Source organism: Carettochelys insculpta, chromosome 2, assembly GCF_033958435.1.
Source record: "Carettochelys insculpta isolate YL-2023 chromosome 2, ASM3395843v1, whole genome shotgun sequence".
Lineage (NCBI taxonomy): Eukaryota > Metazoa > Chordata > Testudines > Carettochelyidae > Carettochelys > Carettochelys insculpta.
The window spans coordinates 262,817,121-263,348,797 of NC_134138.1; the positions used below are offsets into that span (position 1 = coordinate 262,817,121).

General features: G+C 42.6%; 3 protein-coding genes across 5 annotated transcripts; 2 read left to right on the forward strand and 1 right to left on the reverse strand.

The window, feature by feature from the left end:
* Positions 1–186,902: 186,902 nt before the first annotated feature.
* Positions 186,903–204,771, forward strand: SHH (sonic hedgehog signaling molecule). Its single transcript, XM_074985077.1, has 3 exons — positions 186,903–187,211; positions 192,583–192,844; positions 200,102–204,771. The coding sequence occupies exons 1-3, from the start codon at positions 186,903–186,905 to the stop codon at positions 200,803–200,805; spliced, it is 1,275 nt and encodes a 424-aa protein (XP_074841178.1). The 3' UTR covers positions 200,806–204,771.
* Positions 204,772–235,940: 31,169 nt separating this feature from the next.
* RBM33 (RNA binding motif protein 33) lies at positions 235,941–372,632 on the reverse strand. Of its 3 annotated transcripts, none has more exons than XM_074985080.1 (19): positions 372,388–372,632; positions 361,640–361,718; positions 357,661–357,709; positions 353,273–353,349; positions 348,967–349,279; positions 347,623–347,742; positions 341,587–341,758; positions 333,954–334,162; positions 331,146–331,389; positions 323,671–323,729; positions 302,370–302,535; positions 301,312–301,643; positions 300,053–300,298; positions 298,419–298,706; positions 280,043–280,684; positions 265,346–265,543; positions 262,176–262,364; positions 242,964–243,052; positions 235,941–242,755 (listed from the first exon to the last, which is right to left on the reverse strand). In XM_074985080.1, exons 1-19 carry the CDS (start codon positions 372,410–372,412, stop codon positions 242,707–242,709), a joined length of 3,546 nt encoding a protein of 1,181 aa, XP_074841181.1. In that variant the 5' UTR covers positions 372,413–372,632; the 3' UTR covers positions 235,941–242,706. The 3 variants fall into 3 exon arrangements, with proteins under 3 accessions (XP_074841181.1, XP_074841179.1, XP_074841182.1); XM_074985078.1 differs by having other exon boundaries at positions 265,346–265,546; XM_074985081.1 differs by lacking the exons at positions 235,941–242,755; positions 242,964–243,052; positions 262,176–262,364; positions 265,346–265,543 and adding an exon at positions 276,225–276,710.
* Positions 372,633–392,736: 20,104 nt separating this feature from the next.
* On the forward strand, positions 392,737–486,393 carry CNPY1 (canopy FGF signaling regulator 1). Its single transcript, XM_074985514.1, is given in 7 exon segments — positions 392,737–392,826; positions 421,579–421,774; positions 432,864–432,974; positions 475,931–476,005; positions 478,517–478,677; positions 480,466–480,562; positions 485,902–486,393. Coding segments are annotated over 7 exon segments (768 nt in total). The 3' UTR covers positions 485,940–486,393.
* The last annotated feature ends 45,284 nt before the right edge of the window (positions 486,394–531,677 follow it).

Consider the following 531,677-nt stretch of genomic DNA (forward strand, 5'->3'; position numbering starts at 1 on the left):
AAGAGCCTAAATTAAAGCTTCCTCAGAACATACTGGGCTTAGGCTGTCTGAGCCAGCAGTCCCTTTTTGCCTATTCTATAGGAAGGTACACAGTGAATTTGCCAAGACCAGGAGAACAGAGTGCAGAGCTGATTCCAAAGAACAGAGCTTTCTGTTAGACTCTAATCTTAGATTTTTTATCCTGTGGGAAATTCAATTTTCTTATATTTCTTGTCATCCAGAATCAGCATAAATGTCAACCTATCACCATGTCTCAGAGTGGAAAGTTCTGAGAAAACCCCGTAGTTTGGAAATGTCAAAAATGAAATGTTGCATTAATCTGTTTCCACCTGAGCTGCTGTAAGGCATCATGGTAGATGTAGTTTGGCCAATTGATGTCCATCACAGTAAGCTTGACCACTTTCAATGACATTGGTGGAGATTTTGAAAGGTTGTTAAGTCCTGCTGTATTCGATGTTGACTTAGGCTCCTAAGTTATTAAACCTTGCAATGTTCAGCAGAGCAATGCCAAAACACCTTTTAAAATCTGGGCCTTTGCCTAGTAGTTTGGATTCCCTTTCATGCTGCAACTAAAACGTATTATAGATTTCTCCAGTGCTTTTAGGCCTATTGTGGGTCTTTATATAATGGCACAAAAGGACTAATCTGATTTTGTGGTCTGCTTTAAAATTCTGGGATGGAAGCACCCATGTTAAATCTATCTCCCTGTAGAAAGGCAGACAAAGGTTTGTTGGTGACCTGGAACTGGTGTGCCTTAATTTAGCTGTATCTAATTAAGTGTTAGCCTTAATAGGCAGGTCACCCTCTCTATACCACAGTTTCTCATTAGTAATATGGATATAACAGATACCCCCATTATAAAAATGGGAGGAGTGCCACAGATTAATTTTTGTCTATCTTCTGATTAATCCCTCCAGAACAGGGCCAAGCAGTAGAGCCTGTCTGTAGTTGCTGTACTTGCCACACTATATTCAGAGATGGACCAAAGCTACAAAGTTCAGATCCATATCAAGTCCCAAACTTTCCTAAATTTAGGCATGTTTGTATCAGTGGTCTGGCTAAACCCACTGTAGAGACAGGGATTTAGCCACAAATTTGGCATCCTCATCTGAACACTGCCCAGCTTTGGAAAATTCTGATTGTGGTGGTGGGGAGGCATATGGGGTTGTGTCTAATCTCATCTGTAATTTCAGAGTGTTAATGCAGTTCTGAAGATATACTCAGATCTGAGATATAAATGGCAAAATGAGCAATCAACCGCAGCCCTTAGGGGATATCAGAAGTGCACCAGCATTGGCACTCTAGCTTCAGGCTATGGCTACACCACAGTGATCCTTTGAAAGAAAATCTTCCAGAAGACATCTTCTGAAAACACTTCTTTTGAAAGAATGCATCCACACGCACAAAAAAAGATCAAAAAATTGACCTGGTCTTTCAGTAGAGAACGGTCAAACAGCCCCTGCTCTTTCGAAAGAACAAGGTTGTGGGTTGAAAAATATGGTGCCATGGGGACTGCTCTTTTGAAAAAAAAGCCCCCCCCCCACCAGGGTGTCCACACACTTTTTTTTTCCCAAAAGAATCTTTCTGGAAAAGGTACTCTTCCTCATCTGGGAGAGGAAGAGGGCTGCTGGAAAAAAGTGCAGCATTCTTTCGATTTGAGAACGAAAGACCACATTTTGTATGTAGACGCTCCATGGGATCCTTCAGAAATGGCCCTTTTTTTTTCGAAAGAACTTGCTGGTGTAGATGCAAACTCATTGGGCAAGGAGTTCTCACACAGTATTGTGAAATAAATGAATTAATTAACTAATGAAGGCTCTGATCAAGAACAAACCTGGACTTTTTGCTGCATGTATATAGAAGGCTATGTATCTTTTTCATATTTGATTTCTACTGTCCCCGTTTTACTCAATTATCTTATGAAATGCAGAATCTCAGAGTCACTAATGCTCTAAAAAGAATGTTGCAAAACGGTCTCAAAAATCTACACAGTCTACTTGGACCTTTTGACTAAAAATGCCCTGTTTTATTGAGTGGGAAGAGAGACTGGGGTAGTTAGAAGTATCATTCAAATCAATGTGCCTGAATTTTTGCCTCTCTTGTTCAAATTTCTATATTCTGACCTTTGCTTTCTGTTGAGTCCTATGAGGTAGAATAATGATGAACAGCAATTTCACCACTGGAGACACGATTATAAAATTCAGCTCAAATTCAAGTTAGCTAAATTTGGCCATGTCATTTCACTGCTATTGATCCAACTCTGCAGGAGAGGAAAGAAATAATACCATCACCTACAGAAGAACTGCTGAAGCTGTAAAATGTTAAAAAAATACTTTATAGCTTTTAGTGATTCAATTAATTAACCCTTTGAAATGACAAGCTACCAAACAGCATTATAATGTGATCAAACAATGTAGGACTTTGCATGAAGGTTTTTAAGCATTGCCAATGGGATTGATGGGTGTCTTTGTAAGCTATTGGGCTCCCAGTGAGAGTTGCAAGTATTCTGCATCTCACAAGATCCGGCTCTCCATCAGTACTGTGCTGGAGCTGAAAGAGCTTGTTGAGAGGGTACAACCTCTGCCCATTGCCTTTTGCAAATGTTCAGTCCCTGATTGGGGCCAGGATAAACAGAAGCCTGTATTTGTTGTCAAAACGGATCTTCATACTGAGAATTTTTACACATTCACCTATAGAAGGGTATAAAGGAAAAATGATGCTCTGGTTAAAGTTCACAGCGGGGGATTCAGACAGAATATGACCTCCACACTTCAATTCCAATGGCCAATCAGGGCTGACAATTATTATTTTTATAAGTGCAACTGAGTCTTACATAGCTGTGTCCATATTAGGACACATTCCCTAAGGAGCTCAAAATCTAAATGTAAGACCCACGTTATCCATGTAACTGGTACTGATCTTTAAGGATGATATGCTAACCTCATCCGAGTCAATGAATGTTTTGCTGCTGATTTCAATAAAGCCAGAATTTCTTCCTCACTCTTTACACCTATTCTAAAAGCCTGCAGGATTTTTACCATCTTATCCTTGGGTAGTTTTAGGTTTAGCTGGGGAGTCAAAATGTTCTTCATGCTCCAGCTAATATTTTTAACTCACAGAAAACACCCTTTTGCTTGATAGATTGTTTTAGTTCTTCCCCGCTCCCCTCCCCCGGCTCCTGGGAAACCATTACATTTTGACACATGACAGGAAGATATCTACCAATTGTTCATACCAAGCAATGAAGAGTCAAACAAAATGATTTCTGCAGCACATGACAGCAGAGAAAAGATTGTATTCTGAACTGCATCCTCAGAGCAGCATGGGGAAGGCTTCAAAATAACCCCAGATGAGAATGAGCAGTGCATGCAAATTACTTTGTCTAAATGGATTTTCATTAGAAATGGAACTCTGAGGAGTTCAAAAATCACTAATGTTCATTGGCAGGAGCCAAACGACTGAGTCAACATCACTTTCTGTCTTTAATGCCCCTTCTCTATAATGCTGAACCATTGAAATAGTCTGATCAAACTTGGCACAGTACTCAGTACACAGTGCCAGATCAGTTAAGTCATAGACTGACTCATCCTTGGGCTGTGACAAATGGTAAATCACCCTATATTGCCCCAGGGGACCGTGCCTTGTGAGACATGTCCACAATCAGTGGAGGGGAATGACACAGGTTGTCTGTACCATTTGCTGTAACTATTTTTCCTGCATCAGTCTGCCATTTGAGCCCTAAGTGCTAATTAGTTTGTCCATTCCATACCAGACCTGCTGAAGGAGGACTGAGGACCAAAGATGGTGATTGCCTCAGGACCTGGTGATTCAAAAGGGCCCAAAGCTCTGTCTGCTGGTGGGCTTTTTAAATCATCACACAGCGCTACTGTGGCATGTTCTAGGTGGTTGTGAGGGCTGCTGGTGGTTGGGGGCAGTGGCAATGGCCGTGAGGACTGGGTGCTCCAGCTCTGCCCCTTTTGCCTTCCCAGAGAGCAGACCCCCCTGCTGCACCTTGTCCAGGGGCTTGGCAAGGCAGTCAGCCCCACGCCTCAGCATTTATTGTTTTGTCATCAAAGCCGTGGGGTTTTTTTTAATCCAACTAACAAGTTAATAGTGATGGGGACTTTGTAAGAGTCTCCAGTAGCTATATTTCTTTACAGGAATATATTTTCATTTGATTTCATTATTGTGATAGCTGCATTGGTCCAAGGACAGGGTTTTGCAACCTGCAGCTCTGGAGCTGAAAGTGGCTTTTTAAGGACTTCTTTGTGGTTCCTGGTGTTATAATGGCAAAGTTAAAAACAAAACAAAACAAAACAAAACAAAAAACCCTCCTGATTTGTTTCGATAAATTGTGAACATCTAAAAGCCCCAAAATGAACAACTCATATCTAAATAGCAAATGATATATGATCTCAAAATGTTGGATAACTCCCCCTAATGTCCTCCAGAAACAGAGAAGTTTCCGAAGTGAAAGTCAGGAAGACAATGGTGTAAACACACATGTGAAATGTGAGGAAATAGAATATGTATTGTGAATGTCCTGCAGTAAACATGTATCACATTACAAATGGTTATGTGTGCACTGTTCTTAAAATAGATGCTACAAAAAGTATGGTTTGGCATTATTTATTAAGGACCATTTTGTATTCACGTGCATTGCGACTTTTGAATTATTGAGTTTTTTACTGAATTAGAACAAATGGCTCTTCTTGCTATTTTGGTTGCTGACCCCTGTCCAAGAAGATGAGAGAAACAAAGAGGGTGGGGAAATATCTTATATTGGACCAACTTCATAGGTGAAAAAGACAAACTTTCAAGATCACACTGAGCTCTTAGTCAAGTGACACAAAGAGGAGCTCTCTGGAGGCCAAAAACTTGCATCTTTCACCAACAGAAGTTGGTCCAATACAAGATATTACCTCAGCTACCTGGTCTTTAGCTTTTTTTCTGTAACTTCAGCCCTCTCAATCAATGACACGGCCTTTTGCTTAAGATGTTTTGCTTTAATTTGCCCTGAAGCATGACTTTGGATCTGCCTGGCAAGTAGCACGATATGGCTAATGAAAAGGTATTATTCCAGTCAAAGTTCAAGGCAGTTTACTTTGTAGTAATATTCTATTATCATGCTACCTTCATACAGAACTGCCACAACTGATATAGCCAGACCTGAGTAATAAATGCTTTTAAAAAGAAAAAAATAAAATGAAAACAAAAATCCCTTCGTGTGGATGTAATGTATTTGAATGATTTAAATGTACTGTTAAATTACTAATCTGGAGAACTATTTGTTCAAAATAGAAAATAGCAGGTTTGCAAACTAATTTGGATGAAGTCAGGGTGCACTCAAATACTGGTACCAGTAGCACATCCTTTTAGGCTACACTGGTCATCAACCTACTTTTACTCTGGCTTCCTCTAACAATCTCCTGCTCTCATCCTGGCCTGCCAGCAGCAGGTGCAAGTTGGAGTCAGATAACTCTTTCCTGAGGTTAGATTTAGTAGGAGCACCCTGGTACCTCTTCTACTTCTCAGGTCCCATAGTCAGGTATAACTCTAACCTTGTCATCATTAGACCAGATTCTTCTTTAACTGAACCCTTTTGAAACTCCACTGACTGCAACAGGGTAAAAGTGAGGGAAGAATACTGGCAGCCAAGTGAAGGGTTGTTACGAGCAATATGTCCCTGAAGCAGTGTCTGAGTTTCATATCTGTTATGCACAAAGATATCACATCTAGCCTCAGCTAATAATAAGACACACTTTACCTAGCAAGTCAGTCAGTAAAGATTATGGTTTTTCTTAAATTGCAATTTCACAAGTGTTCACCCAATAATTTACACAGATGCTATCAGCTGACATTTTTATACAGTGAATCATACTTAGTAGTTTCCATATTAGTAATGGGAAATGTGGGCTAGTGAGTGGGACACATAAGAGGCACATGTTCATCTCAGTGGCCTGCAAGACCATCATAACCAAGAAGGTCTCCTGGGTTAGGTAGTTTGTTAGAATTTGCAGGGCGTGCTGATTGAACCATTGCAGGGGTTTGATTGGCTGCAGAGGGAGCACACAGCTTTTACAGTCACTGTTGAGTGCAATCAACACTCACCTCTCTTCACATGCCCTTGCTTTACATGCATGTCACGTTAGTTAACTAATTCATTTCTTTGAAGATGCCAAACAATTAGAAGAATTCATATATTTCCCAGATTTTTTTTCTCTTTTCAGAGTAAAGAAAAAGATGCTAGCTACTAATTAGCTTTTGGTAAAGACACCACTGCTTTTCCCCTCTCCTCATCTGGTTTTCAGACTCATTCTACTTCCAGGAATCTCTCTTGTTCCCAGTCAAGAGTGTCTGCACCTGGTAGTATTATAGCTTTTAGCTGCCTTTTAAAATATAGATAAAGAATTGTTGCCAAAATAAATTCTCATTTGTCTCAAGTGATTTTAAATGTCTTATTCTCTACCTCAGCTATCAGAACCTTAGCCCCTTTATTAGTTTGCAAGACAGGCATCTATTTATTCCTGAATTAAGGTCAATGTAATATTTTCCTTTGTATTTCTTTTAGATGTCTACATAGAGTTTCCTTGTTTTGTGCTAATACAAAAACCTCTCAAGCATTTATTAATTGAAAGAATTTTAGTCTCCTGTTTCAGTCTCAGCAAGTTGTTGAAACTTGGTGGCTCATTCCTGGTTTATCATGACTTCACAGAATGCCTAAATGATAATGTGTATTGTATTTTGTTCACATTTCTGCAATTATTACTGTACGTGGCAAATTCAAAGTAGATTTTATGAAGTCACAAATAAACACCAAACGTGCATTGCCATTGTTGTCTGGTGGGAAAGTGAAGCTCACAATGGATAAATAGGACAGTGTATTTGTAGTCTTTTAAGAAAGTATCTAATGAAAACTGATCAAGTAAAGTTAGAAGGAAATAGCTGCATCTCAATGTATAAAGATCACCACACTTATCAGACAGTAACAAAGAGCTGAAGTGGAACAGCTTGATCGTACATCTGCCTCCCAGCTTGACATGCAGAATTGTCCCTGTAGCATACTTTATATTGTCACGGTTAGTCGAGTCTTAAATGACCTAAACGATGCAATTCAATCCAAAGGAAAATGATGGCAAACTATGAAAGAAACAATCTCCCCATGACTAGTTTTGCACTTTGATTCTAGCTTTCCATCATTCTTCTTGTGGAATAGCTTCTTTAACTACAGCACTTGTAGGAGGATACCGTACTCTCCATCACCTGTCCATTTTCTCTCTCTCTCTCTCCCCCGCCACCCCCCACCCCAGATTTAAGGGAGATTCCCACACTTAAACCATTCATTTTGGTGACAAAACAGATGAACTGTCCCAGACTGAGGTCTCAGAAAGAGGAGGTTTTTGAAAAAAATGGTTAATTAAATAGAAATAAGTCACCAGGAGCAGATGGAATTAATCCAAGAGTTCTGAAGGAACTCGAATATGAAATTGGACAACTGTTAACTGTGGCATGCTTAAATCCAGGCACTATACTGGGTGTCTCAAGGATAGATAACATGAATGCCATTTTTTTAAAAAGGAACAATAGATGATCATTACAGTTACAGGTCAGTGCCCTTAACTTCAGTACTAGGTAGATTGGTTGCAACTATAATAAAAATACAGAATTATCAGACACAGAGGAACTTGATTTGCTGGGGAAGTCAACAAGTGAAATTTTGTAAAGAACAACTGTGACTCACCCATTTATTAGAGTTCTTCAGGGATGTTAATATGTGGACAAGGGTGATCCAGAAATGTACTTTGAATTTCAGAAAGCTTTTGACAAGCTCTGACACCAAAGACTCTTTGACAATGCAAGCTGTCATGGGATAAGAGGGAAGGCTCTCTCATGAATCAGTAACTAATTAAAAGACAGGAAACAAATGAGAGGAATAAATGGTCAGTTTTCATAATGGAGAGGGGAAAATTGAAGGGTCTGTCCAGGATCTGCACTGGGACCTCTGCTGTACAACATATCCACAAATGATTTGGAAAAAAGGGTGAAATATGAAGTGGCAGAAGTTGCAGATGGCACAGAATTACTCAGGATAGTTAAGATCAAAACTGAGTGCAAAATATTCTAAAGGAATCTCACTAAATTGGGTGAGTGGACAGAGGAAATTCCATGATGATAAATGTGAAGTAATGCACACTGGAAAATACAATCTCAACAGTACGCACAACACGAGGGGATCTAAATTAGCTGTTACAATTCAAGCAAGAGATCTTGGAGTTATCATATACACTTCACTGAAAATGTCCACTCAGTGTGCAGCAGAAGTCACAAAAGCTAACAGAACGTTATTAGCCATTAAAAAGGGGATAGATAAGAAGACAGAAAATACCACAATGTCACTATATAAATCCAAGGTACAACCACTTCTTGAATACTGCATGCACTTCCAGTTTGCTTCATCTCAGAAAAGATAATAGAATTGGAAAAAGGACAAAGAAGGACAATGGATACAAACCTACTTCCAGATGAGAAGAAATTAAAAGGACTTGAGCTGTTCATCTTGGAGAAGAGATAACCAAGTGGGGATTTGGAAGAGGTCTAAACAGCATAAATGATATGGAGAGAGTAAAAAAGGAAGGACCGCTTCGCATAACACAATGTTCAGGGGTTACCCAATGAAACTAACAGAAACAGGTTTAAAACACACATAAGGAAGTATTCTTCGCACAATCCATAGATAACCTGTGGAAATCAATGCTAGTGGATGTTCTGAAGGCCAAAATTATAACTGGCTTCAAAAAAGAATTAGATAAGTTCATGGAGGAGAGGTCTATCAAGGGCTATTAGCCAAGATGATCAGGGATATAATCCCCTGCTCTCGATGTCCATAAACCAGCAGCTGGACTGGACAACAGGGGATGTAACACTTGATAATTGCTCTGTTCTGATTATTCCCTCATAAGCATATGGAACTGGCCACTGTAAGAAGAGCAGCTACTAGGCTAGATAGACCATTGGTCTAACTTGGTATGGCCAATCTTACCTAGCTCTTTGGTCTTTAATTCAGCAAAATAATTTAACATGTGCTTGAAATCCATCTCTAGTTGGCCAAACATTTTACAGTAAACCCTCAATTTTATGGACTTCAATTAAGTGGATTTCAGGAACAACTGACATCCCCCCATTGTTCCTGAAATCTGCTGGGGTTTGTAAGTCACCAAAAAAAAAAAAAAAAAAAAAAGTTAAGAGACTTACCACTGCTGCGGCCTTGAGGAGCTGCCGCAGCCTCCACCAAAGCTGCCATGTGCTCTTCCCACCAGCAGTGGGGTGCATACACGGGAAGACTGGTACTTGCATATGCACCCCACCCTGATGGGAGGAATGTGTGGCAGCTGCTCCTCCAGGCTGCATGGTGGTCCCTCCAGCCACGTGCGTCAGGGTGTCTCCAGCTGTGCTGGCAGTTTCTTAGCCACACAAGTGAGTCCAGAGACTCCTTCAGCAGCAAAGGCTCTGGTGAGTGTCAGGCTTTTCTTTTTTTTGGGGGGAAGCAGGGGTGGAGAGGGGAAAGGGTCTGGGGGGAGCCTGGGAGGGGTGGTTGGGTGCTACACCCTCACATTTAATGGACTTTTGGGAATAGCGGACACCCCTCCCCCAATTAGTCCATTAAATCGGGAGCTTACTGTACTATGTGCTTAAAGTTTAGTATCTGAGTATGGTTAAGTATGTGGTTTGCTGATTGTTATGGACTGCCATCTTGGAAGAGTAGATATATTTTAAATGTAACTTCATGCAATACATTCCAAATTATTGGAATTAATTCAGAAAAAAACTAAACCAAACCCATTATTTGTCTTAATCATTCTGGTATATAAACATCCACTCCCTTGTGATAATAAATGTTCCCAACGATCTTTGAAGCACACGTATAAGCAACGAGGTTGAATTTTATTAGGATTGTAGAACTGCTACACTGAAAGAAGCACTTAGCTTAGAAACACTCGCAGGAGACATCATTGTCTTGCTAGTGCATCTTCCACTGAGCCAATGTTTACTCTTCTGGAATTTTAGAAGGATGAGGAGTTTAAAAGGGAGAGCTTTTTCAAAAGGAAAAGAAGTGATAACATTACAAACAAGGAAAGAGAAAAGGATTTTAAATGGCAAAGGGATTTGAAGAAGAAAAAAAGGGGGGAGGAGGCTTTCAAGGGGAAACAATTTAAAACCTGATCATGTTTTTTTCCCCAAAGAAGCCATTTAAAGAACAAAAAGCCCACTGAGAAGCCACAGATTAAACCAGCTCATTTGAGACGTGAGACAACATACTTAAAAGAAACAGCTTCAAAGCAATAGGTGCATTTACATTTATATGTGAGGTTATTTCAAAGATTTGCAAACGAGAGAAAAGCCACCTGAATGCTGCAGATAGTTCTGAGCACTTTGGCTCACTCTCCTATACCGATGCTCCCTGCCCATGCTCCCACTACTTCTTTTGAGTCCTCTTCCCAATATGCAGCATTACTGCGCCACTTTCCCTGCCCTCCCACCTTCCCAAAAATTTTTCAGGAGGATACTGCACCCAGACTAACATAAATGAAAACACAGGCAAAAGCAAACCGTGCCCTAGAAAAGAGCAGCTTCGTCTTCCTCCTTCCCTGAGGATGGCTTTTCAAAGTGACTGGTTGGGAGGAGGCTGGCTGCCTTGTGAAGCAAGCAAGCACTAGGAGTGCCCGGGGGGTTGGCTGAAGCAGGCAGGCACAGAGCCAGGCAGCTAAGTGAGTCAGAGGGGCAGAAATTTGGGCTTCACTAGTTGTAAGCTCCCAATCAAGAGTCACCTTTTACAGGTGTCAGGATGAATACATTAGTTATGTTAAACACTGGTATTTTCCCTTCTTTTAGAACCAGAGCAGCAGAAGGGCTTCACAATGAAGGCCCATCTCACTTAAGACTCCGTTGGCTTTGAATCTGCTACAAACATATGCTGCCGTGTTTTGGTAAAGGGAGCACAGAAGAAATCCCTTCCCCCTTAATCTGAGAGGAAACCTACCTACCAGGTGCCGGCATGTGCATACCGCTGAAGTGGCTCAGTACAACAGACTACTGAAAGGCTATTTAAACCTTTCAACAAAAATATTTGTAGAGGAGTATCAGGGATTTGTCTCCATCAGAGCACCCACTGCAGATGCTATGCGGAGAATGCACTCGTGCAATTGCTATCCTGCCAGCAGGAGCATCGAGTAGCAGTCTAATAAGGACAGGCTTTCAGCCCACCAGCAAGTTTGTGAATGACACAAAACTAGGGGGAGAGGTAGATATGTTGGAGGGTAGAGAGAGAATCCAAAGTGACCTGGATAAATTGGAGGACTGGGCCAAAAGAAACCTAATGCGGTTCAACAAGGAGAAGTGTAGAGCCCTGCACGTGGGACGGAAGAATCCCAAGCATTGCTATAGGCTGGGAACCAACTGGCTCAGCAGCAGTACAGAGGAAAGGGACCTAGTGGTTATGGTGCATGAAAGGCTGGAATGAGTAAACAGTGTGCCCCTGTAGCCAAGAAGACTAATGGCAGACTAGGGTACATTAGGAGGAGCATTTCGAGCAGATCTAGAAGAGTAGTTGTTCCCCTCTATTCAGCACTGGTGAGGCCACATCAGGAATATTGCGTCCAGTTTTGGGACCCCCAGTATAAAAAGGATGAGGATGTGCGAGAGCAGGTTCAGTGGAGGACAACAAAAATGATTAAGGGGCTGGAGCACTAGACCTATGAGGACAGGCTGAGGGATTTGGGCTTGTTTAGTTTGCAGAAGAGAAGACTTAGGGGTAATTTAACAGCAGCCTTCAACTTCCTGAAGGGGAGCTCTAAAGAGGGGGGTGAGAAACTGTTCTCAGTGGTGTCAGATGGCAGAACAAGGAGTAATGGTCTGAAGTTAAAGAGGAAGAGATATAGATTAGATATTAGGAAAAACTACTTCACCGGGTGGGTGGTGAAGCACTGTAATACATTGCCTAGAGAAATGGTGGATCTCTCTCCCTCGAGGTTTTTAAGTCCTGGCTTGATAAGGTCCTGGCTGGGATGACTTAGTGGGGGTTGATCCTGCTTGAAGCAGGGGGCTGGACTAGATGACCTCCTGAGGTCCCTTCCAGCCCTATGGCTCTCTGATTCTCTGATAAGGTCTCCTTTCTATTTCTCCCATCTTCAGGGTTCTAAGTGAAACAGTCCAAGGTCATCAAGGGGCTCAACTCAAGATGAGGAGGGGTGTGGAGGGAAGCCAGATTGTAGCGTCATCCAGAATATTCAGCATCTGTTTTCTCTGGGGCCCTGGATGGGCCTCTAGCACAGGCCTTAGGATACAGTCACTACCATCTTTATAGCACAGGGGCTCTGATCCCTTTCTGTGAGAGCAGCAGTTCTGCTAGCTACCACGTGCTAGGAACTGAGAAGTTCAATAGTTCCCTTTACAGGGCTGCTTGCTAATGAGTTGCACTTTCTCTTTTTAAATTATTGCTCCATTCCTAGTATAACTTGCAGCTCTAGAGCAGCTTGGCTACGCCTGCCTAAAGTAGCTCCCTAACCCTTTCCATGCTAGTGTGGGACTTATGCAGCACATCATAGGGAATGTCAGTGCAAAACACCTGTTATTTGGCAAACACTGGTGCAAGGCAAAAACACTGTTTTTTAGACATAATTTTAAGGAACTCAGGAATGAAAATAATATTTGGCAGGAGTAATATGAAAGGATCCGGGAAGGGAGCAAACTCAGCCAGAGACAGTCACATCACCCTCACTTTGTTCTAACTGTGAGCCTTGTCCAGTTCAGTGTCTAAGTCAGGGGTTGGCAACCTTTCCAAGGCAGAATGCCGAAATTTGATCTTGTGACCTCTGTGTACAATCAGAGTGCTGGTGGTTCTTTCTAACATCACTAATAGCCCTACTTGTAACAGCTTCATTGATAAATAAACCAAGCAGCAAGGCTTTACCATTTATGTGGTGGTTGGTAGCATTAGCTGGTCTTTTCTTAATCCACAGGCAGCACGGCTTGGAGCAAGCTCCTGGCTGCATGGGGTAGGAGGGACGGGGCTCCTGCCCCACGTGCCAGGGAAAATTGGCTTACGTGCCACTCTTGGCACCCATGCTGGGAGTTGATGTCCCCTGGCCTAAGTCCAGGTTTAGCAAAAGGTAACCTAAACATCATGTGCTGTTCCAAAAATAACTGCCCTCTGCCTTTTAAGTGCATTAGAATCATAGGCTTGATGTAAAACTAGATGAAGTGCCCCAATGTCACCTGAATTTTGCTTTGGGACTTTGAGCTCATTCAGCCCCAAAACTCCAAGTGAAACATGCTCAAGGATTGAAGCTGAAGATATATTTTTAAGAAGCACTGTTAGAAACCAATATGACTGAATTTTGCACAGCTCTAATGTTTCACAAGTACCAATGGTGACTGTTCAAAGCTATGCTTTGACTACACTTTTTCATTTTAAAGACCCAGAGTGCATCCTTCACTGGCTGTAAATGGGTGAGCAGGGAGAAACGGCAGAAAAAGAGTTACATCAGACCTACTCTCTCTTTCATTAGGAATAATGAATGCAGCTAGCATTGGAGCTGTAAGAAACAGAGCTTTGTTAATCAAGCTGTCTCACAATCAACAGTGTAGTTTGGTCCTTCACCAACCTCTGTCCCTCCTGCAATGTATCTCCACTTAACCTGCAACTGCATAAATGATAATTGGTTTTTAACTGGTTTTGAATGTGGGGGCACAAACTTCTACAGCTATGCTCTGTTCTTGGTATTACATGCCGTGGCAAAATTTGAACACACAGAGCTTGTTAGGGGTGTGTAATAAAGTGAAATTTGCACACAAGGTAAGCCAAAACCTGTTGTGTGCAAAAGCAGAAGGGCTTTGCGCACTAAACTGATAAAGAAAGAAAGAAAGAAAGAAAGAAAGAAAAAATGAAAAAGAAAATTTTATTCTGCTTAGCGAGCTTAAAATTATCTCCCCATTTTTCTTCTAGTACAGATCTTGGTAACAATTTCAAAATGATTTCAGTATCTAATCCATCCACAAGTAATTTGATTTGCAGGAAATGGAGAACAAAGACAGTGCTTTTAAATAAATCTTAATTAATTGTACATGCAAATATCTTCAATGGATGTAGTCATGCAATGCAGTTAGATGGCTATTTATGCTGAAACTGTAATTCCATACTTAAAAAGATAAACACACATTCAAGTGCCTGCGTAGAAGTTTGTATGCTGAAGTTATGGAGCAGAATCATTTAGTGACCCTTTAGTGCCACCCGTTGAAAACTTAATGTGTACAAATGGAATTACACCTCTAATTAGATATTCAATTAGAGGCACAAGGCTCATTGTTTTTAACACATGCAAGACAGGGAAAGTTTTAGTAAGTTAAACTACTGAGATAGAAATGTTTGCAATGTCCTTGTGATTGTCTTTATTGTCATTTTTTGTTTAAAGTGTAACATAATGTAGGCCATTTTTGTATGCAAAAGTCAGCTTTGTTCTACAGTTAGGACATTTATAACTACACAACTTCTGCTTTAAAACAAATAATTGCTTCCTCCAATGTCTAATAAGACATTACACGTTGGATGCGCTATCAAAGGAGGCATACTGACTTCAGAATACTGTTCCTCTCACATTAGCATTTGCTTTGTAGTTACTGTGTGCTAATTATAGGTGTGAGATTTTTCCTAGCTTTCTTATGCTGAAAAGTTCCCCACTCTATGTGTAGTCCTACTGAGACCAAATTGATTCGCTGGGGAATAAGATGCTTTGGACCATCAAAGGGGCAGAATTTAGGCCTGGGTGAGTAAACTAAGTGGGATTTGGCCCCAAAAAATTATGTTTTTTAAAGCAAGGTACACAACATACTGGGTAAGACCTTTCTGCCAGTCCGTTTACATCAGGTAAAAAGGCTTTAACAGACAAAGCAGCCCTCAATGCCCCATATCCAGCTGAAGCAGCTTTCTTTCAGTATAGGCACTGCAGAAGACAGCTCTAAGGCTGCCTCTCAAGGACCCCCTCAGAGACTGTGGCATAGGAGGTGCCTAATCAGGAAGAACAAGAAGTCCTGTGGCACCTTATAGACTAACAGATATTTTGGAGCGTAAGTTTTCGTGGTCTTTGCCCATGAAAGCTTATGCTCCAAAATATCTGTTAGTCTATAAGGTGCCACAGGACTTCTTGTTGTTCTCAATGATACAGACCAACATGGCTGTCTCTCTGATACTTAATGAGGAAGTGAGCAGCATGTCAAGGATGGAGTCCTGCCCCCAGCACATAGCATTGAGAAGGTTGCAGGCAGTGCTGTGGCCTGTAGGACAGTACAAGGGAGGCTGGTGTAACAGGATGGGTGGCTAAGTTACAATGGTGGATTGGAAGGTTTCTACAGCCCTGGCGCAACTCAGGTTCAAAAGGTTGAAAGGTACCATAACTTTCCCTCCCCCACCACACACATACACTTTCCTTCGTCTTCAAGTTCTATGATGCATTTATTAGAGATACTGTATTAAATCTCTGTGTCTATACATCTGTTGTACCTTAAGCCTGAAAGGCAGTATTTTCTAGTTACTTGTGATGAACCCATAAGTAGGCCTGGGCAGAGAAATGTAATTCCATTTCTTAGAGAATGTTGATATTTTGAAATCTGTCTTAGTTTCTGTTATGAATGAAAACCAAACATTTTGAAGTTCTCTGCAAAAAGTAATGGAGCTCTGGATCTGGGCCCATCTGCCTGGCTGGCTGCTCATGGACCGCAGGCCCTATCTTGGCTCTCCAGCAACCTAATAGGAGGAATGCTAAGGAGACAGGCGGGTGAGCTAGCAGGAAACAGGCAGATATCTCTAGGAACTTTGGATAAAACTGAAGCATCTCTGCAGAACTCTTCAGCTTCACCTACATGGAAAATCCCTGTGAAATGCTGTTCCATGGGAATCTTTCCAACCAGTTCTCCTCATAACCTCCTCACAAAATCAACAGACATACACATGTGCTCCTTTAGCAACAACTGTCAGAAGGATGAAACAGTTATAACAGTAAAGGAGACAAACCCATATTATTAAAATGAAGTATTACAATTGTCTACAATGTCTTTGACCTTTCTTGATTGGCTTCTGCTACCGATGACAGATTAGAATGTTCAAATGTTTGTCCAGGTGTCATTTTCCACAAAATTGACAAAATAATGGGTGTGTCTACCCATTTAACCCTAGTTTCTAAGCATTTCTCTGTGTGTTTTTGCAAGAATAATAATGTATAGAAAACATCCCAAACAAATGAATGAAAAGCTTTGTCTGAAACATCAATTTCAGTGTATTGTCAGCATCATGAGCGACATTAAGTACAATATTTTTGGCACAAAATACTTCCTGTTTCAATTCTTAATCCTTTTTAAACCTTCTTCTTCAGCTAAACATCTGTTTTACACTAATGAGAGCTGATTCTATAGTATTATATTCAATTCCTATTATATTCTGAAATGAAAATAGCTTCAGAGGGAATGATAGAATAGCAGTCATGACAGTAATGCTTCATTATGGGGTGTAGCTTTTGTAAAAAATTTAACTCTTGGGCTTTGATAGGTAATTATGGGACTCACATTACACTGCAGAATATTATACAAAAATTAGAATATGGAAAGTTTCTTTCACATTTCAGAAAAATGTCAACCATATTTGCTTCAGTTAATTGACACTCACATTTTATTTAAACAGATGCAGTTTTCTTAGACATAACATGTGCATTCTGTTGGTTTCCCACAATATTTGTATTCAAAATTAGTGTATACCTTGCTTTCATCTGTTATGTGGCTTTTGAGGATACATTTTTGGAAATGGTAGAACATAGTGTAGCTTGTTTAATTTTGTATGCTAGCTGAGAAAATAGCTTAGAATGCCTGAGGCTGATCCCGTATTTCTCCTAATACAACTTTAAAATACTAAAAATTTCAAGAGTAAGCTTACCAAACATAGAACATATATGAAGTATGTTAGCAGTTTTTCAAACACACCTCAGCACATAGTGGTTTTTCAAAATTATAATAAATTATAATAAATTTGGTAATATAGGTTGAGTTTCTTTAGTCCAGCCCCCTTGTAACCTGACAGGTGCAAAACCAGAGAATTTGCTGAACCATGGGAGGTCAATATTGTCTAGAAGCACTATCAACACTTCCACTGCTTATTGGGCTCTTAGAAGACATTTAGGGGTCACACACCTACATAACAGCACAGAACACTTAAGTTGTGGTCACACTAGTCCCCTCCTTTTGGAAGGGGCATGTTAATGAGGGATTTTGGAAGATGTTAATGAGGAGCTGTCATGAATATGCAGTGTCTCATTAGCATAATTGTGGCCACGCGCGATTTGAAAGTGCCACTTTCAAAACACATGCCACCCATGTACCCAGGGGTCTTTCAAAAGGACCCCTGATTTTGAAAGCACCTTCTTCCTAAAACAAAATAGGTATTTCGAAAGGCCCCTGGCTACACGTACAGCATGTGTTTTGAAAGCAGCACTTTTGAATTACACGCAGCCACGATTATGTTAATGAAGCACTGCATATTCATGTCAACTCCTCATTAGCATAGAATCATAGAATCATAGGGCTGAAAGAGACCTCAGGAGGTCATCTAGTCAGCCCCCTGCTTCAAGCAGGATCAACCCCCATTAAGTCATCCCAGCCAGGGCCTGGTCAAGCCAGGACTCAAAAGCCTCGAGGGATGGAGAATCCACCACCTCTCTAGGCAACGCATTCCAATGCTTCACCACCCTCCCGCTGAAGTAATTTTTCCTAATATCTAACCTACACCTCTTCTTCTTCAACTTCAGACCATTACTCCTTGTTCTGCCATCTGACACCACTGAGAACAGTTTCTTACCCTCCTCTTTGGACCTCCCCATCAGGAAGTTGAAGGCTGCTATTACATCACCCCTAAGTCTTCTCTTCAGTAAACTAAACAAGCCCAGATCCTCGAGCCTATCCTCATAGGTCTAGTGCTCCAGCCCCTTAATCATTTTTGTTGCCCTCCACTGAACCTGCTCTCGCACATCCACATCCTTTTTATACTGGGGGGTCCAAAACTGGACACAATATTCCGGATGTGGCCTCACTAGTGCCACACAGAGGGGAACAACCACTTCTCTAGATCTGCTTGAAATGTCCCTCCTAATGCACCCTAGTATGCTGTTTGCCTTCTTGGCTACAAGGGCACACTGTTTATTCATATCCAACCTTTCATCCACCATAATCCCTAGGTGCCTTTCTGTCATACTGCTGCTGAGCCAGTTGGTCCCCAGCCTATAACAATGCTTGGGATTCTTCTGCCCCAGGTTCAGGACTCTACACTTCTCCTTGTTGAACTGCATTAGATTTCTTTTGGCCCAATCCTTCAATTTATCCTGGTCACTGTGGATTCTCTCTCTACCCTCCAACATATCTACTTCTCCCCCTAGTTTTGTGTCATCTGTAAACTTGCTGATGGTGCAATCCAGTCCTTCATCCAGGTCATTAATAAAGATGTTGAACAACACCAGCCCCAGAACCGACCCTTGCGGCACTCCGCTTGAAACTGACTGCCATCCAGATATTGAGCCATTTGACCACTACCTGTTGGGCCTGACCATCAAGCCAGCTTTCTATCCATCTTGTAGTCCAAGGATCCAATCCTTATTTCCTTAACTTATGGACAAGAATGTTATGGGAGACCATATCAAAAGCTTTGCTAATGTGAAGGTATGTCACATCCGCTGACTTCCCCATGTCCACAGAGCCTGTTACCTCGTCATAGAAGGTAATCAGATTGGTCAGGCAGGACTTGCCCCTGGTGAATCTATGTTGGCTACTTTTGATCACTTTCCCCTCTTCCCAGTGCTCCAAAATGTATTCCTTGAGGATCCCCTCCATTATTTTCCCAAGGAAATCTGATGTTCTAGGGGGATGAGGCAAGATATGGAGAGCCAATGGAGGGTCTTGATGTCTGTAGCTCCAAGCAGAAGGGGCCATGATGAGCAGGCCTTCATGTAGCAAAGCAGCTGAGAACCAGCCCAAAACCCAAGAGGCACAGAGCAGCTGATCCTGGAATCCCCAGGACAGGAGCCAGGAGTAACACTTGTTAGGGAGGAATCATCTGAGAAGGACAAATTGGAGCTAGATCCAAGATCAATGTGGCTGTGTCTACATTAGCAAGATTTTTCAGAAAAGCAAGAGCTTTTTCAGAAAAACCTGCAGAGTATCTACACACAAAATGCATTCTTTCGATCTGAAACCAAAGGAACGTGGCCCTTCTTCCAGCAGCCCTCTTCGTCTCCCAGGCTATGTCTACTCTAGACAAAAACTTCAAAATGGCCATTTGCATGGCCTTTTCGAAGTTTACTAATGAAGCGCTGAAATACATATTCAGTGCTTCATTAGCATGCGGGTGGCTGCGGCACTTCGAAATTGATGCAGCTCGCCACCGCACGGCTCATCCAGATGGGGCTCCTTTTCGAAAGGACCCCGCCTACTTCGAAGTCCCCTTATTCCTATGAGCAGATGGGAATAAGGGGACTTTGAAGTAGGTGGGGTCCTTTCAAAAAGGAGCCCCGGCTGAATGAGCTGCACGGCGGCGAGCCGCATCAATTTCGAAGCGCCACGGCCACCCACATGCTAATGAGGCGCTGAATATGTATTTCAGCGCTTCATTAGTAAACTTCGAAATGGCCATTTGCATGGCCATTTCCAAGTTTGGGACTAGTGTAGACATAGCCCCAGATGAGGAGTAATGCCTTTTTCTGAAATATTCTTTAAAAAAAAAAAGTGTGTAGACACTCTGCTGTCCCTACTTTCGAAAGAGTGGTCCTCATGGTGCTGGATTTTTCAGTCCTTGGACCATTCTTTGAAAGAGCAAGGGCTGTGTGGACACCCTCTACCAAAAGAGCAGATTGATCTTTCAATCTGCTTCTTTGTGTGTGGATGTGCTCTTTTGAAAGAGTTTTTTCAGAAGAACTTCTCTTGAAGGATCGCTGTAGTGTAGATGCAGCCTGTTTGGGGCCATGAATTCCAGGGCTTATGACTTTCTTTGTACTGGGAATAAGGAAGGGAATTGCAGCTGGTTAAGGGGAGAGTTAGTTGCTCTGTACATACTGGTCTGTCAGCAGTGGGGCAAAGAAAGTAACTGCCCCTGGGCCCAGCAATTCAAAGATGCTACTACCTCCACTGCAGAAATGTGGTGGCTGGAGCCCTGGTCCCTTTTAATGGCCGTATGTGCTCCAGGCTCCTGTGATGGCTGCTGGGACGAAGGGAAATGGCACTTTCCAGGTGCTGCTGAGGCTGGCTGCCCCAGCGCTGCCTTCCACCCCAGGCCCTGCCCCTTCCAGGAGTATATGTGCTCCCTCCCAGAAACACATTGCTTTACCCAGGGACCCAGTGAGACAGTCAGACCTGCTGTGTGTGGATTTGTGAAGAGTGCAGAAGAGGGCACTGGAGGGGTTTGTTGGAGAAGGTTTACTGATGCCAAAAATGACCAAGAGCACTCTAGACCCACTGCCAGATTGGAACTCTGCCCAGGACTCCTGCACTCTGAGTGTACACACAGAATTCAGAATCTATCCTTTAATAACTCGTTGAATAGTAACAGAGAGGAAGCCGTGCTAGTCTATACACTATCAAAACAAAAAGCAGTCAAGTAGCACTTTAAAGACTAGCAAAATAGTTTATTAGGTGAGCTTTCGTGGGACAGACCCACTGGTCTGGCTATGGTCTGAAGAAGTGGGTCTGTCCCATGAAAGCTCACCTCATCAACTATTTTGCTAGTCTTTAAAGTGCTACTTGACTGCTTTTTGTTTTAATAACATGGTATCTCTGGACCTGAAGTTCTTCATGTCGTATGTGACCGTCTTTTACCACTCCCCCATCCTTTCTCCATTCATCCCTCTGTAAATAAATATTTTCCTGTCCTGTATCCATTGTATTATTCCAATGAGGGGTGGGTATTTACTCAGAAGGTTAGGAGGAAGTTTCCTTAGTACTATCCTGTGCATGCCTTTTCTTGGTCAGAGTGTCACCCAAACCAGACTCCATCTTGGCCATGGAGCTGTTATTGTTACTCTTGTCTAACACTAGAAGGGAAGGCTCTGAGTGAATTCTTTCCCAGGTGCCTGGCTCGAGAATCTTGCCCACATCAAATGAAGCAAAGCTTTAGCGACCTGTGGATGTGATGCACCATTCTGACCTGTCTGCAATGTATGATGTGCACTGAAAGGTGTGACCCTATTCATGTCAAAGAGTTAATGTTGTGATTTCTTGAAGCTTAATCGGAGAACAGTAATCTTACAAACTTGACTTGTCAATCTAATAATGTTTTGTCTGCTGTAGCAAGAGGGAAAAGGGAAGGCAAAAGACAAAGCTGAAACGTGCAGTCTGACAAAAGCAGACAAGAAAGCTCCATTTGCTGCCACTGTCAGTTTGGTGCAAAGTTTTGGTTCATTAGATTTGAAATGTTTCATTAACAGAATGCTTTTGGTATGCAGTAAACAAACTGCAAGTGCCCTTGAATGCAACAGCACTGTCAGAAAAGAGCATGGTTTGTCCCTGTTTTTAAAATATTGAGAACTTGAATGACAAAATTAAGTGATAATCATAGTTGTATATAGTAAAAATGATGTGATAACAATCACCTAAAAATACATCTTTTTTTTTCATTTCTTGCTCCTACAGCGTTATGGTTTTGTTTGTGGCTCAAAAGTGAATCATTGCTACCTTTTGCATTTATTTGTGCTCTAAATGTTTTAAATGTAGGAAAAATACATAAATGGGTGCTGGCACCATTAAGTGCTTAATATTAATTTAGGGCCAAGCCCCCTTTATTCATTTGATTCAGATTGATTTTTGCCTGTCCCTAGCTGATGCAGTATATTGGGGGCTAAAGTCTGTAAATGACATTCAGACAAAACTCTCAAGGAAGGCAGTTTTTTGTAATATATATATATATAAAGATGATTTATGCAAACCAAACTGAAAACGATGTGAGTTTTTCCAGGGCAAGAATTGAAAGTTTTGGATGAACAAACCAATTCAGATCAAATGAGGTCTTGTCTACACTTGGGCAAGACCAGAGCTGCAGAGATCAAACCTGCAAGGATCAATTTAGCAGGTCTAGTAAAGACGTGTTAAATTGACTGCTAATCACATGCTTGTTGACTCTGGTACCATACTGGAACAAGAAGTGTAAAAGAAGTTGAAGGGATAGTATATCTGCTCATGGTGGGGACATCTTGGTAACTCAGTCTAAGGTATGATGTCTCCAGCTATGCTATTCATGTAGCTGGAGTTATGTACCTTAGTTTGACATTACCCGACAGTGTAGACCTCGCCTAAATAAAGCCAATCTGAATCTTAACCCAGAACTCAGAGTCATGTCGGCTAGAGAAAATTTATTTAACTTTCCCCTGGGCTCCTTATTAGTTCATGTGTTGGCATATTTCTGCACAAGTTGAGCACTGATTCAGGACAATAAGGAAATGAAAAATACCATAAGACTTGTAGTTGTTCTTAGTCCTGGAAGTACTGAAGCTCTAATGAGAAAACCTGTTTTCCTGCTGTTTTAGACTATGTTTTGTAATGGAAACAATTCAGTTTATCACCCAAATTTGGATTCTTATCCATACTGGCTTTGGAAGATTGAAACAATAGAGGGACAATCTTCCTTCTGACATTTTAATTGTGCCAAATTTTAAGATGACTTTTGCATGAACCTTGAGAGAACTGGGTTCATTTCCCTGCATCATCAAATACATCCAATATTACTTTGGGCAAGTTGCTTAATTTCTCTGCTGTATTAATAGCACTTTCTTACCTCACAGGAAGAATACATTCAAAACTGGGAGGTGCACATACACTATAGTAAAATGGGTGAAATAACTGAAGATAGTCACATTTTTTGGATGAATACTTTATCTGGTGACAAATGAAGTTCGGCTCAACTAGAGCAATTTACAAATTTAGCAAATAGTTTCAGCCAGAAATTTTTTTTTGTTAAGTCAAAGGAATGTTTGTGTATTTGCTAAGTGAAACATTCCAACTTTTCATTCTGAACGGTTTTATTTTGAAATTTAACAAGATGTATTTAAAAACAATTTTAGAAGGATAAAAATACCTAGAATCTAAACAAGAAAAGAGTTTCATTTGGGGTTGAACAAAACGTTTTGTTTGAAATAAAAATGATAAAAAAATTGTTGGTAAGAGGTTGGGTCAATGAGGAAAAAAACTTTTTACTTTGAATTGAATGAAAATTATTTTTTTCAATTTGACCACTGAATTTTTATTAAAAAATGAATGGTTTCCTCTGCAGACCATATTTCATCAGTGGTAGTTCTGGGTAAAGAAATGCTACAGAATCAAGAACACTATTAATAACCCATGCCGATGTAGCTGTAACAGGCATTCGGTCAACAAACCCCACAGAGCGTCCACACTAAACATGCATTCTATCGACATACTGTCAACAGAACTCACCACCCATGAGGCAGAATGCCTTTCTCAACAGAATCTGTCAACAAAAAAACATGTAGATGACCCAGGGGTCACTCTGTCAACAGACAGGGCTTCTGGGTCACCAGGCAGCCCTGTCTGCTGTGCTTCCAGTTGGCCATTCTGTCAAGAGAGTGGCTGAGCAGTCTCACTCTGTTGACAGAGCTGATTGACAGAGTGATCCACTTTCATGTGTGGCCGTGATCTGTCGACAGAAGTTTTGTTGAAGAGCTCTTCTGAAAGCAGCTTCTGTTGACAGATCACTCTAGCACAGACATAGCCTATGAGGCAACTTCTGCCCTGACATCACTTTAGAGGAACCGGATTTGCATCTCTCAGGATAGAATTTGGCCTCAAATCTTTATGAGATATCAGCACTTTATTTACATATTTAGTATGCAAAGGGTTAATTGTGTGATTATTAAATGCAACTCAGAATGAGCTGTTTGATTCTTCTTTCCTCATGATCGAAATATTAACCTTTGAGAGGAACGTCTTTAAACTCCGGTAATATAAAGGCACATGGCAATGCAAAGTTGCAACTCACGCTTACATAAGTTGGAAATAGATGTATATATGACTATATTATTTGAGTATCCTACCTTTTGGACAGTTTAAAGCTTGAATGCCTTCCTCTGGATAATTAAAGATATCTCGGTATTTAAATATGCATGTAGACTCGTTTTTAGGCACTGTACAATCCCCTCAGCTTTTTTTTTTCTTTAAACATCCAACATAACAAGCCACGCCAGGCCATCAGCACCTGAAGCAAGTAAAAGCAATTCCTTTATGAACTCCCCGCCAGATATTTGCTTTGTGAGGCTTGTGGAGATAAAAAAAATAAAGCTAGTGAATAACTTAAAGCAGTGTGTCCCAGTGAAAAGCATCACACATGAAAGAGATAAAGTAATGAACTCAATGTTGTTTTTTCCCTGATAAAAAAGCAGATTGGATCTTAGGGCTTTTTAGAAACCAGAGCACAGGTGATCATCATTTGTTCTGTCAAAAGCATTTTCAATGACATGACTGGAACAATGCAACTGTGATTGCAAGGATCAGCCTGGATTGAAAGATGCCCACAGTATTTATCCAAAGGATATCTATAGTGCTACTCACAAGTTCACTTTTCTAAACCACCATACAAATACCAAGACAAATTCAAAATCAGCGACTCTCTGCTGGGTTTTGAATCTGCCATGCTAATTAGCACCGCCAAGGGCTCTCACGAATGGAGGCTGAATAAGCTGGTTCAAAAGTTGTCATCATGAAGCCAAATCCAAATGCTGAAAAGGCAAATTGAGATAGTTATCATTGCAAACTTGGATGTGAATCACTGCAGATTCTGGAGGGCAGCCATATCTTTGATCTTGCACAAATTGCTAGCAATCAACAACCTTGCGTCCCAATTGCTCAGAGGAGTACCTGTTTTACAACTCTTGCCAGGTTGGGCAGAAGGTGATTTACAGTGTATAATGACAGAAGGGACATTTCCAAAACTTCATATAACCAGCTAAGAAAAAAAAAAGATTTAACAGAATTTAAAGAAATTCTCATAGCAGCCAATTCACCTAATTGGACAGTCTTTCGTATTTTTAAAATTATTTATTCTGGCAGAAAATCTTAAGCATAGAATGAGTCTATTTGATGCTAAGCAATAAGACCAGCTTCTGGGATAATGGGTGGAAGCAGCCATCCAGGTGCCTACGTGAGCTATGCAGACATTGGTGAGTGCAGGGATTGTATGACATGGCAATATGGTATTGAAGAAAACAAGCTCAAGTACTGCTAGTCCTCCAAAGACTTCCCACAATTCCCCTCACATACCCAGACAGGACAAATTGTCCCACAGTTCAGCAGGAAAAAACCGAAGAGTGGTTGAGCTTCCTGAAGTGCAAAGAACCGTGAAATATCTCTGTGCCATAGTGAGTGAGTACAATGCCATGGACATAGCCACTCAAGCGCTATTTCAGTGTGGCTACTCTCTCTTCCAAGCTAGGATAATGCAAGAGGAAAAACTAGTTAAATCTGCAGTGAAGACAAACCCTTAAGGGCTACATAGGCCTTGTGCTGGCCCTCTTGATGGGTTGTTTTTCACCTGCAGTGAATGAAAATGTTTCTGAATACATTGGCATAGTCTCTCTTCGGTAAAAGCCTAGATGTGGGTCATTACAATAGTAGATAATAATGGTATAGGAAACCATTTCCTGGCTCACATTTAAAATTAAGTTCTTCTTGCCAAATACACTGGGACTACTCACACAAGTAAAGTGAGAAGAAAACTCAGATGTCCACTATAGCATAAAACTTTGGAGTATGTTAATTTTATTTTTAAAGACCCACTGTAGAAAATTCCAATGAATTTTTAAATAAATTATCACACTAAAACATGATCAGGAGTTCATGCTCCATAAAATCAGGATTCAGTCAATATAGCTGAAGTGTCCTGCTGTTGTCTCTCTCCAAGCAGATTGATAGTCCTTTCTGGTACTCCTGAATGTGGGAGGCTTTTTCATACTTCAGGGAGAACTCTATTTTTTCTGATTCATGATAAAAAAAGGATAAACCAATTTACATAAAATTATTATCTATAATCTTTAGTGAAAACCTGTTCTCAGGATAGTTCATTGCCATTTTGGAGGCTCAAGAGATTCCAGGTAAGGTTCAGTGAACCATCTCTCTGATGGACACTGGAGTTCAGAAAGGTGGATTTTAACCAACTCAGAGAAATAGCAGGGAAGGTACCAAGAAAGACCTATTTTTAAGAAAAGGAATCAAAGGGGAGTGGCACTTCATAAAAGATGTAACAATAGAGGCTCAACATCAAGCTATTCTATTGCAGGGGACAGATAAGAAGAACCATGGGAAGCCAATGGAGCTGCTTAAGGATCTTTTTAGCTATCTAAAACACTAAAGAACTCTGTGCAGGAAACGGAAGGAAGAGCATGTCACCAGGGAAATATACATGGCAACAACCCTAGCCTGTAGGAACAAAATCAGGAAAGCCAAGGCAAAGAATAAGTTCCAGCTGGCAAGGAAAGATAGAGATGAAGGAAGGGGTTCTTCAAATGTCAGACAAAATAGAAAGAACAAGATGGGGTATGAGTCTGATGCTCTGTGGAGGAGATTAACTGGTAAGAGAAGAAGATAGCCAGGCAGAGCTGCTTAATGCCTACTTTGCTTCAGTCTTCTTACAAAAAATTACATATACCGGGACAACTAGCGGAGTTCCCATAGACAATAGGGAGGAAGGAATGCAGATCCAGATAAGAAAGAAAAACAGAGATCTTCTGACTAATTTGAGTAAATTCAGATCAGCAAGGCCTGATGTTATTCACCTGAGGGCACTGAAGGAATTAGATGAAGAAATCTCACTGCTGAGAAGGATCTGAGAGTTGTGGTGGATCACAAATCTTAACCTGAGTCATCAATAGGATGCTATTATAAAAAAAACAAATTCAATTTTAGGTCACAGTACAGGCACATATCATTCACGTCACAGGAAGTGATAGTGCCACTCTAGTTAGTGCAGGCTAGGCCTCAACTGGAGTATTGTGTCCAATTTTGGTCACCAATCTATAGAAGAAATGTGGAGAAGCTGGAAAGGATCCAGTGGTGAGTGACAAAGATGATCAAAGGGATGGAATGCAAGCCATATGCGAAAGTCTGAAAAAAAAACAGGGTATGTTTACTTTGGGAAAGAGGAGATGAAGGGGGATATGATAGCAGTCCTCAGATATTTGAAAAGCTACCATAAACAAGATGGAGAAAGGTTGTTCTCTTTTGCCGCATAGGGCAGGATGAGAGGCAATGGGTTCAAACTAGAGCATAGCAGATTTAGAATAAATCTCAAGAAAAACTTCCTCAGTATAAGGACAATGGACAAGCTGCCTAGGGAGGCTGTGGAAACTTCTTCAGTGGAAGTTTTCAAAAGAAGGCTGGAACACCATCTGTCTTTGATGATTTGGACACTATAAGTCCTGAATCTTGCTGGGGGTTAGACGAGATGATCCTTTTGGTCCCTTTTAGCCCCAGGATTGTATCTGAAAGATGAGTGATTCTGAGGCTCTGCTATTATAAATCTTCCTGTTGAATGGAGTATGTTCCAGGTACATTTATGGAGAAATCTCACAAAGAAAAATGATTTGATCAGCATCCCACTCAGGTTCAAAACACTCAGTGTGTTTGAGCTAATGGATGAAGGATACTATATTTGGCCAACAAAAAAATTTACATACTTTTTCCTGGTCTACAGGAAATACTCTTATATTGATTTTTACTCATTAGGTCGTGTGCAGAAGTTTGGCTGATGTAGCCCCGGCACTTACTGGATCATTCTCTGTTAATAATGGGTATGGCTTTTGCTGATAATGTACAGGCTAATCATAGAAACGATAGCTTTGAAACAAAAGCTTTTTACAAAATACAGATTTTTATCAACTCTGTCATTGTTGAGGTTAAATATTTTATGGAACTAAATAAAAACCTCAGACTTCTTCACTTTCACATTACAGGATGCAGTAAAAGCCTCTTTGAAGAGCCTGATTCTGTGTGATGCTGAGTATCTCCCATGACATGCTGATACCCTTATTTTTGCAGTGACTTCTCCAATAGGAAAGAAGAGCATTCAGCACCATGAAGGATCAGGCCTCTAAGAAGCTAGATGATTGGACAGACTGTTTCAAAATGGAAAGTGTTATACAAATAATACAATATTTCAAAAGCAAGACTATATGTATTATTCTATGTGACAGACCCCTTGTCTGTTCCTTAGGGGTCCTGCACTTCCAGGCAGCTTCTTGTGGGCCTCATAGACTCACAACAACCCTTTTGTTGCCCTTTGTTGCCCTGGGGCTTCCTACAGGCAAGGGTCTCCCTTTACCAGTCTTAAGTGGAGGTGGAGTAGGACCTTTTCCACTAGTTTCAAGCTGCCCTGGATTGGCCCAAGTTAGGTACCCCTCCGGTGGAAGGGTGGAAGGAGTCCAGTCCCACCCATTCCCCTGGACTCTGGCCCAGGGACCCTAGGAAGTGAAGGAGCTGGTGGGTCTTTTGCCCCTGCCCATGGCAGCAACCTTTCCCTGGGCCTTTTCACCATTGTGGCTGGTGTCACTCAGCTCTGTGCCATCCCGTCCTGTCTTCCAGCCCCCTTCTCTCTCGGCACCACTCTGGCACTCCTGCTGCATGGGCAAAGCCTTTTGTAGGGAGCCTGGAGGCCTTAGCTGGTCACAGGTGCTTGATTGCAACCTGTTGTTGGCTGATTCCTGATGAGCCCCAGCTGTCTATCCAGCCTGCAGGACTGCACCCTCTAGGAACTTAGGGGGGAACAAAAAGTAGTTCCACCAGCACCCAAAATGTTCACCCTCTGTCAGGCCCTTGTCGACTGCAGCTTCTGATCTGCCACATCTACTACAGAAAAGGGCTCTGCTTAGGACCCACAAATGTTACATTTGCCAAGGAAAATTAGCTCCAAATTCAGCAAAGACACTTATGCCACTGCTTATGGAAGGCTGACAGGCCTGGGTTACTGGCCCCAGGGATAGAACCTGTGAGTGTAGGGTCTAAAGCCCTGCACTCTACCACATGAACTAAAGACCAGTTGGGGTGCACCTGAGGCTGCAGAGCAGAGACTTCACTCACCCCAGATGAGGTCTCAGTACTACATACTTCCCTGGGCTGAGGAAGCACATCCCAAGCTTCTGAGACCTTCCAGCAGTTCTTCCTTGCCAATGCACTAGTTGTAATACCAACAGACCCAGGGATAGAACCTGCAAACATAGGGTCTAAAGCCCTGCACTCTACCACGCGAGCTAAAGGCTAGTTGCCTCTCAGCTGAGGCTGTAGAGCAGAGACTTCACTCAGCCCAGATGAGGTCTCAGTGCTGCTGGGTCCTACACTTGTATTTCAGCATCAGCTTATGACCATCTCTACTCAGCAAACACATGCTTAAATTCCCTTAAGCACATGCTTAAATCCCATTAATGTCTACTGGATTTAAGCACAAGCTGTAATGTTTTGTTGAAGTGGAGGCTTGAATAATGCCAAAAAGGTATTGAAACTGCATAGCATTAAGCCACACAAATGACACAATTAAGCTAATAAGCTCATTCTATAGCAGTTAAACAAGGAAGACACACGGCAGATCATTCTAGTAACTAAGAAAATGGCTGAACTATTTAACAGAGACACAATTGAGACTAATATCTCAACAACTCATTCCCTGCATTTTTAAGTGCCCTTGTTAAAATTAGAGCTCTGGGGCAGCAGCACAAAACCATTATCTTTCTTGCAGACATTGACAGGGTTATCTAATAATGGGAGAAATCTATTAGACTTGGTGAAAGCAAGAGCTAGTGAAATCAATCAAGTGATAATAATAAATGCAGTTATCTAATTATGGGCCACCCCAAAAATGTCTGCAATTTTACAGGGTGTTTCCAGACAGTGTTTCCTGTCTCTTGTGGGCAGTATTCAGTCATATCAACAATTAAATCACTCTTTTACTGATGCATCATTACCTTAATTTTAAGTAAGGCTGGGATCCTTTGAGGTTGTGATTATATTTCTCCAAATTTAATGAACACAGGTACACATATAACATAAGACCATGAGAATGGCGATATTGGATCAGACCAAAGCTCTATCCAGTCAAGTATCCTGCCTTCCCAGTGACCAATTCTAGGTGCTCCAGAGGCAGTGAACAAAACAAACAATCAGGTGACCCATCTCATCATTCTTTTGTAGCTTCTGGCCAATAGAGGTTAGGGCCACCATTCCTACACATCTGGGCTAATAGCCATTGATGGCCCTATCTTCCATTAACTTATCCAGTTCTTTTTTGAACCCTGTTCAAGTATTGGCCTGTCACAATGTCCTCTGGCAAGGAGTTCCTCAGGTTATATGTGTTCACTAAATGAGTTTTGAGGGTTTTTTTAAACTACTGACCCTAAGAAGGTGTACTTCCTTCCTTCCTTCCACCCATTGGTGCTCCAATCAACATATTTTATGTACAGTGGATCAGAGAAGCTTCTGGTAGGAATTAGAACACTGTTACCTTCTCCATATTAGATCAACCTTCCACACGTTTGAAGATTCATCCTTTACTAGTTTTCATTCCTTGACACTATAGGTTATGCCTGAAATCTCCATTCAGTCAGAACTCCTACTTACATCAATAGAAACTTTGGTACATATGGACTGAAGAATTGCAGGATAAAATTGGGACAGGAGCAGATGATCAGTGATACAACATAGTGCCTTCCATGGTGAGGTTACAAATTCGGATACTAGCAATTTATATGATATGTGAAGCACTGAGGCCACCAAACAGGCTTAATAATATTTAACTGATGGTTAAGGCTACCTCCAGGAGCTCCAAAATCCTATTGTCACAATTATTGATCCCCTCTCTCCACAAGGCAAACCTCAGTACATTGTGTACTGAAGAAATGTTCTGGTGGTGACGCCCTGAAATATTTCAAAGCAACTGAGTAAACTATGGGCATGACTCAGCAGAAATTAACATGAAAATCATTGTGAACATTGAAATAAAATTAAAGGAAGCATGAGCGTGACATAAACAATGCAATCAGTTAAAAGGTTTCCAGAAAGGTAAAAAGTAATTGTGAAGGTCAAATTTCCAGTCAACCACAGGTGGCTTTTTGCTTTAGTTCCTTGACTTTTGCATGCACAGTTGATGGCACCCAAATATTTCAGACCAAATCCTGCCACATCATCCCTCCCTGGACGTAGAAATCCTCACTGACATGTGAACCAGTGCAATTCTGTAGCAATGGGGCTAAACGTCTGGGGAGTTCCTATGGTGGGGGGAGGGTGTGTTTGGGGAAGTGCACTTCCTACTACGTGGATTCATTGGTCATTGCTCACAAGGGAAAGGAGAAGCCAGAATAGGGAGGTACTGCAGCCTCAGGCTATGTCTGCACTAGCCCCCACCCTTTTGAAAGGGGGATGCTAATGAGACACTTTGGGATATGCTAATGAGGCATGCAGCATCTCATTAGAATAATGGTGGCCACGGCACTTTGAAAGTGCCACTTTTGATCACGCATGGCTCATTTACATGGGGTCCTTTTCAAAAGGACCCTGCACACTTCGAAATCCCCTTATTCCTATAACCAAATAGGATTAAGGGGATTTCGAAGCGTACAGGGTCCTTTCAAAAAGGACCCTGTGTAGACAAGCTGCATGTGATCAACAGTGGCACTTTCAAAGTGCCACGGCTGCCATTATGCTAATGAGGTGCTGCATGCCTCATTAGCATATCCCAAAGTGTCTCATTAGCATCCCCCTTTTGAAAGGCGGGGGCTAGTGTAGACGTGGTTTCAGAGACACAATAAAAGCCACAAAAGAGCTTTGCTACCATTCTCAGGCCTCTCAAAGCAGGATTCAGCCTCTGCTAACCTCCTCCTTGTGCACATGGGTTGTACATTTGAGAATGGATTTAACCTTCTGTGCAGCTGAATGTTCAGTGACCATTTACTCCAATTTGCACATCTAACTGGAGACTGTATGAACAAAGAGTTCACGCTCAATTTATAGTTGCACATTCAGTTGGCCAACTGAAAATTTGGCCCTTAAAAGTCAGTTCTTTTAATACAATTGCTGTTTCTACGCTTGCGTTCCTCTTTTGAAATAAGAACGCAAATGAGAGAAATCAGAAATGCAAATGAGGCACAGATTTACATGTCTCATGCTTCATTTGCCTAATCTCTTTTCAAAGAAGATTCTTTTGAAAGAGAAAAAGTAGCATAGATGGGGCTCTTCTGAAAATAAACCCCACCTTTGAAAGAAGCCTTCTTTCTATTTTGTTTCAGGAAGAAGGGTTCTTTCAAAGATGGGGTTTATTTTCAAAAGAGCCCCGTCCACACTGCTTTTCCTCTTTCGAAAGAATCTCTTGCAAAAAGAGATTATGCAAATGAAGCATGAGATATGTAAATCTGTGCTGCGTTTGCATTTTTCAATTTCTCTCATTTGCATTCCTCTTTCAAAAGAGGAATTCAAGTGTAGACATAGCCAATATGTTTTTGTATGAAAAATTACATACTGTATAATCTTGCATTTCTTTCTTACAGTAAGGCAGACTTAGTAAGGGTCTTTGCAAATAACTGTACAGCATATTTGAGAATTGTAGGAAAGATAAATTAAACCTTTCACAGAAACCTTGTCCATTTACTCATAAAGGAAACAGTATAAACTCCACATTTCCATACTCACACATTGCTGTAGACATAAAAATATTCCCAGGGGATTACACGTTCAGAAATCACAGACTCAGGGGGATATGACTGATGACTTCAATAGAAGATGGACATAAATTTTAATTAGTTGGTTATTTGATCTTATGTTGTTAGTGATGGTGGATCTCAGAAAGGAATTAACTATGCTTAACTCCGAAATTTCTTAGTATCAAAACACACTTAAAGATGTTAGATTTTGATTAATTAAATGAAACTTTGGACACATTACAGAAACAATAAAATAAATACAGCAATTAGATTTAACATAACAAAACATGCAGGCAAGATCACACCAACTAAGGATATAACCAAGTTTATCCCTTGCTTCGGAACTGCCAGACATTTTCAAGCAGAACAGTGAGAAATTTCAGTGTTCTCTGGAATACTTTCTAATGATGGAGATATAAGGCAATTTAGGAACAGAAAAAAGTTGGGTGCAGATTTTTGTTATACTTTTCTGACATTTTTACCAAGTGTTTCTATTGCTTCACATACCACAATAAATAGCAGTGTCTCCTGCATCTACTTGTACACTTTATTTCACTTGTTTTCCCAGGTATGTTGTTCCAATGTATTTGTTACAGCTATTTCACACAATAGGTAAGCACTCATAGTTAACAGAACAAATTCTGTCCTTTTACCCTTGTGCAACCCAACAGAGTTACCTGCATGTCACTGAAGGCAGAGTTAGGCTATATAGCCATAATCTTTAGAGCCCCTGCCAGCATGAAAGCAAATCTTTATGAGTTCTATCAATACCATTGATTGTTTTGAGATCGATTCGCCTCTCACTCCTGATTTACACCTTTCATATATCACTCATTGAATTTCAGATAATTATACCAGCATTGTGTGATGCAAAAAGAAAATCAGAGTTTGTGAAAATGTCTGCAGCATACATATCTGAGTCACTATAGGGGCTCGTCTGCATACTTGGCTCAATCTAATTCTTGACCTTCCCCCCCACCCCTCTACTGTCTGATTTGCTCACCTTGATTATCTTTTTCTGATTTGTCCTCCTTGCTTACTGTTTTTGGTTCTCTGTGCCTTAAATATTGATTCTGTTCTGGTCTGGCTATGGTCTGAAGAAGTGGGTCTGTCCCACGAAAGCTCACCTAATAAACCATTTTGCTAGTCTTTAAAGTGCTACTTGACTGCTTTTTGTTTTAAAACAATCCAGAGGCAAGTTCATGCAATTATTTTTACCCTGTATGTAAACAAACTTTTAAAAAGGAAAACCCAAAAGAGTGGGATACACAATTGGCAAGTAATCAAGATCTTCAAATTACGATTAATAATAAAGAATAGGTAAGAATTTACTTGGAAATTTGGAGATATTCAAATCAGCAGATGTGGTTTATATGTGTTCTTTGTGGCTAAGGGTATTAAGTAGTGACTCTACCAAATCACTTCAAGTGTGGCATAGGAGAATAGGCATGAACACAGACTGTTCGCTTGCCTGGTGCTTAAATTGTATCCATCTTCTCTTTAAACCTCCTTCCTGGCTCTCTTGCCTTCCATAGCAAATGGAATCACACAGCTGAGCACATGTAGACCTGTCTCTTCCCATCCCTCTTTCCCCTTCACTCTGCCTAAGTGGCAAGACCATCCAGTCACCTTCAGAACCTTCTTCCATACCCACTGCATAACCTTCTTTTATGGTGGACCCAGTATGTGCCCACAACCTGCCTACAACCAGCATCTTGACCTGCACCTCCATTTCCATCCTCCTTCTTCAAATTCTCATGCAAACACTTTCCAACCACAGAACCTAAAAAGGCTACTATTCCTCTCAAATAAATCTGAACAAAATAGAGGTGTGCCTGGGTGGGGAGGAAGACCTGTGAACAACTGTAAAACTAACAAAAGTCATATTCAATCCCAGTGTTTGGTTACTTTATTTTTTTATCACATCACTTCTCCCATCTTTCTGCAGCATACTTGCTGACTCAGGTCCTGATCTGACAAACACCAAAGCCTTAAATCAGTAGGACCACTTACCTGCTTGAAGTTTGTGTACATGTTCACAGGACAGGAGTCTTGCCGGGTAAATTCTTGGAGGTGGGAGGCATGTTGTCTTAATAAGCGTCCACAAAGGCACTGGTACATTGCTGCCATTACATGCATTACACACACGTATGCTCATATAAATAAATTAATAGTAATGATAATTGATAATAGTTGGGAAGCTAGGAATGCATGACAGGAAAACAAAATGTGCTGCATTCTCCACTTAAAATAATTGAGATATAATCTGGCTATTACAGTTTAGTATATAAAACTTCAATCCCTAATAAAACAATAGAACAAATGCTAAGAGAAAATATTTGACAGCAAATGGAGGCTAATAAAGACATTGTAAGTACATAAACAAGGTTTTATACAAGAGAGCGATTTAAAAAGAATACACTATGCCAGATGAACTTCCTTGCTGGTTTTGGTTAAATTAATGGGTGATCATATTTTATATGTATTTATATTGTACAGAGCCTTTCATCTTGAAAGAATCCAAAGTTCTTCACCAGTTGCACACAAAGAGCACAACTGAAGAGCAGTTAAGTCTCTACTAGAAAATATCCAACTGTCTCACAGTCCATGATATAAAAGTGGAATGGAAAGATGCAACTTTTAGACAAAAGTTAGTAATGGAAACTATTCCTTTTACAAAAATTGATGTGTTCTCTTTAGGGTAAGATTTTCAAAGAAAGGTATAAGCACAATAGCATGAGTGCCTAATTTGGGATAATCAAGCCCTTAATATTCATTCATGGCAGTTAGGACCTTTGTTTTTAATGTCTCAGCCAAAAGATAATCTTCCTAAGAAATTGGTGGAAGCCATACCGTTACCTGAGACATTTAAACCTGGATGTGATATTGAGAAAACATACTCGAGGAATAATCCTCTACAGCAGATTTTTCTATCTCTAATTGTTATGCTGTAGTTGTAATTCCACTTGTGTCATTTGCCTGCAGTGAAGAAGACCTCACTCACTCACCCCCTCCAGCGAGGGGAGAAGGATACATTATTTCAGCAGATACCATATTTCAGATACTATTATTCCTATTGCGTTCCTCTCAGATTAGTGTTGTCGGGAAAGGTTTATCATTTGTGTTCCCACTTCTTCAGTAATATCATTGTGGTATTAAACTTACCCTACAAAAGGTATTTGTTTAAGACATTTCTTTTCCATTGTTACTAATACAATGAATGTATGCACTGAGTTTTTAGAAGTCTGCACGAAAAACAACTTTTAAGCCCAGAATCACATTTCCTCCTCCATCCTGCTTTAATTCCTCTATTGAAACTTTTTGCTGACTAGTTGAAAGGGCCGTTCACTCACTTTGCAAAGCCCAATATGTGATTTATTCCCACATTTCAAAGGAAGAATGGGAAGCTTTTAAATCTCTACAAAGAAACTAAGAAATAGTGATCAAGCTCAGCTGACAAGGGGACAGATGTAGGAGTGATGAGTGAATTCTAAAAGACTCCTTAAAATTTGGATCAGTGAAGACAAGTGTCATCAAGGAACAGAATTTTTTTTCTCCCCAGAGCAGCACATTTTCCTGAACATAAAAGTGACAACTCTTCTACTGCCTTTTAGTCATCAAAAGCCACATAAAATGCCAAGCTTGGGGTGGGAAGTAGAAAGAGACACACACACGACAATGGGAGTCTGTCCAAATTTTAACAGCACACTCATCCAAAATATTTGAATAACAAATAGAATCTAAAACCTTCTCAATACCTTTATTATAGATATTTTCATTGCAATTTCCAATTCTAAAACTCTTTACTAACTCTGTGTGTTACTATGGCTATATCTACACTACAGAGATCTTTCAAAAGAGGCCCTCCTGGAAGATGTCCTCCAAAAGCACTTCTTTCAAAAGAATACGTCCACACACAAAAAAGCAGATGCAAAGAGTGATCTGCTCTTTCGAAAGAAAGTGTCCACACAGCCCCTGCTCTTTTGAAAGAATGGGCCAGGGATCAAAAAAAAAAGGTCCCATGAGGACTGCTTTTTCGAAAAAAAGGGCCCGCGGAGTGTCTACACACATTGGCCGTTTCTACACAGGGCACTTTCTCCAAAAGTGGCATGGTAATACATGGCCCAAAATATGCTAATAAGGTGTGGATGCAAATTTCCTGTGCCTCATTTGCATACAGTCACGTGATTTGGAGTCCAGAAGACCCAAAAATTTTCAGGAAGGAGGGGCGTCCGGAAGAAGGACTTCCTTCCGGAAGCTCCCCCGGGGCCACGCTTCTAAACGGTGTTTTGGAGTCCAGAAGAATGGTCTTCCGGACTCCAAATCATGTGACCGTATGCTAATGAGGCATGGGGAAATTGTATCCATGCCTTATTAGCATATTTCAGGGCGTGTATTACCATTAGAAACGGCCATACTCTTTCAAAAGAAGCTTTCAAAAGGGAGCGCTCTTCCTGAAATGGGAAAGGAAGAGCAATTTCGAAAAGAACAGTGCATTCTTTCTATTTACTTTTGAAAGAATGCTCTTGTGTGTACGCGCTCCGTAGGATCTTCTGAAAGAGCCTCCTTTTTTTGAAAACTCTTTTGAAAGAGCTTGCTAGTGTAGACACAGCTTATTTGTTCTACAAATCCATCTATATTTTCTTACAGTATTGTAATGTCTATGTTATGGTACACTCACCATTGGAGCATCCCCTTACTTCAGGAATTGGCATCTCTTGCACCAACTGTAGCTCATCCGTCTCTGTGTAATTCAGTCACCTGGATCAGAAGAGTCTAAGATCAACTCCTTTAAGGGCAACAGCCCAAACTATCAAAACAAAAAGCAGTCAAGCAGCACTTTAAAGACTAGCAAAATGGTTTATTAGGTGAGCTTTCGTGGGACAGACCCACTTCTTCAGACCATATATCTGAAGAAGTTATATGGTCTGAAGAAGTGGGTCTGTCCCACAAAAGCTCACCTAATACACTATTTTGCTAGTCTTTAAAGTGCTACTTGACTGCTTTTTGTTTTGATAGTGTATAGACTAGCACGGCTCCCTCTCTGTTACTACAGCCCAAACTATTGTAAGAGTCTTTCCCTGAATCTACCCTTCTCTACGTTCATCTTGAGACTGTCCATCTTCTTCAGCCACTTCAGCATCTTCTCCCTTAGCTCTTATGCCTGCTAGTCTCACTTTCTGGCTGAGAAGCAACAAATTAGGTAAATCTATTGCAGCTGCACTCTAATTAATTGCTGGATACATACAAACTAAATAGCTTTCATCTATGCTATCTATTCTATGCTATACTACAATGCTATGCCACGATACTAAAAATAATTGTGTTGCCACAATGGCACTGGAAGGGCCTGGGTTAGCCACCTCTGGATATACCCAGCATCGTGGCCCTGAACTCTTTATGAACTGGAAATTTTTCTTCCCAGATGAAGTGTAAATGTAAACCTCAGTTCTCAACCTTTTGTATTACAGGAACAGCTGAGAGGCCACAAAAACCAGCGCAGGGCAAGAGTAATTTAGTCATGGGCATAAGGATGGCTACAGTAGTACGTATGGAAATAATCTCAGTAGTGAGGTTTTTCCAGAGTATAGACTCTGTGACAGGGTTCGGGCTCCTGGAAGGGCTCCTCCCCTTCCAGGTCAGTGGGCAGCCATCCCGCCCCACTGTCATGGGTACCCCAGAGACCTCCAAGTCACTAGTTCGGGGACATTCCCACCTTGCCCAGGTGACTGAGAAGCAGCAGTTTGGGGGAATTAACTCAACAGTTCAGCCTGCCCAGGTCCTAGCTCAGGGCGGGGCAGCAAACAGTAGTTTCAGCAGCCCAGACCCTAGCTCAGCAGAGCAGCAAACAGTAGCTCCAGAGAGAGGACTGCCACCCAGCAACTGGGTGGCAGGGGGATCCAGGCCCACCCACTCTACCATGTCCCAGCCCTGGGGCCCCGGTTGCAGCAGTAGAGCCTGCTGCGTGAGTCAGCAGGGATTCCGGACTGCAACTTGCTGACCCATGGACCTTAACGGTCCTCTCTATCCCCTGGGCCAGCTCCATTCTCATGCTTTGGGCATACCTGAACATCCTCCGGGGCTTTCAAAGGTTCAGGAGGTTCCCCAACTGTCAGGAGGGCCAGTGGTCCAATCCAGGCCTCCGCGGCTTGCAAATTCTGCTGACTCAGCTTTACTTGGGGCACATGCTGGGAATGAGGTTGCTGCTGCTCCTTGAGGTCAGGTGGGTCCTCTGGGGCATCCCGAGTTTCCAGGGTTGGACAGGGTCCCAGGGGTCTACTCCAGTCCACCGCTCTCTGCAGGTCCTCAGCCTCCCAAGCTGGGAGCACCAAGCTGACCTCTGGCTCCTCTGGAGCCTGGGCCTGAATGAGGCCTCTGGCTGTGATTTTATAGTTCTGTCCCCGTCTCCTGACTTCCGGGCAGGTGACTGGGCAAGGTCAGTCTCAGTCCAAAAATGTCTCCTGGAAGAGCTCCTCCCCTTCCAGGTCAGTGGGCGGCCATCCCGCCCCACTACAGACTCATAGAAAGTATTACTTTGTAATGGGCCACCAAGTAATTTGCAGGATGTTCTATTTCAGCTAAAAAAAAAGGTCTGGTCTTTGGGAACTGGCATTTACTGTTCCAAACATTTTCTGCAGAAACTGAGCTTACAATTTGTTTACCTGCAGCTTGGGAAAAGATAGGTAAATATTACCACAAAATTTCTGAGAGTTATGTTTACGTATATTGTAGAAATGGAAGCAGTTGTTGTCAATCAACTTTTGCTATATATTTCCCATATAAAAATTAGTTAGGCTACTTATTTTAAAACAAATTTGCATCAATTGTTTCTAGTAGCAAGCAAGTGACACTGCTCTCCACCAGCAGCTGGCCAGGTTTGGGAAAATCATGTGACATAAAGACAGGGTCAGCTTTTGTTTGCGCTAAAATGAGCTAGCCCTGCAATAAGCTATTGAAACTACACAGAAACTCTCCTTTTCCCTGCCTCCCTTATTATTATTGTTATTATAGTGTCTATACACTCAACTGAGATCAATTTGGTTTGGTTTTTGAGCATCGTGGAAACCTTAATTTTAAAATGGTACAGGCATGTATTTGCTCTGGAAAATCACTTGCGTCCATACAATTAGGGAATAGAAAACATATGAGGTCATTCCTCTGAACATTCACAACTAAACAAAGTCCCAATTCTGAATAGCCCCAACCAAGCTATATATTAAAAGAAGAAAATTGTTAAATGAAATCAAATAATTAATTAATTTAAGAAACTCAGAAAAAAGAGACTAAATTCACTGATTACCAGTGTCAATGCAAATTTGGGGAGAGGATCTCAACTGTGCTTGAAACATTTGGCTTTTAGTGAGGAACCTGAGGAGGCCCTGTGCTAAAGAGAAGCACAATTCTTGTAGTCTTCTGTTGTACTAGGGAAAGCACAGGGAGGAGAAACTTTCTTCATACTTTGGAAGGCTGTGGGCTATTCCTCCTTGCGATCTGCTGGTTCTTCTGGCTACCATGTCAGGGTAAGACAAATGTAGCTCCACCCACCTGCTCTGGAGGGAGTGTGGTCCCTTTGGTCAAGGAGGCTGCAATTTGCATTGCTCTAACAGAGACCCACAGAGGCATGAGACTGTGTTTTACCCTACTCCCCAACTCTGTAACAGCAAGCAATGTTCAACAGAACAGGCATCTTAAAACCCAAGGCAAGAGAAAATAAGCAATATCTTTCATTTACAGAAAGGAAAATGTCTTCCCCTTCCCCTCCCTCCCAACATGACTTGAAGAAGACAGACAGGCGGGATGAGAAAGACACAGACAGAAAAAGAATATACCTATTAAAGTATCTTCATGGAATGCTTTATAAGCTTGCTGGTTAGTTGATGAGTTGTATATTCGAGGGCATTAGATTCCCAAGAGCGGGGATCTGTACAGGGTTCTGATCTGTGGAAAAGAACAAAAACACAGAATAAAGGCCTTAATCTTATAACCCTCAATCTAGCCAGCTAAATCCCCAATTAGCAATTCAAACAGATTAATATAGTCTTTCCCTCCATTAAGTGTACCCAACATTCTGCTTTTGAGCATTTTAATGACATATTTTCATGTGTGCTGTATTTCTCACCAAAGTGAGAATATTTATATCCTGATGATTCCTTTCGGAGAACCCTAATTTCCCAGAGACCGGGGAAAAGGATTCTGTTTTTAAAGTTTTCTCTCAATCTTCTGGCTGCACCCTGCCAGCATCTATCCCTGGCTTCTACAAGCCTTTCTATAACTTTATTGCAAATAATCTTCTGTTTTGGGGGTTCTAACTTGAAGGGGTCCATTACAGCTTTGCTCTGCATTCACAGCTCCCATTATTATCAATGGAAAGTATGTACATGGAATGAGGGAAAGGGGCAAGTGACTGTTTTTATAGAGAATCCCCTGCCTTTCTCTCCTGCTTGCTGCAGAATGCTTTTTTTCATCTTCTTAAACCTCAAGGAATATAATGATCATAGTGAAAGGCAGATTTTCTCTCCTGGGAAGAGGCTGAAACAAGGTCCCATTCCAGTTCAGAAGCTGAGAAACAAGTCTCATACAGCTTGTTAGATCTCCCCACACTTTTCACAGATCCCTGTGACAGATCTATGGGTGCCCAAGATTGTGAGTCACCTTGTTACCTCATGTTCTCATGTTAGCTCCCAACACCTTTCAGCCACTTAAGAGCTCTTCTCCAGGCTGGGCCATTCTTTTCTTTGCCTGTCAGATTAACTAGTGGTACATCCCAGTCTCCAAGCCCTTTGAAGCATTCCCCTGTGGCATCCAGCCTCTGACCATGGCTACTCTCAGAAATCCCAGATTCTCAGCTCCAGAAAAAACTGTTATACCACAATTTATCTGTTTTACCTCAAACCACCATTGCTGTATCACACCTGGCACTTGTAACAAAATAAAAGAAGGTTTATATGAGAAAGAACAGAGATTGCACTAGAAGCAAGAGTGTCACAAACAAATGGTCACTGTGCAGAATAAAATAATAACATGCAAACCAGAGCCTATGTTTCCAGTCTTCCTGACTTACCAGTTGGAGCCTGTGAGGAGCTGAGAACCCTCCCCTGCTACTCAGGTCAATGGAACTGGCAAGTGCTAGTTGAGATTTTTACCATCTCATTCCTGATATTTGATCTGCCACTGCATTGACAGAACTTTCTGCTGCCTCTGGTCTTCACCTGGAGCTGTTCAGCTCCTCTCTGACAATGTTTTATTTTAAACAGAATACCCTACAAACTCTCACTTACCCTTGTACTGCTTATAGTAAATGAGATTGCTGGGATGGTGTGGAGCCCTACAAAGAAGTGTTCAGAGGCTCTGTGTCTTTTCCATACTTAGGGCGCTATTTGTGCATAAGTCTAATTCCTGTCAATGAGGCCAACGCAGCAGCTGTGCAAGCTTTTGTGACGCCATCTTCTGTGTTTCAGACTGGTGGTTCACTAGAAAGCAGCCAGCTCTTAAAGAAGAAAAAGGTTACAATTTAAAAAAAAAAACAGATTTGATATACAATGACTCTTTTCATAAATCTAGTCATACACTGTAGAACTGAAAAAAAATTATCTTGACAGAGTTAAAGCTTTTTGTTGCAGAGTGAAATGTGGGCAGAGAATACACATGTTCAATTTTCATCCTGTTGTCAGTGAAAATGACTAAAATATTAAAGTCTGAAATAGGGTTTTGTCATGAAAGCACAAACAGCCTTAAGTATACTGCACCATTACAGCCTGAATTATTCTAATTAGAAGCATTCTTCATGATCTGCTTTATGCCTAATCTTCAGCAACACTTCACAACTACTTCTGTCAGTATGCAGAAAGACTGAATTATACATCTGTGCTTATAATTTGTCCAGATAACACCTGAGGTCTAATGGGAAAAGTTAACCACAATGGCTGCATCTACATTAGCAAGTTCTTTCAGAAAACCACACCCTTTTTCAAAAGAACACACGGAGCGGCCACATGTGAAATCAAAAGAACTCAGGTTTTCTACTCGAAGCCCTCTTTCGCTTCCATTTCAGGGAAAGTGCCTTCTTTCGAAAGCTTCTTTAAAAAAAAAAGCACGTGTAGATGCTCCACAGGTCCCTTTTTTCGAAAAAGCAGTCCTCATGGCACTGGATTTTTTGATCCTTGGACCATTCTTTCATAAAGAGTGGGGGCTGTGTGGACGCTCGGAATAGAAAAAGCAGACTGATTTTCAATCCCCTTTTGTGTGTGTGGACATGCTCTTTGAAAAGAAGTTTCTTTGGAAGAGATCTTCTGGAAGAGCTTCTTTTGCAAGATTGCTGTAGTGTAAACGTAGCCAATGTGAATAGTAAAAACATGCCTATTTTGGCAGGTTAGTATCTCACTTAGACATTTTTTCAATCAAAAATGAATATTTAATCAAAATTACTTTTATGAAAATTTTTCTTTTCGGTAGCAATTTCATTTTTATTTTGTATTTTAGTTTTTCGTTTTTGTTTTTGACTGGCACTTGGAGGCTTGAAAACAAAATGAAACAAAAAAATCAACTTTTTTGTTGAAGAATTGAAAAATCTGTGGTGAAATTTTGGAATAAAAAGAAAATTGAAAAAAAATTCCTGAGGAAAGATGATTGATGTTTTTCAATCAGCACAAATCTCAAGCTTTATGATAAAAGATTCAGCCTTATCAACACAAATAAGACCAATAAAGCTACTCTGATTCAAAGCTCAGTAAATTTTTTTGCAAGGACTTGAGTTGATAAAATTAATAATTTTATTGTGAGTCTTGCAACATTTAATGTAAAACATCCGCTGCTGGAATTAGGAGCCTGTGGGAGAATCTCGGTTTTATTTTTTTTTTAAATGTATGCTTCTAGTTCTCATTAATCAAGGGGAAAAGCTGAAAAACCCATTCACCTACAGCTACTGAAATCAGACAGCAAATAAAAGGAATCCAGAACTTATTTGTTGTTATTATTGTCATTTTTAAACCTTGCGATTTTTGAATTGTCAACTTTGACAATACAGAAGTACTACAAAATATCTTTAAGGAAAATGAATTCACTGAGAATAACAAGAAGCAAATATGTAGCACCTTAAAAACTAACAATTTTATTTATTAGGTAATGAGCTTTTGTGGGTAACTCACACTTCTTCAGATTTACCTAATAAATAAAATTGTTGATCTTTAACATGCTACAGGAGTGCTTGTTTCTTTTTGTGAAGCTACAGACTAACATAGCTACCCCTGAGGCTATGGCTATTTCTCCACTACCCCCAAACGATTGGCCAGCTGAGGGTCGATCTTGCAGTTTCAATTTTCCACATTTGGTAGGGACACATGAAATTGACCTATTGGGGTTCAGCAGTTGACCCATGTACTCCTCATATAGACTTTCTTCAGTGAGGTAAGTCGATTGCAGATACGTTAATTCTAGCTACGCTATTGCCATAGCTAGAATTATGTACCTGCAATTGACTTATTTTACCAGTGTAGGCATAGCTTATGACTCAGAGGCAGATATATTTGCACAGGGAGCTAGGATTTAGTGTCATCTGAGGTGTTCAGTGGATGAATAGACATTCAGGACCCTGGTAATTGCTAGCAGGACAATCAAGCACATGGAACAAGGGGAAATGGGAGGACACAAAGGCCTCCCCGGATATAACCTACATTTTCCCCTTTCTCCTAGGCTGTGTCTACATGAGTAAGTTATTTCGAAATAAGGGGGTTCTTTTGAAAAATCCCATTGAGTGTCTACACACAAAAAATGTTCTTTCGAAAGTAAATCGAAAGAATGCGGTGCTCCTTTTGAAATCTCTCTTCCTTTCCTGTTTCAGAAAAAGCACCCCCCTTTTGAAAGCTTCTTTCAAAAGAAAACATGAAGACGCTCCATAGGCCCTTTTTTTTGAAAGAGCGTTCCTTATGGGGCCTGATATTTTGATCTCTGTTCCATTCTTTCAAAAGAGTGAGGGCTGTGTGGATGATCTCTTTTGAAAAAGGAGATGACTCTTTTGATCCACTTTTTTGTGTGTGGATGCACTCTTTGGAAAGAAGTTCTTTTGGAAGAGATCTTTCAGAAGGGCTTCTTTGGAAAAATCTCTGTAGTGTAGACATAGTCCTGGTGTTTACAAGTGGCTGAAATTTTACAAACTTCGTTTTCCAGCAACCAAAATCCACCAGCAGGGAGAGATGGACACCCACAATGAAAACAGGGTTGGTATGGAGAATGAATGCAACCTCAGCTATGTGGAACCCTAATACAGTCAGAACTATTGAGATGGTAGGGAAGGAAAGCCACTGAAACTATTTTGCATTTCTAGTTTACGTGAGGCTGTAACTGAGGTTGGAGGGAAGCAAACTGAACAAGATACAGGAGGATAATTGTACTCTTCTTGTCAGTGTGCATTCCAGTTAAAACCTGATCCTTTTCTTTCTACATCAGAAAATTATACTGTCTCTGATGATAGTTGAGTTTCATGCTCAATAGCACAGCCAGCTTTTACCCATATGCTGGAAGGTTGAATGTTTTTTAAGAAACAGTGAACATACCTTTTCCACTGTGAAGACTACGCTATACGGACCCATTTACTACTTTGGGTGGCCTTTATTACTCATAAAAGTTAATGCAACTAACTCACATTTCACCCAGACCCTGATTGCACAGCTATTGATAACTGGTCTACTGCTGAAAATTGTTTTGCTCTCCTTTTCATAACACTTATATTCAATGTGGCATGTGGAAAATGTTTAGAAAGGTTTATCTTCTATTTCCAGGGAAATATGTCCTCTTCTAAGACCATTTTTATAATACCACTCATCAGAACCCATTGAATATATTTTACTAACATAGTCAATAAGGACTTAAACTGCTTATACCAAAGGAGTAAATGATAGCATTCAGAAACATATACATCATAATTTTATGCAAATATTTTAATGAATGATTGTATTAAGAAGAAAAGAACACTCTTAATCCTATCATATCTCTAGCTATTACTTTTAAAAGCCAGATTTATATTTCAGCCAGCAGAAATTTACATCAATTTACCACTATCTAAGGATAAAACATAAAGAAGATCATACAATAGTCAAACATGAAGAAGACTATACAAATGAATACACCAGACCGTGGTAAAAATGATCAGGAGAGATGAAGAAAAGCATGAAGAGTTTTCATGGGGTAATTTGTCACCAATTACAGAATCACAGAATCACAGGGCTGGAAAGGACCTCAGGAGGTCATCTAGTCCAGCCCCCTGCTTCAAGCAGGATCAACCCCCACTAAGTCATCCCAGCCAGGACCTTGTCCAGCTGGGACTTAAAAACCTTGTAGGATGGAGAATCTGCCACCTCTCTAGGCAACGTATTCTAATGCTTTACCACCCTCCCGGTGAAGTAGTTTTTCCTAATATCTAACCTACACTTCTCCCTCTTCAACTTCAGACCATTACTCCTTGTTCTGCCATCTGACACCACTGAGAACAGTTTTTCACCCTTCTCTTTAGAGCTCCCCTTCAAGAAGCTGAAGGCTGCTATTAAATCATCCCTAAGTCTTCTCTTCTGTAAACTAAACAAGCCCAAATCCCTCAGCCTATCCTCATAGGTCTTGTGCTCCAGCCCCTTAATCATTTTTGTTGCCCTCCGCTGAACCTGCTCCAGCAAATCCACATCCTTTTTATACAGGGGGGCCCAAAACTAGACACAATATTCCAGATGTGGCCTCACCAGTGCCAAATAGAGGGGAATAACTACTTCTCTAGATCTTCTCGAAAAGCTCCTCCTAATGCACCCTAATACGCCATTAGCCTTCTTGGCTACAAGGGCACACTGTTTACTCATATCCAGCCTTTCCTCCACCATAACCACGAGGTCACTTTCCAGCATACTGCTGCTGAGCCAGTCAGTCCCCAGCCTGTAACAATGCTTGGGATTCTTCCGCCCCAGGTTCAGGACTCTACACTTCTTGTTGAACCGCATCAGATTTCTTTTGGCCCAGTCCTCCAATTTATTCAGGTCACTCTGGATTCTCTCTCTACCCTCCAACGAATCTACCTCTCCCCCTAGTTTTGTGTCATCTGCAGACTTGCTGAGGGTGCAATCCAGTCCCTCATCCACGTTATTAATAAAGATGTTGAACAACACCAGCCCCAGAACCGAGCCTTGCTGCACTCCGCTTGAAACTGACTGCCATCCAGATATTGAGCCATTGACCACTACCTGTTGGGCCCAACCATCAAGCCAGCTTTCTGTCCACCTTGTAGTCCAAGGATCCAATCCATATTTCCTTAACTTATGGAAAAGAATGTTGTGGGAGACCGTATCAAAAGCCTTGCTGAAGTCAAGGTATATCACATCCACTGACTTCCCCATGTCCACAGAGCTTGTTACCTCATCATAGAAGCTAATCAGATTGGTCAGGCAGGACTCGCCCCTGGTGAATCCATGTTGGCTACTTTTGATCACTTTTTCCTCTTCCAAGTGCTCCAAAACGGATTCCTTGAGAATTCCCTCCGTTATTTTCCCAGGGATTGAGGTAAGGCTGTCCGGTCTATAGTTCCCTGGATTGTCCTTCTTTCCTTTTTTAAAGATGGGTACTATGTTTGCCTTCTTCCAGTCATCTGGTATCTCCCCCGATCTCCAAGAGTCTTCAAGGATAATGGCGAAAGGTTCAGCAATGACCTCTGCCAATTCCCTTAGTACCCTCAGGTGCATTAAATCCGGATCCATGGACTTGTGTACATCTGGTTTTTCTAGATAGCTCAGAACTTGTTCCTTCCCCATAGATGGCTGCCCTCCTCCTTCCCATACTGCATTGTCTAGGACTGTCATGTGGAAGTTGACATTGTCCATGAAGACTGAGGCAAAAAAATTATTGAGTACTTCAGCTTTTCCTACATCATCTGTCACTAGGTTACCTCCCTCATCCAGTAACCCACACCTTCTCTGATAACCCGTTTATTGTTAACATGCCTGGAGAAACCCTTCTTGTTATTCTTCACATCCCTTGCCAGCTGCAGTTCCAATTGTGCTTTCGCTTTCCTACTTTGAAGTAAGGGTAAATGTGTGTAGACTCTTTTCAGGATACTTTGAAGTAGCTCCTAACTTCGAAGTTAACTTTGACGTTAGTACTGAGTGTAGATGCACCCTAAGGGTTGAGGCACAAGGCCAGCTACAAAGAGTTGATTTCCTAAATCTGAGTCACATATGTCCCCCTATGAAGAGCAACTCCTCCTTTCAGACACCACAGTTGCATCCCTCAAAAAGCAGCATTCCCCTCCATCTGAGACACCAAGACCCCAGTCAATACATAACTTCCCATGGAGAAGCCTATCTCCACTGCCTGCCTATGCCGTTAGCTCCTCAGAACCAGATTTATTCTTGATTCCTCGGCTAAAGGACAGTCCTTTACAACCACTGCAGAAGCCGAGCCTGCTTTTCTAAAGCTACATCTACACATGAAGCCTACATCAAAGTAGCTTATTTCGATGTAGCGACATCGAAATAGGCTATTTCGATGAATAACGTCTACACATCCTCCAGGGCTGGCAACGTCGACGTTCAGCTTCGACGTTGGGCAGCACCACATCGAAATAGGCGCTGCGAGGGAAAGTCTACACACCAAAGTAGCACACATTGAAATAAGGGTGCCAGGAACAGCTGCAGACAGAGTCACAGGGCGGACTCAACAGCAAGCCGCTCCCTTAAAGGGCCCCTCCCAGACACACTTGCACTAAACAACACAAGATCCACAGAGCCGACAACTGGTTGCAGACCCTGTGCACGCAGCATGGATCCCCAGCTGCCGCAGCAGCAGCCAGAAGCCCTGGGCTAAGGGCTGCTGTACACGGTGACCATAGAGCCCCGCAGGGGCTGGAGAGAGAGCATCTCTCAACCCCTCAGCTGATGGCTTCCATGGCGGACCCCGCTATTTCGATGTGGCGGGACGCGGATCGGCTACACGTGCCCTACTTCGGGGTTCAATTTCGAAGTAGGGCGCTATTCCCATCCCCTCATGGGGTTAGCGACTTCAATGTCTCACCGCCTAACGTCGATTTCAACTTCGAAATAGCGCCCAACACACGTAGCCGTGACGGGCGCTATTTTGAAGTTGGCGCCGCTACTTCGAAGTAGCGTGCACCTGTAGACGCGGCCTAACTGAAATAATTTAAAGTAGCGGGGAAAGTAGCTTTGTGTGGAAAAGAACAAGATGTTCATTCTTTTTTCTGTGGAGAAGTTATAAAATATTATTTATAAAAACATGGGAAATTTAAAGTCAGACTGCTTTTTGACTACCAGGAAGAACCCCAAGACACAAAGGAGAATATCATAGCCTTTCTAAATAGCTATGGCTCAGAGCAAACAATCACAAAGCCAGTAACTTTGCTCCTTGTACAAGTAGTTACTTTTTAACTCCTGCAAAACCAGCTACTGGAAAAAAAAAGGGAATAAAGCACAGCCCTGTGACCAGCCACATGACTCAGTTTTATTACCACGTTAACAAAACTATATAGTTTATGTACAAACTGTTGAACTTACTGTATTGTATCCTGCTTTTTTTCCTTTGGCCAGGAGCAGACATTTCTTACTTTATGATGTTTCCCTTGAAATATACTTAAATTATGTTTAAAAATCTCACATGTTGCATAAATGGTTTTCAGAAGATACATATTTTTTGAGAAGAGTTGCCTCTTTTGGCATAAAATAATTGGAAAGTACCATAGATATCTCAATAAAATACATCAAAAGTAACTTTCTATGCTTGTTTTGACATGTCCACTTGTAGGTTGTATCAGCTTTAACTAAACATCAGGGTTTTTTTTCCCCTTTGACAGAACAAACCATTAAAATATTCAACAGAAAAGGCAAATAGAAATAACTGTGTTTACCTATTTTCAAATAAAAGGAGGTACAGAAAGGCGTGGTGACTGGTGCTGAAAGTGCATTTTTCTGATTCATATATTTGCTGTAACTATTTGCATAGGATTTAAATGTCTAAGAAAAATGTCCTGAGTATTTTAAAGAGAATGCTGCATTTCAAAAACTTGAAAATGCTAATCTAGTTTCATATTTACCAAGGTCTGTTTACCATATGTGTGATCAATTCACTAAATGACAGAAAACTTTGGAAAAAATTGTTTTGATGTTGAGACTCTGTGATCTGTTTATAGAGGAATGGCAAACTTCTCTGCTCTAGAACCAGTACTGGAGGGGCATAGTGTACTGATTACAGTTGAGATTTTATCATGTTGCCTCTTTCTTTCTCTCCCTCCTACAAAGAGTGAATTCTAACTTACTTCCTCCTCAAGGCTGCTTATCAGGGCTAGATTTATGCTTGATATCAGTTTCCAAACAGGTAGCATATAATTTATATGTTGAGGAGAAAATGCAGCTGTGTTTTCCTCTGAAGGAAAAGTGATTCTCATTAAAATGTATGGTGGTTAGCAAGCCAAGATCTTAGTAGATACAATCATTCCATAATATAACATATTTGGGAGACTGGCAGTCAAAATGACAACCATTTTAAGGTAAAAAAGCAGTCCAGTAGCACTTGAAAGATGAACAAAATAATTTATTAGGTGATGAGCTTTTGCGGGACAGAACCACTTCTTCAGATCATAGCCATACCAGAACCAACCAGAACCACGAAAGCTCATCACCTAATAAATTATTTTGTTTGTCTTTAAAGTGCTGCTGGACTGCTTTTTTGTTTTGATAACATATAGACTAGCACGGCTCCCTCTCTGTTGACATCTTAAGGTAGATCTGTGCATTTTCTGTGTGCCATGGATAACCTTCTTGGGCACATTTCTTTCAGTTTGATGCTATGCTTGTAAATATCTGTCAGAAGGACTTTTCTTTGGAGGAGATTTCACTACAAGTATTTAGCAAGTCAGCCTGCATTAGCACATTCCTAAACCCTGTTAACCCATTTTTCAATAGGTGCTATAAATGGTAATGACCTCAAATGGGGCTTAGAATCATAGAATGCTAGGACTGGAAGGGACCTTGAGAGGTCATCATGTCCACCCCCCTGCCCTCATGGCAGGACCAAGTACTCTCTAGATCACCCCGACAGACACTTATCTAACCTGTTCTTAAATATCTCCAGAGACGGAGATTCCACCACCTCCCTTGGCAATTCACCCCAGTGTCTGACCACTCTGACAGTTAGGAACTTTTTCCTAATATCCAACCTAAACCTTCCTTGCTCCAGTTCAAACCCATTGCTTCTTGTTCTATCCTCAGAGGCCAAGAAGAACAAGTTTCCTCCCTCCTCCTTATGACACCCTTTTAGATACCTGAAAACCACTATCATGTCCCCCCTTAATCTTGTTTTTTCCAAACTAAACAAGCCCAATTCTTTCAGCCTTTCTTCATAAGTCATGTTCACTAGACCTTTGATCATTCTTGTTGCTCCTTTCTGGACCCTTTCCAATTTCTCCACATCTTTCTTGAAATGCTGTGCCCAGAACTGGACACAATACTCCAACTGGGGCCTAACCAGAGCCGAGCAGAGCGGGAGGATGACTTCTCGTGTCTTGTTCACAACATACCTGTTAATGCATCCCAGAATCATGTTTGCTTTTTTTGCAACAGCATCACACTGTTGACTCATATTTAACTTGTGGTCCACTATAACCGCTAGATCCCTTTCTGCCATACTCCTTCCTAGACAGTCGCTTCGCATTCTGTATGTGTGAAACTGATTGATCCTTCCTAAGTGGAGGATTTTGCATTTGTCTTTATTAAACTTCATCCTGTTTACTTCAGACCATTTCTCCAATTTGTCCATATCATTTTGAATTTTGACCTTCTTCTCCAAAGCAGTTGCAACCCCTCCTAACTTGGTATCATCTGCAAACTTAACAAGTGTACTGTCTATGCCAATATGTAAATCGTTGATGAAGCCATTGAACAGAACCAGTCCCAATACAGACCCCTGCAGAACCCCACTTTTTATACCTTACCTTTATTCTTAGTCTGTTGCAAAAAAAATGGATTATTATAAATTAGCAGAGGTCACCAGGCAATCAGACTGAGAAGGGGGTTTTAGGGAATCAGACTGAGAAGTTATGGACAAGAGCTGCCTTTACTAATTAGAATCCACTAGGATACAGTGGGCCAGAATGGAACAGAAGTGAACCAAAAGAAACTCGATTTGAACCCAAACAAAAGACTGGAGGTTCTCAGATACATTACTCATTCTAAAGTCAGAGGGAGTTATCCTAACCCTGAGTGAGGACCCCACCCACTTCTGCTGCCATTGGACAATTGAAATGAGGGCAAACGGAATGATTGGCTGTCAGGTGTAGCCGTGGAAAGGATGAGGGGTTGTTTCTGCCCATGGCTAGTATGTGGCCATTGTGGCTTTCACTAGCCCAACTCTTACTTTAGATCTCTGGGGACGCTGTGGGGCTATTTTGATCATCAAATTTTATTTGGGATCTGGAAGGGATTTTTTCCCAGATAGCAAACTGGTAAAGACTGTGTGTGTCTTTTCAATGCCCATCTCGCACCCTGAAGGTCTGCTTTAGGGAATTAATTATGTACGTCACAACTTTGGCAGGTTCCAAGGCTGCTTATGTGCTAGGACAAGGTCTGATGTAAGTTCCCAACAGATACTTGGGCATCAGCTCTGAGCACAATATTGCACAGTGAGCGGATGCATCTCCAGGTCCTGTGCAACATGGGACTACCTTCATCTCATCACTCCTACTTCCAGCACAGAGGAAGGGAAATGGGCTGGAACTCTGGGCGCTTGCCAAGGTCCCTGGGCAGGCCTGGATATAGAGGGAACTTGCCCTCATATCTATCCTCAACTTTGCAGAATTAAGGACTATTGGTGCCCACTTAAATTCTGCACTTTAGCGTAGTTTGGGATGGATTCCCCATTGGCCAATAACTGAATAAAGTTGCAGCCTCCTCAACTTTAACAGTATTCTGGGCATATGTCTCCTATTGCTTCTGGGTCCCTGTCACTGTATACTGTGGACACTAGGAGAAGAACAATATACAAATCAAAGGAGTAGGTCAAAATATGGAGAGATAAAAGTAGCACAGATGAGAGGAGGTTGTTTGACTGCCAGCCACCTAAAGGAAAGTAGTATTCCTTTTCCATTCATTTATGGTGATAAGCTAACCATTTCCACTATCTAGCCAAGGTTCACATAAGCTGACATAGTGACATGATTTGGCACTGTCGCCTAGAATGACCATAACACTTCATAAACAACAAGAAGTCCTGTGGCAGCTTGTAGACTAACAGATATTTTGGAGCATAAGCTTTCATGGGCAAAGACTCACTTCATCAAATGCACCAGATGAAGCATGTCTTTGCGCATGAAAACATATGGTCCAAAATATCTGTTAGTCTATAAGGTATCACATGACTTCTTGTTGTTTTTGAAGAGACAGACTAACTCGGCTACCTCTCTGGTACATAACACTTCATGCATCTCTCCCCAGCGGTCCACCTGGTGGAGCCAGGCTCAGAAAGAGCACAGGAAAAAAAGAGAAGATGATTTGCTGAGGCAGCTATAGGCCAGAGGCCAATCTCTCTTTAATATGATTGACTCATGCTAGACCTCGGTTACTGAGTTTGGAAAACAGACTAAGCAGGAGAGGAAAGCTTAATTTTTAATAATGTGATTAAGCTGGGCTTGATTTAAGATGCTTCTGACAAGAAATGCACTTAAGGGCTCTGATAAAGTCACACCAAGCAGAGAAGAGAGAAAGATCAAGGTTGAGGCACCTAGCTTACAGCAAAACTGTAGAATCAAAATAGTCAGGGGCAAAGAGTCTTGCTGAACACCTCTGTAGCGGTACAAAATGCAAACTCATATTTCCTCCTGTACTGAACAATTCCAAGGAGGGCAAGGTTGATCTCAGTTCTCCAGGGATGCTGCCCCTTTTGACTTCTGATTCCTGTTCTAAGGCATCAGAGAAACCCTGTTAATCAATTGCAATTTCCAACTAATTTAGATAAGAACATGGAGGCAGGGTTCATGAGTAATTGTCTTTGTTTCCTGCATTTCTTGCAAAACACATTGCAAGTTCCTCTCCACTGCCTATTACCCCCATATTTTACTCATGATATTTTCCATTTAACCTACTATAGCCGTGTCTACACGTGCACGCTACTTCGAAGTAGCGGCACTAACTTCAAAATAGCGCCCGTCACGGCTACACGTGTTGGGCGCTATTTCAATGTTAACATCGATGTTAGGCGGCGAGACGTCGAAGCCGCTAACCCCATGAGGGGATGGGAATAGTGCCCTACTTCGAAATTGAACGTCGAAGTAGGGCATGTGTAGTCGTTGCGGGTCCCGCAACTTCGAAATAGCAGGGTCCGCCATGGCGGCCATCAGCTGAGGGGTTGAGAGACGCTCTCTCTCCGGCCCCTGCGGGGCTCTATGGTCACCGTGTGCAGCAGCCCTTAGCCCAGGGCTTCTGGCTGCCTCTGCTGCAGCTGGGGATCCATGCTGCATGCACAGGGTCTGCAACCAGTTGTTGGCTCTGTGGATCTTGTGTTGTTTAGTGCAACTGTGTCTGGGAGGGGCCCTTTAAGGGAGCGGCTTGCTGTTGAGTCCGCCCTGTGACCTTGTCTGCAGCTGTTCCTGGCACCCTTATTTCGATGTGTGCTACTTTGGCGTGTAGACGTTCCCTCGCAGTGCCTATTTCGATGTGGTGCTGCACAACGTCGATGTTCAACATCGACGTTGCCAGCCCTGGAGGACGTGTAGATGTTATTCATTGAAATAGCCTATTTTGATGTCGCCACATCAAAACAGGCTACTTCAATGTAGGCTTCACGTGTAGACGTAGCCTATAAGTCATTTATGCTGATTTATCAGGATAATAGGTATATTGAGTAGGATAGTCTCTGAGGTCACATGTTTACAGACCTACGCCCCTGTGAAGTCACTTCCAGGGGATGGCTCATATTTCCCCTTGAAATTCTTGCTTCTTAAGCAAATCTTCTAGGGTGCTACTTTCAGAGGCTTTTACTGTAAATGGGGTATTGCAGTTTGTGAACCTATTCCTACTGAAGAATATTTTGATCTTAGACTATATCTACTCTACCATGGAAGATCAGCTTGCTCAGGGTTGGTCTTCTGGGGTCTGATTTTGCGTGTCTAGTATGGATGCATGAAATTGACCTCTTGTTCGTTGACACCTATCCCCTGTATGCCTGGCAAGATGTGAGGAGTAAAGGAGGCCTACAGGATAAACTCTCCCATTGACCTTATCCTATATAGACAGACAAGATAGCCAAAAACAGATATGTCTATTTTAGCTACGCAATTGGCATAGCTAGAATTGCGTATCTGCTGTTGGCTTTCTTAGTCTAGTATAGGCATAACTTTAAGAGTTTAAGGTGCAATTTTCAAAATTGTCTAAGTGAATTGGGCACATAAGCTCCTTTGACAACAGTAGGGCTGTGACTGAGCTAGGACAGTGCACAAGTTTTCATTAGTGATGGAAATGGAGGAAGAAATGCATGCAAATGAGAGTAAATGTCACAAATGCAACAGCAAAAAATAAGCTTTAAACCAAAATTGGATAGTCGATTTTCTTTTAATGCCACCTCATTTAACACTTAAAATAACTGTGCTAAACTTGACAAACCACTATATCTGACTGACTTGTGCTCCTAAGGTGCTTTTTGAAAATCCCAATTTAATCAAAATTTTCTTCACCCATTTCAGACCCTTCCTTTTTCCTGTAAGTGTTCTAGTTGGTAGTAGCAACATGTTAGACCAGGACCTTTGTCCCAGTGAAACAAGTGACAAAACTCTCATAAACTTCAGTAAAAGCAGGATGAATCTAAAAGTCCCATTTTCTCTATTCCTTGGGCCAGAGGTACACAAAGTGGAGGGTGGGCCCTCTCAGGGGGGCATGAAATTTTGTAAGGGGGGCACAGAGTGATCGGCTGTCGGGTCTCAGGCTCATCCACCCCCTTAAAAACATCAAAATATGTTACTGTTTTTATGTTTGTGCATTCCCATTTATGTACCAAATAACAAAGCTTTTACAGCTACATACTATTTTCTTACACGTGCCGAAAGATTTGGGTTTTTTTCAGATGAACATAACTCAAATTTGTGTTGGTTTGAATGACATTAGACAGGTTGGAGAGGCCCTGCTAATTGCAGGGACAAAAAGTGGGGCCTGACATAAAAGGTTTGCTCATTCCTGCCTTAGGCAGAAGTAAGCTCAGTGATACAATTCCAAACTGATCAATTACATCTTGAATTACTGCAGAAATTCTGAAATATATCACTGTAGAATAAATCTTGCTCAGGTCCTTCCCACTATATCCACTGCATAGCTTGACTCAGAATGAGCCTGAAGATGACTGTGACTCTAATAAGTGCGGAATAACTCAGATAATGAGTACTGACAAAGAGATAGCCGTGTTACTCTGTATTCTATCAAAACAAAAAAGTAGCCATGTATTATAATCAAACCATCTGGCAAAGGGAGTGCTGTTGTCATCATGAATAAGTCAGACTATGAGGCAGCCAGACAGCTCTCTTACACCACATTTTACAGACCTCTGTCCTTTCATCCCACTTTGGAATCCCAAAAGAAACTACACCATCTACTTAAGGAACTACCTGCTTCTACTCAGGACCTTATTCACTCAGAGACACCATCTGAGCCCTGACCTGGATTATTCTATTTACTTTCCAAAATCCACAAACCTGGAAATCGTGCACACCCTGTCATTTTGGGTATTGGCACCCTTACTACTGGACTATCCAGTTATGTAGACTCCGTCCTCAAACCCTACGCCACCAACAATCCCAGCTATCTCTGAGATACCACTGACTTCCTCAGGAAATTACATAACATCGGAAAACTTCCTGACAACACCATCCTTGCCACCATGGATGTAGAGGCTCTGTACACTAATATTCCACATGAAGACTAATATTCCACAAGCGATCAGGAATACCATCCTTGACATTACCACAGCTAATCAGGTGTTGGACCTATGTAATTTGTTCTCACCCACAAATCACTGATGGCCAGATCAACACCACTCTCTCCCAGAAACTCACTGACGGCTACACTTACCTACATGCTTCTAGCTTCCATTTTGCACACATGACACGATCCATCATTTATAGTCAAGCCCTGAGAAACAATCGCATCTGCTCTGATCCTACTGACAGAGACTGAAAACTACAAGATCTCTACCAAACATTCATACATCTCAATTACCCACTGGGAGAATTAAAAAAAACAAGTTGACATGCCAGAGGAATACCCAAAAAGCAACTACTCCAAGATAGGCCCAAAAAAGCCAATAATGGAACACCACTTATCATTGCCTACAGCCTCCAACTCAAACCACAGCAATGCATCATTAAAGACCTACAACCTATGCTAAATCATAATGCCACAATCCAGAAAGCCCTAGGTGACAGCTCTGTTCTTTCCTATAGACAACCTCCCAACCTTATGAGGATTCTCACTAGCAACCACAGGCTATGCCACAATAATACTAATCCTGGAACTTTTCCTTGCATCAAGGTCCATTGCCAACTTTGTCCACATATCTGTTCTGGAGATACCATCACTGGACCTAACCGTGATAATTACAGAATCACAGGCACATTCTCCTGTTCCTCAGCTAATGTCATATGTGCCATCATATGCCAACAATGCCCACATACCATGTACATAGGACAAACTGCAAACACCCTTCGACAAAGAATGAATGGACACAGAGCAGACATCAAAAATCCCCAAATACACACACCTGTCAGCCAGCACTTTAATGGAGTTGGCCATTCTGTTAAAGACCTGAGAATCTGTGTTCTACTGAAAACAGACTTTAACTACTGTCTACAGAGAGAATGCTCAGAACTAACATTCATATTCATATTTGACACATTAACATATAGTTTGAACAGGGACAGCAATTACCTGACCCATTATAAGGACTCTTACATACTTTGATGTTTGACCTAACTTCCCCCCCGCCCAGCACACGCACACACACACACACCCCGGTCTCTCTGCTCTTCTGATCTGCCACCCTTGATAACAATTTTTCTAAATTCTCAGCCTTGATAACAATTTTTAGACCTCTGTGCTTTATATATTGAGTCTGTTCTCGTAAGGCTATGATCTGAAAAAGTGAGTCTGTCCCACAAAAGCTCATCACCTAATAAATTATTTTCTTGGTCTTTCAAAAGTGCTGCATGATTGCTTTTCAGATAATGAGTGTTAGACTCACAAAAGTCTGCTAGTCCACTCACCAAGGCCGTGTCTACACTACAAAAATAATGTTGAAGTTGCTTACTTTGAAGTACAACTTTGAAGTGACAGACTTTGAAGTTGAGCATCTATCCATACCCTACTTTAAAGTTAAACTTCGAGGTAGGGTACTACTCCATTCCCGGGAATGGAATAAGGACTTCGAAGCTGGGCTCCCTTACTTCGAAGTAAGGGAAAATGTGTGTAGACTCTCTGCAGGTTACTTCGAAGTAGTGCCTAACTCTGAACTTAACTTCAAAGTTAGTTCCTAGTGCAGACACACCCTAGGGACTAATAATTATTTTGACATAAGATTGTATACCACTTTTTCACTGTTATAACCATCATGATAAGGATGGGGCAAGACCGGGGATGGGGGAATCGTTTTTCCTCATTGCTAATTTAATCTTGTTTCTGAAACAATTAATGAAAATTTCTTTCAGACCTGGTTTGTTATTTACTTTTTTAGCCACAGATATGTATGGGAATCAAACTGGGTTTCCAGTGAAATTAGTTACAATGTAAAGTCTCTAAATGAACAGAAACTTAATTATCCAACATATCCCTCGTGATATTTAGATAACTGAGCTCATGCATACTTGAAAGTTGTTGAATTATCACCATTCTCCATAATTTATCATTCATTCAGGTGAACAGCATTTAGGGTGGGTTATAAATTAGAGCAAATATCCTTGCTTACAGAAATATAATGCAAAAATCCAGCTGGTATTATAGTTACATAAATAATCCTTCTTTTAGATGGTAAGGCTAATGTGTCTTTCTAAAAGCTCTCCTCAATTTACTAATGGTCAGCAAAAGGAAAAAAAGCGTAACACCGGAATAAACCTTAAATTATAAGGTAGCCAATACATTCACACTGTAAAATATATCCAATACTTATATACTTAGAGCTCACGCCTACACTGGCCTGAGAACCCTGGCCCCGACCCAGAAAAACACTTCAACACTAACTAATTATTGGGACTACTTATGTACTTAAAGTTACGCATGTGCTTAAGTGCTTTGCTGGCTCAGCATCCCAGTGCTCAGCACTTTGCTTGATGACAGCCCTAGTCCACAGACTTATATTGATCCAGTTATCTATATATAGCACAATAGCTGCATGTTTATATAAGCACTGCATGAGGAGATCTTTACATTTTGTAGGCCCACCCATCTCCCCTGCACTGGAATCATCCTTCGGTAGCACAGAGCAAAGCCTCTTCCTTTACAAACACGAAGATGGCAGACCCTCCCTCTCTGAGTGATGTGAGGGGGCAGTTGGTATCAGTGCCCCCCTCGATGGATCAGGTGCACCCCTAGGTTTTAGCTGCTGGACCTGGGTGGCCTCATGCTACACCTTCCCCCAGTGGAATTTACTGGATTTAAATCTTTACAGACTAGCAGCAGTTTCAGCCATGTGCTACTCTAGTTTTACTGCAGTGTAACCCGGTTCATCACCTAATTATTTGAAGCCTAACTTGCACTCAGATAATAATCAGTTATAGAATTAATTATTCCCTTATAACTCTTGATGATGGCTTGATTCAGAATGTTGATCCTTCTAGGCTACCAAACTGACTCTCCAAACAATTTAGACACGCACCTAATGCTGATTCCATAACTGGCATTAGTTAGGGAAGTTCAAGAGTCTATTTTATGTCAAGCAAAATCTATCGAATGTCCCAATGGCTTAAAGTAAAGATCAGCAATACAGTAAACCCTGGATTTAATGGACTAATGGGGGGAAGGGGTGTCTGTTAATGCCAAACCTCTGGTATATTCAAATGGTTTTACTGTGTGATGATGCACTGACCTTCCCAGTTCATCATGCGCTCCTGGCCTCTGCCCCCCTTTCCTTCCCCTCTCCTGTCCCTTTCTTCCCCTTATGCCTCCATCTCCCTCTCCCAGTTACCAGGAGAGGAGCTGAATGCCAGCCTGGCTCCTTCCACCTCCTGCAGCTCTCAGCGCTGCGGCACCTCCAGGCCCTGGTTCTGAGCTGTCCGCATGAAGGTAGAGCATGACCGCCCCCAGCCTGCCAGCAGGCAGCAGCCTTCAACACCATAGCTGCTGCTCAGCACCATTGTAGGCAGCAGTGTCCGGGCGCCGACATGCTCCATGCACACGGAGCTGGGGGAGGAGAGCTCCTGCACCCCACCACAGCTTCTCCCCCGATCCTCTGGCCCCAGTGGCCTCAGCTGCTGTGGTGACCCTTGAAGGCCCACCAGCTCCAGCCACTTGGGCAGCTCCTCCAGCCCTAGCGGCAGCTCTGGTGAGCCTCCGGCATTTATTTAGAAGTTGGGGATGGGAGGGTTGGCAGGCAGTGTCTGTTATTTCCAAAGTCCATTATATCAAGGTGCATTATACTGAGGGTTTACTGTAGTGCCATCAACCTTCTGGACAGTTGCAGCCAATGGATATAGGAACTTTCAAATCAGGCTCAATGGCACAGGGTATCACAAAGGGGGCAGCTGTCCTAGGGATCAGTGATTTGAAACGGTCTGCGGCTCCCAGCCACGGCCACCACTACAGCAGAAAGGGCAGCAGCCAGAGCCTCAGGCCCTTTAAATCGCCGTTGGAGCTGTGGACAGTGCACACGAAGCAGCATTGAAGGGCTGCCTGAGGGAGCCTAGCCTCCAGACCTGCCCCTTACACCCAACACCAGCCCACCCACACCTTTCCCAGGGCCCTACACACTGTCAGCTGCCCTGTTTCAAATAAATTGTGTGACAGCTCATATTCAAAAAATTAAATGGCTGGCCCATTTTATTCCAATTAATCTAATTTGTAAGTTAACGTCAGACAAAGGCACTCCCCCACTGAGTACACGTCAAGCTAGAGACGGCTAGAAGACAAGCAACTGCTTCTCTGGCCCCAAACAAACAATATGACCACATTAAGGAGAAAGTCCACAAGTAGAAGTTGGGGCAGAAGAAGATGTCACCCAAATATTCACTCAGTCTGGCCCACTCAGGGACTTCTTTACTCACTCACTGAGTTTCACTTTCATACCACACATATACACCCAGTTTTCCCAGACCTTTCCTACAGTTTCTAGCTATCTTTCTTGGTGACGTCATCCATGGTAATGCCAGAGTGGGCCTGGCAAGTATTTAAAAGAAAAGTAATAGTAATAATCTCTCTCCTTTTCCCAGACTACAAGGTAAACAGCTGGATTAATCTGGAGTGTTTGTTTCATTGTCATTCTTACCTCAGAGCCACTTTGGCAGTTTGGATCCAGCTCCTGTGAAAGGTCTGTTTCCATGCTCATGAGCCCTCAGAGATGGTCAGTTCATGCCCTGGCTCCAGTGGAAGCCAATTATTAAACAGGTAGGGACGGTCTCCTGGAGAGCTTTGAATATCAAAACAAATTCATTTCAAATGGGACCCAGTGGGAGATATTCAATATGGAAAAGGGTCAGATGGCAGAGCACCACAATGTGTTCCTGGCTCACACAGTGCTAAGCAGTCACTGCTGTGTGAATGCAACCACTCGTTGCTACACATAGGCTGTGTCTACACTTGCCACCAACTCCGAAGGCAGCATGGTAATCAGGACCACAGGAGAGTACTAATGCCGTGCTGTGTGAATACACAGTGCTTCATTAGGCTAATTTTCCCCCGCATCAAACTTCAAAGTGCCGGCATGCATGTAGCCACTGGCACTTCGAAGTGCCCATGCTACTTTAAAGTTCCTTTACACCTCAAAATTTAGAGGCGTAAAGGGACTTCAAAGTAGTGAAGGGTAGGATAGGGTCATAATTCAAAATGATCTGGATAAATTGGAGAAATGGTCTGAGGTAAACAGGATGAAGTTTAATAAGGACAAATGCAAAGTGCTCCACTTGGGAAGGAACAATCAGTTTCACACATAAGTTACGTCTACACTTGCCCAAAACTTTGAAATGGCCATGCAAATGGCCATTTCGAAGTTTACTAATGAAGCACTGAAATACATATTCAGCAATTCCTAACAGCAGATAGGAATAAGGGGATTTCGAAGTTGCCAGGGTCCTTTCAAAAAGGAGCCCTGTCTGGACGAGCCACACAGTGGCGAGCTGTGTAAATTTAAAAGTGCTGTGGCTGCTGGCATTCTAATGAGGTGCTGAATCTGTAATTCAGCCCTTCATTAGTAAACTTCGAAATGGCCATTTGTATGGCCATTTCGAAGTTTAGGGCTAGTGTAGACATGGCCATAGAGAATGGGGAGAGACTGTCCAGGAATGACTACAGCAGAAAGGGATCTAGGGGTTATAGTGGACCACAAGTTAAATATGAGTCAACAGTGTGATGCTGTTGCAAAAAAAAGCAAACATGATTCTGGGATGCATTAACAGGTGTGTTGTGAACAAGACATGAGAAGTCATTCTTCCACCCTACTCTGCGCTGGTTAGGCCTCAGCTGGAGTATTGTGTCCAGTTCTGGGCACCGCAGTTCAAGAAAAATTTGGAGAAATTAGAGAGGGTCCAGAAAAGAGAGACAAGAATGATTAAAGGGCTAGAGAATGTGACCTATGAAGAAAGGCTGAAAGAATTGGGCTTGTTAAGTTTGGAAAAGAGAAGATTGAAGGGGGACATGATAGCAGTTTTCAGGTATCTAAAAGGGTGTCATAAGGAGTTGGACCCTATCCTCCAAAGCAGTTGCAACCCCTCCCAGCTTGGTATCATCTGCAAACATAAAAAGCGTACCTTCTATGCCAATATCTAAATCGTTGATGAAGACATTGAACAGAACCAGTCCTAAAACAGACCCCTGCGGAACCCCACTTGTTATACTTTTCAAGCAGGATTGAGAACCATTAAGAACTACTCTCTGAGTATAGTTATCCAGCCAGTTATGCACCCACCTTATAGTGGCCTCATCTAAATTGTATTTACCTAGTTTTTTATAAGAATATCATGCGAGACCGTATCAAATGCTTTACTAAAGTCTAGGTATACCACATCTACCATTTCTCCCCATCCACAAGGCTTGTTATCCTATCAAAGAAGGCTATCAGATTGGTTTGACATGATTTGTTCTTTACAAACCCATGCTAGCTGTTCCCTATCACCTTACCATCTTCCAAGTGCTTGCAGATGATTTCTTTAATTACCTGCTCCATTATCTTTCCTGGCACAGATATAAAGCTGGCTGGCCTGTAGTTTCCTGGGTTATTCTTATTCCCCTTTTTATAGATGGGCACTATATTTGCCCTTTTCCAGTCTTCTGGAATCTCTCCTATCTCCCATGATTTTCCAAAAATGATAGCTAAAGGCTCAGCTACCTCCTCTATCAGCTCCTTGAGTATTCGAGGATGCATTTCATCAGGCCCTGGTGACTTAAAGATATCTAATTTTTCTAAGTGATTTTTAACGTGTTCTTTTTTTATTTCAACTTCTAACCCTACCCCTTTCCCACTAGCATTTCCTATGTTAGGCAATCCTTCATCAGACTTCTTAGTGAAGACCAAAACAAAGAAGTCATTAAGCATTAAGCATCTCTGCCATTTCCAAGTTTCCTGTTACTGTTTCTCCTTCCTCACTGAGCAATGGCCCTACCCTGTCCCTGGTCTTCCTCTTGTTTCTAATGTATTGATAAAAAGCCTTCTTGTTTCCCTTTATGTCTGTAGCTAGTTTGAGCTCATTTTGTGCCTTAGCCTTTCTAATCTTGCTCCTGCATTCTTGTGTTGTTTGCCTATACCCATCCTTTGTAATTTGTCTTTGTTTCCATTTGTTATATGATGCTTTTTTTTATTTTGAGATCATGTAAGACCTCCTGGTTAAGCCAACGCGGTCTTTTGCCATATTTTCTATCTTTCCTATGAAGCAGGATAGCTTGCTTTTGGGCCCTTAATAATGTCCCTTTGAAAAACGGCCAACTCTCCTCAGCTGTTTTTCCCCTCAGTTTTGCTTCCCATGGGACCTTACCTACCAGCTCTCTGAGTTTACCAAAATCTGCCCTCCTGAAATCCATTATCTCTATTTTGCTGTTTTCCCTTCTACCCTCCCTTAGAATTGTGAACTCTATGATTTCATGATCACTTTCACCCAAGCTGCCTTCCACTTTCAAATTCTCTACCAATTCCTCCCTATTTGTTAAAATCAAATCTAGAACAGCTTCCCCCCGGTAGCTTTTTCAACCTTTTGGAATAAAAAATTGTCTCCAATGCAATCCAAGAACTTACTGGATAGTCTGTGCCCTGCTATATGAGTTTCCCAACATATATCTGGATAGTTGAAGTCCCCCATCACCACCAAATCCTGGGCCTTGCATGACTTTGTTAGTTGTTTAAAAAAAGCCTCATCTACCTCTTCCACCTGGGTAGGCTGCCTGTAGTAGGCTCCTATGAGGACATCACCCTTGTTTTTTGCCCCTCTTAGTGTAACCCAGAGATTCTCAACATGTCCATCTCCTGCGTCCATCTCCATCTCCTCCACTAGAGAGACTGAACTTCTCTAATCTGGAACTCTCTTGCCTGGCAATATCCGGGACTTGGCATGATTTTAGTTAGCTGGATTTAGTTAGATTTTCATAATGTGGCCAAGTTTCCCACAGTCCCATAAAGTTTGTTTACAGCCAGCCAGTCCTGGCTCTCAGTGTTCTGTGCTGTTATTTAGCTGTAATTTACCCCAAATGTCTTCTAAGAGCCCAGTTAGCAGAAGAAGTGCTGTTAATGCTGTTAGACAATATTGACCTCCCATGATCCAGCAAATTCTCTCATCCAGCACCACTCATGTCCCAAGCTGGACGAAAGAGGTTCAACCTGTACATGGAAAGTAGTAATATTATAAAAATGTACAATATATATGTAATAATATATCATAATAATATGAAATGTATAATATGTCTTATAGATAATACTATGATTTTCATTGTTAAATATTTTAAGATAAATGTTGTAACAAAATGAACCAAAACAATACAGTCAGCATACAAATCAGGACATTATCGAAATGAAAGGAGGAAGATTAAACAATTTGTTTTCACTTTTTTACATCCAAAATTGCCTCAAACCTGACATGGTCTGGCTAAATATTTTGATTTTGAAGAATCTTTTCAACGGAAAATTGTTGCATCCAAATGTTTCAACCAGCTCTACTTGTGGCTACCCTCAGCCACTGGTTCCTCTTACACACACCCCTAACATTCTCACACAACTCCCTCCTAGTTCTCAGTGCTTTTAGGCTCAGGGAGCACCCTCCCTTTGTGAGGAGGCCCTAGGAAACCAAATATAGCATTGCTTGGGAGTGCATGGGCAGAGCTCCCAGAAACATGCTGAGTCCACAGATCCTCATAGCAACATCTGAGTAACACTGCCTTCCCCCCCATGCATGACCTATGAGAGAGGGGTGCAGTGGAAATGTTACAGGTATGGTTCCACTAGAAAATATGGAGAATATTAAAGCAGATTCACACTTAATATTTGTAACTTCACATTCAGGGGATCAGAGGTTCTCGAATGATAGATTGTATGATTTGTTTTGCATAAAGTGTCCTTGAGTTATGTATATTCATATTCATAAGACAATTTTCATAGAGCATGGGGAGTGACACTAGGCATTAAGGCTAGAAGGAACCATCGGGAACATTTAGTCTGACCTGAACATTGCAGACCACAGAACCTCAACCACCCACTCTTGTAATTAACCCATAACCTCTCGCTGAATTACTGAAGACCCCAAATGATTTAACGACTAGTATAAACCTGCAACTGGCCCACGCACTTGCTACAGAGGAAGCAAAAAAGAAAAAAGAAAAAACACGAGCATCTTGATCAATCTGTCCCAAGCAATGATTCCCGCTAAGGCCCAAACATGGCGATCAACAGGAGCATAAGCATTTTGCCAAGACTCCTGGGAAAGAAATCTCTGTAGTGATTCAGAGCCCTCTGCACCTAGTGCCCCATCACTAGATATTTTCTACCATCTGCCATCGTACCATCCCCCCATGAGCAGTCTCAAAGCCACTTAAGGTCCCACTGTGTCTCTTGGAAGACTATTGTAGAACTTCGTTCCTCATATAGTTAGAAACCTTTGCCTAATTTTGAGTCACACTTGAACTGTTTGAGTTTGGCTCCATCTGGGAAGTTGTAATATCTGTTTTCATATCGTTATTTCCATTAGCCACTCTGCCGCTACCCCAAGGCTACTCATTAACTTTATTAAAAACTGAGGCAAAGTATTCATTTAGGTGTTGGGCCAGTTTTAGTTTGATTTAGACTTTTGCTAATGCTTATACATTCAATTATAATGAAGTGCAGACCCATAAATAATTCTGGAATGGGACACTTGCCCATGCAGTCTACATCACATGGGCTGGTCTACAATGGCAGGAGCTGGAACAGGGCTTCAGCATGAGAAAGTCCACAAAGTAACTGAGGCTGCCATAGCACAGAGGAGCCACAGAGAGTGGGGGACAAGGACCATAGCTGATGAGGCAGTGGACTGCACAGGCTAGGAAATATGGCCAGGGCAGGAGGGGATGTGCTTCTTAGCTGTTATCACTCACTAAATCCTTAAGGAAGCAGCTCCCTATTGCACAGAAGAATCTTCAGGGGATGGCAGCAGCGGTAAAAATACCTACACTTCTTCAGAGCAAATATCCCCTGTGGCCAAGCCCTCACCACGAGGTGCAATTTACTGGAATGTCCCCAGCACAGTGAACCTGACCTGTGTTTTGATTTGCCCCTTGCATAAAAATTACCAGGACAAAGGACTCAGATTCAAAACAGCTCAATGTATAATATTTTTAAAACCAGAAATTCCCTGATCATCAGTTTTCTAACGCCTAATTCTGTTCCAGGAGAGTTAGCTTTTAGTCTTGTTCACTTATCACCCAGAAAAATGAAGAAGATCAATTAAAGTTTCCCCATGCACCCTTTTGGACAAATGGTTGCACTATTTTAATTAAGAATATGTATAGGACTGACAGAATTGATGTTTCTGACATGACAGACTTCTTCTGTGCTCAATTTTTTTTTTTAATCTTCCAGTCTCCGTAGTTTTGTTGGAATTAAGCTATTTGCACTGTGCTCTTGGGCAAATGATTCAATATACAGTCAGTCACTCCAATTATTACATTTTTATTATTTGTTGTTGCTGATTTTTGCCACGGTGACTAAAGGCTGCAATAGCAGTTCATGACCATTACAATGGTCATGATGGACGAATATCACTGAGGTCTCTGTGAAAAGGTAAGAAAATGGGCTAGATTTTGAAAGAGATGTAGCCTCCTAAGAATAGAGGTAGGTACCTTGTGGGATTTTCAACCATGTCTAGACATCTAACACCTATTAAAATCAATGGGAAATCAGTGGAAGTGAGACACCCTGGCCCAGCTCTCCCACAGGAATTAAATCTAGACAATAGGCACCTTGGAAATCTCAGTAGGTGCCAAGCTGCCTCGTTGGGTGACTAAATACCATTAACACTCTGGTCCAGTGAGCGCTTTCCTTTCATTTACACATCAGTGGTCTTTTTTTAAAATTAAGATCAACCATTTGGATCAGTGTTTCTCAACCTTTTTTTTCTAAGGTACCCCTCTTAAAAAAAATACCCCTTGACTTCTCTCACGTACACATAAGACCAGTTGAGAAACATGACCCTAAGGTAATCTGAGGTCTTGAAACAAGTGCCATTCAACCTTTCCAGATTACTGTACCCTTTTTGGAAGTACTTAAATTTCATCACAAGGCATATGAAGCAGCAGAGCCAAGTCATTGTCTGAATGAACTTTTAGATTGTACTGACTTCACTAGTGTTTTTTATGTAGCCTGTTGTAAAACTAGGCAAATATCTAGATGAGTTGACGTACCCCTGGAAGGCCTCGTTGTACTCCCAAAGATACTCATACCCCTGGATGAGAAACACTGATGTGGATGATGTAAGTCCCTATGATGGAGGAAAAGCCCTCTTTTACCTTGACCACACAGAACAGCACCCACTGACCCACACTGGGTTTTGTCAGGATACACAGTACGCAATGCGCTAATCGCTTCTGTCTTGGGGGCTGGGGTGAAGTGTGTGGTGGAGTGCCTTCCCTATAGCAAGCTCAGAAGGGCTTTGTTGTGGAAACACAAAATGGGGCTTGAGCACTGAAGCCAAAATTCAATGTGTAAAGGTCGGGCAGATGTACAGAGCAGGTATTCCATACGGAAAGGAATCAGTGACCAAATAAAAGATTCAAGGAAAAGATTCAAAGAAGTGGAGGTGGGGGCAGGGATTTCGGGGTCTCCTATGAGTAGTACACCAGGGAGCTAACGCCCCCACCCCCCCTCTTTTTTATAGTCCTCCCTTTACCTTGATTTCAGGGTGAGGAGATAGTGAGGTCCCAGCAGCAGGTTGGCTGTGGAGCAGGATGGGTAAGGGAGTGGGATGAGGGAAGCCCCTCGGATATATATTAAAATGTTTATGGAATCACCTGCACTGTATCCTTTTAGCCATGTCTACAAGTGCATGCTACTTCGAAGTAGCGGCATTAACTTCGAAATAGCGCCTGTCACGGCTACACGTGTTGGGCGCTATTTCGATGTTAACATCGACGTTAGGCGGCGAGACGTCGAAGCCGCTAACCCCATGAGGGGATGGGAATAGCGCCCTACTTCGAAGTTGAACGTCAAAGTAGGGCACGTGTAGACGATCTGCGTCCCGCAACATCGAAATAGTGGGGTCCGCCATGGTGGCCATCAGCTGAGGGGTTGAGAGACGCTCTCTCCAGCCCCTGCGGGGCTCTATGGTCACCGTGTGCAGCAGCCCTTACCCAGGGCTTCTGGCTGCTGCTGCAGCAGCTGGGGATCCATGCTGCATGCACAGGGTCTGCAACCAGTTGTCGGCTCTGTGGATCTTGTGTTGTTTAGTGCAAGTGTGTCTGGGAGGGGCCCTTTAAGGGAGCGGCTTGCTGTTGAGTCCGCCCTGTGACCTTGTCTGCAGCTGTGCCTGGCACCCTTATTTCGATGTGTGCTACTTTGGTGTGTAGACGTTCCCTCTCAGCGCCTATTTCGATGTGGTGCTGTGCAACATCGATGTTGAACGTCAACGTTGCCAGCCCTGGAGGACGTGTAGACGTTATTCATCGAAATAGCCTATTTTGATGTTGCTACATTGAAATAAGCTACTTCGATGTAGGCTTCACGTGTAGACATAGCTTTTATCTGCTGGGCAAGTTGCAACCTAATTAAACCATATCCAATGTGTTCTTTCCTTCATCCAGTATAGTTGGAGATATGCACAGGGTTTAAAGGAATGAACTGGCTTCCACATCACCTGCTTTTACAGTAGTCTGTTTGTATGCATTAATAGTCCTACTTTTATCACTCACTTATATGTCAGCTCTCATATGCAGTAGCCTGCTAATGTCATAGGCAGGCTTGGCAGAAGTCAATTTTTAGAAAATCTGAAGAAGTGGTTCTTTCTCGTGAGAGCTCATGACCTAATGTATTTATTAGTCTTTAATGTGCTACTGGACTGTGTCTCAATTTTTAGGTTTTTTTTATCATTTCAACAAGTAATATCCGTGTTTGTTTTAAGCCCTTTTAAAAATCATTAATTTAAATGTTCATAGTTGTAAAAATTACAGATTGTAAGTAATGTTTCTGTTATTTCAATTTTTATAATTGCTGGAATTAATTTAATTATTTCATGACAGAGGTTGCAGAGGTTCTTAAACTAAGCTTTAGAACCATTAAGGCATGCATTGTCAACATTATGTGTGAAAATATACAAAGTAACTATGCTTAATGCAGACTAGAAAGTTCTCAGACATCATTTTTATCTTGTCTATCTGCAAATTTTTATTATTGATGGAATTTTTCTTGCTTCTTGTGTGTGCAGTGAAATGAATATTTACCAACATTTATGGTTAATAACCTAAACCTTTCAATCCTGTCTTTATAGATATAAAAGCTTATTGGAAGTTTTTTCAGTTCCCTATCATACAATAGGTATTCATAAACATATTTGCACTTGCTGCTTTTCCATGTTCTCTGATTTTATTGTGCCTGTCCAGACACTTTGTTGGTCCTTCACTGATATTAATATCAATATTTTCTTCTTCGGATCTGTTGAACACTAGTCAGTAGCCAGAAAATACTAAATCCAGATTCTTGCACATTTGTATTCTCACAACTACTGCAGATGAAGACATAGACAATGTTTTCTAATTTCCAATGATAGTAGTACAGAAGGAAATTCGATTCTCACTGAGGGTTTTCTGGGTACTCCTTTTGCCTATCTTTCAGCCGTTATGGAGATGACTGTAAGGACACAAGGAAGGCAGAACACTCACAATCTTCCGGAGGTCCCCAAGACTAAAGGAAAAAAGACGAAGAATTTCAAAGCCAGCCTTTTTTTTTTATACATATAACATGTTTAATATAACAGCCCTTCCTGCACCATCAAAAAGCCCAGTCCAGCTCCCATTGACTTGAATAGAAATCTTTGGCTTTTTTAAATCTGCAACACACTGTCCAGTCGACTTTTGCCTTCTACTTTCCCAAATACCAATATTCCTGGTTTTTCGGTTCCTCTCTTCTGATAGCTCCCAACAGCATTGTAGTCTTCCATTAGGGCTATGTCTACACTAGGATGCCACGTCGAAGTCGGCTATTTTGAAGTAACAACATCAAAATAGGCAACTTCAGTGTGTGTTCTCCATACATCCTCCGGGGCTGGTGCCGTCAATGTTCAACATTGAAGCAGCGATGGGGAACATGGAAAGGGGCCACACTGGAAGGAAAAGCAGAGCATCCACACACAAAAGCACCCCCCTTCGAAATAAGGGGCCAAGAAAGCCCGCAGACGGGGCCGCAGGACAGACTAGCCCTTCCAGGGCAACAGCATGCCGGTCCCTTAAAAGTCCCCTCCCAGACACACTCGGCCTGCACTGCACAAGCCCTGCATTGGTGACACAAGCCTCACAGACCTCGAGCCCTCAGCCATGGACATCCAGCAGCTCCTGGCAGGGGACCCCTCCCCAGGGGCACAAGGGGATACCCCAGACCATCAGGCCCTCCTGCTCCCCCTGCCCCGCTGGGTGCCCTGCCGGCTCTGGAGCTACCCCTCCAGCACCGAGTGGTGGGAGCACCAGTGGCTGCAGAATTTCCACATGTGCCAGCAGACCTTCATGGAGCTCTGCCAGTGGCTCACCCCTGCCCTGAGGCACCAGGACACCAGGATGTGGTACTCCCTCACCGTCATGAAGAGAGTTACAATAGCTGTCTGGAGGCTGGCCACTCCAGACAGCTACCGCTCTGTGGGCCATCAGTTTGGCATTGGCAACGCCACTGTCGGGGCTGTCATGATGGAGGTAAGAAGGAGACCTGGGCCTGCACCCACTGGGGGTTGGGGAGCCTGGGAGGGGGGTCCGTGTGGGGGGGGAGGGCACACTCTGCATACCCTCATGGGCGCCCATGTTCCCTCCCCGCAGGTGGTGCTTGTGCTCAATGCCCTGCTGCTGCAGAGGGTCATCTGAGTTGGGGACCTGGACATGGCCATTGCAGGATTTGCTGCCATGGAATTCCCTAACTGCTTCGGGGCCTCGATGGGTCCCACATCCCCATGTGTGCCCTGGACCATGGTGGCTGGCACAGTATCAACAGGAAGGGCTACTCTGTGGTCCTGCAGGCCATGGGGGACAACCATGGCCACTTCCAGGACGCATATGTGGGCTGGCCTGACTGTACCCATGACATTTGTGTGTTCCGCAGTTCGGGACTATGCCGCCAGCTGGAGGCGGGGACCAACTTTCCCCAGAGGAAGATCCCTCTGGAGGACACCACCATACCCCTCTGCCTTGTGGCGGATGTGGCCTACCCCTCCAGCCCTGCCTTATGTGCCCCTACACGGGCCACCTCGATGCCAGCCAGGAGCGCTACAACACCCGACTGAACCACACTCACCAAGTAGTTGAGCAGGCCATCACATGCTGAAGGGCTGGTGGTGTTGCCTCCTGCCTGCCTGGATGTGGGCCTCCCAAACATTCCCCAGGTTGTGGGTGGCTGCTGCATACTCCACAACCTGGTGGAAAGCAAGGGGGAAGCCTTCATGTAAGGCTGGGTGCTGGAGTCCAGAACAGGCTACACCCAACCAGCTGCTGCCCCTAGCCACCAGGCCCACCGGGATGGAGTCTGGGTCCGGGAGGCCCTGTGGGAGTACTTTGACCAGGGGGCCTAGTGAGCAGCACCCAGGCCATCCCTGGTGGGGCCCCTGCACACTGCCCCTAGCACCCGCACACTGCCCCCAACAAAAGCACACGGGACATGGGGTTTTTGAAAAATAAAACTGCTTCATTGCTAAATAACCAAAAACCTCGCCTCTGTGCATATAAAACTAATAACAAACAGCATTATAAAAAATAACTATATACAGGGAAAGGCAACTATATACACGGGGGAGACGTGGCCAGGCCAGCCATTTGCCCATCATTCTGAGGCAGGGGTGGATGGGCATGACCCCCGCCGTGTCCAGGTGGCTGGTTCCCCCACCGCCAGCCAGGGTCCCCGACGAGGCTGGCTGAGGGCCGGGAGGATGGGGAGGTATGGCCGGGGCAGGTCCTCAGCCAGATTGTCGGCCCCAGTGGGCTCCTGCCCTGCAGAACTGGCAGGTGAAGCAGCAGAAGGAACGTCAGGTGGGGGCAGCAGGCGGGACATGAAGCAGGGGCGGCAGGCGGGACATCAGGCAGGGCGGCAGGGAGGGCAGCATGGAGGGCAATGGGGGCGGGGCAGCCGGGCCACCAGCTCCTCATAGGTGGAGGCCACGCAATTGAAGGTGAGCATAAAGTCCTGCCAGGACTCCCAGTGCCAGGCAGCCTCCCACTTCTCGATGTCTGTCTGGCACTGGAGGGCAGCGGCCACCTTGGGATCATGGGTGGTGTGCCTCTGGCCCTGGGGGGGGTGGGCCCATCCCGGCACTGGTGGTGCTCCCGGGCAGTGATGGTCCAGGGACCTCGGGGGGCTGTCCAGGATCATAGATGGTGCCATGATGGTGCGGCTGCGGAAACAGGGGGGGAAGGTGGAAGGGAGGCCGTGAGTACCAAGCCCTGACCCGTGACCCACCCCCCAATGGACTTCTGGTCCCCATCCCCCATCAGTGCCTGCAGTGGCCCTGTGGGTGGCCCCTTCCAGTGGTCTGCCTCTTCCCACCTCCCACTGGGGGCGGGGCACTGTCCATGGGTGAGGGTGCTGATGGGCACTGGTGGTTGTGGCACCACCCCGGGCCATGGTCTGCCAAGGCCCTGGCAGGCTGGGGTCTGCTGGGAATGTGGGGGGGGGCCCCCAGTCACATGATGCCCCTGCCCCATGCCCTGTGGGTGTGTGCCCTGTGGGGTACATACCTGACAGTCCACCACCCTGGTCAGGGGAGGCCCATCAGCTGGAGGCCCGTCTGGAGCTGTGGGAGGGGATGTCCAGCACCAGCTCCCACTCCTCGCTGGACCACTCCATGGCCTGTGTAGATGGTCCTGGCTCTGTCCCTGGGGCTACAGGGCTGGGCTCCGGACCCGACTGTGGCTCTGAGGCCTGCTGGGGCTCCTCGGCTGTGGTGTCAAGGGTGGCCGGGGGTGGGGAGGAGGTGTCTTGGGGCCCAGGATAGCCCTGAGCTCCCGGTAAAAGGGGCAAGTGGTGGGGGCAGCCCCAGACCAGCTGGCCAAGTCCCGGGCCCAGGTGTAACCCTGCCACAACTCCTTGACCTTACTCCTGACATGGTCAGGAATGTGGGCAGGGTGACCCCAGGTGGCCAGGCCCTCAGCCACCCAGGCGAACACCTCCACTTTCTGCTGCTTGCTCCCCATTATGTGGAGCACTTCCTCCTCACCCCAGAGCCCCAGCAGGGCATGGAGCTCAGAGTTGGTCCAGGAGGGTCCATGCTTCCTGCACCGCTGGCTGGAGGCCTGGGATCCCTGGGATGGCCCAGGAGGGGAGCCCTGGGGGTGCTTGGGGGGCTAGTTTGCTGCCATCATTGTCTCTGGGCCATGCAGGAGCACCTCGTGGCACAGCTGCTGCCTGCACGGTCTCACTTCCTGCTACGGGGTTTCCAGGTCCGTGTGGTTTTAAGAACCACTAGACGCAGACACCATAGAGCCCCGCAGGGGCTGGACAGCACGTCTCCACCTAACAGCTGATTGCTGCCACGGCAGACCCCACTATTTCAAAGTAGCGGGATGCAGAACGTCTACATGCATCCTACGTCGTTGTTAGACGTTGATGTAGGGTACTATTCCCATCTTCTGATAGGAATAGCGATTTCAATGTCTCACTGTCTAATTTCGATTTCAACTTTGAAGTAGCATGTGCCGTGTCTAGACATGGCGTGCTCTATTTCAAAGTTGGGCTTGCTACTTCGACGCTGCATTCTAGTATAGACACACCTTAGATGTCTAGCCATTAGGTGTGGCTTGAGGAGTTGTATGAAGTTTTAATCTTGTATCTCCTTCCTCCGCTCATTCCCAAGAACACCTAACAAGAGTACTAGAACAAGAAGTTAAAACTGCAAGATAATTTGCTCCTTGAAAACTGCAGTTGCCCTGTCACCTCTGAAATAGCATAGACATAATAATCTCAGAGACTTCTGCATTTTGTAGACACAAAAAACAAACCTTCCATCTGAAGGAAAACTAGCCAGGAAATACTTGTAAGAGCCATTGAATATGTCTAAAATAAGAAAGTCTGGTATCAATATGTACAACCTATCTGATGTCAAGGTATTATGGAATGGATCCACAGACCACAGCAATAGCATTGTATTATATAGCCAAAAAATAAAAATAAAAAAGAGAGAGAAAAAGAAATTTAGAGGCATTAAGACTCCATTATATACAAAGAGGAAATGTTAAAATTCATAAGGGTGGAAGTAAAGAATACTGTATTCCTGGCACAATTGCAATTACTCAGAGACAAGAAAAATAGAAGAAAATCAATGTGAATCCCTGAGAGGCTGCTCAAAGACCTGTTGGTAAAAAATCCCTTCCTGGATATGAAAAAGAAATGACAATGGAATGAACTTTCAAGTCCAAAACAATATGTTCCAGAAAATAATAGTATTTAGCTCTTATAATGCATTTTTCCTCAATAGATCTTAAAGTACTTTACAGAGGAGGTCAAGATCATTAGATCCCTTTTACAGAAGGAGAAATTGAGGTGTGTGGAGGTGAAGTAACTTGCTCAAGATCAACCAGCAGGCAAATAGCAGAAAAGGGTATAGAGCCCAATTTTTCTGAGTCCCTGTCTAGCACGCTATCCACTCATCAACACTGCTTCCCTATTCATCATGTACAAAATGCTACTCAGGCACACACACATCAGGTAAATGTATGCGGTTCTGGTTGTATGTACCCATCTCCATGTTTACACGTGCATGCACAATGGCTGTGCACTTATTTACAATCACACCTGTTCAGTTGTGTTTGGAAAATCTGGATATAGGAATATGCAGAAAAATTGATTGTATACAGGTCTGCCATTGGGGCACGGGGAGGAGGAAGAGGGCAATTGCTCCATGGCACGGCATTTCGAAGGGGCCCATAGCTGTGACTGCCACTGCTACTACTTGGGCAGTGGTGGTGGCCGGAGTGCCAGGACCCTTGGAAGTGCTGCAGAATCATAGAATCATAGAATGCTAGGACCTGAAGGGACCTTGAGGACGAAGTACTGTCTAGACCATCCCTGGTAGACATTTATCTAACCTGTTCTTAAATGTCTCCAGCAATGGAGATTCCACAACCTCCCTTGGCAATTTATTCCAGTGTTTGACCACCCTGACAGTTAGGAACTTTTTCCTAATGTCCAACCTAAACCTCCCTTGCTGCAGTTTAAGCCCATTGCTTCTTGTTCTATCCTCAGAGGCCGAGGAGAACAAGTTTTCTCCCTCTTCCTTATGACACCCTTTTAGATACCTGAAAATCACTATTATGTCCCCCGTCAATCTTCTTTTTTCCAAACTAAACAAGCCCAATTCTTTCAGCCTTTCTTCATAGGTTGTGTTCTCTAGACCATTGATCATTCTTGCTGCTCAGCTGCTTCACATGGCTGTGAGGGCAGGGATGCGGGGCCCAGCATCGTGGTCCCAGTGGCACTAAGGCATAACTGCTCTAGGCCATGCCCCTTTGGCCCTTGACTCTGCCTGGGGCATGGAGTTGGACCTGCGTCCCACATGGCCTCAGGACCTATGGACGCTATTGTCCCCACAGAATACATACATGTCAGAAAGGTCAGTTATTATGCATCATCTTAGGGTTTTAAGAGAGTTGTCTAATGAGGAAGAACTGGTTTGCTGAAGTGATGCTAAGAATATCAAAGACAGCTTGTAGCTCAGACTGACATTACCCTGTGAGCAACCACATTTTGATATTTAAGCTTGTACATTCCTCAAGACAGTCAAATTTCTTGGCATTGTCAAAAAACCATGCCATGCCCTTGATGAAAGCTGCTGTCAGTCAACACCAGGGCTTGCCTTTTGAATAGCCATACTTGATCTCAAAAACTCTCACCCAAACAGCATGATAGGCTGAATCAGCTCCTCTCATTTTCTCTCAACCTTGGAGGAGCCTGTCATCAAAGTAAAGAGATTAAAAAGAGAATCACAACAACTCTAATGTCAGATTTGACAGAGGAAGGTGTAGTCAAGCTGCTTTAAACAGTTCTCCTCTCTACATATCAAGTGATAACCTGGCACAGTGACAAGTTCTCACTGCACTGATTTGTACAAAGAAAGAAGAAAATTGCCACAGTCAGTGTGTCACTATGGACTCACCCTTTGCTGGACCTTAGAAACAAGTGAGCAGAGAAGACATTAATGAAACTTTATCATAATAGCACAGCTTTCATATTGGTTCTTGCAAAAATCAAGGTGAAGAGCCCATAATAAAACATTAAGGGTGCATCTACACTAGCCAGCTACTTCGAAGTAGCCGGCACAATGTCAAAATAGCATGCGTCGCATCTACACGCGCCGTGTGCTATTTCGATGTTGAAATTGACGTTAGGCAGTGAGATGTCGAAATCGCTATTCCCATCCGAAGATTCAATTGTTGAAGTAGGGCGTGTGTAGACGATCTGTGTCCTGCTACTTCGAAATAGCAGGGTCGTCCATGGTAGCCATCAGCTGAGGGGTTGAGAGACGCTCTGTCCAGCCCCTGCGGGCTTTAAGGTCACCTCATGCAGCAGCCCTTAGCCCAGGGCTTCTGGCTGCTGCTGCTGCAGCTGGGGGTCCATGCTGCATGTGCAGGTCTGCAACTGGTTGTCAGCTCTGTGGATCTCGTGCTGTGCTGGGCAAGTGTGTCTGGGAGGGGCCCTTTAAGGGAGTGGCTTGGGGCTTTGCTGGCCCCTTATTTCGACAGGGAGCGCTTGTGTGTGTGGATGCTCCTCATTTCCTTCCAGGGTGGCTCCTTTCGATGTTCCCCATTGCTACTTCAATGTGGAACATTGACAGCACCGGCCATGGAAGACATGTAGACGATACACATCGAAGTAGCCTATTTCGATGTCTTTACTTCGAAATAGGCTACTTCGACGTCGTGTGCTAGTGTAGACATAGCCTAAATGTAATCACCCTAATAAACAGTTAGCTCAAGTTGCTAAGTAAACAGGCTTCAGTAGGCCATATCCTGAATTCCTTATTCAGACCAGTTGCTAAGTAGTGCCAGATTAGGTCCAAAGACAACTAGCTAATGAGAAACTTTCAATAGCTTATTCATCATAGCTAACACTCCAATTCCAAAACCTGGAGAAGAGTGAAAAGAATTGGCCCCACAAGTTGTATATGCAACAGAATTATGATATATTGTCAATGCAACTGTTAATTCATTCATAGTATCTATGATTATAGGTCCTATATGTGGCCCTTTGCCACAGTCACATTTCTGGAATACCTGCAGTTTTAAACACTACATCTTGCATTTATGTATCATATTTCATCTGGGAATTAACAATGCTGTACAAATGTTAATTCTCACAACTCCATCATCAATAGGCAGGCTGTCATACCAATTTTACATGTGGATAAACCAAGGCACTGAATATTCTTAGGCCCAAATTTTAGGAGGTGCAAAACATGCTGAGTTCCTCTTGGTCTGAAGGATAGTTGATGGCACCCAAGGTAAGGAATTTGACAACTGCTGCTCAGTGAATCATGGCCAGTGTTAGCCATTTTGGTTCCCAATCCATAGTTCTAATGCCAGGACTACACATGCGCCTGCAAAATTCTCTGAGAGAGTAGTCACTGCTAGGTTTGTATTTCAGAAGAGCGTCGTGTAGCTTTTTGAAATCAAAGATATCCTATCTCTGAGCACCTTAAGTGATCAGGAAAGACAATACATTTAATTCCATAAAAGCTACAAAGGGAGAGAAAGAAAGCTCATGATGAGCAGAAAAGGTCTGAGATGTAATGCTTTTTCCATATCACTGAAATGAAAGCAGACTTCTAACAGAGGGCTGTGCTTCTGTTGGAACACACAGTAGCAGAAAGTAATGGGTGCATTTTCAGTTTTTTCGTAAGTAAACCCATTTCCAAAGTTTAATACACAAAAATGGCATATGGGCTCAACAAACAAGTCTTTTTACAGTATTTCAGAGAGTGAGGGTTATTTCCTGTCATTGTTTTTTAAGATGCAAAAGAGAAAGCTGCTGAAAAATAACAAAATGTTATGGCTGAGCTTTATAAGGAGCCCACAAGTAGTTGAATGCCAATATTTGTGAAAGACTCTAGGTCAGTCAGATGTCCAGCTCTCACTGACTTACAATGGGCTATGCGCTTTACTTCTTTAGGCCTGGCCTACACGCAGATTTTTATGGTGGTAGAACTAATATGTTTGAAGTCAGGTACATAATAAGAGGTAAAATTGGTTTTAGATACGCAAATACTGCTACGAGAATTGCATGATTGGAGTCGATTTTTGCTGCCATTCGTACAAGGGGTTGACAAGAGAAACTCTCCCATTAACTTGCTTAGTCCTCCTGGCTGCCAGGAGCACCAGGATCGACAGCACTGCTATGACAGTTCAATTTAGTGCATGTTCACTAGGGTCTCATTCTGAACTCAGTTTGTCTTTTCAGTGTAGATATAAACACTGCTCTGGTTTGTCATCTGCTTTTAAAAGAACATTTTCTTCATTTTTAGACTAACTTGAATGTGTAAAAGGTGCAAAATTCTGATTAGTGCCTGAAGACAAGAGAATTGGAGCCATAGACCGGTGTAACATCTTCTGAGGAAGCAGTTTTAATATTCCCATGTATTCCAGATTATACCTGTTGTGTAATGAGAGCTATGGGATGGGATCAACCCCCAGCCCATTATCTCAACTAATTATAGGAATCTCCAGGATGAGACCTCTGTGTTGATACTATTACCAAGTTAGGGAGCACTCATACAGATATGCAGCCCGTGACCCAAGGCCCCTACATCAGGTCAAGTTGTACACACTGCTGCTCCTGAGCTACAAGGCCTGGAGGATTACTTCTCAACATTTAAGGTGCCAGAATAGGGGTGACCTGCTTCTATCCCATACTCGTATTATAGTCTGCTTGTTTGCTGACAAATGACTTCGTGCACTCACACAATATTGTAAATGTTTCTGTACTTTAATATTATTTTAATTTTTCTTTTATTTTACAAATGTTACACACACTTAATTACAAAAGTATTACCATTCCTAGTATTATAATTATTATTACCCCTTATAAAAATAATTATGCACCTGGAAAGGAGGAAAGACTGCCAAAGCACCAACGCCTTGTTCCTCACAGACTTCCCAGACTAGAAATCATGTAACATACAGAGGCTTGGCAGAATTTGATTTTTTGATTAATACTGCTGTTTTATTGTTTAAGTGTTTTTTCCCTATTTTTATTGATTTACATTTTCACAGTTGCACAAAAAATTAACATTTTTTTATTTTTATTTGTTTAAATTTTCTCAGTCACAGGAAATAGTGGGCAGGTCAGACAATAATTATTTAATGACTGTATATGTTAAGATTCAGAAAGTTTACATGTATTAAAACATACTGTCAACATCATATGTCAAAGATTTGGCTTAAATCACACACTAACAAATTCTCAACCAGCAGTTTTCTGACTTAGGCTATAGGTAAATATCTATTTTCATTGATGTAAATAGTTTTACACAGTTTGTTCATGTACAGTGAAATTGACATTTGTGGGCATTTCTCTACAAAAATCTAATTCTTATTAGGCTAAATAGCAAATAAGTTTTATGATCATGGGATCGATAACAAACATTCGTGTTCAGCTTCCACCATTTGGAATTTGATTTGGCAAGTTTAAATGGGCCTCCAACTTCCTGATACATTATGACTGTGTCTACACTAGCCTACTCCTTTCAGAGGGGCATGGTAATGAGGGAGTTTGGAAGATGCTAATGATGCACTGGCATGAATATGCGGTGCCTCATGAGCATAATGGTGGCCACGCATAATTTGAAAGTGCCACTTTTGGAACTCACTCTGCCCGTGCAGACGGGGGCCTTTTGAAAGGGTCCCCTGACTTCAAAAGCCGCTTCTTCTTAAAACCAAATAGGAAGAAGGGACTTTTGAAGTCCGGGGGGGGGAGGTCCTTTCAAAAGGCCCCCATCTACACTGACAGGCACATTCCAAAAGTGGCACTTTCAAATTGCACACAGCCACTAGTATGCTAATGAGGGTCTGCATATTCATGTTGGTGCCTCATTAGTATGTTCTGAACTTCCTCATCGCCATGCTGGTGTAGACACAGCCTATGAAGAATTCTCAGGATTGGGTGTAGGATAGTCAAGTCAGGGTCCTTAATCCAATCTCTTGTGACAGATAGGGAATGACAGTTCAATTGTTCTGTTTTAGATAAGTCCCCTGATGCAACACTGCATATGCCCAGGTAAACAAAAATCTAAAGGCGGGGGGGTATGTGTATAGCTGTGAATTTTCACAATTTTCTAGCTCCTGAGCTAGCTAGCAAAAGACTGAATTTTTCCAGGTTTCCCACTCTAACTTTACAGTCCTAGCTAGAATATATAACACCATTAAGTGCAAGATGAACAGTAAACTTAATAGTATCTTTGTTAGATAATATCTGCTCCTTCCTATGTAACCTGTAGCAGATCTGGTACATGGATTTCCCTATGAATAAGGATAGGTAAAACAGTCCCTTTGTTACCAGCCGCAGACTCCCATTCCTGCCATCCTGTTTTAACAAACCCTTTATCTGCTGAGAGATAAGTGTGAACAAGGATATCAACACTCTCTTGGATAAATTCTACATCTGACCTGTGAAATTCAGGTCATTTAGCAAGTATGAAACATAATACATCCTAAGACCCTGAGAAGAAAGGTTATTCCTAATGTGACATGCAGCAAAGCCACAGGAAGCTGTTTAAATATTATTCCAGCAATTATTTAGTATTAGTCCCATAGTGGATTTTTACCTTAAGCTTCTGAATTTGAACCACAATTATCTCATCTTCAATGCAATTAAAAAGGGCATTCCATTTACCCTGCCCCAAAGTTCCAGCTCCCACTCACTCCATCCCCATCTCTCCATTACTCCTCCCCCTCACTCTCACCGGGCTGGGGTGGGGAGCTGGGGTGCAGAAGAGGATAAGGGCTCTGTGCGGAGCTGCAGGCACCAGGATGGGCCAAAATTAGGGGTTCAGGATGCAGGAAAGGGCTCCAGGATGGGGCAGGGTGATTTGTGATGCTGGAGGCTATAAGAGGGCAGGAGGCTGGGGGTGCAGCCTCTGGGGTGGGGGCAGGGAAGAGGGCTCAGGCTCAGGGCTAGGACAGTGATCAGATGTAGTCTCTGGCAGAGAAGCACTTACCTCAGATGTTTTCCAGAAGCAGCCAGCATGACTGGCTTCCAGGCAGAGGGGTCAAGGAGCTATGAGCACTCCCCATGTCTGCAAGTGCTGTCATGAACCTCTTACTTGCCTCAGTTCCTGGCCAATGGGTGCTGCACAGCCAGTGCTCGAGTGGTGCAGTGTGCAGAGCCCACTGGCTGCCTAAGAGTCAGATATACCAGCCACTTCCAAGAGCTGTGCAGAGCAAGGACATCCAGGGAGCCTGCCTTAGCCCCACTGCTGCCAACTGGGCATTTAACAAAGCTGCCAGGGCTCCATTTTGACTGGGCAGAAGAACCAGATACCTGGAAACCCGAAATGTGATACGTGCAAGTGTCCATGAAGGAATAGCCTGAGGCCAACGTGCTTATTTTCATTTGTTGAAGCCAGACCTCCACAAGGAAAACGTTCATGCATTAGCTACCAAACTTGATACACATGCCCTTGGAGATTGCATTTCTGGTGCCCTGCTCACCATTGCCATGTATTTTGTACAGAGTGAACCATTCTGGCACACTCATGATCTACACCCACCTTCCACTGGCGTGAATGTTTACACAAAGCATTGGACATCAATGAATCAGGCTTGCGCTTCTTTGTTGGGACACATGAAAGACACAAGTCAGGTTCTGGCTGAGAGAACTTTCAAAGCCAGGTGCACTGCTCTTAAAACCTCAAGACGTTAGAACCACAAATCCAAACTGACTGGCATTTGGAACTGCTTCACACAAAACTACTTTCCTGCCACCCACTCTCCAGACACGCTCAGGTGCTGGCATTTTCACCCAGACTAATTAACAAATACTGTGGAAACAAAATCACGTGGCCTTCCCATGGAGCTCAGGAAGCTCCTAAATTGCTGCAGAGTACAGCAACATAATTCATAAAATCCTGGCTGGACTTGCAGCAGTCACTTTATAACACCAATTTAAGCGAAACAAACAACGTGGAAATGCAACACAAATGGGATAATTATTCTAGTTGATGTAAAAATAAAGTTACACTAATGCTAAATCACTGGCCCAAGTCCACTGACTCTCAACCACTTCCCAGAGCCACAACTGTGCCCAGCACATCCACATGCCATGCACATTTTATTTCAAGTTAGCGTTTTCTTAAGCAGCTCTTCATGCAACTTCTATGGGGAAGCAGCCCTTTAGAAGGCCCCAGCGTACTCCAGGAAGGAGGGATTCAGTGGCAGGAGGGTGTGCATGGTTGGGATTCCAGCTTGCTCGAGGACAGCGGTGTTGGTCACTCTGTCCTTCCATGATATTCCAAGGATGCGCCTGAGGCAGCGCAAGTGGAAGATGTTCAGCCTCTTTTCCTGGTGGGCATACAGGGTCCAAGTCTCCCTGCCATAAAGGAGGGTGCTGAGGATGCAGGATCTGTAGACTTGCATTTTGGTGTGAGTGTACAGCTTGTTGTTATTCCACACTGTCTTGCTGAGTCTGGACAGAGTTGTGGCCGCTTTTCCGATCCTCCTATTTAGCTCAGTGTCCAACAACAGGGTGTCAGTGATGGTGGACTCGAGGTAAACAAACTAGACCTCTTCCCAATTGCACCTGTCACCTACAAGGACGCAATCTTGGCCCCTGGACAGCAGCAGTGAATGTGGTAAAAACCTTAGAGGCCTGGTTAGCCCTGTGAAGGGATGACAACACGTTAGAGGGAGCTGAGATTATGAGGACAACAGGCTGGGAGCTGCAGATTCAGCACTCGGGAGTGGGGATGGAGCAGCATGCCTGCAGAGCTGCCTGGCCATGTCTCTGCCAGCAGCACTAAGTGCCCCTCCCACACCCCAAGTCTCCCCTCAGACCCAACCCCCCCTCAGAGTTCACCCCCCCACCCCTGCTCCTATCTAGCCGCACCATAAATTGGACTTTCTGTGCAGATGAGAAAAGCCAGTGTAGTGGACTTGCTGGTTTGTGAAGTGCTGGATGAAAGAGCATTTACTGTGTGTCCTTTGTTACTGGTGCTATTTTGGAACTCAAGCAAATTCCAAAAAGGTGCAGAGTTTCTCGGTGGCCAAGAAAACAAAACTTTCCACTTCAGGATTGTGTTCTGCTGTTGCAGAACATAAAACTGTCCATACTGGCTCAGAGCAATGGCCCACCCCGCCCACTGTCCAGTCTTCCAGCAGTGGCTAGTGCCAGGTGTGTAAGAGGGAACGGACAGAACAGGTCAGTTATCAAATGGTCCACCCCCTGTCATCCAGTCCCAGGTTCAGACACTCGGACATTTAGGGACATGCAGAGCACTGAGTTGCTTCTCTTACCACCTTGATTAATAGCCATTGATGGACTTGTCCTCCAGGACCATATCTAATCCTTTGCCGAACTCAGTCATGCTGCTGTCCTTCACACCACCCCTCATTGACTGTGTGTTGCACAGAGCAGCATTTTCTATGGTTAGTTTTAAATCTGCTGCCTATAAATTTCACGGGGTGAAAGGGTAAATAACACTTCCTTATTCATTTTCTCCACACCATTTATGACTTTATAGACCTCTTTTTAATCCTTCCCATACAAAAACGGACCTATACCATGAATAAATGTTAATCCTTCTCTATCATTTTTTTCCAGTTCTAATGTGACTTTTTTGAGATGGAAAACTGGAATTGTATGCAGTATTCGAGGTGTGGGCATACCGTGGATTTATATAATGGCATTACAAGATTTCTGTCTTATTACCTCTCCCTTTCCTAACGGCCTAATGGTTCCTTACATTCTGTTAGCTTTCCTGACTTCTGCTGGATATAGGAATATCTGAATTCTGCCATGCATTGAGTGGGAATTTTCAGAGAACTCTCCATAGTATCTCCAGGATCTCTTTCTTGAGTGGTAACAGCTAATTTAGACTGCATCATTTTGTATGTATAGTTGAGACAATATTTTCCAACGTGCATTACTTTGTACTTACTGACATTGAATTTCATCTGCCATTTTGGTGCCCGGTGTAGCAAGCAGGACTGTCCCAAGGGGAGGGCAAGGCCTGGTGGGAGGGCATGGTGGAAAAGAAAGGGCTACCACTCATGCTGCCCACTCAGTGAGTGCAGGGGTGCAAGGGCGGGCAATGCCCTGCTACTGCTGCCCGTCACTGCTGCACCATGCCCCAGGTAACCCTCCTGCTCTCATTCACAGGATGGCTGGGGTGTCTGCTGTGGGGCTTCCAAAACTGCAGGGCCAGGGCAGTGACTCCAGTTTGTCCTGTGGACAAGACAGCTCTGGTAGTAAGATCCCTTAGCACCTCTTTACATTAACAAAAAAAAGCAGTCCAGTAGCACCTTAAATACTAACAATATCATTTATTAGGTGATGAACTTTCATGGGGCAGACCCACTTCTTCAGATCTTCAGGTCTGAATACAGTATTCTCCAAATCTGAAGAAGTGGGTCTGTCTCACAAAAGCTCATCACCTAATAAATGATATGGCTAGTCTTTAAGGTGCTACTGGACAACTTTTTTTGTTCTGTGAAGATGCAGACTAACACGGCTACCTCTCTGAGGTCATTGCATTTAGTTTTGGATTTAACTTTCAGTAGTAATTTTGTGTCATCTACATATTTTCCTACCAGTTACCTGCTTTTCCATACACATGAGAATATATTGAACAGTCCAGGATCCAGTACCCATCTTTGTGGTACCCCACAATCTACCTCTCTTCAATAAGGGAACTGAATATTTATTCCTACCCAGTTTCCTGGCTTTTTACCAGCCAAAGATCCATGAGACAACCCAAAGCCTTTGGCGGGGGACTTCGTCAATGGCTTTCTAAAACTCTGAGTATACGATAGCCATTGGATCCCCCTTGTTCATGTGTTTTTAACTCACTCAAAGAATTCCAGTGGACTGATGAGGCATGATTTCCCTTTACAAAAGGCATGTTGACTCTTCTCCAACATATTGTATTCATCTGTGTGTGTCTGAGTGATCATTCGTCTCTTCAGTACACTTACAACCAATTTGCCTGGTACAAATGTTAGGTTTATTTGCCTCTAATTGCCAGGACCACCTCTGGGGTCTTTTTTAAAACATCAGAACCACATTAGCTATCTGTCAGTCATTTGGTACTGAGACTGATATAAGCAATAGCTTACCAATCACAGTTAGTGGTTCCTCAAATCATCAAATAGAATAACAACAAAAGCATCAATGAACTCTTTCATGAATTTAAAGCGAGGGAGAACCTGCTAAAACATACAGGATCATCCTTTCAGTCAAGGCAGCTCAGACACAACTGTGCTTGTCTCTGCAAGCCAACTGAAGGACAGACATGTTGGTGTTATGCATGGTACTGAAGCCAAACCACCACAAATATGTTCTCATTCTCATCTACACAAGGACTGCACTGTCACCCTAAAACAACCTCACTGCACTTCCATCCCTGTCCATCATGTGTCTCACAGAACCAACCACCAAATTGTGGCCTTAGAATTTAATACCAGATGTTGAATTCGATGAGTATTAACCCTCTACACTATCATGAGCTGTCCTCCCCAGTCTACCAAGCAATGCTTCCATAAGTTCCAGGCAGAGAAGTGGGGAGAGATTGTTTACTGCAGTATGCACAGCAGGGCTTACATATTGCAGAAGGACTCTCGAAGATTTTGCTGTATCAAGCCCAAACCATTTTTCTTACTTCTTGCTTATTTCCTAGACCGTTTCTCTTACTTATTTCCCAGGCCAATAGAAATATGTAAGCAGCATGGGGCAAAGCAGATCTCTATCTATGTCTTTTCTTTGTGGTCCTGTTACAGCAAGCTACTGAGGCACCTCTGAAGCTTAAGCACACAGGTATTCCTACTGACTACTCACATTAAGTTATGCATCACCATGATGAATCAGTACCTAAGGTTACAAGTAGGTAACACTTTAAGGCTACGTCTACACGTGCACCCAACTTCGAAATAGCTTATTTCGATGTTGCGACATCGAAATAGACTATTTCAATGAATAACGTCTACACGTCCTCCAGGGCTGGCAACGTCGATGTTCAACTTCGACGTTGCTCAGCCCAACATCGAAATAGGCACAGCGAGGGAACGTCTACACGCCAAAGTAGCACACATCGAAATAAGGGAGCCAGGCACAGCTGCAGACAGGGTCACGGGGCGGACTCAACAGCAAGTCGCTCCCTTAAAGGGCCCCTCCCAGACACACTTTCATTAAACAGTGCAAGATACACAGAGCCAACAACTAGTTGCAGACCCTGTATATGCAGCACGGACCCCCAGCTGCAGCAGCAGCAGCCAGAAGCCCTGGGCTAAGGGCTGCTGCCCACGGTGACCACAGAGCCCCGCAAGGGCTGGAGAGAGAGTATCTCTCAACCCCCCAGCTGATGGCCGCCATGGAGGACCCCGCTATTTCGATGTTGCGGGACGCGGATCGTCTACACGTTCCTACTTCGATGTTGAACGTCGAAGTAGGGCGCTATTCCCATCCGCTCATGGGGTTAGCGACTTCGACGTCTCGCCGCCTAACGTCGATTTCAACTTCGAAATAGCGCCCGACGCGTGTAGACGTGACGGGCGCTATTTCGAAGTTAGTGCCGCTACTTCGAAGTAGCGTGCACGTGTAGACGCAGCCTAAGTGTTTTAGAGATGGGAATGAAATCCTGTCTCCACTGAAATTAATGGGAGTTTACTATTGACTTCAATGGGTCTAGGCACTCACAAGACACCACCACCCCTCACATGCATAGTAATTACTCTGGAAGTAGTCCTATTGATTTTAACAGAAGTGTGATTTTTACTTCTATTCATGCCAGAATCGGACCTTATGTATCTCTGCTTTTTGAATTTATGAAGTTCCACTCTTCATAAATTAAAAAAGAAGAAAATACATAAATCCATTTTACTCTTTTGATAGTATTGAAAGAGCAAGCACCAACCAACCAAACGGCTTTACAAGTGGATTTAAAGTAATCAGGAAAAATAAAAGTGAACAAAAACAAATCACACATTTTCAGAAGATAAGCTCTTCTTCCACGTCTTCAAAAATGTGCTGATTAAGTGACTTATCTCCCCACTGCTATGTTTAATGAAGCTGACATTTTTTCCCCTCCAATGTTCTGCTGTCAGACTAAAAACCTTTCAACTTATAATAGATATGTATGGTAATAGATATCTGAATGAAAGATCAAACAGACATTAAGCACTGCAAAAGGAGCCTGCTAAAAAGATGAAGTCACCCTCTAATGACAATATTATGACATAAAAATTAAAAGAAGAACCAGTAAAGAGGATGATAACGCTATTATGTTACTTCAGTATTTTACCAACGAAATGATGTTGTTCACATTCCATATCTCTCCACTCAATGGACTGATATATTCTCTGGATAAACGAAATATGAAAATACACGTGTCTTCAAAACTAAGAAGAAAATATCACAAACAACCTTTGTTTGTGGTTGGTGCATAGTATCAGATGAACACTGGTTTTCAAATGTTTGATCCTATGCTTCAAAAAACTACAAAACATCATAAACCAAAATCAAAAACTTTTTCAGCAGCTTCTTTACAGTGGGTTTGAACTGAAAACCCCTCAGGAGGGGATAATTACTACTTTGTTGTAAAGCAGATGCATTTTTTTAAGCAGATGCATGCAAGGTAACCTGGCTTTGGGAAACCACATTTGAAGCCAATACGTATTTGTAGAAAAATTGAACACTTTATACCAACCTATTCAGCAGATGAGATTAGCTCAGACCTTTATTATGACACTTCATAGGTAAAGTGATATAAAATTTCAGTTGCTACAGTTTCAACTATTCAACCACAGTATTTGGGTCCAGCTAGTTAAGAGCCAGGCCACAATCCTCCCACAGCAAAACTTACAGAGGGAGACAGAGAGAATATTGAGACCAGGCTTACAGGGTAATTCCTGAGGACTTGGCATCTGTGAAGAGGACAAAAATGTGACCTCTGAACCTCACAGATCTGGGAAACTACTGCCCAATAGATCCACGAACCTTCACTTACACAGGCAGCCTGCATTATGACTGGTAGCCTAGTTCCTTTAGGAGATGGGCTACTGTGGACATGACCGATCACACCTCCAACCTACCCTTTTCCAACAAGGAAAAGACATCAGCTTCTATCAGTGCCAACACCTGCTTAAATGAAAACCGGATAAGGCAGAGACACATGCTCACTGGAGCACTGTTTCCTACCCACATTCCCTCCTGCACCTTCACTTTGTGTCCTGTAAACTATGAAATCACAATTCCGTGAAAAGGCTACAGGTTCTTGGAAAATGGAGCAGGGTTTCTCCACAGCGTTGCACTTTCTATTAACTGCTTGAAAGATAATTATAAGTACAACTCAGTTCCTAGAGTTTACTGCAAATGGTTTTGTGGGGTCATTTTTAGTTTGTTTAAAAGACTTCAGATTAAATGTGCTCAGTTTGCAGGCAAAGGTGTTTTTCTATTAACTCTTTTAACTCAACCTGGAATCTGAAAGTAGATCTGGTTTATTTCCTCACGGTGTCTCAGCAACAGTAATAGGGAATCTGCAAACCACATTCTGCCTTCAGAAATACCTGCCCAAATGTACTGTCTTCAATGGATTTCACTCTGGCTATGCCTACACTACAGGGATATGTCAACAGAAGTTACTGTTGGAAAATATCTGCTTACAAAAATTCTGTTGACAGATTATGGCCACACACAAAAATATATCACTCTGTTGACCCACTTTGTCGACAGACAGCAGCCAGACTACCTGGCCGCTCTCTCAACAGAACGGCCACCAGGAAGCACAGCAGACAGGGCTGCTTAGTGACTTGGAAGCCCTGTCTGTTGACAGAGGGCCTCCCAGAGCATCCACATGACTTTTTTTTGACAGACAGGCATTCTGCCTTGTGGGGGAGAGGCAGAATGCTGTCAACAAAAGTGCCAAGGTCCATTGGTAGAACGCACTTTTAGTGTGGACGTTCTGTGAGTTTTGTCAACAAAACCAGGGTTATGGCCACAAAAGTCTCTTGTGTAGATGTAACTTACATGTGATTATTTGGATGTGAGTGGACAAGCCTGTTGATCCACAAGGAGGAACAGAATGTAGCTCATGCTTTCCTGGTTGTGTTCCCTTCACAGGATGAACAGGAATAAATAACACTAAACAAGATTTTGGTCTATACAGCAAATAGCTGTGATTAAGTAAACCCACAGGAATATCTGCGTGAGAAAGGATGATTCTGATGCTCACTTTTTAGATGAGAAGAGTTAGATAGATATACAGCAATAAAATACATTTACCTGTACTAACAATGTATTCCTTTCCTTTAGTAAAGAGTAGCATTTTTTCCCTAGTCACTAATACGGTGTTTTGCATTTGGCTAATTTTTTTTCCTGCCCTCATCTGCCAGCAATAGATTAACTGGTCCACTGATCTAGCTTTCCACAGTTCCTTTGGCAGATAATAGTTAAAGCTTTCCTAGGCTTACTTTGAAGCAGTTTACTTCATTTGACCTTACCTGACACGGTAAAAGTGTCATGTCCACATGGCAGTAATCATCTGTTGACAGTTTTGTTGATTCATCCACACAATTCAGATTACTGTTCTTAGATTTGGTTTAGCTCCTTATGGCTTGCCTGGAGAAAATACAGTCATAATTCTCACTTTATCATCAAACAAGATGATAATTCAGCAAAGAGCAATGCACATGCTTAGCGTTAAACTTAAGAGAACTCCCACAGAGTGCTGTGGAACTAGTTGTATGCGCAAAGCTGACGAGGTATGTAAATCTTGAGAGCCTTACTGTTATGTCCTAGACCTGAATGACGACAATTTGCAAAAGAAAAGGAAAATCAGAAAAAAGAGCAGTACATTCCTATAAAGACCTGATATCTGGACAATCATGCTGACTTTAGGTGTGTTTACTCTACAAGTTCAGTACTTCTGCAATACTGCCATAGCTTAAACTCTCACTAAAGCAGCAGAAAGGATTCTTCCATGAGCCTAGCAAAACCACTCCCTTAAGAGCTGTCAGTTATGTCAAAAGATTTCTTCTATTGATCCAGCTGCAGCTACAATGCCGGCAGTTCTAGCCTAGCTATGTCACACAAGTCATAAAATTTTATACAACCCTGAGCAAAGTAGCTAGAGTGACCTAAGATTTAGCCACAGACCGTTAGGCTATGTCTACACTAGAGAGTTTTGTTGACAAAACTGGTGTATTGTGGACAAAACCCAGGCAACATCAACATTCCCAAGGTGCTCTGTTCACAGTAAATCGACAGAATTCAGCACTTTTGTCGACAGTCTTATCCTGCTCCCCACAAGGCATAATACCTCTGTCAACAGAGATCTGTTGATAGAAAGCCAGTCTGGCCATTTCAGGGGGGCCTTTGTCAACCGACAGGGCTTCTGGAAAACAGGGCAGCCCTGTCTGCTGTGCTTCTGGTTGGTCATTTTGTTGAGAGAGTGGCCAGGCAGGTCTGGCTGTTCTCTGTTGACAGAGCAGATCGCTCTTGTGATCCACTTGGCAGTTTGGCCGCAATCTGTCGACAGAAATTTTGTCAGAAGATGTCTTCCAATGAATACATCTGTCAACAAATCACTGTAATTTAAATATAGCCAAAGATAGTAAGGTCTTTGGGATAGGGTCCAAGTTAAGAGGTTAGCTATTTGAACAGACAATCATATGCTTGGATCCCATTGTGCTGCACACTATACAAACATCGGGTAAAGAGCTGTCCTTGCTCCTCAAAGCTAACAATCAAACATCGTTCCTTTTCTCCTGTGACTGCTTTCACAGCTCTGACACATTTATCTGATTGACCTGTACTTTTCCTAACAATTTTACACTAAATATTATATGGATATTCAGTGTATTCATTTTTGCTTTTGGAAGTGGTAATCATTAGATAATCTGTAATTACCCCATTGGTAAACAGAAGTTAATTACAGAATTAATAGAAATTTTCATATACACCTGTGACAAGATTTAAATTCAATAGGTTAAATTCATGACTGTAAACAACGAGCAAATGTGTATTTATACCAGCAAATGAGTTTAGACTTTGCCTCAATGTCTTTCTAACAAAGCAATATATGGAAATGAATTATTCACACCCTTAAACCTTGTGAAATCATTTACTGCTTTGCAATGTGAATGTAAAATATGGTGAGACACAACATATTTGCACTTTTAGAACATATGCAAATGACAAGACAGGGCAAGTAGGAGGCAGTAGAGGATCAGGCCCTCTGTGTCACAACAACAGAAGACCTGATTCTCTTGTCACTGACCTGGCAGTCATTGGGAAGTGACTTCATGGAAATCATTTGACTCACACAAGTGTACAACTGTCATAAGTAAAAGCAAAGCAATGTCCTGTGACTTGGCTAATAAACATGGCACTGTTAAGGTATTATTCAAGCCACCAGAGGGCTCACATTTTTCCTATTAATTCAAAAGAACTATTTGGACAATAACTCTTAGTTAGTAATATTTTCAAGATAAAGGGTATACGATTCAAACAAAGTATGTTCATTCCAGGATCGTCCTGCAAGGGAAACAACATCTCAATCGGTACTTACATCATGGGATAGGTTCTGGTTTTTTCATTATTTAATTGCTTTGAATGCACCCATTCCACCAGAGTTTGGAGGCGTCACAGGCAGTTAAATAAACAGCAACAAAAGCAACAAAGAGGAAGCCGTGCTAGTCTATACACTATCAAAACAAAAAGCAGTCAAGTAGCACTTTAAAGACTAGCAAAATGGTTTATTAGGTGAGCTTTCATGGGACAGACCCACTTCTTCAGACCATCCGTGTCCCACGAAAGCTCACCTAATAAACCATTTTGCTAGTCTTTAAAGTGCTACTTGACTGCTTTTTGTTTTGATAGCAACAAAAGCAGTGTTGTTTAGATAGTTTCATTAAATGCAGGGGAGGTCTGTAACTGAATCTGTTTTGTTTGGCATGGGGGACTTCTGAAGTGTATTAATAAAGTGCTTCCCAATAGGACTTGAATTTATCAACAGCTTACTCAGTGGAGGTGGTTAATGTTGAGTGGAATTTACAGCTATAATTTCGGACACCAGCTTACCATATATTTTGATTAATAAAATAGAAACAGTGGATGAAGAGGAGTGGGAAAGTTACTTAGGAAAACAAAACACGTGAAAGTAAGAAAGTTCTGCAAAAAATAGCACGGAGCTCAGTAAGGAGCATAAGCTAATAAATTCATTAGTCTTTAAAGTGCCACCAGACTTGTTGTTTTTACTGAACCAGACTAACACAGCTACCCCGCTGAAAAAAAGTTCTTCAAAATGCACTGCCCTAGATAGTGCCAAGATCTAGCTGCACGTGCAATCTCATTGAAATAATATTCAAATGACCATGTTTTGCAAAGAAAAATAAGAATTTTCTACTCTGACTTCAGTGCAAAAACTCCCTATTTACCTTGGTGTAAAGGACAACAGCATCTGGCTCACTGGCTATAAATTTCACATATGTAAGACACCTATTACAGTAATATTTTTAATGTGATGTTAGTTTGAGTAGATTTGTAAAAAAGAAATTGAAAACACATACCAAATAAAATTGAAACACTGTGGCATTGTCAGGGCAAAAGCCCAGATTCCAAGTCATGTTCAATCCTGTCGAGCTGTTAATGGCGTGCTCCATTCCTGACTTGGCTTTGATTCACTACTGTGACTCTCAACTCTCAAGCCGTATGTGATTCATCTGAATGCTATTTAGGGAAGGACTCACAATGGCTTTGATAAGTCAAATGATGGTCAGATATCTTTTTTTCCAACTCATTAATTTTTCCAAGAAAGAATGGGCCAAATTCTTTGGTCAGTTACCCCATTGAAGTTGCTGTACTGGTTAGAAGGCATGCTACAGCATCTTCTCATCTACATTGGAACAAAACACTTCTTAGTCATGAACAGGTTGGCACCATTTGATTTGTGTTCCCTGAAAGCCTTTTATCAGACCTCTCAAAACCATCCTTACAGCATTAACTAAGCAAACTCCTGCATATTAACCAGCAGCCTGGGCAAACTTCACCTGAGGTAATTCACCCACTGCTAAATCCTAGCTAGGCACGTTGTCCTGAGGGTCTCAGTGTTCCACAATAAGCCCCACAACTCCCTGAGATGACTGTTTAGATCCTAGGTGACTGCGAAGGCTTTCCTCCCCAGAGCTACATATCATGAGTCTGGTTCTTTCCTACTCCATCACTGTCACGTAGGGCAGCCAGCAGCTGAGGGAAGCTGTCAGAGGAAGCAGCTGCTCTTGGGATGAATGGATTTCTCCCCTGCCTGACAGCCATTGTGGGGAAGACCCAACAGGACATAGTGACAGAGAGGGAGCCGTGCTAGTCTATATACTATCAAAACAAAAAGCAGTCAAGTAGCACTTTAAAGACTAGCAAAATAATTTATTAGGTGAGTTTTTGTGGGACAGACCCACTTCTTCAGACCATAGCCATACCAGAATAGACTCAATATTTAAGGCACAGAGAACCAAAAACAATAATCAAGGAGGACAAATTGGAAAAAAAACGATCAAGGTGAGCAAATCAGAGTGGAGGGGTGGGGGGGAAGGTCAAGAATTAGATTAAGCCAAGTATGCAGATGAGCCCCTATAGTGACTCAGAAAATTCCCATCCTGGTTCAAACCACATGTTAATGTCCCAAATTTGAATATAAAAGACAGCTCAGCTGTTTCCCTTTGAATAGCGGTGCAAAAAACTTTTTTCAGTAACACGCATACTCTTAAATCATTAACAGAATGGCTCATTCCATTAAAATGTTGACTAACTGGTTTGTGGATCTGGGTATGGGATCAATTTTGGGAGCTTCTGAGTGATGTAGCTATTCTGATTCTTCTGACTCAGCGATCTCCACTCTCACCAGTTTTCTATAGTATTTGCAGTTTGGGGAACTTTATGTTTCCACCACTGCTCAAGTGATATGGCTTAAGGATTGTGCCAGGCAGAGGCACAGGAATCTGGCAAAGACTTCTCAGGTGTGGGAACCGTTTGTCTGACTGAGCTCCAAGGTCCTATAAGCAGCTCTGGCATGACAAAGCACAGAGCAAGCCTGGGGATTTCTCCCATCCTTCCACACTGGACCTGACTGGCTCAAGGTTCATAGCCCATGGCCATGGCCATAGGGGACTGCCAAGTACCATATGGCCTTGACATACCCCATTCTGTGCTCCCTGTGGGTACTATTGGAAATGGCATTCTCCACTTCCTGCCCTAAGCTGCTGCGAGACTGCTGTGTACTCTTAAATAATAGCTGGATTTTTCTACAAAACTTTTTTATTCCAGCAGTGGGCAATATAATTTACAAATACTGACTTACAAGCCATGATTCTGCAAACATGCTGGTGCACACATAGGCCATTTCTACACATGCCACTTTCTCTGAACGTGGCATGCTAATAAATGGCCCAAAATATGCTAATAAGGCACAGATGCAAATTCCCCACACCTCATTAGCATAAGATCACATGATTTGAAGTCCAGAAGACGTTCTTCCGGACTCCAAAACAACATGTAGAAGCACAGCCCCTCCAAAAATTTTTGGGAAGAAGGGGCCTCCAGAAGGAGGACTTCCTTCTAGAAGACCACCCAGGGGCCATGCTTCTACATGCCGTTTTGGAGTCCAGAAGAGCGTCTTCCAGACCCCAAATCATGTGACCTTATGCTAATGAGGCACTGCGAATTTGCATCCTTGCCTGATTAACGTATTTTGGGCTATTTATACGTGTAGAAACAGCCACACTGATTTCATTGGAGCCATTCAGACAGTGTTCCCTGTAAGCTGAGCACTTGGGTTGCCACTCTTGAAAGATTCAGGTGCTGCCCAGATGACTACGAGAACACCCACAGCACCCACAGCTGGCAGGATAGGTTTCTACTGGTGGCACACATCCTTAAATATCTTGGTGCACATAACAACATTTATTCCACCTATGGATGGGAAAAATTAGAGTGAGCCATGAACTCAGTGGAACATATTTAGGTGTGTGCTTAAGTTTTAGCAAGGGCAGGGAGATAGCTTGTAGAACTAATGCTTCAGGTGAAAGGTGCTACATATAACTAATATCACTGTGACTCAGACATTGAAAATGAATTATATGGGATTTTTAGATCAGGCTGTTTATAAAATCAGACTTTTACTTGGAATGAAATTACTTTTAAAATTGTAAAATGTGTTAAAAACAAAATGGGAGGGGAATGGTTCATAGCAATATTGAATCCCAGGTGAAAGAATCAATGCCAGTTTGACTTTATGGTTTTGTGTGTTCATTGTTACTGTTTCACATCATTAGCTACTGAAGGCAATGTTATGCAGAGTGGAAAAATGATGTTAATGTTACCATGATTAGTTAGAAATTTTTTTTTCATTTGTATGATATAAGCAAATCTAAATTGCAAAATGCAAGCGTCCTTCTTTTAGTGGCATTGCAAATAGACGCTAAACCTCTTTCCTTATCTGGGGCCAGATTCTGATACCTGTGGTCAGGCCCACTTATTGCATAAATTTTCCATATGATTTCAAGGAGAATACATGAATACAGGTCCTAGTCCATATTAATCTAATTCATCAGAAACTGGCTCCTGATGAAGAAAATATGACAGCTATTCTGATGCTATTGGGTTCAGTATTGTTCTGAAGTTTTAGTTTATATTTTTAAATAAGATACTGATCTTCTAGACTTTGCATGATGTGTTAGAAGACTTGGTGAGAAATCTAATATAAAATCTCAATATTTAATAAATCAAAAAGAACTAAATCTCAGTCTATTTTTTGTTTCTTTCCACTACTGGAAGTTTCTTATATACTTTAAAATATACATAGGTTTTCCCATGGAGTTGCAGAAAATAGGGAATTGAGAAAGAAAAGCTGACAAACACCATTTAAAGCCAGATCTTTTCTAAGACTTTTGAAACCAGCAGCTTCCATCATTCTCAATGGCAGCATTTCTGAAAATCTGCTCTCAACTGCTGATACAGGACATTCTGAAAAACTTGCTGTATTATGTAGACTATGTCAAGAGTGACCTAGAAAACACTAGATGTACACAGATCCACGGGTCTGGATTTAATGTATCCAAGGGTACTGAGGGAATTGGCAGACGTCATTGACGAGCTATTGGCCATTATCTTTTAAGACTCTCGGAGATCAGGAGAGATCCCAGACAACAGGAAAAAGGCAAATGTAGTGCCCATTTTAAGAAAGGAAAGAAGGACAATCCAGGAAATAGACCATTCAGCCTCCCCTCAATCCCTGGGAAAATAATGGAGGGGATCCTCAAGGAATCCATTTTTGGAGCACGTAGAAGAGGGGAAAGAGATCAAGAGTAGCCAACATGGATTCACCAAGGGCAAGTCATGTCTGACCAATCTGATTAACTTCTATGATGAAGTAATAGGCTCTGTGGACATCGGGAAGTCAGTGGGGCTGCGTCTACACGTGCACGCTACTTCGAAGTAGCGGCAGTAACTTCGAAATAGCGCCCGTCACGTCTACACGTGTTGGGCGCTATTTCGAAGTTGAAATCGACGTTAGGCGGTGAGACGTCGAAGTCGCTAACCCCATGAGGGGATGGGAATAGCGCCCTACTTCGACGTTCAACATCGAAGTAGGGACGTGTAGACGATCCGCGTCCCGCAACATCGAAATTGCTGGGTCCTCCATGGCGGCCATCAGCTGGGGGGTTGAGAGATACTCTCTCTCCAGCCCTTGCGGGGCTCTGTGGTCACCGTGGGCAGCAGCCCTTAGCCCAGGGCTTCTGGCTGCTGCTGCTGCAGCTGGGGGTCCGTGCTGCATATACAGGGTCCGCAACTAGTTGTTGGCTCTGTGTATCTTGCACTGTTTAATGAAAGTGTGTCTGGGAGGGGCCCTTTAAGGGAGCGACTTGCTGTTGAGTCCGCCCCGTGACCCTGTCTGCAGCTGTGCCTGGCTCCCTTATTTCGATGTGTGCTACTTTGCCGTGTAGACGTTCCCTCGCTGTGCCTATTTCGATGTTGGGCTGAGCAACGTCGAAGTTGAACATCGACGTTGCCAGCCCTGGAGGACGTGTAGACGTTATTCATCGAAATAGCCTATTTCGATGTCGCAACATCGAAATAAGCTATTTCGAAGTTGGGTGCACATGTAGACGTAGCCTGGATGTGATATACCTTGACTTCAGCAAAGCTTTTGATACAGTCTCCCACAACATTCTTGCCCATAAATTAAGGAAGTATGGATTGGATCCATGGACTATAAGATGGATAGAAAGCTGGCTTGATGTTTGGGCCCAACAGGTATTGGTCAATGGCTCATTATCTGGATGGTGGTCAGTTTCAAGCAGAGTGCCCCAAGGCTTGGTTCTGGGGCCAGTGTTCTTCAGCATCTTTATTAACGACCTGGATGAGGGACTGGACTGCACCCTCAGGAAGTTTGTGGATGACACTAAGCAGCGGGGGAGGTAGATTCACTGGAGGGTTGAGATAGGATCCAGAGAGACCTGAATAAATTGGAGGATTGGGCCAAAAGAAATCTGATGCAGTTCAACAAGGAGAAGTGTAGAGTCCTGCACTTGGGACAGAAGAATCCCAAGCACTGTTATAGGTTGGGGACCAACTGGCTAAGCAGTAGTACAGCAGAAAGGGACCTAGGGGTTATGGTGGCTGAAAGGCTAGATATAAGTGAACAGTGTGCTGTTGTAGCCAAGAAGGCTAATGCCATATTAGGGTGCATTAGGAGGAGCATTGTGAGCAGATCTAGAGAAGTGGTTGTTCTCCTCTATTTGGCACTGGTGAGGCCATATCTGGAATATTGTGTCCAGTTTTGGGCCCCCAGTATAAAAAGGATGTGGATGTGGTGGAGCAGGTTCAGCAGAGGGCAACAAAAATGATTAAGGGGCTGGAGCACATTACCTATGAGGAGAGGCAGAGGAATTTGGGCCTATTTAGTTTACAGAAGAGAAGAGTGAGGGGTGATTTGATAGCAGCCTTCAACTTCCTGAAGGGGAGCTCTAAAGAGTATGGAGAGCAACTGTTCTCTGTGATGACAGATGGCAGAAAAAGGAGCAATGGTATGAAGCTACAGAAGGAGAGAAGTAGGTTGTATATTAGGAAAATCTACTCTACCAGGAGAGTGGTGAAGCACTGGAATGCATTGCTTAAAGAGGAGGTAGATTTCCATTGCTAGAGGTTTTTAAGTCCTGGCTTGCAAGGGCCTGGCTGGGGTGACTTAGTTGGGGTTGATCCTACTTGTAGCAGGGAGCTGGACTGGATGACCTCCTGAGGTCCTTTCCAGCCCTATGAAACTATGACAGCACCATAGGCTACATCTAGACAAAACTGTCTCAATGACTGAACTGAGCATTAACAAGGGAAAGACCAAGACAATGAGGATCAACCAGTCCAACAACAACACCATCACACTGTGAGGGGATGACCTGGAAGATATGGAGCAGTTCACTGACTTGGGCAGGGACTGAGGAACAGACAAGGATATCAAAGCCAGGATACGAAGAGCAACAGCCACATTCAAGACTCTTTCTTCCATATGGAGTTCACAAATAATATCTGAGAAGATGAAATTGTGGATCTTTGACATAAATGTGAAATGTGTGCTCTTGTATGGATGCGAGACTGGCATACTAAAAGTCTTCTTATCACAAGCTACAGGCATTCATAACCAGATGCCTGAGGTACATCCTTCACGACAAATGGCAATATTTTGTCACAAATAAGGAGCTTTGGAACAGAGCAGGACAAGAATGACTTCATGATCAAATCAAGAGAAGAAAGTAGGTATGGCGAGGCCACACTCTTAGAAAACCAAAATCCAGTGTAGTCTGTCAAGTTCTTAAATGGAAACTGCAAGGAAAGTACAAAAGAGGAAGACCTCGGACAATTTGGAGAAGATCGACTGTGATTGAAGGACAAAACTGGGCTACCCCTGGAGTCAGCTAGAAGTTTTGTCTTGAGACAGAATGAAGTGGAGGAAACTTGTAGATGACCTATGCTCCACACAGAATACAAGGGTTTAAATCAAGTAAGGAAGTCGTAGGCTGTGTCTACGCAGCCCAGTTATCTCAAAAGAACAGCAGTTATTTCAAAATAACGTTGGCAGTGTCTAAATGATGTGCATGCTATTTTGAAATCAATTTGAAATAATGGCTGCATTATTTCATTTGTGGTAAATCTCACTCCTTGAGGAATAATGCCTGTCTTGCAACAAGCCATAATTGACTCCAATGGTTCTATTTTGTAGTAGAACTCTGGACCAGAAATGCTAAGTGCTGTTTTGAAATGCATTTTGTGTTTGGTTGTGTTATTTCAAAATAAGGAATAATGTGTTCTTTCAAAATAGAGCTACCATGTAAATGTACCCATAGGGAGCAGGATGCTATCCAAACACCAAGGAAGATGCGGTTCCTGCCCCCAAAGTATGTGCAAAAGACAGGAACATGAGGGAGATATGCACCAGGGGCTGGCCAGATATTTCATAACATCATTGCCAGGGGGCTGGGTCAATCTGCATAGTGGGGCTGCTGAGATCCATTTAACCAAACTGTAAACCCTGCATATGGTGGAAATTACCTCAAGCCAAGGGGTGTGGCAGCATCCCAGCACCTCTACTTCTAGCACCTCTGACTATTGCTAAGACAGTGAAAATGATCGATACTAGCTTTTTTAGATGAGCTGTTAATAAAATTGTATGTTTACTTTAAGTCCTCTATTATTATCCTGCAAGGACCTCACCTTAGTCCATATCCTCCCATTCCATTAGGGGCAGCTCCAGCTACTGCAAGCAGCCTGTGATGGGGAGGTCCCGGAAGGGTCATTCCAGGGGCCCAGCATTAGGTGCCCTATTCCTTGAGGCTCAGTGCTTCTTCTGCCAAGTACGCCCAATGTGACTGAGGCTAGTGGCAAGTGTCCAGATCTGCAGGCCCATAGCTCAGGAGTCTGCTGCTGTGACTTTGTGTGCCAAGCCTATCATGGTGCCCAGGCCCGGCATCACTCCCTTCCCACATCTGTTCCCATGCACACCTGATGAGTGGTGCTGTACCCTGGTGGCCTACCCATCAGGAGACCAGATCCCAGTCCTGCACCTAGTCCTGATCCCATTCCTGTTCCTGCCACCACTCCCACATCCTCTCCTTCCATTTCCCATGTGGCGGCTGTCTCTGGGGTTATCTACTTTTCCTTCCCTGCCAACAATCAACAGGAGACAGTTTTTGTATTTCCCTCTCCTGACCCACTCATGGCATCTAATCTCCTTCTGCCACTGCTCCCTGTGCCAGGGATTGAGGCAAGCTACATGGTTCCCCTAGGCATGGGAATTAGCACCCCTGGGTTCCTGGCCTAGCACCCATGGCCCTGGTTGCCTCCAGGCACTCCAGGGGTTCTGCTGCTGGCACTGCATCCAAGCTCCCAGCTGCTGACCCTGGGCTGGGAGTAGCTGTGCACCTGGGGTCTCATTTAGGGGGAGTAGTCATTCTGCCCCTCCCAATCTATAGCCTCAGGTTCTTAGGCTTGCCAAGATCATGCCAGTTACCTGCTGTACCTCCTGAACTGTGTGGTGGCACTGATGCTGAGCATTTTCAATGTCTATGCCCTGACACCTGGACTGGAACAAGTGTGTTTCTTAGAGCAAGTGTCTGTCTTCCTCAGCTCACTGGATCCTTGTGAATGCTGGTCCTGGGCAAGGAATTTAAATAACAGCTTTAATAAGCAGGACTTCTCTGGGACTGAGAGGTGCCCAGCAAATGCAGACAGCTTCAGGGAAATCACAGACCATCACTCCCTAGGGGACATCTGGTGTGACCACCACTCAGACAATGACTCCACCATCACTTATGTCCAGCTGGAGAATGCTTTGTCACACCACTCCCAGCTTTACTGCATCTATCATTCATTTCTTCATCTTCCACAGGCCCATGCCTCCAGGATCTAGCTGGTCCTGTTCTTGGAGCACCATCTGGAGACCAGGAAGGTCTCTCTCACTTTGAAGAGGCTGGGGACAGCCTACTGGCATTTTAATAACAGCTTATTGGAAGATGTGGGCTTCATGGCAACCTTCCAGGAGTTCTGGCTGGCCTGGCAAGACTAGCGGCATGCCTGCCCCTTGGCACATCAGTGGTGAGGTGTGGGGAAGGTCCACACCTGGCTCCTCTACCATGACCACACCAGAGTGCCAGTCAGTGGCTGGATGTGGTAACATTGCAGCTGAACCGAGAAGTCTTGCAGCTGGAGAGATGTCTAGCCACCACTCTAAGGTATCTGTCCCTCTGAGGAGAAGAGCATAGAGATGTGGGAGGATTCTGGACCCTTGACAGCCATCAGGCTTGGAATGCTCTTCAATCCTGCGTGCATCTTCTTTGGGAGATGGATCACAGCTCACTCTATTTCTGTGCCCTGGAGTAAAAGAGGAGGGCAACAAGCACATCAGCTGCCTTCTGGTTGGTGGTGGCATCCCCTCCTAGTGACCCAAATCCAACCAACACAGTACTCCTGGTGGACAGCCCAAATACCCAGGATCAACAGACACTGTCTTTCACTCTAGCTGAGTTCCTGGAAATCCTCCATCTGACACCCGACAATAAATCCACAGGCATTGACAGACTGACCCTCAAGTTTCAGCATACATTCTGGGGTGTGCTTAGGAGTACTCTGCCTGTCATGCAGAGGATCCATGTTCATGGGGCTGCCTAAGATGGGAAATGTTCATGACCTTCAGCATTGGCATCCTCACTCTGTTGCACATGGATTTAAAGATCAGAGGGTAAGGCTTGCCTGCTGTGACTGGGTCTGTACTGGTGGGCGTGGTCCATCCCAACCAGACCTACACCATTCCCAGACATGCCATCTTTGATCATCTTTATATGGTCCCTAACCTCCTCTGGCTTGGGTGTAGGGATGATCAGTCATTCACCCTCTGTTCCTGAACCAGGAGAGGTGTTTGACGGTGTACCAGGGACACCTCCTGGGCACTTTGTGGACTTTCTCCAGATACTATTTACCTTCCCAGAGTGTTTGCTCCAGCACATCTGAACCACTGATCAAATCCATCATCTTCAAGCAAAAGGTGTGTCAAGCCTGCCTGTTGTCAAGCCAACGGTACACTCCCCACTGAGTCCTTCCTCCGTCTCCTCTGCAGAAGGTGACAAGGCTGATTCTCTGAGTCAGATTTGTGGGTGGTCCGTCAGTGGATGCCGGTGACCTGCTCCTGGTGGCTCACGACCCAGGTCAGCCAGCATAGGTGGAGAACTGCCAAGCCATCTACTCAGCAGCCTCCTTTGCCTTTGTCAGTTCATCAAGAACTCATGCATGAGGATCAGGGATAGGTGGCAGACAAGCTCCCTCCTGCTCCATGCTCCAGGCTGCCTACTGAAGTCTGAGTCCATTGCTCTATCTAGGTATCTGTCTGACACCCATCCCTCCCCTATGGAGAACAGGCACAATTTGGAAAGCAGGGTGGTTGCTCTGGTGCCTTTCCCTACAGGGGAGGATCCTGGTGCTTAATCAGCAAGTCCTAGGGTGACCATCCATCCCACATGGGGTGGGACAATCCCATATTTGGGATGCCAAAAAGGTGTCCCAACTTATTATTTAAAAGGGACAAATCGTCCCATATTTGGGCCCTCCCCCTGGCTGACCTTTTCCACCAACAGGTGCTCAGACTCAGCTGTTGGTGGAGTTCTCTGAGAGTTCTCAGCTGCGGCTTCCCTGGGGCTGGGGGGTGGCACTGGAGGCTGCGGCTTCCCAAGGGCTTCTGGTGGCTGTGGGTTCCTCAGTGCTCCCAGTTTCCCAAGGCTGGAGGGGGGTCAGCAGCTGCTGCTGCTGCTGCTGCTGCTGCTTTCCCAGGGCTCAGGGAGTGCCAGCAGCTGTGGCTTCCCCAGGGCTGGGGTCGGGGGCACCTGCTGCTGCTGCTATTGCTTTCCACAGGCTCAGAGAGTACTGATAGCTGCAGCTTCTTGGGGATTTGTGGGTGGCGGGCGCAGTGGCTGCTGCTTTCCCAGGGTTCAGGGAGCACCAGCACCAGTGGCTTCCCCGAGGTTGGTGGGGGACCGCAGCTACCACTTCCGCAGGGCTCCCAGGGAGAGCTGGGGGCTGCTGCTTTGCCGGGCTCCTGGGGAGTGCCAGCGGCTGCCAGGCTCCTTCCTGGCTCCCCGGGACTTGGTGGAGCTGCCCCTCCCCGCAATATGGTCACCCTAGCAGGTCCTGTCCAGGATCTGGCACCAGCTCAGCACCCTAAGCTCACCACAGAGTACCTTGATCCATCTTCAGAAGCTAATTCTGTGAGTCTTCCAGCTGGGGCTGCACTGGCTCTCTGCAGAGGTTCTGAATCTTTCCTGGAAGTGGGAGCAGGACCTGCTCTGTTCCGTGTCTTCCACATCTGGTGACTCCTTTATAGCACAGGTAGCATGGCAGGCCCAGCCTGAGGGCAAGGAGAGCATGGTGTTTGCCTCAGGCCCGTTTCTTCAGGCTCTGTGCTCAGATTGACTAAATCCTCCACCCACTGGCTAAGCCCTGCTGTCAGTGTAACGCCTTGGGCTCTGCCCACCAGCCAGGCCCCACTGGGACAGCTCTGTCGTCTGGCAAGGAATGGACAGGTGCATGCTTTCCTTTGCTGTCATTGAGAACTCCAGTATGCCCAGCAGGTTTTTTCTTCTATGTGAGGGGTTTTCTGCAAGACCTCTCCCTACTGCTGGTTTTCTACCAAGCCCTCCTCTGGATCTGGAAGCTGGTTTTGATGGCCAGGTCTACAGTGGTCACCAAAGGGGAAGACAACCTCATGGAGCCCCTGTTGAATACTCCTCAGCTTGCTGTGCAGGTGGCAGAGTCCCCAGCAGTGTATCTGAGGTTGGTTCTGGCAGATACCACCAGGATCAAAGAACTCCTGGACTATGACTGGGAGACTGGGTGGATCAACAGGTGCTCAGCTGGTGCATGGGATTCTCCACGCCTTTTGTCTTCCAGTGCATACTCCAGGACATAAGAGCAGCTTTGTTGTGCACCTCTCAGGCATTCCTTGAGCTTTCTTTCTTGTGGAAAGCAGGTCTGACAAGAGGGTACTTTGTCCTGCCCCGCACCACAGGACCTTCAGACTTTGCCATTGGGTGCCTACTCCATGAGCTATCCCAGCCATCCCTGAGTCAGTTTGTTTTCAAAATGGACCTACCTATATGCACTTGTGCTACATCTCCTTTCTCTCCTCATCCTTGGGTCCTGTCCCAATACCAAGTGGCAGGACCTTCTATTACCTCAGGAGGCACACCAGTAGGCCAGTCTATAATCCATCCTGGTCTTTCAGCCCCCTGGGGATATTAGTTGGTTACTTCTCCATGCAACTGTAAAGGTGGGCAGGGCTCTTCCTGATACTCGTCCCTTCTGAGGCATGAGGGAGACCCTGGCTCATATTTACCTTGAGTTTGTCAGTTTCCAGTCCCTTATCTCACCTCTCCAGGATCTTCTTCTTCATTCTGGCCGCACTTTTCCACAGACCTCCTAATATTTGCACATGCCACACATGGCCCCAGGAGTCACAAGACCTAATTATCAACCTTCTTCTGACATTGACCAAAATGGCCATCAACATACCAGGAGGAGCATGCTGGATTGGGTTTTGCTGTGCAACTTTGAAGCCTATGTCTAGTCCCTCCTTACGTCACACACATGGGCTGAGTTCCTCTGGGCCACAGCTGGGCACTCTCCAGTGTTCTCTGCTTTGTCTTCCCTTCTGGCTTCCTGATTTTGACCCTGTGAACCTCACTCTCCTCTCTTTTTTCTCATTTGTTTCCCCTAGGTTCAATGGTACCTCCCCTCAGGCTACTAGAGAAGCCTTTAGATGCAAGTGATGTTGCCTAATATTCTGTCACACACCATACAAGAGAGGGATTATGCTGATCACACATGAGCAGCTTGCTAAAATATGCAGTAGCAAAATTCTTGTGTTATCTCTGATCTTAGTTTTTCTTACTTTATTCCATGTACATACAATCTATTATGCATTTTGCAGTATAATTTAATGGAGAAGATAATACTGTAAAAATTGCAAAATGAGTTATTGCAGGCGTTAATAAATTGCTACCATAGTCCATTGTGATCACCTTAAGCCCTGTGGCACCACTGTTGTGAACTGTAAAGGTTTGGGCTTTTACTGGAGAACAATATTTTGTTGTTAAAAAGTAGAAATCGACACTAGCTCAATGACCCACCAGTGATGAACCTGAACACATGATTATCCTACAGGGTTTTACCACTGCAAAGTAATCAGAGGTTCTGAAATCCTCTAGCACCTTTACTACTGAGCAGTCGCAATTCTGAGTGACATCCATTAAAAAGAGGAATTTTCATTAGTTAACAGTATACAAGCTCTCCTTTGATTAGGGATAGATTGATAAAAAGGAGCAACCTAGAAAATACCAGCAGGTGTGTTATATAAGTGATATTCATGTTCACAATTAATGCATGTACCAAAATAGAAATTAACTTGATATACTATATTATGGTTTGCAGTTCCCCCTTCACTTTCTTCTTTATGATAATTTACATAAATGACCATGTAGACTTGGCCATAACCATCTATGCATTTCACGCACAGGTTAAATTACAAAAGAGATTGGAACATCTTCTTTGTCCATCATCGTTTAATAAATCAACAGGTCCATTTCTGAGGATTGATGTAATGGTATTTATGAGCATTGGCAAAGTCATGTCCACTTAACTGATGCAATTAAGCAGTGCCTTGCTCTTACTGTAGTAATAATGGGTTGACTGATGAGTAATTTATTTCTTTCCAATGTAACTGACAAAAATAGATTATATTCCTAGACAATGCAATGTATTTGGATCATAAACCTGCTGCCTTCTCATCTCCACCATTAGCTTAGATTTATCCTTCCCAGAGAGTGGTGGAACACACTTGAAACAACGTATCAAGTTTAATATGGAAGGATGCTCCTGACTGTGTTAAGTCCTGCACAGAAGGTGACTATATACTAGCCATTTTTACAAGAGATACTTGGGGCTCAATCCTTATTATCTATCGGGTTCCAGGGTTGTCACTTAGTGTGTCACTCTGAAGCCTAGATTGTGTTCTGAATAAATATTAACTGATGGAAACAACTCCTTGCATGGCTGAGAACTCCTTTTGGTTGAGAATATAGCCAGGTTCTGTCATTATTGAGATATGTGGTCTACTACGATCCAGTTTTTAAGTTCTTGGCCATTTTGGCTTTACAAATTATGCTCAGGTAACAGAAGCTATGTATCTACATTATTGCAAAACTCCAGTCTTATTCTTACATTCTTGTCACAAACCTGATGTTTTTTCCACAACTGTGCACAAGCGATGGCTCTATCATTGCAATGAGGTCTTCCATTGTAAAGGTCTTCCCAAAGAATTATCAAACCAATAGGCACTCCAAGGTCTGCAACTCACCATATTCATATATATTCATGTCACTAGAATAGCTCCATTTGATATTAGTCTGTGATCTGCCAGCTGACATGTGTAAGTGGTTCAGGTATTGGCGCATTAACCAGTCTGTATCAGCCCCTGGAGGAAGGTTCTCCTGTGCTTCATTGCAGTGCTTCTGGCTGGGCATAGTATTTCATTCCACAACCCCCATTGTGCCCTACCAACTATTGTATCCAAAGGCACATCACTGGTTATAAAACTTGCACTAATTTAAGGCATTGGGTTACTCTTATGTGATCATATGATGAATATTTGGGGTCTTCCATCTTCTGAGATCTGTCTCTTTGGCTTGCTACTTCTCTCCTGATATGAGGTGGTACAATGCTAGCCAGTAAGTACAAGCTATCCTTGGATGCTGGCTTGAGTCATCCTGTTATTCCATGACAACTGTTGTTTAGAAGAGTATCTAATTTCTTAGCATGAATGGCTTGTTCCCACACTGGACATGTGCACTTTGCTATGAAGTAGCATAAAGTGATAGCAGTGGTTTTCAAAGTAAGTGGATTGGCTCCCCACTTTGAGGTGGCCAACTTCCAAGGGATGATGTTACGGGTGCTAATTTTCCCTTTTATCTTCTCTATGCACGTTTCAAAGGAAAGTAGCCAGTCCAGTGTAACACCCCACCCTCCTCCCCCACAAGTCAACAAGATTTGGGTGATTAGACAGTAGGATTCCATCTCAAGTAAGTATTGGAGTACTGGATAATACCTATAGCCTATCTTGAAAGTTACTATACCGTCATAGCAGACCATGTCTGATTTTTGTAAAGGCTGACCTTTCCTCTACTGACCCTCCTCAGACACCTTAATGACTATGATCACCAATGGTCCCTTCTACTGCAAGCCCCAGATTCTGGAGGACAGCTCTTTCATACCCTTCATTGGAATGGTGCAGGACCATTATATACAAATTCCCTGACTGCTGTCACAACTGCTGACATTGTTCTGGTGAAAGTCCATGTGGTAGATGCATGAACAAAGAACAGCAAGCAATATTGGAATGGCAACTGTCCAAAGTAAAATGCAGTGTCATGAGAGATATGCAAGCATGCACTTCGAGAAGCCATATTACGATACTGGCTGCTGTAAAGTCACTGGAGCTGTCTGCCTATACTGCAATCTGAAACAAGTTAGGAAGTTGAGCAGAGACTCTTGATATTGATTGGCCTGTCTGTGAATCAATAATGAGAAGGCCAAACACAAAACAACGCGAATGATATTTTACCTCAACATTTTTCTAACATCCCAATAAGTCATATGGAGTTTTCAGAACTGTTTGACTTGAAATATTTTATTTTGCAGAATTCAGAATAAGATGTTCATCTCCAGTCAGATCCATCTGCGATTCAGACTGGAGACGGAACACAAGTATGAAGTAACATGGTTGTCATTTGCAGATAAAGGACTCTTTCTTATACTGACTGGGTTCATTTTTGTTGATGCTATAGTTTTCTTGTGACATCTATTCTAGTCCAGTCAAAATAACTGAAATTAATTTTAAAAAGTGTTTTTGGTCTATTGGTTCTTGGTAGATATACGTAATTGGGAAGGAGGATAATATCATTCTGAAATCAGGTGATCTAGCATTGATGAAGAGGTCTCTTATTAACTGGAGAAAGGAAAGGGAAAAATGGACATACTTGGTAAAAAACTGCTGGTTTCCACTTTGAGGAAAAAGACAAAATGGATTTTGATGTATATGCAGAAAGGACACATGAGTATTTTTAAGACAGCAACAGGGAAGTGAGGCTCAAGAAGAGATCCATTTTCTTTTCCCTACTTGAAAGACAAGAAGTTGCAGCCCCAAAAGGCTTAGGATTTTCTCAAGAGCATGGCAAGACAGATTATGGAGCTTTGATTAAGGTTCTTAAAAGTTCTATGAACCCCAAACTTCACTTCAGAAAGAGATCCACATTTCATTCAGAAGACCACGGACGGGGAAAAGCACGTCTAACACTCTAATCAATGTTAAAAATCAGTCCCTCACCTTTGTTTTAGGAATTTCAGTAGTCATCTGGAAGGAACCCTCAGACACCAGAGATCAAAAAGGACAGAGGCTACTAATAACTGTGCATTGAAACAAGTAACTCTGGGGGTTAAAGAACAATGGGTAATGTAAAATTGATGTCATATTGATGAAGGAAAGGCCAGACTTGAGACAAGGAAGTGGACATGAGTTGCTATATCCTGGAGAAGACCAGCAAGTTGGAAGGATCCACATTTTCATTGTCTGGAAACATATCAATCAAAGCAACTCTGGGAATTGGGACAAGAGTGTGCATTTCGGTGTTGCTAGCCATGAACATCACAAGAGAAAGGACTTATATAAAAGGAATCTATTTACATTAAGTATATGGAAAACCATCTAGTTATGTAACTATTTCCTCATCATCATAATGAGATGTCTGGCTATTTATATCTCTTCGTAGAACAGCTCATAGCACATTATACTCAGGAGGCAAATGCTACCCAGTCGGCTAATATAAATACAAATAAAGGAAATCCACAAATGGAAATAGATAGAGGTGCTACCATATCTGTAATTCCTAAAAGACTGTACATGAATATATTTGATAATGTCAAACAAATATTTTATTGATTAACAGTCATTAGGAGACAAAACTTATGATGGCTTCAGATGAGTATAAAGGAAAAGGGTATCTGTTTCCTGCTGGCCTTGACTGTTTCATATGGACAGAGTTCTTCACAAAACAATTTAAAAAGTCTAATTTGCATTGCAGTTTTAGGAACTACGCATTAGACAGTGGAGTTCAAAAAGTATTTGTTTGATCTATGGCTTAGTAAAAGGCACTACAAAACATCTATAAAGAACTAAAAATATCTTTCCTACATTTTTCCAAGCTCATCCTTTGCTTTTGCTTTGCTACAACATATAAAAAAGAGAATTATAAGATTTCAAGAAAGCAGGGGTAATATGGCCTTTAGAGTTTAGTTTAATTTTACATGTTCCTAACCCCAAAGGTAGAGTGAGGACTTGAGGGAACTTTATATATAGTCACCTAAACCTTGCCTGGAAGTATTCAGACACCAAGGTGATAGGAATAGTATAAGAGCCTAAATCCATCCATTTCCAGAACCACAGAATTTATTTTCTAACTGAAAGGAGGGATGAACTTTATGGAACTTGATCTGTTCTCACCATTTACAAGTGACCAAATATGCAGCCATTCAGTAGCTAATGCCCCTTTTTTAAACAACTAACAAAATCATCCAAAGCACAGGACTTATGGTGATGGAGGACTTCAACAACCCAGACATTTGCTGGGAAAATAACACAGCAGGGCACAGATTATCCAGCAAATTCTTGGAAGATATTGGAGACAATATTTTATTTCAAAAGGTGGAGAAAGCCACTAGGGTTGAGGCTATTCTAGAATTGATTTTAACAAATAGGATAAATGCAAAGTACTTAGGATGGAACAGTCATTGCATACATAAAAATTGAGAATTGACTGCTTAGGACTAAGCACTGCACAAAGAGAGCTGAAGGTTATAGTGGATCACAAGATAAATACAAGCCAACAATATACCGCTAAAAAAAAGTAATCGTAGTTCTGGGAAGTATTAGCAGTGTTGGAAGCAGGACACAAGAAGTAGCTCTTATCAGCATGGATTAGAGCAGGAATATTGTGTCCAGTTCTGGTCACCACATTTCAGGAAATACGTGGACAAATTGGAGAAAGAGCAGGGGAGAATAACAGAAATTATTGAAGGTCTAGAAAATATGGCCTGTTAGGGAAGACTGGAAAAAATGTTTAATCTGAAGAAAAGAAGACTGACTGGGGTCATAAGAGTTTTCGAGTACATAAAAGGTTGTTATAAAGAGAAGGGAAAAAAGGTTCTTATTAACCTCTAAGGGTGAGACAAAGAGCAATGGGCTTGAACTGCATCAAGGTAAGTTTATGTCGGACCATAAGAAAAACTTCCTGTCAAGATAGTTAAGCACTGGCATATAAAATTACCTTGAAAGTTGTGAAATTTCTGCCATTGAAGGTTTTTAAGATCAGATAAGACAAACGTCTTTTGGGGAACAGTTTAGGTAATATTTAGTCTTGTGCTGAGTGCAGGGTAATGGACTAGAAGACCTCTTAACTTCCCTTTCCATTCTACTCTTCTCTGCTTCCTTCTTTGTTAGAATTATGTTTCTCCAGTGCTGGAGATGGAATTATATACATGTTTAAAGACAGAAACACAACCACTTGTCAAGAAACAGTCCTGCAGCATCTTAAAGTCTAATGCTAATATTTATTAGGTGATGAGCTGTTGTGGGCTGGGCCCACTTCTTCAGATTTGGAGAATACTGGAGAATTCAGTAGCTTTTTCTCTGCAAATCAGTGCACTGGAAGGAGAACATAAGAACAGCCATACTGGGTCAGACCAAATGTCCATCTAGCCCAGTATCCTGTCTTCCAACAATGGTCAATGCCATATGCCAATGCCATATGACCCAGAGGGAGTGAACAGAACAGGTAATCATCAAATGATCCCTTTCCTGTCATCCATTTCCAGACTCTGACAAACAGGCTAGGACACCATTCCTACCCTAACCTCCATGAATTTATCTAATTCTTTTTGAACCTTGATAAATCCCTGGTCTTCAAAAAATCTGGCAAGGAGTTCCACAGGCCAGCCATGTGCTGTGTGAAAAAAAAAACACTTCCTTTTGTTAGTTTTAAACCTGCTACTCATTAATTTTATTTTGTGATCCTTAATTCTGGTGTTATGGTAACTGTAAATAACTTTTCCTAATTCACTTTTTTCCACATCAGACAAGATTTTATAGACCTCTATCATCTCCTCGCTTAGTCTCCTTTTTTCTAAGCTGTAAAGGCCGAGTATTTTTAGTCTTCCTTCATATGGCACCTGTTCCAAACCCCTAATCATTTTTGTTGCCCTTTTCTGAATCTTTTCCAATCTCAAGGTATCTTTTTCGAGATTAGGCAACCACATCTACACACAGTATTCAAGAAGTGGCTATACTATAGATTTATATAGGGGCAATAAAATATTCTCAGTCTTATTCTCTATCCCTTTTTAAATGATTCCTAATATTCTGCTTGCTTTTTTGACTGCTGCTTCATATTGAGTGGATGTTTTCAGAGAACTATCCACAATGACACCAAGATTTCTCTCTTGAGTGGTTACAGCTAAAGTAGTCCCCATCATTTTGCACATTTAGTTGGCATTATTTTTTCCAATGTGCATTATTTTATATTTATCAACATTAAATTTCATTTGCCATTTTGTGACCCAATCACTTAGTATTGGGAGGTCTTTGTGGAGCTCTTGACAGTCTGCTTTGTTCCTAACTCAAGTGGGTCTGTCCCACGAAAGCTCACCACCTGATAAATTATTTTGTTAGTCTTTAAAGTGCTACTGGACTGCTTTTTTGTTCTCCTGATTAGTTTGGTATCATCAGCAATTTTGCCACCTCATTGTTTTCCCTTTTCTCCAGAGTATTTCTAAATAGGTTGAACAGGATTGGTCCCAGTATGGAGTCTGGGAGGACACCACTAGTTTCAGCTCTGCATTCATAAAACTTACCATTTATTTCTACCCTTTGTTTCCCATCTTTTGTTGAATCTTGTTGAACCTACAGTCAGGCTAAAAAATAAGTCCAGCAGATGTCTGAACCTTTCATTCATCTTAATGGGAAATATTATATATAAAGCCCATTTATAACCATTTAAGTGAAAAATGCAGTTTAAACAGGTAGCGAAAACAGGCTTCATCATTAAAATGCACTTCAAGTTTCAAGTGAGTACATTAGTCATGACTGTAAGTGTTCCTGCACAAAAATCCACAAAACCAACAAGATCCATCTTTTCTTATTGCAGCAAAATATATTCCCCCCCCCCTTACCACTATCTTAAGGTATCTCAGAAATTTTTTCTGGTTAATTCTCATTAAATGTAAAACTTTTGTAAGTATTGGAATTTTATGTTTACAGAAAAGTGGAAAATATCATAACAGATTTTTTTTCCTTTTTCCCCCCCATATATTTGGATTTCTTCTTCTCATATGCTACTGACTTTTCAGCTACAGGCTATGACTTATCCCCTGACAACTCTGGTCTTGCTGCTAAATTGTTCAAAGTCAGACCTGGGGCCGCATCAGTTCCTAGAATATCTGAGTTTTATATCTTCTGTAGGCTTACTTTAATTTAAATAATACAATTGCAATCTGAGCCCAGATAGAATTGATCATTTTACATCACATTGGAACTTACTTTAGGAAGTACCTAAAAAGTGGAAACTCTCATTATGAAAATGGAGCACATGCATCATATAATGCTGCAGCCCCTTAGCAAATAATAAGTGCTAATTAGGACTTCACAAACCCTGGTGCTGTGTTGCACAATGACAGGGGATTGACTTTCTCAGCATTTCTGTTTCAACTGGTGTCTGTATTCACTCTGTTAGTTTTTAGTTTGTTTCACCTATCTTATTTTGAGGGGCGGACGTAGTATAAGTAATTAATGTACAAGTTTTAAAATTTTCCTTTACTTCTCAGATTTATCAGTGGTGATAAGTCTTTTGGGGGAAAAAAAAGAACCACAATACAGCCTAAATTCCTCTTTAATGTACACCATACAAGCACAGAATTCAAGCCTTACAATCAGGCTGATTTACTTCTCTCTCTCTCTCCTGCTAAAATACCCTAGATTAGGGTGGCCTCCCACAAATTTTATGTATGGCCAGTAGCGCCAACAGTCACTGTGGGCCCCATGGCAAAGTGCGGGGCAGGGCTTGGTTCCATGCCTGCAGAAGCAGGGGAGCCAGAGCAGAAGGGGCGGGTCCAAGAGCAGTCACCCTTAGCATCACTGGGATCACAGTGGTGGAGTAGCTCTACTTGCACTGAAAAGGGGCCCAGAGCTCTGGCCACCACCGCTGCTGAAGTAGCAGGGGTGGTGGTGGCTACAGCTCCAAGCCCCCTCAAAGGGCCAAGCCCAGGGGCAACTGCCTTCCCCCCCATTGTCGCACCTGTGTATAGCAGGAGTGCTTCAGGGTTTTCCACCTCCTGAGAGGTCTGAGCTGGGGAAGGTAAATCAAACAGGCTCTTAGCAACTGAACTCACGCGTGATGGGACATACCAGATGCCACTGGGAGAAGGTTTATGTTCTTCAGAACAGCGGCTCTGGGTGTTTGAACAATTAGTATAGTGGGGGTGTGGAGAGCCACTGAGCAAAACTGTAAATCCTATTTATAATGGAAACCTCATCAATCCCGGAGGTGCTGCACGTCCCCTCTCCCTGCATGCCTAGATCTAGCACCTATAAGTGTCTCTCATGCTTTCCAGACTATTGTGCCCCCTTTCAAGAGTCTGATGTACGTTGCCTACCTCCCATTTCACCTCACCTGAAAACTGCTGGCTTACAAAAATCAGACATAAAAATACAAAAGCGTCACAGCACACTATGGCCATGTTTACATGAGTGGCTTTTCCCGGCAAAACTGGGCTTTTGTCAGGAGAAACCATGGAATGTCTACACTCAAAATGTAGTGTTAACAAACCCCTACACATCCACCAGCAGTGTAATACCTCTCCCTGTTCAGGTATAACGTCTCTCTCAACAGTGTTCTGTTGACAAAACAGTCATGTAGATGCTCTGGGGTCCTTTTGTCAACAGACAGGGCTTTCAGTTCCCTGGGCAGCCCTGTTTGAAGAGCTTCCAGTCAGCTGTTCTGTCGAGACAGGGCTGGGCACTCTGGCTGCTCACTTTTGACAGCAGATTGCTCTTTCCATCTACTTTAATGCATACCCTCAATCTGTCAACAGAAGTTTTGCAGGAAAATCCTTTCTGACAGTCACTTCTGTTGGCAGAGGCTTCTCATGTAGACATGGCCTCTAACTGACAAATAACTTCCTTACTCATTTTTACCTTGTAATTATAAAATACCTTTATTGGAATACAAACATTATGCTCACATTTCAGTGTATGCTACATAGAGCAGTAGACAAACAAGACTGTATGAAATTATATTTTATACTGACTTCCCGAGCACATTTAACGTAGCCTGTTGTAAAACTTGGCAAATGTCTGGATGAGCTTATGTGCCCTGTGAAGACCCCCACAAGTAATTGTTTCCTGTCATTTCAAGCTGGTTCTCTACCAATGGTGATTCCGTTAAAAAATGTCTATCTGGAGGAATCTTTGCTATAACACTTTTAAATGAACACTTTCAATATGAAACATTTCAATCTGAATTTTAGTCCAGTTAAAAAAAGTTTAACAAACCCACAAACACAAAAAAAAAGATATTCAAACTCCCCAAAAATATTTTTTTTTTTTGCTTTTCCAGTCCACCCTCCAAACTGAAAAATCAATTATTGTCATAGCACAAAACATACTGGACTGCAGAGAGGTATCTCAAACCTAAGTATTACCCAAAGACCCCAAACAATGGCCTATTGGATAATGTGGTCCTCACTGTATTTTCTGATACTTCAGAGTGGTGTATTTCACACATGCAAGAATCTTTGATCCAACATTTTTGGCAGCTGGTGATGAGATAATGAGCATTAAGCACAATACAATCAGGAACAAAAATCTGTAAGTTTCATAGAGACAGAGTCAATGGTGACATGATTAGAGATATAAGCTATATGTTGGGGGTAAATGCTACTCTCAGCAGTGCTGGTGTAAAACTGGAGTTCTGAATTTGGCTCTCTGCAGTGAGATCATTTTAAAAACATTCACTTAGCAGATACAAGAAAAAAGCATTTTTTTTAATTCCCTAGGCTGATGTGACATTTATTATACCATGTCCCACACGCATCTTGCTGCATCTGTTTTATTATCACATAACATAGCTAATGCTGCCAAGCCAGGACATAGATAGCAAAGCAGCTAAAAGACAGTTTTCTTGAAACACTCCCCCCTCACCCAAACTGGTTTTACATATTAATTGCTAAGTTTGGGTTTAAAAAGCCCCCAGGTGCATAGTTGGACTCAGTAGGGCAGATTCTACACTCAGTTACATCTTCACATGCACACACAGGTTGGGGGTTGCAGTGGGCACAGGTAGAGATGCATGCAAGGTCTAGACAGTACTTGGTCCTGCCATGAAGGCAGGCAGCTGGACATGATGATCTCTCAAGATCCCTTCCAGTCATAGCATTCTATGATTCTATGCATTTGCATCCCACCAAGGTACTGATTTCCAGAGATGCTGAGTAGCCAGAGCATCCATGGAAGTCAGTGGGAGATGGAATCCTGGAAGGCTACAATGCATATGGGAGCAGATTTGCACATAGGGCTAAATGTGGTTCAAAAGTTGCATTTAGGGACAAATGGCATAGAAAGATACCCACATTTTTGCATTCACTAGGGAGCTGTCACACCTCTCGGCCTTACCTGCCCCTCCTCATTCTGCCAGAATATAGGGTGACCAGCTAACAAGTGTGAAAAATTGAGATAGTTTTTTTTTCTTTGCCGGGGTGGTTGGGATAGCTTCTTATATAAGACAAAGTGCCTAATATTGGGGCATCTGGTCACCCTTCCAGATCAGGCTCTGAGGACCACTCCTTACCCATTCAGAGGGATTAGGTGGATGACATCCTGCTACCTCAAATGGCTCTCTCTCTAGGTCTTCATGGGTGCTGGATGATCTGCTCTATCTCCTCTTCCAGGGACCTCACCAGGTCAGGACACTGCACTCCCCTAGGTGCTTGGGATCTTCCTGACACAGGTGGGCAAGAAGCAACCTGACCTTTCCTGACACCCAGAGGGCAACAGATGATATAAAATCTCAACTTCCCCAGCACTGACTGCAATGCTAAATCCTGGCAACTCATGAAGATTTAGGGATACTCTGCCCCTGAGCTCAGCCAATAGAAAAGGAAAGGAAATGCCTATTCTGCCTTCATCCTATTGGATGGATACTTCCCTTCAGGGTTCCCTAGTACCCACCTTAACACTCCTGGGGTGCAGTGTGTTCTTGCACAGCGAGTAAGAGAGGTTCCATGTGCCTTCCCATCCGCTCTATGAATGGAAGCACTCAGGCCTCCAGCCCACGAGTCTTGACCCCTCACAGCATGACATTTATTTCAATTAAAGAAATGTAAGAAATGCACAAACCTCAGCGTCTGGTGTTTCATTCCCTTGGTTTTTTTCAGATTCAAAAAAAACTGTCTACAGTTGGATTGAGAGGAGATGAAATATGGAAGATTTTTCTGCAAAAATTGGGCCATTTTAAAATGAGGTTTTTTTGAGCAAATAATTTAACGTTAAGAATTTTGAGATTTGGAAGAAGATCAAACATGTGGAAGACAGAACATTGAAATGCATCAAAATTCAAATTTTTGTTGGTTATGGTGCAAAATGGCCTATTTCACAAACAAATTGGTAAAAGGCACTGAAATACCAATAGGCCCATGAGTACAAAGATACAGTAAAGTAAAATGGCTTGGATTGAAAGTGTAAATGGTTTTCTTAGAAACTTTGTAGGAAGATGAATATTTTTCCCTAAAACTAAATAATATCCTCTCAATTTCAAATATTGTATTCAAGAAAAGTGGAACGATGTCCAAATATAGGTGTTCTAACAAACCTATTTATTGGGCAAAGAGAATACAATTACCTGTGCACTTAATTTTTGAAAATAAGTGTGGCTGAAATTAAACCTAGAACTCAGATATGGACCAAACCTAAAACCAATGGAGCATAAGCCTGTAGGTTTTTTTAGAAAGAGCCAATATGTTTACTAGCAAAATTATGATAGTCTGTGCAGTTTTCAGTCTACTGTGGATTTTGCCACAGATGTCAAGAGAGCTCCTTCATCATCGACCTTAGATAACTGAAACACTTCATTGGCTGTAGGGCCACTGTTATCAACTGTGATATTTGTGTCAAGTAACTTACCGAAAAATGGTCTGATCCTTCTTCCATTGAGAAATCAATGGTAGAACTGTTGTCATGAATGGTAGCAGCATCAGGCTGAAGTCACAAGCCTTTCAATGTTGAAAATGTGAATGACTGTCAAATACCTAATTTTGATATATACAGCTGAGCTCCACCCTATCTTGATTACAATTTTGCACTTAGAAGGAAAAGAAGACACGCAGACTTCACCATGGCCTGTCATTATCATATAGTCTTTACAAACTAAGCCAACAGAAAGCACATATGACAAATTTATACAAGTGAAAAGGCAAACAGAGAAAAACAAAAGGCTGTGTCTACATGGGAGCCCACCATCAAAAAGGCAAAAGCAAAACCCAGAAATCAATATACTGGTATAAGAACACGGCCACGCGGCAAAGGCGGATCGCAGTTCTGACCCCCTCTTTCGAAGACCCTGTCCCATTATTTCGAAAGGGAGCGTCCACACATGTATGAGCGCTCTTTCGAAAGATGGGAGGTGGAGATGCCACAGACGGGGTCACATGGCTGCCAAGCCCTTCTGGGGCCTGCAGCCAGCCACCGCCTTAAAGAGCCCCCCTCCAGTTCCCCCGCCCTACACTAGCCGAGGCCTGCCGAGCTGCCAGGAGCAATGCAGGACCCCAGCGCAGCAGCACCATGGCTGACGACACCCTGCTCCTGGCTCTGGATGCAGACATCATGGGCACTGTTGCCCACATTGTCTGCACAGTCGCCGCAGCCAACCTCCTCCTCCTTGGGAGACAGAGCAGCCCCACCAAGGACATGGAGTGCACCCAGCTTGCACCGCACCCCATGACACCCTGGCGCCTGTGGAGCCACCCCAGCAACATGGACTGGTGGGAGCGACTGGTTCTGGGGCAATGGGATGATGTCACCTGGCTCCAGAACTTTCGCATGAGCCGGGACACCTTCCAGGAGCTGTGTCACTGGCTGGCACCTGCATTGAGGCATCAGGACACCACCATGTGATCTGCTCTCCCCCCTCGGGAAGCAAGTCGCAAATGCTGTATGGAAACCAGCCACCCCGGACTCCTACCATTCAGTGGGCCACCAGTTCGGGGTAGGCAAGGCCACTGTCAGAGTGGTGCTCATAGAGGTAAGCTGGGCCCAGTGCACACTCCCACCATGCGAAGGGGGCCCATGGTCATAGGGACCCCTTGGGGGTCACTGGCTGGAGGGGCCTGGGGGGGTTGCTGGCCAGGGCGGGGGCTAGGAGGGGATAGCTGGCTGGGAACACCCTGCCACACCCTTATGACAGCGCATGGCCTCCCTCCGACACAGGTTGTCCGTGCCATAAACATCATGTTCCTGCACCGGGTCATCTGCATCGGGGACCTGGATGCCATCGTTGGGGGTTTCTCCTCGTTGGAGTTCCCAAACTGCTTTGGTGCCCTGGATGGGACACACATCCCCACTCACACCCTGCCAGCCACTATATCAACCAGAAGGGCTACTATTCGGTGGTTCTCCAGGCCCTGGTGGCCCACAAAGGCCAGTTCATGGACATCTATATGGGCTGATCAGGGCAAACCCATGACGCCAGGGTCTTCCGCAATTCCAGTCTGTGCCAGCATATGGAGGCTGGCACCTTCATCCCCGAGTGGGAGATGCCGGTTGAGGACACCACCATACCGCTCTGCATGGTTGCAGATGCAGCATACCGCCTACTGCCATGGCTGATGCAGCCCTATACGGGCCACCTCGACCCCAACATGGAGGCTTTCAACACCCACCACAACCAGGCCTGGCACATGGTCGAGCGGGCCTTCGGGCACCTGAAGGAGCAGTGGCAGTGCCTTCTTTGCTGCCTCAAGGTGGGGGTGCGCCATGTCTCACAAGTGATGGGCACCTGCTGCATCCTCCACAACATGGTGGATGGCAAGGGGGATGCCTACATCCAGGGGTGGGCAGCTGAGGCCACCTTGGGGTTCAAGTAGCTGGCCACCATCGCCAGCCACCTGGCAAACCACTACAGTGTCTGGATCCAGAAGACACTTCATGTAAGCCTCACCCCAGGACCACACTGACCACTCTGATGCCCACCCCTCACCATCCCCCCACATATCCACCCCACCACCACCACCACTGCACCCATGCCTCCTCTCCATGGGACCATGGGACACAGGCACTGGTGCACAGTAAAAACCATTATCAACATTAACCATAAAGGCTATGGCTACACTAGCCCCAAACTTCAAAATATCCGTGTAAATGGCCATTTCGAAGTTTACTAATGAAGCGCTGAAATACATATTCAGTGCCTCATTAGCATGCGGGCGGCCGCGGCACTTCGAAATTGACACGACTCACCACCACGCGGCTCATTCCGATGGGGCTCCTTTTCTAAAGGACCCTGCTTACTTCGAAGTCCCCTTATTCCTGTGAGCAGATGGGAATAAGGGGACTTCAAAGTAGGCGGGGTTCTTTCAAAAAGGAGCCCCATTGGGATGAGCTGCACGGCGGCGAGCCGCATCATTTCGTAGTGCCGCGGCTACCCGCATGCTAATGAGGCACTGAATATGTATTTCAGCGCTTCATTAGTAAACTTCGAAATGGCCATTTACACGGCTATTTTGAAGTTTGGGGCTAGTGTGAACACGGCCAAAATGTGGTATTGAATGTCCAACTATTTACAATGTGGGTGGGGGGACATCCTTGTTGTTGTGGAGCAGGGGGCCTAAACTAGGAGGAAGGTAGGGAGGGGGCCAGAACTGGGAGGGTCACTCAGGCAAGTGGGTTGTGGGCTGAGACCCCTGCTGACCCTGGGATCCCCTTTCCCACCTGGGGTGCAGCCATGGTGGGCAAGGTATCCCTGCGGTGTTAAGTGCACACAGGGCTTCCCTCCCAGGTGGAACTATCCCCAGGTGCGCACTGGCCCACAGATGTCCCACTGGGCAACTGGGGGCCTGGAGCTGTCCATGGGTCTGGGTGCTGGGTGGCGCAGGCGGGCGTAGAGGGCGTGTTCAGTGTGGCCAGCCAGGGTGTCTGGCCCTGGGCCTCCGGCCTTGTGCCCGGTCCACCTACAGGAGTGCCACCCCCGCCCTGCCTGCCAGTGTGCTGGCCCAGCTGTGCATTTACTGGGGGGGAACCTCGATGATCTCCGGGGACACCTGGCTCCCATGGCCTGGCTGGACGACCGTGAGGGGACGTTGATGACGAGATTGTCACCCTCGCTGGACCAGTCCTGGGTGGTGTCTGCCCCCCTGATTCAGAATGTCTGGTCCTGACTCCTCCAGCTCCTCCAGCTCAGGCTGGTCCACTGAGGTGTCCAGGACCTCTGTGGGCAGGGAGCTGTCCTGAGGCCCCAGGATGCAGTGTAGCTCCCGATAGTAGGGGGCAGGTGGAGGGACCTGCCCCTGAGTGCCCAGCCTCATCCCAAACCCGGGCATAGCCCTGCCAGAGCTCCTTTACTTTGCTCCAAACTTGCTCTGGGGTCCGGTCCAGGTGACCTTGGCTGGTCAGTCCCTGGACCAGGCAGGCCCAGGCAGGCAGCAGCATTCCTCTACTTAATCCCCATCTCCCGAAGGACCCCCTTTTCTTTCCAGAGGCCCAGGAGGCCTCAGAGTTCATGGTCTGGCCAGGAGGGGCCCCTTTTCTTTTTTTCTGGGACAGAGTCCTGGGATCCCTGCTCTGAGGGGGGCCCTGGGGCTTGGGAGGCTGTTGGGCGATGTCCATGTGCCTGTCGCTGTCATCGGGGGTGGCTGAGCAGGCATGCTGCTGGGAGCTCATGCTGTTGCAGCTTGCCTGCTCTCAGCTTCCTGACACAGGGTTTCCGGGTCTGTGCAGCTTTAAGAGTGGCTGGATGCATGGGTCATAGAGCTCCGCTCGGCAGGGCATCTCTGCACTCCAGCTGGGCGCCGTCATGGGGGACTCCTCTTTCAAAAGAGTGGGCCATGGAGTGTTGTTTTTCGATGGATGGCGCTCTTCCCACTATGGGATCGGGGTCCAGCTTTTGATGTCTGGGCTACGTTTCCTCTATTTCAAATTGAAAGAGCACGTGGGCACATGTAGATGCTCCCTTCATTCTTTTGAAAGAGGGCCAGTCTTTTCAAAATATTGTGCACATGTAGACACAGCCGAAATGTCCCAAAGAAATGTTATATCCATCCATATAAGCAATAGCAACAGAATTCATTACTGGGTTTTCAGTTTAAAGCTTTTTATTATTATTGTTATTATTATTATTATTATAACTAGTTCTTAAATAGACCTTTTCCTCAATTGATGTCAAAATTCTTTACACAGGAGATCAATATTATGATTTTTTTCTCCAGTAAAAATTCCTTGACTTACAAGTTTCTTTCTTCTGATTTCGGAATTTTTACACGGAGCCTGTTTTTATCAGCACACAATTTTTTCAGGGAGCACAATCTTTTTGGAAAGTAAATAGCAATGGGGATCATGTTTAATTTTTAAAACATTTTGTTGCCTAGCTATGGAAGGGTTCACACCAGAAATTTAAGATAGACCACTCTTGAATTTGGTGTTCATGTTCAGATCCAGATAGCTGCTCTGACCGCACTTCTAGTCAGTCTTTGGCTCTCATTGACCTTAACTGGTATTCATTGATTTCACTGGGAACAATTTTTTTTCCATTTCAGTGAAGACTTTCACAGAGCAGACACTCTGTCCAGCCCCCCTGTCCACCACCTGCTCTTCCAGACTTTACTTTTGTTTTTCCTTATTCGCAAATTTTAAAATAAAGGCCATTCTGATTTCATGTATCTGTTTGCTTTTCTGCATTCAACTCTTCAAACTAAGCCAGTCAAAAACTCTCAGGATATGTCTACACAACTTGATCTGTCAACAGAAGTTACCGTTGGAAGATATCTTCTAACAAAACTTCTGTCAACAGATTATGGCCACACATGAAAGTGGATTGCTCTGCTGATCTGCTCTGTTGACAAGGAGTGGATGGACTGCCCACCCGTTCTCTCGACAGAACAGCCAACCAGAAGCACAGCAGACAGGGCTGCCCAGTGACCTGGAAGCCCTGTCTGTTGTCAGAGGGGCCGCCCCTGGAGTGTCCACCTGGCTTTTTTTGTCAACTGATTCTCTCAAGAAAGGCATTCTGCCTCATGGGGGAGATGTATAAGGTTGTTAACAAAAGTACCGATTTCTGTCAACAGTATGTCAATGGAATGCATTTTTAGTGTGGAGGCTCCATGGGTTTTGTCAACAAAAACCTCTAATGAAGTGATTAATTTCTCCTATGGTGTTCGGCAATTCCATTCTCGGCTAAAAACCAGGAAGGACCAAATGTGCAAAGAGAGAACATCATTCTACATCTCAAAAAAGAAATAGAAGCTTAGTTCCAGTTTTAGCTAGAGGCTTACATTGAATCCTAATTTTTTCCAGACTGATCTTTCCATCTCTAAGTACAACACAGAAAGGAAGGACCAATTGTGCATTGGGTAGTTTAGCAATACCTTTAATGCTCTATTGTTTTCTTTTGCAGCAGATTCAGAAATGGTAATCTTATCGGGGACTGCTTACAGACTTTGCCAGGCACTGGGCAAAGTGTATGAGGTTTGCCCTGATGGGGCAGGGTCTTGGGCAGATGGGGTGGGACTAGTAGTTGGCCTTTCCCAGCCAGCCCTTCGGCACAGCTCAGTGCATGCCATCCAAAATGCCAGAGCTTTAAAGGGCCTGGGGTTCCAGCTCTGGGCATTTCCACTGTACTAGTGGTGGCAGCTAGGAGCCCCATGGCCTTTTAAATTACTGGGCCATGGGGCAGCTGCCCTTTTTTCCCCTCCTTCCCGCATCAACGGTCCTGATCTTACTACTGAAAAAGACCTGTAAGAAGAGGCAATTTGGCAGAATGTTGTCCTCTAATGCTTTCCTTTAGCAAGACACCCACAGGCTGTATGCTTAATGGAGCCATTCTGAAGTCAGCATTCCCTATGAGAAAAGAGATCAACAGTCAACAAATGGCTAAAGTTAGAAAACTAGACGAATACAAAGCACAGGTGATGAGGCAAGTCTTGTAGATGTTATGCTTTGACAGAGACCGGCACAAACAGTCCTAGACTGGTTTGAAATCAACTTCCCATTTTTGCATTTTCAAATTCTGTCTCCTTTTTTTTTTTCTTTTAACTATATTATTACTACAGAAGTTGCCATGGAAAAATCTACCACCCAGGCAGACAGCTATTAGAAAGTTAACAAGAGAGGGTCATCCAAATTTTATAAATATCAAACCCCTTTGCTGAAATCTTAAATCCCTAAAAAGGATGGAGAAGCAAAAACCAGCTGCAGAAGAACTGATTTCTTCCTTCCCCATGACTGCCTTCCCTCAGGGGCTTTTTCCCACAGTGCAGCAGAAACCAGGTGTTCTTGCCAGAAGAGACTATCTTAGGTCAACTAAGTGGTGCTGATTTAGAACCTTGAACAATACCATATGGTGGCAGAAATGTAGCATGGCAGGTTTCCATGGAGGTGAATGGGAGCAGTGCAAGTGATTAGTTATAGTAGTCTGTTGGTTAATCATAGTCATTCAAGGGTGGTAGATTTTGGTGGTCCCCTTACTGCCCTGTGGTCTGGGAAAGCAAAGGTGGCAAATTTAATGATTAAAACAAAATAAACGGGGAGGTGGAAGAAAGTACTAAAAGTGAGTGGAGTTGCTAATTGAAGTTGAATGGAAGTGAAGCCAAGGAATAAGGACACACATCTCCAGTGTCAGTGAAAAACAGATCAGACCAGACTTCAGTAGAGATGGGAACTCTCATCATCATCATCATCATCATCATCATCATCATCAATAACCGTGGGCTCAGCGCCCGTTGGTGTCTAATGCCTCTCTCAGTATTGCCTTCCATCTTTCCCTGTCCAGTGCAGAGTGGCTTAGTTTCTGTAGACTAGATCTGCACCAATCTACTACATCATCTATCCATTTTCTGTGGGGTCTGCCTCTCCTATTCGAACCATCCGTTATGCCAAACACTAGGGTCTTGATTTTTCATCCATCGTTCATTCCGCAAATATACCCAAATAGTTGTAGCTTCCATTTTATAACCTTCTGCAGCAGGTTCTTTTTTGGCTGTATCTTCCTATATAATTCCTCATTGGTGACGTCCTGTATCCATCCTATTCTCAGAATCTTTCTATAACAACTCCTTTCGAACACCAATATTCTTCTTTTCGAATCTTTCATTATCACCCATGTCTCAAAAATGTACAACATACTGCTGAATACACAAATTTTCAAGATGCCCAGTTTCGTTCCAAAGCTAATGGTTTTGCTTTTCCTGATCTTATCCATCACCTTCAAATTCCCTCTTGCTTTCACTATTCTAATCGCTATTTCCTTCTTACAGTCTAGATCATACATCATGTTGCTCCCCAGAGATGTGAACTTCTCTACATTTTCTAGTTCAATATCATTCACACTGATCTTCCTATTTCCTTATCTCCAAATACCATTGTTTTTGTTTTATTGATGTTCATAATCAGTCCGTACGGCTTCCCTTCTTTGTTTAACACCCGCACCGTTTTCACTAGCTTCTTCTCATCTTCCTCAATGATAACTATATCATCCGCGAGCCTCAAGTTGTTCATTCTTTTTCTGTGCACAGATATCCCTTCTACCTCTTCCTTGGTCTTGTCCATCGCTCTCTCCAGATGCATGATGAAGACACTTGGTGATATTGGATCTCCTTGTTTTGTACCTCTACTTGTTTTAAACCAACTTCCCAACTTCCCGCATGTTCTCGCTGCTGCCTCCGCATTATCATTGATATCCATCAACAACCATATCAGTCTGCTATCCACTCCGTATGACTCCAACACCTCCCAAGTCACTTTCTGATCTATACTGTCAAATGCCTTTTGAAAATCAACGAAGCAAGTGTATACAGTTTTGTTCTTTCATCAAGCTTTCTCCACTATCAGTCTTAGTGCGAATATCTGCCATATGGTACTTCTATCTTTTCTGAACCCTGCTTGCTCATCTGCTGTATGTTCTTCTATCTGTGATCTTAATCTCTCAGTCAGTATCATCATCAGCACCTTACCTAGATGACTCGTTAGGGCAATCGTTCTGTAGTTCTTGCACTCCAACGTACTTCCTTTCTTGCGTATTGTCACTACCACAGATCTTGTCCATTCCTTAGGTGCCTTCCCTTCTGTCCATGCTATATTACATAGTCGACATATTTCCTGAATCATGCTTTCTCTGCCATATTTGATCATCTCTCCTGTGATCTTATCATTTCCAGGGCTCTTGCTGTTCTTGAGTCATTTCATTGCTTTTTTTACTTCCTCCTTCGAAATATCGGTCTCACTCTCAATGCTGGGGCAGATCTCTCTTTCAATTCTTCAATCAGTCTCTCTGAGACACTCGGGTCCAACTGTGCTTTGTATAGGTCAGTGCAATATCTCGTCCATCACTGCACAATCTTGTTCTTGTTCATGAGCACTTCTTCATTCTCATCTTTGATCGCCATCTGCTTCGGTTGCCATTTCCTATTAATATTCCTAATTGTTTTATACACCTCCCTGGTCTCATATTCACTTCTTATTGATCTTTTCTTCTTCTGGAACAGTCTGCTCAATTGCCTATTCTACAGCGATGGCTATCCCTGCAACTCTCTTATCTAGGTCTTTCTCTGTGGCGATATTCTTAATCTCTTCGAGCACTGTTCTGTAGGCATTCCCTGTTTCTTTCTCACATAGCCGTGCCACATTTCTTCTTTTCTTAAACTGTGTCTTACATTTTCTTTTGAGTTTTATCTTGAAGTTTGCGATCACCAGACTGTGGTCTGAGTCTATATCCACTTCTTGGAAAGTTCAGCACTGCTGTACTGATGTTATCCATCTTCTTCTTATCAAAATCACATCTATCATGTTCTTGGACTTCCTGTCATTCGATCGCCATGTCCACTTCCTACAATTCTTTTGTTGGAATCTCAAGTTGCAAATCACCATCTTATGCTCTGTAGCAAACTCTAGCAGTTTCTCACCTCATTTGTTTCTCTTGCCATATCCAAACCTTCCCATGACTCTCTCCCAACCTTCATTATCTGTTCCAACCTTCGCATTCCAATCTCCTCTGATGATTAACACATCTTTCTTCGGTATCTGCTCCACCGTCTCTGTCAAGTCTTTATAGAATAGCTCAACCTCTTCCTCCGTACTGTCCAATGTGGGTGCATGCACCTGCATGACTGAGATGTTGAATGGTTTTGCTTCGAATCGCACAGCCATCATTCTTGCACTCACCGGTTTGTATCCTAATAATGCTCTTCTAGCTGTTTTGCTGAGAAGGAATTCAACTTCTGCTTCATGCTTCGTTTTATTTCTTGACCAAATGACTTCGCAACTATATATCTCTTCTGATTCTGTCCAACACATCTCTGACAGTCCAAGTATATCACATCAGTATCTCTCCATCTTCTCCCAAAGCATCTCTAATTTTCCAGTTGCCCACAGTGTTCACACATCCCATGTTCCAATGGATAGCATATGCGTTAGGTGTAATTTTCTTTTGGTAGCCAACTTATGTAACCAACCCTGATTGGTATCGCAGACCTTGTTTATCCAGGCGATGTCCAAGCCGGCATCTTTTAACGTTTAGTTGTACTGGCATCAGATTTCATTCATATTGTTGTTTGATGGTCAGCACATCAACACACATCTGACCAACTCTCCTCCTTCATCCAGGCTTGGGACTGGCATGGAGCTCTCGGTGGCTTCATAGTGGAGTTGATGGGAGCTCTGCTCATCAATAAAAGTGGTTTTTTTAGAAGGGATAATAGTAACCTAACTAAATACAAAGGCTACCTATGTTTTGAGTAGCTTAGGAACCTCTAATCTATCTCTGTCCTTTTCCTCACTGAATGGAACTAGTCTATGCCCCATTATTCACACCCTACAGCTGCAGTGTGGCAGATGGGCCAACCATTACTATCTGCAAACTATTCCAAGTAATTGAACTGAAACTCTGCACAGGAGTGGAAACTATTGGCACAGTATACAGGGGATGGGGGTGTTAGTTCATTTCATTGAAAGAACCATTCTTTTTCAAGCTATAGTAGGGAGGAAGGAGTTCACCTCCTGACTGGCGTTATATCTGTCTTGTGAAAATTTATCATCCAAGGCACAAGATTTCAAAGCTATCCTTTACCATAGTGGAAATTTCATTTGCCTATCAAATATAACTTCATGCCCCAGGTGAACAGGCTATTAGAATATAATACATTTTAAAAGAGTAGAATTAGAAGCTTGAACTAAAATGTTCCAATGTCCAGCATAAGGAGGAAATTCAAAATTTTGGTTTGGCACATTAGACAAAGACTCTGTTAGCGAAGCTCCAGTCAGGAATACAATAGTACTTTGCTAAATGACTTTGTAAAAAGTTGGATGGATGGATGGATGGAAAAGTTCTGTGCAAATATGAACTTCCTCCAAAGTCTGAGGTGTTCTGATACAGCCCCTAGAAAAGCATAGCACATAATGGACTAGGCATGGGTAGGTTAGGGGCCAGGTAGCTTCCGCTGTATGATTATTCCTATACCTACACTATGGTGACAGGACAAGGAACAGCAGTGGCTACATAGCAACACACTCACACGAAGTCCAGCTACTATGGATGAGTGCTGAGCAGGATTTGCCCTATGTTCACAAACTGTCTTTTAAGTAAAGATCTCGTACCAATAGCATGGGACTAGATGCCCACCCCCTTCTCTCACAAACCCAGGCATTCTGACACCCTTCTGCCTCTAGTATCAAAATTCTCTTAATCATTTAAAGCCAACAAGCTTAGCTAATCCTATCAGGACTGAATTTCTAGGCCTTTTATGCCATGAATTCATAGCATTTTTGTAGACTCTGCGACATTCCAGCAAGTAGCTGACTTTATAATGTTGCAAGTGGGTGAGTTTTTGCTCACTCTCTTGCAATCTCTCTGTAAGCAATGCAAGCAGTAGCAGGGCAAGTGTCACAGACAATATACAGTTGCAATTCCGGAAACTTTACTTTTCAGAAATGGCACTCAGCCAACAGAGGGGAAAGAGAAAAGCTCATAGCCATAAGCTTCCATGCTTTGAAACAAAAATACTACTGATGAGGCAAAGAGAGAAATCTGGAGTGGTGGCTCTGGGCAGTCACAGAAGACTAGTTCTTGCAAACAAACATGAACGCTTGCAATCAGATGGTGGCCTCATGCCATTCACTGTTCTATGTGCTATCTCATCAAAATATTTGAATTTTCAATGGCTGATTTAAAGACTTACTTGTTGCAATGTTATAAATCTCAAACTCCTACAGGTTTTGAATTGTACAGACACAAAAGAAGGGTATTGAGGAAAGCTGGCATTAAGAATTTGAATTGTTCTCTATTAACATTTTCCTTCATTCTAAAAACTGTCAAGTGGCTGAAGGTCACCAAGCAACATGGCAAAACTGATGACAAATGAGTGGCAAAAAATATATATCACTGGAAAATGAATATCCTTCATTGTCCAGTTTGGTAGGTCAAAGCTTGCCATTTTAGATGGCCTATTCTAAAGGAGTGCCACCCCCCTTAAGGTTCCAGATTTTCAAAAACAAGGATTGTAAATATCACTGACATTTATGTGATGTCATTTGTGAAGGACTCTGCTGATTATAAATATACACTATTGAATCATCAGCACACTGTGTTCTTCAAAGACTATTTGGTTCAATGAAGTTATATTCAAAACCAACACAATTTTCCAGGTTATGTCTAGATTACAGGGACTTGTCAACAGAAGTTTTTGTCAGATGTCTTCCGACAAAACTTCTGTCAACAGATTGCAGCCAAACTGTCCAGCAGATCACAAAAGCGATCTGCTCTGTCGGCAGAGAGCAGCTGGGCTGCCTGGCTGCTCTCTTGACAAAATGGCCAAATGGAAACACAGCAGGCAGGGCTGCCTGGTGTCTGGGAAGCCCTATCTGTCTGCGGAGGGCCCCCCCGAGAACAACCAGACTGGCTTTCTGTCAAGAGATTTCTGTTGAGAGAGGCATTATTCCTTGTGGGGAATGGGGTGCAGCTATCAACAAAAGTGCTGCATTCTGTCAACTTACAGGAGACAGAACACCTCGGGAATATGGACATTACATGGGTTTTGTGGGCAAAATGGCCGTTTTGCCAGCAGAACCCTGTAGAATAGGCATATCCCTGTTTTCCAGTATTAAAGAGATACTGTCAATTTAATTTTTTTTTTCCAAAAAAAAAAAAAAAGCCTTTTGTAAAGCCTAAAACCACCAGGCATGACAGGCTATATATCCTGATGGAAACCACTCATTTAAAAATGCTCTTTCTTGCAGGAGTTGAAATGCATGCACTGTAGAACAAGGAACCCAAAAGCAAAATTAACTAGAAGTAAAAATGTACCTGATTTCACTTCCCAAGCAGAGCAAAATGGGAAAAGAAAACAGCACACATAAGTAGTGGCATGGGCATGGGCTATATAGAATTATTTCCTTTTCAATAATCAAGAGAGGCATTAGCTTAACCTGTCTGCCTGGTAGATCCAGCAGCAACCATGGCCAGGTTTAATATCTCGGGGTTCCTTTCTATTGACATAACTCAATTCCCCACCCAGTAACCTGGGCAAGTCACACACCGTCCTTTGGCACCTCTGAGGGGCAGTACTTCCACAAGCACAGAGTCTGAGTTTAGAAAATAAACTTTTAATAAAAGGAGGAAAATAACTTAGCATTGATGTGGGAAAATACCACAAACAGTTCATAAACCTAAAACGTGAGGAAAAAAACCCACTCCAATGAAGCTGGACAATGTTCAGCTGCATAGGAAAGACAGGAAGTATGGCAAGAAATCTCGCTGGCTTAACCAGGAGATGTTGAATGATCTAAAAATGAAAAAGGAGTCCTACAAAAAGTAGGAAAAGAGGTCAAATTAAAAAGGATGAATATTAACAAATAACACAAGAATATAAGGCGAACATTAGAAAGGCCAAAGCATGAGAAAAACTCAGACCATAAAAAGTAACAAGAAAACAGTCTACAACTACATTGGAAGTAAGAGGAAGACCAACAACAGGTAGGCCCAGTGCTGAAGGAAGAGACTGTATTCAGAAGCCAACGAAGAAGTTTAAAAGTCTGTAAAATGAGACAAGAAGAACTTTGTGGAAAACCTTGCACAACAAGCAGAACAAGCTGCAGGACAGAGAAACTTGAAAGAGCTCTATAACATCACATGGAAGCTAGCAGGGTCATGGCATACAGAGGATCAGGCAGTACAGGATAAGGAGGGTTGTGCTAACAACCCCAAGTGAGTATCTCAATAGATAGAAAGATCGCTTTGAAGAGCTACTGAACCACCCTACCCACATGGAACCTCCTGAGTTAACACCTGCAAATACACCACTGCAAATTAACAGCAGCAGACCTACAAAATTAAAAAACAGAAAAGCTATTGCCCATATGAAAAGCGGAAAAGCACCTGGTCCAGATAACATCCCCGCAAAAGCAATCAAGGCAGGTAGTGAGATGTCATTCATCATGATGTATAATCTATTTGGGAAAATCTAGGACACTGAAGAGATCCCACAAGACTGGAAACATGACTAACTTATCAACTTCCGAAGAAAGGTAACCTAAGGGAATGCAAGAACTGGAGGGTCATCACGTTACTATTCCAGGAAAACTGCCCAATAGGATACTCTTGGAGAGAATGAAGACAGAAATTAATATACAGCTCAGGGAAGAACAGGCCAGCTTCCAGAGTGAGAGAACCTGTACTGACCAAATAGCAACTCTCAGAAAGATCACAGAACAACCACTTGAGTGGAATTCCCCCTTGTACATAACTTTCATAGACTTTGAAAAAGCCTTTGACAGTGTTGATAGAGATACTTTGTGGAATCTATGGCAATACCATGGCATCCCATCCAAAATTCTTAACTTGATTCGTTCAACATATGAACTCTCGACATGCCAAGTTGTTCATTATGGTGTCTTGACAGAATACTGTCAGCATACTGTCAGGAGTATGGTAAGGGTGCCTTATTGTCACCTTTCCTGTTCTTCAACACAACAGAAGGCCATCAATGAGGCATTCAGTAGACACTTTTCAAACAGCTAGAGGACATTGATTTTGCTGATGATGTCATCCTCCTTTCACACCAACATGAACGCATGGAAGAAAAGGTCACAACGCTAGACAAAACTGCCTCAATGACTGGGCCAAGCATTAACAAGGGAAAGACCAAGACAGTGAGGATCAACAAGTTCAACACCACCATCATCCACTGGGAGGGAATGACCGGGAAGATATGGAGCAGATTGCCTGCTTTGGGAGTATTATGGGCATACATGGAGGAACAGATAAGGATATCAGTGCCAGAATAGGGAAAACAACAGCTGTATTCAAGACTTTCCGTCCCATATGAAGTTCACAAATAATATCTGCGAAGATGACATGCAGATCTTCAACACAAATGCCAAGCGTGTGCTCTTGTACAGATGCAAGACCTCCAACTTACTAAAAAGTCTTCAACTCACAAGCTATAAACTTCATAAACAGATGCCTGAGGTACATCCTTCACATCAAATGGCAAGACTTTGTCGCAAATGAGGAGCTTTGGAACAGAGCAGGTCAACTGACATTTGAAATCAAGAGAAGAAAGTGGGAATGGCTAGGCCACACTCTCAGAAAACCATCATCATCCAGCATAGTTCATCAAGCCCTCTTGTGGAACCCACAAGGAAAATGCAGTAGAGGAAGAGCTTGCACAACATGGAGAAGGTCTACTAAGATTGAAGGACAACAACTGGGGTACTCCTGGAGCCAGCTAGAAGTTTTGTCCCAAGACAGATTGAAGTGGGAGAGACTTGTAGATGACCTATGCTCCACACAGAATACAAGGATTAAATAGTAGTAACAAGTTGCTACAAGGAGGAAAGAGCAAAATTGTTATTCTATCCTCCAAAGATAGGACAAAATGTATTGGTCTTAAATTATAGCAAGAGAGGTCTAGATGGACGTTATGCAAAATTGCTTAACTGTCAGGGTGGGCAAGCACTGGAATATATTGCCTAGAGAGGCTGTGGAATTTCCACCACTGGAGATTTTAAGAGGTGAGACAAACACTTGTCAGGGATGGTCTAGCAAGTGCTTGGTCCTCCCATGAATGCAGAGGACTGGACTTAATCACCTCTCAAGGTTTCTTCCAGTTCTATGATTTTATTTCCTCTTCCCCTCAGGTTCAAAAGTACCTTTTACATGCTCAGCCCTTCTCTGCACCCCAGTCACAATTGCTGTCCTGGGTCAGTGCAGACCCAGAGTTCAGAAGTGCCTCTGCAGAGTTCACCTTCCCCCACCAAGTGGGGTAAAGAGGTAACTTACTCGCTTCACTGCTCTGGCACCAGCTCATTGCTCATCTCTGCCAGCCACCCCGCTGACTGCCTGATGGCTGTCTGCTCACCACCAGACGCCCTGCTGGCCATTCAACATACCTCTCCACCATCACCCTGCTGGCTGGCTGCTTACCACTCTTGCTGCACCTCTCCATCAGCTGCCCTACTTGCTACTCATTGTGCCTCTCTGCTAACTTGCTGTTTGTCACTCATCTTGGCCTCACTAGCCACTTGTTCACCAACTGGCTGTTAGTTGTCTTCTGCTGCCACCTGCCTTTCTGCTATGACTTCTGCACATCAGTTTCTTTGCAGGCAGATCCGAAACACAACACCTTCTCAAGTGATTTCAGTTCTGGTTGAGTATTCAACATAACACGTAGGTTCCTAATGAAGACTATTAGCTCTATTCTTTGAGCTGTGGAGAGCAGAGGTTGAGACAGTGTAGGTAGGACCTTTGGTTAGGGTGGGCAGCCTCCTCATTGGGATTCTTGTCCCGACCTCTCTAACTTGATCTGATATGTGAGCCACTGACTTCATGAGGTTCTTTAAACTACCCCACCCCCATTGATACAGGTTAAGCAGTTTGTTTTTCTGTATCCCCACAATAATTACAACATTGATAACCATGTTTCTCTACCCCTGCATTCAGTACTAAGGTGGTTTGTGCACAACACCATCCCAAGTAGGTGATTGTGACGCCACTGCATTTAATGAATGAGTAAGCAGAGCAGGAGCAAACTGTATTTACAATAATAACAGAGAGAAAGCTATGCTAGTCTATATACTATCAAAACAAAAAAAGCAGTCATGTAGCACTTTAAAGACTAACAAAATAATTTAAATGCACCCATGTCTCTCCTGCTCCCAGCCGGCTGTGAGGGAAACATTCATTCAGACCCTGCTTGCATGACTAATAATTTCATAACATGTGATTTTTAAATTGACATCATTCCTTTAATAAGATTTTCCAATGGTAGAGAAGGATCCCAAAGCACTTGTGATTCATTCTGTGATTCACTCTGTGTTTGCGTGTGTGTCTGTGTGTGTATGTGGTGGGGGTCTTTCTGATGACTCCTCATAAATTCAGGTCCTGCTTGTTTTGTAGGTTCAATGATGATTTCATGGCAGGTTTCCCAGTGACCAAGGCAGAAAATTCTCCATCACAAACTAAATTATAGTGTGCATTTCATGTCATTGGGTGCACATTGGTGGCTTTTCATATATGTTAATGGCAAGGCACTTTTGGATTTTTCAAAATGAAAGAGGCCACAAAAAAGTAAAATTATTCATATTAATTTACATATAACAGGCCTACTTCCACTGGAGTCAGTGACAGAACCCACCCACCCCCAATGACTCCAGTGGGAGCAGGCCTGAACCCTCTCTATAGGAATCATGTCACTCACTTCTGGGTAGCATGAAGAAACCATACGAACCAGCACTCACCCTCAGAGGCAATGTGAAGAATAGGTACTCTAGCTGAATATACGAAGAGCATTTTAGAAGTGTGGAATATAATTTCACACAAGAGAATTTCTCCAATACACTATTATAGAACAGGATCTTTCAGATCACAGTTCATCGACACCTTGGCGGTATGACCCATCAAAAACAATCATGTAATGGTTCAGTACTGACACATAACAAGCTGCTTCCTTTTTATTATTAGCCATTTTTATTGCATTATTACCTAAAGATCAACCTCAAATGGTAGGTACTGTAGAGGGTCTTTGCCCTCAAGAGCTTATAAAGAGACAAGAGAAATGGGGGGAACGACAGAACACACAAGCAGAATGAACAATGTGGCAGTAGCAAATGGCATGTTAGAGTCAAAATGTATTTATTTGCTTATATATTTAGGGGGTGGGTTACTTAGGAAGTGATCAGCTGAAAAGTAGAAAGAGGAATAAGAAGAGCTGAGGAGGGCAGGGGAGAAGAGGGTAGCAAGACAGGTGTGGTATAAATTTGAGATGAAGAGACTCTGAAGGACAGGGAGGAAAAGAGAGAGGATTGGAGTAAGCAATCAGTACAGGGCACAGAAAGTCCAAAGAAAGCTGGAGACAGTTCTCTAAATGTCCAGAGGTCCCTGACTGCCGACTGACTAACCGCAAGTATCATTTGCAAATCTTGGGTTTTCTTGCAAGTCTTCCTTGTAGGTATTGGTCAAACCATGACTGGCTTAGAGTGTAATCCAACCCCTATTGAGTAAATGGGAAGACTCCCACTCATTTTGAATTGGCTTTGATCTGGCTCTTAGTTTATGAGACTGTTGTATGTTTGTCCTTAATGCTATGGAATCTCCAATGGAAATAATTAATTTGTTCATTGTTTCCCTACAAGGTATCTCAATAATGTAAAAATTTATGTGCATAGGAAACGTGACTGGTGCAGGATAGAGTGTATCTGAATGACGGTCTTCTTAGTTTTCCCTTTAGAAACTTTCTCATAAAGCTGCAATTCGCAGCAAGTGAACTGCATCAAACAAAACCACTGTCACCTAAATCTAGTGAGAACCAAATTTTCCTAACAGTTAAAGATCTTACTTTTTAAAAAAATCATTTTATAATGTTTGGTCTTTGTTCCTGATCAGCAGCTTTTTGCATTTCACCATGAGCTGTAGCATCACAGTGAAGCTGATCAACTCTTCACTTCATTCAGTCTGATTAAAGTGAGTTTCTTGATCTAGTTCTTGTGCCCTGCTGCTATGCTGTGATGTTTGGGATGTGGCTTTGCTGGAGAAATCACAAGCTCATACATCTGTTAAAACATGATTTCCAGCTGATTACTGCAAAGGATGGAATTTTGGAGAATTTATATCAACCTGGGATAAACATCTCTGCTCTTGGACACAGAATCCAAATACTGCAATGTTCACGGTTTTCCCATCACCAACTATAGCAGTTTGATGGTGAGAGTTTTCTACACAGGTTCCAACAGGACAGAGTGCAATGTGCTTTTCTTAGTTGTATCACCTACTCTTCAGAAAATTTTCAGGTAGCTATTTCTACAGGCTTTTCCATGGCACTCATGGTATCTGAGTACTTCACATATAGGAAGGGCTTTATTCTTGCAATATTCCCATAAGGCAGGGAAGTCTCAGTTTACAGATGGGGGAAAAGGGCACATAGTAGTTAAGTAACCTACTAAAGGTCACACAGAGGCTGTGTCTACCCTAGCCAAAAACTTCGAAATGGTCATGCAAATGGCCATTTCGAAGTTTACTAATGAAGCGCTGAAATACATATTCAGCGCCTCATTTGCATGCGGGTGGCCGCGGCCCTTCGAAATTGATGTGGCTCGCCACTGCATGGCTTGTCCAGACGGGGCTCCTTTTCGAAAGGACCCCAGCTACTTCGAAGATCCCTTATTCCCATCTGCTCATAGGAATAAGGGGACTTCGAAGTAGCCAGGGTCCTTTTGAAAAGGAGCCCGTCTGGACGAGCCTCACGGCAGTGAGCCACATCAATTTCGAAGTGCCGCGGCTGCCCGCATGCTAATGAGGCGCTGAATATGTATTTCAGTGCTTCATTAGCAAACTTCAAAATGGCCATTTGCATGGCCATTTCGAAGTTTTTGGCTAGTGTAGACATAGCCAGAATGTCTGTGGCAAAGCTAGGAATAAAATCCAGGTCTTCCAAATCTCAATAGACAAAAGGTCACTCTTTAGGTAGGTAAATATTTTAATTACAGTTTGTCTGTATCAGGAAGTTGCACCAAGTTAACATAAATTTGTTTCTAAGCTGGTATAGTTAAACCAGTGCAAAAGAACATGTGGACTCTCTTACTTCCATTCAGTTCGGTGGTTATTTCAGGTTGGTTTAAACCTGTTCCTAAATCAGAGTGCCCTGGTAGTCTTTGGTGTCAATTAATCCTACAGTTTGAACTCACACCTTAAGTTAAATTGGTGCAACTTGTAAAATAGACCTAAGACATGGGCCTGAGCTGAAGAGTTCAGATGCGTATGGAATTCAAAGGCATTTAGAGATGGGGATTTTGAGCCAACGAGTAGTAGACAAAAGAGCTTCAAAGTACAACTCCTGAGCAGGTTCATCTCTATTAAAATTCTCAGTACTACCATCCTCTTTTTAAAAATGCTAGAGGTTTTTCTGACCAACCATTTTTTTAAACAAAGCAGCAGTTTAATTGGCTTGAATTCCTTTAGGGTTGATTCAGAACAGAGCAACATGGAGGATTATACTCACAGTACTTATTTTACTTTTCTCTGTAAATATTCCACAATAAATTTTACAAATGAGGTAGCTGACAAGTCTATACTTATAGCTATAACGTATTATTGACGTGCATAAGTTACAAAGGGAGGACTTCTATCCAGTTACTATGTAATGTTCTATCAGTGAGATTTTTCAGATTTTTGAACAGTGTACTCTGTATATGGCAACTGCTGGTTAGTGTTTGCCTATTCTTCACTGCCGAAGGCCTCTGGTTTTGTCTTAAGGGTCCGCATAAGGTCAACTTCCCACCCCCCAACAGTGTCATAGAGAACTATGTTGAAGCTGGAGGAAATGCCTCCATTTACTAAGCAGCCAGTGTTGATAAAACAGCTCTCTGTTAGAATAGCTTTCAGGGCAAACAGTGAGAAGGTTTACCCTTTCAAACAAAGTTAAGAGTGAGCAAATTCTCTTAAAGATGTACCTATGTCTGAAATCTTTGTTTCATTTTCAGTTACTTGATAGAAAGTGTAGATAAAGACAAGTAAGTTCTTCCTCGAGAAAGGCTCTGTGCTTGTGACAATGTTTCTTTTGTGTATAACTGAGGAGCATTAAAAAAAATATATACACACTATTGTATTAAAGTCCTGGGGGCTGGGGGGAGAATGGGATGAGAAAAATGAACAAGCATTTAAGTCTTTTACATATATGATTTGACATTGTTTTCTTATTATTTTTGAGAGGACAGAAAAAGAAATAGAAATGCTTAATCCTGATCTAGTTTAAGTGCATTGGCTACCGGTGTGCAGTTTGGAGGAAAGCAATCAAAGGGAAATGGTGGCTAAGGCATGGCATGATTTGTAAGCGTTTTCTTACTATTGCAGGGTGAAAGCTGTGTGTCATTCTCCTACTACTATTTTTTCATTCACTCTTCTTCAGAATTGTTGATTGTATCCAGATAAATCTGTCATTAAGCACTAACAATACACTTATACATTAATAAAAAAAAGGGTGTGGGTTTCACATACAGAAGGCCCTGACTGCAAAGACAAGATCCAATTTCCGTATGCCCGACGAAGGCTGGGGGAGTTCACAGCTAAGCATCAGGGTAGCTTGGAACCGTCTTTCCCAGGTGAGTCTGAACCAAATAGTGAAATAGAAGCTGTTTAAACTTTGAATCCAAACAAGGCTAAAGAACTCGTGTAAAGGAAATAACTCCCCTCACCCCCACACCCACTGCCTCTCTGAAGTGGGTCCTTACAAAGGAATGTAGAAGAAGGCCCAGCCTTGAGGCCAGGCTGCAAGGCAGTTGTCTTGGGCCCCACATCTTCGGGACCTGTGCTCCAGGGACCCAGTCAGCATGCTGCCTTGGACCCCACCCACCGGCCAGGCCCCAATGTCAGCATACCACGTTGGGCCCCACACGCTCTTTGGCCAGGCCTGTGTGGAAGGAGGGAAGTGGTTATGCTAAACATAAATAGGGACAGAGCCAGAAGGTCTGAACAGCGAAGTCTGCATAAACTAGGGGGCAGATGGGTAGGCAGAGGTCATGACTTCCATTCCAGCAGTAGCCAGCAGCAGGCCAATCTAAATGGCATTCAGCAGAAACATGTGGAAGATTGACCTGTTCTCCCTTTGTGGTCCAAATTCTTAAATGCCATACAACATGTAAATAAATCAGCAGGCTTGTCTATAGCCAGGGGAATGGAGGGGGGACACAATCTTTCCCTGGGCCATGACATTTTGGGGAGCCTTTCCATGGCTACTGCTCCAGCCATGGGGCTGCAGGAGTATCTGCAAACCCCACATTCTCCTTTTGTATTATGCATGTCTTTGTATGCATAAAGGCCTGTGGATCCATGTGGTTGCAGTTGCAATAGCCACATTCATACTATTTCCTTGGTCATTTCAGACCTCATATCTCCCTCCACATTTCTAAGGACTCAACATAGCTCACCAGTGCCACATCATGTCTGCCATGTTAAGGGCCTTTCTCAACCAGGGAAGACATGTACAATTTTGCATGTTTTTGATTTCATAGATTGTTATGGCGCAGAACCATATTTCATTGGCCCCTCCTCCTGTGTAATATTTTCTCTCACAAGCAGAGCTCTAAACATCTACCTGTTTAATCAAACTATAACTACTGCTGAAAAAGCAACATGGGCTGCTCAAAACCTCATCACATTCAAGATGTCAGAGGTAATTCTACAAAGTGTCAGTTAGAGTGAATAAGCATATTCAGCCACACCAAAAGCCACAGAAAGTCTGAGTGTAAATATATCACTTAGGCACCAATGCAACAGTCTGTCCTGGTGCTCAGTACATACTGAACCAGAGACTTACAGATTAGGGCGGATGCAATGTTTTTATGATTAAAGGGTATGTGCCATCGCTTTGTATTTCTTTACTTTGTCTGTTGTAAGTGAATCCCATTCTTTACAGAAGGGAACTACCATTTGTGTAGGACATCTGGCATAGTCTAACACATAAGCAGCCTCCTTATGTTGTGATACAAAAAAACATCAGAACTGTTATAAATCTTCTGAAACAAGGATTAATTTGAAAGCCAATGAATATAATTATCCCATGTATACAACCTAAATTACATAAGCAAAATGACAGTATCGTACAGAGACAGACAACACCAAAAATCAAGGAACTTCATGGACGACTGAATCTGGATTGGCACTGAGATTGGAATGCTATGGTTCAGACTTGTTGCCAGCGATTGTCTAAATGTACCACACACAATGGTGTTATTGTGTGATTGGTCCTCAGAATAATCATTAAGTATATAATGATATATCATTAAGTAACCTGGATATTAACTCATGCTGCTAATTTAGATACACTGAGTGAAAATGATATTTAGCCTTTTTTAGGTCAGATGCCAAAGCTGATTTTTTTTAAATCTGTGAACAGACTTTGATACCATTGACCACAAGATACTGTTGTATCAGCTGTGGACTCTCACATTAGTGGACAGGATTGCATTTGAGCATTTCTGGTCTAGTGTTTCAGAAAGAGGCCAGACAGTGGTAGGAGGTAATTGCTCATTTGTCCCGAGGGTCAGATATGGTTCCACGGTATTCCATTCCTTCAGCACATTTGCTTAGCACTTCTGTGAGGACTCTGAGGTGAGCAAGTTGCCCAGGTATCACTCTCTCTCTCTCTTTCTCTCTCTCTGTCTCTCTCTCTTATCAAATCCAGGTGGAGTGCAATCTTCAGTCTTCAGTATGTGACAGAGATAGGGCTTTGAGCACCTTCTTTCACAGAGTTGATTGGTTATTGTTAATGAGACTTATCTGCAATGGATGGCAAAGCACTACAGTGATGTCTAACATTCCTTTCAGATAGGATCTGGCATTAGGCATGACAGCCTCAGTAGCTAGTGCTGCCTGAAAGCCCTGGCTTATCAAGTTCTACCCTGGTCAGTATTGCTTCTGTCTTCCTTCCAATCCCTATGTGAGAGTATGTGGAGAAATTGGGAAGCACAACTGACTCCTTATCCCAAAAGCATGCTGACCAAACCCAGCTTTGCATCTCCTGCACAACAGATGCCATTAGCTGTGTCAAAGACATCACAGTGCCTGCAAGAGATCAGGACCTGATTCAAACTGAATCCAAGTGAGAATGAGGTGATGCCAGAGAGAGGGGAAAACACCACGGAACTAGCCAAGATCTTGGCTGTGTCTTTACTGATGGGACCTACAAGAAGTGTAGTTTTCACTCATACTTGGTGGTAGGTACACAGGTAACAAATGTAGTTTAAAATGCCTTATTCTGCTTCTGACTTCCTTGGAGACTGAGCCTCATCCTGCCAAAAGAGAAGCAAGTGACAGAGAACCATGTACTCATCAACTCCTGAGAGAACTCGTATCTCTCGCCATAACTTGGGCCCAAGATAAAGAGAGTAATACAAGAATTCTAAATTATGCAGAATGGAGCAATCTGCTTCTGGGGGGAGACAGCCCACAAGTGCTCAGCATCTTCTGCTAACTCCCACTGTACTTCAGAAGCCAATTCAAGACCTTGGGTCTAACCTCTAAGGCCTTTAAAAAGTGAGGTCCAGCATACCTCAGAAACCCACTCGCCACTCACCACCTTCTGAGACAGTGCACTCCAGTGGAGCGACTCAGCTAACCAGAAGGCCCTTGACAATAGAGTGACTGACATGAAAGGAGATCATGAATCCCATTTGCAGAGCACTTTGCACAGCACAAAGGTGTACACCAAAAGGCTTCCTGCAAGGACTGAACACAAAAAATTGCAGCTACAACAAACCTCCTCCTGGTACCACATGCTGAGCAACCAAGGGGATAGAGAAAAAAGTCCACTGTGCGAAATACTTTCTAAACACAGCTATCTGTGTTCAGTGACTGGACATTCTGCCTGATAGCTGCTCTTGAAATAATACAGATTTGAGACTGATAGCACTCAGGTTGAGGCTCAGTCTAGGTGAAGTTTGTAGGCTGAGGGGAGCTGTATAGGAAAATGGTGCTTGCTCTCTGACCATGACAGTCCTCTTTGTCAATGAGGGTCACACATTTCAGAGCACTTTTGGATGCCAGATTGCACCTGTCTTCAGCATGATGACTGCAAATATTTGGCTGGGACATGGATATTGCTGGGCTGATTGGTGCCTTTTGACATCCAGACTGCTTTACTGTTACACTGTTTCCATCAGCCTACCCTGGAAGGCCACTCAGATCCTCAGCTACCACAGAACACAGAGCCTCCTCACTTTGCTAGGCTACCTTCAGTGAGCATGCTATAGCAGCGCTCCAAAGAGTGAGCTGTCTCCCTGTTTGCTTTAGGTGTTGATATTGCTCTTTGCAAGAAGGAGTTTTAAAAGCCACCTTGCCTTTCTGCATCTACAAATGGGGGGCACACTTTTGCACTTACTATTATTTGTTGATTGAATTAGTCTCACTCAGGCATCTAAGTGCCTTTTCTGTGGCAGCAGTTGGATAACAGGAAATAGCATCCATTTCCACTCAGTGATTTGTACCCTGAACACTGAGAGAAGAAAAAGGGAAGCCAGCCTGAGGTCAGTTCAGATGCAAACTCGGACCCTCTGGCTATATGCTTGAAATCTTACTTATTTTGCCATTTCCTCTCTTTCAGAGCACTGATCTAGCAATGAGTTTGATTTGTATGCTCTTGCTTACAATCCTTACCTTTCAGTGTCTGAAGGTGGCGACAGGATGTTCTCAAAGACAATTTCACAATAGCATTCACTTCCCCTCATGATTTGTTCCAGCCCAGGCGTGATGACTTTCAGGTTACAATGAAAGACCTTTTTCTGTAGAGGTGGGCTATATGCCTGCTTGCTTCTACTTGCAAAATTTAGGTCTGGTCTACACTTAAAATATAGGTCCACATACCTAAAAGCATTCAGGGATGTGAAAAATCACATCTCTGAGGGCCATAGCTATGCCAGCCTAAGTCCTGGTGTAGATTTGCCTTGTTCAATGGGCAAATGATTCTGCCAACTTACAACTATTGCTCAGGGAAGTGGTGTTCCTACAACAATGGAAAAGAACACTTCTGTTTCTGTAGGCTGTAGCTACACTGTAGGGTTAAGCTGGCAGAGCTACTGTACAGTGTTATGTTGCTGTAGTCCTTGTCGTCTTGATCTCTTAAAATTTAGTTTGAGATTAACTATCTAATTGTGTACATGGGCAAATACTGAAGACACATTAGATGGGTGCATTTTTAAAAATAAATAAAGCAGATCCTTAGTGGATGTAAACTGGCATACCCATTGATTTAAACATGGCTACACCAATTTACACCAAGAAGTAGGAATTTTGTGGTTTTAAAGAACCCTGACATAATTTTTGATATATTAAACTTCCCTCTGGCTGAGCAAGTCAGTCAACTCTAAAGAATAAAAGTCAACACATTCTTTTCAAAAAGCATTGCAGCCCTTACCATCTTCAGTAATCACAGTATTTTCTGATATTTAGCACGGGAAATACAACTGCCAATTTGCAAGTATTGAGTTTTATCTACCTGAAAGAATTCTTACACCATTGGCCCCCAATCCTGCAACTGATCCATGTAAGCAGACCTTTGTGAACCCTCTACTGTCTTCAGTGGGACCTCAAGCAGTCATTAAGGTTGACCGGTGCAGTTTCATTTGCAGGATTGCTACCCATTGTTTCTAATGGTATAAGGGTGGCGCTGATCTGCTGTGTAAACTATATTGTTCAGAACAGCAAGAAATTTGAGAGATTTCTGGTCTTTAGTGACAGGAAAACATATTTTCAAACCCTCGTATTTCCCACTCTTACACTTCTTTGGCAGGTTGATGTTGTTCCAGGGATTTGTTCTGCACTTGTGTCATTTTAAAGATTGCACAGTATAATAATTTCCCTTCAAAAGAGAAATCAAATTTCAACAGACCTTTAGTTTTTGGTTTGGTTTTGTTTTTTTTAAAACCCTTGAAAACAGTCATAAATTTCATTTTGGCACAGTTGATGAAAAAAATCACTTAAACAAATTAATGTCATCTTCTAACCACAATGTCTGGCTATGCTGACAGAGTCTGCCAATGTCCCTTATACCCTAAGAACAAAAAATACATATATTAAAAGAACGATTAAATTAAAGGGCCTAACCCTAATCCCATTGAAATCTACCCAACAGAAATATTTTTGATGCACTGAGCAAACACTGTGGTGGTTGGATCCTCAAAAATTCTGTATTAAGTTCTGTCTCTGGAGAGGTGCTTAAAAATTCATAATAGTGTGTATCTATTGATATGTTTAATGGAACTCTGGAGTAAGAAAGTAGAACTCTCCAATACTGTCAAGATAACACTGCCAAATTTTCCTTTGGATCTGTTTAGTTCCAGATGAAAAACTAAGTTCCCTTGGGGGATAGATATTGTAGTTGGAGCTGACAGCTTGGATCTCTATTGTGAGAAATTATTCATGATATTAGCAATTCTCTCCTGTTAAGGTAAGAAGGTGAAATATTACATCTTCACTCATATTTCCTACAATAATCTAATATGCAGCTCAATATAACAGGACCTTTATCAACAGGAACAATTTTACAGGTTAGTGAGGCAGTATAAACAGTGGACATCTGCTTGAGAGTGCACTTACAATGAATACCAAGTATTAAGATAGAGTGTATCAAGTCTAGAGCCTCTGAGATGAAGGAGTTAGACATGTGCCTTGTGGGGTTCTCTCTCCACATACCAGACTACCTTCTGCTCACAAACTGCATTAAAAGGGCTTTAGCTTTTCAACAGAACTGCAGTGCCTAGCACAACATGGGGAAAAAACCCACCCCTTTTCGGTGTGCTACACTAATATCCACTTGTCGATAACTTCTTCAGTTGATAGGTCACTGGTCTGACATGGGAGTCAGGTGTCCACTGTAGCCTGAACTACTCCATTTGGAGCTCCACTATCAAGCATGGGGTAGATGTAAGAACACGAGTTAAGCACTTATTTGGAGTATGGAAGAAACAAGCAAAGCCTCTGTTAAGCATTTCTCATTCCCTCCTACTTTTCTTGTTTTTCTGGGCTCTCTTGGCCCACTGGCATGAGAGCCCCTTAGAGCAATGTTTCTCAGACTTTTTGAGATCACAGAAGACCAAACAATAATACTTTTTTGCAGAACACCTTTTCAAATTTTCTTCAAAAAAATTGTCAAACAAAAAAAACAAAGAACAAACAGCAACATATACAGCAAAAACAAAATGAAGTAATTTAATCAGGTTTCTTAGCAAAGAAGAAGTAAACACTGTATCTGGTTTTCAGAGCAGAAAATATGTACTTTGAATTATTTTCCCAAACACTTATGAGTTGTTCACGGAACATAGTTTAAGAAGAACTGCCTTAGATTCCCTTCATCTCAGAAGCAGAGAGCCAATGTAAGAAGAGACATTTAAGGGATATAAGTCACATCAACTCAGGCACATCTCTGAATTTGACCCTCAGCATGAAGATTCTAGATGCAGTAATTTCCCAGATCTTGCAGTGCCTCTGAGATCCAAACTACACATCAACACACATAGGCTGCGTCTACACAGTCCCCTCCCTTCCGAAAAGGGCATGGTAATGAGCAAAGGGGAATATTCAAATGAGGCACAGATTTAAATATCTTGTTCCTCATTTGCATAGTCCCGTGAGATTTCACTTCCAGAAGAGTCCCTTCTGGAAGCTACAAAGCCATGTACATGGGGTCCTTCCACAAGGAGCCCCCCCACCCCAATTCTGAAAGCCCTTTTATTCCTCAAACATTTGAGGAACAAGTGGTCTTTCAAAAGAGGGTTTCCTTCTGGAAGGGCCCTGTCTACACAACTCTGCAGCTTCTGCAAGGGGCTCTTCCAGAAGTGAAATCTCATGGGACTATGCAAATGAGGTGTGAGATATTTAAATCAACACCTCATTTGAATATTCCCCTTTGCTCATTGCCATGCCCCTTCCAGAAGGGAGAGGGCTGTTTAGACATGGCCAGACTCACCACATACACACAGGTGAATATCCAGCTAGTGATTTTGCCTGACAGCCAAACAGTTCTTTTCATGTCCTCTATTTCAGCTCCTGCTGTGGGATAGTTTGCCTTTGCCTTGCACAGAATAGGCTCTTTAAGTCAGATAGGCTAAGGATATCCAAACTTTGGAACAGTTTGTGATAAAGACCAAGGTCAAAACTTTCAAACCCATCCAAGTAACCTGAGTTCCTAAATGACCCAATTCTTTACTGCAAATGAAATTTAAGTGCTTTTGAAAATTTTACTCCAAAGGACCCTGCAATTAGGGGTGGCCATGAATCATACAATACACCTCTGTTATAATTGCTTATCATAAACAACTTTAAACTGCTGCCAAAGGAACATTTTCTCTAATCCCGAGTTATGGCACATTTTATAAAGAGGGGTCTATTAGACACAGTATTTGTAATAGTTACTCCCCATTAACACCGTTGCAGAACTACCCTTCCACAGCATAGAGTTATACATCACCATAACAAACAAAAAAGCACAGAGTTGTGATGTGTCTTAACACAAATATCCGCCATGTATTCCAGCTCCTCCCAAGTAGAGCTTTAGGATGCTGTCCTCCATTATGAACTCTGTTATCTTATAAAACACCACATGACGACCCAAAAGACATGGATCAGTTCACAAAAACTACACAGACATGTATACAGGTTAGATTCCCTGTTGTCGGAAAAGACTGTTTAGCTTTAGGACTAGGTTGGTAGAACTGTGAGGAAGAGAAAGATAACCTCTACTGTTTAAAGTGCTTGAAAAAAGAAGATAATGTCCTCGGTTTACACCAGCACAGATAACTTTCCATTTCAACTCCATGTTTGCAACACTATCTCTGAAGTATCTCAGCATTTCTATCCACAGAACTCAAAGGAGCTTTACACAAAGAAATGAGTTTAACCTCAGAACACTTTTGTTGTTCCCCTTTTACAAACGAAAAAACTAAAACTTCCCAAGAGATTCAGTGACTCACCCAGTGACCTTGTGGTCAGGGCAGGATTAGAATTCACCCCTCTGACTTCCAGGCCCTGGGTTTTACCCACAAGACCATCCTCATATGCTGCTGTCATAGCTGGTGAATTATGATTTACAGAGGCCATGAATGAGTCACAACTCAGGGCAGCTTCCACTTGAATTATGAATATGTCCTCAAACTCTGCATTTGTCATATCTCAACATGTAACACAGTGCTGGTTTTATGTCTTCCCCCTCACATACATACTGTGATTTCCACCTCGTTTGACGTTTCTCCAGCCACAGGTGTCCATCAGAAGGTCCACTGGATTGCAGGATGGTATCAAATCAGCATGCACCCATGTTGATGGCAAGTGGGCCAACAGACACATGCCTTCCACTAAATGTGACAGGGACAGAAAGGGGATCTAACAGATTTACCTGGCCTGCCATGTATAAATGAGTCAGGCATCAGCTATGAAAAGTAAAAAAATCTTTGGAATTTTTGCAATTGATTTTATGGAGTCACATTTCTCTTGGTTTGCACCACTTCAGTCTTTGTATCAGAACAATGGGCAAAGTCACCTCTGCTACAACTTCATTACCTGTAAGGAAAAAGACTAAGGATGAATTTGTCCCAATGTTTCTTCATTCCTCATGCTGCATTCCAAAACAAAGCATCACAGTTTTAACTAAAGGTTTAAACTTTAAAGAATTTGTTTTCGTGGGACAAATCCTCAGCTGGTGTTAGCACAGCAGCCTGGAAGTAATTTACACCAGCTAGGGATCTGGTCTGATATGTATAAAGTGATACCAGAGCACACTAGTTTAAAGAGGCCCAAATCTGTCCTAGAAATATATAATTGCACATTTTCTTGAGAAGCCATTTGTATATAGTTTATAAAAAGTTAATAACTTGTTTATAGATGTTCTATAAATGGTAACTCAGCTTCTTGTTAGTTTGGCTTATAAGCATCTTTGTCTCCTCCTACTGATGTACTTGTTATCATCTATGATACAATACTCACGTCTGTCATAAGCATATAAAACATCAATCATTTAGGATACCCTTCATGAAGTATATATAAACATAACTTTAATGAAAATTGTAACCAAACAGATCCGTTATAAGGTATTATTTTATTCTGGAAATGGAACCAGAAAGTTAGCATGAATTATTACTATTACAGGTACATATGAAAGAGCTGTTCTGTAAACTTTATAAGGTTATACACATATATATAAAAAAAATCTGAAATCACCACTGCCTGCTTCACATTAAAAGAAATCTGAAAATCAAAATCTTAAAATATATGTTACTGAGTTCCAAATTTAATCTGTTTAACTCAGTAGACCTTTTAAAAAAACTATTAGCATGTTTCACTATGTTTCTGTTAATTTACAAAGGATTTGCCTTCCCTTGAAAATTATTTAACAATACTAATGAAAACATCACCACCAACAAACGTATATTTTCGTACACGAGTAAAGGATAGGGCCAAATTCAGCTCTTAATTTGCAACAGTATAACAGAAAACAAAAATTGGGCTCAGTGTATTTAAAAAAAATACATTACATTCCACAGATACATGCTTTGGAGCAATTGTGTTCACTCCAAAAGCTTTAAGAAAATGTGGCTAGTGTTTGTTTTTTATCTCTTTTAAATTAACTTCAACTGACTTCAGTGACTAGAAAACCTAATATAATTTAAGTATCTTTACAAAGAAATAAATGGGTGGATTAAGCTGAAAGCTTTTCTGCCACGAGCATTTCATAGTAAGTAGTAAAATACTTCTGCATATATTTTTACAACACTGTATTATTTACGAAGGCATATACCAGGCTGTTTTAATCTATCATTGTTAGTAAGAAAGAAAACATTTTAATTTTTCAGAAATACCTTTTTGTACCATATAACATTGTCCAAGGATTACCTGGGCTTGATTGTTTAATCATTTCTTTAAAACAATGCAAATGGAAGGCAAAGTTATTTTGATCATCACCACAGGCTGAAAGGCTTTAGCTGAGATTTCATACCAGACAATAGAAGAAAGACTGCAAAGAGATAACAAGGAAAAAATGATTAAATCGCAGAAGTGACATAAAATCAATAGAAGCAGCCAAGGATCAATAATTCTTTGCTCTGAGTAACAGTCAGTAGAGCTTGTACTCATTTTCAGATTTCTTCACAATTATTTCCTGTTTGATTTGTAGGGAGAGACAGAGAGACTTTCTTTAGGACTCTTCTCTTGTTCATATTTTTATTAAGAGTCTTCAGTTGGATGTATTTATTGTTGAATGCACCAGCAATGGTCACTTTGCTTGCTTTGGTTTCTAAAGGGGCCATGAGTAACAAAGTAACAACAACGTAGGTTAATTGAGGAAAAGTTGATGTGACTTAGTAAACGTATTAAAGAATTTACGAATTGCCGACTTTCCACTTGTGGATGAAATGCAAGCAAGTCTCATTAACTTCTTTATTTAGAATGTGTCATCTTACTGTATTAGGATTTCTGAACTCTCAGATGATATTGGCATTGCATTAACTCAGCAAATTCTAAAAGCAGAGTTATTTGATGTCAGAAAATCAAAATGATGCATTACATTTGCTCTGGGAAACAAAACAAGGCAAATTTGTATTTTGTAAATTATCTAAATTGCTGCAAACCAACACAAATAAACAGTGGAGTCCGACCATCCCAGCAAATGTGCACTGCAAAACAATGCAACCTTCCACCACACTCCAAAGGTATAGACAATACCGATATAAATATAACCTATCATTGATCTATACACAGAACAAAGCCAGTATATGGCCTTAGGTTTGCATTTGCAATTAACATAAAGGCCAAGGGCTTGATTCTCATTTATTCTAAGGCCTATGCTGTTCTGACAAAGTAAAGGGGCTTTAAGGTGTGTATAAATTATCTGCTAATCCAAGTTCTGAGCCATATGCTCTACTGGTATAAACTGTCATAGCACTGATGTCAGTGGAGCTATGTTCCAGTACAGGGTGTTCAAAAATCATGATACAGACTCCCCCCACCCCCAAAAAATCATATGATTGGTGCAAAAATCACAAGAGTTTTTGTTTTTAAGAATTCGTTTTGGAATCTTTTAACTTGGGGTTTGGTATTTGAACCTTCAGGGTACACCCCTGGCATGTTAGCAAGATGCTCTCTGCAACTACGAAGGCTAGAAATGGATTATTTTGTTCAGAAATAATGATGGTATTCTCACATGTTCAGCCTACTTTGGGAGTGGGAGCTTAAAGGCAAATGCCAAGTATGAGATACTGGCCCTATTGTTGTCAATATAAATTTTGCAATTGACTTAACTGGGCCAAGATTTCACTTCTATTATCAGGAAACCTGCAATCAATGAGTGTCGTTAAATGAGCTCAAAGTCTGGCTCAGACACATACTCAGTCAAAATGAGCATACTCTGGGCCGATTCACCCTTCTTTCACTTTAGAGTAGCACTATTGATTTCAGTGCAATTACACCAGTGTGAAACTGAGGTAATGAAGCAGTAAAACATGACTCCAAAGTGTGTATACATACACATGTGCATTTTATGTATAATAACCTACTAAAGCTTAACATCCACTCCTGCCAGATACATAATTATATCTGGTCTCCAGTGGATTTGGAAAACACTAGAATAAGTATCAAGCCGTAAGCTGAAGCTTAACATGGCTGTAAAGCAAAGGTGCTCAATCTGCAATTCTTGTGCTGCGAGAATTTGGAGTTGATCAGTGTGCATCTTGTTCTCCAGCATTGATTACAGGTCTCATAGAAGATTAGGATTAAAAGAGACCTCAGGAGGTCATCAAAGCAGGACCAACCCCACCTAAATGATTGCAGACAGGGCTTTGTCAAGCCTGGCCTTAAAAACTTCTCAGGATGGAAATTCCACCACCTTCCTAGGCAACCCATTCCAGTGCCTCACCAACTTCCTAATGAAATATTTTTTCCTAATACCTAACCCAAACCTCACCCATTGCAACCTGACACCACTGCTTCCTGTTCTGTCATCTGCCACCACTGAGAACAGTCTAGCTTCATCCCCTTTAGAATCCTCTTTCAGATAGTTGAAGACTGCTATCAAATCCCTCCTCGCTCTTCTCTTCTGTGAACCAAATAAGCCCAAATCTCTCAGCCTCTCTTCATAGGTCATGTGTGCTAGTCCCATAATCATTTTCATTGCCCTCCACTGGACCATCTCCAAATTGTCCTCTTCCTTCTGGTAGTGCAGGGCTCAAAACTGGATGCAATACTCCAGATGTGGCCTCACCAGTGAAATTATCACTTCCCTCAGTCTGCTGGCAGTAGTTCTATTAATGCAACCTGATATGTCATTAGCCTTCTGAGCTGTACGTGCAGACTGTTGACTCTACTGTAATCTCAGGTCCTTTCCTGCAGAATTGTCACTTAACTAGTCGGTCCTCAACCTGTAGCAGTATATGTGATTCTTACAGCCTAAGTGCAGGCCTCTGCACTTATCCTTGTTGAACCTCATCAGATTTCTTTTGGATCAATCATCCAATTTGTCTAGGTCACTCTGGACCCAATTCCTACCTTCCAATATATCTACCTCTCCTCCCACCCTCCTCACCCCTGAAACCAGGATAAAAGGGAGAAACAACTTCTGTGGTTGAAAGGGGAGGGCACTGGAGCTATAAATTAATCATAGCAGAATGGCCTGGCAACATGTTATGATCACTGCTTAGGACTTTACCCTTCAGATGTAACAACATTAATCCACTGGGCTGAAACACTGTAACCTATTGGGGACCCTGTGGGGACACAAGCATGGTGCTACAGCATCATGATATCAAATATAATTACTTGGTGCTCTCTCTAGCTACACTGGTGAAATGGCAAACCTGACCTCAGCTGTTCCTGTGCTATTCAGGAAAGTTATGTCAATCAATAGCACTTAAAAGCAGCACCATTGTAACAGTTTGGCATTATTCCTAGTGCTCTATGATAATATGCCACTTTTTTTCAGAATATATTGTTAGGGGCTACATTGTGAAATGTAGGGATCCCCAATAGCATGTATGTCTTTGCACTGCCTAATTTGCACAAGGATAACAAGCTGTTGGAGGAAATCAGATGTTTGCACTAGGGCACTTATAATTGGCCACATGCATAAGGAAACAGTTGATTTGCATGTACATGGTAAGCATTTTACATGTATAGGTGAGACTGAGCAGGTACAGCTATACGACTGAACATGGGTCCTTAGGAAAACTTCGCCGTTAGATGATGAAATATCCTTGATAAAACAATTCTTTTCACTCCAAAGCTTCTACCTTTAGTTGTGAGGGAGTTCACTATGCTCAGGTAGTTTGTTATCACTGTCATCAAACCAAGTAATTGAAAAGCAGTGTCCAAATCATCACATGATCCTTCCCTTCAACACACGTCCAGCCCCTGATGTGTTTCAGAGCACTGAACCTGAATAGAAGACATTTAGATTTAGTTGTCCAGAAGCATCCAAAGAGAAAGGATACAAGGTTATCAGAGGAAATAAACAGTCCCTAGCTTTACAGCATCTTTTCTAGTTGCAAACCTTTCCTCTCTCATATTGACGTCTATATTATAGTTGACTGCCTATTGTATAGAATCATAGACTCATAGAACACTAGGACCGGAAGGGGCCTCGAGAGGCCATCGAGTCCAGTCCCCTGCCCCGACAGCAGGACCAACCACTATCTACGCCATCCCTGATAGACATCTATCTAATCTGTTCTTAAATATCTCCAGCGAGGGAGATTCCACAACCTCCCTTGGCAACTTATTCCAGTACTTGACCACCCTGACAATTAGGAACTTTTTCCTAATGTCCAACCTAAACTTCCCTTGCTGCAGCTTAGGTCCATTGCCTCTTGTTCTCTTCTCAGAGGCGAAGAAGAACAAGTTTTCTCCCTCCTCCTTATGACACCCTTTAAGATATCTGAAAACCGCTATCATGTCCCCCCTCAATCTTCTTTTTTCCAAGCTAAACAAGCCCAATTCTTTCAGCCTTTCTTCATAAGTCATGTTCTCCAGACCTTTTATCATTCTAGTCGCTCTTCTCTGGACCTTCTCTAATTTCTCCACATCTTTCTTGAATTGGGGTGCCCAGAACTGGACACAATATTCCAGCTGAGGCCTAACCAGCGCAGAGTAGAGCGGTAGAATGATTTCTTGTGTCTTGCTCACAACACACCTGCTAATGCATCCCAGAATCATGTTTGCTTTTTTTGCAACAGCATCACACTGTTGACTCATATTTAACTTGTGATCTACTAGAACCCCTAGGTCCCTTTCTGCTGTACTCCTTCCTAGACAGTCTTTTCCCATTCTGTATGTGTGAAACAGATTATTCCTTCCTAAGTGCAGCACCTTACATTTATCTTTTTTAAACTTCATCCTGTTTACTTCAGACCATTTCTCCAATTTAGCTAGATCATTCTGAATTATGACCCTATCCTCCAAGGTAGTTGCAACCCCTCCCAGCTTGGTATCATCTGCAAACTTAATAAGCGTACTTTCTATGCCAATATCCAAATCATTAATGAAGATATTGAACAGAACTGGTCCCAAAACAGACCCCTGCGGAACCCCACTTGTTATGCTTTTCCAGCAGGATTGAGCACCATTAACAACTACTCTCTGGGTACGATTAGCCAGCCAGTTATGCACCCATCTTATTGCAGCCCCATTTAAGTTGGACTTGCCTAGTTTATTGATAAGAATATTATGAGAGACCGTATCAAATGCTTTACTAAAGTCTAGGTATACCACATCCACTGCTTCTCCCTTATCTACGAGTCTCGTTATCGTGTCAAAAAAAGATATCAGGTTGATATAGTATAGAAATCCTTTTTTTTTCAGTTGCTGTAAAGTTTGTCCAAGTTTCACGTTTTGCTTCATCTGGTCTTTTGCAAAGGATGATTTTGTGAGAAGTTTGGAAAATAAAGACTTTTGAGATTCCTTTTTAGAGTGACAAGGTAAATTTTACTCATAGACACACACACGTTTTTTACATTATTTTCAAAAGATGCTTTTTTTCAAACTGCATAATGCGTCAGCATATTTGGACAGAATATTGAAATGTGGCAGGAAAACAGTCAATGAAGTGGCACTAGATTACACCAGCTGCAGATCTGGCCTCTATGTTTTACCCTATTAGGAAAATAGGGATAGGAGAATTCTAAGAGTATCAGATTCCAGGGACCAATTTTCCACTGCTTTGCACCTTAAGTAGTCATTTATACCCCTGTAATGTTGATGTAATGAGCTATCAAATCAGAATTCTCCACTGACAGCAGATAGTGTTTTGCATTCAGACTGCACAGACATAAATGATTGCACAAAGTGCAAGGCAGTGGAAAATCAGACCCTAAGCATCTAGTTATTTATAATGCAACCATCATCAGGGTAACAAAATGTATGGCAAAGTTCAGACACAGTCTACCAAACAGTTTTTGTCTTCTCTATCCTACCTTTTTATTAGTAGAGAAAAATTGCCTCTTAGGCTGATACATTTGGATTCATGGTGTTGAAGCAGCCTGGCTTTACAGGTGAAAGGATATACAGTAAACCCTCAAAATACACAGCTTCAAGTTGTGTGTAACTCACTTTAATGTAAGTTAAGTACAACTTGAAGCTGCTGTGCAGCTGTCAGCCTGCTAGCTGGCTCCAGTTGCAGGTAGTGAGGCAAGCTAAGAGCACCTTCTCCCTACCTTCCCTGAAAGCTGACAGCTGCACGGCTGGGGGAAGGAAGGGAGAAAAATTAAGAGAAATTCTCTCTGAATCATGTAGCTAAAGGTACATATAAGTAATGTAAAAGGAAAGCCAGAGATCTTCAGACGTATAGGGACAGCATGGGAAGTTTTGGAAAACTCCCACCACAAAACCCACAAAAATTAAAAGGCAGAATTTAAGGAAGTTTCCATGGTCCCATAGAGTGCAGGGAGGTACTAAACAATTCTTTCCTGGATTTTGCTATATGCAGTATTTAAGTTCTTGGTATCTGGCAGTGATCAACAAACATAAACATTGTTTTCAAGTTGAAGTTTTCATTTAACTGTTTTTAGTTGCAAACAGAAGTATACAGTCCAACAATGTATAACCTAGTAAATCATCATTAAAATGCCTCAAGTCATAAAACAATGACAAGAACAATAATCAATATGTATATATCAAAAGTGAGGGGTTTATACTCTAACTGAAACAATAGCACAACAAAGCAAATGTTTGCTGTCTTTAAGAATAGCAATGTCATTTATAAAGTATGAGTAATAAAATCAATACTGCTGATATTAACCGATACCTGGGTGGAACTTGTTCTTGGACTTAAGACAGGTTTCCAGATAAGAATGTTAGCTATTTGGATCCTTTTTTCAGTAGTAAAAATGTATTGCCTAGAAGAGGCGTCTTTTAAATTGTTATAAGAATGTGCTAATTACGTTGCTACTTTATGAGCATATCATAAAATCCCCAAATGATATCTGCAGAAAGAGAACATTCAGACTTTTTACTTCCTGGCTGTATAGGGCTTAACTTTTTCTTCTCTTTTAATTACAACAAATAACAAATACCCTGACACATGACGAGGCATATGAAGCTGGCTCATGTGGAGTATGTGCTATGTATCACAATCAGTGATACAAACTGAGGGAGCTGAATGACACATTTAATAACTCACTATTAATAGGGCATGCAAAGTATATCTATTCTAGAGGCTCTTACCTAACTTGAACTAGAAAGACACTTAAAAAATGAAGCTGTCTACTCGGAGCTTGGCTTCTATTGTTAATTACAATCTATACTTCTGTCTGACTTCTGAGCCATTATGAGATCACAAGTGGTCTAATCTTCACTGATGTCTAAGTTTCAGTTTGCATTTTATGCCTCTATCATTTTGTGTCAGACAAAATAATAATGGAAATTAGGCAGATAAATGCAATACCAGGAAATAATGATTTTACAAGAGCAATGTTTTTAAAAGCCACTTCCCTGGGTCTTTGCAGTATGTTGTCCAGATATTGTTCTCATTTACTGTGGGGTAAGTTCAGAATAATGCTGGTGAAGTTACTCCAAACTTACACTAATGTACAAGAAGTGGGGTTGGTTCTGTGTTAATCACAACCTTCTTGATTTTTTTCCTTCTTTTACATCGTTTTCTATGGGGTTCCTTAATACTAAAGCGTGGCTGAGGTCACGCAAGTATTCACTGGGTGTAGCACCTTTTTTAGCTTATCTACAAAAAGGAGCCTGGCAATGATCTACCTGAGAGCTTTTTTATTGCTGGAGGTTATCCAGCATTTTGACTTGTTATTTTTCTTTTAAATGAAGCAACCACTATCAGTAGCAAAACCTATCTCCCCTATCCTGTGTCCTGATGGAATAGGGTTAAAGATGTTCGGTCAAAGTCTGATCTCAATTATGCTAGTATAAATTCCAAATTATCCCATTAACTTGAATGAAAGTTACTTGGGATTTTACACTGGACTTGGGAGAGCAGAGTGCAGTCTGCACCAGGAATAAAATAAAATCATTCACGTTAATGCAAAGGCCTTAGAAAGCTGGGTGATTCAGCTTCCAAATGAACAAGCTGATGCTTGTAACATAGAGGGGAAAGAGGAAAATGATCACAAGTTTTAAAGCAAAATCAGATTAGAATTTTCATGCTTACAAATCCACCAGAATAAGTCTCCATAGATAAATTAACCCACCTACCAAAGTTATGCTTTTACCCTTCCTTTGTGCCACTAATTAAAGTAATAATTATCCCAATATCTTAATAACAAATTAAAATAAAATCATTGTTTTGTTTTGCTGAACACAAATAAAGGTTAAGCTAGCAAAGCTCTTAGCCTGCTAGAGTCTAAGGATTTCAGTACTCATGTTTATCCAATAAAAATAATTCTGAACATTGTAGATCTCAGCACAGCAACAAGCAGCTTAAAAATAGAAGAGAACTGGAATATCAGTTCTGCAGCCAGACATCCATTTACAGAGGAACCAATTATCTCCAGAAGAGATGGGCCTGCTCACGTAAAATGCTGTGCTCATTCTAGCTCAGCAATGCAGCACATCACATTTGAAAACATTTTACAATAACCTCAGGAGCAGAATTCTGCCCTTTGGTATCATCTACCACACTGAAATGAAAAATATAGCAGACTAGAAAATTTACCCAGTGTGGCTGAGATCCTCAACTCAAATAAGTTTTGGTTTTCTTCATTTAAATCGTTGTTCTGAGGGTGTCAGTATGCAGCCTGCTCTGGGGAAAGAAGACAGCCTTAATCCTCTCATACCACAGCAGCTGGGGGGCAGGTAAGAAGCACCTATCCAGGGCCACTGCAGATGTAGAAGACAGCCAGGAAAGGTGGGTATGTCCACTGGCTGGGGGACACAAGCAAACCCACAAACAAACTCTCTGAAACATATAGTAGGTAGCTGTCCCTTTCTCCCCCCACCCCCCACTCCCCCACACCCCCTCTTGCTGGCCCAGTGGGGTTATAGATGTCCTGGTCCCTATCTCTGGTCACTTGCTGTCCCACAGTGGGCATTCTGCAATGTAACTATTCCTTCTACCAGACCCCTCCCCTTCCATTTAAGAGAAACAATTGAATTCCAGGTACATCCCATTGTCCTGGCACAACCAAACCTTTGCCTTGATTTAAGTCATGATAAGAGTAAGCTGCATGTCAAATTTGGTAATCCTAACTCTGATCATTTAGGAGAAGTTCTTGACCATGTGGACTCACAGACAGACACACAGGTTGAGTCTACGCTACAGTGATCTTTCAAAAAATGATCTTTCAGAAGATCTCTTTTGAAAGAAAGCATCCACACAGCCCCTGCTCTTTCGAAAGAATGGGCCAGGGATAAGAAGGTCCATCTAGCCCAGTATCCTGTCTGCTGATAGTAGCCAATGCCAGGTGCCCCAGAGGAGGTGAACTGAAGACAACGATCAAGCAATTTGTCTCCTGCCATCCATCTCCTGCCTTCGACAAAAGGCTAGGGCACCATACCTTACTCCTTGCTAATAGCCATCTATGGACCTAACCTCCAAATATTTATCGAGCTCTTTTTTAAACTCTGTTAAAGTCCTGGCCTTCACAGTGTCCTCTGGCAAGGAGTTGCACAGGTTGACTCTGTGCTGTGTGAGGAAAAACTCTCTTTTATTAGTTTTGAACCTGCTACCCATTAATCTCAATTGGTGTCCTCTAGTTCTTATATTATGGGAACAAGTAAATAACTTTTCTGTATTCACTTTCTCCACACCATTCATGATTTTATATACCTCTATCATATTGCCCCCCAGTCTCCTCTTTTCTAGACTGAAAAGTCCCAATCTCTCTAGCCTCTCCCCATATGGGACCAGTTCTGAACCCTTAATCATTTTAGTTGCCCTTTTCTGAACCTTTTCTAATGCCAATATATCTTTTTTGAGGTGAGGAGACCACATCTGCACGCAGTACTCAAGATATGGGCATACCATAGTTTTATACAGGGGAAGTAAGATATTCTTCGTCTTATTTTCTATCCCTTTTTTAATTATTCCTAACATCCTGTTTGCTTTACTGACTGCCACTGCACACTGCATGGATGTTTTCAGAGAACTATCAACTATAATTCCAAGATCCCTTTCCTGATCTTTTGTAGCTAAATTTGCCCCCATCATATTGTATGTATAATTGGGGTTATTTTTCCCAATGTGCATTACCTTACACTTACCCACATTAAATTTCATTTGCCATTTTGCAGCCCAATCACTCAGTTTGCTGAGATCTTTTTGAAGTTCTTCACAGTCTGCTTTGGTTTTGACTATCCTGAACAGTTTGGTGTCATCTGCAAACTTTGCCACCTCACTGCTTACCCCTTTCTCTAGATCATTGATGAATAAGTTGAACAAGATTGGTCCCAGGACTGACCCTTAGGGAACGCCACTAATTACCCCATTCCATTGTGAAAATTTACCATTTATTCCTTCCCTTTGTTTCCTGTCTTTTAACCAGTTCCCAATCCATGCAAGGATCTTTCCTCCTATCCTATGACCACCTAATTTACATAAGAGCCTTTGGTGAGGAGCCATGTCAAAGGCTTTCTGGAAATCTAAGTATACTATGTCTACAGGATCCCCCTGTCCGCGTGCTTGTTAACCCCTTCAAAGAACTCTTAATAGGATAGTAAGACACGACTTCCCTTTACAGAAACCATGTTGACTTTTGCTCAACAAATCACGTTCTTCTACGTGTCTAACAATTTTATTCTTTACTATTGTTTCTATTAATTTGCCCGGTACTGACATTAGACTTACCAGTCTGTAGTTGCCAGGGTCTCCTTTAGAGCCCTTTTTAAATATTGGTGTTATATTAGCTGTCTTCCAATCATTGGGTACCGAAGCTGATTTAAAGGATAGGTTACAAACCACTGTTAATAACTCCACAATTTCACATTTGAGTTCTTTCAGAACCCTTGGGTGAATACCATCTGGTCCCAGAGACTTGTGACTGTTTAGCTTATCAATTAGTTCCAAAACCTCCTCTAATGGCACGTCAGTCTGAGACAGTTCCTCAGATTTGTCACCTACAAAGGACAGCTCAGATTTGGGAACCTCTCTAACATCCTCAGCCATGAAGACAGAAGCAAAGAAATCATTTAGTTTTTCTGCAATGGCATTATCTTCCTTGATTGTTCATTTTATGTCTCTATCATCCAGGAGCCCCACTGCTTTTTTAGCAGACTTCCTGCTTCTAATGTACTTAAAAAACATTTTGCTATTGTTTCTTGAATTTATGGCTAACTGTTTCTCAAAATCTTTTTTGGCTTTTCGTATTACATTTTAAATCTGGCACCATGAGGACTGCTCTGCTGAACAAAGGGCTGCCAGAGCATCTACACATGCTTTTTTCCAAAAGAATCTTTCAGAAAAAAATGCTCTTCCTCATCTGGGAGAGGAAGAGGGCCTCCAGAAGAAGCACTGTGTTCTTTCTAAACAAATTTGAAATAGCACATTTTGTTCTTTTGGAAGATGGCCTGATTTTATGAAAGGGCTTGCTAGTGTAGAAGAGGACATAAAGTTCCTAAAATATATAGTAGCTCTAAAGAACTGTGAGCTGGCAATGGTAGTAAAAAGTAAAAATAGACAGGTCAGCAATTTTGAATGCACCCTGAAATATCAGTCTTCGTAAGAAATACGAATTAACATATGCAGGTGCATTAACATATACTGGAGCAATATGTTTTCAAGACAGAAATGTTATCCTATAGCAATCTGGGATTTATTTTTTACTCTGAAGATTTGGTAAAAGATAACTGCATTCTTGCTTCATGCCATCAAGATTTTCCTCTGAGGAATCCACCAGATAAAAGTCAATCCAGAAAGTATTTTAAGATTTAAAAAATCAGCTTTGTCTCAGTTAGACTATGTCTATTCAGCAGCCCTATTTCAACATAGCTATTGAGAAATAGCTATTCCAAAATAGCTATTTCAAAATAGGGCTGCTCCACACAAAAACTTATTTCAAAATAGCACTTAGCTATTTTGCAATATACGCTATCCTCCATCTTAACAGCGCCTACTTCAAAATTGTTCTTTCAAAACAGACACTATTCCTTCTGCTATGAGGTTTACCAATTTTGAAATAACGCACCCGCTATTTCAAACTTATTTCAAAATAGCATGTGCGTAATGTAGATGACAGCAAAGTTATTTCAAAATAAGAGATGCTATCTCAAAATGACTTGACTGTGTGGCCATAGCCATAGAGACTTACACACAAAGCCTATCTACCTACCTGTAGAGGAGTGAAACATCTTTCTCCAAAGGACACCACCCCACACCATAATTACCTTCTCTGACTTAATTATACAATCTGGACTGTTACCATAATCTGTTTTACCTATTACTTCCTAGCTCCCTCTTGTGTATCAGCACAACATAGGTTAGTTCTGTCCCATAGGATCATACTGAGCCTAACTTGGATTTGTAATAAAACCAGTGAAGATACTTCTATAGCACATTCATCAGTAGAGCTAAGGGGAAATGTATATTTTATCCTCGTATTACAGATGGGAAAGTGAAGGCATATGGAAATTAAAGGGCTTGGGGCTTTTGGGCTTTGACGCTATTCCCAAAATATCACCATCAGAATAGATGTATTTTCCTGAATTTACATATTTGACTAGTCATACTGAAATCTCAGATATTCTTCTGCTTACTTAAAAAGTGGATTTCTTTAATTTCAGTTAGAATTAGAGAAGGTTTGATTTCATCAGGATAGGTAAAGTGAGACACCTCATACTTCCACAGAATGATGGGAGATGGATACTCAACAGATATTTCCTTGCAAAGGAAAATGTTGAGATTGATGAACAATTAAAACATGAGTGTTGATAAAATCTCTTACGAAGGGTCACATCATATGGTATGAGTTCTTAACCCTGACTGTATGAACATATCACTCAAAATCAAGAAGAGGACTTGAAAAAAAGCACGGAGGTTTTAAATCCTTCTAGCAGATGCAGCAGATAAACGGGATTGGGGAGTTTTGGGGCAAAATGAAGAAGGGCCTTCTAAGCATCTTTCTAAAAATTCAACCTATGGTCAAATGTATTAGCAGGTTGCAGATTTCCCATTTAAGTTTTCTCTCAACATACACACATAGCTATTATGTATCAGAGAGAAAGCTACAAAGAATGCTTTCAGATCCTTCTCAGGCTTGTATAAATGCCAATGTGTCAGGGCTCTGGTGATGGGATTGCAAACATTTTCACCCTGCTATGTCAAGCAGAGGCCTGATCCATATGAAATATCCTATGCATAATTCAGATACTCAACTACTAAGATTAAAATTTGCTTTCCACAAGGATGTGTTTGAGGCAAAATTCAAACACCACCCAAATGCTTGCAGAATGCAAATGCAATGGGACCATAAAGCACAGGGGGATGCAAAGCCATTTTAACATTGTATTGATTGACTGATTGATTGATTGATTGTATTAACTCAATTTTACTCAGTATCGTACCACTCAACCCCTAAATGATATGGCTCAAAAATGAAGGGGATTTTCAAATAATCAGAGAGAACATTGCAGTTTTTAAACAGATAACTTGCTCTATTAGAGAACACACAAGAGAATGCATACTCTGTTCTATGGTTCACAAATTCAAGTATTCGTGAGCAGCCACACTGGCCACTTCCGAGGGGCTCCAGGGCATGGAGCACCAGCAGCGCCACTTCCCAGTGCTCCGGGATGGAGAGCACTGGCAGCCACCACTGTCCAGGGCTCTGGGCAGCAGTGCCAGTGGCTACCACTTCCCTGGGACTCCAAGCAAGAGTGCTGGCAGCCGTCACTTCCCCCAGGGCCCCAGGCAGGAGCACCAGCAGCCACTGCTTCCCCTGGGACCCTGGGCAAGAACACCGGTGGCCACCACTTCCCCTGAGGCCTGGGCAGGAGCCCCAGCAGCCAGGCTCCAGGTGGGAGTGGCATTCGCAAAATTCAACATTCACAAGGGTTCTCAACACGGAACCCTCATGAACGTTGAGACCCTCCTCTATGCATTTGTAATGGTAGATTGAGAAAATGGATAGATTGTAAATTTGGTTCCTCAGTAAATTTTCAATTTGCATAACATCTAATCGTGGTACGTGGCAGGACTTTCAAAAATGCTTAGCGTTGGCATAACTGCATCCAGTGAAATCAGTTGGTAAAACTCTGAATGACTTGAAGAGGAAAGATTAAGCTAAATGTGAGTACTTTTCATTCAAGTTACTGGAAACACTGATCAAGAACACAGCAGGGTAACACCTAGAAAACTATTGTTTAATTAACAATAGTCAGTGTGGGTTCAGAGGAAATCATGCCTAAGCAAATCAGAATTTTTGATTGTAGGATACAGCACCACACAAAAGAAAAGCCAAACATTTGTGAGTTCTGGTTTGAGAGTGAGCCACTTCATGGGTAAAAGATTGGGTTGGAAATACAGTCTTAAGGGAAGGCAAGTCATGACAGAAGGAGGAAACTCTGAAGGGTTAGTATTCTGACCGGTGTTCCCCTTGCACATCAATAACATGGAAGAATCAATGTGCAAGATGATGAAAGTAGCAGACTGTACCTGTCTGGAAAGACTGTCACTAAAGAGCAACAAACTTTGGACTGATGTTTTCAGACTAAGAGCATGAAGAGACTGGTAATGAATGCCACAAAGCTTTACTGCATGGTGGAAGGTAAGATTAATAGCAAACAACACTAAAAAGAACTGAGATTTTGAGTGGAATTTTATAAAGTTTTCAGCATTAGCCTAATTCCTCCTATTCAAGTCAGTCAGAGTTTTACCAGCTGATTTCACTGGAAGCAGAGTTTTGTCAAGGCTGAGCAAGTCCTATGACAATTGTCAAATTAGGATTTTAAAAAACTTTGACCGCAGCAATAGACAATACTGAAAATCATCTTTCATAGCAGTAAAAGAAGAAAATGATTCTGGGATTCCAAAGCAGGCATGATGAGCACCAAACAGAAAAATGGTTCTGCAGGACAAGGGGCTAGTTTACATGGATGTAGAACATTGTTATAGAACTGAGAAGCAGCATGGGCCAATACAAAGGGCAAGAAGTGGTGCTCAAGAGATCCAATTTCTATTACCACCTGTGCTGCTGAGTGACAATAGACAAGTCACTTCCCCTGTTTGCCTTATTACTCTTTATCTTGTCTATTCAGACAATAAGCAATTTTGGGGCAAGGACTCTCTCTCAGTGTGTTTGTACAATGCCTAGAACAATAGAGCCTCGATCTCAGTTTGGACCCATTGAATAATAGACAATCTGGTTCTGATTTTAACTTTCATAGGATATCATTGAAATAAAGAAAGTGTGATAGAAGTTAATCAGAATTCTAGATGGAGTCAAGGACTTCAGAGACACAACCAACTTAAGAAGAGACAGGAAAACATGAAGATGGCATCTGACTAAGGACAGGTCTACTCTAAACCTGAAAGTCACTCTTAGATAAGCAATTCCAGCCACAGCAAGTGTGTAGGTGGAATCAATGTATCTAGGATTGATTTATCAGGCCATCCATACAAAGGGAGGTCAAAGGAAGAAACTATCCCATCAACTTACCTTACTCCTCGTGCAAATGAGGAGAACCAGGGTCAACTGTCAAGCCCTGATGATTCGATTTAGCACACCCCCCACTAGGAGCACTAAATCAAACCTGGTGGATCTTCTGGTAAGCAGAGATGTAACCTAAGGGTCTTTAGGTTTGCAAAACTTCCACTGACTTCTGTCGTCTCAGGATTGAGTCATAAGAGACAGTGTGAAAATGTCTAAATAACACTAGCTGTTACAAGACTGTCTTCATTACTGTCAACGACAAGAATGAACAGGGATGAACTTGAGAGGAAAAGACTGAGGATGGGCCCAAAAGGGATTTAGGCAGAATTTCTTCACACAGATTATTAGTATTATTTACATGTAGCATTACAGACATTGTGCGTTACAACTTACAACTCAGGAAGGCTGGATCCAGATGGGCTCTCTGGCTTCTTTCCATCACAATAGGATCTTTAATTTTCCTACATAAAGCAGTAACTTCATGCACATATTCCTTACTTCAGAGCAAAATGTGGTTTATAAACTCGAGTAGTTTAAGGATTAAAAGTTTAGTCTCTCTCTGCAAATAGCTGTAAATGAACTTTATCAAAGTGCAAGGGAAAAAAATCAAGCCTTCAGGTAAACAGGAACATTTGCCAGGTGGAAATCCCAGCCCTTTGTATATTTAGTAATGAGTGAAGATAAGATTTCTTTCTTGACAGCATGATGGATACAATCATAAAAGCAATCGTGCTATTGTAACAGAGGATACTTCAACAGTGAATGGGATGGCTGTTGTTTTATAGTTTAACATGTTGTGCCTTTCTTTTATTTAATGTACATGAAAGTCAGTTTCTCTGCCATGTGAAAAGTTTAAGATTTTTTTAAGCAGTGCAGACAATCTTGCTCTAATTGTCATCAGACTTAAAAACTGCTGCCCAGTTCAATAATTTCTGACTCATAGAATAACCATACTTATTTAATATATTTTATGGACTGAGAGGTACAGTAAGCACTGAACTGCCAGTTCTTGGAAAGAAGACTGGCTCATCAGTTGTTGACTCTGACACTATGGTATTTAAAAAAGCCAAGAGATTGATAAGAATAATTGGTTAGTGTCCCAACATTTCACTTCTGGAAGTCTGGTTCAAATCTACTTTAGGCTACAAGTGAAATAAGTTCACTGGTCTCAGCCTAACACCTTCTGGATATTTATCTCCATCAAAAACATAATATAATCTGCAATGACTAACAGCCTCTGATCAGAAGGCCTTCACTCGAATTGCAACAGTAGCAAGTCAAGACTGCCATTTGATGACACAGACACACAGGAAACTTTTCCCAGTGATTCACTGTGTTGTGCCCGGCTATTGTCTGAGCTCACTGCCTTTCACTCACAATATGATGAAAAATATTTTAGTGAAGCAAAGATCTGTGACTTATTGTCTCTACTAAGTAGGATGTGGTGGTCATTCAACACAGATACAGGTTAACGCTAACTTGCTTAGATTCCTTGCAAGAGAGGCTGCTGAACTCTCTTTTATATTCAAATTCGACACATTAACACTTGGTTTGAACCAGGATGGGAATTTTCTGGGACACCATAGGAGCTCATTTGCATACTTTGCTTAATCTAATTCTTGAGTCCTCCCCACCCCCACATCTGCCCCTCTACTGTCTGATTTGCTCACCTTGATAATTATTTTTTCTGATTTGTCCACCTGGATTCCTGTTTTAGTTCTCTGTGCCTTAAATATTAAGTCTGCTCTGGTATGGCTATGGTCCAAAGAAGTGGGTCTGTCCCACGAAAGCTCACATAATAAGTTATTTTGTTAGTCTTTAAAGTGCTACTTGACTGCTTTTTTGTTTTGCTTAGATTCTGTTTTCCCACTTTGAATTCCTCACAGAACTCATTGGTTCCAGAAACTCCAGAATGGATCATTCTCTGCCATCAAACATCATGGACTGCCTGCACAAACAGCATTTCATATTTGTGACATCCCTTTCTGGCATAGCTGCAGGGAACCTGTATGCATCAAGCAAGCTTCAGAGAAGGAATACTAGAAAAGGTTAACTATAACCTATTATGGCTAACACTTTCTTGGTCCAGACGATCCTAAACCTGATGCTGTGTGAGCCGTGTAAACTAGACATTGGCTATTGACTTTAGATATTTTTTTCAGAAGTGCCCACGTCCCTAAAGACCCTAACTACTATTGCCTTTCTTGGTCCTGCTCCATTACGTAGGGTGCTGTCCTCTGCTGAGCCACCTTTCTGGTTGGTTTGCTGAAGCCCCTGCAGTCAGGTTCCCTGGGGCCTAGTGCACAAAGTACCCTTAGGGCTTAACCCCCACCTGTACATGCTGCAGCCAGGGAGACAGGAGGCAGTTGGGTTTTCTTGGTGGCCAAGAGCAATCTGGAGATGTTAGCTACCTTTGACACTGAGTAAGCAGAAAGAGATAAGCTGCTTCCAGCCATATGGGAGCAATCATGGCAGAGGGGGAAGAGATGAGTTCTGCACAGCGCTGAGAGGCTGCTGCTGGCCACTTTTTGGTCAGATCCCTGACAGAAATCTTGGGAGGGGACATATGACCCTGCATTTTCCCTGCCCATGTGTTGCCCCAGGAAGACACTGTGCCAAGTACCAGGAGAGGCAGCTCAACCCTGGGAGCTCAGCCAGGTGTGGAGAGCAGAAAGTGCCAAGCAGGAAGGGTTGAGCCAGACTGTCCAACCCCCAGGTGAGAAAGGTGTATATCTTGTGTGTGTGTGTGCACGCATGTGTGTGAGATCCCTCCTCATTTGGACCTTAAAGAAAAAAAGGTAGATAAAAGAACTCAAACACACATTTCTTTTAAACACAGGTTCAGTCAACTTAATGTTAATTTGAATGCTTGTATGATTGATTACCGTTGAACTCACTAGAATACGAGTAATTTTATCAGGTGTCCTGTATTCAGCATAGGGAAATACAGTCATCCCAGGTATGAGAAAGTAAAAGAAAGAAGTTCTAAACATGCTGTCTTAATCAGGCTACTTACAATATATAGAGGCTTTTGTAAACATGGCTTTTGTAAACAGAAATCATGCTTCACTAATCTACTAGAATTCCTCAAGGTTGTCAACAAACATGTTGACAAGAATGGTCCAGTGGACGTAGTGTACTTGAACTTTCCAATGGCCATGGACAAGGTCCTGTACCAAAGGTTCTTAGGTAAACTAAGCATTCATGGGAGAAGAAGGAAACTCCTCTCATGGTTATGTAACTGCTTGCCAGAGGAGGTTGTGAAGACCAAAACTTTAACAGGGTTCAAAAAAGAACTAAATAAATTCATGGAGGTTAGATCCATCAATGCATATTACCCAGGATGTGTAGGAATGATGTCCCTAGCCTCTGTTTGTCAGAGGTTGGAAATGGATGCCAGGAGAGGGATCGCTTTGGTGATTACCTGTTCTGTTCGCTCCCTCTGGGCCATCAGGTATTGGCCTCTGTTGGAAGACAGGATTCTGGGATAGATGGACCTTTGGTCTGACCCAGTTTGGAAGTTTTTATGTTCTTGGCTACATCTGCACTACAGAGATCTTTCGAAAAAAGCTCTTCTGGAAGATCTCTTCCAAAAGAACGTCTTTCAAAAGACTGCATGCACACAGCCCCCACTCTTTTGAGAAAATGAGCCAGGGATCAAAAATGAAGGCTGTTCTTTCTAAAGAAGCTTTCAAAAGGGGGTGCTCTTCCTGAAATAGGAAAGAAAGAGTGATTTCAAAGGCCATTTCTACACTAGCCACTTTCTTCAAAAGTGGCATGGTAATACATGGCCCGAAGTATGCTAAGGAGGCATGGATGCAAATTTCCCGTGCCTCATTAGCATACAGTCGCATGATTTGGAGTTCGGAAGACTGTTCTTCTGGACTCCAAAATGCTGTGTAGAAGCACAGCCCCCAGGGGGTCTTCTGGAAGGAAGTCCTTCTTCTGGAGGCCCCTTCTTCCCAAAATTTTTTGGGAAGAAGGGGCCTCCAGAAGAAGGACTTCCTTCCGGAAGTTCCCCCAGGGCCGCTCTTCTACGCGGCATTTTGGAGTCCAGAAGAACAGTCTTCCAAACTCCAAATCACGTGACCGTATGCTAATGAGGTGCGGGGAATTGCATCCGTGCCTCATTAGCATATTTTGGGCCATATATTACCATGCCACTTTCGAAGAAAGTGGCCTATGTAGAAACAGCCAAAAGGAGCACCACATTCTTTTGATTTACTTTGGAAGGAATGCTTTTTGTGTGTAGACACAAAAAAAGAGCCCCCTTCTTTCAAAAAATCTTTCAAAAGAACTTGATAATGTAGATGCAGCTTTCGTGTTCTTATACATTAACCCTTAAAAGATTGGGGTAGAAATATATGGCCAGTTTTTCACAATGGACGGAGGTAAATAGCATGATACATTAATGATCTGTACCAGGAACATTGGTGTCCAATATATTAATTAATGATCTGGAAAAAGGGGTAAACAGTGATGTGGCAGTTTTCAGACAGTTAAAGTTAGTTAAGTCCAAAGCTGACTGCAAAAAGTTACAAAGGGATCCTCCAAAACTAGGTGATTGAGTAACAAAATGGCAGAAGAAATTCAGTATGGATAAATACAAAGTGTACATTGGAAAACATAATCCCAACTACGCATGCAAAGTGATGGGGCCTGAGTTAGACATTACCATTCAAGAAAGAGATCTGGGCGTCACTGAATATTTCTCTGAAAACATCTGCACAGTGTGCAATGACAGTCAAAAAAGCTAACAGAATGTTGGGAACCTTTAGAAACAGAAGAGATTGTAAAACAGAAAATGTAACAATGCCACTATATAAATCCATGTTATGCCCACTGCTTGAATACTGAATAAAGTTTTGGTTGTTCCATTTGAAAAAAAGGGTATATTTGCAGCAGAAAAATTCAGAGGACAACAAAGAGCTTCCATATGAGCTAAAAATAAGAAGATTGGAACTGGACAGTTCAGAAAAGAGATGGGTAAAGGAAGATTTGATAGAGATCTATAAAGTCATGAATAGGGAAGAAAAAGTGAACAGGGAAGGGTTGTTTACCCCCTCACATAAGCAAGAACAGAGAACATTCAATGAAATTAATAGAGAAATGGTTAAAAACAAACACACAATACTTAATCAACCTGTGAACTCATTGCCAGGAGATGTTGTAAAGGCCAAAAGTATAACCAGTTTCAGGAAAGAATTAGCTAAGTTAGTGCCAATAGGTCCATCAATGACCGTTAGCTAAAAAGGTCAGGGACACAGCCTCCTCTTCTGGGATTCCCTGTATCTTTACCTGCCAGAAGTTGGGAGTAAATGAGAAGACACAGATCACTCAATGATTGCCCTGTTCTGGTCAATCCCCCTAAAGCCTCTGGCACTGTCTGCTGTCAGAAGATAGGATACTAATCTAGCTGGACCCCTGGTCTGAGCCCATGTGGACATTCTTATGTTTTCTTTTTAAAAAGGAATGACCTTTGAAACTCAGCAGGGTTGTCAATGAAGAGGGGTTCATTAAGAGGGGAAAATGTGGAATTATTTTGGGGTCAGAGGACATTATTTGTTTTTATTCTCTAGGTCTTGGCACCCCGTAAGTGCTGGAAGAGCGGGCTCATATATGATGATTAGAGCAGAAGTTCCACCTATCTCTCTAGCTGCATGTATTTAGGGACTCTAATCATTCCTGAAATTAGAATATTATTCTTCAACATCCTCAATAGTCCTGAGGATGTCTACTCAAGTTGCAATACCTGCTTCTCAGGGAGGTTTCTCTGGAAGGACTGTGTTACAGAAGAAGTTTACAACAGCTCTCTCCCTTGTCTTTTCTCTTACCTTTAAGTCCTGTGGAGTTTTGTTGTGTACCCAGAATAAGGAAGAAAACATCACTTTGTACAATTTCCTTGGTTTTTTTTCCCACTTGCACTGTCCTTTCCCCAAACAGAAAAGCTCCCAAAAGAACAAAGGATGCAGAATGGCTTGATCAGCAACATAGAGCTCCCTCTGGAAAGAGTTCCTAATATCTCCTACTGAGAAGCCCATCTGATTGGTGTGGCATGGCCACCTTCAGCCCAGAGCTAGCTTGTCTGAGGTAAAACCTTCAGCAACTTTCCTTTCAGAGGGAGTCTGTGGAGGTAAAGCAAGCAGCCACATGAAGCTAATCATGCCCATTAGGCAACGGCAAGCCCAGATGAAATTAACTGAACAGTTCACAGGTGGATAATCAGCAGCCATTATGAAGCAAAGGTCATGGGATGTCTGTTGAAGGTATGAGCCCACCTACAGCTCTCTTTCTGTAGGGTCCTGGGGCGGTGGATTGTGTCTATGAGTTTTTGGAGTGCTGTGAAGTGGAATAGACCAGTTGAGCTTAACCCACTGAGGGGTTGGGGTGAAAGTAGTTGTAGACCAATGGGAGGGGAGCTGGATTTTTGGGCCTCTAGGTAAGCTGTACAAGAGCTCCAGTGAAATCCTACAGATGTCAGCTAAGACCATAGGCCCAGATTCTCAAAAGTAGTTTGGCTCCTAACATCCATTGATTTTAGTGCTGCAGAGCAGACTCTGCAAGTGTTAACAATAGGCTGGAAATTTTCCCGAGAAAAAACTTTTTGACAGAAAATGGGCTTTTCTGTTGCACTAGAATTTTCTCAGGACATGTCTGCTTTCCTCAAAAAGAGTTTGATACTTCATGGAAAACACATTGTCTTCCCAGTCCCCTCCACCCCCAAAAAATCTGCAATTTTCAGTCAATTTTTTTTTGCTTTATGGCCAGAATTTTTCAGATTTAGGGTGTTATGTCATGGAAAATTTCAACAACAATCAAAAATTAATTTTACATGAAATTTTCCATGGGGGGAAAAACATTATCCGGCCAACACTACTTAATAATGACAGACTTAACATTAACTTCCTCATGTGGTTGTGTTTGTTGTTTGTTGTTGTTAGTAGTAGTAGTAATAAATTATCTAGAACACCTAGTCCTGGACTAGGACACTTAACTGAGCACATGCAACAGAATACATGCCGAAAAATAACTTTGAAATAACTTTGCTGTGTAGACACACATACTGTCCACTGCAGTTTTTATGAATTTAAGACCAAGATCACTTATCCTTCATGGGAATTTACACACCTTTATTAGGAGTGAAGGTATTAGAAATAGGAGCTAAATAATTCCAGAGAATAGGCTGACTGTCATTATCATGTGATACTGTGAGAGTGCCTCAGCCAAAGGAAAGAGAACAGGAAAGAGGTTGTGTTGATGGAAAGCATCTGTGGCCCCTTTTCTTCTGAGAACATGCAAAGGCCTGCCCAGCCATCAACATGGACAATGTGGGCCAAACAAGAACTGTGGATGGGGGTGAATCCCCGCAGATGAGAAAAGGCATTAGCTGGCATGTGGAGAATTTACTTTTCAACTCCCTGAATTAGACTGTGTCATGTTGACTCAAGACGTAAGTTCAGCAGCTTTCTGGAACTTTATAAGCCATAAAATGCCCTTAAGGCAGAAGACTCTGAGTCTGTCTACCAGATGGGAGGCACACTCCCAGTTGCCATGTAGACATACCCTAAGTCCCATTTCCAGAAGTGACTTAGTCACTTAGAAGCCCTAGGACTTAGACTCTAAGGGTATGTCTATACTTACCAGGAGATTGACCCGGTCAGGGTTAATCTTCCAGGGTTCAATTTCATGCACCTAGTGGGGATGCACAAAATTGAACTATCAGGGCTTGACAGTCAATCCATGTACTCCTCATTAGTGTGAGGAGTAAGGGAGGTTGATGAGAGAGTTTCTTCTGTTGACCTCCCACAGTGAGCATGGCCAGATAAGTCGATCCTAGATAAGTCCATTCTAGCCCACAATTGTCATAGCTGGAATTGCATATCTAGAATTGACTTTTCAGACCTAAGGGTCTAACCAAAAGGACTGCTCAGCAGGCTGCGTTGGCAGCTGTTTAATCTTCCTCTAATCTGTAGGGTGGATGGTCAGGTTTTCCTACAGCGCACCACAGTCAAAGGGCTAGACTGGCCTCAGCTAGGGTGGGTGCTAGGGAGTCTGGCTGACTCCACCTCTGGAGCAACCATGGAAAAATATTACCGGGCGCTTATCACCCACTAGCAGCCAGCTCCTCTCCTCCCCTCCTCCCCATTACCTTCCATCCACTGGCAGCCATGCTAATTAACTCCTCCTCCTCCTTCCCAGCACCTACCACTCACCACAATCAGCTGTTTTGCAGGGTGAGGAGGCTCTGGGAGGGAGGGAGAGGACAGGGCACACTCAGGGGAGTGGGGAGATGGGAAGAGGTGGGGACTTGGGAGATAGGTTAGGATTGGAGTGTCCTGGGGCAGAGCAGGAAGAGGCAGGATGTGGTGAGGGGATAATGACTTGTGGAGAAGTGCTTATGTGGTGCAGGAGCCTGGGGCAGAATGATGGGTTGAGCATCCCCTGGGCCTGGAGGAAGCTAGGACCTATAGTCTGGGACATGGTTGGTTTGACCCAGGTCTGTGTGCTGCAGGGGGTATTTCTACACTGCCATTAGATACATGTGGCTGGTGGAGCAGCTGACTTGGGCTTGGGCTTGGGCTTGAACTAAGGGGGTGTTTAACTGCAGTGCAAATGTTTGTTGCAGCTCAAACTCTGGAACCGTCCAATCCTGCAGGGTCCTAGATCTTGGACTCCAGCCCAAGCCCAAATGTCTACACAGCAATTAAACAGCCCCTTAGCCTGAGGCCCATGAGCCTAAGTCAGATGGCAGGGGTCAGGCTTGAGGGTGTAGTTACAGAGAAGACAGGGGTCAACTACTGGTATCTCACGGCACTGGAGACATACCTTAGAAATTTCTCACTGATCCTTGGCAGTTAGTGGTAACCTTATGTCCAGAAGGTTGGAGACTAGTGCCCCTCATAAAAATATATCCTCAAGGCTAGTGCAGAGATTCTAATTAATTAGGTAACTGTTCAGTCTCTTTTGGAACCCTCCAGAGCTCTTTGCCTCAATAACATCTAGTAGCAGTGACTTCAACAGATGAATTACTCATAGCATCTCCTAGGCACAATTCCTTCCAGAGCATCAATTCCTGTAAATCTGGTGTTAGTATTGATTCATACCTGGCCAGGAGTGTGCAAAGTTAAGGAATAAAAGTAAAGAATGATGCTAGCATTGATGAAAGCCCAATGGGCTCTATTCATCCCAGGTATAACAGCACTAACTTTGTTGGAGGTCCTGAATGAGTTTGGCATTGCGGCTCGAAAAACACTTGGCTTAGCCAGAGCTACAGCCTATTCAGAGGATGATCCTTGGTCCTGCCTCAGAGGAGGGGACTAGATTAAGTGATTTACTGAGGTCCCTTTCAATCCTACCTTTTTGTGATTGTGTGATAACAATAGCTGAGTGTCTGACCCTCTGTGGTGAGTCTATTCTACAGACTAGATTGTGAGCTCTGATTCACATTTCATAGTGTGTTATTCTGTGGAAGGTTCCGTTGTCTTCAAAAGAATTTATCAGCAGAAGGAGTCTACTCATTAGCTTTACATTAGTTTACACTACAGAGATCTGTTGACAGAAGAGGCCTTCTGTTGACAAAACTAGGGAGCATCTATACTACAAATGCATTGTCAAGAATCTGTTGACAGAATACAGTAGTTTTCCCAGCAGAGTTCTATCTTGACCATACGAGGCAAAGTGCCTCTGTCGGCAAATTCTGTCAACAAAATAATAGTGTAGACGCTCGTGGGAGGTGGTTCTGTCAACAGACAGGGCTTCCAGTCCACTGGGCTGCACTGTTTGCAGAGCTTCCATTTGGCCGTTCTGTCGACAGAGGGCTGGTCAGTCTGGCCTCTCTCTGTTGATAGAGGGAGTTGACAGGAGGAGCCTGTATTAGGTGTGGACGTGTTCTGCGGACAGACGGTCTGTCGGGAAATATCTGTCAGCAGTGACTTCTGTTGACAGAACTCTGTAGCGTAGGCACAGCTATTGTGAATAAGTGTGTAAACACGTGGCTACTTCCACACTAGAGAGTTTTATAGACAAAACTAGGGTTTTGTTGGCAAAACTCATGGAATATCTACACACAAAATGTGTTTTGTCAACAGAAACTGTTGACAAAAAACCCCTGTAGATGCCCTTTTGTTGACAGAGTGGGTCAAGAGCTTATCTGCTTTTATGTACAGACGTGATCTGTCTACAGAAGTTTTGTCAGAATCTCTCTTCTGGCAGTAACTTCTGTGTACAGATGCTTCTAGCGTAGAGGTAGCCACTGAGGCAGAGACTGCCTTTTATTTCTTTAATACAGTTCCAGGAGCAACAGAGTTCCAGTCTCAGCTGGCCCCTTGGCACTATCATAATAATAAATACTAAAGTTATTATTCATAGTAAAAATTAATAATAATGATTAATATTAAGACTGTATATGCAGGCGTATCAGCTTTTGAAACAACCTTGGTTTGGGCCTTCCTCACTAGGGCTACATCTACATGAGGGAGTTTTGTAGCCAAAACTTGTGTAGTGTCTACACACAAAATGTGTTTTGTAGACAGAAACTGTTGACAAAAAAGCTGTGCAGATGCTCCAGGAGGCCCTTTTGTTGATAGAGTGGATCAAAAGAGCAATCCGCTTTTATGCATAGACAGGATCTGTTGACAGAAGTTTTGTCAGAGCATTCTTCTGACAGCACTTCTATAAACAGATGTTTCCAGTGTAGACATAGTCTGGCATTATAAAGGCAAATACTAATTAAAACTAAGTAATTCTGTCTATAATGAATGAATTTTCACTTTATAGTTGATCTGGGGAAATGTTACTCTGCTCTTTGCTCAGCATATTTAGATATTATGCAAGCATTCTAACATTTGCCTCTCTCTTTGGGTGAGTGCAGTAGGATTGATTTCAAAATCTTCCTAGGTTATACCAGAGAAACATTTTCTATAGGTTCAGAAAGCACAGAGTGCCCAGTGCCCTGTTGTCTGTGTGTTTTACGTTGTTAATGTGCCAGGTTCATTTTCTAGACCACATTCTCTGCCTTCCTTTGTAAGGCTGCTGTTATGCTACTTTGCAACTGTTTAGATTTTCAAACATCTATGCATAAATTATGATTTATTTTGCTCCTCAAATGGAAGGTTGAGAGGCACATTCGTGTGTGGGGCGGGGTTCATTCTGAATATTTTAAGAGGATTGTTTTTCTTCTAAAAGAACCACTGCACATTAGCTAAATTTCACTTTGCTTTCTATATAAAAAACTACACAGATGAAATCCTACTGGAGTCAATGGAACTCAAACTGTTCAGCACCTCCCAAAAGTGGATCTTCTGTGAAAATTAATATTCCTTCATATATATAGGGTTTGTAATGTCAACTAGATCACTACAGACCATCATGCACTATATGCATTTGTCAATACGTACAACAGATATATGGATTTAATAGGCATCAATACAAGTATTGTCCAATTTTGAGTATAATGGTAACAGTGCATATTGTTGCCCACAAGTTACTCAGACATTATTATGACACCGAGAGCCAAAAGGTGAGGGCATAATTGAACTAGTGCCCAAAGGCAATTACTGGCTAAAATTGATTCCTTCTACAAACAAATTTGACCAATGGATTAGCAGGCACATTACAGCAGATTTGGGCAAGTCTGTCATAATTGTTAAAGAGACATAACTGCCTAATATTGGGCCATTAATATGATTTGTTATAGTCTAGAGTTTCTTGTTAGGTTAGCTAAATAAATCTCCTGCAGGAATCGGGTGCTATTTTGTGCAACAAAAGGCTTTCTCTTGCTTCAATAAAAGCTCATCAGAGCTGGCTCTTTATTTTGTTTTGTGTTTTAAGTGTCTTCGATGGAAATGCTAAACTTTCAGTAATAGGAGAGAGGTTTCTCTGAATGTAATGGGCTTATTGGGGGGCTTATACCATACCCCGCTGAAAATAATGGAAAGTCTCCTACTGATTTCACTGACGTTTGGATTACAGACTATCCCATGTAGTAAAAGGGTATCCTTCCTGCTGTGAGGAACCCTGTGAAAATTAGGAGGAACCAGAGTTATCAACCCATAGTCAGCTGGCAGGGATTTGGGCCCAGTGAATTTGCACGAACATAGACCCATGCCCCACTTGTTATTTCAGAGCCTAACCAGAGACTACGTCCACACTGGCACATAGCATGAGGGCCCCTTTTGTTGCCAGCTTTCCTGTGAGCCCCTGTTCCTCCATACCCAAACTAATTTGCCCTAACAGCTTTTTAAAGCAGTCTGGGCTGAAGATGTTCAGGCCTGCTATCAGATGCCCAGGCAGGAGCTGCACTAAACATTTCACTTATTTATTAACTACAACAAATTACTGTTGGTTTCAGGTGTGAACCTTGCCAGAGTTACACACCACCTTAGGACAAGACTAGTGTACTCTGTATTAGGTAGGTCTGTGTTTTAAGGCTACCTGGAAACTGAAGACAATGAAGGATGTGGCTGCCCACTTTCTAGGTGTGGTGTCACACTGGGAGCAAATAAGACCACAGCTCTGTTTCCTGCACTGGGTGTCTTTGATTTTCAGACGGACTTCAGCATGTTTGTTTTAACCTGAAGGGCTATACGTGGCTTGGGAGCAGGGCACCTGAGAGTCTCTCTTCCTATGTGACACCACTGCAGTTCTCATCAATAAAGGAGCTCATTGTGGAGATCTCAGGGATAATTCCTCAGCTGATGTAAGTGGGTGTAACTCGGCTGACATTGCCTGCTGAGGATCGGACATTCCACAATTTAGGGAGTAAGGACTGAACACAGCATTCTGTGTGAATGCCTCTAAGCTTTAGAAGTTGCTTCCCCATTTGCTCTGCAAGAACATAGGTTTGTTAAGCCTCCTGAAACCCTTCCAAGTCATCTGCTATTTTTACTTAGGAATTTAGGTGGGCTAGAATATAGCAGAGAGATTGAAGGTAAAGAGGGGATTGTGTGAGGGCTCGGGGAAGCTATTTTGGGTGGGCGATGGCTGAGGCAGCCAGAGCATTTAGTGCATGAGCCTTGTGTTATTTTATAGGGATGCTGCAGTATTAATGATGGTAAAGTGCCCAGAGTGATTCAGATGGGCACTTACTGTTGTTATTACAAATAAAAATAAATAAATAAAAGTGATTAAATTTAATGCATCTAATAATTGCCGTAGAATCCACTGATATGACATGGGTGTATGTCCAGTGATATTAGGCACTTTTTTGTTAAGGTCACAGATCAATAGCACAGTTAAGTCATTTTCATGTCACATGCAATATGTTAGGGGCAATTTTAACAAGCACATTGGTACACTCTGACTGGATTAAACAAAGTACCTGAAAAACCGAGGGTGTAAATATGCCAGAAAAGAAAGAAAACATGTATCCTGTGTTCGAAAACAGTCTGCAAGCGTAAGGAAACAAGAAAAACTGAGACAATCATGTGCATACCTCTCCTGCTACCATGGACCAGTGAATACAGTGGTTACCATGGCTGGATCTGGCTATGAGGTAGACTTCAGAGGGCAAGCTTTGTTTCTGGTCATTACCCAAACAGAGAGTCTTGATCCAGTCTGTTGGTTTGTGTACTTTGGGCAAGCCAATTTCACATTGCAAAAGCCAAGGAAATCGCTTCAGTTAGAATTTATCTCATGCCTTCAGGGTTTCTCTTAGCATTTTTCTGCCTGGTTGTCATATCATACAAACATGGAGATGACTTCCATTTGCAATTCCAAAATATAACTGCAATTTTTCCTTAAAAAAAAAACAGTTGGGGCAGCACAAGTCACAGTGATAACTGTGCTTTCTTTGTCAAATCCCATTTACTTATCCTCCTTTTTCATAGAGAAAAACTGTAACTTACAACACAGAACCCACTAGTAAACTAACTGTGCTACCAGTCTGGGAAGAGTAACTATTTAACACATGGATGACTGCTTTTTTCAACATTGAGCTGTTAACATGTATACTGTACTTGATCCTAGATCCTGAGGAAGGCAATTAGAAAAAGAGGGCTTTGCATAAATTCCAAGTCATCGTCATCATCATCATCAACAACCATTTGCCTCCCTCACTATTTCCTTCCATCTTTCGCTGGTAGCTTAGTTTCCATAGACTAGCTCCCCACCAATCTACTATACCACCTACCCATTCTCGGTGGGGTCTGCCTCTCCTATTCAAGCCATCCATTATTCTGAATAACATTGTCTTGACTTTTCATTCGTTGTTCATTCTGCAAATATGCCCAAATAACTGTAGCTTCCATTGTTTACCCTTCTGCTGTAGGTTCTCTTTTGGCTGTATCTTCTTTATAATTGGTGACCTTCTGCATCCATCTTATTCTCAGGATCTTTCTATAACAATTCTTCTCAAATGCCAATATCCTTCTTTTTGAATCGTTCATTAGCACTCATGTCTCAAATCCATAAAACAGGCTGCAGAATTCACAATAAATTTCAAGTGCCTTCTACAAAAGAGGAGTCTCAAGATTTTCAGGTTAGAATTTTCTTATTCTAATATTCATGAGAGCAGAAAAAGACAAAATTCTACTGCAACACCTATATCCAGCCACAATCTAGTTCTAATGATAGAATTTCTTTTACAGGTCACATCATAATAATGTTTAGAAAATGCAAACATCAATATTCAATGACTTCTGCACAGAGCAGGTGAGCACTGGAATCAGGACTAGAACTCGGGAAACCCGCTCTTGAACAGTTAGATTACACATTCTCTTTTTAACCGTCTCAGAAGAACAGCCACACTGAATCAGACCAATGGTCCGCCTAGCCCAGTATCCTATCTTCTGACAGTGGCCAACGTCCAGCACTGCAGTGGGAATTAATAGAACAGGCAATCAGTGAATCATCCATTCCCTGTCACCAGCTCCTAGCTTCTGGCAATCAGAGACTAAGATCATCCAAAACATGGGATTTCATTCCTGACAGTCTCGGTTAACTGCCATTGATGGACCTGTCTTCCATGAACTTAGCTCCTTCTTATTTGAACCCTGTATTAGCCATCAAAACATCCCCCGAGAACAAGTTCCAGAAGCTTAAATAATATGTTCCACCAGGATATTTTACCTCCCTATATTGATATATTCATAACATTGAAAAATCATGCTAATCTCCAGAGAAGGAGAGAAAATGCTTTGTTACAAAGGTATGCCTGTGTCCCCAAACTCTGATCTCAAATCTACTCTGAGGCTTCCACTCATGGGGCTGGCAGGAGACTGTCAGATGATGCTTTGTGATCTGAGGTGCTTTAAGAAAGTTCTGCTCTTCTTAATCTATGTCACCCCTAGTGGCTGTTATATGGTGTTCCACTTGTTTTGACTGTAAAAATAGCTTCTTGTCTTCCCTCTACCATTTCCAGAGGAAAGTGGCTGAAAAGGAATGTGGATGCAGATCAAAAGGGAGGAAAAACATGAAGATGAAATTAGTCCATACTGGAGAAGTATGAAATGGGACTAATTTGGGGTGAGGATGTTATAGAGAAGAAAATATTTGGGACATAATTAGAAGTGTAATTAGATCCATGCGTTGTATTTTGTTTAATATATTCCTGTTTGTTGCTCTGATTTTGAGGCACTATGGATATTGAGAGTCCTGAGGTAGCTGTGTTTTAAAGTACAACCAGCAACAACAATATATATATGTATGTATAACCAGTGTGTAATGATAGAAGATACTATGGACCATATTTGAACCAATGAAAAATGAGAGGTATCAGCACTGTTACCTGCAGAGGTGCACATGAAAACTGCAAAAGCAACATTAATAGATGCCCATAGCCTGGAAGTCCATGGTCTCACTCACTCCAACATGCAGGTAATTTCTTCCTGAAGCATGAATGACATGTTGGAAAGGCGTATCTATGGACCTCTGCCAGGTCAGGTGCCATACAGCCATAAGCATGTAGTCCATACCCCAAAAGGACAGCAGAGCATTCTGCCATGGCAAAGTCAGGCAATGTCCATGGAGCAGATCTTCTCTAGGTTTTGCTGAAAAGCAAAACTGGGATGAGCAAATTCTGATGCTAGTTTTCCTTGCTGAGTACAGATTTTCTCACAAGGCCTTTGCCTATTACTTGCTCAAATTTTGCTTTTAAATGTGAGAAAAATGATATCTGCTATCTATTCAAAATTCTAAGTTGACCATTAAGATGCTGTTTCCAATGTCATCAAGAAAAACAACATTTGGTTAAACATTTTCTTCTACAAGAGAAGAGTTTAACATCTTAATGAGTGTGTGGGAAGGGGACCCAGCCTCCAAGGTTTAAGGCCAGGAGCCTGCCTAGTTCTCCTTTCACTTATGACAGTTTTAAACCAGCATAACTCATTGACTTCACTGGAGTCTCTCAAGATTTATTCCTCAGTAAATGAAGATTCAGGCCCAGTAGTCCTTGATAACTATCATGCAATCAAAAAAGTTGCAAGACCTAAAGCTTCAACATACTGCAAAATGATAACTGATTTTGAAAGTCACATATTAAAGGGGTATAGAAAGGATGACTGTTAGAAGAGTAATTAAGACCCAGTTAAAATCTACACCAACACTGCATCCTCTGTTTTCTGAAGGAAATTTGAGTATTTACTGCTGCATCCACAATTACATAAAAGCAATGAACCTCACAAACTTTAAAATAAGCCACTGGTAAACTCAATGTGATAAGTAAATACCTCCTTGTTCTTACATAATGCAAAATAATAGATAATAAAAGTCTTTAAAAAATAACCAAGTTCACCAGCAGTTTATCTTCTTGAATTATAATGTGGCATGATGAAGGCAATTTATAAATATTTATGATATATGTTCAACCATACAAACTCAACAAGTGTGTTTATGTGAGGATATGTGGTATATGTGAGTAACATATATACAGTTTACATAGGCATGCTCCATCTGAGCCACAACTACTGACGGGCAATGACATGAGAGCCAGGGCTGATGCAAGGGACAATGAAAGAGAAGTTTAGTTTACAGAAGAGAAGACTGAGAGGTGATTTAACATCAGCCTTCAACTTCCTGAAGGGGAGCTCTAAAGAGGAGGGTGAGAAACTGTTCTCAGTGGTGTCAGATGGCAGAACAAGGAGTAATGGTCTGAAGTTGAAGAGGGAGAGGTGTAGGTTAGATATTAGGAAAAACTACTTCACCAGGAGGGTGGTGAAGCACTGGAATGTGTTGCCTAGAGAGGTGGTGGATTCTCCATCCCTCGAGGATTTTAAGTCTGGGCTTGACAAGGTCCTGGCTGGGATGACTTAGTGGGATTGATCCTGCTTGAAGCAGGGAGCTGGACTAGATGACCTCCTAAGGTCCCTTCCAGCCCTATGATTCTATGAAAGATAGGGGGCGCTGCTGCAAACCTTGATTCCAGCAACAGTTGTTTAGGAGAGAAGAGGTTGCAGCTGCTGCAGTGGCTGAGAATGACAGCTGAAGCTGCTGTGACAGAGGGAAAACCCTGATGCCATTGAACTCAATGGGAGAATTGCCATCAGCTCCAGTGGGGCATGAATGTGACAGGGGGAGTTGAAGGTACAAGGAGCTGGGATTTCGCCAGTGGGAAGGAGGACAGTTCTGGAGCCCACAGCTGATAACAGAGAGAGCAGCTCCAGTGCACTAAGCCAGGAGAGGGACTAGTCACTGACCCAGAGCAGGCTACATGGAAATGAAAAGGCTTTGTTCCCTGGAGCAGTGTGCTAGGCCTGGAGCTGGCCATGCAGCAGTTAGAATGAGAGGGTGTGGGCTAGAACCATTGTCACTGGCTAAAGCTACAGCTTGCAGTGGAGAGGAAAGAAAAAGGCAATGGCCCGGTCAGGAGGTTGGTGCCAGCCGCAGGTGTAGGGAGAGATGCAGGAACGCTGGCTACAGAGATGGGGCTGGAGGCAGAGCCTTTATGGGTGAGGAGAAAGGCCTGGACCCCGCACGGCAGGTGGGAGTCCTTAGCCCCGCCCAGTGTCGCTGCAGCTCCGGGAGGCCGCTGGAACGTGGGCTGAGGGCGCTAGAGGACCCCAGAGAGCTGCCTGCAGCGTCAGAGGCAGTGCCCTGCAGTGCGGGGGAGGGGCGCACTGGAGTGGCTGCAGTGTAGCGCGAGAGGGCGGGGGGCAGCCCGAACCGCGCTGCCAGACGCTGGAGCCCTGGGGCTGGGCTGGGGGAGCGGGAGCGGCGCCGGCCCCTACTCCCAGCCGCAGCCGCAGCCCCAGCCCCAGCCCGCGCAGGCAGCTGCTAGAGCCCCCGGGAGAAGCGCTGCCGTCGGGCGCTGGGCGGAGGGTCCTGCGGTGCCGCCCGGGACGGGGCTGTGAGTACCTGGGTCGGGCGGGTCCCAGGCAGCCCGTCCCGAGGTGTGAAGCCGGCCCGACTCGGCCCTTCACCTGCAGCCCCGGCAGCTCCTGTGGCGCGGACAGCAGCGAGTGGGCTAGAGCCTGCCGGGTGTATGGGGTGTATGGCGGGGTGCCCTGATGTGTGCCGGGGGGCGGGGTGCCCTGGAGGGTGTATGGGGGCGTGGGGTGCCCTGATGTGTGCCTGGGGGGCGGGGTGCCCTGATGTGTGCCTGGGGGGGGGCGGGGTGCACTGATGGGTGTATGAAGGGCGGGGTGCCCTGCCGTGTGCCTCTGGGCCGGCACCTTGCTGCGTGAAGGGGGCGGAGGAACCCTGACGTGTATACTGGGGAGGGGGCCTGTCTGGGTCGGCCTGGGCTTCTGGGGGGGGCTCCTTAGAGCGCCGGGGAGGCTGGGAGGGGGCTCTTGTCTCGAGCCAGGGCGTGGGACCCCAGCTGAGCGCCGGGGCGGAGGGAACACCTCGTTCTGTGACTGGCACCCCGGGGCGCCGATGTGCCCGAAGAGACGGGCGGGGGCCGCTGACAAGGACCCTCCTGTTGTGCCAGCGGGGCAGGACCAGGCGACCCGGCTGCGCTGGGGCGAGAGGGCGAAGAGGCGATGGGAAGCTCGGGCCGAGCCCAGAGGGTGCCCAGCTGCGCCGGGGCCGGGCCGGAGGGGAAGCTGGAGGGAGGCTGAATGAATGGGGCCAGAGGAGACTTAGCCTGTGTCTAGCGGCCGGCAGCGGGGAGGCGAGCGGCTGCAAAGCAGAGGGCCGGCTGGAAAGAGGTGGACTTGGGGCTGTAGAGGCAGAGGGACCTCGGCAGCAGGCCGGAGAGGCAGCCCGACGTGCGCTGGTGCTCCTCGTGGGAAAGACGGAGCGATGAGGCGGCGGGCACTGGGGGACAACGGGCCAGAACAAGCAGCGGGTGTCCGGACTCTCCTGGCAGCAGGAGGCCGACGGAGCTTGGGCACCTGGCAGCAGCAGAGAGCCCTGCTCTGTCCTTTCCCCCAAAGAGTCTGCGGGCCGCCCGGGACAGGCTCTTGGGCCCAGGCAGGGGTGGGCTGGTGTCCCTGGGGCCTGAAGGTGGAGCAGGCGTGTGGATGGGAAACAAACACCAGGCACCTGCAGGCAGAGGGAGGGGGCAGCCTGGGCCCTCCAGGTAGGGACAATGTTATGTCTTTCGGGCCTCAAGGCGGAAGGAAGGACTCCTGCGTCCGGCCCCGGACAGCAGAGGAAGAAGCTGCCTGGCATCTGGGGACCTGGAAGGGGAGAGGGACTGGTCGAGGTGTGTGTCGGACCTGTGAGCAGCGGAGGTTGCAGGCTGGTGGCCCGGGACCCGCAGTCAGAGGGATCAGGGCTGTGCACTTTTCCCACCTGAGGCTGGGCAGCTTTTTCAGAGACGTTTGTCCGAAGGAGGTAAGACTTCCACAATAGAGTAAAAGAAACCAAGAGAGCTTCCCATTTCTGCCACAACTGGACTCACACTGGTTCTTTTAGCCCAAGACTGAGCGACCAACGCCCTGAAGAGGGCATCGGTGCCTGAAGAGTGGCGTTTTGTAACGCACACACATACACATATGTCATGCCCAGAATTTACATCCTCCGAAGCCCAGGAACGTGGGGTAAAATGTGCTCCAGTTTCTTGAGCCTTAATATTTCTTTAGACGTGGTTGAAAAGATGTCATCCTAGTAACAGCACAAACTAGTGTTATTGAGGCATGCAAAAATGTGTCATCAAGGCACAAAGGCTGAAGTGAAGAGAGTCTGCCCCCCTCCTACCAAAGAAATAACCTTCTGTTTGCATTCACGTTCATTTCTCTACTGGGTCATCAGAAAGTACAGCTGGTAGCCATAGACTTTAAGTGAAACTGACCAGATCCACCCAGAAACCATAGCTCTGCTTTGTTTCACATCTAATTTGATAGCAGGCTGATTTTAAGCTTCCCATAGTTACAACTTTTCTTGATTTCTCCCTTTTCTCCCCCATGCATTTATTGCTTGCATTTAATTAATTCCTTCTTTGCATTTCCTTTCCTGCTAATCTTTGGGTGACTGCTTTGTACATATGGCAATCTGATAATGAGGGTGTTTACCCTTATTCAATACTTCATCAGTGTAGTGCCCAGGCATTTACTAACTGGTGTACCGATCATATTGCATGGGGGGATTTTTTTGCGGGGGGGATGAAGGATTTACAATACCCCCCACCATCAGGAGCATACTTATGCCCTGGTACTGTCTAATCAACTGTTACATCAAGTCATGCTGTTTGAGGCAACCACATCAAAAGAATAGACTTTTCGGTGTAAATTATGTATTCCCGGTATCTTGTCTTGGCACACGCACACACAGAAGTTAATTTAAAAAAAAAGTGTCAAGTTGGTATTTAGGTGCTGTACAACTGGTTTCTTAAACTAAGTTGCTTCCCTGTGAGACGTTAAAAGGTAAATCCTTCCAGATTCCAAGTTTAACAATGGAAAAGGGAAATCAATGCAGCAGTATAGGTAATAAAAAGGTTGTTTTTTTTTATTTTTATTTTTATTTTTGGTGAGGGTAAGATCACAAGTTGAAAAGGGTCTGTCGGTTTTCAAAGGGGTTTATTCGGCTTTTTAGAATGTCCAAAGGAAAATCTTAGTTCTCTGAAAACTCTGGGGTTCTGTTTGTTACAGCTTTGGACAGAAAACTTTTCAGCCTTTAAAACTATGTTGGTTCTAGCAAAGTCCATTTTCACTCTATTTAAACTTATTGCAACTAAGTTATGTCGCAGACTGGAAAACTTCCATGTGCTCCTTGTCCCAAAAAGTTTGACTTTTTTAATAAAGTGAATTTTTTTTCCTGAGAAGGGGAACTTTTGAATTACTTCAACATGTCGCTTGGGATTTTAAAGCCCTCTTTAAAAATTCTTTAAAGTTTCTAAATTCTTGGACAAATTGTATTTTCTTTGGAGCAAAAGCAAATGAGCTCTTTGCAGAAACCGAAGTGTTTGTTCATAGTGGGACTCTGCTTTTCTGTCTAACCTGCTTTATCAGCCCCATCTCTCTGCGATTTTGCTCTTCTCTCAACACCTTTGTCTGATTAGTAGCTTTTGGAGAACGGGATAAAGACATCACTTGCCACGCTGCATGAGATAACAATTAATTTAACATTAAACTTATCCCCTTTCCATTCACGTTACTTGGATCGATCTCTGGTAATTGTGTTTGCGGATGCTTTCAATGCTATTCTTCTCTAAAATCTTAATGACATCCCACAAGAAAGTGTAAGGGCTTAAAATGCACTTCTTAGAGTTAGCCCAAAGAAACAAAGAATATAGTCCTAAAGTGCTCAAGATATCAGAGTTCGGGCAATTTTTTAATCGGTTGGCTGCTTGTTTCTTTTTTGGGGTACAATATTTTATTAGTTCGTGCTGTTTTGTAAGAAAGTGCCACTTAACAGCTATATGCACTTCAATGGCATGGTGTAAAAGTTAAACCCACCAACTTTCTAGAACTACCATTTTATATTGTTTAAAATACCTTTTTCCTCCTTCAAATCAGTCACTTACCTGCTGGGGGGGGGGGCGGGGAAGCAAACGTGTTGGAAAAGTTGTATGGCTTCCCTGCAATATTTCTCTTTCACCGAAAAAAGAAAGGGACACTGAGACGGGTTAATTTTCAAATGGCTAGCTCCTTTGCTCCCGAGAGAGTATTTTTCAAAGTGATTTGATAGTCAACGTTTAATTGCATTTTGATTTGGATTTAAACCCGCCCTGAAAAACTTGAAATGCACCGAGGCAGCCTGCTAATATTTTTATTTCACAGAGACATCTGTTACTCTTGCTGACAAATGTACCACTCTGCCAAGAAAGTTTAAAAAAAAGAAACAGCGTGTAATTGATGTTATCCCAAGAAAGCGCTATCTCCACCCCTTTGAGCGCCAAGCCCTTCAGGTAAAAGAAAAAAAAAATCTTTCAAGAATTTGTTGCCTTTTTGAGGGTTAATACATCAGAAGACAAGCTTGTCTCGCCTTGGCCAATCAGAACTCGGCTCTGGCAGCTATAATATAGAACTAAAGGCAGACTCCTCTCACAAGCGTCTGTAGCCTTGCTACCATTAAAATCAGACCCTTTTTGTCTCTCGATTGCTGTCTCTCGACCAAACTCCGATGTGTTCCGTTATCAGCGACCTAAAGGCTGCCATTCCAACACCTGTCTTGCTAGGGATCGGTGGATAGCATACGATTCAGAAAGCAGACAAGGACGTAGGAAGAGAGAGCTCTAGAGAGACAGCCAGGGATAGACACAGAGAGCTTTGAAGTAATTGGATTCCATGGACGAAATGCTGCTGTTGACAAGAATTCTGTTGGTGGGCTTCATCTGCGGTCTTTTGGTCTCCTCTGGGCTGACATGTGGACCAGGCAGGGGGATTGGAAAAAGGAGGCACCCCAAAAAGCTGACCCCGTTAGCCTATAAGCAGTTTATCCCCAATGTGGCAGAGAAGACCCTAGGGGCCAGTGGAAGATATGAAGGGAAGATCTCAAGAAACTCCGAGCGATTTAAAGAACTAACCCCAAATTACAACCCTGACATTATTTTTAAGGATGAAGAGAACACTGGAGCTGACAGACTGATGACTCAGGTAGAGCCACATAGATGCATATGTTTTATTTGTTAGCCTATCTAAACAATCATAAATTAAAAACTCTGTTTTAGCATTTTTGAAAGACACCCCTGTCCCCCACCTCCCAAAAAAAGACCCCTCATTGGTTAGATTATATTTAAATACCAAGTTAAGTTAGCAGGGGTGTACAGCCATAGCTATATACCGGCTGGCGGTTTGTGTAATACTTACCATTATAACCTTTCCATGGCGTTCCTTGTAACTTGGTTAGAGATTTCTGTTTGCATTTGTCCCCAAGGCTGCACTTTGATCAAACGAATGGCATCCAGCTAAGAGGACCCCAAGTGTCTAGTGACCGCCAGGCTACTCTTTCATTATTACAAATGCAGTCCTCGGTTGGTTCAGCGGCTGCCTTTTATTTTTTTTTTTATTTATTTTTTTTATTTTATTTTATTACCCTTCATGATTGTTGTTGGCAAGCGAATTCTAAATTTAGGACCTCTGGAGTGTTGCACTCCCAAAAGACCAATCGACCATTCCTCTCCTGTTTCTGTATTATGTAGCTTGTATTGCAAAACCATCCTTTGCAATTGTGCCCATCAGAGCGTAAATATATTGTTATTTCTTTAAGGATGCTCGCCACCAATGCTGTGGTACTTCCAAATGGGAGGGACTTGCAACTTATGGGCATTGCATCACTTCTGTTTTAAAAAATCAGTTGGCACAAGGTTTACAGCTGGGTAAACATTGGATCGGGAGTGGAATCAGAATGCGGAACCATTTTATGCAGAAAATAAAGCCTCCCAAACAGCCACGTTATTACAGTGATTGTTATTACTGCTCAGTGAGAGATAAAAGCAATTAGTCTCCCGGTTCTGGAGTTTTTGAAAGTACATGCAATCCAGATGCAATCTAGATACTGGAAATAGGTTTCCTCAAAATATAGGTCAACAGCCTTGTTCCCCTTTTCCTACTTTTAATGTATTTAAGTCCCACCTTAATATAACTCGGCTGCAAGAATGGCGTTGGGGCGGAGAGGGTGGTGGGGAAATGCCCTAAACTGTCCCCTTTGCCTCGGCCTGATTTTCCTCACGTTTACTAGATGTATTTGGACGAGGGACTTATCTCCTCGCCAATCTCTTCCCGACCACCTTAAATCCTACGGTACCTATGAGTGTTGACGCGCGCGCCTCTGCGAGAGAGAAGCGCGAGCCTCAATTAAATATGCACAGGCCCGGTGCAGAGCGTGTTGTGTAGAGTTCCCAGTCCAATTCGTTAGCGGCTTTAATCTCGCCTGCTAACGCAAGAGAAAAGCAAGTGAGAGGGGCTGGCGGACGAGCCCGGTGGAAGGCAGTGTAAGATCCAGCCCAGTCCCTGCCTGGTAGCCCTCGGTCATCCGCCCTTGCTGCAAAGATGCAAGACAGTGTAGCTGTGCGCCAAGTCAGCCGCGGCTCGCATTTTCAGCTCCACTTACTCCTCTTGTATCGATCGCAACGGCTAGGGTTTCAGTTTGTGCGCTTTTCCATACGGCAAATGCTGCTGCTGCTGCTGCTGCTGCTGCTTCTAGGAAGCCCCAGGAAAAAAAGACGTGTGTGTGTGTGTGTAATTAGGCACAAGCCTCAGCCTCATGATGGAGCAAATGCCGCTGGGGTGTAGAAGGAAGGAGCCGCAGATTGCAATGCGGAGGGGAAGAGATGGGGACCCCCGCAGGAGGGGAAATGGGCGAGGGTGTTTTTTTAAAGGAGAGGGGTGGGCTGAAGGCGGAGGGCCGTGGGGGGGGGGAGACCCCAGCATGTACTGGAGTGTCTCCTTTCTACTCCCTCGCCGCCGTGGCTGTGCCTGGGCTCTCCAGCGGCCCTGCCCTGGGAATACAGAGCCTTCTACATGGCTTGCCACTCTCGCTGCAATAGCTGGCAGCGTTTGAACTTCTGACCTTCTGTCAACTCCCCTCAGACGCACGGAACGAAAACAAATACTTTTTCCTTCAGTGACTATCCGCGGTCCTGACACAGGAACGGGGCGGGAGGGGGCGAGCGTAGCATGGCGGAGGGAGCACGCCAAAATCAGAGCCAACGTCTGGCCGCAGCTTCCTTACAGACCCCCTTGGGGGCAGGGTGGGCCAGGGAGGGAAAATGGGGCATGGGTGGTTGCATAATGAGCTCGGGGGAGGAGAGGGACAGGGACAGGCGAGCTCTGGCGCGGCTGGAGCTGGGAGGGCGGGAATGACTCTTGTTGGGGTGGCCGGGGGGGATCCCAGCCTTGCGCTGACGGCGAGGCTGCCTTCCCCGGGCCGTCCTGCACCGCGCTCGGCCGGTCTTGGCAAATCGCAGCCTTTAGACGCCGGTCTCCCCGGCCCGTCTCCATGCCCGGCCCCTCCCGCCGCGGCATTGTTCGGCGCGCGGGCTGGCTGCTGAATGCATTAGCCGCCGGTTAATATTAACTTCCGAGGGGAACCAGCGCAAACAGAGCTGGGCAAGGCGGGCGCTGAACTCTGCAGGTGACACCAGCCGTGCGCGCAGCCCTCCCGCCCCGCCCCACCCCGCCCCGCGCACGCACACTCACTCACACACACACACGCACACTCACTCACTCATTCACTCACACGCACACTCACTCACTCACACACACACACGCACACTCACTCACTCACTCACACGCACGCTCACTCACTCACACACACGCACGCTCACACACGCTCACTCACACACACGCTCACTCACACACACGCACACACACTGGCTGGACGTGCCACGCAGATAAGGGGCCAGGTCCGCGTGCTCAAGCTGGAATTTGTCTGAAGGGAAGGCGCAATGTCGCACCGCGCCGGCGGGGCCGCGGTGGGGCCTGCGGAGCTGGGCTTGGCACGGGGCAGCCCGCCGGGCTGGTGGCCCTGGCAGGTGCCTGTGAAGTGTCTCCTCCGAGCGGCTCCTGGCGGTGCGGGGAGGGAGATTAGGAGCTGGCTGGAGGGGGCTTGTGGAACAGCCTGGCCCCGGCGGAGGCGGCCCCGCTGCGTTTCACGGTGGCTGAGCAGCGCCGGGCTTGATTGGTGGCACACGACCCAGTGAATTAATAAATAGTCTGGCCTTCACGGCTCGTGGCTCCGGCAATCCGGCTCAGCCGGTGGGAGAGGCGGGAAGGGCCTTTGCTAGGTGCTTCCTGCCCCTCTAGGTTGCCAGAAAGACTTTCTGTGGGGGAAGGAGCCGGAATCGCAGCCCTGCCTCTGCTCTTCTCTCCCCGCCCCCCGTTTGTTGTCTGAGCTCTCCAGCACCCCGGGTGTAGATCACTGCAGCGCGGGGCTCGCTCCTGGGCAGTGGCCTCACGCGTGGGGCGTTTCGCCTGTTCCCTGCAGCAATGGGGACACACGCAGCGCGAGGCCCGGCAGAGGGACATTCACCAGCTAAACTTCCTTGGAGTTCTCTGCATTGAAGACCAACCACCAGCTCTTCCCCTGAGTCACAGGGAAGAGCCGCCCACGGCCTCCCAGGAGCACTCGCCAGGGCATTTGATCTTTTCCTGCTCCAGAACTATTGCCGGGGTATCGCTTTATGGCTGCAATAGGCGCACTGGAACTTTCTGGTTCAGCGATCCGGTCACGTACCTGAAAGTTGTGTAGCAAGAGCAGTGCAAGGGCGGGGATTTCCCCCCCTCCCAGTCTGGAAGCTGAGAAAAGCAGCTTGGGGCTGTGCGGTTTTACACCTTGATAACGCGCTGGGGGAGGGGGGGCGGAGGAGTGGTGCTGGAGAAAGCCAAACATCGCCATCCACTTGCTGCCTTTGGCTTTAGCCTTACTCAGCCGCCAGGGATACTTCTCTGGCTGCAGCAGACCACCTCGCCGTGTGGAAAACCAGCTTGGTCCTTTTACAAATATTAGCTGACAACATGTGGGTTTTTTTATCTTGTTCTACAAATAGCCTCCCATTTGCAACTGTGCCTGGAACGTGTATTGCTTTTCCAGCCCCCAAGAGATGTGGCTGGTAGATTACCTGTTTCTAGAGCTGACTAAGTCATGCAGAGCAATAGCCTGTTCAACCTCGCGGGTGTGATAAGGATCTACCCAAACTTTTCTGAGTTGATTTCTCGTGGCCTTGCTCGGTTTTTCTTCTCTGGGCCCTGCTTTCCTCTCCCTCCCCCGAACGCAGACACACGTTTTCTCCTTTAGCTTGTCCCTACCCTCTTAAAACTCCTCCCGGCACGGTCAGATGCTGCATGGTGAACTTCATGACCAGGGAGAAAACAGAAAGGAAAGGAGCAGCTTAGAAGTGAATCGTGGCAGTGGTCTATAGTTAAAAAGAATGTGGCAATCCCGCTAAAGAATGCATGTCATTCCCGGGTTCATACCCTGCGTAGCACACCTCTGGGGATGTTGGTTTTGAACGTTGCTATCAACTTGCTTCTTCTTTGCTTTTCATTCTTTCCCCTAAGAGATCGCGTGGGGGTTTGCTCTTATATCTACACGTATGTTTTCAGGCAGGGGCGATGTTCCTAGCGCAGTCTGGTCTAGGGATTCTAGTGAGTGATCTGCAAAGCAAAAAAACCCTTCCTCCTAGCTGCACATCAGGGCTGTTCACGAGTGTTCAGAACCTTTTCAACACGGACTTAAGTTGAAAGGACCCGGAGAGACATTCCTGGGGAAATCTCGGACTCCCAGCTACCTGGCAAGTGTTTGTCTTTCGGAAAACTGTGCTCTGTTCCCAGGAATGTGAAAACGCACGTGTTAGTTCACCTTAGCCTACTCTCTAGGGTGACAGGGTTTAAAACTATGGAGCTGGTCGGCTGGGTCACAGGTCTCTAATGAACACACACACACGCACACGGAAAGAGGAGAGATCACTTCATGAATCAGAGGGGGAACCGAGTTAGTCTGGATCTTCAAAAGCAATCAGAAGTCCTGGGGCACTTTACAGACTAACGGCTTTGCCCAGGAAAGCTTATTATCTGTTGGTCTGTAAGGTGCCCCAGGATTTCTTGTTGGACATGCTTAAGGTTTCCCCACAGGATGCAGGCTGTAAGAAAGTGGCCAGCGTTTCGCACGCCCCCCCCCCCCATTCACTCCATGTTATCCGGGCGTCAATCTTCCCCTGAGGTCCCCCTACCTCCTACATTGGGCTAACTGGCTTGCCCACAAGGTACCTATCGATTCCTCTAGGCTGGCCCCTGGCGGGGATCTACAGGGCGTCATCCTGTCCTCTGTCACCTGGAGTTTTGCCACTGACTTCAATGACAGCGGGCCCAGGGCAGGACCCAGGTTGCGGCTGAGCACCGCAGGCCTGGTCCATAGACTTTAACCCTCTAAGTGCCGAAGAGGGGGCGTTATCGGGGTGGGTGGCCAGAGGATACCGTGCAAATGCCGCAGTGCCCCCGCCATGCCTCTGCCCCTCTCTCCCTGCAGAGGTGCAAGGACAAGCTGAACGCCCTGGCGATCTCCGTGATGAACCAGTGGCCCGGCGTGAAGCTCAGGGTGACGGAGGGCTGGGATGAAGACGGGCACCACTCAGAGGAGTCGCTGCACTACGAGGGCCGCGCCGTGGACATCACCACCTCGGACCGCGACCGCAGCAAGTACGGCATGCTGGCTCGCCTGGCGGTGGAAGCGGGCTTCGACTGGGTCTACTACGAGTCCAAGGCCCACATCCATTGCTCCGTCAAAGCAGGTAAGGGCGGCGCCTGCCCTCTGGCGGGCTGCGCCTGGCGCCCCGGGCAGAGCTGCGTCCTGGCAACGCATCCCCCGACTGGCCCTGGGGCCCGATGGGCTGAGCCCGCGTGGTGGGGGACCAGTGTCCCAGGAGGGCCGGGGGGTAAGAACCCCAGGGCGTGGGAACCCAGGGCGTGGGAACAGAGCGCCTCGAGCCAGCTGCCCACGGGCGGGCGCTCCCCACGGCTCAGCCCTGCGGGCACCCGGCCTACGGAGGGCTCTTCTCTCCCCCTGTCACTGACTCTTATCCCTACACCCCGATGCAGTCCTATTAGGAGCCAGCCTGGCCCGCTGCGTCTGGGGTGGGGGCTGTTAGGAGACGGGTGTAGATTTGGGCTGCAGGCAACAGGGAGTTGGGCAGCGAACTGAGCTGGGCATTAAAGGGGTCCGGTCCCATCGCTGTGTCACTCTGGGCGCGGGTTCTGCCCCATAACTTACCGGCCGAGCATTTCTACACCCTGTACTAACCATGAGGATGCAGCCAACTCAACCACTCTGTTCAGCTGTTGATGCCCCCACCCCAGTCACACACCTCTGCAAAATCACTATCCCCCTTCCCCGGGCATTTATTTTCTCTGGATCTGCCCCGGCTACCACGCACAGACACGGGGAGCCTTTAAACCCCGCTAGCTGCCTGAGCCCCCCGAGATCCCAGCTTAGTCCTGCGCCGCGAAAAGGAAATTCGTGCCATTCCCTGCTTCATCCGCGGAGCTAGGAAACCCCGGGCTCCTTTCCCTGGGCTTACAACGCCACTTGCTGTTTCGGCAAAGGAATAACTCGCTCTCGACACATCGCGAAATTCGAAACTTCACTTTCTGGCGCATAAATTGGCGCTTTTAGCAAAACTGTGAAGCGCGCCTGGCAGAGAGTTTGGTTTCACCTCTAAGTGCTTGTTTCACAGCATCTAAACTGTACTGTAATAGCCTCTTTTAGCCCAGGCACGCTTGTAAAGTGTCAAGAAATACTTAGTTGCGAAAGAAAATAATGACTTCCTCTAAACAGAACTGTTTATTTAGAAGTGAGGCAACGAGGGGCCCGATCCTGCTCCCATGCAACTCAATGGCAAGACAGCCATTGGCTCTCCTGGGAGCGGATCCGGCCCCTCACCAGCTTTACATTCTTGGGCTCAAGAAGAGTAACGGGCTCCCCATGGAGTGCATAGTATTGCTTTGCTTAATCTGCCGGGCTTATTTAACTAAAGCAATCCCCACAAAGCTGCTAGGCTCCTAGTGATATTAATTGTGCTTTTCAATAGTAAAGATATGCTCAGCTTAAGGTGTCCGTCTGTGATGCACAGTAACCTTATTCCAAATGACCAACATAATCCAACTCCATGTATATTTCATAGGAGACAAATAATTCCAAGAGCCCAAATCTACTCATTAAAATTCCACCCACACTTGGAGGGTGGGGGTAATATTTAGTGCATGTCAGGCAGGGTCGTGTGACTGTACTAGGCGGGTTTCAAGAGAGCAGGCTTGCATTCCGCCAGCTAAGTCTGATTTCAAATGGTCAAAACCTCATTTCATGACAGTGAATCTTATGAGAAGATTAAACCCTGTAATTCCAGGCAGGAAGATTCTTTCTCTAGATCTCTATTTGCCAAAAGTATGATCCTGGCAATTGGAATGCAAAGAACGGTTCCCCCAAGGTCTGAATTATTGTCATCAGGACAGAGAAGAGAGGCTGGGGTGGTAAAAGGGACATTGATAATGGGCTCCTGCAAGTATTTAGAGCAAGCTCCTACATTTAAAATTCAAATACACATCTTGAGTGTCTTGGAAAAGTGGCTCTGCTGAGCAAATAGTGCTTGGAAAGGCCTGGTTTTTGGAGAGTATGTGTGTGAATTGGCACATAGGGTTTCTGCACCTGAACAAATAGGGGTAGGGGGCGAGGAGGGGGAGAAGCTGGGAAAAAAATGGAAGTGTCCTCTCTTCCAAGAGTGTCTGCATTTATTACATGAATCAGAATGACAATGCAGATCCTTTATTGGATTTTAATTAGAGAACCCAAACAGCACTGCTCAAAGAAGCAGATTTTCACACCTCTGCCAATTCATTGGCATGTTTGCAGAGTTGCTACACTACTAGATCTATTCATCAAGCCCTGAATATGCAAACAAAGCTCAAGCAAGAGCTTTACTTGGGGCTTGTACTAAGGTGTAGTTTGCTAGGAAAGGACTCTACATAAAAGTGCATAGCTCATTTGTTGCCATGTTCTCCGTGAAGAGGCCTTGCAGCTCTTGCTGTTTCATTTCTGAAGCAGAAGTGATAAAGTCGTTAGCAAATCAATAATATTCTAATTTTCACCCTTCCTGTCCTTCCTGAGAAAGTCCTTAGGAGAATCTCCAAGTATTTATTTCAATCATAATAGCTTGTGCACTGGCTATGGAGGCACAAATAACCTGTGGTCTTGCTACTTTTATGAGGAAACTTACTCAGACTAGAGATTGGCACACTCAGGAATTGGGCAAAAACTGCTGCAAAGTCAAAGGAGGGAGCAGGCATGGAAATAATTTTATCAAATGCCCTTGCTACAGTGAAATACAATGAGGGGAACTGAATATACAAAAATGTAACTCTAGTTTTTAGGAACACCCAGGAATCCCTAGGTGAAGTTCCAGACCCTGCTATGGCTGAGGACAGACTAAACAGTACTAATGGTCCTTCTGGACCAAAAATCTTTTACATTTCTACATATTATACTACTGTTTCCAAGGACAGAGACATAAATGTGAGTTGATTTTGTTTTACTACTGGCTAGGATTTCTCTGATGGACTAGTAATGAGCTAGTGGTGGCAATAATAAACAAAAGCAGCAAAATTTAGCATCAGGTTAAAATGAATCTCCCTAGGTAACCTCACAGACTAGTGTGTCCTTGTGCATAAAGGAGAGGATGTTTTAAGGTTAGACGGGGGCTGGGCGGCATCCCCTCCACCCCACACACACACTCTTGGGCTGAGCAGAGACTTTTGACCTAGTGAGGAAGGCAAATATTCCGGCTTTAAGAGAATGGGTGAAGTATTGGGTGTGGTGGTGACTATTGGGTGGTGTGTGTGTGTGGAGGTGAGAGACTCTGACCTGAGCAGGGGAAGGAGCTGCAGGGAATCCTCACCTGGTAACTAGGTCCAGAGACTGCTCTGTGGGGGTGTGCTCACAGGTTCCTAAGGCAGCAAGTGGCAGGGGGATCTAGCCCATAGGGCAGTGGACTAAGGGCTCATCTACACCTCAAATGCAACTGTGGCACCTTGGTAAATATTACCGATCCCTACAGAAGTGACTTCCCTCTGGGGACAGGTACTACAGCTCCCTAAGAGGTGGTAACTATGGCAACAGAAGAATTCTTCCATCCCCCTAGCACTGTCTACCCCATGATAGCTATCTCACTCAGAGGCGTAGATGTTTTACTTCCATCTGAGATGTAGCTATGGCTATGCAGGTTCCCAGTGTAAACCAGCACTAAGTCTATGTCAACACTGCACTTTTGTCAGTAAAGCTGTTGTCAGTCAGGGCTGTGAAAAAACACTCACTGGACTGACAAGAGTTTTACCAACATAGAGCACCAGTGCGGACAGCACTTTGCTGAAGGAAGGAGCTCCCCTGCTGACAAAGCTACTGCAGCTTCTCAGAGGTGGGTTTAGTATGCCAGCAGGACAGCACTCTCCCGCCAACAGAGTGGCTCCCCTGCGTATCTTACAGCAACACAGTTAAGCCACCCAGACCTAGTCTGCACTATTGCTGGCCACTGATCTAAGTTACGTAGCTTCAGCTAAGAAGCTGACACACTTGGATCGACTTACCACAGTGTCCTCACTGCGGTAAGTCAACAACTGACTTTCCCATCAACTCTGCCTACTCTTCTCCTTCTGGTGGACTACTAGAGTCAAGGGGAGAGTAAATCGAGCCCTGCTGGATTGACTGCAGCCTGTCACTCTGGCAGGCTGTGAAGACATCCCTATATGCCATTAAGCAAGTCACTTCCCCACTCTGTGCCCCTTCCACTCTTTGGTCTTGGCCCAAGTTAGGTCTGGTCTTCACTACAAACCTGTACAGGTATAATATTGTCACTCAGGAAACAAACAATCCACACCCTTGCATGACACAGTTATACCCATCTAACTGCCATGTAAACATTGTGGTTAGTGGGAGAGATTGAGGCAGCTAATGACTCCCAGGAGGGTGGATAACTGCCAGTGGGAGAGCTCCCTCCTAGGGACGTAGCATCTTCCTTGAAGCGCTACAGCAGCTGTGCAGATGCAGCATTTTACATATACACTTGCCCTTAGACTGTCTGTGCTATAGCACCACAGCTACGGCAAGTGTAGACCCTTACTAGGTGAATAGAGAGTAGTAGTCAATCCACCATTCTATGGAGTCTATGTCTACGCTACCTAAGAAAGTTGACATAAGCTACGCAATTTCAGCTATGTGAATAATGCAAGCAGAATCAACATATCGGAGGTTGACTTGCCACAGGGTCTACACCACCAGGTTGATGGAGAAACTGTCCTGTTAACTTACTTTACCCTAGCCAAGAAGAGTAAGGTAAGGGGTTGACTGGAGACTGATCTGGGGTTGATCTGGCAGGTCTTCACTAGACCCACTACATCGACTGCCAGTGGATCAATCTCAGAGTGTCAATCCTTGCTGTAGTGTAGATGTAGGCTGAGAGGCAGTAGCTAAGTCCACAGAACTCTTCCAAGTTTGGGCAGGTCTACACTACCCTGAGTTGCTATCACTTACGTCACTCAAGGTTTGAAAAAGCCCTCATCTCCGCAGTGACACAAGTTTTGCACTGCCCACACAAGCACTATGTCAATGGGAGAGTGAATCTCACCTACGTAACTTCTGGTTCTTGCCAATGTGGGGGTAGTTACACTAACAAGCAAGCATGCTCCTGTTAGCATAGCGCATCTTTGCCAGACATACACTGTGCAATTGCACCAATGCAGCACCATAGCTTAGACTTGCCCCACCTAGCGGCATCCATGCTGGGGAGTTATGCCACGTTAAGTTTGTCTCTCAGAGGTGTAAATTTTTCATAGGCTTATAGCCTTGAGTAGTGTGTATATGTTACCTAAATTTTAAAAGTGCACAAATCACTCTGGACTTGTCCAGAAATTGATTGGCATAAACTATTCCACAAGGCCATATTGCCGAATTAAAGTGATTTTATTCCAGAACAACAATTCCAATTAGTAAGGCTGCGTCTACACTAGCAAGTTTTTTTTTTTTGAAAAGCTGAGCTGTTTTCAAAAAAAAACAAAACCATGGAGCATCCACACACAAAACGTGCTGTTTGATCTAAAATCAAAAGAACACAGCCCTTTTTCTGGTGTCCTTCCTCTCCCAGATGAGGAAATGCACCTTTTTCTGAAAGATTCTTTTGAAAACCAAAAAAGGGTGTGTAGGTGCTTCACAGGCCCTTCTTTCGAAAGAGCAGTCCTTATGGCACCAGATTTTTCACTCTTTGGCCCATTCTTTCAAAAGAGCAGGGGTGTGTGGATGCTCTCTATCGAAAGAGTAGACTGATCATTCAGTCCGCTTTTTTGTGTGTGGATGTGATCTTTCTAAAGAGGTTTTGTTGGAAGATCTCATCCAGAGGAACTTCTTTCGAAGGATTGCTGTAGTGTAGACATGGCCTAAGTGCACTAACTCAGGAATACAATCTATTCTTTTTCTGGAGTAGTATCCAGCTGTGGCGCTATTGTGAAGTAGCTACTGCAGATTAGGTTATTCTGCAATAGCTATTCTGGACAATTTCCCACCTGCCAACCAGACAGAATCAATTTTGAAACTTGTCCAGTTAAAGTGTCCCAACACCCATCTAATATAAATCCTTACACTGGTTTAAGTGGGTTAGGTTCAGCTTCAATCGGTTGATTGCCTATTCTGTCCATTCCTGTGAAGCGATGGAATTGGCCATTGTTGGAAGACAGGATGCTGGGCTAGATGAGCCATTGGTCTGAACCAATATGGTCATTCTTAAGTTCTTTGTACTGTTAGTGCAGTTAGAGGGGCCTACTCCACTGGCACAAGATCACTTTTATTAGTTAACGTGGTGAAAACAGGGCACTTTTCTAGACAAGGCTTTAACTGTCTTACTTAATCAGAGTGTAAACTCCTCCAAGGAGGGCCTGCTTCTAGCTGGTTGTGGTGCCTACCACAATAGGGCCCAAGGACCTCTAGGCACCACCGTACCCCTATTAATGGAGGAGAGGGAAGAGCACAAACTTATAGGAGAAAAAGTTCACAGCTCCTAACTTGGGCTGGAAAGATGATATGCACAGGCCATTGCTATAAATGTGTGCATTAAAACTCATAACCTGAGGTGGGGGATGCAGATGACCCCTAACCCTGGGACGTGGGGAGAGGGTGAGGCTCAGTACACTTGGCTTGGGAATGTATGTCATATGGACAAGAAGGTGGCCCTGCCTCTGTGGGGTTGGTGGGAAGAAGAAAGTCAGAGAGTCCCTGGCTAGCTTGCGCTAGGACAAGAAATGAACCAACCACAGGCTGAGAGGGTAGGATGCAGAACACATTGCCTGGTACCTGTGTACAGGATGTACACAGTGGGAGATGCAGAGAGCCTGGGGGGAAAGTGTGCAGAACCCCCATGGTGGGACAAGAATGAGATGCAGAGCACCTGGGATAGGGGCGCAGAGCCCAGTGGGGGGTGCACAAAGGATGGTGTTAGGGGATGCAAAGCGCACAAGGCCACAGAGGAACTGAGTGGGACAGGACCGGGTACAGAGAGCCTGTGGTGGGGTCCACAGGGGACAGGGGTGGGTGCAGGAGGGATAGGAAATGAGTGTGCAGAGAGCTTGGTCCAGGGCAGGGAATGCAATGGAACTAGGGGTGTAGAGCGCTCATTCCAGAGCAAGGGTACAGCGGGGAAGGGGTTGGACAGAGCAGCGGGAGGGGCAGGGAAGCGCGCACAGGGAAACTGGGGTACAGCGGGGACAGGGCAGGGTGCAGAGAGCTCGACCCGGGATGGGGGGTGCAGAGGAGACAGGACGGGGAGGTGCACAGGAGAGTTGAAGTTCATAGGGGAATGGGGGTGCAGAGAGGAATGGAGGTGTAGGGAGCTCAGCCTTGGGGCGCAGAAGCGAAGGGGTAGGTAGAGGCAAATGGGGGGGGCAGAAAGCTCGGCCCAGCCCCCTCAGTCGCTCGCTCGCTCCCGGCTCTAACCCGCGCGCCTCTCTCGCCCGCACAGAGAACTCGGTGGCCGCCAAGTCGGGCGGCTGCTTCCCGGGCTCGGCCACGGTGCACCTGGAGCAGGGCGGCACCAAGCGCGTGCAGGACCTGCGCCCCGGGGACCGCGTTCTGGCGGCCGACGCGCAGGGCCGGCTGCTCTACAGCGACTTCCTGGCCTTCCTGGACCGCGAGCAGGGCGCGCCGCGGCTCTTCTACGTCATCGAGACGCGGCAGCCGCGCGCGCGCCTGCTGCTCACCGCCGCCCACCTGCTCTTCGTGGCGCCGCCGCGCAACCACTCCCGGCCCGAGTCGCCGCGAGGGCGCGCGCTCTTCGCCAGCCGCGTGCGGCCGGGCCAGCGGGTCTACGTGCTGGGCGAGGGCGGCCGGCGGCTGCTGCCCGCCGCGGTGCACAGCGTCTCCGTGCGCGAGGAAGCCTCGGGGGCCTACGCGCCGCTCACCGCCCAGGGCACCATCCTCATCAACCGCGTGCTGGCCTCCTGCTACGCCGTCATCGAGGAGCACAGCTGGGCGCACTGGGCCTTCGCCCCCTTCCGCCTGGCCCACGCCCTGCTAGCCGCGCTCTCGCCCGGAGCCAGCCTGCCTGGCACGCCCGAGCCCGGCCTGCACTGGTACTCGAGCCTGCTCTACCACCTCGGCACCTGGGTGCTGGACAGTGACTCGCTGCACCCGCTGGGCATGGCCGGGCCCACGCAGTCCAGCTGAGAGCCCCGAGGCCTCGGCAAACCCATGGGGGCGGAGACACAACCAGGAGAGCGCAGAGCGAGGCAAGAGAATAAGGATGATCATCATCGCCACCCAGTAGGACAGTCCAAAGTAGACTTTAAGGGAAGCAAAGACCCCGGGAAGTTTTGTTCTGGTTAGGTTATAAATATCTATATATTATATATTTTTATTTGTTTGGGGATTTTTGTTCTGTTCTCTTGGTTGTTTTGTTTTGTTCTTTCCTCCTCACCTGGATATTTATTTGTTTGGGGGTTTGAATAGATGTTTTACAAAGAGGTGAACCAGACCTTCAAGAGCCTTAAGAAGTTTCTTTGTTAATTTATTCGCACCTGAACTGCACTCACAAGGGAAGAAAAACGTGAGGCCAAGTAAAACTGTGCAGAGTCTATTTTTCTACATGTCACATGCGTCCTGACTTTCAGAAAGCAAAATTCTGTACTTTCCCATCACTCCATTGCTCCTTCTGTTCAGCAAGTCTAAACACAAACAAAAAAGAGACAAACTTCATGGGGTCCATAAATTATATTTTTATACACAGAATTGTAAATTAGATTTTTTTGAGAGATCAATACTTAACTGAATCACATTTCGTTTTTTGAAATAGTGTAAAATATGAGAATATATTATTTTAATTTAAATAGTTTCAAATGTAACATCATTTCCTGTATTGTTTTTCATGTTTCTTAAATATTTTGCTTTGTAAAGACACCATTTGGCCACATTCTTGGAAGTCAAGACTGTTACACAAACTTTCTATTTACATAATGGCAAGAAACTTTGTTATTTTTAACTCAAAAAAAGAAGAAAGAAATGTATTAGAGAATATTTTTTAAAAGCGCACATGGCAGTGATTCTGTGATGATGGAGATGGTAGTTTGTACAGAGGGGGAAAATGGATGTTTTTCATTAATAAATTGAGAAATAAGTGCTGTAAATTTACTAAAATGTATTTTGGAATATTTTGTAATAGTTTTAATAGTTTTATAGAAATAAAATGTGCCATGCACAGTCTGGTTAGTATATAATAACTAAGAGTTCCTGGTGCATCCCATTTTTTTTCCTTTTTGCCTAAGGGTTTAGAAAACATGATACATAAAGAAATGCTCATTGTTGTATTTAGATGTGTTGCTTATCCTTTGAATTCTGCTAAACTTGAGTAACCAAATAGATCACATCAGCTCTTGCAAAGCCACAGTTTTTTGTTGTACTAACAGTAGAACCTCACTTATTGGCACTAATGACTGGCAGAGGCATTTTAGATTACTGCAGTCTGTACCAAACCTTGCCACTCTTTCTCAGGCAGAGCTCCACTGTTCCACATCCTGTGTTTGTTTAAGAATTCATCCAAAGACCACTGAAGGCAATGGGAATCTTCCCATTGACTTCTTGGAGCAGTATATTGGACTTCTAAGGCAAGTTAATCTGCAAAGGAACCATGGTAACCAGGAAGAGTCCCAGTGACTTCAAATAGTTTGTAGAAATTGGTTTCTAAACTGCTGTATATCTGGTGCACTACACCAACTTCAGTGAATTACTCTGGATTCACACTGCTGTAACTGAAAGAAGAATTTGGCAAGCAGATTTCAGTGGCTTTCTTGCCTGAGTAAAGATGAAGAGAGTGGCACTTTCTTAAACAAGAGAACAAAATACTATATAAAAAACTCAAGGATCTTGCATCACCAAAATACGTTGCTTACTTATTCTGATGCATTATTCAGTTACAAGTATTATACTTCACAATATACTAATTAATGTACTGAAGTGTATTCTATACAATTAGTGATGCAGTCTGAGTAACATGATCTCACCACTGTCCTCAGTGATGAAATGTTTGCTGAGGATTGGGCTATGATTACCAGGCTTTTGGTGAGAATTGTCACATGCTGATTAGCAAGGTGCCAGTTAGTGGGGTTCTGCTGTATTTTGTGATACCTCCCAACTCCTCAAAGAAATTTTTTCTATTTTTCAAAAAAAGAAATTGCAGAACTGTGTGTGCATGTCAGATAGGAACACAAGATAAGGGAGATTTTCCTAGAATGCCTTTTTCACTTTTTCTTTGGTTTTGATTATAGTTAAACTGATTAGACTTAAGTAACCATTTTTCTCCAGAAGTTTAGCAACATCCTCCACTGAGCCGGACCGCAACCTCCTTGCACTCAGTTTTCCAAGGTATCTGCTTGGGCTCTGACGCTTTCCTGTAAAGTGTCAGTTTCGGAAGAAGGTGGTTCATAATTTTTTATCCTCAAAGTCTGTTAATTTCTGGAGCAGAAGTAGGCTGTCCTGGCCAAATTCTGATCATGTGTACATCATAGACAATTCATTGACAACTGGATGTGCTCTCTGACAGCCTCTGGTTTTGTGAATTCTTTTCCCTCAGAAGTGTCTGGGATTGCGTGTTCTGTCATGACCTTGTTGTGACAGCACTTTGTGCTTAGAGCATTGCACTGTCTTGGAGTTGTGAACTATCTGTGCCAGAACATAGTCATCTCTTCAGGAGGGGATTCAAGCTCTTGGCCTGCCATTTGTGGTGCTGTTTTGAGGCACAATCCAGCTCCTTCAGAAGTCCACGGGAGTTTCTTCATTGAATTTAATGGGAGTTGGATCAGGCCCTTAGACCACAATCTCCTTGAGCTCAAAGTGGGACAACATTTGGGGATTGTAAACTGTCTTAACCTCAGATCATGGCAGTGTCTATTTATTCTGAGCTCAGGCTATGGCTGTGTCTGGGGCTGCAGACTGCAAATGTCTTTCCTCTTTTTGGGGCTATAATCATACTCTGCTCACAATATATGTGTATTGGATTATAAGTTACTTGGTTTGCGACAGTCCCTGGACACATGATCACTCAGCGACCAGACAGTGGCCGTGGTTGAGGCTGTAATCATTTTAAGCTTGCTAGCAGCCTGTACTCAGCCCACAGAGTTGGGCTGGTCAAAGTTGTAAACTGTCTGCCACCGCAGAGTGGGCTACTGCTTTGCATTGTAAACTGCCTGGCCTTACAAAGTTATGTCCTTGGGTTTTGTAAAATCATTCTCAGTTCAGGCCCTGCCGTGTCAGTGGTATTAGGGTTGTAAACGTTGTGCCATTCATGTAGACTAATACATCTGGGGTTATAAACTCCCTGAGCTCAGAATATGGATATTTCTGAGTATGTACAATATGATCTCAAATCAAATGAGTCTCTGAATTTTTTGTCCTTAATAGGGCAGTGTCCAGGCATCTGTGCTCTCTTACCATATCTCTGACCAGCAGCTGGGGTTTTGCGAGATTTCAACTGTTAGGATGTGGCAATGTCAAAGACTGTGCTTTCTCAGAGTTCACTTTGCTACAGCAGTCAGCGATGCAGGCTGGTGCACATAAGGCACAGCTGGGTCTGGGGGCCGTACTATAAATCATACCCATTAGAGTTGAAAAGGACCTATTAGATCAGATCCCGTTCGCCTGAAGTCCCCAGATGTGGGTGTATTTGCTGGTAGCTAAAGGCCAGGAAGAGCTCAGAGCACTGCAGTGTGCGAGCAACTAAGATGCTGTGTTACATTAGGATCACCTATTTTAGCCAAGTAAAGAACCACTGTGCTGTGTTTTCATTGCACATATTCCTGATGACTATATGCTCCCCTCTCACGAGCCCTTTATTACATTCCCTCATGATATCTGCAGAGCTTTACGTCTCCAACACCTCTCTGTCATACACATGAGAAGTGCTTTGTTAGATGGATCAGTAGAGGATCTATAAAGTTCTTGTAGAAGGATCTACTGTCTTAACATTGTGCAAAAAGTTTAGGGTATGTCACAGTTGATATTCAGGGTCTGAGTATGGCAATAGTTTGTATAAAATGTACAAATAGTGGTGGCTACAGAATAGTTTATGACTAAATACATCTCTATTACTGTTAAAATAATGTATAAGAATGTACTTGAAGCTATTATACTTGTGCTCTGTTGTTTGAATAATTAAAGAAATTACAGAGACTTCCTGAAATGTCTGTTATGTGACAGCATTCCTATCCCATACTTTCAGCTAGTTGGGTGTTTATGACATGTACACCAGAATTTGGAGAGATCACATTTTACAAATCTCTCTCAAGTACATGAATTTGATGCATCTGTGTGATTTTTCACTGGCAGTGCAAAGGAATTCTAGGTGTGCCATTTGGGGCAACTATGGGACCCTTCTTTCCCCTGTTTAATGCCCACGTGGACAGTGTAATATTTACATGTGAAATACTGGATGACCATGCGAAAAAAGAAAATCCCAATTGGTTAATTGTTTAAAGAAGAGCAAGAAGACTGGAATACTAGTGTTATAAAGAACTGTATCCATTTCCCTGCCTGCCCCCCAGTTTCAAAGTGAGGCATCATACTAAGTAGTGTGGGGAGTTGATGCTTATTTTCATTAATCTCAGTTGATCATTCACACAGCATCCAAATCTGAAATCCTTGTGGGTCAGGAACACCAAATGATATCAAAACGGAATTTGGAGTGCGCAAGGAATGCAGAATCGCAGACCCAATGCATGCTAATGATACGTCAAGCCAGCCCTCATAGTAAACGCAAGTAAAGGTTGAACCTCTCTAATCCGTATCTCTCTCATCTGGCAACATCCATAATCCAGCATGATTTTAGCTGGACGATCACTTATCATGGGTGTGGCCAAGTTTCTCGTGGGTCTATGAAGTGTGTTTATTGCCACCACCCCTGGCTCTCAGTGTTCTGTGCTGCTATTTATCTATAATTTACCGCTAAATGTCTTCTGAGAGCCCCATGAGCAAAATATTGTCGGTAACGTGATAGACAATACTGACATCCCATGGTCGGGCACATTCTGCACTAGTCAGGTCCCCACAGTGCCGGATGAAAGAGGTTCAACTTGTATTTTCTCAGGGCAATTCAGTCCAAAATCCAAAAGTTCAGTCTCTTTCCCACATCTAAATTATGTGAATATGAAGTCTGCATAGTGCTCATGTCTGTGTGTGCTACTAGGCTATAACTAGAGTTTGCATTAATCTTCCTGAACATTTTACATCATACTAAAATTATCTGAGAAATTTGAATCAACTGAGTTTGATGGTAATTAGATAGCAAGTTTGCAGCTCCAGCATGACATCCATTTCAATTACAATGGAAAGGAAGCAAATGAACCTTTTATTTTACTCATTACTGCAAGTTATCAGGGACCAGTAGGAGTTTCTTGGCTGCTGAAATTCTCTAGCAGTTTCAGCCTTAATCTGGAGCAAATGTAAGAAAAAAATCGATCGTATGCCAACCAATTGTTCCTGTAGCAATAAAAACAGTTGACTTTTGGCAGATTTTGCTGGAAGCAGGCACAGGCCCAATAAACACTAGTAGACTAAAATTTGTTGAAGTAATCTCTAAGTTTTGGTGCCTCAGGTTTTGGGTGTTAAACTTTAGATAGGTTAGGCTTGATTTTCAGAAGCACTGCATCTAAATTAGATGGTCAAAGAGAAGTGTCCACATTTAAGGGTAGGCCCAAAGTTTCAAATGTATGGGTTTGAACCTCTGCTAAAAATCGATGACAAGACTCTTCCTGACTGCCATTAGAGTCAGACCAGAACTTAATTTGTCATGTAGCTGTGCTGCTGCCTAATTTCAAACTAGTCCTGTAAAGGTTCCTTATGTAGCTGAATTTATTTAAAACTGAAGTGTAAGCAGACTCTCACAGACAAGACTTGCGTGCAATTTAGAAATAAACCATGAGCTCAAGTAATTGACTTTTTTGGGAAAAAGCTTGTTTTGATGTGTTGTGTCCTAAATGTGAAAAAAAAAAATCCCCCACTATGTTCACACAGTGGTATAACCAAATGTCCATTCGTATTAACGAGCAGACCAGAAGGTAAAGCTAGCTGTTCTGTATGCTACCAACTGTTCTTCACTCAGATCTGCGGTGTCCAATCCATTCATTGCTCGCCACAGGTAATGAATAGGCTGCTGCATTGGGGTGAATGCATGCATACCTAACGCACAAGAAATCATAATTCTTCAAATTCGTTGCACGTGCTCAAGCGGATTAGCACAGGTGCTCACCCAGGCGAGGCAGCTTGCCCAGCAGCGGGGAACCCCTGCAGGCACTGATACCACTGGTGCTGAAAGGGAGCAGTGCAGGGCATGGCAAGGATGGTGGTTGGGTAGCAGGCACTCCAACGCGTGGGGCAGCCCTGCTGTCTGCATACTACTCACAGGGAACAGCTGGAGTTATGCTACTCCCAGCCATGCTGGAGGGTGATTGCTACTGGCTACATAGGGTTCAAAGCCTTTCTGTAGTTAGCCATCCTTTGCTGCAACGAGTCATGTTGCTGTAGTTGTGTCTGTGATTATTATGTCATCTCACAATTTCATGCGCATTCAAAGGCCAGACAGTATTTATTTTTCTAATACTATTTAATAAAGTTTTATATCATATAATGTGGCGAATATGGAAAGACGACAACCACAAGTGTGGTGAGCTTTGAATTTCTGTTGGTCACTGCTGACTCAGATAGTTGCTTAAACGGCAAATCCAGCCCCATCTCCCACAGAGTGGTGCTTGGCAGTAAAATGGTAGTTTCCTGCTACTCAAGGAAGGGCAGAGCAAGGATGGGGGGTGGATCACAGAGGAAAGGCACAACCCTTAAGCAGCACAAAGTCCCCCTGAATTGCTATCTGGCTTTTTCCATCGCTCTCTACTCCCTCTGGGGGCAGGGTGAGACCTGCACATTTTCCCAGTAGGATTTGTTTTAATTTTTAATTTTTTAAAAAAAAAAAAAAAAAAAGATCATGCTCTTGCTTTTAGTTGACATATACTGTAAGGTAGTCCAATAATTTTTCATCCTGGCATGAAATTCATTGTAATAAAATTAATTGCAAATATGTATAGAAGTACAGGCACCCTTGTTATTCATACACAAAATTCACTATGGGGGCTTTCTCTTTAGGCGGGAATTGTAAAACCAAGCTCTTGGCCAGGTTCGGCCATGAAAAGATGCAAAGGCATTGTGTTACATTCAGCCGTCTCCAAATTCCTCTTTGGATTCACTTTAACACTAGGTTTTTGGATGGAAGCAATATAATGTAGTGCTCAGTTTAAGAAATCAAAAATCAGGACATTCCAAAGCTAAGGTTGAAAATTCAGCATTAATTCCACCCCTTTCTGTACACATCTTAAAATCAGAGATGGTGGAATCATTTTGCTGTGAACATTAGTTACAAATTTAGTATTTTTTTTTCTTGTCTTCAACTACCTGATAAACCCCATTCTGCTTCCTGTTAATGAATCTGGCATTTGTAACAATTTCCCAAACAGCTAATGCATGCCAATTTCAGGCGAGGCCTTGCTTATGAACTGTTCTCTTTGATCATTATTTACAATGTGTGTCACCTCAGTCACATGGTATTGTTTCAACTCCCTGATTGGATGGTGAACTATTTAAAAAAAAAAGAAAATAACAATCAGTGAATCTCAAACAGGTCAATTCCGGCTCAAATATTAGTATGAATGATCATTTGTGCTAATACTGGCATAAGTTTCAGGATTCACAGTTCTCTTCATAAATTCTTGGCAGTCATGTAACCTATTTGCAAAGAATATATAATGTGAACCAACAAATAAACCAAACTTGCTGGTGTTAATGATGAAAATATTTGTATGTTATCCAACAACTGCTAATGTCTACAGGTGCCTTTCCAGTGATTTCAAATGGTCATTATGGGAGGCGCTGTTTGGCCAGCTGTACTAGAGTATATCTTGTTTTTGTGTTCATGTGTTGTGTGATTGAGTAATACTATCTCTAATGCAAACAGAAATTTCTTATACCAGCTAACATGGTAAGCCAAATTGTGACCCCATTTTCATATTAAAAAAAACCCCATCAACATCCATAGGGTTCCATATGGGCAAGTGATGTCAGAATTTTGTCAGCTCACTATATTCATGGAGTATTAAGCTTTCCTCCAGGGTCCTTGTCTCTTCATCACAAGCCACAAGGCATTTTGCCATTAATTTCAATAAGGAAAAAACAGGACACTGAATATTTTGTCTTTGCAATAATGTATAACAATATAGAATAAAATTTATTTACACATTTAGGACTACAACAGTAATTTTTACAAAGACACTTTTAATCCTGCCAGAAGAAGGTATTGCATAGAAACACACAGGGTAGTATGTTCAGAAGAGCCTGAATGCATGTGTCAGAGCGGTAGCCGTGTTAGTCTGTATCTTTGAGAAAAACAAGAAGTCCTGTGGCACTTTATAGACTAACAGATATTTTGGAACATAAGCTTTCATGGGCAAAGACCCGCTTCATCTTTCGACAAAGTGGGGCTTTGCCCACGAAAGCTTATGCTCCAAAATATCTGTTAGTCTATAAGGTGCCACAGGACTTCTTGAATGTACGTAGGTACTGTTAGAAATTCCACCTGATACAGAATCTACTGTAGTGTACTACTGCATTCAAAAAACAAAACAATAAAACCCCACAACTTTGTTGGGCCTTTGCCTTCAGCAACAGAATCTTCAGAGCATGAACATTGCTTAAGCCAGAACTGTTTGTGAAAGGATATTGGAGACCATGGCTGAAATTTGCATATTCAAATCTCCTAGAATACTTTGAAAATATGAACTCTTATTCATAAAATTAAATGAAAAAAAAGCCTATGAAGGCACCAGTCAAAGTAGAATGATGCAAAAAGACTGGTGACAACCACACAAGAAGAAAAGATGTGTACCTGGGGAACAGACTTGACACAAAAGACCTAGCTCCAGTCCTTACCCCTTCCACAGCCTTCCCATGTGACCACGAGCAAATCACTTGTCACTCGTGATATCAAGAGGATACGTTCATTAAGGTCTGTGAGGTGCGTGACACTCCTCTAATGGTGCCTTATGAATATTTAGACATAGTCATTCGGATATTATATACTAGTTTTTTTGAACAAATGAGTGCTTTTTGCTGGCTGGATGACAAGTTTAAAGAAAAATAAAAATTCTCATATTTGAACATGTCAATTATGTGTCAACTTATTTCAGTCATATGCATATAATTTCTAGAAATTAAAAAAAAAATTACCTAACTACCAGGGCTGTCCTTCCTGTGTACGGTACACACCTGTTTTGCAAACACATTTTCTGTGGCATCTTGATACCATTCTGACCGCTCTTGGACAAAAAGGCAACTGTCTTTTCAACTACTTTAACCCCTGAACAGCTGACACAGTCCACAACTAATCAACAAGCTTCACCTTCACAATGCATAAAGCCAATAGGTTGGTAGTACCTAAAGTGGAAGCATCACTCCCAATCAACATAGGAAATATATGACATCTTTCCTCTGCCTTCTATGCTGGCTTCCCACATACTGAGTCTAATTTAAAGCCTCAGTACTTATCTCCAAGGCACTCAACAATTCAGGCCCAGAATTCAGAAAAGATCATCAAGAGGAGCATTGCCAGTAGATCCAAAGAAGTGATTGTTCCTCTTTATTCAGCTTTGGTGAGGCCACATCTGGTGTACCGTGTCCAGTTCTGGGCCCCCAGTTATAGGGAGGATGTGGATACACTGGAGAGGGTCCAGCAGAGGGTGACCAAAATAATTAGAGGGCTGGAGCATAAAACTTATGAAGAAAGGTTGAGGGAATTGGGACTGTTTAGTCTGCAGAAGAGAAGACTGAGGGGGGACTTGATAACAGCCTTCAACTTACTGAAGGGAGGTTGCAAAGAGGCTGGAGAGAGGCTGTTCACAGTGGTCACAGATGGCAGAACACACAACAATGGTCTCAAGTTGCTGTTTGGAAGGTCCAGGTTGAACATTAGGAAAAACTTTTTCACTAGGAGGGTGGTGAAGCATTGGAATGGTCTACCCAGGGAAGTAGTGGAGTCTCCATCCCTGGAGGTGTCTAAGTCTCTCCTTGACAAAGCCCTGGCTGGGCTGATCTGATGGGCTTGGTCCTGCTTACAGCAGGGGCCTGGACTTGATGGCTTCTTTAAGTCTCTTCCAGCTCTATTGTTCTATGATTCTATGATCTTACAGTGTTCCATAGTGATGCCCATGTTCAACACTCTTCAGGCACAATGGTATTGTCCAGTGCAAGAGCGAAGCCAGTCGATGCAGAAGACGGAGCTTTCTCATGGGGCAGTCCTAGAGGGTGGAACAAACTCTCACAGGATTTTAGACCTTTCACAAATCTCACCACCTCTCCACACGCACGGCAAACTTTGTCAACCTGGCCATCATTAATACAAACACAGCACAACCTACACAGAACTGGTTAACTTAAGAAATTCCCACACAGAGGTCCCCTGAGTAGTGGGAAACATGTGAGAGATGCTAGTCGCTAGCCTTAATGCACTCCTGGAAGGTTCTCAGGTCTTTGGTGAGGAGGGCTCTGTCTCAACCTGAATAGAAGGGCAGAAGACAAATCTGTAGGTCTCAGAAAAAGGATCTCATGGTCCACAGCAGGAGAAGGAAGGAGCAGCAATCTCACTACAGAATAACAGTCCCTCCCTTTCACACATGAGAAAAGCATAACAGGTTGGCCACACCCTCCACAAGTGATACTTGCTCCTTGCTTGGGACAGGTGTTGGCTCTCCTTTAGGTTGTCGTCAGTGTTTGGGAAATCCACTATCAAGGGTCAGGCATGGGACACTGAGCTTGAGAGCTGACCAGGAGAGGCTGCAGCAGTTGTATGGAAGGCAAGGCTGAGGAAATGGCTGGGTATTCTCTTTTTCCTCTGATGGACACAGGAGTGACCTGGACAACCATGGATGGCTTTTGCTTCATGGCTCTGAAACAGCCAAGTATCCAAGAGTGGTGGAATCCTCAACAACGGAACAAGAACAGTCTTGTGCTCTCCCTCCCCCAACTCAGCAGGTAGCAATGACTTGCTTGTCTAGGGTTCATCTATGCTTCACCTTTCTTATGGTAGTGAGTCAAGTATGTGCTCTGCACACCCCCAACGTGGGCATAAATAGCAGACTAGAACGTAAGTTTGCAGAGGTATGAACAGCAGAGGAGGAACTTCTTCAGCAAGTAAAGAAACCCTTGAAGGCTATGTAACCTATGCAGCCCTCTACACACCCAAGCAGTGTCTCCCTCCCCCAGCTGCACTGCTGTTTTTAGCAGTGTCATGTCCCTCTGCCTCACTGCTGCTGAAGCTTGTCTGTGACAGAGGGAAAGGCTCTGGCAGCAGGGGAAGCCTCAAGAAGGAATGGGAAAGGTTTCTGCTGCCAGAAGTTCTCCCCACTGGCTCACCCTACCCCAGCCTAGCACTGACAATATACGATACACCCCATAGTGTGGATGCAGCTTGCTTTTCATGGCAGCTTGTGGTTATACGTACCGGGCATGCTGCTGTCAGTGGCGTGCAGTGGAGGCATTGTCCTAGCTGTCAGGGCAGTTGTTTCTTTGTTACTGTGGCAGGGTCAGTCTCATTCCTGGGCCCCAGGTCCTCCATTCAGTCCACTGGCCCCACCAGATGAACCCAGTTACCCTTGCTTGGGGCAGGGGGCAGTCTGTCGGGGAGCCCAGTCCCCTCCCACTCATTCTGTGTTCCAGTCCGTGGACCCTGGATGGCTGCTACCAGCAAGGGCTGACTCCCTTCACCCTTGCCCCTGCAGCTCCTTTCCCTGGGCCACATCCCCAGACGATTCCCACCGGTACCTCCTTCCACTAGTGGTAGCCATGGCAGCAAGTCCCCTCCTTTGTTTGGCTCCTCCAGCTAACCAGTTCCTCACAACCTCTGGTTGAGCTTCAGGTCCCCTGGACTGGGGCAGTCCAGCCCCCCGGGTTGCTGAGGCTCCTCTCCTTTTTTTGTGGTCTCTGGGTGTTCCTCCAAGTCTCCTTCCCTCTCCTCACCTTCCAAACTCTCCTTAACCACCCTCCCCTTGCCCTGCATGTGGAGAAGGGCTTATACAGGTAGCCCTGAGTGGGATCACCTGGCCCTAAGTGATTTAGGGCGGCCTACTCCTCAGCGGCTCCCACTTCGATTGTCAGCTCCATCTCTGTGGCTGTTTTTACTCCTGTCTTTTCCTCTCCTGGCCCCACCCTGCCACGGTCACCCCATGGCAAGCGTGTATGAGCACGCCTACTGAGCAAAGCAAACTCCCAAAGCTGAACGCCACAGTGTCTAGGATCATCTCATCTCTTGTGGGAGTGAGCTACCAGAGGACCCCATGAGTGATTTAGCCATCTGAGGGCAGATGGCCTCAAAAGTGGGGCTGATATTACACATCAAGCAAGTTCTTCAAGTGCTTCCCTCTGCCTGTCACCTCTGATTTGCCTCCCTTCAGCACCAGCCAGCTGTCCTTCATCCAGGTGCACGATGAACATGCACATACGCCCCTTGTCGATGGGCAGGAAGAGGTCATCCAGCAGAGCCACAGTTGCTGCCTCACTACTACACGCAGGTCTGAGGCCTGTCAGAGGGGTTCAGGATATTGGTAGCAGAAGGATTCAAACAGAAGAACACTGGTGTTCGAAAAAAGTTTTTATAGAAAGATCCTGAGAATAGGATGGATGCAGAAGGTCACCAACGAGGAGTTGTACAGGAAGATACAGCCAAAGAGAACCCTCTGCAGACGGCTGTACAACGCAAGTTACAGCTATTCGGGCATATTTGGAGAATGAACGACGAACAAAAAATCAAGATCCTGGTATTTGGCATAACGGACGACTTGATTAGGAGAGGCAGACCCCACAGAGAATGGATAGATGATGTGGTAGATTGGTGCGGAGCTAGTCTACAGAAACTAAGCTACTGTGCACTGGACAAGGAAAGATGGAAGGAATAGTGAAAGGCATCAGACACCAACGGGCACTGAGTGCCTGGTAGTTGATGATGGGAGCAATGGGGTGTTCTCTAAAGTGGTTTCTTGTACAAGCCCCTAATTAAGGGCTCGGATGACTTCAGCACACACACAAATCAACAGGAAGGGTGAGTGGTCAGAACTTAGCAGGCTGGCGTTCTAACTGGTCACGGAACTCTGCACCAGGTTTGCTAAGAAAAGCAAGATTTTATGCCAAGGAGTGGTACATTTGGACAACCATAAAGGACTCTGTTTGGGGCTTACTTGGTATTAACACTACTTCCCCAATATCCATGTGCAGCAGATGAAACTTTTCACATGATCATGGTGTGTTCACATTTTCTTTGTAACGAAATTTCTGGATATCATGCCTCAACTGAAACTGAGATGAAGACACACACACACACACACAATTCTAATTCTGTCTGTCTTGAGTGTGAGCCAGTGGGAAGAAAAATTAGGGAGGGTTTTTTTGCAGTGTTATAATCTCAGTGTGATTTCCTTCCTATTAATAGCAGTCTTGGCAGGATCACACTATTTCATGAGAGCTAAATATATATGTATAATATACACACATAAAAACCAGGGCCAAATTCTCTGCTGGGTTATATGGGCTTGGCTCCTTTGACTTAAGTGGAGTTTCACCTGTTTACATCAGTAGAGAATTTGACTCACGAAGTTTACCTAAGCAAGCATCAGAGCCATGGGCAAAAAAGTTTCCATTCAATATGATTCCTTTAAATAACAAAACCAAACCATTCTTAAGGATTCTCTTCTCTAAGTGGAATCAAAGTGACCTCTAGTGGTTCTCTACTAAGTGTGCACCTTAAGAGTCATACAGATACATGTGCAATGATTGGAGGGGTAGCCATGTTAGTCTGGATCTGTAACAGCAACTAAGGCTCCTGTGGCACCTTGTAGACTAACATCTGATGAAGTGAGTCTGTGCTCACGAAAGCTCATGCTCAAAACTTTTCTGTTAGTCTATAAGGTGCCACAGGACCCTTCGTTGCATGTGCAATGATATCATTGTACTGTCAGCTATTGTAAATGTGGTCAGTATGATTAAATCCTAATTGTAGGATTGACAGTTCTGAAGATTATTATTAAAATTCGAGGGTAAAAAACAAATTTCCTTTATTTCGTGTACTGCTTATTTGGTCCAATATATTGTACATAAATAATATCATCAAAAGAGGTTGATTGTTCTTATTACATAATTAAAACTAAGTTATAAAACATATTTGCACCTTCAGAGCTGTATCAGTAACTTAAGCAGTGACATGTCTTCTAGGGCTACTTGCAGCTTAAAACAATAGTCTTTGAGAATATGGTGGCACAATGTGCATTAGAAATACGACCTTGCTAATTTCTTGCTATCTGGTGGAACAGTCAAAACCTGATGACCAAGCTTTTACTATTTGTTATGCAGGGCTAACCTGCAAGGTTCTAGAAGTACAATATTTAGTCTGGATGAAAGGAATGTGGTTTTTACCATTACAAAATAACCTTTTTCAAACTAACTATCCCGTAAAAACAACAGTGGAGTGAAAGGACAATACAATTAATCAGTAAAGTGGAAAACTAAAAATACATCAGCCAAATTATGTCAGTTTACCCTGACAATCAGTGGAATAGGGAGACACAAATAGGCTTTCACTCAAGTACAGAGCGAAGTAGTAACAAGTCACGTTCACATTTCACTTTTGAATAAAATACCCCTTGGCCTATGTTTGCTCTTAAGGTTTACAGGCTAAATGAAAGACAATTATGTCACTAAAAACAAACCAACTAAATCCAGGTAGGTAAGAAGAAGCAGGGCCCACCACCCAGAACTAGCTGGAACTGACTGACTTCCAATACTTATTAAATATGCACATTTCCCTGCAAAGTTAAATTAACAATACTGCTTCGGCCTATTCAGAATCATTCAAAAATGCAGCTTTCAAGCATTCCCTCTTCACTGGTCTAAAATCATACAGTTTTAATGAAAGACAGTGTCTGGAAAAATAATCTGTTTTTAAAGAGATACCTTTAGATTAAAAATCATATCATTTAAAAAAAACAAACATGTACCAATCTGCATTACTGATCACACCTTGGAGTCATACACCTGAAAGCTTTTTTAAAATCTAATTTACTTTACACATATATGTTTTTTTCATCTATAGTACTGAGGATATGTTACAAATGCTCAGTTTCACTTTTGAGGTCCACTAGGTAATATAAAGAACCAAAAGTCAGGAGGTTAGGGATTTTGTTTTGACTTTGGACTCAGGCCCTAGTATACAGCAAACTAGTTTTCATTTTAAATACATATTTTAAAGCTTTAAAGCCATTAAAATATAACAAATCATGTAGTTCGCTGCCAAACAATTGCACTTAGATCAATACATAGATACTCCCCCTCCCAAGTAGAAAGAGCTATTAGCATGAGTACAAAATAACACGATAAACACCCTCTAGACTTCTCATGCCTCTCTAACTATAGTACTGTGACCCAGGAAAGAACAGGACTTAGCTAACCAGAGTCTACCACATTTAGAGCTTTATAGACAATATTGCCAACTCTCACAATTTTATTGTGTCTCCTTATATTTGGGTTTTCTCTTCAGGCCCCAGCTCCTGGAGTCATGCAATTATGTGAGAAGTTCAGAGCTTTAAAAAAATTAAAGTACAGTAAGTTTCTAGTCCTCATTGTTGAAGAAAAAAAGATTGAAACTGAAATGAAAGGCTACGGCCGCACAGCAAAGTGATTTCATGATAACAGCTGTCATTTCGAAATACCTTTGCAAGCATCTACACTCAAAATAGCAGGCACGTCATTTCAAATCTGATAAACTTCATTGCAAGGGTAATATTGCCTATTTCAAAGCAGCTATTTCGAAATAAGTGCTCTTAAGACACAGAAGAGCGCTATTTCACAATAAGCCATAATGGCGTCCAATGGCACTATTTCAAAATGGGCCCTGTGTGTCCAGACATACTAGTTCAAAATAGCTGGGTGCTATTTCAAAATGCATTCTTGCATGTAGTTGTGTTATTTTGAAATAAGCTATTTTGGAATAGCTATTCCAGAGTGGTTTATTTCGAAATAATGCTGATGTGTAGCTGTAGCCTAAGGGTTCAAGACCAAATAAAAAGAAGTCAATATTTAAAAAAAACCACACACATCATTGTTAAACAACTTTGTGATTTCAGGGGACTTGATCAGCGTTCCCTCTAACTTTTTGAAATGAAGTTTGTTATATGCACCAAGGTGTGTGTACCTGTGCATCACCAGAGAAATGCTGCTGGCTGTGGGTGCTCAGCTAATCAGCTGGGTGGCACCTGAATTTCTCCTGGGGGGCCACCCAAGTGCTCAGCTTACAGGGAGCATTGGACTTGACTCATGACTTCTGAATTCTTGGGGTTGGCAGTATAGTACAAGTCAAAACAAACACTTTAAAGCATTTAAAATCTGTGATGTTGGATGATGTTTAGAAGTGTCTAAAAAAGACAGATGGAAAACAGGTTAGCACAGTCCAACAGAGCACATTAATTTAAGGCTTTCTGACTTAATGCGTCTTTGAAGGAAAGTAAAACTTCTGGCCTTACATCAAACTCTCAGAGTTGTCTAAACCGTAATTTTTTTAAGGAAAGTAGGTATGACAACATGTTCCTTAAAGAAAGGCCCTATCAAATTTAACAGGAATGTAACCAGTAGGGTTCAACACAAATTTAACAGACATCTATAGATATTACTCAAATATTCTACAGAGCTGAATACCAAATACTAAAATGTAACAGATTTGTACAGAAATTTCTCTAAAAGCCCACATACTTGAATACAGTTGATTTTCAGAGTCTATGGAATTTTCTCATTCTTTATAAATTTCTATAGGAGTTTTCCCTCGGGGCAAACCTGACCAACTAAATAATGGAAACAAAGGGTAATATAAGGACAGGGATAGCTCCCTTGGTAAAGCTGCTTTGTGCAGTACACAGGGAAGTGCTTCTGAGCCCAAAGGAGAAGAAAGTTCATCTGTCACACCTTAAATGTCAAATACCAGTATAACAGGAGCAGTTTTCTCAGTATTCAAGTTCCTTGCTATAAATCATTGCTTAGCACAAGCGCCAATGTCAATAGCAATATGCAGATATATGATACAATTCACTCTTCTGCAGAGGACCAGCATGAGGTGTATTTACCACTTTAAAGCCTTTGAAGATCTCAATTTAAGATTTAAAGCAGGCCTACATAGGGATGGCTTGTGCAGGTTCTCACTATGGTTTGAATTTCATCCATTGGAAAAATTCATCTACAGCCATATCCAAAGACATAAGCCTATAGTTTTACAATCAATTCACAAGGCTGAAGATACTACAGGTTGAACCTCTCTCGTCTGGCACGCGCAGGACCTGACTGGTGTTGAACGAGAGAATATGATGGACCATGGGAGGTTAATGTTGTTTAGCAGCATTACCAACATTCTACTGCTTGCTGGGCTCTTAGAAGATATTTAGGGGTAAATTACAGCTAAACAACAGCACAGACCACCAACAGCCAGGACTAGTGGCTGTAAACAAACGTTATGGGGCCACCGGAAACTTGGCCACACCCATGGTAAGTGGTCATCCAGCCAACTAAAATCACACTGGATTACGGATGTTTCTGGACAAGAGAGTTCTAGATTAGAAAGGTTCAACCTTGTATTTAAATCACAACCAATCTCAAGTATTCATCCTCTTCCAGATTAACGATGTACATGCTATAAACAGACTGATAATCAAATGTGTTTACCTTAAGCTTAAGGAGATCTATCTCCTATACTTATCTGCACAGAAGTATACAGTACTGTGTACTGCATTAAAGGCCAAAAAAAGTTGTTTACCTGCCATTTAAAATGGCCAACCAAGTACCAGGATGTAGAATGACAGCTCAGAGTTGCTGACAGCAAATTATGATATATGTTTACTTAAAGAAACAGTACCATCCAAGTGAAATTCTGGGAGGGGCTAGGGAGGGGAAAAAATCAGAAGGATTTATTAGGACTATTTCCACTTGAGACAAATTGAGCCAGTTAACCTCCCATTGCAAACATGGCCTGACGGTGAAGGATGACCTTCTCTAGTCAGGGAAGTGTGGCTGTAGCGACGAATAGCTTACACCAAAGATGAAAGTCAACCAATCCATCCCAGGGAGGCGCACCGGTAAGAGACTGGCTGACCGGCCAGCGGTGCTGTCTCCACCAACCCAGCCACCTACGGTGCTTGGGCAGCCAGGCAGAATGGTCACTGCTGCACTGGGGTCCAATGGCCAGACAGTGCAGCTCCCACCACCCCAGGGGATCCAGCAGCTGGGGCAGTGCAGTGGCCACGCTCCCAGTCCTGAGCTCCCCCCACCCCAACTCTGGAACCCCCCCACCCGCCTTCCAGCCCCCTCCCCTGATTCCTGCATCCCCCACACCTGCCCTGAGACCCCCACCTCCCAGCCCCCTGCCATGACTGCTACACCCCCCATACCTGCCCTGAGCATCCCCACCTCCCAGCATCCTACCCTGACTCCTGCACCCCCTACAACCAATGCCCTGCTGTGACTCTTGCACCTCTCACACTTCTAGTCCTCTGCTCCTCCACACCCACAGCCCACTGCCCTCAGCGTTCCCACACTTACCCCAACCCCCTCCCTTGATCTCCCTCTCACACACACACAGGTCCCTGCCTTGAGCCCTTGCACTCCATCCCACACTTGCATTTCTTACAGGTACTATCCTATCACAACCCGGGGTCAGGATGCGTGGGGGAATGTTGCAATAGGACAGTACCTGTTAGAAATTTAAGTTACTTGCCCCCCTGGTTTACACTGAAATTGTAAAAGTACAGGGAGCTCAGACGTCCCAGACCTCTAGTTTTTCAGTTTAAGATCCATTGCAGTTTCCATCACATGGACCCAAAAATGCAAATATTTGCTCCAAATCCTGTTGTAGGTATCCCCACTGGCTGCCACCAAAGCATCTTTACATCAGAATCTAATTTACCCTTTACCTAGGACCCTGATGTCAGCAGAACTTACCCACAGGAGCAAACACACTGCGCTGCAGTAAGCGATTGCCGTATGGGGACCTAAAGATTTTATAAGGCAATGAAATATGTGAAGCATATTTTTGGTGGACCATTAGATACCTGCCATTCCTTCACGCTGACAGCGAAAGCCACCTCAGCATACTCTGAGGAGGAGATGTATCTCAGAAAGCCTGGAGAACTTTGTTGTAGTGGGAGAACTTGGAAAGAAAGTGCATCCCTGGAATAAGGAGCTGACTGTTTTAAATGCATTTATCTAAAGCCAAAAAATGTGAGGAATCAAATCTTAGAGAGAGAACTTTCTTTCCTTTGACTCGATGGACATAGTCACATGATTAGGTATTATACCACCTTGGACCATAAGCATTCAATTAAAAGAGGGAAAAAATCCTTAAAAAAACTATTCTATTTTGGACTCGAGATGACATTTAGGTAATTCATAAGACTGTTGCTTATTCATTGGTGTGTGTACAGGGAGCACAAAGAGCAGAACACAAGCCAATAACATTGCTAGACTTGGAGAGCTTTGGTCAACTACGCCCCTTTTTTCCCCCTGTGATCTGATTCATGCTTTTTGAATTTTTGGATCTGGCAGTAATATATGTGATATTTTTCACATAAGCAAGGGCATGACTGAGGTTTGAAACGTAATATTTATAATACTAGCAAAGTTTTCTGATAACACAGTTTTAGCTAATGTAATAAAATTGTTTATCTAACCTAAAATTTCTCTCCTTAGCATTATACCATTATTTTCTAATATACACAAAGTTCACACCACAGCTAACTCATTTTCAGTGATATTATCTAGCCACTGTGTCCCTTACTACTAGAAGTAAACAAATATCTTGCTGCCAAATAGCACCTGAGTCATGCATTCGCATTTAATGCATGTACATGAATATATTACCTTTGTTTTATTTAAATTAATATAGCAATTAGAGATAAGTTGGGAGGCCACATTAACAAACTTTATGTATTTTACCCATTGAAACCCAACCTGCAGTTCCCAACAGGTTCTATTTAAAGTATGATGTAAACTTTGGCAATATACAGTCCAAGTAACATGGTCTAAAAGCTGAGTTCTGCAAAGCCTTCCTTTGTTCTGAGCACCATCTGCTGGAATGTTTTATGAAAACATCTCAGTTCAGCAGCATTTGTTCTTTAAATTCATCAGCAATGTAGCTCCTTGACCGTTGCCAAAATGTAGATCCTGAGTTTTGTGTTAAGTACAGTAAAAGTTAGACCCGCACTATTTAAGAACAGCACCAGTAGCACTCTTCAGTAACAACAGGGAACACCTCATTAAGCTTCATGGAAGCAAAGGCTAGAAATGTAACAACCATCTATCACAGGCACTAACTGCCATAGAAAAATGCATTCAATATCATCATTGTCATCATCAGCATCAATAACCATGGGCTCAGTGCCCACTGGTGTCTGATGCCCCTCTCACTATTTCCTTCCATCTTTCCCTGTCCAGTGCAGTGTAGCTTAGTTTCTGTAGACTAGCTCTGCACCAATCTACTATATCATCTACCCGTCCTCTGTGGGGTCTGCCTCTCCTATTCGAACCGTCCATTATGCCGAATACCAGGGTCTTGATTTTTCATCTGTCGTTCATTCTGCAAATATGCCCAAATAGTTGTAGCTTCCATTTTATAACCTTCTGCAGCAGGTTCTCTTTCAGCTGTATCTTCCTATATAATTCCTCACTGGTGACCTTCTTCATCCATCCTATTCTCAGAATCTTTCTATAACAACTCATTTTGAATGCCAATATTCTTCTTTTCAAATCTTTTGTTATCAGCCATGTCTCACATCTGTACAACATGCTGTTGAATATACACATTTTCAAGATGCCCAGCTTCATCCCTAAGCTAATCGTTTTGCTTTTCCAGATCTTATCCATCTCCTTCAAACTCCCTCTTGCTTTGGCTATTCTAGTTGCTATTTCCTTCTCACAGTCTAGATCATACATTATGTTGCTCCCCAGATATGTGAACTTCTCTACATTTTCTAGCTCTATACCATTGACGATGATCTTCCTTCCTATTTCCTTATCTCCAAATACCATTGTTTTTATCTATAAGGGTCCGAAATTTCAAATCTATCCTTGGATGAGTATTGGGCTCAAGTCACCAACTCCTGTGATTAAAGTCCACATGATCAACAGACTGGGAAAACAGGGTCTGAATGACAAGTGTCTGAAGAGCAAGAATGGAAATAAAACCAAAGTATGACAATTGGTGAAATCCTAAACTAGTCTGACCAGCTTTCCTTGGGCACCCACCAGGTAACTAACTGGTGGTCTTGTGCAGAATTTACCACTGGGTTATTAGGCCTGCAAAGATTTAAGCATAACCAATCCTGCCAACACTTATTCTTGACATTAAGCAAGTGAATAGCCCCACTGAACACACCTAGGCTCTCGGATTTGAGTTAAAATCCTCTCCTAGCAGGAAAAAGTAGTAATCATTTATCATCTCTGTGGGCCCACCCAGCTAATAGAAGGCAAAATCAAATGCATGTAAAGCCAATGCCTTTTAATGTGATGTGATAATCAGTGCAACCCTCAGTTAAGTGCCCTAGACCCTGCTGAAATTGTTTTAAGGTTAGGTGTAGGGGGTTAGCACAGCCTGTGAGTAAAGGTTACCTTAATGCCTGGTTAAATGGCTTTTGTGTGTTGTTACTTTAGAAACCTAAAAAAGCAATTTGGTTTCAGCTCGTGGGGAGCTTGCTTACTCTCTCTTTTCATTTATACAATGTAGATAGAATGTTTTCCCCTAGAAACGGAAAGTGGATGTTTGCCCTGGTTACATACCCCAGGATCATGGGCTGCTGTGGCTGAAATCAAGTCCTCTCATTCTTGCTTAAAGAACTAGCCCAGGGGTCAGCAACCTTTCCGTGGCAGCGTGTCGAAATTTGACCTTTAGACCTCTATGTACGGTCCGAGTGCCAGTGATACTTTTTAAAGTCACGTAGGCTGTGTCTAGACTAGCCCCCAACTTCGAAGGGGGCATGGTAATTAGGGTGGTGGGAGATTACTAATGAAGTTCTGTGGTGCATATGCAGCACTTCATTAGGCTAAATCCCCCCCACGGCAACCTCAAAGTGTCAAACGGGTCAGCTGCGGATACTTCAAAGTCCCTTTATTCCTCCAAAATCATCTTGCGTGCCATTCTTGGCACCCATGCTGGAGGTTGCTGACCCCTGGACCAGCATTTGCTGCTGCTGAACTGCTGCTTCCATAGAGCTGAGCCTACACTTTGTGCTGTATAATGGTATAAAATGTATCACACTCGGTGTCAGGTAATAAGCAGAAAGGCCAAATGCTTTGCTTCTTTTTTTGTTTTCAAAATAGTTCTAGCCAAAGAAATTCTGAGCTGTGTACTTAGCACCGGTTTACTAAATTAATTTCAAAACTGGTTAGAGTTGTAGTGTAAATCTATTGTCCCCTCTTTTCACACCTCCCGTGACCACCAGCATCCACTGACCTCAGGAGCCCTGTGCAGGAGATACCCAGCACAATGTCCACACCAGTCTGCTTAATCTGCAGCAGTTCCAAATTATTTCCTCCTGGCTGCTTCCTACTACCTCTGCTTGAAAAATCAGACTTTCAGGAGACCTCTTTCCCCCCACAACTCTCCAGCAAAACTCAGTTCCTATTTGTACACCTCTCCTGACTTCTGGCACGAACCCAGCTTCTCTCCAAGCCTCTGCATAGCTCCAGATCTGCCTTGATGCCCTCCACTCTTCCTGCACAATCCATGCCATGTTCCTCACCTGGTCAGCTCCCTCTTAGCATGGCCTCCTCTTGTCATTTCTTCTCCAGGGCTTTGGCTGCAGCAGTCACAGTAGAAATGTTGCACTTGTCTGGAATTTATGCCTGCCTCGGGGAGCGCCTCTGATTGCCTTTCCCCTTCATCTCCCATTGGAGGAAAGGCAGCCAATCACAAGCTGCTGCAGAAGCAGGCAAAGTTCTCCTCCCTCCCCTGAAGATCTTTTGGGTGAAGAGGAGGATGGGGGAGTAAGAGCAATCACTGCTTCCCATCCAGGCCTGGGAAGAGAAGGTGCTTCTCCCTCCCCACCCCACACTCCTCCCCAACACTGGAAAGAGGCTGAGGGTGAAGTACCCTGGGAACTTCTGAGCTGGGAGGCAGAATTGATGTTGGGCCAAAACTGACATGGATGCTGGGGTGAGGGACAGACCCAATGCGAGGGCTGAGTGGGATTTCTGTGGGGACTGTGTAATTCGTGGCTGAGGTGGGGGATGGGGCACTATGGAGGTGGGCCGGAGAGCGGAATTGAGTAGCGTTTTGGGGACAATCTGGAAGCTCTGAACTGTGAGGCACACAGCGAGAGCTCTCGCAGCACGGCCCAGCGTCGCCCGGCTCTGGAAACTGGGGAGAACCGGGCGCAGTCAGCAGAGAGACCAAGTGTAACCCACACACCTACTGGGTATGGTTCACTCTCCCATGGAGTGGCACCAAGACCCCTTGCCCAGAGAAAGAACATGTCTCTTATACGGCCTCAGCTGAGAGCCAGCTGGCTTTTCGCTCAAACTGTAGTGATGCCTTCACCTAGCTCCAGGGGTGTCAGCGTGCCTGTGGGCAGTTACACAAGGAATGTGTGTGCACGCGCACGCACACACACACACACACACACACATTTTAAATCTCATGATTTTTCAATGTTGGGGGTTGGCAATACTCCTCTCATCCCCCTGCCCTGGAGATGTGATTGGCCCAAATCCCTCTCCATCACCCAACATCTGTCTCTGTTACCCTGACTACAGCCCGCCCCAACCATTCATCACATGATTTTCTAAGTAGTTCATGTGGGGTGGAGGGGCTTTTTAGTTGAGCTCTGAGGTTTGCACCCTTATGGTTCTTAGCTTCAAAATGTCTCCACAACCACAAGAGCTAGAAACTAACTTTAAAAAACCAAATGGCTCTGCCATTGTGATGGGTTGCCACGTGCTGGGATTGCAAGGAAACCAGTAAATACATCAGGAGTTGGCAAAAGCACTCCCCATCTGTAGCAGAGCTCCTTGCAAAGTACCACACTGGGCCACACAAAAGCCACACACCACCTGGCTCTGGCTGTGACTCTGTGCCCTGCCACGCTGCAAACAAAGGCTGAATGTCATGGAGCAAGGGGGCTGTGACTGACTGGCAGGGGTAGGAGGCAGTGGTAGTGACCCTCCTACAGCACTGGGTCACCGACTCTGCCATCCTCTTCTCAGGAAAGGCGCACTGAGAAGTTTTTGCAGCGGAAGGAGAAGGCTGGGGCCAGCAGAGCAGAAGTAGCAGGAAGTAGAATTGTCCCATCAGCTGCTCCTCATGGGAGGGAAGAAAACATCCCAGCATGTGAAAAAACGGCAGCACAGCCGGCTCCCTCTGACTCTCTCACCAGCCTCCTTTACATGCCCCTGTGCCTCAGTAGCAGCTATGGAGCCCTGCAGAGACACAGGACAAGGCCTAAATTAATTGTACAAGGAGAAATCTAAACTCACTGTTTTGAAACTGATGTGTGTAGGCTGATGGGGCAGCCTGAAGTGAGTGTTGTGGGAGCTGTCTAGACAGGGATTTCTCCTCCCTTTGCAAGACCCTTTACTCTTGGCCCTTTCGGGGGAGTTCAAACAGGGAACTCTTTGCAAACCACACCCAGGCCCCAAGCAAACTGAACCAGGAACCCTCTCCCCATCGCCTGTCCCAGGTGACAAAGCTGGCTTATTTTATTCACATAGCAGCGAGACAGTGTCTTATCTTTAAAAAACCCAAAACAACCCTGTGCACTTCGGTGCATGGTGCCCAACAAACCACTCTGTTCCCCACTTCGCTCGCTTGGCACACATTTCAGTGACTCCATCTCCAGCTGCTCAATAACACACCTGTTGCCATTGCCTAGCCATATTCCATCCTGTTGGATAACCCCCTCCCATCTGTAACAAAGAGTGGCTTATCTTGAATTCGTAAGTTTTGTTTTTCTCTGCATCGTGGGTAGCACACGGGGGCCCACTCATAAGTTATACCAGGTTACCAGAAGTGAAGCACATCCTGTTAGCTCCACAAGTCTTACGTAACACACACACCTAGGAGTCAAGTATCGGAGGGGTGGCCGTGTTAGTCTGGGTCTGTAACAGCAACGAAGGGTCCTGTGGCACCTTATAGACTAACAGAAAAGTTTTGAGCATGAGCTTTCGTGAGCACAGACTCACTTCATCAGATGCATGAAAGCTCATGCTCAAAACTTTTCTGTTAGTCTATAAGGTGCCACAGGACCCTTCGTTGCTGTTACACCTAGGAGTGTGGTTCACTGTCCCACGTAGTGGCACCTAGACCACTTACACAGAGGCTGCGTCTACTCTAGCACGTCCTTTTGGAAAATCTGGCCCTTTTTCGAAAGAACACGTGGAGCGTCTACGCACAAAACATGCTCCTTTGTCTGACATCGAAAGAATGTGGCTCTTCTTCTGGAAGCCCTCTTCTGTGCCTGGATCAGGAAGAGCACCTGCTTTTGAAAGCTTCTTTCGCAAAAATGCATGTGTAGATGGTCCGTGGTCCCTTTTTCCAGAAGAGCAGTCCTTGTGGCACTGGATTTTTCAATCCCTGGCCCATTCTTTCAGAAGAGCGGGGGCTGTGTTGACGCTCTCTATCGAAAGAGCAGATTGCTCTGTCGGTCTGCTTTTTTTACGTGTGGACACGCTCCTTCGAAAGACGTTCTGTCAGAAGATCACTGTAGTGTAGACATAGCCAGAGAGATGGAATTAATCTCCTTTACAGCCTGAGCTGAGAGCCAGCTGGGTTTTAGCTGAAACCATAACGGGTCCTGCACTAAGCTCCAGAGGTGCCAGGCTCAAGTCCTCCTGTGGGCGGGGAATACTTGCCTTGTCAGTATTACATGAATACGACACATCAGGGAGGGAGGGAATAGTGTGCATTTCATGGATGCTGCAGAGAGAAACAGCTTGGGAGAAGTACCAGAAACAAGACTAAATAGTGGACACAATGGTGCATGTGCCTTGTCCTGTGGTGAGGAAGGTAAGGGACAGAGATGAACAGGAGCATAGATGGGGGGCAGGGGTAGGGTACACAGAGACAGCCTTGAAGGTTATCACAAACCAACCCTTCACCCTTGTAGGTTTGAGCCCTACTCAGGTCACTGCTCAAAAAGGAGAGGTGCTCTCAGCCATGTGTCCTGTTAGAAATACACATGAGCTCTTGGGGCACCTGAGCATTTTTCCTACAGAGCTAGAAGGATGTATCCAGGGTCAGATTTCTTGCAACCCAGATTTTAGACTCCCCAGCAGTTTTTAAAAAGAAGCTTGTTGGCTTGTGCGGCCACGGTTGCCAGCACAGATCCTGCACACAGTCATAGTCTGGAGATCCAGGCTCACCTCCGGACACACACACCATCCATTTTACACACACACATCCAGTGAATGCATTTGCCTGTTACAGAAAAGGTGCTCTTAGCCCTCAAAAGCACATAGAACCCCTGGCAATAAATTATGTAAATTTCCACTTGCTGAAACAAAAAGGACTGAGAGATCTATGCCCATTTTCAGTCACTAACCAGTGAAGTGTTTGGCTCTAAGCCCATGCCCGAAAGAGGAGGAATTGTCTGGAATACGGATTTTTGAAGTGCCCTAGAAACACAAAGCCCAGCAAGTTGCTGAAGAGGAGAATCACGTATCAGTAAACCTATCATGCAAGAGGTTTATTTTAGCCTGTTTCGGCCACTGAAATTGTAAGCATGGAGTATTAGACTGGATCCTTCCTACATCCAAATCCTGTCCCGTCACAAGCCCCTTCATCAGCAGTATTCACAGTATGAGAACCATTTCACCTTTTGAGAGAGGAGGTAATTACTTCTTGTCAATTTGACTCAATCACTGAACTATAAACAGCTGCCAGCATATAACCACTTACCCTCATTTACAACTCTGATAGCCTTTTAGCTCTTCCAATTTTCACACCCTCACTCTCCCATTTTCCCCGTAAATTCTTTTTTTAAAAAAATTCATAAAAATGCATGAGAAAAAACCATGGCAATGGAGTCCGCTCAGAGAAAGGGCACTGCACATTTTAAAGGGAGCTGAGGGTTATGCACCACCAGCTGTTTGAAGCTCAGTGATTGAGGGTCTAGCTGATGAGCCATGATTACTTCCCCACCCACCTACTCATAAAAAGGAAGCGTGTTCTTAATCTGGATAACACTGATTAACGGTCGGGGGGCGTGGGGCAAGAAAAACTGTGCCCTCGTATTTTAATGGGATAGTTGCCTTTTTCTGGCCTCAATGGATGAAAGCAAACCTCTGGAAGGTTCAGTTTTAGGAACCAGCAGTCAAGCGTCCCTTTGCCATGAACTGGCCTCTTTGCCATCTCTGGATCAGAGCTCACATAAAGAACTTGGCTTCTCCTGCAGCTGTGCTGTGATTCAATTTTCATGACCTTTTTGTGGGCTCACAATTCTCACCTGGCATGGAGTCTAAGGGAAGTGATAGGATGCCCCTTACTTTAATACTGTTGAGATGTGAAGCATCCAAGGGCAATATATACTTGCACAGGAATTGCCCCAGACACTTTTTGGTCAGATTTATAAACAAAAGATAGGATGGAATCCTAGCTCCACTGAAGTTAAAAGCAAAAGTCCCATTTGACTTCAATGGAGCCAGAATTTCATACATGGTTTCTGCCCTGGCCTAAGGAGCCTCTATTCTCAGTTAAAGACCAGCAGAAGTGACCTGGAGTAAAAACACATTAGACCATGGAGCTAGTCACGATGGGCCAAAGGAGCTTTAGTTCATTCCAGTACAGAGATGCTTCACCAGGCCCTCTGCACCATGGAAGACCCGCTGCGGAAGAGTGGGTGAAGCGTTGAAGTGGTGCCATGTAGAACGATGAGATTTTTTTGCATTTTGACTTTTTTGCTTCAATTTTCCTTCGTTTGTTAACAAACAGCAAAGAGAAAAATAGAAAATTTGTCAGTGTTTTGGGTTTTCAAAACTCAACATTTCAGAATTTAAAACCAGTAACATTTGAATCAAGTCTAGTCTTTAGCACAGACTGTCGGCCCTGTGTGTTGGCATGGATGTTACCAAACAAGCACCACAAATCCACTGGGGACACCACCTGAACTTATGTGTCTGGGTAATGCCACCTGTGCACTTTTTACAGTGGGACGGCAGATGAGACTGGCTGGTGGGTGGTGAACTTACCATGCCAGCGCTGAAGCAGCAGTGCTGAAGTGCATAGTTTTAGTTATGACAGGGTTCCTTTTGGAAGGAGCTGTGACAAGATGGGGTCTTTGCTTTCAATCTGAACCTTTTGAACTACACTGAATTCTGGAAGCAAAGTTGCTTCCTAGGAATGAGGCACCATATTGGGCACCAATTGCTGGAGGAGGGGACTGTTGGGTTTGTTGCCCATCTGTTTCATAGTTGATGTAGATAGTTTGAAAGGGATACGTTTTGCTTAGATAATACCCAGACATCCCATCAGTGATCTCTCCTCCAATGAGAAACTGACCTGCAAGGCCCCAACATATGCCACCACCTTCCAGAAGGGTTACAAGAAAACATGTGTGTATAGATGCACATCTTACATGGAGGGGATAGACATCAGCTTGCACAAGTAAGTGGAATACATTTGTTGTAGGGACCATAACTTTTCATCTTCATGTAAAGCGTCATACAATGCTCTGGTGTCATGATAATTATCAAAATATAGGCTCAAAATTGATCAAAAAGAAATATTTTTAAACAATGTTTAAGTATACTGTGAAATCCATTGTCACGGAAAGCTGAAGCCAAGAATTTAGCAAATTATTATTTATGCAGATAACAAGAATATACAGAATAAACATAATGAATGACAGCACATGTTGTAAAGAATCTCTGTTAGAAACCAGGATGAGACCTAATATAAGAGGCAGATTACACCAATCTGCCTACTGTGGCATTCTTATCCCCTCCCTCTGAACCTGGGCACTGTTGGAAGTAGGAGACTACACTACATGGCTCTTGGATCTGACCTAAGGTACAACTTGACTGCTGTAGGTAGTGCCAGTCAGGCCACCTCAAAATGCACAGTAGAATTGGAAAAGGTACAAAGAACAGCAACAAAAATGGTTCAGGGTCTCAATCAGCTTTTGCATGAAGAGATTAAGAAGACTGGGATTTTGCAGCTCGCAAAAGAGGCAAGTAAGAGCAGCTAAGAGAGAAGTCCACAAAATTGTGACTGGTTTGGAGAAAGTCAGTAGGGTAGTGTTGTTTACTCCTTCACATCACAAAAACATCAGGGAGCATGCGATGTAATTACCAGGCAGCAGGTGTAAAACAAACATAAGCAGATCTTTACACAAGACCCAATCACCTGTGCAACACATTGCCAAAATGCTGCAAAGGTCAAACATGTAGGAACTCAAAAAAACAATTAGGTACGTTTGGAAAGTAGGTCCCGAAAATGGCTATTCGGCAAGATGGGCGGGATCACACCCATGCTCTAGGTGTCCCCAGTCTGCCAGAAGCAGAGCGGGGCTAACAGAGGCTGGACCACTCAATGATTGTCCATCGTTCCAGTGACCATCTGTCCTGTATTAAGTGGGACAGTCCCATATTTGGGACATCAGACAGGTGTCCCTAATTATTTTTCAAAAGGGACTAATTGCCCCATATTTGGGCCCTCTCCTGCTGACCTTTTCCACCAGCTGGAGAGCAGGTAGGTCACTTCCCTGAGCCTCAGGGAAGCAGGGGAAGTATGGGTGGCTGCCCCATTCCTGCTGTTCCCTTGGGGCTTGGGGAGGGCCGGTGGCTGCTGCTTCCTTCTCAGCTCCCCCGGGCTTGATGGAGCCTGGAGGAGCTGCCCCTCCCACCCATATCTCCCTGCTCCTATAGTCGTCCTACCCATTTTATTCATTCTTCTGATGCAGCTGGCATTGGCTGTTGTCAGAAGACAGGAAATTGGGCTAGCTGGACCATTGGTCTGACTCAGTATGGATGTTCTTATGGAGCATGGCAATTCCTACGTAGCACTCCTTAATAGTAGAAAGGTGCCTTATTTGGATTGTAAACTTAGCTCTGGACTGTGATTCTATGTATCACCTGTCCTCTCTGACTACTCAATGCATATGTGTTCTGCTGACATATCTATGATGGTTATGAGCATGGGGTTTTATTTTTGGCTAGACACACACATGGCTATGGCTGCAGAAGCCCTAATGTAGCTGCAGTGGTATATGGAAAAGAGGGGAGGGAAACAAGGATTTTTGGCAGTATGGCTTATTTCACGCTTTAACCTACTATAAGCTGCACTGGCAGAAATACTTTTTTTGCTGGCAGAAACTGTGTCTGTGTTAGGACAGTTTTGCTACTAGAAATAGTTTCAAGACCAGTGTTTCTCTCAGTGGGCTGCAGCCCTGCTTTGGGAAAGCTATTAGTAGGTCTGCAACACTTTATTGAAAGGGGCTGTAGCCATGGCATCTCCTGGCTCCTTTTGCCTCTGATTTGCTGTTTCCAGCCAAGATGAGCTACAAGAAGCAGTGTAACACACAGAATAAGATGGTGTGGAATGGTGCAAATGTTTCAAACAACACTCATTTGGGATCAACTACCTAAAGCACTTGTGAGGGAGATGGTCATGAGTTATGTAAGCATGCCAATCTCACACTGATAAAAGCTGTATAACCTCCCCTGCCCCCATCACCACACACACACTGAAAATGTTTACAGTAGTATGTTCTTGCTAGGGAATTGCACAAACAGAGATCACTCAAACAGTACTCATTTGGCAGAATGTAGAACAAGAAGCAGGAAGAATGGAAATACTCACTCTCCTAAGGAATCTCCAAAAAGTTCAAAGTGGGGATTACATCCTACCAGAAACATTCTCCTGGATTCACCAATCACCCTGTTCTCAATCACTGCAACCTCCCTTCCCACTTGCAGCTGCTACTTTGCTGCAGTTAGGAAGATAGTTTAGTGGTTTAAGCATTGGCCTATTATGCCTGGGGTTATGAGCTCAATCCTTGAGAGGGTTGTTGAGGGAACTAGGGCAAAAAAAGATTTAAACAAAAAGGGGATGGTGCTTGGTCCTGCAAAGAGGGCAGGGGACTCGACTGGACTGGATGGCCTCCCCACTGTTCCTTACTGCTTGACAAGATATATATCTTTAGGTGTCTTAACAAAACATTTGGGAGATAAGCAGTTCCACAAAGCACCACATGATCAGCTACTTCTCCATGCAACAGCCTAAAGACACTTGGTCAGTTTGCAGGGAAGTGATGAAGCTGCACAGATGCAGAATGTCTTTAACAGCAACACCGTCTGAAAGATCTAAAAACAAATGTAGATGTGGACTTAAAGGGCTACCACCTAACTTTCAGCAGGTGGCCTTGACGTGATAGGCCTAACTACACAATCTTCACTGAGTACAGACATCTTCACTCACTGGACTAACCGTACTGAAATCAACAGCACTATATTCAAGTTAATGAAGAGTATTTTCCAAGATCCTTCATTTAACGCAATTGGTTTCAAATAGAAAAGTTGCTTTGAGTTGGGAACCCAAAGTCTTTCAGACCCATAGAATGGAACAGAAGTCTTGAGGGACTGGTGCTAAAGGTTAATGAAATAAGTACTAACATTTTCCCTCCCCATCGCTGTCTCAGATAACTCTTAGCTTTGACCACCCTACAAACTGTGAAACTGTGTTCTAAGAGCCTGGTCATCAAAGTGCAAGGAACTTGCTGCAGGTTAGCAGACCAGCGCCTGTGAAGTGCCAAGCTACAGGGAGAAGGGGCTGAACTAACTGTCTAGCCTCTGCTACCGGCAGTTCCTTTCAGCCTTTTAAGGCAACATTGTTTCCATTTGCTCTGGCCTGGCCACAATTCGCTTGCTCTGAGCAGTCCTGTCCTTAGGGCAGGGGAGTGCAACCACCCCAGACCCTGCACTTTTGAGGACCCTGCACCTCCAGGGCATGGGGGGAGGCAGTGTCTACAGGAAGAGAGAGTCTTACACGTCTCCCCTCACATTTTTCTTGCGTGCTACAGCTCCTCCCCACCCCCTTTGGAAGGTCCTAGCGCCCATCCAACTCTCTAGTGCCCCTCTAGCATGCAGCCTGCGCGGGGCAGCCTGACTCGGCCTGACCCTGCCCTTCCAGGCTTCCATCTTCGAGGGACAGACTCTTCCCTTTCCCAGAGGTGGATCCTCCTCCACTACTCCAGGGGTCCTTCCAAGCACAGGTAAGTACCAGCAGCCTGTCTCCTTCAGGGCCCTTCACCACAGCCCAAAACTATGCTCCCCACAGCTCCCCCTTCCACTGTCCTTTCCCTCCTCTCCCAGCCCTGTGTGCTGGGAAAGGGGATGAGCATGAGGGTATGATGCCAGGCTCCAGGGCAGTGCGAGTAGGGGTACAGCCTCTCACCCACTGCCTCAGGGTCCTCCTTGCCTTTTTCAGTTCTCCAGCAATAGGCTCCAGCCTCGGGGTTTGCTGCCCTGCAGTACCAGAATCTAGGGACCCACCAGGATGGCAAATTACAGAAAAAACAGCAGAGGGTGTCCACTGACTCCCACCATTTTGTGAAATTTCAAACAACCTGAGCACTCTAAAACCTGAATGGTTCCTCTGCTTGGAAATCTGCTTCCTGGGGATTCAAATGTGGGGTCATTTAACCAGTTACAGGTGCTCCCCAAAATCTGTTTCCTTCTGATCTGCTAAACAGAGGATGGTACTGAGCATGTTTAGATGAATTGTAGGCAAATTACATTTACACAGATGGTATGAACTCATTGTCCACCAGTTAACATAACTAAGGGTAAGCCAACCACAACACCATTAGGTAAAGGGAGTTTTGAAACAGGTGCCTATTAGGTGCTACAATGTGATAGTTATGGCAGCTATTTGATTGTGATTAAATTGTAAATCAATGTTGGGGATGGGAGGTGGAATCAGGTACGTGAAGGCCTCGGAGGCACAGGACCAGTGTTAGGAGTCAGAGAAGTGGAGAAATTAGAGGGAGAGTGGTGTGGGACAAAGGGAAAGGGGATTGTGGGGCAGGGGAGGAGAAAGATTGGGGGTTTAGGTGAGGAAGCCATCGAACCATCCAGGTCTTCCAGGGAACCGCCAGCTCGCTGCAGCCAGCACTCCTCTAGGAAGGTGGATTTCAGATGCAAGAGGCCTAACACTGATCATGACCAATGAGGTACTTTTCATTTTATGAACTTCGTTATAACTATTTAAAGATTACAACGTAACAATGACACAGCTGGCCACTATCAGTATTTAACCTGCAGCCAGTTGCTGCCCTGGAACCAGATTTCACCTGTATAAAAAACATTAAGGGGGGGCCCCACACAGGCAACTTGCCCCAGGCCTCGCACCCCCTTCGGGACTGCCCTGCTCTTACTAAACCTACTGTACCAATGCACCGTGAAATGCTGCAGGTAAAAAACACATCAAAACACTAAAATAGCTTTTAGCTGGAAAGGAATGTACTGCAATGTATCAGACCAAGAATCTCAAATGGGTTTTAAGTTTTGCTTACTGTGAGCATTTTGCACAACTGATTTCAGGTTAGTCTTGGTAATCGTCTGTCTTCAAACTGATTTTATTCTGGATAAAATTAAACAATACTTTGTACAAACATAGGCTGTTCCTGTCAATTTCAGTATAGCCAAGGAGAGCCAAGATATTACATTTACACAAACTTCTTAAACTTTGAGATCTTGATGAACCAGTGTTCACGAAATGCCTAGTGCTGGTATCAGCTGGGATTTCAGGACTCTTGGAATTTATGGTGGTCTATTATGAAGCTGGAGAGTATTTTCTCTTGTTCTAGGCTCAGTAATAGTTCTGGCTTTCTATTTTACTTAGAAAGCTTACTGGCTAATTCACATACTGCAATTTGAATCTTCGAAGCTACAATTAGTTTGGGTATATTTGCAGAATGAATGATGAACGAAAAATCAAGACCCTGCTATTTGGCATAATGGATGGTTCAAATAGGAGAGGCAGACGATATAGCAGATGGGTGCGGAGCTAGTCTACAGAAACTAAGCCACTCCGCACCAGACAGGGAAAGATGGAAGGAAATATTGAGAGAGGCATCAGACACCAATGGGAGCTGAGCCCACAGTTATTGGTGATGAGGAATTTGAATCTCAAATCTGATTTTCCATGATGAAAATACGAGGGGCTCTTTCCGATGTGAGTTATGTGACATTCATTCTTTACAATAGTCTGAAACAGTTGAGTCCAATAACAATTCAAGGACTGCCACACTTGTGGTTATTGTCCTTGCATATGCACCACAGTGCCCCTCGCCCCCCAGTCAATGAATGCCTTCCCCTCCTCCTAGAGTGAAGGGTGGTCTGGGGACACCTATTTCTAACTGTATATTCTGGCAACTCACCAGAGCTGCTGACTCTGGATCTGGGCTGCCAGGGCCAAAGGACAGGCATGGCGACAGGCAGGAGCTACAGGAGCAGCATGGCCGCACTGGGCCAGGTGGAGCCACAGGTGCTGTGCTGGGGAAACTGCTCCAGGGGCTGCTTCCACTGCCACGCACGCATCCCAAGAGGGGCTCCACATGTGTGGCTCTGGTGAGCTGCATTTTGCCAGACCCTGGTGTCCTGTTCAACACATAGGGCAAACGGGGAGCATACTGGACACTATGGCTCTAAAACATGTTTTCATGCAAATAATGCGTTGAAAAAAAAAATCATACTGCAGATTGCAAGAAGCGTACTGAGAACGAAGGATCTGATTTTGATTGCTGCCATCTGGGTCTATTTAAATGAGTGGAATTACTCTCCATTTACACTGATACAGCTATGTCCAGAATCTGCTCCCTGGGGATCATACTGGAGTCATCTGTACCTTTGTGTCATGTCTTGAATTATGAACATATCATCTGGCACTGGCTGCTGAGCATTCATAACTGACTTGATAACTGGTACTATGATACTAACTCATGCAAATAATCAAATTGTTACTGTTACTTGTTCCCATCCGCACCGCTCTGCTTATTCACTTGTGATGCCTTAAAATATACAGCTACGTTAACCTGGCCCATGGATTGTGTTTTTTGCTTACTCATGTGTATAGCCCCTAGAAAACGAGCCCCCAGCCATGTGATTTGTGTATGTGAGTGTTCCCAAGAATGATACGTGACATTGCAAGTTAAACTTGAAGTCCATGTTGTGCAACAGAACAAGACACAAAGGCAACATCCTCCAAAGCGAGGGAAAAAACTTTTATTTATACAATTTTCATTACAATAAATACACTTAAATACACATTGACATTTGAAGTATGGAATCACATAAGGAACTTGTACATTGTTTCTGTGTTTTCATTTTTACATCCATACCTATCATTTACCATAGAAAGGTATTCTAATGCAAACGGAAGGACTTGGTATAATCAGGCATACACTTAAGAAATAAGCAAAATAATATGTAGATGTTGCAGTAGAAAGCATGAAGCAGATGAACCCACAGTGGAATCAGTATCATGATACAGTCGCCTCTTGAATTTATATTCTGAACTCCTAATAAACACAAGCGTCATAGTCCAGATTAGAGCAGCACATTTTAAATGATAGTTTCAATATACCCAAATAAATCCAGCACTTAAGAGTTTACAGGTTAGGAAGGATCACATTCAGTAATAGTAATAGAGGTAGAACTGTGCTGACAGGTGCTCATTACTTCTAAGTGGCAGTGATAAAATACCATTACTATCACTGAATTCAAGAACAACCCCTGAAAAAGTAAAGGGTAGGAAAAAGTTAGTAGTTAGTCCCATCTCACACATCCCCTGGCACGCCACAGAAGCTAGAGAATGTCTAGAAACTGCTATTCCCAGAGGTGGAAAAGAGCTGTGAAACAAAATGGTTATGGTTAAGTACTATTTTCTCCATATCTTTGGCACGTGTAAGACATCCTGAAGTGCGAAATCTCTAACCATGACCCCTCCTTGGAGTGGGAGCTGTTCATTGTCAAACACTTACAACTAACATCTGTAGAAGAGATGCAGCACAATTTACCTTCAATACAGGCAACCAACACATTCCATTAGTGAGCTGAAATAGAGAATGATTAAGAAACCGAGACCACAACTGCCACGGGCAAAAAAAGAAAGTTAGACAGGAGATGAGATGAAAGAAAATACAGGAAAAATACAAGAGAAAAGAATTAAGTGAACTAGGATTGAGGAGATTTAGGAAGAGAGCAGAGAAAGGGTCAGGGAATCAAGGTGCCTGGCGATAACTTGGAAAGAATAAAGCATTAGGACTTGCTTTAATAGTGTATCTTAAGAGTATTAATGATGCAGTCCATTACAGACAGCTGATCAACTGTGAACAAAACAAGTTAATCTCGTCTTTGCTGTATCTGTAAATAAAAATGTGTTAATTTGAAAGTTTAATTACTGAAAACTCCATCTCCGTTAAAGCTGTCCTGAAAGAAAATTACGGAAAATAACTAATTTTATGCAAAGTAAACTTGTCAGACACCAGAAAAAATATGTACAATGAAAAGCCTGAATGATGAAATGTATTAAAAAGGTAAACAGCAGTAAAAATGCTTAATTTAGCAGTGATTTTTCAAATAACCACAGGTAATATTTCACTAAGAATATATTTTAAGTAACTGTACGCACAATTTTTAAAATTATTTTATAAAGAGACATTTAAGCTGTAAAAAAATTAAAGTAGTATAAGCTAAATTATTTGGGATGCTATTAAATCAAAAATCCTTGATGTAAACCTGTTGAGAATTATTAAAAATATACAAAAACCCCCTTTCCACTGAGAGCTGGAAAAATAAAGTGACCAACTTGAGAAGTGAGAAAGCAATGCAAGTGCTTAAAGACCAGTGAAATTAGCCTTCCCATTTAGTTTTTACAGTGTGAAAGACAACATAATTCCCACCAAAATCATCACAGACTTTGAAACAAGATTTTTTTAATACCCTGGAAAAGGCAGTGCTAAAGAAAAAAACAAATGATCCTTCCCAACCATTTTGTACCAGAAGATGGTATACATGAGGATCCAATATGAATCAGTGTTTTTCTACATGAGACCTTGCGCTCATGTGGATAATAAGTTAATATCTAGACAATTATGATAAAATTAACTAGGTTACAAAAACCTTACACAAAATCCTTAGGATTTAAAGCTACCTTAATCTAAAATACTTCTAGTATTAAACAATTTAATTGATTCATATTTAAAGAACCATGCTAAGTAACATTTCGGAATCAAAGACAGTTTAAAAGGCAACATTGAAACAACAGCCTTAAATTACCCTACTGATTTATTGCTCTCAAAATCAAGTACACTTTATTCAGTCTATCCAGTGCCTCTTTCCCCTACACTTAATTTTTCACCCAGCACCGCTGCTAGAAAAATCAAAATATCAAAAACAGCTATGAAGAAGAAAACTGTTATGCCTGAAGGGCCAAAGACAAAAATCCTGTTTGAGAGTAAGTAAGTATGTGAAGCCAGAAGCATATCCTTAGGGTAGAAGGATACATTGGATATATGCAATGCTAATGGGGAGGACAACACAACATCTACAGGTACATGGTAGAGCACAAATCTAGGACATATCCAGAAGGTCAAAATATAGGTAAAGGTAACATTCACAGTTACTTGTGCTAATTCTGGGAAGTGCCCTTAGCATCTTCTTAGAAGGACCAAAATTTTTAAAGCAGATCAGACTGAAGATATTCTATTGTGTAAACATTGAAAACAACTGAGGACCAAATACAACACTCATAGTTATTTCTCAAAGTGGTCAGAATTAGTTGCTATAATGTACCTAAGTAATAAGTGGAGTAATGCTTGGGCAAGCTGACAATACCTAGTTTTGTAAAAGATTTTTGGGTTAAATTTTTGCAATGGAATCCAGCTACGAAAAAAATTAAGTTGAATGAACATCTGGCAGTTTACTTACTAAAAGGGCTTTAAGCAAAGCTCTGAAAAATAAGTGAGTTTTTAGAACCAACCCCAAGTGAGAATTAAACCTATTGATCTGAAGAGTTATTTTTTTGTCCTAGAGTCTGTAGATTTGACTTCAGTATTTATAAACATCTTAATCTTTGTCCAGTGACATTGGGATTAATCAGACGTGGCCCACATTGGCCTGCAAAATTAAAAATACTGTCACTATAGTTCATAAAACACTTTGTAGTACTTCCTATATGTATGAAGATTCTGTAGGTCCGCAGTTCTGCCTTGCCTTATCCACAGGCTTTTACCAAGCTCCTCAGATATGTTTATTGGCTCGTTTTCATTATACAAAGTGTGCCATCCTGACCTCAGACTGTGAAAAGAATATGAACAACTAGAATTATATGTTCTAAATAATTCCAAGCTCCCAATCTTTGAAAACAGTATTTTTAGATTAACCATTTTGTGCTTAATAAAATAAAATAATAAAAAAAATAAATTAAAACCCCTCCCAGAAACCCAAACATTGGTCTGACAGTAGAATGTTAAGACCTAGTGTAACCTATAATCCACTTAACTTTTAAGGACAGAGGCTTCTTAAATAATTAAGAACATTCTTCTATAATTTCACACATCTGGTCAGGCCAGCCTAGTAGCCACAATGCAATAAGATATAGTAAAATGAATTTAAAAGTGCCACAAGATCAAAACAAGATAACTGAAAAAAGAAAAAGAAATTGTTCCACATAATCACCTACTGTATTCACCTATTAAAATAGCATAGTAAATTAAAGTTTCTCTGAAACTTGTGAACAAATAATACACAGATCAGGGTGTATGTATTGACTTACTAGCATCTTTATAAAAAGTTGAAGAGATTACACAAAAACACATCAACATTCATGGAACTATGTCCATCAAACGCAGATAAGACAACACAAAAAACTAACAAGTAGCTAAGATGTGGTTGAATTGTAAGCACTCTGAATAACATCTTTTAATTTTAAAAGTTCCATATTTACATTATACAATAAATGCAATTTTTGCATTCTGCATCTTATTTTAAATGCATGATAAAGAAAGAAAAAGATAATGGTTGCAACAGATCTTCCAAGAAAATTAACTTAAGATGGTCAGATTTAACGAAGTGCTGTAAGAGAACATGGAAATAACTTGGCCTTCTAATTTTACACCCTACTTCCTTTGCTTTTATGGAAAGAGCCACCATAAACTGAGATAGTATTGTTCAAATTGGTTGCTAGCAAATCCAGTTTTATGTTGGAAGTTTAGTACTGATATGTTTTAGTGAAATAATTTTAATGCACGCCTAAACCTAATGGCTGTTTTTACTAGTGTACTTTTTTTTTTTTTTGATCATCCTGTTAAAATGTTCTGTAATATACAGGAAGTATGTATGTACGTACATAATTGTATCCACATAAACATACATACAGAACATATTCACAGCCAGTATATGATACGCAGCTACTGTGATAAACAGCTACAGTCACTATCAGATATGTCTGCACTTTATGTACAAGCAGTAATCTAAAGTAACTGTCTACAAAGAGGGATATATACAATTATTAAACAAAGCTTACATCGCTCCAATCTATTTGGTAAGTTTAAGGAGACACTGTTCATGTCATTGTTTTCAATGCCACAGAATGATAATATGGGAAAAAGTTTCAGGAACCCTAACTAAAAATTATTAATCCTCTACTTGCAAAATGTTGCTCTCCAAGGAACTGATTCAAAACCCTCTGAAGTCAGCATGAGACTTTCCATCGCCTCAGTTAGGGTTTGGATCGGGCCACTGTTCTCTAGGTCTCAAAAAACCTCACATTCCATCATCACCTACTCATAGAAGATCAGCCTCAGACTTGCCCACTCCTGGACTCTGCCTACTTAGTTATTTGTAGTCACATCCAGACCATGCTTGCATAAGTAGACACATGGATCCATCCATTTTCTGCGTATTTCCCCTCACAGAGAAGCATTCCTTTGTAACAACAAAACCACAATACAGGTAGGGTTAATACTTGTGGATATGAGGGAATAGCACTAGTGTCAATCAAGCAAAACGGAAGTCAGGCATCATGATAGCCTTCATATACAACCCCACCAACAGACTTCTACATGTGACACATCTGCTTCTTCCAGTCTTGGCTCTTGTCTGAGCTGAGATCATCAATTATGCTGAACTGCTACAAACGTTCTGATTTAGAGACACACGTGAGAATGAACTCCACTTTAATGTTTGAATATTCTAATACTCTTACTCTGATCTGCTAAGATACCTGCTTTGCTAAGGAGCAAATATATGCCTTTGGAAACCACTATTCCTTCAACATTTTAATTTTCCCATTGTAATAATGTTAATACAGGACATTATTCTCACATTATTTCAGTGGAAAAAGAAAGCAGTTTTACCTAAGAGGCTTTAGGCAGTATTTACTGCTCAGTCATTAATTTTTAGCAACTTCTGCTTAATTGGAAAGTCAATACAAAAAACACTCTGCTGTGAGAAATCCAATTAACCAGCCTACGTGAACTCTGTCACTACTAAATCTTACATACAAGCTAAGGTTTACAGTAACTAATTTGCTTCAAACTGTTATTCTTCCATGTTCTGGCACTTGTTTAGACCCCATTCACAAGCTTCTGCAAATTAGGTTAGTGTTTTTTTTCTGTTACTTAAATATTCTCAAAGCCTATGAAGTTTCCGTAGCTGACACCTCCACAGGTCAGCAGTCTTAGAGGTATATCCTAAAAGTAAAGAACAAAAGGAAGACCCCGCCAAATAAAAATCAAGTAAATGTTCCATAAAACCTGCAATTGGATATAAACAATGGTATTTTGCTAAATTTGTAAAAAAAAATAAAATAAAATAAATGAAAACTTGTTCCTTTGGAAATACCATCCAGATGGTTCTAATCCAAAGGAAGTATAATGGATTTTACCAACTATAAAATGCAATATTCTTTAATATTTGCACATAATTTCTGAAACTGCCAATTCCACCAGCAGTGTATAATAATCCCGTCTTTGTGGGGAACAGCACATCACTGGTGTCTTTGCCATAATGTTTAAAAAATGGTTCAGCAGTAGTTACAAAATAAAGAAAAATACTAACTGACAAAGATGAAGAGGAAGCATACACTGCAACAGTGGCACAAAAACACTATTGGGAATATACCACTTTCTCTGTGTCACCCTATTTTTAAAATGAACTTAAGTGCTTCACTTTTTCATTGTATCTTGCAACCCCATTTTAAAAAAAAACAAAGCTAAACTGTAATAAGTTACTACTTGGAGTAAACTTCATGCTACTGAAAGGTGAAGATCTAGACCCTTCCTTTTAAACTATGGGGAGCGGGGGGAGGGGGAGGGGGGATGTAGCAATATTATTTCTACAAAATGTTTCATTTCACAAAGAGGGAAAAAGGAGTAAAGAGGGAATGTGTGTCAGACTAGAAGATGCGAAAAACAGTTTAATATATTTACAAAAACAGTAACTACAACCTTCTAGTGCCACCTCCCAAGCCTTTCAGAATATTATCAAGCAGACCACGTCAATCTACATAAGAATATACCTTCTATCTTCTCAGAGGACCAACACACATGTATTTTGTTTAGAAAAGTGAGTTATCCTTTAAATACCCTGCACTGAAGATAAGAGCAACCATTATCAAATATTCTTTGCTATGAAGAAACGTTCTAAATTTTTCAGTGGAACTGTTTTTCTCAAGTCACTGTTATTACCCAGGACGATCTCCATGAACAATGTCTACATGCATTGTAAGCACTTTGGAAAAAAATCTGGAGTTCCATGGGGTTACAACCAAAAGTGAAGAAATCGAACACAAAACTCCATTTTGTTAGATCCTCTAAAGTTCAGCTTATTTTGAGGAAATCTTCTTAGTTTCTGTAATTCTACAGACCAGTTTTAGAAAGACGGTTTGCTGAAATGACTTCAGATCCTGGTGGTTTTGTCTTTGTCTTTTCTCAGTGTAGGTTCACAGTATGCTTCTATTAGCATTGCCAGCTGTGCTCACTCAACTATCAATGCCACGTTAATATGGGACAGATCTATCATATGCCTGTAAAATGTCAAAGAAATAGTTTAATATATTCTGCATTCAACATGCATGCTTATACTACATGTATGGAGTAGAAAACCGTTCTATGAAGATCAGCAGTAAAACATGTTTGACAGGACTTGGATATGGTGCCTTCAGAGAAGACTATGGTTTCAGCATTTGCAGAGGGCAGAGAAACTAAAGAATAAAGCAATGGCTAAATATTTACCTGTGAAATTTCTGTTGAAATGCTAATGCATGTGCTGGTTCCTTAAATTTCGCTATGGCTTTCCGTTGTTGAGGAAGCATCTGCAAACTCTATGAAGACAAAACAAAAAACAAAAAAAACCAGTTATTTTCCTCAGCGCTGATCAATTTCTACAAAGAATAACTCAATACTTTTGCTTCAGAGGGATCGCAAACCTGGCCATTTTTCTGTTACCAGAAATGTTTAATTGGCCTGTAAAGGGAATTAGACTGCTAATATTATTTACATAGGTGATGATGTGAAACTGGAGTTCCTTGCTGTTCTAAGGAGAGCTTTCAGTCCAAAACCATGCTGCTAACCCAATGGAGTTTTCCAGAGAGATTAGCTTTCAAATGAACAATTTTACAGATGAGAAAACTGAGGGAGAGAAGCCTACGTATCCTGTTGAGGTTTACGTCCTCATCCTTTAATCTGATCCATATGGATGGACCATAGGATTTGGAAAGAGTCTCACCAACTTCATTAGTAATATCTAAATGGGCCCACCTCCTGGGGTCTAGCCATGGGGATCAGATTGAAGAACAAGGGATGTATACAGTAAGACACTGACAGAACCATATACCAAATCCAGACACCTGATATCAAGCTATACACTTAACTGCTAGGTCACACGCCCTCTATTTTCATAAAAAATATGCAGGGCTGGCTTTTGATAAGACATTTGGGGAATTTATAGAATGTACTAAAATACAAAAGTTACAGTGAGTTGTGAACTCCTGTTGGCCATCTAAGATGAAAAAATATGAACTAGCATTTTATTATAATGGCAAAATTTGGCATAATACAACTAGAAGAAATCTGAGTAATGTAAAGATATACTTATGTACATAATAAGCAGCTAAACCTAAATATGACAAACATTCAGCACAACTGAAATTCAGATAAGATCTGCACCACTTCCCTTCTCCAAAGACCAATATACAAACCACAAGGCCCAGAGTTATGCTCAAGTTAGAACAACAGCATCAAGATGGGAGAGGGAAGATTTAACTGAAGAAACTGTATATAAAGGTACTCTTGAACTTTCTAGAGGACTAATAAACCCATAGTTAAAAATATTAATCTTACTTTAAAGACCAACAATAAAAATGTTTTTGGCAATTATTTTTTCAAGCTAAGAATGTAAGTCTATAATGCTCTAAGCCCAAGGTTCAAACTCAGTCTCAAGTCTAACCCAACACTCCTCCCGCAACTCCCAAATGGCACTAATCCTGGGCTAATCCAGGATTCCATAGGAATGGAGGGTCCAAGCCTGAGTCAAGCTGGAAGCCAGGATTCAAGTCCTTTTACTCTGCAGCGTATACACAGCTCCACTGGACATGTATGCTGGAAGTTCACCAAAAGTATCCTTCAGCCCCAACCGAGATTTTCTTTGTCCTAGGGATGGTAACGGTTTCCCACAATAACTGTAGACCTCCTGACTTACGTGGAAGGTTGCGTTCCTGAGCAACCCCATGTAAGTCAAATTTCGAGTTACTCGGGGGCAGGGGGGAGGCGCGCAGGCCAGAAACTGACCAGCACAGCAGCACTGGACGGTTTCCTGTCTCCTGTGAGCAGCAGAGAGCTGGAGCCTGGCTCCCAGCTCCCTACCACTCACAGGAGACGGCAAACAGATCAGTGTTGCTGCACTGGTCAGTTTCTCAGCCCTGGTTAGGGGCAGCGACTCTTCCCGCCCCGATAGGAGCTAGAAACCGCTTCTGTTAGGGATGGTGAGAGAGTCAGACTGCTGCTCCTGAGAGGAGCAGTTTCCCCGCGCCTGACAGTGGCAGCAGCTGAGAGTCAGGCTCTCAGCTGCTACTCTTGTGAGTGCAGGTGAGCTGACGCCTGGCTCGCAGCTGCCCGCCACTCACAGGAGTTGGGAAAGTGACCAGCACTTCTGGTCAGTTTCCTGGCTCCCCTGAGTGGTGGGCAGCTGGGAGCCAGGTGCCAGTTCTTCACCACTCAGAGTCACGCTAACCCAAGATTCACACAACTTGAGTGCGTGTGTCTCAGCGTTCTACTGTACATCAAAAACAGAACATCAAAGCAGCTCCACTTCAGGAGAAAGCTGGAAAGTCTCACATATGCATGGCTGGACTGACACAGGATAGCCAGGTTGGGAGCCATGATTCAAAAATTCCAAACCTGGGAGTACAAGCAAATGTAGATGCTCAAGCCCTAGGTTAATAGACTCTCCTAATTCAAATTTTATTGAGCCTTGTCTTACACTGAAGTGTAGACACAACCTAACTGCAAAGTATCCCAGGCATAAAAGCTGAAATATTTTACACAACAAAACTGAGACATGCACGTGATCTTGCTACTGTAACAAGTTGTTCTTACTCACTTTTTTCCCCCGACATTGTCGCTGCATTACTGTATCATGTCTAAGGGAAGTGCAAATATGCTTAATTCAAGGTAGGTGATGCATGTTAATGAACTGAAGTTCTAAGTGGGGTTGCCATCTCAGTGGGTTTTACCTGGACAGTCTGGATTTTGGCATTTGTGACCAACTGCCATTTAGGACTGCCAAATGCCCAGTTTTCAACCTGTAAGTCAAGTCAAAAAGTGAACCTGTCAACCCTAAATGGCACTTGGACCAAAAACTACTGAGGGCAAGGAGAAGCACTGAGTCATTACCCTGTACCAGTCCCTGTTCAGCCAATCAGGTCGACCTCTGATCTGCAGACAGGCTCCTTGAGATGATCCAAAAAGCAACAAGAGGATTGGGTAAGCAGCATGAGTGACAGAGGGGCAGGGCCTTGAGGGAAGAGGCAGAGCAGGGATGGGGCCTTGGGAGTGGGAAAGCCAGTAAGAGGCTGGGGCTTGGTGGGAAGGGGGGCAAAGGTAGGGTTTCAGGCATCCAGTTACCAGCAGTTAGAAAGGTGGAAACCATGGGTGGTGGGTATAATAGACCAGAGCAGTCTGAGTTTGCCTTGGAACTGTTTCAAGGTTTGGCAGAGGAAGCTGTTTATTACAACCCATACAGGTCAGGGGTCTGAGGGTCTCGGGGCTCTGGCTGCAGGGGAGTTCAGGGCTCCGGTCACATAGCGGGTGTGTGGCTGGAAAGGGCAGAACCGAGGCAAGTCTCTCTAAAATGGTGCTCACCTCGCGTCCATCCAACCCTAGTTAAAACAGGAGTAAAAAACGCAGCTTTTTTTTTTTTTTAAACTCTGGGTATCCTCTTGAGCTCTTCTCCAGACTCCCCTATGGGTTTTAACTCAAGTTGCCATGTCTTCACTTGTTTTAACCTGAGTTTGCTAATGAAGGTTAACAAAGCTGAGTTCAGAACATCCTGGAAGTGGGGCTGTGTAGACATATCCTAAAATCACATTGCAGGCTGTGTGGAGCAAGAAGTTTACCTTTTTTTGGGTTTCTGTGAAGCACTCATTGCTTTTTTATTTTGTATTACAAAGAAGCTGCGAGGAAAAGACCGTAGAGCCTGTTTTTGTGCATTTTAGTCAGTTTTTTGCACTTTGAAATTCTGTGACTGAACAATTACTTACCTGATTGCAGATTCCTGTCCTTACTGTTGAATGGAGTATCTCTCACCAATGTGTCTAGATCTCTCCTCCATGCTCCTATCCAGAGGCCCTCCAGCTCTCTCTGCTGCTGCTGAAGGACCTCTGTGGACAGCACTATGTAATGGGTATTTGCATATTAACTTTTCCCCTTTGCTTTAAATTAAAGCAGCTTGATCTAAGTTTCAGGAAAAACTTCATTTGTCACTTCAGACAATTTGGAGGATGTAAGAAGTAATTCTTTGCTCTTTTACAAAACAGAAGTTAATATATTTATTTAAATAGCCTTCAACACCCACATTTTTCCAGAATATTTGAAAGTGAGGGAGCATGCAGCATTGTTCTTGTGAGTGTCTAGACAAAATTATTGCTTTTTCTTCTCACTGTTCATTACCAGTTCAAAAAGCAAGTAAGAACAGTGTATTCTGCCTTCATCAAATTAATTCTTTAAATTCTTCATATTCCTTCACTTAGCAGGGGATATTAGTTTTATGCTAGTGTAGTCTTCACTGTTTCTGTCAGTGAAGAGCAGCAAGGCAGCATAATAAGGGCTGCCCACTTTAAGTGGCAGCCAAATACAGTAAGCTTTTTTATATTCCATTAAAATACTGGAACTACTAAATGGACCCTAAACTATAATTCATCTATGGCAAAGAAGATAGTATTAGAGCACCAAGGGCCAACTGTAGAGGTAAGATGCGCAGACATGGAAGGGCAAAATATGAGCAACTTAAGCGTGAAAGAAGTGCACCTTGGTATTTGGTCAACCTCATCTGTGCTAAAAGTCAAACACACAAAAACAAATATGACCCCTGCAGTACGTAAAAGGGGATATGGTCAAACGAAAAGTGACCGACAATCATAGCATATTGATTTTCCCTGCCCCCACAGTAAAAACTGTTCTATTTTCATGATTAACTTAATTTCACTCTGAGGCCAGGTCTACACTTGGAGATAAAGTTGATTTTAGATACACAAATCAAGCTATGAGAACTGCATAGCTGCAGTCGACATACCTAATATCGATTTTTGCCGCTGTCTACAAAGCAGAAGGTTGACAGGAGCAACTCCCTCATCGACTTTCCCTTACTCCTGGTGACTGCTAGGAGTATTGGGGGGAAAACCAGCGGTGCCATAACAGTCTGATTAAGTGCGTCCCTAATAAGTTTGCTAAATTGAACCCAGGAAGATCGACCGTCAGTGTGCCGATCTTCCCCTAAATGTATACCTACCCTGAGGCAGGAAGAAGAAAGATGTGTAATGGATGTCATGTTACATCAGAAGAAACAAGGTGTCTCTGCTTAACAGACAACTTCCTCAAAATGGAAAGGACATCATATCCACCATCATTTGTGATGTCCCATGAAGATTATGGGGGGGAAAAAAAAACCAAACAAACAACTGAAGACTACTGACCCCAAAATTCCATGAGTAGGTGGCCATCCCAATAAAAACAGCTAAAAATATTCTTCTTGTTGTTGGCATATAGGATCCAACCATGAGCATAACTGTAGCAACAGTCTCAAACTCATACATTACAGAGGAGGGACCATGACATTTGGAAATTCTATGAAGCCATAAGGTGTTGTTCTCATGTCTTTTGCTCTACCCACGTCCCAGAATTGGAGAATAAACTTGCTTGGATTTGGGAGTTTTCTTCATACAATATGCAAGAGGCATAAAGGTATCAACTTCATTGAGTGCTTAGGGCATTTTTAAAGACACATTTTGATTGCTACAAAAGAAAACTACATTGGCATCAGTGAAATAAGGCTGCTACTTTATTCTCTCTTCTTTTAATATATAGGTAACCGACTTAAGGAACACTAGTATGAAAATAATTGTACTCTTCTTTCAGTGAGACATTCCCATGAATGAACACACACACACACACACACTCATGTTTCTATATACAACATATGGATACACCACAACATGAAGTGTCCTTCACAAGGATATGTTCACATCACACACCACAGTATTTACTGTTTACATTGTATGTTATACAGTCTTTAATTAAAAACAGCAGTTTGCTAAAATCCTGAGTTTTTCAGTTGTTACATACCAAAATTAAATCGCAAACATGACATTAAATTAGCAATGATATTTTCTAGTCTTTGATCATGGGAAAGAATGAAATAAAGATCTAGATAAAAAAATCAGGGAAAAAGTTCGACTGCATGGCCTAGCCAGGCTCATCAGGTTAGACAGTCTTAAAAATAGCAAAAGGAATGAAGATTAACATTTTCAGGATTTGCCCATGTACACAGCTATTTCTTTTGGTAGAATTTAATCTATACACACTAACAAGACTGGAAGTGCATAAACTACAAAGGTTTTTGAGAAGCTCTGCAAATGGATCACGTTTGCTACAAACATTTTCCTCAATTATTAGAAGGATTACAATGTATTTGTTATATAAAAATTTTCACCCAAACGAAAATTGTTACTAATAAATGTTGATGGGACCAATTGTCACTTCCATTAAGGACCATGCTAGCACTGTGAATTACGCTCAACACAGGGCTCTTAATTACCACAGCAACATCAGAAGGGCCTTAGCATAAGTGCGTATAAGTCCCAATGAGAAACACTTGAGATTTTCTTCCCACCCCCTTTAAACTGTGACTTCTCAGCTCAATTTTCTATGGTCTCTCCCCATTTTCTCTTTATTTCAGTCCGCCCCAACAGAATAAGGCTCATTTCTACACATAAAAACATAAGAATGGCCATACTGGGTCAGACCAAAGGTCCATCCAGCCCAGTATCCTGTCTGCTGACAGTGGCCAATACCAGGTGCCCCAGAGAAGGAGAACAGAAGACAATGATCAAGTGATTTATCTCCTGCCATCCATCTCCTGCCCTTGTACTGAAGGCTAGGGCACCATACTTTTCCCCTGGCTAATAGCCATTTATGGACCTAACCTGCAAAAATTTATCGAGCTCTTTTTTAAACCCTAATAGAATCCTGGCCTTCACAGCCTCCTCCGGCAAGGAGTTCCACAGGTTGACTGTGCGCTGTGTGAAGAAAAATTTCCTTTTATTAGTTTTGAACCTACTACCCATCAATTTCATTTGGTGTCCCCTAGTTCTTGTATTATGGGAAAAGGTAAATCATTTTTCTACGTTCACTTTCTCCACACCATTCATGATTTTATATACCTCTATCATATCACCCCTCAATCACCTCTTTTCCAGACTGAAAAGTCCCAGTCTCTCTAGCCTCTCCCCATATGGGACCCGTTTCCAAACCCCTAATCATCTTAGTCGCCCTTTTCTGAACCTTTTCTAATGCCAATATATCTTTTTTGAGGTGAGGAGACCACATCTGCACACAGTACTCAAGATGTGGGCGTACCATAGTTTTATATAGGGGAAGTATGATATCTTTTGTCTTATTATCTATCCCTTTTTTTAATAATTCCTAACATCCTATTTGCTTTACTAACTGCCGCTGCACACTGCGTGGATGTCTTCAGAGAACTATCCACTATAACTCCAAGATCCCTTTCCTGATCCATTGCAGCTAAATTTGACCCCATCATGTTGTACGTGTAATCTGGGTTATTTTTTCCAATGTGCATTACCTTACACTTATCTACATTAAATTTCATTTGCCATTTTGCTGCCCAATCACTCAGTTTGCTGAGATCTTTTTGTAGTTCTTCACAATCCCTTTTGGTTTTGACTGTCCTGAACAACTTGGTGTCATCTGCAAACTTTGCCACCTCACTGCTTACCCCATTTTCTAAATCATTGATGAACAAGTTGAACAGGATCGGTCCCAGGACTGACCCCTGGGGAACACCACTAGTTACCCCCCTCCATTGTGAAAATTTACCATTTATTCCAACCCTTTGTTTTCTGTCTTTTAACCAATTCCCGATCCATGAAAGGATCTTTCCTCCTATCCCATGACCGCCTAATTTACATAAAAGCCTTTGGTGTGGGACCGTGTCAAAGGCTTTCTGGAAATCTAGGTATATTATGTCCACTGGGTGCCCCTTGTCCGCATGTTTATTAACCCCTTCAAAGAATTCTAATAGATTAGTTAGACACGACTTCCTTCTGCAGAAACCATGCTGACTTTTGCCCAACAATTCGTGCTCTTCTACGTGCCTTGCAATTTTATTCTTTACTATCGTTTCTACTAATTTGCCTGGTACTGATGTTAGACTTATCGGTCTATAATTGCCAGGGTCTCCTCTGGAGCCTTTTTTAAATATTGGCGTTATATTGGCCATCTTCCAGTCATTGGGTACCGAAGCGGATTTAAAGGATAGGTTACAAACCACTGTTAACTCCGCAATTTCACATTTGAGTTCTTTCAGAACCCTTAGGTGAATACCATCTGGTCCTGGAGACTTGCTACTATTCAGCTTATCAATTAACTCCAAAACCTCCTCTAATGTCACTTCAATAACACAAGTTAGTTATTTCCTTACAATGGAACCAAAATTTCAAAACTGATCCTGTTCTTAATAGATTCTCACTGCACGTGCTGCCTCCAGACACACAGAACACAACAATATGGTACCAGCACAGGTATTATTACTAGGAGTGATTCATCTACAGGAAACACAGAATCAAATAACAGAGCCCTTCCCCACAGGATACAGGGTGTGGTTCAATGTGTGATGAGATACTGCTATATATAAACAATGGGTTTGTTGACAAGTAACTCCTAAATATGACCTTGGATGTATGGTTGCAGGAGAGGGCTTTATTCCCCTCAAAGAAATGCTGAGAAAATGTGTTAAACAGAAGGTGCCCTAACACTAAATGAAGCTAAATTTGAAAGACAGATGCTGAGGAAGTAGAACTAATTAGTATAATTAAATCAAGAGAAGCAAACCCTATTCCTATGGCAGTTTAAGAGAAAAATCCGCTTAGTTCACTGAAAGGATTAAATACTTGAGTACGATCAGCCAATATAAATGAAAAAGGAAAATAGGGATACGTCCCATTAGCTGTACTCCGCAAGTCCTCCCTCTGTCATTTGCTGCTCTCTCCCCTTGCCTGAACAATCTTCAGCCCTTTTGCTAATAACTGATCCTCACAACAACGTTAGGTGTTTCTCTTTCAGGACATTCTCCCATTGCTTTAGGCTCCAGCCTCCTGTCACAGTCAGTTGCAGGGAGAAAGAAGAAGCTGTATTTAGGTTCTGAACAATTTTGCACAATAACTACTGATGTATCATTTCATAAATCTACTTGAGATACACAAAGCCAAAGAACTGGTTAAGCTGTGAGCTTACAGACCCTCTCCCTTTAACAGTGAAATTATTCTGAGCAAATTGACTCCATAATGAAAACAGGGTAATAAAAGGAGACTGACTAAAGACAACTAGCTTGATAGAGGGTACATTAATTATCCAGGGAAATCTTTGCGCCAAAAATAGAATGAAAAAGCATTAAAAATGACCTTATGGCATGTGATTTACCTTTACTTAAAGTGAGACTAAATTTTGATGACAAAAAGGTTTGGCTATTGTATCACAGCTTGTCAGTGATTCTTAAACTATTGTGGTATGCATTTGCATTGAAAAACAACATTTAAAAAAAATCTAAATTGTTCTTGATTATATTATGTTGGCATGGAGGTCAAGGTGCCGTTTTTCAGATAGGACTATTACGAAAAAGCGATGCTTATTTCAGCTGCAAACAAACAATATTGTGGCAATGAAAATGAATATATTTCCAGTAAGTTTCATTGGCTATGTCTACACTAGCCAAAAACTTTGAAATGGTCATGCAAATGGCCATTTCAAAGTTTACTAATGAAGCGCTGAAATACATATTCAGCGCCTCATTAGCATGTAGGTGGCTGCGGCACTTTGAAATTGACGCGGCTTGCCGCCACGCAGCTTGTCCAGACGGGGCTCCTTTTCGAAAGGACCCCAGCTACTTCGAAGTCCCCTTATTCTTATGAGCAGATGGGAATAAGGGGACTTCAAAGTAGCTCAGGTTCTTTCAAAAAGGAGCCCCGCCTGGACGAGCCACGTCAATTTCGAAGTGCTGCAGCTGCCAGCATGCTAATGAGGCGCTGAATATGCATTTCAGTGCTTCGTTAGTAAACTTCAAAATGGCCATTTGCATGGCAATTTCAAAGTTTTGGCTAGTGTAGACACGGCCATTGAAAATTATATCCACTTCTATCAGGTCTAAATCTGCCTTCAAGTGCTTGATTTATTCAGTTTCCTTACGAGATACTGTGATTTGTATTTCTGCACACAAATACATTTTCATTTATTGCCGTTAGAACTTTTTCCATGTTAGTTCTAGCTACAAAATATTACTTGTTCTCAAGGCAATTAAGCATTGTAACTGAAAACAATAAAAGTCTTTAAAAATATAATTCCATCAGATAGAATATAGGTTTTACTGCCTATTTAACTTCTTTATATCATTGATTTGTGCCCATTTACAGCCTAGTCTAAATCAGTTCATTTGAGTATTTTTGAAGGATTACTATCACAGAACACATAACAAGGCTAAACAAAAACCTCTCAAGCTAAAATTGTTTTCTCCCATCTTCTGTTGTTTCATTGTATACGCAATGCTGTACATGAGCACTAGCTTTTGTAAAAGCTCATGAGACATATTGAAGATGAACTGGCAATATGAAAGTAAAGACTACAAAACAAATGCATAATTTAATGAAACATTTAATTTCTTTTCCTAAAAAGTAGTGTTGGATCTTAACTAAAACACATTAGTAAAGGGATCTTAAAGCAAGCCAAACAGCTTGAACAAAAACCAACATTTGCCACAACTAAACTAACACTGCAACAAAAATGATGCAAGATTGTTCTTTACTGGCATTAGTCAGTTTGTTTGGTTTTTTTAACATTAGCTGAAAATGACTCAGTTTAGTATGGTATTAACTACTGACACATTCAAGCTTATACTCAATATCTGGTTACGTTGTAGGCTTGCCTTGGATAAAAAATAATTGTAGTAATAAGGACAAAAATAAACTGGGCCAAGATTTAAATTGTAAACTATGTCACATATATAATGCCATAGCTTTAAATATCTACTGCAAACCCTCTTACAGATAGGAAGCGGTAGCATCTTAGCTGCAAGCGTATTTGTTTTGCATTTTATTTAAAAATAAAAACTAAGTCACAACCCAACATTTCTGGATGTTGTTCAGTTCACCAATGAAAACTTGTTGAAAACCAGTCATGTTCTGGTGTTGGGATTCTCCCCCTCCCGCCCCCAGTGTGTGTCTTCATAAACTATTAAGTTTCTACTTAGGAAACAAAGAACTGATGGCCCTGGGAAAAGCAGTGGCCCTGAACATTTTTGGATGAGTCCCCCGGGAGCCATGAATGGGGGCCAACAGTAATAGCGGGGGAACAGGGCTGGAAAGGAGTTGGGGGCAAAAGTTAACTGTGGGGGCAGAGTGGGGCTGAATGGTGCTCTCTCCATTCTCCCCACTGAGGCTTGCGTGGGCCCTGCCATGTCCTCCTGAACGTTCTCTGCATCCCCCAGAAATCATGCTCCACAATTCGGGGACCACTGGGCTACAGCCACACATTGTACAGGTGCATATTGTCTGCATGCAATTTTGACAGTGCAGCTTAGCGCTGACCTTTTTTTCCCCCCCATTGTCCTGAGTAAGGGAATCTTCTTGATCACTGATAAGTTGTATGAAACAAGTTAATAACCACTAAGGAATATGTTTCATTGAACTGCTTCAGTTGTGACCTGAACACCATTTCAGCTGAAGTCTCAACAGATGATATATTACCATATTGATTTACTGCATTAATATCTTCCATACAATTAATGTTGGATGATAAGCTTAAGCTGGTCACACTCATACTGAAGTTAACAGTGATACTCTGAATAAAATGGAACTTTTGCACAAGAAAAATGCAGGATCAGGCCTTACAGTATTTAAAAAAAACATTTGCATGAAGTTTAGAATCCAATAATTTTGTGAAAGACAGCTATCCTTAAACTTACTTTACCAGCTTCTGCTTTTTGGATTCCAAATACAGGTGCTAGGCAAATACACGCACACAATTAATAATTCTGCGTATCATAGTTATGTTGCTATTACATTCAATTTATTAACAGTTTTGCCTCCCTATTAAAAACAGCTTTATACCAAAACTAACCAGTACCATCCTATAAAATCCCTCTTCAGAATAGTTTGTCTGCATACATGCGCGCGCACACACACAAAACTACAGCCTCCCATGAAAGTTATTTTCAGCACTCTGTACGATTCTATCTAGACTTCTGTCCAGATCACTAGTAAAATATCCCTCTTCTGTTTAACAGTTATCTAGCTGACTTATATAAAATTCCCTAAGAAGCATGTCCGAATTGTTAGTTCCACTCCCTCACTCACATATTTTTCTCTTTGAGGGGGAAAAAACCCCACAAAAAACACCATTACATTTTCAAGTGTTCATTTGCATCTCCTTCTGTGAATCAGTCTACACACTACTTGCCATATTCTGTAGTGATATAGCTTGCATGTACAAAAAGAGAAGTTACCCATACTATGAAGTCTGTCTCAATGACTATTTATATTTCACTATAATACATCTATTTACAATCTACCATCTGTGCACAACCACCACCACATACCTACCAAGTACAATTAAAAACTTGTTCTTTTTTAAACTGCCCTATAATTTGTAGAATTTACAACAAAAATTCTGTTGGGTGCTCACATAGAACATGCTTCATGATGATTCTGTTTAGTAGCCCCTGCCTGCATGAAAAGAACACGTGTAAGGACAGGAAATGTTACAAGCATGTTTCCAAAATAAAACAAAGGTAGCCCAAGGACTAGATCCTATAAGCCTAGATAGAGCTACAATACATTCAAGGTATACCTCCTGCTTGAAGCCAAAGTTTCTCCATTATTGTCAAAATAACTGAGTGAAAACTGGCTACGCAGACACGAGACTGGGCACAAGAAAAGCTCTTTATGCTTCATAATCCCATCCCTCAGTGCATGAGTTCATGCTGGAGTCTTTGTGCTTTTTCATGAGCACGCTCTGGGATATCACTGCCAAAAACTGAGGGGGTGGGGGGAAGTTATCCACACAGTAACCGGGCCTTGGCAGAAAAGTAGACATTTTAATTCTCCCTAAATGGACAAAATACTGACACAATATATATTCAATGTGTGGAAGGTTTACAATATTCTAAAAGTTCTCCTCAAGTGCCCAGATAGGACTGACCCTTTCAACACTAGAAGCCAAGTAGGCAGAATGCAGGTCCTACTTGGAATCACCTGACCTTTTTAATAAGCACTTCTCCTGTCTTCAATATACTATTTTCAGAAAGAAAATCTAAGAATTGTCATAGCTGAACAGGTCGATGGGTGTCTAATTCTGATCTTCAATAAGATCTAATGACATCTCTTTGTGAAGGACGTGTAAGCCTCAATAATACATCTAACTGGCATACATTCAATACTACAAGGTAGAATATCATGACACAATTTTTTCTTGAAAATTTCAGCTGTCAATCAGGTTATGTACTAAACGCAAAGTAACTGCTCTTACTCTCTTATGCTGGTTTAATTAGAGATTAAAGTTAAAGAAAGTCATTCAGGTCTATACCACATTTTCTATGTCAATATGCTGCAATGAGTCCTACGGTTACAGGTAAATTGGGGCAAAATAATTTCTTGCAGTAGTGTTAAAGCTGATGTCTATTTTAAGAAAAAATGAATTATCTTACATAATCAGTAATGGCAGATAAGACCATCAAGTTAACCTTCATGCCATTCATTTACTGTCTTTTCACTTTTCACAGCACGCAAGCATATTCATAAAATTTATATTAAAAAAACCTAGTTCTTAAATCCTCCACCATACAAACACCAAAACAGTGTTTTCCTTAAGTGCTATACTGTGACTCAGTGGCTCATCTGTGGTACTTTATTCTCTGTTAGCAACTCTTGTCCAGTGTGACACACTCACCATACCTAAATACAGTATTGTCATGATACATAGCTACAAGGGAGAATTTCCCATGCAGAATTGGAAAACTAGTAAATCACTGCTTGAGATAATTAAGGCAGATGTGCATAAAAGATAAACAAAATCATCAAACCAGCAGGGAAGGGAGGCATCAAAGCTCAGACTCCTGCAAGAAGCTAAGTGTTCTGAGCCAACTGAGTGTATACAATATTACTGTATAATCATCCTCAAGTAAGGACTTTTCTGAAAAGTTCATGACACATTGGTAATATTGTGAAATGAAAATATTACTATTTGAGGAAATATGGATACTTATTGATATTATGCTTTAAAGTCTGTGACTACACACAGAAAGGAACAGGGTTTCTCCCACACGAGGGAAGACAGCTACCTATTTGTCTGCAATGAAATTAAGTAAGGTGTGACTGACTATTCTCTACATCAACAACACTTCTCTCCAACAGTGAAATGTGCACTATCAATCTACTGAGCCACTGCTGATCACACTGGCTTTTCCTTCCTTGAAATTACACTTACAAGCATCCAGGGTCAAAGGAGATCCAAAGCACCATAAAAAGCAGCTTATAAGGAGGGAACAACAAAACTGACCAACCAGAATGAGGAAGCCATGGAAAAATGCAAAAGATCTGCCAATGGGAAGGAGGAGAGGTAAGAGCCGCTGGTCAGACCAGCGCTTCCTATTGAGGTACTTAACAAGGAAGGAAAATGAGACAAAGGAGACTCGCCAAACTGTGAAGGAGACTGCAGCACAGACAGGAAAAGCTCCTCTAATTCAGTGATGAGTGCAACACATGGACAGTGCAAAGAAGAGATTTTGGTAAAAAGTAAATGGATTTGAATATTAACTGTACATGTGCCAGTTCACCAGTAACTGCAGATCTTATCAGGTTGGTGTGCATTTTTGAATGGGGCAGATTAGGAGATGAGGCAGCTCATGAGATAAAAACTTGCAGGAAGTGGTCAACTTTAGAATAAAGCGTATGCTTCCACAATAGCATACGACCTGACCTGTTCTCCAGAAAGTGAAGGGATAATGCTGGAGAAATATTTTTAAAGGCTCAGATTCTATTTTTGTTTCTTCCTCAGCTTAGGTCACATAAGTCTACCTCCTTTTGTTGTTCCATCACTTTCTGATGCCTGTGACATCATGTCTGAGCATTACAAGCACGCTTTTGGTCCATGGCACCATTTATCTCTTCTTCACCTACTGTTTGACATCTTTCCTTTCTGTTGCCCTTCCCCTCCACCCCTCTTTCCTTTCCCGCTACTCTGTTAGCCCTCCCACTGCTTCAATATATGTGTACTATACAAGATTACCAATCTATTGCTAGCAACAGACTCTAGAAGCAAAATTGCAACCGCTCAAAAAACCCACTGAGATGGGAAAAATACACCACTCCCACTAATGAACTAGTGTCTTGCCTGTGCATGTCTGCGGGTAATTCCTTAGTCAGGGAAGCTTGGCTCAAAACTTGTTTCCAGAGGATGCCCTTCCTTCAGCTCCAGGGAAGAGGCTAGGCAGGCAATGGCTGGGGTGACTACGTCTACTCTCAGGGAGAGCTAATGGAGACAGTTAAGGATTCTCAATCGTGACAGCACAGAAGGCTATCATATCCAGGAGGAGCAAATGAGTCACTAGATGGGGACTTGGTCTTCTGTGCAACGTAACTCTCTAAAATGAACCTTGATACTATAAGAACCACCCTGGGCAAGGACTACTCATCAAGCATTATCCCATTTATCACTTTCACGTACGAGTGTTAGCTCCAAAAACAGAAATCGGCATTTTTGAACAAAACTGCAGACACTTGTCATTACTGTGACTGAGCACTAGGTAGTGCCATCACTCTAAAAAAGCTGAATAGTAACAAAGAGGAAGCCGTGCTAGTCTATACACTATCAAAACAAAAAGCAGTCAAGTAGCACTTTAAAGACTAGCAAAATAGTTTATTAGGTGACCCACTTCTTCAGACCATAGCCAGACCAGAAGAGACTCAATATTTAAGACACAGAGAACCAAAAACAGTAAGCAAGGAGGACAAATCAGAAAAAGATAATCAAGGTGAGCAAATCAGAGAGTGGAGGGGTGGGGGGGGAAGGTCAAGAATTAGACTGAGCCAAGTATGCAGACAAGCCCCTATAGTGACTCAAAGTTCCCATCACGATTTAAACCATGTGTTAATGTGCCAAATTTGAATATAAAAGCCAGCTCAGATGTTTATGCCAAAGGAGGTGCAGGGCAGAGCAGGAGCTGCCCCAGGCCCTGTACCTGGTGCTCTGGTGAGGTGTTGCCTCAGGCTCCACCCTCCTTCCTTGAAACAGCCCTGGCTATACTGATTTTTTTTTCCAGCAATGGTGAAGCTGCACACATTCTACCAATGGAGCAAGCTCTTGGTTAGCTCAGCAAATTTTTACCACAGAATCCGATTCTACTGAAAAACGATAAAAAAAATTCCCTACTGCAGATGAGCCCATCTAGCCAAGATTGTGTTGTGACACTGCATTAGGAATCAAATGGTTGTGGTACTTGATCTGGAATAAAAAGCGGTGAACAAGTTTTCCAGCATGTTTGTAGTGTTTTTTTTTTTTAACCCTTTTTTGGACAGACTTGGGAAGGTGAGCTACATTTCAGGGAGGAGGACATTCCAGTAGTCCAGGCAAGGAATGACTGGATCATAAACAAGTATTTTAACAGTCAGAAGAAATATCTGACTTTTTCAAATAGTTTGGAAGGCTTGGTGAATGGATGGATGTGTTAAAGGGGAAGGTGGGGCAAGGGTAACCCTCCAGAGTTGAGGCCCTTCGTGACAAAGAGAATGCTGGCATTGTCCTCGGGCACACAGGGGGAAGAGGAGGGATTTGGGATGGAAAAGAAAGTAAGTTTATTTTGGCTATGCCAAGATCGTACTGGTAACAGATAGCAGTGCACAGTATACCAGAAAAACATCCTGATACTGGGAGAGACTGGTCAAGCATGGTAAGCTAGATTTGTGAGTAAGATTGATAGTTGGAACCTTGTGAACAGATGAGATCACTCAGGGATAAAGTGTAGAGGAGGAAGAGTGGGGATCAAAGACAGAGCCCTGAAGGACTCCAGTAGAAAGAGGGCAAGGGAGAAGAAATTCCTGAAAAAGCAGTTAGAGAGGTAGGAGGTGGGCCAAGAGGGAGGGAGGGAGAATATCGAGAGCACAGCTGGTGACAAGGAGGAGAAAATCACCTGTATTAAAGGCTGCAAGAAAATTGGGTGAGGTGAATGTACTAGCTCCACAGCTTAGCCTAGAAAAATTCTTAGAAACCTCAGTAAGGCTTCCTCTGCCTCATGGTTTCCCAAACTGGGGTGTGTGCGTGCCCCGCTGGGAGGGTGTGAAGAAATTCGGGAGGAGGGGGGCAATCCAGGCCCCTGCCGGCCCCCGCCCCCCACAGTCGTTCCCCACACCCGAAGAAAAAGCTGCCCCTTGCTTCCGTCTCAGTCCCTGCCATTTCACATGGGCAACCTGGTGCAGCCACTATAACAAGCAAGTAGCTGGCGAAGGCTCACATGAAGCTAGCTGTCTCCTGCAAAGGTGAGTGAGTGTGGGTTGCAGGGGAGGAGGAGGATGGTGTTAGATGAGGGGCTGGGGGTGCCCGGGCTTTAGGAGAGGGGTGGGGCTCAGGCTGGCAGCTGGGGTGGCTGGTCTAGGGTAAAAAAGAGGTGGGGGGGCAGTGTGAGGGTTTCTCAAAAATCAAAAAGTGGGGGGGCATGATGCCGAGAAGTTTGGGAACCACTGCTCTACATTGTGAGGTAAATTTGAATTTACGGCAGTAGGCTCCATATTGCAATGTCACTGTCTTCACTGTAAATACCATTAGCTCAATTTAAAGAGTACTAATATTGAGATCATGACATTGTTGAAACTGGCTGGGTGCAGCATCAAGTTCAAATTTAAAAGCCCAAATGAAGACCAATGTGGGAACACCATGTCTTAAAGCCTAATTCATTAGCCTCCAAAGGTGTCCCATAAGTATCCCACAGTGCTCTGCTGTGGCCACTTCCATCTCTGCTGCTTTCCAGGTGTGCAGGAATTAGGTAACAGGAAGCCCATGGCTATGAGTTATGCTTGTATGAGAGGCTGAGAAACTTCTTTCTTTGCTATCGGTGCTGTGAGTGTATCTACCCATGCAAAATAGCCCCAACATGGAGTTCATGGTTCTGTCTCTACCTCTGCAAGCTAAGCACTTGGGTTTTTTTTTCCAGCACTAGCACCAGTCTTTGCCCTGCCGCTAAGCTGTTGGGGGTGGGGTCATGCATGAACGAGGCCAATAAACTTATTTTTTGCTGTTTACATTTGTGCAGGCCTCGTCCTCCCCAACAGGTGCCATGCAGTTGGGGTCTTTCATGTGCCCAACCACATCTGTAGCTAACCCACAACCCAATAAAAGGATGCACATGCTCTTCAGGGCAGACCATGCTGCCAAGCAGCACCATGTCCTGGCTTGTGCACGGTGAGGGCTCTAAGGGTGGGAAAAATTTTCAGGGGCTTGCTGCTTCTGTGGGGGCTGCTTCAACTGCCCCCCCACGACTCCCACCAGAAATATTTTCAGGGGCTTGCTGCCGCTCACAGTGACCATTCCAGCTGGCTCTGCAGCCACAGACCTCCACACACACACCCCTCTGCGTGAAAAGATTTTTGGGGGCCACATCAACTGACCCATCATTCTGCTATCCACCCAACCCCGCTCATGTGATAAGGAGGTCCAGCACCTGACAGTCAATCAGAGCTGCTCTGTTCTTAGAAAAGGTAGGGACATACCTTCTTATGGCATCCATTGCTAGGATACACAATCACATAGCATAATATAGCTCAAAAAGTTTCAAACTAAAGGAATAACATCAACTTTATAACTGTATTTCTATCAGAAAATTCTGTTCCTAGAGTTGTAAGGAATACCTAAAATTACTAAAACTGAAACATGGGGGGTGGGGGATCAATGTTGTTTTTTAGTTTTCTTTGTGTATGTCACAGCACTTGGGTAGAAATTTCAGTTATTCCTCAGTGAAAACGAGTTGGACTTCTGGTTCTAAATTCACTAAGCATTTTCAAAATCTCCCCTTTTGTTTAATGGCATCTCCACTAGTTAGCTGATAAATCAGTTTCACACCTGGGCCATGCTTGCACAGAAACAGACAAGAATTTAGCCTGGGTCACAGCCTGTATGGTTCTTGGGGCTGCTCATAAACTGCTCCTTTTAAAAGGCTTAACAAGAAGCAAAAAGACTGAAAACTTCAAAACAAATTTTTTAAATGAAAAAGTCTGATTATACTGTCAGAATGTACTACTGAAAACTGGATTTTTTTTTAAAAAACTGGATGATTTTCAAAGTTACTTGACAATATCTTTCAGTTAGTGCTTCTGAAGAATGCAAACTAAACGTCACAAAAGAGCCTCCCTAGCTTACACTAACAAAAGTAATATTACTGAAGGTTGTAAATTAATAAACCAACAATAAAAAACAAAAATAATGAATATCTAAAGATGCTTTCTTTGCACATGACAACAATGGCTCTTTATATGCTTGTTTTTGGCATTTTATTTCAGAAGTGGTGAAAAGTACCTTCAAATAGAGGTAAAAGTCATATTTCATTTCAGAGAATTAACTGAACTTTTTAGAGTGAAAGACATCTGGCACAAAAATTATAAAGCAAGGTTGACCTACCTGAATGGGTCCCACTGACATCAGCAGGTTTTTCAGTTGGACATCAGTAGTTGACGAAGAAAGCCCTTCAACTGACACAACACAGGGCTGAGGTTTGCACTCCACCACTCGCAGATTCTGTTTATTTGGCATCAAGCGTCCTCGGCCCATCTGGCCTGCTACTCCTCTGCCTCTTCCATGCATAATAACCTGCCAACAACAGAAGTAAGAGTATTTTGATTTCCTTAGTGCTTCTATTAACTACGCTTGACAGATAATAGGAGAGTTAGCAATGTACTTAAAGATTTGATTAAAGTGCAAGTTGATTAAAAGCAGCATGTCACTGTTTGCTAATTTAAAAGGCCACGTGTTAACATTTTATCTGATTTTTAGCCAAATATCTCTCTCAATCACAAGAAGTTATAATGGGTACAAAGTCTGTCTTTATATTTAGAGGTGGGTTTGCAAAGCAATTGAGCACCTCATGCCAAAAACTATGTAGTCTAGTGTGAACTCTCATTTGGGAAGGGTCAGCAAACAACCTTTTGTTCCCTCCCCTTCCCAGACCACTGTACTCATGTGGGAAGGAGGCTCAAGCCCTCCCCAGTCTCCACTGCTACAGAATTCTTTTAATATACTGTGTTGCCCATTACTTAAACTATCCCTCTTTTTTGAGGGGAGTCCATGCTGGCAGGGCAGTTTATGAGCCATTTCAGCTGGAGGCAGATAGCCAGGAATTAGAAAAAGTCCCCATCTGATCCACAGCAGCCAGAGTGACTCAAGCCCTACAAATCTCAGCCATAAATTCATTATTTTCCCTTCCCAAACAGAAGTTCCAAGGAATACAGAAATCACTGGCCCCATAGACTAGCATCGAGTAGCCTTCTGGAAGTAAGTGAGGCGGGAAAACAAGGAAAGTCACCATCAAGCTTTTAACCAATACCAACTCCACAATGAAAATGGCAAGCAATCGTCAGAGAAAAGGGGAGACTGGCTTTCAAAAATTTATAAAAGCCAACACATTATTGGAGGGGCCTCTAGTCATAAAAGCTAGCTCTCACAGGTACTGTCTAGTACTGATAATAATACTGAGTAAGATTTAACACAACTCATGCATAATGCACATCTGCAGCTGCATAAATGTCACAGATTGGTCCTTTTTGTATTTGCAGCAGAATTTTGTTTCACAATTCTGGGAGCTGCCATTATAAAAAACAAAAAAATTAGGCCTTCTTCAGGTTCTTACGATTGTGAACACTATTTTCAAAATCAAAACAAAAAGCAGTCAAGTAGCACTTTAAGACTAGCAAAATAGTTTGTTAGGTGAGCTTGTGGGACAGACCCACTTCTTCAGACCAGAGCCAGACCAGAACAGACTCAATATTTAAGGCACAGAAAACTAAAAACAGTAAGCAAGGAGGATAAATCAGAAAAATATGATCAAGGTGAGCAACCTTGATTATCTTTTTCTGATTTGTCCTCCTTGCTTACTGTTTTTGGTTCTCTGTGTCTTAAATATTGAGTCTGTTCTGGTCTGGCTCTGGTTTGAAGAAGTGGATCTGTCCCACGAAAGCTCACCTAACAAACTATTTTGCTAGTCTTTACAGTGCTACTTGACTGCTTTTTGTTTTGATAGTGTATACACTAGCACGGCTTCCTCTCTTACTATTTTCAAAATGTAAACCAGATGTAACCAAAGCTGCAACATCTGCTCGACCTCTGCATACAGTTTGAAACAATAGCTATCGGAGATGCATGCTGGTTCTGGTCATCCCATCAAGGAGACCACTTGCAGTATTACTGAGGACCCTCTCTAAAACGTAAATGTTAACTACTGCACTGCTGATTATTTTAGGAGACATTTCAAGACAACGTCCTTCACATCCTGTTTGGCTGTAGCCTGAATGCTGTGCTGAGGTCCAATGAGGTTATCATCAGGTTGGGATAGATATGGTCAATCACTACTTTAGTAACAGCATAAAAACAGAACAACAAAGGAATACAAGACTTACTAACTGCACTGGACCAAAGCAACGGGTGAAAGGTGCAGGAACAGGTACGTGTGAATTATTCTGGAGTTCTTGTTGTACAATTCAAGTCTAATTTACTGCACAGTTCACACGGTCTAGAATCAGTGTCAGAATCACACTTACAACTACTAACATTAACTATCCTAATATTAGCCCTGCCTGGCAGGATAAGATGACACTGCAGAGAAGGTAACTGGTGAGAGACCCTGCTCTGTGGGGCTCCTGTGGTGATTTAGAACCCCAGCCTCTGACCGCTACTGCCAATGGGAGCTGCAGGGCCAGGGACAGTGCACAGAGCCCATGTAGCTGTGTGCGTGCCTAGGAGATGAAGGGACATGTCAGTTACTTCTGGGAGTTACCTGAGGTAATCTCTACCCAGAGACTACACCCCACATCACTGCCCCTCCTTTACGTGAACTCGGCCCCCCCCACCAACCTCAAACCCTTCTCCAGCTCTGAGCCCCCACCCACAGCCAAACTCCTTCCCGCAGTCCAACTCCTGCCCCAGCACGTAGCCTCCTCCTGCACCCTGAACCCCTCATTTCTGGGCCCACACCAGAGAGCGCACACAGACAGAGCCCACCCTGCTTCCTCCGGGGGACTCCTCAGCCCTGAGCTCCTAATCCCTAGCTCCACCCCAGAGCTCACAATCCATCCTGCTCCCCAAACCTCTGCCCCAGCCTACAACAACATCCCCACATCACAACCCCTAATTTCCTCTTCCACCCAGGAGTCCACACTCTCAGCCAGAGCCTCAATCTCCTGCCCCAGCCTAGTGTAAATGGGTGAGTGACCAAGGGTGTGGGAAAGCAAGTGACAGAAGGAGGGGGGATGGAGCAGGGCCAGGGCTGTAGAGCAGGGCCAGAGGTGTGCAGTTTTCTGCAATCAGGAAGTTGGCAGCCCTAGAGGAGAACCACTTTCGAGCATTACCAGCTTGGGCTAGATTCCAATAAGCATACTGTAAATGTAAAGCTGTGCACAACCCTATCAATCTCCTGGGTATCCAACCCTCCCTTCATAATTTTACACAGGCACTTACAGCTTAAAATGACTTCAGTGGTGTGAAGGATTATGGTTACTTCTTACACAATGCTAATACTAATACAGTTACACATTCAGCAGATAAAGATCCTAGCAGCAAGAACACATCTTAAAAATCACCTTTTTAGCTTGATGAATCCCCTGGATGTTTTTGACTCCTTGTGGAACTGTTGTCTGTATCTGTGCCTGCTGCTGCTGCTGCTGGAGTGGTCCCTTTGTCAATGTGACCTTCCGCATTAGCTGCTGTCTCAGTTCTGGAGGTTGTTGGAGGCGTTGGGGCTGGCCATCTGGGTTCACAAAGCCAACATTCTCCCCCTCCTGCTGAAATCAAAATCAGAACATGCTGTTCAGTGTCTATTCAATGCAAACATTCACTTCCTGTAAAACCTGCTGTGGTGGTGAACTTCATTAAGCACATAATTAGAAGAACACAGACTTGCATATTACATCCAATGAGTGTCTGCAAGGGAAGGCTGCATGGTGCACACTTCGGTTAGAAACTATACCTAGTTAAAAATCCATAATGCAAGAAGTACAAAATAATACAACTGGCATGATGTTAAAAAGTCACTGTAGTTTACAACCGTTCCTCTTAGTAGACAGAAAAAATGTCCCATGATTTATTCTAGGACAAATCCATCTATTCATTCCTCACAATTGTAACTTTTCAGACTACACATTTGCATTCCATTAGCTATACTTTTCTAGGGGGACACATATTCTAAACTAGAGAAGGGCAAAGCAGTCTGAATCAAGCAGGAACCAGTCTGAATCTTTATGTCTCTTTCAAACCACACAAAATTTCCAAGACCTAAATCCTGGCAATTTGTACTGAGTGCATCATTATGCTGCCTATTTATAGCCAAAATAAGCCTGCAAAGTAGTCTTCTCCCTTCTAACAACCACCAAAATTTGAGTACTTTTCTCAAGTGCTTTTAACCTTTATTCCTTAAAAAATAAGAACAGGGTGACAAACTATGTCCCACTCCCAACCTCTGAAGTCATATGTGGAAGTACTTCAGTCTTCCCAAAACCAGCTGCCTACGCAATTCAAGCATGGGAGGAAAGGAGGGGTAGGAGAGAGGACCCTAGAAGGGAACAGCAGTGTGCAGGGGCTCAGCTACTTCCACCCAAGGAACAGGGGTTATTTCTTGTACATGTGTGTTCACCTGTCCCAAATCAGTTATGGCCAAGTTTACAGTCACCATGCACAGCAAGAGGCAACATAATTGATTTATTATGAGAAACCAAGAAGGCACTTGGCTTCCCCACAGTTATAAAGTGTTTCCTATGGCAAATCTAGTTTCCAATGCTATTCAGCAACATTAACAGCTTAAGGGAACTCCCTCCAAAACAATAAAGATCTGTTATGGTTACAGAATGGTAGAGAGAAAGCTACTTACCAGTAACTATGCTTCAGTCTATATTGCCTCTGGAGATTTACCACTCATTCCCACAGAATTGCAAACTCAGAACTACTGAGAAATGCAGTGCCTGTTGTGGCTATATAACACCCTCTCACAAATCTAAATATTCTAGATCAAAGTAAAAGAACTATTCCTTTCACTAATTCAAAGAATCTACCGAAGTTCTCAAAGCAGAGAGGAAATAAGATGGAGTGGATGAACAACAGTTACTTGAAAACAGCCTCACTCTGTTCAGAATTACCTTTTAAATTGCCAGTCCTGAGAAACTAATACCCATGCCCTGGCGTAAGTAAGACTATTAAAGGAGAACTGCCTCTCTCACCAAAACAAGCAGGACATCATACAGCATAAGTGCATACCCACACACACAACTGCTTTCACACATTGGAGCATTTCTTAAAGCATTCAACAGGCTGTATGAAAACGTACTCAGTGTGCTGAAACTGCATTGATAACACTGACAACTACAGTGGATGCTTAACCAATGGCTTTTGGGAGCATTCAAAAGCTAATATTGCTCCCAGGATAGTGCTTGCCCAGCAGCAAGCCAGCAAAAGCTTATAAAAAGATTTTGTCTTCCTATTATTCGTTTAAGTTTCTTAAAGACATACCTGATCAAAGGCAAATATCCAAGGCAAAAAAAGGTAGCTCAAGGTGAAAATGAGCAATGCGTATTTGTTAATGTTTATATCACAGTTCAAATATTAGAATCATTATCTATATCATTCTGCAAGTCCAATTCCTTACTTGGAACACAATGAATGGTAACTTCCACAAATTCTAAGACTAAACAGCTAAGCTAGTAATGAGGATATCTCAACTGCACACACTTCAGAATCAGAACATTTGGATTTCACGCTATGAAAGAAATCTTAACAGATCACTTATCCATAACAGGAATACAGCATCAACTTCAAATAATCTTTGCATGCCATCTACTAAGGAAAATGTAAAACATAATACACATGCTGGCCCCAAATTCTCCTTTCAGGGGAAATATTAGGATGGGATTCATAGGGTGAACATGATACACACAGCAGCGCAAACACTAGAAAAGGTTCTTTGGTGCATAGTAGAATGGTAGCTAGAAGAGGGTGGCGATATTGAATCCTACTTGATTGAAGTTTCTGTGATGTCTGGGCAACAGCAGATGGTTGGTCAGTTGAAGAAAAAAGCTCACAGCTTGTACGTGCATAAGGCCAAGATAACTCATGTCTCCAGTATAACCTAGTACAGTAAAAGTTTGATTATCCAGCCTCCCCAGGGAAATGGGATAGCTGGATAATCAAATCTTCCAGTTATTTGAGTCTGTCGGAGACACCAGCCTTGCTGCAGCTGGCAAAGCAACTGCCCCACCTACCTGCAGGACAACGACACACCAGTCCTGCTGTAGCTGGCAGGGCAGCTCCCTTCAACCACTGGCCAACTGGCCCCAGGGACCAAAGTGCAAGATAGCAGAACTTGCAGATTATCTAAATGCTGGATAAAGCTGGTATAATGCATAACTTAAGTCTCTTAATTCTTGATGATTTTTAAGTAAAAATAAAAATTTGACAACTTTTTACATTTTTTAAAAACCTTTTCACCAGCCTATTTTTGGTTAGCATCCAGAGGAAAAGAAAAGGGCTAGCAGCAGTGTTCCCTGTAACCTGTGCGGCCACTCAGGATAGATTCAAATGCTGCCCAGCTGATTAGCAGAGTGCCCATCACTAGATTTTAATGTTTCTACTTATGATGTATGTTTGCACGTGCCTCAGTACACACGACAATTTATTCTGCACATGAATAGAAATTATTAGGGGGAACATTGGCTAGGAGGCCCACACACAATTTTAACGCTTGTTTCCAAAATCTAAAAAGTTCATAAAAGCTTAATATTTGAGACATGTATTTTAGCATCAGATCTTGCAAGGAAAGGTTTGCTCTATCATACACAATCTCATGTCAAATTTTTGACACTTCTGGTGAAACTTACCTTCTACTCTCACAACCAACACATGGCCTATGGACCACAATCTACTTAAGTCCTATAATGAGGATGTAAATAGGATAATTTAAGTGGTGAAATACTTTTACCCACACCAATCTGAATACCAAAAATGAAAAAAACATGTCTAGAGCTATTGGTTGCCCCTTAAGCTCTAAAGCACAAATAATTTTCCCCTTCACTATGTGAATTATCAAATTTTATCCAAGGCTTGCTCCCCACTTGTTATTTACAAGCATGCATGAACATTTCTTGTTAAAGCCCTGTAAAAGTAGGTTTAAATGGCAGTCATGACAAAAGCTGCTACTTTGGGCAAGAGTTCTGTCTGTTCATCTGAAAGTCTTTGGAACATAAGGAAAACTGGTTGTGTGTCAAAGAAAAGCTACTCTTAAGAGTCACTTGCCAAAAAAATCTACAAGTTCTAAACAATGAATATAATTTAAAAATGAAAGTTCAAAAGGCATAAACAAGTGGATTTGGTCTATATTATGAATTTTTTTTTCAAACTTCTACAGCTAATTTGCAAAGTATTCTAAAACAAAGCAAAGAGCAGAAATTATTTCCTTCACGCCAGCAATTTTAAACCAGATGTGTCAGACAGAATATTATGTTTCAGAATAGTTGTTATATAATATTTCAGTGTTTTCTGGTATTTAAGTCATCCTGTTAATTTAATATAAAAATTAGTTTTATACAGGGAGATTTTGTTTTTTCTTTTTTTAAAAAGAAGGGTACCTGAATTTAGCAAGCTAAGGCATTGTACTCTATCAGGGATGTTATGACAGTTTTACAACACAGATGAAGTTTGTTTGCCAGAACATTAGCCGGACAAATTTATTTATAACAAATGCTTTTAAAATGTACTGACAAAAATGCCCATAGATACTGTCAGCACTTCTTGCAATTTGACAGATCAAATCTTATTTTCATTCTGAAACCCATGAAGGAGTGATATCACCAACTTGCATTCTGTAGTGAGCAAATTGATTAATCCCTCTCTATAGAAATCTCAACTCTTGATTACACCTATCAGACGTTAAGCAGCATTATTCTAGAGTGACAACACTTGACAAATTCCCCAACCATTTTTCTCAGCCTTTGTGGCCTTGCTAGCTTGTATTAACCCTGATGAAAAATTAATTTTCCTTATCTTCTGCTAAACCCCAAAATCCAAATCCGCCAAACTGGCAACTCTTTCTGTAAAGGTATTATGAAAACCTCTAAAAGATTAATTACATGTCTTCAGGTGACATTAAATTAATTTCTATACTCATGACAGACATTTGATACTCCGTACTGAGAGGACAGATAACATTGTCAGGATACACAGAAGGACGGTGGTGTAGTGTCCCAGGGCAGCCTCTTATGCATTCTCCTTTCGATAAGGCCATACTTCACTGTCACTGGCACTGTTACTGATCTTTCATCCCATAGACCTCACTACACAGGTTTCTATTAACTACTACAATGCTGTGTCTATCCATATAATCTTTATAAAGCTAATTCAAAAATCACCCAACAGCAAATTGACATGCATGCCACAAAAGCACTTCATAAATCAACCCAGAATTTTTATTTAAGTATCACAGGCATAAGAACACAGAGGTGGCAGCAAAGGTTCTATAGAATATGCTCACACTGTTCTGTGGGTCCATACCATAATTCAAAGAGAGCACGTAGCAGAAAATGAAGTCTTAAACCTTATACCAAAAACTTCAAAGCCTTAAATGGTCTCTCTTCCCTTTTCCCTCCCTCCTCCCCACCCCAGAAAAATCAACTACAAATGTCGCATGCAGTTTAAAAGTCAGTATTTCCAGAAAAGAATCTCTTAATAAACCCCAGCAGTTAGAGAAAATATCCATGAAACCACTAACGGCATCCTCCTTCAATAGCAGACGATGTTAGTGATTATCTTGTAATATATCTGTTTGTGTGCAGAGTTTAAACTAATACTAAAATGGGTTATAGTCAAAAAGATTAAAGTCCACACAGACTGATGCCAACACAGCAGTGTAACAAACAAAAATGAACACTCTGAAAACAAAGCAAAAGCATTGATAGTTACTCTGAAATGTAAAAAAAACATCTAAGTAATGGCCCAGGACATTATATCAAGAGTAGGGCCAGATCGGACAGACAAAAAACCTCTCACATAACGTTAAAAAATAAAACTATAGACACTGAAAGTACTTACAAAAGTGGCAAGTATTATTGCCATTCAATGGATTGGGAAACTAAGGCATAACTACCAAACAATCACAATCAGTGGCAGACTCACCACAGGTGGTTCAGTTCAGTTTTCTGCCTGACCGGGATATGCCTGATACTTTTCATTAAACAGCAGCAATAAACCAAATATATATAATGTTCAGTCTCCTCCCTCCACCCACAGTGGATCCCAGTCATCTATTTAAAGAGAAATTCAGTCCAGATGAGCAGTTCAAGACAGAAATTAAGAATCTAAGCTCCAACTATTTGCTCACAGCCACCTGCCAAAAGAAAAGCGCATGCCTGGCAGACAACACGTTAGATTAAGTATGACTCAAATTGTATAGCTAGATTACCAATCAAGCAGTCTCTATTTATGTTGAAGGAACTGACTTCTAATTATATGGGAAAAATATACATTTCCTCAAATATGACCCCTAAAATTTTGATCATGAAGCAAGCTTATTCAGACTATAGACAGAGAATACCATATAAAATCATCTGAATAGAAAAAAATTATTGTGGTTATGCTGGGAATACACATTCTTTTTCCAGCTCAGTATAAAAGCAGACATGTCAGTCAAACTGCAGAAAGGTATTCTGTGAGTAATGATGCTCTGAATACCCTGGATGACTTCTTCAAAAGTGGTCTGAAAACTTCCTTGCTTGGTCTCTGCCTGGAAGTGTATAGTGTTGTTCATAACAGAAGAGGCTGGGACACAGACAGGGTTAGATAACAGCAGTAAAGGGCAAGAGACTCATTTATGTTATGATTGAAGTCACTGCACAAATGGTGAATTAGGCCTACTTGCTTTGATAGGGTAGGATCTACTGCTGAGTTAGTATGGGAAATTCCCCAATAAAATGCAAGTAACTGCAAAGCTATCATAAAACAAAGTTTGAAACTTACCATGTGCACAGCCTTCACTGAGTTACAGTGCTCCTATTTTAGGATCCACCTCTTTTCACCAAAAGATCTATAAGAAATGCTTGCTCTCTGGTTCAAATGACTGCAGCTAAGCCTGTCACCTTTCTTATCTTGATTCTTAAAGTATACTCATCATTGAGATATCTAAGCACCAAACAAATATTCAGCAGGTTTAAAACAAAACAGAAGGAAACCCTTCTTCACACAATGAAAAGTTCATCTGTGGAACTTATTGCCAAAGGATGCTCCGAAGGCCAAAACAAGAACTGGGTTCAAAAGACTTAGATAAATTCATGGAATACAGGTTAATGCTCTCTATGAAAGCAAGATGGTCAAGGGCACTTGTCATATGTGGGTATTGCAGGAAAGGGATCTTGGAGTTATAGTGGATAGTTCTCTGAAGACATCCACGCAGTGTGCAGCGGCAGTTAGTAAGGCAAATAGGATGTTAGGAATTATTAAAAAAGGGATCGATAATAAGACAAAAGATATCATACTTCCCCTATATAAAACTATGGTACGCCCACATCTCGAGTACTGCGTGCAGATGTGGTCTCCTCACCTCAAAAAAGATATATTGGCATTAGAAAAGGTTCAGAAAAGGGCGACTAAGATGATTAGGGGCTTGGAAAGGGTCCCATATGGGGAGAGGCTAGAGAGACTGGGACTTTTCAGTTTGGAAAAAAGGCGATTGAGGGGCGATATGATAGAGGTATATAAAATCATGAATGGTGTGGAGAAAGTGAATATAGAAAAATTATTTACCTTTTCCCATAATACAAGAACTAGGGGACACCAAATGAAATTGATGGGTAGTAGGTTCAAAACTAATAAAAGGAAATTTTTCTTCACACAGCGCACAGTCAACCTGTGGAACTCCTTGCCCGAGGAGGCTGTGAAGGCCACGACTCTATTAGGGTTTAAAAAAGAGCTTGATAAATTTTTGCAGGTCAGGTCCATAAATGGCTATTAGCCAGGGATAAAGTATGGTGCCCTAGCCTTCATAACAAGGGCAGGAGATGGATGGCAGGAGATAAATCACTTGTCTTCTGTTCTCCTTCTCTGGGGCACCTGGCATTGGCCACCGTCGGCAGATGGGATGCTGGGCTTGATGGACCTTTGGTCTGACCCAGTATGGCCGTTCTTATGTTCTTATGCTAGATCTCCAATCACCAGAAACTGGAAACGGGATGGGTTACTTAATTGTCCTGTTTTGTTCATTTCCTCTGAAGCATCTGGTACTGGCCGCTGTCAGGAGACAGAATACCGGGCTAGATGTCCCACTGGTCTGGCCCGGCAGGATACTGGGCTAGATGTCCCATTGGTCTGGCCCTGCTTAGCCACTCTTATACTCTGTTTAAATGAGCACAAGAAGATTAGCCTGCTACTTTCCCCTCATTCTGTAAAATGCTTCTTTTGTTTCAAAAGATTATTTTTGTGTGCTTATCATGGTGGGGGGGGTGGAGGGGTGTTCAGTCAAAACAGAGTCTGAACATGCCTCGATGTGTCATTCTGATCTCTTCTGGAAGAGCAAGCTAACTGTTACAACAATTCTGCCTCCTCTGTGCTATCTTGATATTTCTCTAGTGGAAGTATAACCATGGTCGTGACTTTGCAAAGTGAAACAATTCCACTGATGATCTTGCCCATTCTAATGCAGGACTTTCAACCAGAGAACCCAAAATCTTCAACTTGAACCAGCATTCAACAAAAAGCCAGAGGAGAGAGATTACTTGGATGATTTGCATTTGATGGCCTGTACTGCTAAACAAACAAGCTATGCTCTGAATGGAACAGAGTTTTTTCCTAATTTTTCTTGTTGAGGGTTCCTGTAACTTAAAATTGCTGGCTTAACTAAGGTTTCTTTCTGCCTGCATTAAAATTTGGTGTGCCATTGGTACATTTCAACAGCAAGTACCTGCTGATATATTCATGCAATGAAAATGGTGCTGGATTCTCTGATACTTTTTCCCCTTTAAATACAGAATAGCAAACCTTCCAAGTTGCTTATTTCTAGAGACTGTTGAGTGTACTCACACTTTCCTGGAGGAAAGTGCCTCCCTCCGCTCCCACTTTACACCCTCAACCAATAACTCTGGTTGGCTTTTCAACAGACTGTGGTATTCTTCCACAAGCAGGACGTCCTAGTACCTTGAGAAAAAGGTCAAAATTTGTAACTGGAGAGTTATGTCTCTGAAGGGGACTCAATATCGCACCTCAAAGTAAAGTCATTTTGAGCTTTGGCTACACAAGCAATAGGCAACCTGCAGCCCACAGGCCACATGTGAACCACACACAAAATCCTGGAAGTCTGCAAGATATTTTGTTTAACATTGTCCATGTGCCAGATTTAGTGGGTTTCCATTTGGGTAATTTTTCTTCTACTGGTATAACTAAACCGACGTGTATGAAAGCAAAGGCATGTGAAGCAAGGTGTGTGCTGAATACATACTACAAGGACAGAGATGCGTGCTCCCTTGGCATGCAATCACACACCTACTATGGTTCAACCGGTATATCTTGCAAATTCTAGGCACACAGGCACAGTTAGCGAAAAAGCCCTATTCCTGAAGACAATCTTGATTACGACAATCCTGAGGCCCACTGAGATGAAGGAAAGTCACTCCCTAGCATAAGTTGCCCATCCACACCAGTCCATAATTTGGACAACAGAGGGTGGGGGAAATCACTGTGCTCTAAAGTGTTGCACTCTAATTCACCCACTCGGATATTGTGGACTTAAACTAAAAGGTTGCATTAATGAAGTCCTCTTCAGCCACATGGATCTTGCAGCCTTACAGAACCTTTTAAATAAACAACCCCCTGTACTGACATATTCTTAATGAAGTCAAAATAGGAAGCCAGTGTAAACCACTCTGCTATGGCTACAAAAATCTGTTCAATCAATACTGAAAAAGTGTTCTGCCCCAAGCTTGTATTATTATGTGTGCCATGGCACTGATGGTTTTCAACTAATTAGTTCTCCATTTGTGGTTTGGGATTCTTCTTGATCCAGAAGACATACCTGTATTAGTGGCTAGCTCCTCCAATTTCTTAAACTTTAAATATTTTATATTAAAGCATTTCACCGCTCTTGGGAGTCACTAAATTTAAATGGGACAAATTCCCACTCCAATAATCCCATGCTGACCCATTTTCATTTAAAAATAAAATCCCTTTGATTAGTAACATACTTCTACTTACAGTATCACGGGCATCCTCTATCATTTCCTCTTGGGAAATCCAACTACTACTTGATGTTGCAATGATGTACACCAGGCCTCTCACAAGAGACTGTTTTACAGTACAAAATTCCACAATTAAACTGCAGACGACTATTGCTATTTTAAGGGATTGAAGATCTGGATATCAAATGATCTGCTTTAAAGCTACTCAATTAAAAGCATATCCCTTCCCAGTCTTACGACTGTATATTGCCATTTTGCCTAAATTTTAGTGGTCCAGAGAGGAAAAGACAAAAGCTGCAGGGCACCTTGGCATCCTCTCAGGTTGATAAGAAGAAGCTTTTAAAAGAATGCAAATTAGTTTCTAATTTACCCTGTTAAAAATGAATGCATTTCAGACAGGTTTTGTTGCTGACCTCTCAAAGTGCCATCTAGTTGTTCTCCTCTTCTTTACCTCCCCTACCTTTCTGTCCTGGTCTCCTCCTGCATTGCCCTTCCATTAACTGCTCCTTTGTCCATGTGTGACTTCACATCTCCTTTCATACCACCCTAGTAAGAGATGTATCTCCCAACTAACATGCAGCATCTTTATCCCTCTCTCTAAAACATTTCCGAAATTCATGACATATTTCCACCTAAGCCAATCAATCTATGCCCCAATGGCATACACATAGTTTTAAATATTTTGCTCCAGATTGCGCCTTTAGATGGTATTTTCACAGCAAGAATTCTGATGGGTTTTTCAGTGGGGAACAGTCTAATGTGAGAAATGCAGCCAGTCTGAAATATTCCAGATCCTGGAAGTCTGTCCAGTCATTAAACATGGAGGTTAGAACTCAGTGAAAGGTAAATTAGTACAGCTTCTTGGGAGACCCTCTTTATGCAATTTAAGTTGTAAGTATGAAAAAGAATCATTAAGATCCCCTAGAAAATGCTAGCCCACTTGAAGTTTTTAGCTGTATGCTTAATAAGGCGGACATTGCCCTTGTACCTAAGACCATTCTTCCTGATGGTGGAGAATGAGTATTGATGTTGACTGAGGCCATCCTCTGACACTTTGGAAGAATTTTACTGTACTCTGCTAATGTTCTGATGTTCCAGACTTCAAAAGAGCATTTCAAAGATGGGATCAAAGCTCATTATATACTTCTTGCAACACAAGTGTTGGAGACTTTAATATTTGTAGAAGTACTTTTGAAGTCTTTGGATGAAAGGTGCTATAGAAATTTCAATTTAAACAATGTTTATTGGCTAACATGAACAATACACATACAAAAACACAAATACAATCATCAGGCAAAAGTCGGCAGATAAATTATCATCATCCAACAGGACTGTCTAAACCAATAACTTTTTTCCCATTGTCTAGACTTCAGTGCAACTCCCTGCTGGCCTGCTGTCCTAAATAAAGATGACACAGCAAAGCAATCTGTCTTTTCTCTAACTCTTCAGCCTTTTTTATAGAGCCCAAGAATATAGCCTTACAGAAAAAACTGCAAAGCAAAATAGTTTGCCAGCTATTTCCATCAAGCTTTGCAGATGCTATGTTGGGCAGTGGTTGCCATAACTCCTGAAAAATCTAAGAACTCACTTTTAATCCAAACAGAACGTAGTTACTTATACAAAAGACCCACTAGCACAGATCTCCACACAGACAGAGTGGGATAATCTTGGTCCAGCATAAGATTCAGCATTTTCAGGAAACAGAGGCTGAGACATATCACTTTGAGCAAGGAAGACCAGTCTTTGGCTAGAGAGAAATCATGCAATAATCATTTCAGGTAACTGAGTAGTACAAAAATGATTTTAAAACACTATGCAATGCCAACAGAACTTCAGACCAATCAATGGACATATCTAACATGCAGTTTGTATAACCTTTTAACACTTAAGACATACAAGACTAACTCTGGGCACAACCTGGTCCCTCAGTGCCATAATTATCTCTGCCTATCTACTACACTCATCTACAGATACCCATTTATTACTGTATTTGCTTCCAACAAGTCCCATTTCAATATCTTATCCTGTTTGATTCCTATTCTAGTCTTTATCAAGTACTGATATCAGGCCTATGATTGAGCCAGACATATACCTAAGACCTTCTCTCATGGACAGCGCAATAATATGTATGCAAGAACCACTGATGTCTGAAAGATATGCAACAAATAAGACTGAGGCGAGAAACTATGCCAAAAGAGTGTTGAAGCTCTATGAAAAAGCAAAGCTCCGATACCAAAAATATCTGCTGAACACTTAATCCCACTGTCTCTTCAAGTCCTAAAGATCAGAATAACTAAATTTGCCAAGCATATTTAGACTACCAAGATTGAAAGGGAATAATCAAATAGAATGCCACTTATATAGATGTTCCCACTTGCTCATATAGAGCACAAAAGAAGGGTTGCCCTCAAAACGTTTGAGGAGCTAGCATTCGAGTAAAAGTGACAGCTGTGACTTGGAATCGATAAGAATAAATCCTAACATTAACCTCCAGCATCATACCACTTGTCCCTGATATGACAATATACCACAGTATCTGACATACAGGAAGTGTTAATCTTCTGCTCTCTTTTCACCTACTGGACTTCTACCGTGTCAGAGGCACTGCACAGTAAGCCTTATTTTTAAAGATATTTAATTGCTAAGTACTGCAATTTAATGAAATCTTCTTTACAAAGACTATTCTTCCCTAAGTGTGAACTGTAGTAATACCCACTCTGACAGGTCATCTTATTTTCTTCAGAGATATGGGGACATTGCATACCTGGAGTAAGATACTCTAACTTGGGGAAAGGCAATAATTTTTCATAGGAAGGACATGCCAAGAATTTGTAAGTGGTCAAGGGCTTCACCTTTCCATTATAACAAGAAGTCCTGTGGCACTTTATAGACTAACAGATAATTTGGAGCAAAAGCTTGCCCACTAATGTTTATGTTCCAAAATATCTGTTAGTCTACTAGGTGCCACAGGACTACTTCTTGTTCTCAACGATACAGACTAACATGGCTACCTCTCTGATACTTGTCACCTTTCCATTATACTAATGGAGGGCATGCAAGGGCTGGGGCAGAGGTCTGAGGGATCAGTTTAAAGAACAAGCAGCTTCTGCCAACAGCTCCTGTGTAACACAAAACTGATTTAGATAAAAGGAGGTCTGAGCATGGTCCTAGTCCATAACTGTTTACATTATTCAGTAATGCTGTCACTCAGCTGAAAGAAAGGACTTTTCAACTATGTGCAGACATGCACTGGCACAGCTGTTTAGAGTAGCCTGCACAGTGCCTAACCATCATCAATTTCACCATCCCATGGGCATTAAAGATTTGATCTGCAGAAAAAATTAAAAGGAAAATGGGTACAAGTCATCTGTATAAGTGACAGCTGCAGAGAGGCTTCTGTAACATAGAATCAGGCCATTGCTTACTGATAAAAGGACCCAAAACATTCTGGTGGCTGACAGCAGGGAAGTTAGGTAAACCTAATTTAGGCTGAGGAAGACAGTTTAGGAAGTACATGTTCCTTTAAAAATATAGTACCTGAGCATCTCAAAGGTTATTTAATAAGTGGTGTATGTTGACAAACTAAAAACCAGGAGTTAAAAACGTGGATTTGAGATCTTTATTTGTGGGCTCTGATAAATTTATTCATTTTTTTAAAAATACTGATCAAAAAAATAGTCCAGATTGCCCACCTGCTGCTGCTGTTTTCCTTTTTCTCTGTGTGGCTTGTGGAACGAAGTAATACTGATTCAGATTTTTGACAAATTATTAAAATATTAATTGTCTTGATCAGCATTAAAAAGCTAACTTTAACCTTCACTTTCATTATTCTACACTCTCAAAGAAAATAAATATTTCATGGTGGGACACAAAAGCAACTACATATAATGCACAGACAACCTATTCTGTGCTGATGATCCTGAAGATATAAAATGAATTTTCAGGGGGACAAGATCAAGTCCAGCAGTAAAGGCACATGTATTCCAATGTGGTTAAATCCGATTGAAAGCAACAATATAAAACCACTAAATCAATTCAGGTTTTCTGGAAAAGAGAGAACCTTAAGAAAAAAACACTTTCATGATACTTGCTAGAGGGTGGACGAATTCATTTGCCTTGGGCAAAAATATTTAAATATCTATAGCCGATAATTAAGAGGGTCTGACTATAGGATTTCCCCAGGGAAATCTTAATTATTAGCTTGTTCTTCACTCCTAATCTGAGTATTTTTTCCAGTAATAGAAATCAAATGTAATGTAGATTTGAAGGGTATGCTGCACCTCCGTTCAATTTAAAAAAGAGTCCACTAATGAAGAGAGGTTGGAAACCACCGCCAACATAGCTATTTGATGGAAGAATATAGGAAAAACATTGCAAGTATACAATACTATTATGACCACCACCAGTGCTCGGGAACCAATGTATAGCAAAAGACTCCTTGTCTGAAGATAAGTAATCCGATTTAGACAAGTGAAATGGTGGCATCTCCAATGTAGTCCATAGTAGAAAATCTCCTCTCTCACTCTCTCCAATTCCAGTTACATCACAGTTTTGCAATGCGGTCCATAAAGTGGGAGGGGGGGGAGAAATCTATCCACACTGTTCAGGAAACTATACTAGCTTCATCTGTACTTTAAACATGACTGATTTCTAGTACGGTTTCAACTGCAATAAGGACAGGACATACATTTTTTTTTAACCCCTCAAATTTAAAAATAGTTATACAAATTCTTTTCTCATATATTAAAATATTTCTGGACAAAAATGTTTTATTTAAATATTCACAGATGGAGATTTTTAGGCTCAAGTTAAAAGCACCCAAAAAGAGTGGAAGTTACCCAGGAAACAGTGATGTACACTAAGTAGCACAGCAATCCTCTGTTCCTATGACATTTTTAAAATAACTTATCTATAGCTCTAAAAATTCTCTTCTGAAATATGGATATCAGTTCTACTGAATTTACTGTTTCTTTTCAAAATACGTTCTTTTTTTAATCTGGGGATTACACTGAACGGAACATACACAAAACAGACCATGACAAAACACCACACAAAAATAGATGAGCCTTGGAAACTTACCCCTCCTGACAACTTAATCACCCTCACTTTCGTGCTGACGTGGGGCCCATCTCCACTACCACTGTTTGCCCGTTGCACGACAGTTCTTTTCACACCAGGTTTCTGTTCCTGAGGCCTTCCTTGTATTGATGCCACCCTAGCAGTCTGCGCTGGGGTGACTGATGCTGCAGTGGCAGCAGGTTTTGTTTGTAATACTTTTGGTGAGGGCTGAAGAGGACTTTGAGGTACTGCTCTAGTCTGTCTCAAATGCTTCATTGTTTTGACTTGTTGTCCTTGAAACTGCGTATTAGCCCCATCCTGCACAAAATCTGTAGGTTTAGGCTGAATATTTGGAACTACCATGTCTTGCTTTTTAACAAGAAGTCTGTTTTTCACATTTTGCCTGGCCTGTGCACCAGGATGGAGCATAAATGGGTTTCCATTGGTGGAAAACTCTGATGATTCTTCATCCTGCTGTGTGAAAGATTGTTGCATAGGAGGCTGTTGCTGCTGTTGCGCAAGTCTTTCAAGCAACTCTCTCTTTCTAGCACCTGCCTGCTGTTGCCGTCTCAGCTCCTTTTGTTTCAGAATTTCTTCTCTTAAGCGTTTTTGTTCTTCTATCTTCAAACGGTATAATCTGGTTTCTTCATCTTCATCAGGAAACTAAAAAGAAAGCAAAAGGCATTTCCTGAAATAGTGAAATATATCCAGTTCAGTAAAAGCTAACATGGAGTGATTATTTTACAAGATGTCATGAAGGCATAACTCTGCAAAGAGGTTTTGAATTTGCCCCTGACATTGTACTAAAATTATTAGTGATTTATCTTCCAGTAAGATTTGCTATTCATTACAGATAGCTGAAATAGGTTTTAGGAATTAGATATGCTATTTCCTGGAGGGGGGAACCCCCCCCCAACCTCAAACTATAGCGCTAGTTTGGAAATTGCATCAAAATACTAAAAATTAAATCGTCTAAATTAGAACTCCTGTAGAAGTTTCTGAAACCAATTAAACTATTAATATAATTAAAGATATCAAAATATGTTTCAAATGGAAAGTAACAATACAGAGCCAGCCCACTGTCACACAGGTTTTATCTTGCTCTTTTCTGACAAACTAACAAAAGGTAGGGTAGTAAATGACCTGAAAAGGCCCTGATTAGAACTATTGATTTTTCTTGCAGAATTTTCAGCCTGATCTCAAACTCATTTGTCACACAATAATTGGTTATAATGAACAGCACAAGTCAATCTCTCTGACCTTGAACTCATGCACTCTCTTCAGAATCAAAATGTTACCAAATGCAGAGTTGGAATATTAATGGTATATAGAGAATGCCTTTAATATTCTACCCATAAGCCATTCTGAAAGTATTATACTTTATCAAATAACCTTTTAAAAGATCCTGCAACTACAGTAAAACCCTCGATTTAACAGACTAATGGAGTGGAGGAGGATGTCTGCTAATGCTGAAAATTCGCTATATCCGAATGGTTTTACTGTATGATGACGCACTGACCTTTCCAGCCCATCACTCACTCCTGTCCCTCTGCCCCATTCTTCCCCTCTTCCCACCTCCTGCCCCATTCTTACCCTCACACCTCCCTCTCCCTCTCCCAATTACCAGGAGGGGAGCTGAATGCCAGCCTGGCTTCTTCGACTTCCTGCAGCTGTCAGTGCTGCGGTGTCTCCAAGCTCCCAGCCGCCCAGATGAAGGCAGAGCATGACCGCCCCAGCCTGCCAGCAGACAGCAGCCTACGACATCATGGCTGCCGCTCAGTGCCATTGAAGGCAGCAGCTGGGTGCCGACATGCTCCACACACACACGGGGCTCGGGGAAGAGAGCTCCTGCACCCTGCCGACTCCCACTCCCCAACTCCTCCAGCCCCAGCAGTGGTTCTGAGCCCCTGTCATGTGCTGGGGGAGAGGATGGCTGGCAGACAGCATCCATTATTTCTGAAGTTTGTTATACTGAGGTCCATTATATTGAGGGTTTCCTGTATGGCAGAAACTGTCCTTATAGGAAGCTTTTAGAAATAAAAGCTTAAGGTAATATAGATGCCCATTTTCATGGGAAGAGATCCAGCTTGCTTTTTGAGATGTCCGTTTCAACAGGAGATGCATTTTTTAATAAAATAGATCTGATGCCATTTGATTCCATTTTAAATAGCTTTAAGATTGTTTTAAAAACAGTATACTTCTAAAACATGCTATATACACTACATTTCTTAGTTCAGTGAACAGATCATTCTAATTTTAGCATATACTTCATCAATATATTTGTTAAATATATTAAGATTAAGCTTTCATCAAATATACATTGCTTTTTAGTAAAGTAAGACACTATTTCACAAACAACTTGTGTCTAGTAAAAAACAAGATTTATTGCAGAAAGTAGTGTTAGGTCCATGCCTACATCCTAGATATCCTTGAGCAACTTTTCCCCATCTCACAATTACCACCATGCACCTTGGTCAAGGGCAGAAAAGGCAGAGTGCATTCAAATACCCCTCAACTCTTTCCCACTACAGAACAGTAAGACTATGTAGCAGCAGAGAATTATGGAATCCATGCAGACAATGCATTTTGAAGTACCACAGAATAAGTAGCTGTTATTTCTTCGAGTGACTGTCTATGTGCCTTCTACTTTTGATGACTAGCAAGTTGTTATCTGCTGGTTTAAAGGCTGGTTAGGAATTCTGTTTAACCAATGACTGCAGAAAAGCCCAACCAAAAAACAGAGACAGTTTTAAAATGGAACTCAAACGACTTCTGGCAGAGATCTGGGATGAGACCTAAGCCTATTAGGGGACTTGCACCTTCCCTACCATTCAAACTGACATAATGGCTTTAGAAAAGGCAGCCGTCATTGATCTGTGGTACAGGGAACTGACTGCTAAAGACTCAGAGGGAACACATTAACTTTGTTAATACTACAGTCAACTCTCAAGACAGACGGGGCAGCCAAACTGGGGGTGTGGAGGGCAAGTGTGAATAAAAAGTTGAAGAATGTAGTCAGCGAGCGTGAAAATATAGTGTGGCTCTGGAGAGGAGAACTCATATTGCTGCTAGACACATATTGAGCCTTATGGAACCAAACAGGAAGTCCAGATTGTTTCCTGTCTAATAAACAGCCCAATATTGCTGAAGTGGGTTTTGTCAGCAGGGGAGACAACTGGGTTCAAAATAACCTGTGGCAAAGAAAAATCTCTTCCACGTTGATGAGTCAGTCTAGCTGAGACCTTCTTGCTTTGGAGCAGAATTTTCTGAACTCCAAAAAAATTTCTGCCTTCAGTGGGTCAACCAGCCCGCATCCCAGCTGTCAAATGTAACAATGACAAATCTGGTCATAGGCTCCAGCTATTGTTCTGCAACACTGCTGGGAAGAGCAGCTCCTATAATAAGTATAACAAAAATCCACCAGATATAAACAGAATCGCCTGGCCCATGCTGGGGCTATCCTGATCATCAGTATAGGATCCAGAAGAGTCTGAAGCAGGATGCTTCGCATTCAAGGGACTGAAGGCAGAACATACATCTGTCACAGAGTAGCAAGATAAGAAAGGCACCGTCAAGATGACTGATTTGCAGCATCCTCTGGGGCAGAACACTTGGAATTTTGCGATCTGGCCTGTAACAAATGGTTTATCAATGGGAGTCTTCATTTGCAAAAAATGCTCTGCAACATTGGCTTTTGGGAATTGTCTCTTCAAGTGATTTGTAAGTTCTCAACACCTGGAAAATGTAGTCAGTATGACCTGGTGACAAATACAGAGCTGAATGGGCTCCTGAAAGAGCAGAGATGATCCGACTCCTCCTTACTGGCTAACATTCTGCATAGTGGTGGTGGTGGTCTGTCAGTGCCTGGACTGCTGCTTGCTGGAAGAGAGGCCAGGTTAGGGTAATGAATTCCAGGATGCTTAAATGCAGGTGAGCTTCTTGAGATGACTCAAGCCTCTGTAGAAGGTCTATCTGAGCTTCCCCATCCCTTAGAAGCAGCATCATTTTAAGAGGAGATACAAAAAGGGTACTACACTGCACACTAAGGTGGGTCTTTCCATCAGCTCAATGGAAGAGAGACTTCTTGTGGGACTGTGACCATCATGTTCATGTTGTGTCTTCTGGCTAGATACACTGATTTTGATTACCCTTGCCATGGAGCACAAGCGAAGTTTGGTGAACTGCATCATAAGTGCATGAGGCTACATATCACAGAAGGCTAAAGCACGTACATGGTGATATCACTAGGGGAGCTTGAAGCTGGCTGATTGAATCCATTTTAATTTGAAATCCTTCTTGTGAGAGAGATTCACTGACCTAGAATCTAGCATGGCTCCTATGAACACTATGCTTTGAGGGAGAGTAAGCGTAGACACTTGTCTGAGTGAATCCTGCTACAGAAAAGAGATGAGGTTACTTGAACTGAGTTGATAATGTGATGTCATCTCAGATCAACACATTAATGGAATATGCATAAATCTGTATCTCTTTCCTCCCTAACACTGCTGAGAGAAATGGGGAGTATTTGGTGAAAAACCCTTGGTACTGTGGAGAGTCCAAAGGGTAGGATCCTGTATTAGTAGTGAGATGGTAAAAACAAGACTTATTACCTGTGACCTGGATGTACACACTTTAGATATCAAAGGTTCAGAAAATGCCTTCAAGCCCCTTCTTTGGGAAGAGAAAACAGGAACGAAGATCCCTATCCCTGGACTCAAAATGGTATGTCTTCTGCTCCTCAAAAATGCAGGACAGGATCCATTCTCTCTCTCTCTCTCTGAAGGTGGGGAAGAGTGTCCCTGAAGAGGGATGGGGAAGGTGGGAGAAGGTAGGAAGGAACTTGAATTGTATGCACTGTCCAGTGCTGACAACGTCTGAGACCTGCTGGTCCATGGCGAGTTTCGTTCAAGGCCCTTTGAGGGTGGAAAGGAAGGCAGTTGCCAAGAGGTGGCTGGGAACAGAGATTCTCCAAAGGTTCTGCCAGATTTTCAGCTCTGGCATGAAGACTACAGTCAAGAAGAATATGACAAGTGCACTGTAGCTGAATTAGAAGTGGTGGGCTGTGTACATTAGGCCTCTTCTCTCCAGGAGGCTCCAATGAGCCCATGGGTTAGAATTATATTTAGCAGGTCACCACACAGATGTGGTTTGAACTCTGACTTGCTTTCTCTTTGGAGATGGAGCTTACCAGAGGAGGAGTTGCTGTGTCTGAATTTAAGATATTACAGCCTCAAAAGGAAGAGCCTTCATCAGTTTGGACTACCTGGGTATTCCTGATGACAGCAGCCAGGAAGCTCTTTGTATCACCACTGATGCAGTCATGCTGTATGTGGATATATCAGATACATTCAAAAGCTGCCAGCAGGGAAATCCCAGCTACTAGATTCCCTATTAGCAAAATGGGTCTTAACTCTATGGTCCTGCATGAGTCTCTCTATAAATTAAGACAATGTATCCCAGCATAGCCAGTTATTGTACTGGAATCACCTAGTAATTGGCAATATACATCGGTAGACCGTCTGAAGAGTAGACATATTCTGAACAGATCGTCTCCTAGATTATGTCTATACTTCAATTAAAAAAAACCCATGGCTGGCCCATGCCATCTGACTTCTGTGTTCATGGGACTTGGGCTAAAGGCGCTGTTTAACTACAACGCAAAAGTTAGGGCTTGGGTTGGCACTCAGGTTCTAGATCTAGTGAATTCTTCCTTCCACCCTGAGTAGGAAAAGTACCTGTCAATGTCTCAGCAGCTCTATGGTACCATGATTTCAGTGGCTGAAGGCTTAGTTAGCATTAAGACTGTATGCTCTAACAAGGAAGACCCTGGTACTGGTGTACAGACATGTCATTTGGTAATGAACAAGCCACAGGCACCAAAAAGTATAGTAATGTGGGAGTTGCATACCAAGATTGCTAATAATTGGTGCTGAAGGAAGGCAGTAGATTTAGCTAGTACCATGTGCACTCTTTTTATATATGGTAATAAGGTTGCAGAGGCACCTACCTTAGAACATTTGCTGCCCTTGGAATGCAGAGCTTGAGACAATGTAATATTTTGATTATTGTATATCTGTCCCAAAGGTCCCACTGTGGGAGACCCACGTCTTGTCTCTGCAGCATGGGACCTTTTTAGCCCTTCTTGAAGTCAACAAGGCCGAGTCAATAACTGCACACTCAGACTTCAGCCCTGGAGATTGGGAAGCAATAACAATTTGTTGGGGGCACCTGCTGAAAAGGAACAGGGAGGAGTGAGCAGTTACTGCATCCTCCTTCTCTGAGTAGGACTTAATGGAGTGCTCCAAGACAACTTTAGACAGACATCCCTTGTCATCTGTGTCTGACAAGAGCAGTAGAGGAATCATGAGTCAGGGATATGCCCATGAAAAGAAGGGAATGTCAAATCTGATATACCAACTTAAGTCATGGTGCCAAGGGGAGTGCTCGACGCTTACGAAATATTAAAACATGATCTTTCTAAAGCCAATGGACAAACACAAAGTAATTAACTACATACCTATACCAACTAGTTATTAACACTATGTAACAGCATCACAGAGAATCAAACGGACACTACACATTTGCAAGAAGATGGAAATGAGTGATGTTTGGGCCTGCTCTGCCTTTTCTGACCTTGTTGGGTTGAGGATGTCATGAGGACATCTAGGGAATAGGAATGGCCCCAATGGACACTGAAATCCAGAAAAATCCAATCTCACATGCCTGGACACCAGAGTGTAATCAATGTGAACAAAACATTCAAAGTACCCACTTTATACCTGGGAGAATATCAGGCACAAAGAGGTTAGGTAACTAGTCCAAAGGGAAAAAAAGACATTGTTCCAGGTGGGAACAGAACCTAGCTGATTTGACTTTCATGCCTATGTTTTAAATTGAAGTCTACAAATCAACCGCAGAAAGGCTGACACTTTATGAGCTTAGTGGTAGGTACCCATGAGGTCAGCTATAGCATCCCCTGGCATGGTGCCTTCGAGGTTCAGTATATAAAACACTACTGACCGCCCCCACCCCACACACATCATCACTAACACACACACACACACACACACTTCCTTCTTGCTCTATTTTTCCAACAGGGTTAGGTGGGGGTGAGTTGGAAAAGGCATGAGCAAAACATCTCGATGAACAGTTACAAAAGACACACAACCTTTTTTATTTTTTTCTCCTTTGAGTGATTACTCATATGCATTCCAATAGGTAGTTCACCAGCAGTCCGTCGTCCCCCGCCCCCCCCCCGAATAGGTCAGATCACCTGGCTGCAGACTGAAGAACTGCCATGCCAAAACCTGCATTTTCTTGTGCCTGCTGAAAGGTGGCATAGTGCAACGTAAAGGTGTGGATGTCTGATCATGTGACTGCCTGACAGCTGCCCTAGATAGGGATTTGTGTAAGGAACACCACAAAGGATGACTGTCTTAGTGAAATGTGTTGTCAGTGCCAGCACTGGGACTTCAACTAGGTAGCAGCACAGCCAGATGCAGAATCAAGGGAAAAAGGCGTTGGGCCAATATGGGCAGGTCTTTTACCCTTTCGGATACTGCAATAGAGTAGCATTGATTTATTAAATGATTTTGTATGTTCAATGTAAAACGCCAGGATGCATCTGAAGTCCAACAAGTGGAGGGCCCCTTTCCTATCAGTGGCATGTGGTTTAGGAATGAACACTGGCAAAAATATGCCCTGGTTCATAAGAAAATGGGAAACCATCCTAGGCAGAAATGCTGAATGAGAGCATAGTTGAACTGTTTTTGAAAAAGCCAGCATAAAATAGTTCAGAAGTGAAAGCTCAGATACCTTCCTGGCCAAGGTTATGGGCATCAGAAAGGCTACTCCTCCAAGTAAGTTATGACAAGGGACAGGTCACAAGGGGCCCAAACAGAGGACCCACGAGCTTGGAAAAGACTAGGTTCAGGTCCCAGTGAGAAACTGGGGCCTTCACTGGATGGTACAACCTGTCCAGGCCTTTTAGGAACCTTCCCAATATAAAGTTTCTGAAAAATGATTTACCCCAACCCAGATGGAAGGTGAAGATGGCTGCAAAATGGACCCTAATGGATAAAACAGCTTCCCCCGGTGCTTCAGATGCAAGACGTAATCAAGCACCAGGAGACAGGGGCCTGCTGTGGAAGGACGTCCTGTTGAGTGGACCAGACAGAAAACCTTTTCCACCTTGCCCCATGTCACCCAGGGAGAAACGGCCAGTATGTCGTGGACAATACCACAAAGATGCTTATATAAAACAGAGGTGCTTCCTCCTCTCCCATGTCTCAAAGCCCTGTTCCTGTGGGATTTTTGTACTGCCCATCTCATCCACCTGTATGCTTCATACCTGCCTGGAATGCAGTTCATTGTGGGGGACTGCCCCAGGGGCACTTCAACTGGGTCCGAATACCAACACTCAAGTCAGAGCAACCATGGAGCGCCCATGCCACGAGGTGGAAGGACTCCAAACTGGGAGGGCTGGAGATGGCCACAGTCCTGGGTGATCAGGTCTAGGTACAGAGGCAACTCTAGTGGACAGTCTACTGATAGGGTAAGGAGCACGGTGAACCAGTGTTGCCTTGGAATGCCAAACCATCAGTATGAGGAACACCCTGTACTGCTGAACTTTGAGCAGGACCCTGTGAATGAGGGGGAAGGGCTGGAAGGTGGTCAGCAGTTGGCCTGACCAGAATAGGTGAAAAGTGTCTGCCAGGAAACCTGGAGTGTGGTTTTTAAAGGAGCAGAATAGGTGGCAGTCGCTGCTGCTCCTGGTCACGAACAGGTCTGCCCTAGGGAGGGCCCCACTTGCAGAAGATGAGCAGAGCTGTATCTGCACGAAGTGACCATTCATAAGTGCTGAAAAAATGGCTGGGGCAGTCCACCACAATGAACTGCATCCCGGCCAGGTATGAGGCATACAGGTAGATGAAATGGACAATATAAAAATCCCATAGGAACAGGGCTTAGTGACACAGTGGAGAAGAGGGAGCACTACTCTGTTATATAAACATCTCTGTGGTATTGTCCATTGTCAGTATTGTCCAAGACATACTGGCCCTGCAGTTGTGGAAGAAACACTTGGCAGGCCAGGCGCACAGCCTACAACGCGATGATACTGATGTGAAGGCGGAGTTTTGTCTTGGACCACCTGCCCTGAGTCCAGAATATGCTTATGTGCATTACTCCCATTCTATTTCTGAAGAGCCCATGGTGAAGATGAGCATGGGCTGTGGCTAGTGAAAGAGCACCCCTGCTTGCAGCATGTGAGATTGCAGCCACCACAACAGGGACCAGAGGAGGGGTATCTGGGAGGGTTAGTTATCTATCTAGAGAACATCACCTGGGCCTGTAGACCTCCGAACAGCCAGGACTACAGCGGGTGTTGTCACAGTCTGGCATGTTCTACCACATAGCTGCAGGCTGCCATGTGTCCCACAAGTCTCATGCAGGTCTGTGCCATTACAGTAGGAAACTGCTGAACTGCTGAAGTCCAACGTGGTCCAGAAGCAGCTTTCTGGCAGAGAAACCACTACTGTGGTGGAGTCCAAACGAGCCCCAGTGAACTCTATGCTTTAGGTTGGAACCAGGGTACACTCGAGTTTGTTCAGTAGGCAGCCTAGGTCTGTGAAGACAGTCCTGGCCAGGGCCAATGTGCCAGAATCGGTTCCCTGGACCTGCCCCTGATCAGTTATCCAGATGTAGATAGATGTGCACTCCTCACTTTCTGATGGAGGCTGTCATAAGTTTTGTGAACATTTGGCAAGCCAGGGAAAGGCCAAATGGCAGTACAATTAACTGATAATGGCAGTCTGACAAGAAATCTGAGGCACTACCTGTGAGCTACGATGACAGAAAAATGGAAAAATGTATCCTTCAAATCAAAAGTAGTGTACTAGTCCCTCGGATCCATGGAAGGAATGATAATGGATAGGAAGAAACTTCAGCTTCTGGTAAAGGTGTACAGATTCTGCTGGTCCAAACCAGGCCTGAGCCTGCTGTTGGCCTTGGGAATAAGGAAATATTGGGAGTAGAACCCTTCATCACTGAACTCCCTAGGGACCTCCTGCACTGTGGCTAGACCAAGAAGAACATATATCTCCTGCATGAGAAGAGTCCCTGAAGAGGAATGGGAGGGGGGCAAGGAATGGAATTGAACAGAGTATCCTTCACCCACCATGCTCAGAATCCAGCAATCTGAGGTAATTCGGAGCAGGCATGGCAGAAGTGGGACAAGCAATTACCAAAAAAGGAAAGGATCCAGCTTGAGAACTAGTGCTCCGTCCTTGGACACACACTCAAAAGTTGGGGATGCCTAAGGCCTCCCTGATCCAGGCTTAGCTCAAGTTGGAATGAGGCTGATACTGTTGACGATTCAGCCTCTACACCTGGACAAGTCCTGCCTCAGTTGACTGGAACAGAAGTGGGCAAGGGCCTGTGGTCTAAAGGGCTTTCTCTAGGGTGCTGTGCAGGTGAGATTCTGTATTCTCTGCTAAGAGCTCAGAGCAGTCAAAGAGGAGGTATAGTAAGGCTTTCTGGCCGCTGGAGAAAGACCCAAGACCTCATAGTGACAGCAGTCCCTCCTCAAAGTGTCAGTGGCATTCATCTGAAGGGAGATTTTGGAGACCAGCTTGCCCTGCTCAACTACAGTGGGGCCTCAGCAGTGTCTTATACGCTGCTCCTTGAAGGCCTGATGCCAAGGGTCTCAAAAGCCAATGCAACGGACACCATTAAGGAGAAATTCTTTGACTGTGCATGCGGCATGTACACACCACTACTGGAATGCACAGGAACCATCACTCAGAGAAGAACTACTGTGAGAATACCAATTAAAAGAAAAAAAACAGGATGCAGAAATATCCCCCTACATGTGTGTAGAAATTATGTACTGACTTACTGCACAGGAGGTTTTCAGACATCAAAAAGACTCAAAAGCCTATAAAAAGGGACTGAAAGGGGTACAAAACTGTGGTGAAGTTGAAAGGACACCTTTGTTACTATGATATTTTATGTGGATTGTTGCTGGTTTCCTAAGAAAGAAACAGCCTCATCTTCCATTACCATCTCAGTTAATTGTTGAGCATCTTCCTGCACTTACTGTGATGGGTTCTACTGGGAATTTCAAAGAGCTACTTCCTCTGTTCCAGGATGAAAATAGCTTTCTGCAAATTTCAGGAACTGAAAGTTTCACAAATTGCTTCCAACTAAAGTTCTGAAGAACCCATAAAGAGATAAGGAATACAGACATTCTACAGGATTAAAGCTTTATAAGAGCATGGGAATTTAATCTTTCCATGTCTGAAGTTTACAGGTTTTTATTTAAGTTTAAGTTACATCTGAGGGGACAAGAAAGCTGCCTTGTCTTGTTCCTTAGGGAACAACCAGTTAAACACAGTGAAAAAAGACCTAAAAACTAATGTATAGTTTTTGGAATTACTTCATATTTGACTGCAGAGAGGAAGCCTGTAACCATACATTATAAGCTTATAATCTTTATTGACATTCCTACTCGCCTGAAAGATACAGAATTTTTCCCCAAATCTCTTATTTTCTGTTTCTTTTAGAGTCTTCTATGAGGAACTGAAATGAGAGGGGAAGAATATCCTACCTCTGCTGAAACAAAAAACCCAAGTTTAGGGGTGCTGACGATTGCCTGGCCCTTGGGCCAGGGATCGGAAACCTGTGGCTCGGGAGCTGCATGCAGCTCTTTGAGGAGTCATTTGCAGCTCCAGATGCTGGAATTAGGGTTACCATACATCCAGTTTTTCCTGGACATATCCTGTTTTCCAGCCATTAAATCTCTGTCCAGCCAGGTTTTTACAAAATCTAAAAAGGTTCGGGATTTTGTTCTCCCCCTGCAAACTCATTCTGCAGCCTGGAAGCCTTTTCCCCAGTTGTATCTGCTCAAAATACAGCAGCATAGTCAGCAGGGAGCAAAGTCAGAAATGGAGTGGGCAGGAGCTGAGTGGTGGTAGGAGATAGCAGGAGGGTTCACCCCTCCCTTTTTGTTTAGGGGAATGAGCTCCGTGGGGGCAGGTTCAGGCTGGGAGCTCAGCCCTTCCAGCCAGCAGCATGCTTGCAGCCCAGCTGCGAATGGGGCCAGCCAGTCCAGCCACTGTTCTCTCCAGCAAAGGTAACCTGTGGGGAGGTTCAGGCCAGGAGCTCAGCCTGTGCAGGCAGAGTGCTTGCTGCCCAGCTGTGAATGGGGCCAGCTAGCCTAGGACTAGGGAGAAGCAGCTCCTGGTGAGGCTCCATGGCTAAAGCTACCATGTAGAACTGCGGTGGCCCAACTCCTGTACAGTAACCGGGTTTTGAACGCTCTGCTCAAATTAATTGATACTGAGATTTTCACAGGCTATGGACGCAGGGGAGCAGGAGAGAAGAAATAAAGTTCAGCGTGTACAGCAAAAGGGCACTCACGTTCACCGCTGGCTACTGGATTCTCTTCTACCTACTTCCCTATGTCTGTGATGACCTAAGGCTCAGGGTCTGCCCACCAGTGATGGGCTTTCAGCTTCCCTTCATGCACTGGGCGGTAGGTCCTAGCAACTAGGATGCTTCAAAAGCACATTTGGCATAGGCTGCTAGTGAGGATCAACCAAATAAGTTTTCGTTCATTCTCCCAAAATCTCTGAGACAGACATTATTAAACTTATTTCACAGATGGGGCAACGAACAGAGAGAGAGAGAGAGAGAGTCAGGCCTCAAGTGCTGCAAACCTGTGTCTGAAAAATGGGCCTCTGTTAACTCTTTTGCTGCCAGTGTGCTTTGAAAGCCACTCTCAATCGTGGTTTGCCATTTATGCTTAAGCTGACTTCTGCTTAAGTTGAACCAATGAATACCAGAAAGAATGTGTCTCTGGATGCCTCAGCTTCCGCTCCAAACACTAGGCAAGGTGTACTCTTCCTGATACAATACTGTAGAGTTACCATATTAAAAAAGAGAATACTCCTGAGTGTATTTGGATCAGTATTTACCAACTTACGTTGTATGAATGTGTTTTAGTATACACAGCACATCAGTACAACATGAGTTTGCAGATACTAATTGATACACACACTCCCTCACAGGGGTGTTCTCTTTTTTGAAAGGTCAAATATGGTAACCCTCCTAGAATGACCCTGCCCTGCTTGCCCCCTCAGGAGGGGCACAGCCCAATCAGCTTCCCATCACCTCGCCCCCTGCTGAGCTGCACTGTTTGAATCCTCGCCTCCCCATAGGCTGGAATGTGCCAACCTGGCAGCAGCACTGCAGCTCTAGGGGCACAGAACGCTCCATGGAATCAGCACAGGGTGAGTCTGAGGAAGGGGGAGTAATGACACTCGGCAGGGCTCCGGCTGCCAGGCCCAGGTGCTGCAGTTCATAGCAGAACCAATAGGGTGGGACAGGTGGAGGCCAGGGCAGTGAGGGGGTGGGTTGGCTACACCTGTTCAGAGCAAAACATTGGTTGATAGCAATATTCCCTCTAAATCTTTTCCATCTGTAAGAAGATGTTTTTCCACCCATGTGCAGAACAAACCCTTCTGTGCACTGAAGCATATGCGAATATGTGCCACCAGCAGAAACTCAAATCTAGCTGTGGGTGCTCTGCTAATCAGCTGGGTAGCAACTGAAATCTCTCTTGAGCAGCTGCACAACCACACCTAGCAGGGGTGCACAAGTGGGAGGGTGCGCTCCCTCAGGGGCATGACACTTCATAACAGGGGCACAGTGCAAACAGCCTCTGACCTGTGGCCTCCGCTGCCTTCCCTCCTTACCCCTACCATTGCCAGGGAAGAGTGGTGCATAACTTACAGGAGACCCCCCTGCACTTGCTTCCGGGGCACTGGACAGGTTGGGGGCCCCTGCTAATTGCAGCGACAAAACCCAGGGCCTGACACAAAAAGTTTGCTCACCCCTGCTACTCTCCCTTTGGATCCCCAATTAATTTCTGGTATTCACTGCCATTAGGTAGGACTGATCTTGGAGCTTGCCAGGACTCAGAAAAGGGTTAAATATTTACACGGATCACATTACAAATCATTGTGTGCACACAGTTCTTAAAATACGGGTTACAAAAAGTACGGTTTGACATTATTTATTAAGGACTGTCCCGTATTCACAAGTATTACAGCTCTTGGAAGTACTGATTTTGCAACTGAATTTGAAAAAAAATGGCTCTTCTCGCTATTTTGGTTGCAGACCCCTGCCTTGGGCAAAGGGGGCTGGGAGGGAGAGAGAGAGGCTCCACACTCCTCAAAGGGGCAGGACCTCAGGCGGAAGGGTCTCAGCACTGCCCAGACTGTGTCACAGCATGCCTGCCCCCAACTCCTCAGCTCTACCTGGACCGCACCACCTGGGTTCTGGGGGAAATTTAAAGGCCCGAGGGCTCTAGCTGCTGCCACCGCCAGAGCAACAAGCTGAAGTAACCACAAGCCCCAGGTCCTTTTGAATCACTGGGCTTCAGGACAGTTGACCCCCCACCCTTCTTTTTAGCCCTCCTATCCCCTTTGCAGGCCTGACTAAGTTAAAAAAGTGACCTCTTAAAAATCTGATCCAAGGTGCTTTTATTCCTGATGATGAATGAGTGCATGGAGATTACATACTGATAGCTGCATGTTTCCTTCATTTGTGGAAATGAGAGCTCATCATAACTAATTCAAGAAAAAGATGAGCTAATCATCAGCAACTGAAAGAAACCTACAGTGTGAGACCAAGGGGTTCATAGCTAGTGTAACATGAAGAATTTGTTGTTCTGTTTGGAATTAACTGACATTCAAAAACTAACAGTCATTTAACTATCACACAGATAAAGCGCCTCAGTGCTCGACATCAAAGGCCTAATCCTGCACTACACAAGAGGACTCCTTGTAATCATGTGGAACCCCAATGGTTTCAGCAGGGTTCCATATAAAAGTAGAGTCCACACACAGCAGCCCTCGAGCTCAAGATGTGAATGAGATTCAGAGCAGAGATCACTCTTACACTCTTGCGGGGATGGGGTGGGGCTCTGACTTTTTTCCCCACCCAAAATGGAAAAGTATAAAAATAAAATTTGCAATTTTCTCCCAATGAAATGAAGGGCAAGTATCTGCTGCAGCAGCAAAAGAGGGGTCTGAAGGAATGGCTCAGCTGCAGCTTAGTATGAGGACTCCAGGACGTGGAGGAGATTGGCTGGGCTTGGAAAGCTGTCTTTGGAAGCCATTCGGATTTCATTCGAACGAGCAGAAACAGAAGAGCAAGAGAGGGCTCTGGCTGTCAAGAGGCCCATCAATGACTATTAGCTAAGATGGCCAGGAATACAACCCCATTAGCTGAATGCCCCAAGACAGGAATGGAGAGATCAAAAACTATCATGTTCTGTTCACTTGCCTGCAGTTTTGGTACTGGCTACTTTCAGATAAAGGATATTGGGCTAGATGGACCACTGATCTGACTCAATATAGCAGATCTTATGAGAAAACTTATACTGAGCAGCAGGTTGAGCCTACATGTTCCCATATCACACCAAGATAAGCCGCAGAATCTGAGGCAAGGACAGAGAAGTACTGTTGCTACCTGCCCTACTCCAGTCTCACTTAGCTCCATACCATTCATTGCGGTTCTCTGAGACCCACAGAGACCAATACGTTGGCCCTTCACCACATATGGTGAACACAACACTGCAAGGTGCTGAATAAGTCTCTGGGGCCACATGTGGCTCTTGGAACCTTTAACTGCGTCTCCTCAGAGCTGCACAGGTGGCAGGCCCTCCAGCCACACCACACGCCCACCATCACTCTGTGGGACAAACAAATGGTGGCAGCGGACCCACCCTGGCTCCTGCAGTTCCAGCAGCGCCGGCTCTGGTGCGTCACCAGAATATTCATTTTGGAGGGTGTGTGGGGGTGGGTGGCGTAATTCAGTGAGAGCAGCGTGTGTGTGGTGGGGGGGTGTCCTTTGGCAAATATGTAAGAATACACAAGTGTGTGGATCTTTGAATTGCTATTGGAGTCCACTGTCTTAGATAACTGCATCACTGAATTCCAAGGCAAGGAATGGCCTGCCTATACCACCTCTCAAGCAATTTTAAGTCTGACTCATTCCTGCTCAGCATCCTCTCCCTGGACAATTAACGGCTGTTCCTACTTTAACCCACATCATATACCAAAGAAGGGTGCCTACAATCAAGGAGATTACCTCCAGTACACCAATTTTTGTAGGAGTAGCTTCCTTACCTTTCAAAGCTCACCCAGCCCTTCCAACCTTCAAGATGTGGACCCTGCTCCCAGGAGGAGCTTACAGCTAATTCCAGTCTCTGCTTCTGATGTCACTACAAGGAGAGTCTGCAGTCTGGAAGTGACACTCATTGTGGCAAAGTGTAGCACAGTGGTGCATTTAGGTGACTTTATGCTCCACAAACAAGATTAACAAATGCCTAAACTTTCTTTAATAAAAAGGTAAACTAGCTACAGGCATAAAGGGAAACAAGAAGGCTTTTTATAAATATATTAGAAACAAGAGGAAGACCAGGGACAGGGTAGAGCCATTGCTCAGTAAGGAGGGAGAAACAGTAACAGGGAACTTGGAAATGGCAGAGATGCTTAATGACTTCTTTGTTTTGGTTTTCACTGAGAAGTCTGATGAAGGAATGCATAACACAGCGAATGCTACTGGGAAAGGGGTAGGATTAGAAGCTGAAATAAAAAAAGAACAAGTTAAAAATCACTTAGAAAAATTAGATATATTTAAGTCACCAGGGCTTGATGAAATGCATCCTCGAATAGTCAAGGAGCTGATAGAGGAGATATCTGAGCCTTTATTAATCATCTTTGGAAAATCATGGGAGACAGGAAAGATTCCAGAAGATTGGAAAAGGGCAAATATAGTGCCCATCTATAAAAAGGGGAATAAGCATAACCAAGGAAACTACAGGCCAGTCAGCTTAACTTCTGTGCCAGGAAAGATAATGGAGCAGGTAATTAAAGAAATCATCTGCAAGCACTTGGAAAGTGGTAAGGTGATAGAGAACAGCCAGCATGGATTTGTAAAGAACAAATCATATCAAACCAATCTGATAGCTTTCTTCAACAGGATAACAAGCCTTGGGGATAGGGGAGAAGTGGTACATGTGGTATACCTAGACTTTACTAAAGTATTTGTTACAGTCTCTCATGATATTCTTATCAAAAAACTAGGCAAATACAATTTAGATGAGGCTACGATAAGGTGGGTGCATAACTGGCTGGATAACCGTACCCAGAGAATAGTTCTTAATGGTTCTCAATCCTGCTGGAAAAGTATAACAAGTGGGGTTTCACAGGGGCCTGTTTTAGGACCGGTTCTGTTCAATATCTTCATCAACGATTCAGATATTGGCATAGAAAGTACGCTTATTATGTTTGCAGATGATACCAAGTTGGGAGGCATTACAACTGCTTTGGAGGATAGGGTCATAATTCAAAATGATCTGGATAAATTGGAGAAATGGTCTGAGGTAAACAGATGAAGTTTAATAAGGACAAATGCAAAGTGCTCCACTTGGGAAGGAACAATCAGTTTCACACATACAGAATGGAGGGAGACTGCCTAGGAATGACTACAGCAGAAAGAGATTTAGGGGTTATAGCGGACCACAAGCTAAATATGAGTCAACAGCGTGATGCTGTTGCAAAAAAAGCAAACATGATTCTGGGATGCATTAACAGGTGTGTTGCAAACAAGATACGAGAAGTCATTCTTTCACTCTATTCTGTGCTGGATAGGCCTCAGCTAGAGTATTGTGTCCAGTTCTGGGCACCACAGTTCAAGAAAGATGTGGAGAAGTTAGAGGGTCCAGAAAACAGCGACAAGAATGATTAAAGGTCTAGAGAACGTGACCTATGAAGAAAGGCTGAAAGAATTGGGCTTGTTTAGTTTGGAAAAGAGAAGATTGAGGGGTGACATGATAGTGGTTTTCAGGTATCTAAAAGGGTGTCATAAGGAGGAGGGAGAAAACTACTTCTTTTTGGCCTCTGAGGATACAACAAGAGGCAATGGACTTAAACTGCACCAAGTGAGGTTTAGGTTGACCATTAGGAAAAAGTTCTTAACCATCAGGGGTGGTCAAACACCAGAATAAATTGCCAAGGGGGTTGTGGAATCTCCATCGCTGGAGAGATTTAAGAACAGGTTAGATAGATGTCTATTAGGGATGGTTTAGACAGTACTCGGTCCTGCCATTAGGGCAGGGGGCTGGACTCAACGGCCTCTCAAGATCCTTTCCAGTCCTAGTATTCTATTATTTAAACTTTTAACTGTGACTTTGTACTTAGTGACACTATTCTGGTATATTTTGCAGGTACTTCTCATCTGTACCTCTACAGATACTGCATGCATTAAGAATAGAAATACATGTACTAGAAACAACCATTTAATACCAATGGAAAAATGCCCTTACCTCCGGTTCAGATTTTACTTCCACCTTAGTTTGGACCACTGGCACAACTGCTCTAGCTTTCATTTCAGTCCTTCCATGTGGGCTCCCAACACCTACTACAGACCTTGTAGCAGGTGTTGTGCTGGTAATGGGTTTCACCTGTGCAGCAGGTGCAGCAGTTCGCCGGTTGTTACTAATCTCAATAGCATGTGATGGTGCTATTGGTAATTCACGCAAGTTGCTATTTCTTGAAGCAGTTGCCTGCAGCTGCTGATTCGGACGCTTGACAATATTCTGTGTTGGTGTACTCTGAGAGCAGCAGAAGACAAAATTCATATAAAAGAGAGACCTTGGTAGCCATTCCAGGGTTCAGGTTACATTGAAGTTTCCACATCAAACAGGACTAACATTTAGTACCAACTCTTCAGGGGGCAACTGCATGTTCAATGCAATGTTTTAGGAAAATACATATTAACTTTTGCAGAGAAATGGTTTAAAAGTGCCCTCCTTCTGAAATGTTCTCAATTCTTCCACATGCTTTAGGTTTCTTTAAGCTGCAAAACTTGAATTGGCTCTCGCATATCTCTCTCTTAGACATAAGCCATTTCTCAAATCCAAAAAATAATTGTTCTGAGCTATATTCGCGACAATGCTTTGGATCCCCCACAGATCAAGCAAAGAGGCAGGAGGGACAGAAAGATACACAAAATAAGAACATAAGAACATAAGAATGGCCATACTGGGTCAGACCAAAGGTCCATCAAGCCCAGCATCCCATCTGCCGACGGTGGCCAATGCCAGGCGCCCCAGAGAAGGAGAACAGAAGACAAGTGATTTATCTCCTGCCATCCATCTCCTGCCCTTGTTATGAAGGCTAGGGCACCATACTTTATCCCTGGCTAATAGCCATTTATGGACCTGACCTGCAAAAATTTATCAAGCTCTTTTTTAAACCCTAATAGAGTCCTGGCCTTCACAGCCGCCTCGGGCAAGGAGTTCCACAGGTTGACTGTGCGCTGTGTGAAGAAAAATTTCCTTTTATTAGTTTTGAACCCACTACCCATCAATTTCATTTGGTGTCCCCTAGTTCTTGTATTATGGGAAAAGGTAAATAATTTTTCTATATTCACTTTCTCCACACCATTCATGATTTTATATACCTCTATCATATCGCCCCTCAATCGCCTCTTTTCCAAACTGAAAAGTCCCAGTCTCTCTAGCCTCTCCCCATATGGGACCCTTTCCAAGCCCCTAATCATCTTAGTCGCCCTTTTCTGAACCTTTTCTAATGCCAATATATCTTTTTTGAGGTGAGGAGACCACATCTGCACGCAGTACTCGAGATGTGGGCGTACCATAGTTTTATATAGGGGAAGTATGATATCTTTTGTCTTATTATCGATCCCTTTTTTAATAATTCCTAACATCCTATTTGCCTTACTAACTGCCGCTGCACACTGCGTGGATGTCTTCAGAGAACTATCCACTATAACTCCAAGATCCCTTTCCTGATCTGTCGTAGCTAAATTTGACCCCATCATGTAGTACGTGTAATTTGGGTTATTTTTTCCAACATGCATTACCTTACACTTACCCACATTAAATTTCATTTGCCATTTTGCTGCTCATGTATGCCAGCATTCACTGGTACTTACATGTCTTGGCTTCATTGGACCCTGCCGCTGTTGACACTGTATTCTATTGTTATTAGACTGTTGCTGGGAAGTCTGCAAATGGGGTCTGAACTGTGGCTGGGTAAGGGGAATCAAAGGTTGTGGTGGACCGGCAAGAGGGTGGTGATGTTGATGCTGAAGATGCTGCTGCTGCTGCTGCTGCGGTTGATGCTGGTGGTGCTGTTGCTGCTGGTGAGGCTGTGGTGGCAGCGGAGGGTGCAAGGGACCCTTCATATTTTAAAAAGAAAAAATGATTCTAATGACTTATTTTTCAATTCTAGAGAAAATAAGCTTTTGAGGTAATCAGATTTATTCTTGTAGGTCAACGTTACTTTGACTGGTAAGAGGCTGCAGACATAGCCTTTTCCTAGGGCAACGGTATTTGGGGTAAACATGGACTGTTGATTGCTGTGAAGGGTAATGATACCACTGAACATTTGTACCCAGATTTTAGCTCACCTTCTTAAAGTGAAAGAAAATCTCAAATAATATTACTGAGAATACAATAAATAAATCTAACTGTCCTTTTAGCTTCTCAAGGTTTCTGTACTTACTCTTAAGTTCACAGCACATGCATCATGAATCTATAACAACCCCTCGTTTTCCAAAATTCAAGGGCCTCTGTGTATTATTTTTCATGGTCATACAAACCATTTGTCTAGTTTAACAAACAGTTTACAAGAAAAACTAATTTTGAAGAGGCTATACGGGTTTCTCCCCCACTGCTAATCCCCTAAAAATCATAGTTCATTTTTATCAGCAGAGGGCACCCAAGACCTGTGACAAGAGGTGAAATAACCCAGAACGGTCTATATTTTGTATACACACACTAATTTGTATACAGATATTTTTGAACACAATACTTGCCTATTTTGGCTCGAGTAAATCAATTTAAGGAACCGTTGTTGAACAGAATGTGACATTAAGAACGTTTCTAATCTCACTAGCTATAAACAATTGAGCAGAAATTACAGCAAATTTAATAATTTCACTTTTGAAACATATGCTGATTAATTTCAAACCTAACTTGTTCATATGGTGATAAAAACCTGCCTCTGTTCAATATTCTAAAATAAGAGGCACTATGCTTAAATGTGCTTCATATTGGTACTATCAAGCAAAACTTGGCCACTTTTGATTAGATCATTGCTATGAGCTGAAGAAAAGATCCCAACATAGTTTTCTAAGTGCAGAAAGTTCTAAATAGAGCAGATAAAGCCCCTTCTATCATCAATTTTTACCTGCATATTGGGCTGTATGTGCGTTCCTAGAAATGGCTGTCCTGGGTTTTGTAAAAACTGTTGTCTGGGTTGCATGTAAGGCCGTGGACTTGCTGAACCTGGTTGGTTGAAGTGCAGAATTCCTGCAGGATTCTGAGGTTGGATATTTGGCCTTACTGGTCTGTCTCTGGGAAATACAGGCTGTTGCCCTTGCTGATTATATCCAGGTCCAGGTTGACTGAATGGCAGAGGATTCTGGGGAGGGACGGCATGGGTACTGTTAAGGAGTGGGGGATTGGGTGGAGGTGGGGGACTCCGTTGCTCGAACAAATGATGACCCGGGAATCTTGGATCTGTTGAAACCAAAACATTTAATTGACAATGTCCTCATGAATTCATATGTGTTTAAAATATAGTCTTGCCAAACTTCTGCTTCAGAAGAGTAATTTGAAAATTTGATAACTATGAAAATGAAAGGTGCAGAGCCTCCGGATAAAAGGTACAGAGAACAATTTGACAATTAGCTGGCATTAATACTTATTTTTATTATTTCCACAGCAGAAGCACTTAACCTTAAAGTGGAATTAAGACAACAGAAATTTAAGAACTGCCGGTCTGAACAAAACTAATGGTATTTCATGCCACGTGAAGAACTACTCAAGTGACTTTATTCAGTGAACACCATGTTTGTTGTGATGAAACTAACATTAATTGAAAGACTGATCAGAATTCATTGGGAGCAAATATGCCAGATAGCTACAACTGTTAGAGGAACAACCACAGATGATTGCAAGAATTGTACTGACATTTAATACCTGAATTGTAACGAACTGAGCAAAATCTTTGCTCTTTTAGAAATGACAAAATATAGGATTACTGTAGTTAAAGACTGAAAAACTCACTCTAGTCAAAAGATCTGTGCTATACAGAAGGTCAGACTAAATCATAATGGTCCATTCTGATCTTAAAGATCTATGAATTAATCTACACATATGAGGAGACAATAACTGAAGGAGATAATGGCTTATTTGCAACAAAAAGGTCACTCTGTACACTAATCTGAAATAAAAATGATCTACCTCCAATGTAGAAAGGGTCTCTTTCCTGAGGAGGAGGTGGAGGAGGCGGCGGAGGCGGAAGAGGTGGAGGTGGGCCTCTCCATTGGTCCTGGAGAGGGATCCTTGGAGCTTGGGTGAAGTTGGTAGGAACAGGTCCAGGAGTGTGCTGCTGAAAATCTGGAGGGCCCTGTTTAATAACAAAAATCAGCAAAAACTCAGTCTATCTTTGAGAAATGTATCCAGTGTCTATAAAAAACTCTCTCAAATGAGTTGATTTATTTTCACCTGTAATATGTACAAAGTTGGCAGCCCTACTGAGTCATTCTTCCACAACGGACAAGAAACTGAACCTGGGAACAGGATCTTGAGATGATTTCACAGTGTTTTAACAATCATTGTTGTACCCCAGGAATGCCATTTCTTTTCAAGCTTACTGAAATCCATGCAACCATTGACCTTCCCTCCCATTAATCCAAAAGTCTGAATGTCTACTTTAGAAAACGTTCCTGACATTTATCTTCTTAAACCATGCTATTCTTTGCCATCTATTTAGTACAACCTAAGCTACAGAAATGGATCAGCTTTACTTCCAAAAGGAAAAAAATCAATTTGTGGCATTCAGAAAATTAAAGCAATCATCTTTCAATAAATAACAGGAACTAGTATTTCTACCAATTTCACATAAAACACTAAGCAACTGAGGCATTTCAAAAAGTGTAAGAAAAAATTACACAGAATTTGTCTTTTCTTGATTTTTAACAAAAAATATTTAAATAAGCCTGTAAGCACTGGTTTAATGTACTGTTACTGTACAATCAGAAGCTTGAAGAATATTTCAGATTTAATTCAGTAATTCACACTGACACTATAATGTTTTGCTTCTATATGGAAAGATTTGACACTTAAAAAAATACCATCCCTGAAAAGGTGAGGCACTCTCCCATCTATTAATACACTTACAAGGAAATAGAAACCATATTCATGATAAGCATGCATCATCCTATTATGCATGAAAAAGTGAGAGAGGTAATTAGTGTTATTGCAGTATATCCTTGTTTGCAAACTAATATGCATTTAGGAATTAGCAATGTTTATTACATGTGCACCTGGTACTCACCAACAATTAGAATCACATTAACAAACAAAACAAAAACAAAAAAAGCAGCCAAAACAAATCAGATTCAAAAAGAGAAACTCTTCAAATTAAGAAAGAGAATGTTAGAAGTATGAAAGAACACAACATAGCTCTTAAAATGGCACTAGAGAAGCTTGACAAATAGCACTTCCAGAAGAAACATATACCATAGCCTCCATCATGCCACTTATTCAACGAGGTGTGCATATGTGCACAGGAGAAAAAGTAGGTGTCACAGAGCTAACCATATTTCAAGAATTTAAGCAAGTTGGGACATTTTTATTATGGCCGTCATAAATTTCAAGAACAGATGAGTCTCCATACCCACAAAGTTCTTGGCCTCTGTGGAAAGTGCTAAAATGGAGGGTTTTGAGCCATTAACACCTCTCCACTAAGAGCAGGGCCATAATTGCTCATCTTACATCACTAAACAGCTGTCAGATATACATACCTACTTTTGGATACTCTCACCCTGCACTACATTGGATCCAGAAATCCTGTAGGTTAAATGTTCTCCATCCCATTATCAGTCTCATGAACCATGAAATCACCCGTGAATACTTCATTTAGAGGAAAGGTATTATTTAAAACTCGAAAGCATAACAGTCTTAATGACACACAACATTTATTGTAAGAGTCGGTAGTGGCTTCTCTGTTTTGACTGCATAATACCTTCCATTATTAAATATTCTTGCCATCTTTTTTGAGACATCATAACACCTCTAATGTAAGCTTTGAAATTCAGCATGGAAAATGCCTTGAGCTACAGAAGTGACTTTTCTTGTCCCAGGAAATCCCAATCAGATTTAGCTGAATGGTTAAAAATTTCCTCACTTGTTGTGCAGGGAAATTCTGGCAGCCTGCACATATGACAGTTGAACAACATTTTGAAGAGCTAGGCCTGTGCCACCATCCAAGCAGCAGCACCACTGCTGAATGTTGTATAAGGAACACACAGGAGCTGCCAGAGCACTTTCAGAGTGGAGTGGGGTAGGAGAAGTTCATGCCAAACCAGCTTACTTCAGCCAACCAAATCCCTTTTCTAGGCCTGCCATATGGTGCCATTATCTCAACCTGGCCTCTTCTTGGAGCTACACATGGAGCAGGAGTCTCACACTTCCTAGAGAGGAGATAGGAAAACAATCCAGGTAGGGCTCTTCCAACCACATACTTTACCCAGAATTATGGTGCCAACAGGCCATCCCACCTCCACAAAAAGCACTTCTTCTGTCACTAGACAATGTAATTTAGATCTGTAGCTCAAGAGTAGCAGTCTGTGATAGAGCCAAAGGTTCAGGGTTCAAAACCTGAGGATAATACATGATGGGGAGACTAACAGCTGCACATAATAGAAAATATTTTATGTTTTCCCTTTTTAAAAACATAGCAAATTAAATATAAAACAAAAAACCTGTAACGTTATTTATGTTGCAAAGCCAAGCACTTCAGAGGTAGAAAAATGCCAAATTCAGATTTAAAGCTAAATTTTATCCATTCGTTACACACGAACTAGGATAGTCTTCAATAACAGAAAAGAACATACTGTGCGTTATACAGGACCCAAGCCTCATTCAGTGCACAGAATTCACGATTTTGTCTTCTCATTGTTCAATGTGTAGATCAAGCCTGTATTTATGGCTCACTATTCAAGCCCTGCTCTGAAGACAGCATTATTAATATCCTCATGAAGTTTTCCACTTCATCAGAGCTTCGCAAACGATTTAGTTTCACAATAGCTCTTTAAGGTGAGGGCCCATTATAATCCCAATTACACAGATAGAGACCTGAGTCACAGGAAGAATAAAATCAAATGCAGCCACCTAATTTTGGTTACTCAAGTCATCTAGGATCAGATTTTTCAGAGCATGCAGCACCACACACACATCCTCAGAGGTTAAAGAGAATAATTTTGCTCCCTCCTCCTTGTAACAAACATTTATGAACTTGAAAACTGTTATGTTGTCTCTGTCTTCTCTTCTCCAGAGTAAACAAACCTAGTTTTTACAATCTTCCCTCAACAGGTCATGTATTTTATACTTTTAATGATTTTAATGATTTAATGCTCTTCTTTGGACCTTCTCCAATTTGATTCTATTTTTCTGAAATGTGGAGGCCAGAACTGGGTACAATACTCTAGTAGAAGTGTAATCAGCACAAAGCAGAGCAGAAGGATTATTTCTTAAGACTTGCTTACAACACTATTGCTAATATGTACCAGAATGTTTACTTTTTTTGCATCAGTTTTACACTGCTGATTCATGTTTAGCCTGTGATTCACTATGACCCCCAGACTAACCTGTATAATATTATTTCCTAAACAATTGTTTCTCACTTTTTCCCTTCCCTAAGGGGAATATTTAGCCAGTGGTTTTTCGCAGATATTTGTTGAAAGAGGAATGAAAATGCAGGAACCTTGGACTCCATTCCAGAGGCTGGAGGGTGTCTGTCTACTAGGCACAGACTATTCTGCACATTTCCAATTTAAGCTTGATCCCCTTCTGCCAGAGACCCCTTCTCTAGCCAGTTTTCCGTCCTCTTCCTTGCACCTTATCTTATCTGTCTCCCTTCTACTTGCTAGTCTCCAGGCACCTCCACATCCACATACCCCATCAGTTAACATTTCTGGTCTCTCTTCCCAGGCTCCTTGTCAAGTCAGAACCTGTTCTCCACCTGGCTCCTTATCAGATGTCTGTTTCTTTCCACCACCCCATTCGTTCCCTGTCCAATCTCACCTTCTTGCCCTCATTCACTGACTCACTTACCTTCTTCCATTTCCCATCATTACTGGCAGCTCCAATCTCCTTGCTTTAACCAGCTCCAATCTCATCTGCTTCCCATCCTCTCTCCAAGTCTCCTGGCCCAGGTGATCCCAGTCTTGACCCACCCTCACCTCTAGCAGCTCTTAGAAACAGTTTCTTCTTGCCCCTCTCAATCTCTCTTTCAATCCCAGGTCTAACTCTTGTTCCCTCCTCATATGATTCCAGAAGTTTCCTCATCCATGCTGCTGAGGCATCAGCAGGAGCAGCACTGAGAGCATAGTAGACTGACCGTAGTTTATATGCAAATCCACCTCAGCCTGCTAGGGCCCAAAGGCAGAAAGTGCTCAATGCAAACTTCAGAGAATTAAGCTGTGACAGTCCAGCAACCCTCTACTGAACATGCGCAAACTGCTATTTTTCAAAGTCTTGGGAAGATCTTCACAGGGATGGCAAATGGCTCATCTTTGACCTAAAGTCCACCTCCTGCCAAACTACAAGTATCTTACTGCAAAAAGGGGGACACTCAAGCTTCCCAAAGTAAAGGTCACCAACAACTTTTAATATATGCAAAACATTTTTCTTTACCCTCATCTGTAAAAACCAGCCAAAATATTTGGGATATTCTAAAAGTCATTCTGTTGGAGGCACATCTCCAGCACAGATCATTTCAAACCAAACAGTAGTTTCAGAAAAGTCATAAACAACTGAAAATAGAGTTTTAAAACAAGAAATTTCAGGAGACTAACAACAGATGGAGCTATCAGTCCTGCCTATAGTATAGGAAAATGGTTTTCAACCTATTTGAAAATCTTAGGCATCATCTGAGGACCTGCACTAGTCCACAGACCACAGGTTGAAAACCCCTGGTATAGGATATCTGCTATGTACACATTTAAATATTACGCTTACTAGATTTTGTATAAAATTTATATCTGGAGCCAGGTGAATTTATTTTAGACCTCCAAGAGCTGCAGTGATTACTTTTAATGATAAAATCCACAACTTCATCTAAATATGCTGAAGATGAACTTAGTATGGGAAAAAGGATTTCCTTACTTTTCTTTCCTCATCTTGTTTACTAAATATAAAAATTACCAGTAATTTTTAATATACTCTTCCGAGTTTTGAAGTAATCCATTGCCCAGTGCATCGTCTGATTTCATTTAGCAAAAACTCCCTTTCATCCACTGTCACCAGACAACAGATACTTGCTTTAACTGCAACTAACATTTATCACACTGCATTTTTTTTAAATGTTCATTTAATTTTGAGGACAGTATTAAAGAACCAATATCTGACTGAATATATCCTTAACTAAGTAAAATTGAAATCTAGATTACACTTCAGTGTTTATGATGGCTGTTTAATGTCTGTATTGCAACCAAGCATAATCAGTGAACATAGAACACCAGATTACATCCCTAGCTCGCTCACTTTCATTTTCTTGTGCACTGCAACATCAGGTTGCAAGAATGCTGCAGGAGTGTGCATCTTTAAAACAAACTTTGAAATATGTAAAGAAAAATAATGACGGTATTACTATTCTACTTTTGGTATCAGACTTGGTAAAAATGGGTATCCAGTTGGACTCTATAGTACTGTCTACCTTACCTATTGATGCACAACCACACGTTAGGTTGGCATGGACAATAAAAGATCCACATGTGGTTCATCAGGATAAGCTGCTGGTGGGTCACCAGACAGGTTGTTTAGCTTGTATCTGTGGATATGGCCAACCAGCTCCCATGGGTTGCTGTTTGCCACTACCAGGCAATGAAAGCTGCAGAAAGGGTGGTCGTTTATTACAGCTCCCATTGACTGAAAATGGTGAACTGCGGACAATGGGAGCTACAGGCAGCGGTATCTGCAGGCACTCAGGTAAACAAAGCATCATGCAGTCTGCCATGGGCTAACCCTGGCACACTGCATTTGGCACACAGGCTGCTTATTCTCCATCCCTAAGTGAAGCAAGAACAGTATTTAGGTCGATGGTCCCACCCTTCTTTCGTGTAAAAGCGTTTTGTTAGTTTTCAGGTAGAAGCATTAATTTAACTTCCACTAAAAGCAAGACCCTTTAAAAACAATGGGGCACCAGCTTCTTACCAGCTCATCATTGTGTTTAAGGAAATTTCCAGTCCTGAAACCAAATGTACTTTCCTCCTACATTCATTTTCATTTAAAATACTATGGATCCCCTTGGTATGGCTTATGCTAAACATCAACCATCTATTAAGTCTTTAAACAATTTTAAGTGGTATTATTGTGATAAATCTTTAAGTGTCCCTTTTACATCATAATTTACATAACTTGAGAATGGTGAATAAGTTAACTTTTTAAACACCTCTGGAAATTTCCAAAAATGGAAAAAAATTAGAGATGTCTTGTAGCTGACATAGAACATACATCAGAAAAACACTACTTTATACTGTCAATTCAACTACTTTGATATACTAGTATATTCTTGCTAATCAACCCCAGCTGACAGCTAGAAATATCTAACTGCAACATTGTTCACTCAAGACATAAGACAACAATGAGGCAATGGGTACGCTGAATCCTATTAGACCATTATATTTGGGAGTACCCAGCAATAAATTGTACGGTGAGGGTTATTTCATTAATCATTTCCTCATAATCCCCAACATGGCCCCAGCCATCTTGTTGCTGAGAACTGCCACTCTCCCTTTTCAAGATGACAAAGGGGGTTATAAAAAGAAGTAGTCTGGCTTCTCACTGTATCATATGCAGGAGCTCTAAATCTTCCTTCCTCTGCTCTCTCTGCTTCCTTTAAATCCTCTCTCAATCAATTTGATCTGACAACCATATCACTTGCACAAGTACCTGCAGTGGACATCTGCTAGTTTTACGTTATAGTTGCAACATTAAACCCTTGTTCCTCCCCCACTGTATCCTACACCCACTTTGCGAAAAGCAAAAAAAATCTCACTCTGCCTCAGACAATCTAGTGGTAGAGGGAAACTTCCTTCCTAGTCCTCAGGGAAAAAGAGATGACTAACAAAATGCCCAGAGCCTCTTTCAGCTACCATGGGTAAAGGGTGGGTGTTGCCAGGCCAGTCCAGGTAAAAGATGGCTTCTCCAGGACAGCGTTTTGAATCAACATCCCTCCTATCTCTGAGCAGCTGAAAGGTCAGTGCTCACTCTTTCCAAGCTTGGTCTAGTCACTTCCAGTTCCTGCAAGGAGTAAACTTTCTCTTTCCTCCCCCTCTGCTACCATTTGCACACAGAATCCTTAAAGAGAAAACCACCCCTTTTCAATTTGCCAAATGGACAAAGACCTACCACAAACAGCTGTGGGTGAGTATATTTTGCCTCTTCCAAGTTTGAGGTTTTTACAGGTTATTCCGATTAGCCAGTGAAAAGACTATACACTCTTACTACTAGGCTGATACTATGAAGCACAAGTCATACAAAGTCAATTATAAATACAGGCAAACCCCAGTTATCTGACCCCTGGTTAACCAAAACTCAGTTTTACCCAACACCACCCAGGATAGCACAGACTGTCCACTCTGGGAGCTGACCAGGGGAGATGGTGCTGGGGCAGCTGGTGGTCAGATGAAGCTTGGTGCCTTGGAGCTGGCAGTAGCTGCCTGCCCAGGAAGCCAGCCAGGGCACCTAGCAGCCCACCCCAGCCAGCCAGGTATCCCCACCTAGGGCGCTGTGCCACAGCCACTGGGGCTCTGCACCCCACGGTCAGAAGTCACTGACTGCTGGGGATTTTGCTCCAAGGAGCCAGCCCAGTGCAGCTGGGGCTCCGTGCCCACAGCTGGTGGTGGCTTGGGCCCCGGGATCAGCTAGGGCTCTGCGCCCCATGACTAGCGGGGGTTGTCAGCCTGGGATGACTGCGGTTCTTCTCCCTGGGGCCGGCTGTAGCTCTGGCCTGGGACCCATGGGGTCTCAGCTCCTTGGGACCTGCAGGGACTGGCCATCCAGGGAGCTAGCCCTAGGAAGCCACTTTGCGACAGCTGGTGGCCCCCAGCCTGCCCCAGGGAGCTGGCTGCCATCATTTCTGAAGTGGCCGAGGCAGTATCCTCCCTCAGCTTTCCACCCCACGACCCCCCAACCCACCCCTGCTTATCTGACATTTTCAGGTATCCAATCAGTCAGTCCTGATTAAGTTGGATAGCTGAGGTTTTACTGTAGCTTTATTGTTCCCAGAAAAGAAATATGAAGGATGAACATTTTTCAAGGATAGGAACATTTTCTCCTATAAGGACAAACTATGGACATGCTTTTGCTCTCCCAGAGATTAACAGAAACAGGATTGGGCCCCTATGGATTTTTAAGCAGGGTTGTTTTTACTTTTATTAAAAAATGGAGGAAAATTTATTGTGCTTAAAATACACAGTGATTGTGTGCAATTTTACATATATGGGCTTTGTACAGATTCAGCCATTTCAGAACTTTATTAGATGTTAATTTGTACAGTGAGCATAACATGTACAACCTTCCCAAGTTTTGAATTTTACACATTTTATTCAGTGCCATATTTTTTCTGATTTCCATTAAATTCTCGGACAAGGCACATTTCAGTTGATTTTTTCTTTTCTCCACTTTTGCAATATGTTTGAGGTTTATTTGTCTGTGAGATCATTAAATTTCTCATTCGTACGAACCACTAAACTCTGAAGCACTGAAATTATAATGGCATCTTTGAATGACGAAATAAGGCACGGTAATATTACACTATTTTGCTTATAACTCACACTACAAACATTTCTGAAAAATCAAACCTCCATTTAAATACCTCTAAAAAACTGCAGTTTAATGTGGAATTTACAGACTAGAATGTCAGTGCTGAATGACTTAGCACAACACCAGCCTCTAAAAATCAGTATGTTAGCTCTAGTATCTGCAAATCCCCTTGATATTTTGCAAAATAAAAGCAGAACATGCACAGCTATTTAATTTTAAAAGTTAGCTGAGCAGGTGCAGCAGCCATATTTCGTAACAGAATATTTTTGGTAAAATAAGCATAGTGTAATACAGATGCGTAATAAATCTTGCATAATGTATCGTATTTACTTCCATTATTCATGGGTTTATATCTGGCCAGTTTCAAATTACAGCAAAATAGTGAGTATACACATCAACTATGATAAATTTTTTGCAAAAAGGTAACTCACCGCATTGCTTATGCAATCTGTAAATCTGTACTTTGATTGTGCAGAAGCATTTCATTGCTCCTAGAACCTCGAATACCCTCACTCTTTTTATTTTCTTTAAACCACCTTGTTCCCAAATAAATGAAAGAAGTTCATACAAGTTAATGTTGACAGGCAAGATAATAGAGCCCAGGACCCTTAATTTCAACACAGGGATTTGTTCTTTAATTGGGAAAAGTAGGAAGTGCCTCACTGTCACCCTCCAACCACCAGTCCCAAAACCAGTCCTGGGCTAGACCATAGCAACTGAAACAAATGGCTTGACAGAACTTCCAAGGTTTCATCCCAGAAAGAAGGCAGCTGCAATGCAAGGACCTGCAGTGTGATGAGGGCAGAAAGATGGAGAGAAAAAGTGGGTGGATGTGCTTTCCCTCACCAACAAGGAATACTAGTGTTAACACTGATTTAGTAAGGTAATAAGAAGGTACAGTATTGAGTAGCAATACTCTGGAATCCAAGCAACAAGTTTATGGTGCATGCAGTGTCTTATAGTCACAAGCAGTTTTGGAAATGGTATGCCACAGGAGTGAGCATGTCCAGTCTCTCAGGAAATGGAAACACAGTGACTTCCAGACTCCATGCTGGGAATGCAGATGGTTAATTTTTTAAAAAGTCTTCACAAATGTTAAACTGAACTAATTTATTTTAGAAATTTTCAAAAAAACAATGTTGTATTATTGAATGCCATTTATCTCAGACCCTTGAAAGTGCAGTTCTATTCTGAAAAATTAAGGTGGCAGTATTTAACAGGTGCCTCAAGAATAACATTTAAAATTGTTCCGCTTCCATGATGACAAGAAAATAACTGGAATAAGTCTTGTTTAAAACCAACTTTGTATTTAAATGTTCATGCCTGGATTTTAGAAATCAGAAATACTTTAAATTTCCTTGACACGCCCCCCCCCCCGCCCACCCTGACAAGAAAAAAAAAAAGTCGCCATCCACTCCTTTTTCCCCTCATACCACAAATGACAGCTCAACATACAAATACTTTTTGGTAGTCTCACATACTATGCTGGTTATGCAATTTTCCTTTATACTGACTTGTACTATTTAATCCATCTAAGGCATAACTTGCATGTTATCAATCACTTTTGCAAAAACGTCAGTGCCAAGTTGTGTCTACAATTCATTAAGAGTTGCGAATAGCTCATTGAACATGACTTTCACACACTCAGGCAATCCTGCCTTCTGAAAGAATATGAGATAAGGTTACTTTAATCCTTTCAAAGAATTGCACTATTTTGCTTTCCTTTTTATCCCCTTAAATATCCTTTCTAGTTAAGAAATTAACATTCTCTCATACAATTCTTACATAAATTGTACTTTTACTTTTCTGCATCTCTTGTTAATTACATGATGTTATCTGGCATAATCTATTCAAGAAGCACCAATAACTTTGGTTACCAATAAAAGAGAAAACTTAGCATAAATTGCTTAGCACAAAGTTAATCTTATAAAGAAAGGAATAAAGAGGATCTAACAGCTATTATATGACTTATCAGCTTCCCAAAAAGGGTCACACTATACTTTTTACAAGACACTAATTAAATACCTTAACAATGTCATTGAAACTTCATGAATCTTTCAATAAATTATACACTGCCATTACAACATATTTTCATTTATTAATCTCTCTTAAAATGCAAAGAGCTATGAGAACCCCTTTCACAGTTAAGCAGGGCCACTCAGTTAATTCTTATGATATGGTTTAATGCAAAGAATAATGACCACTATAACCTATGACACAATTAAAATTATAGCCATCTGTCACAAGATGTTAATCCTCTTATTTCAGCAGTAAGACTTTTCAAAAAGCTTTCCTAAAATGGCTACCTTTTAAGAGAAAGCATTTAGCCTCATGGATAAACAGACACGTTTTTATAAACCTCGGGTGCATTATAAAATACTTTATGTATAATTCATATTACTACCATAATGACTTTTAAGAGGTACACTTCTAATCAATTTAACTTGTTTCTCATTTACTATGCACAATATTCTTAGGATGAAGAATGATTCACTGAAATTGAAAAAAACATATGCAGTTAGTACTATTTTAAATACTTAAATTTGGGACCAGAACTGCCTAACAGTTTCCACTTAAGACTCATTACAGTGATGCATTTACATTGAGGAGAAAACAAAACACAGAGGCATAATCATTTTCTTTAATTAACCCTTCATTTAAGCTATACCTTTCATTTATGCCTTTATCAAGAATGGGACAACTATAGCTCATTGTAACTAACAGAGTCATGTGATACTGAATGTGCAGCTACTTCAATGGAATCAGATCACTCAGGAATCAGTTTAAAAACAATCAATACAGCAGATAGCTCTGTTCAAACTAGTGTAGGAAACGGGAAAATTGGTTCAAACACAAGGGCTAAGGTAGCAGTATAGGTAGACCCAGCATGAAACTATAAAGTGAGTGTACGTCTGTCCAAATGGAAGTCAAAACTAAAGAAACCTTTAATTATATAAGATGATTCACTAGACATATGTCTAACACTTCATAATGCTGAGACATGAGTAGTCACATTGGCTATGTCTACCCTAGAGAAGGTTTTGTGGACAAAACCTGTGGAGCGTCCATATTCCCAAAGCATTCTGTCAACAGTAAATTGACAGAACGTGGTACTTTTGTCAACAATGCTCTGCACTTCCCCCAAGGCAGAACACTGTTGAGACAAATGTAGAGTTCTGTCAAGACACTGGACAGAATGTTGTGTGTGTAGATGCTCCCTGAGTTATGTTGACCGAAGGCCCCTTCTGTTGGCAAAACTAGTGTAGACATAGCCTAAATGTTTTAGGTGAGATTAAAACCCTTAATTTGACAAAAATAGTTTTAAAAGCCTAGTTTAATTTTAAAACTATTGAATCTTACAGAGCTTCAACTGCAGTTTCAATTTAAACTTTGACTTACAAGTCCCTCCTCCACAGTCTTACATAGGGAAGTTCAAGATGGCCCTTACTGCTAACACTGAAATGTTTAATTGAAGAGTTAGTACAAAGGAGGAATAATATACAACAAAACTGCAGTTAAATTTAGGATAGACTAGAAATAGAGAATCCAGCAACCACCTGTGCTTAAAGATAATAAAAATCTGTCTGAACATCTTCCAGCACATCAATCTTCAATGTATCAGAAATCAGTTTGATCAACATCCCCAAACATGTGAATAAGAAAGGCACATTTAAATTCCTCATTTTCAGGACTATTGAGATTAACCTTCAATAAGTGCATTTCTTCATCCTTAGATTAAAGGCTATTAATTGAGAAGACTATTAAATGTGTTTATGACCTGGTGTGTCTTTGTGATCCTGTAAGTCACCAGCGAGAATAACGAAAAGGCAAGAACTAAATCAGATCGTGAAATTCAGGATTTCTTTGTTATTCCAACCTGGGTGGTAGAAAGGGATATTCTTGCAATTTACATAAAAAAAGTTTGAGAACCTCAAAGCAAAAAAAAATCACTGAGTGATTATATCCGTTAGCAACACACACAAGTATTGCCACCAAAACAAAAAAGTTTTTACAAACTACTAATATTGCTATGCAGCTGACTTAGATATGCCAGCAAATAAATCTCAGATTTTGCTCCACAGTTGTTAAATTACACGATTCCTCATTTATATTTCTGCAGCAAAACAGAATGTGATTTATATAGCCCCTACCCTACCAATACTTAAATTTGGATAAATGCTGTATGAGCACGCTCTCCCCCACTGAACTTGCTGTACTTGTGTAAACAATGCGATTCACCCATGTATTTCAAGGTTTAGGACCCATCTGCCTTTCTACACTCAGGCCTCGTCTGCCCTAGTTCCCTCCTTTGAAGGGGGCAAGTAAATGAGTCCGATCGGTGAACAACGAGATACTGTGCTACATATGCATAATTCTTGCCGCACAAACTTCAAAGTTGCAAAATGTTTTGGGAGTAAGGGAACTTTGACGTGCCCGTGTTTACACTGCTTGCTGGCACTTCGAAGTTAGCAACTTCGATGTTCGCGTGGTGAGAATTATGCTAATGAGGTGCTGCATATGTAGCGCAGCACCTCATTGCTATTCACCAATTGGGCTCATTTACATGCCCTCTTCGAAGAAGGGGGCTAGTGTAGATGAACCCTCAGACTATTAATCCAACGTATTATCTCTCAGATGCACATCCAGTTTGTCGTAGGCTAGATAAATTCACTGATACAATTGTTTCCTGCACACAGTGGGATCAAACATGTTCATTGGATTCTCTGATGAGAGGGAGGATCTTGACTTTCGCCAGCGGAGTCTCCTTATTGGCCTCTAATTGCTGTACAGATATGTTTAATAGCTTGTACTGGTTACCCCTCTAGAGAATTTGTATCTTACAAGACCGGGGGAAGAAAAGTTTCACCTGCATTCATTCAAATAATGTTTTGAGCAACTTTTAAGTAGTTAGAGCATAAAAAAAGAAACCATTCAAAAAAAGCTAAGACTGAATTAAGGCATTAACAAGTTTTTAAAAAATATTCTGAATATCTAACTCCACATCTCAGGATTCCCAGAAGCCTGAAATAGCAGTTAGGAAACAAGCCAAATATGGCAAGTACAATGAAATATAAAAATACGAGTTCTTGGATTTTAACATCTATGGAGCATGTGTACCATGGAGACTGTGATAAATTAAAGGATTACTGCATTTTAGAAATCATCTATTCCTCTTTTATTTAATAGCTGTTACCATCATGTTTAGCTGCTGCTGCTTCTCTTGCAGATGGGAATTCATTGATATGATTAAATTTGATGGTATGATAATGTATGGTAATCGTGATTAATCAGAAGCCTACTAGCAAATGGAGGATGTTGGGTATTGTGTCACCTGCATTTTAAACTGCGCTCCCTCTATGCTAGCCTGACAATATTTGACAGCTGGAGGGATCCTCATGCTGCATCTGTTTGCTACTACTTATAGATCTGATAAGAGAAACTGTCCATCATTCCTTCACTATCTTAAGTGCTGTAATTACAGGACTTTGCAGACAAGTTGTGAAAACAGCAAATGTTCAAAATGAAAGCTTTTTGCTAGATGTTGAATAAAGCTCAGTCTCACATCTGCAAGGGGTATAATCTGAAAGGAATGTAATTTGATGCAGCAGTCTCATTCAAACATGATTTGCATGAAATGCCATATAAAGCACCATCCAAGAAATGTCAATCAACACCACCTGATACCATGTATCCTGTTAAATAAAAACAAAATGCTTTCTATGCTACCTGTGATCTGCTCTTGCTACACAGCAATCTAGTGAAAATTTCATTTACTGTTAGTATAGTAAAGCCATAACTAAAATAGAATAGTTTTGAATAAGTCGAACAGTAGACTTGTCTTCACAAGTATTCTTTCATTTCCATTAGTAATTTACCTTCTAAACAACTTATATTACAAAACATGTAATAGTTAAACATCAATCTCTAAATATTCAGAAACGGCAAGACAACTAAAAGCTCCATGAATTAAGAGTAGCACACTTGATAATGTGACCCAAAAACTACAGATTCTAGGTTTTTAAAATCCCTGGTTTCCTTACTTGTTTTATGACCTCATTATGAAACCTAAATTAATTTTGAAAATTCAATACTATTTAATTTGCTTTTTGCACTTTCCAGTACAATGAGAATAATTTCATTTTGCTCCATTCCGTTTAAATGTTGCAGCGTTTAAGATCCACTAAAGCAGAAGAGATTTTTACATAACAAAAGTTTGAGTATATCACAAAATCGGTTCAGCTACTAAATTTGCTGAAGCTTTCGTTTCAGTTTTATATCATAAATTCAGTCTGTACTCCTCTTTTTAATGCTACTTAATTTTTCTGACATTATTAGCAACATTTATTGCGGGATATCTTAGTGCTTGGAGCATTAATTAGCCTGCTAAAACCCATGTTTGTGAGCTTAATCCTTGAGGGGGGTCATATGCAGTAAATGCAGTAAATATATTTAACAAAAAAATCCATCAGGGATGGTGATAGGTCCTGCGGTGAATGCAAGGGACTGGACTTGATGAACTCTCAAGGTCCCTCCCAGTTTCCATATATCAGGGGAGGGATATCTCAGTGGTTTGAACACTGGCCTGCTAAACCCCGGATTGTGAGCTCAATCCTTGAGGAGGCCATTTGGGGATCAGGGGCAAATAGATTAAAAAAGGGATGGTGCTTGGTCTTGCCAGAAGGGCAGGGGACTGGCTTTGTTGACCTCCCAAGGTCAATTCCACCTCTATGAGATGTATGTGTGTGTATCTACCAATACTGGGCCATGTTTGCCCCAGACTTCAAAAATGTTAGACAAGTGGCAAATGATGTAGAAGAGAGATATGCAATAGTAACAGTTCAAAAATGGTTCGCTACCTTAAGTTACCTGAAAAGTGTGGAAAAACAATACAGACAACTATTGTAAAGACTTCCACAAATAGCACATGCAATTATATTCTAATGTATATTTTAAGATACTGCTTTAAGAAACTTGACTTGCCTAATAAGAAGTTAAGCACAGGGTTCAATCCCAGAACCAAAAGTAATCTGAAATTTAACCTTATATTGCTGAATTTTTTAAAATGATGACGTAATGGAAATACAAGGAAGCTGGAATCAGAAAATAAAAGGGACTATTTAGTAATGACACTGGTGACTTTGAGAAAAACGAAGAGAAGCAGAGAACAAGGATATTGAAACAGAAAGGAATACAAACAAATATATACCAGAAAGAGGAAATAATTAACTTAAAAAAGGTATGAAATGTGGAAAGTTCTTCGCTAATAACTGAAGATTTTCTTCTATAAAATATCTTACTTTATATTGACAACAATTTATAAGAATGACAATTTTAGAGATTCAAATTCTGCTCTCTATCAAAAACATTTTATCAAAGAATGAAAAGGTTTTGCATCTCAAAATATAAGGTCAGTGGTTCACAGATTTTGTGAGAGGGGTGCATCCAAGTGGGATCAAAAATGCAAAGATTCACCAAAGGGGCCATGTAAAGAAATGCCTCAGTTAATTCTGTTTGTGCACAATCCTCTCCATTCTAGAGATCCCTCTCCACCAAATGTTTAATGGCCAAACTCTGCCTCCATATTTTAGCCATATAGGAACAAAAGAACCTAAACAAAAAAATTAATGCAGGTCTGGTCAGTATCTTACTGGCAGGGCTGATTCTCGGAGGACAGGTCTACCTTAGACATTAGTTAACTGTAGATGCGCAATTGTAGCTACAGCAATTGCATAGCTAGAATCAACTTATCTACAGTCAAATTACCTGGCCGTCCTCACAGAGGGAGGTGGATGGCAGAAACTCTGTTATCCACCTCCCTTACTCCTTGCAATATTGAGGAATACAGGGGTCAAATGTCAACCCCAGATAGTTTGATTTTGTGTTGCTCTGTTACGCACATGAAAATCGAACCCCCAGAAGATTGTGCTTCTGCGTAGTGAAGGCATACCCTAAGAAAGCTGCAACCGACTTGGAAAAACTCGGTAAGGCCATGCCTACGCTAGCTCCCTACTTCGAAGGGAGCACTGCAAGTAGGGGGTTGAGAGATTATTAATGAAGTGCTGCACTGCATATGCAGCACTTCATTTAGCTACTTCTGCCCCACAGCAACTTTGAAGTGCCGGCTTGCCTGTAGCCGCGGCTAACCCAAAGTGCCTGGGCAACTGCAAAGTTCCTTTATTCCTCAATTTTGCCGCAGGGGAGAATTAACTTAAGTGCTGCTTACGCACCGTCGCATTTCATTAATAATCTCCTGACACTACTTACCATGCTCCCTTCAAAGTAGGGAGCTAGTGTAAACACAGCCTAAGGGTTCAAACCTTTCCACTGGAAGAATGCAAATTTTCAGGGCAGTGAAGATTAATTTCCTTACATTTCAATTTTGCATCTGTAAAAGTGAGCACCAACACAACGAAATTTTCCAAAATATTTTAAACACTCAAATCCAGCATGTGGGAAGAACTGTCCTATCCTTGGTAGAGATATGGAATAAAGCTGATAGAAACTTATTGCTTGACTTTCGCTTTTGTCCCTCCCCTGCCACTTGTCTGCTTACACTTCCTGTACAGTCAGATTGCTTTTAAAAAGTTGCCAGCAAGACTTCCAGCTCTGTAAAATACAGGTTTAGTAGCTTTCTAGAGAACCACATCTAAACTTGTTTTCCTGTCAGAAAAAGTGGTACCTTAGAATTAGAAAAACTGTTTTATAAGACTATTCGCTACTTAGTTTATAACTGCATTTGTAAATGACTTTGTTAAGCTGAGTACTGTCTATAGTGGCCATTTCACAGGCAACAGAACCCTGAATACTGTTTTTGCTATTGAAGAATACTTCTTGAGGGAACTGCTAGCACAGTTTTCAAACACACCAGGCTTGTCTACACTGCCTCCCTCTTCAAAGGGAGGATGGTACGTAGAGTGTTGGGAGTTTATTAATTAAGTGCTGCGGTGCATATGCAGCAGTTCATTAAGCATATTCCCTCCCTCCCCACAGCAACTTCAACGTGCAGGTGGGTGAGCCGTGGCTACACGCCCACCATGTCTAAGCCATGACCTATAAACACCTTTAGGCCACCTCTTTCTGTGGGAGTAACTTGGTGGAGCTCCTTTGAAGTCAGTATTTCAGTGAAGTTTTGCCAACTTATACCTGCTGTGGACCTTAAGCCATATGGGTCAACTGGTGACAACCCAGGGATAATACAACCATTGACTTATGAAAAATGTTCCCTTTTTACTTTTAACTTTTCCTCCCTCTCCTCTGTCCTCCAACCTCCCACTCCCACCCCACGTCTGTCCCCTCTGCTTGTTACATTTTGTTATTGGCCTTAAATTAAGAGCTCTCTAGAGCAGGCATGATCACTGCCTTCTTCATTTAATCAGCATTTAGTGCAATAGGGTCCTGAGCCTTGACTGGAACATCTGCATTGCTGTAATATAAATAAAATAATATGGGCAGGAAAACATAAAAATACAGAAGGCCTCGTTAACTGCTTAATGGTTAAAGCCTTCAATCATTTGGCACAGCCATCTGAACGGGTCTTTGCCAGGCCTATCCATATAATAAAATCCCAGGATTATCACATGGAGGTCTACAGTGTCTGATGAATCAGGATGAAGTGATGGGGAAAAGGTACAAGCAGGGCTGAGAATTTTTTGTGAAGCATATCAAAGTTCAATCATCACTGGGACTGGCAGTCTGTTTCTATCCAATTTTTAAATTCGCAGCCATTTTGATTTTACTAAGTATATCCCTGCAGTGTACAGCTAAAGTAGGACATTTATCTATGCTATTCCAAATGCCCTAGACCATAGGTAAAAGCAAATACCTCCTTTATTCCGCAGCAATTTCACTGGCTTTGTGAGGGAGAGGGTGGGTTATTTGGATCCACTGCAGTACATGTGAGAGGACCTGGGCTTTTAGATATTACTTATTTAACTGAAAACTGTGTGTTTGGCAGTTTGAGGTAAAGGCTAAAGTCAGTTTCTTGCTCTGATTTGCTTAAAGCCCAAGAAACACATATAACAAGACCTACTGAAGGCCTAGTGTTAGCTTAATAAGCTGTTTATTTAAATAGACTATTTAAAAATAACTGGAAAAATTACACAGTGGTAATAACTGATTAAAACCTCTGCATAAAATTTTACTGTCACAACTAGTACATTTTAAGAAAGATCTGGGATACTACAATGGAAACCTGAGGACTCATCTCCAGTTTCTACAGAACAGGCACTTTTCAGAGCAGAGTTTTAGTTCTTACTCTTTAGAAGTCTACCACAGTCTTCAGATGACAGCTCCATCTCAGTACCATTACCTACTACATTTCCTGTAAGCTTACTCTTTGCTTAGTGTGCAAACAAATATTAGGTTTTGTTTACTGAAAGAAAAATGTTTTAAGATTTTACTCTGATTCTGTATTACCCCAGCTGTAGGGAAACAACTAGAAGAAACATGTAGAAAGGCCAAAAAAATAATTGCATACATGTCTTTTCCCTACTTCTTCCCAGAACAACCCAGGGACAAAGCTTTAAATATTAACTAGGAAAGAAAATGTTAGTTTTACTTATTACTACTGGAAACTGAACATAAACATTCTCTGTAACAAAAGCATTTCTCATATACAGAGCTATTTTAAAGATGCATTATTTCTGATAACTCTACAAATTTCACACCTATTTTCATGGAAAACAGACTGCACAGATAAACGGAACACACTGAACTTTCAGCTCCGAAGGTAAACTTGACTTCAGTTCAATGGCTGTATGCTATATATGAAAGTAGAAATATGTATAATGGTGCTCATATCTAGCTCTTTCCTAGCACCTTTGATGTTACATGTAAACAATTGTAACACACTTTACAAGGGACAGCAGTATCATTAGCCCTATTTTACGGATTTAGAAAATTGAGGCACAGAGAATAGAAGTCATTTCTCAAGGTGTTACCCAGCAGGCCAATGGCAGCTAGGAAGAGAACTTAGGTCTCCTGAATATTAGTTCATTGCTCTACTAGGATGCACTGCCTCCTCACTTGATAAAACTAGATGATAACCAAAAGAATTTTTTTATGGTCTGAACATTAGCTACTTAAACAATGAGAAGTGTGATGCTTACAGGAGAAAGATGTCCCATTTTCACTATGAAAATTTAAGGGAGAAGAGAAAAATATTACTGTCAAGAGGAGGAAGACAATTCTATATGAAAATTAAGGTGAATCTTTGCTATTATATTCAATTTAAAAGTTGTGCTATATGTGAATTATTTTGCTATATGTATATTAGTATTTGTCAACTACTGTAAATATTTTTAAAATTCTAATTTTACAGCCTATTTAAATCAAGTTCTAGTTTTAATACATTATAGTGAACACATTTTCAAGGACATCAATTACAACACATTTACCCATTCTTTCTTCCTACAATTTCTTTTCATTTCAAAATTTGCTCGCTCACAAACTAAAATATCTCATGTGAAAACAAAGTGTAAAATTCTATGTTAGTTACAATTTTAACAAAGCAGTTTTAAAGTAACATTTGTAAATGCTAGGAAGTTTTCACTATTTTGCATTCAGACTTGATCAGATTAAAGTGTTTTCTTTCTTACTACAAGAAGCTGTGGTGACTTGAAGCATTGAGAAATGAGAAACCTGGGTAAAATCATAACCAGGCTTGGTAGAGCTAGTTTTTTAGATTAACATTTTTATACTTCATAAGTAGAGTTGATAGTAATTAATATGACTGTCAGTAATTATATAAAATGAACAAGCTGAAGTAACTGACTGATCTTTAAGGAAACATTCTGTACAGATACAATTTGCATACTCTATGCATACAGAATTCACACATGTAGCACATCTTTGTAATCAGCCTTTTCTAGCTACATCTGATTTCTACACAGATAAATTCTGTATATTAGTCTCTTTTGATACAAGAACATTTACTTCACTCTTCCACATTGCACATAATTACCAAGGTTTCATTTTTCCTTGAGCTTCAATGTACAATAAATCATGTATGGGCACCCAAGTTTTGGCAAACAAAAGCAACATTACACAAAAATTACTTTCCTTTACAGGATTTGTTATTCTGTGTGAACAGTTTAAGTAACTGAATGGATGCAGAACAGTAAAATTAAGATGAAAAATTCTACAAACTGAAAAACTATGAATAATTGATTTTGCATACCTTTGTCCATTCACAATAAATCAGGCAATCTTATTTTAGAAATGACACTAGAAGATGATTAGTACATTTTGGAAGCCAGAGGAAAGCAAGAAGGGAAGGATCATTCAGTGCCAAATCCATTCTTGAGATAAAAATAATAAAACTTTTTAAATGCTTAAAGCAAGCACAGAATATGGCACCGATTTTTATAATAGAAATGAGTGTGTAGGGGGGTATCCTGAGATTTTTTTTTCCGAATAGCCTTTTTAAAAGATGACTGTAGTAAAATGAAAGAAGTTCTGACACAAGATGCATTTGTACTTTTCCCATTGGAGAGACTGGTTCAACAATTTGAGTTAGAAAATTAGTTCTGCTCTAAAAAAATCCATTGACCTTAAGCTTTTAACAAACATTTTTCAACTGCAGAGATTACTGTCAATATTTACAAATACTTAAAATTATATTTCATTGGAACAGCTTTTATTTGCTATATTAATATTTCTTTGCAAATGTATGCATATCCATAACACAGAAGAAGAAACAGCTGCTACTCACAGGAAATCTCTGGGGTCCTACAGCAGGTCTTGGCTGGGTTGGGACTGGCAACAAGGGCACTAAAACAAGAAACACCTTTTAAAATAATTTATTTTACCTCTCAGTTATTGACTTCAATTTCCAAAAGTAGTCACACAGATTATAATCACCTTTAAGAACTAATCATGCATTCCAGTCCCTAAAGTTAGCTGAAAGGAGAAAAATTTGCTTCTAACATTCAACAGGAAATTTGAATTCTCACAATATAATTTTTAGATAAATTTAACCCTGAATTTTCCAGAATTAAGCAGCTTGTTGACAGAGCAAAAAAACTATACCTGGCAAAACTGAAAAAAGTATACTCTTTTGAATCTGTAAAGGTGGATCTATAACTATACAACATTTAAACAATGCTTCAAATACAGAAGAGGGAATTCAACATATACATCTTAAATTCTCTCTCAGACTCTTCTAGACTGACGCTATGGCTCTCAACACACTCCATGCTTCAGTGGATCTTTAAAGTATCCTAACATTGTAAGGCATCACAGCAGATCAGGTGCTAGAATGGCAACAGTCAATCTAAAGTGGGAGAGGGAAAGTAAGAAATTCAGCATTATGCACTGATGTCTCCTTTTAATGTTAATGAATGAGACAGTCCACACAAACACCTTCATATGAAATATAACCTTTCTATAAAAGAGTGAAGCATGTACAGGATTCCCCCCCACTTCAGAAACAGAAAGCTGTTAAACTGAATTTCAGAACTTCCAACAGTAGACAACTCCCCTCTATACTAATTTTATATGGCAGACAACTACCAAAGTTCTTTCCTATACTGTGCACAGTGGAACACTGGTATCTCAGCTGATAAGATGACTCAACTGGTAACGAACTGGTTGGGAAACTTTCCACTGGACAAATACAGATTTACCGCAACAAACTGTTTCTAGAACATCAGTTTAAACGAATTGCCTGGTTCAAAAAAGTTTGGAGGAAGTTTTTAAAATGTTGGAAAGCCCCTTTTGCACGCTGTCTAAGTGGAAAAAAAATCCATTTTTTCCAGTTCAAAATTTGAGCTACCTAAAGTAAAGAATGAACATTAAAATCAAAACATTTTGACTAGCTCAAACCAATTTTCTCTCTCTCCATTTTTCATCCTGATTTGGAATGACTTCTCCAAAATTTTCCCAGGATGGAAAAAGTATTTCCCATACAACTACAGTGGCCACTTATTAAATATTGACTTCAGATGGAGGCCACTGTACAATTTTTCTAAGCAAGAAGAATTAACATCAGAAGAAAAACCATCCAGTAAGAAGTATTACCCTGCCTGCCTTGTTTCTAATGCCCTGGGACCAACTGGGCTACAACTACATTGCATACACATATTCTTACGGGTAGTCACATGATGTATAGTAAACTCTTTCATATCCAGCAGCCCCAGGACCTGGAGGTTGCCGGATATTCAAATATGCTGAACAACTGAGGTATACCTAGCAATGCATAATGCTAAAGAAAATAAAAATTAGATACGGAGAAACAAATACATGCAGAATAGTAACAGAGAGGTAGCCATGTTAGCCTGTACTTCAACAAAATAGTGGGTCTGTCCCACAAAAGCTCATCACTGAATAAATCATTTTATTAGTCTTTGAAGTGCTACCTTTCTGCTGCTTTGTTTTGTTGAAATATATGCAGAGTATGTTATGTTCCACCAACAGTAGTATTGTACACTGTTAACATACTGTGTTTGCTGTATTTATTTGTATTTACTTTCACTGTACTGTACTTATGGAAAATGTAACTAAAATTTACTTATGGTTAAAATACCAGTTATTTGAGTGCTCTGGATAATAGAATCCTGGATATGAAAGAGTTTAGTATAGTAACAGATCTGTTAGTCTATAAGGTGCCACAGGACTTTTTTGCAGATACAGACTAACATGACTACCTCTCTGGTATCTGACACTTCATCACTGAGTTAGCAAATTCCATATTAGAAATGCCAATTCCTAGCAACTGTTTTCTCAAACTTCCCTTTTTAAAAGTGAATTAGGTACAAGAATTAATGTATTATTAATTATCTTAGTTCACACCTATATCTACCTTCTAAATGCTTCTGTTTTACTATTTACATATTGACAGACTGGGCTAAATGCAGTAACTTTTTACCTTTGGAAGACTGTTGAAACCGTATCAGGTTACGGACAAAAAGGAATTTAAGGGTCTTGCCTTAGCTCCTACTGAACATCTGTCAGTATCATATAGTCATCACCCAATTTGGAAAGAGAGGGAGTCTGACAGAAAAATGACTAAAATAGCTTGAGTGCGACAGTACAGGGCCTAGATGCTGGAAAATGCTGTTTAAGAAGAAACAAAAAAAATAGGCCAGCAATGTCATTATCTGTTTTAGTATAGTGCCTCTGGCAGTGCTCCCTCTGCCCACCTTCTTTTTTTAAGCACACAAATGAATTTAATACTCATGAAAGATGATAGTTTGAATCTTTTCAATCCTTGGTGTCCCTGCTGAGTCAGCAAAGATGACAAACCATCACTCTTTTTGGAACATGAAATTAATTCACAATTTTTAATGACAGAAGTGGAAGAACTAGTGATGTAAAATTTTAACACAGCACAGTGTTGGACAGGATTTTAAATAATAGAAGGAAATATCACGATTGTAAATGACCAGGAAATATTTGAGAAGAGCAGAAACCATTCCTGCTTCATCTTTTAAGGAATTTTATAGCGTTTTTACCCCAAAACCAGGAAACTGCTTTAAAGTTAGTTTTAAAAGATAAAATTGAGTCACTGTGTAGAAATTACTAAGACAGCGTGGTAGGTCACTTCTGAACTTGGTACCACCTCCCTCCCCACAAACTCTTTGGTGGGATAGTTATTTGTGATGCCAATGTTAAGGAAAAAATTGAATTGCTAAACTCCAAAGGCGAATTGATTTGAGATCATTGCTGAGGCTGGGATCATGCTGTCCTATCATATGTTAATTATTCCAGAGCTCACAGTTTTGGGGTGGAAGATCAGTATGTTTGCTGGATGGAAGGAAGATACAGCAATGTGAAAGATCTAATATCGAAATGCTTCACGTGACTAACCTCATGTTTGCGGAAGGTGCAAATGGAGGCTCAAATGGCAGATCTACAGATGTGTGTGTGAGTTTCTCTTTCATTCTTCCTTAAAAGAAGCCGAAGAATGTGGTTGTTTAAATCAGGATTTTACCTGAGTACATCTATCCCAGAAAGCAGGAAAAAAATTTCAGGCCAAAATGGTGGCCGTTAGGAAAACTATTTCCCTAGCTCTGATGCAACAGTTAAAATGGTAATTGCATGTGAGTCTACAATTCAAAACTGTTGAAACCTTTTCAAAAGAGGTTTAAAACTATTATAAACCATAGCTCTTAACCACTAGTGTAATGAAGTACCAATAATAAGCTAAATGGGAGAAATGGGTATAGATTAGGATTGTCTGGATTAGATTTTTATTAGGAAATGTAAATTTACTCGTCTCCCCCAAACATATACACACGGACAAAAAACCCTTTCTGCCAACAACTGAAATTTAAAAAAAAGCAAAAAAAAAACTGCTGCATGAGACCTTGCTTGAATTTGATGTAAGGATATTTAACTTTTATATTTTGAGATGTGATGCTGCAAATTTGTGTTTCAATGATCATAAAGCTTTAACTTTTTAAATCTTAGCCTCTACTGTAAATAATTGTAACTACCTGTCCCAAAAACTCATACAACTCTGAAAATATAAAAATTTAAAAATTACTTAAATATCTGTCAACATTTTACAAAAATCTGAATTCTGTCATGCAGAGTTATCATACACAGAGGCTACAACAATTCAAAAGTGCCACGGCCACTCTTATGCTAATGAGGCACTGCATATTCATGGCAGTCCCTCATTAGCATCTTCTGACCTCACTCATTACCATGCCACTTTCGAAAAGAAGGGGCTAGTGTAGACTTCACAGTGAGTAATGCGTTGGCAACATGTTTGTTGTATGACAGTTATTTTGTTTACACAGAATAAATTAAATGGAAAGATTAGAAAAAGAAGAGGTGACATTGAAAGGAAGAGGTGGAAGGGGGACCGGGCAGGGAAAAGAGGCAAGTTGGAATCCACTTGAAGTGCAGAGATTATAAAGGAAGGGAAAGAAAGGTAAAAACAAAGAGACAATCAGCATATAGCAGAGGAAATCCAGTCAAAAAAAAAAAAATCCCTATTTTGGCTGCTTCTGGTTCCTACCAGCTGGAGTCTTTGGTTGACTTCTGCAAACTTCCATAAGCGCCAGTTGACAGAAGGTTAAATACATACTACCTGGGGCCTAATGCCTTTGGAGAAGAGGGTCTTCCCTCACAATATCAGATCCAGGGGGACTCTGGGAATGAAGGGTGGGGCCTGGCTTTGTCCCATTTTATCACTGCCCTGCCCCATAAATGCAGTTCTTCCTGCTTTGCTTGTTTTTACCAGCTGGACTATCTGGCTAGCTTCTCTATGCTTGTTTTCCCCAAGGTTTTATTCATGAAACAAATTTAGAGAAATAGAAAATAGGAGCATGAGAACATAATTTTCCCTGCTTTCTATTTAGAATAAATGTTCTTAGTAAAGAGCTCTAATCACATATGCGAGCTCAACCCTGCCATAAAATTAGCAAAAATTCCAGACAATTCTGCAACATAGTTTTAGTGACTTGGTATTGGCAAATTTTACAGAATCTTCTAGTCTATGAGCACCCTTAACCTTCAAGTCTTGGTATTTCAGCTTCCATGAAGTACTTTTCTGACTCAATGGATTCAAATTAACTTAGTGAAACTGATGTTATCTAACTAAAATATGACTATGTAGCACACGGCTGCTACCACTGTTACATAACTAAAACAAATCTTATATGAAGTGTATCAAGCATGGTGTCAATAGAAAAGTTTATGATCTAATTATGTTTAATCTACTATGTAATATTTGAATGTCTCAATTTATGAGTATTGGCTCTATACCTTTATTTCTAATGTGCTTGCTTCTGGGTAGCACTCACAAGATATTTAGCGTGCACATACTGATGGAAAAATTCAAATTAAATGGCTCTTCAAAGACCATTTAACTCACAATGGAAATTGCCCTTCCATATCTAAGATGCTTCCTTGTGAAAGCCCTAATCAGAGTATCCACAATGGCCTCTAGTATGAGTAAGCAAAGCACGCATCAACATGTGAGTTGCCCATGTGACTTCAAAATCCACATTGTTACCTGTAATTTTCAACCAACTGTGCTGAGGGCTTTGTTTGAAACAATGCATTTCCATCCACCTGACAGAAATGCTTTGGAAACATCTTCATTTAGTCTCATTCCAGTTCAAACCTCTGGACTATGAACGTGGTTAAATTGCTCCCATTAGTAAAAAAGGACTAAGAACTTCAATTATTTGGAAGCACTCACTTAACAAGTGGCAGCTTATTCCATCACTGCTATAAGCTTGAACAAAGAACTCTAATTATTGTATATATCTGATTCCTTCAGCCAATTTTAACTCTCACCTTTTTTGTAAGCCAATCTTTAGGTGTTAGATACTAAACTATTTATAACTTTGTGATTACTGAGCAAGATCTGAGTTATATACTGGCTTTGGTATGTGGCTGGCCCTTTGGATCAGAAGAAACTTTCTGTTTGATGAAAGTGGTTTAAGTAACTTCTTAAGTCTAGTGTTTTTGGTGGTGATACAAAGTCTACAATGTCTAAGGAGATTCCTCTTCTAATTTCTTTGTTGTTCAGTGTGCTGAAACAGAAGTTCAATTTTCTGCTTGTTTGATATGTCTTACGGGAGAATAAAGACCGGTTTTCAGGTGTGGCTTCCTGTTTCTTGGCCTGACTGTCAGTTCAGAAAAATAGAAGGATTTGCAGAAGTTTCAGATAACAGAAATCATGAGACCCAGAATGCAAAAACCCTGTCATGCTGAAATTTTAATCTCAAAACATGAGGCACCTAAAGAATGAGTGTATCTCCTGGAAATGTAGCTAAACAATTAACACTAAAGATCTTGAGCAGAGATGAATTTTGAAAAGCGATTACAAATCCACTTGGAACATTGAATATTCAGAGCATAGAAGATTTGCTAAAAGGACATACTTGGTTAAAAAAAAAAAATCAAGACAACAAAAGATGTGAGTGAAAGAGAAAGAGAGATACCACTGGCATGACCAAGATCTTAGAAAATACTCTGCTGTGGCAAGGTCCAGTATGAGAAACATACTGACAGTGCCTGTGACTACTGCTTAAAAAAAAAATACTAAAATAAAGCAAGACATAAAAGGGTGGATGCAGGATGCACTGGTATTCTTTGAGATCAGAGCAAAAACCCCAAGTGCTGTTTACTGGAATTATAAGAGAGGCTGCCCCTTTGGATATGAGACTTTCAACAACAGGTTGAAGAGGTGTGGGACAGGCCAAATAGGATTCTTTGTTTCTCATCAAACAAATAACTTTAACAGTTGCTTTGGAGATCTTAAGAAGAGTGAGCAAAAGCGATTCAGCCAAGGGGCTTCTGAATTATTGCAGGTCTTCTAATGTATTAATAGCCATTCTGAAATTCATCTGTGAGAAGCAGCCGTAACATACTTGAGATTTGTCCAGGTTAGTAAAGCCTAATCCTGCCACCTTTCTGTATTTGGCAGGATGACAAGCAGAATGTTAGATTTAGACCAGGACCTCCCAGGAATTTCCACTCAAATGCATTGACGAAGCGGGTCTTTGCCCACGAATGCTGATGCTTCAATATACCTGTTAGTCTATAAGGTGCCCCAGGACTTGTTCTGGGGGCTACAGATTAACACGGCTACCCCACCCCTCCGATACTTAACACAGAGAAAGTAGCAGCAACTTCAACAGCCTTGTTGCACGTTCTCAGTGAAGCGTTGCTCAGCAACAGGCCTTAAGTAAGTAAGTTAAGGAAAAGTGCATGATTCTCAGGCTTTGCATCAAATAAGCCATCAAAAATTCATCATCAATAAAATGGATTCAGCTTGCATCTTTCACACAATAACTGCAGTTTAGGAGTACCACAGTATATTCACACAAATAGTTGGGCAGATGTTCTGAGAGTGCCTTGCAGAACCTAATATATCACTTGTGAAATTACAAAATGCAGTGCTTAGCCAGTTTTTGAAAGTTGATCTCCAAATATTTAAATACATCTTTACAATTGGCAAGTCAATTGCTCCCTATTAAAGGATAAAGTTTTCCATTTAATGTCACTGAAGACAAGAGCTAGAAGTGGAAAAATGCTTTTTTTTTTCCCCACCTCAAAAGAATACTAACTTTGGCAGAAAATATTTGCTATACGATCAGGCAAGGAAAATTTCAGCCTGAAAATAAGTTAGTACTGATGACCACAGAAAAACCACCATGCAAAGTGTCTCTCCCCTCCCTGTGCTGACAATGCTAACATAAAAGATACAACATTCAGAAAACTCACCCTGAACGGGCGTCACTACTGTTCCTTTGAAATGTGGGTTTATATGTATGTTCTTCGGTTGTTGAGGTGTCACTGGGGGTGGAGTCATCATTATTCCAGGTGTTTCTATCTGGGGTGGCATATGTAGCCCTGGAGGAGGAGATGAATGATGTTGATGTTGTATGGGAAGCAGCGTTTGTAGCTGTTGCTGTGGGAACAGACTCCTAATAGGCTGCTGCTGGTGAGTGAACCTTTGTGAATGACTCTACAAAAGAACAACAAAGAACACATCCATTTGATTAAAATCAAAATACACAAATTTAAAAAAAAAAAAATCTAATTCCACACCCCCCCCAGACGCACAAAATTGGGATTCTCAGAGAATGTTTAAGGCCAAATTCATACAAAGACACCTACTTCTCCCATAATTCAATCAGTTGAAACTATTGGAACTACTAGCTTCAGAAGGAATAAACTGAAGGAATTTGAAAGCAAAAGCAAATCAGCATGAAGGGGAAACAGGCAGGGGACAAGCAAAGGGAAAGAGTAAGAGATTATTCATTCTGGTTTGTCATGCCAGAGCCTAGCTATGAGTACTATCAGTATCCAAAAAAAATTTAAGAGACAGATGAAAATAAAATGTCACTATCCAGGCACTGGTTATAGCTGTCAGAAAATGAAAGGTGGGGGGGTGGAAAATATGGTGATGATTGGGTTGCTTTATTAAAGAGAATCATCTTAGGTGTAGTCCCAAACAATTAGCCCTGTTTGTGCATGTCATTAGGAAGCACAGTTTTGCTACGATAACTGCACTAGCAACTGCTCACTGTATATGGGATAGAGCCTCACCAAGAAAACTGGTATCTTTTTGTTGTACTTTGTTCCACTGTAAGTATGCGGATTCACTGAATGATAAAGATGCATGGACAAGTCACCTCTAACTAAACACAGCCTTCAGTCTTAAACAAGTAGCTTCAAACTTTGGTTGGAGGTGAGGACAGGGAATCTCTAGTACATACACAAATGGTGTCTTGATACATTGATGAAGACAGCACTGAAAAGCTTGCAATAAAATTATATTTTAATTTCAAATAAATTATATTAATTGAAAACTATCTATAGTAGGCCAAAAAAGTTGATTTATGCCCATCCACCCCAGCACCGTTCTACAAGCAAGGAATATTCACAAGTTACGGTTTGAACCACCAAAAATTACAGCAGTACCTACTAACAATCTGTTATGGTTTAAATATTTCCATTGCCAGGTCTTGCTCCCTCACTTCAATGCATCACCTCTATCACACCCATACTCAGATTCATCTAGGAACAGGGATCCCAGAAAACAGTACTTTACAAAAAACCAACAAAAATTAATTATATTTTTGACCACTTGAGTGTTTTCTTTTCAATAAGATATTAAGATTTAATCATTTGTGGTCATTGTTATTCTTATGGCACTTTTCATAATAACTGAGGCATTAACCCCAACAACCTGGCCACATTCCAATGTGGGTAACTAATCCTCATACCTAAATTCCCTGGTAGATTCAATTACAGGACTTACACTTCACTTGCAGTGTTAGAAAACTTGTGTTGTATTGCCTTGGTAGAAAACTGTGCATGCTAACCTAAAGTTGTCTACATTCCTGTAAGGCCTTGTAGGCACCAGCCAGTTTACAGTGGCACAGCTGTACTGATGCAGCTTTAAGATGGCTCACCTAGCTGCTCCACTGACATAATAAAGCCACCTCCTCCAGAAGCAGTAACTATGTTGAGGGAAGAAGCTGCCCGCCCTGCCTCTTCTGTCCATGTAATTTCTGTTGCTCATGGGTGTTTTTTCACACAGCATACACAAGTTTTACAAAAAAAGCAGTGATGGAGACACACCCTAGGTTTTTATTTTACCCTAATCATAACATTCAATGTTAGAATTATCAAAATATTCAGTTCTAAGAAATAAGGTAACATCAGTATTTCAACAGTCTTGAAAGTCACCAGAATGAATTCAACAAATAAGGAAATATGTGGCCTTATTTCTTCCATGTCCAGTAAGTGGCAATCCATAAAATTGGACTAACAGTCTCAAATGCAGTGATGGCTCTCCTATACAAATGGAATGAGCCTGTTCCTCTCAGCTGATGCAAAAGCCAGAGAACCTGTTTGCATCATTTCAAAAGTGCTTGCAATTTGGATACTGAAGTGAAAACATGGACCTCTCTCATTTCCACAAGCACAACTACAGTTGGGCCAGTAAAGAATTTTGTTTGTTGGCAATTCTTAATAATCTGAAAAGAAACAATTTTAAAAAAACTGTTTGACCCAAAACTAATCCATTCAGTGAGCCAAGAAGTTGAAAACTTGTTTTGAATCAAAAGGTTTTGCTTTGATTATGCGTATTTTTGTTTTAAAAAAAAAAAACAGAATTAAAGAACACTTTAAAACAAACAATGTTGAATGAAAAATTCAACAATTCAAGTGCAAAAATGTCTAAAGTATTTTTCTAGTTTCTTCACTGTCCGAAACAATACAGTGAAATCAAAGAATTCGTGCATTGAATCTGTATTTCACAAAGTTTCGGTTAAAAATTTGGGTAAAGTTCTAAACACAACACTGTGAGACACCCACGTTATCTTATGGCCCATTGGGACAGCAATATATCAAGGTTTGGGATTTTCTAAACCTTTGTGAATAATAAAATATTTTTCTAAAATTCACCCCAGTTCTGAGAGAGAAGGTGCCACATAAAGATGTGCAGATCAGAGTAATAACTGCTATCATTATTTTCTTAAGTATCAATTCCATAAAGAAAATATTGTGCAATAGAGTTACCGCTGTTGGTGGCTGTGTTGGCAGAAGTGCAGGCCTGTGATCCTTCATTCTTCCCCTTTCATTGTTGTCTCTTCTTTGTTCTCCCATTCCATGACACATTATGGAACCTCCTCTCCTCCCTCCTCTCCTTGAGCCATAGCGTCCCTGTTTAAGCTGCCTTTCCCTTTCTTCAAATTCAAATAATGCAGCTTTGGCTTCTGCAGAGAGTTCTGTTATATGGAAAAATGCATACGTTACATATTTGTGATAAAGATTATAAAGACACCACTATAAAGGTAAAAAAATGTCACTACAACAAAGATAACATTTGCAGGCTCTTTAGGCACCTTAAGGTGGCAATGGCATGCTAACATTTCATTTCATTAAAGCAAAATCTATGTTTTCTCTTTGTGCAGTTCTATCTGCTGCAAAGATAAAAAAACAGTGGCAGTTTAACGAAACATGAAAAGGTTTTAAAGTTTGCCTTAAAGTTGTTGCTTAAAAAGTTTAAGTTACGTGAAAGAAGCTAGATTGCCTGCATAAGTAACTTAATTTTGTTTATCCATAGAAAAGGAAGCAACAAACACTACAGCAAAGGTAATACTAGTCTTCCATCAGAGCCAGTTTCAAATGCTTTTATTCTGTACATTTGCTTTATGCCAAAGATCATTTTTGCACAACTGAACAAATCTAGCTGTTATTTTTGAAAAACATGAAATAATTGAATGATTTGCATAAGAATGTATATTTCACTTTTCCTCTACATGCAGCTCAAAAAAAAAAGAGGAGGGGGGTGAACTTTACAGGTAACAAAGACTAAACACACTATAGGGCCCCCAAAATTGAGAGACAGCTTACAAGAGTTGCTGCTAACTCATTTACAATATGCCTAAATGTTGGACAGTAGGCAATACCCCACAAGGACCTGGAACTAGGTCAAAACCCTAGGCGATGCCCTTAACCGAATCACGGGATAACTATGCTGTAATTGAGTTAGGGGACTAAATTACAATTGAAGAGCGGACTAACATATGAAGTCTGTACTAAATATTATAAAACAGAGTGAAGGTTTCCCCAGTAGCATGCAGCAGGCAATACTTTCATGATATAAATGTTTGGAGAGGAGGTGGTGCTCCATTAAGTGACAGAAAATGCTTGTGACAGTGACAGAAGCAGCTAAATGCTTAACCTTAAAAAAAAAACTAATGAATATGAGGTGTGCAAATATGCAGTTAGCTGCTTTTGAAACTGACATTTCCCTTTCTTCACCTTGTTAACAGTGCAAACATAGCAATTAGAAAATATATTTTGCTGTATGATGAAATGAATTTAAAAATCTTTTTAAATAAAAAATCAATGTTTAATGTTACATTTTAAAAAGGGACAGATTCAAGATTATCACATTTCTGTGTGAAATATTTTTCAACTATTACAAATACCTAAAATTGGAAGTTTAGAAAAAAAGTTTAGTTTTGCATTTCTGAAAGCATGCTGGTATAAATCGGTTTCCCTGTTTCTAATTAGTTATTTTCCCACATTGTATGGAGCTTTCGCACAGCCATGTGGAGAAAAATCTGAAAGAGTAGGATAAAACTACAAAAATGGTAGAAAATATAATAGCTAAAGCTACTTAGATCACTATTTTAAAAACTTTTGTGAACTCATTAAGCTTTCAAGCTCACAGGTGAATGAAGTGTCGCTGTATGTGGGAGGATAAAAATATGTTATTTGGTTGTCGATACTTTGTGTATTTGAATTTTGAAGGCTGCATATTTGCAACAGAAGAGATAAAGGTTTAGAACTCAGTTTTACAAAATGCAGCAAAAACTACAGAAACCCTAACATTCACTATACAATTGCAGAGTTCTTGCCAGTTGCCAATGAGAACATGGGGCCAATTGTTGGCAGGGGAGAAGGTTGCACGACTTGATGGTGAATGCTTCTGTTAGCCATAACCATATTAAATGTTCCAGCAATATACTAAGCAGATGCAGTTCCTTTTGGAGTCTTGTGAGCTAAGGAAAATGTGAAACGTGACTTTAAAATGGGGGCAACCTCAGTAAAATCCTAATAGGCCACTAAACATGCTTACCAATTATTTTAAATATTTATAGACATCTTTTCCCCAGCCACTTAGTCCTCAGAGAAGGAGAGGGTTGCTGGGAAAAGATGTGAAGGTTTGGGGAGTCAACAGCAGCCCTTCACCAGATGGAATAGATTATGGAAGGAAGGACAAACTGCATTGGACAAGTTATTGCCAAGGAAGTTCCAGATGAGCTAATGAAATTTTGATCTAGTTAAAACTACATCCCTGGTGTGTCAATCTTTCTTCTTGTGTGTCCAGGATGATGGCACACATTATGTTTCCAAGTTCAAATTTCAGTTGTGTTGGTACCTAAAAATGTAGTTAAGTTGGGAGAAAGGAGTGTTATCTAAACTGTTCCCAAAGCTATTGTTTCCACTCAATGAACTAAAAAGAAATAACTGAAGATTTTTTTTAAGATTAGGCATAATTATATGCTCAATTTTTCAGCCAAATATATTTCTTATAATTGTGACAAAAACAACAGTATAATGGATACTACTCTGACAAACTATAGCAGCCACTGCAGTGCATACTATGAAGACAGTGATTATACGGATATGATTTTGTTTATCTCACTGCAGTTTAGAAAAAATTAACAAATTTTGATTGTAGGACTGTGAAAACACAGAGCAGGAGAAATTAGTGTTTTCATTTTTTTTTTTAAAAGAACAAAACAACTTGAGGTTCCAGCTGTATGCTCCTGCCCTGCAAACATGCAACTGTATTGTACCCATTTGTCATCATCAGTAAAGGCTCATTTTCACATGCAGCGCTGCAGCTGTGACACTGCAGGGCTTTATTAGCATTTTTACTATGCTGTGGGAAACCTCCTCCACCTCCCTGATAGGCAATAGCTATGTCAGAGGAAGATGCTCTCCAAATGACTCTGTGCTATGGAGGTAGAGCGAGGGGCAGGGATTTGTGTGGAAGGTTAGTAGAATTATTCACAGCTCTAGGGCTATATCTACACATGGGAAAAACTTTGAAATGGCCATGCTAATGGCCAATTCGGAGAGTACTAATGAGGTGCTGATAGGAATAAAGATATTTTGATGTTTGCAGGATCCTTTCGAAAAGGAGCCCTGTGTAGACAAGCCGTGCATAAGTGAAACGCTGCACTTTCGAAGTGCCGTGGCAGGCAGCATGCTAATTAGGCACTGAATTTTCATTTCAGCACCTCATTAGTATTCTCCTATTTGGCTATTAGCATGGCCATTTCAAAGTTTTTCCCAAGTGTAGACACAGCCTGAGTGACAGTTATACCCACAGAGGTTTGTAAGTGTTGGCATGGACTAAGACCAAGTGTAGACACAGCCTGAGTGACATAGTTATACCCACAGAGGTTTGTAAGTGTTGGCATGGACTAAGACTCCACACTATGCCAAAGTACATTGTTTGTACATGTATGTGATTTACGAGTAGGTTCAGAGTATAAATCATGACATTTTGCATATTGGCTGATTTAAGCACTCAGACTTGCCAACGTACTGCATTATACATATCTGTGTGTGTACGTGTGAGAGAGAAAGAGTGCGTGCAACAAATGTGATGAAACACTGATTTCAGACCAATACCTCAGTTCATTCACGTTAGGTGTTATACCAAGCCTAACTACATATATATCTGAGAGAGAGAGAGAGAGAGAGAGAGAGAGAGAGAGAGAGAGAGAGAGAGAGAGAGTGTGTGTGTGTGTGTGTGTGTGTGTGTGTGTGTGTGTGTGTGTATATATATTTTGCTGACATCAGCATCCCTACAGCGTAACAGTGCCAGCTGCTTTGCAGATGGCTTTCCATAGCATGGAAGTCAATGTGTTACTTTAAAACCAGGCCTAGAAGGAGAAGTTCCTGGGAAGAGCAGAAGAGAGGAGCAGAGCTGCTTTGAAAAATGTTGCTGATTTTTTTTATTATACCAGACTAAATAAGGTAATTATCCCTCCTTCTTTCCTTAAAGTCTGTTATATACATGCACCCATTGCTCTCCTTTCCATAAAGATAAATAAGTCTGTTATATACATGCATCCATAATACAAGTTCTATACAGCCAGTCAATTTTACACAGTAAAAACACAAAAAAAGCCTTTAATATTCCTCCCTGAAAGAGGATGAATTCAGTATTCTCAGAAACTTACTTTATATCCCTCTCATAACATATCACCCCAACATCTTTTCAAAACCACAAATTACTTTTTTTGGGGGGGGCTGGGTGTTAAAGCACTTTTACCAAAAGTTTCAACGCCATTCACAAGAGAATAATTTTCACATTTTATGTATTTGTTTTCTCAGGACACACATTCAAATCTTGACTACACAATTCTCTTGCATACACATACACAGTTAATGTAGTGAATCAGCAATTATTTTTCCAGTGGCTCTAAGTGTCAAGATTAATTTCACTACCCCTAGTAATAAAATGGTTTCAAATGACATCTTTAATCAGCAAGTAAGAATGCTTCCCTCCAATAGAGACAAGCTGTCACAAAAGGTCACCAAAATGTGACAGGATGGAAATTACGTTTGTAACTTCAACTGAAATGTTAATTTCTCTTTAAATGTTTTCTCAACTATGTTCAGATTATAAAGTAAAGAGATGTAGCTAGGCAACAAAGTTTCATTTTTAAATCTGCAATATCTATTAACAGTAGTCCCAGAAGGGCTAGTATGTATATGCAAATAACAAACTTTGCATTGGTGTTAGTTTAACAGCTCAAGAATATTAATTACTCTATGTCCTTTATGTTACCAAAAGCAAAAATTAAACAAATCACATTTACAGAAACTATTTATCAAAAGCAACTGGCAAAAGACAGAATTGGAACGAATCAAATGCCATTTATTTTAGTTCACATTAGTATTTTTACTTCGTTTTGGTTTTAAACTGACTCATGTATCAAACCACCCACGACACTTGATAAACATATAAAATCTGTTTCCCTTTAAGCTTTTTCCTTAAGCCACTTGGATATACTTAAACCTGTTTACAGCTACCATTTACCTTTATACTAGGCAGCTACAAATTCTAAACAAAGTGTCTACACCAATTCAACAGATTTTATTTTAAAGAAAATCATTTTCAGGACAAATGTGTCAATAAGGTATACATGTCGGAGGGTACCAATGCATTCAGCAGCACCTCATCTCCAAACTATTTAGCCATTATTACTATTATCACCATCATCAGAGTGCCTTGGCATGAAGCCCTCTGGAGACTTCCTCTATCCCAGTCAGGAAGCATTTGTCATTTTATAATATTTTACATGGGAAGTCTTTTCCTAATTAAAGATTTTTCCTGAAATACCAAGTAAGCATAGTTATTAGTTCATTCATTGCCCAGATTCAATAAGTCTTCCCCCATTTGAAACTACTGAAATCTCAGTGTCCTCTGAGGTTGCCCAATTTGTACATTTGACCTGGATCGCATGCCATGGATTTTGCTGTGCCAATCAGGCCTATATCCGTAATACAGTCCTTACTGACAAGATTTGTCAAAGTGAATAAACTGATGAAGTAAAAACTCTTTCCTTCTTTCTTCAATAGCATGAATTCATCGACTGTCAAGAATAATCAAATTTCTTGCAGCACTATTCTTCTTTTTGAGCTGTAAAGGAATCTGAAGAAGGGCAATTTAGAGGAATGTCTCTGAAGCAAGATCTTTGCGTCACAGTAATCACCAGTTGCTTAAGATCCAGTAAGTAAAAGGTCCCTAATCTCCCTCATATAAAAGATCTCACAGGAAAACCAAAAGGTTTAGAATACATTGCCTTTCTTTAGAAGGAAAGCAGAAACAGCCTGATCATTAAATTTTTCATCTCGCTATGTAGACTAGCTTCCATCATGAGGCCACTTCCTCCACACTTTCTTTTTCTGAAGAGGGAGTAGAAGAAATAAGTGGATTGTACCCTTTGCTCTTGTGAATATAGCCCCTGCAGCCTTCCAAAAATATTCTGTCTTACAGAAAGCCTTTGTTAAGATCAGATGGGTATAGCCCTACATATTTGCAATCAGTGTCAGCACCATGCACTCTCAAAGCCTTACAGACCGAGGGTATCTGATAAGCTACCTCCATTCTCTCTCAAATTAGCTGCTTCATATCTTGACTCTTCAGGAAGACATCTGAAACACGTACCACAGTTTGAATGGATACTTAGCTTCTGCAGTAGGATAGTCAGAACTGAACAAGGGCAAATAATACTTCCTAAACTGTCCCACAGCACCTGTGTTATCCTCAGGCTGCTGTATTTTTAATCCGGCCAGTTTTGACACTAGAGCATGGGTACTAGCATCTAATCCGCATCAGAGCCACCGGTGGGCTGCCAGCAGAGCCCCACACTCCCGTCAGCTCCCCGCCCTGGGGTTATTGTGGAGGAGTTCCCCCAACCCCAGGGCTGCCAAAGTTCCCTGAACCCGAGAGCCCTGGTTGGCTCGCTGCGGCTGGAGCTACTGAGGGAGCTCTGTGCCCCAGCCAGCTCCCAGCCCTGGGGCTAACAGGAAAGCAGGGGACCCTGCCGCGGATCTCACAGCTGCCTCTCCCTTCAGCAGCACAACTGAATATCCAGCAATCTCCTGGTCCCAGGGTTGCCAAATATGAAAGAGTTTGCTGTGCTTTCAGTATGCAGCCATAATCTGAATGCCAATATAAGCAGTAGCTTCAATGATGTCCAAGAGGACAAAGGATTTTTTTTTAAATATTTCAATAACAAATAATTCAGCATCCAGCACAGATTTGGTGAGATGAACCCCTCTCCAAGATACCTCACTGTATATCTACTCAGACAGATGGACTAAAACTGGGCAAATGAAGGAAAGACAAAAATCAATTTATCCCGATAATCAATTTATCATTTTTACTGAAATCACAGAATGCCATAACCATTTATTAGCTAATTGATGAAAATATCTTATTGGGATTAAGCATATACTGGCCCTCTCACTTCAATGCTGAAACACGTACCAAATATAAATTCAAGGCCGCTGGATATATGCTGCATGCCAATGTACCACAGCACGTGTTTTTCAACTAGAGTGATGTTTACTATAAATGTGAGCCTTAAACAAGCATAAAAACCTGTAGGGATCATTTAAAAGATGGAAATACGAAAACAGTAGTGGAATCTTCCCAGGGTATAGCCAGCTGCTGTTAAAAGGCACAGGTCCTAGAACTAGGGGTTCTAAGAGCACTGCAAGCACCGCCCCCCCCCTCCCCCGATGTGAAGTGGTTTCCATTATGTAAGAGATACTCACTTCCTATAAAAATTGTTCCAGTCTTCCTGTTGAAAGGACAGCCTGATGAAGATTGGGTTCAGCAGGAGAGGGAGAGATGGAAAAGCTTCAAAGAATACATATTACACTGCCTTTGAAAAAGTATATTTTTTTCTAATATTCTGAAGAAGAACTACCAAAGCTATTACGAAAATAAGCAGCCAAAGATTGGACAGCTTGAATATAGAAAAACTGTCTATGGTGGACTACATTCTTTTACCTTGAAAACATTTATTGGTTAATAGGGTTTTATGTAATCAAATCTTATCCTCTTTTCTTAAAATTGTTATAGCCCATTTGCTCAAAATCTTACCCAAAGTTTCTGGAATGTTTCTCCTCTCTCTTGTTACATTTGAGAGCCTAATGATTGTCCCTTCTTTTCGTTCTGTTTTGAAACGCAGTCGTCCAGATTCTTCATCATCCTCCTCCTCTTCATCAGATTCTTCTTTTGTTTCCTCCTGAAGGTCCAGAGTTTCAATAGCTGCCTGCATCACAACAGAAATATTTGTACAAACTAGTGCTGCCTGTGACTTTTCAGCACAGTAAACGTATTACCATTTTGGAAAGAGTATTTGGCAAGACAGGAAACAAAAATCCATATCTTGTAGAAAGGTTCCACTGCCTGTACCGTTTCTGGTTTTTATAGAAAAAAATTCTTGCACATGCTCTAGGAGCAAGTGATTCACTGTATCTGATAGGTTTGTTTGGCTACAATATATAAAAATCATATATCTGAGGTTTATCTGATTCCTGTAAAACATTTCTAATATTTTTACTACATTGTTCAAGAGGCTATTTTACATATTGTACCAGAACCAAATGTGATTAGTCCAAACTTTAAAGAACAAAACCACGCCAAACATCCTGTGATGACTTGTAGAAAAACTACAATTGCATAATTTCAAAGTCTGGATATCTTTTTGGATTATTCAAAGAACAATAAAAGAATAAATTAATTAACCTTAATGTTTATGACAAGACCAACTGTCAACATAATGAAAGAATAAAGTGAAATAATAAAGTGAAAAGAATAAAATGAAAGAATAAAGACATGGTAAAATCGCAATCTGCGTAATGAAATGTTTTTCTCGAGTCACAACTGAGATAGTCTAGCAGGAGCAAACCTTTATTGTTCATAGAAAACTGTGTCCAAGTGTCAGCGTCTCTCCAGTCTGTCTAACCTACACTCAGTCCCGCTCTCTTCCCTCCTCCACCAGCCCACACGAAAATCCCATAATTTCTCCTGTCCTGGGATGGTGCACAGAAAATAAACAACGTTACATTCAGCTTAAATTTTCCTGATAGTATTAGAATATTTAAATTTCAACCTATTTGCTATTAAAGGTTTTTAAACCTACTACCAATTCTATTCCTGATTTATTGGCTCTCATACCGATTTTAGTTTGAAATTTTAAATATTATTATAACATTATTTGTCATTAAAGGGTTTTTTTTTTAACATACTAGCAATCCAATTCCTGATTTATTGGGTGTCTCATACCAATCTTAGTTCTTTTTAGAACAAACTTTTTTTTCTGTTTGATGAAGACAAAGAACATATTGAAGCAAGGCATAATATGGTCTTCTAAATTAGGGCAGTACAGTGACCATCCAGGCAACAGGCAAAACAGGATGGCTCTCCTTTTAGAGTCCTTATTACATCTGAATTACAAGGAAAGAGAATGGTAAGGAACAAAAGATTTGCCTGAGTGTAGCCAAAGTGGGACTAGGAAGTGGTCATTGGCCCATCATGTGCACCAGAAAGTGTATATTTACACCTCATGTATCAAGGACAAAACTCTCCCATCAAGCACCAATCATCAGCATCCTCTGCTTACCCATGGGGTCAGCATGGAACCGTGTTTTATGATCTGCTTTGGACTTTCCCCTACTTCCTTTTCAGACTAAATATGAGACTTTTAGACTGGCTGAGGTGGGTCGATGTTTTGCCATCCCCAAATGGGTCAGAGACAAGGCGAGATGGATATGGAGACCATATCCATATATCACAACTTAGTAGGTAGGAAGTGTGGAAGATGTCCAGTGCAAGTCCTCACTAGAGAGGGGAATAGCAGAACACGTGGAGTTCCACAGGGAAAGTTCTGGGTCTGGTTTTGTTTAACATTTTAGAAAGTACACTTAAAATTTGTGGATGATACCAAGTTGAAAGGGGTTGCAAGTATCTTAGAAGACAGGATTATAATTCAAAATGATCTGGACACATGCGAAGCACCTCTTAAGAAGAAACAACGAGTTGGACAGATACAACATGGAAGCTGATAGCTTAGCAAGGAGTACTATAGAAAAGGATCTGGGAGTCATAGGGACCAACAAATTAAATCTGCGTCAGACTGACACTTGTGGAAAAAACAAATATTATTACTGGATGTATCAGCAGGAGTGTTGTGAACAAGCAGCAAGAAGTAATTCATCCACTCTGTTCTGCAGTGATTAGGCCTCAACTGGAATAGTGTCCCCAGTTCTGGGCACCAAATTTCAGGAAAAAGGTGAAAGCTGGGGAAAAAAAAGCCAAAAAAGAGCAACAAAAATGGTTAAAGGTCTAAAAACATGACTTGTGAGATTGAAAAAAAATGGGCTTGTTTAGTCTGGAAAAGAGAATACAGAGGGGACATTATAACCATCTTCAAATATTTAAAAGGTTGTTACCAGGAGGAGGAAGAAAAATTATCCTCCATAACCTATGATGATAGGACAAACAACAATGGGCTTAAATTGTAGCAAAGGAGGTATAGCATTGGACATTAGGGAAAAGCTTCCTGTCAGTGGAATAAATTTCCCGTAGAGGTTTTGGAATCTCTATCATTGGAGATTTAAAAGTAGGTTAGACAAACACCGGTTAGGATGGTCTAGAAGGTGGTGCTCACTCCTGCCATGAGTACAGCAGACTGGAGTTGATGACCTCTCAAGGTCCCTTTCAGCAGCCTAGAGATCATGCTGCTTAGTAGAATTACAGTACCCTAATAAGACTAGAAGAGACAAATCAGAAGCATGGCATGGAATATTAATGCTAAGCCTTCCATATTTTAGTAGTTTAATGTATGTGATTGGATAATAGATGTGCTGTGCTTTGACCTCCATTAGTCTTACACCTGAACCCTCACCTTCAAGCTCTCATTCACTGGCACAAATGAATACTTCCTATCAACAGAGACATTAGATCAATCAGTTTTGGATTATTTATTTTCTCTGCATAATCCTTCTACCCCTATTTGGGGATGCATATAATTTTGCCCATTGTAATTAGCTTGTGATTTGAGACAGAAATACTTTGAGTCCTGAAGTGTAGCCCAGTTATGATGAGCACAAGCAAGTTCTGACCAGCAGATTACAACTTGGAAGTGGGGCAATGATGCTGGGAGAAGAAAGGCAAGGTGAACTTAACAGAAATGAACACTCTTGCTTTGCCCAGGAACTGGGACAAATCTCCATTATCAGGGAGATGAAGGATGGTAACGGAAAGGGCAAACAAAATAATGTTTTATTGACCAAAGAGATGAGTCTCAGTTACCAACATTTTTGGTCACACTACATATTCAAGCTGATAATTAAGATCAAATACTGCTGACATTTTTGTCAATAGCAAGAACATAAACAGCTAAGATCACAGCCACATAACACCACACATCATGAATTTATTGATTCTTTTTTGAATAAAGGAACAGAGCTCATTAGTAAATTGCTTTTACTGAAAAATCGCCATTAGGCAGTCCTCAAAATTATAAATCTGAGGCAGTCGAAGTTTCTATTCCAAAACATAAGCTACAAAGCAAGTACCTTTCTAGTCAGTTTTCAGGCAGATCAAAATCTGCATATGAATAGGCTGACAATGCCTGATTTAAATCTACAAGTCAAAAGGATCCCCAAGGATATGAGTTGATGGAAAGAAACAGATAGTGTATATACAAGGTATATGTACATAAACTCCCTAATTATATCTTCTTCATTCTCACTGGGTTCAAGTTGGTTAATTTTTTTTCTGCTGTTCCTGGAAAGGAGTCTAGCACATATTATGCCTAACAGAAAACCAACTCCTCTAAGGTCTCAAACTGTATAGTCATGATGGCTGATCTGATTTTTGCTTAGCTTCCGATTTGTCTTTAGCTAAAATCCCTGAAAAAATTACTATTGAGATTATGAGTTTCTAGAGGAGAAAATATGCAGAAGTTGGCTCATACTGCACCCAAGATGGAATCTGTTATTGTGGAAGTATTTACCCACAATTACACCCTGCTAGTCCTAATGAGAAAGACAGGTTGCAGATGACAATTTCAGGTTCTGATTTCCATAATATTTAACAGTAAAAGAGAAAGCTGCAGAACTCAAGATTATCGCTGGATGTTCTGAGAGTTTGGGGATTAACATTTCTGCAGTCCCAATAAGGTCTAATTATCCAGCACATTTTAGGTTTTTGCTCCATGTCAATTTTTAAACAATTGTCAAGGTGGTAATTAGATATAATGATCTGACTGAAGTAGTACCATGGACTATGCTTTTATTAGGTTAATACACAGTCTTTGGCTCTGGATAGTGTAAGTACAGCAGAGTATCAAGAGATTGTTTATAGACCAATAAATGCACAGTGACTATTACTAAAATATTACCAAGACTAAAAGTGTTTATTAAACAAACCTACCCCAAAAAGATTAGCTTAATAGCTTTATCTGATACAACTAGAGACTGTGATAAACACTCCAAAAATTAAGTAAGGATATAAACATTCTACATTTCTGCTGCTTTGTTTTACAAGATTAAGACAGTCCAGCTCAATGAATATTCCAAAAGATCCTAAAAATTAAAATTTTGGTTAAGACTAATATTGCACCAGGTTCCTGGAAAGGCAGCAGACAACAAATCCCCTTATTATCCCACCAGGAATTTGTTTTGTTTCAAGTTAATGCTGCAGAGTCAGTGTGACACCTCCCTACTGTAAACCAGTGAGCAAATACCTGTAGGTTTTTGGCATGAAGCCTCTAATTCTGCAAGAGATGAGCAAGAACATTACATCCTTACCTGATGGAAGAATTAATACAAGACTGCAAGGAGAAGCCTGCAGAATTTTCAGAACCGTGCATGAGATGGTTCCACATAAGACACCAATAGGCCTTTGCCTTTCTGACTTTCAGTGACACTTGAGACTTAAGTGCTTTTGAAAATTTTACCATCTTGACCCCATATGTTAATTTGAGGAGAGAGGTGTCAAATTAGATACTAAGATATACAGCAGAACTTGAGTGTTATCGCATACTTTGGCTGTGTCTACACTAGCCCAAAACTTCAAAGTGGCCATGCAAATGGCCATTTAGAAGTTTACTGATGAAGCACTGAAATACATATTCAGCGCCTCATTAGAACGCCGGCAGCCGCGGCACTTCAAAATTGACATGGCTCGCCGCCACAAGGCTCCTTTTCAAACGAACCCCAGCAACTTCGAAATCCCCTTATTCCTAATAGCAGATAGGAATAAGGAGATTTCGAAGTTGCTGGGGTCCTTTAGAAAAGGAGCCCCGTCTGGACAAGCTGCGTGGTGGCAAGCCGCGGCAATTTCGAAGTGCCGCAGCTGCCAGCATTCTAATGAGGCGCTGAATATGTATTTCAGTGCTTCATTAGTAAACTTTGAAATGGCCATTTGTATGGCCATTTCGAAGTTTTGGGCTAGTGTAGACACAGCCTTTGTGAATGGAGGCTGTTCTTTCAGAAGTTTATACCTGAACATTGATTTAAGACCGCTTTGAAATTTTACCATGAAAAAGAAAATGCTGGTTTTAACCATCTTAATTTACATGAAACAAAGTACAGATTTCCTTACTTTGTGGAAGGTATTTTAATCTCTTTTTTTAAGTAGTTTATACTTAACAGCAAACCGAACACTATAGTATTTGCTTTTCTTGGTGTACATAGCATAACTGCATACTGCAGTTCCGAAAGAGGGGTGTGGGTGACTGGTCAGTTTATAACTTTGATAGTCGTTAAGTCTGTGGTGCGTCTATGTGTGACGGATTCCAGGTACTATGCAGAATGATAATTCTCCCACCTAAAAATTCCAGTTATGTAAGCAGTAAAGAAAACATGGCCTTCAGTAAAAAAAATTAAATCCAATACCGTCATTATAAGAAATGAACACAGAAAAACTAGCAAAGAACAATAAAACTTTCTGCCTTGTACCGACCACTCTAAAAATAAAATGATGTATCAAGAATTAATTGCTGGCTTTTAGCCAGCTCACAGTCAGTTGGCATTAACTCTTAGCTGGAAGTATGAACAATTCTAAATCATTATAAATTCTGCAACAAGCAACTGTTTCAAGATTTCTGTTAGGCACACAACGTACCTCTGATTCATTTGTAGGTGTTTGGGAATCAGCAACTTCCTCCAATTCCTCTTCAGCTACATATTCTTCTTGTTCTTCCATCACTTGTTGTTCATCATATGATTGTATATAATCTTCATCCTAAAACAGTTATACAAGGAAGAGCCATGTGGAAGAGTTCAGAACTATACATGTACAGATTATAACAAATGAAAACATGCTCAACCAAAATTCAGGCTATTCGGACTGGATTTTCTATTACACATTGTAGTATAATATTTAGCAGGGTTTTAGCACGACAATAGTGGATTTAAGGCTACTGACAATGTATTGTATTGTTAATAGTGTTAACACAGATAATTAATATGGTGTGATTTATCTGATGCTAACAGAGGTCCCATTAATTTCAGTGGTATGATTTATCTGATGCTATCACATAAGTCCCATTAATTTCAGTGGCACGAGGATCAGCGCCTTAGATTTTAAGTTCTTTGGATGTAAACCTAGAATATTTGCTTGACCAAAGCACTATTTGCCCCCTGGTACTATACAGCCATCTTTATTTTAAAAAGGGAAAAATAAAAGATTGTTACTCTTTAAAAAGTTATTGTACTAACTGTACACAGATATTATTCATTTGTGTTGAAGTGATGTCTAGACAGCCAAAGTAAGGATCAAGCACCTACTATGCAAGATGTTGTACAAACAAATTAAAAAAAGAGCCAAAACTTTTCTGAATTTCTACTTATATTTTAAGAACATTTTTCTCCAGGTATGAAGTTTATACTGTGATTATGTGCTGTTTACTTGCAAATAAATAAGGACATGCTCCTCTGTATGGTGCTTAAAAGATTTCAAATTATGCACGTGACATTTTCTGTACTAACCTCCAATCTCTTTATTCAGACTAAGACAGTTCTCAGTTACAAAAAAGGATGAATGAGCAGGACATCAATCACTTTGGAATATTAGCACCTTAAAGATGTCTTTAGCAGGTCAATAATCTTTTCACCTTGGAAGGACTTTATCAGATCTTGTCTAAAGCCTGGATAAAAGCTTTTGCATTATGTACTTCTAACAATTGGCAGTGTATCTCCACCACACAAAGCTGTTTTTTTCCTTAAGGCTACAACCCTCAAGGTCATGGTTCTCAACTGCCTTCCAGTCTGACAAAGGCGCATTACCTACCGCCAAACAAGCTGTCACCACAAACTTTGTCACAGCCTAGATAAAGAAACTGGCAGACAGTGATAATAGGTCTAATTTTCCCTCCTCCCTAGGGAGGTAAACAGATTTCAAATCAGTCTAAAAACCTATGCACATGAAGCAATGTGATCTTTGCAGATATAATAGAAAGAAACTCACTGCAAATTCATCTAGTGGTTCATTGATTTCAAGGTCTAGCACTTCATCATTGTAAATTTCTTCCTCTCCTTGTTCTTCCACATATTCTATTTGGTCTTCTGTCAGCTCAGCATCATTGCCTTCATACTGTCCTTCCTCTGTGTACTCCTGAGCATACACTTCAGGTTCACCCGATTTGTCATAAGCTATTTCATCCTCCCCTTGGTCGTATTCAGAATCGTGTTCTATCGCAGGGTCATTAGCATTCTCCGAGAATTCATACGATGTAAGCATGCCAGATGTAGCGTTAAGACTAACTGTAACACCTTGAGAACTGCAGTGAAAGAGGAAAAAACATCCTGACTGAAGTTGAAAATACATCAGTTAGCTACATTTGTAAGGATTTAGTACAATGGAACATGACTTCTAAGTTCTTGAAGAAAAATATAGCTCACACACAAACTTGACTGAATGCCATGAACTCAGAGCGTATACTGTATCACAGCTTATCACCAGCTGCAGATTATTTGACCAGGGGGAATCAAATCCACCAGATGGTCTAACAGGTCAGGCTGGCAGAAGTCCTGAATGGTAACCAAGCAGACTACATTCAATTTTAAAGTCCCAGGCTAACAAAAATACACAATAAATGACTTCAACTTCATCAGCTTCTAGTACTTCAGATAAGCTACCAAATAATTGTTGTTAATACATGAACAGAGACAGAAAAATATCAAATTGAATTTATAGTATTTAGATAGATTTAAATTTTCCATTCAGAGATAAAAATAAGATAGAATTGCATTTTAATGGTTACGTATGGAGATTTAAAAAGTTATGACAGTAACAGAATCCGTATGAACCTAAAAACAGTATTTAAGAAACTGTTTGAAAAACTCAGCTAAACCTAGAACTTAAGTGGTGATGGGTGCTTTGCAACAATTGATATCACAACCTAAACAGTCAACTTCCAACTCAAGAGTTGGTGAAAAAAGTAGGAAAACCAGTTGATTCACAAATATTCTGTTTTAAATTGCATTTACTTGAAATCCACCATTACAGATTTGCTGACAAATGTGACTGACATTATTATGTGTGGGGAGAAGAGGGTCTGCTTTAGTTTTAAAACTTTTTTCCTTTACTATGTCACAGCTCTAGAAATCATATTAAAAGGAATCAACTTTTAAAAAAGTTAGGGCCACAAATTCTAGACAGATGTATATGTGTATTTGTACACCAAGTTGTCCTAAACTAGAGAATTTAGTGCAAGCTGGAGAGAAAACCAATGAAAGCATTCACTCCACAGGTAACAGCTGCCAGACATGGAGAAGTAGTTCATATAAAATCAGGAGTTATCCACAGATACAATGCTGCAGTGGCACACTTCAGCAAAGAAACTACATACTCTGACAGCAAGGGTTCTTCCATTTATGCAGATACTCCACCTTCATTAGAGGCAGTAGCTACACAGATGGGAAACTTCTCCCATCAACCCAGCACTGCCTTTTCTGGGTATTAGAACTGACTTCTGTCGCCTCTGAGCAATGTAGTTATTCCAACCCTAATTTTCTAGACTATGTCTGGACTAGAGGATTTGGTCGACAAAACCACCGCTTTGTCATCAAAACCCAGGGAGTGTCCAGATTCCCAAGGGCACTCTCTCAACAGTAAGTCAACATAATGCAGCACTTTTGTCAACAACTGTACCGCACTCGCCACAAGGAAGAATGCTTCTGTCAACAAAAAGCTGGTCTGGAAGTTCCAGGGACCTTTCTGTTGACAGAAAGTGTTTCTGGGACACTGGGCAACACTGTCTACTGTGGTTCTGAGTGGCCATTCTGCTGATAGAACGCTGGGCAGTCTGGCCACTCTCAGTCAACAGCACAGATTGCTCTTGTAATCCAATCTGGCGATCTGGCCATGATCTGTAGACAGAAGTTTTGTCAGAAGATATATTCTCTGACAAAAACTTCTGCCGACAAATCCCTCTAGTCTAGATGTAGGCAAAGGGTAGACCAGGCCTCAGTTTCCCTCCGCTTGGGAAGCACTACTGCCTTTTCTGCATTCTCTCCTCTTTCCTTTCCCCATTGTGCAGTCATATAGCTACACCCTGCTGCACAGCACAAAAAGGAAAGGTTGCAGGGGAGAAACACAGAATACACAATTTAGTTTCTCCTATTTAAAGGAAAATTCCGTTTCTGTTTTGATGGTTCTTTAACTCAGTTCTCATGAGAATCATTTGTCCACATTGCTAGTCTGAGGAGAGAGGGAGTTTGGCCCTACTTCTATAACTGCATTAAAGAAAGCTACCTCCTTTTCCTCCCTCCTGACTATAATAGACTACAGTCAGGAAGAAAATCTTAGGAGACACAACACTTGGTTGAGCTTCTTCCAAGATGTCAAATATATTTTATGGCATCACATGACCCCTTTAGCCTGTATCCTTAAAAAGCTTACAGTCAGTTAGGGTCACAAACCACTGCAGAACATTCATGTGTCAGAGAACGACTGTTCAGCTCTAAAGCCTTTGTACAAGTTTCAGTGCTGCATGGTGCTAAAAGGGATGCAACAATACAGCCCTCAATTCAAATTTCATGCAGTTGCAGCCACCCTGAACAGACTCAGATGTCAGATACCATCTTGAAATTAAGAGGGTATTCTGGGGCTCTGCAGGGGTCAAAGTTTACCATGGGGGATGGGGTAGAGAACATCAGGGCTTGGGTTGATGTCAATAATTTAAAAACAAAAACCTGTTAAATGAAAGTTAAGATTGCACAGCTGAAACGATGAGATTAAATGATGGGCTGAACATAAGGAATAAGTAATTTCAGGTCAAGCAGTAATTTTCGGGATATTTTTACAACCCACTAAAACTGTAAGGTTACAAGTGCTTTCTCAGCCATAAATACAGGAGAAACATGCTTGGTTTATACAACAGATGTTATAGGTATATCCAGGTACAAGGGAAAGCACTTCAAAGCACAAAGATACAAGCATATTTTGGAAATATTTCGATATGACTAATTTTGATGAACAGGGTTTACTACACAGCATTACTAGTGCTATAATTACCTGAATATCTTGCATTTCTGATGCCTAATGCTCCATTAAAAGATAAGAAGAATACCTATTGTTTGCAATGTAATTATAGGCAGGCTGCTACTGGGATATCAGGAAGATAAGATGGGTGATAAATTATTGGATCAACTTCTGTTGGTGAAAGACAAGCTTTTGAGTTGCAGGACTCTTCCAAGAAAGGTACTCAAGTGTCAAGAGCAAAAGACAAGGTTGATGAAATTGTTAAGCAGATTGAGTTTATGTACGTTGTAAGAGACCACTCAAGGAAAAGCCAACAGGTAACACCACTGCAATCAAGGAACAAAGGGAGGGTTAGTGGGTTACAGATCACCTTCAAAAGATGAGCTTGGGAGCTTACATACGTAACTTTTCTTGACATTAAAAATCATGGACTCTTACTGCAAAGTTGTTACCTGCCCACTTCACTCAAATTTGTCTCTTGCAGCACATGCTAACTGTTTATACTTAATATTTTCACCTTGTATTTAGCGGTGACGCTCTGGAGCCTGGGCCATGCTACATAAACTGACTCATGTCAACCAAGCTGTGGAAGTGTCTTCACTTAATCTGATGCCTGGCAACATTAAGTCTCTCTCCATGGTCATTTAGTAACATCAACTCCCTGAACAGCATACACTCACAGTCAATGTGGTTAAGTTGACAAAGTGGCAATGCAGACACTGTACTGCTTGCATTGAGAGTTACTAGCTTTCAGGAGCTGTCCCACAATGCTCCAGACTGACAATACAAATTTATGCAAGTGTTCCTAGTAAGGATACGCACCTCTGACATAAGGAGACAATAACTGTGGTGTCTGTTAAGTCAAGTCAACAAAATTTTGTAGTTTAGACGTGCCCTGAATAACTTCTCTGACCAGAATGAAAGTTCTGTGTAAGCCTGAAAGCTTGCCTTTTTCCATCAACAGAAGCTGGTCCAACAAAAGAGGTCTGTTACCTTGCTCCCTTGTCTCTTTAATAACTATGTCATTAAGCAGCAACTTAGTAACTTGTTAATTAATCCATAAAATTTAACAAGAAGTCCTGCAGCACTTTATAGACTAACATTTTTTGGAGCATACACTTTCGTGGGCACAGACCAACTTCATTGTCTTTACCCACGAAAGCTGACACTCCAAAAATTGCGTTAGTCCATAAGGTACCACAGGACTTCTTGTCGTTTTTGTGGATACAAACTAACACGGCTACCCCTCTGATACTGATCACCACAAAATTTAGGAAACACCACATACCTGAAATTTTGTTCATCTTCATTGTCACTCTGTAGAAGATCATCATTCAGTTCTTCATCTGACAAGTCTGACTGATTCTAGATTATAACAAAGTCACGAACATTTATTACTGTTTTAAAACATTCAAAATCTAAATAAAAGATTCTCTAAACACTACAATAGAAGAATATGGACCATCAGCGGCATGTCGATAATGAAAACATCTGGCCAAATGGAACTGATTTTTGAAAGAATTCTATAATCAGCCGATCAAAGGAATGACGTAGAAGACAACATATCTGAATTTCAGTGGAGCATTTAATATACTCATGAAAACTTGCAAGATTTATTCCAACTGGCTTAGATTTCAGTATTGCTACAGGGACTGAAAACTGGCTGAAGTACAAACTAAAGGGTAATGATCAACCAGCAATGTAATGAGCTGAGGGAAGTGTTTAGTAGAGTATCAGAAGGGTTGGTATTAAGTCCTTTATTATAAACAACTTAATTACCTAATCAAGTGGCATGACAGAGGGTGGGAGTGAACATCATTTTACTACAATTTCTTAGGGACACTAACTTGGTAGACACAAATAACTGGAAAAGATACGAAGAGGTTAAAAACATGGGCAAAACTGGAAGGAATTCAAAGAGGAGAAAAAATTATTCACAAGTATGTCATTTTTCCAGCTTGTCAACAGTGCTATCAATTGTTTTATTTGCCTTTCAATAAGTTATTAAAAGCTGACTACGCATAACTTAGCTAAGTGACTGTATATTCATGCCTCCAAGGTAGTAAAAGCATTAAAAGTTACAGGTAAACCCATCTGTGTATAAATACAATAAGATTTAGAAGAAACCATTCAAGCTTAGTATCTGTGAAATAACTCCCTAAATATTTCTTTCTAGGCGGTTGAACAGTATCCCACAGAAAGTGGTGAGAGTCCTACCCTCTTCAAATCTTTAAAATATAGACTGCACAAAGCACTACTGCTGGGGATATTCCAAGCTAAAATGTTTAAAATTCTGAGCACAATATTTTAAAATTCTTCAAATGTTACTGGTCAAAAATAACACTGCGTAATCATGGCGGTTTCAATTATTTTGAAAATTTATTTCAAAACACCAGTTAGCAAGTCTGTAACAATACAGACAAAAAAAATTCTCCTGGGTAGTACTGTAATCGCCAAGATACGTGCATTCGAAATGAACATATCTTGTGTTAATGCGGGGCGGGGGGGGAGGCAGCTGGAAGCTGGCTGGGCAGCGTCCGACTGGCAGAGCCAACCACAGGGCCTCCAGCCAGGGGGCAGAGGTCTGCCAGGGCCCTGCAACTGGGAAGTGGCTGGGCTCCCAGCCAGCCCCCAGCAGCAGTCCCAGATAAGGCTAATGCATGGTTCCCCTCTCCTCACTGCTTGCGGGACCCAGGAAGCTGACCAGCCAGGAGCTGGTCAGTTTCCCAGGTGCTGCAGGTGGTAGGGAGACAAGAACCAGGCTGCCCCTTGGTTTCCAGCTCCCTGCCACTGCAGGAGCCATGAAATGGACCAGCCCTCGTGGGCCAGGAAACTGATCAGCGCTAGTCAGTTTCCTGGCTCCTGAAAGATTTTCCCCTCACACCCAAATTGCACAAAAATTTGAGTTACATGGGGGTCGCAGGAACGCAACCCCAGTGTAACTCAGAGGTTTACTGTAGAGAGTTTAAAAAAAAAAAAAAGCCCAACCTATCGCATTCCAGATCCTGTTTTTCTGCCCCATTCCTCCAACCCCAGAGTCAAGCCACAGGGTCCTCCCTAGTCCAGCTATCTGCACCTCCTCGCCTCTGGAGTCTAGCCGTGGGGCCCCCTCCATGCCCAGATACCTGTACTCTTGGGACTAGACTAGACTCTTGGGAGTCTAGCCCCGCTCCAACCAAGTATCCACGCACAACCCAAGTCCAGCTGCTTCTCCTGGTCCAGATACTTGCAGCCCCTTCTCCCAGAGTCAAGCCACACACATCTGTGCCCCACCCAACAGAGACATACACACACCTCATACAGGGGGAAAAACAGCTGTATGCTCAGACCCAAGACTGCATGGGGTTTGCTATTTTATCCTTCCCTCAGGACATGCTGGGAGCTGCAGATGCCAGGAACCACCTCCCCACCTAGCAGGTCTCCTATATGGGAGCTGGGCTCCGCTGGTTCCAGAAGCCCCTAGTGGGGTTAACTGTACTGTAATCCATCTCGGGGGGGGGGGGCGGGGGCAAGAAATTTTGTGCCAGCAATGTTGATTTCTGCATTCCAAAGTCATGCTGAATTCCCCAGCAGTAAATGGATAGCCTTGAAAACAACTTCTGCATTGCTTGAGCGATGACTTCGAATTTATTCATATTTGGATTAACATTTGTTTAACTCACCATTCTGTGGGATGTTTTTTTCACCCATTTATTATAGCAAGGATTGCATATGTAGGTATTATTCCTACTCTTGTGGGGAAAAAAATGAAATGCTATCATGAAATAATTAAATTAAATATTTATGGTGATGCAGAAACAAGGACCGCTAGACAACCAGTAGGCTTTGCAGCATTACTTTAGAGGGATCAGACTTTTTAATCACCATCTGTGACCCAAGAACTGACATTAGGGGATCTTTCTACTGTGGGAATGACAGAACCTTTGTCTCATTCACAGAAAAGTGGAAATGACTATTGGCTTTGGCTGCCATCTGCCTTCCCCAGTATCCTGGATATGCCTGATAGAGCAGAGCTGCAGTTCACCGACTGTAGTACACCAGTATCTCACATAGGTGGGTGTCAAGATATTGGACTGTCTCAGGGCTTATTTATACTTACAGCTAAATCAGCACTATTGTGATGGCAGGCATCTTTCCCCATCTATGTTTATATTGCACCTTTCTAAGAGGCAGAAGGTAAGTCAGTGGGAGAGTGCCTCCCACCAGTACAGTGTGATGTAGGAGTTACATCTACTTCAGTTACATAACTGAGGTCAACATAACTTAAGGAGTTCTACTTACACCTTTGTATACTCTAGCCCTCAGGAAGGGAAAAGAAGAATGTTATGTATCACCTGGAAAGTTTATTTTTGCATGGCTTAAGTGACGGAATAAGCTAAGCAGAAACTGGTGTTGAAAACAACTCTATGTACTATTCTTATGCATGTATAAGAACAGAATAAGCCTTATGCAATGTAAAGTGATTGTGTGCACTGCCAGCCACACTTTCTAACCACCAGAAAGGAACAGATTAGTGCCCTTGGTAAACATGTCTCAGACAAGCTATTTACGTCTGTTACTGAAGTCAAGGTAGAACTGTTATCTTTACAAAAGAAACTATGTACTTCTTGTTTGTGAGAGTGAGGAATATGTGCATGAGAAAAGACAATCTTGAAGGGCATCAGTGCAGCCAGATGATCAAAAGGAGGGAACAGAGACTACCAAGTATGTGCTCTGTACCTGATGACAAACAAGGGGCAGATTGACAGCCCTGAAGCTAAAGCAAGCATCTCAAGAGGAAAGATAGCAAGATCCAACAAAAACTAGAAAAGCACTCAAATAATCAAGATGTTCATGCAAATGACTACAAAAGTAGTCATGAGATAACTATTTGTTGCAAAGTAACTGATTATAACATGATACAGCAAAACACAGACTTATATGAAAAGGAGCTCCTATGCAAGATGGGGTATCTTGCCATGACACTTTGGGTTCTGTCTTGCAAATCCTCGGAGTACTGCCAGTGATCAAAAGAAACCAGATCCTCTAGTTGGGCCCAACTGATGAGGCCATTAAATTGATCTGAGCCACAGACTTGTAACATAATCATCTGCAAGAATGTGGTGGGTGGAAGGACAGGCATGCCTTTTTCCCTGAAATAGATCCTACGTGCTTCTTATATACATATAGGCTGGTGAATAGAGCTGGGTGGGAGACTAGTAATTGCATTTCATAAAGTATTACTTCTGTTCTGATTTGGAGCAAAACCAAAGATTTAGAAATTATGTGCAAAAGTGAATGTAGTCTTGGGGCAAGTCACCACTGAAAGCCCTGTGGCACAAATTCAATCATCTCCGTGCAATGTTTCCATGTTGACAAATCAGGTTTTTTTCCCTCCACTGTCAGAATTTCTCCAACCACCTTTACTGTTTAGATGATCTATCTAATACTGAAATATGAATAATTTTAAAATAATTGCTATTGCTTGTGCAATCCTTCCTAATGGCCTGCAAGAACTGTTTTGGGGTTCTTTTAGTTTTCTGTATTTAAGTTCATTTAATCCAAATAAATAACAGATCTTTGATGATTTATAAATGATCATATAACATGACAACATAAATTGTGAATGAAATACAGGTTCACATTTAAAATAGTAATGAATTATTGGGCAGTCATGAAAACATGCATATTTCTTACCTTTTTACCCGTTAGCAAATCCTCTCCTAGCAAATCATCTTCAAGTTCGCTGGAAAACATAAGCGAATATTAAGCATACCCATTTTTCTTCTGGAATAATTATTCAATACAATAATTTCAATATCAGACAGAGAATTGTTCCTGAATCCAGCATGGTTTTTATTTGATAATATATAGCACATTAATGTGTCAACGTAAGAAAGAGGCTTACACCATGCAAGGGACAGGCACTGAATTTATATATTAAGGAAGGCTGAATGTTTTCAAGATGTTGGGACCCTTTTATAAGGAGACCCATCCATGACAACCAAATCACAGTATTCCTTCCAATCCCCTATACGTAGAAATCTTAGAGCATTTCATCTAATTCTACTTTATTAAGCCACAAATGAGGCACAAAGAACCTAGCATTCCTGGTAATCCATTAGGCCCAGTATGAATAGCTGAAGAGTAAGAGGAACTTGCATTTGGAGGCTAAAACAAATCCTTACTAAAAAAGAGTCTCTCCCTTTGAAAAGAACTGTTCAAAGCTGTGAGAGTGTTTAAATGCTTTTTTCATTCAATTTTTTATTCCACTGCCTTCCCATCATAAGCCTGCTCTGTACTACAGAATTAGGTCAACATGGATTGACATTGCTGTCTTATCACAAAGCATGTAAACTAAAATGCAATTGCTATTGATATAAGGTGCCCACTAAACCAACTTTACTCTACCTCTGTAAGAGAAGTTGTGCTTCACATCTGGGGCATGGGTTCAGCCAAGTAGTGACCAAAGAAATGGAAGCTACAGAGGTAAACCACTGAAGATGACAAACTACCATAGGTGAAATGTGGGGGAGGGGTTCACATGCTCCCTGAATGTGGTCATATGGTACAGCTGGGTACCCTCCCTGTGAGGCAGCTGAACCAGCAAATTCAGGGGCAGGGAAAAGCAGGAAGATGGAGGGTGGAGATTCTGCTTTCCAGAATGGGCATAACTGCAGTTGTTCCAAGGTTATGCATCCTCTTCCTACCCTGTCACCAGCAGACACAGGTCATCTGTGGAAATTACAACACTGTTTCTTGTGTTTAAGATGTTAGAATATTATCTAGGTCATAAACAATGTACAGATATTCACAGGAGCCCATGACCTGTCAGAAACTTTACTAAAACCAGCCAGGAGGCAGGTCAGGGGAAAAACAGGGCAATGGGTGGGGGAGCGAGAAAAGGAGAAGACGACAGAGAATCAGTTAGAACACAATAAGGGGCAGGGACTGACAGCAAGAGGCTTGGTTGTTGACCCTGGTACTCCACGCTATTGCATGGAGAAAGATGTCGGCATGAGCCTGAAGAGCCCCAGGCTACACCAGGAAACACTCAATCCTGATACATCAATTCTAGCTATGCTAATGGCATAGAAAGAATTATGTATCAGGGATCAACTTTGCTCCCTGGTGTAGACCAGGTCTAAGTGTGTGAGAAATTTACATCTTGGCAGCAAAGAGATGGAATATCCTTTCTCCACTGATTGGCTGTCTCCTCAACCTCAATTACAGATAATTTTCAAAGAAAGAGAGGTATAAGAAACTGAAGCAGAAGCCCCAGACTCACTCACTCTCCCTCCCCCTCCATTCCGCTCCATTCAGGAGATCAACATCCAAAGCACAAGTAAAATAACACTAAAATGAGGATCAGACGGCTAGCCGTGTTAGTCTGTAACTTCAAAAACAGCAAGAAGTCCTGTGGCATCCTACAGACTTAACAGGTATTTTGGAGCACTTGGTTGAATTTTACCTTTTACTTCATTATAACCAATTCTGACTTTGCTGGTGTTGTCTGAAGTATTATTTATGGGTGTCTGGATGTAACACTCATAGGTTATGTTTACCCTGCAATGCTGTGGCTTTTTGCAGCACCCAAAACAGAGCTGCTATTTCTGGCACTCTATGCCAATTCCAGTACCCCCTTGTTGTATGCTCGAAATAGCCTCTCATTCTGAACTTCAGAGCCATTTGGATGGCACCAAGTTCAGAATAAGACATTCTGAAATAATTTACTCAAATTGCATAAAGCATTTTGAAACAAATGCACAGTGTAAATGTAGCCACACAGAATAGCTCAGAAAAATTTACATGATGGATGCCGTGTGCGGTCAGATCACAAGTGTTGTCTCCCACAGCAAAACGCACCCCACACTGGAAAATCAGAAGGACATGGCTGTTCAACAGTCCAAACCATACCCTGGGAAATATCACAGGAGATTCATCGGATTTTCAAAACAGGCACAAAAATTATAAATTAGAGAAAGCTCTATGAGATGGAAAAGCTGCATGACAGAAACTTGACCCTGAACTCCCGGTTACCCCAAGCAACTTGTTTCTTCCCCACCATTCACTGCCAAAACTTCCCAAAAGACATCATGCTGGACAGCTGCAAGTTGTACAATACCCATGCTGAACCACACTATCAAAACAAGCAGTTCTAGTGATTTAAGCACAGCACGGATGCCAAGAATGTACACACACGAATATTTTACTAACTGTGGCAGCTTTTGTAGCCCAGACATGCCCACAGAGTGGATAAAAACAGTAAACAGACTCAAAGATCAGACAAAAGCATTAAATCAATTAGGGACTTTGATTAAACTCCACATAGCTTTCACTATACCAAATGTCTGAACAAATCACCATCCTACTACAGGTTGAAACACTCCAGTTCGGCGCACTCTCATCCTGCAACATCTGTAATCTGGCATGAGTTTAGTTAGCCATTCGACCACTTACCATGTTTGTGGCCAAGTTTCCTGGGGTCTCAAAGTTTGTTTACAGCTGTGGTATCCAATACATTCACCACTCGTCACATGGGGCGAACAGGACACCAGGGTGTGGCAATTCCTGTCTCTGAAGCAGCATGCAGCTATTGGAGCATTTAAATATGGCTCCTCTCAGAGCTGCATGCTGAGAGGGCCATCTGCCTGCTCTGTGTATGGGCCCTATCACTTGGTGGAAGAAGCGGGTGGCAGCGGTCCCAGCCGCTCCAACTCTAGCGAGTCACTGGCACTGATGTAGAATGGGGGCTAGAGGTGCCAGGCTCTGGGGGAGGGCATTTATTTAGAGTGGGGGTGGGGGCTTTGGTGAATATGGAAGGAGGACAAACGTGTGGCCATTTTTGAATTCCTATTGGACACTACTGGGTTCATAGTTTTTGGTCCTGGCTCTCAGTGTTCTGTGCTGTTATTTAGCTGTAATTTACCACATATGTCTTCCAAGAGCCCAGTAAGCAGTGGAAGAGTAATTAATGTACTAGACAATATTAACCTTCTGTGGTCCAGCAAATTCTCTCATTCGGCACCAGTCAGGTCCCGAGGGTGCCGGACTAGAATGGTTCAACCTGCATCATGGAAAATAAAAGGTAAACTTTTCTTGGAAAGTAGCTTGAACAAGTGTAGCAGGATTGTAGAATTCAATGCTAAAGAATACCTTTGCCTCCCAGCTGAAGTTTGGTTACATTTTCTAATCTTATCAATAGTTTTATATTTTTCAAACAGAAAAATATAAAAACTTCATCTCTTCTCCTCCCTGCACTCCTCCCAAAATGAATAAGGACTTTTATTTTTTTTAAAAAAAAAGGTGGCCAATGCTCGCAAGTTTTAACAGAAGTCATCAGCTGTTTAAGGCTTGTGCCTCAGACTGGTTAAAATTCCTAAGCAGCACTGAATATGTCAAGCTAAATGTAGTCAGAAAGCTGACTGAAAAAACAGTTACATACACCCAACATATAATTCTACTCAATGCTGTAATCTTTTCATGCCTTCAGACAATAAGCTTGTCAAAGCAGGTATATGTTTGGCAACATTTAGCATCCACTCACATGCACACAACATCCAACAGCTTCACTAGCACCTGAATTGCACTGTTTTAAGTATTAGAATATAAAATGCCACTCCAAAAAAACAAAGCAATGTAATTCAATGTCTGAACATGAAAAAGTGTTAACTACCTGTCCCAGTCGTCATCTCCAGTTCTTCTTCGCCAAGATCTTTCTGCACCAGGTTTATCAAACTGATCAAAGTCATCATCTGTAAAGCAGAAGACTATATTAGCTATTTCTTACCCTTACTGGAATATAAAGGACACACTAAAGATTTTCTAATCCTGAACCAGAAACTTGTTCTCTTTAGGAAGTAATGTATTACTGTTTTTGGTTTTACAATTTTTCTCTAGAATTTGTTTAATTCAAAAAGCTAAGATGGAGCTTGGGTCTTCAGAAAGCAGTAGCAACAGCAGCAAGATGTAGAGATCTTGTTGCTGATAGAAGTGAGACTGCAATGTAGGAAAGGATTTCAGAACATTGTTTGAAAAGTTAGTCAAAACAGTCAGGCCACAAGCAGAAAGTAAGCTATATCTGCTTTCAGATGGTTTAAAAATGTTTAATATCACCTAAAAAAGCCAGGCTGTGCAGACTGGTTATCAGGAAATGTTGTACTTCTTAAGTGAATTTGTAAGTGGTGACTACTTGGAATTCTCAAACTGAAATCTTAAATGTGTTCACAAAACACAGAGTATGCAGTGTTCAAATGATCTGCCCATATTGCCCAGCTAGCATGTCTGTCCTGTAACCCAGAAGAACCAGTATTCTTCTCTTGCAAGAAGAGAATATTCTACTCCCCACCTGCAACTGGAGTATTGTTATGAGAAAATAAAACAATCACTGGAATTTCAGATTAGCATGTTCACTGTTTTAATGGATTCTGTAAGAAGAGAGGTGCCATTTTTGTACCATCATTTTCCCAGTTAAAGTAAATGCTATTTGTCACTTAAGTCAAGGGGTACCAACCAAGGCCTCTCTCTGAATGATATTTTGAGGGTTTGTTTCGAAACAGGCTTTTTAAAAACCCATACCTTTTTAATTTCAGCCTAAGATTTGTTTGTTCAGTTTCTCTAGTTCCACTGGATATCCTCTTTGACAAATGCCAACCCTATTTATTTTCCTTTTGTCTAAATTAATGGCACTTAGGGAAAACCAAAGGTGAGCATAAAAAAATGAAAACTCAGCTAGGGTAGTCATCTCTAATGCAACAGTTTTCAAAATAAAAACCCATGCACACCCATACCATTAAAATTGTTTGCAACAGTTTGTGACCCAATGAAAGGCAAGCAATTCCAAACAGAAAGATGGTCATGAGGCATAAAAAAATTGTTTTTTCCCAGTTCTTAGAGCAAGAAACAATATTTTTCAGTCCTAAATACATTGCATAGCACCACAGGAATACAACATTAGCCTATGAGTTCAGCACTCCAGATCCCAAATTTTACATTTTAAATTTTAACAATTCTTCGTTGCACAACATTCAAGAGCCATCTTTTTTCCTACCCTCACAGCTAAAATGCTGACCCAGGATTTCACATTATCTTGCTTCCAGATGGCTTTCTTTCCAGTCTTACTAAATGACATCTTGCCCCCTTATAGTTAAACACTGCTCTATGGACCATATTCCAGAATTATCATGCCAATTACATCACCACTCTATTTTCCCCTGCTCCATCATATACACCCAGGTATGGTCTACTCTACAAAAAGTTTTTATACCAATATAACCATGACAGTTGGGGTGTGATTTTCTAACCAAACAGTTCTACCAGTACTGTCACTAGTTATCGTCATTAACCAAGGGTTCAGTGCCCGTTGGCGTATGCCGCCTCCCTCACTATTTCCTTCCATCTTTCCTTGCTGAGCGCGGAGTGGCTTAGCTTCTGTAGACTAACTCCGCACCAATCTACCCATTCTCTGTGGGTCTGCCTCTCCTATTTGAGCCACCCATCATACTGAACACCAGGGACCTGACTTTTTGCTTGCTGTTCATTCTGCAAGTATAACCCAAATAGCTGTATAGCTTCTGTTGTATAACTTTTTGCAATAAGTTCTCTTTCACTGGTGACCTTCTGCACCCATCCTATTCTCAGGATTCTTCTACAACAACTCCTCTCGAACACCAACATCCTTCTCATTGAATCTTTCATTATCACCCGTCTCACATCTGTACAACATGCCACTGATTACACATATTTTCAAGATGCTCAGCTTTGTTCCTAAGCTAATCGCTTTGCTTTTCCAGATCTTATCCATCACCCTCAAACTCACTCTTGCTTTCGCTATTCTAGTCGCTATTCCCATCCTACAGTCTAGATCATAGTTGTCCCAAACTGGGGGGCTCATGAAGAAATTCCAGGGGAGGTTCAAGGCAACCCAGCCCCTCACCTAAAGAATAAGCCGGCCCTTGCTTCCAGCAATCACCCCTGCCATTTCACGTGGGCAACCTGGCGCAGCCCTATAAAACGCAGAGAGATTGTGAAGGCCCACATGGAGCTAGCTGCCTCCTCCAAAAGTGAGTGAATGTAGGTTGTAGAGGAGGAGGAGGGTGGAGTTAGATGAGGGGCTGGCAGTGGCTGGCTTTGGGGGACGGGAGAGGCTCAGGCAGGCGGCTCAGGCATGGCAAAAAAAGAGTTGGGGGGCTGAGGGTTTCTCAAAAATCAAAACGGGAGTATGATGCCAAAAAGTTTGGGAACCACTGGTCTAGATCATACGTCATGGTACTCCCCAGGTATGTGACCTTTTCTACATTCTCTAGTTCCATCCTAATACCATTGTCTTCATTTTATCGATGTTCATAATCAACCCATACTGCTTCCCTTCCTCATTAAGCACCTCCACCTTTCTCTCTAGCTTCTCTTCATCTTCCCAGATAACTATATCATCTGCAAACCTCAAGTTATTTCTCATCCCCTGCACTGATACCCCTCTACCTTTTCCTTGATTTTGTTCATCAGTCTCTCTAGGTGTGTGATGAAGATACTCGGCAATATCAAATCTCCTTGTCTTGTACCTCTACTTGTTTTAAACCAACTTCCCAACTCTGAACATTCTCACCGCTGCCTCTGCATTACTGTTGATACCCTTCAACAACCGTATCAGTCTTCTATCCACTCCATATGATGCCCAAGTCACTTTCTGACCTATACTGTCAAATGCCTTCTGAAAAAATGTTTTTTTCGATTAAGCAATTATAGATATTCTTGTTCTACCATCAAGCTCTCTCTGCTATCAATCTTAGTGCCAACATCTACTGTATGGTGCTTCTATCTTTCCTGAATCTCGCTTGTTCATTGGCCAGATGTTCTTCTATGTGCGATCTCAGTCTCTCCATCAGTATCATCTTCAGCAACTTGCCTAGATGACTTGCTAGGGCAATCATTCTGTAGTTCTTGCATTCCAACGTGCTTCCTTTCTTCTGCACTGTCACTAGCACAGATCTTGTCCATTCCTTAGGTGAAAAAACAAGCAGTCCCCGTCACCTTAGAGACTAACATATTTTGGAGCATAAGCGTCGGTGGGCAAAGACCCACTTCATCCGATGCATTACTTAGGTGCCTTCCCTTCTTCCACACTATAGTGCACAGCCAGCATACTCCCTGAATCACACTTTCTTCATTGTATTTGATCATCTCTCCCATGATCTTTTTTCCAGAGCTCTTGTCATTCTTTAGCCATTTCACTGATCCTTCAACTTCCTCTTTCAAAATATCAGTCTCGCTCTCAATGCTCAGTGGTGATCTCTTTCAGTGTTTCGACCAGCCTCTCAGAGGCACTCGGTTCCAACTGTGCTTTGTACAGATCGGTGCAATATCTTGTCCATACCTGCACAACCTTCTCCTTGTTCAAAGACGAGAATGATGAGGTGCTCATGATCGCCATCTGCTTTGGCTTGCCACTTCCTGTTAGTATTCCTGATGATCTTACATGCCTCCCTGGGTCTTACATTTGCCACAATACCTCTGTATGGCTGCTGCTACACTACCATGGTCTCATCAGAGGGGCCATGGTAATGAGGCAATTCGAAGCAGGCTAATGAGGCGCTGACATGCATATTCAGCGCTCCAGGAGCATAATGGGGGCCATGAGAACAAACTTTTATTTTCATATTGACAGTGAAGATGGGGGCAGCTTCGAAATAAGCGCCCCGCTTCAACATTCCCTTACTCCGTTCTAGTTCTGTGGGAGCAAGGGAATGTCGAAGTGAGGTAATTATTTCAAAGCCGCCCCATCTTCACTGTCAATATGAAAACTGAAGTTTGTTTGCATTGCCACCATTATGCTAATGACGTACTGAATATGCATGTCAGCACCTCATTAGCTTGCTTCGAATTGCCTCATTACCATTGCCCCTCTGACAGGACCAAGGTAGTGTAGCAGCAGCATAAAACTTCACACTGTCCCTGCTCCTCTAACCATTTTGCATTATCCATTCTGGCCACTTTCCTTACCTCATTGCACTTCACTCTGTATTGCTGTTCCACCCTCTTGGAAACATCCCTTCCAATTGTCAATGCTCTCTTCTCTTGGAAGAACTGCAGTCTCTTCTGTGTAACCCACTTCTTATTGATCTTGTCTCCTCCCAAAACTGTCTGCTCAATTGCCTCTTCTATTGCTGTGGCTATCCAGTCAACTTTCTTATCTAGGGGTGTCTCTGCCTCCACATTCCTGATCTTCTCTTTGAGCTCTACTTTGTACACATTCCCTATTTCTTCCTCACCTAACCTTGCCACATCTCTTCATTTTTTGAACTGTGTTTCTTATACTTTCTCTTGAGTTTCACCTTGATGTCTGCTCCTCAGAAAGTTCAGCCACCTCCTTTTGAAGTAGCTGTAACTTCCCAGGCACCCACAGCATTCAGACGTTCCACATTCCAACTGATTATATATATGAGTTAGTTTTAATTTTCTTTTGGTAGGTAGTCAACTTATCAATTCAACCCCAATCACTCAACTGAGAGCGGAGACCTTGTTTATCCGGGCAACATCTAAACTTGCATCTTTTATCAGTTAGTTATACTGGCATCAGATTTCAGTCGTATTGTTGGTTTACAATCAGCACATCGACACATCTGACCAATCCTCTTCCCTTATTCAAGCTTGGGACTCGCATGGAACCCCTAGAGGCTTCATGGCAGAGTTTGTCACTAGTAGGGGCACGTTATACAAGTACTTTGGTGTCAAACCAGTTCTGAGGCAGTAGCCACTATAGCCATTTTGCTGCTATAGCAAACTAGACACATTATTCTGAAAAGACATTTATTGTTCAAGCCAACCAGCCACACTCAGCCAGCCAACTAGCTATATGTGGCTTATGGCTAGCATGTTGGACACCACAGTACTAGTAAAAAGGTGCCTTATATAGGTACAGCTTAGTTTGTACAAAAAGGGGAATAGGATACACTGATGTAACTATGCCCATGTAGAGGAAGATACACCACACTTAAAGCAATACAACCGACTTCTATCTGTAGATAAACACTAACTCTTCAGAGCTTAACCTCATTTTGTTTATTTATTACTAGCAAAATTAACCGGCATTGCTTGGGTCCTTAACTAATTTAAGGTTTGGGGGTGCGCTGGAAAAATCAAAGAAAAATGTAAATACTTTATTTAAATGATATCTTTTTAAAACAGTGGGGGGGTTTTTTTGACGTCTTAGAGGGGATTGTTAAAGGTGTGCATTTAACATCTTTAGTAAAAATTTCTAAATGGGAATTCCATCCAAGTGCATTTTTTCTTCATCCCCATTAACTTTACAAAAAGGCTATAGTCAATTTGGTTTCCGTTTATAGTTTCTTCTAGTTTGCAAACCTTAAGCACTGATATAGCTGTGCCAAAACAGAACACTGCTCCAAATTTCTGTTTTATCTCTCTTCTAATATAGAAGCTTTCCTTGTCCAGGTTCACCCTATTTTTCTGACTCAACATGGTGCAGTCTCTTTCAACAGTCACTCTTATGCCAGTTTGGAGGACCGTACTTGACTCGGTCATTTTGTCTCTTTTCTGTTTAGTTTTAGGACAAACAATCCCATACCAGGAACATCCCATTCTCTTGGCATAAACAACCCCTTACGCTGGTTTGAATTATGTGTTTTACTTTACCTGATAATGCAACACTTGAAAGTGAAAATGTGGGGAAAATTTAATAAAAAACTGGAATTCCTAAAATCCAGTCTGGATTTAGACCTGTTAACATACTGCAAAGCATCAAAACTTCACATATATGAACTCAACATACTTTCATATTTCATAACAAGACAATCATGCAGTCAGTTTGCATGACAGAAAAGCCACTTGTCCCCTAATTACCTCGAGCAGGTAACAGCACACAAGTGTACATACACTGTATTAGTTCAGGGCTAGACTGCACCACTCATGTAAGCAAGCATTTATTAATAAAATGCCAATTACTTCCACAGGAGTATCTCAGTGAGTAAGTGCTCACAGAAGGATAAAGACTGCACAATTTGGCTCTCAATTAGCGTACTTCAGACTGCTTTGCTTCTTCAAAACATGCAGAACAGTTGTGGTTTGTCAAATTACAATTACATAAAATTACACAAAATTTTGGGCAGTTCTACTTATATTTATTGAATATCTTTCTATTTTTGTTTTGTTTATTAAAGACTCAGCTATCTGTTATAAAGAGAGAATGATTTGCTACAGGTGATAATAGAAAACAATAAGCAAAAGTGAACAATGAATAATGGTAATTGTCAGAGATTATATACTGCTCTCCCGCTGATCATTGATCTAGGACCAGTGTTTGGAAAAGAAATTATTCATATAAAAAGTTTCAGGCCCTGTCAGGTAGAAGATGATAGAGTTTAAAGAAAATACATTCATATCATTATGATGAGATCTCACTTCTCTCATCTCAACTTCAGTTTTAACTGCCTTTTTGTTACAAAAACACAATAAAGTTCTACACCACCATTAGATTTTGAAAAAAGTGGAAGCACTTGGTAAGCTCTAGCACTTGTCATAATAGCAAATGCAAGGTAACGCTGAATCAGCCTGGAAAGATGGCTACCAGAACAGTACAACTTTTAAGGACAGCTTACCAAAGGTTTGAAAAAAATCTAGTTTTAACCTTCAAAAGTATTTGACAGTAGGTATTTAAAGTAGAAATGCCTTACTGGCATGGTTCCTTGACTGGATACTAGTCCTGGCCTCAGATCAGTGTAATTTTCAAATGCCTGTCTTCTGTCCGTCCCTTCTCACAAGTTTCAGTAACAACAAAACAAAACAGTAGTACTATGTGTCAAACACCATGACAAAATAGCATGCATCTTAGGTATACAAAAATATCCTGGACTTTGCCCATTTGCACAAAAATGGAATCTTTCTCTAGGTTCTATCTTCTATTGTCAAGAGAAATTAAGTGACAGTGAAATGAGAAAATTTCAACTGGACCTGGGCAAGGTTCAGAAAAACACATACTACAACTCTAATTCTGCAATGGCCAACACCAAAGATGAAGGGAAGGAAGCTAGAGCACTGGTGGCAGAAATTCTGTTCTCTCTTGGGTCCAAACCTTCTTTATCCAAAAAGAGTTGTGACTCTAATCTAAAACCAATCTGTCTACTGTATCATAATCCTCAAGACACAACCTCTCTTCGAGACCAGATAAGACACTTAGCTAAAGTTATCTGCCTCGCCAGTTCTAACCATTTTATACTCTTGCAACTCTTCACTGATTGTTTTCTTCACTACAACAAAAGCAACCAGGGGTCCTGTGGCACCTTATAGACTAACAGAAATGTATGAGCATAAGCTTTCGTCGGCAAAGACCCATTTCATCCTGCATCCGACAAAGTGGGTCTTTGCCCACGAAAGCTTATGCTCATACATTTCTGTTAGTCTATAAGGTGCCACAGGACCCCTTGTTGCTTTTGCAGATCCAGACTAACACAGCTACCCCTCTGATACTTGTCACTACATCAAGTTTCAACTTGTATTACTTTCAAGGCCACCATAAACAATGTCCTTCATTGTCTATCAAGCTAATGATACCATCCCTGATGACACCTGTCCGCTCCCTCCACCACCAACTCCATCTCTCATTATTGTTTCACCCCCTGCACAGGAAGTGGCCTCCCTATAGACCACTCAGACAATATTCTCCTCATTCCCTAAAATTCCATTCTGCAGTGGGAACAAGAATTGAATCTATAGCATGAGCGCTTCTTTTTGTTTTAGAAAAACTGAAGAACTAAAATGTGCACATACCTAAATTGAGTAACTATATGATCTTGTTGTGTTGCTTATTTTTCAGCACGGCATCCATGGCCTACAGTTTTCTATGATTTCTTTGAAATTACATTGTAAACACCTCCTCTGAAAAGGACAACATCCTTCTATTTAAACAAAATAGCAGTCCAGTAGCACTTTAAAGACCAACAAAATAATTTATTAGGTGTTGAGCTCTCATGGGACAGACCCACTTTATGATCTGAAGAAGCAGATCTCTCCCATGAAAGCTCACCCCCCAATAAATTATTTTGTTAGTCTTTAAAGGGCTACTAGACTGCTTTTTTGGTTTTGATAGAATATAGACTAACACGGGTATCTGTTACTATCCTTCTATATGTAGATTAAAACAAATGCTGTAATATTGAATAATATATAACCTTAACCTGCGGTTTAACTCTACTAGCTACAGTGTGATAGCGAAAGTACAGATACGCACTACACCCAAATATTACATCAGAAGAACTATTTCAATGTGCAACACATTTTTTCAAAGGGGGAAAATGTTTGTGTAATATATAGCCTACAAGCTTATAGGGACTAAGACATCTTCCCAAACTCCATTCATGGCTGAACACAATGTTGACCCAGAACAATTTTTGTGAACCACACTTAGAACAATGGCAAACTGGTCCATGACTAGGGATCCTAGGCACCACAGTAAGATAATAACTGTAGCCTGAAAAAAAAAACTTTTGATCAACAATTTCCTTATGTTATCTTGTCTATTATGTACACATTTTCATACAAAAGGAGATCCATTCAGCATGCGATCATTTTAAAATATAACCAAAATTTATATCTTCTTCCTTCCCACAAAATACACAATGTGAATATTTAAAACCTCGGTAACAGAAACCAAGTTTTCAGAATTCACTGTCACATAGCAGGGGCTGTGTGGACCTGAACAACCCATGTTCAATACTAAGAGTTACTAGCAAGTTAAATCTTGCTCCCAATTGGGTCTGCTTATTAGTGCCAATGATAATCATATCATGATATTGTTTCTACAAAAGAAACCACATCCTCCAATCAGCTAGAGAGTAGGAAGAAGATGAATATGTTTTTTAAATTGTATTTTTCTGGAAAACTGATTAGATGTGATCCACCATCTCTTTTCCATCTTTAACAATTCAAAATTGCTTTATAAAATGTGCAAAATATTGCCAGGGACATATAGAATCAGATAAGGCAAAGAAATATGCTGTTTTAATTTTATAGAATCATAAAATTCAAGGAAGAATAGCCAACTGATTAAGAGTTCTGACATTGATATCTACACATTTTGTATAGGTTTATCAGCAAATTAATTAATCTGCCAATGCTTCTGTTCTCTATCTGTATAACAGGTGTGGGTCATATCCAGGAAAGCTCATTACCTAGTAAATTTGTTAGTGATTAAGGCTAAAGATGAATTTTCACAACACTCTTGAATGAGAGGCTGATGAACTCTCTTTTATGTTCAAATTCAACACATTAACATGGTTTGAAACCAGGTGGGAATTTTCTGGGTGACTATAGGGGCTCGTTTGCATACTTGGCTTAATCTAATTCTTTACTTTGGCCCCCCTTCTGCCTCTCTACTCTCTGATTTGCTCACCTTGATAATTTTTCTTCTGATTTGTCCACCTTGATTACAGGTTTTGGTTCTCTGTGCCTTAAATATTGAGTCTGTTCTGGTATGGCTATGGTCTGAAGAAGTGGGTCTGTGCCACGAAAGCTCACCAAATAAATTATTTTGTTAGTTTTTAAAGTGCTACTTGACTGCTTTTTTGTTTTGACAGTATATAGACAAGCATGGCTCTCTCTCTGTTCCTAAGGCTCTACAAGACTGCTTGTTTTTGTGATGCTACAGAATAACACAACTACTCCTCTGAGACTATATAACAAGATAGTTTTTAAACACATAAGTTATTAATACTTGGGAAGTGATCACATTCTGATTCTGAATGCCACTGGAACAAAAGCCTATGAAAAAAATGTGAGGGGAAAAAATAGATTAGTAGGTGCCATCTAGTCCAGAGCTTGGGGAAAGCTGCTGTGTCAGTAGTAAGGCAGATGCCTGTCCCAGCAAGAAAACACCAACACTGCAACATCTAGAAACTTCAGTTTTTAAAAAATTTAAAGCCCTTGCGAGTGCAAAACCCTTTTGCTAAATGTGAGTCAGTGAGACCCGCAGCAGCCGTCCCACACAGGCCCCTCGGCTGCTCTCCACAATTTTCAAAGACATCAGAAGAGACGCTGACATGCCTGGTCAGGGATTCGGAGCCTGCGGAGAAGCCGCGAAATGGATTCGAACCGAGTCAATTTCGTTGCGCTTCCCCTTAGCGAAACTATAATTCACAGCGCAGTCAGCCAATGAGGCGGCACCACCCCGCCCCCCCCCCAGGACCCCAGGCCTGGAAGCCGAGGCACTGGGCAGATTAATCATTATCCAAGCCTTCCACAGGCCCCTTCGGCGCCCCCCTCCCCCGCTAGGCCCCAAGGCGAGTGTCCTCGTCAGCTGCCCCCGCAGCCCTCTTCAGCCAGTGTCCCCGCAATAACCCCCAGTACCAGGAGGCTCCGTGCGCTAATGCTGCCCACATCCCCTCCACAAGCAGTCACACAGCAGGTCTCAGCTACCTGCTCCTCCCAAAGCGGCAGCCATGGCGCCTCTTCCTGCCGGCCGGCGGCCGCTCCTAGCGGGTCCTCCCGCGGCTGCAATGAGAGCTCGTACTGGCGGAAAGGCACCGGACGCAGGCCCAGCTCCGCGCCCGGGTGCAAGCGGGGGGGAGACTGCTCCCCCCTCCTGCCGCCTGCTCCGCACTAGCAGCCGCAAGAGAACAACAAACTAACACAACATGGCGGCCACCACTGATAACAGGGGGTCGCCGCTGCGTTGCATTATGGGATCGTGGAGGGCCAACCCTGCCTGCCAAGACAGGGAAGCAAATACGTTGCTGGTTGGCTGGCTGACCCAGCCCGCGCCGAGGCTCTCACGAAGGGCGCATGCGCCGCACTTGAGTCGGCCGAAGCTACAAAAACAAAGCTACTGAGCCGCAATGGGCATGCGCCAAGCGAGACGGCGGCGTTTTGGTGACGTAATCCGTAATCCACGGCACATGCGCGAAGCTGCTGCCAGAGTCCGTGATAGCTGAGGTCAGGTTTTGTTGCGCATGCGCATAGCGTTCTTGGGCCGGCGGGCCGATCCAGGGAGAGGTGGGGCAAAGGTTTTTTTGGGGCGTGCGCAATGACTTCGCTGGAGCGAGGTGGGCCAGTAGTGGTAGCGAGGAGGGATGTGCCGTGTTTAAGGGTGCAGCATCCTGGGCTCGTGGGAAGGTCAGTGCCTCTCTGTCCCACGTCTTAGCTATTCAGGTGCCCCTTGCTGCGATTGCTTCTTGTCCGTGGTCATGAAGAGCCATTGATCCCCAGTCACTCTGTAACTGTCCTCTGCAAAAGGTCCCTTTCAGTGTGGTTTTCCCGAAACGAAACAGATTCCCTTTTTTCAATTTTCTTCATCAGTCAGGTTTTCTAAAACTTTTATTTTTGTTGTTCTCTTCTAGAGTCTCTTTTGTTCACTCACATCTTTCCTGAAAAAGCAGTCCTGTAGTACTTTAAAGACGAACAAAATAATTTACTAGGTGGTAAGCTTTCATGGGACATGCCCACTTCTTCAGATCTTCTTGCTGCAGGACTGCTTTTTTGCTGTGATAGAATACAGACTAACACGGCTATCTCTCTGTCATCTTCTCTGAGGTCTGGCCAGTGCCAAGCAGGGTTCATCACATCAGAGTACAGGTAGATTTTGTGTCTGGGCTGATAATATTATAATGCTTTTCTATATATTTTCTATCAGCTGTGCTAGTGCATAGAAATAGAAAACAGCTCTAGATTGTTCATCCTCTAAGGCTCCATGGGCGGAGGACTGGGGGAGGTAAGGAAGTGGCAGTACTCCAGTAAGGTGCACCCACAAAATAAGTGCTACCCATTGAGTCACCAAAAAGAGATGCTACTTACACAGTAGATTGCAGAAATGGGCTTCTTGAGCTCGGCTCCATCACTGCATGGATTGAATATGCAGCCGCCCTTTGGCCCAGCGAGGATCAGACTCAGCTTCTTCTTTACTGGAGAAGGGAGAAAATGTATTTTCTAAATGTCACCCCCTGGTGATACCAAAGAGGCATCACTTATAGGGTATCTGAGTATGCTGCCACTGAGATGAATGGGCCACTCTCACACCTCTGAGAGGTGTCAAAACAAAAAGCAGTCAAGTAGCACTTTAAAGACTAGCAAAATAGTTTATTAGGTGAGCTTTCGTGGGACAGACCCACTTCTTCAGACCATAGGCTATGGTCTGAAGAAGTGGGTCTGTCCCATGAAAGCTCACCTAATAAACTGTTTTGCTAGTCTTTAAAGTGCTACTTGACTGCTTTTTGTTTTGATAGTGTACAGACTAGCACGGCTTCCTCTCTGTTACTCTGAGAGGTGCTGTGTGCAGCTCTGCAGACTCTGCATCAGCTCCAGTGAGGGCTGTCTACATTTAAAAACTGTAGCAATTTAGTGAAGGCAATATCATGCCAATGGGAGAGATTCTACTGTTCATGTAGTTCATCCTCTTCTACAAGAGATGGTAGCTATAGTGACAATAGAAACTTCTCTGTTAACAGTTCTGCCTGAAGTGTGAGGTCAGTATAACTGTCATTCAGAGATTTGGGCTATGTCTGAACTGCAGGGTTTTTCAGAAATAACTTATTTATAAAAAGAGTGTTCACACTGGAAGAGCATTTTGAAAGTGAGCATTTGTATTAGAGAGCCCAATTTCGCATTAAACGCAATGATGGGATGACTCCCTGGAAGCCAGTTGCTGTAATTTGGGGTGGGTAGTTTGGTGGTTAGTCCATTAGCCTTGTAAACCCAGGGTTGTGAGCTCTGTTCTTGCAGGGTATGGGGCAGGTTAGAATTTTAAAAAAGAAAAATCTGTCAGGAATGGTGATAGGTTCTGTTGTGAGTGCAGGGGACTGGACTCAATGACCTCTCAGGGTCCCTTCCAGCTCTATGAGATGATGTGTAATTTACTTCTGCTTAGTACACACAGAGTCAATTTTGAAACTGAAAGGGAGGGATTGACAAGTCATTCATTTTGGTGGAGTTACTATTTCAAGTTAAATGTCCCTGTTATTCCAGAATAACAAGCTTTGCAGTGTGGACTCAGGGTTCCCCCCCGCTCCTGGAAAAAGGGGTGTTTCTTAAATTAAAAAAAAAACCAGTGTAGACAAGCCTTTGGATAAAATACAGTTATACAAGTGTAAATTTGTAATATAGTGCAGACCTGGCCTCTGTCTCCCCTTTCCATTTTTTCTTTTTTTGATCACAATGACTACAGAATTAAATTTTTATCTCTTTCCAGGATACAAATAGACTTACAGCAAAAAAAAAAAAAAAGTATATTTTAATACATGGTCCTTCAGGGGGAACTGCTTGCTGGTATTTTAACACACACTTTAAGCATGCACTCATTTCTCCAGCTCCAGTGAGGCCAGGATTTCCCCCAATACATCAAACTCCTGTTCTGTAGATGCTTTGCAACACAAAAGGAAAGTCATTAAGGTTTCCCTATAAACAAGAGACTGAATTAAAACTGTAAAGTCTCCATAAGGAAAGATTTGTTATTGCATCAATGACTCCTAATGAAAAATAGCCTGAGAGGCGTAGCTGTGTTCGTCTGTAGCTTCACAAAAAAACAAGCAAACAAACAAAAAAGGCATTGCTGTAGCACCTTAAAGACTAACAATTTTATCAATTAGGTAATGAGCTTTTCTCACTTGAGGGGTGACAGCTACCTCCCAGGGTCAGGGAATCTGTGACCTTAGCAAGCTTTTAAGCAGAAGCCTCTAGAGCAGGGGTGTGCAAAGTGCGGGGGAGGGCCCCCTTGGAGGCATGAAATTTCATGATCAGCTGCTGGGTCTCGGGCTCAAAAATGTTGAAATATATTAAAGTTTTTATGTTTGTGTAGTCGCATTTCTGTATTGATTAATAAAGCTTTCACATTCTACATACTTATTTTCTTACACATGCCAAAAGTTTGTTTTCTTTTTAGTTTCATATGAACATCACCACAATTTCTGTTGGTTTGGATTGCATTACACAGGTTGAGGGGGCCCTGCTAATTGCAGGTGAGGGAAATTAAAAGTTTTAATTCAGAACAAGGAAGTGAGAAAGAGAAGTGGGAGACTAAAAACTGTAAAATAAAGTCTTTGAAAGGTCAGAACCGGTTTAACTCGGTGATGGAAAAAGACCCTGTCTGGGAGAACTAACCGCAAGATTGCGCTAATGCAACTGACAGCTTTATAACCATAAAAGGCAGACCATAAATAAGGGGAAGGGGAGATGTAAACAGGGGCGGAGCGGCACGGGGTTAAAAAGGCGAAACGGATAGGCTGTAAACTCCAAGGACCCTAACCAATGGGGGCCTAGGAGGAGGGCTTCTGCGGTCGGGTCAGGGAATAAATATGTATGTGGCTTATGCTGGGGGTGTGCCCACGCGGACACCCTTCTCTTGCAATTGAATAAAAAGTCTCTCTGTTCCTGCTGCCTCAGGTAATTAATCCCTCGGAAAAGGGAAATATTTAGTTTATCCAAATTGTTTCTAACACAGGGATGAAAAGTAAGGCCTGAAGGAAAAAGTTTGCTTACCTCTGCTATAGAGCCAGGATATTTTTAAGGTCTCTTTCAGGCCCCCACCTTCTGCACTCGGAGTCTCAGAGTAGGGATCAGCCTTAACAGATGTCAAGCTACCGTAAATGCTCTTGCATGAGAACTTTCCAGCTCAAAGTCCTTAAGTCTTCTGAATTACAATAATTCGTTTAGAAGTATGTCCTAGATGGCATGGACCTTGACTGCCCCTGCTGCATTTCCTTTGCCTTATGCTTGTCATCTGCTGATCTCTTAGATTCATAGATTATAAAGGCCAAAAAGGGACCGCTGTGATCTCCTAGTCTGATCTCATGTATAACACAGGCCATAAAACTTCCCTGAATTAATACCTGTCTAGAAAAATATCCAATCCCCTTTCCATCATGTCACCTCTGCTGGTGGAAGAAGCATTTTCTTCCATAGCTTTCATTAATCAACACAGCTTCCCTGTATCTGTGCAGCTGACTAAATCCCCAGCACATATTTTCTCTTTTCTACTGTCCATCTCTCAATTTTTATCTCCATCTGCTGTGAGGAAGAGCTGCATTTAATGGCTCAAAGAGCCACATGTGGCTTGAGAGCTAAGGGTTGGCCACCCCCGGTTTACACCCTAATCCTGTTTTGAGTGTTCTGTTACCCTCGTCTGGAATGTGTTTGTGTGAGTGCTTTGTGCCTAGCGCTTCTTAGGAATGTGTGTGTTTTTGCAACACCACCCCTGTTCCTACTGTTCTGTGAACTTGCACGCAGGCATGTTCTGTAACAGGGTCTGACTTTTGCTCACAGTCTGACTTTTGCTATCTTCCCTTTATATTACCGGAGCCTAACTACTACTTTAACTCAGGTCTCTTATAGCAGGTCTCATGTGTTAGGCTCTTTCTTTCCATTGGCATATGTAGCCCTCTGATTAGGTAAGTACATTATTTGACACCAAAGGGAGCCCCACAGAGTTATTTGGGCAGCCACACAGCCTTCTGGCCTGTAGTGGCCCCTGTCCAAATCTTGTCTTCTGATCTCTGACCCACACCCAATTCTAACCCTGACTCTTATTGAACCTGGCTCTAGTGATCCCTCCAAACCCTGCTAATGGACTTCTGTCTTATGGTTAGCATCAACATTTGGACACCAGCCCATCTGTGACCAGCCGTCAAGACTCGCTAGGCGCTGGTCCCTTACAGTCTATGTTATTTGTGGTTTAGCTCATGCACACAGAGGTGTCGCTGCTGACAGTAGTATTTGATGCTATGAAAAATAAGTAAAAAGTTCTCGTCAGTGCTTTATTTTAGCAATGGCTTCATTTGTAAATAATTGCAAGTACTAAACCAGAGACAGGCAAACTGTGGCCTATGGGCTGCACGTGGCTCATTGGGGCTCCACCTGTGGCTCATGAACCCTCAGCTGTTGCCCTCCTCCATATGTGTCTCACATAGCAGGGCACTGACACTTACCTACACCTCCCTCTCCCTCCCAGCACTGTTGGAGGATCAGTGAATTGCCTCATCCCCTTCCTTCCCAGAGCTGGAATGCCACTAATCAGCTGTTCACAGTGTTCCAGCCCTGGGAGGCCAGGGGAAGAGTGGGGACAGAGCGTGAATCAGGCAATTTGTGGGCTCCAAAAATGATGGGAGGGAGAGGGAATGAGCAGGTAAATGTGGGTCTCTAGTGCACAAGGGGCATAGGGAGGGGGCACACAGCAGAGGTCACAACGCCACAGGTGGAACTCCAGTGGACCACAGGAACCTGTTGCCCACTGAGATGAAGGAGGTCCACTCATGAGGCCCATCACAATTCCTGGTTTCCCATTGCTGTATTAAACAGTTCTCTAAAAAGAAACTTCCCTGTGTAGCGAACAAGATAACTTTGGGTTGGCTTTGATGTTCAGGGAAGGATGATTTTTTTAAAAGGAATCTTGACACCCAGGCAGTGGTTTTCAATCTTTTTAAAATTTTTGACTAGAGACTTGGATATCTTAGACATGGTCCGTGGATCCCCACGTGTTTGTAGACTACAAGTTGAAAACTACTGTACTAAGGTATTTGTTGCTGCATAAACACTATTGATATATGTAATTGGCTTAATTCTCCTCTCGTGGTTGGGGTGGGGGATTGTTGACGTCAACCTGCTACACTGATTTGAACAATCGTAAGTAACAGGACTACCAGGATTCACTCCTGATCATCTGCTGTCATTGACTGTGCTTGTTCCATTGATTTCATAATGGATTTAAAATATTTGTGGGATGTGTTTACTTTTACATTGTGCTGGTGAGCTGCCTCTGAATTTTGGCTGGGTCAGATCCTACCAAATGCAGAAACCCCTTTGGTGTCCAAACATGAATGATTGTCAGGATCGGGTCCTTAATGTGCAAATCAGTTTCTTCCTGGGGTCTTTCATTTATCAGGTCAATCCAGCAGATTTATTTATCACACTAGCCATGCTATGCTGGACGCTTTGTATATAATGAGTTCCTTCCTCCTCGGGAACAGGTTACAAAACATGACCCATTACACCATCCACAATAAAGAGAGCCAATAGAAATGCATTGTCCAATACAGATGCAATTTGAAGTGCTATCTTGTATAACAAATTATTGACTTCATTGTTCATAGAACTACGATTTAATTAAGCGATAAGGTCAATCACAGTGGTCCTTTATCTGACAGATAAAGATTTGCCAAGCTTACCCCACGAGGTCAAAAAGAGATAACAGAAAGATGCGTTGGTGCCTTCTTGCTGTTTTAAACCTTTAATTAAAAAGACCTTTTTATTTTTAAGTTCTCCGTTGCTGCCTTTTCTTTCAACACTTGATGATTTAGTGTTCTGTAAAGGTAACAATAGGTTTTTATAGGATGATTCTAACAGGAGGAATGTTACCAATGGGCTAAATGGGCAAAAGTGATGGAGCCAATAGATTTTATTTCCAGTCTAGCAAGATATCCATTCAGGTAGAGATTGAGGGGGTGATCTACAGTGTGAGTTCAAAAAGAATCTTAACATTGTCTTCAAGGGGCCAGGCCCTTAAGTGAGCCAAATTAATTGGTGGTCTTAGGATATAGTGTTTATTCTTAGAATTAATTTGGACCACTGTGTCAGAAAGCTCAGAAGAAGCAGTGTTAGAATCATAGAATCCTAGGGCTGGAAGGAACCTTATGAGGTCATCTAGTTCAGTCCCCTGCCTAAAGCAAGCTCAACCCTGACTAAATCATCCCAGCCAGGACTTTGTCAAATCAGGACTTAAAATGTTCATTGACATCTGTGAAGCCAAGTCAATTTATATTACTTGAGAATCTGGCCCATTAATTTTACTATTACAACACCTTTGTGTAGTACCATAAATTTAACCTTTGCTTCACAAATACTAAGACAGTATCACTGCCCAGGCCTGCCAATGAGGAAGCAGAACAAAAGGGACAGTTGCCCTGGTGATTTAAAGAATGATTTGAAGGTGATTTAAAGCAGCTGTAGCCCTGGGCCCTTTAAATCCCTGCCAGAGCACTGCGCCCTATGCTCCAGACATCTGTGAGGGCTTGGGTGGGGGGGATGGGTAGAGTGCATGCCAGGCTCTGGATCTACCCGAGGCCCTGACCCTTCTGGTAGCACAGAGCCAACCCTATGCCCCTTGCCCAGGCTCCCACACAGGCTATCAGCTCCCCTGCCCCTGCCGATGTTAGCATCTAAATAAGAAAAATACAAGATCACTCTTTGGATGGAGGTTGAAGGCAATATTAATGGTGAGAAGGCAGGAGTGAGGTTTTAAGGAGGTATCTGAAGATGAGGACGCTTGCAAGTGTGAATAAGGATCCAGGCAGCATTGCAGGCACCATAAGGGGCAGCATGATAAATGGTGCAAGCCGTAAGCAAAGAAAAGAGACTAAGGGCTAGTTTTGGAGGGGTAGCCATGTTAGTCTGGATCTGTAACAGCAACGAAGGGTCCTGTGGCACCTTATAGACTAACAGAAAAGTTTTGAGCTTGAGCTTTTGTGAGCACAGACTCACTTCATCAGATGCTTGTCTTGGAGTTCAGAGAATGCTTGGAAGACCAGGATCTGATGAAGTGAGTCTGTGCTCACGAAAGCTCATGCTCAAAACTTTTCTGTTAGTCTATAAGGTGCCACAGGACCTTTCATTGCTGTTAAGGGCTACTTTGTGGTTGCAAAGGGCTGTGGAGGGCTCACAGTGCAGTGGAAGCCCCTGGAGGAATTGCTGCGGCCTCCTTCTCACCGTGAGAAGTGCACCTCCAGGTATCATTAGGGGCAGTGTGGCTGGACAGTATGGGGAAGATGGCACATGCTGTTTGATATCTGCACATAAATGGTTTCATTTTCAGTGTTGACAACCTGACACCTTTTAACGGCTACTGATTCATTTAAAAAACACATACACTGAAGGACTAGGTGGCTGGAAAGGTGTGAACTAAAATGTGTACACAGCTAAAGGCAATTACTCACATGTTTGTTTATACCTGGAGCTGCAGCAGCTGAGCTTGGATTGTTTGTTGTTGTTTTCAGTCCAGCTATTCTTCAGCAACCACTGTGTGAACAATTTTTATTGCTGATTTTTTTATGCAACTTTGGAAAATGATTGCATGATTCGAGTTTGTTGCCTCAGATAAAATTCTAATCACAAACTCCCCTTTCCTTACTACATCTCATTTTGTAACTCCTGCTGATGAGGAGGCAATGAAATAGATCTCTGCTGGTGAAAACTGGCACAGTCCCACTACAGTTAATCGCGCTACTTTGATTTACTCCAGATAACGATTTGACCCAACATATTTTTGGATTTCCAATTTCTATTCCGGGGAAAAAATGTAGTCTCATTGTTTCTATAGTGTAGTCTGCTGATTGGTTCGGTCTTAATACTTGTAAACAGGTACTGTAAACAAGGTCAGAACCCTTTAATTAGATTAGTTACAATCCAGAGTTATTTGGTACAGGAATTTGATTTGTATCTTATAAAAAGAGGGCTTGCTTCGGTCAAACCACTCTGTGACAGAACCTTCCTAAATCAAAAATGTTCATGCTCACAGTACACAGTTGCTCAATTCAAGAAAGTAGTGGTGGAAGCTCCTACTGTGTGTCCACTGTCATTCTGTATTATAATTCAATGGCAAATTAATGATATGCAAGCTTGATTCTTCTGTAATACTTTTCCTTGGAAATACAGCTCTGCCTTTTCTGCTGTCAACCCTCATTTAGAGTTCAGAGAACGCTGCATGACTTGAAAGCAGCAGTTGGCAATTCCCAGTTCAAGCTTCAAACATTTACATATTTATGCTTGCATCAGTGGTGTAAATATACTATGAATAAATCCTATTATGTCTGAGACTGTACTTACAGTACAATAGACATATACAGTATGGTTATGCAATCTGAGGTATGCTTTCAGCATGAATATGGACATAAATTACCTAAAGTATGCATTGTTAACACTCTACTCACCTTCCAAGCCCTGTTAGAAAGCTTTGTCTACTATGAGACAATAATGAGGAATAAGGCTTTTAGTCTTTAAGCAAAAATTCACGGAAGATATATTCCAAAGTGTAATAATATTGCAGGAAATAAGAATTCCTTTGTGTTGTATTAGGCTATGGTTAAAATTGTAATTGGCGTTTTAGAAGTTTTGTGCATCCAAATATGCAATGTACTACAGTCATTCATCAAATGCAACAGATTTTCAAAGGACACCATCAGGTATTAATATAGTGCCATAAATATATATATTTTACTGCCAAATTTCGCTACAGTTTTCTAGGAAGAAGAATGTTTTTTAAAACTGAATATTAATGCAAGGTTTCTAGGAATTTAGTAAATGCCAAACTATGAGAACTGCTTTTTGTTTGGATTTAAACCTCCCCCTGCAACCAGAGGACTGCAGCTTTATTATCAGAGTGCAAGATGAGGAAAAGTGGTTAGAAGAGAGGCAGTGTGGGCACAGGGCACTGGTATGGAAGAGGGAAGACACAGGTTGTAGTTCCGGGTCTGACGCTAACCTGTTCTGAGACCTTAGACAAGACGTCTTCTGAGGCCTCTGCTTCTCTTCCACCCTTTGTCTATCTAGAGTGTAAACTCTTCAGAGCAGGGATTGTTTGGTACTCTGCCTCTGGCAATGCAATGAAGTCCAGATCTCTGTTGAGACATCTAGGTGCCACCAAACTATAAATAATAACAGAAGCAAAAATGGAGCTGACTAGTCTGTTGTCATTCCACCAACTGGATGAACAGCATTAGTGATTATAACATGAACTTCTTTGTTCATGTCTAACAAGTTGTGGGACTTGCTCCTGCAAATACATATTGCCATACAGTATATTACCAAATATAGTCCCATAGAAACCAATATGACTATTCACAAATAGTGTGTTCTGTGCCTGTTTGTGTTTGTAGCACAATGATGGGTGAACTAGGCCCAGAGGCCCCTTTCCTGTCTAGGAAAGTTGCAGTAGAGGAGTCCACGAAGCTGCTTTGAGTGGCTGCAGGGAAAGCAGTCAATCAGGGCCCAGGAGGGTCATATAAAAGGAGCTGCAGCACGAGAAATAGTCATCTCTTTGCTGGAGCCGGAGGAGTGTAGAAGGTACGCCTAGCTGGTTAAAGGGAACCGTAGCACCATGGACAACTCAGTGCTGGAAGAAACTGGGGCAGTGAGGAATACCTTTGGCTGGTTGCTAGACCTGATCTTCGATAAGGGGTGGGGAACATTTTTTGGGTTGGGGGCAACTGTCCCACAGAAAAATTGATTGAGGACCACACAAGTGAAAAGGAAAACAAGAAACAACCCTGCTCCAAAACCTCACTGACATGGTCCCCGATTGAAAAACCAAAGAAAAAGAGATTCCTCATTCCCCTCTCACACCAGCCCCAGAGCCTAGGGGTGCCAGGGCTATTAGATTTTGTGGGCCCTCCTAGGCTCTGGGGTGGGGCCAAAAATGAGGAGTTCAAGGTGGTAGGGGGCTTCCAGGAAGTGGGTTTGGGATGTTGGTCTGGGCAGGAGAGAGGGTGTAGGAACGGGTTTGGATTGGGAGGCCTGGGAGAATGCAAGACCGGGCTGAGGATGAGCAATATGGATGGGACGAAAGAGTGGGCCAGAGGGTGAGAATCTGGGGCAGGAGAGTGATGCAGGAGTGGGCTGGAGATGGGGGAACGTGGGTGGGAGGGTTCAGGAGCAGGCTATGGGTAGGGATCTCTACAGAAGAGGGTCCAGGAATAGGGTGAGGGAGGGATTAGGATTGCAGGAGTGATCTGGGGGTGAGGGATCTGGGTAGGAGAGGGTTGCAGGAGTGGTGTAGGGGTAGGGGTTTGGGTGGCAGAAAGGTGCAGGAGTGGAGTGGGAGTTTGGGTGATTGGGGGTGCCTGCCTGGCATAGCCCCCCCTGCCGCTCCTACGCACTGCTCCCTGCTGCTCTGATTGGCCAGAATTGCAGCAAGGGGAAACCTCTCCAGACAGCACTGTGCTATTGCTCCCCCAGCTGGCAGGAGGGAGAGGGGGAGTGACAGAGGCACTCAGAGCTACTTCTTCCCCCACCAGACACAGCCTGTGGGCTGGAACTGAATTTGGCTTGCTTGACTCCAGCCTGTGAGGCTCCATACCCTGCATCAGGCTGGATGCTTTAGGTGGGAGTCCTGAGCCTCGGGAACCCAATACAAGCAAGCCAGGGGCTGGATCTGAACCTCAGGCTGGGGTTCCACACCCCAAAAGGTAAGGGTAAAAACTGAGGCTGCAGGGAAGTAGCCCAGGGAATGGAAAGCTGTAGTTGAAGGAGCATAGTGGCATGTGGTTGCTATTCTTGGGTTCCCTGGGCTGGGTCCTCAACCCCCATAGGCCACTGGAGAACTGGCTTATTATTGAACAGTAATAAACCCTCAAAAGGGGATATGAGCTATTAAGTGGCCCAGCTGGGCCGGAATATACCAAAAAAGTGAAATTCTTGCATCCAAAGAGGAAGCTTGATGCTGCAACCCACACTGCCTGGAAACCTCAGGGTTCTGTGTAATTCAAATGCTGTGAGCACCTACGCTCTCTAACATGTAAGTTATGTGACATTAGGATTCACCAATGTGCATGTGGGGAACCTTTCCTTTCTGGTAAGGAAGGTGCATTCTTTTTAAAACAGGGTGAGGAGGGCATGCTAGAGGGAGTCAACAACTCCAAAGCCAAGGTTTTCACAGGTTTTCACTTTTGAAAAAATAAAAATGTGCCTAAATGTGCAGACCCTGATCAGCTTCAAGGTGGAGTCTGCCAAACCCAGTCTCTCCCATCACCTCATTCTGAAGTGCCATCTAGTGCATAGCCCATTGTCCCATCTCTTACATAGTGTCATTGTTCCTCTTTATAGATTCAGGCTCTGCAAAAGGTTTAGTCCTGTACTTTGATAATAAATAATCAGAACAATACTGTGCACATCTGGGGATAGATTGCAGCCCTGGGCTTCCTGCACTGAGCTCCTTCTCTGTCTGTTCCAAAGAGAGGTGGTTGGCAGTTAAGGATGCTAATTTCGGTTGGACGTATTCCTGGAGATTTAATCATGTGGCAAAATCTTTAAAGATTAATCTTTAATTCCCGGAAACTCCAGGCCAGTCCTGAAGGGTTGGCACTTCTCTACCTTCCCACAGCCTATCACATCTCCACCATCCAATGCCCCCTGCTCTGCACTATGTTAGGGGCACAGGGGTGCCTGCTTGGCTTCTCCCAAGCTGGCCCTCCCATGCAGTGGTTTTACTTCTTCTCTGAGGGCCTTCCCACCCTGCTGGAGGCAGAATTTTGCTGCCAAGATCTATATGTATTATGTAGTAACAGCATACTTGCTAAGTGCTGACAAAACCTATATTACACTCCTTTTTTATGGACCAGAGGCATCAACCTTTAAAGCGATTGCCTAAGAGAATCTCTATTGGCCTCACAGCATGCTCAGTGTTCAGATTTCCCCTTCACCTCTAGTGCAGTTTTACAAAGTGCAGTGAGATCTGGTTTTAGTGGGTTAAGGCTTGTCTGAATGAGAAAAATTTTGCTGCTTTAACCATATGAGTGTAGTTTAAAGTCTTTTTTTCTTTTTGGTGGGAGGGATGGGGAACAGAGCAAGAGTGGCAGTTATACCAATATATAAGTGCTCTTACCAGTATAGATCATTCTGGTTTGGAAAATAAAATTAGGCTTGCCGGCCTTCCAGAACTGGATGAAGCCTCTCAGAATCAGCATCAGTCTTCTGGTTATTGCTGAAAATAACCCTGGAGATTTTAATAGACTATTTTAAGAAAACAACATTACAGCATGTTGCAAAAAATATCTCCCAGAATAGCTTGAATCAGAGCCGGCAATTCTAAGTAAAATAAACTTTTTTATTCACAGATCTTAAAGTACTCTACTAGGACAACTGTTGTTCCTTAACTACAGAGATAGAAACGAAGGGCTTGTCTTCACTTCTGTAAAGATTGACCTGGTCAGGGTCAATCTTCCGGAATTTGATTTCATGCGTCTGGTAAAGAAGCACAAAATTGAGCTCTCTGGTTTGGCAGTCGACCGCTGTACTCTTCATTGCTGCGAGGAGTAAGGAAAGTTGATGGGAGAAACACTCCCGTAGACCTTTCTTAGTGAGGACAATCAAATAAATCCATTTCTGATGTGTCAATTCTAGCTATGCAATTGTTGTAGCTAGAACTATGTATTGGAAATTGACTTATTTTCCTAGTATAGGCTAAGCCTGAGTAACATGGGAGATAGAAGGCCAGATTGTCAAAAGTAACTTCTAATTTTACATACCTCAATTTTTGTGTGTCTTCAGTGGGTGCTTAGCACCCATAAAGCCTTTGTAAATAAGGCCTGAGTCTTCTAATATGGGCACAAAAATGACTGTTTGGGGGTCTAATCTCTCTGCAGTACTATGACCCCATTCCCATAATTTCTGAACACTATACTTACCCTTACAACCAGTGTTGCCTGTAAGCTGAGCACTTGGTGGTCACCCAGGAGAGATTCAGATGCCACCAAACTGATTAGCAGAGGTCCCACAGCTGCCCACAGCCAGCAGCATGTGTTTCTGTTAGGGGTTTACATGTGCACATGCCTTTGTGCACATAAAATTAATTCTGCACATGAATTGAAAATTTAGAAGGAACATTGCAACATCTCAGGAGTGCTACTATTCCCATTTTACAGATGAGGGACAGCAGCACAGCGAGACATAGTGATTTTTTCCAAGATCCTACAGCAAGGCTTCATGGAACTGAGCGCAGATGTGCCAATATTTTGCTACCAAGATCTATATACATTATGTGGCTGCATACATCAAAAGTCCCAGGCAAGCATCCTAACCTCTTACCCATCTTTCCTTTCATTGTCTGGCAGGGTCACAATTAAACAGCAAGTCTGTAGCACAGCCTAGACTAGAACACAAGTCTTCTGTTTCCTGGAATTTGACGTGGTAGTTAAGAGTATACAGACCAAAAGAGCCTCCCCCACCCTGCATAAATTCTGCAGCTACACATTGAAAAAGCACAATAAATGACATTTAGCCCTGTTGAAAACAAACTTTGGGCGTATGCTGCTCACATGGTAGCAATTTGGGGCTTTGACTTCAATAAGTGTAGTACTTTAAAATACAGAGAAAGGTATGACGTTCTCTTCAAGAGTCAAGTAGTAGAATAAAAAGAATTGCTGTAAATCTTGATCAACCTTTCATATTAGAAATAGGAGAATTGGTATTCGTGGGAAAATCCCATGTAAACTACAATAATTTGACATGTCTCCTGTTGACAATAGAAAGCACCATAACAAACCAATATGTCTTAATTAATACTCTCGCCTGCTTGATATGATTGCAGAAATGTTAATCGCTTAATGAGAAACTATAATGCGGTCTTAGCTGGAAACAAATGGATTTATTTTTAGAATTCCATGTGATTTATGTTTTCAGAATCAAATTATTTCAGTCTTTTAAAAACAAATAAAAACTGTCAATGAATATGTATATGTTTCTTGAAGCAGAATATGCCTGTGAATATTTTTGAATAGTTTTGTAGTGTACAATGTACATGTTTTCTTTGAAGAGCTCACTGATATGAAAGGTAATAATTATCCTTGGGTCACACATGAGTTTATTTATTTGGTTAGACAAAGGAACAAAGCATAAACAAAATTTGCCCAGACAAGCATTCTTTTCAGCCTCAAATAGAAAAGCATCTTGAAAGTCCTATTAAATAGCTTTGAGACAGCTAAAACACATTGGCATAATGAAACTAGTTTGATTATTTTTCTAACACCTGTGGGAGAAAAAAAATGAGCCTTTACTTGTATGTTTAATAAAAATGTTCCTTCAGAGAAAATGCTGAGTTATAAATACAACTCTCTTAGTGTGAGAGCAGAAATGAGGGGAGAAATGACTAAGATGCAAAAAAAATAAAAGAAATGGGAGCACTGCTGCTGAATGCACTGAGCTTCCTAATGGTCCCCACAATTAGGCTAAATATAACAATAAAAGCAATTGTCATTTTGAACAATGCTATACTTGCAAAATCAAATATGCCTAAAAAGGCTGTAATCCCAGCAAGCGATTATGGCATCTCATTGTCCATGAAAACAAACCCTCCTTAAGGCTAACCTTATGGCCTTCCCCCCTGCACAGACAGCAATCATGCTTCCAGCTGGTGGATCTGCAAGCTGGAACCTTGCACTTGTGCGGAGCCCCGATGACTTCAGTAACATGCTGCAGGGTGTTGAGGCCTGCCCTCATGGATCCGATTGCAGGATGAAGGCATGTGACATTTTTGGACTTGATTTGAATTCAGTGGGATACTAATAGTCAGAAAGTTTGAATAAGTCAAGCACTGGAACTGGCTACAAAGGGATGTTGTGGAATCCCTGTCACTGGAGGTTTTAAAGAACACATTGGACAACACCTGTTGGGGTAATGTAGGTTGACTTGGTCGTGCCTCAGCACAGAGCAATAGACTAGATGAGCCCTTCAGGTCACTTCATATTTCTGTGATTCACAGTACAGGATCACAGCCTTACTCGACATTGAGGGAAAACAGCAAAGCAAGAAAGAACCAAAGTAACTCCTCCATAAAAAAGGAGGCAGGGATGACAAAGGTGGAAAGAAAAAAATTCCCATTTTTGATTCTCCTCTCCTCCCCCTGCCGCCACCTGGGTTTTGGGAACTAACTCAAAACAGAAATTTCAGTTTATAACACAGCTAAATGAACATTTTCATGTCAAATAACATTTTTAATGAATATGTTGATGGAAAATTCTATTTCCCTATGAAAATAATATTGTTTTCTACAAAACTTCAGTTATCACAGGAAAACTTTTTGGTGAGAATGTTTTGATCGGGTCTGCGTCCCACAGAGAATTGAGTGCCCAGTATTCCATGTCCTTAGCTAACATGGAACAACTTGGGACAAGTTTTTGTTATGACAACCCTGGGGATTCTTCTAGACATAGGACTATATTTGGTCCCCATCAAACAAGGTTATAAGTCTTATGCCTCAAGGAAAAGACATTGTTGACTGTCTGATGTTGTATTCAGGACACCCAGAACCATGTTGTCTCTCTGCCTTAGCAAGAGTGAGAGCTCTACAGCTGCTAAGCTGTGTGTCAGGGAACTGACATATCAGCTTGTCTGCCTGGCCAGCAAACTCTTCAAGATTCTGCCAGTCTAAATATGGCCTTGCAAGTAACAATCAGTGAACTGTGTTTCTGAGTTCCCCAGAGGCATGTCCCTGCACAGTCCAGTTTCTCTCACTGGGCAACCACAGAAATGATTCAGTTAGCTGCCTCCAAAGAGACAAAGCACCCATCAGCCTGCTAGGTTAGCTGAAGATTTACACTTCACACAGTACTGAAATGGTTTGGTTATGCATATTAACAAAGAAATGTATTAAGCAAGAATAAAAGAAATAGGCATGGTTACAAACAAACCAAAACATGTTTTCAGGTAACTAAAACTTAATTTTAGCAAGTTACAATCTCTGTCTAAGCAGTTTTCTTAGTTATACCAATTTACCAGCATCATAGTTCCTCCAGACTAGATCTAACTTTCATAGGCTCAAAGGTTGTTGTACTCAGTGTCCCCTCACTGATGGATTACTAAAAGGTCTTTTCACTCCTCTTATAGTTCATTGTCTCTGCCTCAAGAGCTAGGAAGGAGTCCTGGAGAGCAGATTCTGTTCCTGGCTGTGGTTGTGGAATGGTCTTCTCCCCTGCTTGTTTAGCTCAATGGTGTTGTTTGCCTTTATATGTATGTGTACTGTCATTATTCTCTGTCTGTAACCAAGCCAGTCAGACAGGTAAATACACTTGTCTTTATTGAATTTTACCTTGTTAATTTCAAACCAATTCTTCAATTTGTCATGGCCCTTTTGAATTATAATCCTGCTCTCCCAAGCACTTGCAACCCCTCTCAGCTTGTGTCATCTGCAGATTTTCTAGGTCAATATTTTCCAGCACATTACCAATACTTCCACGTCTTTCTGGGCTCTTATAAGATATGTAGTGGTAAATTACAGCTAAATAACAGCACAGAAAATTGAGAGCCAGGACTGGTGGCTGTAATCAAACTTTATTGGACCACAGGAAACTTGGCAATATCCATCATATGTAGACATCCAGATAACTAAAATCATACTGGATCATGGAGTTTGCCATACAAGAGAGTTCCAGGTTAGAGAGATTAACTTGTAGTAATAAGAGAAGAGAAATTTTTCCAGTGGATCTACTGCCATCCCTGGATCCAAGATTCATAGATCCAGATTCAAAGGTGCCTTTACTCTGCCATTGTGCATTTCATAAGATCCTGTTAATAGAAAATGGCTTAAAGAGTTACCCTGTTTAAGTTAAAAGATTGTTTGACTCTTACAATCACTGCCATCCTTCAGGTTAATGTTAAGCCTGTTAGAATTACTGGCAGATGCTTTGTGGTTTGGATAAGGTGCAAAATTGATGGTCTGGCCATAGGTGGCCATTAAAGATGACTTGGTGCTCCCATAAAATTCCCCAATGACAAGTGCAAGGTCCCATATGTTGGAAGACATAGTCTGAACTACCCAGATGTATTGCTAGATTCTAAATCAACTCCAGCTGTTCAGGAAAAAAACTTAAGGATCACTGTGGACGGCATAACGAAAGTATCTACTTAATGTACAGTGTGTAGTAATACGTTCATGAAAGATTACAATTTAGAGAGGCTTCCTCTAATGGGACTCTATCAGAGGGGTAGCCAAGTTAGTCTGTATCTTCAAAAACAACAAGAAGTCCTGTGGCACCTTATAGACTAACAGATATTTTAGAGCAGGGTTTCCCAAACTGGGGGGCATGACCCCAGGGGTATGTGAAGAAATTCTGGGGATGCATGAGGCAACCCAGCTCCCCCACATCATTCCCCCTACCCAAAGAAAAAGACAGCCCTTGCTTCCAGCTGTCAGCCCCTGCCATTTCACATGGGCGAGCCGGCGCAGCCACTATAAAAAGCAGGCAGCTGGTGAAAGCCCACGTTGAGCTAGCTGCCTCCTGCGAAGGTGAGTGAATGTGGGTTGGTGGGGAGGATGAGGTTAGATGAGGGGCTGGTGGTGTCTGGCTTGGGGTGGGAGGGGCTCAGTCAGGCAGCTCACAGGCAGCTGGGGTGGCTGGCCCATGGTAAAAAAGAGGTGGGGTCATGAGGGTTTCTCAAAAATCAGAAGGGTGGCATGATGCTGAAAAGTTTGGGAACCACTGATTTAGAGCATAATCTTTTGTGGGCAAAGACCCACTTCATCAGATGCATGAGTGGAGATTCCAGAGGAGGTCTAAATTTATAGGCTCATGAAAAAGAGGGAGTCCCAGTCAAGAGGAGCGCCATAGTTGGCAAGGTCAGTTCAGTCAGGGACGATGTGGCCCATTATCAGTAGCTAATGTGGAGGTGTGAACACCAAGAGAGGAGAAACTGCTTTTGTAATTGGCCAGCCACTCCCAGTCTCCGTTTAATCGTTGGTTGATGGTGTCCAATTTGCATATTAGCTACTGGTAATGGGCCACATCCTCCCTGACTGAATTGACCTGGTTTCTCCTCCCTTGATGTTCGCAATTCCACATTAGCTGCTGATAATGGGCCACATCCTCTGTGGCTGAACTGACCTTGTGAACTCTGGCCCTCCTCTTGACTGGGACTCCCTCCTTTTTATGAGCCTATAAATGTAGGCCCTCCTCTGGAATCTCCACTCATACATCTGACAAAGTCAGTCTTTGCCCATAAAGCTTATGCTCCAAAATACCTGTTAGTCTATAAGGTGTCACCGGATTTCTTGTTATTATGAATAGAGGATTTCTGAAAGTTTTCCTGGAAGCAGGACAGCAAGGGAGTGGTAGAGAACAAAAGTTTTAGCATAGTGGTAGACAAACAGTGGCCCAGAAGACATTTTGTTCATAATTACCAATAAACCGAGTTGCCAGATTCCACTGTTTTTCAGCTACTGTGCAGAGTTTTTTTCCTAAGGTGACACATACATAAAGCCAGGGCACGTGAAGTGAGGTGAGTGCTGATTGTACATATTGACTATGTGACCCACATGCTTCCTCTGCATCCAGTCAAAGTGATGCTATGGTTTAACTGGCACACTCTACAAATTCTAGTTGTATTCTTGGGGTAGAAGCATTGGATATTTGTAACAACTTAAGTTTGCTGAAGGTGAAAACATGAAGTAGAATACTGACTAAATCTGAGGAACACTGCATGACAAAAAAAAAGAAACCTTTGAGAGAGGCAGCTTTTTAACATGCATGCATCAAGCTGATGACACCAGACAACAGTATGTCACAGAATTAAGGGGATTCAGTGGGACTTGTAACTGGGATGAGTTAACAGAATCTCTGATCAGAGACAGAATCATTTACATTAAAGATAATGTGTTAAAAGAGGCTGCTCTATGAAGATTTCCCTTTGGAAACAGTGAAAGCACAAGTCAAAAAGCTGAATTCACCATAAGGGGCTATCCACAGACTCAGTACAAAATAATATAGCCAGAAAAGGTCAGATCAAAGGGTGGAACTGCTCTCTATGAAAGCAACTGGTAGTGGTAGACTGGGTACAGATGGTTATGCGGAGAGTGGAGATTGCAGCTTTGCCCCCAACAGTGGTTTGCCTTTGGGTAATATAAAGGTGGAAAAAGCAATAATTTTGCAAGATGCTACGGATCCCAAATGCAGAAAAGGCAAGAGTGTGCAGTTGATGACAACCTGGGTTGAGGAGTTCTAGGTAAATGAGCTGGAATCAAGCAGAACTGATGAGAGGTTCAGGATACTGCCAGTGAAAGTGAGCGAAACAATTATTGTGTTCAAAATGGACACAGGCATGCCAGTCAGTGCTGACTCTGAACAAGATTACGAAGAACTGAAACTAAGAACTAAAGTGGGACCAACCAAAATAAAAGTAACTGGTTATTCTGGAACAAATATACCATTGAAGAGAAAGTACATTGTTATCATCAAATATAAAAACACCTATGCAGACTTTACTTCATCATAGAACCATAGCAGATGGCACCAGTTTTAGCCCTGGCTTCCTGGGATAAATGCAGTTTGGTAATATGGGTGTTCTCACCTCCAGGTGAGACTGAACCTGGCTATGAGACATTTCTTTGGGAATATTATGACCTGTTTCAAGGATTGGGTTGCTGTCAGGGTGAACATACAATCCAAATAAACATGCAGCCCCAGCCAGTGATCATCCATGTAGAAAAGTGCCATTTGCTCTCTGTGACAACCTCACAGCAGAGCTTCCAAGGATGGAAGTAGCACAACTGTCATGAATGAGTGCCTGTAAGGGGTTAAATCCAAGAGAGAGTGGGTTCTTTCTTAGAAAGCAGCCAGGTGAACCCATGGGAAGAGAGAAGGGGATTTTTGAATTTAGGCAGTTGCTGCTGAGAGGCTCTTTCTTTTGCATGGCCAGAGGAGAGAGACACAAAGATGGTTTAAACTTGAGCAGGATTGGAGGATTCAAGAAATATCCAGTCCTCAAAGAAATCTGGGCATACAGATATGTAAGTAAAAAGAAAATCTTTAGTCAGACATGATCAGTTTATTTATTTATTTATTTACTTATTTAATAATACCTAGCAACCAAGGATGCTTTATCACAAGTATCTTTTATTTTATTAATAAAGCAGCTTTTTTAAAGACCATGATTTGATTCCTGTATCCTAGAGAAGGGTCTGTATAAGTGCATGCGTGACTGAAAGGTTGGCTATCAGGGATACAGTTCAATTTCTTCCTCTCTCTTTTCAAGATCTCTCCTAATTGAGTGTTAAGACCTTGTGTTGGCCCCACAAGTGTGTCTTCCTGGATTTGAAAAAGAAGTTTTCTCACTTGGATGGTGGCAGCTACCTCCCAGGGTCAGGGAATCTGTTCCTTGGGAAGCTTTGAAGCAGAAAGTTATAGAGGCAAGGTCTTTTTAAGATCTCTTTTGGGCCCCCACCTTCTGCACTCAGAGTGTTAGAGCAGGGAACAGTCTTGATGGCAACTAATTAAAAAAAAAACACTGAGGTGCCAACAGAATGGGCAGGTTCCCTAGTCATTGTGGAGAAAAATAATGGCTAGCTACGCATATGCTTAGATCCAAAACATCTCAACAAAGCTATAAACAGAGGGCATTTCAAACTGACATCCAGAGAAGAGATTATGGCTTAATTTGAGAATGAAAAATATTTTAGAAAATTGGATGCTGCCTCAGGATTTTAGCAGCTAAAATTAACTAATGGAAGCTCAAAATTATGCACTTTTAATACCTACTTAGGAAGATACAGATTCTTATGCCTACCATTTAATATAGCTTCTGGACCAGAACTGTAGCACAAAATCACCCGTATGATCTAAGAACATATTACTGGTTTTGACTTCTCAGTGGATGACATCATCATCTGGCGCTCAATTAAAGAAGAGCATGATTGCAGAGTTCATGAAGTCTAGGGAGCAATGAGAAACTCTGTTTAGTTTCAGGCTTCAAACCTGACACTAAAAAGGAATGTATTTCAGGGGTTACCAGACTGAGCTTACTGGAGATACTACTTGCAGTGAATGCGTCAAACCTTACAAAAGGAAGGTTCCAGCTGCTGAAATAACACTATGTCCCCAGCACAAAAAAAGATGCCCAACAGTTCCTGGGAGTATTTAATTATCTTGGAAAATTCATACTTAAGCTATGTACAAAAGCAGCAGCTTTGAAGAAACTCCTAGAAAATAAAAGGGAATGGTACTGGGATGATCAAGCACTCATTGCTTGGGCTAGTGTTTGGAGTCAGTGCGTTGCTCAAGCAGCACTCTCCCCCTCTGAGTCACCCCAGTTGAACCCAAAGGAAAGACAGAAGTCAGTACGTTTGGACCGTGCAAATCCAATATTGGATGGATAAGCCACGAGAGAAGCTGCAGACTCAAACCCTGCCTATAGATCCTCACCGCTGCTGCTAACCACCATCTCTTGAGACGAAAAGGGGCCATAGAGGTACTGGGATATAGAATAGAAGGAGTCATGGATTTGAAACAACAGATGCAACAGCCAGTGCTGAAGTTTCACATATCAGCCAGGCCCATTAAAATTTCAGCAGATGCTTCATAGTCTGGATTAGGCACAGTGACTTTATAGAAACATAGTGATCTTTGGCAACCAGTGGCATATCTGTGCATTCAAATCTCTGACTGTTGTGGAAAGCAGATATGCACAGATTGAAAACTAGCTTGTCAGAATATCATTTGCTTATGAGCAATTCAATCAATATATTCACAGCCAGAGAGTAGATGTTGAAATGGACCACAAGCCTTTGGTAACACTATCTGGCAAGCCATTGAATGACTGTATCTTAAGGATTCAAAGAATGATGATAATGCTACAAAACTATGATTAGGTTGTGACTTGCATGCTCCATAAAGTGACATTTACTGTGAATGCACATTCCAGAGTGGTGACTCCGCTATGAAACCAGAGAAGACCCCAGGGATAGAAATTCAAGCCTATGTAGCATTTACTGTAAAGTCAATTCATGTAGCGAACAAAAAACTTGCAATAAATAACAGGGAACATAGAGAGAGATAAATCATTGGGAATCCTTGAAAAGTGATAGCTAAAGGGTGTCATGAAGAAATAAGCAGTTGCTATGTAAGTATAAGAGGATATTGGAACAGTAGACATGAACTTGCTGTGACAGATGGAGTGATTTTCAAGAGCAAAGTGGCTGTGATTCCACAAAGCCTTCAGAAAGAAATGCTATAGAAGGTCCTCAGTGGTCACTTAGGAATTGAGAAGTACAAAAAGCAAGCATGAGGCATTCTGTATTGGCCCTGGGTCAATCACAGCATTAAGAATGCCACAGGAAACTGCTTTCGTGCTTGAAATCCAAGCCATGTCAACAGGAGGAGCTGCTGAGACCCCATCCAGTTTTACAAAGGCCGTATGAGGCATCAGCTACTGAGTTACTTTCCTGGCAATCACAGGATTATTTAAAAGGCCTAAATGAGGGTGCTCTACATTCAAATATTTGTACCTTGCACTGTGAGCATAATGCGCTAGTGATAGCCCTTTATTCATAAGGGGAATATTTTCCAGGCGTGAAATTCCAGATGGCATCTTCAGCCATAGTGGGCCACAATTTTCCATTGCAGATTTTAGGCAATTTGTCATAGATTGGTACTTTTGGCATACAACATCAACTCCAAATTCTCCCATGCCCAGGCTTTTGGAAAGGCCTATATAGACAGTTAAAATCCTTATGAAAAATACTTTTGACAGTGGGGGTGATTGGCATAATTTTGTATTGGTTTACTGAAATACACCTCTGGAGAATGGCTTTTCTACAGCTCAGCTGTTAGTGGGAAGAAGACTCAGATCTAATTTATCAATCACTGATAATGTGCTGAAATCTCATGACAATGAAGCCATATGGAAGATGAAAGAAAATCAGAAGTGGAAGCAGAAATTATTTTGACAGAAGGGTCCATGATCTCTCTTCTCTTAGCCAGGTGATAGAGTGTGCCTGAGGAATCACAACTCAAATATATGGGAACAAAGGAGTACCATTAAAGAAAAACTGCACCCAAACCTCTTGTAGTCCACATAGACCAAGGAGACACATTCTAGTGCAGTTGAAGGGATCTAAGAATAACCCCAGATAGTTTGGACACACCGATACAGCAGATGTAGAGCCTTGTTTTTTTACCAACCTATGAATCATTCATCATCAATGAACAAAAAAGAAACTGGCAAGCAAGAGCACAGATTAGAGTGAAAAGCTGTTACTAAGAAAATCAGAGAGGGAGACTCAGTCTGTGTGTACACTAGCACTTTTGTTGGTATAACTTATGTTGCTCAAGGGTATGAAATAAAAACCTTGTGGATATGTCTACACTAGCACACTACGTTGAAGTAGCCTATTTCGAAGTAAGAACATTGAAATAGGCTACTTTGACATGTATCGTCTACACATCCTCCAGGGCTGGTGCTGTCAATGTTCAACGTCAAAGTAGCAACAAAGAATGTCAAAAGGACCTGCCCCAGAAGGAAATGCAGAGCATCCGCACACACAAGCACTCCCCATTGAAATAACGGGCCAGCAAAGCCTGCAGATGGATCACAGGCTGGATTAGCCCTTCTGAGGCAACAGCAAGCCACTCCCTTAAAGGGCCCCTCCCAGACACACTCGGCCTGCACAGCACGAGGTCTGCAGACCCCGTGCACACAGCATGGACCCCCAGCTGCAGCAGCAGCTGCAGCCAGAAGCCCTGGGCTAAGGGCTGCTGCACACGGCGACCATAGAGCCCCACAGGGGCTGAGCAGAGCGTCTCTCAACCCCTCAGCTGATAGCCGACAAGGAGGACCCCGCTATTTCGCTGTAGCACGACATGGATCATCTACACACACCCTACTTCGACATTGAACATTGAAGTAGGGGTCTATTCCCATCTTCGGATAGGAATAGCAATTTCAACTTCTCGCAGCCTAACGTCAATTTCAACGTCGAAATAGCACATGGCGCATGTAGACATGACGCGTGCTATTTCGACGTTGTGCCAGCTACTTCAAAGTAGTCGGCTAGTGTAGATGCACCCGGTATGTGACATAGGTTACTCTGGCAGAAATGACAGTGTAGACATTTCTGTGTTGGTGGAATACACTGTCCTGCTAACATAGTTAGTGATGCTCACTTGCAGTGGTTCAATTGTCAACAGGAGAGCTCTTTACCATCAGCATAGGGTGGCTACATGAGTGGTCTTACAATGGCACAGTTGTATGGGTACAACTTTGCCACTGTAAACTCATGAGTATAGAGATGACCTCAGAAGTGCTGAATTGCCTGGAGAAATGAGTGGTAAAGACTTGCTCCAGAGCAACGTGCTGGTAACTAGATAGTTGATACATTAGGCATATGGATTGTAGTTGATGGAAATGGTTCAGAAGTTAATGTATATGTTATTAGATAGCTGTTAGCTGTTTAAATAAAAGCTGACTTTTTTCAAAGGAGGGAAAACAGAGCTTTATGAACGATTATAATTCAGAGAGCTTCTCTCATAAGAGACAGCATTATTGCAAAACCTGGAAACAGGAGGTTGAAACCAAAGTGTAGTTGTGTACAACAGTTTACCATGAACATACTTCGGTTTTTTTTTATAAAAAAAAATAAAAGTTTGTTACATTCTCATGCACTGGCTTGTTTAATGAACTCAAGATTATTACATAGCAGTGACAAAAAAAAGCAGCCAAGATGCGTGGCTCTAAAGTGGGTCATAAGGAAAGTTTATGTCTCAAAAGAATTAATATTAAAAGAAAATAATTTCATTTTGTTCAAAAAGGTGCACAAAATGTGTTGATTTTTTGTAGATTAAAGGCAATAGTTTTGATGGATTAATAACTGCCTTATTCACATTTTTTACTCTTCCCTCTTTTTCCAGCTGAATTGAAACTTTTAGTTTTAAAAATTATCATTTAATGTGAAAATGTTTAACAAAAGTGAAAACATTTTGTACTTTTTTCTAAAGAAGTTGGCATTGGCCACTAACAGACGTGGAGTTTGGTAACAGATGGACTGTGGATCTGATCCAGTCTGGAAATTCAAATGTTCTTATTTTTGTAAGAAGTAAAATAGTTAGTTCTGGTGCTCTGATTGCAAGACCAGCTCACATAAGGACATTCTTTCTAAAGATCTTTGATATGATACCTTCATTCTTTTTTTTTTATCCCATGCCACTGCTGTATTCTTGAAAACAACTTTATTGTTCTAGCCCAGAGGTGGCTGTGCTTCACTAGCTGGAAAAGGTTACAAGGTTGCTAGGTATCTTAGGACTTGTCAACACTTGACATGCTACAGAAGTTCAATGTAGACACAACCTACACTGATGGAAGGAGGGAGGGGTGTCTCCCAATAGCATAAAGAATCCACACCCCTAAAAAGCAGGTAGCTAACTCTGTGCTGGGTCTGGGAAGGCAAGCCCCTAAGGCTAAGGGGGAGGAGGTTGGCTTAACTGCATTGCTCAGGGCTGTGGATTTTTCCCATTCTTATGTCTCTGTAAGTTCCGGTATAGACCAGCCCATAGTTAGCTATTGTTCATAAAGTTGTTACACTCTGAAGAAATGAGCTTCAAGTGCAAAAATATTATCGTTCAGCTGATCAATGTGCAAAATATTATTGTTCAGCTGACCAACGTGCTGAAAAGACAGCAATGTTTCATGAACGTCTGAAAAGTGACCAATATATATCATCACTGCCCCTTCCTCACTAGGAGAGAATTCTGCTATTTTACCCAGGGTTTTTTATCTTGTGAAGGATTTTCTTTATCATTGAATGAGGTGTCATGCTGATTGGGTAATTTTTATATGGTCTTTGAGGTTTAGAAGTTAAGCATGAGCTGCTTCTCTGAGCTGGTGAAAAATTGTATTTTATTCTGCTTCAGGTTTATGCAAGCCTATTAGGTACACCCCACCATACTGTATAGTAACATACTCAGAATGTACTTTGAATGATGCACCTGCATATTGTATTGTGTAATGATCACTAAACATTTGCATATTGTCATACATTTACATGCATTTGGAAAAAAACCCAGGTATTACCATTCCATGAGTTTTCATCTGTTCCCTCTTAAGCATCTCTTGACTTCATTACAAATTTGTATTTGTTCTGCCTGAGAGATTTAAAATGAACTAAATGACTTGCTGTTGGCCCTATAACGTGCCATGAGCCTTTTCTTGTTATTTCTGCACTGAGCAGTTGTAAATGCAATATCACAATTTTTCTCTGAGGTCAAAGAAATGTCAGGGAAAGAAATAGGTACTTTTGGATTCTAAGAAGTGTTCTGGCCATGGCTACTTTGTTGTGCTTATTTTTAAATTTCCATTAACATTTTTGGATTGCTGCTGACTTTTAGATTTGGAAAATTGCCTGTTTGGTTTTTGAGGCAGCCGCCTGAAGTGTTTGAAACTTGGCTGTGAAGCAGATGTCAAGGGAATCCTCCCCCCACCTCTATCAAGTTTATGCATCACTGACCATGCTAGGCATGTTATTCCACACTGTGTACTAGGGATGGATAAACTGGTAAGAATTGATGATGCTACTATATTCATGTAATTTTAACCAAGCCTTTTTGAATTTAGCTGGGCTGTGGAACAAAAAACGCTGATGCTATAAGTGCTTATGCATATGAGTATGAGCAACTCCACTGAGTTCAGTTTGCTGGCGTAGGGCCTCGGTGATCAAGAGGTCTCACAGCATTGTATCTCTACTATACATCTTCATTACAGCGTTCAACTTATAACCTCAGTTGCCTGTGCTGCTTTAAAACCTCAGTCAGGGCCGTCCTGGGGAGGAAGAGGAATGGAGCAGGGCCAGATGCAACACTCCTCCCCGACCAGAACCCCAGGCTCAGGGGCTGAGGCAAACTTCCTTGCTCTGCCCGTTTCCCACTCCGCGCCCCACTCCCCACTTCACTCCCGCCCCCTTCCTCTGACCAAGACCAACCAAGATTAGGATTACTCGGGGCAGGATGTGGCAGCGGACAGCAGCAACAGCAGAGGTCGCCTCCCCTCAGACCACTATGTTGGGCAGCACAAGCAGCAGCCTCCTCTGCTCCAGCATACCACACCGTGCCCCCTTCTCCCAACTCACTGAGCCCTGCCTCTCTGCAGTGACGCCAACTCAGACGTGTGAAATATCCCTCTTTTACATGCAAAAGTCCCTCCTAGACTAGGAAATTCCCTCCTTTCAAAAATGAAGTACTATGTGGTATAAAATATAAAGAAGGGGAAAGGGGGAATTATATTGTTTGAATTTATTTAGAATTTTAATGTATCGGTTTGTTCAGATTTCTGCAAAAATAAGAGCTATTTAATCAAGAACTTGTACATTTCATTGGGCATTAATTGCAGGACAGTACATAGTTCACATTGTTAATATCTGCCATCACAGAAAATTAAATAAATAATAATTACAGAAGTAAAAAATAAACACAGAAATAAAAATATAATTACAGAAATAACATAATAGTAATCAGAATTAAAAACATTAATGCAGGAAAAATATTATTCTAAGTAATACACGATACTGATCACATGAATAAAAAAATAATCATCATAAAAAAGCTCAGTCCTATTCTCTTGTGGTCATACATGGTTTGCTTATGCAAACCCAACATGTTTTGACTAATGGGTTTGGTCATAGGATAAATGTTTCTTAATTGGATATTTGATCTAACAGAAGTGACAGCATTCATATTTTGGTGACTCAGTTTGGTTTTCTTTAGTTTTGACATCATTAACCATGGAGAAAATCCTCTCACAATCTGCATTTCCGTGAGGCAATGATAGAGTTAGTTTGGCAAGTTCAGCAATGTTTTTAAATTTAAATTCATTGTTGTAGTCTTTTATTTTTCCCAACTCAAGCCACATTTGGTCAATGTTCAATTTAGATAGAGCTGTCTTTCGTGTTTCAAACAGCTCAAATGGCAAATATCTAAATTCAGAAGCAGCTTTGTCTGAACATATTACATTTTTGAAGTGTTCACAAAGTGTAGTTATAGAATGAATCATAAAATTATAGAATACTAGGGCTGGAAGGGACTTCAGAAGATCATCTAGTCCAGCCCCCTGCCTAAAGCAGGAGCAACCCCAACTAAATCTTCCCAGCCATGACTATGTCAAGCCAGGACTTAAAAACCTCTAGGGATGGAGTCCACCACCTCTCTTGGTAATGCATTCCAGTGCTTCACCGCCCTCCTACTAGTTTTTCCTAATATCCAGCCTACACCTCTCCTGTAACTTCAGAGTGCCTTGTTCTGCCATCTATCACCATTGAGAACACTCTCTCTCCATGCTCTTTAGAGCCCACTTTCAGGAAGTTGAAGGCTGCTATCAAATTGCACCTAAGTCTTCTCTTCTGCAAACTAAATAAGCACAAATCTCTCAGCCTCTCCTTATAGGTCATATGCTCCAGCCCCCTAATCATTTTTGTTGCCCTCCGCTGACCCCTCTCCAGTGCATCCACATCTTTTCTATATTGGGGGGGCCCAGAACTGGATGCAGTACTCCAGGTGTGGTCTCACAAGTGCAGAATGCACGTGCTTCCTATTTTCTGCATAAAATGTAATTGTAGGATCAATAAACCTTAGTTCATTTTAAAAAAGTGAATGAAAGTGGAAGCCTTTTCTGAATTTCTTGCAATGCAGTAATGTAAAAGTTCAAAGCATATTTTCTTGTACTTTCTTTCTCTTGCTCAGAAAATTCAGAATGTGAGCCTCACACTTTTGTCCTGCAGTAAAGTTAGTGGACTTGCCACATTTAACACTTCAACTTTTGACCTAAGAGCATGGGCTGAGAGGAAATTTTGCCCTATAACTAAACATTTTTACAGATTCACTTTGAAGCTCATGAACAAGTACTTGTTTCCCTTGGGAAAGTGCATTAAACCGTCTTTTGTGTTTCAAACAGCTCAAATGGCAAACATCTAAATTCAGAAGCAGCTTTGTCTGAACATACTACATTTTACAAAAATATTACAAAAATTCCAAGCCGTAATCAAGGAATAAAAGAAGAGCTTTTGTTCTAATATCTATGAAGCTGCTAACAATGAAGGTAGCATTCATATTTTTATTTTCAATGCTAGCTATAGCTGGTAGCTGGGTCTCCACTACAGAGCTCTGTCGACAGAAGAGGCCTTCTGTCAACAAAACTGGGGAGTGTCCACTCTACAAATGCATTCTGTCAAGAATCTGTTGACAGAATGCAGCAATTTTCCTGGCAGAGTTGTGTATTGACTGTCTGAGGCATAGTGCCTCTGTCAACAGATTCTGTCAACAAAAAATAGTGTAGATGCTCTGGGGGCCCTTTGTCAACAGAGAGGGCTTCCAGTTTACTGGGCTGCCTGTTTTCAGAGCTGCCCGTTGTCTGTTCTGTTGACAGAGGGCTGGGCAGTCTGGCCACTCTCTGTCAACAGAGGGCATTGAGAGGGGGAGCCTGTATTAGGTGTGGACGTGTTCTTTAGACAGAGATTCTGTTGGGACATAGCTGTTAACAGTCGACAGAACTCTGTAGTGTAGACACAGCTAGTGTGTACATCTCTGTACGTACCAAACCCAGTTTTTTTGGGACCCACACATAGCAAACCACTCTTTCTGAGCTCATTGCTTGAGCATCCACACAGAATTGCTTTGTGAGTGTCATACCCATGCCATATGTGATGTCCATGTTACTAGTTCTGGGAACATATCCCAGGGTTTTTAGTGCACTTGCTAACTAACCGTAGCTACTCTAGGTCTTGGCTCATGGTATATTGTTGGAGCACTTGTCTGTCCAGCCCACAACATTTGACTGGAAGTGCTCTTAGCCGTATTTGGGTTTGCATGCTCCCTACAATACCAAACTGGTTACCTATGGATCTATGTAGACCTTAAATAACATGCTTCCAGAAGGCTATAGAAATTCCTATCTGGACCAGTATGGCCTCCCTTATGCATATGCCCTGAGGCTAGAGGGTTGGCATAAGTTGATTGTCTTACTGAAGACACATCTAGGATAGTGTAAGGGCCGTCTCCCCATTCTGACGCTCTGAGCACAGAAAGCAGGGGCCAGCAAAAACCTTAAAAATATCCTGCCTCTGCAGGCTCTGCTTAAAAAAGCTCCCCAAGGTCACAGATTCCCTGACCCTGGGTTGAGAAAATCCCGCTTTAACCCAGGAAGACACACTTGGGAAGTCTCCCTGTGGGTAAACCCCAAACTCTTAATCCTCCCTTAGGTGAGAGCTTGGAAACAAAGAGCTGTAATCTGATAGCTGGCCTTTCAGTGTAAAGGCCTGAATGTACAGACTCTTCTCTAAGGGTGCGTCTACACTTGCATTCCTCTTTCAAAAGAGGTATGCAAACAAAGGAAATTGAAAATGCAAATGAGGTGCATATCTGCATATTTGGCACCTTATTTGCATATTCTTATTTCAAAGGAGCTTCTTTCAAAAGAAGAAAACCACTGTAGACGCTGCTCTTTCGAAAGTAAACCCCATCTTCGAAAGAATCCTTTTATTTAAATAAAGGGAAGAAGGATTCTTTTGAAGATGGGATTTACTTTCGAAAAAGCAGCATCTACACTGGTTTTCTTCTTTTGCAAGAAGCTCTTTCAAAATAAGAATATGCAAATAAGGTGTCAAATATGCACCTCATTTCCATATTCAATTTCCCTCGTTTGTATACCTCTTTTGCAAGAGGAATGTAAGTGTAGATGCACCCTAAGGCACAGGAATCAAACCATTGCCTTAAAAAAAAGTAATTTATTCACAAAATGAGAGAAAACAACTCAAAACATTGCAGTTGAAGCACAGAGAATTACTTCCCTGGATTCAGCATAGAAGTTACAGAATACAGGGGAAAGAATCAACCATTAACCAGCCTAGAAGTCCTTCACCAAATCCAGAAAATAAAAAATAACATGATCATGTCTAACTAAACATTTTCTTTCTACTTACATATCTGTGTTCTGATTAGATGTGGTCAGGAGATTTACAGGATCCATTCCATCCGCTTAGGATCGATCATTTCTGTCTGTTGCTTTTGCATGAGACACACAGACCCCTCAGACTGCAATTGTTCTCAGTTCAAATAAATCTGTCTTTCTTCCATTGGCTTACCAGGCAGCCCCCTGCAGCGAGCCCTCTGTTAACCCTTTACAGGCATTCATTCATGACAGACAGGATACAGACAGGCCAGCCATGACCCAGCTGGTGCTGCTTATGCCTGTTTCCATAACTACAGATTTCTGATATATGGAGAGCTGTTTCTGGAGCAGGGTCATTAGCATATGCTGGTGGGATTACATCATCATGTGGACACAGGATGACCAACAGTCAGTGTCTCCTGTATGCTGCGCACTTGTGCAGCTACTCAGGAGAGATTCAAATGCCACATAGCTGATTAGCAGAGCACCCAAAGCTAGGTTTTTTATTTCTACTAGTGGTGCACATTTGCATGTCTTGGTGCACAATAAATTATTTCATACATGGATGGAAAAAAATCCACACATAGATGGAAAAGACTACAGAGAACATTGCCAATGGCACACCTGACACTTTTGTATGTAAAAACAGACATTCCTGGAACTGTGCAATAAACTTGCCCCAACCCTCCAGCCTCAGGGTATAGGTGAGGACTGGTCTGTTTCCCAAAGTCTGTGAGAATGAAGGATCATTTTCTAACTTAAGTTAGATTGTCAATGTGCTATAGAGGTTTTACCTGGGGGCTGTAAGTGATAACCAGAGACGTTCTGTTATTTTCCTTATTGGGCCTATTTTGAAGTTGACGATTTCTCTGTAGTCATCAGGTGCTGTCAGTCAGTGTCCGTACTTCTTCAGGTTAGTATTTAAGATTTAAGAGCGCTTGATGAAGATCTCATAGGTGTTCGTCTCTGTCAGTGGGATAGGAGCAGATCCAGTTGTCTTTTAGGGCTTCGCTGTAGACAATGGATCCTGTCATGTGTCCAATCAGAGGATTCCCAATGTTGGTGGCAACTCTAATATCTCTGTGTACATGTAGTTATTTCTTGCGCTTTTATTGAGATTGAATGCCTTGCTTTCTTCACACCATAGATCTAGTAGTGTCCTGGATGGAAGTAAGGGACATGTGGTAAGAATAGTGGTCAGTAGGCTTCCAGTATAGAGTAGTGTTTATGCAATGTGACAGGATCAGATCAGAAGGCTACAGAACAGTGATGAAGGGGAGATATATTAGCCCTAGACTGAATAGGTCCCTGTTCCCAAAATAAGCTAGCAAGGCTGATCCAGAACCAGCAGGATCCTGCTAGAAGCAATCAGGGCAATTAGGCCAATTAAATCAGCTGAGGCCAATTAGGAGGCTTACAGATTCAAGGGAACTAGGGTAATGAGAGCTACGTCTACACGTGAAGCCTACATCGAAGTATCTTATTTCGCTGTAGCGACATATAACGTCTACACGTCCTCCAGGGCTGGCAATGTCAACGTTCAACATCAACGTTGCGCAGCACCACATCAAAATAGGCGCAGCGAGGGAACGTCTACACGCCAAAGTAGCACACATCGAAATAAGGGTGCCAGGCACAGCTGCAAACAGGGTCACAGGGCGGACTCAACAGCAAGCCGCTCCCTTAAAGGGCCCCTCCCAGACACAGTTGCACTAAACAACACAAGATCCACAGAGCCGACAACTGGTTGCAGACCCTGTGCATACAGCATGGATCCCCAGCTGCAGCAGCAGCAGCCAGAAGCCCTGGGCTAAGGGCTGCTGCACACGGTGACCATAGAGCCGCGCAGGGGCTGGAGAGAGAGCGTCTCTCAACCCCTCAGCTGATGGCCGCCATGGAGGACCCCGCTATTTCGATGTTGCGGGACGCAGATTGTCTACACATGCCCTACATCGACGTTCAACTTCGAAGTAGGGCGCTATTCCCATCCCCTCATGGGGTTAGCGGCTTCAATGTCTCGCCGCCTAACGTCGATGTTAACATCGAAATAGCGCCCAACACACGTAGCCATGACGGGCGCTATTTCGAAGTTAGTGCCGCTACTTTGAAGTAGCGTGCACGTGTAGACACGGCTGAGGAGAGCTGGAGTCAATGAAGAAAGAACTGAGTCCTGGTATAAAAGTTTTCTTCCTGCTGCTGGCTCTGTTATGGGGTGAGAAGTGGAGGAGATAAGGAGCTGTAGAGAGCTCTGAGGGGAGTAAGTGCAAGCAGGTACCAGAGAGAAGAGCCTGCAATAAGGAGGGTGCTGGGGACTGCTGTGGGGTAGTGGCCCAGGGAGCCATTGCTGTCAAGCAGTTGAAACTCTAGACATTGTTGGCAGCTGCTATCACAAGGTCCCTGGGTTGAAGCACAGAGTAGGGGGTTGGCCTGGACACCCCTGTTCTCCTCCATCCCCATCCTTTACAGGATAGGAGAAGGACTGGCTTGGTGTAGAGGTTTGTCTTTCCTGAACCACTTGGAGGGGAAGCAGAGACTAAGGACTTTGGTCTCTCTTTTCCCTGTGCTGGCCCAATAATGAAAGTAGCTCACTAAAACAGCTTGCTGATGTCCAACCTGAGGGCTGCTATGTGCCTCTAAGGAAAATAATCTGCCAAAAAGCATGTGGCCATCAAGCTAGAAGAAGAGATTTGTCTGAACATCATTGACTTGTACTGTAGGCTACATCTACACTAGCACACTATGTCAAAGAAGCCTATTTCAATGTAAGAACATCGAAATAGGCCACTTTGACGTGTATCATCTACATGTCCTCCAGGGCTGGTGCCGTTGATGTTCAATGTTGAAGTAGTGACGGGGAACGTCGAAAGGAGGCACCCCAGAAGGAAATGCGGAGCGTCCACACACACAAGTGCTCCCTGTCGAAATAAGGGGCCAGCAAAGCCCCAAGCCACTCCCTTAAAGGGCCCCTCCCAGACACACTCGGCCTGCACAGCACAAGATCCACAGAGCCGACAACTGGTTGCAGACCCTGTGCATGCAGCATGGATCCCCAGCTGCAGCAGCAGCAGCCAGAAGCCCTGGGCTAAGGGCTCCTGCATGCGGTGACCATAGAGCCCCGCAGGGGCTGGACAGAGTGTCTCTCAACCCCTCCGCTGATGGCCTCCATGGAGGACCCCGCTATTTCGAAGTAGCGGGATGCAGATCATCTACACACGCCCTACTTTGACGTAGGGCACTATTCCCATCTTCGGATTTCAATTTCAACATCGAAATACCACACATCGCATGTAGACGCGACGCATGCTATTTCGATGTTGTGCTGACTACTTCAAAGTATTCAAAGAATTATGCAGTGTTAGTTCCCTTGTCATCTTAGGTGAAATATAAAGATTCTGTCTGTTCATTATAGTTCCAAAGCTAAGAAGGCTTCCTTTTGACTTGGTCACCTGTGTCTCTCTGAGTTGCAGGAGTTCAAGTCAACTCCTCTTGGTTTGCTTCCTAGTTTGTTTACAGATAATATGTAAACTGAGGTAAACACATATTCCTTTGGGCAGAACAGGGCCTTTTATCACTGAATGATGTTTCTGTCTGCAGGCATCTCCTTTCACAACTGGGACCTTGCTCAGTATTCATACCATGTTCAAAGAAATGGGGATCTGATCTAGTGAGAGGCTGATCATCTTGATTCCCTCCTGTAAAGCCTCTCTAAAATGGGCTTTACAGAAAGTTGTCTGTAGAAATGCTGAATATGATTATTGGTTGTTTTCTTAGGTAGAGACTATGGAAATGCTTCCGCTTTGTTTGGCATTAAGGATGCTACTCAACTTGCCCAGTAACAATGTGGAGGGAGAGCAAGAGGTGTTTAGTGGAGGTTAGTGATTGGTTGGTGGGTTTGGGATTTTTGCATTCTTATGCTTTGACATGGCACAAATAAAAAAAGCTCATGACAATTGTTTTCTTGTGTAGGTGCCTAAATGCTGGGATCTAAGCCTGTATTAAACCATCAGATTTCTAGAGGCACTGAGTGCTAGAGACTGTTGGGAAACTGAGCTGGAAGCGGGGAATGTTGCCATCACTTTTTTAAGAACTGATCGTTTCTGGTTTTCATGAATTTTCTAACCAACTGTCCTGAGCAATCCCACTCTCCACACCTTGCCTCCGCACTACAGCAGGACGCCCAACCTTGTCGCTGCCTCCTGGTGATAGCTGCTGAGTTTCCTTCTTCCTGGAGGATAACCAGGCACTTTTAACAGACGACTCCTCTTAGGAAATTCCAGGCAGGGCTTCTTTCCCTGCAGTGCTCTGGGGCATGGAAGAGGATGGCCATTTACTTTCACATTAAAAAATAACCCCCTGTTCTAGAGTGGCTAAACCTCTCCATCTAAGACAGGAAGCTGAAGGGTCCCTTCCTTTCACTTTAGTCCCACTTCTTTCTTAAGGAACAGTAAACCAAGATGTGATGGATGCATCCAGATGCATTGTGGGGGATCTTTGGTGGGTGTTTCTGGAGTGATAATCAGCCATGTAAAGGTAACATTATTGATACCTACAGTTAGTAGCCCTTTAAAGTGTCTGGGAGATTTTAATACCTCTCCTAGTGCTGTGTTCAACTCTCTGCAGCCTCCATAAATCAACAGTGCCCAGTTTTCCTTGTAGTCAGGATTAGAATCTCATTTTTTAATCACATGCTATCTTAGATGCTGTTAAAAACAGCAAAGTCTCCGCAGGGAGACTCTGAAGTATTAGAGCTTCATATTTTCTGTACCTGCAGATTCCTATTGTCCCTGTACACAAGCCACCAAACCAAACAGTTGAAATCTGGCACTGTTTCTTCAGTCACTACCAGCAGAGGAGAGATTCAAGCCAGTAGCCTAGATAAGGGAGCTTCTTGTCACTTCCTTCAGTCATCCAGTCCTCTAGCCTTTTAAATCATATCTTTCCTTACAAACCTGCTTATGTCTTTGCAGCCTGTAGCTCTACTCGTCTATGGACACTAAGTTAGTGCTTCTGAAAGCTCTGTCTGTGGAGCGGCTCCTCCTGAGATTGCAGTTTGGTGTGGTGCAGGCAGGGAGGACTGGTGTGCTTAATGAGGTAGTGTGGAGGCATTTAAAACACCACTGAACTAGGTGGTGGTAGCCTGGCTTTGTTCACTAGTGTTGCCTGTATACAGGACCACACTGATAGCACCTTTCATCCAAAGCTTTCTTATCTTGTTGGTGATTCCACCTGGCTCCAAATAACAAGGCTTTGGCATATATTGACAGTAGTGCACACAAGGGGAAAAAATCTCCATCTGTGGCCTCCTAGTAGAGAGACAAGTGGCTGAATTTCTTAACAGATGGTTTAACAAACTACAAGAAACATGTGTCCCCCTGAGACAAATAACCTGACATCAGATAGTTTCAACAACATATTGAAATAAATCCTCCCTCATGAATGCTGGGGCTTCAGCTGCCGCCATATCCCAGTCTCAGGATCCCTTGACAAAGCCTTGGGTGAGGCAAGTACAACAGCTTTGAGAGCTACCACCCTGCATTCTCCGCAAACAGCAGAAGGAATCAGGGTGCCAGGCTGAACAGTGACTGAAACGGCCTACAGATGCATAGTGATTAGAGAAATTGCAAGCTCAGGCTTTAGTACCTGTCAGCAAATATTAGGCCTATTTAAACTTCTTTGTTGTGAGAATGGTTTGTTTTAACTTTGATAGTTGTATCATTTTAGATGGGTTGGAATCCATTGGAGCTGCCCAACTCTTCCGCTCTAAAATTCTATTTTCAGTTCCTTATAACTTTGCCAAACTTTAACTGTTTAGGCTGAAATTTTCTGTGCCAACTGCCTGTCTCAGGCTGAAATTTTGGGGAAATTTTATGTATTTTTCCTTGAGAAGCTTTAAGGACCTCATGTTTTAGAGTGGGGACATAAAATTTGGCACTGAGGCTTAGCCTCATTTTGGGGATGTCTTTTGCTGCTCCTGTTTTTAAATCAAATTTGGCTAAGTTGTAAGTCTTTAGATAATTGCAGTTCACTTGTGCTCAGTAAAGACTTGGAGTTTGGCAGCTGAATTCTCCAACAATAGCATTGACATGGAGAGTGCTCCAGCTAAGAGATTCAGGGATCACTATAACAGCGGACATTAGAATGCAGAGTTCAACTCTTGTGTCTGTGATCCCACTGCTACCACTCAACCATCGAGGATGAGAAAGGTGTCTGAAAGATGTCAGTTCTCCATGGCAGTATACAACTGCCGCACCGTGAGACTGTCTTTTACCTTCCTATAATTACATGCCTCATTTACTAAACACCTTCCAACTTTCGAAGCAAAGAAGGTAGAGGTTCTATGGACAACCTCCTTTATGAGCTGTCTTAATTCTGGCATTTCCTTATTTATGGTTCTAAACTCACAGGGTTCTGAATTCACTTGGAGGCAGTCTCCAGTGGTTAGGGATGATTTGTTAATGTCACTACGTTATTTTGTTCAAAAGTGCTGCTTTTGAAACACATGCCGCCAGTGTAGATGGGGGTCTTTCGAAAGGACCCCCTGGATTTTGAAAGCCCCTTCTTCCCAAAACCAAATGGGAAGAAGGGACTTTCAAAATCTGGGGGGGGATCCTTTCAAAAGGCCCCTGTCTACACCGGCAGTGTGGGTTTCAGAAGCGGCACTTTTGAATCATGCGTGGCTGCCATTATGCTAATGAGGCACTGCCATGCATATTCAGTGCCTCATTAGCATCCCCCTTTTCGAAAGGCGGGTGCTAGTGTAGCCATGGCCACTAGCAGTGGGAAGCAGAGCAGTGCAGCTGAGAGCTGGCAGAGCAGAGCTGGCTGGGGCTGGGTTGCTCTGATTCTTGCCTCTCACAGTGAAGGGCTAGCTCAGTGATTTGTGCTGTACCTTGCTAAACCCAGGGTTGTGAGCTCAGTCCTTGAAGAGGCCATTTAGGGGGATGGGGCAAATAAATTAACAGAAATATCTGGCAGTGCTTGTGCTATTCTCAGGCCCCCTGCTATTCCCTGGGGCCTTACAGGAAGGGGGGAGATGGGGTCAAGGAAAGAGAGAGGGGGTGGGGTTTTGGGAGTAGGGCCTAGGAAGGATGAGGCATTTCCTACAACTTGCACTGCCAGCCTCTTGCTCCAGGGACAGCCCAGGCTATTTTATTCTTTTCTAATTTCTTTGACCATTGAAATTCCATTGGTAAAGTATTAACTCTGTTAACCAGAATGTTTGATTTACTGGCACGCCTAGTCCCCGCACATGCCAGATAACACAGCTTTTACTTTATATAGTTTCTGAGCCAAAGATGTTTCAAATGAGGTGCTGGGGGGCTGCTGGACCTCCCAGCTAGAAGTGATTCAGTGTTCGGTTCAATAACTCTAAGTACTCCAGCACTCCTCTCCTTAGCAGTTTTATACAGTAATTTTCTTCTCAGAACATCTAATAATGGCCAGAAACTTATCTGTCGCTATGTCTACACAAGAGAGCATCCACACTAAAAACGCATTCTGTTAACAGGAAATCAACGGAATGCGGCACTTCTGCCAACAGACTTCTACCTCTCCCCCATGAGGCAGAACGCCTTTTTCTAAAGAATCTGACCCAAAAAAAGCCATGTGGACACTCCTGGAGGCCCTCTGTCAGACAGGGCTTCTCGGTCACTGCACAGCCCTGTCTGCTGTGCTTTCAGTTGGCCATTCTGTCGAGAGCAGCTGGGCAGTCCAGCCGTTCTGTCAAGAGATCAGATAGACAGAGCAGTCTGCTTTGAAGTCTGGCCTCAATCTGTCGACAGAAGTAATGTCTGTCAACAGATCACTCTAGTGCAGACAGAGCTTATATTTAAAAGAACTACCTTCAGACAGTGCTGATGCGCAGTCACCTCTGAGGAGGAATATGGCAGCTCGTTAACACAGGTATGCTATATAACTGTGCAGGAGACAAAGTGAAGGAGAGAACATCTCACCAGTCTCTTGCATCATATGTAAAAAAACTCAGTGTGGTTATCAAATGAAAAAAGCCTTTTAAAAACCCTTATAAATAAAGACTCTCTCTTAAGAGCACACTGCAAGCTTAATTTCTGATGCTACAGTTAAATAAGGAAATCATTATCTGATTAACGGGAATCCTTTCATTGCTTGAGTCGGAGGTCTTATAAAAATGTATTTGAGATTTTTAAACTGGGATCCGAGGACAGCCTGCATCAGGTCTCAAAGCAGTCTGAATTAGCTGCAATATTCTGCTCTGTGGCTGATAAAGAAATTTATTTATCTGTTGAGGGTAAACCAAATGGTGCTCATAACTGAAATGTAAAATAAACATTTTTCTGTACTTGGCTACACGGACTGTCTGAAATGCTCTGCATCAGTTCCTGACCTTCAACACTTCCAGCCATATAACTTATGATTGAACTAGAATGTATATTTTAAAAAGACATGCAGTCGTGACTCAGATTCTAAATGACAGAAGGGAAAATAGGTTTTTTTCCTTCAGAATAAACAAGATTCACCGCCCCCACCCTTCCCTGGTTCTCATTCCCAGAAGACTGTATACTGTCCCCTTTTAATCCACCATCTTCCTTTCTGAATTTGAGAGTGGTTTCTGTTTTCTAAATTGCTTTTCATTTCAGTCAGGTTGGACCAATCCCACAATGTTGTGAAGCTAAGAATATTTTCTACTGAAGATTTATGTGCTCTTATAGAACCTGTTCGGTAGAGCATAAGCAGGTAACTCTCCAGACATAAAAATCCCCTGAACTCCAGTATTTGTTTAAAAATAAAGTATTTAAGCTGCTTCAGCCCGAAAAAGTCAAAAGCTTGATGTCTAGAGAAGTTCGTATGCCACATGTGACCCCATTTGTTTGACATTATGGTAATTTAATGATCAATAATGATACTGACCTTTTTCCCAGAGGCTGTATCTACACTGGGGCTTTGGCAAAAAGTTCCTATCATTGCTCCCATGAGTGTAGCTCAAGTGAGGGTAACAATGGGAATTCTAGTGTGCACAGTAACTGCTTGGGAGAAGGGGAAGTTAGTGCTGGTGTCTAATCCTGCTTGAAGCAGACCAAAAGGACTAGGTATTAAATGCACTGCTGACTGCAAGAGCCTTATCTACACTATCAAAACAAAAAGCAGTCAAGTAGCACTTTAAAGACTAGCAAAATAGTTTATAAGGTGAGCCTTAAGTGGGTCTGTCCCATGAAAGCTCACCTAATAAACTATTTTGCTAGTCTTTAAAGTGCTACTTGACTGCTTTTTGTTTTGGTAGTGTATAGACTACCATGGCTCCCTCTCTGTTACTTATCTACACTAGTGCTTCCACTAGTGGGAAGTTGTTGCCAAAAATTCCCAATGTAGATACTCTTGACTTAGTGTATGGGAAAGAGAGGACTTGTCTCAGAATGTGCTTAACTCCTTGGCAGAGCCTTGATGCCTGTGCGAGGGGAGACCTGCGGCAATGCGATCTCATAATAATCAGTCATAGAAAGTTGCAGAAAGTAGAGATGCCAGAGGTTGCTGGATCTTGACACGGAACTTGGATTCACACTCCCCCAGCCTCCCTAGCCTGGTTCATAAGGTTTCACTTCTTCTTACACCTGCTGTTCACTCATATTCCCCACCTTCACTTTGCTTTTTTTTTTCTTAAAGGGTGTGTGTGGATGGGGGGGGCGGGACTTGTTACTGATCAGAACTAGTGATCTTGCAAATTAGGATAAACACTGTTCTGTAACATCTTTAAAGTGCTACTTGACTGCTTTTTGTTTTGTTCTGTAACACTTTCTCTACTGCTTGCCATTCGCTCTGATTAATGGTGCCAAGTTCATATAACCCTTATGGTAAAATCCTATACTAGTCAATAATAAACCAATAGAATTCTGTTGAAATGACTCAAAAATCTATAGTATTTAAAGAGAATGAGATTCTTTCTGGAACATCCTATAGAAATCCACAAGAAGATAAAAGCTGTATTTATACCCCACAAAGGCTACGTCTACACGTGCCCCAAACTTCGAAATGGCCACGCAAATGGCCATTTCGAAGTTTACTAATGAAGCGCTGAAATGCATATTCAGCGCTTCATTAGCATGCGGGAGGCAGTAGCGCTTCGAAATTGACGCGCCTTGCCGCCACACGGCGCGTCCAGACAGGGCTCCTTTTCGAAAGGGCCCCGCCTATTTCGAAGTCCCCTTATTCCCATGAGCTCATGGGAATAAGGAGACTTCGAAGTAGTTGGCTTCCTTTCGAAAAGGAGCCCCGTCTGGACGCGCCGCGCAGCGGCAAGGCGCGTCAATTTCGAAGCGCTACTGCCGCCCGCATGCTAATGAAGCTCTGAATATGCATTTCAGCGCTTCATTAGTAAACTTCGAAATGGCCATTTGCATGGCCATTTCGAAGTTTGGGGCACGTGTAGACACAGCAAAAGTGAGGCATTGAAATACACATTGTGTAAGAGCCCTGGGTATTTCCATAATTTTGACCTTTGCAATGCGATGATATTTAAAGAGACCTCCCCAGTAAAGTCTGCTTTTGCATGAGGAAATCAGCCTAGTTTTGTATCTTGACCCGACGGTCACTATACTTACACATTGTTTTTCTTTAGCAAGATTTTTCCTTTTTGAGTGAATTACGGAAAGATCTTCCTCCCACTGAAAGCAACAACAAAACTCCCATTGATAATGGGAGTATGAGCTGGCCCTTCAGGCTTAGCAGTGTTTTGTTATGAAATCGCAACATGTGCTTTCTGAGCCAGGTAGTTAAATAATCAAAAAGCTTTTCTAGCTGCTTCTAGAAAGTAGATGTGATAGAGGCAAATTCCTTTGTAACCACAAGGAATGGTCTGGTTCCAAATCCCATGTAACTGTGGTGATTGTAGCAGGAGATACAGTAACATGTCAGTGATCTGCTTATTTTATTAAGTTTTAGATACTGTAGAGTTAACAGATTTTTATCTTATATGAAACATGCTTAGTTGAGGACATACTTCAGTGTGGCTCCATTGTTAGTAGACCTTCAGCAGCCTTTGTCAAATATCAGTATAATGGACTTACACAGGTTATTGATTTAATGACAAGTATTGCTGCTACAAATTGATGTAATGTTTTCATTAGACTAAAAAAATATTTTAGTGGCAAGTTCATTCAGTACTAGGTAATTTTAAAGCCCTGTGTTGCAAAGGATCACATCCCAATAGAAGTATAGTGTAGATGTGTTTTGGAAGATAAGCAAATTAATAGTAAGGGCAAGCTCACCTGGAATTGGGGCAAGCCTAAATCACTTATCAAACATACATAAAAAATGTTCTTACAAATTGTAATTTCAGTGAAGCTGGCTTTTTTTTTAAGTGTTGATCAAAATATTTCCATGAAAATATTTTTTTCCAATATTTAATCAAAATGTGGCTACTAGATAATTTTCTTCTCCCTTTTTAGTCTGTTGTTTTTATTTCTCACTCCTGGTTGTCAGCAGACATAGAATCTGTGACCGTCAATACAAAAAGCATGCACGTCTTTTGCTTCAGCTTAAGGAAAAACTCTGTTAGCTTTTAGCAGTAATAGGCTCTTTTACTTTAGGGCCGTGGCTACCCTGTCCCCACCTTTCGAAAGGGGGATGCTAAGGAGCCACTTTGGCAGATGCTAATGAGGTGCTGCAATGCATATGCAGCACCTCATTAGCATGATGGTGGCCACATGCTTTTCGAAATTGCTGTGTTCGAAATGCACACCGCCGGTGTAGACGGGGGCCTTTCAAAAGGACACCCTGGATTTCGAAAGCACCTTCTTCCCATTTGCTTTTGTGGAGAGTTTTGAAGCAACTGCTCTCTCGTGCATTCAGTGGAATTCACCAAGATCACATGCTCTTAGGATGGTGCGCCTCCATTGGCTGGAGACGACAGCTGGATCTGCACATGCTTCCTGATGAACTAGCACTGCGGTTTTCAAACTCTTCCCATTTGTGGAAACTAAAAAAATCTTGACTAGCCGTGTGGAGACCTTTGGAAATTTTAGACATAGTCTCTGGGCCCCCAGGGCTACGTCTACACGTGAAGCCTACATCGAAGTAGCCTATTTCGATGTGGCGACATCGAAATAAGCTATTTCGATGAATAACGTCTACACGTCCTCCAGGGCTGGCAACGTCGATGTTCAACATCGACGTTGCGCAGCACCACATCAAAATAGGCGCAGCGAGGGAACGTCTACACGCCACAGTAGCACACATCGAAATAAGGGTGCCAGGCACAGCTGCAGACAGGGTCACAGGGCGGACTCAACAGCCAGCCACTCCCTTAAAGGGCCCCTCCCAGACACACTTGCACTAAACAGCACAAGATACACAGAGCCAACAACGAGTTGCAGACCCTGTGCATGCAGCATGAATCCCCCGCTGCAGCAGCGGCAGCCAGAAGCCCTGGGCTAAGGGCTGCTGCACACAGTGACCATAGAGCCCTGCACAGGCTGGAGAGGCAGCGTCTCTCAACCCCCCAGCTGATGGCTGCCATGGAGGACCCCACAATTTCGACGTTGCGGGACGCGGATCGTCTACACGGTCCCTACTTCGACGTTGAACGTCGAAGTAGGGCGCTATTCCGATCCCCTCATGAGGTTAGCGACTTCGACGTCTCGCCGCCTAACATCGAAGTTAACTTCGAAATAGTGCCCGACGTGTGTAGCCGCGACGGGCGCTATTTCGAAGTTAGTGCCGCTACTTTGAAGTAGCGTGCACGTGTAGACACAGCTCAGGTGTCCATGGCCCAGAGGTAGAAAAACATAGGTATCCTGTAAATAGGGGTTCTGGGGATGCTGCTGTACTCCCGGTGTTGAAGTACTAATAACAAACACCAAATACATGACTTCCATCATCAGCACCTCCACTACACAAGTTATTCCAGCACCTCTGCAAATCTATGGTAATGACAAAATTTCATGGGCCCATTAGACATAGTCTGTAGATCCCTAGGGGTCTGTTGACCACAGGCTGAAAACCACCGAACTAGCTCAGTGCTAGAACAGCTCACAAACTTGTATGTTGAAAGAGGTTCCTTTGTGCAACTGATAAGAAGGTTAGTCACCAAGCGTCCCCTGCATCTTTAAATGACCTTTTTCTTTCTGAGATGACCTTAAGCTTCCACTGTGTCTGGTCCAATTGGCTTATCGCTTTCCAATTCAATTGTATGGGCTTAATTTTTGTTTATTTCCAGCAGGGTTGCTATGCCTGGTATGTTGTGTGAGTACGCACCTCTTCCCTTCTGCTGCAGGTTTCTTAACTTTGCTTCTAAAGTATCTCAGCTTTCACACTCCTGGGGAGCATGTAGCCTTGGGTCAGATTATCAACTGCTGGGCACCAGCTGCTCTATTTGACTTTGTATGGAGTCTGGGGTGCTCATTTTCTGAATTTCAGGTCCAAGATGTCTCAAGTTGAATACTCAAAGTTCCTGAAAGTAGAAGTGGCTTCTAAAGACATTACCCTTAGACTCTGTCATTGGTGAAGAAGACGGGTGGAGGGGAGGGGACAAGACAAATGAAAATATAGTAGACTGCGTTCACACAGTGGGGCAGGTCTGAGTTAGTACCTTCTGTAACTGCCACCCCCAAAAGTGTGACATCTCCCTTTAGAGACAAATTCTACCATTTTATGCACCCAGGACAGTCTCATGGAAATCAGTGCTTGGTTTGATCCAGTTCGTGGGCTTTCCAGTATCCAATAAAATGGAGTTAATATCAGATTGGCTGGAGGAGCAGACATTATATATTTAGGGACAGACTATATATATTTTAGAAATGTGTCAGTCTGTCAGTGGGTCTGTTTGTTGTAAACTCCTCCTAAACAGTAAGAGTTAGGACCACCAAGTTTGGTATGCAGCTTCCTCTCATCCTAAGTTGAAACAAGGTCAGAGTTTGGTTGTGCCAGGACAATGGGGTGTGCCTGGAATCTGACTGTATCTCATTACATGGAAAGGGAGGGATCTGATAGCAGGGCAGTTGTACTCTGCAATGACCACCGGGGAGCAGCAAGTGCAGAGGAGAGTTATACTGAAGAGTGACCCCCAGGGGGTGGCCACACCAGTAAGAGAGCAGCCAGCTGGGGCTGTGGGTCTGGCTTAGAAAACAGCCACCAGAGAGAACTGGCCAGTGCAGCCTGCACCACTGTGGTATCCTCCCACCCCCAGAGGAGCCACAGGCAGAGTAACAAAGCCCAGCCCTCCCACAGAGGAACCTCCAGCTGGGGCTGGGTAGTGCAGCCCCCTCTGCTATGCCTCCACATCTCAGACTCCAGCTGCTGGCTAGGCAATGCATCCCTTGCTTGCCTCAGGGCTGCCCTGAGCCTCCCCCCACCTCCAACCCCCTGCCCAGATCCACCACCCTCCCACATCCACCATCCCTTGCCCCAAGCTCCACTCTCTGCCCTGACTTCTGCACCCCCCACCACTGCCCTGAGTCCCTACAGTGCCAGTAACACGTGCTAGTAGTTTATTAAACAGCATGCATGTTGGCCATGAAGTAACATGGGCATGATAAAAATAAATCCAAATGGCACTTGAAAGGACCTTTCAAACAACTCATATAGAAGAGGTCACTTGCATACAGAAATCTGTGTGTGAGATATTGAACATCCTGTTATTTAGTTTTATTATGGTAAAACCACAGCAGACCACTTTGCAGCTGCATCGTTGAAGAATAGAATGTGGAAACATCAGTCTCTGTGTCTTTATCTCTTAATTGCCAGAAGGCGAACTTGAATGCAGTGGACAGGATGGAGAGCCCCAAAAGGAAAGCCCTGGGCTAATTAGAAGCTAGGATGAATGGCCTATGGGTGGCATGTACTACTCAAGCACCAATTACATCTTCTTTTTAAGGGTTAATGGATGTGCAAGTGTTGAATAGACCATGTGCTGTCCCTTTGCACAGGGATGAATTTCACAGCTAATACATAGTGTAGCTCTAGGAAAAGACATTAATACCAAAAGGAGCAAATAATGCCAATAAAAAATCTTTAGGTTTGCTTAGGTTTCAGGAGTGGAGGGACAGGGGAATTTATCTTGGTTTGGGAAGAATCTTGACAGCTTTTTAATTTTGTGAAAAGATACTATGCTATGACAAACAGCTAACACATACATAGGTTTAACTCTTTCCATTGAAGTCAATATGAGTCCTCCATTGAGTTCAGTTGGAACAGAAATTACAAAGTTATCTATTTCAGTCACATTATGATTTTCATGTTATCATGTTAAATATCTTAATAGTAATACATAACGTCTGGAATTCTGCTTATGTAAATATTAAAAAGCTGCATCATGTGCACTATGGAGTTTATTTGGTGTAAAGAAAACAAATAAATATACTTTTCAAAAATGCTATTCCCGTCTTGCTTTCCCTTTTGTCATCTACTGGATTTGAATATGTAAATTAATAGAGTTATCCTTCTGGTTTTGCAGTCTCCAGGGCTGAGGATTCTTAATAACAAATGTAACTTTGGAGAAAGGAATTTACTGTCCTGTAACTCTGAGTATGGTCTCATACTTGATTTTAAATCAGGAGAGTTATTCCTACTTTTCTGTGGTATATGATTAAACTTAGAGGAATGCAAAACTCTGGGCCAGGTCCTCAGTGGGTGTCAGAGCTTTATGAATTAGCAGAAACTGACATTCTGGTCCTGTAGTGCTCCGATCTCTGACTTATCTACCTATGTTTTATGCTATTGTTTTCTTTCTCGTTAGCTAAAGAAAATTAGGTCAGTTTGGTAGGCAAAGAAACTGACTGAAAGACGGTATTGTATTTTTTATGAACCCCTTAAGGTACATGTTTGACTGTCTCATCCGAGCATATTACTTAGCTCACAGTTGTGCATGTGAGGGCAGCAGAACTGAGGCAAATAATTTTCCAGTTTGTCTTTAAAACTTGTCTTCAGTAGTACTTACAGGGACACCCTGTTCAATTTTGCCTGCAGAAACCATTTTGCATTCTTTCAAAAACTTTAGCTTCTGCTTGATTTCTCTATCTGCCTAGAGTTTGGAGTTGGATAGATGGGCAGATAGGTTAGAAGTTATCCTCTTGTGCATGAATGTCTGCTTGTTTCAGATAAAATGTTCTGACATCTCAAACTTCTATCTTGAGAATATATTAGACACAATATTGGCTGTGGTCACAGCATGATAGCTCAGTTGAAGGTTTCCATTAAAAACACATTTTGTGCCTGGTTGCAAGGAGGAAGAACAGTTATAACTCAGCTTCAGAGATTCACTCTGAGTTGAAAATTGGCTCAGCTTGAGAGGAATACTCAAAAGCTGTATGTACGTGAGAGTGGGAAAAGGGCCCTGTGATTAAGGCAATGATCTTCCATTGCACAAGTCCTAGTTCAATACCTGATTCTGCCAGATGTTTACAGTGTGACCTTAAGTGAAGTTGTGTAATCAGTTTTTTTTGCCTCAGTGTCTCCCTTGGAAAAATGGAAATAACATCATCCCTATTTTATATGTCCCAGTCTTGCTGTTAAAATGCAACATGTGGGAAGGATGTGGATTACTACATATTTGGACAGTACTTAGCCTGAGGCTATGTCTACACTAGACATAGAAGTTGACCACCGATACACAGTTTTAGCTATGCCATTCGCATAGCTAAAATCAACTTATCAGTGGTCTACTTCAATGTCTGTCTACCCGGAGGAAGGTTGACAGGACCATTTCTTCTGTCAACCTGCCTTAATCCTGACTGCTTGCGCAGTGTTCCAGGGTCGACTTTGACTCTGGAAAATGCTGTTTTGTGTGTGCATGAAACAAAACCCCAGAAGACTGATGCTGAGAGAGCTGATCTTCCACGCTAGTGTGGCTCCAGCCTCAGTATTACTGTAATCCCAGTTATAGATTTAGAAGATGAGTAAATAAAATCCGGCTATGCTTTAACTCAGCTCTTCTATTGGTTCACAGCCACTTAAATAAAGATCTTTGGTAACCCTGAGCTTCTTCATGTTCCCTTCGTACAAACTAGTGACTGTGTTCTGCCTGTGTGATGCCTATTGATCAGCTTATGACCCAGGTTGGCAGCCCTCTAGTTAATTAAACTCTACTTCTCTTTGTCATGCTTTGAATGTGCAAGAACATATCCTCTGCTTTCAATTTAAATCCTGTATTGGAGCATCCTGTGTATATCTGCCTATGATTCTTCAGTTTTCTCAGTGAGGCTTACCCTGACACTCTGGACTTTGGTTTTACTTGGTTATATTTTCCTCCTTCCTCTCTTACAGATACCTTTAATGTTTGTTAGACTAGTATTGGGAGTGGAAAGTATGAACTGGGGACTAACCTATGGGAGTGCCCAGATGCTTTGTGTCCCTGGGCCAGATTCTCTAGTCAGGTATCTGTATGCAGTTCCCTTTGACTTCCGTGAGTCAGGCCATGGAACAGACTGTGGCTATGCAGCACTGCAAGCTACCCTAGAGGGTAGGTGGAGGGCCTGACTATCATCAGACCCCTTGGCACCTGACAACACCTGAAGGCTGGAACTGGGGAGAGCACACCCCACAATGTCCCCTGTGCCACCTCTGACTGCATCCTTCCAATCCACCAAGCGTTTGGCTCTTTGCAAGTATAATGCCTCCAGCCAGCCTGGCTTGAGATCCTCAGATCCACACCCCACAAGCTCCCCCAGCGGTGCAGGCTATAACTGACTTCTTCCATTTACCCCGTAGTTATTTGCTTCTTACAAGTAGATTCCTCCTCCCAACTCCCCACCCTGTTTGCACTCAGGCCTGTCTGTTGCTGCTGTGGGTCAGGCAGGCTACAAAGAGCTCCGAAACATTCCATGGATAGGATCTTTCATTCCACTGCTTCCTCCGGCAGAGGGATCTAGAGACGACTCTGGCTGCCTTGGATTGCCTCTCTCCTTGTCTCATGCATGCTGGGGGGGCTGTTGTGATAAGCTCAGCTCAGTCCCACAGTAAATGGGAGCAGCTTGGTACTGGGGTCCCTCTACTCTGAAACTCAGTTCCCCTCCCTCCCTTGATTTGGTAACTTCCAATTAATGTTGCCAGGTTGTTCAGTTTCCTGGATTTAGGTTTGCTTAGGATTCAGGAGTGGAGGGACAAAGGAATTTATTTCGGTGTGGGAAGAGGCTGTTTCTTGGTCACTTTGATCAGTGCAGATGAGCATGCACGCTTAATGAGCCAGATCTTTAGGTGATGGGCCTCTCACTGACTTGGCTGTGACCCCCTACTTGTGGGTTCTCAACAGGCACTCTTATACATAGTACAAAAATAACACCACAAAATGCATAGATTTCCCGGCCAGAAGGGACTGCTATGATCCTCTAGCCTGTCCTGTGTCACACAGGCCACAGACCTTCCCCCAAGTAATTCCTAGAGCAGCTCTGTCAGTAAAACATATCATCTTGACTTTAAAATTACTAGTGTTGAAAAATGTACCACAGCCTTTGTTATGTTACGGTGATGCTCAGCTATTCTGTGTTAATAATTTACACCTTGTTTCCAGACATCCTTTGTCTAGCTTCAACTTCTAGCCAATGGTTATGTTACTTTCTCAGCTAGACTGAAGAGCCCATTATTAAATATTTGCTCCCCATGAAGGTGCTTTATGGATTGTAGTCAGCCATAACTTTCCCTTAGGCTTTGCCTGCATTCACACTCTTGTCAGAAAAACTCTTCTCATTCAGGCTTGTGAAAAACCCACAGTCTTGATTGCTGTAAGTTTCACTGACTAAAGCACTGGTGTGGACAGCAGGAGATGCTCTCCCAGCAGCATACCGATCACTGCTCGTTGGTGGGATGTGTGAATTGTGCCAATGGGAGAGCTCTTTCATAGAATTCTAGGGCTGGAAGGGACTTCAGGAGGTCATCGAGTCCAGCCCCCTGCCTAAAGCAGGATCAACCCATCGGCATAGAGTGGCTACACTGGAGACTTTACAGAGGTGCAGTGGTCCAGCTGTGCTGCCGTAAAGTCTGTAGTGTAGACATAGCCTTAGATAAGCTGAATAGATCTGAGCTCCAGGAAGGTATGCAGGAAGCACGTTTTTTTATTCCTTCACTCACTCACTCTTCTCTGTACACTCTCCAATTTATCTATTTTCTTCTTGAATTGTGGGCACCAGAATTGGACAGAATATTCCAGCAGCAACCTGACCAGTGCCAACTACAGCAGCAAAACAACTGCTGTACTCCTTCACAAGCTTCTCCTCTTTATGCATCCAAAGATCACATTAGCCTCTTTGCCCATAACATCTCACTTGGAGCTCATATTCAGGTGATTAGTCACCATAACCCCCAAATCTTTTTCAATGTCTCTGCTTCTGAGAATAGAGTCCCCTCATTTTTGCGAGCGTGGCTTATATTTTTAGTTCCCAGGAGTATGCACTTACATGCAAGTAGATTGAAAAGTCTATTGTTTGCTTGCCCCAAGTTTACCAAGCAGCGCAGATTGCTCTGTATCAGTTACTTGTCCCCTTCACTTCTCACCAGCATCCCAATTTTGGCATCACCTGCAGGTTTTATCAATGATGTATTTCATGTTTTCTTCCAAGTCATAGATGATGATGATGATGATAAATCGCATCAGGCCAAGAACCAGTCTCCACAGGACCTGCCAAGAAACACACCTGATGATTCCTTGTTTACAATTACATTTTGAAAATTCTGAATTAACCAGTTTTTAATCCTTTATTAAAAATGTGACTCAAAAGGCACTTTCCTGACAAAGGCCATGTCTACACTTACGAAAAACTTCGAAATGGCCATCGTAATGGCCAAATTGGAGAATACGAATGAGGCACTGAAATGAATATTCAGCACCTCATTAGCATGGTCCCAGCCACAGCACTTCAAAAGTGCTGCATTTTGCTTGCCCGCGGCTCATCTACGTGGGGGTCCTTTTCAAAAGGACCCTGCAAACATTGAAATCCTCTTATTCCTATGAGCTGATACCTGGATCCCTTTATTCCTATCAGCTGATAGGAATACGGGGATTTCGGTGTTTGAGTTTTGAAAAGGACCCCCGTGTAGACGAGCCATGGGCAAGTGAAATGCAGCACTTTTGAAGTGCTGCAGCTGGCAGCATTCTAATGAAGCAGTGAATATTCATTTCAGTGCCTCATTAGTATTCTTCAATTTGGCCATTAGCATGGCCATTTTGAAATTTTTTGCAAGTGTAGACGTGGCCAAAGTGGGGGAGAACTCAGCAGGAAGTGAGGAGTGGAGATGAAAAAGGAGCATCCAGCAGGCAATAAAAACCACTAGGAGGAGAGTCTTTTATTTGCAGACAGAGGGTGTAAACATTCGGGGTTGCAGGAACTGGGAACGGGGGGATTCTAAAAGAGGGTCAGCAATGGGGGGTGGTGTTTGCAAATGGGGCAGCTGTCCTGTGTCCTGGCAATTGAAAAGGGCCTGGGGTTCCCAGACACCACTGCCACCACCTTGGCAGTAGATGGAGCCACGTCTTTAAATTATCAACAGAGTCCTTGACAAGAGTACTCCCTGAAGACCTAGCTGGCTCCCCACAGGGTCCTGTGAAGACTCCAGTGAGCCCTGTTTTAAAACCAGACTATGAGCCTGTTTCTCTGGTTGAATCAGGAGTAACTGTAGCTAAGTGACAGAGATAGCCATGTTACTCTGTAGCCTCATCAAAAAAAAAAAAAGGCAAGTCCTGTAGCACTTTAAAGACTAACAAAATAATTTATTAATTATTTTAATTATTAAAAAAGGGATAGAGAATAAGACGAAGAATATCATACTTCCCCTATATAAAACTATGGTGCGCCCACATCTTGAGTACTGTGTGCAGATGTGGTCTCCTCACCTCAAAAAAGATATATTGGCATTAGAAAAAGTTCAGAAAAGGGCAGCTAAAATGATTAAGGGTTTGGAAAAGGTCCCATACGAGGAGAGGCTAGAGAGACTGGGACTTTTCAGTCTAGAAAAGAGGAGATTGAGGGGCGATATGATAGAGGTATATAAAATTATAAATGGTGTGGAGAAAGTGAATATTGGAAAGTTATTTACTTGTTCCCATAATATAAGAACTAGAGGACACCAAATAAAATTAATGGGTAGTAGGTTCAAAACTAATAAAATAAAATTTTTCTTCACACAGCGCACAGTCAACCTGTGGAACTCCTTGCCAGAGGAGGCTGTGAAGGCCAGGACTCTAACAGAGTTTAAAAAAGAGCTTGATAAATTTTTGGAAGTTAGGTCCATAAATGGCTATTAGCCAAGGGTAAAGTATGGTGCCCCTAGCCTTTAGTCAAAGGCTGGAGACAGATGGCAGGAGACAAATTGCTTGATCATTGTCTTCGGTTCGCCTCCTCTGGGGCGCCTGGCACTGGCCACTGTTGGCAGACAGGATGCTGGGCTGGATGGACCTTTGGTCTGACCCAGCATGGCCGTTCTTATGTTCTTATGTGACGAGCTTTTGTGGGACAGACTCAGTACTTCTGATCTGGAAAATTCTGATCTGAAGAAGTGGGTCTGCCCCACAAAGGCTCATCACCTAATAAATTATTTTGTTAGTGTCTGAAGTGCGACAGGACTGCTTTTGTTTGTTTGTTTTTGTTTTGTAGCTAAGTAACGGGTTATCTTCTGCGGAAATATCAGTGTGAGGGGAAGAATCTGACCATATGCTTGTACAAGGAATGAAGGAAATTCTTAGGTATCTGGGAAATTGGAACTGCATGGACTGCGTCATATTGTGGCTGAAGTTCAGGAAATCAAGAATTGAGCCTTCCTGGAAATTCTCAATGGAGCTGTAACTATGTGTACATCAGCCAGGGGAGTTTGCATTTTATATGCACAAGATTCTGATGCATTTCAAGATAAAATTTGTTGATCTGGAACTCAGTTACATAACTTTTCAACCCATTACCAACAACTGAAGCTCAAGATCATAATGCAGAATTTCTTATGGACATTTTGCTTTTATTTTTGGTGTGCTTCACTGGAAAATTGTAAACCTCCGGAGAGATAGCTGGCAACAAATTCCAGAACTACATATTTAGTTTTAGTTGTGAGTCAGTCAAACATCCAGGCAATTACCTTCCGTTCAAGATGACAACTTAAAGACGTGTTTATTTTGTCTCCAGGAATCGCTGTTATTTTAGGATATTTTCCAGACTGCAACCAGTGCTAACTTGCCAGTATTTGGAGACTTTTGTCTATGCTTTGGTTTCATATCTGGCCTGGAGTACTCAATTATTGATCGCTGGCCTCCACTCAACCTTTCCAATTCATTTCCTGCTTCAATGCAATTTCTTGAAGACAGCTGTAAGACAGTTTAAACTTAGGGTCTCATATCTTCATCAGTTCTGGTGGGTCTATGCTGAGTTAACTAATTTTTGAAGTGTGTTAATTGGCTCCAGCTTTGTGTGGAATCTAGCTGTCTTTGCAGTATGGTGAATCCTTAATTTGGGGCTGATCTCTAGGCTCAGCCTCAGTTTCTCTTGAAACTAGCTTGAAGTCCAATCCTGCAATGTTTGGAGCCCCCTTGAGAGGTGATAAGTTCTGCCTGAGGATGTACGGAGTACTCAGCGCAACAGGACCCCATGCTCTTTTTAGGCAGATGTAAAGGATTCTCTGAGATGTCCCTTGCTTCTGTCCTGCTACCAGGCCTCCTCCTTAGTTCCTAGTGACTTCTGGGGAGCATGTGGCATGCAAGAGCCTGGTTTCCAACAGATTCCACAATAGCTGCTTCCTGAGCCCCCCTAAAAATGCAGCTCCACATGAGGGATGGCAGATTAATACAGGTATTCTACTTGCAACTATGGGAGGGAGAGAATTTGGAGAGCCAACTCTAGGTCTACAGAAGCCCCAGGGAGAGATTCCCATTGTTCATGGATGGGAGTATGAGGTCTCAGCATCTTTTAGTTCCGTATTCCTTTGTTCATCTTTTTATAGGTGGTATAATCATTGGCCCCAATGAACAGTCCAGTGGTGGACTGGGTGAAAATGTAGCATTTCTGAGGAAATTGGGGTATATTCTGCTCCAATTCACACCAGTGTAAAACCAGAGTCACTTCATTGACTTCACTGGCATTACTGTGGATTTACACCAGTACATCTGAGAACAGAACATGGCCCACAAGATCTACAGTATAAGGAGCACCCTCTAGCCCATGGGAGTTGTAACTCCTGCCTAAACTTGATTAGCTAGGAAAATAGTTATTGTTCCATAGATACACCCAGCACCATAAGCCAGAGGCTTCCCTCAGGCAGTGAACACATGAGCTTAGTTGGAACAAACTTTGCTTTCTTTTGCCACTTTATTGGGAGATCAGTTACTTCTGAGAGGGGAGAAAGGGTGCTTCTGTTGGAACAGATGATATTCCCTGTCTGAAAGACGCAGAGTCTCTGACTAGTTAAGAAGCTCAGGCAAGTACAGGCTTCCTGGAAAGTATTCTTTTGCCACTTCCTGGTGAGGTGATTCAGATTCAGTCTATGAGGGGCTGAGTGCAACAGCCTCCAAAAGAGGCCGGGAAGAGGAGCTGAGAAGGATGCTGGGGTAGCTCTCATCACAAGGATGAGAGGACAACATGTCAGTATCACCTGCACTTTGAGAGCTGTGCTGGCTCCGACTGGGTTTCAGAAAAAGATTTCAGAGGTCTGGTCTGAACCTGCAAAGGCTGTAATGGATTGAGACGTACTACCTCTGGCTACCTGATCATTCACAACTCCGTAGGCTGAGGATGCACTGCCAGAACATGACAGCAAGGGAGATACAGAGCTATCCTGCCAGGCAGTGAGGCAGAGCATTCTCAGTGGCACGGTCTCAGTGACGGAAGTTGCTGCCAGAAAAGATTGAGCAGAATCCAAACCCAGTGCCCCAGTTCTGAACCCATATCTGAGCAGATTCTGTGGCTTGTGCCTATCTTTCCATGACTGTAATTGTTACGCTAAATAATTATGCTTGGACAAGATCTGAAGAGTAAACCCACGAGGAATAGCTGGTCAAGTAGTCTCCTAATCCTGTGGTCAGTTTTGGTTTATTTAATGACTCATCAGTGTTTCTTTCCCACTCAGTCTCCTACTACCCCACAAAGATGGGCAAAGGTCATGTGCATAGTGACGATAATAAAACCTGGCCATTTGGTACAGGGTGAGCTGGCGCAGATCTACCAAAAGTTTGCAGCATTAAGTCTTGCCCTCCTATCTGCATATAGAACACTTGTACTGCCCCAGCCAGCCAGCACTATGTGCAAGTGCCTGATCAGTATGTGACCCTCAGCTATTCCATCCTCCTCTTCTCTAGGGTTATGCTGTATTGGGACCTAAATCACTGAGTGGGCCTCATTGTTCATTCCTCCCTGCATCCTGCACTTGCAGTAAAAGTCAGTCTGCTGGTCGCAAGCAGCTAGGTGCTGTGTCACCTGCTACATGCGGACATACTGATGCGTGTAGGTATTCTCCAGTCACATGACTGCAGTTATGAGGCTGGGCCCGGTTTATTTTCCTGTTGAGATCAGTAAGAGATTTGACACTGAGTTCCATTCAGCTAGAGAGGCCTGCGATCCTTGCCTCTCAGTGAACGGCAGCTTGAACATCATTCACTCCCAGGTTTACAGCATGCATTCTCTGTCTGCAGCCTACTTAGATCAGGGCTGACAAGAGTCTTTGCCAGGCCCTGGAGGAAGCTGGCTGTGGGACAGGAGACTCTTGGGTGGAAGGGCTGGGCTGGGAGCTAGCCACTCCAGGCAGTCCTTCAGTGCCACAAGAGACCTTGCCGCCAGGGGCTCCATCAGTGATTTAAAGGGCCTGGAGATTCAGCCATGGCTGCTGCCAAGGTAGCAGTGTCAGTGGCTGGGAGCCCTGTGCCCTCTGAATTTCCAGGCCACAGAACAGCTGCCCCTCTTGCTTTCCCCTCCCCATCTGTGGCCCTTCCTTAGATTGTAAACTCTCTGGAGAAGGCATGTCTCTTTGTTCTGTGACTGTACGTAGCCTAGCACAAGGCACATCGGACCATGACTGGGGCTCCTCGGTGCTGCAGTAACACAAATAATCAATAATCTACTATATTGTTGAGCAAGCTTGTCTGTCTGCCTGTGTGTCTGTCCATCCATCTGCCCGTCCATCTGTTGAGTCTGTTTTTTCAAGAACTCCTAAATGATCAGAGCTTGGGCTGCCAAATTTGCTACGCAGCTTCCTCTTATCCTAACTCAGCATTTCCCAAATGAGAACAAAAAAGCAGTCATGTACCACTTTAAAGACTAACAAAATGTTTCCCAAATGGTGTTTTGTGGAACCCTGGGGTTCCGTGAAGTGAAAATAAAGGTTTTGTGAGAAAATTCCATTACAACAGCTGACTCCTCTGCAGCGCCCTGCTGCCACTGAACCAGTAGAACCAAATTTAATTGGTTTAATGGCCAGCAGGGCAGTGGGAGGGATTTAGCCATTAAATCAACTGAATTTAGTTACATCATTTCAGCAGCAGCAGAGCAGGGAGCTGCAGTGAGCCCCTCACTGGCTCCGCTACCCGCGCGGCCACACCCCTCCAGTGGGCATGGCTTGGCTCAACCCCACCAGCAGAACACTCCTATGCTAGCCTTCCTTCTGCTGGGCACACATGGCTGCCTGGCGTAGGATCCCCAGCCGGTGTCATGGATGGGTTAGTCCCAGGGGCTGTTTTGGAGCTGAAGTGGATTAATCCTGGGGATGGGGGAGCTGGTTTGAGGCTGAGAGGTGTTACGTCTGGGGGTGGGGGTGAGAGTTGTGGGATGAGGGGTAAAGCTTGGGGATAGGGGTGGATTTGGGGGCTGAGGTGGGTACAGCCTGGAGATGGGGTTGGGTTTGGGGGCTGAGGGGGTTGATCCTGGGAAGAGGGTTCTGCAAAATTCTTTTGAGTTTAAACGGGTTCCGTGGTGGCCAAATAAAACTGGGAAGTGCTGTCCTAACTTAAAGCAAGGTCAGGGTTTGGTTGTGGCAGGATAAGGGGACGTGCCTGGGATGGGATTGTTTTTCATGATACAGAAAGGGAGGGGGCTGCTGGGAGGCACAGTTATACAGCAAAGTGCTCATGGGGGGCAGCCGTACCAGTAAGGAAGCAGCCGGCTGGGGGAGGGGCTGTGAATGTTGCTGGCCACTGGCCACAGGTAAGGTTCCTGAGCTGATGGGGAGTATCCTTGCCTCCAGCCATGCTGGCCCCCATACCTCACAATGGCTCCCCAATCCACTCCCCCACCCCAGCACTCAGCCCCAGCACTGGAAAGAGGGGGAATCTTGGGTGGGCCGTGCAGCCCCCCATTTCCATGGGCAGCTCTGCAGAGCTGCTGAAGCCAGAGCAATGCCCCAGGTGGCCCCAATAATCTCCCGCATAGACCTCCCTGCCCTGAGCCCCTGCTGCCCTGAATCCTGCACCCCACCTTCTGCCTTGAGCTCCCCACCCCTTCTCTGGCTCCTTGGCTTGTGTGGCCCCCACCCCCAGCTCTGGGCTGGCCCCTGGAAGAAGTTAGCGGGAGGTCTGCAGCAAAACCCCCTCACAAACACACACAGCATGGGCCAGCCCTTGGGAAAAGCTGGCAGGCAGCCAGCATGGTCCCTACTGTTCCGGGCTGGCCCCAGCCCCAGCCAACACCAGTTAAGTCTTGTAGTAATACTAATAAAGTATTGGCTTCCTTTTTCATGTAAAAATATATTAAAGCAACAAGGACTCTTTAAGATCACATCTGATAAGCGTGTGCCTTTCTTCACGTGTGTTACTTAGCAACAGTTACTTATTGAAAGTGACAGATTAAAAATAATTTATTTCTTAGTACTGATGCTCTTTGTTTACTTTTTGCATTTCTGTTAGCTCAGACAAGAAAAATCAATGAGGTCACTTTCAGTCTTCTGTCCTCAGAATGGCACTGTTTGGGTTACAAATACAGCAGGGGAACACTAATGGCTTAAAACAGCTGTTTGCTTTGCAATTTTTTAAATGGCTTTTTGTAAAGTTTGGTTTTACAATGTCCAAAGTTTGAACAAACATATGTAGTGCTTGTGCTACAATTAAGTTGTGAGCATAATATCATGGGAAATCAAGAGATGGTGCCATTATAAACAGTGTTATGATATTTGGTTGTTTATTTATCTAGCAGTTAGTGCTTGAATAAAATGCTTATTGCTAGCTGTGGTGTGATTCATGCGAAAAGATGTGCATGCCGCCAAAAAGTCTGTTCTCCCTTTATTTCTTTCTAAAAATCCTGTAAGAAATTATCTATTACCTGCAGGTTTTATCCAGGCAAACAAAAAAAATATTTCATGGTTCCAAAACACTGCAGTGTGTGGTTATACTTCGGAATACAGTCACACACAGTTCCACGTAGTGCTTTTCTACATTAAAAAAAAAAAAAGGAGGCGGAGCCAGTATTCAGCTGCCACCCCTCCCCCACCCCCTACCCCTAATCCCATGGCTGAGGCTGCCAAAGTGCTGGTACTCAGTACCGGTACCAAAAAAGCACTGGTCCTCCTAATAGTTCATCTATTTTTTTTAATGCTTTTCTTCACCAATTTATTCCTGGTTAATAAATAGAATGGGAAAATGTATTTGATGCTCTTCATCATACGATGAGGTTTGATGGAGGAGTGAGCCCAAGTCTGAGGGACTAGTTGCCCCATTTCTGTGATGTCTTGAACCATTGGCTCTGTCACCAAACCGGAGGGGTTGCTGGCGAGTCTTCCTCCTTTTGGGGTTGATTCCCTTCTTCCATCACTGCTAACTCGCCCCTGCCCAAGATGACAGCCCTATGTCTCACCTTCCTGTACTCCTATGCCCCTTTTCAACTGACACAAGCTGACCATTGTGCTGTTGTGGCCTTGGGACAGGGACGGGGTGTTGCGGGGGGGAACGTGACTTCTTGGGAACAAACCAGAAGCTTTTCTAGCAAAGGGCAGTTGAATGTGAGTTTGACACATGCTGCTGCCTCCCTGCCTTGGGTGGGACTATGAGAAAACATTTTGTGTAAATGGTAAACACAGGAATGGACTTCCATACCACAGGTGACCATCTGTCCTGTATTGGGTGGGACAATCCTGTATTTGGGATGCCAAAAAGGCGTCCCAACTTATTTTTTAAAGGGGACAAATTGCCCCATATTTGGGCCCTCCCCCACCCACCTTTTCCGCCAACAGCTGTGCAGGCTCTGGGGCAGAGCTGGTAGCTGTGGCTTCCCCAGGGCTTCAGGAGATCACCAGCAACTGCGGCTTCCCCAGGGCTCCCAGGGGAGTGCCAGCAGCTGCCATCTCCTTCCCAGCTTCCCAGAGCTTGACAGAGCTGGGAGCAGCCGCCCTTCCTCTCATATCTCCCTGTCCCATATGTGGGACAGGGAGATATGGTTGCCCTACCCATAACACTACTTGTCTCAAAACACATGCAACCCGCATCCCTGGGCTGCAAGGCTTCTGACGGGCTAGGTCAGGACTGTGTGTGTCTGTGTGAACCTCACTAAAATTGTTGACAGCATCTAACTGCCCACCCTGCAAACACCCCTGCCAGAGAGGCAGCTGTGGTTTCTCTTGTGGCAATGAGTTCTCTCTTTCTTTCTTTCTTTCTTTCTATTTAGCTTGCAAGGCACTGGCAGATGAGCTATTGTATGATATTAGGAAAGCGAATCCAAAGAGGACCACTGATGTGGGGTCATTGCAAATAAGCCCTGACAGCACACAAGAGAGGAGTAAGGTAACAGGAAAATGATCTGACAGTATATAATTGCTGATATGTGCAATTACAAACCACTTATCCAAACAGCAGTTGGTCTTAATCTTCCAACCTTTTTCTTGCTAAGGGTATGAGACACTAAATTGCTTCTGTTTCCTTTGGGACCTAAAGTAATCTTTAGCCTTCAAATTGAGGTATTTTCTTCTTTTCAATACCTACATTTGTGGCTTTTTAATGTTTTGAGCCGTATTATTCCACTCTTCATCTTGAAGAAAAAAATTGGTGATACACATGCTATTAAAAGAGAGAGAATATATATATATATATATATATATATATATATATATATATCCTGTCTAGAGACTGACATTTGTCTAATCAGCTTTTGTACTCTGTATCTGAAGTGTTTCTATCGCCTTCCTTCAAGCCAGTTTGAGGGCACTGCGTCTTCAACTCCCTTGACTACAGTAGAAATTGATCATTCCGAATGCTTTGCCAGAGGAGGCCTCTTGGCAGGGTTCCTTCTAATTTTTTCCATCTGTGGACAGAATAAATGTTGATATGTGCACTGAAACGTGTGGATGTGCAACACCAGTAGAAACACAGGTTGCTGGTTCTGGGCAAGCGTGAGCACTCTGCTAATCAGCTGGGTGGCCCCTGAGTTTCTCCTGGGGGCCACCCAAGTGCTCAGCTTACAGTGAATACTGCCCATAAGCCTGGTCTATGAGAGCCAACTAAGTTATTTTAACTACACCAGTCAGGGATGTTAAGCCAACCAATATCTGTGTAGATTAACGGAAGAATTCTTCTGTCAGCCTAGCTATTGCCTCTCAGGGAAATGGATTAAGTACGCAGATGGGAGTACACTTTCCATCAGCATAGACAACGTCTACCCTGGAGCGCCACCGCCATGCAAATGCAGTGATTCAGCTGCATCCCTGCAGTATTGTAGATGTAGGTTTGCTTAGAGGCTTCGACTGCAAGCTTTTAGGGCTTCCCCTGTGTGTTGTGCAGCGGGGAGTTTGCTAGGTGGCATTGGATAAACAGTAGAAATCAAATAATCAAAAAGCCTTTGGGAATATTCAGCCAGTCGCATCACTCTGTGAATATCCTAGGATGAGTTTTCAGAAGAGAGTTGTTTTCTCACAGAATGGCCCTATTGTAAAGTTGAATAATTGCTGCTCTTTTATGTCAGTGCTCATCCCCGGTGATACCTCTCAGGGCTGGCCTTATCATATAGAGGCCTCCAAACTGCCAAGTTGAGGGATCAGGGAATTAACTGTGTTCCCCTTCAGTTCTGCAGCTGGAGGAGAAGATTGTACTAGCCTATGACTTGTCAAGTCAGCTGAGCACTGAATGGGTATGAAGCTTTTTAAACAGGGACCCAGGATCATATACATCACAAAGATGGGAGCTGATTCTGATTACAATGCAACTCCAATATCTCTATTTTAGGGTAATGCTTAGGAGACTCAACTTAACTCAGGGACCCAGTGTCACAGGTACTGTACAAACACAAACTGAGAGAAATTCCCAGCTCCAGAGTACTTATAAGCTAAACAGACAAGCTATACTCACAAGAGGGGTTCAAACAAAGGTGAAGAGTCTTGTCCAAGGTCACACAACAAGTCAATAGCAGAACTAAGAGTGGAACCTAGATTTCTGAGCCCCTAGGCCACCAGCATAGCCACTGGACCATACTACCTCTAAGGTTTTGGTTCAGATTTTCACTGGTGTACCCAATATCAGAGTCACACACTAGTACTAGTCCTGATGTGTTTTAAGAGTACCTTTTTGTGTCTTCTAACTTTGAGTGAGAAGGATCTGCTTACATGTCATTTCAAAGGACAACAGGTGTCATTAGTTGCATGTCTTGTTATGTAAAATAAAATAGATCTGAGTTCCTAGAACACTTAAATGTATGAGCTAAGCAGATCTGACTGTCACTTATAGTGCCATGTTTACTCATTAACAGCAGTCTTAAAGTGGGTGAGTGATTTTTCCCCTCTTAATATTGAAAGTCAACGTATCTTTTGTAAAATCCACATTCACAATCTTTACTCTCTAATGTTAACAAAAAGGTTCATTAATCCATCTTTCATAATTTGTTTAAATATTGTTTTATTACAGTTATGCCTTCAAAAGTAAGCAGCCATTCACTGGTTGTGCCTGTCAACTAGTTTCAAAACTCAGCATCGAAATTGCTTTCGTTTTACTCTTTATAAATAATGCTCTCCCTAACGCCAGCATGTCTACAGCTTGCCATTGTTTCAGTATAAGACTTCTGTGGTAAACAGATGAGTGTAGCCTAGAACATTGTAACTTTTGGATACTTGAGGAAGAAATGCTTTCCAAGGACAGATATACTACATGGTTTAATAGCAGAATCAGTATTTGACACTGGCTGGGATTGTCAAACTGGGTATAAGGGAGTTAGGTGCCCAAATTCCACTGAATTTTCATCAGAATTGGGTGCCAGTCCCATTTTGGTCCTCTTTGAAGATGCCCAACCATAAGTTTTTCAGAAGTTGATCCATTTTGGCAGAATTAGTGTCCTGACAGTTGCTCAATAACAAGTAGGATATCTTCATGTCACCCTCCTATTTGTGAGTCCACTAATGGCTGACCAGTGTGATTCTGGAGCTGCAGATCTCATCACAGAAGGGGCAGGTGCAGGTACTTGTTGGAAGGATGCAGGGCAGTTTTTGCTGCTCTTTTCTCCTTCTTTGGCTCTCCTCATCTGCACTGTGGCAGGACTTCTCAAATGACACCTCCCCTCACAGATCTCCACTGGGAATGGTCCTGGGCAATGGTCTTCCAAGCGTCTACACTGATGCTGGATTTTTTTATGTGTGCCTTCAGCATGTCCTTATATCGCCTCCTCTGGCCCCCAACACTCTTCCAATCCTTTCTTCAACTCAGAAAACAGAATCTGTTTTGGGAGGTGCTGATCAGACATCCCAGCCATATGACCAGTCCAGTGAAGTTATTGGTGATGATCATGGCTTCAATGCTGGTCATGTTCAACTCTTCCAGGATGCTAGTGTTTATGCCCCTATCCTCCCAAGAGATACTTAGGATTCTTCTGAGGCAACATTGATAATATTATTCAAGTGCCTTCAAATGACACTTTTATGTTGTCCAGGTTTCACATGTGTGCAATGTCATTGGAATAACCACTGAGCAGTATACAAGGAGCTTTGTCTTGGCATAGATGTCCCCATTCCAAAGACCCTTTGTTTCAAGTGGGCAAAAGCAGAGGTTGCACATATCAGATGACGTTGGATTTCCACATCAATGTTGACTTTAGCGGAAAGGAGACTTCCAAGATTCAGGAAATGCTCCACATTTTCCAGCAGTTCTCTGTTGACCTCAAAAGAGGGTAGTGCATATCACAATTAGCTAATGGCAAATGGATCCATAGTAATCAGTATGAATTGAAGCTAAGTAACATGTTTAAAAGTGTCTAAGTCCCATTTTCAAAAGAGGAACTGAGAAGCTAAAGGGCTTTGTCTAAACAGCATGTTACTGTGTGGACAGTCAGAATGTGACTCTTCAACATGCACTGTAAGTTCCATTGCATGTTATGTTTATGAACAGAGCCATCGACTGACAAATCTCATCTTCTATGAGCTACTAATCCTTGATTGGCAGAGCTGATTACAGATGTCACATAAAAATCCATCAACTGCAGGTGTTGTACATTCTTTTTGGATCCTACACTTTTCCTGTGATGCCTTGATATGTTGACTTGAAGCATTTGAGAGCCTGTACAATGGTTTTCCACCAGGACAATCTGTCCTGAGATAGAATTTCCAGATCACTTGAAGATATGTTGAATGACTGACTTCATGTTGGCTTTTAAGATGTCTTTATAGTCTTCCACTGACCAACAATAGAGCACTCTCCATGAGCAAACTGGTCATAGAAGACTATCTTTGGTATCCATGTATCATCATAGAATCATAGAATCCTAGGGTTGGAAGGGACCTCAGGAGGTCATCTAGTCCAGCCCCCTGCCCAAAGCAGGATCAACCCCAACTAAATTATCCCGGCCAGGACATCCTTATAACATGACCAATCCAGCAAAACTGTTCATAAGCACTACTTCCATGCCCATGACACCACACAGTTCGTCAGACAGAACAGACATAGTCATTCCTTCGGCATTTGGTCAATTTTCCAAAGGCTTTGGCTAATCAAGCAGATGCATTATCATCCGCGTTTATGCTAGAGGACAGTACGCTTCCAAGGTAGCAGAACTTGTCAACACTCTTAAGGATGGTACCAGCAGCAATGATCACTGGAGCTCTTTCTGAATAGGCTGAGGCATAACCTTTGTCTTCTTGAAGCTCACTGTGGGTCCAGAGTTGTGAGCAGAAGTAACAAAGCGATCAAAAAGTTCCTGTGCATCCTTGACTGAAAGAGCCAAGAGTGCACAGTCATCAGCAACTAGAAGATCCAGGATAGTTGTAGTAACCACTGTAGTGGGAGTCTCAAGTCTCCAGAGGTTGAAAATACTGCCATCTGTTCAGAACTGAATAGGGGTGTCCAATGGGCTGTCCTTGAAAGCAACTAGCCACACCATTGAAAGCAGATGCAGAACAGGAGAGTATCCAGGACTTTTCAAAAGGTGATGATGTCTCTCCACAGTTAAGGATGCAACCTAGCATGCCATCATGAAAAGACTGAACAATATTGATAATATTTTCAGGCCAATTGGCCGAAGTACTCTGCAAAACCCATTTCTGTTGACCATATTGAATGCTTTGGTCAAGTCAAGGAAAATCACATAGAGGTCCTGATGTTGCTCTCTACATTTCTCTTGTATGTGTCTGGCTGTTAATGTCATGTTGGCAGTGTCCCAGCCAGCTTGAAATCCGCACTTGCTTTCAGGTATGATGCCATTTCTGTACACGTGTAGTGCAAGCTGGTTAGAACTACCAGCTATAGACAGCAGAGGGTGCCCCATTGGTCATCACAGCATGCTTGGTCACCTTTTCTCTTGTATATGTGTCCTTCCACAGCATCTTTGAAGTCCTGAGGGACTAGCTGCTTCTCCCAAATGGTGATAAATAAATGGGTGAGGCAGTGCATCAGCTGGCCACCAGCAGCTTTATAAATATCTGATTGAATTTCTCCACTGCCAGGTGCCTTTCCAGATTTCATCCGGTTAACAGATTTTTGGATCTCATCAAGAGTTGGGGGTACAATCAGCTGTGAATCATTAGCCTACTGAGAAATCTCTTCAAGAATGCTCCTGTCAAAAGTTGAGGTCTGGTTTAATACTTTGCTAAAATGTCCAGCCAGCAATCAAGGATTTTAGCACTATTTGAGATTAAAATGAGGCTGTCAGCAGAGCGCACTGGTGTAGAGCCAGCAATGCATGGCCCATAGACTGCTGTCAGCCCATCATAGAATGCTTTAAAGTCCTGTCTGTCAGCTCCATCATGAAGCTTAACTTCCTTATATTTCCACTAGTCCTCTTCCGTGTGCTGTAATTTGATTTGTGCCTCCTGCTTAGCTCGACTATATGCCGATTTCCTGGAGGCTGAAGGCATTCTCTTTATTGTTGATCCAGGCGTGCTGTGTCATGTGCATTTTATCAAGAAGAGCTTGAGCATCTCTGTCCTTGTTAACAAACCAGTCCTTCTGCTTAAATTTTTAGAAACTGAGGATTTCGACAGCAGCTCTGTAGGTCTTCAAGTATTAGAGGGGTAGCTGTGTCAGTCTGTCTCTGCAAAAAATAAGTTCCATGGTACCTCTATAGACTAACATATTTATTGGAGCATAAGCATTCCTGGGCTTATATAGGGTGTTCTATAGGTTGTTTCTTTTATGTTAATCAAATCATCCTCGATATTGGGTAGCTGCTCTGAACTGTCATTCCTGATGGCTAAGGAAGTGTCAAGACTGAATTAAAACAGTGCTTGTATTTCTAGTTCACCTACCTCTTGCTGTTTTGGGGCATACAGCACAATGATGATGTTTTGCTGGACAAAGGTTCAAGGAGACAACACTGCGTATCATGTAGTGGTCAGTGGTGAGCCAACTTGGCATCAGAAAGATCTGTTTCGTGATGAAGTACTCAGTCATATGTCAATGCTTCGACCCAGGGTGCATCCAAGTTGCTTTGTATTTCTTCACCTGTTGGAAGAATGTACTTGCAGTAGCAAACTCATGCTTTGCCCAAGTTTGAAGAAGGGTGCCATACGAGTTCTTACTTCCAATTTCATGATGCCCAAGCACCATTGGTCATGTTGTACAGTCCTGACCAACTCTAGCATTAAAATCACGAAGTACGTATAGCCTGGATTTAAAAGGTACTGAAGAGATCACTGAATTCAGGCTGGTCTAGAAAGCCTCTCCTTTATCTGCAGCAGGTAAAGTGGGTGCATAGACACTGACATGTACAAGGCATTGTCGCTGCCTCAGTCTAAGCTTTGCAGTCATGAGGCAAGGACTGATAGCATGTGGCTGGGATTCAAGCTTGGGGACTCATGGTGTCCTGATGGCAAAGCTGACTCCTGCTTGCCTGGAATGACCCTCACAGAATCACAGGGCTGGTGATCTAGTCCAGCCCCCTGCTTCAAGCAGGATCAACCCTCACTAAGTCATCCCAGCCAGGACCTTGTCAAGCCGGGACTTGAAAACCTCAAGGGATGGAGAATCCAGCACTTCTCTAGGCAAAGCATTCCAATGCTTCACCACCCTCCTGGTGAAGTAGTTTTTCCTAATATCTAACCTACACCTCCTTCGTCTTCAACTTCAGACCATTACTCCTCATTCTGCCATCTGACACCACTGAGAACAGTTTCTCACCCTCCTCTTTAGAGCTCCCCTTCAGTAAGTTGAAGGTTGCTATTAAATCACCCCTAACTCTTCTTTTCTGTAAACTAAACAAGCCCAAATCCCTCAGCCTATCCTCATAGGTCTTGTGCTCCAGCCCCTTAATCATTTTTGTTGCCCTCCTCTGAACCTGCTCCAGCATATCCACATCCTTTTTATTCTGGAGGGCCCTAAGCTGGACACAATATTCCAGATGTGGCCTCACCAGTGCCGAATAGAGGGGAATAATTACTTCTCTAGATCTGCTTGAAATGCTTCTCCTAATGCACCCTAATATGCCGTTAGCCTTCTTGGCTACAAGTGCACACTGTTTACTCATATCTAGCCTTTCATCCACCATAACCCCTAGCTCCCTTTCCATTGTACTGCTGCTGAGCCAGTCCGTCCCCAGCCTATAACAATGCTTGGGATTCTTCTGCCCCAGGTGCAGGACTCAACACTTCTCCTTGTTGAACTGCATCAGATTTCTTTTGGCCCAGTTCTCCAATTTATCCAGGTCACTCTGGATTCTCTCTCTACCCTCCAACGTATCTACCTTTCCCCCAAATTTTGTGTCATCTGCAAACTTGTTGAATAACAATAACAGTAACACTGGCCCCAGAACTGAGCCTTGCGGCACTCCACTTGAAACTGACCACCATCCAGATATTGAGCCATTGACCACTACCCGTTGGGCCCAACCATCAAGCCAGCTTTCTATCCATCTTATAGTCCAAGGATCCAATCCATATTTCCTCAACTTATGGAGAAGAATGTTGTGGGAGACCATAACAAAAGCTTTGCTGAAGTCAAGGTATATCACATCCACTGACTTCCCCATGTCCACAGAGCCTGTTATCTTGTCATAGAAGTTAATCGGATTGGTCAGGCAGGACTTGCCCCTGGTGAATCCATGTTGGCTACTTTTGATCACTTTCCCCTCTTCCAAGTGCTCCAAAATGGATTCCTTGAGGATCCCCTCCATTATTTTCCCAGGGATTGAGGTAAGGCTGACCAGTCTATAGTTCCCTAGATTGTTCTTCTTTCCTTTTTTAAAGATGGGCACTAGATCTGCCTTTTTCCAGTCATCCAGTATCTCCCCTGATCTCCAAGAGTCTTCAAAGATCAGGGTCAAAGTTCAGCAATGACCTCTGCCAATTCCCTCAGTACCCTTGGGTGCATTAAATCCAGACCCATGGATTTATGTATATCTAGTTTTTCTAGATTGCTCAGAACTTGTTCCTTCCCCACAGATGGCTGCCCTTCACCTTCCCATACTGCATTGTCTAGGACCATCATGTGGAAGCTAACTTTATCCATGAAGACTGAGGCAAAAAAAGCATTGAGTACTTCAGCTTTTCCTACATCATCTGTCACTAAGTTACCTCCGTCATCCAGCAATGGCCCCACACCTTCTCTGATAACCCACTTATTGTTAACATGCCTGTAGTAACCCTTCTTGTTACTCTTCACATCCCTTGACAGCTGCAGTTCCAACTGTGCTTTCGCTTCCCTGATTACTGCCCGCCATTCTCCAACTGTATGTTTATACTCCTCCTTAGTCAACTGTCCATGTTTCCATTTCTCGAATACATTCTTTTTGAGTTTAAGCTGACTAAGGATTTCCCTGTTAAGCCAAGCTGGTTGTCTACCATGTTTGCATTTCTTACTATGCAGAGGGATGGTTTGTTCTTGTGCCTTCAGTAAGACTTCTTTAAAATACTTCCAGTTCTCTTGAAATCTTTTCCCCTTCGTCTTCATTTCCCAAGGGATCCTGCTCATCAGTTCTCTCAGGGAGTCGAAGTCTGCTCTTTTGAAATCAAGGGTCTGTATGTTACTGCTCACTTTTCTTCCTTTTGTCCGGATCCTGAAATCTACAATCTCATGGTTGCTGCAGCCTAGGTTTCCACCCACTTCTATTTCTCCTACTAGTTCTTCCCTGTTTGTGAGCAGCAGTCAAGTTGTGCATGGCCCCGGTCGGTTCCTTCAGTACCTGTACCAAGAAGTTATCCCCAACATTCTCCAAAAAATGTATTTGCTACACATGCCTAACTTGCCTTCTCAAGGACTGAGCACGCAATGCAGGGTTTAGCGGATCAATGCTCAAACCACCAACCTATCCCTCCCACCCGCAGGCTAGCCCATGCAGTAATATGAATAAACTGCTCCAGTCGCTGAGAACTGGCTGGTACCAGAAATATGTGTTTCACTTAAAGCTGCAACACTGCTATTATAATGTGCAATTTCTTTACCAGTGATTGCTGTCCTGGTTCATGGCAATCATTTCTATCAAGTAGTGTGCGTACGTTCTGGGATGCAAAGTGTAATTTCCATTTAGTCACTGATTTTAGAAAGTAGTGCTCTCCCTAAATAGCGCTGCTTTGTCACCTAGGCAGGATACGGGAGCTGCTGCAGTTCCCTTTCAGCAGATAGACCACCATCACACCGGTGCCACCTACATGCAGGTTTGTGTCTAAAAGCTTTCTGTGGTATCCTTCATCTGCATCTGACATCACTTGCCCATCTGTAGTGGTCAGTGCTGCGGGGGGGGGGGGGCGGTTCGCCCCCTATGGGGCAGGGAAAGTCATGGCACCCTGCTAAATTCTCAGCTGTCCATAAGTTTGGAGCCCTTCAGCAGGGCTGAGAACAGCGTATAAGCCCTGGCCCTGCAGCAGGGCGGGGCGGCAGTCAATAAGCTCAGTGTCTGGCCTCAGGCAGAGCACCATGGTTTGGAAACCCTGGGCAGGGTGGGGCAGCTGTTAGTTAGCCCACTGCCTTCCTGCAGGGCTGAGTAATGCCCTGGGGTGGCAGTCAGTGAAGCTCCCCACCTTACATCAGGGCTGAGAAGCACAGTATAAAAGCCTTGTCCCTGGGCAGGGTGGGACAGCAGTTAATAAAGAGCTGGATGACAGTGCTGAGCACACACAAACATCATATGAGTGGTCTCCCTGGGGCAGGGCAGAATAGCAGGCACATCACCGTGGCAGTGTGCTTTAGGAGAGGCAAGGACCTACCTCTCCAGGGGATAGGGACACAGGCCCACCCACGCCACTGCACCCCAGCCTGGGGCCCTAACAGCCACTCACACCAGCAGCCAGTCAGTGGGGATCCTGGCCAACACACACCCACATGGGCTCTGGCAAAGCGTTCCCCGGGCAGCTTCCCACCTCCACCTCCATGGGTGCAGGGTCCCACTCCAGATCCTCTGGGAGATCAGAGTTTCCCATCTGTTAGGTATTGTTGGTACACAGTGCCTTATTCTCATTCACTCCACAGAGGGCTTCCTCAATCCACCACCCTGAAGATGCACTTCAGTGCTGTAAAGTGTTGGAGGGGTAGCCGTGTTAGTCTGGATCTGTAGCAGCAACGAAGGGTCCTGTGGCACCTTATAGACTAACAGAAATGTTTTGAGCATGAGCTTTCGTGAGCACAGACTCACCTCATCAGATGCTGGTCTTGGAAATCTGCGGGGTGAGGTATAAATAAGCCAGATCAAGGGTGGGGATAACAAGGTTAGCTCAGTCAGCAAGGGGGAGGCTTACTACCAGTAGGTGATCTGGAGGTGTGAACACCAAGGGAGGGGAAGCTGCTTTTGTATTTAGCCAGCCATTCACAGTCTTTGTTTAAGCCTGAGCTGAGGGCGTCGAATTTTCAGATGAATTGTCGCTCAGTGCTGTAGTACACCAGCACTACGTGTGGAATATACAATGCACATATTGTGTAGCTCTGGGTGGCTAGTTAGACCTGGCATATGCTAAGAAGTTGGACTGACTTAGTTAAATCCACATTCCTGAGTGACACGGGTAAGCTGACCTGACCCCTGTGTAGGTACCAATAGCTCAACGGAAGAATTCTTCCATCAATCTAGCTTCCGTCTCTGTGGGAGGTGGATTTACTACACCAATGAGAGAAGCTGTCCTGTCATCAGAGGTAGTGCTGCAGAGTGTTTGAAGTGTAGACATACCCTTGGTGTGCGGCAATCTAGTGTGCTGTGTATAGAGCCAAACCTAATGTACAGCAAATTGGTGGGAACATGCCAGGCCCTGCCCTTTGCAGGGGCCCTGTGGACTGGCATGATTGGCCAGCATGGCAGTCCTGCAAGTAATGTCACTTCTGCCCCAGGGCCTATGCCCCCTTAGGGATGTGCCTGGCTGTCGATTCACATCCTGGCTTGTCAAACACTAACTTGTAAACGGCGTGTTTCACTGAAAGTCAGCAGGGCTAAGGAGCCTACACAATTGTCATGTCTGACCCCAGTTGATCAAAAACTGACATTTTCCCAAATGTTTTCTCTCATTTTTATCTCAAAAAAGTAATAGTTTGAGAAAACAACTGACATTCTGAATTTAGAACCGTTTGAACCAGCTCAGTGCAGAACTGGCTTTAAAAAAATAAAGTACAGACTGGGGATGATAAGTCTTTCTTCATGCATGACCGAATAGGAGTTAGTCTTAAGCCTGGTGTGAGTGCACACAAAAAACAGACCAATTTAACTAAATCGGTTTCTAAATCAATTTTGTTTTCAATTGATACAACTCCTTTTATGGACCCTCTTAAATTGGTTTAAGAATGTCGACCATAGGGAGTTGCAGCACGTTTCACTTAAATAGGTTTAAGAGTGGCTAAAATCAATTTAACTTAATTCACTTTTGAAACTTATTTAATTAAAATGGTGTGATTTCACTATGTAGAGCATCTCTCACCTGGCTGAATTAAAGAACCTGCCAAATCTCAGTCAGTCTTTGGAAACTCACTCCCCACATTCATTTAATTCTGAAGTCTGGAGCAGTGTCATTTCATCAAAGCACACAAAGATAGAATTCTGATTTTGTTTGTTCATTCTGGTTAAAATGCAATTAGCTGTTTTTGTTGTTGGTTTGTTCTATATGTCCTATATTGTCCCACATTAAAGGGGGCTTTCCTGTTGACATCAAGTGACATCTGGTCCTTTAGTAATTTAGCCATAAGAACTTCTAGTCTTTACACTGTAATTCATATTTGTTTGATTTACACTGATTTATAACTTGCCACTAATTTGGATTCATTTCAGATATAAATTGTGAAGAAAGGCTGGGGCACTAGGAGTAGCAGTATGAAAGCAGACCGTTTACACTGGTAATTCTACCTTTGTCAATAGTTTATATAGCCGAGGCTGAAGAGGAAGTCAAAAATAAAGCATTCCGCCAAATGTGCATTGTCCTGTATACGTGTGTCAGGTAAGTAGATAGAAAACTCCTTCTCAGTGCCATCAGGCACTCACAGCTTACCTGTTATAGGTACTTACACTTTCAGTAACAATGGTTGTGCCAACATTTACAAAAAGCTTTGAAATGGCCATGCTAATGGCCAAATTGAGGAATACTAATGAGGTGCTGAAAAGAATATTCAGTGCCTCATTAGCATGCCACCAGCCATGGCACTTGGAAAGTGCTGTGTTTCGCTCGCGCACTGCTCGTCTACAAGGGGGTCCTTTTCAAAAGGACCCTTCCAACATCAAAATCCCCTTATTCCTATCAGCTGATATTAGGAATAAGGGGATTTCGATGTTGGCAGGGTCCTTTCAAAAAGGACCCCTATGTAGATGAGCCGTGGGTGAGCAAACCATGGCACTTTCAAAATGCCACGGCTGGCAGCATGCTAATGAGGCACTGAATATTCATTTCAGCGCCTCATCAGTATTCTTCGATTTGGCCAATAGCATGGCCATTTTGAAGTTTTTTGTACGTGTAGACAGAGCCAATATTGCTAGGTTAAAATATTCAGTAAGTGATAAAAACTGTAACAGCAAATTGCACATGGTGAATACAGACACATGTGGTGCCAAAGAGACTATCCTGGGCGTCAGCAATCTTTCTGAGGCAGAGTGCTGAAATTTGACCTTTTGACCACTATGTATGGTTCCAGTGCCGGTGATGCTTTTTAAAGTCACTACTAGTCCTACTTACAACAGCTTTATGAATAACTAAATTAAGCTGCAGAGCTTTACCATTTAGGTGGTGGTTGGTAGCATTAGCTGGTCTTTTGTGAATCCACAGGTAGTATGGCTTTGAGCAAGCTCCCGACTCATGTGGGGGGATGTGATCCTGCCTTGCATGCCAATGAACATCAGCTTGTGTGCCACTCTTGGCAGCCTTGCCAGGCGTTGCTGACCCCTGGACTAGACTGATAAATCAGTTGAATGCATCATTAAAGACTCCCTTTCTACAGAACATACTTACTCCTTCATGAGACAGGAAGGATCCCAAATACTACATCTCCATCCGTTGAAGAAGTAGCTTACTTTGTAGTATAGTAAAGTTGCCATTCATGGAAAGTCATCATGCTTGCAATCCTGGTTTGTTGCTCCCAGCCTCCTTGCAGGTTTCCATACCTTGCTACCATCATCTGCTCCTCAAGCTGCCAGCTGTGTAGCGTTCAGAGAGATGGGAGTACAGATATGAAAGAGCCAGCAGTCAATAATGTGTCTCTTGGCCCGCTATTTTTTTTTTCCTAATAGCTCCCTCTCCAGACTCCATTTTATAAGTCTAGCGGAATCTGTCTTGGGTCTTCTGAACATTTTATCCCAAAAAGGAGCTCTGCTCCTGTAAGAAACACTCCACACAGCACCAGACAGTGGAGTTGGGTGAGGTGTAATTGCTCTTGTGGACACTAAAGGGCAATAAAAAAGATTCTTCCCCTGGCTGGTTCAAAATCCATAATTTCCCTGCTTTGTTAGATGAGTGAAACGTCACTTTGAGTTCCTCTATGAGGGCCTGTGTGGGTGTAAGTGGTCAAGAAAAAAGGTCACATGGTGGTGGTACAGGCTGAAAGGACGAAATCCAGCATTCTCTCATCTGGCAAAACTGTCGTCCAACAGGACCAGAGAGTCCAGGTGCTGGGAAGAGGAGGGGCCAGCCAGACCAGTGGCAGAAGCCTAGGGTGAGGCAGCCACAGCTGGTCTGGTGGCAAGGGAGAGGCCAGCAGCTGCCAGGGCGCGTGGACTGGTAAGCCTGCAGCCTAGGTTCATGGCAGCTCATCACAGGGGCCAGTCATGAAGCCATGGACCTGGGAAGCCATGGCTGGGGAGGGATGGATCGGGGTGGGAGCCAGTGGCTAGGGAACCTGTGGGGCAGGGAGAAATTGGGAAGCTGTGGGCAACAGCAGGGAGGGGAGCCCAGGAGTAGGTCTGAGGCCGGGGGGTGTGGGGGCAGAATTGACCAGCCTGGTCCTGCAAAATCTCTTGTTTGGGACCACTCAGGACCAGAGAGGTTGAACCTGTTTAACACAGAGGTGGAACTTACTTCCTTTCCAACACTGGCATCCTCAGCCTTCAGCAGCTCTATAAATATGTCCCTAGGAGGCATCTCTTTTTCTTCCCCTTGTCCTCTCTTCTTTTTCTTTGTGTCACTTCCAGATGTTTTCACAGTCTACCTATTACTGCACCAGTGCCCTTTTTGGTGAGACCTGTGACATTCAGTTTCTTGGGCTGGGACAGGCTTTCCACGAATGCTGACGTGTCTTACTATCTGTTCCATAAATAGATGGCTGTTCTCTGTCACCTGTCCCTGAAGTCTTCTGTCAAAGTTGCTCAAGTTTTCTGCCTTGCATTTCTTTGAGCTTTTTTGTCTAACCTCAGGGCACTGAAATGAGCATCTCTTTGATATTCTGTGAGGGTTGGAAGTGTTTCCCAATCAAATGCACGTGAAATAGTGGCTTTTCTGTTTTCTACACATTCTTGTGGTCTGGAGTTATGTCTGACATCCTCAGTGTATCACCTGCCTCATCTCCTTCTTAGATAGCAAGCTCTTCAAGAAAAACTGTTCCTGCCTCTCCTTTTGGCACATATCCACTACAATGGGATGTCAGTCATGACTGGGAATGCTGGATGCAACAATGATATAAATGCATAATTTCCCCCAGGGTGCATGAGAGAAGCTATGCGTGGTATTACCACCCTTATTGATAAGTCCTGATGTGGACTGAAGCTGCTAAAAGAAGAATCAGGAAGGTTAAATGGATTAAAGTTGAATTTTTTTGAGGAATTTCAGGAAATATTAGCTTCATGGCCTTGGAAAAGAAGCTTTTTCATTTGTAGGCTTTGGCCTTGCGTACCCCTCCTGTGATAAAATCTGAAGTGAGGAATTATGCAGAGTGTCTCTGTAAAGATCCTTTCATGGAATACCTACCTACTCCCCCACACGCATCATAACGCCATCCCGCATCTGCCGCAGAGAAGGCTGAAGATCCCATTCCAAAAACTAGGCAAGTTTTCAGAGTGTCTATGGCACGTCAGGGCCCCATGCCCTCATCCCAGCTTTGGCCCTAGGTGTCCCCTAGGAGCCACACTACAACAGAGTCCCCCTGGTGGTTGGCTCTGAGACAACTGAAGGGTGTAGGGCTCTGTGAAAAAGCTTTTCTCAGCCTGGGAGTAGGTTACCTTTTGCAGGGCTTCCCTTAAGGGGTGGGAGGTGGCTTGTGTGATTTCTCCATCCTTCTCATTCTTGCTGCCTCTTCTCATTCACCACGTGCAGATCTTGAACCCACAGAGAGGTTTCATCCAGGCCTGGGAGGAGTGGTGCCACCTGATCTCGTCTCCTCCTCCCTCCCCATGGAGTGGGAGGGGAGCAGAGTTTGGTAGAGGTTCCCTCTGTGAAAATTTCAGGGGGGCACTCTGAGTCTTTGTTTTAATTATTCTTCCACCTGCTGCTCCTGAAGCTCTAAGACAGCTTGTTCCTCTCTCATGGTGCCTGTGGATATGGTCCTCTCCTGTTCTGTTTCTGTGGATCTGCAGCTCTTTTTCAGGACTGCAGCCCTGCTGTTATGCAGCTCCTTCTCTTAGTGGTGTTTACTTTTCTCTGCGATGCTGATTTCAGTCTTATACTTTTCCTGCAACTGTGGCTTTTCCCTCAGCTCTTGAGTCAGCATGAGCTGTTTTGTCTCCTGGTGCAGCCAGAGGTGAGGGCCACTGGAGTTTTTGGGGTGAGTCACACTTAATCTTTCTTGCTCTTCCTTATCTCAGGCTAAGAAGCTATTGGTGATACCAGGTCTGGTGGTAGATCCATGAGCACAGTGAGGTAAGGTGCTTGGTTAATAATAAACTGGCAGTGATACTGAATAGACAGCACTGCAGCCAGCTCTATCCTGTAGTCCTGCATCTCAGCTGGATTGTCGTGCATCCCCCTGGGCTGTGGGAAGGCAGCGATATTTGCCTACAGTTCTGCCTATAGGCCCCTAGACACTGCTGTGGCATCTACAAAGCTGGGTTCCTTGCTCCTCCTCTCTCCCTATTCCTCATGCTGGACTGGGGTGTGCAACAAGAAGCTATTCTGGGAGGCGATGGCCTTGGGGGCAGCTTCACAACATGTGGCACCCCCCGACCTCAGCTGATGCTCCCAGCATATACTGCCACCACCACAAGCAGCACCAGCACCCACCTGTCTCTTCAGGAGCAAGATCAAGAGATCCAATATCTTCCTACTTCGACTCCCCCAGCCACCCCACCAACCTCATCAAGCACCCATCCACCTACCGACAGGCAAAGCTAAATGTTACAACCTACCCTCCAACCACAGTGTGGGGCAGGGTGTGTTTGACCTGAAGCTTACAGTTAATTTGCAACTAATTTGAATAGAACTCATTAAATATTTTGAGTAAAGTGTCACAACTGCAGCAGATCAAAACTTGGCAGTAATTAATTCTGTGGCTCCATCTACACGTGTCAGATCTTCCCGAAGAACACTGGCTTCTTCCGGAAAATCTGCGGAGCATCCACATGTGCAAGGTACTCTTCCAGAAAGAATCCGGAAGGAATCACTGCTCCTTCTGGATTCCTAATGCCAGTTCCATAACAGGAATAGCTCCTTCTGGAAAATTCTTTCAGAAGAAGGTATGTGCAGATGCTCGTGGACCGGAAGACGCAGTCCCCCATGGCAGCTCCCTTCTGGATCATGGACACACTCTAGCAAGCCCCCGGGAGCTCTATGGTGCCTGGCTCCAGCAGCAGTTAAAGCTTCAAGGCCCCAGAAACCCTGCAGCAGAGAGTAGGGGCTGTGGAGGCAGGCAGCATGCACAGACCAGCTGCATCCAGACTCTTGCCACCCCTGCAGTGACACCCAGCAGCCGGATGGCCAGCAGCCAGGCCTCCTCCCCCGCACCCCGTCTCTGCCAGGGTGCCTCGACAAGGGCAGTCCAGAAAGAGAGCAGCCTAGGAAGAGGAGGACCCTGGAACGGGTGGAGCCAGAGCTGTGGGACCTCCTTGCGCTCCGGCATGATGAAGAAGTGCTCAGGGATACCTCGGGGCACCACAGGAACACCCCCACCTGCGCCTGCCTGGCCATGGCCCTGGCTGCCCATGGCCACCCTGCCTGGACTGCAGACCAGGTCTGGTGCAAGATTAAAGAACAGCAGGACTATGTGGGGGCCAGGGACAGTGCTGGTGCTGCCCCAGCAAGGTGTTCCTACTACAGGGAGGTCCAGGACAGCACCTCCCCGCCCCACCACCAGGTGGACATGGCAGCAATGGAGACCCCTGCCGCACCAGAAGGGGAGGACAGGGGTTCCTCTGAGGAAGCTGGGGAGGAGAGCAAGCCCAGCAGCCAGGCCTAGGGATGCTCAGAGGACTCCTTCCCTGAGGAGTCCCCGGTCATCACCGTGCCCTCGGCCTTGAGCAGCCGGATGACATCCAGCCAGGCATCACCTGACCTATACGAGGTCACCCCAGGTAAGTGTATGGTATAGTGCATCCCCCAGTTGGGGCGCATGCAGGCCCCCATGCCATGACCTCCCCAGTGCCCCATCCCAGAGTGGACCCAAAGGCTGCAGGCACTCTTCAGGTCCCCTTGCATGCCCCGCCTGGAACTCCTGCACCCACAAATCTGCACTGGGGAGAATCCAGGGTGTACAACCGCACTCAGCCTACCCATTCCCTGGGCAGGGACCTCTGTGCCCAACCACACCCCCCTTGCCTGCCAGCCTATTCCTGGGCAGGGCCTTCCACAGGTGGCAGCACCCCATAGGTGAGGGGCTGCCCAGACCACTGTGCCGGGGCCATGGGCCTGAGCTATGCGGGCATACCCTGGACACAACTGTCCCTTGGGACAGCCTGAGGGGAGGTGCCTGGGGGGCCAGGGACTGCCACATGGGGCTTGGCTGGGGCCTTACCCCTCTTCTCCCTGCCTTCATCTTACTGCAGCCCCATCTCAGGGACTGTAGAGACATCTGATTACACAAGATCACAACAGAGAGGTAGCCATGTTACTCTGCATGCTAACAAAACAAACCAGCAGTCATGTTGCACTTTAAAGGCCAGCAAAATGATTTATTAGGTGAGCTGAAGAAGTGGGTCTGTCCCAGGAAAGCTCATCACCTAATAAATCATTTTGCTAGTCTTTAAGTGCTACATGACTGCTGGTTTGGTTTTTTTGAGATGACATGTTTGTTCTCTTATCCTTATCTGCCTATGTTTTGCTGTAGTGGCATCACTTCTTAGCTTAAGTGGGCGATTCCCTCACACATGTTCCTGGCTCATCTGGTATGTGGATGTGCCAAACCACCTCTAAGGTATCTCACACAAAGTTCTTCCGCAATTAACCCCTACAGGCAATCAGAGCAATTAAGGCACCTGGAGTCAATTAGGAGATTTCCAGAACCAAGTGAACCAGTCTAATCAAGAAACCTGGAGCCAACAAAGAACCAGTTGAGATGGGCTCCCCTTCTCTTAGTTTACTGTGCACAAGGAGCTGGGGAAGAGAAGGCGGATATACACCTATCTCATAGAGCTGAAAGGGACCTTGAGAGGTCATTGAGTCCAGTCCCCTGCACTCTCAGCAGGACCTATCACCAACCCTGATAGATTTTTTTTTAAATCTATTTCCCCAGATCCCTAAATGCCCCCCTTAAGGAATGTGCTCACAAGTCTGACGGTTTAGCAGGCCAATGCTCAATCCACTGAGCTAGGTGGAGGCATAGTTCAATGGTTTGAGCATTGGCCTGCTAAACCCAGACTTGTGAGCACAATCCTTAAGGGGGCCATTTAGGGATCTGGGGCAATTAAAAAAAATAGGGGGGGATGGTGGTCGGACTCAATGACTTCCCAAGGTCCCTTCCAGTACTATGAGATGTTGGTATCATTTCCCCCAGTGGTGCTGTAAGTGGTCTAGGGAGAACAAGCACAAGTAGATACCAGAACGAGGGGCCTGTGGTAAGGAAGGTGCTGCGGGGATGTGGCCCCACAGATCATAGCTATCACCCAACTGACACTGGAGATGTTGCCACCAGCTGCTATCATGGTATCCCTGGCCTGGAACCCAGAGCAGAGTACAGGTCTGGATTCTTCCAGTCACCAACTCCCTACGTAGCCCAGGAGGACTAATTTTGGTAAAGGGGTCTGCGCTGCCCTGTATCACTTGGGGAGCAGCACAGACTAAGGGAGTTGGACTCCTCTCTTTTCCCCAGGCTGGCCAATGATGAAGGTGTTTCAACAAAGAGAAAGGTGGTGCCCTAAAGAAAGTGTCTAAACTGAGAGCTGCTGTGAGCCTCTGAGTCAAGCAACCCACCTGAAAGTGTGGGACCCACCAAGCAAGAGGAGACGGTTTGTCACACTGGGTATTTAGATCCAGAAATTTCAGAGTATTAAGCTGCTTCTCAATTCTTATGTTCATCTCTGGATCATTTCATTTCCCTTGTATATTATTTTAAACAATGGCATGCAATGCAGAGCATCATCTCATTGGCATGAAGTTCTTATTACCCTTTTGCTGCATCTGCGCAATTTAATTGTTTTTGTCTGGTTAAGCAGCAAAATACCCAGTGGGGCAGACCTAGCTCCTAGACATCAAATAAAGAGTAAGGAATTACTTTGTCACAAAAGGCTAGCTGGAGTATTTGTGTCAGTGAACAAGCCTTATAATGCCCCCAGGAAAGACCTATATTGTATGTTGGGAATGCGATGAGCAATGAGAATAACTGTGGGTAAAATAACACCACATTGTGGTAGAATCAATGAAAGCATTTCACAATCTTTCTGCTGGCATGTTAATCTTGGACTTACCCTGGACTGCAGGCTTAGAGGTTCTTAAAAATGGCAAGGGTCTTGTCTGTTTTTCATGGATAGTGAAGTGGGAATGTGATTCGTGGATGCTTCAGAAGATCTTCTCACAAGTTCATTCGGCATAAGGGAAAATTCCTCAAATACCTCATCCACCTAGATTGAAAAGGAATAGGCGCTTATTTGTAGATAATATCAAAGATGATGGAGTTGCACAATGGCCAGTATGAACTGCACATTTTAAAAAAGAAAATGGTCTATTTAAAAATGTTCTCTGCCAGAGATTGAAGTCGTAAGTATACAGGCTTGGAATAGGCAGGAAAGTGACAGCTCCTCCTTTCTACAATTTAGAAAAAAGATTACTAATAGTTGTCATAAAGATCTCTGCTAGGATAGCAGCCTGTTTACAGTCAGATAAAAAAGAGTTTAGTTTACATGATTTACCGTCTACCAAATCCATATTAATGCTGATAAATTAAGTGATAGTGCTCAGTAGGTCTGTAGAAATACAAGTTAAAATATGTCTCTGGTGCTCTCAGTTGACATCTCCCAAATCTCTTTCATCTTAATAAGATGTCAGCTTCAGGGCTGTATTTAAGGCTATATAGTGTATTCTAGTTTTTGAAAAGGGCTTTCCTCTAGGAATAGAGGAATTGCCTTACCGGATCAGACCTGTGGTCCACTTAGTCCATTATGCCGCCTCCAAAAAGGCCAACATCAGATGCTGCAAGAAGAACATGGGGAGGAAATCCACCTCACAGTAGTCAGATATGGCATAATTTGCCCCCATGAAGGGCCTGTGGTTTCAAATGTTTGCCTTAGTGTTAACCATTACAACTCTAGATGTTGTCTATACACACTGGGGCAGTGGTATTCGGAGTGTCCCTAATCCAGAAATACCTGGGATATGGAGGAGGAAGCAACTCTGGGTGAATATAGCACCCTCATTGTGGCAGGAGAGGCTCTGGCATTGGTGGATATCAGGGACGGAGCTGGAAATGTTCTGGTGGTAAGTCAGCTGGAGAGGGACAGAAAAGAGGATAAGCAGATCAGGGACTGCTGGGAGAAGAGTCTGGGAGTGTTGGTGGTGACATCTGCCTTGGCCCTTGGTGAAGAATCACACCCACTGACTTTTATTCACCAGGCAGTGGGGGAGAGGGTCCAAGCTGCCGATACAGTACTCCTCCCCTGTCACTTTGTCCAAAAGCCTTGGAGTTGGAAGCCCTATTAAGAAATCTCAGAGCAAGATGTGAGGAGGGTTTGGAAAGGACTAAAGGGGGAAGGAAGGAGATATGAGATGGTGAGGATGAGGGATGGAAAAGTTCATGATTTTAAGGGAGCCTTATTACATTTACTTTGAGCATTCCTGATGGTGTCTTTTGATTATACAGGGAAGATCCCAAAACCAACACAGGCAGACTGGGAAGCCAGGCCTTCTTATGGTGAGTACTTTGAACACGAACAGCAGTAGCAGGTACACCCGGCATTGCTTGGGTCCTTACTGAAGTAATTTTTTAAAAAATAAATGAGAAAGGTACACGTGTTATGTTAGGGGCTGCATTTTTTGGAAGTGAAGGCTGGAGTGACTCACAGACTCATAAGGATGGAAGAGACCTCAGGAGGTGAGCAGGGACAGAAGGTGTGTGGCTTAGAACAGAAGGTTGGGTGCAGAAGTCAAGGTAGGTGGGAGGTGCAGGACTCAGGACAGGGGACTCAAGAGAGGGGACTGGGAGGTGAGGTAAGAGTTACTGGAACTACCCAGGGTGGCGGGGGGCGCACTGCTTCAGCAGTGGCTCCTCCCCTGGGGTGGGCAACACTCCCTGGCCAGTGGCTCCTCCTCAGGGCTGTGCTCCCTCCCCAGTCACTCCTCCTGGGAGTGGGGGATCTGGGGCTACATGCTTGCTGGGGGACGCCTGGGGGCCTCTGGGCCAGCCCTAGCCTCCAGCTGGCTCCATGGCCTGTAGCCTGTCTGGGAGCGGGACAGCTCTCTGGGGTCAGCTTTGGACTGTTGCTGCCCTGCCCCACTGCCTACAGCTGCTTCAGGGGAGGCCTCACTTTGGGCTCCCCCATCCTGCAGCCTTTTGGGGGGTTGGGACTCCAGTGGGCTGTCCCCAGCCTCTGCAGCTGGTCCAGGGCACAATGCTTTGGGGACTAATCCTGGCCTCCAGTGCTCCCTTACAGTCTGCAGACTGTTTGGGGGGGTGAGGTTCCAGGGGCTCCCCAGGCTTGAAGTACCCTCCCCGCTGCAGGCTGTCTGAGGGAAACCAGCCTATGGGGACAGCCCCTCCCTTCACCACCTGCAGGCTCTTGAGGTAGAGGTGAGGGTCTGGGGCTGCCCACCAGCCTCCATTAGCCCCTCTGTCATCTGCAGGCTGTAAGGGACATTCCATTTGTGGACTTCCCATTTTCAAAACACAACTAAACCCTGACTGTGGTTTAAGTTAGGGCCAGAGGAAGCTGCACATGAGATTTGGTGGTCCTAGGGCAACCCACACACTTGTGTGGTTCACTGTCCCGTGTAATGGCACCTAGACCACGCCACAGAGAAAGAACGAGTGTCCTCTACTGCCTAAGCTGAGCAGCTCCTGGTCTTTAGCTCAAAATGTGGAGGTGCCAGTATCAAGCTCAAGAGGTTCTGGGTTCAAGTCTGCCTCTGGGCAATTATGCTAGCCCTTAGGGTTTAGGTGAAGCCTTTAAACAAAGGGGTTCACAGATGTGCTCTAAATATGTATGTATGGATTGGAGCTGTACAGAGACAGGTGTGGAAGATAGCTGCATTATAAGACCTGCAGCACTTGGATGTGTTAATGACCCCTGCTACTTGATTACAGTCTGATAAGGACTGTCACTGAAAGAGAAGAGCAGACTGTGGAGTAAAGGGTAACTGATTACATAACTTGATATGTTATTCTATATCTTCAAGATCTCTCGGTCATGACTGTTGGAGCTGGTACCATCCATATACTCAGAATCCATCATTATCACTCTCACAGGCACCAGGTACAAACTCATTAAGGCTATGTCTACATGGCACCCTAACCAAATTGCATAGTTTATTTCAAGTAGATTTCAAAATAAGCTATTTTGGCATGTGGCTTTGTCTAAATGGTGCCACATGCCAAAATAAAGCCCCATTTCAAGGCATCCTTATATTCCTCCTGCAATGAGGTGTATGGGGATGCCAGAATAGCATGCCCGTTATCTCAAAAACTGTTTCAAGAGAACGGATGTGTGTCTTAGATGCAGGCAGCTATTGTGGGAAACCACTGTACCCTAAAATAGCATCTGCCATGGAGACAGAGACAAAGGTTTCCAGGCACCTCCCCTCTGACAGGGGAAGAGCACTTTGGTTAGATAAAGTGAGTACTTCTCTTTTTATTTCTCAGATTGTTGGAGGAGAAGTTGAACCAGAAGACAAGTATCAGAGGGGGAGCCATGTTAGTCGGCATCCACAAAAACAATGAGAAGTCCTGTGGCACCTTATAGACTAACAGATGTGTTGGAGCATAAGCTTTTGTGGGCAAAGACCCACTTTGTCAGATAATGAAGCAGGTCTTTGCACACAAAAGCTTATGCTCCAACACATCTGTTAGTCTATAAGGTGTCACAGGACTTCTTGTTGTTTAAACTCAGAAGTCTCTTGACATAGGCTTCTTTGGATGACAGACACCCCTGCCCCTGAAGGAGCTGTTGGAAGTGGGGTTGAGGCATACAGAGAGGAAACAGTGTCTGGAGGAGGAGGAGTGAAAGTTGTGGAGGCACAGCCAAGTTTAAGATAGGTTGGTTTTGCATCCATCCTTTTTCATTTTAAGGTGGGGGAGAAGACTGGTCTAGGCTTAGAAACCTTTGGGAATTTGTTTGGGGAAAAATGGGCAAAGGAAGAACATGTTGAGGAGTATTTTAGCTCATGACATGATAGAAATTAGAAAGAGATTATTGTGTTCAGTGTGAGAAATTGTGCTGAACCATTCATTGTAATTACTCTAGCTATCACAGACTAGTATGTTAGGGTGCCGGGGTATCAGTGTTGTGGAGTGATTATGAGGTTACTGCTATTGCTATTGGCTATGATTGTTTGTCTGTTTTCCATGGAGGGACCTATTTCTGCATATTGAGAAACCAGGCTTGTGACTGAGGGGACCCAGGAAGCCAAATTTTGAGCACCATGCCATGAACTCTCATTGAAGGGTTGGCACACTTGTTATGGGGTGAACAAGGATCACTCGTCGTGGGTGAATTCTGGTGTAATTGGATGTTTGATATCAAAAGGACTGTACTGGAGGGTGTGGCACGTCATCAGTGCTGGTGCTCTCCTCTCAAGGGTGTGGAGGAAAGGGAAGGAGTGGGTTGTACTCTGGCATCAATTCAATCGCTGTCTCAGCCTTCATGTGCTGTGTATTTTGATATTTCTGTTGTGTTCCCTGGAATGTGTTAGTTGTTATGGTGGTTGGTTTGGGTCATAAAAGATCACAGTGCACCAGCTGCCTTGTAAGAGTCCCCTTTTTTCTTGTGTTGTGAGACAGGGAGGGCAAACTTCTAATTTGCCTTCTCTTCCAGTCATTCTTTTATGTACATCCATCATGTGCCATGGAATATGAAGCAGGGGAATAAAACTGTCCTAATGACTTTGGTATAGTAAGTTCCCTTTCTGTCAGAATTTCCACTCTGCTTTTGGTGAATGTGTGTGTGTGGGAGCCCCAAAATGTTGGAGGTTTCAGGGGACAAGAGAAGTGATGAAATGTGTTAACCATTTAGGAGACTGATCTGCAGCAGGCTGTACAGCACCCTTCTCGTCCAACCTTTCATCTTCCCACATCTCTGGGAGGGGAAAGCTTTCCAAAGTTGATGGTGGCTGTGTGATTGGCTTATGAGGGAGTCGCACATATGCACAGTTAATGGTGCTAACGCCATGTTAGTTTTTCAAGGTTAAACCTTTGAAACATCATTCTGCATGAACTGAAGTGAGATTTACTTAATGACTGTTATTGTAATGCTGCACGGATTGATGCAGAAAACCCACATTCTTTTTTTCAGTTGAATCTTTGCTCCTTGATGGAGTCCAGTGGCTGTGGGTTAAATTGGAAAGACATAATCACTGACACCCCTGCCTGGGCTACAGAGATGTTGGATCCACAAACATTTAATTAAGTAGGCACACCCCTCATGAAACAGGCAGGCACTCAGTAACTCCTACCCATCTGGCTAAACCTCCTGTCTGGTGTAGCAGAGCTGATGTGAAAGAAGGGGGTGCATGGACTTTTTGGTAGTTTCCTGTTGGTTTAGGCCAGTAAGGAGGAAGCAGTGGAGAACTGAAATCTTAATGGGGTATCTCCCAATCAGAATCCTTCTGCAGTGGTGCAGGGCCTTAAGTCACAGTTTAGCCTTATGGGTTTAAAAGCCTGAACTGCACTAATACAACACATATCCATAAGCCACCTACAGGAGCATAGTTTAGGACCTGTTCCCTTAAAACAATTCCTCTTCTGAAGAAAAGAATTCCCCACACACACACCCTAACTTCCCTGCCTCCAAAAAAAATCACCTGAAGTTTGACCTGGATTAATTGCATGTGGACCAGTGGAACTGAGGCATTAAAAATTAACTTCTGTTAAAAAGGAGCTGTTCTCCAAAATATTTCCTAGACAAAACAGGCTCTTTGGGCACTTATATCATTTATCTTGTGCTTTTAAGCCCCCTCGCCTAAAAAGCCATCCTGTTAAATATGAAGCAGCTCTCACAAACACCACTGAAACAGTCAGAACCTTTCAGGTCTGAACATTCATTATCCCATCCTCACAAAAGCTAGACTGAAATGGATGTTTAATTTCTCAGCTTGTCTGCCTAAGACTGTCCTGCAGATAACAACAATCAGGCAGCAAGATCTCAAATCTGCCACAATACACTCATTTTTGCTGTTTTCATCACAGGTATCCATGGTCATACTTTTTCAGGTGATCATGAACGTGCCTGTATCTCCAGTGCTGCTATTTCTTGGTTTTAGGATTATGCTAAAAGCATCCTCTTGAGCCCTGGCGTTCTGTAGGCCTCAATTCTAATTGTACTCACAACGCTGTGAATATATGCTACAAATAGTAACAATAATTACTGGATCCTCTAATCTGTCCTCTGTGCTAAAGTTGTCTCCTAGGCAGTATCAGGAAAAATAGAGGTATTTCCTTTGAAATGTAATTTTCCATTGTATTTTATGTTCTCAATAGAAATACTGGATGAAGGGACTCTCTTTAAAAATATTGCCTGGACATAGTGAAATGAAGGGCCAGGCCAGCATTCTAATAGGGCAACACACTGTTACACAAGAGATTTGTATGTGCATGCTCCCTCGCTGGTGTTGGTGAGGAACCCTGCATAGACAGGGATTGTGGTGGGTTTTTTCAGGCTGGCAGAGAGCCTCTTATTAAGTTGAGGAAAAGCAATGGCAAGCCCTGAAGTCAGTCCGTCACCCATCTTCCTCTGGAAAGCTGGGTTACCCGAAAGAGGGATGTTTGTACCATGCAGACACAACAATGTGACTTGTAGGTGGAGAGCCTGCAGTTGTTTTCTTGCTTTGGGGCGCTGAGGTCATAATCCATACATAATTTTAAATAGCACATTTAAAATTAATTTACATACCAGCCACCAGTCTGTAGCTGTATCTTTAATGCTTAGGATAGGGTAATGAAAATGGAGGCTCTGTTTCCCTTTAGAAACACAGTTTACTGCAGCCCCAAAGGCACAGCTGTCTCTATGAAACTCACCACTGAGACATCTCCTAGCATACTCAGCACTGCTCTGCTCAGCTGAGAGGTTAAAACTGACTATGAGGAAGAAACAATGTTGGCTCCAGTTCCACTGAATCAGCCCATTTCCCTCAGACAGATAATTGGATATGTTGGAAAGCAAAAACATGAAGGGGAAAAAAAATTCTGAGCGTACTTTTAATGGAAAGCTACAGTGGTTGCTATTTAAGATACAACTAATTTACAAAGTGTTCCCCAAATCTTGTGTCTTGCCTGAGCAAGGAGTCTGTGTATGTGTAAAGTGGTTAGCACAGTTATCAAGTGATCCCTTATTAAGGACTTTATATAGTATGACACATATATTTTGTATTTTTAAAACTCTCCACCGAAATTCTTTTCACTTGCCGTATTCCCCAAAGTGTGAATAGCTCTAGTCTATAGGGAGGACGTAGTTTATTTTTAGAAGCTCTTAATGCAAAATCTGACTGATTGTTTCCCTACATCTCCGAGTCATCAGGAAACCAATTTAGAGGCAGAAGAAAATAGCTCTGACGTGACCTTCTCCACGGGGCCTTAGATACTGCATCGACTGTGCAAATATGGAGAGTTTAACACAGGTTGAAACTCTATTGTCTGGCAACATCCCTCGTCCAGCAGGACCACAGATGTTGTTGGACCAGAGAGTGCCTGGATGAGAGAGCTCCAGCTGCTTGGCTGCAGAGGACCCCCACTGTTGGCAGGGAGCCCTGCTGGCAGCCTGCTCTGGGAAGCCCCAGAGGAAGTCCCGGGGCAGGGAGTCCCATTATGGGGAGCCCAGCCTGGGTTGGGGAGTCCTGGCAGAAGCCTTGTGGCAGGGAGCTGGTGGTGAACCCTGCCGGGGCATGGATCCCTGCCAGCAGCCCCACAGCAGCGGGTAACCTGACCAGGGTGGGGCAACCCAGTAGCCCAATGGTGGGGAGCCTAGCAGGAGTGGCGTGCTCCCTCCAGGCAGCCTGGGGGCAGGGAACCTGTGGTGGCCAGGAAGGGAGCCTGGCCAGTAGGTTGGCAGCCCCCGGCAGGGCAGCCAGGAGGCCTAACTACCCCTCATCCCCTTGTTTGGGACCACTCCGATCCCAAAGCTGCTAGATGAGGGAGGTACAACCTGTACTCAGATTTCTATTCCGGGACATTTTTGTAGGAAAACAGAGGCAAGAGATTAAGTTACTTGCCTAAATGTACCCTGTGACGAAGCCCAGATCCCCTGAGTCCCACACCAAAGCTGTATCCCCTATCTGAGTACTTGTGTCTCTCCCTTAGGGAAGACAGGTAATTTCAGAACTCAAGGCTTTCACAGACTCTGCTTAAGTCAAGGCATGGATGCTTAGTGTAGTACCCAGAGGCACTGAGCCCTCATCTGGGGTGAGTGAAGTCTCTGCTCTACAGCCTCAGCTGAGAGCCAGCTGGCCTTCAGCTCATGTGGTAGAGTGCAGGGCTTTAGACCCTATACTGATAGGTTCTATCTCTGGGGCCGGCAACCTAGGCCTGTTGGCATTACATCAGGAAAGAAGCCAGATACCAATAGTCAGGGAGACGCAGCTCTTGTGTTTACCTGCAAATCACTGTGATTTCTTCTTGAAAAGTCGATTCTTCAGCAGAATTTGTATCATCCATGCTGAAGTTGCTAACAAGGCTGCCCAAATGAGATATTGTTTGCTGTTTGCATTGTGACAGTCCCTGATGGGCCCAGTCATGCACCAGAGCTTCCCTGTGCTTGGTGCTGTACAAACATAACAAAAAAGACAGCTCGTACCCCATGGAGGCTACAGTCTCAGGCGTATTCCAGGAGTGCATCCAAATGATTTGTCTGGATGTGTGTCTGTGTAAAATTATTAAGGTGAGAGTTTTTCATAGGAAATTAAAAGATTAAAATAAACAATTTTTCATGACATTCAATCTGAAATTTGACATGATCTAAATTTCACAGCAGTGCCTCGTGATTCTTCGGTCACTCTTTCTTCATCACAAGAAATCTTTGACGACTCCAAATTTCCCATAGGTGTGTTAGTTTCTACCCACTAGAAAATAGGGCAGTTTTCCCAGAGGAAATTGTGGTGAATAAAGTATTTTATCTGATTGATGATTCAATTTTTTATTACTAAACAATTATCACATACATGAGGGGATTTTCAAAGGGATCTGAGGGACTTAGGCAGCCAATCCCATGCAATCCCTTGGAAAATCTCACCCTAAAATTTTAAGTGCTAAGTGTTTCTCTGCATGGAAAAGGATTTGAGTGCAGCAGAGCTGGGTGGCTCACAGTGGAGCAACTGAAGGAGATAAAAAAACTCAAGAAAATCCCCAATTTCACTTCATGTTTAATTTCAGTTTTCCTTCTTAACATGCATGTTACCCTTCACAGCAGGAATGTCACAAGCTTCCTTTTCCTTTTCAAAATCAAGACTTTATTAGCAACACAGTCAAATGGACGCTATCATATCCCACTATGGACTACACAGATTAAAGGGGACGGGGTGTTACTCAATGTTTCAGGATTACATGTTTGCCATTTGGATGAGTTGTTCATTGTTGAACTTTTAGACATTCACAGGTTATTGAAAATTAACAGGAGGGTGTGCTTTTTTAAACACTTTGCAACTATAGTGTAGTCAAAGTAGTCCTAAGAGAGACACAGGTTTCAGACCCCTGTATATTGTCAATCAATAGCCAGTACATGGATCCAAAAAGAGGGTGAGTTATTTGGTTATGTACATTACTAGTGGAAACAAAAGCTTGATTGATATGACATTGATGAGGAGATCTTAGTAGAGCATTCACTTGGCACGCTCGTTGAGCATTTGTTTATGACTTTTAAATCATTTTTGAAAGCTGTACAAAGTCCCAGAGAAAACACTGTATTAAAATGGATTTAAAATAGAGAATATCTATCATTAATGTAAAACAAAGTTACATTGATATTATAATTATCCCAAAGTCAAGCCTCACAAATCAAGGAATTTCAGAGTTAAGGTCAAATTTAAAAGAAATACAAAAGATGAAGCAAGAAATTAAAAGGCATGTATGACCCCAAAAGAGCTCTAATTAAACGAGAAACTTAAACTTAGACTTAAATAGAGTTTGGGCCCTAAAAGAGCAATGCAAATCTAGGGGAGACTGAAGGCTGGTTTGGTTGCTGATCATTGAAAATATTTCTGTTCAATGTGTGTATAATTAGAGGGCTAAATTTGAAGTCACCTTTGTGTGACCTTACATGGCTATTTCTATTGTTTTTAGTTATTGTTTTAAACAGCTTCCTAATAGTACCTCTTCTCTTGAAGTTCACTTACCAACTTTAACGGTATCTTTAAAAATACTTTTATTTTGGAAAGTGTATATATTAAGTTTGCCTGTCAGTAGTTCATTGCATGTAGGCCAAAATTATTTTTAAAAAATGGGTGCCTAAACTTAGGCTTCGATATTTAAATTTAGGTATTTAAATAAATGATGATTTTCAAATATGCCGAGCACTCAGCAGCTCCCATTGATGTTGTAAGTCAGGCTATTGATTTAGGAGGCTAACTGTAGGAACTTACCGCAAATTAGATAGCACAGTGTTCGTATGTATTGCTAAATGTTTCCCTTGAGTGATGGCAGTTAAGGAGGTTTGAGAAGTTTCCTGAGAATGTAACACAGAAGGAAGTAAAGATTGAAATGGCTCTCAGCCAGATGGCGCTAAAACATTTCAAGAATCCTTATTGGTCACTACTGCCTGTCAATCTTGGTTAGAAAGGAAGTATCCATCAATTCCAGATTAGTTGAGTTGGGATGCAAAAGATAATTTACAAGTAAAGTCATTTTCTTTGCTTCAAAAACTTACATAATGCCTTCTGTTTAAATCAACGGGAATTATTAGAATATCTGCAATTAATCTAGGATTTTCTCAGACATGAGATTTTGATAGTTGATAACATGCCCAGGAAGTGTAAGATTTGTCAATTGGAAAAGAAATGTGTAACATTTTTAATCTACAGTAGAACCCCAGAATTACATATGCTTCAGGAAGGAAGCTTGTTTGTGGCTCTGAACAAAACCTTGTGGTTGTTTTTTTCAAAAGTTCACAACTGAACATTTGACTTAATAGAACTTTGAAACTCACTACACAGAAGAAAACTGCTGCCTTGAACCATTTAATGTAAATGAAACAGGCCCAGAAACAGTTTCTTTACCTTATCGAGTCAGTTTTTAAACTTTGCCCTTTATTTTTAGTAGTTTATATATAACAGAGTACAATACTATGTTTGCTTTTTGTTATTGTTTTGTCTCTGCTGCTACCGAATTGCATATTTCTGATTCCAAATGAGGTGTATAGTTGAGTGGTCAGTTCATAAAACTGCTGTTCATAATTCTAAAATTCTAGTTATGTTACAAACCAGTGGTACTCAAGTCACTGGTCTTTATAGCTCTGAATGGGGGTTTTCTTCTGATGCCTGTTAGTTGTTGGACAATATTCAAGTGGCAGTTGCTTTGGAAAGGAGACATGGCACTGTGGAAAAGAAAAAATCAGACACACTCAGGCAGAGAGACTAAACCCGTATTTGCACCGATAAGCTGCTCAAGTAAATAAAAACGTCTACTTTGATATGGCTTTCAAAAAGTTACTCTAGTGCAGGATATTCTGTGCATGCAGTTTCATAATAAGCTTGTTGTGTTCATTGTGTATTTGAAAGACTTAATTGTTTGTGATTGTTCAAAAGCAAAGTCTCTGTAGCTGTTGCAGGTTGAATGACACTGTTACAAATATCTCCACAGGCAGTGGATGTGTCACGTTACCATATGTTTGTGCATCCAGAGATGACCAGATTTTCAATGCTAGGCATGCACAATTCCCTGCATAGATTTCTTCATTCTCCACTTATGCTTGCACAAAAACATGGCGTACTTGTAATTATGTGGGCTTCACTTTGAAAATGTGAACTCCCTATATGTTGCTGTTTTATATGTCCTGTTGCATCCATTAAAACTTGCCATTTTGCATTGAATAAATAAAGTTAATTTAGTTTTTATAGAACAACCTATACTTAGTATACACCAAATAGTGTAGTAAAATTATATAGCTAGATTTAAGGCATTATCAGGAGCAGCTGACAAGCTCCTAAGTGAGATCACTCCTAAAACAGGCATGTGTGTTCAGTGCTTTGGAATTGCTGTCTTTAGAAACATACTGTAATGCACAGCCCATCAACTGCTTTTGTAATTGTATTTATTAGCTTCATGCGCTGAACAAAACGCAGTTGATTTATGTGGCTTTTGTCGTATTAACCAAATTTAAGAAACAGCTTGGTCATACCCTTCCTCTAGAGCCAAACTAATGATGACAAACCATAGATAAATTATTACCGTTGATTTCTTTACTTGATGTTGGTTTCTATGTATTTGCCATTCATAAAGTACATTTCAGTGCTTAGCTAAAATCAGCTCACAGTTTTTGCTTTCTGCAGAATGTGAGTTAACTCTTTGGAAAAATGCATGTAGTCCCAAAAGGCTGTCACAGGAACATGACCTTTGGTACCTGTCAGTGTAGTAAAGAGGCAGTCTTTCCTGACAGCTGGGGTGATAATCCTTTTTGTCTCTGCTAAGTGATAGCTGATAAGTCTGTATAGAATTAGTTTGTAATGTTTATTTATCAACAGATCCCATTTCTCCACACGGCCAAATTAGTTGGTGGAAAGTCATTGGGGAAGGCCTGTTTAACTCAGACTGTTTATATTTAAATGAAAGTTTGTAGTTATTCTACTTTGATTTGCCTTATATATATGTAGGTAGCTAGCTATACTTCTGGCTAGAAAAAAAAAGCCTAAAACTTTATAGCCATACTTATTTTTTTTAAAAAAAAATCAATACTGAGATATAAGAATTCCTAAAATACCTTTTGCAACATGGAAATACAGAATCAGCTTCAACATATGCTTGTCTTCAACTGGGGCTATGTCTGCACTATAAGATAAATTTGAATTAATTAAAATTGATTTTGTAATGCTTGGATTTTATATATTTGAATTTGAGTATCCTTACCTCCCCACATGCTCTTAGCAAAGTTGTCTCACTGCTGCAACACTCAATAGGCAAATATCAACTGTTGCAGTCATGCATTGTGGGAACGTACCCCACAGTTTCCTCATCCCTGTAGCATTGTGGGTGTTTTCGCTGGTGTAGCCTGTGAAAAAAATGCCTCACAATGGTTGTTGGTATTTATCACCTTCCCACATTGTATTGCCCTCATTCCCCTCCCATGGAAAGCAAACGGCCATTTTTCCAGGCAGAAGGAATGAAAACTAGGGCATCAACAAAAGTCACCAAATGAAGAGAAATCTCTTACTTCTGTAACTGAATTGCTTTCTAAAACTGTAGCTGTAACTAATTATCAAAGATTTTATAAGAAGCAGTGAGTGTCTGAGTCTTCTCAACTGGCCCCCCAGCCACTGTCCCACCTCCCTTGATTACATCTGATCCCTGAAACAATAACACAGGGACCACGCAAATCTTGAAGAAAGAGTAGATAGTAAAGTTTTTGAAGAAAGAGATTTGGTGAGGGAGGGTTTTTGGCTTCCCAGTTCATTACACAGCTTCTGTGCCCTGGGATCTCCCAGCACTCTGTGTCTTCTCAACTGGCCCACACATTGTTCTCTGCATGAAGGGCAGCAGCTAGGCCCTGCAATTCATAGTCACTGAGGGAGACTTCTCGCCCCCTTCCCCCCGACCCCCAGTGACAGCTAGTGCCCAGTTTCCTTGTTGTGGTGGGGGGTGGGTTGGGTGCAAGGCCAGTTGAGGCATTCCCCCTGGGTGGCAGCCAGGCCGCAAAAGTCTTAGCCACTGCAGAAAGATTTCCCCCGGGTGGCTGCAAGCCCTCAGTTTCCTTGCTGTGGTGGCGGGGATGGGGGAGCTTGGGTGGAAGGCCAGTTGAGCCATTCCCCCTGGGCAGCAGCCAGGCCCTGCAAGTCTTAGCTGCTGGAGGGGGAGACATCCCCAGGCAGCTGCAAGCCCCCACTTTCCTTGTTGTGGCAGAGGGCTGGGGGAAGTTTGGGTGGAAGGCCAGTCAAGGCAATGACAGACACATCCTTTTATTGGGTCAGGAGCTAGCCACATGATGTGGTTGGGTGCAGGAAAGACCCTAACTACATAGTGCCTGTGGAGAATGCAGGGGGGGGCCAGCACAAATGTAAACCGCCATGAAGAAGTTTCTTGGCCTTTCATACAAGCCTGATCCCACAGCCACGAGCTTCCTGGTCCTGCTTTGAAATTCACGGTCTTCCTGTTACCTAAATATGGGACTCCTCTGGAAGCCAATGAATTCAATTTAAAGACATGGCACTTCCACACTAGCTTTCATTCAAATTTTAGATTTGAACTTGGCACTTCACCCAACTGATTTTGATGATGTTAAGATATCAATATTAGCGCTCTCTAAATTGAGCTAATGGTATTTACAGTGGAAACAATCATGTTGTAATATCGAGCTAACTTCCTTAATTTCAAATTTATCTCATAGTGTAGATGTAGCCTGAGTGAAATAGGAACAGAAATAAGTGAATTTCTTGCAACCAGGTGTTTTGGACAGCGTGGTCCCAGTCTTGAGCGCGGCTGACACCCACCAAGCATAGCTAAGCAACAAAAAAAAAGGTGGCTTGAAGCTCACTTTTTCCCTTCCTGGCCATCTCTTGGACAGTTGGCTGCTCTGTAATTTGGAGCTATCCTCATAGTTCTCTGAACTACGCTGTCTTGTAAAAGTCCCCTAGAAACTGTTACAATGGCCAGGGGTCACTAGCAGGAAACTCAGCTACACATTTAGGGCAGCGTTCAGGCTCCATCGTGCTGCCTTAGTGATTCAAAGGAGCTGGCCCTTTGATTTTTTGATTTCTATATACTTCTGCTGGGGAGGGCAGGTACTTATGTCAGTGCCCACATATGAGATATGGCTCATGCAGCCAGTTTGAGGGCTGATCTTAGCATGGTGCCAGAGAACAGCCAGGTACCCTCAGAGGATGGCTCATAGCAGCTAGCAGAGAAGAATGCACTAAAACACTGTTCTACTCAGAGCAATAACTGTATAAAAATGACACCATCCTATGTAGCTGAGCTTGCACATATTGAGAGAGTCGATTCTCAGCAGCACAGTCGCTTGAGATTGAAGGTTGCCCATCTCACCTCAACACTTGGCATTAAAGCGTCCTCTGGGATCCACATTGCTGGAGAATACAAGTCAAGACCATGTATTATTGTAGAAAACCCTTCAGAAAATAGGCCTAATTATTGGCATGATTACGTCTCACTCTTCCCAGCAGTGCAATTCAGCTGGTCCACGTCGGCTGTTGATCTGTCGTTCACAAAAGCCCAGAACTTTCTTTAGTAAGGGTCCTCAGTTTCCCTTTTCTGAGGCAGTTTCCCAGAAGTTCCAAGATGAGAAGCTAAAGGTAACACTGTGCTAGCTGAAGAAGCTAGACAGCAAGGCCCTGATTCCGCAAAACCCTTCGGGACCTGCTTAAATCCAATTGAAGTCAATGGTCCACTTACAGATTTCAATTTCAGTACCTGCTGTCTGTTTTGATGAATCAGAGTCTTAATTGCCCTTGGCCAGAAGAAGCACAATAGAGAATGAGAACTGTTTCAATGTCTCCTCCTCTTCTGGCAGTAGGTCTTGTGTGTTTTGATATGGCTACAATCAAGTGGCTGAAGATGGTGCAGTCCTGCTGCCTGTCCTTCACCTATGAAGTGTGCACTCAGAAATCTTTGCCTGGACTTTGTGTGTAAGTTCTAGTTCTAAGATTAGTGCTGCCAAGAATTCTCTTTGTTCCAGGGATTCAGAGTAGACTAACTGGGGCAAACTCTGGCTCTCATGTTTTAGAGACGGTGCCTTTCTGCAGTAAGGAAAGTATTTTGCTGAGGACAGAATAGGCTAGATTACAGTCCAGTGCAGCCTGGCACAGATAAGAGAACCCCTTGCCGGATGCCCAGGGGAATGCATTCAATCCCCCTGCTTCTTCACCAGCCTTTTCTGAGCTGTCACCTGACACATATTTTTGACCATCGAAAGTATATTCAGGGGTGGAGCGCCTCACCCTTTGCTGCCTCTACCTCTTCTGCACTGAGGCAGCCTGGCTGGGTAGATGAATGGGGTCATGAGCCAAGTGTCCTGCAGTTAACCATTATTTCCTGTGAATAAAGAATGGTTAAGGTTGAGTAGAATGTCAGCAAACCTTTCATCCTGCCTCCTTTCAGCTGTCTGTGTTCTTATCCGCAAGCCATACAAAGTGTTCTGGCTTGTTTGTGAGAGATGTGGCCAGCTGGCTCCTTTGCATAATGTGTGCTTTGGGAAGACCTGGTATATTTGGCTCCACATCTGTGGAGACAATTCCTGAGGTGGCATAGTTGACCATTCAGCTCCCATGTTTTCCATAAGGAGTTGTAAATGGCACCCGGGTACCTTCCACATTTCCAACCCCTAGCACGTGGGGCATATTCTCTGTTTGAGAAGGCTGCTGGATGATGGAAGGAGTATCATAGAGATTAGTTTAATTGTAATGCTCACTTCGTGAACACAGACCTGCCAGATGTCCATGGTAATTCCAGCAGTGTTTTCAATTTAAAAACCTTTGGTTTGAGGGAGAGACTTTAGGTGTTTCACATTCAGTCCTCGGTCATATTCTTAAAAATCACAGCATTATTTTAGGCCCTTCCGGTGATGATCTGAAATTTATTCTTTGGCAAGAAAATTGAAATGTGGCAATATCTTAAAAGAATCATTTGCACAATGCTGGAGATCTGATTCACCTAAGCCTTGTCTGTATTCAAAGTTACAGCACCTTTACTAAGAGCATAATTTTTTTAAACCAATTTGGTTAAATTTGTGACAAAAAAATGTGGGTACTTTCTCTTAATCTAGTGTAAACCTACAGAATCTCTTTTTCTTAATTTGGTAAGGAAGTGACAAATTAAATTGATATACGTCTGGTTAAAACTGAATTGAGTGTCCTCAGTGTGTTTTACATTAGTTCAGCTACACTACTGCAAAAGCCAATTTACACTGGGCAACTTTGAACCTAGACAATGCCTGATTTTCAGTTTTATGCCAGTGTAATTCCACTGACTCCTGATTTATATGAGAGGAGAATTAAGGGCCTGTGTTTGTGAAGAGAAAATATGGGAGAAGGGTTGTTAATGTTTTTTGCACTTCTAGAAAGGAAATCTCGGAAGCAGATATACTTTCAGCTGATTAGAAAACTTTATTCATTGTTATGTGTAAACCTAGCTGAAATTTCCTTCGGGATTTCCCTTTATTTACATAGTTTCCTGTGCTGGAATCATGAATCCATTGTCTGTATGGATGCTGTTACTTTAAAATTATTCCATTAATAGAACATCAAAAACAGGCACTTCCCACTTTTGACATCTTGCTCTTTTATTCAGAAGGTTGGGCAACATCATCCTTCTCCACACAAAAGTGCATGGAAGTGGAAAAGTTATCTTGAAAATCCATTACAGGTTGAATGTCTCTAGTCCAGTACTCTCTCATCCATCAACATCCATAATCCGGCATGGTTTTAGTTAGTTGGATGTCCTCTTACGTGGTTGTGGCCAAGTTTCCCGTGGTTCCATAAAGTTTGTTTTCAGCAACCTGTCTTGTCTGTCAGTGCTCTGTGCTGTAATTTACCTCTCAATGTATTCTAAGAGCCCAGTAAGCAGTGGAAGTGATGGAAATGCTGCTACACAATATTGACCTCCTGTGATCTGGCAAATTCTCTTGTTCAGCACCAGTCAGATCCTGAGGGTGCTGGCCTAGAGAGGTTCGACCTGTACATGATTTACAAAGTACTAACTCCTTGGAGAGAGAACCTCAATTGCTGCTCAGAGAGGCAAGTGTGTTTGGACTATGCAGAGTTTAGGGAAGATACACAGGAAACCCTGGTGCAAATTCCATGGGTCTCAGGGGCATTTCTGTAAAAGGCCACCCCTCTGTGTACTTTGACTTCCTTTTATTATTGGCAGCGCAGCTCAGTCAGACTGATTAGTGGCCTGATTGTGACTCTGTAGTTATATCATCTGCATGGATAGAAGCCACCTACAGAACCAATATGGGTACTCAATCTCTGGATTCAGCCCAACACACCCAAGATGATTTGTGGTCTCCACCATGTGGTGCTCATCAGAGGGGTTTTAATTGCCTCAGGAGAGGTTAAATAGAAGCATTGATGGCATATGAATGCCTCTTCACCTACTTCCTGGCATATTTGAGTATGATGAGTTCCCTCTGTGCCACACAGAAGTATTAATATGATCCTGTACGGGTAGCTGTTGAACACCTTGCTTTCAGCTGAGTGAATGATTTAATTTATACTAAGCAAGACTCATCCTGAGCTTGTTCTGTAAGGGGCTTCTCAGACTAGTAGAAATATTGACTAGGTAACATCTGCCTCTGATATGTAAAGATCACTAATGCTTTATATGTCTGATTTCTGCCAGCTGTTCTGGATTTCTTTTAAAGAAGGTATTCAATTTTAAGAAGAAAATGAAAGCGGGAGTGTAAATAAGAACATAAGAATGTAAGAACATAAGAACGGCCATATTGGGTCAGACCAAAGATCTATCCAGCCCAGTATCCTGTCTGCCAACAGTGGCCAATGGCTGGTGTCCCAGAGGGAGTGAACAGAACAGGGAATCAAAATTATTTTGTTAGTCTTTAAAGTGCTACTTGACTGCTTTTTTGTTTTCATAGCATATAGACTAGCACAGGTCCCTCTCTGTTACTGATCTCTCCCCTGTCGCCCATTCCCATCCCTAACAAACCGAGGCTAGGCACCCCTGTCCCTGACCTTCCTATAAAGTTTGGGGTTTGATAGAATGGTATGTTTTGATTGCTCATTTGTTGCTGTGGACACATTACGTAGTTTTTGCATGTCCTCTAGAGATGGTAAGTAATGGGTTAATGGTTTACAGAAAAACTTAGGAAAATGAACATTCTAGTGAACTATCAAAACAAAAAGCAGTCAAGTAGCACTTTAAAGACTAGCAAAATAGTTTATTAGGTGAGCTTTCGTGGGACAGACCCACTTCTTCAGACCATAGCCAGACCAGAACAGACTCAATATTTAAGGCACAGAGAACCAAAAACAGTAAGCAAGGAGGACAAATCAGAAAAAGATAATCAAGGTGAGCAAATCAGAGAGTGGAGAGGGGGAGGTCAAGAATTAGATTAAGCCAAGTATGCAGACGAGTCCCTATAGTGACTCAGAAAGTTCCCGTCCCGGTTTAAACGATGTGTTAATGTGCCGACTTGAATATAAAAGCCTGCTCGGCTGCTTCCCTTTGAAGAATGGTGTGAAAGTTCTTTTTCAGTAACACACATACCTTTAGGTCATGAATAGAATGCCCCATTCCATTAAAATGTTGACTAACTGATTTGTGGATCTGGAGTGTTTTGATGTCTGTTTTGTGCCCATTGACCCTTTGTCTAAGGGAGTTAGAAGTCTGTCCAATGTACAAAGCACCTGGGCATTGTTGGCACATGATGGCATATATGATGTTAGTAGAGGAGCATGAGAAAGTGCCCATGATTCTGTGAGTGACCTGGTTAGGTCCAGTGATGGTATTTCCAGAGAAGATATGTGGACAAAGCTGGCAGCGGGCTTTGTTGCAGGGAAAGGTTCCAAGACTGGTATTCCTGGGGTATAGACTGTGGCTGTTAGTGAGGATCCTCATGAGGTTGGGAGGTTGTCTGTAGGAGAGAACAGGCATGTCACCCAGGGCCTTCTGGAGTGTGGCATCCTGATTAAGGATAGGTTGTAGGTCTTTAATAATTCGTTGCAGTGGTCTCAGTTGGGGGCTGTAGGTGATGACCAGTGATGTTCTGTTCTTGGCTTTTTTGGGCTGATCTTGGAGTAGCTGGTCTCTGGGTATGCGTCTGGCCCTGTCGATTTGTTATGTTACTTCTCCTGGTGGGTAATTCAGGTTTATGAATATTTGGTAAAGATCTTGTAGTTTTTGGTCTCTGTCAGTTGGATCAGAGCAAATGCGATTGTATCTAAGAGCTTGACTGTAAACAATGGATCTACTCATGTGTGCAGGATGGAAGCTAGAAGGGTGTAGGTAAGTAAAGCAATCAGTAGGTTTTCAGTACAATGTGGTACTGATCAGGCCATCCTTGATTAGTACTGTAGCGTCCAGGAAATGTATCTCTTGCATGTTGTAATCGAGGCATAAGTTGATGGTGGGGTGTAGATTGTTAATGTCTCTGTGGAATTCTTCTAGAGTCTCTATACCATGGGTCCAAATCATAAAGATGTCATCAATGTATCTTAAGTAGAGGAGGGGTAATAGTGAACTGTATTACAGCTGAAGAAGCAATGTGTGTGAAGAGGAATTTGTATTATCCAGAGTAACAAACACTTAATTTTTAAATAACTAGATTACGGAAGCATTAAGTAACAGCCATTAGAGGCTTATATTAATATCAGCTATATAAGTGGGTATGATGGGTGTAGCATACCAGCCGCATAATCTTGCTTGTTTAAAAAAAATGGTTGGGGGGTGGGGATTTCAGACTTTTTACCCTTTAGGGACATATACTTTATAACACAGACCAGTAAAACCATGCATATTTCAGAAGACAGAGTCCAGATGACAAATTAATAGTTTAATCATATTCTGAAGTCCTCTTTAATGTCTGTCCATGAATTGAAGTGAAAACCCCCTTTTTATCAATAAAACTGGAGAACCATCCACACACAAAATATGTTTTGTTGACAGTTTTTTGACAAAACTCAGCAGTTCACTGGCAGTGTTCTGCCTCTCACCCATGAGGCATAAAGCTTCTGTCAGCAGATCTTGTCGACAAAAAACCTGTGTGGACACTCTGGGGGGCCGTCTCTCGATAGACAGGCATCCAGAACAATGGGCAGCCCTGTCTGCTGTGCTTCTGGGTGCCTGTTTTATCAAGAGAGCAGCCAGGCAGTTTAGCTGCTCCGTCGACAGAGCAGCGCGCTCTTCCAATTGGCTTTTGTTTGTGGCCACACCCTGTCAACAGAAGTTTTGTTGGGAAAACTCTTCCGACAGTGACTTCTGTCACCAGATGTCTGTAGTGTAACAGTAGCCATAGTGTATTTGTTTGGATAATATTTCTTTTTGTACGGGTGGAGCTACAGCTTCCATTATGCTTCTCCTTTTTCTTAGTGGCTTGCTAGTGACTATTTTTAAATCTTTAAAAAGAGCCCAGAACTGTATTACCCTTTGAATACCATAGTAGAGTGAAGTATATTACTATTATAATGATGTGCAGTTATAGTTAGGAGTTAAGCAATAAATATTTTTCTGGCATTGGTTAAAGTGTGAACAGCCTGCATTAGATGAGTGATTACACGTATTTTGAATTCTGGCATCAACTAAAATAGTTTAAGCTTTGGTGCTGGTCTTAAATGAAAAGGAATGCAACTGTTGAGTTTGTGACTTGCTATGGAATACCATAGTGTGAATTTCTTCCTTTGTAAGAGAGTTCCTAATTCCAGATATTAAAATACTAGAGAATCTTACTGAAAGTGAAGTTACGCTGATTAGTTACACTACAAAAGTTAATGTATGTACATCTGTTTGGATCACGTCTTTTAATCGTAATACTAATAGCTAACTTTGTTCATGGAACACTTCAGTTAAAGCGTATCTCTGAAAACACAATTGACATCATGGCTGGGCACTGCTTTTTATTTTTAATTTATTTTTAAGTTAACAGTATTCCAATTGTCTGATTAACAAAGGATCTCACTTCCATATTACAAGAATTTCACCTCTTTCCTTAATCACATGAACTCTCCTGTTGCTAAAGTAGAGTTTGTTATGAGCGGAAACTGGAAAAGTAAAATTTTAAGCTTTCTTTTAAACATTCAGTTACATAACAAAGTTTCTTTTATTGATTAACCCCAGATCATCTGCTCATGTAGCAAAGAGATATTTTTACAAATCTTTATTATGCCTCGTTAGAATTCACTCCTTTAGATGATTTCTAATTATATTGTATAATAAAACTAAACCTTAGAAGCTATTTGCATATTATATGAAGAAATCTCATACAACAAACTCACAGTGGATTCAATTAACATAATAGCTAATTATATATCCCATCAGCCTTTAGAGTTGCTCAGTATTCATGTTTTGCCTGTTGTAGCCTAGAGCAAAGGAGGTTTGAATTTTCATTTCTAAATATTGACTTTTAACTAATATCAGAAATGATCTGAACACTATTTTGTGGATGAAAAGATAGTGATTAAACTACATGAAACATTTTAAAATACATGTTTAAAATTATTTGAAACAATTCCCAATAAACCATAAAGCTTTGCATATGATCATTTCTGGCTGTCTCTATTTTTTAAAAAATTATAAATGCATGTATACTTTTATTGAAAAATATTTGATTGTTTTTGAAAATGCATATATACTGCAGTTATATCTTTTATATCTCAACACACAACATAATGCAATTGTATTCGTGGCTGGTTGTGGTATCTATCAAGCAAGAAATTTACGATGAGATTAACAGAGACATAGTAATGAACTGGCATATGAACATCCTGTTACTGACTGTTATTAAGGTATTGCCAAAGTAGTCTGTAATGAATTCTCTAGCTGTTTTTGAAACTGATTGAAATACTTCGGGAAGCAAAAATAAACAGCAAAAATATCATTGAACTTTAAAAAATTAAAGGATATCTTTTATTCTTTTTAACCATTTCAAATAATGTGAAAGATCATCAGATTATGAAATGATTAATGAACAAAAAAAATTGAGACTGATCAAGGCTTCTGATTTTATTTGAAAAATTAAAATTCATGCATTCTATCATCAATATGCACATCAAATGCAATCACTAATTTGCTGGGTATCGTATTTATATTTTGAAAAAATAGCAGATAAACTTTGGTGCAGGGTAAAGTGGTTTTGTCCGATTACAATGATGGCTGTCTTTTCATTCATATTTTAATGAGGTTAGTATCTCTGAGACAGCTTTTTCGGGGAGGAGGCCCATGTCTCCGGTACAATTACAATAGGAGTTGCTTTATTGACAAGTACTATTCAAAATCTTCACAGTAGGGAAAGAAAGGCTTGAGTTTTTCCGCCACTTGTCCAAATACTTATTGCTCTGATTATTAAAACACTTTTAAAAGAACACTCGACTTTGGGGGGTCAGGTATAACTCTGAGTCTATTGCAACCAAATCTTTTATATTATTTTACATGCAAGTTGTACTTTCTTTTGATAAAAATTCACTGTCCAAAAGCTAATAAGTAAATACCAGAAATAACCAGATATACATGTAAATCATATACAAGGGTTTACCATAAACATGCACTATCTATTCAATATAGTTTACAAGGACCGGGAGTCTGATTCCAGTCAAACTAATAGTTATGTGAAAAATAAAGTTATTCAGAAACCACATGGTAAGTAGAATTTATTATTAACTTGACAAGAAAAAAATCAAACACAGCCATTTTAAAACAAAGTTATTGTACTTATGGTTTTATTAATCGACTTTATTAATATGCTGATTCTAAAATAATTTCCTAAGTATGGTAAGACAACATACGAAATACAAAGAGAAGTTAAGCAAATGCAGTTCACATGTTGGCTTTTGCGAATGTTATGGGAAATAGAATAGCTGGGGGAAATTAGAGCAAAAATTGTGTCTAAATATGTAAGAGGGTTGAAAAATCCTTTTGAAAGTGTAAATATCTGTACCCAAAGTAACTAGGGAATTTTATCTGTAGCTGCTGATATATGCATTATGAAGTTTGATTTTTGCTAAGTTATCTTTCAGAAGCATTTCCTAATGCATAGGTGCATATAATTATAGTCTCATTCTCTATGTTCTTATACAGTAGTTGCCTCTGATGATATATATTCTTGCTAGACCACTCTTACCTTTTGCAGTTGCTTTGAGAGATACTGCCAGAAAGAGGATGGGAGAAGTGTTAGTATGTGAGTCAATTCTTGAACAACATCTCTTTTTGCAGAACTTAAAATCCTATCTTGCTTATATTATGAAAACACTGCAGACCTCTTTTTGCCTGCAAATAAGTGTAGTTAGTAACATAACCATTAGAATTCTCCCTGCTAGTCATGCGGTTTAATATATTGTCATGCAAGTAAGTTTAGAGGGGTGTGCGTGTGTGTGTGTGTGTGTTTATATAATATATGTATAATATATATTTCATATAATATAGCTTATTGCAGCTGAAAGCACATGGGGTCAGGTACCTCACTGACCTTAATGAAAGTTACAACAGGAAAGAATTTGGTCAGTCGTGTTGAATCTTTGTCTTTTGACAGATTTGTAAAAGTGCTATTTTATTTTCAAAGTTCGATGCTGTAGTTTTTCTTTTTCGCATATTAAATATTTGGAAGAGGCAGACAGACATATTCATGTGCCATGTTATCTTGTTGTCTTCAGCCTCTAATGGGTGGGAAAAATCACTTGAGATTGGAATACGTAATAGGAAGGAATAGTTTTTCTGGAACCATGTTGTTGCTGCCATTAGCTTTCCTTGCTTTATGATAAATATTTGCTTTTTAAATGTTAATATTGCAATTAATAAAAGTTTTCCTGGCAAAATGCAACTAAGCTCAGCCTTCCTGTAAGACAGGATGCAGATATCTATGAATACGTATATTTGAAACTAAAAATTGACCTTTTAATAAAAATTACAGTTTTTGCCTCTTGCCCTTTCTGCTTTTTCCAGGTTTCATAAAAAGTAGGTTCCACATAAAGAATGAGGTTGTAGGGAGGATTTCATAATAGGACCTAGTTTAAGAAAAAGAAAAACCTTAAGGCTTTAATTTTAATTCTACTGCCTTTATTTATCTGATCTGTGGCCAGATGGTGGTGAAGCAAGGAAACCCTTTGTGTAAATGAAGCACACATGTGAAAGTGCTTCTGTAATGTAATCATTGAGACCGGAAGGGTTCATACTGTGTCTGAAAAGACACAATAGAGACTGGATATATCAACATTGCAGAAATCGAGTTCATTTGTGATTCAGACCCTTTGACTATGGTTGTCATGAAAACTTCCTACTTTGATCAGCAGAGGGTGGAGAGAAAAATCTTCTAAAGGTCCAAGGATGCAGCACTGTTGTTTACTGTGCACTTGGCTTCAGTTCACGCCCCCTTCCGGAAGAAGCAACAGAGATAGGAGCATCTTGCACCTTGACCTGTCTAGACGGGAGAGAAGTTTTTTGTCCCCGTTACCAGGGGCGAGGAGTGCTCTTTGACCCTTGGAGCACTAGCTGGAGAGACTCTCACTAAGTATGTAGGTAGTGTCTAAATGTTTCTGCTGAATTCTTGCTTAATTCTGAAGGAAAGGGACTGGACAAAGACATGGACCAGCTGTTCGAAAATAAAGCTGAAATAGTAGAACCTGGGAGAAGTTAAATTTTGTTAGCTCTTATTTTCTTCACAAAACCCCTGGGAGGTATTAAACAGCTGCATCTGTGTTGACGAACAGCAACTAAGACAGACCAAGTGAAAGCAAAAGACTTTCTAGAACTCGACTTCAACTAAAGAAACAAAGTAACTTAAGAAATCTTTCATGGTTATGTCGATAAAAGCGCAACTGTAGTCTACAGAATCTTTATTTGCTGCATGGTATATGTCTTTTTGAATGACAATATGTTTACAACTTAAAATCTGATAACTGCATTATAGAATTGGTTCTGTGTAAAAGGAATGTTTTATGCAAGATTAAATGTTTAATTTTTCAGTGTCACTTTAGTTTTAGCTGACATTTTGAATTATGTGTGCCGTATAATATGGGTCAGCAATTATGCAGATTAAGATATGTGCACTGATTCTTTTTCTCTGACACATCTCTCTGTAGCGGTACAACCTCTTAAAAGGTATTTTTGGTAATATGTATAATAAAAATAGTAAACTCCATTTTTCTTCCCCCCCAGTAAATTCCTTTAGCAAAGTCAGAGACTACCAACTGCAAGTGGTTCCTCAAACCTAGAAAAGGACATTCAAGAGATTTACTCCTAGAAAAGATGAGAAAATCTATGCAGATTTTTAAAAATTCCATTTTGATTCTGATGCTTACAAACCTTTAAAATTTGTGGTAAGCTAACATAGCAAATTGGTAATATTGTATGTTAAAGTATTATTAGTATATACCCATTACTGCATGATAAATATAGCTTCAATTACTGAACTTGAGGCATAGAGTAAATTGTTTTAATAATAGTATGTTCTAACATGCTGTATATTTGTTTGTCACAGTATTGTGTTAAGAGTTTTTAAACAACAATGGGGTTTGTAATGTTATTTAGAAATCTGTTTATTGCTACATACATGTGAATAAAGCATTGACAGATGGCATTTTAGTTGCCAGAGTTACTCATGGATTATACTGTGTATTCTCAGTTTACACTTTAAAAATTTCCCAAACTGGAACAATTCAAGTTACGTTTTACTTGGAGAATGTCTGTAAGTGATTAAATACATATCAGTGTTACTAAGGTAGTATCTTTTTAATTTCTGTGCAAGGAATAGCAAAGTATGGTGCTGAGTAAAAATCCCAATTAATACTACCATAGTTTCAATATTTATAGCTGGATTATAGAAGGAAGAGGGGTGTCCACTTTTCTTTTGGCCTTGTTTAATAGATACAATTTTCTGTGAGCTAATTCAAGAATGCTGATGATAGTCTGAGTTAAACAAATGTTTAGGTGCCAATTTCAAAACATAATTTTGTTTTGTTCATGCATTGACTATTTTTCTTGGGTCAGGAAACACACGATATAGCAAAAAAGTGTATAGGGCAGGGATATGCTGGATATGATTCCATATGTATTCAGTTCACTGCAAAAGTAATGTTGAGATTATTGAATCTATAAAATAAAGCCAGCATAGCATGCACATTTAGTGATTGCATTTTCACTAGGAAGTAAAGGTGATAGCTAAGTTTCAAAGATATTGAGTGCTGTGAAATGTTGACTTAAAGTAGCTTGAATTGTATTCTTGAGATGGTACATTCTAGACCTAATTTTTAAAGAAATGCAAGAGATGTTATGTTTGGTAGTGGAGTTATGACTTCTTTATTTAAATCAGAGTTTTCCTTAGTGTATATTTTTAATTGCAATCATTTCATGAGGCTTCCACCCTGTTTAATGATTAAATTACAATCTGGGCTTTTGGGAAAGTATTTTATGTCCTTTGTAATATGTGCTCAGGAATGCCAAAAGATAACTGTAGATAATACAGCACTTGTGAGCCAAACCTCTCTTTAGACACATTCCACCAAGACTCTGCCTCAGCGGTAGGGTTGAACTCTGTTTAAAACATCAGAAATCCATTTTCTGCAGATGAAGTCAAATTACTGATAGTCTTTGTAACATTGAAAAGAGACCATTTGGTATATTGCTGTCAATTCTGTTATCTATAGTGAACTTAAAGGCTACATCTACACGGCAAAATAACAGCAATTATTTCAAAATAACTTTGGCAATGTCTAAATGACACACAAAAGCTATTATGAAATAAATTCACAATAATGGATGCAATTGGGATAAACCTCATTCCCTGAAGAATAATGCCTATTTGGAAGTAAGCCATAATGGGCTCCAGTAGCAGTGTTTCAAAATAGCACGATGGACTGGAAATACTGTTTTGAAATAGCTAAGTGCTTGTTTGAAATGCATTTTGTGTTTGGTTGTGTTATTTTGAAATATTCATATTCAAAATATCTTATTTTGAAATAGGGCTGTCATGTAGATGTAGAAAAAGATGCATTAGTTTCATCAGAGAGCTTTATCTGCATGTTGTGAATAGTAGTGTATTAACATGAAATGGATTATTATTATTTGTGTGTGTATATAATATATATGTTCCTGTTTCAGTCTTACAGTGTGAAAGTATCATAGAAGAGTATGAAGATGAAATTTTCTCACTTATCGCCCAGGAGTCAGACTATCTAGCTGACAAGATGTGCAGTGAAAAATCAGGTACTGTGTCTGATGTAACATGTGCTCTCTCTACAGCATTTTTCCTCCCTCCCCCCACCCTTAAACATAGTGTACTGCTTTGGGTGCAACAAACCACTTTGGAGAAGGAGTGTAAGCTGAATGAGCAACAGCAGCACTACATAACTTGTTAAAAATGGTTCTTTTAAAAGAAAGATTTCAACATCTGTTTTTAATTTTTTTGCAGATTTTAACAATAATTTCAGCATTCCATGTCTAATGCAGTGTGTTTTTCTCCTAGTGTTACACGATCAGCACATTTTTACTCTGTGTATTTGTTTTGCCATCCTGAAGCAAGGAATGAAAATAACCTCTTGCAATAAAACAGAAGCATGGGTTTTGGGTTTTTTTAAGTTTAGTTGTTTATTGATCATAGTTCACGTTACAGGCTAGAATTAGCATGTAGCTTAAAAATGTTGGGCCTTCGGTATGTGAACAGAACTTTCCTTGATATCAGTGGGGAGTTCCGCTTAAAACTTTTAAATTGTTGGCATGCTATAGACGTTTGTTAGAAAAATATATTGACATTTCTCTGTGAAATATATTCCTTTCTCAAATGTAATGCCAAGTAGAATTTTGAAATTAGGAAAAAATGCCTTGCTATATGACAGTTTATTTATTATCAAAATTCATATATTTTACTATTTGGTCATATTTTCAATGTGATTTTAGGTCATGGATCATTTTTGTAACCAAGAATCACATTATTGAATAGTAACAGAGAGGTAGCCGTGTTAGTCTGTACTCCAACAAAACAAAGCAGCAGAAATGTAGCACTTTAAAGACTAACAAAATGATTTATTCGGTGATGAGCTTTCACGGCACGGACCCACTTCATCAGATCGATCTCATTTCCAATACAGTCTGACATTTATAAGTGCAGAGCACCAAAAAAACAAAAATTGCAATAAAAAACAGTATACTAAAATTATAAATGTGGTTGGACAATCCTTTTCAGATGCTTTCTGTAGAGACATATGATCGCATATACATAAAAATATTGATCTCAGAATCAATGCTTGTGATATGAGCATTTGTTTTAAGATTTAAAGTTGTTAATATTTACCACATACAATAACTGCTAGAAATTGACAGACATTCATGGGAATAAGCATATGTAATTTGTTCTTGTTAGTGTGTATTTTAACATATGCTGAAAAATCTTGATCTGGAGAACACAAAAAATGCATTTTTATAAAATTTTAAGTTCTTTTTGTCAGTTAGGCAGACAAATAACTTAAAAATAGAATTTTCCAACAATGTTTCAATTTTTAAAAAAATAATGTATGCAGTAGTTATACAGCTGTATCTGGTCTTAATAATCAGTAAATGAAAAGATTAGCACAAATAATTCTCAAAGCACCTCTCTTTCAAAATTCATAGGGATTGTTTTTGCTGTTGTGCTTGTTTAGAAAAAGGGCAATCCAGTGATAAATATAAAAATAAGGACAGGACAGTGCAGAAAAACAGTAATGAGTGTGGTTTTTGCAAACAAGTAAGTTGGGTAGGTTTCTTTCCCTTGCTGGCTAATTTAAAAATCACTTGCAAATCTGGTATAAAGTAACTTGCTGGTATAAAGTAACTACACTTCAGCTAGAAGGCCAATTTACACAGAAAAGACCAAACTATTGAAATGCCTTTCTTCATAAACAAGATGTTCTAAATTTTTTGGAGGAGGGATTTACAGTCATTTTGTGGGGCTTACACGCAACTGTATGACCGTATTTTCTATGTGCATTAATCACAAATTGTAAATTTGATAAAACAGTTCCCTAATTTCTAGTGGAAAAGATTCTCATTGTTACATGTGAGACTTACACACATGAGCATCCCTACTGAAGTAGGTCACTGCTTACATGAGAAGGAAGAGCAAGGCTTGGTTTTGCATGATGGAAGAAATTGCAAAAATTCTTTGCACAAGGGGAAAAAGTTGAGTGTTCTTTACTGTTGCAGGCAACTAGCACAGACAAATAAGGATCCATTTAATAAACAAAACAGTGCAAATAATTGTACTGCCAATTCATGAAGATGCAAAACCATAATCACGCTAAAAAGAACTCAAACACTGTAAGGAAATGCAGAGGGAAATAAATTAATCTGCCATTCTTTGTCTGATCTGATTTTGCAAGGAAAAATGTCATTAAGTTAAAGAAGAAAAAAGAACAGATTATTAATAAGACTTTTTTAAAAAGGCAGCTATGCACAATTTTTAAAACAAATGAATATAATAAGCCAGGAAAGATGATAAAAATAAATTTATTAAACACCAGTGAAATTTAGGGAAATCAATATGCCACAGATAATCTTGCCGCTTTCAGCTGGTGAAGGAAAAGCATGTCACCTGAGTGGCAAAAAAATGTCTGTCTATATTTTCTATGGAATTTGGCATCAAATTCCCAAGAAAATGGAAACTGCAATTCTCTGAAAATCATTGTTGTAAAACACTTAACAGTTGTACTCCTTTGCAAGATTCATATAAGAATGAATAGTGACTTTCATGATATTTTATCTCTATTACAATGGTACACTTCAGAGACATGTTAAATTAAAGCAGTATTATAGACTTATGTTTTTACTGTCAACTTTTGGTGCTTTGCATCCATAATTGCATATATGCATTCAAGATTCCGTTTTAAATTGTGTGACTGCAAAAATTATCATACCAGATTGACCAACATGGACCCAACATTACACAAAGTTTTGCTATGGACAAAAAGTAAATTTTGCTGCCATGCATTTAACCTTAAAGGAAAACCACAACAGTCATTGATTTAAGTCTCCACAAAGTTAATTTGTTAAAAGCAAAGGATATGAATGTGACTGATGCTTTTGGCCTATAGCAAAGGTCCTATTATCAGTATAATCAAATATATCCCTGCTAATCCATGCCAAGGTAAAATATTGAAGGATACAATATCCTCTCAATGCATAAACATGATGCTAATAGGAATCATATGTATACTGAGAAGATAACTACCCACAAGGCATGTTTAGTATTTCTTTTTTTAGTCACCTCGCTATTGTAGATATTATAAACATGATCATAATACACTTGTGTTTCCTATTTGATTAAAAAGTGGAAAAACTTCAGTGAAGTGTTTTAGAATGATCAAACCATTTGATGTTTGTAACTACAGATCAGTTTTCTGTCACACGCACTCTTTGATCACTGAAAAAAATCTCTGTGCTACCCTTTCCACAGACAAGCAATCAAAAATTGTGAGGCATGCCTTTAGATGTTCTACAATTTTTCATGTGCCTAAGAGTCTAGGAGCTAGTTATCAAACATACTACCTTTTTTTTTAAACTACAAACAGGAAGGTCAAATTTCCAATTTGACCAACAAAATTTAAAAGTATTTGATAAAGGGAGACTGATGTATCCTGAATTAAAAAATATTGTCCTAAAGTTTTCATTTTCCCCCCACAATGATAATTGTGGAAAACTAACATATCAGTGGTTTCTAATTCAAATTTTGTAATGAATTATGATAAAGTGCATTTAGACCAATAAGAAGTAGGAAACCAGCCAACAGTGGATTATATTAATTTGTAGTCTAGCATCAGTGGAAAACAATACAATCACTAGCAGTGAAAGCGATAATTAAAGTAACAATGAGGCTTCTATTGCAACCCTGTTTTTATATGCTCATAACTCCACAAAATTATTCTTTTTGGCTGAAAGTTTTCATTCTTCATCTCATCTCAAAAGTGATTTTAATTATTAATTACTTATGAATTGTTTAACAGATTCTATTCACCCATTTTAAGTTATGCAAGGGGTCGGGGGAACACTTTTCTATTGTAAAAAGACTTTTTCTGCAATTGTATTACTCAAATAGTTGTATTTTGCAAGTTGGTACTTTCTAGGTTGCTAGTTCTCACTGAAAAATAATCTCCAGGGCAGTTTGACAAAGCTAAAAAATATATAGTGATATACAAAACAAATATTTTAAGTGGATATATGTGACATGTTAAGTGTTATGATACTGTCTACTGGGTTATGAAATAAAGCACAAACCAACACAATTCTACATCTATATAACTAATGTATTTCATTGTGGAATTCCATAGTTTCACAGATTTATTCAATATTTTTTACCATGTTGCTATGGCAATTCACAGTCAATACAGAGATTTGTGTTTTTAGGCTCCTTTCCTGCAATGGACTCTGTTAGCACAGACTTGAATAAGACTTTTCAGAGATAGAAAGGTACATGCTGTAAGTTCTCACAACAGAATCAGGGCCATAATCTCCTTTTACTTTTTAAAAAATAGTTCAGTAATAAAACCTCAAATCATATTTTAATTTAACCTAAGGTTCGAATTAAAAACTTGGAAGTCGGGCAGCGCACACATTAAATTTCATATTAACGTAAAGTCTTCGTATTGCATGATGTTCAATATTTTCTACTACTACTAATGTTGCTATGTATAACTTTAGGACATCATATGCCTGGCTGTGCCCTCAGAGTTAAACACGCAGAACTCCAGTCAACTTAAGTGAGTATGTGGAAATGTGTGAAACCCATGTGTGCATTCACACCACTGTGGAAACATGGGTTATTTCCTGAGTTAGAAGTGTTCAAGTATGTATTTTAGTAAAATATGCATGTAGTTTTGTGATGTGATAATTAAGGACTCTATTGTGTAGCTCATAACAGGATAAATGTTAAAATAAAATGAACACACAGATCACTTCATAGCATTTAAAACATTTTGGAAAGATATTACATCACATGAGTTCACATGGATCTATTCATGCTTGTAACAGTGTTTCTTAAATTATGTGCCGCAGAACACTGGTTTTCCGTGAACAGCTCAGGTGTGTCAAGAGCGTTTGGAAAAATACACCAACTGTATGTATTTTCTGTTATTAAAAGCAGGTACAATGTTACTACTTCATTGCTATCACACTGGATTATATCACCCCATTTTGTTTTTCCTGTATTTGTTTGTTTGTTTTTGGTCTGACAATTTTCTGAAGAAAATTTTCATATCTGTTTCACATAAAAATCTTATTGTCCCAAAAAGTGGTTGCAAAAGTTTAAGCAGCATGGATGTAACTGAAGCATTAGCCCCTAAAATAACTTAATATATCCGAAAACTTGGCAGAGACTGGTAATTTTACAATTCTATTGTAAAGGTCTGTTTGCCCTGTGGTAAAGAGGGTTGGAAAATCAGCATGGTAGCAAAGTCTGAGTGTTATACTTCAAACACCCACTTGTCACTGGTTTATTATTTATTTAAAAGTTATGTGCTCTTAACAAAATGTAACCATTTGAAAGATTAGCAATGATGAGGAACTTTTTCCCCCCTCAGGTCTTTGTGAAGAATCTGCTACTCACGCTGAGCTATAGCATCGATAAACTATGAATTTTACAGAAGGAAGTAAGATGGCATCTTCCAAAAAAATCTTCCTGTGTAATCAAATATTGATTCTCTGTCTTTTTTATTTCCATACTATCTTTTATGTTTTACATTTATATTTGATATGTGCATGTGTTCCTGTTTAATATTTTGGATGTTTTCATAGAAAATTATTTAATCTGGAGTTACGGGGTTTTGGCAAGCATGGTTTGGTTTAACATGTAATTAACTATTGAGCATTTCTATCAGTAAAACAAGTCACATTCCGAGATCTTCTTGCCAGGTGTGCTTTGACAGAACCAATATCTGATTGTAAAAAATGTACTATTTCAGTGTGAAAGATTAAGGCTCTTGTTTAACTGAAGCAAATACTTAATACAATTTAAGTAAACCGATTATTTTTCCTGTGCATTTGTCCTTTGTTTTAACAAATGGTTGATTCCTATGTACTTCCAAGTATACATGAACAAAATTTTACTGCAAAATAGTTTTGACTACTTGTTATCTTTATAAAAGAAATGATAAAATGTTTGGAAGAATCTCACTTTGATCCTGAGAGATTATAAAGTATATAAGTTAATGAAACATATATGATTTCTTAAAAACAAGCCATTCCCTTAAAATTCCCAACCCTACATTTCAGACCTTTATTTACAATGAAAAATTGAACAAACATGGAAATATCTGGTGGCAAAGCACTGCTGATTCAGGCTTATAAGCATTCACAAAGTTTGTAATCAAGATATTAAAAAGTTATCTTATTTAACACAAATAAATAAGGTAACAGTGTTCAGGTTTTAAACAAGCTTTTTAAATGGAGAAAACATGAAAATACCCTTAATATACTCTGTATAGGCAAAGTGTATCTGGTCATTTGCTTTTAGTGAAAGGGCTATTGACTAACACAAAGTATTTCTTTATATATCTGAATATTTTATAATAAAATTGTCTAGTACATTAGATATGGGATATATTAAAAATCAAGCTACCAAAATCTTTGTTCACGTTCCGAAAATTTCTGCTTAAAGTTATTTGTCTTTGATTATTAAAAATACATGAGCACATTCAGCAGTCGTTCCATACACACAACACCAATAGTTGTAAACTGGAATTTAGTGTGTGGAATATTTCCCATAGGATGCTATATGAGAATGTTTGGTTGAGTCTCAAATGTCCACAGAAAATATTATTTTGAAAGACTGGACAACTTTAAGGTGTGTTTTTTGAGATGACCAGAGTAGTTCATCCAAAACATGATGGTTCAGTGGAATGCTCAGAATAAAAAGAGATTGGTTTAACCTAAAAAGAGTTCTTAAAAATTTATGTCACTGTTATTGCAATTTGCTGTACATATAGTCATACAAACTGGCATACAATATTCAGCAAACGATGCATAACAACTAAAAAAATAAAAGTATCAGTATCTGTGAAAGTTTATTTTAAGCTTATTTACAAACATTTAAACTTACAAAATGAAGTATTTAAAAGCCAGGAACAAATCCTCAAAAGATATAAATTGACATAGCTCCCCTGCAGCCAATAAAGCTATGCTGATTTAGGCCAGCTGAAGATCTGTCCCCATACGGTTATCACACAAGGATATGTTGTATGATTTAATGTTCTTTAAAAGTGTTCTACTTTTTTCTTTAAATATGAAATATTTTCTGCTTTCCGCTATTGGCAATTTAATTTTATAGATGTGATTAGCAAAAATTACGGTTTGAATACAATAAAGCAATTGTACTATGTAAAAGGGAAATATTTGCCATAGTTAAAGAACACTTCTAATTTTTCAATAACATAGTGGAATTACAAGTTTGCATGCATATATATTAACATTCCACCAAGAGATAAAAGCTACCTTAAGCTACATTTCTATTACACTATTCAACAGTGCAAAAGTGAACTTTTACCAAGTTGAGGACCTCGGCATTAATATAAAATTGATTTGCTAAGCAAACGCTCTGAATACAAACCATAAACAGTTAGGTTTCTAGTTAGTTTTCTTTAAGCACACATGGTAGGAAAACACTGCCTGTCCATCTCTTTAGTATAAAATTAAATCGAAAGGGTCAGATTCCTCCCTTGCTTACACTCCATGCAATCCTATTGATTTTTTTTTTGAGTGGATGGTAAGGGCAGGTTTTGTATGAGAGTGTATTTTAAAGAAATGTATTAATGTTATAATAAAGAGACATACAGCGCATGTGGAATCTCATCTGTTTTTTTAAAAAATAGTCAGACGTGGTTTCAATTAGTACTTTTTAGCTGTCTTGCCAGTCTGGGGGATTTGACGATCACAGGTTCCTCACTCTTAAATAAGAATATATTTCTCTCTCTGTTACAGTGTGAAAGACCTATATAAACAACAAAGGAAACTGATTATGCAGGGAAAGCAAACCAATTGATTAAAAAAAAAAAAGTGCTGTCAAATACCTAAGGTAAAGAAAGTGGTGGGAAAAGTAGATGAATAGAGGAAATATTTTCTTCCAATCTTTCTCAGTTACATTAATCATAGATGTTGCTTTTAATAATAGTCTGTAGAATGTTTTCAGACTTTTTATGCCCCTTTTAATATTCTGCTGTTGTATTATACTTTCTTCACGAAGTGCTGAGCATCTTTCATGATAGATCTGTGTATTTACAGGATACAAATAGAATTCTGACTGCCTGTTTGGGGTGTTTTATTGGCCATCAATGGCCATAAGCCATCTTCAATCGTTGCACATGATCACTGAAATCAGTATGATTTCTGCTGTATCTCAAAGGTAGGACCAGTATATAGCCCTTCAATATTAACTATTTTCTTTAAAGAGTCTTTCTGCACTTTTGCACTCTTTATATTTTACAGTAAAACAATATGGGGAGCTTTTCATACTGTCACTTTAATATGTTGGCTATAAAATATAGGCCAAATTCACCACAGCATTGCACCACTTTTACAACAGCAGCATAACTGCACTGAAGTCAGTCCAGTTACTCTATTGTAAAACTGGAGTGACATAAGAATGGATCGCCTCCAAAATCTACTCTGACCAGCTTGGTAAATTTGCAGCTCATGTTAGTAGTGGTTTGTAACTGTGATTACTATATACTGAGAAATGTTCTTAACCTTCGAGGATCTCTCTAATGAATCTAATGTACTGTTCAATGAGAAATGTACCTAATACTTAATGCCTTTTACCTTTCTTAAATTAGCAAATTATGTAAAAGATATCTTGGGTGTACTTAAGATCCCATCTATCTACGTATTTATATCGCACTGTACTCCATGATATCTAACTGCCAAGTGAAATACTGCTGCTTAGTTAATAGTTACCTAATAAAGAGTAATCTGCTGTGAGAAATAGGAAGTTTGGTTTACAGCTCTGATAGCTTCTTACTACTCCAACACATGAATAATCATTCAAAATGCTGGGGAAATGGAATCAGGATTAATTTACTTTTTTAAGCCATTTTCCATCCTGTTTTATACCATCTTACTGTCATGAACTCAGTTATACATGTGGCACTGCAGTGCAGAATCTGACCTCTTAGGAGATCAACAAAAGCGTAGAGATTGTTTGGAAGAATCCAAGAACAGTTTCTCAGCTAGTATAACTGCGGCTCGTTCTCCTGACTTCAAATGGGTCTAGTCTTTTTGACTCTACTGAGGATCTGGCCCCCAAGTTTTCGTTACATTGACAATGACTCTATTAAAATTATACATTTACTTTTTAATGGTTTATTTCATTGTCCATATGAAGTCTACCTGGTAAAGAATAAATTTGCTGTGATAGATTTTAGTTTTAATGTGGATTACAGTTTGCTAGGAATGAGCCGAAGCCACTAAATTCATTTCACTTAGGAATGGAAAGTGGAATTGAAGCAAGGTCCCCAATGGGAAAGATCAATACTTTATTTACTAAGATAAGCCCTAAAAACAAGGTTGTTCAATAAGGAGTCATATTTTCTATTCATATTTTCTCTGTGCTCTGACATTTGTTTACACATAATGATAGCTTCATCAAAATGCAGGTTTAGAAAATGCTTATTAGTCTGCAGTATTTTGGTATTTTATTGACATAAGGGGTAATTATGTCAAAATATTCTGAGTGAAATATTAACTTGTATGGTATTCCTAACACACATTAAGTTCATCATAAATTAGGGCATCCAAATCTAAATTTAATTAAATACTATTAATGGCTCTTACATAGTGAGCTGTATGAAATGCTCTGCAATTATATTATACACATTCATATGCAGCATATTTTGTTATGGTTCCTAAGTAGATAATTAGTATTAAGATTTTTCAGTTTCTAGATAGCTTAAGCTATGTTAGTCTCTAATAACTGCTCTTACATTTATATGCTGCTGTTGAAGGTAAACCAAGGTATAGCTCAAGTAAGATTACTTCAATTACATCACTGAGCCAGGTAGGCATTTTTGAGAATTGTAGCTTCCACCTGTAGGAGGAGGGGGTTGGAAGAGCTGACAATATTTTTCCAAGAGGTTAGAAAAGGGCAGGAGAGGGAAAAGGATCACATTAGCTTGGGTACATTCTTCTGTTTTGAACAAAGTGTAAATTTAAAAAATAACAACACCCCAAAGTATCTGATCCAGAGTAGTTCTTAATGGTTCTCAATCCTGCTGGAAAAGTATAAAAAGTGGGGTTCCGCAGGGGTCTGTGTTAGGACCGGTTCTGTTCAATGTCTTCATCAATGATTTAGATATTGGCATAGAAAGTACGCTTATTAGGTTTGCAGATGATACCAAGTTGGGAGGGGTTGCGACTACTTTGGAGGATAGGTTCATAACTGAAAATGATCTAGATAAATTGGAGAAATGGTCTGAGGTAAACAGGATGAAGTTTAATAAGGACAAATGCAAAGTGCTCCACTTGGGAAGGAACAATCAGTTTCACACATACAGAATGGGGAGAGACTGTCTAGGAATGACTACAGCAGAAAGGGATCTAGGAATTATGGTGGACCACAAGCTAAATATGAGTCAACAGTGTGATGCTGTTGCAAAAAAAGCAAACATGATTCTGGGATGCATTAACAGGTGTGTTGTGAACAAGACACAAGAAGTCATTCTTCCGCTCTACTCTGCTCTGGTGAGGCCTCAGCTGGAGTATTGTGTCCAGTTCTGGGCACCGCAGTTCAAAAAAGATGTGGAGAAACTAGAGAGGGTCCAGAAAAGAGCGACAAGAATGATTAAAGGTCTAGAGAATGTGACCTATGCAAAAAGGTTGAAAGAATTGGGCTTGTTTAGTTTGGAAAAGAGAAGATTGAGGGGAGACATGATAGCGGTTTTCAGGTATCTAAAAGGGAGTCATAAGGAGGAAGGAGAAAACTTGTTCTTCTTGGCCTCTGAGGATAGAACAAGAGGCAATGGACTTAAACTGCAGCAAGGGAGGTTTAGGTTGGACATTAGGAAAAAGTTCCTAACTGTCAGGGCGGTCAAACAGTGGAATAAATTGCCAAGGGAGGTTGTGGAATCTCCATCGCTGGAGATATTTAAGAACAGGTTAGATAGACATCTATCAGGGATGGTTCAGATAGTACTTGGTCCTGCCATTGCGGCAGGGGGCTGGACTCGATGGCCTCTCGAGGTCCCTTCCAGTCCTAGTGTTCTATAATTCTATGATTGTGAGCTCATAGAAAAGGTGTAGAGGTGGCGGTTGGCTTTCAGTAAGGAGCGAGCATGGGGGTTAAAAAATAAATGCAAAATACAGTTGATCCATTCAATGGGTTTCACAGATCCAAGTGCCTAAACAATATTGTAGGATCACATACTGCTGTAAAAATGTTGATTAGCGCAGAATTGTGCATAATGTAGCATAGGCTAACACATCGACTTTCTTGAGGATCATCTCAAGAAGGCTTTGTGTTTGTAAAACACTATTCACAAAGCTCATTTAAACTGATTGCAAAAGCTTTTGAGAACAAGGACATCTTCATGCCTTTAAACATATTTACAGAACTGTATGCTCTAATCACACTCAGCAATGAATTCCATAGCCTTCAGGAACAATTGATAAAGTCTGGTAACTGCCTGCTCCAATCTACTTTGGGGAATGTTAATAAATGGGCACCTAAGGAGCCCTAGGTGTGTGCTCTGGAATACAGGGAGCTAAATGTCAGCTAATTAAGCTGAGCTGAGACCATGAAAGATCTTGTGAGTTAAAAGTTAAATATTAATATCAGTTTCAAACTTTATGAGAAGCTGGTTTAGTGGCAGAGGAGCAGATGGGATATATATCCAGCACGTGCATGACATTTTATGTTGCTAGCTAACCTTGCAGCAGCATTCTAAACTAGCTGAAGTGTTCTTAGCCCACACGCTGGAAGAAGAGCCAATAAAGAATTATAACAACCTTGAGATGACATGGGCATTAATGAAGGAAGAAAGAAACAAAAGAGTCCAATATGGCAATGTTCCTCACATGGTAAAAATTCTTTACTCTCAGACTAAATGTGATATGAAAGTAAGGGGAGAGTTCAGAGTGACTTACTATCTAGCAGGGGCTAAATAATCGTGTATGTATTTTGTCTTTTTCCACCTTTTCTGTGTGTCAGGGAGTTGATCAACTGCATTTTCTGGTAATGAGAACCTCTTCTATTGGAAGTGAACTCCAGACGGTTTTGATGTCATATAAGCACTGAAGCAGCACAGAGATGCCATCGCTCAGATGCGTGGTGAGGGCCAAATAAATATAAAACAGTGTCAGCTTTTTAGTAGCAAACACCCAATTACAGCAAGTTACTATTTAGTAGTGCCAAGTACAGACAAATAGTTTTTAGTGTGAATTTGGGACTCATTAAAATGGCTAGAGCCATTAGAGCCACAAAGGAATACTGCTGCGTAGTTTCCCACCCAATACCCAAAATATCTCTTATCTAATATGCATTGTATGTATGCTGTTATTGTTCATAGGCTCTAACCAGAATCCAGACTTTCTTGTGCTTGTGTAAGAGATTTGGTCCATGTCCCAAAAGCCTTACAAGCTAAATAGACACAATAGCCGTGTCTACACGTGCACGCTACTTCGAAGTAGCAGCACTAACTTTGAAATAGCGCCCATCACGGCTACACGTGTTGGGCGCTATTTCGATGTTAACATTGACGTTAAGCGGTGAGACGTCGAAGCCGCTAACCCCATGAGGGGATGGGAATAGCGCCCTACTTCGAAGTTGAACGTCGAAGTAGGGCATGTGTAGACGATCCGCATCCTGCAACATCGAAATAGCGGGGTCCGCCATGGTGGCCGTCAGCTGAGGGGTTGAGAGACGCTCTCTCTCCAGCCCCTGCGGGGCTCTATGGTCACCGTGTGCAGCAGCCCTTAGCCCAGGGCTTCTGGCTGCTGCTGCTGCAGCTGGGGATCCATGCTGCATGCACAGGGTCTGCAACCAGTTGTCGGCTCTGTGGATCTTGTGTTGTTTAGTGCAACTGTGTCTGGGAGGGGCCCTTTAAGAGAGTGGCTTGCTGTTGAGTCCGCCCTGTGACTCTGTCTGCAGCTGTGCCTGGCACCCTTATTTTGATGTGTGCTACTTTGGCGTGTAGATGTTCCCTCGCAGCGCCTATTTCGATGTGGTGCTGCACAACGTCGATGTTGAACGTCGACGTTGCCGGGCCTGGAGGATGTGTAGACGTTATTCATCGAAATAGCCTATTTCGCTGTCGCTACATCGAAATAAGCTACTTTGATGTAGGCTTCACGTGTAGACGTAGCTAATAAGTGTTGGAGCATAGCTAGGGATCTCAGAGAGATAAGTGACTTCCCCTAGGACTGCTAAGTTATAGGGCTTGTGTACACAACAACAGCACAGCTATGGTGTTGTAGCTGTGCCCCATGGCATGGCAGTGTAGATACTTGCTACAGCAAAGGAAGGAGTTTTTTCATGGCCGTACTTAATCTGCTCCCTCCAGAGATGGTAGCTATGCCAACAGGAGAATTCTTCCATCAACTAGTGGTGTCTAGGCTGGGGCTTAACACCATCTTTTCACACTCCTGAGCCATGCACCTAGGTTTAGGTGTGTACCAGGCCTGATGTCTGATCATCAACCACACACCCACCCTTCCTGTCCTAAACAGGACATGGATTATGTGGCTATGTCTTAACATACACAAGATCAAGAGCAGCTATAACTGCATGTTCACCTCTGCCCAAGAAGCTAAGAGCTAGTGTATTAACTTGCCTTATTGCCTAGTGGATGGCTTAATGGTAAAAGTGTATGTTTTCTACTATATTGGCTTTTCCTGCCCACATCTTAATAGGGCTTTTCTAGTGTATCATTTGAAACTGCACAAGCTGGCTGTGTCATAGCCTCGGCTCTCCCTGTACTAAAAGGCAGGGCTCCAAACTTGTTCACATGCATTTTTATGGGGTAATTCAATCATACTGAAGGTAACATTATTATCAGTGGGAAACACATTCCCATCAAGAGAGGGTTCTAGACTCCTCTGGATGAAAAACAAGAGCGAGTATCACAATAAGGAAATTTGTGACTGCTGCTAGTGTTGTTTCAGGTTTTGTCTGACACATTCAGATAGCTCTGAGACTGGATAGGAGAGGGATAGATTCAGCCAGACTCTTGGCAAGCCAAAGCAGGGCGGCTTTCGATGCCCACTTCCAATTGTTTTCTGTGTGCAGGTTTGTCCTTGGCTCGTACATTGTGGGTTTTTTTCTTCTGTGTTGTCGTGCCCTTGAGCAGTGCTGCCCTCTGTTTGGCTCAGTCAATATGGATCCCTGAGGTACAGCACCACAGTTATCCTGTTAGGCTCAGACAAAGCATCAGCTAACAAAAGAAATAGAGTAGGAGCAGATTTTATGTTTAAACTGATTCATGCAGCGAGAACACCAGAAAGCCCTGTGTGAGCCCCCAGGTGCTTCGTGCCTAGCTTGTGAAAGGTAGGGGGAGACAAGGTCATGCTTCATATTAGGTTTTGAATATGAATGCACTCAAGTATGAGTCCCCTTTCTAATTCCTCCCGCCACCCATTGCCAAATTTTCAGAATATAAACCTGAACTGCCTCAGGTTGGGAAACCTTGTGGCTCCAAAGCTCTCAGTTCATCCAGTCCTATAGGTTTAATTCAAGGCCATCCAATCCCTGCTCCCTCCAGCAGCCTGCCCCATTCTTCTACAAACCCTAGCAAGACTACATTGGCATGGTCATAATTAGCCAAACTCTAAAGGAGATCTTTGCACTTTAGCACTTCCTTAGCTAACATGCTTCAGCAGCAGTCTACTACTTCTCCCTTGCCACCTGGGTTTCCCTAGACCCTGAGTCAGGGGGTCTGGCATCTGGCTGCTTACCACGTATGAACTGAGGAAAGCTCAGTACCTCAGCTATGGAACCAAGATAAAAATGACTACTCTACACTGATGATGAAAGTTGAGCCAACAATCAATACCTCGTATAACTATATTGCTTGTGAATGTTCACATAACACTTCTGCTCTCGGCAGGGTGTAGAACCAAGATAAAAATGAAAGCGGTGGGAGCGCAATAAACTGTCCATAAAGCTCTAGAGATAAGAATTGGCCCTTTTCTCAGGGGCTGGGTTTGTGAGCCCACCTAGACCACTGCAGACCTTCAAGAGTTTTGGAGACCTGCGGACCCAAGTCATCTTTATATAATCAGTAGAGTTTATATTGTGCTTTTTCATCTAAGGATAACAAAGTGCTTTTACAAAGATGGGGAAACCAAAGCGCACAAAGGCAGAGTCACACTGGGGTTCAGTGGAAGAAATGGAAATATAAGCCAAGTCACCTGAGGCATAGGCGAGTGCCCTGCCCACTGAAACACATTGCTTAAAATGATGTAGCTGTGAGGATGCACATGTTCCTGGCTGCCAGGCTTGATTATGATGAGGCTCTGTACCTAGGTTTGACCAGAACACAGCACCCCGCCTGCCCAGCAGTATAGGTAACCCAAAGTACATTAACCCAGGGAAGCTCTTTACTGGTTCCCTGCACAATGCTGCATCAAGGCTTCCATCCTTCCCTTCAGAGTCCAATGCCATCCATCACGAACCCCGGGACTCTGTGTGCAGTTTAGTGGCATTCTGCAGCTGCATGCTTCTGTCTGATTCTGCTCCTAATATTTTATCCAAACTGATTGGTTCTCATTGTCTTTCCCATAGTTTTGCTTCTGGTCCCTGGGGTGGGCTCTTAGGTGCTCAGGCTGAACTCTGTGTTTATGCTGCCCTGACTGGCACAGACCAGCTACTGCCTTTTGTTTTTAGTAGAGGGACGTACGCCGAAGGCCTGTGCGGACGTTCCTCCTTAAGCTTGCATGGTATGAGAAAGGTGCAACTTTTCCTCCTGGAGGAGGCTCTTCACACACAGCTGCTGACCCTGCTCCCACTTTAACACAGCTTTCCCAAATGTTTTTGCACCAAGAGCCATTTCAGTGGCTGTTAAATAGAGGAGGGCAAGTGACTTGGATCCAGCACTGATCCAAGTGAGCACGAGGCTGTGACTACTCTACACTGACGATGAAAGTTGAGCCAACAATCAATAGCTCGTATAACTACATTGCTCGTGAATGTTCACATAACTCTCCTGCTCTCGGCAGGGTGTGTCCATAAGTGGTGAAGCTATCCTGCTGGGCTTCTCACCACCTTTTACAGCTAGGAGTTGCAGGAAGGCGGAAGAGATCACAATTCATCACAGGTGCAGGCTCTATGTCCCATGACCAGTTTTCTTCTGCCCCAGCAGTCAGGGGTTTTTGGCTGCATTTTGCATCATTTTTCAATGGCCCATTTGCTGTATACCTACCAGCTCTGTCTGGAAGGATGGCTCCTGTGCTGCTGTCCACTGCTGTGGCCACTGTTATGAGTGCACCGCAGATAGTCATGTACTACATCAAGAGCTCCCAATCTGAACAGGAATCAGAGTTGCCTGACCTGCTGTGTGCTATGAAAAGAACAATGCCAGATTACTTTTGGCATTCACAATGCAGCTGTACACAGTGAACTGTCACGTTTGGGCTCAGGAAACAAGCACTGAGTGGTGGGATTACATCATTATGTAGACCTGGGACTGACAAGCAGTGACTGCAGAAAGCCACTTTCTTGGAACTGTGTAAAGCTTGCCCCAGCACTGTGGTGCAAGGACACCTAAATGAGAGATGCCCTGTCTATGGAGACATGTATGACAATAGCTGCGTCTACACGTGCCGGCTACTTCGAAGTAGCCGTGCCAACTTCGAAATAGCGCCTGCCACGGCTACACGTGGCGGGTGCTATTTCGAAGTTGACATCGACGTAAGGCGGCGAGACATCAAAGTCGCTATCCCCATGAGGAGATGGGAATAGCGCCCTACTTCGACGTTGAACGTTGAAGTAGGGCACATGTAGCTGATGCGTGTCCCGCAACATCGAAAGAGCAGGGTCCACCATGGTGGCCATCAGCTGAGGGGTTGAGAGACGCTCTCTCGAGCCCCTGAGATCAATGGTCGCCGCGTGCAGCTGCCCCTTAAAGGTCTCCACCCCCTGCCTTCCTGTGCAGGAAGCTGAGAGAGAGTGCAGGTGGCAGCACAGCCACGCAGCCAGCCTGCACGCCCCTCTGCAGCCGCAGTCCACCACCCCCGCAGCGATCGCCGCCCACCAGCCCCCAGGCTACCCCAAGGCATCCCCCCCAAGAGGAGCCAGGGCTCCCAGGCTGGCAGCCAGCTGGAGAAGAGGCAGCGGGGCCCCTCCTGGACAGAGGCCGAGCTCCAGGACATGCTGCGGCTCTGGATCGAGGAGGAGGTGCTCCAGGTAATGGGGAGCAAGAGGCGGAATGCAGATGTGTTCACTCTGCTGGCCGAGGGCCTGGCCACCCTGCCTGCACTCCTGACCACGTCAGGAGTAAGGTCAAGGAGCTGCGGCAGGGTTACGCCCAGGCCCGGGATGCGGCCAGCCGATCTGGGGCCGCCCCCGTCACTTGCCCCTTTTACAGGGAGCTCAGGGAAATCCTGGGCCCCCAGCACACCGCCTCCCTGCCAGCCACTCTTGACACCTCGGCCGACGAGCCCCAGCAGGCCCCGGAGGCGGAGTCCGCCTCGGAGGCAAGCCCCGCACCCCAGGGAGCCCACCCCGGGACACTGGAGGAGGAGGACGAGGGGGGATCCTCCTCCAGTGATGGGGGGCTCCGGATCGCCATCCCGTCCCAAAGCTCCAGCAGGGCATCTGCCCACAGGGTGTCCCCCAATGGTCGGAGCAGACCTTCAGGTATGTACCCCCCCGGTGCACAACCTCGGGGTTGAGGGGGGGGCAACAGAGATGACCAGGGCCCTCCACATGCCCAGATGACCATGGCCCCAAGGACAGCAGTGGCATGTCCCTCAGAAGAGTTCGTCAGCCCCTGCCCCCACCAGCACGACAGTGCCATGCCCCATCCCTAGAGATGGGGGGAGTGGAACCTAGGGTCCCCCGGGGGGAGGGGGTGGGACACCATCAGCAGCAGCAGCATCTCCTGGGGATGGGGAACCAGCAGCAGAGGGGTGGGGGGACAAGGGCCACGGCTTGGGGGCCACACTAACGGCTGTCTCCACTCTTCTCCCCCACCCATGTTCCGCAGCTGCACCATCGGAGGGACCGGAGAGCGCCGGCGAGGTGTCAGTGGTCCCGGACAGCCCACCGGGGCCATCACTCCAGGCCAGCCCCTCGGAGGAGCACCGACCAGCCCCAGGGCGGGGACGATGGCGGACCAGCACCACCCCCGGATAGCAACGGACCCCCAGCTGCTGGCGATCCTCCAGCAGCAGCTGGAGGTCTCAGAGCAGTGCCTGTGGGTGGAGGAGCGGCGCCTCCATCTGCAGGAGCAGGCGCTGGCCTGGCGCCAGGAGGCATGGGGGGCCTTTATGCGCACATTTGAGCACATCGTGGACTACCTGGCCTCCCCCATGCCGCGCTGGCCGCCACTCTGTCCGCCCTGCCTGCTCCACCTGCCGCTCCACCCGCCGTCGCACCGCTGTCCGCCACCGAGGGGCCATCCGCCGAGGGGGACCTGGGGCCTGCTGACACCTGCTGGCCATATCTGCCGGTCCGCCCGGCCCCCAGCCAGCCCCGGCCAGGGCTGAGGCCGAGGCGCAGGTCACAGCCGCCCACTCCCAGCGCTGGACATTAGGGGGTGTGGGGCCCAGGACATGCCCCCCCTCTTTGTACATATCCCCTTTTACTTGTGTTCTATATAGTTTGTATTAGACCCCTGTTATTTTATGATACCTGCCCCCCCATGTAAATAGTTCTCCCCTTCCTTGTGTTCCCCTGTTCCTTGGTTATCCATATAATATATAATATTTATGTTTGTTGTGTATAATATAATAATAAGAATTCAACGTTTGGTGGTTTCACGAACAACAGGTCTATTTTTATTTGCAAGAAAAGTCGGGGGGTGTGCTCTTGGGTGCTCTGTGGTGTGGGCGTAGGGGCAGGGAGTGTTGTGGAGGATGCGGGGGGTGCAGTGGGGAGCCTGCCAGTGTTCACCCCGCGGCCTGGTCGAAATGGGCCTGCAGGGCCTCCCGGACCCGGATCCCCTCGGGGTTCACCTGGCGACTGGGGGCAGTGGGTGGCTGCACGTCGGCCCTGCCAGCCTCCACAGCCCAGCCCTGAAAGAATGCCTCCCCCCTTGCTCTCCACCAGGTTGTGTAGGGTGCTGCACGTGCCCACAATCTGGGGGATGTTGGTGGGGCCCGCATCAAGGCAGGTGAGGAGACACCTCCAGCGCCCTTTGAGGCGGCCAAATGTGCGCCCAACCACCTGGCACGTGTGGTTCAGGCGCATGTTGAAGCGCTCCTGGCTGGCTGACAGATGGCCCGTGTAGGGTGCATGAGCCAGGGCCGGAGGGGGTACGCTGCATCTGCAACGATGCAGAGGGGCATTGTGGTGTCCCCCACAGGGATCTCCCGCTGGGGATGTAGGTCCCTGCCTCCAGCCGGCGGCACAGGCCCAAATTCCAGAATACCCGGGCGTTGTGGGTGCTGCCAGGCCAGCCAACATATATGTTCAGGAAGCGGCCCCGGCTGTCCACCAAGGCCTGGAGGACCACTGAATGGTAGCCCTTCCGGTTCAAGAAGCGTCATCCAATGCGCTCCGGAGTTCGGATGGGGATATGGGTCCCATCCAGAGCCCCGAAGCAATTTGGGAAGCCCAGGGTGGCAAATCCCGCGATGGCGGCATCCGGGTCCCCAAGCCGCACGAGCCTGTGGAGGAGCAGGGCTTTGATGGCGCAGACGACCTGCAGGGGAAGGACATGGGAGAGCACCAATGAGGGGTGTGCAGGGTGTGTCTGGCCCTCCCCTGCCAGGGCTTCCCTCCCCTCCCCTCCCAGGGCTCCCCTCCCCTCCCCTCCGCTGCCAGGGCTCCCCTCCACCCCCAGGGCTGCCTCCCCCTCCCCATGGGTCCTCTTACCTCCATGAGGACAGCCCCAATAGTGGCCTTGCCAACGCCAAACTGCTGGCCCACGGATCGGTAGCTGTTTGGAGTGGCCAGCTTCCAGACAGCGATGCTGACCCGTTTCTCCACGCTGAAGGCACACCGCATGGCGGTGTCCTGGTGCCTCAGTGCGGGGGTGAGCCACTGGCATAGCTCCAGAAATGTCTGCCGGCTCATACGAAAGTTCTGGAGCCAGCGGTCGTTGTCCCACTCTCCGAGCACCAGCCGCTCCCACCAGTCGGTGCTCGTGGGGTAGCTCCACAGCCGGCGGTGTGTGCGGCGGGCGGGGGGCTGCAGGGTCTGGGGTTGCTTCCTCCTCCCCTGGGGGCAGCTCCTCTTCCATGAAGAAAAGGTGATCAGCTGCCTCCTGCATGGCATTGAGCAGGGCGAGCACTGCTCCTGCAGGGGCGGCTGGGTGGACCTCTGGCTGCTTCTGCTGCTGCTGCTGCTGCTGCTGGGGGGTCCATAACTGCTTTGCCGAGGTGTGCGTGCCTATGGCTCTGCAGACCGCGTGCTGTGCAGGCTGTGTGTCTGGGAGGGGCCCTTTAAGAGAGCGGCTAGCTGTTGCCCTGGAAGTGCTAGTCCTCCCTGTGACCCTGTCTGCAGCTGTTCCTGGCACCCTTATTTCTATGTGTGCTACTTTGGTGTGTAGACGCTCCCCTGCAGCGCCTACGTCGATGTGGTGCTGCCCAACGTCGACGTTGAACGTCGACGGCACCAGCCCTGGAGGACGTGTAGACGTTATTCATCGAAATAACGATGTCACTACAGCGAAATAAGCTATTTCGATGTACCATACACGTGTAGACATAGCCAATGACTGTTTGGGAGCTGGTTGCTCCCTAATGCTGTTGGCCAGTCACAAATCAGGTGGGGGTTGGGAAGTTGTCTGTTGGGTCTGCAGTAATGTAAGCATGCAGGGTCATTAATTGCATTCTGTAGGAAGGATTGGTAGTGGGTCAATGTGTGAGAAATAGGGGATAACTTCATGGCAATGGGATTCCCTAAGTGTGCCAGGGCAATATATGGCATCCGTATTCCAGTTTTGACCCCAGATCATCTTGTGATGGAGGACCTCAACAGCAAGGGGTGTTTCTCTGTGGTATTGTAGGTATTTGTGGATCACTATGGGCATTTTACTATCATCAACATGAGGTGGTCCAAGAAGGTGCATAATGCAAGAACACAGATTTATCATCGTCATCATCAACAACCGTGGGTTCAGCGCCCATTGGTGTCTGATGCCTCTCTCACTATTTCCTTCCAACTGAGATTTACAGAAAGCTTCAAGTAGGGTTCTCAATACAGAACCCTCATGAATGTTGAGACCCTACTGTACAGACCAAAGGACAGCTCTGCTTCACATAACCGAGCCACATCAGCTCAAAAAGAGCATTTACCAGGGCTCTCCTCACCTGCATCATGTGTTCACACAATAGGCTGCTTTGGCTAGACCCCTCTGGAGTTGAAAAGAGGTTCTTCTGCCTCACCCTGCCACCGCATGATCCTGCCATGTGCTCTGCATTGTTCTCCTACTTGATCACCTCATCCTCAGCTTTGACCTTGAGTTGAATCCGCTGCCCACAGCCCCTGCTGAAGCACCCATGGGGCTTTTAGTGGTGGAGGTGTGGTTGCTACCAAGGATAGCATCCAGCTCCTTTTGGCTACGTCTACACAAGCCCCAAACTTCAAAATGGCCACGCAAATGGCCATTTTGAAGTTTACTAATGAAGCGCTGAAATGCATATTGAGTGCTTCATTAGCATGCGGGCGGCCACGGCACTTCGAAATTGATGCGACTTGCCGCCGCACGGCTTGTCCTGATGGGGCTCCTTTTCGAAAGGACCCCGGCTACTTCGAAGTCCCCCATAAGCTGATGGGAATAAGGGGACTTCGAAGTAGGCGGGGTCCTTTCGAAAAGGAGCCCCTTCAGGACGAGCTGCGCGGCGGCGAGGCACGTCAATTTCGAAGTGCCACGGCTGCCCGCATGCTGATGAAGCGCTGAATATGCATTTCAGCGCTTCATTAGTAAACTTCGAAATGGCCATTTGCGTGGCCATTTCGAAGTTTGGGGCTCGTGTAGACACGGCCTTTAGCAGCAACAGGGCTTTGGTGCAGCACCAGAGTGAGATTTGGCCTCCTGCTTCACCTGCCTAAGCTCCATTGTCTCTGCAGAGCACTGATATGTGTCCCATTCATAGCCCTTCTCCTGGAAGTCATGAGAAGTCTGTAGGTATCAAAGTTCTGACAGCTGGAGTGGTGCTGGGAGCTGGCACAGCCTCCTCTCTCCACAGGCAACAGAGCCAACAAGCAGGTAGGCCTCATTCTCTTAGTAGGTCTAAGAAATGCTCTTTGTCGTCTTCAGGGTTCTGAACTCCCCTAGACTCACTGAAGAGGATGATGATGAGTAACATAATATGGTTCACTTGGGTCAGTCAGCCTGGCCTGCCAATTGGGGCAAAGTGTGGTGGGGACATATGCTCTGGAGCCCAGAGATTCAAAGGGTCTGGCTGCCATCTTTACTGCCATCATTGCTACTCTGGTAGTGGTGGTGGATGGAGCCTCAGGTCCCTTGACCTTGCTGATGAAGTAGCAAAGCACCACGCCAGGTGCTCCACATGGTTTTGAGTGCTGGGAAGGGTATCCCACAGTCCAGGGGGCACTAAGGGCTGGATGCCTTGGCCCTGCTCCTTCTGCCTGAGGCTCTGCCTCTTCAGGAGGTTCAGAGCTGCCCCCCCCACCACCACCCACACACACACACTCCTGGCCCCAAGAGCAGTGTTCCCGCTAACTTTTTTTCCATCCATGGGGAGAATAAATGTTGTTATGTGCACCAAGGCATGTGAAGATGTGAGCCACAGGTAGAAACACATGCTGCTGGATGTGGGCAGTTGTGGGCTCTCTGCTAATCAGCTGGGTGGCACCTACATTGCTACTGGTGGAGGCCCAAGCATTCAACTTACAGGGAACACTGCCCAGCACTCGGGATGGCTGCCAGCCCTACTGCAGTCAGATGATCTTTCATCTTTGGGTCTAGATGGGAATCCATGTTCTTAGTCTGTGCCCTGCACCACTGAATGATTTCTTGATGGAGCATTCAGCAATGTCAGTAAAGCTTGGGCTGCCACAGTCCAAGGAAAGTCACAACAGGCACTTTTTGATATTTTGAAGCTGCATCATTAAAGGCTTATGGCAATCTCTTTTCCCAAAAATGTCCTCAAACTCTCTAGGGACATTTGTCTTACTCTAGTTTATATTCCACTTGTGTCCAGGAGAGCAAATAGGTTGCATTGGATCCTTTAGCAGATACCTGAAGAGCCATTCAGTGCTGGCATGGCCACTAGAGTCGATTTCCACTGAAAGAGATTAAAATTTGGGAATGCAATCTTATCTAACTTGATGCCTGTGGACAAGGATGCTAAGAAGAGTGACCTCTTAGTTGACAAAACACAGCAGTCAGCTGCATAGCCTTGCAAGTTAGTGAGATGTTAACTGTCCTTGACAAGCTCTTCCTGGCACTGTATTGTCTGCCTGGAGCCCTCAGAGGAAGTGAGGAGTCTAGATGAAGACCAGAGAGGACACATCTCAGGAGCAGCCTCTGACATCTCTGACGAAATCTGTAGTTAAAGTAGTAACTCTGAGATTCTTTATTATCTTTTCTTTAAGTCCACAGGATTAGTTTGGATTTACTTGAAGAGTGCCTAGTCACATGTTCTTTTCAGACTCTCTGTACATCAGGCTTTCTGGGTTTCCCTATCTCAAAATGGTAACAAGTCAGCACAGATCTTTACAGCCCACTCCCAGATCATCTGCAATATTTTCAAGAGCAAGCTTTTCTCTGTGTCAGGAAGCTGTCCATCCAGCATCAAATCATACCACTATCATTTCCTGACACTGGCAAAGACAATGCCTTGACCGATAAACTGAGCTAGAACTACAGTGTATGGTATAAGTCATATATTTTGGACACTGGCCTTTAACTAGATCTCTTTTCCATGAAGGAGTGGATAAAGTACTTTCAGTTCAGCACTAAAGGCATCAGAGATCCTTCTGGATTGGAGATAAGAAGGCTCATATCCTTTTTCGCCCATGCCTGTGCTACACTGGAGCCTTAGTATAATCAGACAGGACAAAATTCATGTGATATTTTACTTGAGCTAGTCTGTTCTGGTCCAAATCTCCCAACCTTGGTCTCAAAACCTTGCACTTTTCTGAAGCTTATATAGCAAAGCCAGGACCAATTATTTCATCCAGATCTGAAATCTATCAGTTGCACAGCATGGTTCATGGCATGTTTCCAACTTTTCTTATTCCTGGGAAGTTCCACAGATCCTTTTTGAAAGCCCGAAGCCTTTCACAAGAAAGTCATCTGTCTCAGAGAGGATGCGGTTTCTGACATGAGTGGCTTACCTGTGGGTGTGCTCCACTGACTTCAACATTCTCCTTATTTGTGGGATATTTGTTATTACTTTTGCATGTTGACTTCACACAAGATTCATTTGGCAGTTATATTAGTATTCCATCCTTTGCATATCTTAATTAGAAGGACCTTGAAAGGACTTGTTCATATATTTCCATGAGGCACTACCTTCATGGGATTCAAAGGTGGTATTTATGGGAACTAGTGTAATCCTCATTTTAAATTGTTTTAAGGAAGCCTGCCTTGTACTACCTTCTTTTTTCAACAGCTATAACATCAGCCCAGAGAATTTGTGAGATCCAAGCCTTTATGGCTGTTTCCTCCTCCTCTAATGCTTTGACAAGAACAAGACAACATGATGTCCACATCACAAATTCCTGACTAAGATGATTTCTAATTTCCAGCAGATGCAATCCATGAATCTTCCACTCTTTTGCCCTATGGGATACCCTACCAGGAGAAGCTGGATTGCATAGCTTAGATTTAAAATAGGTCTTAATTAACACCCAGATATGGTTAATTCAAGTCACCCAGAGTTTGTGACATTTGGACACAAGACCAGAGGGAAGTCCGGGGGGAGGGGAGAGATGGACAAAGACTTTTGGGAGATTTTATATGTAGCTCAGACTTTGCATATAATCCTGTTCATAATCTTGCAGGTATCACAGTACCTTACATCAGGGTTGTGCAAATGGCAGGGTAGGCCCCCTCGGGGGGGGGCATTAACTTTCATAATGGGGGTGCAGCACAGTTGACTGCTGGGTCTCAGGCTCATCCATCCGATTAAAAATGTTGGAATATGTTACTGTTACTGGTTTTATGCCTGTGTAGTCATGTTTACATACTGATTAATAAAATTTTTACATTCTACAGACATTTTCTTACACGTTGTTCCGGGAGTGAAAGGGGTTTGCTGGTTGAGTGCTGGACGGAGACAGGACAAGCATAGAATTATGTCCTGCACCATTTTACACCACTGCTGGAGACTGTCCCTTTGGAGAGCAGGCCTCCTGCGCCACAGGTGTGTCCAGTCATATACCACAGTGTGATATTCATGGGTAATGGTAGATGAAGGGGAGGACAAAAACACCTCCTCCCAGTGAACACCCAGCACAGCAACTGTCCTGGGCCTTTTGTGTTGACAGCAAGAAGGCAACCAACAAGCTACTATCAGCAGTGTACTGGCTTGTGCATTACCAGTCAAGCAGAGCCATCCATTGAAGCCCTAAGCTGTGGTGACACTTTAGTGACATTTTAGTGCCCCAGGAAATTCTTTTAATCCTTCATTTATATTGTACTTCTCCATTATATTTAGGTGCCAGCTACAAAGCTTACTACAAGCAACCATGGCAGTCTATTGTCGCCACTCAGACGCAGCGATCTTCACCACCTACACCTGCCGGCAAGATACAGAGCTCTGTCTGGGGCTAGGTCTGAAGTAAAACTTATGGCTGGATGCTCAACTTGTGTAAATTGGTGCAATGTCATTGCCTGCAACAGAGGACATCAGTTAGAGCACCTCAGAATTTGTCCAGCAATTAATTAATTTCTCTTTTGCAGTATCCTAAATGTTACCCGATTGAATTCTATATGGCATCCAAGAGCCATTGGAGCACAGAGCTTCTCTAGGGAGGGTACCCTGCCATCCACCTCAGCAAGTTCATCACTAAGGACACCAGCAAGAGCCTCCCAACTGGCTATGACTATTGCACTGGGGTAAGAGAAGGCGTTTGCTAAATCTCAGAGAATTCAGGGCTTTTTAAATAAATAACCAGCACTGTGAACTCTAACCAGAAGTGACCTGAGCAGCAGAGCACAGCACAGGTGTTGTGTTCATGTTAGCCCACCCTATAAAAGACAAGCAGGCGTATTCTGCACCAGCTGAAGCATTCTGACAATATTCATGGGGAACTGTAAGTCCAGCTGTGTCCACAGCAGAGATACCTATGGATCTTGGAGTGATACATTTCCCAGGCAAAAGGCCAGACTCTCTGGGCGCCAAAAATACTAACAGGATGTGCTGGAGCTCGCTGCTGCACACAGTAACAGCTGATACTCCTTATCATACCTTAGCCAGGAGCCATCTCGCCCCCATCTGCCCCAAGATATTTATTGGGAATTTTGCTCTGAGCCTAATGGGCTATTTTCCCCACAGTCTAGCTGCATAAATAAGATTTGCAGGCATCCAGCAATGCAGTTTCACCACATGCTGTCCCTGCACCACTTTTCTGAGCAAAGCAGCCTGTTGTTGGCAGTCATGTTCTCGTCATTATCATTCTGTAGTGCATCAAGAAAGCCATCAGAGAAGTCGATGTCTTTCCAACCCCGCAACACCCCCCCAGCCCTTCTGCTCAGTGCCAGTAAATGGAACTATGAGGTGTGGAAGGGGCAGGACTCATCAGACTGATGTACACTCAACACCCACTCATTCACTGCCTCACTTTCCAGATTCATAATCACTGCACTACGGCTTAAGCTTTTCTCCAGTGGTGAGATGCACCTGTACCATTGGTTGCTGGATTTTCTGTACACTGCAGACTCCATGCCATATCCTCCCTCAGCACAGCACCTCTAATATCTTGTGGTATCTGGTCACCCCCATCCCCAGATACTTGAATTATGACTTCTTTTGTGAATACTTCCAGCTGTTGAGTAGGATGCAATGAAACCTATTCTGCATTCCATGTGTAGCCACCCCTAAAAAATCAAGGGTCAGTATAATATGGTACTATTTCTAGGAGCTGCTTTAGTCATTTTAAGGAGTTGCACCTAAAACAAAACTTGTTCCTGGCTGTATTGACTTGTAGGAGTATGGTTATCCTGGAGCTCATGCACAGAGGAGCACCCTATAACTATCAGCAAAGCCTCCTTGCTGGTCTTCAAATTCCAACTTACTCCTTCATGAGGCCTACAAAAATCTCCGTAAGTATATAGCTGGTGTGCTATCACCTCTGCTTCTCATGCTGACCAGTTGTGTCCCACTGTTCTCATTCACTCCCTCTGTTTCCCCTCGTTTTACATTGAAATTGTAAGCACTTCAGGGCAGGGACCTCTTGGCCTGGTACCTAGACCCGTGTCATCCATAGCCCTCTTCATTTGGATCCTTTGATACTCCCATTTCCCTTTTGTCACATGTATCGGCAATATTGTCTAGCTCTCAGTGCCAGTCAGATATGTCAAGCATTCAAAGACAAGCCATCTTTGTGATCTTCAGGACGACAGCCCTCAGAATATTCTTTTTCAGTCTTCTTTTCTGAGTCATTGGAGCTAGAGCAGTGACTCCTCTGGGGGACAGTCTGTTACTTCATCCTTCAGCTTCTTCTTGGTGGACTGTGGCTGTTGGTTACTGCACTTTGGCATTCCCAGCAGCCATCCCACAGCAGTCTCCGTGGTAACCATCCTAACCACACCCACTCACTCAAGTGAAATGATGCTGAACTTGCTCCCTCAGCAACAAGGTTGGCCACTTTTGGGGCTCTAAATCACCTACAACCTCACAGCTGTTTTTCCGATGTGTGCATTGTTCTGAGAGAAATCCTGAAAGTGCTGCTCCTGCTTTTTAATTTTTTTATTTATTTCTTTACATAGACAGTGTCATATAGCATAAAGGACAATCCTGCAGTGGCAGGGTTATGGATGATCTGATAGGTCTAGCATTCTTAGAATCATAGAATATAGGGCTGGAAGGGCCCCCAGGAGGTCATTGAGTCCAGCTCCCTGCTTCAAGCAGGATCAACCCCAACTAAGTCATCCCAGCCAGCACTTCACCACATTCCAGTGCTTCACCACCCTCTTAGGCTGGGTCTACATGAGCCCCTTCCTTTCAAAAGGGGCACGTTAATGAGTGGGTTTGAAAGATGCTAATGAGGCGCTGCAATGAATATGCAGCGCATCATTAGCACAGTGGCGGCCGTGGTGATTTGAAAGTGTGGCTTTTCGAATCACATGCCACCCTTGGAGATGGGACCTTCTGAAAGGACCCACCTCCAATTTTCGAAAGCCCTTCTGCCTATCTGGTGATCGGAAGAAGGGGTTTCGAAAACTGGGGGGGGGGTCCTTTCAGAATGTCCCGTATCCATGGGTGGTGCGCGATTCGAAAAGCCACGCTTTCGCATCACCGCGGCTGCCATTATGCTAATGACACACTGCATATTCATTGCAGTGCCTAATTAGCATCTTTTGAACCCACTCATTAACATGCCCCTTTTGAAAGGAAGGGGCACATGTAGACCCAGCCTTAGTAAAGTTGTATTTCCTAATGTCCAACCTAGTCCTCTCCATCTGTAACTTCAGACCATTGCTCCTTGTTCTCCCCTCTGTCACCACTGAGAACAGTTTCTCTCCATCCTCTTTAGAGCTCCCCTTCAGGAAGTTGAAGGCTGCTATCAAATCACCCTTCAGTCTTCTCTTCTGTAAACTAAATAAGCCTAAATCCTTCACCTTCTCCTCATAGGTCATGTGCTCCAGCTCCTTAATCATTTTCATTGCCCTCCGCTGAATCTGCTCCAGCAAGTCCACATCCTTTCTATACTGGGGGGCCCAAAAGTGGACACAATATTCCAGATGTGGCCTCACCAGTGCCGAATAGAGGGGAACAACAACTTTTCTAGACTTGCTTGAAATGCTCCTTCTAGCTTCTGGCTACAAGGGCCAACTGTTTACTCATATCCAGCCTTTCACCCACCATAATTCCTAGGTCCCTTTCTGCTGTACTGCTGCTTAGCCAGTTGGTCCCCAGCCTGTTCTTCCATCCCAAGTGCAGGACTCTACATTTCTGCTTGTTGAACCACATCAGATTTCTTTTGGCCCAATCCTCCAATTTATCCAGGTCTCTCTAGATCCTGCCTCTATCCCTCCCCTCCAACGTGTCTACATATCAGCTTGGTGTCATCTGCAGACTTGTTGAGGGTGCAATCCAGTTCCTCATCCGTATCATTAATAAAGATTTTGAACAACACCGAGCCCAGAACCGAGCCTTGCGGCGCTCCACTTGAAACCAACCATCATCCAGATATTGAGCCATTGACCGCTACCTGTTCGGCCCAACCATCAAGCCAGCTTTCTATCAATCTTATAGTCCATGTATCCAATCCATACTTCCTTAACTTATGGGCAAGAATGTTATGGGAGACCGTATCTAAAGCTTAGTGAAGTCAATGTATATTGCATCCACTGACTTCGCCATGTCCACAGACTCTGTTACCACATCATAGAAGCTCATCAGATTGGTCAAGCATGACTACTTTTGATCACTTTCCCCTGTTCCAAGTGCTCCAAAATCGATTCCTTGAGGATCCCCTCCATTATTTTCCCAGGGACTGAGGTAAGACTGACCGGTCTATAGTTCCCTGGATTGTCTTTCTTTTCTTTTTTAAAGATGGGCACTATGTTTGCCTTTTTCCAGTCATCCAGGATCTCTCCTGATTTCCAAGTCTTCAAAGATAATGACCAAATTCTCAGCAATGATGTCTGCCAATTCCCTCAGTACCCTCGGGTGCATTAAATCCAGACCCATCGATTTATGTACAACTTGTTTTTCTAGGTAGCTCTTAACTCGTTCGTTCCCCACCAGTGGCCATCCTCTGCCTTCCCATACTGCATTGTCTAGCACCGCAATGTGGGAGCTGTCCTTGTCTGTGAAGACTGAGGCAAAAAAAGCATTGAGTACTTCAGCTTTTCTTATATCATCTGTCACTAGGTTACCTCCCTCAGCCAGTAATGGCTCCATGCCTTCCCTCATAACCCTCTTATTGTTAACATGCTTGTAGAAACCCTTCTTGTTACCCTTCACATCCCTTGCCAGCTGCAGTTTCAATTGTGCTTTCACTTTCCTGATTACTCTCTGGCATTCTCCAGACATATATTTATACTCCTCCTTAGTCAACTGTCCACATTTCCACTTCTTATATGCATCCTTTTTGAGTTTAAGCTGATCAAGGATCTCCCTGCTAAGCTGAGCTGATTGCCTACCATATTTGCATTTCTGACTATACAGAGGGATGGTTTGTTCCTGTGCCTTCAGTAAGACATTCTTTTCTACCTCTGCGTTCTCTGGTGATAACTGATTCTCCACGGGTAACCTCTAGGAATTTCTTCTTACCTTCAGACTCTTTGTAATTCCCATTTGAGCTCTACTTCCTAGTTGGAGGGTGTTGTAGTGTGCTTTTTTGGTAGTCTGCTCAGTTAGTGGCATTCATAGGTAACCATGCTAGGGCACAGTAAACTCATTCTTCTACAGATGGAAGTAGGCATCAGAGCAAAACAATTTAAAAAATAATCATCAAAAGCTAACACTGGTCTGGATCTCAGGTAAGCTGTTGTCATTTCTCATCTCTGCCACAGACCTCCTGGGTGACCTAAGGAAAGTCACTTAACTTTTCTGTGCATTAATGCACCTGTGTGAGAAACATAAGGATGTTGTGTAGATAAATCCATTCATGTTTTCCAATAACTCAAAAACACAAAAGGACCTAGGTTTATAGGTAGTTTTTTTCTCACTTAGGTGAAAATTGAGATTGTACCTGCATTATTTGAAATTAATGGTCAAAAAGTCACTCTCTTCAGTGTATTTTCACTAACAGCCTTTGAGCCCAGTCTGGAAACCACATATGCATATACGTAACTTCATCCTGAAAACAAAGAGTATTCCTGTGAGGAAAGGTACTTATGTGAGCGTGGGGGCTGCAGATTGTGCACTTACAGAGAAATTGTCAAAAGTGCCTAAATTAATTGGGAACACCATTATCTTTCAATTCAACTTGTGAACCTAAGTCACTTAGCTACTTAGGAGACTCCAACCTCTAGACATGTGTCATTGTCACACCCCATCACGTTTTGCAACTTAGTGAGAGATTTCAACATTTACAAAAATGAAACAAATAATATCAAATACAAATGTGTTGTGGTTTTGATTATAGAAAGGCTAATTTTTTCATATTTTTATGTGACATTATTATTAGTTCACATTAAAAACTGCATCTACTAAATGTCATATCATCATGAGTACTTCCTGTATGAAGTCTTGCCAAACATATTGTCTTTTCATTCCCACCCTTCTTGTACCAGAAATGAAAGGTAAAAATGGAAATATTAGCAGCATTAGCCCTGATGTTACTTCATGAATTTTACTCGTGTTACTTGACTTCATGTCACTTCATGTTTATGTCATGTTACTTCATCTATTTTACATTTAAGACTATTATCAAGACTAGGGAATGGAGCAACACAGACTAGAGCCAGAATCTGAACAGGGATTTTTATTCCATTGCCATCTGATGCCAACATAAAATGAAATAAAAGTTCTGAAGGACTGACCATCAATAATGAAGTAGCCAACATGACACTGACTCTCTGTGACTGAACTCCAGGCACCAGTAGAGAAATGCACAAATACCAGAAAAAAACACTGACAATGCAGAGTAAAATCTCACCAAAAAAATAAATCAAAACAGCAAGTTGTTGGTATGTGCCGCAGCCAATGAGCAGCAGCAGCCGAAATGCTGAAAGGCAACTGCGGAATTACAAGCAGCAGAGAGAGAGAAAAAAATCATCCAAGCGTTAAGTGGTGAACAATTGTCACGACAACAGGAAATGAAACTCAGCACTGCTAAAGGTTGGCTATCAAGAATGAACAAATAAATGTCCATAGTCTACTGGCATAAAAGACAGCTCATAGGAAACTTCAGGGTGAAACTCCCAAGGATAAAGGAGTGAGAGCTGGTATTAAAACTAAGCCCATAAGATTAAAAAGTGAAAATGTAGAAATCTGGTATTAAACTCATTAGGCCAGAACATCAACTAATGTAAACTGGCATAGCACCAATGGAGTTAATCTATTTTACACCAGTTGAGGACCTAGATCCTCAATTTAAAATTGACTGAATCAAGTAAAAAAAGATAACAAATCCAAATATATTTCAAACTCATGCAAACAAAACATAATTGGAATGCAAAAGAATGAAAGCAGTCAGATTCCAAGGACAATGATCAGAGAAATATTTTAAAATGCTTACCTTAAGAGAGAGCTCCCCATAGTCTAGTCTAGTCCAGGCATGGAGAGTTTTATAGGCTCCAGAACAAAAGAGATAAGGAGGAAACAGTATATGTACATGAATGAAGGAGAATAGAAATAATAGTTGCAGAGCAGCATTGACAAAAATTAATAGTGGGCTCTACAATACAAACAAGATTCAGATTGTTGTTTCTTTCACTTTTATTTGAACAAATTCATCATATTTCAGCTAAAACAGATGAATCCTAATAGAGTAGCAATGGAGAGCCATGAATTCTAAAAATTCAAGCCCTCAGCATTTCTGAGAGAGAGAGAGAGAAAGAGGAAGGGAGTGCACATATATGATGAAAATGCAGCAATCAGCTTATTCCCCATTTAGGGGTGCTAATATTATAAGAAAAATTATTGGTAAGCAGAGTTGCTTTGAAAGAAGTATCACACGTCATTAGTAATTTCAAGACAGGTCCCGGGCTTGTGTGAATTAGCTTAACAACATTGAAACCAATAGACTCTCTGGATTGACATCAGCTGTGGATCTGGCCTTTGGTTTCAAAAGTGGAGTAATAGGATCCAATAATATCCAATGTGTAAGAACTATGGATACAGTACTGTGTATCAAGAGCAATCTTTTTAGCATGCTTAGGGAGATATAAAGCATTAATCAGTATTGAACATAGACTATCAATATCCCCTTGTCCTTTCTGAACAACCACACTAATCCAGCAATATGCAGATGATAAAAGCAGCTTTGGTAACAGAAGCAAAAAGTGTGTCTAAGATAAATCTGTTGACAAGTATACGCCAGCAGAGTCAAATCATATTACTAAAAGGTATTGTCCAAGGTAAGAACAGGCACGTCTTAACAAAATTCCCTATATGGTACATATTGTATTTTCAGAAAGCAGCAGATTGGTGATGAGGAATATGGTACAAGCCGCCAGAGCAAGAAGAAGCACAGGGATTCTTATAAGAAGCCATAATTAAGCTGCAAAAGCTACACTTCCTCTGAAAATGAAGAACAGAGAAGACAAAAAACAGCAACTGTGGTTTCATAAGGGACTGTTCAAAGATCTGAGGTTTTTAATTTTTTAATTAAAGAAGTTCTACTTGAAATGGTATTGCAAGAAGGGCAGTGGGAGGCAATCAAACTAGTATATTCAGGTTTGGTTAAGGATTATAGAAAAATGATATGAGTAAGAGGAAAGAGAAGTTAAAAGCTAGCCAAAGAGATTTAAACAAAGAACTTAAAGACAACCAGAAGTCCTGTGGCACTTTATAGACTAACAAGTATCTGGAAGACTACTGTATCTGTTAGTCTATAAGGCGCCACAGGACTTCTTGTTGTTTTTTAAGTTCTTTGTGTGTTGTATATTTTTCATGTGCATTTTATTGCAAGTGTTCACTATTCAAAATTCCAGTTGTGCTAGTTAGTTTTCAGTGAACACACAGAAATAAAAATGTTGATCTGTTACTTGACTGAATGACCATAACTCTTAGAATCAGGTTACCAACAGATATACTCTGATTAATACTGTTTTCCTTGAATTCTCACTCATATATGCCAAAAAATTGTTTAACAAATAATCCTACAAGCAAAGTGATTCACAAAATCATGTGCAGAAAGGGAACAAGATGGAAGTAAATTCATGTGAAAAATTTAATTGATTTGTAAACAAGCAAAAGCGCAGTTTTTGGAAAATGTGAACATACAGAAATTAACAATATGGATTGAATTCCTTTCCCATGGTGCAAAAGGAATTAGCTAAAAAAACCCTCTACAACATCAAAATGTGTTACCAGCATTGACAAAAAGAAAAGAATGGTCCTGAAAATTGTCATCCAGTAAACTTCATCTCTGTACTGTATCTGCTAAAATAATCATAGAATGGAGCAAATATTGCCAGAAAAACACCATGAAGGACTGGTTTATGGAAGAAATTGACCAGAATAGATATTGTGGAGTAAATTATTCTTCCGCAGCTATTGCAGAATAGCACCACTTGGAAACACATCATCCCATTTTATTCTCAAATGTTTACCTTGCTTTGTGAGTACAATAATTATTTTGAAATAAAGTGATTTTTATTCTAGAATGCCATGCTCACACAGGCAACTATTCCAGAATACCAAGTGTGACTAATTTATGCCACAATAACTGTTCTGGTTAATTTTGGCTGGGTTATCCAACCCTTAGAGCCAAACCCAATGTCAATTTGATTCAGCGGGAGTCTTTCCACCTTCTTCATTAGGTGCAGGATCAAGCCCTTACAAGACAATAATACAAATAAGCAGCATGAATTTATGGAGAACAAATCTTGAGCATCAAACTTGATTTCCTTTTTGTAGAATTACAAAATTACTGAATTAAAGTACTAGTGTCAAAGTAACCGGTCTCCTTGTGTGAATAAATGTTCACCAACACAACTAAGGACTGCACATCCAGACCCTTAAATTTTAGTAAAATGTTTACTGCAGCCTCTCAAAAATATTACTTTTAAAACTCATCCAGATTGACTTGGCTCATAAAACAGGGATGCGAAATTATGGTAAACACTCGGAAGTGAAGAATAGCACCATACTGAACTGAACAAAATATTAAGTGCATTATTAAAGGACTGATGTTAAGTGATGATTTAAGTGGACCAGAGTGAAAATTATTGGAGGAAGCAATGGCAGTGAAGTTACCTGACCTGTTTACTTTGCAGTTCAGTGATGCAGATTTTTAAAGATCTATCAGCCATATTAGGCCCAGTCTTATGGATAGGGAATATCTGCTTGGAAAAGTAAGGCCGGGTCTACACTAGATATTACAGTTGATTGTAGAAATGCAATTCTAGCTATGGCAATTGCATAGCTAGAATCGAATTATCTACAATCAACTTACCTGGCCATCCTCACCAAGGGAGATCAATGGGAGAAACACTCCTCTTGACCTCCCTTACTCCTCACAATATTCAGGAGCACAGAGGTTGACTGCTGACCCCAGGTAGTTCAATTTCACATGTCCCTATTAGGCACACAAAATCAAATCCTGGGAGATGGACCCTGACCGCGTCAATCTTCCACATAGTAAAGACATACCCTTAATTACAGTGGAATAAAAGTTACTTTGGATTGATGGTTCTTTAGAAACCATGCTCCAGAGGTTAAATTTTTATTTTAAGAACCTGTCTCTCAGGTGGTTGGATCTTTGCTATATAAATCTGCTCTGAGATAAACTTGATATTCAAGATCTTATCTATCCCCACTGAATGCAAGAAAATTGTCAGATTTCTTTTTAAACAAAACTTCCTTTCCTGCATTAGTAACATTTTAGCTGCTGAAAAAGGGAATTTTAAAGTACAATTCAATTTTAAAAATTGAAAGTACAGTACTTTATGGAATTTATACTCATTGTTAATTCTTTGCACTTCACTTAGTTTAGATAGTTTTTATTTATAGTCAGGCTCACCTTCTGCTTCTCCTGCATAAGCACAATATTGCAGCCTTTAGCTTTCACACATTGCAGGAGGATGTTTAAGAAAAAAACTATTTTAATTCTGTGTAAATGTAGGATATCTTATTAAAGTATTGTTAGTTTAACAAAACCTTTTGTCATAGTGGCACCAATTGTGAGTGACTCCATAACTCAGGTTGAGTTGCATTTTGCCCTTACAGCAACTTCTTTTTATGCATGAAAAATACAACATATCCTCCTCCAACTTACTATACTTAATCTCTGAGTATATAATGAATTATTTGAAACTGTACAAGTAATTTTTCTAATTAACTTATGAGTTAAAATTAACTATAATGTGTCCTTTAAAATATTTCACTTTTTATCAGCCTTTACTTTGACTGGAATTATGTTAATAATGAAATGTAGCATAGACTCTTCAAACTTGCCATACAATTACAATTATAAAATATAGAAACAATGACTTTTGAATAAATCTATCAATGGTTACTAATGGTAGATTCGCCAGTACATTGCAGCTGCTTTGTGATGCTGTGCTGAACTGATTTATCTATACTTAAAATTTAAGATTAAAATACAAATATATTAAAATTACCATTACATATCTTCAAACCATTGGAAGTATGATGTTAGCATTTTCAATTGATTGCTTTTTTTAGTACTCAGGTAGGAAATTTTTAAATAAAAAAATCCAAAGCCCACCTTTACCCCATCCCCATAAAAAAGCCCTATATTAAGAGGGAAGTTTTTTATCTGGGGGATTTAAATAAAAGCCTAAATTTTTGGTTCAAACTTACTGGTTATTTCACTTTTGGAAAACACAACCATGCCATTTTTATTTAAGTTTTATGAGAACCAAAGAGATAACCATCCACTTCTGCATGCCTGCTAAAGCTCATATTTAGATGAGAAATTATTTTCAACATAAAAAGGAAAAAGAGAGAAAAATAGACAAAGAAACTAAGATTGCTCTTCGGTAGAATCCAACTCAAGTATCTCTTGATACGTAGTGTTAGGCTGAATGAAATTATGATGTTCTCGCTGGTTTGGTGGTACTGTGTGCATCACTTTTAAAAGTACATTTACTGCAAATGTATGTAGAATCTATTTTTGTCTGCTTTAACTGTGCTAAATGGATATGCAGGGACCATCTGCAAAGCACTTGGGATTGTCTGAAATTATTTGCAATATAAATGATTTGGTGTAACATAGCACCTTTGGTCATTGCGCATCTACCATCATTTGGGATCCACCCTAATTTCTACTTCTAGTTGCACTACTGATGTCTATCCTGTAATAAAAAATCATTCTATGTTACAGCTGATGCATCGAAGCTTAGTTCTTCACTCATTGACTCCAGAAGAACAAAACCCTCAATTATTTCAGTGGGAGCAGAGGGAAGGACCAAGAATGTGAACAAAATGTCCATTGAACCCAATGGAAATACTTTTCACTGGTTTCATAAGTGATGGATAGACCCACAAACCAGCCCACTGACTTGGGCCAGGCCCAAGAACAGCACAATCAATGTCCCCATGTCCTCCTCACTCAGACAGAGCCACAAGCCCTCCAGCCCTAGGTGACCCTGACCACTACCCCTCAATCAGGAGATTCTCTGGTCAGACACAACTCCATCCCCCATATGCATGGAGGTGCCCCTCCCACCCTCATTAGAACCAGGTTGATGCTATGCTAGAGCAGCATTTGATCACAGTAGCTGCTTTTTCAGGCGCATAAAGAATATTTTCTCACTTTATTTTCTTCAGTTCTTCAACTAATTCAGTTCATGCAACATTTAAAAAAAACAATTTGGAATTGAGAAACCAGGAGAGCTTGTTTTCTTCTTCCAATAAATGAATAAAAATTAGACATCGTAGGATGAGATCTACTAGTTCTAAAATCTTGACAGGCGTGCATAGTGACCAGGTATAATCAACTAACTAACCAGATATAATTCACACACTACAGACTTATAAACCTAAAGGAAAAAGGCATCACCAAGATCATCTAGAGTGACTTACACATTGCCTGACACAGAATCTCCCTCACTGACTTCTGTAATAGACCCCCTAGCCTCTGGCTCAGTTACTGAAGTCCTCAAATCATGATTTTAAAATTTACACTGGTTTAACCTACAAGTGACCCATGGCCCATGCTGCAGAGGAGGGCAAGAAACCCAGCATCTCTACCACAGTGACCCAGGAGAAAATTCCTTCCCAAGCCCAAACACCTTTATCAGTTAGACCCTGAGCTCGGGGCAGGAATCACCAGCCAGACCCATAAAAAAAGAATTATCCGAAGCAACTCAGAGTCCACCCCACCTCGTATCCCATCCCTGGCTATTGGAGATATCTGCTGCTCTCAGGCACAGGTCAGCTCCATGTCATTGGAGGCAGTCTTGTCATATGAGCCACTCCATAATTACATTATGCTCAGTCCTCAAGGCAATTAAGTTCTTTGCTCCCATTAGAAGATTGTTCCATAACTTAAGTCCTCTGATGGTAAGAAATCTTTGCTTACTTTCCAGACTCAACTGGTTGGTGGCTGGTTAGATATTTCTCTGTGGCACTTTACTTATATAACTCTTCTTCCTCTCTAGGATTCATCCCTCTCCTGTATTTATAGGCCACAGTCATATTCCCCCTCAGCTTTCTTTTGGTTAGGCTAAACAAGTCAAGCTCTTTGAGACTCCTCTCTTAAGATGGGCTCTGCATGCTCTGATCATCCTAGTAGCCCTTCTCTGCACCTGTTCCAATTTGAATTCATCTTTCTTAAGCATGATGATCAAAACTGCACATAGTACTCCAGACGAGGTCTCACCTGTGTCTTACATAATAGTGCTAACTTTCCTTCTGTCTGCTGAAAACACCTGGCCTGTGGCAGCCTCTGATCACATTAGCCTTTTGACAGCTGCAACATCTTGGTGATTCAGAGTTGTCCTGTGATCAACTAACATACCCAGGTCTTTCTCTCCCTTTGTCATTTCTAATTGGTAAATCTCCATTTTATAGCAAAAATTCTTATTGTTAGTCCCTAAATGCATGATCTTGCACATTGCGCTATTAAATTGGACCTCATTTCTACTATTACAGTTTACAAAGTCATCTAGATCATTTTAGCTACGTCTACACGTGAAGCCTACATCGAAGTAGCTTATTTCGATGTAGCGATATCGAAATAGGCTATTTCGATTAATAACGTCTACACGTCCTCCAGGCTGGCAACGTCAACGTTCAACATCAACGTTGCGCAGCACCACATCGAAATAGGCTCTGAGAGGGAACGGCTACACGCCGAAGTAGCACATATCGAAATAAGGGTGCCAGGCACAGCTGCAGACAGGGTCACAGGGCGGACTCAACAGCAAGCTGCTCCCTTAAAGGGCCCCTCCCAGACACAGTTGCACTAAACAACACAAGATCCACAGAGCCGACAACTGGTTGCAGACCCTGTGCATGCAGCATGGATCCCCAGCTGCAGCAGCAGCAGCCAGAAGCCCTGGGCTAAGGGCTGCTGCACATGGTGACCATAGAGCCCTGCAGGAGCTGGAGAGAGAGCGTCTCTCAACCCCTCAGCTGATGGCCACCATGGCGGACCCCGCTATTTCGATGTTGCGGGACGCGGATCGTCTACACGTGCCCTACTTCAATGTTCAACTTCGAAGTAGGGCGCTATTCCCATCCTCTCATGGGGTTAGCGGCTTCGACGTCTCGCCACCTAATGTCGATGTTAACATCGAAATAGCGCCCAACACGTGTAGCCGTGACGGGCGCTATTTCGAAGTTAGTGCCGCTACTTTGAAGTAGCGTGCACGTGTAGACACAGCTTTTGTGTGTCTTTCTACTTCTCCTCTGATTTGGTAATACTTTCAAGTTTGATGTTCTCCACAAATTTTATTAGCACACATCCACTTTTTGTGCCAAAGTCAATAATAAAAATGTTAAATAAGATTAGACCCAAGAACAGTACCCAAGGAACCTTACAAGTAACTTCCCTCCAGCCTGCTAGTTCATCTTCCAGCATGATCCACTGTAGTATCCCATTTAACCAGTTCCCAATCCACCTTGCAATTCTCATATTAATTCCCACCCAATTTAACTAATAATTTCCCATGTGGAACTGTATCCAATGCCATATTGAAATCTGGGTAGATTAGCATTATTACATTTCCTTTGTGTAGAAACAGTTCTCTTCTCAAAGTAGTTCACATTAGTCTGGCATGATCTACTTTTCATAAAGCCATGTTGCATTTTATCCCAATTATCTCTAACACCTGTCCAGAGCTACTTTCTCATTCAAAATGTGTACCAAGATCTTGCATACAATTGAGGTCAAACTAACAGCTCCATAGTTTCCCAAATCACATTTTTTTTTCTCTTTCCTAAAAATCTCTCTTTCTCCTCTTGGTGGTCACCTGACAAAGAGTAGGATGGAAATTGGCAAGTCTCCAGTCATAGGATATAACCCCTGAGTTTACAGATTCAATAAAACCCTTGCTATTGGACTTGCAACATCATTTGCTACTTCCTTTAATATTCTTGGGTGGAGATTATCCAAGGCCCCCCAGTTTTGTTCCATTAAACTATTTGAGTTTGACTTCCACCTCAGACGTGGCAATTTTTACCTCCATAACCTCAGTCCCATTAGTCACCCTGCTGCTATTTCTAAACTCTGCATTAGCCTTGCAAAAAATTGAGGCAAAGATTTTGTTTAGGTGTTGGGCCATGCCTAGATTATATTTAATCTCACTCTGTCCTCTTCTTCTTTCCTTGGTTTCATTTATTGATTTATTTATATGGCCATAGAACTTTGAATTGTTGGTTTTAATTCCCTTTCCATAGTCCAAATCTGCTTGGCTTTTGGCAGGTCTTGCTTTACCCCTGCACTTTATAAGCTCCAAAAGGTAGCTTTCCTTGCTGATCCATGCCATCTTGCATTCCTCATAGGCTTTCTCTTAACTGCCTGTTTGGGGTACTTCCTGATCCAGGTTGGTCTGCAACGCTTCCCTATGATTTTTTTTCTCTTCCCTGGGATGGAGGCTTCAAATAATTTCTGCTACCTTAAGTATTTTCAGGCCTCCTACACAATCTGCTCCTTGAGTTCTTTGGTCCAGTCCACTTGTCTAACTAATCCCCTTTTTTTTTAAAGGTAGCCCTTCTGAAGTTGAAGATTCTGAGTGCAGATCTATTTTTGTTCCTCAATTTTATTTAAATGGAATTGGCTCATGACCATTTGAACCAAAGCTGTCCTTTGAAAGCAGTTCTTCTATGAGTTACTTATACTTCTTTGGTTTACTTTATTGTTTAATTTTAAATGCAAAACATGTTTTGATAAACGTTGTTTCCCTTCAGGATCCAACATCTTTAAGGTTTAGTTTTTAAATAAAAAATCAAATATTTGTGTATATTTTAACTGAATTTTAATTTCCATCCAAACAGGAGCTTAAGACAACATGAGTAAAAATCTATAGCAATCTGGTAAATAAAAAATATATCATTTACCATTTTCTAAAATAACAGCAAATGTGAAAATATCCTTAGCGGCCACCAATGTGAGTCAGAACTCCACAAGTTGGCTATGTGAACCTATATGTATAATTTGGCAATATGAATTTGGCTATATGAGCCAAACAATTTAAATATTTACCTATGGGAAAAACAGCATCATTGCAAAAATCATGTCCTTTCCACAGCTGCTTTTTTATTGTTCTCCAAAGGCAAGCCTTTTCCCAGTCTTCCTTTAATGAGAGTTTCAAACATTTACAGAGCCAATAAACCAGCTTGTAATTTGCTGAAAAGTTAAAAAAACAATTAAAACCGTACAGCTGCTGTAATTTTTAGACACTTTGATATGTTTGTAAAATCACTTTATAATTATTTGCGAGGATTCATGTGTCTCATAATCTGAATGTATCAGCTCTTGAGTATATTAGAAATATGATTGTTAGAATGCAAGTGAGCTTTCCCAATGGTAAATCTAATTTATGCGCCATTATTATGAAAGCATTTTCAGTCTGTAGTTAGATTTGGGAGTAGTTTGCTTATCTGAACATAAGTGCCACTTTGTCATTTCACACTTCCCCACTGCCCTGTATTAGATTATACTTTTGTTGACACACAGTAAACAGCTATTTACAGAGTTTGACTTGTGAACAGGAAAGCCATTGATGGCACTCATTTTGGCAACGTTCTCCTCTTCACCAAAGTCATGTAATCAGAGCGCAAATCTTCTGAAACTAGAGCTAGTGTCTAAAGTCAATTATAAATAAATGGCTGGATTCTTATTTGTCACTGATCTCAATCAAGAATAATGGCTCTGACTTCACATTGGGTACATTTGGGCAGATTCAGGTCACACAGCTGTATAAATCCAGTGGAATTCCATTCAGTAGAGATCAGCATCTAGTCCCATGGATGAAAGGCAGCCAGAGCCTCAGCTGGTACAAATCCATGATTTATACCATCTGAGCTTCTGGGCCAGGAAAGTCACTTTTAGAAACCACCTATTCTTCTCTTATTTAATAGTTGTTACCATCATATTTAGCTGCTGCTGCTTCTTTTGCAGATGAGAATTCACTGATTTGATGTAATTTAATGGTCAATTTTTACCTCTTTCTACTTAAGACCACAGTGTCCTGGAACTGGGCTCTCATAAAGGCTACTGCAGCCAATCTGTGAGATTTTCAATTATTCCAGGAGATTTTAGTCCAGCAAAGCAGACTGCCCTGGCCCTGCACCTCTCCTGGGAGCATCTGGCACATCCCTGCTGTTCCTGGAGGCAGGGGAGACAAGAGGTCTCTGAGCACTAGCTCCACCCCCAACGCTGACTCTGCAGCTCCCATAGGCCAGGAATTGCAGCCAGTGGGAGCTGTAAGGGGCAGTGGCTGCAGGCAAGGGCAGTGCACAGCACTGTCAAGTTACCTGGCCCTACCCAGGAGCAACAGAGACATGTTGTATGCTTCTATGAGTGGCATGGAGCCAGGCCAGCCCAAGAGTGCACTGCGGTCAGAGGAGCACATAAAGTAGGCACCAGTTGACTAGAACCCACACCCCACACTCCCTCCCACACCCCAACCTGATGCTCCAGCCCTTAGTGCCCTCCAACCCTCCAATGAAATTAATAGGCAGCAGGTTTAAAATAAACAATAGGAAACATTGTTTCACACAACACACAGTTAACCTGTGGAACTCCTTGCCAGAGAATGTTGTGAAGGCCAAGACTATAGTAATGTTTAAAAAAGAATGAGATAAATTCATGGGGGATAGGGCCATCAATGCTATTAGCCAGGATGGGCATGGACGGTGTCCCTAGCCTCTGCTTGCAAGAGGCTGGAAGGGGGTGACAGGGAATTGATCACTTATGATTACCTATTCTGTTCATTCCCTCTGGGGCACCTGGCACTGGCCACTGTTGGAAGACAGGATACTGGGCTTGATGGGCCTATGGTCTGACCCAGTATGGCTGTCCTTATGTTCTTAAACCCCATCTCAGAGCCTGCACCCTCTCCTGCCCCCCAACCTCCTGCCTCAGACTTAACCCCAAGCCCCCTCCAACACTTCAAATGCTTTGGCCCGAGCCCAGGCCACTCACCACCTCCAACGCCTCAAAGTCCTAGGCCAGCCAGTGAAAGTGAGGGAGGGAGGAGGAGCAGGGAACAGGGCAAGGCTGTTTGGATTTCTGTGATTAGACACCTGGCAACCCTAGATCACACATAGTTGTAAGGATGCACAGACCTCAGTCATGCAGAGTATTTAACCACTGATGTCAAACGCAATGGGGTCAGGGCCAGAGACAATAAAGCAGCATTGTATCTGCTGCCCCAGCTCTGTGAACCAGGATGAGCTAGGTACAGAGTTTCAACCTTAAGGAGTCATTCTGATCTATAAAAGTGAAACCGAGGAGTTCTAGATTTATTGGGCCTGATACTCCAATCTTTCGCCCCGGCTTTACACAAGTGTGAGTCCATTGATTCACTAGAGTCGTATTTCATGACCATGGGTCTAAGTGAGAAGAGAATCTGGCTCACTGTATCACAATAAAGTCCAGCTCAAATGTGTTTAGTTTCCAAGTAAATACAGGGCTGTTCTTACTCAGATGTAGAACATGTAGTTGTGTAGAGTGTAAAAGACTTGGGGCACCACTGGGTCTTAATATCCACCCCCCTTCTTCCTATCCCTGTTTTGTGGCCCTGCGTTCTCTGGAGAGGATCCAGTTAACTTAGAGGTGAAAAATCCTTCCAGGCCTATTAGCAGACTACTACTGAACCTGTGAAACAGCCAGTCAAGTGACAATAAAGCCACTTAACTTGTAATTGCCAACCCGAGATATATACTGTTGGTTTCTAAATTTACTGTTTTAGGTTACAGGAACAACGAGAAGTGCTGTGGCACCTTACAGACTAACAGATTTTTTTGGATCACAAGCTCTCAGAGGCAGAGACTCACTTTGTCAGTTGCATGCCAAAAAGTTGCATAGTTTGGTTTGCATATTCCCATTTCATATCCATACTGAGCTCTGATGCAGCGGGTCTTTGCCCACGAAAGCTTATGCTCCAAATAATCTGTTAGTCTGATTATTGACAGGACAGACAATTGTCTATTTTGCTGATGTAACTACTTAACATATATTGCTAGATTCTAAATCAACTCCAGCTGTTCAGGAAAAAGACTTAAGGATCACTGTGGACAGCATAATGAAAGTATCTACTTAATGGACAGTGTGTAGAAATCCATTCATGAAAGATTACAATTTAGAGAGGCTCCCTCTAATGGGACTCTATCAGAGGGGTAGCCAAGTTAGTCTGTATCTTCAAAAACAACAAGAAGTCCTGTGGCACCTTGTAGACTAACAGATATTTTGGAGCATAAGCTTTTGTGGGCAAAGAGCCACTTCATCTTTGGACATCTTTGCGCATGAAAGCTTATGTTCCAAAATATCTGTTAGTCTATAAGGTGTCACAGGACTTTCTGCTGTCTTTAAACAGTTTCCATACAATTTGCAGGCGTTTCTCTCTCTGGATTTTTCCTTTTCATTTCCATGTAACTAGCTTCCTCATTTGCATGTAGCTCCCCTTTGTGAAGTTACATGCTATCATGATGGGTTTCTCTGGTGTTTTTCCACCTACCAGGATGTTACATTTAATTACATTATGGTTACCATAACCAAGTAGATTGGCTATGTAGTGGACGTGTGCTCCACATAGGACTAAATAAAGAACTGCCTCTTCTCTTGTGAATTCCAGAACCAGCTGCTCCAAAACGCAGTCATTAACAAAATACAGAAATTTTATCTCTGTATTCCCCTGCACCCATGTTGTGACATGGTCATTATGGGGCAGTCAAAAACTCTCCATTACTGTGGGTTTTCTGATTCTGTAGCCTCTCTAATCTCTGTGAGCATTTCCCAGTCACCATCACCATCCTGATGTGGTGATCAGCACTGTTCCCACTAATTTTTTCCATCCCTGAGCAGAAAAGATTTTGCTGTGTGCACCCCCAATAGAAACACCTGCTGCCAGCTGTGAGTGTCTGTGGGCACTCTTTTAATCAGCAGGGCAGCACCTGACTCTCTCGTGGGTGGCCAGCTGAGTGCTCAGCTTACAGGGAACACTGGTGGTCAATAGTATGTTCCCATATCTTATTATTGAAGCATAGAATTTCCATGTGTAATGATGCCTGACGTGATTCAAGAGCATGAGTAGTAACCTCAAGGCGGACTTTTAAGAACCCAGGCAAAACCCCCAAATTGCTTGTGAGTTCTATTGCACCAGCCAGTTAGCAGGTGTAAACTTCTTAGGCAAAATCACAGCTTAACACAGAGTCACAGACAGTCCCCTTGGATATTCTGATCGTCTTTGCCATGTGGGTGAGCATACCTTTGTGATAGATGGCGCTCACACCAGAATCACAGTAGTATTCAGTCATTCCAGTCCCAAAGGGCCAGGCGCTTACCCTAGATCAGTTGCCACTTAAATCTCACACTAAAGACAACACTGTAACCAATCCTAAATTTCAGAGGGTAATAGAATCTTCTGTAATTAGCAATCTCTACATGTCCTTTAGGACTAATCCAAACTAAGAGCTGAGGATCACAGAATCATAGGGCTGGAAGGTACCTCAGGAGGTCATCTAGTCCAGCCACCTGCTTCAAGCAGGATCAACCCCCACTAAGTCATCACAGCCAGGACCTTGTCCATCTGGGACTTAGAAACTTCAAGGGATGGACAATCCACCACCTCTCTAGGCAACACATTCCAATGCTTCACCACCCTCCTGGTGAAGTAGTTTTTCCTAATATCTAACCTACACCTCTATCTCTTCAACTCAGACCATTACTCTTTGTTCTGCCATCTGACACCACTGAGAACAGTTTCTCACCCTCCTCTTTAGAGCTCCCCTTCAGGAAGTTGAAGGTTGCTATTAAACCACCCCTAAGTCTTCTTTTCTGTAAACTAAACATGCCCAAATCCCTCAGCCTATCCTCACAGGTCTTGCGCCCCAGCCCCTTAATCATTTTTGTTGCCCTCCACTGAACCTGCTCCAGCAAATCCACATCCTTTTTATGGGGGGGGGGGCAAAACTGGACACAATATTCAACATGTGGCCTCACCAGTGCCAAATAGAGGGGAATAACTACTTCTCTAGATCTGCTCAAAATGCTCCTCCTAATGCACCCTACTATGCCGTTAGCCTTATTGGCTACAAGTGCACACTGTTTACTCATATCCAGCCTTTCATCCACCATAACCCCAAGGTCCCTTTCCATCGTACTGCTGCTGAGCCAGTCAGTCCCTAGCCTGTAACAATGCTTGGGATTGTTCCGCCCCAGGTGCAGGACTCTACACTCCTCCTTGTTGAACCACATCAGATTTCTTTTGGCCCAGTTCTCCAATTTATCCAGGTCACTCTGGATTCTCTCTCTACCCTCCAATGTATCTACCTCTCCCCCTAGTTTTGTGTCATCCACAAACTTGCTGAGGGTTCAATCCAGTCTCTCATCAAGGTCGCTAATAAAGATGTTGAACAACACCAGCCCCAGAACCGAGCCTTGCAGCACTCCGCTTGAAACTGGTCACCATCCAGATATTGAGCCATTGACCACTATCTGTTGGGCCCGACCATCAAGCCAGCTTTCTATCCATCTTATAGTCCAAAGATCCAATCCATACTTCCTTAACTTATGGACAAGAATGTTGTGGGAGACTGTATCAAAAGCTTTGCTGAAGTTAAGGTATATCACATCCACTAACTTCTGTATGTCCACAGAGCTTGTTACCTCGTCATGGAAGCTAATCAGACTGGTCAGGCAGGACTTGCCCCTGGTGAATCCATGTTGGCTATTTTTGATCACTTTCCCCTATTCCAAGTGCTCCAAAATGGATTCCTTGAGGATTCCCTCCATTATTAGGGTCTCTAGCTTAAGCCTTGAGACACTTTGCCAAGCAGTATAGAGATACCCAATTCCCTTTGTCAGGACTTTTTAGCCTCTCTCATCCCACTGCATTGTGCTCAGAGCTTCAAACTCACCTAATGGGAGATGTTCACTTTCTTTACTCACCTTCACCAGGAGAAACAAGAATAAGAAACCACTTTTATCCTTTTGTACATAGGGAAAGTCCTAGCTGTGATCTCTGGTATTGGGATCTCTTTTAGAAGGTTATTCCTTCACATTAAGTAATTAAGGTCTCTCTCTCTTACTTGGTGGTTTATGAAGTCCCAGAGGCTCACAATGCAACAACTCAAATATTACTTTATAATATGAGGTACAGGTGTTCTCAGTGAGGTTAAGATATGGAGCAACTTACTAACATTCTATAAGGTTTAAACACATTCTTATAATTTGAATATCCCTTTCTATAATACTAGCTCACTGTTGAGATGGACTGGTTCCTACTACGAATTTGTTAGTGTTCAGTTGAGATGTGGGGATCTGGTCTGCCAACATCACACTATGTACAATTGATTCATCCCATTTGATTCATTCATTTACTCTATTTGATCACGTGCTTTCTTTCATAAATAGTCCTGTGGCACCTTACAGACTAACAGATATTTTGGAGCATAAGCTTTTGACAAAGCAGGTCTTTGCCCATGAAAACTTATGCTCCAAAATATCTGTTAGTCTATAAGGTGCCACAGGACTTTTTGTAGTTTTTGAAGATACAGACTAACTCGGCTCCCCCTCTGATATTCATAAACAGTGCTACTCCCCACACAGCACAACTTATTCTGTCATTCCTATATATTTTGAACACTGATATTACCGTGTCTCATTGATTATTATTGTTCCACCAAGTTTCTGTGATGCTTATTATATCAATATCCTCATCTAGTACCAGGCAACCAGGTTGCCCATCATGGTGCTTGGAATGCCAGTGTTTCAGTACAAGCATTTATATGATGTGTCCATATTTAGGAGAGTGTCTTCATATGATGTAATCAAATGGGATTTGTTATCATTTTATTTGTATTTCTTCAGCTCCTACCTGTACTTTTTCAGCTTCTATCATCACCTCTTTACTGGAGTATGAGTATTCCCTTTATGAACTTTTTCCCCTAAAGTATGTCTCTGTCCAAACCTTGTGCTCCTCTATAGATTGAAAAAATTGAAACATTGAAAAAATTCCTCTGTGACCTTTTAAATTTTACTTGCCAGAAATCTGGTTCCATTTTAGTTTAAGTGGAACCCATCCTTCCTCTGCAGGCACCACCTTTTCCCATTTCCTAATAAACCTAACCCCCCCCCGCCACATCCCTCCCAAAGATTGTAATGGGCTCAGATTCCACAAATGCTTAAACTGGTGCCTGTCTTTACTCTCATGGGCTGTGTCTACACTATAGCTCTGTTTCGAAAGAACATCTTTCAAAAGAGAACATCAAAAGATGCTCTTTCAAAACAGAGCGTCCACACACGCCAGCGGGGACCAAAGTTTTGATCCGTTATTTTGAAAGGCCCCCAGCACAATTTCGAAGGAGAGTGTCCACACGCACCAGGGAGATCTTTCGAAAGAGCAGGGGCAGGAAGCACCACGGGCAGGGTCGCATGGGGGACAAGCCCTTCTGGAGCCACCGCCCACTGTCCCCTTAAAGCTCCCCCACACACACGCCTGTCCCCAGGCAGAGAAGAGAGAGAGAGAGAGAGTGTGGAGCAGGCATTCTGGGCCCCCATGGATCCCAAGCAGCAACACCACAGCTGTGCTCCAACGGCTTGGGGTGGCCACTCTGCTAGCCGCTCTCCCAGAGGCCGTACTCAGGGTGTGCTGTCCCCAGCCGGTCCCCCGGGTCATCTGCTGCCTGTGGAGCTTCCCCACTGGTGGGACCGGCTGGTGCTGGAGGACTGGGGCGATGACCAGTGGCTACAGAACTTCAGGATGACCAAGGGGACATTCCTGGAGCTGTACCACTGGCTCACCCCAGTCCTCCAGCACCGGGACACACACCTGAGGCCAGTGCTCCCCCTACAGAAAAGGGTGGCCATCGCCCTATGGAAGCTGGCCACCCTGGACAGTTACAGATCTGTCGGCCACCAGTTCAGGATGGGCAAGGCCACTGTCAGGGCCGTCCTCATCAAGGTAAGCTATGGCTGGGTCACACCCACACGGCATGAGGGGGCAGGGGGCGCCACAGCAAGGTGTCCTATTGGGGAGTGGTGGGGGGTGGGTGTGCAGGACGCAGTCCAGGTCACACCCACGAGTGCACTCCCTCACTGCCCTGCAGGTCAGTCGTGCCATCAACAAGGTGCTCCTGCAGCAGTTGATCCACCTTGGGTACCTGGGCAATGCCATGCGGGGCTTCCAGGAGCTGGGCTTCCCCAACTGCTTCAGGGCCCTGGACGGCACCCACATCACCATCAGGGCCCCGGAGCACAGTCCATGGGTGCCTGGTGCCGGGTGCAGGTCTGGGATGGTCCTCCCCCATTGTTCCCATCTCGGGCTCCTGCTCTGATGCCAGGACTGTTGATTCCAGCAGCACAGCCAGGGGGTCCCGCAGTGTTTATAGTAGGGGCAGCTGGTGGGCGCTGCCCCTGACTGCCCGGCCGTGTCCTGGGCCCTGCAGTATCCCTGGCACAGCTCCTTCACCTTAGACCTCACCTGGTCCAGGGTCCGAGTGGGGTGACCCCAGCTGGTGAGGCCCATGCCAAGATGCTGGAACGCCACCGCATTCCTGCGCTGGACTGCCATCTGGTGCAGGATGTCTTCGCCTGCCCAGAGGGCAAGGAGGTCCTGCACCTCAGCGTCGGTCCAGGAGGGGGCCTGGCACTTGGGGGGCTGGCTCCCCTCCTGGGAGGGCTCCCCAGTTTCTTTGAGGGGCCCTGGGGTAGGCAGGGGTCGGGGTGCTGGCCATGGTGCTGAGGAGGGCTCTGGGCTGGCTGGAGCATCATGCCAGGGAGCAGGCTTTGCAGCAGCATGGGCTTCCTGCTGCCTGCACGCTCTCAGCTTCCTGCTTGAGGGCTTCAGGGAGCCTGCATCCTGAAACGTGGCTGGACACTGGAGCCATAGAGCTCCACTTGTGCTGGGAGCAGCACCACCATCTGCCAGCTGATCGCAGCCATGGAGTACCCGCTCTATCAAACAGCTGGCCACAGAGCGTCTATACTTGCACTCTTCAGAAATAATCTTTTGAAGGAGGGCACTCTTCCCATCCTGGGATGGGAGGACTGACTTCAAAAAACTGGGGGAGTTCTTTCAAAGTTAATTTTGAAAGAGAGCCTGTGTGTGTAGACGCTCTGCGGGTTCTTTCAAAAGAACTCGCTCTTTCAATCTGGATTTCGAACGTAATTGCTAGTGTAGACACACCCATGCTGAAGTGTTTGTAGGCTATGGGCCTAGCATTTCAGTTAAATATGCAATACATGATTTTGATCTCACCCCAGTGTAAGTCATACATTATTCATTTGAAATCAATAACATTAAGATGGTGCAACGTCATGCACATATAATTTGGATGTTTCTGAAATAGGAGCAAGTGGAAGAAAAGTAGGGTAAAATGCAAAATGTTAATTTTTTTCTGAGGTTTATCTGAAACAAACCTCCTGCCCTAGTTCTTTTTTTACCAGATAACATGGTGTGTAGTATATTAGGTAATATTAATCTTAATGGAAAGTACATGTACTCTTTTATTCTAGGACTCCCTTTCCTCAAGTCACTTTAGGTCTGGTTCTTATTCATAATAAGGCCTATTTACCCTACCGTAGCAGGATAAAAGGGCCTTTGAAAGTATCTGTATATTCACTTTTATAAGGCCCTTTTGCACTGATGGAGGATTGGTAGAAGTCCTTAGGGTAACTGAGAATCCATCTCATTACATAGCTGGGCTTCAGTCTCATTACGTCTGTGCATCTGGTTCCATATCTGCTCAATGGGAAATCCAATATATAGGTGTCTCACCTAAGCTTTATTCTTTAGTGCTTGTAAAGTGATTTGAGGAC

Excerpts from the sequence above, each read along its gene's own strand:
- SHH (XM_074985077.1), top strand. The coding sequence starts at position 186,903 with ATGGACGAAATGCTGCTGTTGACAAGAATTCTGTTGGTGGGCTTCATC. Across the intron at positions 187,212-192,582 it reads CTGACAGACTGATGACTCAG|AGGTGCAAGGACAAGCTGAA; the intron begins GTAGAGCCACAT and ends CTCTCCCTGCAG. Across the intron at positions 192,845-200,101 it reads CCATTGCTCCGTCAAAGCAG|AGAACTCGGTGGCCGCCAAG; the intron begins GTAAGGGCGGCG and ends TCGCCCGCACAG.
- RBM33 (XM_074985078.1), bottom strand. The coding sequence starts at position 372,412 with ATGGCTGCCGCTTTGGGAGGAGCAG. Across the intron at positions 353,350-357,660 it reads ATTTGCTAACGGGTAAAAAG|AATCAGTCAGACTTGTCAGA; the intron begins GTAAGAAATATG and ends GTTATAATCTAG. Across the intron at positions 347,743-348,966 it reads AACCACTAGATGAATTTGCA|GATGAAGATTATATACAATC; the intron begins GTGAGTTTCTTT and ends TAACTGTTTTAG.